The sequence below is a fragment of the Triturus cristatus genome, chromosome 10 (genome assembly GCF_964204655.1).
Source record: "Triturus cristatus chromosome 10, aTriCri1.1, whole genome shotgun sequence".
NCBI classification, from domain to species: Eukaryota; Metazoa; Chordata; class Amphibia; order Caudata; family Salamandridae; genus Triturus; species Triturus cristatus.
The window spans coordinates 821,588,551-822,165,266 of NC_140593.1; the positions used below are offsets into that span (position 1 = coordinate 821,588,551).

Here is a 576,716-nt window from a genome sequence, read left to right on the forward strand (position 1 = left end):
AGTCCTAGTAGACTCCCAGGCCTTGAATGATGGCAGCCTGGGGGTACATGGCCTCAGTGGGCTCAATCTGTGAGCCACAGTTACCCTCCCACAATGCCTACTCCCTCTGCATGGTGCCCTTGGCACAGACTGCACCCTCCCACTGGGTCCTGGTTCTTCGGTGCCTGTGGTGGTGTTAGCTGTCTGAGAATCCAGAACTGGGGGGGCACCAGATGGGACTGACTGTGCTGGGTGTACAGGTTAGGGTGGCAGTGGTTGGATGTGATGTAGCAGCAGTGGTGGGAGGTGTTGTAGTGGGCACAGTGAGCCCCAATGTTGGCGTCTGCCCAAGCTGACCAGATGGGTTAGGACTGTCATCCACATCCACCTCATGGGGGGCTTTGGAATCACCGAGGGCTTCATCCTGGGGTGGAAAGGAACTCTGTTCGGTTTACAACCTCCGTGAAGGTTCTGTGGTAGATCAACATGTTGAGAGATAGAGAACATTGTTTTTGGTGGAAGTGAGATGTCTACATCCACGTTGTTTGTGTCAAGGTAAATGGGGACCTGGAATGGAACAAAATAGGTAGAGATTAGCATTATTGTGTCTTTGCATGAATTTGATTTTGGTTACTAGACATTTGTTGCCATTGAATAAGATGTAGTAGATTTCATCAGCTCATTAGATGTGCAGATATGTGGCATTTTGGCTTTAGGGATAGACATGACATCTTAAAAACTCTGCTACAGACGCAGTCCAGTCAGAGTATGTGGATTTGTTTATTCCAATTGCTAGTTGTGTCAAATACAGGCAAACACCCCGCTTGGTTGTATAATTTGCAATGTTCACTATGGGCCTCATGTAGGAAGCCAAATACCGGTCGGTAACGGCCGATTTTCGGTAATTATACCGTTACCGACCGGTATTTTGGCTTTTGAGATGTAGGGGGAGAATTTCATGATTCGGTATTGTAACGCCCTGAACGTCTCAGGATCGTTTAACAGACACGATAATGAGAACGCCACCACTTGTGAAGGTTTAGTTATTTTAATGAAGGCAAAAATAATACAAGGAATATACAAAGGTTATAGTCACTGGAATCCTCCAGGCTAAGTACGTTACCAGCCCACAGCACGGATGGTCCTAACCGTCCTCTGCATATACGCCGATCCCGGCGTATGTCAACAGAGGGCAGAAATGAAATGGCCGACAATGCCAATCGGTAGGCTGTGAGGGGCACGAAGAGTGTTGGGGAGAATCGAGGAGTCAGGGAAACACCCAGCCGGGGTCTCTACCCGAAGGGAGCAGCCGCTCAACCTCTTCCTCAGACTGCACCGGGACGCGGAGTCACCTCCTGGTGATGCGTCACCGATACCCCAATCACAAGCAAAGAAGACTGAACCGAGAGCAGCCGCTCGATCGATCCTGTGGACTTCCGAGTCTGTAACGCGGCAAACACCTCCTGGTGTGCGTTACAGCTGGCAGTCCCTGTATCTCTGGTCGGGCTGGGAGTTACGACTCCAACCAGCAAAAGCGCCACTGCGCTTTGACTCAGCCGAGTCAAAAAGCGAAGCTCAATGGTTATCCGGTAGAGCTTCCGGGTCCTTCACAGGTGACGATGGGGCAAGACACGGCCCAGGGAGTAACGACTCGACCTACCTCCGTTCTTGCCTTACTGGAGCACCACTCCGGAACACTGCTCTTCACTAAGCAGGTACGTCGGTTCTAAACACAATATCCGACAGCGTTGTACCTCCCGGTTCCTCCCTTTATAGGGCGTTGTTTTCCTTGAGTTATGTAACAGCTCTCCTGTTTACATAAGGGCGTGTTTTCCTTGAGTTATGTAACAGCTCTCCTGTTTACATAAGGGCGTGTTTTCCTTGAGTTATGTAACAGCTCTCCTGTTTACATAAGGGCGTGTTTTCCTTGAGTTATGTAACAGCTCTCCTGTTTACATAACCTCTCAACCGCTAAGCATCCTGGGAGATGTAGTCCGTTTTCGCTGGTTACCGTTTTCCTCCCCTCGCATGACAGGAATTCTTGACAGGTATTTACCGAATCGGTAAAATTACCGAATCGGTAATATTACCGATTCGGTAAATACCGAATCATGAAATGAGATGTAGGGGGAGTGTGTGGTGGGTGTGGGGATTTGTTATTTACCACCAACTAAAGGTTGGTGGTAAATGACGAATAGGTGAAAAAAAGCATTTTCGTGCACGTTTAAGTGTGCAATGTGGCAGACATACATGCCCTTAGGGCATGTATGTGCGCCACATGTGCACACATGGCCGAATCAGGGGTGCAACAGGGTGTCAATGTGACACCCTGCCACCCTTGCATGTGCTCCCCCATTACCGAATCGGTATTTTCCGATTCGGTAATGAGGCATACCTTCCCATCAATGGGAAGGTATGCCTCATTACCGAATCGGTAAATACCGATTCGGTAATTACCGAATTTTTCCGATTCGGTAATATTTACCGACTCATTACCTACATTGCATTTACCACTTCATAAATACCGAATCGGTATGATTCGGTATTTATGAAGTGGTAAATGCCAGCCCACCTACATAAGGCCCTATGTGAGAAGTGCAGAGTCAAGGGGTCACCTGGCACTGCTAATGACTGAGTTTCCTTCAGGGCTGACATAAATTAGGGGTACACTGTTGGCATGGAGTCACTCATGCAATCAATAGTTTAAGCTGATGGGCAAAGCATTCAAACATATATATGAGTGTAGCATTAGCAGTGGTATAGAAACATCAACCTCAAATAGGACCCGAAACGACCAAACTACCACAACCACACATCCCTTGACCCCATTGAACACACAATCTGTAGACTTGACACAGGCTCCCCTGTCCATCATTAGCAGGGAAGCCCCCCTGGGAGTACCAAAGGCACACACAGGGTAATTGTTCATAGAGAAGCTTAATCCCCCCCTGCTAGTCCGGGTCAATCAGAGAACTGCGTCATGAAGGGGCACTCAAACACGTCAGTAACTCTCAATCTACCCCCTGACGCAGCCCCTTATGTGATTATACTCAAAAGGAGTCCCAGTGCTGAGAAAAGACCAGTTCGAGACCTATGAGGAGCTCAAAAACAAAACTATGTTTTGGTTAAATAAGCATAGACCCCTAGTGGGCATGGAACAAGGGGAAAAACTAATGGTTAGAAGGGTGAATTGGGTGGGAACTAGGCCCAAGGACAATATCGGGGATTGTGTGGTTGTGAATTTTAGAAATACGCAGATTGTTGACCAGATATTGAGGTGGGGCCCAACTACGGATTCGAGTAACATCCGGTCTATGCCCCTTAGTTTCTTTTACCCGAAGGGGGTCTACAATGGGGGGCATGCTACGGATGGCCTAAGAGGTAGGGAGTGGAACATGGTTGGGCACAATCGTAGGCCTCTCTCCGTAGCTGTGAGGAACCAGGATGGGATTAATCCCCAGAACAGATTTGAACCCCTGACGAATTTAGAAGAACAGGACTGACTAGGGATAGACATAAACCCCAGGCTGAACCAAGATAGAGACAAGAGCCCAGAACAGAATAAGGTACCCCTGATGGAAACATCGCGACATGAGTCAAGTCAGAGAGGGGAAGGTAGGGGTGTAACTATTGCAGAGAGATCACAATCATCCTTAGTAGTAGAGATTGAGACAATGGGGCCAGATAGTGATGCCCTAGACACCCAATCAAAACATCTATCTACTTCAGCCCACCAAAACGAAATTTTTACAATGGAGGGAAATGTGGGCACTTACCCCCCCCCATGGTTGGGGCAAGAAACCCTGTCAAGCAGGACGGATTAAAAATAGTATCCTGGAATGTAGCAGGACTTGCCGCCAAATATGAGGATCAGGAATGGAGGCAATATATCACCAGGTTTCCTGTTATATGTCTCCAGGAGACCTGGTTGATTGATTGTAACCATTTCTCCCTGGAGGGGTTCAAGTGCTTTGTAGTTCCCGCACAAAGGTCAGCCTCAGGGAGAGCCATGGGAGGGTTGATTATATACGTAGATCTTTCTATCGAAGGGGTTTGGTCTAATTTAAATTGGGCATCATACAACATGCAGGCCGTGGGTCTCCGCTCAAAAGGGGTAAATATCACCCTAGTTAACTGGTATAATGCGGTGGGAGCAAATGGGAAGGAAAGTATAATAAAAGAATTGGACTCTCGCCTAAATGTCCAGCTGTCGGTTGTGAAGTCGGGAGCAGTTCCATCTGTAGTTCTCGTAGGTGATTTTAATTATTCAACTGTGTGCGAATTTAAGACCACTTACGAAGGACTGGTCACGGTGCACAGTGGAGAAAGGGCCACACTTTTTGCATACACCGGAAGGGGCGCATTTAGATAAGGTTTTGAAAGGCCATAATTTGGTCCACACCATGGACCTGGTAGGAATGGGCAGAGATGGGGAGCCTAATCCCACCTTTAAGGGTAGAGGATGTCGATTTTATATCGACTACATCATGGTTTCACCCATACTTAAAACCTGGGTTAGTAGGGCAGACATCGAAATGAGCATTTTCAGTGATCATAACCCTCTGGTGTTAGAGCTAAAAGGACCAATCATTAAATACGTATCACGAGGGGAAGACGCTCTCAATGTATGCCTCGACCCCAACATTGAGGGGGCCGCGGTAGTATCCGCTTTCGAAAAGATGGCGTACCTCATTGATGGACTATTAAAGACCAACAAGACTAGGACATTACCTACTACACCCAGATGGTTTGATAGAGATTGCTCAAAAGCACATAAAGAGCTTAAATCTAGCCTAAAATTTCTGCCCAGGGATAATTTGTATATAGCCTAATGTAGGCTGATATATAAAAAGGCATTAAAAAACCGTAAGACTAGCCTCCAAATGCAAGCCTGGGAGGATTTAAGGGAGGCGGCGGATAGAAGAGACTTAACTGAGTTCTGGAAAATTATAAACAAACCAAGATTCCAGGACTCTAATGCCCCACAGATTCTAAATGTTATTTTGCCGGAGCAGTGGCATTCCCATTTTAAAAATCTATATAATCACACGGGTGAAATTAATAACGATTAAGGGCAGAGGTTAAAACTGACTGCAAGGCCTGATATTACCGTGGCAGAAGTGGAGGGGGCCATCCTGGGCCTAACAAAAAATAAGGCGCCTGGCCCGGATGGGATTCCTCCAGACCTTTATCTTGGAAAAGTGGAGCTGTGGGCACCCATTCTTACGAGGGTCCTGAACGCGGCAGTGGTGGCAGGTCTGCCGTGTTCTTGGTCCTCGGCAACAATAGTTCCAATATTCAAAAAAGGAAATAAGGATGACCCACAATGTTATCGCCCGATATCCTTGATTGATGTCACGGCGAAGGTGTTGGGTCGTGTTGTCCTAAATCGTTTAACGGATTGGACAGACACCCATCAGTTACTAACGGACACTCAATATGGGTTTAGAGAAGGAAGGTCAACCACGGACCAGTGCCTGAACCTCTATCTGCTGGTCGCTAAGTATACTATAGCTAGTGAGGAGGTGGTTTATTTGGGGTTCATGGACCTCTCCGCGTCCTTTGATCATGTGAATAGGGAAAAGCTATGGGCCTTGATGATAGGGCTTGGGGCGGACCAGGACCTAGTCAATATTCTTAAAGCACTACACTGGAACACAACTGCGTCTGTTCGCTTCAATCAAGACGGAAGTAAGACCCCATCATTCCCATGCACCAGCGGAGTGCGGCGGGGCTGTATCCTAGCCCCCTTTTTGTTTTCACTTTATATAAACAACTTAGATAGTGAATTGTGTAAACTGGGAGTGGACTCTCCTCAGGTAGGCACCCGCCCAGTCCCTGTCCTACTCTATGCGGACGACGCGGTGCTCCTAGCACGGACTCCGCGGGGATTACAGAGGCTGATTGATGGATTTTTATCTTTTATGTCCTCTCTTGATTTATCTGCAATCCTAGATAAATCGTATATCATGCTTGCGGGGGCCAGACCATACAAACATTTTTCTTATAAGATAGGAACTTATAAAATTGGTCGGTCCAGTCCTTTTCCTACCTAGGGGTATTATTTGACGGGCTTCTAAAGTTTAGATCTTTAGTGGACAAACACTGTTCAAAATTGGTGGCCTCATCTGGGGCCATAATGGGTTATGGGAGAAGGCTGGGAAGATGGTCCCCCGAGCAAGTGATGAATTTGTATAGATCAATATGCTGTGCCAAGACAGTTTATGGGGCTGAAGTCTGGGACTTTGTGAATATACATCAGGTCCAGACAGAGGAAAATAAATTCTTTAGAAGGATACTGAAAGTCCCGAACAGTACATCAGCCTACATGGTACATGAAGAACTGGGAGAACCATACATTAAAGATCAAATCAAGGTCAGGTCGCTTTTGGCCTGGGTGAAGATTTGGTCTAACCCCGAAGCAGGCTTCAGCAGACAAATTATTATTGATTGTCTGAATCGAGACAAAGGGAGCTCCATTCCATGGCTATATTATGTAAAGTGTACTTTGGAGGCTATTGGTTGTAAGAACCTCTTCACTGAGCCTGGAGCCCTTATTGCCCAGAATAAAACGCTAGTTAAGAAAAAGTTTGGGGAATGGACAACTGCAAGCAGGGCGGCCACTGAGGAGTGTAAATCTACAGTTGTGGCCTATAGATTACTGAAATGGGAGACAGGAATGGAGCCTTATCTTTCAATGATCCATAACGCACAGGAGAGATTTTATATTACCCGCTTTAGCTTTAACCTCTTGCATCACCTATTATCTGATCCTCTTGGTTTTACCTTAACGGTGGAGCAGAAGGGTACCTGTGGCTGCGACAACAAGTCTCCGCAGGATAGCCTTCATTTTGTTTTATTATGCTCATTTTATACATCACCTAGGCGTTAGTTCCTGGTGGGAATCTTGAAAAGAGCCAAGTTTAGACATGCCAAGATCGCCTTATTGTTTTTGCAAAGGGCCAATGATGCATATACCTTGTCCTGTATTATGAGTTTTATTAAGAAGGCGGTAAGGATAAGGAATTCGAGAGAGATGGGTTGATTGTAACGCCCTGTATATAGAGATCCTGGATAATGAAAAGAAATGACATGATTTGAACTGTCTTTTTAATGTTTTTAATGTGTTTTAACTGTTTTATGTACTTATATGGCATCTTTATAAGTGCCGAATAAAGAAATATTGATTGATTGATTGAGTGTAGCATTGTCTGTACACAGTGCAGTCCATAATGAGGGTAGATCAGTAGTTAGATGACAGACAAGTGTGGAGGGCCAAAAGAAGTGTAGCATCTTGGTCAGAGTGACAATCACAAAGCCTCACATCAGTTGCAGTCTCTTCAATCTCACTTTATCAACCCTTGAGAAATGATAACCTGCATGCCTAGTGTAGATCAGTAGTGACATGAAAGACAAGTAGGAAGGGGAAAAAGGAGTCTAGCATCTTGGTTAGAGATGTAGTGACAGGGCCTCATGTTAGTCATGGTAGCTTGTGTATCTCTACTTACGAACATTTGACAAATGATTAGCTACATGATAAATGAAGATCAGTAGTGACATGGCAGACAAATGAGAAGGGGCAAAAGAAGTGTCGCATCTTGGTCAGAGTTACAGTTACAAGTTCGTTGTAGTCTCTTCAATGTCACTTTAGCAACACTTAAGAAATGGTAACCTGCATGACTAGTGTACATCAGTAGTAACATGGCAGATGAGTGAGAGGGGGCAAAAGGAGTCTAGCATCTTGGTTAGAGTTACAATCACAAAGCCTCATGGTAGTTGTAGTCACTTCAATCTCACTTTAGCAACAATTGACAAATGGTTAGTGTACCATAGCTGTTGGCAACATGCATTTGGGATGGACCATTTATTTACAATTTAACCCATATCATGGATCCTGGATTGATATTTTGATGGTAATACACTTACAGACGGCATTGCAACATAAGACATGCCATGGAGTTGGATACATGTGCTATTATATGCAGCAATACATTACCACAGACAAAACACTATCTCAGATACTTTGAGTATTGCATGTTAGGAAAGTAAATAGAGAAGACAATTTTAAAGGCAGACTTGAGAGCAAACAGGAAAATGTGATATTGTGGCAGTTTTTGAAGTTTAACCTACCAAAATACACGTCTTCTCTATTCCTGTTAAGCCCTCAGTGTGCAGGGTGGCCAAGACCTTCTCCTCCCAAGGAAAGAGCAGTAATGGTGCGCTTGGAGGGCCACTCCCAGTCCCCTGAGCCTCCGGATGGTGACTGTTGTACTTGGTACCTAACCTCAGTCTGAGATCGTTCCCACCTCTTCCTAATGTCACCCTTCGTGTGCAGTGTGGTACCAACATCATTCACTCTGATGACTATCCTGCCCAACATTTCATTTTGTCTGAGGAGGAGTCTGCTTGACTTGGGCACCAAAAATATGTGCTTCTACTCTAATGGTTACCATGACTGTTAACTCTTGCTCTCAGAAGCTTGTTTTTTTTCTCAGGCATGGTGCGTGAGTATATGAATACAAAAAAAGAGGTGATAGAGGTAAAAAGTTGCAAAACACAAATAATAGGTGGTGGAGAGTGCTAAATGGGAAGAAGAAAAAAGAGGTGTCTCATCAAAAAAAGCAGAAAACGCTGGTGCCTGTCTTGCTGTGCTGCAGTTGTGAAACAAAGGATGGTGGTTAGGGATGGGGTGTGTATTATAGTCTGATTTGCAGGCGTGCCCACTTGCCAAAGCACATCAGGTGTGTAGTATTTAAATCCATCGAATGGTCACTATTGGGTTTGTTTACGTGCGTACCGCGGCGGTTTACTGCCATTGGCTAACTCCTGTTAGTTGACCACTGCTGTGAGACTGCGAGTATGACTGTGTAGTCGTGATGCACTCGGCAGGTGGATCACGGACCTGGTGGCGTTGGTGGATGCACCGCCGAGATTGCAGACCACCGCGGTCCCACCTACAAGACAGCCGTGCCGCTGTCAGTGGTTCAGACAGCACAACTCTTAATACGGCAGGCAGTAGATTGCCGGCGCAGCTGTGGCATTGATGACATAGACACAGTTCCCGGTCGGTCGGACCACCAAATTTGTAATAAGGCTCTAAATGTTCAACTCTAGGGGCCTGATTACGAGTACGGTGGTCCATAGGACCGCCGTACTTGCATTGGAGGTCCGACCACTGCCACACTGTGGCACCGTGTAGCGCATTCTGAGTGTGGCGAATCCAGAACCCTCCGGTGTGGCAGTGGTGGTCTAAGGCAGGAATATGATAGTTGGGCCGCAGTGGACACATCGAGAATATTTTGAGTTCCCAAACCACAACCCTTTCCATGGTGGTGAGCCCGCCATGAAAAGGGTGGCAGTGAGGCAGTAGGGCCCCCTGCTGCCTGTGAGCCTTGGGGTGCATGCAGGGGGCTCATGTAGTGCCACCTGGATTTGCACCCCCAGTTCCTGCACTGCGGCAGTCTGCATGTTAGGCTCTTTTATGAGCCTAACAGAATGCTGCTGTCAGACCGCCACAGCACCGTCCGCCAGGCCAGCATGTAACTCCTAATCTGCCAGGGGGGCACACCCCAGCTTTGGCTGTCCTACAGTGACGGCACATTGGTGCCACCGCTGTAGGACTGCCAAAGTCATAATCAGGCGTTACTGTTTCCAAGGTCAAGAGTTTTCTCTTATGTTTTGAGCACTTCAAAAGTCAATTTTATTTTTACTAATCAGTAAATATTACTTATGACACATTGTCTGATGACATATACCTTAAGTATGTGTAAACACACTAAGGATCAGCAGGGATAAAAGAAAGCCAGGGGGTACTAATCCCTCAATAGAATGCTTATTATCACACAGATTACGTCCTGCTATATGTGAGAAAAAGAAAAAAGAAAAGTAGAAGTTGTGTAATGTCAGAAGAAAGAGCCATGAGGAGAGATTTCCTTCAGGACAAGAACCCTCACTCACTGTTAGGTGACATGCTTCATCATATGGGTTCCCTCCTCACACCGAGGTGTGGGCTACAACTCCCATAGTGGATGAGCTGAGGTGTTTTCTCAAGAGGAGCATATGGATGGTGGTGAATGAGGGGCAATGAACAAAAAAGTGTGAGTGATTAAAAGATGTCTCTCAGGGTCTACTAAATCTTTATTGGGTGGCCTCAGGGACACAGTTAAAAAGTGAGAGGACTAGGGATTAAACCAATATTTCCTTAAATGTAGGTCAACATGTTTCTGCCATAGGTTGGTCTCCTAAAGAGATCCAGAGCTATTCATTAGGACCATAGTTAAATAGTCACTCTGCATACGTGAAAAAAATATAAATATACTGCTCACAACAGGAACAGGGCAGTCAGGTGCTCAATGACCCAAGTCACTTCAGAGGAATTTGTCTACTCTGGAAAGCCAAATAAACAACAATCAAAACTACATGTATTGACATTACAAAAAATGAGCTTAATTTCCTTGGTATTGGTTATGCTTACCTGTAATGTGATATACCAGACCAACTCTCCATGCTCTTGGAACGTCTTAAGGGCCCAACTGTAAAGAACAAAGATAATAGTGTCTATTTATGTACATTTGTCACCAAAAGTATTGAATCATTTTAATGCCTAGAATCAATTGGGAGAAACCAACAGTCTATTCCATCCCACCAGAACAACCATGATCCAATGTAGAGTCTCACAGAAATTAGTGGACCTGTGTTTCCCACATTACATTATATATCATCTCACATTCAGTATTGTATGTGTGTATATAACCGCCCCAACACTCGGGTCTGATTAGTCCTATGCATCTCTGGTCTTGTGTCAGGTATGCATGGCAGTTGTGTGGAAGTACAAGCGATCCGCGTCTAAACTCAATGATAAGCGCCACATACAATGGTTTCTCATGCTATTCTCAGAATCAAAGGAACTGAAAACACATCGAGGTTGCTTTTCAGTGGTTTCAGAGGGAATTCAGCTTAATGGCAGCCGCCAATATCGGTGCACCCTTCCGGGTCTCTTGCTGTACTAAGGATCATATGTAACTAGGTCCATAAAGAAAACTTAACGGCAACAGGGAGTCTACACTCAACAACTATTAATTGGATAACACCCTTGGGTCTTCCGTGCTGGTCTCGAAATGGAAAAATAATCTAAAAGGGCACAGCCTCGCTTCAAGGTTATGAATCACCAGCGTGTTGTCTCTATCGCGCAGCGGTATCAGTCTCTGCTAGTTTGAGTCAGTGGGGAGCCCAACAGCACTCACTCCCCAATCCTTTAAGTAGTCCTATGATCGGGTTATTGCCTACCACATTGGTATGGCGCACATTGTCCATGAACGTCCAGACGAGAGTGACACTGTTGCCACCTGGAAGTTTGAAATAGAAAAAACTGGATCATGCGTACTTAAGAGATAGGTTTACTATTTCAAGGGGTCACTGCACTTAAAAACTATCAGCCACCCCTATAGCAGGCCTTTACATTCCTGAAGGCAGGGTGCTTGGTTCTACGTTAGAGGATGCCACTGCCTGAGCAAAACACTCCTGCAGCCTACAGAGCCCATTCTCCCGGGTTGTCAGTGAAGCAGTCATTTACGACATATAGAGTGGCATTATGTGACCGCGTGATGACCAACTCTAAAACGGCTGAAACAAACCCTATTGTGATTGTGGTCAACATGTTGGAATCATAACTCCACACCAGTAACTGGTGTGGGAAGTATGATTCGACCCCTCAGAAGCGAGCTTTGTTGGGTCCCTGGTGTTCCTGGTACCCGCCTTCTAGTCCTATGCAGCACAAAATGGTTGCTGCCGACCAGAGACACATTTCTCCCCTCCTGCTGCTGAGCCAAGCTCGAGCAGGGGAAGGCAGAAAAATAGGCATCCTGTCGCAGGGAAGTGTGAGCACCTCCCTGACAGGATTTAGTGTATTAGGGCTGTGTGGGTGCACTTGCCAGCGACTGAAAGTCTGCATGAAGGGCACATTTGGTGTACCTGTGGATAGTCCAGTTCAAACCAGTCTTGCGAGCCGCTGGCTCCTGCTCTGGCGCGAAACTGAACAAAGGACATGGGAGTAACCTTCCCACTGTCCAGACCCTCGCCTGGGAGGATCTGCTGAATCTGTCCAAACCTCTCCCGTGGGTAAAAAAGGGCTTACCTGGCTGTAGGACCTTAGATTCGACGTGGACAAGATTCTGAACCAGAAACCACAGAACTTTGACCGTCTGGACAGTCTGGACTTTGCTGGACCCATCTATGTTTCCCTCTCAGTCTGAAGCATCGTCTGTGCCCGTGCACCATGCAGGAGCTGTGCAGGACCTGTGGTGCATCAAGGACAACTGAAGATATCTCCGCAACACTGATGTCCGGTCTGCTGACCCTGAGCTCCTACGGACCCTGAAGGCTTCAGCAACACAGGAGGTGAGTTTCTATGTCTCTCGAGATCTGAGCTGCCCTCTCACCAAGTTTGAGGTCAGACTCCCTCATGGGGGTTGCAATACCCAAACCCCTGTGCACTGCGTACATTTGCATGTGTATATGCTTGTTGGCATTTCCCGAACAAGTGCATTGGGCTCCGGGTAGCCCCAACCTCTGGCACCATTTCCTACCAAGAACTCCGGCCTCCTCACACCGAGTGCTCCGTGGGCTGTTGTTTTGTGAAATTACTTGAGGTCCTCTTGCGACTCCTGTGCCTCCGGCCTGCGGGTCCAGTTGAGGGTCAACTTTGCTTTTCTTAAGCTCCCGTGGTTGCTCTAGGCTTGTCCTGACTTCCCTGTGTTTGGTGAGTCTCCTGGATCTTGCTGGTTCGAACCGTACACATCCTTGACCTTCTGCATGAGTTACTGTTGCCAAGGCTTGTTTGTGCTCCCGCCAGACACCGACCCCTCAGCACTCGACATACTTTGTGGGACAGCTTGTATCTGGCTTCTGATTGTCCTCCATGTCTCCTGGTCCCAATAGCTGCAGAGTCAAGAACTCCATCAACGCACCTGAAGCACCCGACATCGGTGGGCATTCGTCTACCGAGACCCTGGTCACTCCAGAGTGACCCAGACTCTGTCCCCTCTGCTTTCAGGTACTCTTCAACAAGAATCCACCTTTCCAACTGACACTTTTCTTCCTTCCAACAGCGGCTCTTCTTTAAAGTCCTCCATTGGTTTCGAGTGCAGTTTCCGACGCCACTTCAGACCTATGCACCTGGCTTCCTTGGGATAGGCAACGCCCTCTGTGGGTCCCTACTTACTCACCTTGGGTGGTTCCTTGGGGTCCCAGCGATTCTACATCCTCTCGACACTGTGTTGACTCGAGTCGTGGTTCTTATACCACTATTTTAGTACATGGTTTGGTCCCCTCCTGGGGCCCACTGTGTATTAGTGCTATTTACTGTCATTTCTGTGCTTAAGTATTGTGTGCTTTGTGATTATCTCCATATAGGAGATACTGTGTCATACTACTTAGTGTTATACTAATAAATATATATTTTTTGGACGGTATCTGAGGAAGGCAATTCATGCCAAAATGCATTATGCCAAGAGGTGTTCATTAAAAGGATTTTCCGCTCCCCGCTGTGTCCTCTGGTTGCTTTTACCGAGTGATCGTTTGTGTGATGTTTCATGTGCCTGGCAGGGGCGCGTTAAGAGGACCCGTCCTGAAGTGTCTGGGGCTTTTCTGGCAATTGTGGCTGTTTCTCAAGGGATTGAGTAGCCTCGGACTGCCTCGAGATCGGGCCAGGCAAGTGGCCACTGCCAGGAGCGGTCTGTGACTTCACGGGAAAGTGCAATCATTGCATTAGCATTTCATGGCCCGGCTGAATCTCGCAATTGGGGCCGGACGTTGGGGACTTAAGGCGATCCAGGACACCCTCCTACCCAGGTTTACCATCGACAACAAAGCCCGCCTTTGCCAGGAATAACAGCGCCCAATGAGGGGAACATTGGTCCCCACAGGCAGTATTCACCCTTCCAAGTTGCATGCTGGAGGCTGTAGTCAAAGACTCAAGACTGCAGCAGAGACTTAAACAAATAAGTGGGGACAGCTGAACTTCCACCAATGGGAGTACCGCAGGAGTTACAAAGGTGGTGTGGGCATTATCCTGGTGTTGACGGCATCTGAGGAAGGCAATTCATGCCGAAATGCATTATGCCAAGAGGTGTTCATTAAAAGGATTTCCCGCTCCCCGCTGTGTCCTCTGGTTGCTTTTACCGAGTGATCGTTTGTGTGATTTTTATAACTACTGTGTGGTTCTCCTTTCATTTAACCAATATTATAAGCTGGCATTCTGGTAAAAGATGCTGCTTAACATTCTTTCAAGACTAAGCCTGAAGGCTGCTCTCCACAGCTATTATTTGGATAGCTTTCTAAGGTTATCGTTGACCTCTTAAATCACCATAAGGGTTGTTTGGACTGGTGCAAGGTGCCCATTTTAATTAGTGGACAACATATACTAGGCCAACTTCTCACATTACCCCTTCTAAACTACATACAGATTTGAGAAATAATCTAACCACCACCTCTTTGAATTATTTTGAATTACCATGTAAAGCTGTTGTAACTAGCCCCTATAATGTGTGCACTGTGTCGCAAAAACTTGTTAGTCTTGGCATATTAAACCTGAACCAATTGGGTACTGCACACTTGGAATGGCCACAGCCCATCATGACTTCTATTGATAATGCTTTGCTGGGGATCTCTTAGCCTACACACTCGGCATAGAGTCTTTTTGTTGTTTATTTGATACACACTCCTTGGTCAAGAATCAACTTGAATTCTTTTCTCTTCTTGACTCAGATTCTCCTGACATTCTACTCATTACCAAAACCTGGTTAATGGAGTAATCCACACCTGACATTTTAGCTGCCCTTCCGAGCAAATACTCTATACTCAACGCCAACAGACGTCTGGGGAAAAAAGGTGGTCGGTGGCTGCAACAGTTAAAAAGCATCTTATTTTTACAAAACGTACTCCCATACCTATTCCAACAGTGGATAACATTGTAATTAAACTTGACTCACCCACCATCTTCTTGATATGCATTCTTGTGTATGGACCCCCAGGTAACATGCTGCAATTCACCCCATTTCTAACTGATTCTCTAGCTTCTCTGGTCATTGACTATGTGAAAATGTACTTATTGGAGACTTTAACTTTTGGGTGAATTAGGAGAGTGGTGGCCATATCTCCACACATTTGACTGACAGCCTTAGCAGCTTATATTTTGATCAGCGAGCATCTGCCTCTACACACATCAAAGGGCGGTAGTAATCCCTCTACTTAAAAAAACTGGATAGGATCCAACCGTGTTGAAAACCTACTGCCTCATATCTTTACTACCCTATTTGGTCAAACTATTAGAGGCTCAAGTTGCCCAACACCTGTGCTCCTTTTTGGAGGACTCTGCTTTTCTGGACCCCCATCAAGCGGGAGTTTGTCCTGCCCACTCCAATGAGACTGTCATGCTCTCGATAACTGATGACACGGAGCAGTTCAGGGCCGAGCCCTGGGACTTGGGGCCCTTTTGGACTTGTCTGCGACATTTGACACAGTAGATCACACCCTTTTGGTCGACTGTGTCAAGGCTGCAGGTCTGCAAGGCACAGCACTAAACTGGGTAAAATCCTTCCTGTGTGATCATTCTTAGTCAGTCCATTTACTTCCCTTCCACTACCCAAAGGTTCAGCTAAACTATGGAGTACCTCAGGGCTATGCAATATCCCCCCCCCCCCCCACCTATTCAATCTTTATATTTGCCCTTTGGTACATGATCTACAAAAACTGAGAGTGAAAATGTACAATTATGCTGATGAGATGCAGCTGCTCTTCAATATTGATAACACCCCATAATCTATGGAGCCATTGCAGAATACCATGTTCTATATTAGGAATTGGATGAATAGCCATCAACTGAAATTAAATTTGGAGAAAACTGATATTGTGATCACTAACAATGAAATCCTTAATATGAATCTCTGCTTCTGGCCACTAGAGATGCGCTCACCTCTCACTCCTAAAAAAGAGTAAAAAGCCTTGGAATCCTCATTGATGAGGACCTTCCTATGAGGCTGCAGAAAGGAGCAGTGATTTCCTCATGAACTATTCAACTTTGTAAGATCAATAAAATCAGGAAATATTTTACCTCTGAATCCATTCTCCAGATAATAATGGCATTAGTGATGTCCCACATTGGCTATGTGAACTCCTTTTACTTAGGACTGCGAAAAGGACTGAATAAGAGGCTGCAGACAGTACAAAACCAGGCAGCTAGCCATGTCTGGCATCAGCCAAGACATTGCCATACTAAGCCCCTGATGAGAAAGCACTCCGAGTTGTCCAACGGACCATTTTTAAAACTGGCTGTATTACATTTTAAATCACTTTATGGGAAAAGCCCTACTTTTGTGTCCTCCAGAGTTCAAAGCTACATTCCAAAACGCAATCTCAGATCAGCCCACCACATCCTGCTAGCTCTCCCTAGGTTGAAAAAGGAAGAGATTGGGTTGCGCCACGTTTTCCATAATCGCCCCGCATCTTTGGAACTCTTTTCCTTCTGACATAAGAACTAGCTCTGCTTTTCCCAGATTTAGGATACTTCTAAAAACCTGGCTTTCCAAACTAGCTTATGGCTAGACTCTTTACCTTGATGTCCCCCCCTTTTACTCAGCGCCATGAAACTTTTTTGGCATACACGCGCTTTACAAATGTGTAACAAAACATACTGCTGTGTGAAAAGTGGGAATAATGTGCCTGTTCTCCTCAAAATATTTTACTGTCATTGCACTGTGATATGTTTTCTGCCCTCTTTCTGCCACCCCCTCACAAAAGCACACATTCCCCCCTATGATCCACCGCTTCATTTAAAATGTAAATCATAATTTGCAGTGCAAAGTGTTCTCTTTAGGTACTTGGACTGTATTCTGTTTTATCATTTTTGCAATTTATCATGATTTGCACATCCCTCCTGAATATCACCTAAAATGTTATGCTGATTGATGCTCCCACTAGATGATATCCATTATATCACATGGCAGCAATTTTGGATCCACTATGTCACCCTTACCGTGACATTGCCAGAGAAGTATAATTGAGCAGATATGGAGCTAATAATAGTAGATATATGGGGGCATGACAACGCCCCTCGAAGACGGATGCTTGACATGGAGCTCTCAGCGACCACGGGTGTATTTTGGCCCATTTCCATCTTCAACGCGCCGAAATGAGAGGTGGGGAATCTCTTCTCCACACCTTGTTACAACCATTAATGCATTCCTGTGCATATTTGCCAAATACCCCGCTCCAACAGATTGAGTGATGACGGCCCGGTCGTACCTGCCATCTTGAATCCTCTGTGGGGTAAACTTGCCACTTTTTCTCATCGCACCTCGTCATTTTTGGCTGCAATTTTTACAACTATTCTTGCACACCATCTTTAGGCCATTTAGGCTGCCTGTGAGCATGGTTTTTAATGAAAAATAACTTTCCCCAACTCTTGCCTTGTTTATAACAAGCACACAACTCTAAATTGCTACATTTCATTTTATTTTCTGGCCAGAGCCGATTTTTAGGACGCTCTCTTTAATCCAATGGGGAAACTTTGTAACCTAAAGTTAACTACACCTACAAAGCCTATAACAGCATAATTCTCTATTGCTACAGAGAACTCCTTCACTGTTCTGGAATCTACCATGGAAGGTATTGGTAATTCTCCTCAAGAAGCTACTCCATCTTGTTCATTCCTCACGCCTTCATCTTCCTCCTCTAAAACCATCTTTAAAGTGCCTCTGACAGCATCCTTATCAACTAATTAGAGACCTAAAAAAGACCCTACGTCACCTGTCAAATCCACTATTTCTGTTTTCATGGATCTCATTTTAGAGGAAATGTAAGCTTTGAATCTGTACATGAAAGACACAAATTAGAAACTTCAACAATTAGATGATAAGTGATCTTTAATGGAAAATAGAGTTACAGACATGGAATAACGGATCAACGTCTTTCAGGATATGGCTCAGGATGAAAAGCTCCTCCAAACTAAAATAACAGATTTTTAAAAAGCTGATGAAAACTCTGAAAAATTGAAATCAACTAAATAACCTCTGCAATAATGGTCTAGCTGAAGGCGTCAAGGGCCCTCAACCTATTTCATTTCTTCAAACTTTTATTCCCAAAGTTTGGGACATACCATATTCTACTCATTTAAAAGAGTACACAGGCTTGGTCATCAATCCCACCTCTCTTTATCATCTCCCAAACCTTGTGGGGTGCCTATTTTCTTTTTGAAGTATTAACATCTCCTGATGGTGATTAGAGCAGCAAAATCCAGAGGCCGAGTTTCTTGGTCTGGTAATTCACTATTTTTCACTCAGGATTTCACCAAACCTACAGCGGACAGATTAAAGAGGTTTTTGGACATGTTTTCTTCTCTACGCTCCTTTGCTGCCCGTTTTGGCCTCTTTCACCCCTGTTTATTCAAAGTGCTATATAACAATAAGTATAAGTATAAGTATAAAGAAATTTCTAAAGCGCTCTAATACCGAAGGTGTCTTGGCGCTGTGGTGTGTGTAGTCAGGCAAGAGAGCAACCAAATTATGGTTGGGCCTTAAATAGGCGATGCTTTAGCATTTTCCTTATGGTGGCCAGAAACATTGGGGTCATGTCCCACTCCACTTGAATCTGCAAGAAACCTTGGTGTCATAGTTGACACCAGTCTGTCTTTCAACATCCAGGTTAATAGGACAGTATCCTCCTGCTTTTGGATCATAAGGACCCCCAGAAATATATTCCCATTTCTTTCCCTTGGCGCACGGAAGCAAGCTGCTCTATCACTAGTTCTATCAAAGTTGGATTATTGTAATGCCCTTCTTTTAGAATTTAACAGGGCTTCTATCAATAAGCTCCAGCTGGTAATGAATGCGACAGCAAGACTGGTACAAGTCATTCCTAAATACCACTCAATCTTGGCTGCCATCAAGAATTTGCATTGGCTTTCAGCATGAAAAATAATTGTATTTAAAGCCTTGTGTATTGTGCATAAGGCACTACACATCTCAAGTCCAGAGGGAATCAGGAACATCTTCCACTGGTATGTCCCTATCAGACAATTGTGAACAGCCAATAAAAATCAGCTGGTTGTTTCAAGATACAGAAGGTCAGGTGGGGAGGAAGAGATTTCTCAGTCGCAGCAGCCAAACTTTGGAACACTCTTCCTTTATCAATATCAGGTTTAGAGTTACATCTTCCTTTTCGCAAGGCCATGAAGACCTGGCTTTTTGACTTGGAAACTTGATCTTTCATACTCTGCTCCCACCAGATAGCTGTAATTGCTTTAGTGCCTAGACGCCTTAGCGTATTTGTTTGCGCTATATAAATTGTTCATCCATTCATTCATTCAAAAAACATTGGAATGTTGATGCTCCGGACTTCTACCGGCCACTAGAAGCCTGCAGCCCTCTATTGCCTACAATGGAGTGCTCAACATTCTAATGTTCTAATACAATTTAGTACAGTGGAATGTTTGGGGCAATGGAGCAGCCCAGGGCTAATAATGTCTGGAACAACCGTTCTGCTCCAACATTCCAATGTTTGTCTTTCTGTTTCTCACTTATTAATCTAGAACATTCTACCCTTAGAGGGTGGAATGTTCTAATAGCCTCACAGCCCTTCTGCCTCAGTCTATATAACTGTTGTTAAAGGCCCTCACCCTTTAACAATCAATATAGCCTTTGATAATTGATATAGCCCTCGGCAGCAGGCTATAAGGCTATATTAGAACACTGGAATTGTTGGTAGCTCTATTGATGACAATGGAGTAGCTCAGGACTAATAATGACTGGTATAAGCCTTCTGCTCCAACAATTCTAAGTTTGTCTTTATGTTCCACCCTTTCAAATTTATAACATTCTACTCTCGGTAGGTGAAATATTCTAAGAGCCTTATAGCCTTTCTGCCTCAGGCTATAACCGGTATGTGCATAAAGGTAACAATACATGTAATATTATTTAGAGTCTAGAAATACTGCACCAGGTAGCTATTAATGTTACTGACCACTTATCATCGGCTTGAGTGTGACTTTATTTAGGATTACAATTTATTGGCTCTGTGTTTCTGTGACAACCTGTTACTCATTGTATTATTTTAGAAAACCCAGCATTTCTTCTTAAGCAGGTGACCCCTGTCACAAATCTGCGTGCTGCTAGCTTGTTGCTCACTAACCGAGTGTTACATTCTGCTGGGTGGCGGGGTCCTTCCTCCTAGGTACTCCTTTTGACATTGATAACTACTGTCTCCATCGCCAAAGCTTGACAACAACAGTGAATGGCAGCTAATTATAGTAGGATGGAATAGGCTTTTTTTCTTGAATCTCTTTGGCTAAACTTGGTACTGACTCTCTGTGGTAAATGTGTGGAGTATGTCATGACTAGTCACCTTCTGGTTCCTAGACTGTGTGTAAAATGTGTACGCGCGTGATTGGGTACATGTAACGGGTGTACCCTAAGGTTGGTGGGTGTGTCATAGTGTTAGTGGCAGTCAGAGCTAGCTTTCGCCACTTTCTCCACTTTCCTAACACTCTTTGTAAAGCTATCTGCACTGCCTGTCTGGCTTGAGTTGCCTGAAAATGGAGTTTATTTGGCTTCACTGGGTTAAAATTCAATGGTGGCTGACAGGGAACGGGGTGGCGGGGTAGGGGGGGACAAAACATACAAATTTAAAAAAAACACTTACCATCTTGTGGCCGCATCTGTCTCTCCTCCGACATTACTAATGAGTACCTGAAGCACACAGGCTCCCCTAAGCCAATCACAACGCTGCAATGCAGCATTGTGATTGGTCTGTGCGCTGTGGTTCGGCGCTCAGGCGGGGACAGCCAGCCTGTGCATGTTTCCCATCAGTCTGTGCATTGTAGCCTGGTGGGGAACATGCAAAGTTTGCATATCTGTTTGGCTGGGCCAAGACGGACGGTCAAACCGTCATGAGCACTTAAAGTGTGCATGAACCACTCCTCCCAGGCTCCGGCACCAGCCCCACCCTGACCTAACCCTGCCCCGTAGCGAAGAAAAATAAAATTACAATAAGGAGTTTCTTTTCATTTTCTTTTTCTTTTTTCCTGCTCGTAGAGCAGTGGAGCGACGCTCCTCCGCCTTAGAGGAGGAGCCGCCCCTGCTGAATCTAGACCTTTTAGTGCAGGTTGCAGTGTGACCTGGTCAGGGCTACCCCTAAGTAATCGCTGTGGCCTGGAAGCAATGCCAAGGTGCAGATGTCTCACAGAAGGACATGGACTACCCCCATCCCCTACATTCCCCTACATCCTGTGTGTTGTGTTATGGAACCTGAGAGGAATCTAGAAACCAAGAGTGACCGTTCACCTGAAGGTGGTCACCGGGGAGCTGTGGCTGATTTACAAGAAAGTGCACTCTGCTGGGTTTCCCCCCCCAAATGTTTGGGGTAAGTCTCGGATTTGAATTGCCACCAGGACGCAAATTAAGTGTCCCCCTCCAGCACATACGACCTCCTACTTCCAGGAGCCATGCAGACCCTCGAGGAGAAAGGTGAAGATAGAGGCAGGAATCTGGTCAGATTTTCTTCTAACGTGGTGTGATTGAGAACTGGTTACTGGACGTCGGATTCCTCCGGCACTTTTTGATTTTAATATATACTGTTAGAAATGGCGTTTTCTGGTTGGCTAGGGCTTGCGCCAAAGCCAGGCAGAAACAACCACTCTAGTCAGGGCTGGGGAGTTACACGCCAAAGATAACCCCTGCTCACCCCCTTGGTAGCTTGGCACGAGCAGTCAGGCTTATCCCGGAGGCAATGTGTAAAGCGTTTGCGCGCGCACCAAGCAACAACACCCAAGGCCCACCACAAAAGAAACTCCACACAAGGTATTATATAAAAATTGCCTTTGTATTATACCAAAACACATTAGATAAAAACACACACTTTACAATGTGCCAACAGGCACGGGCAGAATTTACAGGGGATATGTACAAGACAGGGCCACCTGGACCACTGTCAGGAATAAGCACTTTTGGAAATAGCACGTCGTAGAAATGTCACTTTAGAACATAGCACATATAATCACTGTAGCACCAATTAGAAAATGTAGCGCACAACCAGTAACCACTGGTAACAGGTAAGTACCACCTACGCAACCCTAACCACCTTAGGAAAATATTACGCAGGGAATCATGAACACATCAGCATAACCTATACCAGGAAAAACCCTCTCCTACGCATAGGCACAGCTAGACAGAAACATAGCATCAAGGCATTGCGCAGGCGCAAAAGTACACAGGTAACAATGATCAAATACCCTAGGGGAGGGCACTACACAAGAAAAACTGTCCCCAGGCCAACCTGGCCTTTCAGGGGTGCAGACAGGCCCAATATCCAGCAAAGTCAGGGCGCGACTGCGCAGGCTGCGCAAACCAGGGCGCACAAGGCACAACCTAACGTGGCAGCTGCCCACTAAGTGCTGGGCTGCTGTTGAACGGAGCTAGGGCACCACGATGCCTTTAGAACAAATATGGCATACCTTGGAACCTCTCTGGGCTCTGCAAAAAGAATGCCCCCCAACGTTGGAGCCTGTCAGGGCTCTAGACAAATGCGCCTCGTGGGAGTCCCTCTGGACTCTACAAAATACTGCCCCCGTCGTTGGAGCGCACCAGCGCTCTGAAAGACACAATGCCCGGCGTGGGTTGGAGCCCTCTAGGCTCTTCAAACAATTCTGCCCCCACGTTGGAGCCTCTTGCGGCTCTTAAGCAAATATGCCCGCTTGGAGCCTCTCTGGGCTCTTTAACGAAATAATGCGGCCACCCGTTGGAGCCTCTCGGGGCCCGAGAACACTGTCCCCTTCGTTGGAGCGGCCCGCTGCCTTCCGGGGCCGCTCTTCACACTCAAGGAATACCCCCCGTCGGAGCGGCCCGCAACTGCGGCGCCGCTGTGGGGGACAGGGGGGCAGAGACGGGAATAACACGGAGTCCCGTTAGAGCGCACTGGCGCTCGGAGCAACCAATGCTGGCAAACCCACAACCCCGGTCTACCCCCTTCACTCACCGGCGGTCCTGGTCTGCTTTCGGCCCTCCGGTGAGCACTTCCCTCGCGGCGGGGGCTGGGGGCAGACACGGCACTTCCGTCTCCCCTCTCGGTCGCGCTGCGGCGGCCCGGCCGGACTCGGTTTCGTCCCGGAGGCCCCACCTCCGTGGGTTACAGTCCAGTGCGGGGTGGGCTCCCGCCTGAACTCTACTGCCAGCTCACTTCTCTTGGCCGCACAGGAGCACGGGGTGGGCTCCCGTCGGCTACCGGGTCGTCCTTGGGCGCAGGAGCGCGGGGTAGGCTCCCGTCCGCTTCCTGTTCAAGTCCCGCCCACGTCCCGACACAAACTGCCTGACTTCCGGTTTCGCGGGGGCCACGGCGGTGATTCTCGATCGCGGTGATGCGGGGTGGGCACCCGCGAGGAGGATGAAAACAAAAGCGGCAAAGTCCCTGGCGGGGTGGGCACCCGCTAGGGATATTAACTCTCCAATAAAGTGGGGTAGGCTCCCGCTCGAGCACCACAATGCGGGGTGGGCACCCGCTTCACAGCACGGCAGCAAAGCGGGGAATCCCACGCCGGGGTTCCCTCGCTAACTATTGCAGCTCAGCGCTGCTGGCCCCAACGAAGGTGCCCCTCAGTAGCACATAAAGACATAGCGCTTCCCAGGCGCTTAAAGGGAGGGTCCAGGAACAAAGTCCTGGTAAAGTTCAGGCAGGTAGGCAGGGGGCAAGGCTGGGCCAGGGGCCAGCTCACTGGGACCTCCAGGCAGGAAGGCAGTCCCAAGTGGCGGTTCCTCCTGGCCTCCAGCAGCAGCAGCAGCAGCCCCTCTGATAGGATCCTGGAAGAGAACATTTTACTTGGGGTCACAGCCCCTTCTTATACACAGGTTCACCTTTGTCTCAAGGTGCAGGGGAGGGGCGAACCAGATGCAACTGGTTCTTGAGCACTTTGTTTTGCTCAGCCCCTCTCCCTATTCAGAAAACAGGCCAGGGTCATCAGTCGCACCACAGGGGGCGGAGCCAGCATTGTGTGGGGAAAGCCCAGCCCTATTCAGGTCCTAGGTGTACTCCTCCCACCCATCTGGCTGCTGATCTCCCTATTCACCACTGGGTGACTCCTCCTGACTCTGGGGATTCCCTAGCCCGTCACATGACCTCAGCCAGCCAATCACGCGACAGGCAGTCACTGCACATTTATGCCAGCGTCTAGAAGTGGCACTTCCACACTAGCTACATGGACACTGCACACATCATCGTGCAGCATTTTATTACACGAGTCCGTACATACCAAACTCGTACCTGCACTCCCCATGCACCAGGAACTACCAGGGACACATACATTCCCCCATGCATTCCTATGGGAGGGCAGGCCTATCTCACCACATGCACTCAGAGTGCGCACGTACTTTACTCTGGGACACAGGGAAAGTGCGCAGAGACCAAAAATCACTACCACCAGGTCACCAGTAAAAGCAAAAAGTTTAGGGGTGAACCTGCCAGAAGGGCCAAGTCCAACATATACCGTTGTTTTCTGGCGTCTACTCCTTTGAGAGAGATCTGCAAAATTCACCACCAAAGAAGGTAGATGCGGTGGGTGATGAAGAAATTGAGGTAAAGTGGGACATTGTTAGTGAGAGGGAGTGCTTTCTGATCTGGGTGGAGTTTGGCTTCAAACATTGCGGGGAACGTGTGTGAGAATTGCTTAAATTGTAAAAGAATTAGTGTTCGTGCACAAAGCGCTGCTCCGGCTTTGCTATTAAAAGTCAGTGCGCCAAATACCAAGGATACATACATAGGGGCAGATTTACAAGCCCCTTGCGACACTTTTACGCCGCTGTTGCGTCACTTTCGTGACGCAGCGGCAGCGTAAACCATGCGCCACGTTGCGACCTATTTACAACGTGATGCATCTAGGCAGATGCGTCATGTTGTAATTTACTGCGCCACATGAAACCTGCTTCAGGTTTCATGTGGGCGTTCCATCGCAGTGTGGGCGTGCCGTCGGAGGAAAGCCTCGGAAAAATGACGCACTGAAATCTACAAGATTTCACTCAGTCACTTTTCCGATGCTGCTGCGTCAAAAACTTGCCCCTGCTTGAAGCAGGCGTGAGGCGTGACGCAGCATGTTGGAGATGGGCCCGGTTTAAACACTGCTGGAGTTGCGTCGCGCCCGTGACACGACTCTCGCACTACGCCAACCTTACGCCGGCAGATACGTCACGCATCTGCCTATCCGTGCGCCACGGCGCGCCGCATTGTAAATGCGGCGCATCCATGGTGGCGCACGGGTAGTTTAGCGTGACATATCTTTCTTGGCGCATGCAAGCTGATTTGCAGGATGCGCCAGAAGTTGTAAATCTGCCCCATAGTGTCGAGTTCACCTCAGGCCTCTTTAATCCACTACCAGACGCTGCTGTCTCCTTATCTCAGTCATACTGGACCCTGCTTTCTTCACATGAGCCTATTTTCCTTCTTTCTTTCCCCCCTTCTTTCCCGTGTGTGTTGCTCTCTCTCTTGCTTGCCTCAATAGCTGATGAGGAACAATATGTTCTGGTCTCCAAAATGAGTGCTGGAGGACCCCACCGCCAGCCACCGTCTCAAATTAAGCACTGTCTCCCCCATCGGCGTGTCCTGATCCTTGCTGAAGCTTTGAGCGATGAATGTCCGCAACAGACGCAGGAGTGCTCCTCTTGATAAGCTTAGGTGGTCTTTTGGGAGTGCCATCTCTGCAGAACTGCAGCAGGGCAGGGTCCGCTCTTCACAGCTCGGGGCGGAAAGGGTCCAGCGCGAGCCTCTCTGCTCTGATAAGATGGGCGCCGTCTGCTGTGATCAGAGGCCTAATGCAAACTGATGGGGCCCACCGCAGAGCGTGATGAGGGGGCCCTGAGTCATCGCACTAATGTTATTTGGCCTTGAAGTGAATAAGGGGCCCCCTGAAAAGCCTGGGCACCGCCTTGCACTCCAGGGGGCTGTGATACACTCCGGGGTGTCACAATGCGCCCTCAGTGACAAGAACGCTCTACAATCCAATTCACCCGTGGCAGTGCGGCCTGCAACTTCAGAGCCCTTAGATTCGCACTAAGGGATCCAACTGGGGAAACAAACGCTTATTTACAGAACACATCTCCCAAAGCGAAGCTCGCAAACAGACATGCAGTGGGGCACACACCTATACTGAGGCTATAACTCTACATATACGCAGGAAATGTGCATTTGTTCTTACTAGGAGTACTTTATTGGGCCACTTTCTATAAATACTACTTTAGAACACCCTACTCAATTGTCGTTACAGGATTTAAGACGCATATTAGTGTTGAATGAACTTCATTGGCTAATATTTGTTTCAATAAACATTAAACAGTAACCAGAAAGCATTTTTACTCTCTAGCTCCTCTTCCTTTGCGACAGCGCTGTTCACAACCTAGTGGTGCAAGGCTTTCCATAACCACGGGTAGAATTACAATTTGCCTTTGGGGCACTCCCCGTCCCCTATGTTTTAAGCTATTTATTATTTCCTGGCGTCCTCTTGTGGTGGTTTCATAAGGCAGCTGCTACAATGCATATAATGCAGCATGGGCTCTGTCCACAACCAAGCTTCTGTAAGTGATGTGCGCATACCTGCAGGCTCTTCAACTGTGCCAATGTGTGCATGACTAGCGTGCCACCTGAATACCAACGTAGAGTTCGGTTGTATCCCTTATAGCTTTGTAACTCTTGGGTTTTCTGCATCAAACAACTTTTCCATACAATGCTGTACTCTCACAATTATTCTTAAATTCATAAAGTGTTATCTCCACCAGCCACCTCTCGCGAACTCTCGATGCATTCCTGTTCTAGCACCTCGGCTAGGGTGCAGCATTGCTGCAAAAGCCATGGTGGATATTTACACTTCCAGAATTTCTCACAGATCTTGTAGGACAATAAGGTATCATAATTAGCAATACTCAGCTAGAACTAATGCAACATTAACGCCTTTGTAATTTGCTGCCTTATGATAGTACCATATATGACCACAAGAGGGTGCCAGAATTTAACACATGGCCTCAAAAAAGAATTTGTAATGATGAGATAGTGGGCACCCAAAAGGCAAAATATGATTTTGCCTGTTATACGCAAATCTTTGCATTACAGTTGCATAGCAGTAGCTCTAAAGGCATCACGGTGATCTTTGCACATTTCTTTCACAATTCTTAGAAAAAATCTAAAGCTGCACACATCAACACTGTGAGCAGCAGACTGAAATTTCAGGGGTAGGAGAATGACTAGTGGTTTGATGTGATCATTTTAGGACCACAACAACCACATACTGTTTTTTTTTTTTTAACAGAGGCCTGTCAGGTTAGTCCACCTGAAGTTTCTTCTACCTCACCATAGATGGGCAAGCTGGGGGTAAAGGCTTATGTAAAGATGCTGTTGGAAGGGTGGTTGTGTTTGAAAGATGGCTCAGTCCATTCATTGCTCAATGCTGATGTGTGTTATCTGTGGTCATAGGTTCATATCCTAGTGGGTTGAGTTCAGCCTCTTCTCCTGTATCGGTATTACAAAATTCCACACACAATCAGAAAATCCATAGTGGATCATTGGAATGTTGAGCGCTCCATTGAAAACAACGGAGTGCTCTGGGCTTCAAATGGTCGGTAGAAGCCCGGAGCATCAACATTCCAATGTTTAACAAAGGCCTCATGGAGTTCAACCCCCTCGGGTTCTGTGAGGCCTCTGTTTTACAAATTAGACCATTCTGCCCTGCTGCCTTGTTAAAAGGCCCTCACCTTTGGCTCGGGCCTTTAACGCTCAAGCAGGCCTTTAATGCTAAATCTATAGTAGTCACTTACACTTGTGATTGCTAGGCTAAACAGAAGTCTAAATCGCTCAGCAACAAGGACATTTTCCTAACCAAGCTCACCATGTAAAGTAAAGTCTACAACCAAGACCTCAAAGGAAAACACAGAAAACAACAAAAACCTATTTTGCATAACCAGTACATTGGTAAAGGTAAACTTTAAACTTGATTTTCCATTTGGTGAAGATCATCTTGGCAATTCTGTGGTGGTCACAGAATGCAATTGTTGGCTAGTTCACTATAAAGACACACTCCTAATTGAAATACGCTAGGAATTCAGAGAAAAAAATATATGAAGGAAAACAGAAAAAATATTTTATAACTAGCCTTTATTAACAATAGTTGGAAGACTTGCTAAAGTCTTGTAAAAACAGAAATTGTCAAAGTCAATAAGCCTGGTTTCATGTACTATAAAGCATGCAAACACTGCCATTCACAAATACTGTTGTGGTAGGGCGTTGATATTGCTAGTGGGGTAGTGGTGGTGATACCAGCAGTGGTAATCATGGTAGTAGTGGCAGTGATGGGGTTTAATGATTGTAGTAATGGTGGTCGTACTGACGGCGATGGGGATACCAATGGCTTGCACTCCTGATGCACAATTTAAAAAGCCCATTGCTGTAAAAAAAAATGTTTTTTGTAAAACGTGCAATTAAGAGATAAATCATTTAATGTGTGAATATCAAGTGTATTTTTCAGGAGTATAATACTCCTCCATTTTTCGTGGAATAAAGACTATACGAGAAGGAAGGACGCACCAACTACTTAACAACATGGGATGGGAAAGTAATACACCACTTGGTAAAGCTGATACCACCACTATGTGTATCTTACAGAATTATTAACAATAGGTCATGTAGACAGCTGTGGTGTGAAGCCAGACCTAATGATAAGGTCCTAATAAGAGAGGGCTCCGGCCACTACTTATAGCAGCTTATCAGCTCACACTTTTAATCTCCATACATAAGGCTCCTTGTAGTAGGACATCTGCTCTTCCTCCTTTCATTTAGTGTGACCGGGAAGATAGAGTTCACATAAGAAGAGCAGCCACTGCTTCCACCAACCTCAAGAATCAAACAGTTGTCACAAAATCAGAAGAAATGTTATCAGAGAAGCCACCTGTTGAACGTGGCCCTTTCTGCATGGTCACCCTCAAACGTTTTGCCTTCCTCCCTTTATTCTGACCCCTTTTTTGTTGGCTTTAGGATTCTGGGCCCTTTCCCACTGCTAAACAGTGCTAAAGTGCATATGCTCTGTACTTTAAGCATGGTAACATTACCTTGTCTGGAATTGGCATATTTAATTTACCCATACGCTCCTAGTAAAGTGTTCTATATGTGCCCAGGGCCCGTAAATTAAATGCTACTAGTGGGCCTGCAGCACGTATTGTGCCACCCACTCAGTAGCCCTTTAAACATGGCTCAGTCCTGCCATTGCAGAGCCTGTTAACCTACTTGCCAGTCCCAAACCTTCCCTTTGATTACATATAAGTCTCTCCTAAGATAGGCCCTAGGTAGCCCCATGGGCAGGGTGCAGTGTATTTAAAAGGTAGGGCATGAACTTTTGAGTTTTACATGTCCTGGTAGTGAAAAAATGCTACATTTGTTTTTTTTTACTACAGCAAGGCCTATCTCTCCCTCTGGTTTATCTGGACCCACATTTAAAGAAACATAATTTAGTGAAGTTGTTTTGTAAATTGCAGGTCTGAAAATGCCACGTTTTAGAAAGTTTCCATTTTTTAACTTTAATTAACCAGTTTTGTGTGTGTGTCTGTCTCTGATTACACGCCTGGGTTACGGTGACATCTGGGCTTTGTGCATTCCCACTAGACAGTCTCACAAAGGGATGAACAGGGCTCTGCCTGTCCCCTCACAAAGAGCTGCATACTCCGCTGTAGTGGGTCTGGAGCCACAGAAGGAAGGGCAGGGACCTTGTGAGGTTCAAAGGCTTCTTTGTGTCTCCCCCACTTCAAAGGCACATTTGCATACGAGTACTGGACCATTGACAACCCCAATTTCAATCCACTTTTGGGTCCTGAGAAGACTCTGCCAAGAAGAGGAGCTGTGCTGCCAGGAGGGACTGCCACTTTGTTAACTGCTCTGCTGTGTTGGCTTCTGTTTGCTATGCTATCAGGAGAGACTGCCACTTTGCAACTTGTTCTGCTGCGCAGGCCTGCTGCCTCTTGCAGTGAGAAGGACTGCACCTACTCTACAACCTTTAAACCCCAAGTAACTCCTAGGGCTTGTAGGCTTGCACCCTGTTCTCGAAGTCTCAGGGCCATCCAAGACTTCCTTTCCATGTTTTTATAACTACCATGCTGCAGGAGCCATTCTGTGAGAACCGGCTTGTCCCAGTGCTCTGCATTAATAAAGAACTTCGCTTTAAGGATCGAGCGCTACATCCCACTAGCATCCAGCGCTGTCTTTTGGTGTGCAAATATCAAGGTCAGTGCCCGGCGCTGACTGAAAGCATCGCCTTTGTGCCTAAAACGAGGGAAGCCATTCCAACGCAGTCCCCACTTTGCCGTAGCAGCCGAGCTTCCCACTGTGAAGATGTGTCAGCAGAGAATGCGCTGCATTCCATATATTCACACGGGAGATCAGCGTGACTTTGTCCGGCCTGGCTCGACCACCCAAGGGCATCCCAGTATGGCCCAGATGCACCGGCTTCCAAACAGGAGGCCCCCCAGAGACGCAAGGACCGCTCCTGCAACTAAAGGTTTTGTCCCCTGGGTCGGAACCCACAAGTTCCATGGTGACTAACAACTATTTATATTTACAGATCCAGAGGACCCCGTGACCAATTCCTCTTTTGGGGTGCCAGTGAGCCTGCACTGTAAGAAGCCTGTACCTGTTAATCCCCTGCTGGGATCCTCGCCAACCACCCGGTCTAGCGAGACCTCAGAAGGCCCCCCCTAACCGCGACCAGGAGCTGGGGAGAAGATCCGACCCCAAAAGGCACCCCTGCACCGACGCCCCACGGCCTTGTGGGCCCAAAGCAATGGTGCTTAACCAACCCCTAACTTCCCAACTTACCTCTCGAAGTGGTGGTCGCACCCAGAAGTCCTTCGTCTCCCTGCCTGCAGTGCTTTTGCAAACCGGAGGTTCTCCATTGGAAACAACAGGGCATCGGACCTCCAATCAGCACCCTGCACCTGGCCGCCCTAGTGCCGCTGAGGGTGCACCTTTGGTGCTAATTTGTTTCCCCATTTGCCCTGAGATAAAGTCCAGGAGCTTTGCTCCTACAACTCAATGGCCTGTTTGCCAGCAGCAACCAACCGGAGGCCCCATCTCCCATTGGATAACATTGGGCTTCAACACTCTGCACCGGCCGCCCTAGTGCCGCTGAGGGTGTAACAAGAGTGCATCACTGACCCTGGGGGACCCCTGAGTCTAACCCCAGAACCTCAACTCCATCGACCGATTACTTACCTAAAAACCGATAAGCACATTTTCCTCCATAGGATAACATTGACACTTTTTCCTGAAAAAGTTTTTAAGTGTGGAGTTTTGAAATCTAAAGAAATTCTTTAAAATTGTACGATTTAAAAAAAACGCTTTTACTCACCGGTTTACAGGAAATGTCCCAGTGCTGCATTCAGGCATACAGCACTGAAGAAGAAAAGTAATTCAAAAGTAACTTACCTGCTATTTTACTGAAAATCCCATTCAAGTCTATGTACTGTATTTACAAGTGATTGCATTTCTCTGAAACAATACTGTAAGTCAAACGATAGTACATTTACAATTGCAATTGAGCTGTTTTACAATCAGCATTTACTACTGTAAAGTATTTATTGGTTACATGTGCCAGGCTTGCTTGGTTCTAGAAATAACATAACTAAAAGAATATTTTTTATACAAAAACAATTGGTCTGAAGTTCAGTCTTTGAGTGTGTGAATTCATTTGCTGACTTGAGTGTGTTCAACAAATGCTTAACACTGTCCTCTGATACTGCCTTACTGCTCGACCACACTACCACAAATAGTATATACAGAGACAGTTTCCTACAGGGTACCTACCGTGGCTTCAAGCCATACACTCACCCCAGAGGGGCAATAGTGTCCTTCTGCCCCAAGGGGGCAGATAGGAGTTTTGAATAGATTGGGGAGGATGCCCCGAATCCGCTCCCATAGGGGAGTATAAAGTGCACTAGACACCAGGGATTTTACATTTGGGCAAATATAGGAGATGTTAGACCCTCCTCACCCCAGTAGGGGAATACCTGTCTTTCTGCCCTACTGGGGACGGGGCGGTGATTTGCCAACAATTTACCCTGGCGGCAGAAAGCCCACTGCACATCAGGGGGTTTCAAATTGTCACAAAACAAACAATAGAATGGGGGCCGCCCACCCTGGCGTCAAGTCATACTACTCCCCAGAAGGGGCAATAGTGTCTTTCTGCCCAGTGTGGGCAGAGAGGGTGTCTGTACAGATTGGAGAGGTTGCTTCGAACCTGCCCTCCCAGGGGGTAGAATGCGCACTAGAAACCAGGGTTTAACATTTTGCTAAGAGAAGGGGGAGATCGTCCCATCCAGGCATTGGGCCATATTTCCACACCAAAAAGGGGAAACCAGTATTTCTGCCCCCCACCCCCCGGGGGTAGATAGGGGGGTTACTCATAATTTGATCCCACTGGAGGCAAAAAGCTCACTAGACACCAGGGGTTTCCAAATGGGAACAAAACGAGCAATAGGACAGGGTAAATGCACACATTTTGACACCACTGTGCTTCTGAAAGTTGTAACAGGCCATATTTTAATGTGATGAGATTAGATATTGAATGAACATGATGTTTTAAAATATTGGATTCCTTGAGATTTTCTATATCTTTATATACTCTCTTAAACTGAGTAAAAAAATTGTTTTTATATAGAGGATCTATTAAATATAATGAAGAGAGACATATTTACATCAAACAGGAATCAGTGTATAGATAGTTGTGTGGATGATTAAATGTATGTGACTTTCCTTATAAAAAAGATTAATATACAGATGTGTGGATAGAAGTGAGTTTCACAAGAGCGATCCATTTATTGTTGTTATGAATATTAAACCCTGTCCCTTTTCTTAGAAGGGCACCTCGCTCACAATTGTGAAATTCTACCCTGGCATTAAGTCATACCCCACCCTAGAAGACACAATAATATATTTCTGCTTCCAGAGGGTGCGGAAAAGAGATTTGTCCCAACTGGCGAGGTTGCCTCAAATTTACCCGAGGGTGGGGGGGGGGGGTCAAAGACCACTAGGCACTTGGGATTTTACATTTGGGGACAAGAAAATGGTGCGGGCATGCCACCCTGACATTGGGCCATTCATCATACCAAAAGAGGTAATCCATACTTTATGACCCCCAGGTGGCAGATAGGTAGTTTACTCCAATATGCTCGATGGCATGGCAGAAAGCCCACTGGATGACAGGAATTTTTTTAAATAAAATTCCCAGCAGTGGTACCCCTATTGACCCTTGTTTGATCTGTTCCTGTCACGAGCAATAGACCCAGTAACGCAAGTGGGATAGCAGTTTTATCACAACAACTGGGGGAACGCTGCGTTGTAGAAATTTTGTGGATCCCTATGGATTCCAGAAGTGTGTGCCACAAACAGAAATGCAAGGAAAATAAGTGATTTTAGATACAGTTTGAAGTTTGCAGGGCATTGTGGGTAAGAAAATGTCATGGAATCCATACAAGGCACACCACCCTAGACCCTCCTGGATGTCTAATTTTCAGAAATGTCTGGTTTTGATAGGCTTCCTTGGGTGTTAGCTGAGCTACCATCCAAAATCTACAGCTACCCACATTGCCAAAAAAGGGTCAGTTAGGAGTGGAAATCATTGACCTTTCCATGTTGCATTTTGGGCTCTTTCCTATCGTGATGCTAAGCCCAACCACACTAGTAGCGGACCATTTGTATTGGAAGGCGACCTGTGGGAACACAGGCTCCTAGGAAATTTGTTGATCTCCGCAGATACCAGAACTTTCCCTCATAGAAATGTGTGGAAATGTGAGTTTTTACCCAACGTTTGGTGTTTGCAAGGTATTCTGAGTAGGAAAATCTTGATATCCACATAAGTCACAGCACCCTGGACTTCCGCCGGTGTCTAATTTTCAGAAAGGTGTGGGTTTGATACATTTTCCTGGCTGCCGGCTGTGCTAGAGGCCAAAATCTACAGATTCTCAAATTGCTAAACAAGGGTCAGTTTTAAATGGAATCTTATGATGTGTCGATGTTGTATTTTGGGCCCTTTCCTATTGCGGGTGCTAAGTCTCCCTGCACAAGTGGGTACTGTTTTTATGATGACGATGTGTGGAAATGCAGGGTGATAGGACATTTGTGGATTCCCACAGATTCTGGAACTTTACCTCACAGAAATGTGAGGAAAATGTGTGTGTTTTAGCCAACGTTTGAGGATTGCAAGGGCTTTTGGGCAAGAAAACCTTGTGAAAGACACGTAAGTGTTGAGGTTTGAGGTTTGCAAAGGCTTCTGGGTAAGAAAACCTTGTGAAAGACACATATCATGGATTCACCTGGGTGTCTAGATTACAAAAAAGTTTGGGTATTGTGGGTTTCCTTGCACAGTGTCTGAGATAGGGCCCTATATCCACATCTACCTGCATTGTTACAAAAAAATGTATTTGCTGGCTGAAATGTTATGACTCCTAGTCGCATTTTAAGGAGTTTTGTGTTGCCGGCACTTGGGACAGTCACACAAGTGAGGAAACATTTTTATCGGGAGACATGTGGTAAAACAGAAATAGAACATTTGTTCCTACTGATTGGATTTCTTTGCATTTGTGGCTCCAAATGTAAGCTACAGTGCAGGAAAGAAGGCATTTTGCAAGCGCCCTCTGAAGCACATGATAGCATGGGCACCCACCAATTCAGATGGATACAAATAACAACCGTTCCTAAACTGAGAGCCGTGTGTACATTTCAGAAATCATAGGTTTGTTCACACCAATTTTTCACTCTTTATATTTTAGTATATGAGTTGCTGTAGACTTAGTACACACCGAAAAATCATTGTAAGGTGCAGCTCAGTGATTGGCTGTGGCTCCTGTGTGTTTTCGGGGAACGTAAAAACTACATATATCCCCAAGAGCAGAAGGGCCTATCGCACGTAACAGTATATTGCATTTGTAAATCGGCTATCGTAACAAGAAGTTACAGATAAAAAAGAAAAATCACAAATGATTTATTTTCTTGCTAATTTTCTTTTTTTTATTTCAACTGTTAGTTGTTTGGGTAAAACCTTATGTGATCTTTACAAATGACCCCTTGCTGAATTCAGTATTTTGTCGATTTTTTCAGATATGCATAGCTTTCTGGGATCACCCATGGGTTTCACACCTGTTTTTAACAGAAGCTGCCGGTAGGCAAAAGGTACAAACAATAGGAAAAACAGACTACCTCTTCGAAAACTGTCAGATTTGGTTTTTATTCAATTCTTCTAGTTCATGATGGGTGGAAAGATGCTTATCCTAGCACAAAAATCTTTTCGCTGACGCCAGTTTTAGACAAAAAAAAAACATTTCTTGTGCGGCACTTTTTCCCCTTCTCCCCAAAGTTTTGCTATATTTTGGTTCCCTCCAGAAGAATCCACAACCCCTTCATACCTTTAGGGTCTCCAGGATGATGGGGAAAGAGGACACACATTTGGCATGGATACCTTTTGTGGAAAAACGTGATGAAGGTTTAAACAAGAGGTAAAGATTATGCAGGGGGAATGGCAGTGGTGTAACACAAAATGAAGCTCCACTCATCAAAATGTGTTAAGGAGCCCCAGAGTCTCTCAAATCCCACTGGCATAGGTCCTGGGCTCAATGTGGGGTCCCTGAAGAGTTGGCGACCCCCTTAAAGTTGGCCCCCCTGCGCCTGAGGGACTGCAGGGGGCTCTGTTGTGTTCCTGGGAAGCCCTATCAGTCAAGATGAGGACATGAGCTGTTGGTAAATGCTCATGGTGTGCATGGTGGTCGCATTCTGTGTGCAGAGTGCAGTGCATAACAAATGGCATAGACGGACCTGAAGATTGTGAACACCTGCATCAAAACAACTATGTTAAATCTGTTAGGAAATCTGCCTGATTTACATCACTCTTACTAAACACGACATGTATTTTAAACTCATTACATCGCTCCAAAATGTCTTGTCTCGTTTAATACAAACGCAAAAATACCAGAACAAACCCTTGCATTTTTTAACCTGCATATATGTGGAATCAAATATAGTCATTCAAGCTGATCAGAAAACTGCTCATACACAATATTTATACAGATCCAACAATAGCTGAATACAAGTAGGTAATTGGTCTTGTTTATTCGCGCCCTGCTGCTGACTAAGTCATGCAGGGAGGACCCTCGTTCCATGGAGATAAGATAAGCAGGTTGGGTGGGTGCCAGGAATGACCAACGGCCGCGGGGGTCGGTCACGTCTCCCAGCCCACCTCCTCTTTATAACCTGACCCAGCTAAGGGGGCAGCATCAACTCCTCTCCACCGACCACCTCGTGCAGACCGTGCGCCACCCCCACCGAAGCCACCAAGATGACGTTGAGTGACGCAGAGAAGGCCGCGGTGCTCTCCCTGTGGGGAAAGGTCTCTGGCGACCTCGAGACCCTGGGAGCGGAAGCGCTGGACAGGTAACGCCGAGCGCGTGACGCATGAGCGTTCTGGCTTAAAAAAAGGATGCAGGTGAAAAATGGGGCAATAGCTTGGAGTTAGGTGGATTATTGTAAATTAAAGAATGGACAGAACAGCAAGTCTTTTAATGGAAATATTGGATTTCAGGTTCTCACTATTTATAGAGCATATTTCCTCCTGAGAAATGCCTTTACACTCCCACTAAATGTATTGCAGCATCGCCGAGAAATGCAGGTACTGTCCCTTTCATATGAAAGAAGTGCAGGTACTGTCCCTTTCATATGAAAGAAGTGCAGGTACTGTCGCTTTCATATGAAAGAAGTGTAGGTACTGTCGCTTTCATATGAAAGAAGTGCAGGTACTGTCGCTTTCATATGAAAGAAGTGCAGGTACTGTCGCTTTCATATGAAAGAAGTGCAGGTACCGGACAGTATACCTGCCGGTTTAAACCACTGAGAACAGCACAGCAGACTGGCTTATACTAAACCCTCTTTTAGAGTACTGTTTGTGGACCCCGGGTTAGAATAACTAATTCAGGAAGAATTTTGTATTTCTTGCATTAATTTTACACTTTAGAACACGTAGGCCTAGATGTACAAACATTCACGCAGGACAGACACTGCTTGAAAGTCTGCAGTGCAGCAGAGTGCGAAGGGCAAAACGGCACAGAGCCCTCGTTACAAACACTCATTTTTAGGTCTCGCCTGATCCAGCGCTTGCGCTGATCTGGCCGAGACATTTTGTATACAGGCTTTTCAAAGTGCTGCTGTGGCCTAAAGCTTCAGTGCACGTGAACGTGCACGCGCGCAGCGCCATGTGTCTTTCCTCCGTATCACTTTCACTTTCGCGGCCGCAGCCGCCTTGCCAAAGCTTGTTTAGTCTGCCTCTGGCTGTACACAGAATGCATTAAATATAGATGGTGAACATTTTGTTTCTATATGGGTCACTGAAATTATATTGCTGCCAGCCGCATTTCCTAATTAATTTGGCAAATGGTAGAAAGTGAAAAAGACGCCATTTTAATTATAATAAAATTGCCCTTATAGCAAGATCGGATTTCAAAATGTACGCTTGTCACATTGACGTTTTTTTTAAAAACGACGCGGCGCAGATATTCAATTTACACCAGTTCAATGGTTATTTCACATTAAAGTGAAAACCTCCAAATTTGCAGGGCCTTTCACTCCCGCATCTCCGAAGATACAGAAAAGGAATTTCGCAAATTAGCATATTGTCTGTTCGTTAAAAATGGGAACAGTTGGTGAGGGTGGTGGAGTGGGAAGACACATTGATGCTTGCAAATCATGGCTGCAGTGGTGACGTTACATGTCTTTTTGAATAAATCATAAGTATAACGTTAGTATAACAGCTAAGTAAGGCCATTATCCCTGTCTCATAATTAAATCATGGCTGCAGTGGTGACGTTACATGTCTTTTTGAATAAATCATAGTATAACATTAGTATAACAGCTAAGTAAGGCCATTATCCCTGTCTCATAATTAAAAACCATCAGGTATAAAGGCGTGCTGCTATTAGCAGACCATCCACCTGTGTTTGATGATATCACTTGTCAATCAGTGCTCATAGCATGTTAAATACTCACAAGTATTAGTTGCAATCAATGCAAACCCCCTTTCAAGTTGTAGCGTGTGCATTCCAAAAGTATAGAATGTCTCCTTGCATTAATGATGGGTCAGATTGACCTGAATGTGGACTGCACGCGCAGCTCAACGCAACAATAGGCTCGGGTTGCAGGCAAGCATTGTTTGGTGACGTGACATGTCTTACCTTTCTGCTCTGTGGCATAAACACGTGATAACATAACATAGTATAACATGACATGGTATAACATAACAAAAGATAGTATAACATAACAAAACATACCAAACCATAACTTAACAAAACAACACAACACAACACAGGACAGCACAACACAACCTAGCCTAACACAACATAACACAGCCTAGCCTAACACAACATAATACAGCCTAGCCTAACCTAACCCAACATAACATAGCCTAGCCTAACACAACATAACATAACAAATTATAGCATAGCATAACAAAACAAAACCTAGCATAGCATAACAAAACATAGCATAACACAACAAAACATAGCATAGCAAAGCACAATATAGCATAGCATAACAAAACACGACAAAACATAGCATAACAAAAAACAACAAAACATAGCATAACAAAGCATAGCATAGCATAACAAAACATACCATAGCATAATAAAACACAACTTTCAAGTTGTAGCGCGTGCATTCCAAAAGTATCGAATGTCTCCTTGCATTAATGATGGCTTAGATTGACCCGAATGCGGACTGCACGTGCAGCTCAATGCGACAATAGGCTTGGGTTGCAGGCAAGCATTGTGTGGTGATGTGACATGTCTTACCATTCTGCTCTGTGGCATAAACACTTGATAACAAAATATAGTATAACATAACAAAACATAACAAACCATAACCTAACAAAACAAAACAAAAACATAACAAAACAAAACACAGCACAGCACAACACAACAAAACCTAGCCCAACACAACATAACACAGCCTAGCCTAACACAACATAACACAGCCTAGCATAACCTAATACAACATAACGTAGCCTAGCCGAACACAACATAACAAAACAAAACATAGCGTAGCATAACAAAACATAGCATAACACATCAAAACAAAACATAGCATAGCAAAGCACAACAAAGCATAGCATAGCATAACAAAATATAGCATTGCATAACAAAGCATAGCATAACACAGCAGAACAAAACATAGCATAGAGTAACAAAACACAACAAAACATAGCATAGCATAACAAAATATAGCATAGCATAACAAAACAAAGCATAGCATAACATAACAAAGCATAGCATAGCAAAACAAAACATAGCATAGCATAACCAAATAAAGCATAGCATAACAAAAAATAGCAAAGCATAGCATAGCAAAACAAAACATAGCATGGCATAACAAAACATAGCATAGCATAGCATACCATAATACAACACAACATAGCATCACAAAACATAGCATAGCATAACATAACAAAACAAAGATTAGCATAACAAAACACAACATAACATAGCATAGCAAAACATAGCATAGCATAACAAAACATAACAGAACATTGCATAGCATAGCAAAACAAAACATAGCATAGCATGACAAAACATAGCGTAACACAGCATAACATAACAAAACACAAAAAACATAGCATAACAAAACAAAACATAGCATAGCAAAACACAACAAAACATAGCATAGCATAACAGCATAGCATAGCATAGCAAAACAAAACATAGCATAGCATAACAAAACATATCATAGCATAACAAAACACGAGCAAAACAGCATAGCATAACAAAACACAGCAAAACATAACAAACAAAGCATAGCATAGCATAACACAACACAACAAAACATAGCATAGCATAACAAAATATAGCATAGCATAACACAAAGCATAGCATAGCAAAACACAACAAAACATAGTATAGCATAACAAAACATAGCGTAACACAGCATAACATAACAAAACACAAAAAACATAGCATAGCATAGCATAGCATAACAAAACAAAACCTAGCATAGCCAAAGACAACAAGACATAGCATAGCATAACAAAGCATAGCATAGCAAAACAAAACATAGCATAGCATAACAAAACATATCATAGCATAACCAAACACGAACAAAACAGTATAGTATAACAAAACATAGCGTAGCATAACAAAACACAACAAAACATAGTATAACAAAACATAGCATAGCAAAAAAAACATAGCATAGCATAGCATAACAAAACAAAACATAGCACAGCATAACAAAACATAGCATAGCATAACAAAACACGACAAAACATAGCATAGCATAGCATAACAAAACATATCATAGCATAACAAAACAAAGCATAGCATCACAAAGCATAGCATAACAAAACAAAACATAGCATAGCATAACTAAACATAGCATATCATAGCATAACAAAGCATAGCATAGCAAAACAAAACATAGCTTAGCATAACAAAACATAGCATAGCATAACAAAACACAACAAAAAATAGCATAGCATAACAAAACAAAACATAGCATAGCATAACAAAACAAAGCATAGCATAGCATAACAAAACATGACAAAACATAGCATAGCATCACAAAACATAGCATAGTATAACAAAACAAAGCATAGCATAGCAAAACACACCAAAACATAGCATAGCATAACAAAACCAAACATAGCATAGCAAAACATAGCATAGCATAAGAAAACATAGCGTAACACAGCATAACATAACGAAACTCAACAAAACATAGCATAGCATAACAAAACATAGCATAGCATAACAAAACATAGCATAGCAAAACACAACAAAACATGGCATAGCATAACAAAACACAACAAAACAGAGTACAGCATAGCATAACAAAACACAACACAACATAGCATAGTATAACAAAACAAAACAAAACATAGCATAGCATAAAAAACACAACAAAACATAGCATAGCAGAACAAAGCATAGCATAGCAAAACAAAACATAGCAAAGCATAACAAATCACAGCATAGCATAACAAAACATAGCATAGCCTAACAAAACACAACAAAATATAGCATAGCATAACAAAACGTAGCGTAACACAGCATAACATAACAAAACACAAAAAACATAGCATAGCATAACAAAACAAAACCTAGCATAGCAAAAGACAACAAGACATAGCATAGCATAACAAAGCATAGCATAGCAAAACAAAACATAGCATAGCATAACAAAACATATCATAGCATAACCAAACACGAACAAAACAGTATAGTATAACAAAACATAGCGTAGCATAACAAAACACAACAAAACATAGTATAACAAAACATAGCATAGCAAAAAAAACATAGCATAGCATAGCATAACAAAACAAAACATAGCACAGCATAACAAAACATAGCATAGCATAACAAAACACGACAAAACATAGCATAGCATAGCATAACAAAACATATCATAGCATAACAAAACAAAGCATAGCATCACAAAGCATAGCATAACAAAACAAAACATAGCATAGCATAACTAAACATAGCATATCATAGCATAACAAAGCATAGCATAGCAAAACAAAACATAGCTTAGCATAACAAAACATAGCATAGCATAACAAAACACAACAAAAAATAGCATAGCATAACAAAACAAAACATAGCATAGCATAACAAAGCATAGCATAGCATAACAAAACATGACAAAACATAGCATAGCATCACAAAACATAGCATAGTATAACAAAACAAAGCATAGCATAGCAAAACACACCAAAACATAGCATAGCATAACAAAACCAAACATAGCATAGCAAAACATAGCATAGCATAAGAAAACATAGCGTGACACAGCATAACATAACGAAACTCAACAAAACATAGCATAGCATAACAAAACATAGCATAACAAAACATAGCATAGCATAACAAAACATAGCATAGCAAAACACAACAAAACATGGCATAGCATAACAAAACACAACAAAACAGAGTATAGCATAGCATAACAAAACACAACAAAACATAGCATAGTATAACAAAACAAAACAAAACATAGCATAGCATCAAAAAAACAACACAACATAGCATAGCAGAACAAAGCATAGCATAGCAAAACAAAACATAGCAAAGCATAACAAATCATAGCATAGCATAACAAAACATAGCATAGCCTAACAAAACACAACAAAATATAGCATAGCATAACAAAACGTAGCGTAACACAGCATAACATAACAAAACACAAAAAACATAGCATAACAAAACAAAACATAGCATAGCAAAACACAACAAAACATAGCATAGCATAACAAAGCATAGCATAGCAAAACAAAACATAGCATAGCATAACAAAACATATCATAGCATAACAAAACACGAACAAAACAGCATAGCATAACAAAACATAGCAAAGCATAACAAAACAAAGCATAGCATAGCATAACACAACACAACATAGCATAGCATAACAAAATATAGCATAGCATAACACAAAGCATAGCATAGCAAAACACAACAAAACATAGTATAGCATGACAAAACATAGCGTAGCATAACAAAACACAACAAAACATAGTATAACAAAACATAGCATAGCAAAAAAAACATAGCAAAGCATAGCATAACAAAGCATAGCATAGCATAACAAAACATAGCATAGCATAACAAAACACAACAAAACATAGCATAGCATAACAAAACATATAGCATAACAAAACAAAGCATAGCATCACATAGCATAACAAAACAAAACATAGCATAGCATAACTAAACATAGCATATCATAGCATAACAAAGCATAGCATAGCAAAACAAAACATAGCTTAGCATAACAAAACATAGCATAGCATAACAAAACACAACAAAAAATAGCATAGCATAACAAAACATGACAAAACATAGCATAGCATCACAAAACATAGCATAGTATAACAAAACAAAGCATAGCATAGCAAAACACACCAAAACATAGCATAGCATAACATAGCATAACAAAACCAAACATAGCATAGCAAAACAAAACCTAGCATAGCAAAACATAGCATAGCATAAGAAGACATAGCGTAACACAACATAACATAACAAAACACAACAAAACATAGCATAGCATAACAAAACATAGCATAGCAAAACACAACAAAACATGGCATAGCATAACAAAACACAACAAAACAGAGTATAGCATAGCATAACAAAACACAACAAAACATAGCATAGTATAACAAAACAAAACAAAACAAAACATAGCATAGCATAACAAAACATAGCATAGCAGAACAAAGCATAGCATAGCAGAACAAAGCATAGCATAGCAAAACAAAACATAGCAAAGCATAACAAAACATAGCATAGCATAGCATAACAAAACATAGCATAGCAGAACAAAACATAGCATAGCAGAACAACACACAGCAAAACATAGCAAAGCATAACGAAACAAAGCATAGCATAGCATAACAAAACACAACACAACACAACAAAACATAGCATAGCATAACAAAACATAGCATAACAAAACACAACAAAACATAGCATAACAAAACATAGCATAGCAAAAAATAACATAGCAAAGCATAGCATAACAAACCATAGCATAGCATAACAAAACAAAACATAGCACAGCATAACAAAACATAGCATAGCATAGCAAAACACGACAAAACGTAGGCCTGAGACATGTTTTAAATGGCTACTTTAATTGGTGGCACAATGAGTGCAGCGGGCCCACTGGTAGCATTTAATTTACAGACCCTGTGCTCAGATACTACCATGTACTAGGTACTTACAAGTAAATTAAATGCACCAATCAGGTGTAGGACACTTTTTCCAATTCTTTATTCAGTGAACACAAACAGTTTTGTACTGGTTAGCAGTGGCAAAGTGCACAAAGTCTTAATTCCAACAAAAACTAATTGACAGAACAGGAGGGGTGAAGGCAAAAAGGTTGGATAAGACCACGCCATGGATGTCTGCTAATAACATAATATTACAATCACCTGTCCAAATTTAAAAAAAAAATATGCTAGCTAATCTCGCTTGCAGGTCTGAAGTTAGGGAAGCAAAAAAGCATTTTTACGTCACTCCACTTTGGAAAAATGCTAGAAATATCCACTACTGTTTTTTACAAAGTTTAGTGCACATAAATATTTAAAAGTTGACAATGTATTTCTAACAGCAATACTCTGTTCTATAGTACTATTATTTCGCCACCATTTTCTCTTTGAATTCCTACATCACTTTATAGATGGTTCCTGCTGCTAAACTTGTTTTCATATCCCCAGGGCCGGACTGGCCGTAGCGGGCACCCAGGAATCCCCTGGGGCAGGGGCCGGGCCGTTTTTAGGTCTCGCCTGAGCCAGCGCTTTTGCGCTGCTCTCGCGAGAGCTTTTGTAAAAGGGGGATCTGGAAGTGCAAACTAGTGCTTTTCAGGCCTCCAAATAGAGTGCATGTGCGCCGGGCGCAAGCAGCATTTGGCAGCCTGAAAAGCACTGCCTGATCACTTTCGCGGCTGATTTGATGTCCTCAGTGAGCCGCGCGGCCACTGAGGACATCAAAGCGGCCGCGAAAGTGCACACCATTAGCCACCCCCTTCCTGCTTGTTTACTTTTGCCACCATTTCTTGCAACACAGGTGAGGAAAAAAGCATTTTCATTTGACTTTCGATGTCCCTCGTCAGTGCTTGTTTTAATTTGCTTTCACTACGTTCTTTAACTTTATTCTGCCGCACTTGCACCTTTCTGTTGTGCACTCGGCACCCAAACATTGTTTTTTTATTTAAATTAACAACCCAGCACGCTATTTAAATTAATAACACCGTGCACTCGACAATGGCGCCTGGCCCTGCAGCTCCTCCCACCCCCGGGTGCTACGCTTTACAAGTACAATTAAACATTTTAGTATTTTGCTTTGACTTTAATACTGCGCACTCGCACCTTTCTTGTTGTGCACCTAAAAGTAGTCTTTTTATTTATTTAAATTAACACGGCGCATGCTCAACAATGGTGCCTGCCGCCCGCAGCCTGCCTCCGCCCCCTCTCGCCCCCTCTCGCCCCCAGGCACCAAACTTTAGGTTACATTTTCAGTATTAAAAAAAACTCTGCTCCCGAAGAGTTTGAGATCAAGGAGAAAGCCAATAGTAAAGGTGTGTTGGTTTTCTTTGTAATCGTTCCAAACTAGACGAGATCTCTATTTAATGGTAGTTCAGCTGGGCTTACGTAGCAGCCTGCAAAGTCTGCTTGTATCATGCTAATATCATGTTATAATATTGTGAAAATAGCTTAACTGGTTAAATACTTGCTACGGATGGCTGTGGTTAAACTCTGCTCACAGGTCAAAATCATAATGACCCAGAACGTTTAAGTGTTTTCTGCACAGCATCACTTGTTGTATAGCGCGGACTTTACCCGAAGGTGTCAGAGCGCTTCACAACAGGAACAGCAGTGTTACATGAAGAGAAAATTACAAGTGGGCATGTTACAAAAGTGTTGATCGTTAAAACAGCCTGTTTAGAATATAAAGTTAAATAGTAGATTAGTTCATGCTCCTGGGGCGAATTGTTTTTTTGTGCATTGATCTTTTTGCGTACTCCGCTTTGTTTTTACATCCAGGACTACCAGTACGCGAATTCTTTTTTAAAATAAACTGGTTAGGATTAGCTAGTTGCGCTTGGAATAGCGAAGGGTGAACGATATATTACTAGATAATCTGCTCACTGATGTCGCATTCATTGGCAATACCATGTTATCCTTTGATTAGTATTGGACTGGCGTTTTGGTCAAACGTGTACTGCAGGTTGAAAGGGTGGTGTAGGCGGGGCCGGGTCACAGCGCAGCGCGCGCGGTTGTAGTCAAACCAGAATTTGATTTGCAACTGCCTACCTCCTCCCACCATCGGGCTCCTTTTAATCATATGGCCAAGCCAACACAGAGAACCATCAGTTCTCCCCGCGCTGTGGTGCACTGCACCGCCGCTAAATCTCCCATTATTACATTGATCCTTAACTACTGTCAACTTGAAACTTATTCACAATACAACTCGGAGCATACTATATCGTTTTCCAATCCCCGGGGCATGCAGGTGAAGTACACTATTCAGGAGCTGTAGTCAGAGCTTTAAGTGGGATGAAAAAACTGGGGGGGGCGGTTCTCAAAGGGGCGTGGCTCAGAAACCCCTACGCCCTAAAATCTGTGCTTGGCATAGTGTGCCGCCCGACCTGTATTTTGCTGTTTCTGTCATTGCATTCAGATATGACACAAGTAACATCAAACCTACAAAAAGTCACGACTATTGACTTGGTTGTTGCATAAGAAAAATTAAGCTGCAAGTATGGCTGGTACATAATATAGAACAAGCATTTGCAATGCAATAGGTCTCGAATTTATACGAGTTTGAGCTATTGGCATTGTAAATGACAATGCTTTTTATCTAAGTTTGTTTTTTTAAAAACATAAATAAAAGGCACTGTCATTTACAATGCTAATAGCTCAAACTCACGCAAATGCGAGACCTATTGCATTGCAAATGCTTGTTAGTGATGCTAAGCGTTGTACCACAGCTCAGAGGCGGGCCGAGCAGTGTTTTGAGTACGATTTGGACTCGAGTGAGACTCTCCGGTGCAACTTTCTACCTGCACAGAACCGCTTGTGGGTAATTTGTGTGTAAAATTAGTGGAAATTGAACGTGTTATATGAAGGAAATAAACCCAATTTTCCTTTTGCTTATTGTTTGCACTTGCAGTGATTTGTGGCTATGTTTTTTGTGCCAAGTCAGGCTACGTTATTATCTCTAACTTTGCCAGGAGTTCCTGAGGTGGTTGCGCTGTTCTACTCGTGTTAGAAGCGCGTACACACATTAACAGGGATTACCGCCACTCGGGGCCGGCTTTAGTGTTGATGTGCGACAATGTTTGTTGGTACCCCCCAATAACCACCTCCGTTACGGATTTCCTCACTGCCACCCTTTAACAATGCCCCTCAAGTCTCTATAACCACTCTCTCTCGGATGCGTGTAATTCGTTTTATTGCGCTGTTGCCACTCATACTAGTGTAGCGTGTCAGAAGACTTTACATCACACTCACTGCACAGACAATCAATCATAGGTGTGTAGATTATTGTATAGGAAATGTAACGTTACATAAAACAGAGGACTACAAGGAACAGGTGTCACGTCATCCATTCTGGTAGACAATATAGTTTGACAGTGCTTGGTCTGGAGAAGCACTAACTCTGAATTTAAAACTGAACACCATGGTTGGGGGTTCTTTTTAATAATCCGAATTAATTTCTATCCAAATGAACCCGTTTTTTCAACAGTAGGATAATAAAAGACTGGATAAAATCATAACGCTCTAAACTATGACTTGCACCTTTTAAGCAGCTCTTTGGTGACAGTTAATAGCTCACTCTTTTATGTTAGGATTATAATTTATAAACTAAATCACAAAAGGATCATTCGGAAAAAAATACCGTAACCCACTGACCTATTTGTATTATATGCGCTTTGTGATCTAATTGGTACACGTTCTTTGCAGCAGACATATTAACCTTCTGCTCTGCCTTACCACGAGTCAAAAGTTCCAAAAGACAAACCAACGAGCTCTCTCTAAGAAGCATATTAATCAGTGGAGTCATCTTGACATTTATATGTTTGCCTGTAAATTTGTGGAGGACAGGAATGCGGCAGCAGGTGCTTTTAAAACCACGCAATACTTCCAAATACGAACCCCATCCAAGTTAGCGCCCGGTGCGGGTGCACCGATCGCACTGCCCTAGAGCCGGCCCTGTCGCCACTCATTAATTTAGAGAAAGTCGAATTGTGCAGGTTGATGGCACCGTTTGTAATCCCTCGGGACATGTAAAACGACCCAGAATGCAGTTTGTTTTATCAGAGATAATGTCTTCAATCCAACCTTGGCTATCATTTGTAGAATGAGCAACGTGGGTCTATACGTTTTGAGCTCGTATAAAGGTTACAATTCTGCAGGGCTTTAAGTGGGCCGGGTCCTGCCGGTGCTCAGCACAGGCAGTTTTAAAAAGCAGGTACATTAACGGGCCCCTATCGGGCTCTAATTTTTGTACTCACTGTCGGTGAAAAAAAACTCTGCAGCAGTACCCCCCTTCACTGGCAAGATGTAACTTCAAAGAGACTGGTTGTAGTCCTTTCACAGTCTCATCATTTTAGAACTGCAGCATTTTCAATATTCTATACAACGAAGCCCCAGTAGTTGTTTTTTTAAAATGTTATGCAACTAACAGTCATTGACTAAGCCTATAGTCCTGGCTTGTTGTAGGTGTAATGTTACTACTTGTTCTATTTTATACCTGGATGCAATGACAGAAACAGCCAAAACCAGGCAGGCGGTACACGCTGCTCAGCACAGATTTTTAGTGTATGTGTTTTTAAGCCTCGCCCTTAATTACAGTGGCCACGCCCCTTTGAGTGACCCCCCAGTTTTTTCATCCCACTTAAAACACTGCATTTCAGTATCAATAAAAATAGGGAGTGCAATCTCTTCCCACGACCTCCCATCGGATGCACGCATGGGATGTGAGCTGCAGCATTCAAGTAAAAATGAGCTGCTAGCCTTTTGCAATTTCAAATAAAGTGTTTCTTTTTGTATTTCAGGCTTTTCAAAAGCTTCGGCCAGAGCAAGACTTATTTCCGCCATTTTGACATCAGCTCCGGATCTGCTGATCTGCGCAGGCACGGCGCCAAGGTGCTGGGCGCCCTCGGAGAAGCGGCTAAAAACCTGGACAACCTCGACCAGGCGCTTTCCAAACTGAGTGACCTGCACGCCTACAACCTCAGAGTGGACCCCGGGAACTTCAAGGTGAGAAAACACTCCAAACATAGGCACTTTACTAGTGCTCGTCTTCCGTGGTCAAATGCTGCAATGCGCGTCTTTCTGTTTATCAGAATTTCAAAGCAGTGACAAACATAACAGCTCTTTCATGTTTTTGCTCCGTCGCATCTCTTGGTAGCAGTGATCTTTATAGATTGTTGAATTAAAAAAATACAATAAAAAATGGAGACGCTACTTCATGTTTGGAACTTAAACAAACCCCTTCAGAGGCCTTGGATCTTCTTGACCTTAAAACATTTGGTGCATTAGTTTCTATTTAGGGCTCTCATTTTGAGAAGGGCTGGAAGTGGTAGACATTTTATTAAATGTGCAGTAGGTGTATATCAACACACTTGGCACAATTTTGGTTTTCAAAGTCTTGTGCCACTGCAATAAAAAAAATCTCCCATCCATGGTATTCACTGCAGTTCAGGAGTGAACTTTGTTGATATCCTGATTCTGTATTATTAATTCAATTATTGATAAACAAAAATCTTTTTAAAAACGTATATTTGCTACACTACCGGTATCTTTGCTACTTTGAATATTTTGTTTCACACTCAATAATATATTTGCTTTAATAAATAAACATTACCCATATATTTATTAAAGGGAAATTTAACGGGCTCCTTTGGCTAAACTTTGAGTAAGGCGCACCACCTTTGTTTTTACCATATGGCACTTCCTGCCCATTGCTCCCCAAATAAACTGCATTGAGAGGCACTAAAAAAAAAAGTTAAGCAGATGAACAATGGCTGCAATATAAAAATGTCAATTGACCAGTTACAATTCATTTTCACTGGATCCATATGTGACATATCACTCCGTGAATATTAAACTATGCACTTTCATGTATCCAGGACCCAGAACCAGGCAGATCCGACCAGTGAAATAAATGTACTAATTGATACCGACAGACATTACTGGGCACTAATAGCCAGTTCACAAATGTAAATAGAACTAACTTGAAAGTTCTCTCTAGAAGTCCAGTAGACATCTGAAAACCCATGTACCAGCTGCTTGCTCTAGTAGAGACAATTTCTACCAAGACAGTGCTTTTTGGTTACCACTCGCTGTTGTTCTCTTGTCCATGGTGATCTAAATTTATATTATTACTTGGCTTGAATATCATATTCATCTACATATATTTCCTGGATTTAAAGACCTAGTGCCAGAAAGGCAGAGTCAAGAAAATATCCACCCCACTGTTTCACACACTCCATCAACCAAGCTGCTCCTTCAAAGTCTCCACAAGTGTACTCTCCCTAACTGAGGCATGTACGGGAGCACATCTTGGCCAAGATCAAACACCGTGCGAAAGGGAACCAGGAGTAGCATGCCTGAACTTCATTCCCCAATCCACAGGGACAAATTGGCTTATTGTTCTTTCACATGTAGGTGTGATTTATTAATCAAAACTCAGGAGTAAATCAGGATCAAGATAGAAAGTCAAAAGTAAGCCACACCCGCTCACTGAAACATCTTAACTGAGCCACAGAGATTTCGCTGGCACAGTGTCTCAAGCCATATTCAACAGGATGAACTTTTCACTCTTCTGAAGCACTTAGGAACCATTTAACTCACGTCTTCTCATGGTTTGATTTCAAAACAAGAGGTGCTGTTCCTCTCAGGGTGGTACCACTGATGCCGCAAGAGCTTCTGCAACAGTGGCAGGTGCCCTCCTAATTATGGAAGAATGAGTGTTTAAATGTGGTCTGCCAACTGGTTTTGATGGTTGGGTACTTGGCAATGTTGACATTTTTTCTCCATAATGTAAGATAGATCCAATGAGACATTGGAGACCATTCAGAAAATGAGCACCTGACAGACCAGTGGCGGTATCATGGGCACAAGTACATACAGACTTCGAAGGCAGGAGTGTGGCGCTGTCCTTGAAAGAAATGACATTGTTTGTGGTGCACACACTATTGTGCTAACTCATACTGTATGTGCAACAGTTCAGCACAGTATGAAGTTGGTAGCTATCGCTGTAGATTTCCAAATGATGCTACTTGTAGCTCATGCACTAACTCTGAGAGTTTCAGAGAGATATCAAGCTATTCTATATGCGATAGACAGCACGTTACATTAAAAAAAACAGGCGCACAGCACATAATGAGACCCATGGAGGGATCTATGGCAATCTAGACTTCTGTAACGCTGGCCTGCATAAGATCCGCAAATTTGTGGAACTTTTTTCACACTTTCACCCATTATCATGACACAGCCAAGGATTACCCCAGTGGTATAGAATACCTGAGATAGTTAGGTGCCAGGAAAATATTGTATATGTAGCACACTATCATTTGGGGAACAGAACCTTTAGCGCTTGGTAGGCATTAGAGAAGAAATACAGGTCTAGTTGGTGTCTTTTCCAATGTAGTGTTATTTTCTCCCCTCTGGCAGACCTATAAGTACTAATGTAGGGAGGTACTTTCGTCTTTTATGATAGGTACCAGGAACTGCCATCCTATACTGTGCTCTTGGTCTATCAACAGGCATACCTTGCCTCTAATTCTGGTGTTCCATTGTCACAATAAATGTGATCAATGCAAACCTTTCATTGTTTTACCTGAAATAAAGCAACAACAACAAGATGATGGATGGAATGCTTGAAAGAGTCTCAGACCCTGGCAATCCCTTGGGGCTGCACTCTAGTCCTTCATTTTTGCCCCACCATGCAACCTCAGTGTGAATCCAGCCATATGCAAATGAGTCTTGACCCTGCTCCAATAGTAGCAGTCCAGCCCAAACTGCCTACCCAGATCCCCACCGAACCAGACCACAAGCCACCCAAGACCAGTTTCCCCCCGATCGCGGCTCCCTTTTTATTTTCTTGGAGGTATTTCATGCTCGTTATGATTTATCTTCTAGAAAATCTGTAAACCATACTCCAGTGGGACAGGCATCAAAGTCAAAATATTGTTACCTGTTCATTCAATCTACAAGGATTCAGGGACGGCCACCTTTCTTAAGGATAGAAGCTTTCAATCTTTTCTCTCCATTATCTTCCTTGTTTCAAGCTCCTCTTTATCCTAAAGGTTCAGATGAGAGCCCCTCATCTTCTTGAGGGATCAAAACATCGTCAACCACCACTACAGACCCTAAATAGATTATATTATATATAAATGGACCATGTTCTTGTTTTCAAGATACACAACGTTGACCACTGAATTTGTTCACATGTGTGTATCACTTTGATGAGAGCACAAAGCACATTTCTCATTATGCACTCACTGCGCCATCACAAAGTAAAGTGTTTTTTTTATAAAAGTTCTTTATATATGATTTATTATCACTAATGTTTAAAATACCCACTTGGTTCATTTGCTTTGATTGTATTGTTTTCCACTGTGGGACCAGTGTTTCTTCTACGTGTTCTTACCCAAGGTTCCCGGGATCCTCGAGTTCCCTGCGGCTCTGTGTGCACTGTTACTGTGGCTATTCTGAGGCACAGCCTTGGATTGCAGCTGCTCTCCTGGGTTCCACCACTAGTGAGGTCCGGATTGCAGATCCTTTTGCTGGGTCTGTTGCTGCTGGGCTTCATGCTGTTCTTTATTCCTTCTCTTGCAGCTGCTGTCCCACTGCATTCAGGCTACATTGGCCGCCCACTTCCCTGAAGACTTCAGCCCTGAGGCCCAGGCCGCGTGGGACAAGTTCCTGGCCGCAGTGTCCGCTGTGCTGACCTCCAAGTACAGATAGACCCTGCTCTTACCTCAAGAGGGATGTATATATTATAGAGAAGTGGATGCTGCGGTACCTCAAGAGGGATGTATATATTATAGAGAAGTGGATGCTGCGGTACCTCAAGAGGGATGTATATATTATAGAGAAGTGGATGCTGCGGATGCAACAAGAACAAGTGCAGATGTGGTGTGAACAGCTGATTTCCACAATTTTGTTTTATGTCACTGAGACCACAGCTGCTTTTGTAATAAAATCCATCTGTGTGCAAAATCAAATTCTGCTGTCCTGCAACTCCTGATTTTTTCTCTTTATGTGTCTTATTTTTACTACAGAATGCTCTACCCAGCCCTTCTAGTAGGTGCTGTAATGCGCAACCCTGAAATAGAAGCAAAGTCAGAAAAATATCATTATACTAAATGAGGGCCAGGGTCTCAGCCAGCAAAAGTGGAAGCAGAGAGGAGTCTTGAAGATATGGGTAATTTCCTCAGTAAAAAACAACTACAAGATGAACCTATTTAAATAAAGTTTTTCGCAACATTTCAGAGACATGCGATTATAGGGCCCATGGCAGCATATCTTCAGCTTGGGTATGTGTGCTATATAAATTATTTTTGACTGTGTTATCAGGTAGATAGTCATGGATGACATCTATGTGGATTCAAATGAACCTCTTGACACTAACAATTGCATACAATTCATTGGCAAGCTAAATAACCTCTCCATCGGTACATGTGGTGACCTGGATTAGAAAGTGGTCATGTGACAAGTGATAGAAGGCGCAGGTAAATGGAACGATATCCGTGGTGAGGTGGGTTCAGTCCAGTGGTCTACAACCATACAGTAAATTCCTATAGCTCACATCCCCACATAGCACTGCTGAATAGAAAAACCCTTTAACTTCCATTGATGCACTGGGAAAAATCTTGGTTGTGTGATTAATGATTATGGAGCCCTGTTTTGGGGTCTGTATTCAGGAATCATCGAAGGGATAACAGATACACCATACTGGCATGGCAGAGTTTGCCACCATTGATTAGGTGCCCTTGAAACAGCTCTCTCCTTGTATCCAGGACCTGTTTGGGAAAAATGTATCCATCCTGAAACCAGCCCCATACGCCGTGCTCCCTTGGAATTGTGCCAAAAGGGAGGTATCATTGGAAAACTGAGAAACTCAACTTCCTAGTAGTACCCTTTCAGTGTGCCTGGCACTTCCACTAGACACCATGGATGTATTTAATGGGGTAGCCGGCCCTTGGGCAAAGGCCAGTGATCCCCCACCCCATAAGGAAATCAGTCTTTCTGATGCTTTCCTTCAGGAGGCAGGGGAGTAAGTTCACTAGACACTAGGATATAATAGAAAAAGAAAATGAAGGGATAGGGGCGGCCCCTAATGACAGGTTCATGTTGCCACCCCACAAAACTGCACAACAGTCTTTCTGAACCCTATTGTGTAGATTGAGGGGTTTGCCCCAATCTGCCCTCTCAGGGGCAGAAAGCTCACTAGGCACCAGGGGAAAAAAAGACAAAATAAATGAAGGGATGCAGGAGGCCCACTCGCCATGCGCATGACTTTGCCCCCAGAAGTATTTCTGCCCCCCCCGGGAGAAGATTTGGGACTTTGCCCTCAATGTGCCTCCCCAATGTGCCTCCCGGGGCGGGGGCATAAAGTCCACTAGAATCTAGAGAATAAAAAAAAAAAGGGTGAAGGCAAAGGAGATGGATGCCCCCAAGCTGCCCCCCCCCCAGTGGACTGGAAGCCCGCTGGACACCAGGGGAAACAATAGAAGAGGAAAAAATAAAGGGTTGTGATCGGCCCGCCATGTGCAGGGACCTGTCCATCCCCAAAAAGGGCACAGCAGTCTCTCTGTGCCTTCCTGGGTGGCAGATTGAGGACTTTTCGCACAATTTGATGCCCTCAAGGTGGCAGAAAGTCAACTAGACACCAGGAAATAATACAATAAAAACATGGGGTGGTGGCGGCCCACTGTCAGGCCATGGCCTCAACCCACAAAGGAGCACAACAGTCTTTCTGCCCCCCTGGGTGCAGAATTTGGAGGTTTGTCGCCAATCTGACTGGGGGGGGGGGAGAAATCCCACTAGATACCAGGCAACCAATAAAAAAAACAGGGGGATTGTGGGGAAGGGACTCACCCTAACCTAGGGTGACACCCCCACCCCAAAAGTCAGGCAATACAGTCTCCCCTGGGGAGGTGGTGGGGTGAATATTCACAATATTCCACACCTTAGGGTCAAAAGCCCACTAGACACCAGGTATTTTACATTGGGGCTGAAGAAAGGGGTGCGCCCTCTGCCCTGGAACTGGACCACACCTGACCCTAAAAGGCCCCTTAGGTTAGCCAGTTAGTTTGCCACTAATTTACCCCCAAGGTTGCTGAAAGCTCTCTTGACACTAGGGGATTCAAATTGGCATCAAAACAAACAATAGGAAGGGGTGTGTGTGAGAAAGTGCCCTCTTTCTGCATGGTGGCCCCCACTTTTTGCTGAATTGCTGATGTACTTTGACTGAGTGTGCCCTGGGCTCCTGCTAATCAGGTGCCCAGGGCCTATGTTCTTTCTCTAAAACTGCATTGAAGCCTAAACCCAATTGGCATCTCTGGCCACAGGTCAGCCCCTGGTAATTGGTACCACAGGTACTCAGGGTACTGTGACCAGAGAAGGCCTCTAAGAGCTGCAGCACTTATTGTGCCACCCTTAGAGGCCCTGTACCCTGACACTCACACACTGCCTTTGCAGGCTGCGTGTCTTAGTGCAGAACAAAGTGAAGAGTCGACATGGCAAAAATCCCTGTGTGCCATGCCTACAAACCACTGCCCTTGCATAGGTCAGTAACCCCTCTAGCTGGGTGCACTATACCAGTGGTGAGGGTACAGGTGCATGTGCCCTGTACCCCTACAGTGTCTAAGTCCATTCTCAGACATTATAAGTGCAGTGCTGCCATTAAGAGTATATGGTGCTGGGAGTTTGTCATTATGAACTCCACAGCACCATAATGGCTACACCGAAAACTGAGAAGTTTGGTATCAAACTTCTCAGCACATTAAACCCACACTGATGCCAGTGTGGGATTTAATGAAAAATGCAAACAGAGGGCATCTTAGAGATGTCCCTGAAAACTAACCCACCACTAGTGTCCAGGCTGAATGGCTGCTTTCAGCTGCCACCGCCAGACATGTTTCTGGACCCCTGGGCCAAGAGCCTGCTGCTCTTTGGGGCCTTAAACAATCCACACCCTGCCATGAGGTGCCAAGCCTCCTCCCCCCAGGATGGGCAGGGTTCACGAAGGGGAAGCTTCAAAGGCTTGCCGCCTTTGTGAGCTTCCTCAGGCCAATTGCTGCTTTCAGCAACTGGTTCCCACTGGTTCTGACCCCCACCTTGGGCAGGAGAACCAGCGGGAAAAACAAGTGAGGAAGAGAGGTGTGCCCACCTCTGCCAACTCCACCCCACAGGTGGGGGAGGTGAGGTGAAGCACAACTCTCAGTCCATGCCATCTTGAAGATGGGGGGACTCAGCCAACCAGCGATAGGCACATGTCCCCCTCCCACTGGAGGGTGGCATAATACGAGGTGTACCCACCCCAGGAAAAGGACCCATTGGTCCCTGCCTTTTACTTACATGTAATGCCCCTAAATCTAGTAATAAGGGGACCCCTGACCGTTGCTTCCTCAGATCCAGACAAGAAACAAGAAGAAAAGAAGAAGGACCGAACAGCCGTGCAGCAGCTAACAAGAGGAAGACGCCCACTGACTTGGCCCAGCCCTACCGGCCTGTCTCCCCCTCGAACCTGCTCCTGTGAAATCCCGGAGTGTCCTGCAACCAGCAACCTCAAAAACCCCGGAGGACCTGCCTACCTTCACTTCCAAAGACTGCTTCTCCCGCGAACCCCCGGATTTGTTCAACTGCAACCTCTGGCAGCAGCCGGAAACCGCGAATCTGCCCCACTCTGCACCCGTCATCCACGGCCTGAGCTCGAGTGGGCAAACACCACGAGGAGGTCACCCCTGCAATTCTGAACTGAGATCCGGCGACCCATGACCTGCCTCAAGCCTCCAGCCGACTCCTGCAGTCTAAATCCAGAAGGCCCCCCTAACCATGACCAGGAGCTGGTAAGAAGATCCGACCCCAAAAGGCACCCCTGCACCGACGCCCAACGGCCTTGTGGGCCCAAAGCAATTGTGCTTAACCAACCCCTAACTTCCCAACTTACCTCTCGAAGTGGTGGTCGCACCCAGAAGTCCTTCGTCTCCCTGCCTGCAGTGCTTTTGCAAACCGGAGGTTCTCCATTGGAAACAACAGGGCATCGGACCTCCAATCAGCACCTTGCACCTGGCCGCCCTAGTGCCGCTGAGGGTGCACCTTTGGTGCTAATTTGTTTCCCCATTTGCCCTGAGATAAAGTCCAGGAGCTTTGCTCCTACAACTCAATGGCCTGTTTGCCAGCAGCAACCAACCGGAGGCCCCATCTCCCATTGGATAACATTGGGCCTCAACACTCTGCACCGGCCGCCCTAGTGCCGCTGAGGGTGTAACAAGAGTGCATCACTGACACTGGGGGACCCCTGAGTCTAACCCCAGAACCTCAACTCCAAAGACCGATTACTTACCTAAAAACCGATAAGAATATTTTTCTCCATAGGATAACATTGACACTTTTTCCTGAAAAAGTTTTTAAAGTGTGGAGTTTTGAAATCTAAAGAAATTCTTTAAAATTGTACGATTTAACAAAAACGCTTTTACTCACCTGTTTACAGGAAATGCCCCAGTGCTGCATCCAGGCATACAGCACTGAGGAAGAAAAGTAATTCAAAAGTAACTTACCTGCTATTTTACTGAAAATCCCATTCAAGTCTATGTACTGTATTTACAAGTGATTGCATTTCTCTGAAACAATACTGTAAGTCAAACCATAGTACATTTAAAATTGCAATTGAGCTGTTTTACAATCAGCATTTACTACTGTAAAGTATGTATTGCTTACCTGTGCCAGGCTTGCTTGGTTCTAGAAATAAACTAAGTAAAAGAATATTTTTTATACAAAAACAATTGGTCTGAAGTTCAGTCTTTGAGTGTGTGAATTCATTTGCTGACTTGAGTGTGTTCAACAAATGCTTAACAGTTTCCTCTGATACTGCCTTACTGCTCGACCACACTACCACAAATAGTATATACAGAGCCAGTTTCCTACAGGGTGCCTACCGTGGCTTCAAGCCATACACTCAACCCAGAGGGGCAATAGTGTCCTTCTGCCCCAAGGGGGCAGATAGGAGTTTTGATCAGATTGGGGAGGATGCCCGGAATCTGCTCCCATAGGGGAGTATACAGTGCACTAGACACCAGGGATTTTACATTTGGGCAAATATAGGAGATTTTAGACCCTCCTCACCCCAGTAGGGGAATACCTGTATTTGTGCCCTACTGGGGACGGGGCGGTGATTTGCCAACAATTTACCCTGGGCGGCAGAAAGCCCACTGCACATCAGGGGGTTTCAAATTGTCACAAAACAAACAATAGAATGGGGGCCGCCCACCCTGGCGTCAAGTCATACTACTCCCCAGAAGGGGCAATAGTGTCTTTCTGCCCAGTGTGGGCAGAGAGGGTGTCTGTACAGATTGGAGAGGTTGCTTCGAACCTGCCCTCCCAGGGGGGTAGAATGCGCACTAGAAACCAGGGTTTAACATTTTGCTAAAAGAAGGGGGAGATCGTCCCATCCAGGCATTGGGCCATATTTCCACTCCAAAAAGGGAAAACCAGTCTTTCTGCTCTCCCCGGGGGTAGATAGGGGGGTTACTCATAATTTGACCCCACTGGAGGCAAAAAGCTCACTAGACACCAGGGATTTCCAAATGGGACCAAAACGAGCAATAGGACAGGGTAAATGCACACATTTTGAGACCACTGTGCTTCTGAGAGTTGTAAAGGGCCATATTTTAATGTGATGAGATTAGATATTGACTGAACATGATATTTTAAAATATTGGATTCCTTGAGATTTTCTATATCTTTATATACTCTCTTAAACGGAGTATAAAAATTGTTTTTATATACAGAGGATCTATTAAATATAATGAAGAGAGACATATTTACATCAAACAGGAATCAGTGTATAGTTAGTTGTGTGGATGATTAAATGTATGTGATTTTCCTTATAAAAAAGATTAATATATTGATGTGTGGATAGAAGTGAGTTTCACAAGAGCGATCCATTATTGTTGTTATGAATATTAAACCCTGTCCCTTTTCTTAGAAGGGCACCTAGCTCACAATTGTGTAATTCTACCCTGGCCTTGAGCCATACCCCACCCTAGAAGACACAATAATATATTTCAGCTTCCAGAGGGTGCGGAAAAGAGATTTGTCCCAACTGGGGAGGTTGCCTCAAATCTACCCGAGGGTGGGTGGGGGGGCGGGTCAAAGACCACTAGGCACCGCGGATTTTACATTTGGGGAAAAGAAAATGGTGCTGGCATGCCACCCTGACATTGCGCCATTCATCATACCAAAAGAGGTAATCCATACTTTATGGCCCCCAGGTGGCTGATAGGTAGTTTGCTCAAATATGCTCGATGGCATGGCAGAAAGCCCACTGGATGACAGGAATTTTTTAAAATAAAATTCCCAGCAGTGGTACTCCTATTGACCCTTGTTTGATCTGTTCCTGTCACAAGCAATAGACCCAGTAACACAAGTGGGATAGCAGTTTTAGCACGACAACTGGGGGAACGCTGCGTGGTAGAAATGTTGTGGATCCCTATGGATTCCAGAAGTGTATGCCACAAAGAGAAATGCAAGGAAAATACGTGATTTTAGATAAAGTTTGAAGTTTGCAGGACATTGTGGGTGTGAGAAGTTTGCCTGGCATATGCTGGTCACTAGTTATAGTGGCCACCTTGCAACAGTCCAATTCGACTCTTAAGGTGATAGGTCTAAAAGACAACCTTTAAAGAAAGCTATCCTAGTGGTAGCTGTGGAGAGCAGCCTTCAGGCTAAGTCTTGAAGGAGTGTTAAGCTTATTATTTTACCATAGATAACCTCTTGAATGACCAAATGAAAGAGTAGTCCACACAGGTATATATATAAAATATATGTATTTATTCTAAACAGAATCCCACAAGTCTCTTTATGAGGCTAGAGGTAAAGTTACAATTCAAACAAGCATTTATAGATACAATAAATAGCACTGGAATCACAGGGCCGCGGGGGGGGGGACCAAACCATATATTAAAAAAGTGGTATAAGAACCATGACAATTCTACAGACAATGCCTAGGGCATTTAGGATCGCTGGCCCCTTGAGAATCCACCCCAGGTGATGAGGAAGGGGACCCACGAGAGGCGCGTGCAGTGGAAATAGCTGCTATCGGGATCTCTATTAAAGCCTATGGAGAATGTCGTGGTTTGATTTACACAGATTAAAGACACTTCTAGCACGAGTTCAAAGTTAAAAACTTAGAGTTAAGCTTTTGAGGAGCCCACTACCACGGGAGTACCGAGGTACCACTGTTACCTGCCCCAGGGAAGCCGGGTGCATAGGTCGTTTTCGATATCGGGTCGCGGGCTGATTTTCAATGGGAAAATGTACAAAACTGCTGCTAGCCAAAAGCGTCGATGATGCCGATGCCATGGCACAGTGACCAGGGAGCTCAAGGAAAAGAGCCCTTCAATGTCGGGTGCTTCAAGTGGAAAAGGTGTAGCTTGGATCTGCAGCCACGGGCTCCCGGAGGCTTCAAGGAAGGCCAGCTTCTGGAGCGCTACTGTCCCACAGAGGATGAGGGTCGCTGCGGTAATAGTGTCTGGATTGGATCCACTAAGCCTTGGCAACCGCAACCCACGCAAGATAAACAAATCAGCTACTGGTGCAGACCCATGAGATCTGGGCGAGGTCTTCTTCAGGAAGACTATAGAGCAGGTCTGGAGCAACCAGGGGAACTCTTAAAAGTAAAGATTGACCTCCGCTAGGGCTCACAAGTCGAGAGACAAGGGACCGTGGGAGGCAGCAATTTGGAGTGCGTAAAAGGGTGCCCACGGGCCACCGGAGTGAGCTAGGGCGCTGATCTTTGGCACAGTTGCTGCTGAGAGGTTGGCTCAATATTGGGTCAAAGCACAACTTCCCCACTGGTCAGGGTCGTGTGCTATGCAAGAGGTGGCTGGTGTCCTGGGGTATTGAGGAACTCCGCACCCACACGGTCCACGGTGCTCAGACTTGCTGGGCACGCTTAATGGCCTCTGGGATGCTAGGAAACCCACCTCAAGGTTGAGAGGAGTCGTCGATGTCCGAAGGAGCAGCGAAGTTTCAACTGGGTCACTTGCAGTGTTTCAGGTGCCTGCCAAGCAGCGGGGTAACTCCTTTACCCCAAGGGAGATTTCTTCAGTCAGCTGGGCAGCAGCTCGTCGAAGGTCAGGTCTGTGAAGTCCAAGATTAATTTGATTCTCTGGGGACAAGTTATTCACCTTAATCCACAAGATTAGGGGAGTGTCTTGATCAGTGTCCACCAATGAGAGTTGAGGCGGGAAAGGGTGGCTACACCCTCTCCCCTTTGTGTGTTTCCCGCCTGGGCGAGGGGCAGGATGCCCCTGAACCGGTTCCAGGCGGTGTATGCAGAATGTAGGCGCTGTAGCAGCCTACGTGCAACTCTGAAAGGCATCCTAGGGTGCACCCACCCAGTTCCAATCCACATAGCCTGTCTGGGAAGGTGCTGGCACCTCCCTGCAGCAGGATCCCTATTGTCCAGCTGCCGAGGCTGAGGTTTTGCCCAGCAACAAGCAGCCAGAGTCGTGTGGGTGGCGAGTAGCATCCATTTTGTGATATGTGTGCACTTTTAAATTGGTGTCTAAATTCTGCCGCTTTTCCCGAATCGCCCCTCTAGCAGGGGGGAATCATGCCCTCATGCCCATGGCTGGACTGGGGGTATGATTCCTACATGTTTGACACCAAACACGATATGGTTCTGTGTAGCCATTCTCAAGTTATCACGCTATCGCGATATACTTATAATGCGGTTAAGAGTATATGGTATGGCTACACTACAAACAACCCAGCAATGATTTTTACGAGGGTTGCAGAGGGGCCCTACTCAGGTAGGGGTCCACCCTCACACATATCCCAGCACCCTGCCTTGTAGGATTAGAAAGGCCTGCTTGAGGGGTGACCAATGAGAATACATGTGTTGTACATAGGTGGGTACAGGGTACCTGTATCCCTGTAAAGGGGTGCAAGCACCACCTTACCCAGACTACAGTAGTGGTCTGGTGGTGTCATTTGGTATGGCTGTCCCAGGGTGGCACAATAAGTGCTGCAGCCCTGGTAGGCCTCTGAGGGACCCATGCCCTGGGTACCTAGGGTACCACCTACAAGGGCTGACAGGGTATGCTCAGTATCCAATTGGGTTATACCTAGGGTACTCACATCAGTTTAGAGAAGAAGCAGATAAGCTGGGGTCCTGGATAGCAGGGCCACCGCCTGGCTAGAGTCACAAAACAGTCAAAACATCAGCAAAAAGTTGGGGCAACTATGCAGTCGATGCCACTCTCCTACATAACCCCCCCTCCCCCAAACACAGGGACATTGAACTAACCTTGACCAGTTGAGTCTTCATGTTCTAAGTGGAAATATCTGGAGAGGCCATCTGCATTGGCATGGTTGCTCCCAGGTCTATGTTCCACTGTAAAGTCCATCCCCTGTAGGGAAATGGACAGCCTGAGTAGTTTGGGGTTTTCACCCTTCATCTGTTTTAGCCATAGGAGGGGCTTATGGTCTGTTTGAACAAGGACGTGAGTGCCAAACAAGTATGGCCTCAGCTTCTTCAAGGCCCAGACCACAGCAAAGGCCTCCCTCTCTATAGCTGACCAACGTTTCTCTCTGGGGGTCAACCTTCTGCTAATAACAGCTACTGGTTGATCCTGGCCCTCTTCATTCAGTTGTGATAATACAGCAGCTACCCCCACCTCAGAAGCATCAGTTTGAACTATGAATTCTTTGGAGTAGTTGCGGCTTTGGAGAACTGGAGCAGAGCACATAGCCTGTTTTAGGTCATCAAAAGCTTTCTGACAGCTGACAGTCCACTGAAACGTTTTTGGCATCCTCTTTGAGGTTAGGTCATTCAAGGGGGTCACAATGGATCCATATCCCTTTACAAACCTTCTATAATAACCAGTCAGGCCCAAGAAAGCTCGAACCTGAGTCTGGGTGGTTGGAGCAACCCAGTCCATGATGGTCTGGATTTTGCTCTGAAGTGGTTGAACCTGGCCTCCACCTACAAGGTGACCCAGGTACACAACCTGACTCTGCCCTATCTGGCACTTAGTAGCCTTGATAGTGAGCCCTGCCTTTTGCAGGGCTTCCAAAACTTTCCGCAGGTGGATCAGGTGATCCTCCCAGGTGGAGCTGAAGACAGCAATATCATCTAGATATGCTGCTCTAAAGTCTTCCAGGTCTGAGAGGACTTAATTCACCAACATTTGAAAAGTGGCAGGTGCATTTTTCAAACCAAAGGGCATTACAATAAATTGATAATGCCCACCAGGGGTAGAAAATGCAGTTTTGGCTTTTGCAGACTCAGCTAACCTTATCTGCCAGTAGCCAGCTGTCAGATCAAATGTGCTCAGATACTTGGCTAAGGCCAATCTATCTATGAGCTCATCTGCTCTGGGAAGTGGGTGAGCATCAGTCTTAGTGACTGCATTGAGTCCCCTGTAGTCAACACAGAACCTCATCTCTCTCTTACCATCCTGGGTGTGAGGTTTTGGTATAAGGACTACTGGGCTAGCCCAAGGGCTCTCTGAGGGCTCAATCACTCCTAATTCCAACATCTTTTGGACTTCTGTCCTTATACAGTCCCTGACATGGTCAGGTTGCCTGTAGATCTTATTCTTGACAGGCAGACTGTCCCCAGTGTCCACTTCATGAGTGCACCAGGGGGTCTGACTTGGAGTCAGAGAAAACATATGTCTGTAAGACTGAAGACCTTGTCCACAGTCTGCTTGCTGCTGGTCAGTGAGGCTGCCTGCCAAGGCTACTCCATCAACTGACCCATCGTCAGGGTTGTGGGAGAGCAGGTCTGGGAGAGGGTCACTCTCTTCCTCCTGTCCCTCATCTGTTGCCATGAGCAAGCCCATGTCAGCCCTGTCCACATACGCTTTCAGTCTATTAACATGAAGTACCCTGTGGGGACTTCTGGGAGTGCCAAGGTCCACCAAATAGGTGACCTCTTCCTTCTTTTCCAAAATGGTATGCGGCCCACTCCATTTATCTTGGAGAGCTGCTGGGGCGACTGGCTCCAGCACCCATACCTTCTGTCCTGGCTGGTACACCACCAGTACAGCCTTTTGGCCATGCCAGGATTTCTGTAATTCCTGACTTGCCTCCAGGTTTTTAGTTGCCTTCTTCATGTACTCAGCCATCCGGGAGCGGAGACCAAGTACATAGTCCACAATATCCTGTTTAGGGGGTTTGAGAGGTTGCTCCCATCCCTCCTTCACTAGACAGAGTGGCCCTCTAACAGGATGGCCAAACAAAAGTTCAAAGGGGCTATAACCAACCCCCTTTTGTGGCACCTCCCTGTATGCAAAGAGAAGGCAGGGCAGAAGAACATCCCATTTTCGCCTAAGCGTTTCTGGGAGCCCTTTAATCATACCCTTTAAGGTCTTGTTGAATCTCTCAACAAGACCATTGCATTGAGGATGTTAAGGGGTGATGAACCTATAGTTGACACAACACTCCTTCCACATTGCCTTGAGGTAGCTACTCATAAAGTTTGTACCTCTGTCAGACAATACCTTCTTAGGAAAACCCACCCTGGAAAAGATTCCCAGGAGGGCCCTTGCCACCACAGGTGCTGTGATGGTCCTAAGGGGAATAGCTTCTGGGTATCTGGTGGCATGATCCACTACCACCAGAATGAACCTGTGCCCAGATGCTGTTGGTGGGTCCAGGGGACCAACTATATCAATCCCCACCCGTTCAAAGGGCACCCCCACCACAGGCAATGGTATCAGGGGGGCCTTTGTGGACTTGCCTGCCTTGTCACTGGCTTGACAGGTAATGCAAGAGCTGCAAAAGCTCTCACAGTCCTCACTCATCTGTGGCCAATGAAAGTGAGGGACAAGTCTGTCCCAAGTCTTGTTTTGGCCAAGGTGTCCTGCTAAGGGAATATCATGGGCCAGTGTGAGTAGGAAACCCCTAAATCTCTGTGGTATGACCAACCTCCTGGCTGCACCAGGCTTGGGGTCTCGAACCTCAGAGTATAGGAGCCCATCATACCAATAAATCTTATGGGTCCCACTGGCATTCCCTGCAGTCTCAGCAGCAGCTTGCTGTCTGAAGGGTTCAAGAGTGGGGCAGCTCTGCTGCTCTAGGCTCAAGTCTGCCCTAGAAGGTCCCCCTGCCCCCAAGAACTCAACCTGATCAGGTTCCAGTTTGTAGGAGAGTAGGGTCTGCTATCCTATGGTCACCCCAAATTTGACACAACTGGCTGATCACTCAGCTGGGGTAAGTTGGTGTAACCACCTCTTACTTAGGTGTAGTATACCTATACCTAACCTTAAATGGGACACATGTTAACCTATAAGTCACTCCTATGTCAGGCCTTAACAATCCTGAAGGCAGAGTGCTTGGTTCCATGTGAGATGGTGCTCTGGCATGAGCTGAGCCTGTCTGCAGTGGTCGGAACAACTTCCTTCTACTGTTTCCAGATATCGTCATACCATATACTCTTAAGTGCATTATGAACCTCGCGGTTAAATGCTATCTTTGGTTTGGCTTTATCAAAACATGTCAAATAAGGTGTCATACGAATTGGAATACTAACCCCTCGCCAATTCTGGCGACGGGGTTAGCATTCCACCCTTCTAGAGGGACACGACATGTACAGTACCTGAAACCCGGGTAAAATCAGACATAGCCTCAGCTCCACAAAATGGATGCTGCCACCACAGACACAAGTCTGCCCTCCTGCTGCTGGGAGTCCTTCCAGCTTGGGAGGTGTGGACAAAGGGTTTCCTGCCAGGGGAGGTGCGTGCACCACCCCAGACAGGATTTTGTGTATTGGTCAGGTAGGGCTTGAAAGAAACCAGACATGCCTGAGGCTCACAAGGAGCCTCGGTGCATATGCCAGTTCAATCCGGTCCTGGGGCACACCAGTCCCGGGCCTGGGGCGAGCTGGACAAAGGATTGGGGGTTCAACCACCCCCCTTCCTGGTCCCACCCTTAGGGAGGGACCTAGCAGGTAGTCCGGCCCCTAGAATCCGCTTAAAGGTAGGAGCTGTGTCCTAAGACTTCAGACATCCTGGAATCAACTTGAAACTAAGAAGAAGACGGGAACTTCGGCGCTCTGCCGCACAGAGGACTGAAGCCAATCTCCCCTGTGGTCAGGGAGTGACCACCTTGCTAACGCAAGCACCATCCAGCGAATCAACGTCTGCTTTGCCGCCGCCTCCCGCCAGAGCCCGAGCCCAGAGACTGACAAGACCTGGACCTCCAGACCTCTCATTGCCCGATCCACAGTCCCTGAAAAGAGGAGACCCGTGGAGGCACCGAGACACGTGGAGCCAGCCATCTTGAAAAGACCACGACAAGCTGCAAGCGCAACAACCGAGGCTCCCTCCAAGTTGTGCTTTGGGATCTGAGAAGCCCAACACCCGAGCAGCATCTGCACCAAAGGTGAGCCCTCCAGCATCTCCACGATCTGCGTGGGGCCCTTCTGCATTTTGCCACTCGACGCGCCTAACCGGTTGCTGGCCCGCTGGCTAGTGGCCATCTTGGCGACAAACTTCAAGAAATACACCACTGGTCTGGTTGCTCCAGACTGGCCCTTGCTTCCCTCCAAAGGAGCAGTCCCTTTGACCTTGCTGGTCAGAACCATCAGCTTATTTCGTTTTCCACAACAATTGCTTTTGCCAAGGCTTGTTTGCTTCGATCAAGTTGCTGATACTGCCGACAGCGAGAGTCTGCATGGGACAGCTCGTGAACCGACTCCTGGATGTCGTCGACCTTCAGGGACCACGTGGCTGCAGAGACAAGCTACACCTTTCTTCCTGTTTGCACCCGACATCGCCTGGTACCCACCTGGTGCCACGCTGGTCACTGGCTAGTGACTGTGAACACTGTCCCCTCTGCTTACAGGTCTTCTACAACTCCGATCCACCCTTGGATCCACCGCATCCCTTCCGGACCGACCGCCTGCAGCATCTTTGTCCACAGGCTCCATTGAACAGATAGAAGAAACCCGACGCACTTCGACACCTACGCACCCGCTTCCTGTGGGTGAGGTAAAGCTGGCACTCCGGTGCCCAAGTGTAGAGTATCATCTCTAGTGTCTGTGTTTCCAATCTTGAGTTCCTAGTCCATCCGGAAGATCCTTTTTGCAGTAACTTTGTACTTTTTACGCACCCATTGAAAACCTATGGGAGCACGCGTGTGACTATTTGCTCTGCACACGCAACCCGTGGACCTCCTGGTCACTAACTGAAGTTAGCTCCTTGTAGGCCCAGCGATTCTAGAGGCCCTAGGCCTTTTCCCTTTTCTGTTCGTGGTACTTATACCACTATTTTAGTATATGGTTTGAGCGGCCACCAGGGCCTATCCATATAAAGTGCAACTTCTGTGTATTCTACTGTAATCTTGTTTGACGGTTTGTGCTCCTGTGCTCATAAAGAGACTAGGGGTTACTTTGAGAAATAAATACATATATATTTTGAATATATATCTGTGTGGTGTCCTTTCATTGGTATAAAAGGGGGTTGCATTTGGTAAAACAGCTTGCTTAACACGTTTCACGAGTTTAGCCTCAAAGACTGCTTAGCCTACGCTACCACTAGGGCAGCTAGTCCGAAAAGGTTGACTTACAACCACACCATAAGGGTTGCTTGGCATGGTACAAGGTGGTCACTTTAACTAGTGAACATCATATACCAGGCCAACTTCTCACATTGGTGAGCAGCGGTTGGATTTGAGCTTGCTCTGTTTTACCATTGTAATCTCTTGGTTACCAATTGAAAGATCACATAGGTACCTGTAGGTACATATAAAACAAGATTAGATATACTTAAGTTCTACTGAACTTAGTTGTTGTAGAGCAAAGGGAGTAGCACACCCTGACTACAACTACTAGATAGGTTTAGTAGGTAAACCCAAGTGTAGGTAGATTGCAACACATCCACCCACACTTAAGAGCAATGGCTGGGGCAGAGGGGTCCACTGTACCCATCTCTGTTGAGAGTGACCCCCAGAGGGCACCATCCATCTTTGCTACCCTTAATCAGAATGAGCTCAGGCAGTTGGCAAATATCAGGGGCCTTAAACAGCCCAAGAATCCTACTTCTGCTGAACTCAGGGAGCTTTTACAGGCTGATCAAGATCAGAAAGCTCTCAGGAAAGCCTCCCAGTTAGCCCCCTTAGGGACAGGAACAGGAGGCCCCCCTTCTGAAGATGCTACTGAAGTACCCCTTTCCAATGGTCATCCCTTAGATGAGAATCATTCTACAGAGGAGGAAAGTGGTGGGGATACAGAAAGTAGTGAGGATGAAGGGAGAACTAGCCCAGTGCCAAGTGTTATACGTGGCCCAGCTAACTTAAGGCTATTGGGGACTGACAATGGGATCACCCCATTGGATCTCCCCAGTGGACTTAACCAGGGGTCTGGGAGGCAAAGAAATCACTCAGGTGAATCTAATGCTTCCCATGCCTCTAGAGGCTCTCAAGGTCACTCCAGGAGAAGGATGACCACCCCTCAGAGGAGGGAGCATGAGGCCAGAATGCAAGAAGCCCAGCTGAGGATCAGGAAGCAGGAGCTAGAAGTAGCCCTGATGGAAGAGAAACTGAGCAAGGCTAGGCAGCATAAAGAGAGTGGGTCTATACCCACTGGTGGCAGCATTGTCCCTAAGGACAAAGATAGGGTCTTTGATAATAGGAACCAGTCTAAGGTTGTGCCCCCCTACAAAAGTGGGGATGACATCTACAAATGGATGACTGCTCTTGAGAGAGCCTGCAAAGTGCAGCAGGTTCCTGAAGACCAGTGGGCAGCAATCCTCTGGCTCTCCTTTGAAGGAAGAGGCAGAGACAGACTCCTCACTACTAGAGAAGAGGATGTCAGAAATTACAGAGTCCTGAAGAGTGTCCTAGTTGATGGGTTAGGCTTAACCACTGAACAGTACAGGTTAATGTTCAGAGACACCCAGAAGACACAGACTCAGGACTGGTCTGAATACATTGAATGTGCCACTAAGGCTTTGGAGGGTTGGTTGCTGGGAAGTAAGGTATCTGATTATACAGGATTGTACAATTTGATGATGAGAGAACAGATTTTAAATAACTGTCAAAACCAGCAACTGCATCAACACTTGGTTGACTCTGATCTGACCTCTCCCCAAGAATTGGGAAAGAAGGCAGACAAATGGGCCAGAACCAGGGTTAAGCAAAAGAACCAGAACCAGGGCCAAGGGGGTGATCAGAAGAAAACAGACCAAAATGGTGGAGATCAGAAATCTAAAGACCAGAAGTCTTCAACAGGGCCCCAAACTACTGCTAAGGAGGGTGGGTCCCAACAACAATCTAAGGGAAAGAAGAAAGAAGGTCAAAAGAAACCCTGGTGCAATCATTGCAAGAATACAACTCACTGGACTAGTGATTGTAAGAAGGGTGGAGCCCCCAACACTGTTGCCCCTAAGGCACCTGCTCCCAGTACTACTGTTAGCAGTGTTGGTCCCCAGACAAAGGGTGTAGTGGGAATCACTATGGGAACTGAAGGAGATTCTGACTTAGACAGAACCCTGACACAGGCAGTCCTGATCTGTGATGGGGACATAGATTTGTCCCTGACTGTGAGCCCCAGTAACCTGGGCAAGTACAGACAGACTCCTTTAATTAATGAAAAAGTGGCTCAAGCCTACAGGGACACATGTGCCAGTGTCACTATGGTGACACCAGGCTTTGTGGATCCTGGACAGTACATACCAGGTGAGAATTACCTGGTGACCAATGCCAGCAATGCCACTACTTCACATAGTGTGGCAGTTGTTAACTTCTCATGGGGAGGGGTAACTGGCCTCAAAAGGGTTGTGGTTAGTGCAGACCTCCCAGTAGAATGTTTGTTGGGCAATGACCTAGAGAGTTCTCTATGGTCTGAAGTGGAGTACAGGACACATGCAGAGATGTTAGGCCCACATGTCCTTGCTGTGACCAGGTCACAGGCCAAAAAGTTCCTTACTGAACCTCAGGTCTTGGATCCTGGAACAATGGACCAAGCACCTACCAAGAAGAAGAACAGGAGGGTCAAGGCTGTGCCTTCCCCCCTGCCTCAGAGTGATGATCAACCTTCCCAGGAAGCTGATCTAGAGGACCCTGAAGGAACTGTCCCTGAAGAGCTTGAACCTGATCAGGTTGAGTTTCTGGGGTCAGGGGGACCTTCAAGGGCTGACTTGAGGCAGGCTCAGTTATCCTGCCCCTCTCTTGAACCCCTCAGACAGCTGGCTGCTGCTGAGGCTGCTGGGAATGCTCAAGGTACCCATAAAGTGTATTGGGATGATGGTCTCCTTTATTCAGAGGCTAGAGACCCCAAGCCTGGTGCTACCAGGAGGTTGGTTATACCTCTGCAATTTAGGGGCTTCCTTCTTACCTTGGCCCATGATATTCCTTTAGCAGGACACCTAGGCCAGAACAAGACTTGGGACAGGCTTGTCCCTCACTTTCACTGGCCTCATATGAATGAAGATACAAAGGAGTTTTGTCGCTCCTGTGTGACCTGCCAAGCCAGTGGCAAATCAGGTGGCACAACAAAGGCCCCCCTAATACCACTACCTGTGGTGGGGGTCCCCTTTGAAAGAGTGGGAATAGATATAGTGGGTCCCATGGATCCTCCCACTGCATCTGGGCACAGATTTATACTGGTGGTAGTGGATCATGCCATCAGGTATCCAGAGGCAATTCCCCTTAGGACCACTACAGCACCTGTTGTGGCCAGGGCCCTGCTGGGAGTATTCTCCAGAGTGGGGTTTCCTAAGGAGGTAGTTTCTGACAGAGGTACCAACTTCATGTCAGGATACTTGACAGCTATGTGGAAGGAATGTGGTGTCAACTACAAGTTCACCACCCCTTATCACCCACAATGCAATGGGCTTGTTGAGAGATTCAACAAGACCCTAAAGGGTATGATCAAAGGATTACCTGAAAAGCTCAGGGAAGATGGGACATCCTTCTACCCTGCCTTCTGTTTGCTTACAGAGAGGTCCCACAAAAGGGGGTTGGATACAGCCCCTTTGAATTGTTGTTTGGGCACCCTGTAAGAGGCCCACTGTGTTTGGTGAAGGAAGGATGGGAGTTACCTCTCAAAAAGCCTAAACAAGACATAGTGGACTATGTACTTGGTCTCCGCTCCAGGATGGCTGAGTATATGGAGAAGGCATCCAAAAACCTTGAGGCAAGCCAGGCCTTACAGAAAGCTTGGCATGACCAAAAGACTGTCTTGGTTGAGTTTCAGCCAGGACAGAAGGTATGGGTGTTGGAGCCAGTGGCCCCAGCAGCACTCCAAGACAAATGGTCTGGACCCCATACAATCCTGGAAAAGAAGGGAGAGGTCACCTACTTGGTGGACCTAGGAACTCCCAGGAGTCCCCACAGGGTACTCCATGTTAACAGGTTAAAAGCATATTTGACAGGGCAGACATGGGCTTGCTCATGGCTACAGATGAGGGACAGGAGGAAGAGAGTGACCCTCTCCCAGACCTGTTGTCTCAGAACCCTGAAGATGGCTCAGTTGAAGGAGTGACCCTTGGAGGCAACCTCACTGCCCATCAGCAAACTGAATGCAGACAAGTTCTACAATCATTTCAACATCTGTTTTCCCTAATACCTAGCCAAACTGACTGGTGTACCCATGTGGTGGACACTGGTGACAGTCTGCCTGTAAAGAACAAGCTTTACAGACAACCTGACCACGTCAGGGACTGTATAAAGGCTGAGGTACACAAAATGCTGGAATTAGGTGTCATTGAACCCTCAGAGAGCCCCTGGGCTAGCCCAGTGGTTCTGGTCCCCAAACCTCACACCAAAGATGGCAAGAGAGAGATGAGGTTCTGTGTGGACTACAGGGGTCTCAATGCTGTCACCAGGACAGATGCACACCCTATTCCAAGGGCAGATGAGCTCATAGACAAACTAGCTTCTGCTAAGTTTTTGAGCACATTTGACTTGACAGCTGGCTATTGGCAAATCAGATTAGCTGAGGAGTCTAAGGCCAAAACAGCATTCTCAACCCCAGGTGGGCATTATCAATTTGTGGTGATGCCCTTTGGTCTGAAGAATGCACCTGCCACCTTCCAAAGGCTGGTGAACCAAGTCCTTACTGGGTTGGATGACTTTTGTGCAGCATATCTTGATGACATTGCTGTCTTTAGCTCCACCTGGGGGGATCACCTGATCCACCTGAAGAAGGCTCTTGAGGCTCTGCAAAGGGGATGCCTCACTATCAAGGCTACTAAGTGCCAGATAGGGCAGAATAAGGTTGTGTATTTGGGCCACCTTGTAGGTGGAGGCCAAGTTCAACCACTGGAGAGTAAGATACAATCCATCAAGGACTGGTCCCCTCCAACCACCCAGACTCAAGTTCGAGCTTTCTTGGGCTTGACTGGGTACTACAGGAAGTTTGTTAAGAACTATGGGTCCATTGTGACTCCTCTTAATGATCTGACATCCAAGAAGATGCCCAAAAAGGTTCAGTGGACAGTAAGCTGTCAAAAGGCATTTGATGACCTGAAGGAGGCCATGTGCTCTGCACCTATCCTGAAAAGTCCTGACTACTCCAAAGAGTTTATTGTCCAAACAGATGCTTCTGAGTTGGGTGTGGGAGCTGTGCTGTCACAACTTAATGTAGAAGGTCAAGACCAACCCATTGCTTTTATTAGCAGAAGGTTGACCCCCAGAGAGAAGAATTGGTCAGCTATTGAGAGGGAGGCCTTTGCTGTGGTGTGGGCCCTGAAGAAGCTGAGGCCATACTTGTTTGGCACTCACTTCAAGATTCAGACCGACCATAAGCCCCTCTTGTGGCTAAATCAGATGAAGGGTGAAAACCCCAAACTGCTTAGGTGGTCCATTTCCCTACAGGGGATGGACTTTACAGTGGAGCACCGGCCAGGTACTGACCATGGGAATGCAGATGGTCTCTCCAGGTACTTCCACTTAGGACATGAAGACGAGACTGGTCAAGGCAAGTTTAATGTCCCTGCATTTGGGGGGGGGGGTTGTGTAGGAGAGTAGGGTCTGCTATCCTATGGTCACCCCAAATTTTTGCTTTTTGCTTCACTGGTTTTTGACATATTGAGGCTGTGGGCCTGCCAATCAGACCCCCAGCCTGCTGTTCTCTCTACTAAATTTACACTATGCACCCTAGGCGCATAACCAATTGGAAGTGGATCACCCTGTGAGCCCCTGTACCAGTGTACATTAGGTACCCAGGGCATTGGTGTATCTAAGGCCTGACAGGGGCTGAAGCATGTATTATGCCACCCCAGGCTTGGCCTAACAAATTTGACACAACTGGCTGATCACTCAGCTGGGGTAAGTTGGTGTAACCACCTCTTACTTAGGTGTAGTATACCTATACCTAACCTTAAATGGGACACATGTTAACCTATAAGTCACTCCTATGGCAGGCCTTAACAATCCTGAAGGCAGAGTGCTTGGTTCCATGTGAGATGGTGCTCTGGCATGACCTGAGCCTGTCTGCAGTGGTCGGAACAACTTCCTTCTACTGTTTCCAGATATCGTCATACCATATACTCTTAAGTGCATTATGAACCTCGCGGTTAAATGCTATCTTTGGTTTGGCTTTATCAAAACATGTCGAGTAAGGTGTCATACGAATTGGAATACTAACCCCTCGCCAATTCTGGCGACGGGGTTAGCATTCCACCCTTCTAGAGGGACACAACATGTACAGTACCTGAAACCCGGGTAAAATCAGACATAGCCTCAGCTCCACAAAATGGATGCTGCCACCACAGACACAAGTCTGCCCTCCTGCTGCTGTGAGTCCTTCCAGCTTGGGAGGTGTGGACAAAGGGTTTCCTGCCAGGGGAGGTGCGTGCACCACCCCAGACAGGATTTTGTGTATTGGTCAGGTAGGGCTTGAAAGAAACCAGACATGCCTGAGGCTCACAAGGAGCCTCGGTGCATATGCCAGTTCAATCCAGTCCTGGGGCACACCAGTCCCGGGCCTGGGGCGAGCTGGACAAAGGATTGGGGGTGTAACCACCCCCCTTCCTGGTCCCACCCTTAGGGAGGGACCTAGCAGGTAGTCCGGCCCCTAGAATCCGCTTAAAGGTAGGAGCTGTGTCCTAAGACTTCAGACATCCTGGAATCAACTTGAAACTAAGAAGAAGACGGGAACTTCGACGCTCTGCCGCACAGAGGACTGAAGCCAATCTCCCCTGTGGTCAGGGAGTGACCACCTTGCTAACGCAAGCACCATCCAGCGAATCAACCTCTACTTTGCCGCCACCTCCCGCCGGAGCCCGAGCCCAGAGACTGACAAGACCTGGACCTCCAGACTTCACATCGCCCGATCCACAGTCCCTGAAAAGAGGAGACCCGTGGAGGCACCGAGACACGTGGAGCCAGCCATCTTGAAAAGACCACGACAAGCTGCAAGCGCAACAACCGAGGCTCCCTCCAAGTTGTGCTTTGGGATCTGAGAAGCCCAACACCCGAGCAGCATCTGCACTAAAGGTGAGCCCTCCAGCATCTCCACGATCTGCGTGGGGCCCTTCTGCATTTTGCCACTCGACGCGCCTAACCGGTTGCTGGCCCGCTGGCTAGTGGCCATCTTGGCGACGAACTTCAAGAAATACACCGCTGGTCTGGTTGCTCCAGACTGGCCCTTGCTCCCCTCCAAAGGAGCCGTCCCTCTGACCTTGCTGGTCAGAACCATCAGCTTATTTCGTTTTCCACAACAATTGCTTTTGCCAAGGCGTGTTTGCTTCGATCAAGTCGCCGACACTGCTGACAGCGAGAGCCTGCGTGGGACAGCTCGTGAACCGACTCCTGGACGTCGCCAACCTTCAGGGACCACGTGGCTGCAGAAACAAGCTACACCTTTCTTCCTGTTTGCACCCGACATCGCCTGGTACCCACCTGGTGCCACGCTGGTCACTGGCTAGTGACTGTGAACACTGTCCCCTCTGCTTACAGGTCTTCTACAACTCCGATCCACCCTTGGATCCACCGCATCCCTTCCGGACCGACCGCCTGCAGCATCTTTGTCCACAGGCTCCATTGAACAGATAGAAGAAACCCGACGCACTTCGACACCTACGCACCCGCTTCCTGTGGGTGAGGTAAAGCTGGCACTCCGGTGCCCAAGTGTAGAGTATCATCTCTAGTGTCTGTGTTTCCAATCTTGAGTTCCTAGTCCATCCGGAAGATCCTTTTTGCAGTAACTTTGTACTTTTTACGCACCCATTGAAAACCTATGGGAGCACGCGTGTGACTATTTGCTCTGCACACGCAACCCGTGGACCTCCTGGTCACTAACTGAAGTTAGCTCCTTGTAGGCCCAGCGATTCTAGAGGCCCTAGGCCTTTTCCCTTTTCTGTTCGTGGTACTTATACCACTATTTTAGTATATGGTTTGAGCGGCCACCAGGGCCTATCCATATAAAGTGCAACTTCTGTGTATTCTACTGTAATCTTGTTTGACGATTTGTGCTCCTGTGCTCATAAAGAGACTAGGGGTTACTTTGAGAAATAAATACATATATATTTTGAATATATATCTGTGTGGTGTCCTTTCATTGGTATAAAAGGGGGTTGCATTTGGTAAAACAGCTTGCTTAACACGTTTCACGAGTTTAGCCTCAAAGACTGCTTAGCCTACGCTACCACTAGGGCAGCTAGTCCGAAAAGGTTGACTTACAACCACACCATAAGGGTTGCTTGGCATGGTACAAGGTGGTCACTTTAACTAGTGAACATCATATACCAGGCCAACTTCTCACACAGTTCATCTGGTGCAGTTCCTCCTTCAGGAGCTAGATCCTCTTCTGCTAAAAGAGTCTCTACAGACTGTTCCTGGGGGAAGGCTCTGCCTTACCCCTGTTACTCCTCCTCTTGGAAGGTCCTTGGTCCATTCTTCCAGGATCCAAGGCCTGTTCAGTTCCTGTCAGCTTTGCTTTTGAACTTTTCAGGGCGAATACTTCTGCTGGTATACCCAACATTGCTGCATGGGTAGTTAGCTCCACCTCAGCCCATGCTGAGGCCTCCAAATCATTCCCTAGCAAACATTCAACAGGTAGGTCTGCACTCACCACAACCTTCTTTAGGCCAGTTACCCCTCCCCAGGAGAAGTTTACAACTGCTAGAGCATGGTTAGTACTAACGTTGCTTGCATTGGTCACTTGGTAAGTTTCCCCAAGTATGATCTGGCTAGGGTCCACAAGGTCCTTAGTCACCATGGTGACACTGGCTCCTGTGTCCCTGTAAGCTAATGACTCCCTTCCATTTATTTTAGGCTGTTGCTTGTATTTGCCCAGACCACTGGGACTCACAAATAGGGACAGGTCCCCATCACAAACTAAGACAGCCTGAGTAGGAGTTCTGACTAGGCCAGAATCCTCTCCAGATCCCAGGGTCAACCCTACTATACCCTTGTTCTGTGTATCACCACCTATAGCTGGACTAGGGGGAACAGTTGCCTTAGGGGCAGGTGTGGTACTTGTGGAGTCTTTGGCCTTATTACAATCTGAAGTCCAATGGGTTTTCTGTTTACAGACTTTAAACCATGGCTTCCTTGGCTGCTTAGCCTTGTTGGACTGGGTCTTATCAGATGCTGCTTTTTGGGGGCCTGTTGAAGACTGCTGGTCTTTTCCCTTTTCCCCACCCTTCTCAGAGTTCTTGGCATCTTCCTTTTTAGTCTCACCCCCCAAGGGATGGACCTTCTGCTTAATCCTGGTTCTGACCCATTTGTCTGCCTTCTTTCCCAATTCTTGGGGAGAGGTCAGATCTGAGTCCACCAGGTGCTGATGTAAGAGCTGATTCTGACAATTATTAAGGATCTGCTCCCTCATTATGAGATTATACAATCCTTGGTAATCATTTACTTTACTGCCAGTTAACCAACCTTCCAGTGCCTTGGTAGCACAATCCACAAAGTCTACCCAATCTTGTTTCTGTGCTTTCTGGGTGACTCTGAACTTTAGTCTATACTGATCAGTGATTAAGCCAAACCCATCTATCAAAGCATCTCTCAAGATATAATAATCATCTGCATCCTCTTCTCTGACAGGGAGGAGCTTGTCTCTACCTTTGTCTGCAAAGGAGAGCCATAAGATTGCTGCCCACTGCTCTACTGGGACCCTCTGAACTTTACAGGCCCTCTCAAGTGCAGTGATCCATTTGTGGATATCATCCCCTTACTGATAGGGGGGCACACTCTTATGTAGGTTCCTATTGTCAGGAGCTTTCTCTCTAACTCTAGGGGTATTACTGCCACCAGGGGTCTCTAGACCCCATTTTCTTGAAGCTTTCTGAAGCTCCAGGGATTCCCTGTCCAATGCTAACTGTTCTCTCCTGAGCTGTATCTTAGCCTGCTCAAACTGGATCAGTCTGCATTTCCTCTCTTGGGAGGATTCTCTTCTCTGAGAAGAGGCAGAGGTCCCTTTGGATATCTCAGAATGGTTGGACCCCACTGAGGGGGATCTGTTCCTTCTGTTTGGATCCACCATTCTCCCTTTAGGGATGGAGAGAGTGCCTCTTGTGCCATCATCTCCATGTTGTGAATGGTTTTGTTCATCCAGGTCAAGTTCATCTTCCTCTTCCTGGTCCTCATCAGAGTCCAACCCTGGGATGTCCTCTTCTGGGGGATGCCCACCCAACCTGTCTACCCCATCAGACACTAAAGTCTGCTTAAAGTCTGCTATGAGCAGGATTTCCCTGAGACGTTGAGTATTGGCACCTTGGTTTGTCTTAAGTTGCCTAGTGGTGCACATCTCCCTAAGCTCAGCAAAGGAGAGATGATCATATTTGTCGACTGGGACCCTATGGGGTCCTTCCAGAGCCTTATGGGCACCTGAACTTAAAGACATTTCTAGTGTAGTGGTACTGGTGTATCTACCTACACTAGGTGTGGCCTACTGAACCCTTTCTTGAGTTGTAGTCAAGGTGTGCTGAAACCTCTACACACAACTCCTAAGTTCAGTAGAACTTATTATATTCTAAGCTTGAATTTATATTTACCTTTAGTACCAAGTGGCTTTCACTTTAGAAATTCAATTTGTTATCTGGTAAAACAATGGCAAGCTTGAATCCACCCGCTGCACACCAATGTGAGAAGTTGGCCTGGCATATGCTGGTCACTAGTTATAGTGGCCACCTTGCACCAGTCCAATTCGACTCTTAAGGTGATGGGTTTAAAAGACAACCTTTAAAGAAAGCTATCCTAGTGGTAGCTGTGGAGAGCAGCCTTCAGGCTGAGTCTTGAAGGCGTGTTAAGCTTATTGTTTTACCATAGATAACCTTTTGAATGACCAAATGAAGAGTAGTCCACACAGGTATATATATAAAATATATGTATTTATTCTAAACAGAATCCCACAAGTCTCTTTATGAGGCTAGAGGTAAAGTTACAATTCAAACAAGCATTTATAGATACAATAAATAGCACTGGAATCACAGGGCCCCAGGGGGGGACCAAACCATATATTAAAAAAGTGGTATAAGAACCACAACAATTCTACAGACAATGCCTAGGGCATTTAGGATCGCTGGCCCCTTGAGAATCGACCCCAGGTGATGAGGAAATAGCTGCTATCTGGATCTCTATTAAAACCTATGGAGAATGTCGCGGTTTGATTTAAACAGATTAAAGACACTTCTAGCAGGAGTTCAAAGTTAAAAACTTAGAGTTAAGCTTTTGAGGAGCCCACTACCACAGGAGTACTGAGGTACCACTGTTACCTGCCCCAGGGAAGCCGGGTGCATAGGTCGTTTTTGATGTCGGGTCGCGGGCTGATTTTCAATGGGAAAATGTACAAAACTGCTACTAGCCAAAAGCGTCGATGATGCCGTGAAGAATGAAGTTGTAGATCTTGTAGAGGAGAACCTGAAAGCAGAGGGGACAGAGTCTGGGTCACGGCACAGTGACCAGGGAGCTCAAGGAAAAGAGCCTTTCAATGTCGGGTGCTTCAAGTGGAAAAGGTGTAGCTTGGATCTGCAGCCACGGGCTCCGGGAGGCTTCAAGGAAGGCCAGCTTCTGGAGGGCGACTGTCCTACAAAGGATGAGGGTCGCTGCAGTATTAGTGTCCGGATTGGATCCACTAAGCCTTGGCAACCGCAACCCATGCAAGCTAAACAAATCAGCTACTGGTGCAGACCCACGAGGTCTGGGCAAGGTCTCCTTCAAGAAGACTGTAGAGCAGGCCTGGAGCAACCAGGGGAACTCTTAAAAGTAAAGATTGACCTCCGTTAGGGCCCACAAGTTGAGAGACAAGGGACCGCGGGAGGCAGCAATTTGGAGTGCGTAAAAGGGTGCCCACGGGCCACTGGAGTGAGCTAGGGTGCTGATCTTTGGCACAGTTGCTGCTGAGACGTTGGCTTAATATTGGGCTAAAGCACAACTTCCCCACTGGTCAGGGTCATGTGCTACGCAAGAGGTGGCTGGTGTCCTGGGGTATTGGGGATCTCGGCACCCACACGGTCCACGGTGCTCAGACTTGCTGGGCACGCTCACTGGCATCTGGGATGCTAGGAAACCCACCTCAAGGTTGAGAGGAGTCGTCGATGTCCAAAGAAGCAGTGAAGTTTCAACCTGGTCACTTGCAGTGTTTCAGGTGCCTGCCAAGCAGGGGGGTAACTCCTTTACCCCAAGGGAGATTTCTTCAGTCAGCTGGGCAGCAGCTTGTCGAAGGTCAGGTCTGTGAAGTTCAAGATTAATCTGATTCTCTGGGGACACGTTATTCACCTTTATCCACAAGATTAGGGGAGTGTCCAGATCAGTGACCTACAATGAGAGTTGAGGCGGGAAAGGGTGGCTACACCCTCTCCCCTTTGTGTGTTTCCCACCTGGGCGAGGGGCAGGATGCCCCTGAACCAGTTCCAGGCAGTGTATGCAGAATGTAGGCGCTGTAGCAGCCTACGTGCAACTCTGAAAGGCATCCTAGGGTGCACCCACCCAGTTCCAATCCACATAGCCTGTCTGGGAAGGTGCTGGCACCTCCCTGCAACAGGATCCCTATTGTCCAGCTGCCGAGGCTGGGGTTTTGCCCAGCAACAGGCAGCCAGAGTCGAGTGGGTGGCGAGTAGCATCCATTTTGTGATACGTGTGCACTTTTAAATTGGTGTCTAAATTCTGCCGCTTTTCCCATATCGCCCCTCTAGCAGGGGGGAATCATGCCCTCATGCCCATGGCTGGACTGGGGGTATGATTCCTACATGTTTCACACCAAACACGATATGGTTCTTTGTAGACATTCTCAAGTTATCATGCTATCGCGATATACTTATAATGCGGTTAAGAGTATATGGTATGGCTACACTACAAACAACCCAGCAATTATTTTTACGAGGATTGCAGAGGGGCCCTACTCAGGTAGGGGTCCACCCTCACACATATCCCAGCACCCTGCCTTGTAGGATTAGCAAGGCCTGCTTGAGGGGTGACCAATGAGAATACATGTGTTGTACATAGGTGGGTACAGGATACCTGTATCCCTGTAAGGGGGTGCAAGCACCACCTGACTGCAAGCACCACCTTACCCAGACTACAGTAGTGGTCTGGTGGTGTCATTTGGTATGGCTGTCCCAGGGTGGCACAATAAGTGCTGCAGCCCTGGTAGGCCTCTGAGGGACCCATGCCCTGGGTACCTAGGGTACCATCTACAAGGGCTGACAGGGTATCCTCAGTATCCAATTGGGTTGTACCTAGGGTACTCACATCAGTTTAGAGAAGAAGCAGATAAGCTGGGGTCCTGGATAGCAGGGCCACCGCCTGGCTAGAGTCATAAAACAGTCAAAACATCAGCAAAGCGTTGGGGGCAACTAGGCAGTCGATGCCACTCTCCTACATAACCCCCCCTTCCCCCAAACACAGGGACATTAAATTAACCTTGACCAGTTGAGTCTTCATGTTCTAAGTGGAAATATCTGCAGAGGCCATCTGCATTGGCATGGTTGCTCCCAGGTCTATGTTCCACTGTAAAGTCCATCCCCTGTAGGGAAATGGACCGCCTGAGTAGTTTGGGGTTTTCACCCTTCATCTGTTTTAGCCATAGGAGGGGCTTATGGTCTGTTTGAACAAGGACGTGAGTGCCAAACAAGTATGGCCTCAGCTTCTTCAAGGCCCAGACCACAGCAAAGGCCTCCCTCTCTATAGCTGACCAACGTTTCTCTCTGGGGGTCAACCTTCTGCTAATAACAGCTACTGGCTGATCCTGGCCCTCTTCATTCAGTTCTGATAATACAGCAGCTACCCCCACCTCAGAAGCATCAGTTTGAACTATGAATTCTTTGGAGTAGTTGCGGCTTTGGAGCACTGGAGCAGAGCACATAGCCTGTTTTAGGTCATCAAAAGCTTTCTGACAGCTGACAGTCCACTGAACCTTTTTGGGCATCCTCTTTGAGGTTAGGTCATTCAAGGGGGTCACAATGGATCCATATCCCTTTACAAACCTTCTATAATAACCAGTCAGGCCCAAGAAAGCTCGGACCTGAGTCTGGGTGGTTGGAGCAACCCAGTCCATGATGGTCTGGATTTTGCCCTGAAGTGGTTGAACCTGGCCTCCACCTACAAGGTGACCCAGGTACACAACCTGACTCTGCCCTATATGGCACTTAGTAGCCTTGATAGTGATCCCTGCCTTTTGCAGGGCTTCCAAAACTTTCCTCAGGTGGATCAGGTGATCCTCCCAGGTGGAGCTGAAGACAGCAATATCATCTAGATATGCTGCACTAAAGTCTTCCAGGCCTGAGAGGACTTGGTTCACCAACCTTTGACAAGTGGCAGGTGCATTTTTCAAACCAAAGGGCATTACAATAAATTGATAATGCCCACCAGGGGTAGAAAATGCAGTTTTGGCTTTTGCAGACTCAGCTAACCTTATCTGCCAGTAGCCAGCTGTCAGATCAAATGTGCTCAGATACTTGGCTGAGGCCAATCTATCTATGAGCTCATCTGCTCTGGGAAGTGGGTGAGCATCAGTCTTAGTGACTGCATTGAGTCCCCTGTAGTCAACACAGAACCTCATCTCTCTCTTACCATCCTGGGTGTGAGGTTTTGGTACAAAGACTACTGGGCTAGCCCAAGGGCTCTCTGAGGGCTCAATCACTCCTAATTCCAACATCTTTTGGACTTCTGTCCTTATGCAGTCCCTGACATGGTCAGGTTGCCTGTAGATCTTATTCTTCACAGGCAGAGTGTCCCCAGTGTCCACTTCATGAGTGCACCAGGGGGTCTGACTTGAAGTCAGAGAAAACATATGTCTGTAAGACTGAAGACCTTGTCTACAGTCTGCTTGCTGCTGGTCAGTGAGGCTGCCTGCCAAGGCTACTCCATCAACTGACCCATCGTCAGGGTTGTGAGAGAGCAGGTCTGGGAGAGGGTCACTCTCTTCCTCCTGTCCCTCATCTGTTGCCATGAGCAAGCCCAAGTCAGCCCTGTCCACATACGCTTTCAGTCTATTAACATGAAGTACCCTGTGGGGACTTCTAGGAGTGCCAAGGTCCACCAAATAGGTGACCTCTCCCTTCTTTTCCAAAATGGTATGGGGCCCACTCCATTTATCTTGGAGAGCTGCTGGGGCCACTGGCTCCAGCACCCATACCTTCTGTCCTGGCTGGTACACCACCAGTACAGCCTTTTGGTCATGCCAGGATTTCTGTAATTCCTGACTTGCCTCCAGGTTTTTAGTTGCCTTCTTCATGTACTCAGCCATCCGGGAGCGGAGACCAAGTACATAGTCCACAATATCCTGTTTAGGGGGTTTGAGAGGTTGCTCCCATCCCTCCTTCACTAGACAGAGTGGCCCTCTAAAAGGATGGCCAAACAAAAGTTCAAAGGGGCTATAACCAACCCCCTTTTGTGGCACCTCCCTGTATGCAAAGAGAAGGCAGGGCAGAAGAACATCCCATTTTCGCCTAAGCGTTTCTGGGAGCCCTTTAATCATACCCTTTAAGGTCTTGTTGAATCTCTCAACAAGACCATTGCATTGAGGATGTTAAGGGGTGATGAACCTATAGTTGACACAACACTCCTTCCACATTGCCTTGAGGTAGATACTCATAAAGTTTGTATCTCTGTCAGACAATACCTCCTTAGGAAAACCCACCCTGGAAAAGATTCCCAGGAGGGCCCTTGCCACCACAGGTGCTGTGATGGTCCTAAGGGGAATGGCTTCTGGGTATCTGGTTGCATGATCCACTACCACCAGAATGAACCTGTGCCCAGATACTGTTGGTGGGTCCAGGGGACCAACTATATCAATCCCTAAGGGAGATTTCTTCAGTCAGCTGGGCAGCAGCTCGTCGAAGGTCAGGTCTGTGAAGTCCAAGATTAATCTGATTCTCTGGGGACACGTTATTCACCTTTATCGACAAGATTAGGGGAGTGTCCACCAATGAGAGTTGAGGCGGGAAAGGGTGTCTATACCCTCTCCCCATTGTGTGTTTCCCGGCTGGGCGAGGGGCAGGATGCCCCTGAACCGGTTCCAGGCGGTGTATGCAGAATGTAGGCTCTGTAGCAGCCTACGTGCAACTCTGAAAGGCATCCTATGGTGCACCCACCCAGTTCCAATCCACATAGCCTGTCTGGGAAGGTGCTGGCACCTCCCTGCAACAGGATCCCTATTGTCCAGCTGCCGAGGCTGGGGTTTTGCCCAGCAACAGGCAGCCAGAGTCGTGTGGGTGGCGAGTAGCATCCATTTTGTGATACGTGTGCACTTTTAAATTGGTGTCTAAATTCTGCCGCTTTTCCCATATCGCCCCTCTAGCAGGGGGGAATCATGCCCTCATGCCCATGGCTGGACTAGGGGTATGATTCCTACATGTTTGACACCAAACACAATATGGTTCTGTGTAGCCATTCTCAAGTTATCATGCTATCGCGATATACTTATAATGCGGTTAAGAGTATATGGTATGGCTACACTATAAACAACCCAGCAATGATTTTTACGAGGGTTGCAGAGGGGCCGTACTCAGGTAGGGGCCCCCCCTCACACATATCCCAGCACCCTGCCTTGTAGGATTAGCAAGGCCTGCTTGAGGGGTGACCAATGAGAATACATGTGTTGTACATAGGTGGGTACCTTAGTATCCAATTGGGTTGTACCTAGGGTACTCACATCAGTTTAGAGAAGAAGCAGATAGGCTGGGTTCCTGGATAGCAAGGCCACCGCCTGGCTAGAGTCATAAAACAGTCAAAACATCAGCAAAAAGTTGGGGGCAACTATGCAGTCGATGCCACTCTCCTACAGTTGGTAAGAAAATGTCATGATATCCATACAAGGCACACCACCCTAGACCCTCCTGGATGTTTAATTTTCAGAAATGTCTGGTTTTGATAGGCTTCCTTGGGTGTTGGCTGAGCTACCGTCCACAATCTGCAGCTACCCACATTGCAAAAAAAGGGTTAGTTATGAGTGGAAAACATTGACCTTTCCATGTTGCATTTTGGGCTCTTTCCTATCGCGATGCTAAGCCCAACCACACTAGTAGCGGACCATTTGTATTGGAAGGCAACCTGTGGGAACACAGCCTCCTAGGAAATTTGTTGATCTCCGCAGATACCAGAACTTTCCCTCATTGAAATGTGTGGAAATGTGAGTTTTTACCCAATGTTTGGTGTTTGCAAGGTATTCTGAGTAGGAACATCTTGATATCCACATAAGTCACACCACCCTGGACTTCCGCCGGTGTCTAATTTTCAGAAAGGTGTGGGTTTGATACGTTTTCCTGGCTGCCGGCTGTGCTAGAGGCCAATATCTACAGATACTCAAATTGCTAAACAAGGGTCAGTTTTAAATGGAAACATATGATGTGTCCATGTTGTATTTTGGGCCCTTTCCTATTGCGGGTGCTAAGTCTCCCTGCACAAGTGGGTACTGTTTTTATGATGACGATGTGTGGAAATGCAGGGTGATAGGACATTTGTGGATTCCCACAGATTCTGGAACTTTACCTCACAGAAATGTGAGGGAAATGTGTGTGTTTTAGCCAACGTTTGAGGATTGCAAGGGCTTTTGGGCAAGAAAACCTTGTGAAAGACACGTAAGTGTTGAGGTTTGAGGTTTGCAAAGGCTTCTGGGTAAGAAAACCTTGTGAAAGACACATATCATGGATTCACCTGGGTGTCTAGATTACAAAAAAGTTTGGGTATTGTGGGTTTCCTTGCACAGTGTCTGAGATAGGGCCCTATATCCACATCTACCTGCATTGTTACAAAAAAATGTATTTGCTGGCTGAAATGTTATGACTCCTAGTCGCATTTTAAGGAGTTTTGTGTTGCCGGCACTTGGGACAGTCACACAAGTGAGGAAACATTTTTATCGGGAGACATGTGGGAAAACAGAAATAGAACATTTGTTCCTACTGATTGGATTTCTTTGCATTTGTGGCTCCAAATGTAAGCTACAGTGCAGGAAAGAAGGCATTTTGCAAAACGCCCTCTGAAGCACATGATAGCATGGGCACCCACCAATTCAGATGGATACAAATAACAACCGTTCCTAAACTGAGAACCGTGTGTACATTTCAGAAATAACATAGGTTTGTTCACACCAATTTTTCACTCTTTATATTTTAGTATATGAGTTGCTGTAGACTTAGTACACACCGAAAAATCATTGTAAGGTGCAGCTCAGTGATTGGCTGTGGCTCCTGTGTGTTTTCGGGGAACGTAAAAACTACATATATCCCCAAGAGCAGAAGGGCCTATTGCACGTAACAGTATATTGCATTTGTAAATCGGCTATCGTAACAAGAAGTTACAGATAAAAAAGAAAAAACACAAATTATTTCTTTTCTTGCTAATTTTCTTTTTTTTATTTCAACTGTTAGTTGTTTGGGTAAAACCTTATGTGATCTTTACAAATGACCCCTTGCTGAATTCAGTATTTTGTCCATTTTTTCAGATATGCATAGTTTTCTGGGATCACCCATGGGTTTCACACCTGTTTTTAACAGAAGCTGCCGGTAGGCTAAAAGTACAAACAATAGGAAAAACAGACTACCTCTTCAAAAACTGTCAGATTTGTTTTTTATTCAATTCTTCTAGTTCAGGATGGGTGGAAAGATGCTTATCCTAGCACAAAAATCTTTTTGCTGACACCAGTTTTAGAGAAAAAAAAACATTTCTTGTGCGGCACTTTTTCCCCTTCTCCCCAAAGTTTTGCTATATTTTGGTTCCCTCAAGAAGAATCCACAACCCCTTCATACCTTTAGGATCACCAGGATGATGGGGAAAGAGGACACACATTTGGCATGGATACCTTTTGTGGAAAAAGTTATGAAGGTGTAAACAAGAGGTAGAGTTATGCGGGGGAATTCCAGTGGTGTAACACAAAATGAAGCTCCATGTGTTAAGGAGCCCCAGAGTCTCTCAAATCCCACTGACATGGGTCCTGGGCTCAATGTGGGGCCCCTGGAGAGTTGGAGACCCCCTTAAAGTTGGCCCCCCTGCGCCTGAGGGTCTGCAGGGGGCTCTGTTGTGTTCCTGGGAAGCCCTATCAGTCAAGATGAGGACATGAGCTGTTGGTAAATGCTCATGGTGTGCATGGTGGTCGCATTCTGTGTGCAGAGTGCAGTGCATAACAAATGGCATACACGGACCTGAAGATTGTGAACACCTGCATCAAAACAACTATGTTAAATCTGTTAGGAAATCTGCCTGATTTACATCACTCGACTAAACACGACATATATTTTAAACTCATTACATCGCTCCAAAATGTCTTGTCTCGTTTAATACAAACGCAAAAATACCAGAACAAACCCTTGCATGTTTTAACCTGCATATATGTGGAATCAAATATAGTCATTCAAGTTGATCAGAAAACTGCTCATATACAATATTTATACAGATCCAACAATAGCTGAATACAAGTAGTTAATTGGTCTTGTTTATTCGCGCCCTGCTGCTGACAAAGTCATGCAGGGAGGACCCTCGTTCCATGGAGATAAGATAAGCAGGTTGGGTGGGTGCCAGGAATGACCAACGGCCGCGGGGGTCGGTCACGTCTCCCAGCCCACCTCCTCTTTATAACCTGACCCAGCTAAGGGGGCAGCATCGACTCCTCTCCACCGACCACCTCGTGCAGACTGTGCGCCACCCCCACCGAAGCCACCAAGATGACGCTGAGTGACGCAGAGAAGGCCGCGGTGCTCTCCCTGTGGGCAAAGGCCTCTGGCGACCTCGAGACCCTGGGAGCGGAAGCGCTGGACAGGTAACGCCGAGCGCGTGACGCATGAGCGTTCTGGCTTTAAAAAAAAGGATGCAGGTGAAAAATGGGGCAATAGCTTGGAGTTAGATGGATTATTGTAAATTAAAGAATGGACAGAACAGCAAGTCTTTTAAAGGAAATATAGGAGTTCAGGTTCTCACTATTTATAGAGCATATTTCCTCCTGAGAAATGCCTGTACTCTCCCCCACTAAATGTATTGCAGCATCGCCGAGAAATGCAGGTACTGTCCCTTTCATATGAAAGAAGTGCAGGTACTGTCGCTTTCATATGAAAGAAGTGCAGGTACTGTCGCTTTCATATGAAAGAAGTGCAGGTACTGTCGCTTTCATATTAAAGAAGTGCAGGTACTGTCCCTTTCATATGAAAGAAGTGCAGGTACTGTCCCTTTCATATGAAAGAAGTGCAGGTACTGTCGCTTTCATATGAAAGAAGTGCAGGTACGAAAGGAGTGCAGGTACCGGACAGTATACCTGCCCGTTTAAACCACTGAGAACAGCACAGCAAAGTGGCTCATACTAAACCCTCTTTTAGAGTACTATTTGTGGACCCCGGGTTAGAATAACTAATTCAGGAAGAATTTTTTATTTCTTGCATTAATTTTACACTTTAGAACACGTAGGCCTAGATGTACAAACATTCACGCAGGACAGACACCGCTCGAAAGTCTGTAGTGCTGCAGAGTGCGAAGGGCAAAACAGTACAGAGCCCTCGTTACAAACACTCATTTTTAGTGATGCTAAGCGTTGTACCACAGCTCAGAGGCGGGCCGAGCAGTGTTTTGAGTACGATTTGGACTCGAGTGAGACTCTCCGGTGAACTTTCTACCTGCACAGAACCGCTTGTGCGTAATTTGTGTGTAAAATTAGTGGGAATTGAACGTGTTATATGAAGGAAATCTACCCAATTTTCCTTTTGCTTATTGTTTGCACTTGCATTGTTTTGGGAGGGAGGGCGAGGGGTGAGAGAAAAGTAGACCAAAAATTGTTTATGTGTGTGTAAAAGGCCGCTTTATTAGGAAACAGGTGCACATTACAAAATACAACCTCGGCAAACGCCTTACAAAACTAAACCTCACTAAATAAATAAATAACTAACCAAACGGGCCCCCAAACCCCCACCCCTACATGTTTGGGCCCTCCCCACAATACATCAATACACATTAACATCATTATACATTACGTCATGAGAAAAACATTACATCATCAATCAGCATTACGTCATATATATAAAAACATACGTCATCAATAAACTTTATTCATCAAACCACAACTGAATTAACATTTGTCATGTCCCCCGTAATCATCGATCCTGCCTGACCCTGCACTCCTGCAGAATACCCCTTTTAAAACTGAACGGTCAAACCATGACCAACCTGCCCCGGCCCCAGTCCAAGAAAATTCTAACGAAATTACAACCAACAATCAACCTGAAACCGAACTGATACACCACGACCCCGCACAGCACCTGCTCCTAGCGACAAATACAAATACAAGAAACAACCCCTGCACACCGGAAACCCATAAAACAGCCTTTCGAAAAAGAAAAATGTTCACCAAAAGTGAGAAAAAACGAGGGAGCGAGGGGAAAGAAAAATACTACAGAAAACAGGGAGGGAGGGTGGGACAAAAAGTTAAAGCACCTAGCCACCAGGTCACCAAACCTAAAATGGTGGCGGTTAGCGGGAAAGGTGGAATTTATACTTGGGCTGGCTGGTCCTACTAGACCAGCCCAAAACTAGAACCTTCTGGCAACTTCTGGAAATAACCCCTCGCAGCCCTCCCAAACCGCCCGGGGGAGGAGACCTCCCTTCGGTCGGCTCCCTCCCCCAAGCCCCCCTTGGGAGGGAGGGCGAGGGGTGAGAGAAAAGTAGACCAAAAATTGTTTATGTGTGTGTAAAAGGCCGCTTTATTAGGAAACAGGTGCACATTACAAAATACAACCTCGGCAAACGCCTTACAAAACTAAACCTCACTAAATAAATAAATAACTAACCAAACGGGCCCCCAAACCCCCACCCCTACATGTTTGGGCCCTCCCCACAATACATCAATACACATTAACATCATTATACATTACGTCATGAGAAAAACATTACATCATCAATCAGCATTACGTCATATATATAAAAACATACGTCATCAATAAACTTTATTCATCAAACCACAACTGAATTAACATTTGTCATGTCCCCCGTAATCATCGATCCTGCCTGACCCTGCACTCCTGCAGAATACCCCTTTTAAAACTGAACGGTCAAACCATGACCAACCTGCCCCGGCCCCAGTCCAAGAAAATTCTAACGAAATTACAACCAACAATCAACCTGAAACCGAACTGATACACCACGACCCCGCCACCCAGAAAGGCAGGCGAGTGAGGGGGGGGGGTTGAACACACGGAGCCTTCCTTTCTGCCCCCCAACCGCGTAGCGAACGGAAAGATAATGGTAATCAACGCTGCATGGCCAAAGCCCGTGCTAACACCTCACGAAGCTCTAAAAGGTAAAGGTCCATACCCACACGTGACAAATGTACTCCGTCATCTCGGAAAAACTCTACCGATTCAAATTTTATTTCCCTGTGCGATATCCTACTGAAACCGAGGCCCCTGCAGCAACGAGACACCTCCGAATTCACCTTCTTCCTCGCCCGATCCACAGCCCTGGGGTTCACAGCCCCTCTCCATGTCCTACGCGGTATCAACTCTGTCCAAAACACATGGCACCCAGACCAGAGTTCCTTAATGAGGCCTAAATCCCGTTTCATAGCCCGCAGTAAGACAACCCCTTTCGTGGCACAAAGATCATTTTCAGCCAAATGAATGACCAAAATATCCGGGCATAAACCGCCCACCATGTTACTGTTTAAACCAGGGATTAACTCTCTCCAGAGCATCCCACCTTTACCCTTCCATACAATATTAAACATACGATCATTAAAGCCGAGTTGTTCTCCAAAGTAGCTCCGTGCCGCCTGGACTCTGGCCCATTTAACGAAGGAATGCCCCACTATCCAGACCGTGACCACTGGCGATCGAGGTCCAGCAACGGATCCTGAAAAAGAAAACACAATTAGAACACATGTCTAGGCTGAGAACGCCTGCGCGTCTTCTGCCGGGCTCCGCACATAGCGCCTGAAACAATTAGAAGACCAGCGCCCCAACCTCATAATATCCATCTCCGTCCAACCTCTGTGAAAGGCCTCCGTGGCTGCACCTATACGAAAAGAATGAGTACCATGTGTTGCAGGGCTTTACGGAGAACCATCCGTAACTGATAAGATGTGACAGGTAAACCATTAATGTGTTGGAATACGAGGGCTTCATCCCCACCCCCGCACAATGAACGCCAGCGCCGCGCCAGCAATAAAGGGCAAGTGAGCTTTGGGACGCGCGCTTGTAACCAAACCCCTTTACCTTTACCCGTTTGATCAGTTTTGGAGCTGGATAACCAAACATGAACACCTTCGTCATAACAAAAAACATCCCTCCAGTGTAAACCACCCTTATGCTTGGTCCCCAACAACTCTGAGACCCTAAAAGCTCCAAAAAACATAAACGCCATGAGCATGGAAAAAACACACGCCTCAAAATCATCTGAACATACCAAAGGTAAGACTGTAATTAACCTAGCCAGTATTTGCCAGGATAATGGAGCCCGAGATCGAACAACATGACCCTGTTCCCTGGCCCATCCCTCAAGCATTCTCCTGCCTATTTCCCCGGCTGACGGGGTGTAACCCCATAATAACTGTCCCATAAAAGCAATACCCGCTAGTTTCCCCGCTATAGTCACTTTAGTGAGGCCCTTATCCATGAGGTCTAGTATAAAATTAACAACATCCTCTGACCGCTGCGACAGATCTTCCCGTCTGACAGCTCCAGAAGCCAAGAATTCCCTCCAGGCCAAGGAATAGGCAGTACGTGTGGACACCGATAAAGAACCTACCACCAATTGTACGACCCTACTTCTCCTACACGCCACAGATGAGTCGGCATCCGAGTCGGGGATCTGTCTGCCTCCCTCGCCAGTCCACGGAATCTCCCCCACTGTGAACGAGACAAAGCATCCGCAATGTCATTGTCCACGCCAGGAATGTGTAAAGCACGAAAATGAATGTCGTGCTTCAAACAACCCAGAACGAAAACTCTCATCAATTTCAAAACCTGGTCGTCTCTGGCAGACTGTCGGTTCACAATCTCCACAACAGCCATGTTATCCACACGAAACAAAACCTTCTTGTGTGCCAATTCCTCCCCCCATAGTGTCAAGGCCACCAAAAGAGGGAACAATTCCAAGAAGGTGATGCTGCGACCACCATTCAACCATTCATCCGGCCAACGTTCCGCACACCATCTGCCGTTCCAGAAAAGGCCAAAACCATCACTGCCAGCCGCGTCAGAGAACATCTGTACGTCCCACTGGAAATCCACATCCCTGACCAAGGGAACACCATTGAAAGAGGTCAAAAAGAACTTCCACATTCTCAAATCCTCCTTTACACCGGCAGACAGGCGCACACGATGATGAGGCAAGTGGTGTCCTGCTAAAGCCCTACCTAGTCTCCTACAAAAAGTCCTACCTGCTCTCACCACCCTACAAGCGAAATTCAAATGACCCAATAGCACTTGAATTTCTTTTACCAAAACTTTCCTTTTGGCCAACATTGTCTCTAGCAGTTGCACCATGTTGCTCCTTTTATCCTCAGGCAAGCGAGCAGACATGAGTACAGAATCAATTTCGATACCCAAGAAGGAAAGGACCGTACTGGGGCCCACTGTCTTTTCCGGAGCTAAAGGAACTCCTAGATCTTCCATGAGCCCATGGAATGTGTCCAGAGCTGCCTGGCACTCCGCGGAGCCCGGGGATCCAACAAAGAAAAAGTCGTCAAGGTAATGTGTCACCAGGGAATGACCAGTCTGATTTGAAAAATACCACTGTAAGAAAGTGCTAAAACATTCAAACAGCGCACATGAGATTGAGCAGCCCATAGGTAGAGCTTTGTCCACATACCATTGACCACCGAATTGGATACCAAGGAGGCACCAATCGTCAGGGTGTACCGGCAACAGTCGGAAAGCAGATTTTATGTCACACTTGGCCATTTCAGCGGCTGCACCCGCTGTCACAACTAGTGACATGGCCACATCCACAGAAGAGTATGATACCGACACATCCTCCGGGGCAATAAAATCGTTAACTGAGGATCCTTCCGGCCATGAGAGATGTTGTATGAGTCTGAACTGACCTGCCTCTTTCTTAGGAACGACACCGACTGGAGAGACAATCAAATTGAGTAACGGCCACTCTGTGAACGGGCCAGCCATCCTACCCTCCTGAACCTCCTTAGTAAGTTTGTTCTGGACAACTGCGGGATGTTCCAAAGCCGATTTTAAATTGGCAGACCACCTCCGTTCCCTGGACCCTAGGTAACCCAGTCGGAAACCAAACTGAAAACCATCTAATAACTTGATTTTTGCAGACTCGTCGTCATAACCCTGTAAGGCAATCCGTAGCTTGTCCAGTTTAACCGGAGTACGAGCCTTTGGCCCCAGAACCCTTATTACCTCTGGATCCCCGACCCCTTGAGTTGGAAGTACCTGAACCTGACTGTTTCCCCCGGTGGCTGCCCGAAGGCTCGTTGTCCCAACATTTAGATAACGGGTGTTTCCTCCCGCAACCTGAACACTCATGCCTGAATTTACAGTATTCCCTAATACAGGAACCCCTATTGAATTCCCAACAGAAACCTGACTCTGAGTGAGTGTTAGAGCTGGACCCCACCCCTCCCCGGGTGGGCTTCCCCTGAAAGGGCCGGTACACTAGAGGTAACCCACTGGCCGTGAAAACAGTCTTCCCCCCAGCTGATGACCCCATTGTGTGTTGCCATAAATCATTATCAAGTTCACCCCATTTTGCCTCAGGGTCCCACGCCATCCTGGCCCTAAATTCCTCGTCGTATTGAGACCAGGCAAAACCACCCCCGGTGATCTGAGCTTTACGAATCACATCCATGTACTTAAACAGGGAAACGCTGCGCTCAGGGAACTTTTCACAGTACACACTGGCATAAATCAAAAACGCAGCCGTCCAATTTTCAATATTTAAAGGGACCTTCGGGCGTTTGGCCAACTCAAATTCTTCCTCTTTAGAGCCCTCCTTAGACCGGACTTCTCGATGGAGAAGCTTAAGGAGCTCCACATACTCACCATTCCAAATTCTTTCTTTAGTACTAAGCATCAAGTGGGCACCCAGAGGCTTCGTCACCCCCATATATGGTAATTTTTTGATTTTTAACTCTTTACTAGCCACAGGCTCTTTAACAGTGCTGGAAGCACCAGCTATAACACCACTGTCCGATTTGTCTGAAACCTTGCTGGAAGCACCAGCCATAACACCACTGTCCACCGTTACTGTAACGTTGCTGGAAGCACCAGCCATAACTCCACTGTCTACTTTGTCTGTAACGTTGCTGGAAGCACCAGCTATAACACCACTGTCCCCTTGATAAGGAACTTTGCTGGAAGCACCAGCTATAACACCACTGTCCCCTTGATGAGTAACTTTGCTGGAGGCACCAGCCATAACACCACTGTCCCCTTGTTGTGTAACTTTGCTGGAAGCACCAGCTATACCACAGTCCCCTTTACTTTGTAAAAACATATCGTCAGTACCCACTGCAGTGTCTTTGACATAACGACCTTTAACCAACCGGCCATCCGTAATGACCACATCAAGTTCACCACCGGTACCCACTGACACCATAATAGGTTTGGCCTGTGGGACCGTTTGCTCACCTTGTAACAGAGAGACAGCTCTCGATGGCTCCGCCCGTGGCGCCAAAGACAATGCATCCGGTCTCCGAGGTGCCCTACCCGATGGGCCGCGCTCTCTTCTCCCTTGCAGTTGCCTCTGGACCACTGGAGCCTGTAAAACACTATGAGAGGAATGAGAGGGCACCCCCCCCTCAAGATCCCGCAGTTCACCTTCTTCGGGACTCTCATCTTCATAGTCCAACACCACCGAGTCCACACTAGTATACATCATATCACCCCGGGTCTTACCTAACCCGGTATCAACCACTGTACATTTCAATGATTTCGAAACTCCAGGTGGGGGAGCAGACTGTACACGCCTGTACGTCCCTGGGCGCTGACTCTGTTGCTCCATAGCCGCCGGCAAGGCCTGCCACCTATACCTGCTACTCGTTGGGGCCAGCGGGATCACGCCAGACCCTCGTGTGCTGGCCGCGTCGGGTTCCCTCGGTGGAACAGAGAGGGCCGCGCTAGGCACTCTCCTCACTTCCCCTTGGCGAAAATGGACTGGACTGCACCCTGCCAAGTCTGGAACGCCGCGCCTAACCTCGTCCTGAAAAGAAAAAATTTGGACTGGTGTGCTAGTGTTCCTACCATCCACAGACCAACCACACACATTCTCCCTTCGAGTAGAATCAACAAACCTCCCCTGACCTCTCTCCAAAGAACGGCCTCGCGCGTCATGCCTCAAGGGAACCACCTGAATCTGCGAACCACCTATCACCTCCTCGTCGTCACTATGATCCAAATTATCAGGTGCCGAAAAGGAAGCGCGACTAACAACTCTAGGGGCTGAGTCCTGGCCTGCTAAATCCTTCTGAAAAGTACGGTGCGCCAGGCCCGCCGCGCCAAAATGTTCCCAGCCTGGAGAACCACACATGAAAAACGGACCCCCAGAGGCCCCAGATAAGTGCGGAGCTGTACTCCTGGGTCCTTGCATAGGCCCGCCACTCACCTGACCAAAACCTCTATCGGGGCCTAACAACGTGCCCTGGAAGCTAAACCCCCCCGCATTCAAAGCCCCAGGAGCCGGAAAGCCAACCGTACCCATTCCGGCCGAGCCAGCAACCGCATGACCCACACCAAAAACAGGCTGACGGTTCTGTAATTCCGATGGAAAAGGCCCCCCCCTCAAAAATGGAACACCCCCATCTTCCGATCGAAAACCCTCACCCTGTTGCAAACCAGTAATAGCACCACCAGACGAAACATTGACGCCCATTTGGGCCCATTCACCCTCACCTCGAGAGCCACCGCCCCCAGAAACCACTTCGCCAGACGCCGATCCCGGGGTAGAGAACAATAACGGACTCCCAACATTGCCTCCAAAATCAACCGCTCCCACGGCGGCCCCTTGAGCCACAACCTGTACACCAGATGATGAAACAGTCCTGGACCCCACCAAACCCCCTTCCTGGCCCTCCCCAACTCGAACATTGATCGGAAAACGACCTAAAGGAGTTAACAATCGCTGACCATCGTCAGGGGCGAACTGAGTCTCACCAACAACCAAAATGTCCTCCTGGGCCCCAAGGGCAACCTGTTCACGCTCGGAGTCCTGTAACGCAAATTGCACCGAGCTCCTACGACCTCCGCGCACAGGGACACCATCCTCAGACTGTCCCCGCCGCTCAAAAAGCGGATCCGAGGCGGAGCGTTTCTTGATGCCTCCCCGTCCACTCTTGCCCCCTTTCTTTGACCCATGCCCCCGGCCCGCCATTAACGGAAAATCCCCGGTATCAGAAGCAACGTGCAGTTGAAGCGGCGGGAACTGTGAAGGTACACCCTTCCCCCCGCTCAACATGCCCGGGGCCTCCGGAGCCTCCGAAGCACCGGGCTGCCCCCGAGACGACCGTTGTGGGGCCGGCTTCCTAGACCGGGAGCGGCCCCTCTCGCTTACCTGACTCGGCCGTCTCCTCTTCGGCGAAGAACATGCTATTACTGCGGCCCCGACACCGGCGGAGGCCTGGCGGTGAGGCCTAGCCTGTCCGCCTCCCGCGAGCAGATCCAAGCGACCGGCATCAGCCAATAAGCGCATCGCCTCCAGAACTCGTGCGTCTTCCATTACTAACCTCAAAGTAATATCGCTACATTGGTAAAGAATGAAAAAGAAACACACACACACAAGATACTCTCACAAAAAGTTAAAGCACCTAGCCACCAGGTCACCAAACCTAAAATGGTGGCGGTTAGCGGGAAAGGTGGAATTTATACTTGGGCTGGCTGGTCCTACTAGACCAGCCCAAAACTAGAACCTTCTGGCAACTTCTGGAAATAACCCCTCGCAGCCCTCCCAAACCGCCCGGGGGAGGAGACCTCCCTTCGGTCGGCTCCCTCCCCCAAGCCCCCCTTGTGGCTATGTTTTTTGTGCCAAGTCAGGCTACGTTATTAGCTCTAACTTTGTCCTGAGGTGGTTGCGCTGTTCTACTCGCGTTAGAAGCGCGTACACACATTAACAGGCATTACCGCCGCTCGGGGCCGGCTTTAGCGTTGATGTGCGACAATGTTTGCTGGTACCCCCCAATAGCCACCTCCGTTACGGATTTCCTCACTACCACCCTTTAACAATGCCCCTCAAGTCTCTATAACCACTCTCTCTCGGATGCGTGTAATTCGTTTTATTGCGCTGTTGCCACTCATACTAGTGTAGCGTGTCAGAAGACTTTACATCACACTCACTGCACAGACAATCAATCATAGGTGTGTAGATTATTGTATAGGAAATGTAACGTTACATAAAACAGAGGACTACAGGGAACAGGTGTCACGTCATCCATTCTGGTAGACAATATAGTTTGACAGTGCTTGGTCTGGAGAAGCACTAACTCTGAATTTAAAACTGAACACCATGGTTGGGGGTTCTTTTTAATAATCCGAATTAATTTCTATCCAAATGAACCCGTTTTTTCAACAGTAGGATAATAAAAGACTGGATAAAATCATAACGCTCTAAACTATGACTTGCACCTTTTAAGCAGCTCTTTGGTGACAGTTAATAGCTCACTCTTTTATGTTAGGATTATAATTTATAAACTAAATCACAAAAGGATCATTCGGAAAAAAATACCGTAACCCACTGACCTATTTGTATTATATGCGCTTTGTGATCTAATTGGTACACGTTCTTTGCAGCAGACATATTAACCTTCTGCTCTGCCTTACCACGAGTCAAAAGTTCCAAAAGACAAACCAACGAGCTCTCTCTAAGAAGCATATTAATCAGTGGAGTCATCTTGACATTTATATGTTTGCCTGTAAATTTGTGGAGGACAGGAATGCGGCAGCAGGTGCTTTTAAAACCACGCAATACTTCCAAATACGAACCCCATCCAAGTTAGCGCCCGGTGCGGGTGCACCGATCGCACTGCCCTAGAGCCGGCCCTGTCGCCACTCATTAATTTAGAGAAAGTCGAATTGTGCAGGTTGATGGCACCGTTTGTAATCCCTCGGGACATGTAAAACGACCCAGAATGCAGTTTGTTTTATCAGAGATAATGTCTTCAATCCAACCTTGGCTATCATTTGTGGAATGAGCAACTTGGGTTTATACGTTTTGAACTCGTATAAAGATTACATTTCAGCAGGGCTTTAAGTGGGCCGGGTCCTGCCGGTGCTCAGCACCGGCAGTTCTAAAAAGCAGGTACCGTAACGGGCCCCTATCGGGCTCTACTTTTTGCCATTCATTAAATTAGAGAAAGTCGAATTGTGCAGGTTGATGGCACCGTTTGTAATCCCTCAGGACATGTAAAACGACCGAGAATGCAGTTTGTTTTATCAGAGATAATGTCTTCAATCCAACCTTGGCTATCATTTGTAGAATGGGCAACTTGGGTTTATACGTTTTGAGCTCGTATAAAGGTTACATTTCTGCAGGGCTTTAAGTGGGCCGGGTCCTGCCAGTGCTCAGCACCGGCAGTTCTAAAAAGCAGGTACATTAACGGGCCCCTTTGGGTCTCTAATTTTTGTACTCACTGTCGGTGAAAAAAACCTCTGCAGCAGTACCCCCCTTCACTGGCAAGATGTAACTTCAAAGAGACTGGTTATAGTCCTTTCACAGTCTCATCATTTTAGAACTGCAGCATTTTTCATATCCTATACAACGAAGCCCTAGTTTTTTTTTGTTGTAATCTTATGCAACTAACAGTCATTGACAAAGCCTATAGTCCTGGCTTGTTGTAGGTGTAATGTTACTTGTTCTATTGTATACCTGGATGCAATGACAGAAACAGCCAAAACCAGGCAGATGGTACACTCTGCTAAGCACAGATAGTTAGTTTATGTGTTTTTAATCCTTGCCCTTAATTACAGTGGCCAAGCCCCTTTGAGTGACCCCCCAGTTTTTTCATCCCACGTAAAACACTGCATTTCAGTATCAATAAAAATAGGGAGTGCAATCTCTTCCCACGACCTCCCATCGGATGCACGCATGGGATGTGAGCTGCAGCCTTCAAGTAAAAATGAGCTGCTAGCCTTTTGCAATTTCAAATAAAGTGTTTCTTTTTGCATTTCAGGCTTTTCAAAAGCTTCGGCCAGAGCAAGACTTATTTCCGCCATTTTGACATCAGCTCCGGGTCTGCTGATCTGCGCAGGCACGGCGCCAAGGTGCTGGGCGCCCTCGGAGAAGCGGCTAAAAACCTGGACAACCTCGACCAGGCGCTTTCCAAACTGAGTGACCTGCACGCCTACAACCTCAGAGTGGACCCCGGGAACTTCAAGGTGAGGAAACACTCCAAACATAGGCACTTTCCTAGTGCTCGTCTTCCGTGGTCAAATGCTGCAATGCGCGTCTTTCTGTTTATCAGAATTTCAAAGCAGTGACAAACATAACAGCTCTTTCATGTTTTTGCACGTCACATCTCTTGGTAGCAGTGATTTTTATAGATTGTTGAATTACAAAAAAACAATAAAAAATGGAGACGCTACTTCATGTTTGGAACTTAAACAAACCCCTTCAGAGGCCTTGGATCTTCTTGACCTTAAAACATTTGGTGCATTAGTTTCTATTTAGGGCTCTCATTTTGAGAATGGCTGGAAGTGGTAGACATTTTATTAAATGTGCAGTAGGTGTTTATCAACACACTTGGCACAATTTTGTTTTTCAAAGTCTTGTGCCACTGCAATAAAAAATAATCTCCCATCCATGGTAATCACTGCAGTTCAGGAGTGAACTTTGTTGATATCCTGATTCTGTATTATTAATTCAATTATTGATAAACAAAAATCTTTTTAAAAACGTATATTTGCTACACTACCGGTATCTTTGCTACTTTGAATATTTTGTTTCACACTCAATAATATATTTGCTTTAATAAATAAAAATTACCCATATATTTATTAAAGGGTAATTTAACGGGCTCCTTTGGCTAAACTTTGAGTAAGGCGTACCACCTTTGTTTTTACCATATGGCACTTCCTGCCCATTGCTCCCCAAATAAACTGCATTGAGAGACAATTAAAAAAAAAGTTAAGCAGATGAACAATGGCTGCAATATAAAAATGCCAATTGACCAGTTACAATTCATTTTCACTGGATCCATATGTGACATATCCCTCCGTGAATATTAAACTATGCACTTTCATGTATCCAGGAGCCAGAACCAGGCAGAATCGACCAGTGAAATACATTTACTAATTGATACCGACAGACATTACTGGGCACTAATAGCCAGTTCACAAATGTAAATAGAACTAACTTGAAAGTTCTCTCTAGAAGTCCAGTAGACATCTGAAAACCCATGTACCAGCTGCTTGCTCTAGTAGAGACAATTTCTACCAAGACAGTGCTTTTTGGTTACCACTCACTGTTGTCCTCTTGTGCATGGTGATCTAAATTTATATTATTGCTTGGCTTGAATATCATATTCATCTACATATATTTCCTGGATTTAAAGACCTTGGGGCATATGTATCAAACGATTTTTTAATCGCAAACGCTGCGATTCGCAAAATAACAGCGTTTGCGATTAAAAAATCGGTAATCGGGATGTATGAGCCACATCCCATCGCAAAATTAAGGAATTGCTAATTTAGCGATTTCTTAATTTTGCGTAAGCATTTAAGAAATCGCAAATTGCGATTTCTTAAATGATATGTAAAAAGCACCCAAGTTGTGCGAATTATCCTTAAGAAATCGCAAATTACCACCAACTTCCAGTTGGTGGTAATTTGCGATTTCCTTTCAAAAAGCACTTTTTTGAAATTTACCAAGTGCCACGTGGCGCTCATACATGCCCTTAGGGCATGTATGTGCGCCATATGCACACACATGCTCATTTCAGGGGTGCATCAGGGTGTCATCATGACACCCTTGCACCTTTGAAATTATTCTCAAATTGCGATTAGCAAATTGCGAATCGCTATTTGAGAATTACTTCCCATTCATTCCTATGGGTCTCCTGGCCCATAGAAATGAATGGGCAAGTATTCCTTAATTGCGATTTCGCAATTTGCTAATCGCAATTAAGGAATTTTAAGAAATCGCAAAAAGTTTGCAATTTTTTTAATACATCCCGTTTTGCAATTCTCAAATAGCGATTCTTTAAAAATCGCTATTTGAGAATCGCAAATGGTGATGTTGATACATATGCCCCCTAGTGCCAGAAAGGCAGAGTCAAGAAAATTTCCACCCCACTGTTTCACACACTCCATCAACCAAGCTGCTCCTTCAAAGTCTCCACAAGTGTACTCTCCCTAACTGAGGCATGTAAGGGAGCACATCTTGGCCAAGATCAAACACCGTGCGAAAGGGAACCAGGAGTAGCATGCCTTAACTTCATTCCCCAATCCACAGGGACAAATTGGCTTATTGTTCTTTCACATGTAGGTGTGATTTATTAATCAAAACTCAGGAGTAAATCAGGATCAAGATAGAAAGTCAGAAGTAAGCCACACCCGCTCACTGAAACATCTTAACTGAGCCACAGAGATTTCGCTGGCACAGTGTCGCAAGCCGTATTCAACAGGATGAACTTTTCACTCTTCTGAAGCACTTAGGAACCATTTAACTCACGTCTTCTCATGGTTTGATTTCAAAACAAGAGGTGCTGTTCCTCTCAGGGTGGTACCACTGATGCCACAAGAGCTTCTGCAACAGTGGCAGGTGCCCTCCTGATTATGGAAGAATGAGTGTTTAAATGTGGTCTGCCAACTGTTTTTGATGGTTGGGTACTTGGCAATGTTGACTTTTTTTTTGCATAATGTAAGATAGATCCAATGAGACATTGGAGACCATTCAGAAAATGAGCACGTGACAGACCAGTGGCGGGATCATGGGCGCAAGTACATACAGACTTCGAAGGCAGGAGTGTGGCGCTGTCCTTGAAAGAAATGACATTGTTTGTGGTGCACACACTATTGTGCTAACGCATACTGTATGTGCAACAGTTCTGCACGGTATGAAGTTGATAGCTATCGCTGTAGATTTCCAAATGATGCTACTTGCAGCTCATGCACTAACTCTGAGAGTTTCAGAGAGATATCAAGCTATTCTATATGCGATAGACAGCACGTTACATTAAAAAAACAGGCGCACAGCACATAATGAGGCCCATGGAGGGATCTATGGCAATCTAGACTTCTGTAACGCTGGCCTGCATAAGATCCGCAAATTTGTGGAACTTTTATCACACTTTCACCCATTATCATGACACAGCCAAGGATTACCCCAGTGGTATAGAATACCTGAGATAGATAGGTGCCAGGAAAATATTGTATATGTACCACACTATCATTTGGGGAACAGAACCTTTAGCACTTGGTAGGCATTTGAGAAGAAATACAGGTCTAGTTGGTGTCTTTTCCTATATAGTGTTATTTCTCCCCTCTGTCCAGACCTATAAGTACTAATGTAGGGAGGTACCTTTGTCTTTTATGATGGGTACCAGGAACTGCCATCTTATACTGTGCTCTTGGTCTATCAACAGGCATACCTTGCCTCTAATTCTGGTGTCCCATTGTTACAATACATGTGATCAATGCAAACCTTTCATCTTTTTACCTGATATAAAGCAACAACAGCAAGATGATGGATGGAATGCTTAAGAGTCTCAGACCCTGGCAATCCCTTGGGGCTGCCCTCTAGTCCTTCATTTTTGCCCCACCATGCAACCTCAGTGTGAATCCAGCCATATGCAAATCAGTCTTGACCCTGCTCCAATAGTAGCAGTCCAGCCCAAACTGCCTACCCAGATCCCCACCGAACCAGACCACAAGCAACCCAAGACCAGTTTCTCCCCGATCGGGGCTCCCCCTTTATTTTCTTGGAGGTATTTCATGCTCGTTATGATTCATCTTCTAGAAAATCTGTAAACCATACTCCAGTGGGACAGACATCAAAGTCAAAATATTGTTACCTGTTCATTCAATCTACAAGGATTCAGGGACGGCCACCTTTCTGAAGGATAGAAGCTTTCAATCTTTTCTCTCCCTTATCTTCCTTGTTTCAAGCTCCTCTTTATCCTAAAGGTTCAGATGAAGCCCCTCATCTTCTTGAGGGATCAAAACATCATCAACCACCACTACAGACCCTAAATAGATTATATTATATATAAATGGACCATGTTGTTCTTGTTTTCAAGATACACAACGTTGACCACTGAATTTGTTTACGTGTGTGTATCCCTTTGAGGAGAGCACAAAGCACATTTCTCATTATGCACTCACTGCGCCATCACAAAGTAAAGTGTTTTTTTTTATAAAAGTTCTTTATATATGAGTTATTATCACTAATGTTTAAAATACCCACTTGGTTCATTTGCTTTGATTGTATTGTTTTCCACTCTGGGACCAGTGTTTCTTCTACGTGTTCTTACCCAAGGTTCCCGGGATCCTCGAGTTCCCTTGTTAACTGCGGCTCTGTGTGCACTGTTACTGTGGCTATTCTGAGGCACAGCCTTGGATTGCAGCTGCTCTCCTGGGTTCCACCACTAGTGAGGTCCGGATTGCAGATTCTTTTGCAGGGTCTATTGCTGCTGGGCTTCATGCTGTTCTTTATTCCTTCTCTTGCAGCTGCTGTCCCACTGCATTCAGGCTACACTGGCCGCCCACTTCCCTGAAGACTTCAGCCCTGAGGCCCAGGCCGCGTGGGACAAGTTCCTGGCCGCAGTGTCCGCTGTGCTGACCTCCAAGTACAGATAGACCCTGCTCTTACCTCAAGAGGGATGTATATATTATAGAGAAGTGGATGCTGCGGCTGCAACAAGAACATGTGCAGATGTGGTGTGAACAGCTGATTTCCACAATTTTGTTTTATGTCACTGAGACCACAGCTGCTTTTGTAATAAAATCAATCTGTGTGCAAAATCAAATTCTGCTGTCTTGCAACTCGTGATTTTTTTCTCTTTATGTGTCTTAATTTTACTACAGAATGCTCTGCCCAGCCCTTCTAGTAGGTGCTGTAATGCGCAACCCTGAAATAGAAGCAAAGTCAGAAAAATATCATAACTCTAAATGAGGGCCAGGGTCTCAGCCAGCAAAAGTGGAAGCAGAGAGGAGTCTTGAAGATGTGGGTAATTTCCTCAGTAAAAAACAACTACAAGATGAACCTATTTAAATAAAGTTTTTCGCAACATTTCAGAGACATGCGATTATAGGGCCCATGGCAGCATATCTTCAGCTTGGGTATGTGTGCTATATAAATACATTGTTTGACTTTGTTATCAGGTAGATAGTCATGGATGACATCTATGTGGATTCAAATGAACCTCTTGACACTAACAATTGCATACAATTCATTGGCAAGCTAAATAACCTCTCCATCGGTACATGTGGTGACCTGGATTAGAAAGTGGTCATGTGACAAGTGATAGAAGGCGCAGGTAAATGGAACGATATTCGTGGTGAGGTGGGTTCAGTCCAGTGGGCTACAACCATACAGAAAATTCCTATAGCTCACATCCCCACATAGCACTGCTGAATAGAAAAACCCTTTAACTGCAATTGATGCACTGGGAAAAATCTTGGTTGTGTGGTTCATGATTATGGAGCCCTGTTTTGGGGTCTATATTCAGGAATCATCTAAGGGATAACAGATACACCATACTGGCATGGCAGAGTTTGCCACCATTGATTAAGTTCCCTTGAAACAGCTCTCTCCTTGTATCCAGGACCTGTTTGGGAAAAATGTATCCAACCTGAAACCAGCCCCATACGCCGTGCTCCCTTGGAATTGTGCCAAAAGGGAGGTATCATTGGAAAACTGAGAAACTCAACTTCTTAGTAGTACCCTTTCAGTGTGCCTGGCACTTCCACTAGACACCATGGATGTATTTAATGGGGTAGCTGCCCCTTGGGCAAAGGCCAGTGATCCCCCACCCCATAAGGAAATCAGTCTTTCTTTTTTTATTTTTTTTATTTTAACCCATTTTTATTGAGGTAAGGACAAACACAGACATCTTAAAGCAAGATTACAATTACTGAAATGAAATAAATACGGATAACATAAGTACAGCAAAGAAAAAATATACAATCAAAGCATTTCTTATATACATCAATGACAGATAAAAAAAAGAGAAATTTAACCATTTTCAATTCATAAGTAAGTCTTGCAGCATATAGTCAACCCTAATTACTCCTAAATCCATTCAGTATGGGAGACCAGATCTTAGCTCCCATTGCTCTCTTCCTTCTACCTTTGGTTTTATATATTGAAAATTCCAAATTATACATAGCTAATAGCCTTGAACGCCAGGTCACAAAGGTCGGAGGATCAGGACTAATTCAATCCTTAGTTATGCAAGCCCGTAGCTCTGCCATACAGATAAACAAAAAGGATTTACTAGCGCTTGATTTTGTATGTGCTACAATATCAGACCCCAACCCAATCAACACCAATTCCCCTGTTATGCAAACGGAGGCTCCCGTTATTATGCCAAGGAACTGCTCAATTTCCCCAATAAATGCTCCTAACTTGGGACATGAAAAAAACATATGAATCGAGTCGGCTGCAAAAAGGCCACATCTATTACAGTTAACACCTGCAGATGTCCCCCATTTAGAGATCTTGCTTGGGGTATAATACAGATCGTATAGGGCCATATAATGCTGAGTGCGCATCCTATCTGTCATCAAAACTTGATTAGCAAGCCCTAGAGATTCCCTGATGTTAACCTCCTCTACCCCTAATTTATTTTCCCACTTCCCTTGACATAGATCTACATCATCTGGGTATATCTCTAATATGTGAGTATAAAAATGTCCGATAGGTGTTTTTCTCTTCATTTTTTCGATAAGCCCTATCTTAGCAAATTGATGTTCCAATCCAAACCCTTGTTTAGTTAAAAAGCTTCGGATTTGGAGAAATTTGAAGAAATCTTGTTTGACTAATCCATATTTCAGTTGTAAGTCTACAAATGACATAAGTTGACCATCTTTGCATAAGTCACCCAGCCGATAAATTCCATTTAATCCCTATCTATAAACCACCTGGTCAAGGAAAATTAATGGGAGAAGCAAAAGAGCTGAAAATGGGGTATACGCATTAAGCTTAGTAATACCTAATTTACGCTTGACTTGTCTCCAAACAGAATAGGCTGCACTCAGAACTTTGAATTTGGTTTTCTTAAAATAGCTTGGTTCTAGAATCTTTACTAGACAATCATTAGTCTCATCCCCCAGTCCAAATTCGTATATTGATGGGCTGTGGCAAGGCAGAATTACTGCACAGTCACCGACTGCCAAAGGACTCATATACGGCATCATTGCTGCACAGTAATACAGTATAAAGTATGGGATACCCCAGCCACCCCGATCTTTCGGAAGTACCATTCTCTTATAGACCCTTCTCTGCCGGCTGTACCCCCGTAAAAATCTAGAACAAATCCTCTCTAACTGTTTAAGGCAAGATAAAGGGAATTCTATCGGTATTGTTCTAAACAAATATAAAAATTTAGGCAATACCAGCATTTTCAACACATTAGATCTTCCATAAAGAGATAAATGTAGGTGATCCAACCGTTCCAATGTTGAATTCACTTTAGCCATAACCGGATTCATATTTAATTCTGGAATATTCCCAACCGGCGTTGATATTTTAATTCCTAAATATGTAACTTCTGGCACAATGGGCACTTCAGCTGGAGGATCACCACCCACTTAAAGAACCTAGGTTTTAGAGATGTTTAGTTTATAACCAGAAAAACTCCCAAACTGACTTACCAAGGCGTTAATCGCAGGTAATGCCGATACAATATCTTTTGTTATAACAACAATATCATCAGCATATGCAAATGCTCTACACTTCATAAGCCGTAATTGAACTGGTTTTATATCTGAGTGTTGATTCTGTTTATTCAATAAAAAATCAATATATAAGGCAAATAAAAGAGGAGAGGAAGGGCAGCCCTGCCGTGTGCCTCTACCTATTTTAAAAGAACCAGAATCCTGACCAGAAATTCTAATACTTGCTTCCGGAGAGATGTATAATGCCCTAATTGCTTGTCGAAATTTAGAACCAAACCCCTTTAAACTTAGGACTTCCCACATATAAGGCCAGGAAACCCTGTCAAATGCCTTCTCGGCATCCAACGGGATTACCCCTAATGTAGTCTTGGTTGCTTGTGCCCAATCCAAACAAGCATTGGCATAGCCAATAGGTCTCACCTTTGGGACCTTATGTGTTTAGCCATGCAACAGTTGCATAACTAAATACTTATAAGGTCCCAAAAGCGAGACCTATTGGCTATGCAAAGCGGCCGTGCAGTCGCGAAAGTGAAAGTGATCGGGATCACGATCAAACATCAAAGTTGCCGTGCGGCCGCGAAACCGAAAGTAATCGCGGTACAGTGCGGCGCACATGCACTGTGGCTATAGGCTGGCCTGGTAGCACTTTTTGGAGCCCTCTCAATAAGTCTCGCCAGACCAGCGCATGCGCTGGGTCAGGCGAGACCTAAAAAGAGATCACACGTCTCACGTGATCTGTGGTATCTCTACCAGGGATAAACCCATTTTGGAAGTTAGAAACCAACCCTGAAATAACACCAGCTAACCGTATAGCTATGATCTTAGAATAGACTTTACTATCAGAGTTGATTAATGATATAGGTCTATACGAGGTAGGCAACAGTTCGGATTTATCCTTTTTCAAAAAAACGATAATAGTGGTTTTACACCAGGACGTCGGCACGATTCCCCTTTGGGCTGACAGAAATAAAGCCAACAGTTCAGATTTTAAAACTTGGCGAAAGGTCCGGAAAAATTCAAGGGGGATACCATCGGGACCCACGGCCTTACCTACTGCCAATGATGTTATTGCTACTTCCACTTTATCCCAAATGATATCCTCATCTAATGTTTCTATCTGATCAGGTGTCAATTTTTTAATCTCCATATCAGAACAAAACTCCTTTAGTTTCTCTTCTACTCCTATAGTAGCCTCAGGTGTATATAGTTCATGATAGAATTCGGTGAACACATTAAGCACTTCGGCTGAGGTTTCTTGTACCTGCCCAAGGAGATCCTGTATCCTATTAATCCTATTAGCTACTTCCTTCTGATGTAGTTTTTTCGCTAGCATTCGACCAGAATTCTCACCAACCTTGTATAGTTCAGACTTATAGATAGCAATTTTAGAAGCTAATGTCTCAGCAAAAGTCTGATAAATCTTCATTTTTTGAGAGGCAATATCACTTACAATTTGTGCCGTGTCTTGACCACTGGTTACCACCCCCATAAGTTCAATTTCTAATACCCTTAACTTATTCGTCCCCGACTGAATTTCATCACGAACCTTCCGCTGTTTATTTATGGAATAGCTTAGAGTTTCCCCACGAACCCCAGCCTTGAATGTGTCCCAAACAATAGAGTCTGAGGTGGTTCCCCGATTATTTTAAAAAAATTCAATGATCCATTTACTCATTTGTTTGCAGTATACAGAATCCAACAGCAGTTTCCTATGAAAGGTCCAAGCTCTTGGTAAACCTCTACTACTACTGCAATCCAAATCTAATACAATGGGATTATGATCCGATATAATTTTGGGCAGGATATGAAAGCTGGCATTTCTTACTTGCTCTCTTGTTATAAAGAAATAATCTAGACGCAAATATTTCCTATGGGGTGCAGAGTAGAAGGTTTCACCCGTAGCTCCCTTCCCCATAACATACCATGCATCCACTAGCCCAAATTCTTTAGCAACCCCTCTAGTAGCTTTAAACACTTTAGTCTTCTTCCCAACATATAATTGATCACTTGTTATGTCAAAGTTACCTTCCAAATGAAGGTTATAATCCCCACACATAAGTAGTGGCGATGGCCATATCGCTAACTCAATACTAAGAAAGTGCAACATGTCTGGGTCATCCAGATTAGGGCCATAAACTGAGCATATTGTCATTGGGAAACCCCCTACCCAGAGTTCAATGATAACCCACCTTCCCAAAACATCTGTTTTAACACGCTTACAAATCCCCCAACCAAATTTTTGCAAAATTGCAACCCCTCTAGTAGTCGAACTCTGCCGAGTACAGCCAAGTACTTCCATGCCTAAATCATTTAAATATTTTCACTTATTCCAAGCAATGTGGGTCTCCTGTACGCTAAGTGGGTCCAACTGCATTGTAGTTAAGATGTGTGCCATAATGCCCCTTTTTTTCTGTCATTGAGGCCGCAACATTCCATGAACATATTGAAAGTCTACCCATCACAAAAGAACTGAAAGGAACAGGTCAACTTTAGCTTGCCCTCTTTCCACTGCTTAGAATACAATTCGACAATTGACAAAGCAGAAATCAAAAATTTTAATGCCATGATCTTAATACTAAACACATAGCCTACCCATACTGTACTTACCCCACCACCCCAACCACCCCAAAACCATCCCACCCCCTCCCAACCCCCCACCCAAAAGAGGCATAAGGACTGAATAGTCCCTATGATGATGGAGAGAGAGGGTTATGGCACTCCCCCAGCCCCCCGCCCCGACTTTGAACAAAGAGTAAACCTAAAAAAAAGCAGTGAATTCAGAAAACAGATCACCTTCTGTGCAGCAGCAGCATCGCTGACACTGACTCATACTAAATTGAAGTTAAAAAAAACTCCTTTGCAGCGATCTCAGAGACAAAAAAAAGAGTTTTGTCTTTGCAAATAATTTTAAGCTTAGACGGGTTGAGAAGGAAGGCCTGTGCACCCTTAGCTTGAAAAAGTGGGATCAGTTGGCGAAGATGCCATCTTTGTTGAACCGTAGCCTGACAAAAATTAGGGCGAACAAAAAGTTTGCAACCCTTCCCACTTCTTTTACGATCAGGCCTTGCTAATCATATAGAGACTCCCTAAGCAAAAAATTATTCAAACAAATCAAAATAGCCCTAGGCTTTGCATCAGGACCCCCCATACCTCCCCGCATATGAAAAGGGAATCTATGGACGCGCTGCAGCTCCAAGTCCCAATTCCATTGACTCAGATCGGGGAAGGCCTCGGTGAATAAGTCAATGACAAACTGCCGTATATCATTGCCCTCCTTTCCTTCTGGAACGCCTAATATTCCAAGGTTGTGCCTTCTTGTGCGATTCTCTAAATCAGTGAGTTTCCAGCTTATATCATACTTTACAGTTTGTAGTGAAGTTATACTCATTTTCTGCTGCACTATCTCATCCTCGATTATAGATATTCTTGTCTCTGCTTCCCCAATCCGTGTGGACATTTCTGTACAGGACTTTATTATTCGACGCACGGTATTTTGGAGTTTACGGACCGCGCCCTGTGTGCGCAGACCCTCTGCTTTGGTCTCCTCTCGATGAGTCATAATAGCTTGGTAAATAGTGCTCAGGGTAATTTAATTTTCAACCGGAACATCAGTGCCATTGATCTCCCGAGATGCATTGGTGGTACTGCCACCTAAGCCACATAAACCACCATTAGTCTCCCCAAGCTGTGGTGAAAATGAATAGTCCCAGACTAATGACCCAGGCTTGGTACACATTTCCTTAGAGGGCAAATTAAAAGGATCTCTTGCTTTCTGAACAGTTCCAGAGCCAGAGACATCCAAATTTTCTTCGTCATCTTCTTCATCCTGCAGACCAAAGCTGGCCTCACTTCTCTCATTAGCCCAATCTCCTCCCATACTCTCATTCTCAGAAGAGTGAGATGGTTCTGACATTGAGAAAAATTTGCCACCGGAGTTTCCACACTAAAGGGTATTTTATTTTGTGGCATATTCGCTTCCATGCCTATATTGCTGTGCATTGGAGCTGGTAAGCAAGAAATTTCCCCATTAACTGTTACTGCCATCTCCCCTTGATGAATTAGAGATATCGGAGATTTTTGCTTTGAAATGGGGGCAGTGGGCATATCAGTCATTGCAGTTTTGTTGCCTGGCTGAGTTCTCATTAAAGTCCCTTTTTGGAATATTCCCGGAACTTTAACTATCCTACCAGGAACAGTATCTTTGCTCCGCAGTCCCCCGGGAGAAGGATTAGATTTCCGAGCACCAGCAATACTCTTCCGTCCATTGCCTGGAGGGGAGGTCGACACTGCAGCAACTACCAAAGCAGCCTCCCGGGTCTTGGAGCCTTTCTTGGCGTTCTTGGAAGGCATTGTACTGTAAGTGCAGATGCTCCGGTCCTGGATTTCCAAATCAGTCTTTCTGACGCTTTCCCCCAGGGGGCAGGGGAGTAAGTTCACTAGACACTAGGATATAATAGAAAACGAAAATGAAGAGATACGGGCAGCCCCTAATGGCAGGGTCATGTTGCCACCCCACAAAACTACACAACAGTCTTTCTGAACCCTGTTGTGTAGATTGATGGGCTTGCCCCTAATCTGCCCTCTCAGGGGGCAGAAAGCTCACTAGGCACCAGGGGAAAAAAAGACAAAATAAATGAAGGGATGCAGGAGGCCCACTCGCCATGCGCATGACTTTGCCCCCACTCTAAAAAGGGCACAGAAGTATTTATGCCCCCTCCCCCCCGGGAGAAGATTTTGGACTTTGCCCTCAATGTGCCTCCCGGGGCGGGGGAGATAAAGTCCACTAGAAACTAGAGAATAAAAAACAAAAAGGATGATGGCAAAGGAGATGGATGCCCTCAAGCTGCCCCCCCCACTGGACAGGAAGCCCGCTGGACACCAGGGAAAACAATAAAAGAGAACAAAATAAAGGGTTGTGATCGGCCCACCATGTGCAGGGACCTGTCCATCCCCAAAAAGGGCACAGCAGTCTCTCTGTCCCTTCCTGGGTAGCAGATTGAGGACTTTTACCACAATTTGATGCCCTCAAGGTGTCAGAAAGTCAACTAGACACCAGGAAATAATACAACAAAAACATGGGGTGGTGGCGGGCCACTGGCAGGCCATGGCGTCAACGCACAAAGGAGCACAACAGTCTTTCTGCCCCCCTGGGTGCAGAATTCGGAGGTTTGTCCCCAATTTGACTGGGGGGAAGGGGGGGCAGAAATCCCACTAGATACCAGGGAAACAATAAAAAAAACAAGGGGATTGTCGGGAGGGGACTCACCCTAACCTAGGGCAATACCCCCACCCCGAAAGTCAGGCAATACAGTCTCCCCTGGGGAGGTGGTGGGGTGAATATTCACAATATTCCACATCTGTGGGTCAAAAGACCACTAGACACCAGGTATTTTACATTGGGGCTGAAGAAAGGGGTGCACCCTCTGCCCTGGAACTGGACCACACCTGACCCTAAAAGGGTATTTCTACCCCTTGGGTTAGCCAGTTAGTTTGCCACTAATTTATCCCCAAGGTTGCTGAAAGCTCTCTTGACACTAGGGGATTCAAATTGGCATCAAAACAAACAATAGGAAGGGGTGTGTGTGAGAAAGTGCCCTATTTCTGCATAGTGGCCCCCACTTTTTTCTGAATTGCTGATGTACTTTGACTGAGTGTGCCCTGGGCTCCTGCTAATCAGGTGCCCAGGGCCTATGTTCTTTCCCTAAAACTGCATTGAAGCCTAAACCCAATTGGCATCTCTGGCCACAGGTCATCCCCTGGTAATTGGTACCACAGGTACCCAGGGTACTGTGACCAGAGAAGGCCTCTAAGAGCTGCAGCACTTATTGTGCCACCCTTAGAGGCCCTGTACCCTGACACTCACACACTGCCTTTGCATGCTGCGTGTCTTGGTTCAGAACAAAGTGAAGAGTCAACATGGCAAAAATCCCTGTGTGCCATGCCTACAAACCACTGCCCTGGCATAGGTCAGTAACCCCTCTAGCTGGGTGCACTATACCAGTGGTGAAGGCACCGGTGCATGTGCCCTGTACCCCTACAGTGTCTAAGTCCATTCTCAGACATTGTAAGTGCAGTGCTGCCATTAAGAGTATATGGTGCTGGGAGTTTGTCATTATGAACTCCACAGCACCATAATGGCTACACTGAAAACTGAGAAGTTTGGTATCAAACTTCTCAGCACAATAAACCCACACTGATGCCAGTGTGGGATTTAATGAAAAATTCAAACAGAGGGCATCTTAGAGATGTCCCTGAAAACTAACCCACCACTAGTGTCGAGGCTGAATGGCTGCTTTCAGCTGCCACCACCAGACATGTTTCTGGACCCTTGGGCCGAGAGCCTGCTGCTCTCTGGGGCCTTAAACAATGCACCCTGCCACGAGGTGCCAAGCCTCCTCCCCCAGGATGGGCAGGGTTCATGAAGGGGAAGCCTCAAAGGCTTGCCACCTTTGTGAGCTTCCTCAGGCCAATTGCTGCTTACAGCAACTGGTCCCCACTGGTTCTGACCACTGAAGTACTGGGTATTTTAAGCCCAGCGGTGCAGGGGAACACACCCTATGACTTCGGGTTCTTCCTGTTTCAGACCTACAGAAACACAGAGTCTTCTGGGTGAAGTCAAAGATCAGTTTATTGGCTGCAGACCAATTACAGGTATCCTAGAAGTACAACAGCGTGTATGTTCTCAGGAGACTGCTGAAAATCATAGAAACGGGCTTCTTCTTAAATACAGAATATCCTGCTTCAGGCATACATTCCTTAGTTTACGATATGGCCATTACACGTATACATTGCAAACGAAAAGGCAGAGTCATGATGACCATCCCACATTCCAGTTAAGCCAGCCCGCAATTATTTACCCAGCAAGGCTCAGATCCCACATCAGATATCGATAGGCCCCAATAAACATGAGCATCTCCTGTTTGGAAAACAAGCCATAAAGCGGGAACAGTCAGGTGTGAAAGAGATTAGCTGGAGGCTTGTGTAGGATGAAAAGACTTTATGGTGTGTCAAGCCCTGATACTAATCACAGGTGGCCAGAGGATGGGGAACTCGTGAGACCGGACTGACCTGGGGCAGCGGAGCCAAGCTGCCCAGGTCACAGAAAAGTCAAAGGAAAGGCACATGTGCTCTAAAAGGCCCGTATTTGCCCCATGCTATGTAGCCTATGTGAGGGCAACCATAAGATGGCCACCGCTTCTAAAATGGAACCCACGTAGTGATGCATAATAGCGTATACACAGTGCATTCATAGCTAAAACGTTACAAAAAGCACTTGTTCATACCGCATTAACCATTCGCGGTTCACTAATGCCGGGATAGACAGGGGTAGGGCCCTGCCTCCTACGCGGTCCCAAATTCTAAAGTACGACAGACCCTCCTTTTGCCCTTACATAGGCAATAACTATACTCATTTCAATCCGAGTCTAGGTCAATATTCATGAAGTCATGGAGATGTTGCTGTAGCATCATCCTATTACTTAGCTCGTCCCTTGATTCAGGTTTCCTTACACATAATGTAGCACAGAGGCCACATATCGCAGGAGCACACTGTATGCACAGACAGAACAGGAAAAGGATGGCTAAGATCATTCCAATAACCATCAGAACTTTCCAACCCCAGGCAGATATCAGTTCCCAGAACCACCCCACCAGTGACCAATCTCCTTTATCCACGTGTATGGACTCAGATATTTTATGTAGTTTGGAGATGGCTTGATAAACTGTTGGAGCGTTGTCTGGTATGAAAATGCAACAACTAGATTGGATAACCTTACATACCCCACCGCGGTCTGCAAGTATGACGTCCAGAACCATGCGGTTCTGCAAAGTCATGAGGCGATCCGCTTGGAGCTCAGCTGTCAAATTACCAAGGGCACCAGCCGTAACATTAACAGCGGATTCAACCACACGAGTCAGTTGTCTCAAGTTCCTACTATTGACCATAGGTCCCCAAAACGTCAGGAAACCCAAAAAGAAGTCTCCCGCTTCCTGACCGGCAGTATCCTCCTTACTAATCACGCCTCTCACAACTCTGGTCTTGTGATAGTCAGAGGCGGCAGTAAATGTTGGCGGTAGCAGATTTGCAATATAACATGTGCCCGAGAAGTCAGGGGGCAACCATGTATATGCTCGGTCATTGCAGATAAAATATGTACCCTTGGCAGCCAAAAACGCTGCGGAAAACTGTGACGGAAAAGTGTACGTTTCAGTACAGTCACTTCTTCCCAGTTGAGCTCTAGGATTCTGACCATTACCCTGCAAACAGAACCGACCTATGTGGGGTACGACCCAGATTGGGGATGAGATTTTTCGCTGTCTTTCACCCAGACTAATACTATACCCCGTCGCGTTCCACCCTACATAAGCTCTCAACTCTTCTTTGGGAATAGATGAGTATGCATCGATATCTCTGCTCATATCGGCAACTCCTTTCATTAAAGCTTTATTATTGGTGCTAGGTCTGATGGAATGCGGTTGTCGCGGGGAGTACGCATCTAGTGCATAGAGAAACATGGTCTGGAATGCCCAGGACGATCCATTGTAACTATACGGCAGCACTAGATAGGGAATACCCTTATTAATGGTATGTGGCATTAAACCACACACCCAACAATTGGTTGTATTCATAACTAGTTGGTGCTGGTGCAGGAGCTGAATAAATGAGTTGTTTACAAATTCGGACCGTCTAGCTTGTTCGTGTTCAGGCAGAGGGTGAAAAGAGTGTGAGGAGACAGTAGGAGGAGGTATAGGCTGTACAGTGGGTGCAATGGGCTCTTGAGAGGAGAAGAATACAAATCCTACAGTAAACACTACCATACTACATAATACAAACAGGCATAAAAATACAAAACGTTTGCTATTCATTATTTTACACATTCTTGCTTCAAAGTTCATTTCCTCAGTGAGTCTCTCCATCTTAAAAAAACTCCATCCTCTAAACGTGCCGCTCGCGGCGGGTGAGTTTCTTCTGCTAAGGAGTACGCCTGTCAGTCCAGGGAACGCCCTAGACCAACCAGAACCGTCGACCTAACGTCTTCGGCCTGTACCCCAAAGTCTTGGCACCGCGACCCTGCGGCTGAACCCGGATGGTGGTTCGAAAAACAAAAATCAAGAAAGTCCTTCAGATGGGAGAACTCTGGTTATCAAAAAATAAAAAGGTACTGTTTGATCTTGAAACAAAAGTTCAGGCTCTGTAGTGTCCAATCGAATTGACGGTGGCACAGCTTCTTGCAAAATATCGTCACTTTCCTGTGCTGAAGTTGTGCCTTTTATGCGTGCATCACTGAACGGCACAAAACGAGGTACAGTGTCTGTTTCAGAGTCAGCGATACCCTCCTGGACCCACTGGTCATACGGCAGAGGCAAAGGGATCCTCTTCACGTGGGCGCCGTGGATCCAGTTCTTTTTCCCCTTTACTCGAACAGCTGATCTTGTAGATAAGAGCACGAGATGAGGGCCGATCCAACGAGGCTCATCGTTGCTCTTGCGCTGGAAGTTTTTGATGAGGACCCACGTGCCAGGGTCAATGGGGTGTCCTGGAGCCTCAGAGGCCTGGGGGAGAGTATCGTACACCTGTTGGTGTAAAACACGCAGTTTAACCGTCAAATCATACAAGTAATCAAGCAGTACTGGGTGCTCGATTTCACTGAATTTTGTCGGTCTTGGCACACCCCATACATTAGCCGGGCGGCCAAAAACGACCTCGTAGGGACTAAGTCCCACTCGTGAATGCACAGTCATTCTAGTGGACAGGAGTGCTAGAGGCAGAGCGTCAGGCCATTTAAGACCTGAGCTCGCTTGGATTTTGGCAAGTTTGAGTTTTAGAGCGCCATTGTAGCGCTCTACTAATCCAGCTGATTGGGGGTGATTTGCAGTGTGAAATTTCTGCTTTATCCCTACTCCCTCACACACATTCTTCATCACTTGACCCACAAACTCACTCCCATTATCACTCCACACCATTCTTGGCAGTCCAAACCTAGGGAAAAATTCCTTCACAAGGGCTTTGGCTGTGGACAGAGCAGTGTTATCCTTTAGGGGATAGGCCTCTATCCATTTTGAAAAAGCGCAAACAACCACCAATACATATTTCAGGTTGTTGCACCTTTCCATGTGGATAAAATCCAACTGCAAAACTTCAAATGGATATGATGGAGGCGCAAAATGACCAGCTGGAGTTGGGGTTCCCCTACCAGGGTTGTACTTCAAACATATCATGCAATTCTTGACCACATTCTCCGCACACTTAGGAATTCCAGCATTCTGCCATACTGGAGCCAACAACTTACAGATTCCTTTCGTACTAATATGTGCCATTCCATGTGCCATAGTAACCACTGGAAGCACATATGCATCAGGTAACAGCCATCGCTTATGTTCTGACAAATCAATCCAACAACCATTCTCATCCAACTTACCCATACTTTCTCTCCACTTGCTTAACTCTTTCTCTGTGGCTTCAGCTTGAAGGGACTTTACACTCTCTATTGTGTTTTCACACATTCCAACATCACCAACCCATCTGGCAGGGCCTGCAACATACATTCGAGTCTTTACATGTTTTGCTGTTTCTTTCGCGACTTCATCAGCAAACGCGTTACCACGACCAACATCATCAGTGATTTTCTTGTGTGCACTGCATTTCATAATCGCAACTTGTGATGGTAGGGTCAGCGACTCAAGGAGATCATTCACCAACTTGCCATTCTGAATCTTAGCTTCATGCGAAGTCAGGAACCCACGTTCTTTCCACAATCGCCCAAAACTATGAGCCACGCCAAAGGCATACTGGCTATCCGTATATATGTTCACTTTCATTCCTTCAGACAACACGCATGCTCTCGTAAGGGCAATCAATTCTGCTGCTTGACCCGAATTTTTTGGCACACGTGCAGTTTCCACAATCGTGTGCAAAGTCGTGATAGCATATGCAGCAGTCGTATCACCATTTGGAAGCTTGAAACATGAACCATCCACCCATAAGGTACCATCACACTCAGTCAGGGGAGTATCTTTAAGATCTACTCTCCCTTTCGTCTCTTCTTCTGTTCTGAACAGACAATCATGTTGCTCAATCTCATCTAGGTCTGCTGGGATTGGTAATAGTGTAGCTGGATTTAACGTGTTGCATCTCTTTATGTGTATGTGAGTTGCTAACAGTGTCAGCTCATAACCAGATAATCGCGCACTAGTTAAGTGCTGTGTCTTGGTCCTGTTTAACAATGTGTCCACAGCATGTGGAACCATAACAATCAATGTATTATCCATTACTAGTCCAGCAGACTATCGAATAGACATAGCTGCAGCGGCAGTGGCTCTCAGACAACTTGGCAATGCCCTCGCTACCGGGTCCAAGGTTGACGAAAAATATGCGCATGGACGCGGTCTGTCGCCAAAAGGCTGTGTTAACACTGATAATGCGCAACCATCTTTCTCATGAACATACAATGTAAAAGGCTTGCTGTAGTCAGGGGTACCCAACACAGGAGCTGAACACAATGCATTACGCAATTCCACAAAACTTTTCTGACACTCTTCAGACCATGGAATAGGATTCGGTGTGTCTTTGCATGTTAATGCTAACAAAGGTTTTGCCAACAAGGAAAAATTAGGGATCCAATGCCTACAGTATGAAGTAATGCCCAAGAAAGCACGCACTTCTCTCTGTGTTCTTGGCACACTCAACTGTGCAATGGCTTGAATTCTTTCTGGGGTCAGTTTCCTTCCCTCCTTCGATAAGAGATGACCTAAGTAGGTCACTTCTTGTCGACAATATTGCAGCTTTGAGAGAGACACTTTGTGATGAAAGGCAGACAAATGATGCAACAATGACAAGGTAGCGTTTTGCAAATCTTTTCAGTATCCGCGGCGATCAGTAAATCGTCGACGTACTGAATGAGGATAGCGCCACTGGGTAAAACCAGTGCATCAAGCTGCGCTTTTAAAGCCTGACTGTATATTGATGGACTTTCACAGTAGCCCTGGGGAGCGCGTTTAAGGCGGAAGCTGCGACCTCCTAAACTGAAGCCAAAAATGTCTCTGCTCTCCTCTGCAATTGGGATGCTAAAGAAGGCATTCTTCAGATCGATCACTAAGAACCATGCAGCGGAGGCTGGAATCATGGTTAACAAGGCAGTTATATCAGGGACAACTGGAAACTGTGGTACAACAATCTTATTAACCTCTCTAAGATCAATCACAAATCTGTAAACAGGTGGCTGTGAAGGGTCCGTTCGTTTTAAGACAGGTAAAACAGGACTATTGCAAACGTTGCCTCTTGTCTCTTCAATTACACCCTTTTTAATCAAATCACTGACAATTGCTAACAATGCTTTCTGACCTTCATTGGAGATCTTGTACTGGGGAATGCGTGGCAATCTGACATTGGCTTTTAAAGTTACCACGTATGGCGGTATTTCCAGGAGACCCACATCATTGGGACCAGTAGCCCAAAGGACATCCGGAAGGGATGACAATTCAGGTGGCATTGCATTTTTAGACAAATACATTGGGGAAATCACTCTCTTGCCTAATGTAAGTTGTACTCCTGAGGGAGAACAATATAACGTTGCATGCAATCTTTTTAGCAAATCTAATCCTAGTAAATTTTCACCACAACCTGTTGTTAGGATGAGGGGTGCTTTTAGCTCACAAGGTCCAACAGAAAGTGACATAGGACTAGAAATCGGGTTCCTAACTGGTGCGCCAGAAAAACCTACTGAAACATTCTGTTAGACTCAGGGATCTCTGGTTGGCGCAAGGTTGCCCTTGTGTCAAGCAGGAACCCTCTCCTCTACGTCAGGGCGCAGGATAACCCCTTTTGAATGACCCTTGCTCACCCTCTAGGTGCGTGGCGTGAGCAGCCAAGGCGATTCCTCAGGCGTTGTTGGTTAAGCACTTACAATCGCACACACAGTAAATTCATCAATCCCCCCAGAAACGGACACCAGACTTGGATATGTAGAAAAATACGCTTCTTTATGTAAAAATAGGTATATATATCTCAGCAGACTTATCACAAGACCAATAACGTTTTCGCTATGCCACCAGGTTGTAAAAGCAGGCAAATGTTCTTTGTTCGTAGCTTCAAAGGGATACTTTGTAGTCTCTTGCAAATGTTACTTGTGGTTCCAGTACTTACAGAGGTCGACTCCGGCGAACGGGGAAATAAGGCGTTGCGGGCCCCGAGCCCGATACTGGAACTTCTTCAGTGATGTGGAGAGTCGGCACAGGTCGGTGCGACTCTCAGCTTGGGAAGTGGTCTTGGGTCCTCGATCAGCGGGTGTGGGCAGGTAGGCAGGCGCGGCCAGCGACCCTCAGCACGGCGGTGCAGGGGGGGTCTCCACAGCGGGGGCGGCGCGGCCTGAGGTGTCCGGGGATAGCGAAGCGGGGTCACAGGGCACGGGCAGTGCAGCTGGATGACCCGGCGTAGATCACAGTCGTCGGACGGTTTCCGGCGGGAGGGGTGATAGCGCGTTCAGCGCGCTCCAGTGGAAGGCGGTGACAGGGGCGCAGGCGGCCTAGCCCGGGGACAGAGAGCGGCTCCGAACGGAGCGGGGCTCTCACGGGGTTGCGGCAGGCGAGCTCCTGAGTGCCACGACCCTAGGAGGGACGTTGAGGGGCGCAGTCTCTTTCCAGCGGGATGCACACACGGCTCGAATCGGAGGACGAGCAAAAGCACAGAGAACCCACTGGTCCTGGGGTTCAGTTCAGGGGGCAAGCTCAGATCAAGCCCTTGGAGAATGTTTAAAGCACAAAGCAGCAAAGTCTTTTCAGTAGTCTCTTCCTCTCCTTTCTCAGCAAGGCAAGCAGCAGGCCAGCTCCTCCAGCGTCTTCTTCTCCTTCTAGTCGGGCAGAGGTTCTTTGTGGTAAAACAGGATTCTGATTTCTTAGGAGCCAGGCTCCTACTTTTATACCATGATTCTTTTGTTCTTTAGCGCCAGGGGGCCTGGGCCTGGCTCAGTCCAGTTCTGGAGCACTTTGTTATGGTGACTCTGCTCTTTCCTTTCAGCAGCAGGGCAGAGACATCAGCCGCCCCCTGGCATACTAAACTTGACATTCTACCATGCTCTCTGAGTCCACTGGGGTCACAGCGTGTAGTGACTCCAGCAGCCCAGTCTGGCCTATGGAGAGCAGGTAGCCTTCAATAGTGAAAAACGAAAATAGCTGTAATTCACTACTAAGACATGCCACACACATCAGGGCATGTCCTACCTTATGCCTACAATGCACCCTGCCCTTGGGCCTACCAGAGGGGTGGCTAATATGTAGGTAAGGGAAGGTTTAGGGACTGGCAAGTGGGGGCACTTGCGCAGTCAGCGCGACGGTCCCAGACCGCGCACAGGGTCTGCGGTGGCAGACCCTAGACACATTTTACAAGGCCGCTTTCTGTGGGTGGCGCAACCAGCGCTGCAAGCCCACCAGCAGCATTGGCATTCACAAGCCCTGGCACCCCTGGTGCACTTTACTGGGGACTGACAGTGAATCCAATAAACCAATCATGGACATCAATTACAGGTACACTTTACCTAGGGAGCACTTGCACTGCGGCACGGATTAGCCGTGGCGCAGTGCCCTGAGCGGACAACACCAGCAAAACAATCGAGGCACACCATCAAAAAGTGGAAGGGAAACTCACGCCAAGGTGCCAGGTCTAACACGTGTCCCCTCCAGCTGAAATGTGGGGAGAACTACCCTTGCCCAGGGGGTTCCTCGTCACTAAGGCGGAAATTCCTGGACAGACCGTCAGCGTTGGCGTGATCTGTACCAGGACGGTGTTCCACCGTAAAGTCCATACCCTGTAGGGAGATGGACCACCTCAACAGCTTCGGGTTCTCACCCCTCATTTGCATCAACCATCTGAGGGGCCTGTGGTCCGTCTGAACCCGGAAGTGAGACCCAAACAAGTAGGGTCTTAGCTTCTTCAGCGCCCTGACCACAGCAAATGCTTCTCCATCAATTGCACTCCACCTACTTTCCCGTGGAAGTAACCTCCTACTGATGAAGGCTACGGGTTGGTCCCAGCCCTCCTCAGTCATCTGTGAGAGAACAGCCCCTACACCATGCTCTGAAGCGTCTGTCTGCACTAGGAATTCCTTGGAGAAGTCAGGGGCCAAGAGCACGGGCGCCGTGCACATGGCAGTCTTCAGGGTGTCGAAAGCTTTCTGACAGGTGTCAGTCCAGATCACGTTCCTGGGCTGCTTCTTGGAAGTCAGCTCTGTCAAGGGGGCAACAATCGTTCCATAGCCCTTGACAAACCTCCTGTAGTACCCAGTGAGCCCCAGGAAGGCCCTCACTGCGGTCTGCGTCTTGGGGGGTTCCCAAGCCAGGATGGTCTCAATTTTGGGTTGCAAGGGTGCCACCTTGCCACTCCCCACTTGGTGTCCCAAGTACACCACGGAACCCTGCCCGATCTGGCACTTGCTTGCCTTGATCGTGAGGCCTGCTCGGCGCAGAGCCATCAACACTTCCCAGAGGTGGCGCAGGTGTTCGGGCCAGGTGGCACTGAACACTGCGATGTCATCCAGGTAGGCGGCACTGAACGCATCCAGCCCAACCAGTACCTGGTTGACCAACCTCTGAAAGGTGGCAGGGGCATTCTTCATTCCAAATGGCATGACTCGGAACTGGAAGTGCCCATCTGGTGTAGAGAATGCTGACCTCTCTTTGGCCCCATCGGTCAAGGCGATCTGCCAGTACCCAGACGTTAAATCAAACGTGCTGAGGAACCGGGCAGCCCCCAGCCGATCAATGAGCTCATCAGCTCTGGGGATGGGGTGCGCGTCAGTCTTCGTTACTGAATTGAGTCCTCTGTAGTCCACACAGAACCGGAGTTCAGGTGTGGCTCCCGGCGCAGCAGCTTTGGGGACCAAGACCACGGGGATGGACCAAGGACTGCTGGAGGACTCAACCACCCCTAGCGCAAGCATCTTGGAGACCTCCTCCTTGATGCAAGCTCTGACCCTGTCAGTTACCCTGTAAGCCTTGTGCTTCACAGGTAAGCTGTCTCCTGTGTCCACATCATGGACGCACCAATCTGTGACACCAGGAACCAGGGAGAACCTATCTGGAAACTGCCCCAGCAAGTGGCGGCAATCTTCCTGTTGTTCGGGCGTCAGGGTGGGTGAGAGGTTAACTCCATCCACTGACCCATCTTTCTCAGAGGCTACTAAGAGGTCAGGAAGAGGCTCGGTCTCCTCTTCCATTCCATCATCAGTGGCCAGCAGCATGCCCACTTCGGTCCTCTCTAAGTGGGGCTTAAGGCGGTTAACATGTAGGACCCTCAAAGGGTTCCTGGGAGACTGCATGTCCACCAAGTAGGTGATAGGACTTTTGTGCTCCACAACCTCAAATGGACCTGTCCACTTATCCTGAAGTGCACAAGGCTCCACTGGGGCCAAGACCCACACCTTTTGTCCAGGTTGAAGCTCTACCAGAGTGGCATTCCGGTCGTACCACCGCTTCATCTCCTCCTGTGGGCTTCCAGATTTGCCTCAGCAAGTTGCCTGAAACGCCTAGTCTGGCTTCGGAAGGCCAGCATGTAACTGTATACATTCTGGGGAGGTTTCCTGGGAGATTGCTCCCAGCCTTCCTTTACCAAACTCAGAGGTCCTCTTACCGGGTGACCATACAGAAGCTCAAAGGGGCTGAATCCTAGAGACTTCTGTGGCACCTCTCGGTAAGCGAAGAGCAGGCATGGCAAGAGGACGTCCCACTTACGCCTCATTGGACCGTCCAGGCCCATGATCATGCCTTTGAGGGTTCGGTTGAATCTCTCAACCAACCCATTTCCTTGGGGGTGGTAAGGAGTGGTGAACTTGTAAGTTACCCCACACTCCTTCCCCAGGGATTTCATATATGTGGATATGAAATTGGTCCCCCTGTCGCTCACCACCTCTAGAGGGAATCCCACTCGGGAGAAAATTCCCATCAGTGCCCGTCCCACCACAGGGGCCGTCACTGTCCTCAGAGGGATGGCTTCAGGGTACCGGGTGGCATGGTCCACCAAGACCAGGATGAACCTGTTGCCCAGGGCTGTCTTGGGGTCCAGAGGCCCCACAATATCAATACCCACTCGTTGGAATGGCGTACCGACCACAGGGAAAGGTTGCAGAGGAGCCTTGTGCTTCCCTCCGCTCTTACCACTTGCCTGGCAAGTCTGACAGGTTCTGCAGTAGGAATCTGAATTCTTGTGCATTTGGGGCCAGTAAAAGTGGGTGACAAGCCTGTCATAGGTCTTGTCCATCCCCAAATGTCCTGCTAAAGGCACATCATGAGCCAGCCCCAGTAGGAAGGTTCTGAACTTCTGGGGTACCACCAGCACACGGGCTGACCCAGGTTCAGCAGCCTTAGGCTCGGAATACAGGAGGTCACTCTCCCAGTACACGTAGTGTGTTTTGGCCTGAACACCATTGACCTGGTCTGCAGCCTGCTGCCGCATACCCACGAGAGAAGGGCATTCTTTCTGCTCCCTGCAGAATTCCTCCCTGGAGGGACCTCCTTCTTGCTGCCAATGGGTCAGCTCAGGCAGGTATCCCAGTTCGGCAATCTGTTCCCCGGTAGGCTCCAGAGCATCCCCCTCAGGGTCTACTTCCTCCTGGGCCGTGGGAACTTCGGGGGCCGGTTTCCCGCGCCTCCTGCGCCTTCTCCCTAAGGCCGGTTCCTGGACCTCTCCCTCAGGCTCCAGGACCCTCTCGACACCCCTACTGGCTGCCATGGACCGGGTGGTCACGCACGCCCAGTCGGGTAGACCCACCATCCTCAGATGCGTGGTCTTCTCCACCTTTTCCCAAGGGGAGCTCTCCAGGTCGTTCCCTAGCAGACAGTCTACAGGCATGTCAGTTCTCACAGCGACTTGTAGAGTACCAGAGACCTCCCCCCACTCAAAGGGAACTTGAGCCATTGGACAACGACTCTCTATGTTGTCAGCATTGACAACCCTACAGTAGGCATTGGGTACAATCTGCTCTTGAGACACCAGGTGTTGCCTCACCGAGGTCACGCTGGCTCCTGTATCTCTAAGAGCCTCAACCTTCTTTCCATTGATGGTCACTACTTGCCCATATTTCTTAGTGTTAGAGGGTAAGTAGGTTTCAGGGACCATCTCACTGTCTCCTAGCGAGACTAGGGTCATCTGCCCGGGACCCCCACCCTCCTGGACTGCTACCTCCTCCCCAAAGTTAATACTAGCTACTTGCCGGGGTGGAGCACCAGTGGGTGCGGTCTTACCAAACAGGCGACACTTAGGATCAGAGGCAATGTGACCCGGGTCACCACACCTATAACAATTGAAGGGCCCCTTTGGAACAGGTCTACCTGTCGGGGCCCCGTTCTGCTGCGGGGGTGGGGGAGGCTGAGAACCCTTCTGCTGGTTCCCTTGGGGATTACTTTGGGGGCCTTTTTGGAACCCTTTCTGTTTACCCCTGTCCCCCCCACTCTTCTGCTGGGGACCCTGCCCACCTTTGGCGGAGTCTCCCACTTGACCCTTGTGGACCCTGGTGCTGAGCCAGCGGTCCGCCTCCTCAGCAAGCTTCCTCGGGTTGGACAGCTTGCTATCAATCAGGTGCTGGCGTAGCTCAGGAAAACATTGACTGGACAAGTGCTCCCATGCAATTAAATCAAGCAGCCCTTGATAATCATTCACTTTGCTACCCTTCACCCAACCATCCAGTGCTCTGCAGAAAAAGGTTACATACTCCACATACGTACTCTCAGGGATCTTCTTAGTCTCCCTGAACCTCTGTCTATATAGCTCAGGAGTTAACCCATACCTGGTCATTAAAGCTTCCTTCATATGGGGGTATGAGGCTTGGAGATCTAAGGGTAAATCTAACAGTGTGTCACGCCCTTCAGCAAGGAACCTTCCCCACAACCCCGCTCCCCAGTCTTTCTCAGGGACCCGGTGTGAAGACATGGCCACCTCGTAGGCTCTAAACCACTGCCCTATGTCATCCTTTCTAAAATACTCCTTTACTACATCTTTGGGGATGTACACCTTGGACTCTACCTGCACCGGTGGAGTGCTGCCACCAGAAGGAGCGGTGTCCAAACTTTTCGCCTTCAGCTCCAACTCCTTCAATCTTATATCATGATCCATTTGGCATTGTTGTGCCTCCAGGGCCAACTTCTGCTTTTCCATTTCCATTTGTCCTGCCAACTTGGCCATCTCCATTGCATGCACCCTGTCTGCTGCCCTGTCTGCCAGCTCCTCTGGCGACCGGACTCTGCTGGGCTCCTCAAGGTTGTCGGGTGGAACGATGTCCCCCGCATTCCGTGGGTCTCTTGACTCCTTCCAGGCTCTCAACGCCTTGGTGTACTGGACCCTTCTCTTGAATCCAGCATGGGGAACTCTGAATTTTACACTGTAGCCTTTCAATTGCTCTATCGTGTAGCCTTCCAGTCTCTCCCAATCCACCTCATCCATTCCAGAAATCACAGAGAGTGCTCTTCCAGCAGAGAGTGAGCCAGGCATGGTTGCAGTAATGGCAGATGTCTCGACAATTCAACAAATAAAAACCTGTGGCTGCGTTACTTGGTCTGCTCTCACTATCTGGTGATTAATAATTCACTGTATGCAAATTACAAATGCAAATCCGAAATCCCACCGCTGCCACCAATGTTAGACTCGGGGATCTCTGGTTGGCGCAAGGTTGCCCTTGTGTCAAGCAGGAACCCTCTCCTCTACGTCAGGGCGCAGGATAACCCCTTTTGAATGACCCTTGCTCACCCTCTAGGTGCGTGGCGTGAGCAGCCAAGGCGATTCCTCAGGCGTGGTTGGTTAAGCACTTACAATCGCACACACAGTAAATTCATCAATCCCCCCAGAAACGGACACCAGACTTGGATATGTAGAAAAATACGCTTCTTTATGTAAAAATAGGTATATATATCTCAGCAGACTTATCACAAGACCACTAACGTTTTCGCTATGCCACCAGGTTGTAAAAGCAGGCAAATGTTCTTTGTTCGTAGCTTCAAAGGGATACTTTGTAGTCTCTTGCAAATGTTACTTGTGGTTCCAGTACTTACAGAGGTCGACTCCGGCGAATGGGGAAATAAGGCGTTACGGGCCCCGAGCCCGATACTGGAACTTCTTCAGTGATGTGGAGAGTCGGCACAGGTCGGTGCGACTCTCAGCTTGGGAAGTGGTCTTGGGTCCTCGATCAGCAGGTGTGGGCAGGTAGGCAGGTGCGGCCAGCGACCCTCAGCACGGCGGTGCAGGGGGGGTCTCCACAGCGGGGGCGGCGTGGCCTGAGGTGTCCGGGGATAGCGAAGCGGGGTCACAGGGCACGGGCAGTGCAGCTGGATGACCCGGCGTAGATCACAGTCGTTGGACGGTTTCCGGCGGGAGGGGTGATAGCGCGTTCAGCGCGCTCCAGTGGCAGGCGGTGACAGGGGCGCAGGCGGCCTAGCCCGGGGACAGAGAGCGGCTCCGAACGGAGCTGGGCTCTCACGGGGTTGCGGCAGGCGAGCTCCTGAGTGCCACGACCCTAGGAGGGGCGTTGAGGGGCGCAGTCTCTTTCCAGCGGGATGCACACACGGCTCGAATCGGAGGACGAGCAAAAGCACAGAGAACCCACTGGTCCTGGGGTTCAGTTCAGGGGGCAAGCTCAGATCAAGCCCTTGGAGAATGTTTAAAGCACAAAGCAGCAAAGTCTTTTCAGTAGTCTCTTCCTCTCCTTTCTCAGCAAGGCAAGCAGCAGGCCAGCTCCTCCAGCGTCTTCTTCTCCTTCTAGTCGGGCAGAGGTTCTTTGTGGTAAAACAGGATTCTGATTTCTTAGGAGCCAGGCTCCTACTTTTATACCATGATTCTTTTGTTCTTTAGCGCCAGGGGGCCTGGGCCTGGCTCAGTCCAGTTCTGGAGCACTTTGTTATGGTGACTCTGCTCTTTCCTTTCAGCAGCAGGGCAGAGACATCAGCCGCCCCACAGGGGGCGGCGCCGGCTTTGTGGTGGCAGAGCACAGGTCTATTCAAGAGTCAAGGTGTACTCCTCCCACCCATCCTGGGGTCATCTCCCTACCCACCACCTGGCAGCCAGCCTGTCTCTGGGGATTCCCCAACCCTGCTCCTTACTGTTGCTAGGCAGAACACACACACACAGCAGAGGCGGACTGAAATGGGCAGGTCAGTAAATACTAACTTTCTAAAAGTAGTATTTACAAACCCAGGATATTAAAATAAACTTGACTACAAGAAGTATTTTATTATTCTGAGTTCAGGCATACTAAACTTGACATTCTACCATGCTCTCTGAGTCCACTGGGGTCACAGCGTGTAGTGACTCCAGCAGCCCATTCTGGCCTATGGAGAGCAGGTAGCCTTCAATAGTGAAAAACGAAAATAGCTGTAATTCACTACTAAGACATGCCACACACATCAGGGCATGTCCTACCTTATGCCTACAATGCACCCTGCCCTTGGGCCTACCAGAGGGGTGGCTAATATGTAGGTAAGGGAAGGTTTAGGGACTGGCAAGTGGGGGCACTTGCGCAGTCAGCGCGACGGTCCCAGACCGCGCACAGGGTCTGCGGTGGCAGACCCTAGACACATTTTACAAGGCCGCTTTCTGTGGGTGGCGCAACCAGCGCTGCAAGCCCACCAGCAGCATTGGCATTCACAAGCCCTGGCACCCCTGGTGCACTTTACTGGGGACTGACAGTGAATCCAATAAACCAATCATGGACATCAATTACAGGTATACTTTACCTAGGGAGCACTTGCACTGCGGCACGGATTAGCCGTGGCGCAGTGCCCTGAGTGGACAACACCAGCAAAACAATCGAGGCACACCATCAAAAAGTGGAAGGGAAACTCACGCCAAGGTGCCAGGTCTAACACATTCATTTTGCTAGAAAAAGGCGCGCCAGGGAGTTTTGAATGCATGATTGAACTCTTTGCAGCACCAGTATCCAGCAGAAAGGGCTCCGTTACATTTGCTGTAGTTACTTTAACATAGGGTCCACTCTGATCCACTGGCACTGAAACAACTCCCTCTCTCTGTCTATGGCGGTCCTAGTAATCATCATCTTCTACATTGTCGTCTTCTGCATGATAATCATTATTATAGTACTGAGCTGTATTACCAGTCGCGTTGGCTTGCTGATCAAAGCTATTTATGGTATTTTGAGGCGGAAGAGGACGCGCGTTCTGGGGAACATTTCCACGCCCTCTGCCTCTAGGAGCTTGCTGACCACCTCTACCTCTTGCGCCATACGCATTACTGTTACGCTGCATTAATTTAGGGCAACTATATTTAAAATGACCTTCCTCTTTGCAATATGAACATTGGTTGGGACCTACAGGGATACGTGGTTGATAATACCCGTTCATTTGCTGATTACTCTGAAACTGTTGGGGCTGCTGATAGATACCTTGTGTTTGCCTATAATTATTCTGTCCTCCACGTGGCTGATAGGCCTGCCGCAAAAGGACCTTTGTCTTTAGTTCTTTCATTTTCTTATCTGTTCTATCCTTCTCATCTTTGTCTCTATTCTCATAATACTGTGCAGTAGCCAGTATTTGCGCTGAAGAGGAAACAGCCCACGAACTTTCCGAGTCCTTTAATTTTTTACACAACTCGGGAAGTAGATTCTGCACAAATTTATCAACAAATAACCGTTGGCCACCTTCAGTGCTCATGTCTTGACCACTGTGGTCGATAAACGTTTCTTCAAACCTGGTGAAGAAATCAGACACTGTCTCATCTTTCTTCTGCTTACATGCGGATAGTTTATCCCAATTTACGCGCATCGCAGGCATTATAGTTTTCATGTAAGTAATAATTCTACCAGGGAGTTCTGCTACCAAAGGGTCAGGCTTCGCGCCACCAACTTGGCCAGCATCTGCAGCAATGATATTAGCCCATGTGTTACCCAATTCTGCAGCGTGATCTACATTACGAATGGATCCCCATAAAGGCTGTGGAACAACATTCCCAAACAACATATCTATGTCAGCCAAATTCATTACACATGATTCTGCAGTTTGTGATAACTCCGTATAATAACCGGTAGGGTTTTTACGGGGGTCAGGCAATGTCTGCTTAAGTGCTAACACCTCAGATCTCTTCCATGGGACATGCACCCAAACACGCTGAAAATATGGCTGAACAGGTGGGTTAGCAGCTAAATCACCAGGTCTCCAAACTGGAGGAACCTCACGCATCGGATATTGGCGCGCTTTTACCTTTTTCCCCACAGGGAGTTCCTGTTCGAACAATGATTGCTGACAATCGCCATTTCTGAGGGACAGTAAAGTCGCAACTGCTTTATCTACCTTGGGGACCACAATTACACCTGTTTCGAAATCAAATCGCACCCGACACAATTCCTGTGGGTTTGGGTTTGCACCATTATCCTCCAATTCATCACAGAGGAATTCACACATTTTATCAAAGACATACCTCTGTTTTGGGGCATCCCATTGGTGAAAAACGTTAACAACCGATTCCACATCATAGAGTGAAGGGAAACCAATCCACCTACGCGCCAGATGATCTAACACCTCTTTCTCTTCGGGACCAGGTAGCTGACTGCGCAATTGCTTACGCTGTAAACCAGGAGTCGTACTAGATGACCCAAAGAGAGGTGACATTAAACTAGTAACTACATTAGCTAGTCGTTGTTGTGCTGAAGGAGAAGTGGAGGCAAAAACGGGGGGATAGACAGAGGGAAGAAAAACAGATTCAGATACAGGTACCTGGGTAGTGTAAGAAGGAGCGCCAGGGGAAACCGCTGGCGTGCTAGGCAAAGTCGCAGGAAGCGAGGGGGTAACAGGCAACAAAACTGGCGACCCTTGAGAGGGCTGCACTGCAGGGATAGGAGCCAGCTGAGGAGGAGCTGGCGGCTGTAGGAAGGCTTGCGGCATATTTACTGGAGGCTGCGCATTTACGAGCTGTGGAGGTGCGGTGGCATTTTGCGCATATGGGGGTGGCGAACTTAACAAATAGGACATTAGGGAATCTTTCTCTTTTGTCTCATCTTGCACAAGGGGTGACAAAACAGGGTAACATTTATCAATCCCTAGTTTGCGCTGTCTGTGCAACTGTTCCTTCATTTGTTCCTCCTCATTATCTTTAAATTGCACAGCTGCTTGCATCACTGACAAACCTCTTTCTCTCTTATTTCTTTTCACTAGCTTAATTTCCTTCTGTTTGGCTTCCTTTCGCCATAGGCGGAAAGAATCAAACATCGCCGGCCGGGCTTTCTTTTTAAACAATTTTACTTCCAAATTATCTAAGATATCTGTATCGAAACTACCATTTTGGGGCCATTTTAAAACACCGTCCTTTCTGGTGTATCGGATCCATATTTCATTATATGCAATGGGGCCCACGCCATGTTTTACATAAAGCTCATAAGTAGGAGTTCCAATTGGAGGAACCGGACATGAATCCTCTAACTGGAAATCCCTTCTACAACTCAAACAAAACCAATTACCAAATACACTAGCACCAGGCATCTTCGCTCACTAGTCTAGTTCCAAACTTCAAAGGATTATCGATTACGATAGTCTCGTGAATACACGAGTCCTCCGGCTTTGGGGTTTGCAAAGTGGCGGCCTTCCTCCAGAATTTCCACACGAAGCTCCTCACGAACCTCTGGCTTGGACCGGTACCGCTGAAATCGCCCCATGTTGGCCGCCAACTGAAGTACTGGGTATTTTAAGCCCAGCGGTGCAGGGGAACACACCCTATGACTTCGGGTTCTTCCTGTTTCAGACCTACAGAAACACAGAGTCTTCTGGGTGAAGTCAAAGATCAGTTTATTGGCTGCAGACCAATTACAGGTATCCTAGAAGTACAACAGCGTGTATGTTCTCAGGAGACTGCTGAAAATCATAGAAACGGGCTTCTTCTTAAATACAGAATATCCTGCTTCAGGCATACATTCCTTAGTTTACGATATGGCCATTACACGTATACATTACAAACGAAAAGACAGAGTCATGATGACCATCCCACATTCCATTTAAGCCAGCCCGCAATTATTTACCCAGCAAGGCTCTGATCCCACATCAGATATCGATAGGCCCCAATAAACATGAGCATCTCCTGTTTGGAAAACAAGCCATAAAGCGGGAACTCCTACGCGGTCCCAAATTCTAAAGTACGACACCCCCACCTTGGGCAGGAGAACCAGCGGGAAAAACAAGTGAGGAAGAGAGGTGTGCCCACCTCTGCCAACTCAACCCCTCAGGTGGGGGAGGCGAGGTGAAGCACAACTCTCAGTCCATGCCATCTTGAAGATGGGGGGACTCAGCCAACCAGGGACAGGCACATGCCCCCCTCCCACTGGAGGGTAGCATAATACGGGGTGTACCCACCCCAGGGAAAGGACCCATTGGCCCCTGCCTTTTACCTACATGTAATGCCCCTAAATCTAGTATTTAGGGGCACCCCTGAAACTTGCTTCCTCAGATCCAGACAAGAAACAAGAAGAAAAGAAGAAGGACCGAACAGCCGTGCAGCAGCTAACAAGAGGAAGACGCCCACTGACTTGGCCCAGCCCTACCGGCCTGTCTCCCCCTCGAACCTGCTCCTGTGAAATCCCAGAGTGTCCTGCAGCCAGCAACCTCAAAAACCCCGGAGGACCTGCCTACCTTCACTTCCAAAGACTGCTTCTCCGGCGAACCCCCGGATTTCTTCAACTGCAACCTCTGGCAGCAGCCGGAAACCGCGAATCTGCCCCACTCTGCACCTGTCGTCCACGGCCTGAGCTCGAGTGGGCAAACACCACAAGGAAATCACCCCTGCGATTCTGAACCGAGATCCGGCAACCCCTGACCTGCCTCAAGCCTCCAGCCGACTCCTACAGTCTAAATCCAGAAGGCCCCCCCTAACCGTGTCCAGGAGCTGGTAAGAAGATCCGACCCCAAAAGACACCCCTGCACTGACGCCCCACGGCCTTGTGTGCCCAAAGCAATGGTGCCTAACCAACCCCTAACTTCCCAACTTACCTCTCGAAGTGGTGGTCGCACCCAGAAGTCCTTCGTCTCCCTGCCTACTGTGCTTTTGCAAACCGGAGGTTCTCCATTGGAAACAACAGGGCATCGGACCTCCAATCAGCGCCCTGCACGTGGCCGCCCTAGAGGGTGCACCTTTGGTGCTAATTTGTTTCCCCATTTGCCCTGAGATAAAGTTCAGGAGCTTTGCTCCTACAACTCAATGTCCTGTTTGCCGGCAGCAACCAACCAGAGGCCCCATCTCCTGTTGGATAACATTGGGCCTCAACACTCTGCACCAGCCACCCTGGTGCCGCTGAGGGTGTAATAAGAGTGCATCACTGACCCTGGGGGACCCCTGAGTCGAACCCCAGAACCTCAACTCCAAAGACCGATTACTTACCTAAAAACCGATAAGCATATTTTCCTCCATAGGATAACATTTACACTTTTTCCTGAAAAAGTTTTTAAAGTGTGGAGTTTTGAAATCTAAAGAAATTCTTTAAAATTGTACGATTTAACAAAAACGCTTTTACTCACCTGTTTACAGGAAATTTCCCAGTTCTGCATCCAGGCATACAGCACTGAGGAAGAAAAGTAATTCAAAAGTAACTTACCTGCTATTTTACTGAAAATCCCATTCAAGTCTATGTACTGTATTTACAAGTGATTGCATTTCTCTGAAACAATACTGTAAGTCAAACCATAGTATATTTACAATTGCAATTGAGCTGTTTTACAATCAGCATTTACTACTGTAAATTATGTATTGCTTACCTGTGCCAGGCTTGCTTGGTTCTAGAAATAAAATACCTAAAAGAATATTTTTTATACAAAAACAATTGGTCTGAAGTTCAGTCTTTGAGTGTGTGAATTCATTTGCTGACTTTAGTGTGTTCAACAAATGCTTAACACTGTCCTCTGATACTGCCTTACTGCTCGACCACACTACCACAAATAGTATATACAGAGCCAGTTTCCTACAGGGTGCCTACCGTGGCTTCAAGCCATACACTCACCCCAGAAGGGCAATAGTGTCCTTCTGCCCCAAGGGGGCAGATAGGAGTTTTGAACAGATTGGGGAGGATGCCCGGAATCTGCTCCCATAGGGGAGTATAAAGTGCACTAGACACCAGGGATTTTACATTTGGGCAAATATAGGAGATGTTAGACCCTACTCACCCCAGTAGGGAAATACCTGTCTTTGTGCCCTACTGGGGACGGGGCGGTGATTTGCCAACAATTTACCCTGGGTGGCAGAAAGCCCACTGCACATCAGGGGGTTTCAAATTGTCACAAAACAAACAATAGAATGGGGGCCGTCCACCCTGGCGTCAAGTCATACTACTCCCCGGAAGGGGCAATAGTGTCTTTCTGCCCAGTGTGGGCAGAGAGGGTGTCTGTACAGATTGGAGAGGTTGCTTCGAACCTGCCCTCCCAGGGGGGTAGAATGCGCACTAGAAACCAGGGTTTAACATTTTGCTAAACGAAGGGGGAGATCGTCCCATCCAGGCATTGGGCCATATTTCCACACCAAAAAGGGAAAACCAGTCTTTCTGCCCTCCCGGGGGTAGATAGGGGGGTTACTCATAATTTGACCCCACTGGAGGCAAAAAGCTCACTAGACACCAGGGATTTCCAAATGGGACCAAAACGAACAATAGGACAGGGTAAATGCACACATTTTGAGACCACTGAGCTTCTGAGAGTTGTAAAGGGCCATATTTTAATGTGATGAGATTAGATATTGACTGAACATGATATTTTAAAATATTGGATTCCTTGAGATTTTCTATATCTTTATATACTCTCTTAAACGGAGTATAAAAATTGTTTTTATATACAGAGGATCTATTAAATATAATGAAGAGAGACATATTTACATCAAACAGGAATCAGTGTATAGTTAGTTGTGTGGATGATTAAATGTATGTGATTTTCCTTATAAAAAACATGAATATATTGATCTGTGGATAGAAGTGAGTTATACAAGAGCGATCCATTATTGTTGTTATGAATATTAAACCCTGTCCCTTTTGTTAGAAGGGCACCTCGCTCACAATTGTGTAATTCTACCCTGGCCTTGAGCCATACCCCACCCTAGAAGACACAATAATATATTTCAGCTTCCAGAGGGTGCGGAAAAGAGATTTGTCCCAACTGGCGAGGTTGCCTCAAATCTACCTGAGGGTGGGTGGGGGGGCGGGTCAAAGACCACTAGGCAGCGGGGATTTTACATTTGAGGAAAAGAAAATGGTGCAGGCATGCCACCGTGACATTGGGCCATTCATCATACCAAAAGAGGTAATCCATACTTTATGGCCCCCAGGTGGCAGATAGGTAGTGTGCTCCAATATGCTCGATGGCATGGCAGTAAACCCACTGGATGACAGGAATTTTTTTAAATAAAATTCCTAGCAGTGGTACTCCTATTGACCCTTGTTTGATCTGTTCCTGTCATGAGCAATAGACCCAGTAACACAAGTGGGATAGCAGTTTTATCATGACAACTGGGGGAACGCTGCGTGGTAGAAATGTTGTGGATCCCTATGGATTCCAGAAGTGTATGCCACAAACAGAAATGCAAGGAAAGTAAGTGATTTTAGATACAGTTTGAAGTTTGCAGGACATTGTGGGTGTGAGAAGTTGGCCTGGCATATGCTGGTCACTAGTTATAGTGGCCACCTTGCACCAGTCCAATTCGACTCTTAAGGTGATAGGTTTAAAAGACAACCTTTAAAGAAAGCTATCCTAGTGGTAGCTGTGGAGAGCAGCCTTCATGCTAAGTCTTGAAGGAGTGTTTATTATTATTTATTTATTTTGAGAATTTGTAAAGCGCAAACTGACACCTTGCAGGCTTCCTGGCGCTGGAAATTACTCTGTTAACGGTAAACCGGAAGAACAGTCAGACGGGCAGTTTATTTGGGGAAGAGCCATGTCTTAATGCGTCTCCTGAAGGGAAGAAGCTGTGGTGTTTGACGTTAAGCTTATTGTTTTACCATAGATAACCTCTTGAATGACCAAATGAAAGAGTAGTCCACACAGGTATATATATAAAGTATATGTATTTATTCTAAACAGAATCCCACAAGTCTCTTTATGAGGCTAGAGGTAAAGTTGCAATTCAAACAAGCATTTATAGATACAATAAATAGCACTGGAATCACAGGGCCCCAGGGGGGGACCAAACCCTATATTAAAAAAGTGGTATAAGAACCACAACAATTCTACAGACAATGCCTAGGGCATTTAGGATTGCTGGCCCCTTGAGAATCCACCCCGGGTGATGAGGAAGGGGACCCACGGGAGGCGCGTGCAGTGGAAATAGCTGCTATCGGGATCTCCATTAAAGCCTACGGAGAATGTCGTGGTTTGATTTAAACAGATTAAAGACACTTCTAGCAGGAGTTCAAAGTTAAAAACTTAGAGTTAAGCTTTTGATGAGCCCACTACCACGGGAGTACCGAGGTACCACTGTTACCTGCCCCAGGGAAGCCGGGTGCATAGGTCGTTTTCGATGTCGAGTCGCGGGCTGATTTTCAATGGGAAAATGTACAAAACTGCTGCTAGCCAAAAGCGTTGATGATGCCGTGAAGAATGAAGTTGTAGATCTTGTAGAGGAGAACCTGAAAGCAGAGGGGACAGAGTCTGGGTCACGGCACAGTGACCAGGGAGCTCAAGGAAAAGAGCCCTTCAATGTCGGGTGCTTCAAGTGGAAAAGGTGTAGCTGGGATCTGCAGCCACAGGCTCCGGGAGGCTTCAAGGAAGGCCATCTTCTGGAGGGCGACTGTCCCAGAAAGGATGAGGGTCGCTGCGGTGTTAGTGTCCGGATTGGATCCACTAAACCGTGGCAACCGCAACCCACGCAAGATGAATAAAGCAGCTACTGGTGCAGACCCACGAGGTCTGGGCAAGGCCTCCTTCAAGGAGACTGTAGAGCAGGCCTGGAGCAAGCAGGGGAATGCTTAAAAGTAAAGATTGACCTCCGCTAGGGCCCACAAGTCGAGAGACAAGGAACCGCGGGAGGCAGCAATTTGGAGTGCGTAAAAGGGTGCCCACGGGCCACCGAAGTGAGCTAGGGCGCTGATCTTTGGCACAGTTGCGGCTGAGAGGTTGGCTCAATACTGGGCCAAAGCACAAGTTCCCCACTGGTCAGGGTCGTGTGCTATGCAAGAGGCAGCTGGTGTCCTGGGGTATTGGGGATCTCGGCACCCACACGGTCCACGGTGCTCAGACTTGCTGGGCACGCTCACTGGCCTCTGGGATGCTAGTAAACCCACCTCAAGGTTGAGAGAAGTTGTCGATGTCCGAAGGAGCAGCAAAGTTCCCACTGGGTCACTTGCAGTGTTTCAGGTGTCTGCCAAGCAGGGGGGTAACTCCTTTACCCCAACGGAGATTTCTTCAGTCAGCTGGGCAGCAGCTCGTTGAAGGTCAGGTCTGTGAAGTCCAAGATTAATCTGATTCTCTGGGGACACGTCACGCACATTTATCCACAAGATTAGGGGAGTGTCCAGATCAGTGTCCCCCAATGAGAGTTGAGGCAGGAAAAGGTGGCTACACCCTCTCCCCTTTGTGTGTTTCCCACCTGGGCGAGGGGCAGGATGCCCATGAACCGGTTCCAGGCGGTGTATGCAGAATGTAGGCGCTGTAGCAGCCTACATGCAACTCTGAAAGGCATCCTATGGTGCACCCACCCAGTTCCAATCCACATAGCCTGTCTGGGAAGGTGCTGGCACCTCCCTGCAACAGGATCCCTATTGTCCAGCTGCCGAGGCTGGGGTTTTGCCCAGCAACAGGCAGCCAGAGTCGTGTGGGTGGCGAGTAGCATCCATTTTGTGATACGTGTGCACTTTTAAATTGGTGTCTAAATTCTGCCGCTTTTCCCATATCGCCCCTCTAGCAGGGGGAAATCATGCCCTCATGCCCATGGCTGGACTGGAGGTATGATTCCTACATGTTTGACACCAAACACGATATGGCTCTGTGTAGCCATTCTCAAGTTATCACGCTATCGCGATATACTTATAATGCGGTTAAGAGTATATGGTATGGCTACACTACAAACAACCCAGCAATGATTTTTACGAGGGTTGCAGAGGGGCCCTACTCAGGTAGGTGTCCCCCCTCACACATATCCCAGCACCCTGCCTTGTAGGATTAGCAAGGCCTGCTTGAGGGGTGACCAATGAGAATACATGTGTTGTACATAGGTGGGATACAGAGTACCTGTATCCCTGTAAGGGGGTGCAAGCACCACCTTACCCAGACTACAGTAGTGGTCTGGTGGTATCATTTGGTATGGCTGTCCCAGGGTGGCACAATAAGTGCTGCAGCCCTGGTAGGCCTCTGAGGGACCCATTCCCTGGGTACCTAGGGTACCATCTACAAGGGCTGACAGGGTATCCTCAGTATCCAATTGGGTTGTACCTAGGGTACTCACATCAGTTTAGAGAAGAAGCAGATAGGCTGGGGTCCTGGATAGCAGGGCCACCGCCTGGCTAGAGTCATAAAACAGTCAAAACATCAGCAAAAAGTTGGGGGCAACTATGCAGTCGATGCCACTCTCCTACATAACCCCCCCCCCCCCAAACGCAGGGACATTAAACTAACCTTGACCAGTTGAGTCTTCATGTTCTAAGTGGAAATATCTGGAGAGGCCATCTGCATTGGCATGGTTGCTCCCAGGTCTATGTCCCACTGTAAAGTCCATCCCCTGTAGGGAAATAGACCACCTGAGTAGTTTGGGGTTTTCACCCTTCATCTGTTTTAGCCATAGGAGGGGCTTATGGTCTGTTTGAACAAGGAAGTGAGTGCCAAACAAGTATGGCCTCAGCTTCTTCAAGGTCCAGACCACAGCAAAGGCTTCCCTCTCTATAGCTGACCAACGTTTCTCTCTGGGGGTCAACCTTCTGCTAATAAAAGCTACTGGTTGATCCTGCCCCTCTTCATTCAGTTGTGATAATACAGCACCTACCCCCACCTCAGAAGCATCAGTTTGAACTATGAATTCTTTGGAGTAGTTGGGGCTTTGGAGCACTGGAGCAGAGCACATAGCCTGTTTTAGGTCATCAAAAGCTTTCTGACAGCTGACAGTCCACTGAACCTTTTTGGGCATCCTCTTTGAGGTTAGGTCATTCAAGGGGGTCACGATGGATCCATATCCCTTTACAAACCTTCTATAATAACCAGTCAGGCCCAAAAAAGTTCGGACCTGAGTCTGGGTGGTTGGAGCAACCCAGTCAATGATGGTCTGGATTTTGCTCTGAACTGGTTGAACCTGGCCTCCACCTACAAGGTGACCCAGGTACACAACCTGACTCTGCCCTATCTGGCAATTAGTAGCCTTGACAGTGAGCCCTGCCTTTTGCAGGGCTTCTAAAACTTTCCTCAGGTGGATCAGGTGATCCTCCCAGGTAGAGCTGAAGACAGCAATATCATCTAGCTATGCTGCACTAAAGTCTTCCAGGCCTGAGAGGACTTGGTTCACCAACCTTTGAAAAGTGGCAGGTGCATTTTTCAAACCAAAGGGCATTACAATAAATTGATAATGCCCACCAGGGGTAGAAAATGCAGTTTTGGCTTTTGAAGACTCAGCTAACCTTATCTGCCAGTAGCCAGCTGTCAGATCAAATGTGCTCAGATACTTGGCTGCGGCCAATCTATCTATGAGCTTATCTGCTCTGGGAAGTGGGTGAGCATCAGTCTTAGTGACTGCATTGAGTCTCCTGTAGTCAACACAGAACCTCATCTCTCTCTTACCATCCTGGGTGTGAGGTTTTGGTACAAGGACTACTGGGATAGCCCAAGGGCTCTCTGAGGGCTCAATCACTCCTAATTCCAACATCTTTTGGACTTTTGTCCCTATGCAGTCCCTGACATGGTCAGGTTGCCTGTAGATCTTATTCTTGACAGGCAGACTGTCCCCAGTGACCACTTCATGAGTGCACCAGGGGGTCTGACTTGGAGTCAGAGAAAACATATGTCTGTAAGACTGAAGAACTTGTCTACAGTCTGCTTGCTGCTGGTCAGTGAGGCTGCCTGCCAAGGCTACTCCATCAACTGACCCATCGTCAGGGTTGTGAGAGAGCAGGTCTGGGAGAGGGTCACTCTCTTCCTCCTGTCCCTCATCTGTTGCCATGAGCAAGCCCATGTCAGCCCTATCAACATACGCCTTCAGTCTATTAACATGAAGTACCCTGTGGGGACTTCTGGGAGTGCCAAGGTCCACCAAATAGGTGACCTCTCCCTTCTTTTCCAAAATGGTATGGGGCCCACTCCATTTATCTTGGAGAGCTGCTGGGGCCACTGGCTCCAGCACCCATACCTTCTGCCCTGGCTGGTACACCACCAGTACAGCCTTTTGGTCATACCAGGATTTCTGTAATTCCTGACTTGCCTCCAGGTTTTTAGTTGCCTTCTTCATGTACTCAGCCATCCGGGAGCGGAGACCAAGTACATAGTACACAATATGCTGTTTAGGGGGTTTGAGAGGTTGCTCCCATCCCTCCTTCACTAGACAGAGTGGCCCTCTAACAGGATGGCCAAACAAAAGTTCAAAGGGGCTATAACCAACCCCCTTTTGTGGCACATCCCTGTATGCAAAGAGAAGGCAGGGCAGAAGAACATCCATTTTCGCCTAAGCGTTTCTGGGAGCCCTTTAATCATACCCTTTAAGGTCTTGTTGAGTCTCTCAACAAGACCATTGCATTGAGGATGGTAAGGAGTGATGAACCTATAGTTGACACCACACTCCTTCCACATTGCCTTGAGGTAGCTACTCATAAAGTTTGTACCTCTGTCAGACAATACCTCCTTAGGAAAACCCACCCTGGAAAAGATTCCCAGGAGGGCCCTTGCCACCACAGGTGCTGTGATGGTCCTAAGGGGAATAGCTTCTGGGTATCTGGTGGCATGATCCACTACCACCAGAATGAACCTGTGCCCAGATGCTGTTGGTGGGTCCAGGGGACCAACTATATCAATCCCCACCAGTTCAAAGAGCACCCCCACCACAGGCAATGGTATCAGGGGGGCCTTTGTGGACTTGCCTGCCTTGCCACTGGCTTGACAGGTAATGCAAGAACTGCAAAAGCTCTTACAGTCCTCACTCATCTGTGGCCAATGAAAGTGAGGGACAATTCTGTCCCAAGTCTTGTTTTGGCTTAGGTGTCCTGCTAAGGGAACATCACGGGCCAGTGTGAGTTTGAAACCCCTAAACCTCGGAGGTATGACCAACCTCCTGGCTGCACCAGGCTTGGGGTCTCGACCCTCAGAGTATAGGAGCCCATCATCCCAATAAATCTTATGGGTCCCACTAGCATTCACTGCAGCCTCAGCAGCAGCTTGCTGTCTGAGGGGTTCAAGAGTGGGGCAGCTCTGCTGCTCCAGGCTCAAGTCTGCCCTAGAAGGTCCCCCTGCCCCCAAGAACTCAACCTGATCAGGTTCCAGTTCATCTGGGGCAGTTCCTCCTTCAGGAGCTAGATCCTCTTCTGCTAAAAGAGTCTCTACAGACTGTTCCTGGGGGGAAGGCTCTGCCTTACCCCTGCTACTCCTCCTCTTGGAAGGTCCTTGGTCCATTCTTCCAGGATCCAAGGCCTGTTCAGTTCCTGTCAGCTTTGCTTTTGACCTTGTCAGGGCAAATACTTCTGCTGGTATACCCAACATTGCTGCATGGGTAGTTAGCTCCACCTCAGCCCATGCTGAGGCCTCCAAATCATTCCCTAGCAAACATTCAACAGGTATGTCTGCACTCACCACAACCTTCTTTAGGCCAGTTACCCCTCCCCAGGAGAAGTTTACAACTGCTAGAGCATGGTTAGTACTAACGTTGCTTGCATTGGCAATTTGGTAAGTTTCCCCAAGTATGATCTGGCTAGGGTCCACAAGGTCCTTAGTCACCATGGTGACACTGGCTCCTGTGTCCCTGTAAGCTAATGACTCCCTTCCATTTATTTTAGGCTGTTGCTTGTATTTGCCCAGACCACTGGGACTCACAAATAGGGACAGGTCGCCATCACAAACTAAGACAGCCTGAGTAGGAGTTCTGACTAGGCCAGAATCCTCTCCAGATCCCAGGGTCAACCCTACTTTACCCTTGTTCTGTGTACCACCACCGATAGCTGGACTAGGGGGAACAGGTGCCTTAGGGGCAGGTGTGGTACTTGTGGAGTATTTGGCCTTATTACTATCTGAAGTCCAATGGGTTTTCTGTTTACAGACTTTACACCAGGGCTTCCTTGGCTGCTTAGCCTTGTTGGACTGGGTATTATCCAATGCTGCTTTTTGGTGGCATGTTGAAGATTGCTGGTCTTTTCCCTTTTCCCCACCCTTCTCAGAGTTCTTGGCATCTTCCTTTTTAGTTGCACCCCCAAGGGCTGGACCTTCTGCTTAATCCTGCTTCTGACCCATTTGTCTGCCTTCTTTCCCAATTCTTGGGGAGAGGTCAGATCTGAGTCCACCAGGTGCTGATGTAAGAGCTGATTCTGACAATTATTAAGGATCTGCTCCCTCATTATGAGATTATACAATCCTTGGTAATCATTTACTTTACTGCCAGTTAACCAACCTTCCAGTGCCTTGGTAACACAATCCACAAAGTCTACCCAATCTTGATTCTGTGCTTTCTGGGTGTCTCTGAACTTTAGTCTAAACTGATCAGTGGTTAAGCCAAACCCATCTATCAAAGCATCTCTCAAGATATAATAATCATCTGCATCCTCTTCTCTGACAGAGAGGAGCTTGTCTCTACCTTTGTCTGCAAAGGACAGCCATAAGATTGCTGCCCACTGCTCTACTGGGACCCTCTGAACTTTACAGGCCCTCTCAAGTGCAGTGATCCATTTGTGGATATCATCCCCAGACTGATAGGGGGGCACAATCTTATGTAGGTTCCTATTGTCAGAAGCTTTCTCTCTAACTCTAGGGGTATTACTGCCACCAGGGGTCTCTAGACCCCATTTTCTTGAAGCTTTCTGAAGCTCCAGGGATTCCCTGTCCAATGCTAACTGTTCTCTCCTGAGCTGTAGCTTAGCCTGCTCAAACTGGATCAGTCTGCATTTCCTCTCTCGGGAGGATTCTCTTCTCTGAGAAGAGGCAGAGGTCCCTTTGGATCTCTCAGAATGGTTGGACCCCACTGAGGGGGATCTGTTCCTTCTGTTTGGATCCACCATTCTCCCTTTAGGGATGGAGAGAGTGCCTCTTGGGCCATCATCTCCATATTGTGAATGGTTTTGTTCATCCAGGTCAAGTTCATCTTCCTCTTCCTGGTCCTCATCAGAGTCCAACCCTGGGGTGTCCTTTTCTGGGGGATGCCCACCCAACCTGTCTACCCCATCAGACACTAAAGTCTGCTTAAAGTCTGCTATGAGCAGGATTTCCCTGAGACGTTGAGTATTGGCACCTTTGTTTGTCTTAAGTTGCCTAGTGGTGCACATCTCCCTAAGCTCAGCAAAGGAGAGATGATCATATTTGTCGACTGGGACCCTATGGGGTCCTTCCAGAGCCTTATGGGCACCTGAACTTAAAGACATTTCTAGTGTAGTGGTACTGGTGTATCTACCTACACTAGGTGTGGCCTACTGAACCCTTTCGTGAGTTGTAGTCAAGGTGTGCTAAACCCTCTACACACAACTCCTAAGTTCAGTAGAACTTATTCTATTCTAAGCTTGAATTTATATGTACCTTTAGTACCAAGTGGCTTTCACTTTAGAAATTCAATTTGTTATTGTCAGGCGTCGACGGGAATCCCAAGCAGATGAACCACGTTCCCCAGGAGCGAAGAGAAAATCCCTTCCTTTCTCAGCGATACTGCCTCCCCAGTATTTTTACTGTATACACTAGAGGAAGACAACTATCGTCAAAAAATGAAGAGACCAAGGAGGATTATATGACAGGGTCCAAGGCTGCCAGACGCAGCGGGTCCAGTTCACTAGAGGCAGTATCTATATATAATGACAAAGCAGGACATATTACATAGGAGACCAATGTTTAACTCATACACAGCACCCTACAACTTGTTCTCTTAACTAATGGGTTGTGCACTATCCCACACCTACTTTTATTCGTGTTTAGGAGCCAATCTCATTAAGGCTCCTGGAGTAGGTATGAACCCAGGTCTCTTTAGACAAAAGAAACAATCTGTTCACTTCACACGAACAAAAAAAATGTCCAGCCTGTCTTCCAGATGAGTTCTCTGTTAGGCTACTATAGGGAGAGCTGAGAGGAGGAAACAAGATCCATTTATATCTTGCAAGAAAAGTCCATCCGTCCTCACGTAGCCAAAAAATAAAGAGTTGCGAGAGGCAAAAAACAAATACAAGAACCGGCAATGCTCCGTTAATTATTAATTAACGCGTCCTCGCGCTACCAAGATGCCGGAGTATGATTAAGTGCTGACAGCTGGGACCCAAGAATCAGCGCGTACTCACGTAGATCAAGGACATTTTTGCAATTCAAACCAAAAGAAACATACGGATGCCTCCGTGGGGGGAATATCAACGCGTATAGCGTGATGCGGCTGCTTGGCTCGCTCCCAAACAGATAGGAGGTGTGTATGATGATCTGCTACAGCTGGTGTGTTTTCAACAGAAGGGGATAACTGCAAAGGAAGGAACTTGGGGTGATATCCAGTGGTAAAGAAAAAGGGCGAAATCTTGGAAGCCGAGTGTGTAGTGTTATTGTAAGCAAATTCGGCCAAAGGTAAGGCTTGTACCCAATCGCCTGTGACAGTGCTAAGTAAACATCTCAGGAACTGTTCGAGTGTTTGATTCGTTCTCTCAGTTTGGCCGTCTGTTTGTGGATGATATGCTGTTGAGAGACGGTGGTCTATGTGGAGGGCTTTACATAATCCTTGCCAGAACTTGGATATAAATTGGGGGCCCCTATCGGATACAATCACAGAGGGCAACCCATGAAGACAAACAACATGGTGTATAAATGCATCAGTGAGTTCTATGGCAGAGGGCAATTTTTTGAGGGGAACAAAATGAGCCATTTTGGACAACATATCCACCACCACCAAGATAGCGGTATATCCTCTTGTCTTTGGTAGATCAGTTATGAAATCCATGCTGATGAATGACCAGGGGCAGTCAGGGACAGATAGAGGTTGCAAAAGCCCCCAAAGGAGCACAATGTGTGGTTTTCCGTCAGGCACAAGTGGGACAGGCCTTGACGTAGTCAGCTATGTCTTGGGTCATGCCTTTCCACCAGAATCCATCGCTGACACGTCTGTATAGTCTTTGCTATTCCAGGGTGTCCAGCCAATGGCAAGGAATGACACCATTTCATAATCACGGTCTGAGTTTCTTTTGTGGGAAGGAACAATCGGTTGTCATGAAAGAAAAGATTGTTGGCTATGGTATTATGAACGTCTGATAGCCAGTCTTCCTGATCTAGAGAGGCAAAGGCTTGTTCTAAGTAAGGAAAAAAGGTGTCTGAGTCCATATTACTCCCTTCGCCTACAGCGATGATTTTATGTTCAGGAATAATAGGTACAGGTGCCTCCACAGAGCTTCTATTTTCTTTGCCCAAACGAGAGAAGGCATCTGCTTTTCCTTGTTTTACTCCAGGGCGAAAATGGATCACAAAATCAAATTCACAAAAAAAGGCTACCCATCTCATCTGTCTAGGAGTGAGAGCTTTGGCTGTTCTGAAATACTGTAGATTCCGATGGTCGGAATAAATGACGATTACATGTGGTGACCCTAACAGATAATGACGCCATTCCTGAAAGGCCATTTTAATGGACAAGAGTTCCCTTTCCCCAACGGTGTAGTTTTGTTCAGCCTGGGACAAGGTCTTCGAAAAGTAGGCTACGGGGTGAAGAGTTCCGGTGTTAGGGTCTCTTTGTGATAATACCCCACCTACTGCGTATTGGGAGGCGTCCGCTTCGACATAATAAGGCTGTGTGTCATCTGCATGTCGAATAATGGGAGCAGATGTAAAGCTGTCCTTTAATGCGTGAAAAGCTTTTTCAGCAGAGTGATTCCACTCGAACTCTACTCCTTTTTTCAGAATTTTAGTGATTGGAGTGATGAGTTCAGAAAAATGACTAATAAACCTCCTGTAGAAGTTGGCGAATCCTAAAAATGATTGGACCTCTCTTACTGTGGTAGGGCTCGCCCAGTTGGTAATGGCAGACACTTTGGCCGGATCCATGTGTATCCCTTCTGGTGAGATGACAAACCCCAGAAAAGCTACTTTGCGGGTATGGAAAAGACATTTGTCCAGTTTGGCAAAGAGATGGTTCTCTTGTAACCGACGCAATATCAAGCTAACATGTTCCACATGTTCTTTCTCGTTCTGGGAATAAATCAATATATCGTCTATATAAACAATGACGAAGATATCTAAATACTCTCTCAGAATCTCATTTATAAAAAACTGAAAGGCCGCCGGAGCGTTACACAATCCGAACGGCATAACGCAATACTCGTAGAGGCCAAACTTGGTACGGAAAGCCGTCTTCCACTCATCTCCCTCTCTGACTCGAATCAAATGATAGGCCCCTCTCAGATCCAGTTTAGTAAAAATGGTGGCTTTTCTGACCTGGTCCAAGAGATTGGAGATGAGTGGAAGAGGGTATTTATTTTTTACGGTGACCTTGTTTAGGGCTCTATAATCCAGGCATGCTCTTAGGCCTCCTTCCCTCTTGGGTATAAAAATATAGGGGAGGAAACAGGGGATGTCGAGTGTCTTATGATCCCCTTTTTTAACATATCTTGCAGGTATTCCGACAAATACTTAGTCTCTGGTTCCGTAAGGGAATACACTCTACTGACAGGTAGATCCGAACCGGGCACCAAATCTATCCTGCAGTCATAAGACCTATGGGGTGGCAGGGCTATGGCATTGACTTCGTCAAAGACATCAGCAAACTGTTGATATTCCTCAGGGAGCGGAGAACTGTCAGTCGTTGAGAGGGCACAATACACAGGAGAATGCAAGGGAGTGATTTCTCGGTAGCAATGATTTATACAATAAGGAGAGCGTAAAGTCACCGTCCTAGAGACCCAATCTATTTGAGGGTTATGTTTTTGGAGCCAGGGAACTCCTAGTATGGCCACAAAATTAGGGGTATCAATCAGGTCAAAAACAATAACCTCGGAAGGACCGTTATCACACAACATTATTATGTCAGGGGTTTGGTACTTTATCATGCCAGAAGACAGCTCAGACCCATCAACTGCCCTTACTTTTTCGGGATGCTGTTTCTGAACAAATTGTAATCCCAATGCTCTAGCAACTGCTATGTCTAAGAAATTTCCAGTGGCTCCGGAATCTAGTAAAATGGCCAAGGTTTTTCTCATCTGAGATGGCAGAAGGAACACCACATTGATGGAAAAATGTTTTGGTATCGGAACCACCGTAGTGGCCAGCTTGTGGGAGGTCTGAGAAACGAGAAGACTTGGAAGAGCGACCTCTGTACTCCCCAAGTTCTTTAGTTTTCCGACTGCACCGTTATACCGGTTCGACCGGTAGTAGATCTTTGGACAGTCTTGGGTTTGGAGGGGCATTCTCTAGCGAAATGTCCTCCCTTACCACAGTACAAACAGAGGTTCAATTTCCTGCGCTTCTCCCTTTCTTCCGCGGTCAGTGGACCTCTAATACCTCCGATCTGCATGGGTTCACTGATGTCCCTAGATTCTTTCTTTTCACTTCTCGTCAAAAATAATCGAGAATAGTCCCCTTTTGTCTTTTCTCCTTTTCTCTCATTTAGGCGATGATCTAACTTAACCACCAGATCCATGAACGCAGGGCAATCTTCTGGCGGGGTCAACAATCTGCGAGAGTATGTCTTTAAGTTCGTCTTTTAGACCTCTGTAAAACAAAGACGTCCTCTTATCTTCAGGCCAGTGGGTTTCTCTGACCAAACGATTAAAGGTGGTAATATAAGTCAATAGGTCTTTAGACCCTTGCTTGAGGTTCAATAATTCATTGTCACTGGCCTGCATGTAGGAATGTCTAGCAAAAATACTCCTCATCCTATCCTTGAACAACGCTAAATTGTACAAAATGGGGTCATCGTTTTCAACCAGTGGCACCTCCCACAGTGCTGCATTGCCACTCAAATAGGAAATTATAAAAGCGACTTTTGCTGCGTCATCAGGAGAAGAGGCTGCTCTACAGAGAAAGTGCAAATGGCACTGATTCATGAACACCCCATATCTGTTACTATCCCCGTTGAGTCTCTCGGGCATGGATAGAGGTGTCTGAGGAGGGGTGACCACTGTGACAGGAGAGGGGGTAGATTCTATGGGCATGGAAGTGGAGGCGGGGGCGGGAACTTGAAAATGTGCAGGTAGTATGTAGCTACGTTTATGTTTATGGATGGTTTCTGTAGCCCTAACCTCCTCTTGTTTTTGCATCTTCAACACGCTTTTTTCGGAGAGAAGGCGCTGGTTTTCGCCTTTCACCAGCTTAAGCTCCGTTTGAAGGTTGACTACAGCAGCCGCTAACTCTCTCATGGTGCTTTCTGTAGTCTCGGCAGGCATAGCCTCATCCATTATAACTGTAACGGAAAGCAGGCTATAGTCTTCGCTCGGGGGGAATGAATATGCGTTGGCTTGGCTTTCTGTCAGGCGTCGGCGGGAATCCCAAGCAGGAGTACCACGTTCCCCAGGAGCGAAGAGAAAATCCCTTCCTTTCTTAGCGATACTGCCTCCCCAGTATTTTTACTGTATACACTAGAGGAAGACAACTATCGTCAAAATATGAAGAGACCAAGGAGGATTATATGATAGGGTCCAAGGCTGCCAGACGCAGCGGGTCCAGTTCACTAAAGGCAGTATCTACATATAATGACAAAGCAGGACATATTACATAGGAGACCAATGTTTAACTCATACACAGCACCCAACAACTTGTTCTCTTATCTAATGGGTTGTGCACTATCCCACACCTACCTTTATTCGTGTTTAGGAGCCAATCTCATTAAGGCTCCTAGAGTAGGTATGAACCCAGGTCTCTTTAGACAAAAGAAACAATCTGTTCACTTCACACGAACAAAAAAAATGTCCAGCCTGTCTTCCAGATGATTTCTCTGTTAGGCTACTATAGGGAGAGCTGAGAGGAGGAAACAAGATCCATTTATATCTTGCAAGAAAAGTCCATCCGTCCTCACGTAACCAAAAAATAAAGAGTTGCGAGAGGCAAAAAACAAATACAAGAAACGGCAATGCTCCATTAATTATTAATTAACGCGTCCTCGCGCTACCAAGATGCCGGAGTATGATTAAGTGCTGACAGCTGGGACCCAAGAATCAGCGCGTACTCACGTAGATCAAGGACATTTTTGCAATTCAAACCAAAAGAAACATACGGATGCCTCCGTGGGGGGAATATCAACGCATATAGCGTGATGCGGCTGCTTAGGGCACTTCGTATTACAAAGAGGGCAAAAACTGAAAGCAAAGTCTTAACTTGTTGTTGTTGCGCGTCCTCGCGCTGGAGAGGGAAAAGCCGGATTTGTAGTCCGCAACCAGTGACACACCCTGTTTGTAACGGCTGCAGGAACCCACGTCTTTCAGGAGGCCAAGAATTCAGGGGGAAGGGAAACAATCCAAAAGGAGGTAGGGGAAACCTGAATTTCCATTCAGCAAGTAGGTTGTAACCAGGAGTCTTCCAGATGACAAGGCACAGGGCAGGTTCCACAATGAAAGCCAAGCACAGAGGCAGAGTAGCGGACGGCTTAAGACCCTCCTAGTCACATGACCAGTCCCAAGGCAGTATGGGACAGCACACAACCCCCTTCACTTGCTAAGCATTGTGGGACAGGTAGTTTAAACGCTACACAGGACTTTTGGGACCTAACAGTTCTCCCCCCTAAAGGCCTCCTCACAGGTCTGGGTTTGGAAGGATGTAATGCATGAAAGCGCCTAACTAAGAAGGGCGCGTGCACGTTTTCAGCGGGTTCCCAAGTCCTAACCTCTGCGGCATATCCCACCCAGTCTATGAAATACTGTAGCCTACCTCTATGTCTCCTGGAATCAATAGTACGCTTTACTTCGTATTCCACCTCTCCTTCTACATTAATAGGAGGCAGCGGAGGCTCAGGACACGAGGGGGGGGTCGTATGGCTTTAATAGTGAGGTATGGAAAACAGGATGTATTAGCATTTCTGGGGGGAGTCTTAATTTAATGGCTACAGGATTAACCACTCGAGTGATGGTAAAGGGGCCTAGGTATCTGTGTTGTAATTTCCGAGGGCCGTCCAACTTGAGATTTTTGGACGCTAACCAAACCTGATCTCCTACCTTGTACTCAGGAGCAGGGCGTCTGTGCTTGTCGGCATGGAATTTCATGGTCTCTTTAGCCTCAAGTAATTCATGTCTGGCTCGCTCCCAAACAGATAGGAGGTGTGTATGATGATCTGCTACAGCTGGTGTGTTTTCAACAGAAGGGGATAACTGCAAAGGAAGGAACTTGGGGTGATATTCAGTGGTAAAGAAAAAGGGCGAAATCTTGGAAGCCGAGTGTGTAGTGTTATTGTAAGCAAATTCGGCCAAAGGTAAGGCTTGTACCCAATCGCCTGTGACAGTGCTAAGTAAACATCTCAGGAACTGTTCGAGTGTTTGATTCGTTCTCTCAGTTTGGCCGTCTGTTTGTGGATGATATGCTGTAGAGAGACGGTGGTCTATGTGGAGGGCTTTACATAATCCTTGCCAGAACTTGGATATAAATTGGGGGCCCCTATCGGATACGATCACAGAGGGCAACCCATGAAGACGAACAACATGTTGTATAAACGCATCAGTGAGTTCTATGGCCGAGGGCAATTTTTGGAGGGGAACAAAATGAGCCATTTTGGACAACATATCCACCGCCACCAAGATAGCGGTATATCCTCTTGTCTTTGGTAGATCAGTTATGAAATCCATGCTGATGGATGACCAGGGGCTGTCGGGCACAGATAGAGGCTGCAAAAGCCCCTAAAGGAGCACAATGTGTGGTTTTCTGTCAGGCACAAGTGGGACAGGCCTTGACGTAGTCAGATATGTCTTGGGTCATGCCTTTCCACCAGAACCATCGCTGACACGTCTGTATAGTCTTTGCTATTCAAGGGTGTCCAGCCAATGGCAAGGAATGACACCATTTCATAATCACGGTCTGAGTTTCTTTTGTGGGAAGGAACAATCGGTTGTCATGAAAGAAAAGATTGTTGGCTATGGTATTATGAACGTCTGATAGCCAGTCTTCCTGATCTAGAGAGGCAAAGGCTTGTTCTAAGTGAGGAAAAAAGGTGTCTGAGTCCATATTACTCCCTTCGCATACTACAGCGATGATTTTATGTTCAGGAATAATAGGTACAGGTGCCTCCACAGAGCTTCTATTTTCTTTGCCCAAACGAGAGAAGGCATCTGCTTTTCCTTGTTTTACTCCAGGGCGAAAATGGATCACAAAATCATATTCACAAAAAAAGGCTACCCATCTCATCTGTCTAGGAGTGAGAGCTTTGGCTGTTCTGAAATACTGTAGATTCCGATGGTCGGAATAAATGACGATTACATGTGGTGACCCTAACAGATAATGACGCCATTACTGAAAGGCCATTTTAATGGACAAGAGTTCCCTTTCCCCAACGGTGTAGTTTTGTTCAGCCTGGGACAAGATCTTCGAAAAGTAGGCCACGGGGTGAAGAGTTCCGGTGTTAGGGTCTCTTTGTGATAATACCCCACCTACTGCGTATTGGGAGGCGTCTGCTTCGACATAATAAGGCTGTGTGTCATCTGCATGTCGAATAATGGGAGCAGATGTAAAGCTGTCCTTTAATGCGTGAAAAGCTTTTTCAGCAGAGTGATTCCACTCGAACTCTACTCCTTTTTTCAGAAGTTTAGTGATTGGAGTGATGAGTTCAGAAAAATGACTAATAAACCTCCTGTAGAAGTTGGCGAATCCTAAAAATGATTGGACCTCTCTTACTGTGGTAGGGCTCGCCCAGTTGGTAATGGCAGACACTTTGGCCGGATCCATGTGTATCCCTTCTGGTGAGATGACAAACCCCAGAAAAGCTACTTTGCGGGTATGGAAAAGACATTTGTCCAGTTTGGCAAAGAGATGGTTCTCTTGTAACCGACGCAATATCAAGCTAACATGTTCCACATGTTCTTTCTCGTTCTGGGAATAAATCAATATATCGTCTATATAAACAATGACGAAGATATCTAAATACTCTCTCAGAATCTCATTTATAAAAAACTGAAAGGCCGCCGGAGCGTTACACAATCCGAACGGCATAACGCAATACTCGTAGAGGCCAAACTTGGTACGGAAAGCCGTCTTCCACTCATCTCCCTCTCTGACTCAAATCAAATGATAGGCCCCTCTCAGATCCAGTTTAGTAAAAATGGTGGCTTTTCTGACCTGGTCCAAGAGATTGGAGATGAGTGGAGGAGGGTATTTATTTTTTACGGTGACCTTGTTTAGGGCTCTATAATCCAGGCATGCTCTTAGGCCTCCTTCCCTCTTGGGTATAAAAATATAGGGGAGGAAACAGGGGATGTCGAGTGTCTTATGAACCCCTTTTTTAACATATCTTGCAGGTATTCCGACAAATACTTAGTCTCTGGTTCCGTAAGGGAATACACTCTACTGACAGGTAGATCCGAACCGGGCACCAAATCTATCCTGCAGTCATAAGACCTATGGGGTGGCAGGGCTATGGCCTTGACTTCGTCAAAGACATCAGCAAACTGTTGATATTCCTCAGGGAGCGGAGAACTGTCAGTCGTTGAGAGGGAACAATACACAGGAGAATGCAAGGGAGTGATTTCTCGGTAGCAATGATTTATACAATAAGGAGAGCGTAAAGTCACCGTCCTAGAGACCCAATCTATTTGAGGGTTATGTTTCTGGAGCCAGGGAACTCCTAGTATGGCCCCAAAATTAGGGGTATCAATCAGGTCAAAAACAATAACCTCGGAATGACCGTTATCACACAACATTATTATGTCAGGGGTTTGGTACTTTATCATGCCAGAAGACAGCTCAGACCCATCAACTGCCCTTACTTTTTCGGGATGCTGTTTCTGAACAAATTGTAATCCCAATGCTCTAGCAACTGCTATGTCTAAGAAATTTCCGGTGGCTCCGGAATCTAGTAAAATGGCCAAGGTTTTTCTCGTCTGAGATGGCAGAAGGAACACCACATTGATGGAAAAATGTTTTGGTATCGGAACCACCGTAGTGGCTAGCTTGTGGGAGGTCTGAGAAACGAGAAGACTTGGAAGAGCGACCTCTGTACTCCCCAAGTTCTTTAGTTTTCCGACTGCACCGTTATACTGGTTCGACCGGTAGTAGATCTTTGGACAGTCTTGGGTTTGGAGGGGCATTCTCTAGCGAAATGTCCTCCCTTACCACAGTACAAACAGAGGTTCAATTTCCTGCGCTTCTCCCTTTCTTCCGCGGTCAGTGGACCTCTAATACCTCCGATCTGCATGGGTTCACTGATGTCCCTAGATTCTTTCTTTTCACTTCTCGTCAAAAATAATCGAGAATAGTCCCCTTTTATCTTTTCTCCTTTTCTCTCATTTAGGCGATGATCTAACTTAACCACCAGATCCATGAACGCAGAGCAATCTTCCGGGGGGTCAACAATCTGCGAGAGTATGTCTTTAAGTTCGTCTTTTAGACCTCTGTAAAACAAAGAAGTCCTCTTATCTTCAGGCCAGTGGGTTTCTGTGACCAAACGATTAAAGGTGGTAATATAAGTCAATAGGTCTTTAGACCCTTGCTTGAGGTTCAATAATTCATTGTCACTGGCCTGCATGTAGGAATGTCTAGCAAAAATACTCCTCATCCTATCCTTGAACAACGCTAAATTGTACAAAATGGGGTCATCGTTTTCAACCAGTGGCACCTCCCACAGTGCTGCATTGCCACTCAAATAGGAAATTATAAAAGCGACTTTTGCTGCGTCATCAGGAGAAGAGGCTGCTCTACAGAGAAATTGCAAATGGCACTGATTCATGAACACCCCATATCTGTTACTATCCCCGTTGAGCCTCTCGGGCATGGCTAGAGGTGTCTGAGGAGGGGTGACCACTGTGACATTCACAGGAGAGGGGGTAGATTCTATGGGCACGGAAGTGGAGGCGGGGGCGGGAACTTGAAAATGTGCAGGTAGTATGTAGCTACGTTTATGTTTATGGATGGTTTCTGTAGCCCTAACCTCCTCTTGTTTTTGCATCTTCAACACGCTTTTTTCGGAGAGAAGGCGCTGGTTTTCGCCTTTCACCAGCTTAAGCTCCGTTTGAAGGTTGACTACAGCAGCCGCTAACTCTCTCATGGTACTTTCTGTAGTCTCGGCAGGCATAGCCTCATCCATTATAACTGTAACGGAAAGCGGGCTATAGTCTTCGCTCGGGGGGAATGAATATGCGTTGGCTTGGCTTTCTGTCAGGCCTCGGCGGGAATCCCAAGCAGAAGTACCACGTTCCCCAGGAGCGAAGGGAAAATCCCTTCCTTTCTCAGCGATACTGCCTCCCCAGTATTTTTACTGTATACACTAGAGGAAGACAACTATCGTCAAAAAATGAAGAGACGAAGGAGGATTATATGACAGGGTCCAAGGCAGCCAGACGCAGCGGGTCCAGTTCACATATTACATAGGAGATCAATGTTTAACTCATACACAGCACCCTACAACTTGTTCTCTTATCTAATGGGTTGTGCACTATCCCACACCTTCCTTTATTCGTGTTTAGGAGCCAATCTCATTAAGGCTGCTGGAGTAGGTATGAACCCAGGTCTCTTTAGACAAAAGAAACGACCTGTTCACTTCACATGAACAAAAAAAATGTCCAGCCTGTCTTCCAGATGATTTCTGTTAGGCTACTATAGGGAGAGCTGAGAGGAGGAAACGAGATCCATTTATATCTTGCAAGAGAAGTCCATCCGTCCTCACGTAGCCAAAAAATAAAGAGTTGCGAGAGGCAAAAAACAAATACAAGAAACGGCAAAGCTCCGATAATTAACGCGTCCTAGCGTTACCAAGATGCCGGAGTATGATTAAGTGCTCACAGCTGGGACCCAAGAATCAGCGCGTACTCGCGTAGATCAAGGACATTTTTGCAATTCAAACCAAAAGAACCATACGGATGCCTCCGTGGGGGGAATATCAACGCGTATAGCGTGATGCGGCTGCTTAGGGCACTTCGTATTACAAAGAGGGCAAAAACTGAAAGCAAAGTCTTAACTTGTTGTTGTTGCGCGTCCTCGCGCTGGAGAGGGAAAAGCCGGGTTTGTAGTCCGCAACCAGTGACACACCCTGTTTGTAACGGCTGCAGGAACCCACGTCTTTCAGGAGGCCAAGAATTCAGGGCGAAGGGAAACAATCCAAAAGGAGGTAGGGGAAACCTGAATTTCCATTCAGCAAGTAGGTTGTAACCAGGAGTCTTCCAGATAACAAGGCACAGGGCAGGTTCCACAATGAAAGCCAAGCACAGAGGCAGAGTAGCGGACGGCTTAAGACCCTCCTAGTCACATGACCAGTCCCAAGGCACTATGGGACAGCACACAACCCCCTTCACTTGCTAAGCATTGTGGGACAGGTAGTTTAAACGCTACACAGGACTTTTGGGACCTAACAGTTATCTGGTAAAACAATGGCAAGCTTGAATCCAACCGCTGCACACCAAAGTGAGAAGTTGGCCTGGCATATGCTGGTCACTAGTTATAGTGGCCACCTTGCACCAGTCCAATTCGACTCTTAAGGAGATAGGTTTAAAAGACAACCTTTAAAGAAAGCTATCCTAGTGGTAGCTGTGGAGAGCAGCCTTCAGGCTAAGTCTTGAAGGAGTGTTAAGCTTATTGTTTTACCATAGATAACCTCTTGAATGACCAAATGAAAGAGTATTCCACACAGGTATATATATAAAATATATGTATTTATTCTAAACAGAATCCCACAAGTCTCTTTATGAGGCTAGAGGTAAAGTTACAATTGAAACAAGCATTTATAGATACAATAAATAGCACTGGAATCACAGGGCCCCAGGGGGGACCAAACCATATATTAAAAAAGTGGTATAAGAACCACGACAATTCTACAGACAATACTGGCCCCTTGAGAATCCACCCCAGGTGATGCGCGTGCAGAGGAAATAGCTGCTATTGGGATCTCCATTAAAGCCATGGAGAATGTTGCGGTTTGATTTAAACAGATTAAAGACACTTCTAGCAGGAGTTCAAAGTTAAAAACTTAGAGTTAAGCTTTTGAGGAGCCCACTACCACGGGAGTACCGAGGAACCACTGTTACCTGCCCCAGGGAAGCCGGGTGCATAGTTCGTTTTCGATGTCGGGTCACGGGCTGATTGTCAGTGGGAAAATGTACAAAACTGCTGCTAGCCAAAAGCATCGATGATGCGGTGAAGAATGAAGTTGTAGATCTTGTAGAGGAGAACCTGAAAGCAGAGGGGACAGAGTCTGGGTCACGGCACAGTGACCAGGGAGCTCAAGGAAAAGAGCCCTTCAATGTCGGGTGCTTCAAGTGGAAAAGGTGTTGCTTGGATCTGCAGCCACGGGTTCCAGGAGGCTTCAAGGAAGGCCAGCTTCTGGAGGGTGACTGTTCCACAAAGGATGAGGGTCGCTGCGGTGTTAGTGTCGGATTGGATCCTCTAAGCCTTGGCAACTGCAACCCACGCAAGATAAACAAATCAGCTACTGGTGCAGACACACGAGGTCTGGGTGAGGTCTCCATCAAGAAGACTGTAGAGCAGGCCAGGAGCAACCAGGGGAATTCTTAAAAGTGAAGATTGACCTCCGCTAGGGCCCACAAGTTGAGAGACTAGGGACAGCGGGAGGCAGCAATTTGGAGTGCGTAAAAGGGTGCCCACGGGCCACCAGAGTGAGCTAGGGTGCTGATCTTTGGCACAGTTGCTGCGGAGAGGTTGGCTCAATATTGGGCCAAAGCCCAACTTCCCCACTGGTCAGGGTCATGTGCTACGCAAGAGGTGGCCGTGTCCTGGGGTATTGGGGATCTCGGCACCCACGCAGTCCACGGTGCTCAGACTTGCTGGGCACGCTCACTGGCCTCTGGGATGCTTGGAAACCCACCTCAAGGTTGAGAGGAGTCGTCGATATCCAAAGGAGCAGCGAAGTTCCAACTGGGTCACTTGCAGTGTTTCAGGTGCCTGCCAAGCAGGGGGGTAACTCCTTTACCCCAAGGGAGATTTCTTCAGTCAGCTGGGCAGCAGCTCGTCAAAGGTCCAAGATTAATCTGATTCTCTGGGGACACGTTATTCACCTTTATCCACAAGATTAGGGGAGTGTCCAGATCAGTGTCCACCAATGAGAGTTGAGGCGGGAAAGGGTGGCTACACCCTCTCCCCTTTGTGTGTTTCCCGGCTGGGCGAGGGGCAGGATGCCCCTGAACCGGTTCCAGGCGGTGTATGCAGAATGTAGGCGCTGTAGCAGCCTACCTGCAACTTTGAACGGCATCCTATGGTGCACCCACCCAGTTCCAATCCACATAGCCTGTCTGGGAGGTGCTGGCACCTCCCTGCAACAGGATCCCTATTGTCCAGCTGCCGAGGCTGGGGTTTTGCCCAGCAACAGGCAGCCAGAGTCGTGTGGGTGGCAAGTAGCATCCATTTTGTGATACGTGTGCACTTTTAAATTGGTGTCTAAATTCTGCCGCTTTTCCCATATCGCCCCTCTAGCAGGGGAGAATCATGCCCTCATGCCCATGGCTGGACAGGGGGTATGATTCCTACATGTTTGACACCAAACACAATATGGTTCTGTGTAGGTAGCCATTCTCAAGTTATCACGCTATCGCGATATACTTATAATGCAGTTAAGAGTATATGGTATGGCTACACTACAAACAACATCAAAAATACTATTAGGAAAGTAGGGTCTAAGGGAAAAATTATTTATAGACCTGCCCAAGTTCCAATCCCCACTACTTACTTAATTATACACACAAACAAGAACTGGGGGTCTAGTAACAGACAGCACAGAAGAAAAGGAGACAAGGAAGTTGGTAAATAGGATCAATCCCAAAGAGTCCTGGAGCAGTGCATGGATTACCATCAATCTCACTCATAGGATAGAGCATGGAATTGGAACATACTAGCTCTCTTGATTGTTCATATCATTTGGTCATCCAACTAATAACGGAGGTATGTCTCTTGATCATCGAGACTGCCTCACTAGTTAGAAGCTCTATTGCTCATTTGGGCTGATGGATATTGACCACACAAGAGAGTCAAGAGATTGTTATGTCCAGGATGAATAATCCTGTATCGTGCAGTGCGAAGAAAACAGTGAAAACCAAAAAAGGTTGTGTAGAGAGAAAAATCTTGAATATTCCATTCACTCCGCACACCTTAACTAAAAAAGTGTAACAAAATTATAGCAGTACTTCCTAGTGACTGCTATATGTAGGTCGACATGTTTCAGCCATCCGGGTATACTACCCACGGCTTTCTTCAGGACCTGTATCTATCTAAAACATGCTACTGCAATCAATTATCACACTGCCAATAGTGAAGCGTGACCACACAAATCCAAGAAATGTGAGTAATAAACAAGGTTGGAATTAATACAACCTCAGTAGATCCTAATCCTCTGGATCACAGGGTGCAAACGTCACCTAGAGAAATAGGACAATTATCACACAAGTTCCAACATCAAAAAATCAACTGTGCTGTCTTAAAACAGGCCCATCAGATAAGTATGCCTGCTCATTACATAAAAGCATGTACAAATTGCTTACCCAACGTGATCTGGGATTGCACCTCACCTACCCTGGAACCTGTCTCAGGTGAAGGAGGCCCCGCTCTAAATCGTGGGTGACAGGAGAAAAAAATTCCTTCAAGCCGAGAAACTCATCGGAATAGTCATAGTACAACTTGATACATATAACTCATGGTGTCAAACGCAGTACACCATCAAGCTCACTGGGGCAAACTAACTCCCCACACTAAAATAAATAGTCCAATTCAAAGCACTAAAAACACACTTGAGCCTGTAAAGTAACTGACCAATGGTCTAACTGGTCAGAACAATGATGCATTATTTTGGCATTCCACATCATTCCATTTTAAGGCACAACTGATTCGAACTAAACATAAACAATGAAGAAACAATTTCGACAAGCTTAAATGGATCGCTTTAAAGTCAGGCCGACAGAAAACAAACTGTACTCGTCACCAAGGCAGCACTTACCTGTCCGTCGTTGCCCCAAGTCTATCTGAGCAGGGTGGGAGGCAGCGACAGGACCAGGAAGTCTGCTTAAATACCGATTGCTGGCGCAGCTGAAATCAACCAGCGATTCCTCGCAGCTGAATAATATCACACGCAGCTTCGTGGCAGCGACGCTGTATGCAGATGGAGTTTAGAACTACAGGATGATATCATCCTCCGTAGCAGCGACGCTGTATGCAGATGGAGTTTAGAACTACAGGATGATGTCATCCTGCATGGGGGATGTAGTTCCGTTTGCTGCCCATAGAACACATCATGCGTTCTTTAAATACACACGTTCTTTAAATATACACCAAACACAGCCTGCTTCATACCCCGAATAGTGATCACATGTGTCTACTACTAAACAACTACCAATCCAGTAAGGCCTTAGAGGGTAGCGACTATGTACAGAAACTACAGACTGATGTCATCCAAAATGGAATCGTAGTTTCTTCGGAGTCGTAGTTGTAGTTGTAGTTGTCGGCTATTTTTGGAGGATAGGGTCTTCTTAAAAGATTGGTCCCTTATAGCGTGGCGCTGTACGCGCGACTGGCTGATTTTAATTATCAGCACAGCAAAAAGGGTTGCAGACTCTATTCTGATAGAGATACAGGTTTTAGAAGCACAAATTAAAACCACCATCACTGTTACGTTATTTAAGAAAAACTTGTAGGAATCCAACAAAAATAACAAGGAGTTTAAAGATTCCATTCTCCTTACCAAAATTGAAAAATTCAAAAAAGATCTGGCGAAATTCAAGCACGAAAAAGTCTATCCATACACTAGTGAAAATTATTCACCACCAGAATTTAGTAGCAATGGCAGGAGATATGGCTCTACTTATTCGGGCTCTAGTTCAGATGAAGTCTCTAGTGACACCGACGGATCAAATGTCCAAAAACCGCGGTTTAGAGGCAAAGGGAGATATGCCAGACCTTATAATCAAAGGGGTTATAGCACACCACAATTTCAACAGTGGTGGTTGCCTACCCCATGGGGTTTTCCACCGCAACTTTTTCAGCCACCAATGACACCTTATCAACCTGAATATGACAGCCAGTCTTTTTTAGGATATGGCCCATCAAGACCCAGAGGCAGGAGAAGAAATGCACAGGCCCAGGTACACTGGGACTTAGCCTCAGGCCCACACTCAGGCACTCGGAGCAACACGAGGAAGAACTCGGCTCCACCAGTGAACAGCACAAACCAAGCCTTGTAGTCAATTTAAGCAAGCGGACTCTGTCCAAAGATGAGGAGTCAGTTCTCAGTAGGGGTCTTGGTTTTGTTACCACCTCGGGGTGCGACCTTTTTCGGATCCAGTGCGAACTGGCACAGTTTTTCAGAAAACTAAGATTACACTATTTTTTCAAGGACAAACAATTGACGGAAACCGACGAGGGTGAACAGAATACGGGTCTTAGATTAAAATCTACGTTTAACCCCCCAGCACATCTGGTTCCACCCCAGGTATTGACCTTTGAAAGAGCAGTTTTAAGTGAGGTTACTGCTCTGCTCAAACAAAAGCACAACAGGTTTATCAACTTACCACGGTGTGAACAACAGGCGCTTATCTCTCTAGCTAAGGACAATGGTATTACTATTAAACCTGCGGATAAGGGCGGTTCCATTGTCATTTTAGATACTATCGATCACAGAGCAGAATGCCTTCGCCAGCTTGGGGATCGGAATTCTTATAGAATTCTCACACAGGATCCCACTTAAAGACTACAGAAAATAATTGGGGATTATACTGAAGAGGCACTCAGTGAAGGTTGGATAACACAGGAAGCACAGTTTTTACAGACTAAGTTCCCTGTTATTCCATACTTTTATGTTTTACCAGAGGTGCATCAGTCTCAGAGACCACCTCCTGGGAGACCAATTATCTCGGGACAAGGCTCATTATTGGAACCACTGTCCACTTTTGTGGACTATTTTTTGAGACCTATTGTCCAAGACATGCCGACGTATCTTCAGGATACGAAAGATGTCCTTCGGCTGCTCCCGCAAATTGAATTCGACTCGGAGAGAGACTTCTTAGTCTCCTTCGATGTCGAATCTTTGTATACTTCAATTCCCCAAGACGAAACTCTAGACACAGTGTCTTCTATCTTGGAGGCTACAGATTTGAAATCCATCACACCTGTACACTTTATCATGGCCCTATCCCGACTGGCGATGAAAGAAAATTTCTTTAAGTATGAGAACACCATTTACTTACAGATATCAGGGACCAGTATGGGGAGTGTTTTCGTGCCGAGCCTAGCGAATTTGTATGTCCACTCTTTTGAGCAAGAGCATGTGCTGGCCCCCACCAAACCCTTCCTTACATCAATTCGCTTATGGAAGCGGTACATTGATGATGTGCTAGTGGTATGTAGGGGTGACCAGCAGTCAATTGGCCTGTTTCATCAGTGGCTAAATACACGTAATGATTATCTGAAATTTACAGTAGAGTTGGATAAGACGCGCTTGGCATTTTTGGATTTATCCATTTTTGTAATCGCAGGGTCTTGAGAGCGAATTGTACCGAAAACCCATGGCACGAAATTCGCTATTGCGATATGAAAGCCAGCACCCCAAAGCTCTAAGGGACAATCTGCCCCATGGCCAGTTCCTTAGGGTTCGTAGGAACTGCTTCACCACTGAGGGGTTTAAAAGACACACAAGTCTTCTAACTGAACAACTGGTAGACAGACATTACCCACGTAAATTGGTCAAACGGTCACTTAAAAGAGCTTCTAATAACAACCGCGAAGCCTTGTTGGAACCACCAGCACCTAAGCCACCTCTTGAACGTTTGACGTTTGTCAATACATTCAGCACTCTATCCAATAACATCAAGAAAAGCATTAAGAAACACTGGCAGATTCTAAATAGCTGCAATGATAGGATTGCTCTGACGCTTTTTGCTTTTAAAAGATCAGGGAATTAAAAGACAGATTGATTCACACACGCCCCCAGGTTTCCTTGACTAGGTCGGTGGGTACACTATGGGACTTACCTGCAGTCACTGGACACCACCCCTGTGGGGGGTGTTCCGTCTGTCCACAAACCACCCATACTGTAACAATTGACATAGGATCTAATAGACCTTGGATCCAAACCCACTTTACGAATTGTAATAGCAGCAATTTAATTTACCTACTTACATGCCCTTGCCGTATTCGGTATGTTGGGATGACAACTCGTAAGGTGAGGGCGCGCATGCTGGAACATAAAAGCACGTTCAGGTGCAAAAAGTTGACTACTAGACTTACAAGGCATTTTGTAGAGGCTAGTCACGGTGCAGAAGATTTTCACTGGACAGTGTTGGAGAAACCGAATATACCCTCCCATATTGGTGATGTTTCTAGATATCTGTTCAGTAAGGAACAGAGATGGGCCCAAAGGCTCCAGTGAGACACTTTGGGTCTGAATGATGACATACCCTAGACCAGTCTATAGGGACCTCTCCCTCAATCCGGTATACCCTCGGTATAAGAACGAAGATGGTAATGAGGGCTGGGTTAGTTTCTTTCTGTTCAATATATGACGTTCTGTAACATAACACTCTGTCATTGGGTATGTTTTGGGAATTTCAGAGTTTTCCTGGATGCATGTGCCTCCGCTTAATGTTCTAGGGGTTTAATTAATTAATGATAGACATAATTTTTGTCTTGCTGTTACTGGTTTTTGTCTCAATATATGGACTGACCAGCTTGTAGCTCTCTGTGTCATCTGTTCAGAGTGGGAGCTACTTGAGACAATATTTAATTAGATCCTATTTTTTACCAACGAGTATGTTACTCTTGTACTGAGCATTGAGCTATTGCCCTTTGGGTTTCTCCTTGCGCTCAAAGGTAGAGTTAGATGTAATAATCTATTACCCTTTGGTTTGTTTCCGATGTCTGTTATAATTGGTCTTGCTATAAATGTCCCGACGCACGATATAGGAGCACTGTTGCCTTAAAAATAAAAAACAATGTATTCTCTTAGGTTGCTCCGCATTCCTTTGATTTGGTGTAATCGAGGATGCAACCCACTTTGTTTTGTTGTTTTGAAGCGGAATACTGTTGGTATTATGTGCGCTTTATGAAAACGAAGTAGACTGCATTATTTGTTGTGCAAATGAGACTGCAACACCTTTCGTCTTTCAATAACGAGGGACGGGTGATTCGAAAACTGAGAAACACAAAAACAAAATTTAAAAAATAAAAAAATAAAAACTACAACTACGACTCCGAAGAAACTACGATTCCATTTTGGATGACATCAGTCTGTAGTTTCTGTACATAGTCGCTACCCTCTAAGGCCTTACTGGATTGGTAGTTGTTTAGTAGTAGACACGTGTGATCACTATTCGGGGTATGATGCAGGCTGTGTCTGGTGTATATTTAAAGAACGTGTGTATTTAAAGAACGCATGATGTGTTCTAAGGGCAGCAAATGGAACTACATCCCCCATGCAGGATGACATCATCCTGTAGTTCTAAACTCCATCTGCATACAGCGTCGCTGCTACGGAGGATGACATCATCCTTTAGTTCTAAACTCCATCTGCATACAGCGTCGCTGCCACGGAGCTGCATGTTATATTTTTCAGCTGCGAGGAATCGCTGGTTGATTTCAGCTGCGCCAGCAATCGATATTTAAGCGGACTTCCTGGTCCTGTCGCTGCCTCCCACCCTGCTCAGATAGACTTGGGGCAACGACGGACAGGTAAGTGCTGCCTTGGTGACGAGTACAGTTTGTTTGCTGTCGGCCTGACTTTAAAGCGATCCATTTAAGCTTGTCTAAATTGTTTCTTCATTGTTTATGTTTAGTTCGAATCAGTTGTGCCTTAAAATGGAATGATGTGGAATGCCAAAATAATGCATCATTGTTCTGACCAGTTAGACCATTGGTCAGTTACTTTACAGGCTCAAGTGAGTTTTTTGTGCTTTGACTAGGACTATTTATTTTCGTGTGGGTAGTTAGTTTGCCCCAGTGAGCTTGATGGTGTACTGCGTTTGACACCATGAGTTATATGTATCAAGTTGTACTATGACTATTCCGATGAGTTTCTCGGCTTGAAGGAATTTTTTTCTCCTGTCACCCACGATTTAGAGCGGGGCCTCCTTCACCTGAGACAGGTTCCAGGGTAGGTGAGGTGCAATCCCAGATCACGTTGGGTAAGCAATTTGTACATGCTTTTTTGTAATGAGCAGGAATACTTATTTGATGGGCCTGTTTTAAGACAGCACAGTTGATGTTTGATGTTGGAACTTGTGTGATAATTGTCCTATTTCTCTAGGTGACGTTTGCACCCTGTGATCCAGAGAATTAGGATCTACTGAGGTTGTATTAATTCCAACCTTGTTTATTATTCACATTTCTTGGATTTGTGTGGTCACGCTTCACTATTGGCAGTGTGATAATTGATTGCAGTAGCATGTTTTAGATAGATACAGGTCCTGAAGAAAGCCGTGGGTAGTATACCCGGATGGCTGAAACATGTCGACCTACATATAGCAGTCACTAGGAAGTACTGCTATAATTTTGTTACACTTTTTTAGTCAAGGTGTGCGGAGTGAATGGAATATTCAAGATTTTTCTCTCTACACAACCTTTTTTAGTTTTCACTGTTTTCTTCGCACTGCACTATACAGGATTATTCATCCTGGACATAACAATCTCTTGACTCTCTTGTGTGGTCAATATCCATCAGCCCAAATGAGCAATAGAGCTTCTAACTAGTGAGGCAGTCTCGATGATCAAGAGACATACCTCCGTTATTAGTTGGATAACCAAATGATATGAACAATCAAGAGAGCTAGTATGTTCCAATTCCATGCTCCATCCTATGAGTGAGATTGATGGTAATCCATGCTCTGCTCCAGGACTCTTTGGGATTGATCCTATGTACCAACTTCCTTCTCTCTTTTTCTTCTGTGCTGTCTGTTACTAGACCCCCAGTTCTTGTTTGTGTGTATAATACACTACAAACAACCCAGCAATGATTTTTACGAGGGTTGCAGAGGAGCCCTACTCAGGTAGGGGTCCCCCTCACACATATCCCAGCACCCTGCCTTGTAGGATTAGCAAGGCCTGCTTGAGGGGTGACCAATGAGAATACATGTGTTGTACATAGGTGGGATACAGGGTACCTGTATCCCTGTAAGGGGGTGCAAGCACCACCTTACCCAGACTACAGTAGTGGTCTGGTGGTGTCATTTGGTATGGCTGTCCCAGGGTGGCACAATAAGTGCTGCAGCCCTGGTAGGCCTCTGAGGGACCCATGCCCTGAGTACCTAGGGTACCATCTACAAGGGCTGACAGGGTATCCTCAGTATCCAATTGGGTTGTACCTAGGGTCCTCACATCAGTTTAGAGAAGAAGCAGATAGGCTGGGGTCCTGGATAGCAGGGCCACCGCCTGGCTAGAGTCATAAAACAGTCAAAACATCAGCAAAAAGTTGGGGGCAACTATGCAGTCGATGTCACTCTCCTACAGTGGGTAAGAAAATGTCATGAAATCCATACAAGGCACACCACCCTAGACCCTCCAGGATGTCTAATTTTCAGAAATGTCTGGTTTTGATAGGCTTCCTTGGGTGTTGGCTGAGCTACCGTCCAAAATCTACAGCTACCCACATTGCAAAAAAAGGGTCAGTTATGAGTGGAAAACATTGACCTTTCCATGTTGTATTTTGGGCTTTTTCCTATTGCGATGCTAAGCCCAACCACACTAGTAGCGGACCATTTGTATTGGAATGCGACCTGATGGAACACAGCCTCCTAGGAAATTTGTTGATCTCCGCAGATACCAGAACTTTCCCTCATAGAAATGTGTGGAAATGAAAGTTTTTACCCAACGTTTGGTGTTTGCAAGGTATTCTAGGTAGGAACATCTTGATACCCACATAAGTCACACCACCCTGGACTTCGGCCGGTGTCTAATTTTCAGAAAGGTGTGGGTTTGATAAGTTTTCCTGGCTGCCAGCTGTGCTAGAGGCCAATATCTACAGATACTCAAATTGCTAAACAAGGGTCAGTTTTAATTGGAAACATGTGATGTGTCCATGTTGTATTTTGTGCCCTTTCCTATTGTGGGTGCTAAGTCTCCCTGCACAAGTGGGCACTGTTTTTATGATGGCGATGTGTGGAAATGCAGGGTGATAGGATATTTGTGGATTCCCACAGATTCTGGAACTTTACCTCACAGAAATGTGAGGAAAATGTGTTTTTTTAGCCAACGTTTGAGGATTGCAAGGGCTTCTGGGTAAGAAAACCTTGTGAGAGACACATATCCTGGATTCCCCTGGGTGTCTAGATTAGAAAAAAGTTTGGGTATGGTGGGTTTCCTTGCACAGGGTCTGAGATAGGGCCCTATATCCACATCTACCTGCATTGTTACAAAAATAATGTATTTGCTGGCTGAAATGTGATGACTCCTGGTCGCATTCGAAGGAGTTTTGTGTTGCCGGCACTTGGGACAGTCACACAAGTGAGGAACCATTTTTATCGGGAGACATGTGGGAAACAGAAATAGAACATTTGTTCCTACTGATTGGATTTCTTTGCATTTGTGGCTCCAAATGTAAGCTACCGTGCAGGAAAGAAGGCATTTTGCAAAACGCCCTCTGAAGCACGTGATAGCATGGGCACCCACAAATTCAGATGGATACAAATAACAACCGTTCCTAAACTGAGAACCGTGTGTACATTTCAGAAATAACATAGGTTTGTTCACACCAATTTTTCACTCTTCATATTTTAGTATATGAGTTGCTGTAGACTTAGTACACACCGAAAAATCATTGTAAGGTGCAGCTCAGTGATTGGCTGTGGCTCCTGTGTGTTTTCGGGGAACGTAAAAACTACATATATCCCCAAGAGCAGAAGGGCCTATCGCACGTAACAGTATATTGCATTTGTAAATCGGATATCGTAACAAGAAGTTACAGATAAAAAAGAAAAATCACAAATGATTTATTTTCTTGCTAATTTTCTTTTTTTTATTTCAACTGTTAGTTGTTTGGGTAAAACCTTATGTGATCTTTACAAATGATCCCTTGCTGAATTCAGTATTTTGTCGATTTTTTCAGATATGCATAGTTTTCTGGGATCACCCATGGGTTTCACACCTGTTTTTAACAGAAGCTGCCGGTAGGCTAAAAGTACAAACAATAGGAAAAACAGACTACCTCTTCGAAAACTGTCAGATTTGGTTTTTATTCAATTCTTCTAGTTCATGATGGGTGGAAAGATGCTTATCCTAGCACAAAAATCTTTTCGCTGACGCCAGTTTTAGACAAAAAAAAAACATTTCTTGTGCGGCACTTTTTCCCCTTCTCCCCAAAGTTTTGCTATATTTTGGTTCCCTCCAGAAGAATCCACAACCCCTTCATACCTTTAGGGTCTCCAGGATGATGGGGAAAGAGGACACACATTTGGCATGGATACCTTTTGTGGAAAAACGTGATGAAGGTTTAAACAAGAGGTAAAGATTATGCAGGGGGAATGGCAGTGGTGTAACACAAAATGAAGCTCCACTCATCAAAATGTGTTAAGGAGCCCCAGAGTCTCTCAAATCCCACTGGCATAGGTCCTGGGCTCAATGTGGGGTCCCTGAAGAGTTGGCGACCCCCTTAAAGTTGGCCCCCCTGCGCCTGAGGGACTGCAGGGGGCTCTGTTGTGTTCCTGGGAAACCCTATCAGTCAAGATGAGGACATGAGCTGTTGGTAAATGCTCATGGTGTGCATGGTGGTCGCATTCTGTGTGCAGAGTGCAGTGCATAACAAATGGCATAGACGGACCTGAAGATTGTGAACACCTGCATCAAAACAACTATGTTAAATCTGTTAGGAAATCTGCCTGATTTACATCACTCTTACTAAACACGACATGTATTTTAAACTCATTACATCGCTCCAAAATGTCTTGTCTCGTTTAATACAAACGCAAAAATACCAGAACAAACCCTTGCATTTTTTAACCTGCATATATGTGGAATCAAATATAGTCATTCAAGCTGATCAGAAAACTGCTCATACACAATATTTATACAGATCCAACAATAGCTGAATACAAGTAGGTAATTGGTCTTGTTTATTCGCGCCCTGCTGCTGACTAAGTCATGCAGGGAGGACCCTCGTTCCATGGAGATAAGATAAGCAGGTTGGGTGGGTGCCAGGAATGACCAACGGCCGCGGGGGTCGGTCACGTCTCCCAGCCCACCTCCTCTTTATAACCTGACCCAGCTAAGGGGGCAGCATCGACTCCTCTCCACCGACCACCTCGTGCAGACCGTGCGCCACCCCCACCGAAGCCACCAAGATGACGCTGAGTGACGCAGAGAAGGCCGCGGTGCTCTCCCTGTGGGGAAAGGTCTCTGGCGACCTCGAGACCCTGGGAGCGGAAGCGCTGGACAGGTAACGCCGAGCGCGTGACGCATGAGCGTTCTGGCTTAAAAAAAGGATGCAGGTGAAAAATGGGGCAATAGCTTGGAGTTAGGTGGATTATTGTAAATTAAAGAATGGACAGAACAGCAAGTCTTTTAATGGAAATATAGGATTTCAGGTTCTCACTATTTATAGAGCATATTTCCTCCTGAGAAATGCCTTTACACTCCCACTAAATGTATTGCAGCATCGCCGAGAAATGCAGGTACTGTCCCTTTCATATGAAAGAAGTGCAGGTACTGTCCCTTTCATATGAAAGAAGTGCAGGTACTGTCGCTTTCATATGAAAGAAGTGTAGGTACTGTCGCTTTCATATGAAAGAAGTGCAGGTACTGTCGCTTTCATATGAAAGAAGTGCAGGTACTGTCGCTTTCATATGAAAGAAGTGCAGGTACCGGACAGTATACCTGCCGGTTTAAACCACTGAGAACAGCACAGCAAACTGGCTTATACTAAACCCTCTTTTAGAGTACTGTTTGTGGACCCCGGGTTAGAATAACTAATTCAGGAAGAATTTTGTATTTCTTGCATTAATTTTACACTTTAGAACACGTAGGCCTAGATGTACAAACATTCACGCAGGACAGACACTGCTTGAAAGTCTGCAGTGCAGCAGAGTGCGAAGGGCAAAACGGCACAGAGCCCTCGTTACAAACACTCATTTTTAGTGATGCTAAGCGTTGTACCACAGCTCAGAGGCGGGCCGAGCAGTGTTTTGAGTACGATTTGGACTCGAGTGAGACTCTCCGGTGCAACTTTCTACCTGCACAGAACCGCTTGTGGGTAATTTGTGTGTAAAATTAGTGGAAATTGAACGTGTTATATGAAGGAAATCTACCCAATTTTCCTTTTGCTTATTGTTTGCACTTGCATTGTTTTGTGGCTATGTTTTTTGTGCCAAGTCAGGCTACGTTATTAGCTCTAACTTTGCCAGGAGTTCCTGAGGTGGTTGCGCTGTTCTACTCGTGTTAAAAGCGCGTAAACACATTAACAGGCATTACCGCCACTCATTAATTTAGAGAAAGTCGAATTGTGCAGGTTGATGGCACCGTTTGTAATCCCCTCAGGACATGTAAAACGACCCAGAATGCAGTTTGTTTTACCAGAGATAATGTCTTCAATCCAACCTTGGCTATCATTTGTAGAATGAGCAACGTGGGTCTATACGTTTTGAGCTCGTATAAAGGTTACATTTCAGCAGGGCTTTAAGTGGGCTGGGTCCTGCCGGTGCTCAGCACCGGCAGTTCTAAAAAGCAGGTACCGTAACGGGCCCCTATCGGGCTCTACTTTTTGCCATTCATTAAATTAGAGAAAGTCGAATTGTGCCGGTTGATGGCACCGTTTGTAATCCCTCAGGACATGTAAAACGACCCAGAATGCAGTTTGTTTTATCAGAGATAATGTCTTCAATCCAGCCTTGGCTATCATTTGTAGAATGAGCAACTTGGGTTTATACGTTTTGAGCTCGTATAAAGGTTACATTTCTGCAGGGCTTTAAGTGGGCTGGGTCCTGCCGGTGCTCAGCACCGGCAGTTCTAAAAAGCAGGTACCGTAACGGGCCCCTATCGGGCTCTAATTTTTGTACTCACTGTCGGTGAAAAAAACTCTGCAGCAGTACCACCCTTCAATGGCAAGATGTAACTTCAAAGAGACTGGTTATAGACCTTTCACAGTCTCATCATTTTAGAACTGCAGCATTTTCAATATCCTATACAACGAAGCCCTAGTTGTTGCTTTTTTTTTAATCTTATGCAACTAACAGTCATTGACAAAGCCTATAGTCCTGGCTTGTTGTAGGTGTAATGTTACTTGTTCTATTATATACCTGGATGCAATGACAGAAACAGCCAAAACCAGGCAGGCGGTACACTCTGCTAAACACAGATTGTTAGTTTATGTGTTTTTAAGCCTCGTCCTTAATTACAGTGGCCACGCCCCTTTGAGTGACCCCCCCATTTTTTTCATCCCACTTAAAACACTGCGTTTCAGTATCAATAAAAATAGGGAGTGCAATCTCTTTCCACGACCTCCCATCGGATGCACGCATGGGATGTGAGCTGCAGCATTCAAGTTAAAATGAGCTGCTAGCCGTATGCAATTTCAAATAAAGTGTTTCTTTTTGTATTTCAGGCTTTTCAAAAGCTTCGGCCAGACCAAGACTTATTTCCGCCATTTTGACATCAGCTCCGGATCTGCTGATCTGCGCAGTCACGGCGCCAAGGTGCTGGGCGCCCTCGGAGAAGCGGCTAAAAACCTGGACAACCTCGACCAGGCGCTTTCCAAACTGAGTGACCTGCACGCCTACAACCTCAGAGTGGACCCCGGGAACTTCAAGGTGAGGAAACACTCCAAACATAGGCACTTTACTAGTGCTCGTCTTCCGTGGTCAAATGCTGCAATGCGCGTCTTTCTGTTTATCAGAATTTCAAAGCAGTGACAAACATAACAGCTCTTTCATGTTTTTGCACGTCACATCTCTTGGTAGCAGTGATCTTTAGAGATTGTTGAATTAAAAAAATACAATAAAAAATGGAGACGCTACTTCATGTTTGGAACTTAAACAAACCCCTTCAGAGGCCTTGGATCTTGACCTTAAAACATTTGGTGCATTAGTTTCTATTTAGGGCTCTCATTTTGAGAAGGGCTGGAAGTGGTAGACATTTTATTAAATGTGCAGTAGGTGTATATCAACACACTTGGCACAATTTTGGTTTTCAAAGTCTTGTGCCACTGCAATAAAAAAAATCTCCCATCCATGGTATTCACTGCAATTCAGGAGTGAACTTTGTTGATATCCGGAATTCTGTACTATTAATTCAATTATTGATAAGCAAAAATCTTTTTTAAAACGTGTATTTGCTACACTACCGGTATCTTTGCCACTTTCAATATGTTGTTTCACACTCAATAATATATTTGCTTTAATAAATAAACATTACCCATATATTTATTAAAGGGTAATTTAACGGGCTCCTTTGGCTAAACTTTGAGTAAGGCGTACCACCTTTGTTTTTACCATATGGCACTTCTTGCCCATTGCTCCCCAAAAAACTTCATTGAGAGACAATTAAAAAAAAGTTAAGCAGATGAACAATGGCTGCAATATAAAAATTCCAATTGACCAGTTACAATTCATTTTCACTGGATCCATATGTGACATATCCCTCCATAAGTATTAAACTATGCACTTTCATGTATCCAGGAGCCAGAACCAGGCAGATCCGACCAGTGAAATAAATGTACTAATTGATCCCGACAGACATTACTGGGCACTAATAGCCAGTTCACAAATGTAAATGGAACTAACTTGAAAGTTCTCTCTAGAAGTCCAGTAGACATCTGAAAACCCATGTACCAGCTGCTTGCTCTAGTAGAGACAATTTCTACCAAGACAGTGCTTTTTGGTTACCACTCGCTGTTGTTCTTTTGTGCATGGTGATCTAAATTTATATTATTACTTGGCTTGAAGATCATATTCATCTACATATATTTCCTGGATTTAAAGACCTAGTGCCAGAAAGACAGAGTCAAGAAAATATCCACCCCACTGTTTCACACACTCCATCAACCGAGCTGCTCCTTCAAAGTCTCCACAAGTGTACTCTCCCTAACTGAGGCATGTACGGGAGCACATCTTGGCCAAGATCAAACACCGTGCGAAAGGGAACCAGGAGTAGCATGCCTGAACTTCATTCCCCAATCCACAGGGACATATTGGCTTATTGTTCTTTCACATGTAGGTGTGATTTATTAATCAAAACTCAGGAGTCAATCAGGATCAAGATAGAAAGTCAGAAGTAAGCCACACCCGCTCACTGAAACATCTTAACTGAGCCACAGAGATTTCGCTGGCAAAGTGTCGCAAGCCGTATTCAACAGGATGAACTTTTCACTCTTCTGAAGCACTTAGGAACCATTTAACTCACGTCTTCTCATGGTTTGATTTCAAAACAAGAGCTGCTGTTCCTCTCAGGATGGTACCACTGATGCCGCAAGAGCTTCTGCAACAGTGGCAGGTGCCCTCCTGATTATGGAAAGAATGAGTGTTTAAATGTGGTCTGCTAACTGGTTTTGATGGTTGGGTACTTGGCAATGTTGACTTTTTTTTTACATAATGTAAGATAGATCCAATGAGACATTGGAGACCATTCAGAAAATGAGCACCTGACAGACCAGTGGCGGGATCATGGGCACAAGAACATACAGACTTCGAAGGCAGGAGTGTGTAGCTGTCCTTGAAAGAAATGACATTGTTTGTGGTGCACACACTATTGTGCTAACTCATACTGTATGTGCAACAGTTCAGCACAGTATGAAGTTGGTAGCTATCGCTGTAGATTTCCAAATGATGCTACTTGTAGCTCATGCACTAACTCTGAGAGTTTCAGAGAGATATCAAGCTATTCTATGTGCGATAGACAGCACGTTACATTAAAAAAACAGGCGCACAGCACATAATGAGGCCCATGGAGAGATCTATGGCAATCTAGACTTCTGTATCACTGGCCTGCATAAGATTCGCAAATTTGTGGAACTTTTTTCACACTTACACCCATTATCATGACACAGCCAAGGATTACCCCAGTGGTATAGAATACCTGAGATAGTTAGGTGCCAGGAAAATATTGTATATGTAGCACACTATCATTTGGGGAACAGAACCTTTAGCACTTGGTAGGCATTTGAGAAGAAATACAGGTCTAGTTGGTGTCTTTTCCTATATAGTGTTATTTCTCCCCTCTGTCCAGACCTATAAGTACTAATGTAGGGAGGTACCTTCATCTATTATGATAGGTACCAGGAACTGCCATCTTATACTGTGCTCTTGGTCTATCAACAGGCATACCTTGCCTCTAATTCTGGTGTTCCATTGTCACAATAAATGTGATCAATGCAAATCTTTCATTGTTTTACCTGAAATAAAGCAACAACAACAAGATGATGGATGGAATGCTTGAAAGAGTCTCAGACCCTGGCAATCCCTTGGGGCTGCACTCTAGTCCTTAATGTTTGCCCCACCATGCAACCTCAGTGTGAATCCAGCCACATGCAAATCAGTCTTGACCCTGCTCCAATAGTAGCAGTCCAGCCCAAACTGCCTACCCAGATCCCCACCGAACCAGACCACAAGCAACCCAAGACCAGTTTCTCCCCGATCGGGGCTCCCCTTTTATTTTCTTGGAGGTATTTCATGCTCGTTAAGATTTATCTTCTAGAAAATCTGTAAGACATACTTTAGTGGGACAGACATCAATGTCAAAATATTGCTACCTGTTCATTCAATCTACAAGGATTCAGGGACGGCCACCTTTCTTAAGGATAGAAGCTTTCAATCTTTTCTCTCCCTTATCTTCCTTGTTTCAAGCTCCTCTTTATCCTAAAGGTTCAGATGAAGCCCCTCATCTTCTTGAGGGATCAAAGCATCGTCAACCACCACTACAGCCCCCCAATAGATTATATTATATATAAATGGACCATGTTGTTCTTGTTTTCAAGATACACAACGTTGACCACTGAATTTGTTCACATGTGTGTATCACTTTGATGAGAGCACAAAGCACATTTCTCATTATGCACTCACTGCGCCATCACAAAGTAAAGTGTTTTTTTTATAAAAGTTATTTATATATGATTTATTATCACTAATGTTTAAAATACCCACTTGGTTCATTTGCTTTGATTGTATTGTTTTCCACTGTGGGACCAGTGTTTCTTCTACGTGTTCTTACCCACGGTTCCCGGGATCCTCGGGTTCCCTTGTTAACTGCGGCTCTGTGTGCACTGTTACTGTGGCTATTCTGAGGCACAGCCTTGGATTGCAGCTGCTCTCCTGGGTTCCACCACTAGTGAGGTCTGGATTGCAGATCCTTTTGCTGGGTCTGTTGCTGCTGGGCTTCATGCTGTTCTTTATTCCTTCTCTTGCAGCTGCTGTCCCACTGCATTCAGGCTACACTGGCCGCCCACTTCCCTGAAGACTTCAGCCCTGAGGCCCAGGCCGCGTGGGACAAGTTCCTGGCCGCAGTGTCGGCTGTGCTGACCTCCAAGTACAGATAGACCCTGCTCTTACCTCAAGAGCGATGTATATATTATAGAGAAGTGGATGCTGCGGATGCGACAAGAACATGTGCAGATGTGGTGTGAACAGCTGATTTCCACAATTTTGTTTTATGTCACTGAGACCACAGCTGCTTTTGTAATAAAATCCATCTGTGTGAAAAATCAAATTCTGCTGTCTTGCAACTCGTGATTTTTTCTCTTAATGTGTCTTATTTTTACTACAGAATGCTCTACCCAGCCCTTCTAGTAGGTGCTGTAATGCGCAACCCTGAAATAGAAGCAAAGTCAGAAAAATATCATAACTCTAAATGAGGGCCAGGGTCTCAGCCAGCAAACGTATAAGCAGAGAGGAGGCTTGAAGATGTGGGTAATTTCCTCAGTAAAAAACAACTACAAGATGAACCTATTTAAATAAAGTTTTTCGCAACATTTCAGAGACATGCGATTATAGGGCCCATGGCAGCATATCTTCAGCTTGGGTATGTGTGCTATATAAATACATTGTTTGACTGTGTTATCAGGTAGATAGTCATGGATGACATCTATGTGGATTCAAATGAACCTCTTGACACTAACAATTGCATACAATTCATTGGCAAGCTAAATAACCTCTCCATCGGTACATGTGGTGACCTGGATTAGAAAGTGGTCATGTGACAAGTGATAGAAGGCGCAGGTAAATGGAACGATATCCATGGTGAGGTGGGTTCAGTCCAGTGGGCTACAACCATACAACAAATTCCTATAGCTCACATCCCCACATAGCACTGCTGAATAGAAAAACCCTTTAACTTCCATTGATGCACTGGGAAAAATCTTGGTTGTGTGATTCATGATTATGGAGCCCTGTTTTGGGGTCTATATTCAGGAATCATCTAAGGGATAACAGATACACCATACTGGCATGGCAGAGTTTGCCACCATTGATTAAGTTCCCTTGAAACAGCTCTCTCCTTGTATCCAGGTCCTGCTTGGGAAAAATGTATCCAACCTGAAACCAGCCCCATACGCCGTGCTCCCTTGGAATTGTGCCAAAAGGGAGGTATCATTGGAAAACTGAGAAACTCAACTTCTTAGTAGTACCCTTTCAGTGTGCCTGGCACTTCCACTAGACACCATGGATTTATTTAATGGGGTAGCTGCCCCTTGGGCAAAGGCCAGTGATCCCCCAACCCATAAGGAAATCAGTCTTTCTGACACTTTCTCTCAGGGGGCAGGGGAGTAAGTTCACTAGACACTAGGATATAATAGAAAAAGAAAATGAAGGGATAGGGGCGGCCCCTAATGGCAGGGTCATGTTGCCACCCCACAAAACTGCACAGCAGTCTTTCTGAACCCTGTTGTGTAGATTGAGGGGTTTGCCCCTAATCTGCCCACTCAGGGGACAGAAAGCTCACTAGGCACCAGGGGAAAAAAAGACAAAATAAATGAAGGGGCAGGAGGCCCACTCGCCATGCGCATGACTTTGCCCCCACCCTAAAAAGGGCACAGAAGTATTTCTGCCCCACCCCCCCCCCGGAGAAGATTTGGGACTTTGCCCTCAATGTGCCTCCTGGGGCGGGGGGCATAAAATCCACTAGAAACTAGAGAATAAAAAAAAAGGGTGAAGGCAAAGGAGATGGATGCCCCCAAGCTGCCCCCCCCCCCAGTGGACAGGAAGCCCGCTGGACACCAGGGAAAACAATAAAAGAGAAGAAAATAAAGGGTTGTGATCGGCCCGCCATGTGCAGGGACCTGTCCATCCCCAAAAAGGGCACAGCAGTCTCTCTGTCCCTTCCTGGGTGGCAGATTAAGGACTTTCCCCACAATTTGAAGCCCTCAAGGTGGCAGAATGTCAACTAGACACCAGGAAATAATACAAAGAAAACATGGGGTGGTGGCGGCCCACTGGCAGGCCATGGCCTCAACCCACAAAGGAGCACAACAGTCTTTCTGCCGCCCTGGGTGCAGAATTCGGAGGTTTGTCTCCAATCTGACTGGGGGGGGGGGGGGTGGGCAGAAATACCACTAGTATTTAACTAGTGGGATTTAATGAAAAATGCAAACAGAGGGCATCTTAGAGATGTCCCTGAAAACTAACCCACCACTAGTGTCCAGGCTGAATGGCTGCTTTCAGCTGCCACCACCAGACATGTTTCTGGACCCCTGGGCCGAGAGCCTGCTGCTCTCTGGGGCCTTAAACAATCCACACCCTGCCACGAGGTGCCAAGCCTCCTCCCCCAGGATGGGCAGGGTTCACGAAAGGGAAGCTTCAAAGGCTTGCCGCCTTTGTGAGCTTCCTCAGGCCAATTGCTGCTTTCAGCAACTGGTCCCCACTGGTTCTGACCCCCACCTTGGGCGGCAGAACCAGCGAAAAAAACAAGTGAGGAAGAGAGGTGTGCCCACCTCTGCCAACTCCACCCTTCAGGGTGGGGAGGTGAGGTGAAGCACAACTCTCAGTCCATGCCATCTTGAAGATGGGGGGACTCAGCCAACCAGGGACAGGCACATGCCCTCCTCCCACTGGAGGGTGGCTGTTGGAAACGGGTAGCGTGGTGCAGAGCGGGTGGGCCAAACTCTAGAGGAAATGTGCAAAGCATCCACGCAGTACACACAGGCGACACACAAGGCACACTACAAAAAGAGACGCTACTCAAGTTTGTGTAAGAATAACTTTTGTATTGTCAAAACACAAGGTATTATTAGCAATCTCTATACTGCGCCAACCGGCGCCAAGGCAGCATATACAGGGGGGGAATTATCTACATGGCAGGGCCAATCGGGCCCCTGCCAGAACCATTGCGAAGCACAGATAAAATGAATGTACGTGAGGAATAAAGGTACAGTCCATCGGCCTCAAACCTGCAATGAAATCATCATGGCATAACATTAAGCATTAGGCCGGAACACCTGTACTAAAACATCATGACATCACCATAAGTGTAAGTGACATGAACAACCCCTGAGGCAGAAAAGCTGTAAGGGGGAAAACATTAGGCGTCCACCTGTGGACATAAACATAACAGGCATGAAGCATTCTTCATTAGGGTAAAACGTCAGGTAACATCACATTAGGCATTAGCAGATGTAAAGACATTACTCTCGAGCCTGAACCTGTGCACATAAAAATTAGGCAGATCTCATGAGGCAGAACACTAACCATGCAGAGTAGCATTGGCATAGGCACAGATGCAACATCAGGCAGACCCTCACCCTATGCATAACAATAGGCCCAGGTCACACGGGACATAATCAATGACCCAACAGGGCAACCTGGTGATTTCTGGAACCTCATAACCTGACGTGAGGCACTCTCATGAGCGTAAAGGCATTAGCAGATGTATAAATTACAACAGGTAGTCCCTTGGGCCTAATCGCATCAGCTTAGGGCACATCCGTCTGCAGCGTAAGCAGTAGGGCGTAGGCAGCATATCCGGCATTAGGCATAGATCCCATTTAGCGTGGGGCCCTTCTTTAGGCACAACAGCACATTATGCAGTTCATCATTATGTATGAATCACAGGTGTAACTGCTGAGGAAATGACTGGTGATGAGGTGTCAGGTCCTTCAACCACCGTGCAACAACCTGGGGCAAAAACCCCTTACGCCTTGACCCGCAGTCGCTACCCTCCGGGAAACGTGGAGCACAAGATACGGACCCCTATTGACGCAGCGGTGTCCCAGGAAATAAAACCGGGCCACGGTGGAGCCCCCTTCTGGGCCCCAAAGTACCACAGTGCTCACCGGTGCAGCAGCCCGCCTCGACGGTGCCGCTGGGAAACGTCGAAGGCGCTGGGGCGGGCACCGGTAATGTGCCCCGACACCCCCCCCACCGAGTAAAACCCCAAGCCCGACTCACCAGCTCCCGGGGCAGGCTTCGGGCCTCTCTCTCAGCAGGCACGGCATGCGGGGCTCTCCTCAGCCCCGGGAGGCCCCAACCACCACAGCGCGCCTTCCTGCTTCACCCGGGACTTCGTTCTTGAGCCTGCGAGGCTCTGTGCGGGGCCGGCTTCACGCAGGGCTCTCCTCCTCTCGCGGGGAGCCCCGCCAACGTCGGCACACCACCGGACTTCACCCGAGCCCCCTCCTGGGACTCGGGACTTTCAGGCACGGCTCGCGGGGCTCTCCCTTGCTCTCGGGAGCCCCGCCGATGCCAGTTCCTCACTGGGCTTCACCCGGGCCCCCCCTTCGGGGACCCGGGACTTCGTATGGAGCCTGTAAGGCTCCGGGCGGCGCAGGCTTCCCGCGGGGCTCTCCTTCGCTCCCGGGAGAGACCAGACAATCCCTTCCTGCTTCGCCTCCGCCCACGCCAGCCAATCCGTAGGCCTTCCGGGTCGCCGCAGGCAGCGCAGCGGCTCTTCCAGGATTCGAAGTGCGGAGTGGGCTCCCGCCTTCAGTGCAAGTACACTCGCCCTCCTGGCAGCTCAAACGCGGGGTAGGCTCCCGCTAAAGGCAGCATTCACGCAGGGTGGGCTCCCGTTCCGATTTAAATAATCTGGAAGGTGCCAGGACCATGGGGTGGGCTCCCACTGGTTCCAATATGCCCCAAAGACATCGCTACTGCACGGGGGCAGCGGAATGCAGTGCCCACCAGGCACTAGGGAGCAGGCAGCTGGGATTGCAGCACTCACCAGCAGGGCACAGTCAATTCAAATGTAGCGCCCACCGAATATAGCGCTCTCCTTCTGCAGGCAGCTTGAACATAGCGCTCTCTTTTCGCCGGGACTGCAGTCAGGGTCTGTGAGAAAGTGCCATCTTTCTTGCATGGTATGCCCCCACTTTTTGCTAAATTGCTGAATGTACTTCGATTGAGTGTACCCTGGGTTCCTGCCAATCAGGTGCCCAGGGCCTATGATCCTTCCTTAAACCACACAAACTCCAAAATGGCAAACCCTAGCCACATGTCAGCCCCTAGTAAATGGTACCCTAGGTACCCAGGGCCTTGTGACCAGGGAAGGCCTCTAAGGGCTGCAGCACTCATTGTGCCACCCTCAGAGGCCCTGTACCCTTACACACACACACTGCCCTTGCAGGCTGAGTGTCTGGGTGCAGGACAAAACAAAGAGTCGACATGGCACACATCACTGTGTACCATGCCCATCACCTACACTGCCAAGGCATATGTCAGCCACCCCTCTAGCTGGGTGCATTACGCCTATGGTGTGGGCACAGGAGCAGGAGCCCTGTGCCCCTACAGTACCCGGGTCCATTCCTGGGCACTGTAAGTGCAGTGCTGTCATTTAAGAATACATGGTGCTGAGAGCTTGTCAAACACGAGCTCCACAGCACCATATTGGCAACACTGAAGCCTGGGAAGTTTGGTATCAAACTTCTCAGCACATTGAACCCACACTGATGCCAGTGTAGGATTTAATGTACTAAGCACCCCAGAGGGCATCTTAGAAGATGCCCCCTTACAGCTAACTTGCAATCCACGTCTGCTCTGAGGCTGCCCAGGCTGCCACACAGCAGACACGTTGCTGGACCCCTGGGTGGGAGAGCCCCTGCTCGCCCGGGCCTGCAACAATGCACATCCTGGGTGAGGTGAGAAATCTCCTCCCCCAGGATGAGCCAAGGGAAGCTTCAAAGGCATGCCGCCAGTTGGAGTTTCCCCAGGCCACTGCAACCCCCCACTCTGGCGGGAAGCTTGGCCGGAAACCCCATACAAGGACAGGGGATGTGCCAGCCTGCCCACCCCACCCCTCAGGTGGGGGAGGCGAGGTGAAGCACATCTCCGGGCTCTCGCCATCTTGAAGATGGGAGGCCCTACCCTATCAGGATTAGGCTACTGCCCCCCTCCCACAGGAGAGAGGCAGGATAGGGGGTGTACCCACCCCAGGAAAAGGACCCATTGGTCCCTGGCCTTCAACCACCTGTAACGCCCCTAAATCTAGTATTTAGGGGCCCCCTGAACCTTCCTTCCCCAGATTCCAGATAGAAAAACGACAAGAAGAGCAAGAAGAACAAAGACCTGCCCTGCAGCTGCTAAAAAGAGAAGAAGACACCAACTGCTTTGGCCCCAGCCCTACCGGCCTGTCGACTCTCGAACCTGCACCAGCGCGGCATCCCACGTGGCCAGCAACCTCACCAACCCCGGAGGACCTGGCTACCCTTTAGCTCTAAGCCCCTGGGACTCCCACGAGTAGAGGCTCTACTCAAGAAACCTACTTGCTATCCCTGGCACCAGCCCGGGACCGCGGACCCAACACACTCTGCACCAGCCAAGCCTGGCCAGTGCCGGAGTGGACAAAGACCCAGAGGACGACCCCACGGCGACTGTGACCCAGAGTCCGGCACCCAAGGACCCCCCTCGACATCCCGGAAGAAGCCTGCAGCCTCAGAACCAAGTGCCACCCCAGCCGCGATCAACCAGAGGGTAAGATTCCCGACGTCAAAAGGCACCCCTGCACCCGGCGCCCTGCGACCCCCTGTGCCCAATCCCGGGGTACCCACCTAACCTACAACTACCCAACTTACCTCTCGAAGTGGTGGTGGCACCTGAAACATCCTCGTCCCCGAGCCTGCAGCCTCTTTCCAAACCGGAACATTCCCATTGATTTCCATTGAGCGCCCTAAGGCTCAAAAGCACCCTGCACCCAGCCGCCCGAGTGGCCCTGGCAGTGCCCTCTCTACACTAACCTACTTCCCCACTTGCCCTGAGTAAGTGACCAGGAGCCCAGCTCCCACAGCCGCGTGGCTTGCCAGACAGCAGCCACCAACCAAGGCCCCCCTATCCCTCATAGGATAACATTGGGCCCAACTCTCTCTGCACCCGGCCGTCCTGAAACCGCTGAGGGTGAACCAACTGTACCTACCTGACACTGGGGGACCCCTGAGTCCATGCCCGGAATTTCAACACTACCAGTCGAGTACTTACCCTTAAACTGCTAACTTCATTTTCCTCATAGGGTAACATTGACTGGCTTTTTCTTCAAAAATCTTCTAAGTGTGAACTTTTCAAAACTGCAAAAATTCACCAAAAATCAGCCAAGTGACAAAAACGAATTTACTCACCTGCTCCTAGGTGAGCTCCCAGTGCTGGATCTTGGTGCCCAGCCCTGACTCTGAAAAGTGTTCACAACTATACTTACTTCTAACTCATTTTTCTCCCATAGGAAACCATTGTCTGCTTTTCTGTGAAATTTCTTCTACTTTTGCAAATTTGAAATATTCTTTTAAAATCGTACCATTTCTGCAAACGAAATTACTTACCTGCTTTTGATAAGGACCCCAGTCCTGGGTCTAGGCACCCAGTCCTGGATTACTAAAGTAACGATAAAGTACTCTACCTGCAATTTGAATTTCTTGCCATAGAGATCCATTGAATGTTTTCTGTGAAATATTTTCTAAGTGCTAACTTTTGAAATAGCTAAATATTATTTAAAAATCATTACAGTTATTAAGTCGACTTTCATCACTTGATTCTGAATACTGACCCCAGGCTGGTTCTAGGATCCAGACCTGGAATTCCAAAAGTAATCTGAAAAGTAATTTATTACAAATAACCTGAATTTACCATTGAGCTCAATGCATTGTTATGTTTAGGAAATAGGATTGTTTATTGCAACCAACTGTGACTGTTTACACAAATTTATTGCTTGAAACAAAAGTATTTATATTCAACCTCTCATTCTGAGAAAGTATATTTTTACCCCCTTTGTGGTTCTAAAAATAAAACAAGCATATATTTTATATATACAAATCATTGGCCTAGAGTTCAGTTATTGAGTGTGTGAAACCATTTGCTGACTGAGTGTGTACAATAAATGCTTTACACTGTCCTCTGGTACTGCCTTACTGCTCGACCAAGCTACCACTTTTGAGAGTAAGGTCATACCTAACTTTGACCTCTATCAGCCTCTGGGGGACTGTGGACTCTGTACACCCTGTACCTATTAGGGAACAGTATATACAGAGCCACTTTCTCACATTGGTGGATCAGCGGTGGGATACAAACTTGCATTTGTTGGACTACTTGGTTACCATCTGATCACACGACAGAACTCTTAAAAATTGCCTTTAGAATTCTGATTGGTTTTTCCAAAATTACTAAAAGTCTTGCTAGGGCCTTGCTTAAGTCCCATTAGAATTTTAGAAAAATAAAAGTCACTATAGTCAGGGTAGAGGGTTAGAACTGTCAGGTTAGAATGTCTCAAACAAACCCAGCTATTAGTGATAATAATAACATGGACCTGGTGGAGGAGCTCGACCTCACACCTTACTTACACTTGTCTTTCAAGGAATTGAGGTCCTTATGTAAACTCAAAAATTTACAAATGGTTCAGCATCCAACCAAACAAGGGCTCCAGGAGCTCCTGGCTGAGTATGCTAAAGACCACCCATCTGAACATGGTGATGGCCAGTCAGATGGGGAAAGGGAATCAGGGGAGGAGGACAGCAACCTCCCCATACTATTCCCTAGGGAGGAGATGGCACCCATACCCTCCAACTCAAGACATAGCATCTGGGCACCTAGAGACCACACAGGTGGCTCTGGTCCCAGAGACAACACTGGGGGACCCCCCAGTGAAGAGGACAGCCTTGTGAGGCTGGCCAAAAGAATAGATCTAGAGTCCAGGCTCCTGGCTCTAGAAAAGGAAAGGAGAGAGATGGGTTTAGCACCCATCAATGGTGGCAGCAATAATAAAAACAAGGATAGGGAGGAAACTTCTGACCTTAAAATCCCCAAAGGGATTGTCCCTAAATTTGAGGAAGGTGATGATATCACCAAATGGTTCACAGCCTTTGAGAGGGCTTGTGATATCAGGAAAGTAAAGAAACCTCTCTGGGGGGCACTCCTGTGGGAACTGTTCTCTGGTAACTGCAGGGACAGGCTTCTGACTCTCTCTGGGCCAGAAGCAGGATCCTATGACCTCATGAAGAAAGCTCTGATTGAGGGATTTGGATTCACCACTGAGGAGTATAGAATTAGATTCAGGGGGGCTCACAAAACCCAGACCCAGTCCTGGATTGATTTTGTAGATTTCTCAGTGAAGACACTGGATGGTTGGTTAGCTGGACATGGTGTGCAGGATTTTACTGGATTGTACAATTTATTCATGAAGGAACATATTTTGAGTAACTGCACAAATGAAAAGTTGCATCAGCATTTGGTAGACCTAGGTCTAATTTCTCCCCAAGAATTGGGAAAGAAGGCAGACCACTGGGTCAAGACTAGGGTGACCAAGACAACCACTGGGGGTGACCAAAAGAAGGTGGTCACAAAACCTCCCCAGGGGAAAGGTGGTGAGAATCCCCAAGATAAAAAGTCTGAGTCTTCCAAAGGGCCCCAAAAACCTGTTCAGGTGGGTGGGACCCAAACTACTCCCTATGTGCCCCAACCATATAGGGGGAAGAACTTTGATCCCTTAAAGGCCTGGTGTAATACCTGTAAGAAGCAGGGACACCTAACTGTATCTTGCCCCCAAAACAAAGCCCCTAAGGCACCCAGTACAGCCACTCCTGGGGCAGCAAGTATACAAATGGGATCAGAGGTGTACCCTGAGCAAATCTGGGAACACACTGAAGCAAGTTTAGTCTCCTTGGGAGAAGTGGAGTTTGCCACTGTGGCTGTGTGGCCCCCCAACTTAAAGAAATACTTACAGTACCCCTGGGTAAATGGAACTAGGGTAGAAGCTCTGAGGGATACAGGTGCCAGTGTCACTATGGTGAAAGACACACTGGTTTCCCCTGAGCAATACTTGATTGGGAAGTCTTACCCAGTCACCAACGCTGACAGTGTCACCACTAGTCATCCCATGGCCATGGTAACATTAGGCTGGGGGGGGGGGGGTTACTGGCCTGAAACAGGTAGTGGTCTCTCCAAAGTTGCCAGCTGCATGCCTGCTTGGAAATGATCTGGAAACCTCAGCCTGGGCTGAAGTTGAGTTAAAGGCCCATGCAGCCATGCTGGGCATCCCTGAATTGGTGTGTGTGCAAACCAGAGCACAGAGCAAGAGGAAGCGTGAAAAAGTAGGTTTGGAGCCTGGAATAATGGCCCAACCAACCAAGAGGAAGGGCAAGGAGACTGGGGGACCAGCTTCTGTACAGCCAAACACTCAGAACCCCTCTCCCCCTGGAGAGGATGTAGATACCCCTGAGGGAACTGAGTCCATGGAGCTTGACCCTTACCAGGTTGAACTCTTGGGCCCAGGGGGACCCTCTAGGGAAGAGCTGTGCCAGGGCCAGCGAGACTGTCCCACTCTTGAAAGCCTGAGACAACAAGCTGCTTCAGAAGCCAGGGGAGATGTCAGTGGTACCCACAGAGCTTATTGGGAAGAGGGATTACTGTATGCTGAGGCAAGAGACCCCACTCCTGGAGCCACCAGGAGGGTGGTAGTGCCACAGAAGTACAGGGAGTTCCTCCTAACTTTGGCTCATGACATCCCCCTAGCTGGACATCTGGGGCAATCCAAAACTTGGGAAAGGTTAGTGAGTCACTTTTACTGGCCCCAGATGCACCAAAAGGTGAAGGAGTTTGTCAGCTCCTGTGTTACCTGTCAGGCCAGTGGCAAGACAGGTGGCCACCCAAATGCCCCCCTCATTCCACTACCAGTGGTGGGGGTCCCCTTTGAAAGGGTAGGTGTGGACATTGTGGGTCCACTTGAACCTCCCACAGCCTCAGGGAACAAATTCATTCTAGTAGTAGTGGATCATGCTACTAGGTACCCTGAAGCAATTCCACTTAGGACTACTACAGCTCCTGCAGTAGCCAAGGCCCTCCTGGGTGTCTTCACCAGGGTGGGTTTTCCTAAGGAGGTGGTTTCAGACAGAGGTTCCAACTTCATGTCTGCTTACCTAACACACATGTGGAAAGAGTGTGGAGTGCAGTACAAGTTTACTACACCCTACCACCCACAAACCAATGGCCTTGTTGAGAGGTTCAACAAGACATTGAAAGGTATGATCATGGGACTCCCTGAGAAACTCAAAAGGAGGTGGGATGTCCTGTTACCATGCTTGCTTTTCGCTTACAGGGAAGTGCCACAGAAGGGAGTAGGTTTCTCACCCTTTGAACTTCTGTTTGGCCATCCTGTAAGGGGACCACTATGTCTTGTAAAAGAGGGCTGGGAGAGGCCTCTTCAGGAACCCAAACAAGACATAGTGGACTATGTGCTTGGCCTAAGGTCCAGAATGGCTGAGTATATGGAAAAGGCATCCAAGAACCTTGAGGCCAGCCAGGAGCTCCAGAAGCACTGGTATGACCAAAAAGCTGCACTGGTTGAATTTCAACCAGGGCAACAGGTGTGGGTTTTGGAGCCAGTGGCACCAAGGGCTCTCCAAGACAAATGGAGTGGCCCTTACCCTATCCTAGAGAGAAAGAGTGAGGTCACCTATCTAGTTGACCTGGGCACTAGCAGGACACCCAAAAGGGTCATCCATGTGAACCGCCTTAAACTCTACAATGATAGGGCTGACATCACCATGCTGATGGTGACTGATGAAGAACAGGAAGCAGAGAGTGAGCCACTCCCTGACCTCCCATCCTACAGCCCAAAAGATGGGTCAGTAGATGGTGTGATTTTCTCAGACACCCTCTCTGCCCAACAGCAGACTGACTGCAAGCAAGTCTTGCAACAATATGCTAGCCTCTTTTCCCTGACCCCTGGTCTGACAAGCTGGTGTACCCATGATGTGGACACTGGTGACAGTGCACCTGTCAAGAACAAAATCTATCGACAGTCAGATCAAGTCAAGGAAAGCATCAAAGCTGAGGTCAGCAAGATGCTGGAGTTAGGGGTCATTGAGCCTTCAGAGAGCCCCTGGGCTAGCCCAGTGGTTCTGGTCCCCAAACCTCATCAACAGGGTGAAAAGAGAGAGATGAGGTTCTGTGTGGACTATAGAGGGCTCAACTCTGTCACCAAGACAGATGCTCACCCTATCCCAAGAGCAGATGAACTGATAGACAAATTGGGGGCTGCCAAATTTCTCAGTACCTTTGACTTAACTGCAGGGTACTGGCAGATTGGCATGGCCCCAGGAGCAAAAGAAAAGACAGCATTCTCCACCCCTGATGGGCATTATCAGTTTACTGTGATGCCCTTTGGGTTAAAGAATGCCCCTGCCACCTTCCAGAGGTTGGTGAACCATGTCCTGGCTGGGTTGGAGTCCTTTAGTGCAGCTTATCTTGATGATATTGCTGTCTTTAGCTCCACCTGGCAGGATCACCTGATCCACCTTGGGAAGGTTTTAGAGGCTCTGCAGAGTGCAGGTCTCACTATCAAGGCATCCAAATGCCAGATAGGGCAGGGCACTGTGGTGTACTTGGGCCACCTTGTAGGTGGAGGCCAGGTACAGCCCTTACAACCCAAAATCCAGGCCATCATGGACTGGATAGCTCCAACAACCCAGACCCAAGTCAGGGCATTCCTTGGCTTGACTGGGTACTACAGGAGGTTTGTGAAGGGGTATGGGTCCATTGTGACCCCCTCACAGAACTCACCTCCAAGAAAATGCCCAAGAAAGTTAACTGGACAGTTAGTTGTCAAAAGGCTTTTGACACCCTAAAAGAAGCAATGTGCTCAGCACCAATTCTAAAAGCTCCAGATTATGCCAAGCAGTTCATAGTGCAGACTGATGCCTCTGAGCTAGGGATAGGAGCGGTCCTATCCCAGACCAATGATGAAGGCCAAGACCAACCTGTTGCGTTTATAAGCAGAAGACTACTCCCTAGAGAGCAGCGTTGGAGTGCCATTGAGAGGGAGGCCTTTGCTGTGGTTTGGTCCCTGAAGAAGCTGAGGCCATACTTGTTTGGCACTCACTTCCTAGTTCAAACTGACCACAGTCCTCTCAGATGGCTAATGCAGATGAAAGGGGAAAATCCAAAACTACTGAGGTGGTCCATCTCCCTACAGGGAATGGACTTTGAAGTGGAACACAGACCAGGGACTGCCCATGCCAATGCAGATGGACTTTCCAGGTTCTTCCACTTAGACAATGAAGACTCCATAGGACAAGGTTAGTCTCATCACCTTTCGTTTGGGGGGGGGGGGGTTGTGTGAGAAAGTGCCATCTTTCTTGCATGGTATGCCCCCACTTTTTGCTAAATTGCTGAATGTACTTCGATTGAGTGTACCCTGGGTTCCTGCCAATCAGGTGCCCAGGGCCTATGTTCCTTCATTAAACCACACAAACTCCAAATTGGCAAACCCTAGCCACATGTCAGCCCCTAGTAAATGGTACCCTAGGTACCCAGGGCCTTGTGACCAGGGAAGGCCTCTAAGGGCTGCAGCACTCATTGTGCCACCCTCAGAGGCCCTGTACCCTTACACACACACACTGCCCTTGCAGGCTGAGTGTCTGGGTGCAGGACAAAACAAAGAGTCGACATGGCACACATCACTGTGTACCATGCCCATCACCTACACTGCCAAGGCATATGTCAGCCACCCCTCTAGCTGGGTGCATTACGCCTATGGTGTGGGCACAGGAGCAGGAGCCCTGTGCCCCTACAGTACCCGGGTCCATTCCTGGGCACTGTAAGTGCAGTGCTGTCATTTAAGAATACATGGTGCTGAGAGCTTGTCAAACACGAGCTCCACAGCACCATATTGGCAACACTGAAGCCTGGGAAGTTTGGTATCAAACTTCTCAGCACATTGAACCCACACTGATGCCAGTGTAGGATTTAATGTACTAAGCACCCCAGAGGGCATCTTAGAAGATGCCCCCTTACAGCTAACTTGCAATCCACGTCTGCTCTGAGGCTGCCCAGGCTGCCACACAGCAGACACGTTGCTGGACCCCTGGGTGGGAGAGCCCCTGCTCGCCCGGGCCTGCAACAATGCACATCCTGGGTGAGGTGAGAAATCTCCTCCCCCAGGATGAGCCAAGGGAAGCTTCAAAGGCATGCCGCCAGTTGGAGTTTCCCCAGGCCACTGCAACCCCCCACTCTGGCGGGAAGCTTGGCCGGAAACCCCATACAAGGACAGGGGATGTGCCAGCCTGCCCACCCCACCCCTCAGGTGGGGGAGGCGAGGTGAAGCACATCTCCGGGCTCTCGCCATCTTGAAGATGGGAGGCCCTACCCTATCAGGATTAGGCTACTGCCCCCCTCCCACAGGAGAGAGGCAGGATAGGGGGTGTACCCACCCCAGGAAAAGGACCCATTGGTCCCTGGCCTTCAACCACCTGTAACGCCCCTAAATCTAGTATTTAGGGGCCCCCTGAACCTTCCTTCCCCAGATTCCAGATAGAAAAACGACAAGAAGAGCAAGAAGAACAAAGACCTGCCCTGCAGCTGCTAAAAAGAGAAGAAGACACCAACTGCTTTGGCCCCAGCCCTACCGGCCTGTCGACTCTCGAACCTGCACCAGCGCGGCATCCCACGTGGCCAGCAACCTCACCAACCCCGGAGGACCTGGCTACCCTTTAGCTCTAAGCCCCTGGGACTCCCACGAGTAGAGGCTCTACTCAAGAAACCTACTTGCTATCCCTGGCACCAGCCCGGGACCGCGGACCCAACACACTCTGCACCAGCCAAGCCTGGCCAGTGCCGGAGTGGACAAAGACCCAGAGGACGACCCCACGGCGACTGTGACCCAGAGTCCGGCACCCAAGGACCCCCCTCGACATCCCGGAAGAAGCCTGCAGCCTCAGAACCAAGTGCCACCCCAGCCGCGATCAACCAGAGGGTAAGATTCCCGACGTCAAAAGGCACCCCTGCACCTGGCGCCCTGCGACCCCCTGTGCCCAATCCCGGGGTACCCACCTAACCTACAACTACCCAACTTACCTCTCGAAGTGGTGGTGGCACCTGAAACATCCTCGTCCCCGAGCCTGCAGCCTCTTTCCAAACCGGAACATTCCCATTGATTTCCATTGAGCGCCCTAAGGCTCAAAAGCACCCTGCACCCAGCCGCCCGAGTGGCCCTGGCAGTGCCCTCTCTACACTAACCTACTTCCCCACTTGCCCTGAGTAAGTGACCAGGAGCCCAGCTCCCACAGCCGCGTGGCTTGCCAGACAGCAGCCACCAACCAAGGCCCCCCTATCCCTCATAGGATAACATTGGGCCCAACTCTCTCTGCACCCGGCCGTCCTGAAACCGCTGAGGGTGAACCAACTGTACCTACCTGACACTGGGGGACCCCTGAGTCCATGCCCGGAATTTCAACACTACCAGTCGAGTACTTACCCTTAAACCGCTAACTTCATTTTCCTCATAGGGTAACATTGACTGGCTTTTTCTTCAAAAATCTTCTAAGTGTGAACTTTTCAAAACTGCAAAAATTCACCAAAAATCAGCCAAGTGACAAAAACGAATTTACTCACCTGCTCCTAGGTGAGCTCCCAGTGCTGGATCTTGGTGCCCAGCCCTGACTCTGAAAAGTGTTCACAACTATACTTACTTCTAACTCATTTTTCTCCCATAGGAAACCATTGTCTGCTTTTCTGTGAAATTTCTTCTAAGTGTCTACTTTTGCAAATTTGAAATATTCTTTTAAAATCGTACCATTTCTGCAAACGAAATTACTTACCTGCTTTTGATAAGGACCCCAGTCCTGGGTCTAGGCACCCAGTCCTGGATTACTAAAGTAACGATAAAGTACTCTACCTGCAATTTGAATTTCTTGCCATAGAGATCCATTGAATGTTTTCTGTGAAATATTTTCTAAGTGCTAACTTTTGAAATAGCTAAATATTATTTAAAAATCATTACAGTTATTAAGTCGACTTTCATCACTTGATTCTGAATACTGACCCCAGGCTGGTTCTAGGATCCAGACCTGGAATTCCAAAAGTAATCTGAAAAGTAATTTATTACAAATAACCTGAATTTACCATTGAGCTCAATGCATTGTTATGTTTAGGAAATAGGATTGTTTATTGCAACCAACTGTGACTGTTTACACAAATTTATTGCTTGAAACAAAAGTATTTATATTCAACCTCTCATTCTGAGAAAGTATATTTTTACCCCCTTTGTGGTTCTAAAAATAAAACAAGCATATATTTTATATATACAAATCATTGGCCTAGAGTTCAGTTATTGAGTGTGTGAAACCATTTGCTGACTGAGTGTGTACAATAAATGCTTTACACTGTCCTCTGGTACTGCCTTACTGCTCGACCAAGCTACCACTTTTGAGAGTAAGGTCATACCTAACTTTGACCTCTATCAGCCTCTGGGGGACTGTGGACTCTGTACACCCTGTACCTATTAGGGAACAGTATATACAGAGCCACTTTCTCACATTGGTGGATCAGCGGTGGGATACAAACTTGCATTTGTTGGACTACTTGGTTACCATCTGATCACACGACAGAACTCTTAAAAATTGCCTTTAGAATTCTGATTGGTTTTTCCAAAATTACTAAAAGTCTTGCTAGGGCCTTGCTTAAGTCCCATTAGAATTTTAGAAAAATAAAAGTCACTATAGTCAGGGTAGAGGGTTAGAACTGTCAGGTTAGAATGTCTCAAACAAACCCAGCTATTAGTGATAATAATAACATGGACCTGGTGGAGGAGCTCGACCTCACACCTTACTTACACTTGTCTTTCAAGGAATTGAGGTCCTTATGTAAACTCAAAAATTTACAAATGGTTCAGCATCCAACCAAACAAGGGCTCCAGGAGCTCCTGGCTGAGTATGCTAAAGACCACCCATCTGAACATGGTGATGGCCAGTCAGATGGGGAAAGGGAATCAGGGGAGGAGGACAGCAACCTCCCCATACTATTCCCTAGGGAGGAGATGGCACCCATACCCTCCAACTCAAGACATAGCATCTGGGCACCTAGAGACCACACAGGTGGCTCTGGTCCCAGAGACAACACTGGGGGACCCCCCAGTGAAGAGGACAGCCTTGTGAGGCTGGCCAAAAGAATAGATCTAGAGTCCAGGCTCCTGGCTCTAGAAAAGGAAAGGAGAGAGATGGGTTTAGCACCCATCAATGGTGGCAGCAATAATAAAAACAAGGATAGGGAGGAAACTTCTGACCTTAAAATCCCCAAAGGGATTGTCCCTAAATTTGAGGAAGGTGATGATATCACCAAATGGTTCACAGCCTTTGAGAGGGCTTGTGATATCAGGAAAGTAAAGAAACCTCTCTGGGGGGCACTCCTGTGGGAACTGTTCTCTGGTAACTGCAGGGACAGGCTTCTGACTCTCTCTGGGCCAGAAGCAGGATCCTATGACCTCATGAAGAAAGCTCTGATTGAGGGATTTGGATTCACCACTGAGGAGTATAGAATTAGATTCAGGGGGGCTCACAAAACCCAGACCCAGTCCTGGATTGATTTTGTAGATTTCTCAGTGAAGACACTGGATGGTTGGTTAGCTGGACATGGTGTGCAGGATTTTACTGGATTGTACAATTTATTCATGAAGGAACATATTTTGAGTAACTGCACAAATGAAAAGTTGCATCAGCATTTGGTAGACCTAGGTCTAATTTCTCCCCAAGAATTGGGAAAGAAGGCAGACCACTGGGTCAAGACTAGGGTGACCAAGACAACCACTGGGGGTGACCAAAAGAAGGTGGTCACAAAACCTCCCCAGGGGAAAGGTGGTGAGAATCCCCAAGATAAAAAGTCTGAGTCTTCCAAAGGGCCCCAAAAACCTGTTCAGGTGGGTGGGACCCAAACTACTCCCTAGGTGCCCCAACCATATAGGGGGAAGAACTTTGATCCCTTAAAGGCCTGGTGTAATACCTGTAAGAAGCAGGGACACCTAACTGTATCTTGCCCCCAAAACAAAGCCCCTAAGGCACCCAGTACAGCCACTCCTGGGGCAGCAAGTATACAAATGGGATCAGAGGTGTACCCTGAGCAAATCTGGGAACACACTGAAGCAAGTTTAGTCTCCTTGGGAGAAGTGGAGTTTGCCACTGTGGCTGTGTGGCCCCCCAACTTAAAGAAATACTTACAGTACCCCTGGGTAAATGGAACTAGGGTAGAAGCTCTGAGGGATACAGGTGCCAGTGTCACTATGGTGAAAGACACACTGGTTTCCCCTGAGCAATACTTGATTGGGAAGTCTTACCCAGTCCCCAACGCTGACAGTGTCACCACTAGTCATCCCATGGCCATGGTAACATTAGGCTGGGGGGGGGGGTTACTGGCCTGAAACAGGTAGTGGTCTCTCCAAAGTTGCCAGCTGCATGCCTGCTTGGAAATGATCTGGAAACCTCAGCCTGGGCTGAAGTTGAGTTAAAGGCCCATGCAGCCATGCTGGGCATCCCTGAATTGGTGTGTGTGCAAACCAGAGCACAGAGCAAGAGGAAGCGTGAAAAAGTAGGTTTGGAGCCTGGAATAATGGCCCAACCAACCAAGAGGAAGGGCAAGGAGACTGGGGGACCAGCTTCTGTACAGCCAAACACTCAGAACCCCTCTCCCCCTGGAGAGGATGTAGATACCCCTGAGGGAACTGAGTCCATGGAGCTTGACCCTTACCAGGTTGAACTCTTGGGCCCAGGGGGACCCTCTAGGGAAGAGCTGTGCCAGGGCCAGCGAGACTGTCCCACTCTTGAAAGCCTGAGACAACAAGCTGCTTCAGAAGCCAGGGGAGATGTCAGTGGTACCCACAGAGCTTATTGGGAAGAGGGATTACTGTATGCTGAGGCAAGAGACCCCACTCCTGGAGCCACCAGGAGGGTGGTAGTGCCACAGAAGTACAGGGAGTTCCTCCTAACTTTGGCTCATGACATCCCCCTAGCTGGACATCTGGGGCAATCCAAAACTTGGGAAAGGTTAGTGAGTCACTTTTACTGGCCCCAGATGCACCAAAAGGTGAAGGAGTTTGTCAGCTCCTGTGTTACCTGTCAGGCCAGTGGCAAGACAGGTGGCCACCCAAATGCCCCCCTCATTCCACTACCAGTGGTGGGGGTCCCCTTTGAAAGGGTAGGTGTGGACATTGTGGGTCCACTTGAACCTCCCACAGCCTCAGGGAACAAATTCATTCTAGTAGTAGTGGATCATGCTACTAGGTACCCTGAAGCAATTCCACTTAGGACTACTACAGCTCCTGCAGTAGCCAAGGCCCTCCTGGGTGTCTTCACCAGGGTGGGTTTTCCTAAGGAGGTGGTTTCAGACAGAGGTTCCAACTTCATGTCTGCTTACCTAACACACATGTGGAAAGAGTGTGGAGTGCAGTACAAGTTTACTACACCCTACCACCCACAAACCAATGGCCTTGTTGAGAGGTTCAACAAGACATTGAAAGGTATGATCATGGGACTCCCTGAGAAACTCAAAAGGAGGTGGGATGTCCTGTTACCATGCTTGCTTTTCGCTTACAGGGAAGTGCCACAGAAGGGAGTAGGTTTCTCACCCTTTGAACTTCTGTTTGGCCATCCTGTAAGGGGACCACTATGTCTTGTAAAAGAGGGCTGGGAGAGGCCTCTTCAGGAACCCAAACAAGACATAGTGGACTATGTGCTTGGCCTAAGGTCCAGAATGGCTGAGTATATGGAAAAGGCATCCAAGAACCTTGAGGCCAGCCAGGAGCTCCAGAAGCACTGGTATGACCAAAAAGCTGCACTGGTTGAATTTCAACCAGGGCAACAGGTGTGGGTTTTGGAGCCAGTGGCACCAAGGGCTCTCCAAGACAAATGGAGTGGCCCTTACCCTATCCTAGAGAGAAAGAGTGAGGTCACCTATCTAGTTGACCTGGGCACTAGCAGGACACCCAAAAGGGTCATCCATGTGAACCGCCTTAAACTCTACAATGATAGGGCTGACATCACCATGCTGATGGTGACTGATGAAGAACAGGAAGCAGAGAGTGAGCCACTCCCTGACCTCCTATCCTACAGCCCAAAAGATGGGTCAGTAGATGGTGTGATTTTCTCAGACACCCTCTCTGCCCAACAGCAGACTGACTGCAAGCAAGTCTTGCAACAATATGCTAGCCTCTTTTCCCTGACCCCTGGTCTGACAAGCTGGTGTACCCATGATGTGGACACTGGTGACAGTGCACCTGTCAAGAACAAAATCTATCGACAGTCAGATCAAGTCAAGGAAAGCATCAAAGCTGAGGTCAGCAAGATGCTGGAGTTAGGGGTCATTGAGCCTTCAGAGAGCCCCTGGGCTAGCCCAGTGGTTCTGGTCCCCAAACCTCATCAACAGGGTGAAAAGAGAGAGATGAGGTTCTGTGTGGACTATAGAGGGCTCAACTCTGTCACCAAGACAGATGCTCACCCTATCCCAAGAGCAGATGAACTGATAGACAAATTGGGGGCTGCCAAATTTCTCAGTACCTTTGACTTAACTGCAGGGTACTGGCAGATTGGCATGGCCCCAGGAGCAAAAGAAAAGACAGCATTCTCCACCCCTGATGGGCATTATCAGTTTACTGTGATGCCCTTTGGGTTAAAGAATGCCCCTGCCACCTTCCAGAGGTTGGTGAACCATGTCCTGGCTGGGTTGGAGTCCTTTAGTGCAGCTTATCTTGATGATATTGCTGTCTTTAGCTCCACCTGGCAGGATCACCTGATCCACCTTGGGAAGGTTTTAGAGGCTCTGCAGAGTGCAGGTCTCACTATCAAGGCATCCAAATGCCAGATAGGGCAGGGCACTGTGGTGTACTTGGGCCACCTTGTAGGTGGAGGCCAGGTACAGCCCTTACAACCCAAAATCCAGGCCATCATGGACTGGATAGCTCCAACAACCCAGACCCAAGTCAGGGCATTCCTTGGCTTGACTGGGTACTACAGGAGGTTTGTGAAGGGGTATGGGTCCATTGTGACCCCCTCACAGAACTCACCTCCAAGAAAATGCCCAAGAAAGTTAACTGGACAGTTAGTTGTCAAAAGGCTTTTGACACCCTAAAAGAAGCAATGTGCTCAGCACCAATTCTAAAAGCTCCAGATTATGCCAAGCAGTTCATAGTGCAGACTGATGCCTCTGAGCTAGGGATAGGAGCGGTCCTATCCCAGACCAATGATGAAGGCCAAGACCAACCTGTTGCGTTTATAAGCAGAAGACTACTCCCTAGAGAGCAGCGTTGGAGTGCCATTGAGAGGGAGGCCTTTGCTGTGGTTTGGTCCCTGAAGAAGCTGAGGCCATACTTGTTTGGCACTCACTTCCTAGTTCAAACTGACCACAGTCCTCTCAGATGGCTAATGCAGATGAAAGGGGAAAATCCAAAACTACTGAGGTGGTCCATCTCCCTACAGGGAATGGACTTTGAAGTGGAACACAGACCAGGGACTGCCCATGCCAATGCAGATGGACTTTCCAGGTTCTTCCACTTAGACAATGAAGACTCCATAGGACAAGGTTAGTCTCATCACCTTTCGTTTGGGGGGGGGGGGTTGTGTGAGAAAGTGCCATCTTTCTTGCATGGTATGCCCCCACTTTTTGCTAAATTGCTGAATGTACTTCGATTGAGTGTACCCTGGGTTCCTGCCAATCAGGTGCCCAGGGCCTATGTTCCTTCATTAAACCACACAAACTCCAAATTGGCAAACCCTAGCCACATGTCAGCCCCTAGTAAATGGTACCCTAGGTACCCAGGGCCTTGTGACCAGGGAAGGCCTCTAAGGGCTGCAGCACTCATTGTGCCACCCTCAGAGGCCCTGTACCCTTACACACACACACTGCCCTTGCAGGCTGAGTGTCTGGGTGCAGGACAAAACAAAGAGTCGACATGGCACACATCACTGTGTACCATGCCCATCACCTACACTGCCAAGGCATATGTCAGCCACCCCTCTAGCTGGGTGCATTACGCCTATGGTGTGGGCACAGGAGCAGGAGCCCTGTGCCCCTACAGTACCCGGGTCCATTCCTGGGCACTGTAAGTGCAGTGCTGTCATTTAAGAATACATGGTGCTGAGAGCTTGTCAAACACGAGCTCCACAGCACCATATTGGCAACACTGAAGCCTGGGAAGTTTGGTATCAAACTTCTCAGCACATTGAACCCACACTGATGCCAGTGTAGGATTTAATGTACTAAGCACCCCAGAGGGCATCTTAGAAGATGCCCCCTTACAGCTAACTTGCAATCCACGTCTGCTCTGAGGCTGCCCAGGCTGCCACACAGCAGACACGTTGCTGGACCCCTGGGTGGGAGAGCCCCTGCTCGCCCGGGCCTGCAACAATGCACATCCTGGGTGAGGTGAGAAATCTCCTCCCCCAGGATGAGCCAAGGGAAGCTTCAAAGGCATGCCGCCAGTTGGAGTTTCCCCAGGCCACTGCAACCCCCCACTCTGGCGGGAAGCTTGGCCGGAAACCCCATACAAGGACAGGGGATGTGCCAGCCTGCCCACCCCACCCCTCAGGTGGGGGAGGCGAGGTGAAGCACATCTCCGGGCTCTCGCCATCTTGAAGATGGGAGGCCCTACCCTATCAGGATTAGGCTACTGCCCCCCTCCCACAGGAGAGAGGCAGGATAGGGGGTGTACCCACCCCAGGAAAAGGACCCATTGGTCCCTGGCCTTCAACCACCTGTAACGCCCCTAAATCTAGTATTTAGGGGCCCCCTGAACCTTCCTTCCCCAGATTCCAGATAGAAAAACGACAAGAAGAGCAAGAAGAACAAAGACCTGCCCTGCAGCTGCTAAAAAGAGAAGAAGACACCAACTGCTTTGGCCCCAGCCCTACCGGCCTGTCGACTCTCGAACCTGCACCAGCGCGGCATCCCACGTGGCCAGCAACCTCACCAACCCCGGAGGACCTGGCTACCCTTTAGCTCTAAGCCCCTGGGACTCCCACGAGTAGAGGCTCTACTCAAGAAACCTACTTGCTATCCCTGGCACCAGCCCGGGACCGCGGACCCAACACACTCTGCACCAGCCAAGCCTGGCCAGTGCCGGAGTGGACAAAGACCCAGAGGACGACCCCACGGCGACTGTGACCCAGAGTCCGGCACCCAAGGACCCCCCTCGACATCCCGGAAGAAGCCTGCAGCCTCAGAACCAAGTGCCACCCCAGCCGCGATCAACCAGAGGGTAAGATTCCCGACGTCAAAAGGCACCCCTGCACCCGGCGCCCTGCGACCCCCTGTGCCCAATCCCGGGGTACCCACCTAACCTACAACTACCCAACTTACCTCTCGAAGTGGTGGTGGCACCTGAAACATCCTCGTCCCCGAGCCTGCAGCCTCTTTCCAAACCGGAACATTCCCATTGATTTCCATTGAGCGCCCTAAGGCTCAAAAGCACCCTGCACCCAGCCGCCCGAGTGGCCCTGGCAGTGCCCTCTCTACACTAACCTACTTCCCCACTTGCCCTGAGTAAGTGACCAGGAGCCCAGCTCCCACAGCCGCGTGGCTTGCCAGACAGCAGCCACCAACCAAGGCCCCCCTATCCCTCATAGGATAACATTGGGCCCAACTCTCTCTGCACCCGGCCGTCCTGAAACCGCTGAGGGTGAACCAACTGTACCTACCTGACACTGGGGGACCCCTGAGTCCATGCCCGGAATTTCAACACTACCAGTCGAGTACTTACCCTTAAACCGCTAACTTCATTTTCCTCATAGGGTAACATTGACTGGCTTTTTCTTCAAAAATCTTCTAAGTGTGAACTTTTCAAAACTGCAAAAATTCACCAAAAATCAGCCAAGTGACAAAAACGAATTTACTCACCTGCTCCTAGGTGAGCTCCCAGTGCTGGATCTTGGTGCCCAGCCCTGACTCTGAAAAGTGTTCACAACTATACTTACTTCTAACTCATTTTTCTCCCATAGGAAACCATTGTCTGCTTTTCTGTGAAATTTCTTCTAAGTGTCTACTTTTGCAAATTTGAAATATTCTTTTAAAATCGTACCATTTCTGCAAACGAAATTACTTACCTGCTTTTGATAAGGACCCCAGTCCTGGGTCTAGGCACCCAGTCCTGGATTACTAAAGTAACGATAAAGTACTCTACCTGCAATTTGAATTTCTTGCCATAGAGATCCATTGAATGTTTTCTGTGAAATATTTTCTAAGTGCTAACTTTTGAAATAGCTAAATATTATTTAAAAATCATTACAGTTATTAAGTCGACTTTCATCACTTGATTCTGAATACTGACCCCAGGCTGGTTCTAGGATCCAGACCTGGAATTCCAAAAGTAATCTGAAAAGTAATTTATTACAAATAACCTGAATTTACCATTGAGCTCAATGCATTGTTATGTTTAGGAAATAGGATTGTTTATTGCAACCAACTGTGACTGTTTACACAAATTTATTGCTTGAAACAAAAGTATTTATATTCAACCTCTCATTCTGAGAAAGTATATTTTTACCCCCTTTGTGGTTCTAAAAATAAAACAAGCATATATTTTATATATACAAATCATTGGCCTAGAGTTCAGTTATTGAGTGTGTGAAACCATTTGCTGACTGAGTGTGTACAATAAATGCTTTACACTGTCCTCTGGTACTGCCTTACTGCTCGACCAAGCTACCACTTTTGAGAGTAAGGTCATACCTAACTTTGACCTCTATCAGCCTCTGGGGGACTGTGGACTCTGTACACCCTGTACCTATTAGGGAACAGTATATACAGAGCCACTTTCTCACAGGGTCCCACGAGGCGCTTGCTGGTTCCTGCGCCCTGGGCTGAGGGTCTCTCGAGGGGGGGGTTGAGTTGGTGGCTGAAGGCGGACTAATTAGTCTCTGTAGGTCGTCCCTGGGTTCTCCTCCCGCCGGGCCAGATCAGTGGGTTAGCTCAGGATCCCTCACTCAACTTAAAAGGCAGCGCCTAAGCCCTGTCACTTCCAGCGGCATAGGTCCCTGACTAGGCCCTCCCGCCTAAAACTCCTGCGGAGGTTCCTCCAGGTCAGCATCGCCCCAACTATAGTTTCCCCTCGCCCTGTGGACAGTAGGGGGGGTGTAGGTAAGCTCATGGACCAGCACACAGGCCCATGTGGCGGTAACCCCTGTCAGCAGGTCCCCTCTCTCCCAGGTCCACCCTCTGACTGAGCACATGGCAGCCCAGCTCCGCCCTTTATACGCCCCTCACCCCACCTACCAGACAGTGCCAGAAGCTTCTAGAAGTGTCTGGGGAAACTGGTTCTAACTGGCCTAGGGGGAGGGGTAGAGCATCCTGGGTGCCAGGCTTCCCTCCAAAATCTGGGGTTGCTGGGAAATAACCACTAGACTGTTAACCCAGCTCAGTCAGATGGCACAACCAAACAGCAATGGCATCCATTTTAAAAGTTACATGTTTTAAAATGGGGAAACTCAGTGTGCGTGCACCATCGCACAGCATTCAATCTTCGCATTTATTTAACATGGAGTTTCCCATCAAAGCGAAATAATTCCGGGAAAAGGGCCAAGTCCAACAGTGGCATAATACGAGGTGTACCCACCCCAGGGAAAGGACCCATTGGTCCCTGCCTTTTACTTACATGTAATGCCCCTAAATCTAGTATTTAGGGGCACCCCTGAACCTTGCTTCCTCAGATCCAGACAAGAAACAAGAAGAAAAGAAGAAGGACCGAACAGCCGTGCAGCAGCTAACAAGAGGAAGACGCCCACTGACTTGGCCCAGCCCTACCGGCCTGTCTCCCCCTCGAACCTGCTCCTGTGAAATCCCGGAGGGTCCTGCAGCCAGCAACCTCAAAAACCCCAGAGGACCTGCCTACCTTCACTTCCAAAGACTGCTTTTCCCGCGAACCCCGGGATTTGTTCAACTGCAACCTCTGGCAGCAGCCGGAAACCGCAAATCTGCCCCACTCTGCACCCGTCGTCCAAGGCCTGAGCTCGAGTGGGCAAACACCACGAGGAGGTCACCCCAGCGATTCTGAACTGAGATCCGGCGACCCCTGACCTGCCTTAAGCCTCCAGCCGACTCCTGCAGTCTAAATCAAGAAGGCCCCCCCAACCGTGACCAGGAGCTGGTAAGAAGATCCGACCCCAAAAGGCACCCCTGCACCGACGCCCCACGACCTTGTGTGCCCAATGCAATGGTGCGTAACCAACCCCTAACTTCCCAACTTACATCTCGAAGTGGTGGTCGCACCCAGCAGTCCTTCGTCTCCCTGCCTGCAGTGCTTTTGCAAACCGGAGGTTCTTCATTGGAAACAACCGGGCATCGGACCTCGAATCAGCACCCTGCACCTGGCCGCCCTAGTGCCGCTGAGGGTGCACTTTTGGTGCTAATTTGTTTCCCCATTTGCCCTGAGCTAAAGTCCAGGAGCTTTGCTCCTACAACTCAATGGCCTGTTTGCCAGCAGTAACCAACCGGAGGCCCCATCTCCCATTGGATAACATTGGGCCTCAACACTCTGCACCGGCCGCCCTAGTGCCGCTGAGGGTGTAACAAGAGTGCATCACTGACCCTGGGGGACCCCTGAGTCTAACCCCAGAACCTCAACTCCAAAGAATGATTACTTACCTAAAAACCGATAAGCATATTTTCCTCCATAGGGTAACATTGACACTTTTTCCTGAAAAAGTTTTCAAGTGTGGAGTTTTGAAATCTATAGAAATTCTTTAAAATTGTACGATTTAACAAAAACGCTTTTACTGTTTACAGGAAATGCCCCAGTGCTGCAGCCAGGCATTTAGCACTGAGGAAGAAAAGTAATTCAAAAGTAACTTACCTGCTATTTTACTGAAAATCCCATTCAAGTCTATGTACTGTATTTACAAGTGATTGCATTTCGTTGAAACAATACTGTAAGTCAAACCATAGTACATTTACAATTGCAATTGAGCTGTTTTACAATCAGCATTTACTACTGTAAAGTATGTATTGCTTACCTGTGCCAGGCTTGCTTGGTTCTAGAAATAAAATAACTAAAAGAATATTTTTTAAACAAAAACAATTGGTCTGAAGTTCAGTCTTTGAGTGTGTGAATTCATTTGCTGACTTGAGTGTGTTCAACAAATGGTTAACACTGTCCTCTGATACTGCCTTACTGCTCGACCACACTACCACAAATAGTATATACAGAGCCAGTTTCCTACAGGGTGCCTACCGTGGCTTATAGCCATACACTCAACCCAGAGGGGCAATAGTGTCTTTCTGCCCCAAGGGGGCAGATAGGAGTTTTGAACAGATTGGTGAGGATGCCCCGAATCTGCTCCCATAGGGGAGTATAAAGTGCACTAGACACCAGGGATTTTACATTTGGGCAAATATAGGAGATGTTAGACCCTCCTCACCCCAGTAGGGGAATACCTGTCTTTCTGCCCTACTGGGGACGGGGCGGTGATTTGCCAACAATTTATCCTGGGCGGCAGAAAGCCCAATGCACATCAGGGGGTTTCAATTTGTCACAGAAAAAACAATAGAATGGGGGCCGCCCACCCTGGTGTCAAGTCATACTACTCCCCAGAAGGGGCAATAGTGTCTTTCTGCCCAGTGTGGGCAGAGAGGGTGTCTGTACAGATTGGAGAGGTTGCTTTGAACCTGCCCTCCCAGGGGGGTAGAATGCTGTAAGACCTGGGGTCACCAAGCCCTAAGGGGGTAACGTGACTCGAGCGGCTGGGCACCCAAAGGCTTAAGTGTAAAGCGACCATACAACACACACATCCCCTGAAGCAGGAAACGCACACAATAATGGACGCCACACCGTAGGTTCAGTGAAAATCAAACAAGTTTATCCAAGCAGTTATATGCAAATGCAGTTCATGAGATGGCAATGGGCATTACTTGAATACATTAACAGTAGATTCACCAGCATTTCATCATGGTGCCCTAGGCAGTACCTGGATACCTCAGCGTCAGATTCACCAGCAGTTCATTATGATGCAATATGCAGTACCTGAATACATTAGCGTCAGATTCATCAGCAACTCATCATAGTTCCATTGGCAATGCCTGGCGAGCCTGGGGAAACGGTGAACACAGCGGTTAACCAGCGCGCTGCGCCCCTCCCATCACTAGCGTTTCAATCTGCCGTGGGTACCTTGCGCGGTATCTAGCGATTATCAGCGCTTTGAAATGGGGCTGGAGAACGTGGTGCCACACATGGAAGACTACTAGCGCTTAAGCCCAGAACTTGAGGATCCCGCGCTACTCGTAATAATCAAACATTAACCATTGGTGAGCAGAACTTAAGAATACAGCACTACTCGTAATAATCAGGCATCAAGCCTTGGTGAGCAGAGCTTAGGAGTACAGCGCTACTCGGAATAATCACAAATTAAGCATTGGTGAGCAGAGCTTAGGAATACAGCGCTACTCGTAATAATCACACATTAAGCATTGGTGAGCAGAGCTTAGGAATACAGCGCTACTCAAAATAATCAGGCCGTAGGCACTGGGTCCCCTTTTACGCGGCAGTCTAGCAACCAGAGGGGGCAATCCCACGGAGGGGAATCAGAGTCTCCGGTGCGCAGAGGGAGTCCCGCGGAGGGGATCCCGAGTCTCAGAGTGCGGTGCCGCTCCCGCTCGACAGGGGGCGCACTGGGTCCTTCCTAAGCCTCCCGGGGAGTAGGGGGGTGAGTCCCAAGCCTCCGCATGGCCACGCTACCTCCCAGCCCCCGGGGGTTACCTTGATCTCGGCGTCCGAGGAGTCTTTACGGCGGCAGGCGTTCTTCGCCGCTTCGGACTCTGCAGTCGATCCCTCAGCGACGGGGGCCGGTCACGGCCTCTCACACCTCCGCCAGCAGCTGTGACGACAGCGATGGGGCCCCGGGCTTCTCCGCAGGCCTCGACGTGGTGATGGTGCAAGATTCCGGCCTCCGGGCCGCGGCAGGGAGCGCGCTCTGGTCCCCGCGTCAGGGGGTGGGTCAAATTAAGGGGGAGCGCTCAGCGCTCAACGCGGATTGATGCAGGGAATCTCAGGAAAGGTCAGGGAGCGCAGGGGTCACAGCGCTAATATCTGGTTGATCCCCAGCAGTTCAGCATTCAATCGCAACGTGAAGTTTCAGCATTCAGTTTGGTCATGCAGTTTCAGCATTCAGTTCTGGCATAAAGTTTCAGCATTCAGTTCTGGCATGAAGTTTCAGCATTCAGTTCTGGCATGACGTTTCAGCATTCAGTTCTGGCATGAAGTTTCAGCATTCAGTTCTTGCGGCGCAGATGTCACTGGCGCCCTTGGGGGGTTCTGTTCCTTGGGGATAGGGACTGAGTTGGTGACTAGTTCCTTCCTAGTCAAGCTTAGCAGATGGCCCCTGGGTTCTCCTATCACTGGGCTAGATCAGTGGGCTGTACAGATCCCTCACTCACTTTAAAGGCAGTACCTAAGTCCTGTCACTTTCAGAGGCATAAGTCCCTGGCTAGGCCCTACCGCCTACACTCCTGCGTGGATTTTCCCCAGGTCTGCTTTACTCCCACTGGCCAACTGACTAGAAAAAGTTCCCTCCCTCTGTTAAGTAGCCCTAGGTCAGGTGACCTCTATCCAAGGCGGCAAAAGTAAAAACCCCACCTCCCTTCTAGAAGGTTCCAGCACATTCCAGGAGCTTCCCCATTCTACCTATGGGACAAAAAAGTCAGGCTGGTGTCGCAACATTGCTGTGGGGTTCCAGCCAGCTCCTGGCAGCTAGGGTGCTACTAGAAAGACCACTCTGCAGTAGCAGGGGCCTGTGGCAGCCATCTTGGGAGAAGGGAGCACCTGCACCTTAACACTGGTTATTTGATCTAACATGCATTAAAAAAAATGACAAAATTCAGGGAAAAAGGGCCAAGTCCAACACAACCCCCTTCCAGCCAAAAGCCAGGGTAGACCGATCAATGCCTTGATGGGCTTCCCTGCTTGGGGCGAGAAAAGGTGGACGCAGGCCCGCAACTGCAGGAACACCCGCAGGTTCTCCTCCCCTCTAGAACCCGAGGGTTCCCTCTCAAACCTCTCTGGACCAACGAAGCCACCCCACTGGGGCTCCCTAGCTGGTTGTGCCAGGACCGGCCCCTAGGCCATCCAGCTGTCTCTGGCCCTTGTGGTTTCGCAGAGTAGGGGGCAGTAGCCCCAGGCCTGTAGTGCCCGTTGACCACTCCTCTCCTCCTCCTTGCAGTCCCAAACTGCCACTGGTCCTTCCACCTGGGGTCCGCACCCCCAGGCCGACCAGCCATAAGGGGCGAGGCTCTCCTCCCCCTACCTCTCCTTCTGGGGTTCCTCACCCTACTCCCTTGCGAGGCACCCTCAGACCACCACTCTCTCCCCAGTCCAGGGCCTTGAACCCTCAACTGGTTCCCCAGCCTAGGGTCTAAACCCTTAGGCTGCACCGGTGCCAGGGGCGAGTCCTCCCTCCCCCTGCACCCCCTCCCAGAGTTCAGCACCCTCCCACCTGGAAAAGTACCCCTGGAAGACAATCCTGGGGGGACACTGGTAACAGATGCCCCACCCGCCAGGTCAGGCAACCCCTGAACCTGGCATCCCAGCCCAGGATCTAAACCCTGCGACTTGGCCGACCCCAGAACCTCAGGAGCTCTGATTACAGTCGCCCCAGGTCCTCCTGACACTAGGGGCTCTCCCTCACCGGGCGGCACATCAGGACAGCCTAGGCTCCCAACCTGGGGCTCCCTTATGGAACTCTCCAGGCCCTGAGACTGCGGTTGGGGCACCTCGGGACACCTCCCCGTCTCACTCCTTCCTATGGATAGGTCGTGAGGCCCTACAACCCTCTCTCTTCCCGGGGACCTAGCTGGGCTATTCGCCACCTCTCCCACCTCGCTGGGTTGGAAGATCCCTGCACCACCCCCTTCAGGGTCACTCCCCAATGCCTCCTCAGACACCCTGGCGATATCAACCTTGGGTAAATAGAATTTTGACTCCTGGGGATCTTTTGGTACGCTGCCACCATTGTCCTTATTGGAGGCCTTTAACTGGATAGGTGAACACAAAAATAAACCTTGAGGATTTATTCTACTCTTGCTAATTATTTAAACAGTCACCGTAGTGAACTCAAATTACCATAATACTCAGACATAGACAGTACAATATACAGAAGACATAGTTCATTCTTTTGTAAAATTTTTATGAGAAATTCATTTTTGAAATATTTCGTTACTTTCCAAAGAAAATTTGAACACTGGCAACTCAAGACTACTGTTTCAATGTAGACCCTTGACAGTAGTTATTGACACTTTTTGTATGGATATGCACCACTATTAATTGGTCATAAGACACAAACCACTGGTTCAAATAATTATGGCATATATGAACATCAAATGGCATTTCATTGCATCAAAACAGTGTCATAGGCGTCGACGTTTCGGTCTCCTTATCCGAAATATTATTCCCCGAGACCATCATCAGGACAGAAGTTGCGCCATGTATCTAATGTAAAAATACATATATATAAATACATCAACTTTATAGTTCATAATTTTTTAATTTTTTAATTATTACTTACAAACATCCGAGTTCAACTCTAAGTATTATCAATACACTGAAGGAGGACTGGTCAACAGGTGTAACCCAGTTATACCACCCACAGGTGCGAAGTTACCCAATCCCCAGTTAGTGTGACCGTCAAAAAACGAAAACACGAAGTGAACCAAAGCGTGAGAAAATATAAATGCCACTCATCTACCATCAAGAACACCTGAAAAGTGCATCAAACACTTTTATTTACAAAATATATATATGAGTACTCACTCTAATACTCTAATCCTTACTCTTGTAGATCTGTCTCATATATCACAGAAACACTAAAAATCAATGAAACGACATCCATTGAAATATAAGAGAATATCCTCAAACCCAATCACCTAGTACAGAAAACCCATAGAAAACGCCATCAAGAAAAGTCGTTGTTAACTTACTGAAAAGCCACTGCTTGCATCTGCGCTTCTATATTCTGAAAGCAAGCAGTCAAACAATCCAACTTAATTTAATCAAATCATCATTATTTACAGATAAGTCAGAGAGTCAGCCAAATTCGCCTAGCAGTAAGGCGTCTGTATTTCCTAAATGTTTAAAGGGTATACCACTTACTTCATTAGGCACCTAGACAGCTTCTCTGGTTGTACTCACCAAATCAAGTCCGAGCAACAAACTCGGGTTAAGGCGGAAACGGTATAAAAACGCCTTTAAACCGGAAGCTGTCAAAACAATGAAAAAGATGGAATAGAAAACAGAGCGGCCATCTTGGAGTGTAGTCCACATAAATGGAACGGGAATAGCCAGAATAATCAGCACATAGATTACAGAAAGATTGTAGTCTATAAATTTAGAAATTTACATTAGGGTCTTGCAACCATCCATCGATGTATTAGGGGATACAAAGTCCATTATAAAGATGTCCTATACAATGTAGCGACTTATATAAGGTACACCAAGATTGTACACGAAGAAAGTTCCATTATAAGTATAGGACAAAAAATCAATAAGACAAAAAGTCAAAGTTCCATTATAAGTATAGGACAAAAAATCAAAAACACCATAAATTAATATAAGGTGTGTCCCAATATTACGTAGCTGTTTTCCATAAGGTCCCTTAAGATTATGGTATTGTAAAAGGACCCAGGGTTCATATATCCAGTAGGTCAACTATATGGAACACCAAAGTTCAAACCACAGGTGTCACATCCACACCAACCAACCAATGAAGGATATATATCACAGAATGAGCTTATAAGAATCAATATGATTACACATCAGGTAGGCCATACAGTTCATAATGTCGCCAGAGTTTGCCATTCGATGTACGAATTTAATCCCATTTCAACTGTTTTAGCAGACCAAATCCACCTGTTTTCCTTCAGTGTCAGTGCTCTATCCACATTCTGTCTGCGTTTAGTATTCTTGACAGATTACAGTACAAACCATTTCATGTCTGAGGGAGTGTGGCCTTTTTGTATATAGTGTTCCACCAAGGGTGCTGTGACAACTTTGCATCTAATGCGAGATTGATGTTGTATTATACATTTTTTGATCTCCTGTGTTGTTTTTCCAATATAGTAAAGCCCACATGGACATTCTATACAATAAATGACGTTTTTTGTAAGACAGTTTGTATGCTGTCGCAATATCCATTGTTTATCATTGATAGCACAGGATTTTACTGCAGAGGTTGTGGGGCAAGCTATACAATGACCACATGGATAATGACCAATCAAGGGTGGTAAACCCCAAAGATTAGTCAGGGTAATTGGAACAGGTTCTTCATATGCTTTTACAAGGGAGTCCCTTAGGTTGCGAGCCCTTTTAAAAGCAAAACGTGGTGTTGTCAACTGTGGTTCTACTTTTTGAATTAGGTGCCAATTCTTTGTCACGATCTTTTTAATAGAGTTTGATTCAGTGCCAAATGTTGTTACACAAGTGATGGTTTCTGATGAGGGCACTTGTACATCCTTACTCTGTAAGAGTGCCTCACGGTCGTAATACCAGGCCCTCTTAAGCGAACGTTTGACCAATCTATGTGGATAGCCCCTTAGTACCAATATAGTTTGCAATATTTTGGCTTCTCTGAAATAATCCTCCCGTCTGGTACAGTTTCGTTTAATCCGAAGAAACTGTCCAAACGGGAGGTTATCTCGTAAGTTGCGGGGATGATGACTGGTATACTCGAGTAATGTATTTCTTGCAGTTGGTTTTGTGAATAGGCTTGTAAATAATCTGCCTTCATCATTCCATATCCGCAAGTCTAAGAAATTTATTGCATGTTCATCATACTCCAAAGTAAATTTGAGATGATTACTTTGTTGGTTAAGCCATGTATGAAACTCTTGAAGTCGGGCAACTGATCCCTCCCACACCAAGAATACATCGTCAATGTATCTGAGATATTTCTTTATCTCTTTTAAAAAAGGGTTATTATGGTAAATTACTTCTTCCTCAAAAGCGGCCACATATAGATTCGCTATATCGGGAGCAAAAATTGCTCCCATGGCGACTCCCTTGACTTGACCATAGTAGTCGTCATTGAAAAGGAAGTAATTTTCTTCTAGTGCAATTCTTGCACAATCAGTGATAAAATCTGATGGTACTTGGTGGGGGCGACCTCTTTGTTCTAGTGTAGTATTGATCACATCCAGGGCCTCTCCCTGGGGTACGTTAGTATATAAACTTTCAATATCCATCGTAACGAGGATGTTTTGAGGTTTATTGAATGCTTGGCCTTCTATTGTCATGATCACTTGTGTACTGTCTCTGGTGTATGATTTAGTTAAAACTACAAACGGCTTAATAAAGAAATCTACATATTCAGCCAATGGTTGTAGAATAGACTGACAGCCCGCCACAATCGGTCTTCCGGGGTTTTTTAAATCATTTTTGTGAATTTTCGGTAGCGTATAAAACGCCGGTACAGAAAAATCACTTTTATTTAGGTAGTCAAATTCTTTAGAGCTAAGCCATAGGTTGTCTCGTCCATTCTTTGTGAGCTCCAAGATCTTTTTTCTCACTTTAACTGGATAGCGCGCAGCTCCAACTCCTTCAGCTGAAGCTCGTGCGCCATCTTCTTTTCTTCCATTGCCCATCTCTTGTTTTCTCTTTCTCTCTCTCTCTCATGTTCCAGTTTCGCTAGCTACAACTTTAACTGCCTCTCCTCCCTCCTGTCCTCGTACTCCTCTGGAGACGCGCTCCTCCTAGACCCTGTCCTACTACTGGCCCCAGAACGTCTCCCTGGGGGCACATTTTCAGACACATCTACATTTAGTATGTCTAGTACTTCCTGGGCGCTCTCCTCCTGAGGTGCATCTGGCGCCTCCTGTCCCTCATCCTCTCTCCCTTCTGGGTGGGCCTCTACCCATGCCCTTAAGGCGGTACGGAGTTCCGGTCCTTTGGCCCTCCGCACCCCAGGCACCCCCATCCCCTGCCCGAATTCCCTCAGTTGCCTTACAGTGTACCCCTCGAGGTCGGCTAACCGGAACTCCATCGTGACAGGTGGGGACCTAGATACTAAGGAAGAAAAACTCTAGGATATGGGTGACAGTTACCAGCTAACCAGGATTTTACACCCTCAGTCTGGACAGTGGAATGTAATCAGTGCAGTAATAACAGTTGCAGAGCTTCAATACACTAGGCGTTTAATTGTGGCGCCCTCCGCTTCACGGAAGGGTGCTGTATGGTCACAGGCCCTAATCCCACCGCTGCCACCAATGTAAGACCTGGGGTCACCAAGCCCTAAGGGGGTAACGTGACTCGAGCGGCTGGGCACCCAAAGGCTTAAGTGTAAAGCGACCATACAACACACACATCCCCTGAAGCAGGAAACACACACAATAATGGACGCCACACCGTAGGTTCAGTGAAAATCAAACAAGTTTATCCAAGCAGTTATATGCAAATGCAGTTCATGAGATGGCAATGGGCATTACTTGAATACATTAACAGTAGACTCACCAGCATTTCATCATGGTGCCCTAGGCAGTACCTGAATACCTTAGCGTCAGATTCACCAGCAGTTCATTATGATGCAATATGCAGTACCTGAATACATTAGCGTCAGATTCATCAGCAACTCATCTTAGTTCCATTGGCAATGCCTGCGAGCCTGGGGAAACGGTGAACACAGCGGTTAACCAGCGCGCTGCGCCCCTCCCACCACTAGCATTTCAATCGGCCGTGGGTACCTTGCGCGGTATCTAGCGATTATCAGCGCTTTGAAATGGGGCTGGAGAACGTGGTGCCACACATGGAAGACTACTAGCGCTTAAGCCCAGAACTTGAGGATCCCGCGCTACTCGTAATAATCAAACATTAACCATTGGTGAGCAGAACTTAAGAATACAGCACTACTCGTAATAATCAGGCATCAAGCCTTGGTGAGCAGAGCTTAGGAGTACAGCGCTACTTGGAATAATCACACATTAAGCATTGGTGAGCAGAGCTTAGGAATACAGCGCTACTCGTAATAATCACACATTAAGCATTGGTGAGCAGAGCTTAGGAATACAGCGCTACTCGTAATAATCACACATTAAGCATTGGTGAGCAGAGCTTAGGAATACAGCGCTACTCGCAATATTCAGGCCGTAGGCACTGGGTCCCCTTTTACGCGGCAGTTTAGCAACCAGAGGGGGCAATCCCACGGAGGGGAATCAGAGTCTCCGGTGCGCAGAGGGAGTGCCGCGGAGGGGATCCCGAGTCTCAGAGTACGGAGCCGCTCCCGCTCGACAGGGGGCGCACCGGGTCCTTCCTAAGCCTCCCGGGGAGCAGGGGGGTGAGTCCCAGGCCTCCGCACGGCCACGCTACCTCCCAGCCCCCGGGGCTTACCTTGATCTCGGCGTCCGAGGAGTCTTTACAGCGGCAGGCATTCTTCGCCGCTTCGAACTCCGGAGTCGATCCCTCAGCAACGGGGGCCGGTCACGGCCTCTCACACCTCCGCCAGCAGCTGTGACGACAGCGATGGGGCCCCTGGCTTCTCCGCAGGCCTCGACGTGGTGATGGTGCAAGCTTCTGGCCTCCGGGCCGCGGCAGTGAGCACGCTCTGGTCCCCGTGTCAGGGGGGTGGGTCAAATTAAGCAGGAGCGCTCAGCGCTCAACGCGGATTGATGCAGGGAATCTCAGGCCTGGTCAGGGAGCGCAGGGGTCACAGCGCTAATACCTGGTTGATCCCCAGCAGTTCAGCATTCAATCGCAACGTGAAGTTTCAGCATTCAGTTTGGTCATGCAGTTTCAGCATTCAGTTCTGGCATAAAGTTTCAGCATTCAGTTCTGGCATGAAGTTTCAGCATTCAGTTCTGGCATGAAGTTTCAGCATTCAGTTCTGGCATGAAGTTTCAGCATTCAGTTCTGGCATGAAGTTTCAGCATTCAGTTCTGGCATGAAGTTTCAGCATTCAGTTCTTGCGGCGCAGATGTCACTGGCGCCCTTGGGGGGTTCTGTTCCTTGGGTATAGGGACTGAGTTGGTGACTAGTTCCTTCCTAGTCAAGCTTAGCAGATGGCCCCTGGGTTCTCCTATCACTGGGCTAGATCGGTGGGCTGTACAGGATCCCTCACTCACTTAAAAGGCAGTACCTAAGTCCTGTCACTTTCAGAGGCATAAGTCCGTGGCTAGGCCCTACCGCCTACACTCCTGCGTGGATTTTCCCCAGGTCTGCTTTACTCCCACTGGCCAACTGACTAGAAAAAGTCTCTCTCTGTTAAGTAGCCCTAGGTCAGGTGACCTCTATCCAAGGCGGCAAAAGTAAAAACCCCACCTCCCTTCTAGAAGGTTCCAGCACATTCCAGGAGCTTCCCCATTCTACCTATGGGACAAAAAAGGCAGGCTGGTTGTTGTGGGGTTCCAGCCAGCTCCTGGCAGCTGGGGTGCTACTAGAAAGACCACTCTGCAGTAGCAGGGGCCTGTGGCAGCCATCTTGGGAGAAGGGAGCACCTGCACCTTAACACTGGTTATTTGATCTAACATGCATTAAAAAAACGAAAAAATTCAGGGAAAAAGGGCCAAGTCCAACAAATGCGCACTAGAAACCAGGGTTTAACATTTTGCTAAAAGAAGGGGGAGATCGTCCCATCCAAGCATTGGGCCATATTTCCACACCAAAAAGTGAAACCAGTCTTTCTGCCCCCCCGGGGGTAGATGGGGGGGTTACTCATAATTTGACCCCACTGGAGGCAAAAAGCTCACTAGTCAAAGACCACTAGGCACCGGGGATTTTACATTTGGGGAAAAGAAAATGGTGCAGGCATGCCACCCTGACATTGGGCCATTCATCATACCAAAAGAGGTAATCCATACTTTATTGCCCCCAGGTGGCAGATAGGTAGTTTACTCCAATATGCTCGATGGCATGGCAGAAAGCCCACTGGATGACAGGATTTTTTTTAAATAAAATTCCCAGCAGTGGTACTCCTATTGACCCTTGTTTGATCTGTTCCTGTCACGAGCAATAGACCCAGTAACGCAAGTGGGATAGCAGTTTTATCACGACAACTGGGGGAACGCTGCGTGGTAGAAATTTTGTGGATCCCTATGGATTCCAGAAGTGTATGCCACAAACAGAAATGCAAGGAAAATAAGTGATTTTAGATAAAGTTTGAAGTTTGCAGGGCATTGTGGGTAAGAAAATGTCATGAAATCCATACAAGGCACACCACCCTAGACCCTCCTGGATGTCTAATTTTCAGATATGTCTGGCTTTGATAGGCTTCCTTGGGTGTTAGCTGAGCTACCATCCAAAATCTACAGCTACCCACATTGCCAAAAAAGGGTCAGTTAGGAGTGGAAAACATTGACCTTTTCATGTTGCATTTTGGGCTCTTTCCTATCGCGATGCTAAGCCCAACCACACTAGTAGCGGACCATTTATATTGGAAGGCGACCTGTGGGAACACAGGCTCCTAGGAAATGTGTTGATATCCGGAGATACCAGAACTTTCCCTCATAGAAATGTGTGGAAATGTGAGTTTTTACCCAACGTTTGGTGTTTGCAAGGTATTCTGAGTAGGAAAATCTTGATATCCAAATAAGTCACACCACCCTGGACTTCCGCCGGTGTCTAATTTTCAGAAAGGTGTGGGTTTGATTAGTTTTCCTGGCTGCCAGCTGTGCTAGAGGCCAATATCTACAGATACTCAAATTGCTAAACAAGGGTCAGTTTTAAATGGAAACATATGATGTGTCCATGTTGTATTTTGAGCCCTTTCCTATTGTGGGTGCTAAGTCTCCCTGCACAAGTGGGTACTGTTTTTATGACGGCGATGTGTGGAAATGCAGGGTGATAGGACATTTGTGGATTCCCACAGATTCTGGAACTTTACCTCACAGAAATGTGAGGAACATGTGTGTGTTTTAGCCAACGTTTGATGATTGCAAGGGCTTTTGGGCAAGAAAACCTTGTGAAAGACACGTAAGTATTGAGGTTTGAGGTTTGCAAAGGCTTCTGGGTAAGAAAACCTTGTGAAAGACACATATCATGGATTCACCTGGGTGTCTAGATTACAAACAAGCATTTGCAATGCAATCGGTCTCGCCTTTGGGACCTCATATGTATTTAGCTATGCAGCACATTAGCCTGGGCGCTGAAACATCTACTGTTATTTAACATGGAGGGAAAGTAAGGACCAAACTGTGTGACATGCCAGGCATGGGAACAAATGGAGACTAATTCTGCCTCTGAGCAGGAAATTATATAGTCCAAAGCTCTGTTTTTAATACAAAATCAGGGCCTTCGGTGGTCACATCACTCAAAATACAAGATTTGAAAAAAATATTATGGTGTACGGGTGCTCCTGGAAGACAATTTCTACGGACTGGAATCTAGAGAATGCTAAAGTGATTCTGTTATTTTACTGACCTCTGCTGGTCTTTTTCGATCAAGAAAGTTAAATAGAGGTAGTTGCCAGAAAAAAAAGTCCCTCAGCAGAAAGCAATTTTGGTATTTTACTGACCTCTACTGGTCGTTTTCAATCAAGACAGTTGAAAAGAGGCAGTTGAACAGAAAAAAACATATATAAGTATATACTAAAGTATATACAAGAGGTCTTGAATGCTCGACCTAAAAAGTTTAGGCTTCAACCTCAATTTTTGCTGCACCAGTCCCCAGGACATGTGAATGAAGCATTACATTAGTCCATTACAGAACATACTGGCCTCCCACAGAAAACGGATAATACCGTATGTTAGAATCCGGGGTCTCTGGTTGGCGCAGGTATGCCCTTGCGACAAGCAGGGACCCTTTCCTCTAAGTCAGGGCAAAGGATCACCTCTTTAAAAATAACCCCTGCTCACCCTCTAGGTAACGTGGCGCGAGCAGTCAGGCTAAACTTCCAGAGGGCATATAGGTTAAGCGTTCAAATTGTCCCACACAATAATCACCTCCCCACCACACAAAGACACAAGGCTGTATTTATCAAAAATATGACTCTTTATATAAAAGGTTTTCTTTTCAGGCAGGTTGCATAAATACAGTTCTCTTGGTAAAGTTACGTTCCAGTTACTTGTATAGGCTTAAGGGCAGTTCACAGGTCTCACAATGCCACAATTCTGATTCAAATGAAGTCTTTTGAGTATTTCTGCACTCTGTAGCGCTTTCAACCGCTTCTCACCGCTATTTCCAGCCTCCGTGCCGTTTCCCACGCTTCTCGCGTGAGGTACGCGACTACCGGCCTTGAACCATACGGGCCGTACTGAGCGGGGACGCGTTGAACGGGTGCAGGCCAAGTCCCACGCTTCTCGCGTGAGCGCTGCGGCTGGTTTCAACCAAGGTACGGTCCGTGCAGGGGGATGGACGCTCCGTGCACGGGTGAGGCTTCAAGGCAGGAACGGTTCGCTCCGGACACCAGCAGGCAGTTGTGGAGCCCACGGTCTCACTTGGCAGGTCAGTGCGATTCAACCAACGCGCTTTGAGGCACTTTGCAGGCAGGACGGTGCGCACCAAGCACACGTGGGGGCAAAGCAGTTACGGTCCGTACGGTGGGTAGTACGGACCGTCTATCAGCGCGTAGGGCACAAAATACCTTGTTTTCTTGGGGGCACAGGCTCGCGGCAGTCTCTGGATGTCACCCACAAGTGTCCCACGTCGCGTCTCGGTCCCGGCTCCTCCGCGGCCAGCGATGCTTCGTGGGGCACTCCTTGACTCTTCAGCACACCAGCGAGGCCGCAGTAGGAGGGGGCAGCCTGGGGGCAAGATCTCAGCGCAGCGCGCTGCTAGCTTCGTCCGGATGGGGCGAACAGTGCCCAAGTCCTTACGGTGATTTCTGCGGCCCAGGGGTCACAGAGCTCGATGTTTCAGACCGGGATCTCCTCCTCACTTTGCGAGCGACGGCTCACAGGGGTAGTTGCTCACTTTGTTTAGGCTGGTGGGCCCTCACTATGTTTGCAGGCACTTTCAGCGGCAGATGATCGCGTTGTTCAGGGAGATTAAAGCACAAGGTTCTCCAGGGTCAGCGGTGTAGATTTACCCACGGCAGTCTCTTCTCCTTAAAGGGGGGTAGCGCCCAATGTTCCTGGGGCGCAGTTCAGGAGGCAAGTTCTCTAGCAAGCCCTTGGAGATCAGTTCAGCACAAGTTACCAACAAAGTCTTTTCTTTAAGTCCTTTTCCTCTCCTTCCAGCAGACAGGCACCCACTGCAGGCCAGTCTCTCAGGCAGAGAGACAGTACTCCTCCTTCAGCTTCTCCAGGTCCTTCTCCTTCAGGCAGAGGTTTGTCGTAGTGCAAACAGGATCTAATTTCTTAGGAGCCAGGCTCCTACTTTTATAGCACAATTCTTTTGTTCTTTAGCGCCAGGGGGCCTGGGCCTGGCTCAGTCCAGTTCTGGAGCACTTTGTTATGGTGACTCTGCACTTTCCTTTCAGCAGCAGGGCAGAGACATCAGCCGCTCCACAGGGGGCGGCGCCGGCTTTGTGTTGGCAGAGCACAGGTCTATTCAAGAGTCAGGGTGTACTCCTCCCACCCATCCTAGTGTAATCTCCCTACCCACCACCTGGCAGCCAACCTGTCTCCTGGAATTCCCCAGCCCTGCTCCTTACTGTTGCTAGGCAGAACACACACACACAGCGCAGAGGCGGACTGAATGGCCAGATCAGTAAATACTAACTTTCTAAAAGTAGTATTTACAAACACAGGATATTAAAATAAACTTTACTAAAAGAAGTATTTTATTATTCTGAGTTCAGGCATACTAAACATGACTTTCTACCATGCTCTATGAGTCCACTGGGGTCACAGCGTGTAGTGACTCCAGCAGCCCATTCTGGCCTATGGAGAGCAGGTAGCCTTCAATAGTGAAAAACGAAAATGGCTGTAATTCACTATTAAGACATGCCACACACATCAGGGCATGTCCTACCTTATGCCTACAATGCACCCTGCCCTTGGGCCTACCAGAGGGGTGACTAATATGTAGTTAAGGGAAGGTTTAGGGACTGGCAAGTGGGGGCACTTGCACAGCCAGCGCGACAGTACCAGACTGCACGCAGGTTCTGCAGTGGCAGACCCTAGACATATTTTACTAGGCCGCTTCTGTGGGTGGCACAACCAGTGCTGCAGGCCCACCAGCGGTATTTGTATTTACAAGCCCTGGCACTCCTGGTGCACTTTACTAGGGGCTGACAGTAAACCAAATGACTCAATCATGGACACCAATCAATGTATATAGTTTTAACAGGGAGCACTTGCACTGTGGCACTGATCAGCAGTGTCACAGTGCTCTGAGCAGCTAACACCAACAAAACACAATGAGGCACATCAGCAAAAAGTGGAAGGGAAACTCACGCCAAGGTGCCAGGTCTAACACCGTAGACCACAGAGATCAAATTCAGAACAAGCTTTATTAAAAAATGTTCTTCTTTGCAACCCAAGACCTATTTTGCTGCAATTTTACTTCTTCAAAAAACCTAGCAAAGTAGCAAGCCAAGAAAGTTTCTTCCTGAAACGATGGCAGGCTTCTAGACAGGGAGCAAGTTAGGTGTAGTGGTTACTGGTAGGACTTGGCCCTTACCACAGGATAAAGAGGATGACTAAACAGATGTTGCTGGTTGTGGTAGCATGCCCTAGCAGTACAGCCCATTTTTACTATCAAAAGGGCACAGAAAGCAAAAAGACAAGATAGAGAAACTCCTTGCTCATTAAACTTAATCTGGAGCTCTCCCTCCTACACCACACTTTGCCATGGTGACAGCAAGCAGAAACTAGTCAACTCCAAGGCACAGGATTTCAGGAAGATGTAGGCAAGCCAGCAGAGTTCATTCAGGAATGAAAGGCTTAGTCTCAGAAGGATTCAAGCACATTTCTTTGCATATACATTGCAGTTCAAAAACATATAAAAATTTAATTTATACTCAGTTTGTCATGCTATAAATCAAAAACTGCAGGGATCCAAATGAACCACATGCACAATGTACAAACAGATTCCATTATAAATAGGGCTCCATGTTATATGGTATTTATTTGTTTGACATTTCCGTCTGTATTTATCCATATTTATTATGGGTTTTGTGCAAAAAAAATAAAACTGAAACTGGTATATTTCCACATTTATTTAACCAATAAATATGCAATCATGCTTGAATGCCTGCCAGGTTTCAGTGATATGAACACCGGCAGAAGATAAATGAATGCACTTATATCAAGTCAAGTCAAATGGTCTTTATTCGGATAAAAAATATCCATAAAAGTACAGTTCATAAACACCAAGAAATTAAAAGTATACAGTTTAAAAACAGTAATAAAAACAAGAGCAAATCCAAAGTTCTAAGTGCAGGTATAGGCAGAGAAATACAGGAAGAGCAAATAAAGTGCAGGTATATTCAATGAAACATCAACAGTTATATCATTTGGCAAGCAACAGTCAAAAACAGTCAAAAACATGTTCTAAGTATATTAGTGCGAGTTGTCCACCCAAAATCGAATAGATCAGACTTATCCAGACATATAATCGGGGTCATGAGGAGATGTACAGACTGACGATATCAATAGATATACCGGGCAAATGGTAATCTAATGATGGCCATAGATGAACAAAGACAGCTAATAGATGCAGTCTTATATAATAACCATCGTATTCCGCGAACGTATCGCCACCTGCAAAAATGAACTTGCTCTGAAAATCATCTCATCACTTCCTAGCTGTAATATTTCGATATATGCCAGTTTATAGTCAGTAATAGCTTGTGACCTGAAGTAGGGGATAAAATACTGTTTTGTGTATCGAGTGTAAAAATTACAAAAAAGCAAAAAATGTATGGTTGTTTGTTTTAAACCATTACCACAGGGGCAGGACAAATGTTCAAGATTTTTATTAAAACCAAGTGGAAAGCAAAGTGAGTATTTTATGCTCCCATCCCTAAGGCGAAAGAGAATGCTCCTGTTCCATCTACCGATATTCCTTTTCAAATATTCCTGTGGGGAGGTTATGTTATATCCCGGACAGGACAGAATGGAAATATATCTAATTATTGATGGTTTAGGAAACTCTGAGCGTTCTCGATCCCTTCGGAATGAGTCATATAGTAGCTCTCTCACTGTTTTAATATTCGTGTTCTCTGCATTGTGGTGATGGTAAAAGATGTGTTCCAAATCCACACTAGATAAGCTTTCTTTTACAGCATTCAACCATGGTATTGACCTACCCCTATCGCATTTAAGGCAGTCACTGATTATTTCCTGTGTTAGGGTTGCTGCCGGGTTTTGCCAAATCTTCAACCAAAAAAGAGCTGGCCGAGATTTAATGAAGTCCTCAACATACTGCAGGTTTAGCTCTTTGTGACAGATATAAGTGGGTGAAGATATTTGGGCCCCCAGAGCCTTCCTACAAAATCTGTTTTCTTCAGTTTGGATGCCACTGCTATTAGCGTACCCCCACACTTCGGCACCATAAGTAGCGGTTGGTAGGCATTGAGATTTGTAAATTTGTATTAGGGGCAACATAACCTCTGCCCTCTTCGGCTGTTGTAGGCTGATAATTGAATTAACTGCCTTGGCAAGTTTGTTTCTGCCGTGTGCTGCGTGAGCCAACCACGAGCCCGTTTCTGAAAAAATCAAGCCCAAATACGGAAAAGTGCTTGTGCTTTTTAAGATGTTATCACCAGAAACTATATGATTGATGCGGTATTTATTGGGCCCGCAAGACATAATATATGACTTCTTAAAGTTGGTACACAAATCCAAACCCGCCATAAAAGAGACAAATCCCGTAATTAAAGTGCGTAGTGCTTTGGGTGTGCGGCCCATCAGGACCGCATCGTCAGCGTATAAGAGTACTGGGAGTGAGTTGCCGTTGATATTCGGCACATCGCATGAAAGATTAGACAGGGATTTATTTAATTCATTTATATACAGAATAAAAAGTAGAGGGGCCAAGACACAACCTTGTCTGACCCCTCTGCCAATTAAAATATCCCCGGAGACCTCTCCCTCCTTATTTATCCTAACTCGTGCTTTTAGGTCTCTATGCAAATGTGCCAGAAAATGAACTAGTGACTCATCTAATCCATAATTTAAAAGAATCTCCCAGAGTTTCGAACGGTTTACGAAATCAAACGCTGACGATAGGTCCATAAAACCCAAATACAGGGGGACTTTTTTAGCGACGGTATACTTACTTAAAATGAGATTTAAATTCAAGCATTGTTCAACTGTTCCCACTTTGCTTCTGAAACCCAGCTGGCAGGGATGGAGAATGTGATTTTCCTCTGCCCAAAGTCTGATTCTGTTAAAAATCACCCTGCCCAGAATCTTCAGTGTGTTATCTATTAGAGATATGGGGCGGTAGCAACTAGGGTTTAATCTATCGTCTTTTTTAAAGATGGGAACAATAACACTACTTGACCAAGTATCAGGGATTTTAGTATTGGACAAATTGTTGAAGACATTGCACAGCAAAGGAGACCAAAAATCTGGTTCAGATTTAATCAAGTCGATTGATAGTCCATCAGGACCAGGGGCTTTATTCCCTGCGCTTTGATTAATGGCATCTTCTACTTCGGAGATGGAAATGACAACCTTGATATCTGTACAGAAAAAATCTGTGGTTGTTACTGGGGCTGTGTATATTTTAGCAAAATGCTCCTCCCATGATTTAGTTGGTATATTGCAGTTAATGGGGGTTAAATTGGATCCCATGGACCTCAGAGCTTTTACTTCGCCCCAGAACCCAGTCACATCTTTCAGTGCTGCGGTACGTGCCAGTGAATCCCACCTCTCCTTTAAAATCTCATCAGAGCGTAGTTTTGTGGCTTGTTTATAACTTTTTCTCAAGGCCTTAACCAGTGTCATGTTCCGAGGTTTATCGGCAAGTGCCTTACGCAGATCTCGATTGGCCCGTGAACAGGCCCCATCAAACCATCTTTGGCTCTTATTGTGATGTCTAATGGGCTTAGAAATTTCCTGCTTGATGGCAGAACAAAGGCCAACAAAAGCCTCAACAATCTCTGTGTCCTGGCAATCGCAGGACAAACATGTTTCCACAATTGTGGGGTGAGATTTTATGATTCTTTCAAGTAAGATTTTATTGTTAATGCCTTTCCAAATTACTCTGCATTTGTCAGTGGATGCGACCAAATCCCTTGCCCCAATTTCTTTCCTTTTAGTAGATTTATTAACAAATTTGATCGTTGTCAGAATGGGGTTATGGTCACTGTAACAAGTTGATAGGACCTCAGCTTTGACAAGACAATTCTCAAGGGTCGATGATATAAAAACATAATCAATGGTGGAAGAACAGCCACGACCTATATAGGTGGGCAACTGATCAGTATCGGGAGATCCACCGGCTTTTGCCATTACATCGGTTAGATCCCTAGAGGATAAATAGTTGAACAGTTCTTCCCCTCTTTTACATGAAATAGTCACGTAGGATGGGGCTATGGTTTTCGCCATTCTATTATATAAATGTGCATTAAAGTCTCCCCCTAAGCAGATGCCGTCCAATTTCCCAAACTTGTTGCCTGCTAGCAAATCATCGATAAAATCAAATAAAACGATAAAATTCTTATTCGGGAGTGATTTAAAATCATTATTATAAAAATTAATAAAACATAACGTAATCCCGTTTGAGTATATTGTGGCCTGAAGATGGCTATCGTTTGTCCATAAGGGTTTAGTGGTACATCCTGCGGTAATCTTTATCCATGTGGATAGGCCCCCGCTGGGTCGACCAGCTTCAGGAATTGGGGCAGTACTATTAAAACAGACAAAACCCTCAAGTAGCAAGCTACTGGTGCACCAGGTCTCCTGGAACATTAGAACGTCGAAATTGCTGACCATATTGGTCCATTCTACTATGTTCATTTTTGATTTTAGGCCAGCGATGTTCCAACTTAATATTTTTAAATGTTGGGCAAAGGGCACGTGAGTACAATTGGAAGTACTTGAGGGGATACGCTCTGCCAAGCTAGCCACTTGAGGGTTCTCGGTAGGACTGGGATTGGACATAGCCCGATTAACTGATAATACCTCCCTAGGCAGTGATGCAGTGTTTGAAGATTTACACGAAAGTCAGTCCTGGCCCTCCAAATCGGTCAAAACATTGAACCGATTATGTATGGGATAAGTTGGTAAAATAGGGTGATGATTACTTTGAGGTGGTCTGTAGAAGAAGCCCAGTGGTAAGGCAGTTATAGCCGTAGCAGTATTAAGATGAAAAGTGTTACATTTTAGAATCTTTTTTACCAGGGGGGGGGTACCTGAAATTTATGACTATGCAGTCACCCTCAATATTTTTCATCAGGGGACCAACCCATCCCACCCGTCTCACCATCAGAATTGCATTAGCAGTCTCCATGCCCACCCCCTTGAACCTACATAACCAATCAATACACTTATTCTTGAGTTGATCCCAAGACTCACTTTGGTTCTCTTTTAGGGGAGGTGCCCCGGCTAAAATTAAAACATAAGGACATGCCTCCGGCGGTAGGTTAAGTACCGGGGTGGCATGTTTTGTAGGCCGGGTAGGGATGGTTAACTCATGGTTAGTAGGTGTAGTTAGATTGGGTGGTACTATCTCGGGGGGAGCTGCTGTTGGATGTAGGGGGAGACGGGGGGGATTGGCGATCACAGATGTTGCTGACAAAAATGGGGTGCTAACCAAATTACTTGAAGCGGAATCGCTGGGCAAGCACACCCTATTGCCATCACATTTATCACATATGTTATCTGCTGCAGTTAAGGTGCATTTGCCACTTCCTTCTTGAGTCCCCTTAATGGTGGCCTCTATGTCTTTCAGTAACCGTTCCCCCCTGCAATGATCAATGATAAAAGTTCCTTTCCTTTTTGCATCTTCCTTCTTAACTAGGCTTTCCAGTCTATCCAGACGTTTAAAAATAAGATTAAATTGTTTATCCATTAGACTTTTCAGTTGATTAAAAGTTGAGTCCACAATAGTATCAATTAAGTTTTCAAATGGCCGACCCGGCATGCCATGTACAAGTGTAGGCTCAGTTTGTGTTTGTATACACGATGAGTTAGTTGCTGCGGTAATGGTCAATGAGGCATCAGTGCTATTGATTGGGCCCTGTAAGTGTGTGCTTACATTAACCGGTCCCGTATTTACTATAGATTTCCCACGTGTCCACAAACTCAAAGGAGTGGGTTGAGTTTTATTGCTGCGTGGGGGTTGTTTCCTTTTGGCAATAGGAGCTTTAGTAATGCCACTCTTTCTTTTTCCTCCAGTGGTCTTAGGAACTGGAGCTGATTTAGCGGTGGTGGGAACAGCATCCGTTTCCTGCTGTGAGTCTGCTATTTCAATAATTGGGGTGGCAAACTGATTGACCTCTATTAATCCAGAAGAACTTTTATGTTGGGTAGGGTTTGCAACTATTATGTTAGGTAAGAGCGACACAGGGGTCCGAGAGTCAGTATTAACCACACCACGGGACAAAGGTAGATCGACTGTTTCGTTAATAAGAGTATTTTGACCCAATGAAAGTCTCCGTTCGGTGGCCTCGATTTCCGATGTGACCAACAGAAAAGCATCCTCTATCATGCTTTCCAGGGCCGACGTGATGATGGGAGGACTCCTAGGGCCCGAACCAGAGGGGTTTGCAGATGCCTTCCCCATGGTGAATAAATGCACCCACTAACCTTTAATCCAGATGAGGAGAGCACTTGTCCAAACCGCAAATCAAAGGGGGGGTGGCCCAGCCCAGCCTCTTCCGTCCCCTGACGGCCACAGACGGCCCGCCCTCTGCCCGGGCTCAGCCCGGCGCCGCCCGCGCGCGTCCCGCGACGGGGAGGGAGCCTCAGATTAAATAGCGCCTCCGGGCGCGCTGGTGTCCGGCAGGAAGTCCGGTGGAAGGCAGGGAATGGCGGGAGTTGTAGTTCCCCTCTGCTGCGGCCAGTATGGAAAGTGGCGGCGAGGGAACAAACAACGTCAGGGTCCCGGTTCTGCCTGCTGCTGCGTCCGCTGTTCACTGGACCAGGTAAGAACCCCCCGCTTTGCCGAGGGAGCCTCAGATTAAATAGCGCCTCCGGGCGCGCTGGTGTCCGGCAGGAAGTCCGGTGGAAGGCAGGGAATGGCGGGAGTTGTAGTTCCCCTCTGCTGCGGCCAGTATGGAAAGCGGCGGCGAGGGAACAAACAACGTCAGGGTCCCGGTTCTGCCTGCTGCTGCGTCCGCTGTTCACTGGACCAGGTAAGAACCCCCCGCTCTGCCGAGGGAGCCTCAGATTAAATAGCGCCTCCGGGCGCGCTGGTGTCCGGCAGGAAGTCCGGTGGAAGGCAGGGAATGGCGGGAGTTGTAGTTCCCCTCTGCTGCGGCCAGTATGGAAAGTGGCGGCGAGGGAACAGACAACGTCAGGGTCCCGGTTCTGCCTGCACTTATATGAAAATATGCAGATTTAGTATCAGTGTTGTGCTTATCTACTGCTGTTCAAACCCCTCTACTAAAATCCTTTTTTTTAAACCCACTTACCCATCAATCCACAGTTCTTGACCTGGCAGTCATGGCAAAGTGTATTTAGAATCACTCAAAAAGCATCCAATTTCCATTTTCATTCACATTTAAAAATAAATACAGACAAGAAAATAAATGTTTTTTCCATCTGTATTTATCTTTAAAAATCAGTAAAAACGTAAAACAGGAAGCCTTAACTATAAAGCTTCGACAAGACCCCAACCAGATGATATATGGGATAAAGTTCCCACTGCTGTACATTATAAAAATATTTCAAGTCAACAAGGAGTTCCATGACTATTATAAAGGAACGAGGTTAAAGGTCGCGCTGCAGAAGGTGCTTTATTGACTAGGATATATAGCCATCACCCTTTACACTAACCACTGAAACCCTTGGTGTCTTGCCCTTTCATATTCACTGAAGACAAGAATAAAAAGCAGACTCGGTACTGTGAAATTAAACATCTAAAAGCAGTTTATAATATAGTTATTTCAAAAATTACTATCAGTTTAATGTAAGGCAGGGAAAAAAAACCTTGTGCCTCAGACTGTAGAAATATGCAGGGATTCAATCTTTCCTGCAATGACCTACAGCATGGAAAAATCACGTTTCCATACATACCTACCTTCTGCTGATCACTTTTACTTTTTGTTAAAATATATCAAAAGAAGGAAAACCCAGTTCCCGTTTTCCTTGTTGCTCTGCGCCCTGCCTTTCACCTTGACTGCTGACTCTGGCAGCGGGCATTGTGAAGTCACATGTCGATTGCATGAAGTTATTACAGTTGAGCAACTAGCTCATTTCAGGTGACAAGAGATGCTGCAAGTCAACTTTGATATCCCCGGTAGAAACGGGCTTTTATACAGGGATTGCAAGCTCCCATGTATTATATATGGGGTAAAGTATCCCCTGCCGTAAACTTTAAGTATATTTCAAGTCACCGAAGAGATCCTTGACCTTATGGAGGAACGTGGCCAAAGGCAGAGTTCCTTTGTAAGGTCAAGGAACTCCAAGGAGACTTACAATGTACTTATAATGTATACCAGGGGGTACTTTATTCCTTATAAAACATGGTCCCACCATCACCCTTCCAACAAACAACCTTTATCCTTTAAGTCAGATTATAAGAATGCAGAAGCTAAAACTGTGTAGAAGCACAGAGAGATTCCATCTTTCCTATAATTAACTAAAGCATGCATACAATAATCGCGGTACCACACATCTCATTCCTGTAGATCACTGTTCATCTAGAAAATCAGAGCAGAATAAGAAAAAGCCAGGCTTCATCCATTTTTGCGGTTTAAACTGCAGCATTAATTATGTTCCGTGACCTGCCTTTCCCCTTAGCTCCTAACCCTTGCAGCGGGCATTACTACGTCAGAACTCAACAGTAATTAGTTATTACAGTTGAGCAGGTGCGTCCTTTCTTTATTACAGGCTTCTAGAGATATCACTAGTCACCTGTACTAAGGAAACTAGAGAAGGGCTTTTTACAGGGATTGCAGAATCGTGTGTATTTTATGTGGTGTAACAGCCTGCCTAATGGATTCTGGGTAATACAATACCAATATATTAATGTGTAAGCTGCTTCCCCTATTGGACCATACTACTTCCTTTCCACACCTCTCCACATACTGTTGCTCAACATCATCCATTCACCGCTCCTTTCATAAAAGGTACTATAGGAACTATGCAGTCAAGTGCTACCTGCCGTCTCCATGTGGTAGGCTCTGTACCATCATCAACATTGCCATCTCTTCCAAATTACAACTTGTGGTCCATCTCTCTCCTTGCATTAAACACATCCACCTCCACTTCACCTGTACCCTTTTCCCACACTTTCCATCTCATGATTTCATTACTCCCACCATACCCCCAACATCCACATATGCTTGCCTACTAAGCCCAACTCTACCACCTACCTCCTTTCTCACTTTACAAAACAAGTCCCACAGCCTCTATTTACACATATTATGGCCCTCAGACTTCACAGACTCCTTGGCCCACCCAGCCTGGTTGAGCAACCCATGGGAGCCGAAGGAAAGCTGCCTGAAAGCAAATTCAACTGGTAAAAAATATCAGAAAACGCACACATATCACAACGACCAACAACACAAGGGTCACAGGGACACAATAGATGAGGTATGCAACCTACACTTGGATCAGATCTCACACACAATGGCTAGATTATTAAGGCAAGCCAAAAATGTCACTGGACTACAGCATTAGAGCTCTGACATTTTCAAAATTCATTGTTTGCATGTGTATTAAGTCGATTTACTTTATTCATCTGAAACACTACCAACCACCAGATTACAAGGATTAGTTGAATGAAAGCCAACAGCTGAATACAAGCGGTCTCATGTCATCTTATTTCCAGTCCTTGGCAAACCTTGCCATCTGGCAATCCTAGAGATGGTCTACAATGCCAATGACAACCACTGCCAAAGCATACAAGCACATAGCTCCGCGTCGCAAGACCCGTTGCTCCTTTTAACGCATCACTGGGACTACCCGTGCCCACAAACTGACTAAAAAGACCAGATAAAGAATGAGAGATGGATGAAGCCAATGGAGCTCTCTCCAATGGTCGTCTGCTACTGGTGGAAAAAAGGATCAAGCGACACAGCGAAGGGGCTGAGCAACTGACAAATAGCGAGCTATTACAAATCTATGAGACATAACAATGAAAAACAAACATTTGAAATGCAATGGTTCTCGCATTTGAGAGAGTTTGAGATATTCCCATTCTAAATGACCATGCTTTTTACTTATGTTTTGAAAAACTGAAAGTGGTGCATAAACATGCACTTTGTATTTATAGTCCTAGTTTACGCGAAGCAAGGCTGGTAGTCAAAGAAGCACGGCTACCCAGTTCAAGTTGTCATTAGCTCTAGGCCTGGGTGTTTACTCTTCCTTTTGAGTTGTTTACAGTCTTTTCCATTCAACACTTTAAACACATGTATTCAAATATTTGACCTTATACCACGTAAAAAATAAAACACTGAATACTAGACCTTTAATCATGCCTGTGGAAGATTTGGTAGTAGAATCGGGAAAAAACAATGGCTGGGCAGGGATGTATATATTCTGTGGATATTATCAGGATTGTACAGTAGGTGTATAGTCCATCATCAACCACCTACTATGAGTTTACAGATACACGAGTAAAGCGTAACAGAAAGAACGAAGCGACAAAAAACAAACTAAAAATAAAAAACAGAGTTTAATTTAAAAGGTGCTAACGAGGCACACTAAAATGATTCAGTGATGTACAGTTGACAGCCCCACACTAAAGTAACTGTGCCGGCTCACCAGGCTGCACAATAAAATATTTGGGAGCAAAACTAGACCCTGGTTGTTGGTGCCCGCTGTCTCCATTTCAGCCAGGTCCATGATGTTATATGTGAGATTTGCTCCCAGACTAGCAGTGGAGATGAGTTCATTTCCCATCTGCAGTGGAAAGGTTCATTGCCCTAGGGAGCCTGAAGTGAGTAATAATGTCAGCCTTTTCCTGAGACTAAGTTTCAAAAACACTGCCTTGCCCTTTAATGTGAAATTCATACAGTGCTGATCTTAGACACTTAAGATTCCCTGGTCGCAGCGAGTTCAGCCAGCGTTTTTATAGTTACAACACAAAAAGCAAAAAAGACTTCTGCAATTTGGAACTCAACAAAACATTAGATCTAATGACACTACATGAAAGGAAGCAATTCATTGAAAAATCCCAATGAAACTATGCTATTTTATTGATAGTATATTAATGCAGCCTGCATCTTAGCAAGTACTGGTACTAGAGTGTTTTGAGCCCCATAAGGGGGTAGGAAAATGCTATGTAAACATTTTTTTTTTATTGTGAACCTTAGCTAGGCACCGGCATGGGATGTAAATATATATATTCTTTAAAGAGAATGCCATTTTTAAACCTATTGTCTGGGCCAGACATCGCTCCCAAAGGATATGTGACTAAGGATATACACATATTGTATGACAGTGGAATTTTAAGTGTTGCTTTTCTAAAGCTAAACTGTATTCTATTATGACAACTGCACCTCATCTGAAGAGAATATCGAGCAAATTCCTCTTAGAAGAACATGCGCAAGAGCACACAATGATTGTCAATGAGACCTGGTTCTTATGGCCACTCTCAAACAGCGAAACAACAATGCAGAGGCTATCCATCGTAGGTTATAAAGTGGAGACTAAAAACAGTGCACATGAAGAATGCACACCTTGGTCAGATTGCACTTGGGGTGCTTCAAAGCCTCTGGAATGAAATTTAAAACTCAACAAGAAGCATTTGGAACAAAGCAGATACTGTGTGTGCTTTCTGAGCCGTGACTCCATTCAATCGATATTTTGGTGAGTTTAAATATAATGAGAAGACGTCTGGAGACAGCCCCATCATATTCCTGCTATTTTATATATGAACCAGCAATGGACAGGACTTCACGTGGCAATCCCCACCCTTGCAACATGTAACCTATCAATATATGTCCACAAACCACTCCTAGTAGAAAAAAACAATAAGCAAGCTACAGCCTAACAAAGCACTTTCAGGGTGGCGAGCAAACCTCCTAGTAGGATGTTGCATTTTGTTAACATTGAGGGCAAGTTGCACTCGATTTAGTATTCACATTATAGAGATGTTTGATATAAAGAGCTGGGCGGAGAAATGAGAAGCCTTTAAGTGGTAGCTCCTGTCACCCTGAAAACAAGTTTGCACCTTAATTAATGCACGTTCAACTGTGCTCTGCATAATTAGGCATGGAAACCGTACGGAGGATTCAACAACAATATAGCATTAGAGCTGCTGCCAATTCGTTCATACTGGCCTTCATCTCACTGTTGCCCATGCAGATGAAATCTATAGGTTTTTTCCTGAAGTGAATTATATAGTTATATATGTATAAATATATGTTTCGCCTAACTGAGACATAAATCCTCAGCAGCTGAAAGAGTGTGATATGCAGCTTGTGCATGGTAACCTCATCCTCCCCCATGGCTGCATGCCCAGAAGCCTGGCTTAGATCAGCATATGTAGAAAAGGCAATGAGAGATATTATTTCAGCGGTGCCCACAGCAAGCATCTTTGGATTAAAGGGACAAGCTCGGAAACAACAGACACTCGCATGCAATTTACCTTTCACTTGAATCTCGTAATCCACTATTATCTTTTTGTCCTTTTTTAAACGTGATAGGCTTTGACCTATTGTAGTAAAACCGAGGGGTGCTTTGTGTGAGATCTGTTCAGAAGAAAAGACTGGGGTTGAAAATGATCACCATGACAGCAGGGGAAGAGAAATCATAACAACTCATAAAAAGTGATCAAGTTCCAGTTTTTTCCCAGGCTTTGCAGTTTCTCTGGCCATCGATCATTTTAAGGGGTGCTACTTCCATCTGTAGTGATGTAACACACACGCCACACTTTGGTGCCTGCTTTAAATGATGTCCCTATTAAGAAACAAGAACATACAGGACCGCAAGCAGTGCTGCCCCCAGCATACTCCATCGGAGTTGACTTGTAAAACATGCCCAATCCCATTAAAATGAAGCCCAAAACAAACCGAACAGCTTACCAAATGAAGCCCAACTGCGATCGACATCCACAATTGCTAAACAAGCATTTGCAATGCAAGAGGACTCGCATTTACGCGAGACCTAATGCAGTGCAGACGGGAGTGCGGGTGGGTGGTGCTTTGTGTGAGATCTGTTCAAAAGAAAAGACTGGGGTTGAAAATTATCACCATGACAGCAGGGGAAGAGAAATCAAAACAACTCATAAAACGTGATCAAATTCCAGTTTTTTCCCAGGCTTTGTGGTTTCTCTGGCCATCGATCATTTTAAGGGATGCTACTCCCATCTGTAGTGATGTAACACACACGCCACACTTTGGGGCCTGCTTTAAACGATGCCCCCATTAAGAAACAATAACATAAAGGCACGCAAGCAGCATGCGCAGCGCTGCTCTTTCTCCAGCATAGTCCGTCCGAGTTAACTTGTATAACAAGCATAATGCCCCTTAAAATGAAGCCCAAAACCAACGAGCAGCTTTCCAAATGAAGCCAAACTATCGATCGACATCCAAAATTTCTAAACAAAAGGCTAAAAAGCACACCCCACTTTGGTGACACATTTAAATGATGTCCCCATTAAGAAACAAAAACATACAGGACCGCAAGTACTGCGTGCAAAACTGCTCTTCCCCCAACATACTCCATCTGAGTTGACTTGTAAAACAAGCCCAATCCCATAAAAATGAAGCCCAAAACAAACCGAACAGCTTACCAAATGAAGCCCAACTGCGATCGACATTCACAATTGCTAAACAAGCATTTGCAATGCAAGAGGACTCGCATTTACGCGAGACCTAATGCAGTGCAGACGGGAGTGCGGGTGGTTGGGCGGACGTGATTAAGGCATGAAAAACGGGAGTGGGTGGGGTGGGAGAGAAGGCAGTACAGCGGGAGGGGTGACAAGGGTATAAAGTAGTGCTCAGGAAACACGCAGTAAAGGGGCCAATAGCCGTGGAAGGAGACATGGCCGTCATAAGGCGGGACTAGCAGCCTCTAAACCAATCAGAAGGCAGCATTTAGAAACAGCAAAGCCACAAGCCAATGAAAAAGTGGGAGGGGGAGTGGGCGGGGCTTCCCTCACCTATAGTGTATACTGCATGCCTCGCAAAGCGAGCAATGCATGCGCTGCACCGCTAGGCGAGACCTAAAAAGTTTGGGTATTGTGGGTTTCCTTGCACAGTGTCTGAGATAGGGCCCTATAGCCACATCTACCTGCATTGTTATATAAAAAAATATATTTGCTGGCTGAAATGTGATGACTCCTGGTCACATTTTAAGGAATTTTGTGTTGCAGGCACTTGGGACAGTCACACAAGTGAGGAACCATTTTTATCGGGAGACATGTGGTAAAACAGAAATAGAACATTTGTTCCTACTGATTGGATTTCTTTGCATTTGTGGCTCCAAATGTAAGCTACAGTGCAGGAAAGAAGGCATTTTGCAAGCGCCCTCTGAAGCACATGATAGCATGGGCACCCACCAATTCAGATGTATACAAATAACAACCGTTCCTAAACTGAGAACCGTGTGTACATTTCAGAAATAACATAGGTTTGTTCACACCAATTTTTCACTCTTTATATTTTAGTATATGAGTTGCTGTAGACTTCGTACACACCGAAAAATCATTGTAAGGTGCAGCTCAGTGATTGGCTGTGGCTCCTGTGTGTTTTCGGGGAACATAAAAACTACATATATCCCCAAGAGCAGAAGGGCCTATCGCATGTAACAGTATATTGCATTTGTAAATCGGCTATCGTTACAAGAAGTTACAGATAAAAAAGAAAAATCACAAATGATTTCTTTTCTTGCTAATTTTCTTTTTTTTATTTCAACTGTTAGTTCAATCAATCAATCAATTCAGCTTTATTCGATTAAAAGAAACATTAATCATAAAAGCATAAGCACAATACATAAAAAAAAGCATTAAAACATGATTATATTAGCAGCTGATTTCTTGACTTAAAAATGAATTTTAAAAATGCTGAAACAGAAGCTACAACATACGGTGAATCTAACATTTGAAGGGCTAACAGTGCGGGGCGGCACTGTCTAACACCAAAAGATTTCAAAACTGGAAGGATCCATCTTTTCCTGGGAATAGAATAAAATTTACACAGTAAAACAACGTGTAGTGTTGATTGGATTGACATATCGTCACACGGACAATTACAGAGTGGATTAGACCAATCATTACAAACAGGAAAACTTAATAATCTGTGGATGAGACCTAAGCGGAAACGGACTAGCAAAAATCTGTTAAAATCTCCAGTAACAGTTGTTATATATGGTTGTATTAAAAGGTGGGTTGTGATCAGCTGATGTGCCTGTACTGAAATCTTCTTCATTTCTAAACATAATCTAGAATCATTTAAATGGTCTAGGCACATTTTTTTTAGGTCCTTTCTCGTAATCAGAGTCAAAGAGGTGGGATCATCATAATATTCGCAGTGATCCAATTTACAGAAAAATGATTTAACATAAATTAACCATCTTATCCTTGGCACACCTTCCAATTTTAAGACATCCCTAATGATGTTACGATTCAAGTCCAGGTTATCAGAGGTCCAGATCCTATGCCATTCGAGTATAGGTTGTATTTTGATTATATCCTCTAGGTAACCAATACCCAATTCAGTGTGGCAATTATATGTAGATATGGAATCTGGGACTGCCAATAGAAACCGAAGAAATTTATTTTCTACCGTCTGTAAGGAGGAAACATCAACAGTCCCCCAAACGCCAGCGCCATAGGTGGCAACAGAAACACATTTAGCGTTATAAATTTTCAACAATTCAGACGGGGGCCTCCTTCCCAGTTTCTTACTAAAATTATGAAGGGCAGTCACAGTTCTCGCAAACAAGGCCCTCCTAGCTTTTACAGCGGGTTGCCAGCTTAGTTTATTGTCAAATAAAATGCCCGGATATGTAAAAGAATTAGTGTATTCTATTGGCTTGTCATAAACATACATGGTCTTTGGACCCCTGCTACCACCACTGCCACTGGTCATAGCAAAGGTTTTGGAGACATTGATGGTAAGCCCCAAATTGGACATAAATGTCTCAAATGAAGAAATAACACGTTGCAGGGCAAGGGGGGTACGAGCCATTAGCACGGCATCATCTGCGTATAATAGGGCTGGGATAGTTCTCGATTCAATTTGGGGAAGGTCATTACAATTTTGAGCTAAATATTTTTCAAGGCCATTGATATATAGATTAAAAAGGAAAGGAGCGAGAACACAACCCTGTCTCACTCCTTTTCCTATCTTAAAGTCCTCTGTACATTGACCGTCCAGCCCATATCGTACCCTAGCCTTGGCCCCTGCATAAAGTTGTCTCAGAAAGGTAATTAAAACAGGATCAACATCAAGCTCTTCTAAAATTTCCCATAACTTTGCGTGTACAACGCAATCGAAGGCTGATGATAAGTCAACAAAAGTTAAATAAAAATGACCCCTTTTAGCCACCGTGTATTTGTTCATTAAAAGATTTAAATTAATGCTCTGGTCCACGGTCCCCATGCCCTTTCGAAAACCATATTGAATACAACATAAGATTCCCCGATCCTCAGCCCAATCTTGTAGCTTATTTAAAATGACTCTACCAGCAATTTTCATAGACGAGTCAAGCAAAGAGATAGGACGATAACACGCTGGATTATCTCTATCTCCTTTCTTAAAAATAGGGACTAAAACGGAGACTAACCAAGTTGGAGGAAGACTATTTACTACAATTGCATTAAAAAGTGAAGTTAAAAGTGGTCCCCATAATTCAAGATTGGATTTAAAAAGATGTGCAGGGACACCATCCGGGCCTGGTGCCATGCCCCATTGACTAGTCATAATGGCTTCGTTTACTTCCTGTAGCTCAAAGACCAAAGTCTTTTCGCATGGAGATCCCTGGTGAGACGGCTCAACTTCTTGGGGCCCAGATAGAGCGAGTGCATCAGTAGGGCAGTCATAAAGATGTGAATAATGACCAACCCATGCATTTTCAGGTATTGCGACCTCTATGTTGGCTCTGTCCGAGCTAGATAAAAAAGGAGCATTAACGGCTTTCCAGAAGGCTGCTGAGTCTTTGGATGCGGCTGCCTCCTTCAAAGCCAGCCACATCGACTTTTTTAGCTCTTGTTTCCTGTTTTTCAGGGCAGATTTGTACTCCCTTCTGGCATTGGCGATATTACAGGCATTTTTAGTTTTAGCATGAAGGGCCAACTTCAAGTTTGAGTGAGCCAGGGTGCATGAATGATCGAACCAGCCATGCTTCACTGGTTTACTTTTATTAGTTTCAATGAAGAGGGCCTTCTTAATGGTTGCAGCGATTATTGTAAAATTCTTAACAATCTCGCTTGGTTCGCCATCTTCATTTAAGCAATACATAAGATTACTAAAGCAGTCAGAGATTACTTTCTTCAAAAGATCTTCATGGTTTGCACGTTCCCAGCTTAATGCATAACCATTTTGCCTATTAAGTTTGATGTTATTAATGTCGTCAATATTCCTGTCCCTCACTTTTACAACTTGACATAGTATTATCAAGCTTAGGCTTATTGGAAAGTGATCGCTTAAAGCCACTTCATGTGTATTAAATGACTTTACTCTGGTAAAATGCCTGTTAAACATCAATATAAAATCAATTGTAGACGAGACACCACGGCCGTTAAAAGTTGGGGAAAAATCTATCGAGGGGGATGCTAACTTATTACAAAAACCCATATCATATGATAATAAAATGTCATTGAATAAGTCCCCTTGGGCCGTGTGCGCAAAATGTGGGAGGCAATCTTCATCATTGAAATCATATGTTAATCCGCAGATCCCTTTACCTATATGTTTACATAAGGGACAGTTAAAATCACCTCCCCACAAAATAAACACATCCTTTGTCATTGAATCATTGTATCTCTCCAAAACATCTAATAAGGATTTCAGAGTACAGGAAAAGAGGTGTTGTGGGATGTTGTTATAAAAATTAACGATAACCACATTCATAGATAAATCACATTTTAAATCAATAACTTGATAGTAAGGGTTATCCAAAAAGTTGCATTTATCATAGGTCACAAGGTTTGAGATATAAGTACAAAGACCGCCCTTTGCTCTACCACTGGGGGACGGGACCGCTGAGGTAAAAAAGGTACGGTAACCAGCCAAGTGGGCAGGTTCTAATAGCCAGGTTTCCTGTAGACAAAGAATATCAAACGACACTATGAAGTCCAACCACAAATCGTTATGTATCTTTGATTTTAGTCCGGCGACATTCCAGTATACAAATCGAATTCCTTCGTGATCCATTTCAGATTTGTTCCCCCCGTCCCCATTGCCCCGAATTAATGGCGATGGTGATGAATGTGTGGAGATATAAGGATCTATAGTGGGCCCCACTCCCAAGATCATATTATTGTCCTTAGGTGAGGTTGTAAAGGTCGGGAGATCAGGGCTAAATCTGTCTATACCACCAGAGGGAGGTGGGCTGGTACAAGCCTTATAAGGGCTCGTCACCCTAGAGGCATAGAACGCCTCATTAAACATAGAATTGAGTACAAATTGAGTCTTGGTGGGTGGACCTTCCCCCGTATCTTCAGCCAAATTACCAACTGAGCTTAAGCGTCAGTCTATCTCTTCTAGAGAAGGTAGGTGCTCGAAGCGATTATATGTCTGAATGGGGTATTTATAACCATAATTAGTATTTGGAGTACCTAAATGCTAGGTGCTGGGCTTATAGAAGAAACCTAAAGGGACCACGCCAATATTGCCGTAGGCCAAGGCGTGTTGATCCATACTACGCAGTATCCAACGTGCAAATTGGGGGGTCTTAAAGTTCAACACCACACAATCTCCCGGAAAGGCTTTAGGATCTCTTCCCAACCAACTCACCCTTCTTACCATCTTAAACTCCTGGAACAACCTGTCAGTATGTCCCACCCTAGATCCCAACCATGCTAAGGACTTATTTCTCAACACCTGCCAAGGTTCAGGTACGTCATCTCTTACTTTTGGAACGTTAGTTAGGATAATTGTATAAGGCGTAGCGGCAGGTGGTAGATCTAAAACAGTGGCTGGGAGGGCCTGATCTAGGTTAACAGGTAACATGGGATTATGTTGGCTATTATTTTCAACATGACGATCAGCCACAGATTGCCTGGAGTATGATTGGTTTTTAGTAACACCTTGAGAGAAATGTGCGTTATTATCAAGTTGACTTAAGTTCGACTGTGTACTCCCTAGATTAAAAGGGGGCTTGCCCTGAACCTTGTTCATCCTAGGATTAGATACACTAGGGATAGGTGGTGGCGCGTCAATTGTTGGCATAGGTTTCGGATATTTAGATATTATTTCTTCGATCGCGCCTAACCTTACAGTAATATTACTGATAGAATCTCTCAGAAACGAGTCTAGTGCCTCAATCTTTGTTTGTATCGCCATTATGTTAAAATGAGGTATGACGTTACTGGGAGTAGATACAGCGCCACGAGGCGCTCTTTTCGATTTGGGGGGGGGTTTATGGGTTCCCTTGTTGCTGTGTTTCCCCTTGGTCTTAGGAGTTAGTCCGGCCGCTACCTCTAAGGTAGACAGTGGGTTTTTTGATCGTTTAGTGGGTGGCTGGAGCTCAATATCCTGATCGGAAAAAGAAATATGATCAGAAATGTCTACCGCACACCCATTCTCAGCGACAATGGACTCGTCTATTACTTGCCCATTATGATTTGGTGGTAGAACCTCTGAGCAAGTTATCGCAGCCGCGCTGTCGCGAGTAATTGCTTCTTCAACTGAAACAATTTGCTCCTCCAGGGCACCCATAGCACCCGTGAGATAATTTAAAATAGATACACAAGGTCCCTCCCCAGGTTTCGTCTGCTTCTTAGATTGAGAACTTGCGGCCTTTCTTTTCGCCATTGTAATAAGGTACCTAAGGGAGAAGTTAGGAGGACGGTAATAAAACAAAACAGTATGAAACTCAACAGCAATCGTTTGGGCATACACCTCCAACAGAAAGTCATGTACTACCAGGTAACAGGTACTTATCTGGAACAATAGTGTTGGCAAAGAGTCAATGGATCAAGATCAATGGCCCAGCTCAGCCTACTCCTGGCCCGGGCCGCGCCCGCGCGCGTCCCGCGTTGCGTGAGCTTGCTGCCGGTAATGAGGGTTTTGCAAGGGGCCGTCTTCAAAGTGCTGCGTGCATGTCCCGGGTGCCCAGGGCCTCTGCAAAAGAGCAGTCTTCCACCAACATTCACCTCGGTCTCCCGCGTTGCGTGAGCTCGCTGCCGGTAATGAGGGTTTTGCAAGGGGCCGTCTTTTAAGTGCTGCGTGCATGTCCCGGGTGCCCAGGGGCTGTGCAAAAGAGCAGTCTTCCACTAACATTCACCTCGGTCTCCCGCGTTGCGTGAGCTCGCTGCCGGTAATGAGGGTTTTGCAAGGGGCCGTCTTCAAAGTGCTGCGTGCATGTCCCGGGTGCCCAGGGGCTGTGCAAAAGAGCAGTCTTCCACCAACATTCACCTCGGTCTCCCGCGTTGCGTGAGCTCGCTGCCGGTAATGAGGGTTTTGCAAGGGGCCGTCTTCAAAGTGCTGCGTGCATGTCCCGGGTGCCCAGGGGCTGTGCAAAAGAGCAGTCTTCCACCAACATTCACCTCGGTCTCCCGCGTTGCGTGAGCTCGCTGCCGGTAATGAGGGTTTTGCAAGGGGCCGTCTTCAAAGTGCTGCGTGCATGTCCCGGGTGCCCAGGGGCTGTGCAAAAGAGCAGTCTTCCACCAACATTCACCTCGGTCTCCCGCGTTGCGTGAGCTCGCTGCCGGTAATGAGGGTTTTGCAAGGGGCCGTCTTCAAAGTGCTGCGTGCATGTTCCGGGTGCCCAGGGGCTGTGCAAAAGAGCAGTCTTCCACCAACATTCACCTCGGTCTGTTAGTTGTTTGGGTAAAACCTTATGTGATCTTTACAAATGACCCCTTACTGAATTCAGTATTTTGCCCATTCTTTCAGATATGCATAGCTTTCTGGGATCACCCATGGGTTTCACACCTGTTTTTAACAGAAGCTGCCGGTAGTCTAAAATTACAAACAATAGGAAAAACAGACTACCTCTTCAAAAACTGTCAGATTTGTTTTTTATTCCATTCTTCTTGTTCATGATGGCTGGAAAGATGCTTATCCTAGCACAAAAATCTTTTTGCTGACGCCAGTTTTAGAGAAAAAAAAAAACATTTCTTGTGCGGCAATTTTTCCCCTTCTCCCCAAAGTTTTGCTATATTTTGGTTCCCTCCAAAAGAATTCACAACCCATTCATACCTTTAGGATCACCAGGATGATGGGGAAAGAGGACACACATTTGGCATGGATACCTTTTGTGGAAAAACGTTATGAAGGTTTAAACAAGAGGTAAAGGTTATGCAGGGGGAATGGCAGTGGTGTAACACAAAATGAAGCTCCACTCATCAAAATGTGTTAAGGAGCCCCAGAGTCTCTCAAATCCCACTGGCATGGGTCCTGGGCTCAATGTGGGGTCCCTGGAGAGTTGGATACCCCCTTAAAGTTGACCCCCCTGCGCCTGAGGGACTGCAGGGGGCTGTGTTGTGTTCCTGGAAAGCCCTATCAGTCAAGAGGAGGACATGAGCTGTTGGTAAATGCTCATGGTGTGCATGGTGGTCGCATTCTGTGTGCAGAGTGCAGTGCATAACAAATGGCATAGACGGACCTGAAGATTGTGAACACCTGCATCAAAACAACTATGTTAAATCTGTTAGGAAATCTGCCTTATTTACATCACTCTTACTAAACACTACATATATTTTAAACTCATTACATCGCTCCAAAATGTCTTGTCTCGTTTAATACAAACGCAAAAATATCAGAACAAACCCTTGCATTTTTTTAACCTGCATATATGTGGAATCAAATATAGTCATTCAAGTTGATCAGAAAACTTCCCATACACAATATTTATACAGATCCAACAATAGCTGAATACAAGTAGGTAATTGGTCTTGTTTATTCGCGCCCTGCTGCTGACTAAGTCATGCAGGGAGGACCCTCGTTCCATGGAGATAAGATAAGCAGGTTGGGTGGGTGCCAGGAATGACCAACGGCCGCGGGGGTCGGTCACGTCTCCCAGCCCACCTCCTCTTTATAACCTGACCCAGCTGAGGGGGCAGCATCGACTCCTCTCCACCGACCACCTCGTGCAGACCGTGCGCCACCCCCACCGAAGCCACCAAGATGACGCTGAGTGACGCAGAGAAGGCCGCGGTGCTCTCCCTGTGGGGAAAGGTCTCTGGCGACCTCGAGACCCTGGGAGCGGAAGCGCTGGACAGGTAACGCCGAGCGCGTGAGCGTGACGCATGAGCGTTCTGGCTTTAAAAAAGGATGCAGGTGAAAAATGGGGCAATAGCTTGGAGTTAGGTGGATTATTGTAAATTAAAGAATGGACAGAACAGCAAGTCTTTTAATGGAAATATAGGATTTCAGGTTCTCACTATTTATAGAGCATATTTCCTCCTGAGAAACGCCTGTACTCTCCCACTAAATGTATTGCAGCATCGCCGAGAAATGCAGGTACTGCCCCTTTCATATGAAAGAAGTGCAGGTACTGTCCCTTTCATATGAAAGAAGTGCAGGTACTGCCCCTTTCATATGAAAGAAGTGCAGGTACTGTCGCTTTCATATTAAAGAAGTGCAGGTACTGTCCCTTTCATATGAAAGAAGTGCAGGTACTGTCGCTTTCATATGAAACAAGTGCAGGTACTGTCCCTTTCATATGAAAGAAGTGCAGGTACTGTCGCTTTCATATGAAAGAAGTGCAGGTACAAAAGGAGTGCAGGTACCGGACAGTATACCTGCCCGTTTAAACCACTGAGAACAGCACAGCAAAGTGGCTCATACTAAACCCTCTTTTAGAGTACTGTTTGTGGACCCCGGGTTAGAATAACTAATTCAGGAAGAATTTTGTATTTCTTGCATTAATTTTACACTTTAGAACACGTAGGCCTAGATGTACAACCATTCACGCAGGACAGACACTGCTTGAAAGTCTGTAGTGCAGCAGAGTGCGAAGGGCAAAACGGCACAGAGCCCTCGTTACAAACACTCATTTTTAGTGATGATAAGCGTTGTACCACAGCTCAGAGGCGGGCCGAGCAGTGTTTTGAGTACGATTTGGACTCGAGTGAGACTCTCCGGTGAACTTTCTACCTGCACAGAACCGCTTGTGCGTAATTTGTGTGTAAAATTAGTGGGAATTGAACGTGTTATATGAAGGAAATCTACCCAATTTTCCTTTTGCTTATTGTTTGCACTTGCATTGTTTTGTGGCTATGTTTTTTGTGCCAAGTCAGGCTACGTTATTAGCTCTAACTTTGTCCTGAGGTGGTTGCGCTGTTCTACTCGTGTTAGAAGCGCGTACACACATTAACAGGGATTACCGCCACTCGGGGCCGGCTTTAGCGTTGATGTGCGACAATGTTTGGTGGTACCCCCCAATAACCACCTCTGTTACGGATTTCCTCACTACCACCCTTTAACAATGCCCCTCAAGTCTCTATAACCACTCTCTCTCGGATGCGTGTAATTCGTTTTATTGCGCTGTTGCCACTCATACTAGTGTAGCGTGTCAGAAGACTTTACATCACACTCACTGCACAGAGACAATCAATCATAGGTGTGTAGATTATTGTATAGGAAATGTAACGTTACATAAAACAGAGGACTACAAGGAACAGGTGTCACGTCATCCATTCTGGTAGACAATATAGGGGCATATTAACAAGCCAGGCGATAAAATTATCGCCGCTTTAACAGCAGAAAACTGCTGCTAAAACGGCCATAATGGGCTTGATAATATGCGCTGTGGAATTCCAATTGAAACCCATGTTAGATGTGAAGGACATCTAACATGGGCTTCAATTGAAATTCCATAGAGCATATTATCAAGCCCATTATCGCCGTTTTAGCGACAGTTTTCTGCCGCTAATGCGGCGATAATTTTATCGCCTGGCTTGTTAATATGCCCCATAGTTTGACAGTGCTTGGTCTGGAGAAGCACTAACTCTGAATTTAAAACTGAACACCATGGTTGGGGGTTCTTTTTAATAATCCGAATTAATTTCTATCCAAATGAACCCGTTTTTTCAACAGTAGGATAATAAAAGACTGGATAAAATCATAACGCTCTAAACTATGACTTGCACCTTTTAAGCAGCTCTTTGGTGACAGTTAATAGCTCACTCTTTTATGTTAGGATTATAATTTATAAACTAAATCACAAAAGGATCATTCGGAAAAAAATACCGTAACCCACTGACCTATTTGTATTATATGCGCTTTGTGATCTAATTGGTACACGTTCTTTGCAGCAGACATATTAACCTTCTGCTCTGCCTTACCACGAGTCAAAAGTTCCAAAAGACAAACCAACGAGCTCTCTCTAAGAAGCATATTAATCAGTGGAGTCATCTTGACATTTATATGTTTGCCTGTAAATTTGTGGAGGACAGGAATGCGGCAGCAGGTGCTTTTAAAACCACGCAATACTTCCAAATACGAACCCCATCCAAGTTAGCGCCCGGTGCGGGTGCACCGATCGCACTGCCCTAGAGCCGGCCCTGTCGCCACTCATTAATTTAGAGAAAGTCGAATTGTGCAGGTTGATGGCACCGTTTGTAATCCCTCGGGACATGTAAAACGACCCAGAATGCAGTTTGTTTTATCAGAGATAATGTCTTCAATCCAACCTTGGCTATCATTTGTGGAATGAGCAACTTGGGTTTATACGTTTTGAACTCGTATAAAGATTACATTTCAGCAGGGCTTTAAGTGGGCCGGGTCCTGCCGGTGCTCAGCACCGGCAGTTCTAAAAAGCAGGTACCGTAACGGGCCCCTATCGGGCTCTACTTTTTGCCATTCATTAAATTAGAGAAAGTCGAATTGTGCAGGTTGATGGCACCGTTTGTAATCCCTCAGGACATGTAAAACGACCGAGAATGCAGTTTGTTTTATCAGAGATAATGTCTTCAATCCAACCTTGGCTATCATTTGTAGAATGGGCAACTTGGGTTTATACGTTTTGAGCTCGTATAAAGGTTACATTTCTGCAGGGCTTTAAGTGGGCCGGGTCCTGCCAGTGCTCAGCACCGGCAGTTCTAAAAAGCAGGTACATTAACGGGCCCCTATGGGTCTCTAATTTTTGTACTCACTGTCGGTGAAAAAAACCTCTGCAGCAGTACCCCCCTTCACTGGCAAGATGTAACTTCAAAGAGACTGGTTATAGTCCTTTCACAGTCTCATCATTTTAGAACTGCAGCATTTTTCATATCCTATACAACGAAGCCCTAGTTTTTTTTTTTTTGTAATCTTATGCAACTAACAGTCATTGACAAAGCCTATAGTCCTGGCTTGTTGTAGGTGTAATGTTACTTGTTCTATTGTATACCTGGATGCAATGACAGAAACAGCCAAAACCAGGCAGATGGTACACTCTGCTAAGCACAGATTGTTAGTTTATGTGTTTTTAATCCTTGCCCTTAATTACAGTGGCCAAGCCCCTTTGAGTGACCCCCCAGTTTTTTCATCCCACGTAAAACACTGCATTTCAGTATCAATAAAAATAGGGAGTGCAATCTCTTCCCACGACCTCCCATCGGATGCACGCATGGGATGTGAGCTGCAGCATTCAAGTAAAAATGAGCTGCTAGCCTTTTGCAATTTCAAATAAAGTGTTTCTTTTTGTATTTCAGGCTTTTCAAAAGCTTCGGCCAGAGTAAGACTTATTTCCGCCATTTTGACATCAGCTCCGGATCTGCTGATCTGCGCAGGCACGGCGCCAAGGTGCTGGGCGCCCTCGGAGAAGCGGCTAAAAACCTGGACAACCTCGACCAGGCGCTTTCCAAACTGAGTGACCTGCACGCCTACAACCTCAGAGTGGACCCCGGGAACTTCAAGGTGAGGAAACACTCCAAACATAGGCACTTTACTAGTGCTCGTCTTCCGTGGTCAAATGCTGCAATGCGCGTCTTTCTGTTTATCAGAATTTCAAAGCAGTGACAAACATAACAGCTCTTTCATGTTTTTGCTCCGTCACATCTCTTGGTAGCAGTGACCTTTAGAGATTGTTGAATTACAAAAAAACAATAAAAAATGGAGACGCTACTTCATGTTTGGAACTTAAACAAACCCCTTCAGAGGCCTTGGATCTTCTTGACCTTAAAACATTTGGTGCATTAGTTTCTATTTAGGGCTCTCATTTTGAGAAGGGCTGGAAGTGGTAGACATTTTATTAAATGTGCAGTAGGTGTTTATCAACACACTTGGCACAATTTTGTTTTTCAAAGTCTTGTGCCACTGCAATAAAAAATAATCTCCCATCCATGGTAATCACTGCAGTTCAGGAGTGAACTTTGTTGATATCCTGATTCTGTATTATTAATTCAATTATTGATAAACAAAAATCTTTTTAAAAACGTATATTTGCTACACTACCGGTATCTTTGCTACTTTGAATATTTTGTTTCACACTCAATAATATATTTGCTTTAATAAATAAAAATTACCCATATATTTATTAAAGGGTAATTTAACGGGCTCCTTTGGCTAAACTTTGAGTAAGGCGTACCACCTTTGTTTTTACCATATGGCACTTCCTGCCCATTGCTCCCCAAATAAACTGCATTGAGAGACAATTAAAAAAAAAGTTAAGCAGATGAACAATGGCTGCAATATAAAAATGCCAATTGACCAGTTACAATTCATTTTCACTGGATCCATATGTGACATATCCCTCCGTGAATATTAAACTATGCACTTTCATGTATCCAGGACCCAGAACCAGGCAGATCCGACCAGTGAAATAAATGTACTAATTGATACCGACAGACATTACTGGGCACTAATAGCCAGTTCACAAATGTAAATAGAACTAACTTGAAAGTTCTCTCTAGAAGTCCAGTAGACATCTGAAAACCCATGTACCAGCTGCTTGCTCTAGTAGAGACAATTTCTACCAAGACAGTGCTTTTTGGTTACCACTCGCTGTTGTTCTCTTGTCCATGGTGATCTAAATTTATATTATTGCTTGGCTTGAATATCATATTCATCTACATATATTTCCTGGATTTAAAGACCTTGGGGCATATGTATCAAACGATTTTTTAATCGCAAACGCTGCGATTCGCAAAATAACAGCGTTTGCGATTAAAAAATCGGTAATCGGGATGTATGAGCCACATCCCATCGCAAAATTAAGGAATTGCTAATTTAGCGATTTCTTAATTTTGCGTAAGCATTTAAGAAATCGCAAATTGCGATTTCTTAAATGATATGTAAAAAGCACCCAAGTTGTGCGAATTATCCTTAAGAAATCGCAAATTACCACCAACTTCCAGTTGGTGGTAATTTGCGATTTCCTTTCAAAAAGCACTTTTTTGAAATTTACCAAGTGCCACGTGGCGCTTATACATGCCCTTAGGGCATGTATGTGCGCCATATGCACACACATGCTCATTTCAGGGGTGCATCAGGGTGTCATCATGACACCCTTGCACCTTTGAAATTATTCTCAAATTGCGATTAGCAAATTGCGAATCGCTATTTGAGAATTACTTCCCATTCATTCCTATGGGTCTCCTGGCCCATAGAAATGAATGGGCAAGTATTCCTTAATTGCGATTTCGCAATTTGCTAATCGCAATTAAGGAATTTTAAGAAATCGCAAAAAGTTTGCAATTTTTTTAATACATCCCGTTTTGCAATTCTCAAATAGCGATTCTTTAAAAATCGCTATTTGAGAATCGCAAATGGTGATGTTGATACATATGCCCCCTAGTGCCAGAAATGCAAAAGCAACAATTGGTTCTGTCGGGTAAGAATAATTTCTTTAGATATTGAGTCACTTTTAGTCATTCAGAACACAACAGCAATTTATAAAAATATATATACACACAATGAGACCATAGAAAATATGAATGATTTTATAAATTCCGTCATTTATAAATATTTGAATTGAGTTGTATGGCTGTCAAAGAACGAGAACAATTAAAGAGTTATTGGTGACAAGGTGACATGTGGTGCTCAGTGAACTAGTGATAGTGCGTGCTATATACAAAGTGATTCTTAAAATTCCGACAATTTAAATAGGCCAGAGAAACAGGTAATTGAATAGGTCTGCAAATAGGTTTGAGTCAGTTTTTTAGCAGAGTCTTTCAACTGATCCAGTATTCGTCGACGTTTCAACCCTGAAGGTGCACAACTAGTTAGTCAATGCGGGTCTTCATCAGGACATGGTGAAAGGGGGGAGGTTGGGTTGACAGCCTGTGGAATAGCAAAGTTTAAGGTCAAATGTGTGTAAATAGGAAGGGGGATGCTCGAAATATATCGGCATGCAAGGTGACAACTCACCTAGTGTGGTCCGATATTGCTTAACGGACTTGGTTCGAAATCTTGGACTGGCAGGTGTTCACACTAATTCAGGGAAAAAGTGGGGAATAATCACGCACTGCCTATGGAATACTCCTCAGTGATTTTGATAGGTATTAATCTCAACGTTAAATAAGACTCACCCAGTATCTGATTTGGGTCTTGTAATCGGGTTTCGCATTAATCAAAAGCCAAGCGCAGGCATACGTCCTGACTTCTCTGTGCGCATAAATCGCACGTCTGGCGGGTTCTGTGTGAAAGGGACACCATTAGCCTTTCCAGTGCTTGTTACATACTACAATGCACTCACGTGGGTGCTTGTCTAAAATGGAGTAAGCACTCACCCAGTAACAGTGTCTCGTAGTCGGGTTTCGCATTAGTTGGAAGCAGACTTGCGTCCGGATCCCTCTGAGCGCATTAGTCACTCGTCAGGAGGGTTCTGCATAAAGAAGGGGGAGTCCGTTAGATTACAGTACCGTCAGTGGTACGGTGAGTGGACAAACCACTGTAAGAGCGCTCACCTGGGTGTAATTTCACGATTGTAAATTAGTGAGAGAGGGGCTCAGGCATACGTCCTGTCTCCCCACGGCCGAATCAGTGAGTGCTCCAGAAAGCGGCCGATAGATATACATGCAACTATGCGTGTACGTGGCGCCTGTCAGCTACAGATGCGTGGGCCATTAGTTGCTAGGTGACGCGTCCGGCGCAGAACGCCGATGCGTCATGCGTCATGTTATTTGATACGTTGTCCTTAACCTCGAATCGACAGGATGCCGAATGTTTACACCATTATTGCTTCTGCCACTAACAAATACATTACAATCGTGCTTGGCTCCAGCGGACATTCACCGGCAACCCCGGTTCCTGCTAGGAGTAAGACCAAACATGTGCAATACTTTCCTTTTGACCAAAACGGCCTACTCCTCTGACATTGAAGAGTGATTTGCCGACGCTTCCGTGACGATCACATTCCTGAACGCGTCATTAGGCCGCTTACTTGGTTGCCTAGCTACCGTCGCTAAACGCATGACGCATCGGCGTTCTGCGCCGGACGCGTCACCTAGCAACTAATGGCCCACGCATCTGTAGCTGACAGGCGCCACGTACACGCATAGTTGCATGTATATCTATCGGCCGCTTTCTGGAGCACTCACTGATTCGGCCGTGGGGAGACAGGACGTATGCCTGAGCCCCTCTCTCACTAATTTACAATCGTGAAATTACACCCAGGTGAGCGCTCTTACAGTGGTTTGTCCACTCACCGTACCACTGACGGTACTGTAATCTAACGGACTCCCCCTTCTTTATGCAGAACCCTCCTGACGAGTGACTAATGCGCTCAGAGGGATCCGGACGCAAGTCTGCTTCCAACTAATGCGAAACCCGACTACGAGACACTGTTACTGGGTGAGTGCTTACTCCATTTTAGACAAGCACCCACGTGAGTGCATTGTAGTATGTAACAAGCACTGGAAAGGCTAATGGTGTCCCTTTCACACAGAACCCGCCAGACGTGCGATTTATGCGCACAGAGAAGTCAGGACGTATGCCTGCGCTTGGCTTTTGATTAATGCGAAACCCGATTACAAGACCCAAATCAGATACTGGGTGAGTCTTATTTAACGTTGAGATTAATACCTATCAAAATCACTGAGGAGTATTCCATAGGCAGTGCGTGATTATTCCCCACTTTTTCCCTGAATTAGTGTGAACACCTGCCAGTCCAAGATTTCGAACCAAGTCCGTTAAGCAATATCAGACCACACTAGGTGAGTTGTCACCTTGCATGCCGATATATTTCGAGCATCCCCCTTCCTATTTACACACATTTGACCTTAAACTTTGCTATTCCACAGGCTGTCAACCCAACCTCCCCCCTTTCACCATGTCCTGATGAAGACCCGCATTGACTAACTAGTTGTGCACCTTCAGGGTTGAAACGTCGACGAATACTGGATCAGTTGAAAGACTCTGCTAAAAAACTGACTCAAACCTATTTGCAGACCTATTCAATTACCTGTTTCTCTGGCCTATTTAAATTGTCGGAATTTTAAGAATCACTTTGTATATAGCACGCACTATCACTAGTTCACTGAGCACCACATGTCACCTTGTCACCAATAACTCTTTAATTGTTCTCGTTCTTTGACAGCCATACAACTCAATTCAAATATTTATAAATGACGGAATTTATAAAATCATTCATATTTTCTATGGTCTCATTGTGTGTATATATATTTTTATAAATTGCTGTTGTGTTCTGAATGACTAAAAGTGACTCAATATCTAAAGAAATTATTCTTACCCGACAGAACCAATTGTTGCTTTTGCATAACTGCCCAGGTTCTGAGGGATACTGGGTTACCCCATTGCTATTCTCCCTAGTGCCAGAAAGGCAGAGTCAAGAAAATATCCACCCCACTGTTTCACACACTCCATCAACCAAGCTGCTCCTTCAAAGTCTCCACAAGTGTACTCTCCCTAACTGAGGCATGTAAGGGAGCACATCTTGGCCAAGATCAAACACCGTGCGAAAGGGAACCAGGAGTAGCATGCCTGAACTTCATTCCCCAATCCACAGGGACAAATTGGCTTATTGTTCTTTCACATGTAGGTGTGATTTATTAATCAAAACTCAGGAGTAAATCAGGATCAAGATAGAAAGTCAGAAGTAAGCCACACCCGCTCACTGAAACATCTTAACTGAGCCACAGAGATTTCGCTGGCACAGTGTCTCTAGCCGTATTCAACAGGATGAACTTTTCACTCTTCTGAAGCACTTAGGAACCATTTAACTCACGTCTTCTCATGGTTTGATTTCAAAACAAGAGCTGCTGTTCCTCTCAGGATGGTACCGCTGATGCCGCAAGAGCTTCTGCAACAGTGGCAGGTGCCCTCCTGATTATGGAAAGAATGAGTGTTTAAATGTGGTCTGCCAACTGGTTTTGATGGTTGGGTACTTGGCAATGTTGACTTTTTTTTCTCCATAATGTAAGATAGATCCAATGAGACATTGGAGACCATTCAGAAAATGAGCACGTGACAGACCAGTGGCGGGATCATGGGCACAAGTACATACAGACTTCGAAGGCAGGAGTGTGGCGCTGTCCTTGAAAGAAATGACATTGTTTGTGGTGCACACACTATTGTGCTAACGCATACTGTATGTGCAACAGTTCTGCACGGTATGAAGTTGATAGCTATCGCTGTAGATTTCCAAATGATGCTACTTGTAGCTCATGCACTAACTCTGAGAGTTTCAGAGAGATATCAAGCTATTCTATGTGCGATAGACAGCACGTTACATTAAAAAAACAGGCGCACAGCACATAATGAGGCCCATGGAGAGATCTCTGGCAATCTAGACTTCTGTAACGCTGGCCTGCATAAGATCCGCAAATTTGTGGAACTTTTATCACACTTTCACCCATTATCATGACACAGCCAAGGATTACCCCAGTGGTATAGAATACCTGAGATAGTTAGGTGCCAGGAAAATATTGTATATGTAGCACACTATCATTTGGGGAACAGAACCTTTAGCACTTGGTAGGCATTTGAGAAGAAATACAGGTGTAGTTGGTGTCTTTTCCTATGTAGTGTTATTTTCTCCCCTCTGGCAGACCTATAAGTACTAATGTAGGGAGGTACCTTCGTCTTTTATGATAGGTACCAGTAACTGCCATCTTATACTGTGCTCTTGGTCTATCAACAGGCATACCTTGCCTCTAATTCTGGTGTTCCATTGTCACAATAAATGTGATCAATGCAAATCTTTCATTGTTTTACCTGAAATAAAGCAACAACAACAAGGTGATGGATGGAATGCTTAAGAGTCTCAGACCCTGGCAATCCCTTGGGGCTGCCCTCTAGTCCTTCATTTTTGCCCCACCATGCAACCTCGGTGTGAATCCAGCCATATGCAAATCAGTCTTGACTCTGCTCCAATAGTAGCAGTTCAGCCCAAACTGCCTGCCCAGATCCCCACCGAACCAGGGCACAAGCAACCCAAGACCAGTTTCTCCCCGATCGGGGCTCCCCTTTTATTTTCTTGGAGGTATTTCATGCTCGTTATGATTTATCTTCTAGAAAATCTGTAAACCATACTCCAGTGGGACAGACATCAAAGTTAAAATATTGTTACCTGTTCATTCAATCTACAAGGATTCAGGGACGGCCACCTTTCTTAACGATAGAAGCTTTCAATCTTTTCTCTCCGTTATCTTCCTTGTTTCAAGCTCCTCTTTATCCTAAAGGTTCAGATGAGAGCCCCTCATCTTCTTGAGGGATCAAAACATCGTCAACCACCACTACAGACCGTAAATAGATTATATTATATATAAATGGACCATGTTGTTCTTGTTTTCAAGATACACAACGATGACCACTGAATTTGTTCATGTGTGTGTATCCCTTTGATGAGAGCACAAAGCACATTTCTCATTATGCACTCACTGCGCCATCACAAAGTAAAGTGTTTTTTTTATAAAAGTTCTTTATATATGAGTTATTATCACTAATGTTTAAAATACCCACTTGGTTCATTTGCTTTGATTGTATTGTTTTCCACTCTGGGACCAGTGTTTCTTCTACGTGTTCTTACCCAAGGTTCCCGGGATCCTCGAGTTCCCTTGTTAACTGCGGCTCTGTGTGCACTGTTACTGTGGCTATTCTGAGGCACAGCCTTGGATTGCAGCTGCTCTCCTGGGTTCCACCACTAGTGAGGTCCGGATTGCAGATTCTTTTGCAGGGTCTATTGCTGCTGGGCTTCATGCTGTTCTTTATTCCTTCTCTTGCAGCTGCTGTCCCACTGCATTCAGGCTACACTGGCCGCCCACTTCCCTGAAGACTTCAGCCCTGAGGCCCAGGCCGCGTGGGACAAGTTCCTGGCCGCAGTGTCCGCTGTGCTGACCTCCAAGTACAGATAGACCCTGCTCTTACCTCAAGAGGGATGTATATATTATAGAGAAGTGGATGCTGCGGATGCGACAAGAACATGTGCAGATGTGGTGTGAACAGCTGATTTCCATAATTTTGTTTTATGTCACTGAGACCACAGCTGCTTTTGTAATAAAATCCATCTGTGTGCAAAATCAAATTCTGCTGTCCTGCAACTCCTGATTTTTTCTCTTTATGTGTCTTAATTTTACTACAGAATGCTCTGCCCAGCCCTTCTAGTAGGTGCTGTAATGCGCAACCCTGAAATAGAAGCAAAGTCAGGAAAATATCATTACTCTAAATAGGGGTCAGGGTCTCAGTCAATAAGAGTGGAAGCAGAGAGGAGGCTTGAAGATGTGGGTCATTCCCTCAGTAAAAAACAACTACAAGATGAACCTATTTAAATACATTTTGACTGTGTTATCAGGTAGATAGTTATGGATGACATCTATATGGATTCAAGTAAACCTCTTGACACTAACAATTGTATACAATGCATTGGCAAGCTAAATAACCTCTCCATCGGTACATGTGGTGACCTGGATTAGAAAGTGGTCATTTGACAAGTGATAGAAGACGCTGGTAAATGGAACGATATCCATGGTGAGGTGGGTTCAGTCCAGTGGGCTACAACCATACAGCAAATTCCTATAGCTCACATCCCCACATTCAAAACATCAGCACAGCAAACATTAAACATGATTAGGCGTTTGGCTTTGCCAATGATTGTTTTATTTAGTCATTTTTTTTTGCAAAACCTTGATCAGGGAGGTTTCCCTAAAAATAATCTTAAAAAAGTGGATCTCTGACATAATATTGTTGACAAAAATATTGTGTGAAGATTATTGTGTACCACAACATTGTGCTCCTTTCCTAATTATGGTTAGCACCAAAATATTGTAAAAAAACATATAGTTGACATTGATATCTTTCAAAACACACAACAATATTGATCTTTTAATACTAAAAAATGTACAGTAGTAAATGTTAAATATTATAATATGCAAATTTAATATATAGTGTGAATTAAGTACATTTCACTAATATTCAATGCTATATATATTTATATGTAAATATATACTTATATAAACACAGAAGCACATATTTATATATGTGTTTGTGAGTGTGTGTGTATATATATATATATATATACGTAATTAATAAAGTATTATGAAAACCTACATACATATAATATAATAAATATAACATAATTATATATATGCAAGTGTAATCTTAGATACGTGGGCAGCACTAAGCTGCAGGTACATCTTCGCATCCTACAACACCTCAGGGTGATAGTCAACAGTGGCCTCACATATCCAGTTGCGCGACACTTTAAGGAAGTCAATAGCAACAACCTGGAGCACCTCAAATATTTTGTGGTAGACTGTGTACCCCCATTCAGGCATGGAGGGAAACATGAGAGACAACTCCGGCAACTAGAAGCCAGATATAATCTAGAACTGCAGGTCTGAATATGAATTAAGATCTTTACAATTTCCTTTAAAGCTGGCACTAGTGTTACACCCGCCTAGCCTGTCTCCCCTATGTATATGTGATGCTGATGATTGACACGCCACCTGTTTTGGCTTTCCTGTTTTACTGTTTAGGTGATGCCAGCGGTATGTTGTTACTGCATTGCTACGTGTATTATGCACCTCATATTATCGGTGCTCAGATCTAGACATCAGTTGGACCCACCGCACATGAACACGATATGTCGCTTTGTATCTTACTCTGTTGCACTTGATTTGCTGACCCGCTTTACACACTTTAAAGCTAGGGGTTTGGGTATCCGGCTGGAGCACAGTCACTGACTTAGGAGTGGTCTTTCTGCTCATCTGACGCTCCTTAGACATAATAGCTTGATAAGTATGGCATCTCTCTTGGTTGATTGATTGATTTTTTAGCTTAGAGTTTTGTTCACGTCTTTCAACCCATTTTAAATCACGTCTACACCTGATGCAACCTCGCCTCGCCATGAGTAACTTATTTTTCTCCACACTTATGGTTGAAAGCACTCTCCCTCACACACATTCAGCACTCCAGCACTCACCTTGTTCTTCTTCTTTCTCCCTTTCTTCCCTCACTCACGGGTATTCTGGTTGGTAGTGCCTTACTTCTCTGACACTGCCATCAGGGTGGACAGCACCACTTAGATACTGTCTTTGTGGACAAGACAAGGCGCATTTGTGCTGAGAGTATTTCACATAGATCCAGTGACAGCGCATATTCAGGCATATAATTTACTAATCAAGTGCCTTGATGTGAGCGTGTATTTTGGGCCGCTGCTTAAGCTCATTGTTAGACCCGGGATGTCTGGTTGTCTGAGGTAGGTACCTTAGGCCCTTAGTCCAAATAGGGACCCTCGTTTCCACATCTGGGATAGGAAGGACACCTTCTCAGATAGCCCCCGCTCACCCCCTTGGTAGCTTGGAACGAGCAGCCAAGCTTATCTTCAAGGCAAATGTGTAAAGTATTTGCAACCACGCTCACAGCAACCCAATGATGACACCACAAATGGACTCCACACGAGTTTCATAAAAGTATACATTTATATAAAAGATATACAAAAAGACCACACGATATAAATCCAACATATGCGTATTTGTAATATTCCTCCTGGCCAGTTGTTAGGCCAGCCAGCCCTTGTAAGTTCTGGCGATATTAATGAGCACTTCTAAATGTTCCACTGCAATCCTACTGCAATGCTATCCAGTTCGTAATGCTAGAATCAGGCACTTTGCAATGCAAAAATAATGCAATTCGTAATGCTAGAATCAGGCACTTTACAATGTAAAACTAATGCAATGTGTAACGAAACAATCAGGTACTTCGTTATGCAGAAATAATGTAATGCATAAAACACTAACTTGGTAGTTTGTTATGCAGGAATAATGCAATGCGTAATACACTAATCAGGTAGTTCGTTATGCAGAAATAATGCAATACGTAATACACTAATCAGGTAGTTCGTTATACAGGAATAATGCAATGCGTAATACACTAATCAGGTAGTTCGTTATGCAGAAATAATGCAATGTGTAATACGACAATCAGGTAGTTCGTTATGCGGAAATAATGCAATGCGTAATACACTCCAGCACCGATCACGGTGCCTTAGGCGATCTCTCCGCCACTCGTGCTGACTCGCAGTCAGCCTCTGTCAACAGTTGCCCCTACACGGGTATGGTGTAAACAAAAAGTGCAGCTCCGCACTCTGGCCCCCGTACTGCCCCTCCTTTGGCAAGTACGGGCCGCGATATGAGCTGAAGCAGAAGCTGGCGCTGCAGGAATAGGAGAGGCTGAGAGCGTCTCCCCCGAGCCCGCCCCCCGCCCCAGGCATCGACACACGTTACCTGGGGGCTGCGACCTCGCTCTCCTCTCCTCCTCCAGCGATTTCGGCCTCCGATGCAATCTTTGCGAGTTCCAGGCAGTGGGACTCGGGCCCTCTCTCGTTGAGGTTGGTTCGAGGTCCCGCTCTGGCAACGGCTGGCTCGAGACAGTGGCTCAGCTCCTCCGGGGCTACCGGTCTGGGCCGCTGATGATACGAAGATCTCACGCTGCAACAGGGCACATGCACACAGCGTCTCTGAGACTCACTTGAACTCCAGGTGCACGATCACAAGGCAATCCTCACGAAGGTCTCAAACTGCACAAAATACACGCACACAGCATCTCTGAGACTCACTTGGACTCCGGGTGTGCACTATAACAAGGCAATCCTCACAAAGGTCTCAGGCTGCACAAAGCACACGTACACAGCGTTGTTGAGACTCACTTGGACTCTGGGTGTGCATGATAACAAGGCAATTATCATGAAGGTCTCAGGCTGCACAAAGCACGCGCACACAGCGTCGCTGAGACTCACTTGGACTCCAGGTGCCCACAATCACAGGGCACTTCTTACAAGGGTTTCAGGCTGAAAAATGCACACACACATAGCGTCGCTGAGACTCTCCTGGAAACTTTTGTGTTCCTGAGTTTCCGCTACAGGGAGCCAGCTCACCTCGGGCCCTTGGGGATAAGTTACTTCCGGACACAGCACACAACAAAGTCTTTTCAAACAGGGGGACACAGCACACAGCAAAGTCCCTTTAGCCTCTCCTTGGTTAAAACAGCAAACTGCAGGCCAGCCCCAGAATACACAACAAGGGTCAGTCCTTTCCTTCAGTCTCTTCAGTTGTTACTTCCTTGGCAAAGGTTCCTCTTGACTACGAAGTAGCTTCAGTCTTGTTTAATCTTAATCAATCCATTTCCTCAAAGTTCAGAGGCTTCAGCTCTCATAGTTATACCCCTAAATGTCTTTGAAGTCTTTGTGTTCAGGGGAGCACTGACCCCTGTTCAAACCAGTTCTGGGTGCCTCCCTGTCAGTGACACCTTCTTCCTTCGATAAGTGGGGGTCTGGATTCTCAATCACTCAGCAGGAGATGGGACCATTGTTTTATGGCAGCAACCAGACCTCTTCACCTCTAGGGGCTATTCCTCCCACTACACTCCAGATGCAGGTCAGCCTGTTGCTGTCTCACCTCCTCCACTGGGTCAAGACATTCCTGAGATCCTATCACTTTCAAATCCAGACAGTCAATCCACAACCAGGCAGAGGCACACAGAAATGTTAGAGCACAAAAACCCAGCCACTTCTAAAAGAGTGGCTTCTAAACACACAATGCGAAAACCACCTTCTTAAAAAGATGTGTTATTACATTGTGAGTTCAGGCACACTAAACTACACCTCTCCATCTTTAGCCTTTGGGAAGATAGGCTGGAAACATATTACACAGCCTCCCCATTCTGTCCTATGGGCAAGTTGGCCTTTCAACAGTGAAAACGAAATGGAGATTATTTCACTGTCAGGACATGGTACACACCTTAGTACATGTCTTACCTTTCACATTCACTGCACCCTGCCCAGGGGGTACCTTGGACCTACCTTAGGGGTGTCTGATGTGCATAGAAAGGGAAGGGTAAGGTCTTGCAAGTGGGTGCACTTGTCAGAACAACATAGCAGTTTAACAAAGTGCGCGCAGGCACTGCATTGACAGGCCTGAGTTCCCTCTTTAAGGCTACTTGTGTGGATGGCACAAGTAGTGCTGCAGGTCCACTAGTAGCAGTTGCATTAGCAGCCCTGGCACACAAGCCAAGAAATGCTAGGTCTAACACGTGTCCCCTCCACCAGAAAAGTGGGGAGAACTACCCACCCTCATGGGTATTCTCATTACTAAGGCGTAAAAATCTGGACAGACTATCAGCATTGGCGTGTTCTGTTCCCGGGCGGTGTTCCACCGTGAAGTCCATTCCCTATAGGGAGATGTACCACCTCAACAGTTTTGGGTTCACACCCCTCATCTGCATCAACCATCTGAGGGGCCTGTGGTCTGTCTGAACCAGGAAGTGAGTCCCAAACAAGTAAGGCCTCAGCTTCTTCAGTGCCCAGACCACAACAAAAGCTTCCTTTTCAATTGCACTCCACCTCTGTTCCATGGGAAGTAGCCTCCGGCTAATGAAAACTACTGGTTGGTCCAAGCCATCGTCATTCGATTGTGAGAGTACCACTCCCACACCATGCTCTGAAGCATCTGTCTGCATTACAAATTCCTTGGAGAAATCAGGCGCCTTGAGCACGGGCACCGTGCACATGGTAGTTTTCAGGAAATCAAAAGCCTTCTGGCAGGCATCAGTCCAGATCACCTTCTTGGGTTGTTTCTTTGACGTCAGTTCTGTCAAGGGGGTAACAATGGTGCAATACCCCTTCACAAACCGTCTGTAGTACCCAGTGAGTCCTAGAAAGGCCCACACTCCTGTCTGGGTCTCGGGGGGTTGCCAAACAAGAATGGTATCAATCGTCGCCTGTAGGGGCGCCACCTGGCTGCTCCCTACCTGGTGTCCTAGGTACACCACGAACCCTGCCCTATCTGGCACCTACTTGCCTTGATAGTTAGGCCCTCCCCCTGCAAGGCCTTCAACACTTCACAGAGGTGTTGCAAATGTTCCTCCCAAGTGGAACTGAACACAGCAATGTCGTCCAGATAGGTGGTGCTGAATTCCTCCAGCCCATTTAGCACCTGGTTAACCAGTCTCTGGAAGGTGGCAGGGGCGTTCTTCAACCCAAAGGGCATAACCCTGAACTGGTAGTGCCCCTCTGACATTGAGAACGCTGACCTCTCTTTGGCCCCCTCGGTCAAGGCAATCTGCCAGTACCCCGATGTCAAGTTAAATGTACTGAGGTACCGGGCAGCTCCCAGCCGATCCACGAGCTCATCAGCTCTGGGGATGGGGTGAGCGTCAGTTTTGGTGATGGCATTGAGCCCACGGTAATCCACACAAAACCAGAGTTCTGGGGTGGCACCTGGTGCAACAGCTTTTGGCACAAGGACCACTGGGCTAGCCAAGGTCTGCTGGATGGCTCAATCCCCCCTAGCGCCAGCATCTTGGAAACCTCCTCCTTGATGCTGGCCCTGACCTTATCAGCTACTCTGTAAGTTTTTTACTTTACAGGCAGACTGTCTCCAGTGTCCACATCATGGACCCACCAATGGGTGACTCCTGGGGTCAGGGAGAACAGGGAGGCGAACTGACCCAATACCTGGCGACAGTCCCTCTGCTGTTCCGGGGTCAGGGTAGGCGAGAGGTTCACCTCATCCACTGAGCCTTCCTTATCCTTGGCTGACAGGATGTCAGGAAGAGGGTCACTCTCTTCTTGCACCCTGTCATCTGTAGCCAAGAGCATGGTCACATCAGACCTCTCAAAGTGGGGTTTGAGGGGTTCACATGGAGGAGCCTCAAAGGGATCTTAGGAGACCGTAAGTCAACCAGGTAGGTCACTTGGCTCCTGAGCTCCACAACCTCATAAGGCCCAGTCCACTTGTCCTGGAGCGCACAAGGCTTCCCTGGCGCCATCACCCACACTTTTTGCCCAGGTTGAAACTCGATCAGAGTAGCATTCTGGTCGTACCACCATTTAATTTCTTCCTGACTTGCTTCCAGGTTCGCCTGAGCGAGTTGCCTGAAATGCATAGTTTGGTTCCTGAAAGCCAGCATGTAGCTATATATATCCTGGGGTGTTTACTAGGAGCTTTCTCCCAGCCCTCCTTCATCAAACTCAAGGGTCCTCTTACAGGGTGCCCATACAGGAGCTCAAAGGGACTGAACCCGAAGAACTTCTGTGGCACCTCTCTGTAAGCAAACAGCAGGGATGGTAAGAGGCTGTCCCACTTTTTTTTGTTTACATTTTTTTATTGATCTTTTAACATGTTCGATACAGTTAAACATCGGCAATGGCTTTAATCTTGAGATACATACTTAGGCATACAAAAGTATTATAGGCTAGTCCGATGTACATTTATAGCTGCAGTCTCTCACAGTTGTGTTAACGAGTCAATGTAGTTCCTACATAGTGCATTGGTGATGATGTGAGGCTGGGGTATGCTGGGTTTTCCTAGCCTGCTGAGACGGGGCTTAGCCTATTCTCTGTCACCATGAGTATTATGAACTTACTGTGCTAGTGTGTGGCCGGGTTCTCAGTCCCTCTCTGGTGGTGGTTAGGTACCGGAGTTGTATCCAGAACGAAACATCGGGTGCTGAACTGGGGTATTAATGCGGGATCAGTAGGGAAGGATGATGGGGGGAGTGAGCGCAGAAAGAGGATGTCCCACTTATGCCTCATGGGTTCCTTAAGACCCATAATCATGCCCTTTAGGGTCCGGTTAAATCTCTCAACCAGACTGTTCCCCTGGGGGTGGTAAGGCGTGGTGAACTTGTAGATTACACCGCACTCCTTCCACCGAGATTTCATATATCTAGATATGAAATTAGTACCCCTGTCAGACACCACCTCTCTGGGGAACCCCACGCGGGAGAAAATCCCCCTCAGTGCACGGCCCACCACGGGGGCTGTCACCGTCCGGAGAGGGATGGCTGCCGGGTACCGGGTGGCATGGTCCACCAAGACCAGGATGAACCTGTTGCCCATGGCCGTCTTAGGATCCAGAGGCCCCACAATGTCAATGCCCACCCTTTCAAAGGGGGTGCTGACTACAGGGAAAGGTTGGAGGGGAGCCTTGCGCTTCCTTCCACTCTTACCACTCTCCTGGCAAGTCTGACAGGTCGTGCAATGAGTAGCAGAACTCTTGCGCATTTGAGGCCAGTAAAAGTGGGTGACAAGCCTCTCAAAAGTCTTGTCCTGCCCTAAATGTCCAGCTAAAGGTACATCATGAGCCACCCCAGTAGGAAGGCTCTGAAGCGCTGTGGTACCACCAACGCACCGGCTGACCCAGGCTCAGCAGCCTTAGGCTCACTATATAGGAGATCATTCTCCCAGTAAATCAAGTGTGATCCATACTGATCACCTGCTGCCTGGTTTGCTGCCTGTTGCCGCAAATCTACAAGAGAAGGGCACTTCTTCTGCTCCTCACAGAATGCCTCCCTGGAGGGCCCTCCTTCCTGCTGCCATTCGGTCATCTCAGGCAGGTCCCCCAGTATAGCCACTTGCTCTCCCGTAGGCTCCAGAGCATCCCCCTCAAAGGGTGCCTCCTCCTGGACCGTGGGAACTGTGGGGGCTGGTTTCTCGCACCCCCCTGCCTCTTCTCTTTACGGCCACTGTTTCAGGCTCTAGGTCCTTTTGAACACCTTTAATGGCTGCCATAGGCCGAGTGGTCACACAAGCCCACTCAGGCAGACCCAACATCTCCAAATGCGCCTGGCGCTCCACCTCCTTCCAGGGGGAACTCTCCAGGTCATTCTGTAACAGACAGTCTACAGGCATAGACAGACTTGCAACGACCTTCAAGGAACCTGAGACCCACCCCACTCAAAGGGAACCAGCACCACCTTGCAGAGGCGCACTGAGTTGTCTGCTGCAACTACAGGGTGAAGCACATCAGGAATTACCTGCTCTTCAGACACCCACTGACCCTCAGAGCCTCCACCCTCCTTCCATTGATGGTCACCTACTGCCAGTATTTCTTAGTATTCTCAGGCAGAGAGATTTCCTGGACCATCTCTTGATCTCTTAATGAGACCAGGGTCATAACTGTTTGCCCCTCCCCATTCCAAGGACTCAATTCCTCCCCCAACGTTCCACTCACTAATCCAGGTGTTGGAGCACCAGTGGGTGCAGATGACTTCTTGGGGCATTTAGGGGAAATATGACCCACTTCTTTACAGAAGTAACAAGTAGGAGGACCTCGGTTGTTCTGCTTGCCCTTAGGGGGACAGGACCTCTTAGACTTGGGGGACTGGGACCCTTTCACCTGGGAACTACTTTGGGGCCTTTTAGAGAACACCTTGTGGATACCCTTGTCCTCTACACCTTCGGCGGGGCACCCTGTACACTTTTGGTAGTGGCACCTCCAATTCCCTTGTGGACCCGGGTACCGGTCCAGCGGTTTGCCACTTCAGCAAGCTTACTGGGATCAGTCAGCTTACTGTTCAAAAGATGCTGGCACAGCTCTGGAACACACAGACTACTCAAGTGCTCCCAACTAATTAAATTGCATAAGCTCTTAAAATCAGTTGCCTTGCTGCCCTTCATCCAACCATCCAGTGCACGCGTGTACACATTCACACACTCACCCAAGTACTGGATTCCAGTTTCTTTAAGTTCCTGAATTTCTGCCTGTACTGTTCAGGAGTGAGCCCCATATACCTGAGTCATAAAGCCTCCTTCATATTGGCGTAGGTCAGGGTTCCCGCCATCTCTAAAGGGGGTAAAACATCCCTCCCAGAAGACTCAAAGTGTTTCCATAGACCCGCCCCCCAATGCTTCTCAGGCACCTCATTCATCCTCAGTGCGATCTCATATGCCGTGAACCACGCATATATATCATCACCCCTTCGGTAATCTCGCACTAAATCCTTGGGAATGTACACCTTCCCCACTGGCACTGGTTGTGTGCTGCCACCATTTGACCTGGACTCTGCCTGTTTAACCTTCACTTCCAGTTCCCTCATGCTTCACTCATGAGATAACAGAATCTTTTTCTCTTCCAAGGCGAGAGCGTTCCTGCTCTCCTCTGCTCGCTTTTCACTTCCAATGAGCAGCTTCTTCTCTGTTGCTTGAGTTTTAATTTTTAAAACCTCCAACTCATGCTCTCTGACCCTTTGGTTTTCCTCCAGCTCCTCTAGTGAAAAACTCCTCCCTGAATGGCTACTATCAGCCTCTGAGGCTGGTCCCTCCACTGGCAAATCCTGTGGACCAAATTCATTCCCTGGGTCATCCTCATCCACCTCAACATCACCCGTCTCCTGAGCCCCTTTGGCTTCCCACCAGGCCCTCAAGGCCATTTGCATCTCCTCCTTCTTGGCGCTACTTTTCATGGGGCATCCCAAAGCTCTGCAGAATTGCCTCAATTGATCAACTTTGTAGGTAAGCAGTGCCTCAATGTCGAACTCTATTTCTGCAGCCTCACTGGCTACTTGACTCCTCTGTGGCTTAAAGGTCGCTCAAAAATAGAACCAATAAAATTAATAACACAATATGTGGTTGCATCGTGGTCTGCGCTAAACTTGTGATGTACACCAATCACTGTGAGTGAATTTGCAAATACACGTTCAAATCCCAACCGCTGACCACCAAATGTTAGACCCGGGATCCCTGGTTGTCTGTGGTAGGTACATTAGGCCAAATAGGGACCCTTGTTTCCACATCAGGGAAAGGAAGGACACCTTCTCAGATAGCCCCCGCTCACCCCCTTGGTAGCTTGGCACAAGCAGCCAGGCTTATCTTCAAGGCAAATGTGTAAAGTATTTGCAACCACGCTCACAGCAACCCAATGATGACACCACAAATGGACTCCACACGAGTTTCATAAAAACAAGTATAAATTTATATAAAAAGATATACGATAAGACCACATATGCTTATTTGTAATATTCCTCTTGGCCAGTTGTTAGGCCAGCCAGCCCTTGTAAGTTCTGGCAATATTAATGAGCACTTCTAAACGTTCCACTGCAGTCCTACCACAATGCTATGCAGTTCGTGATGCTAGAATCAGGCACTTTGCAATGTAAAAATATTGCAATGCGTAACGCAACAATCAGGTACTTTGTTATGCAGAAATAATACAATGCGTAAGAACCTAACCAGTTAGTTCATTATGCAGGAATAATGCAATGCGTAATACACTAATCAGGTTGTTTGTTATGCAGAAATAATGCAATGCTTAATACACTAATCAGGTAGTTTGTTATGCAGGAATAATGCAATGCGTAATACACTAATCAGGTAGTTCGTTATGCAGAAATAATGCAATGTGTAATACGACAATCAGGTAGTTCGTTATGCCGAAATAATGCAATGCGTAATACACTCCAGCACCGATGATGGTGCCTAAGGCGGTCTCTCCACCACTCGTGCTGACTCGCAGTCAGCCTCTGCCAACAGTTGCCCCCACACATGTATGGTGTAAACAAAAAGTGCAGATCCGCACTCCGGCCCCGGTACTGCCACTCCTTTGGCAAGTACGGGCCACGATACGAGCCAAAGCAGACGCTCGAGCTGCAGGAAAGGGAGAGGCCGAGAGCATCTCCCTACGAGCCCACACCCCTCCCCAGGTGCCGACACACGTTACCTGGGGTGTGCGACCTCGCTCTCCTCTCCTCATCCAGTGACTTGGGCCTCCGATGAAATCTTTGTGAATTCCGGGCAGTGGGACTCAGGCCCTCTCTCGATGAGGTTGGTTCGAGGTCCCGCTCCGGCGGGCTTGAGTCGGCAGCTCAGCTCCTCTGGGGCTGCCGGTCTGGGCCGCTGATGCTACGAAGATCTCAGGCTGCAACAGGGCACACGCACACAGCGTCGCTGAGACTCACTTGAGCTTCGGGTGCAGGATCACAGAGCAATCCTCTCGAAGGTATAAGGCTGCACAAAGCACACGCACACAGCGTTGCTGAGATTCACTTGGACTCCGGGTGTGCACGATAACAAGGCAATCCCCACGAAGGTCTCAGGCTGCACAAAGCACACGCACACAGCGTCGCTGAAACTCACTTGGACTCCGGGTGTGCACGATAACAAGGCAATCCTCATGAAGGTCTCAGGCTGCACAAAGCACACGCACACATCGTCGCTGAGACTCACTTGGACTCCGGTACACACGATGACAGGGCAATCCTCACGAAGGGCTCAGGCTGCAAAAAGCACACGCACACAGCGTCGCTGAGACTCGCTTGGACTCCAGGTGCCAACGATCACAGGGCACTTCTTATGAGGGTCTCAGGCTGCAAAAAGCACACGCACACAGCATCGCTGAGACTCTCCTGGAAATTTTTGTGTTCCTGAGTTTCCTCAACAGGGAGCCAGCTCACCTTGGGCCCTTGGGGATAAGTTACTTCCGGACACAGCACACAGCAAAGTCCTTTCAAGCAGGGGGACACAGCACACAGCAAAGTCCCTTTAGCCTCTCCTTGGTTAAAACAGTAAACTGCAGGCCAGCCCCAGAACACACAGTCAGTCCTTTCCTTCAGTTTCTTCAGTTGTTTCTTCCTTGGCAAAGGTTCCTCTTGACCATGAAGTAGCTTCAGTCTTGTTCAATCTTGATCAATCCATTTCTCTAAAGGTCAGGGTCTTCAGCTCTCATAGTTATACCCCTAAATGTCTTTGAAGTCTTTGTGTTCAGGGGGCACTGACCCCTGTTCAAACCAGTTCTGGGTGCCTCCCGGCCAGTGACACCTTCTTCCTTTGATTAGTGGGGGTCTGGATTCTCAATCACTCAGCAGGAGATGGAACCATAGTTTTATGGCAGCAACCCAGGTCTCTTCACCACACACTCCAGATGCAGGTCAGCCTGTTGCTGTCTCACCTCATCCCCTGGGTCAAGACATTCCCAAGATCCTATCACTTTCAAATCCAGACAGTCAATCCACAACCAGGCAGAGACACACAGAAATGTTAGAGCACAAAAACCCAGCCACTTCTAAAAGAGTGGCTTCTAAACACAATACAAAAACCACCTTCATAAAAAGATGAGTTATTACATTGTGAGTTCAGGCACACTAAACTTCACCTCTCCATCTTAAGCCTTTGGGAAGATAGGCTGGAAACATATTACACAGCCTCCCCATTCTGTCCTATGGGCAAGATAGCCTTTCAACAGTGAAAAACGAAATGGAGATTATTTCACTGTCAGGACATGATACACACCTTAGTACATGTCCTACCTTTCATGTGCTGCACCCTGCCCAGGGGGTACCTTGGACCTACCATAGGGGTGTCTGATGTGCATAGAAAGGGAAGGGTAAGGTCTTGCAAGTGGGTGCACTTATCAGAACAACATGGCAGTTTAACAAACTGCGCGCAGGCAGTGAAGCGGCAGGCCTGAGTTCCCTCTTTAAGGCTACTTGTGTGGGTGGCACAATTAATGCTGCAGGCCCACTAGTAGCAGTTGCATTACCAACCCTGGCACACATAGTGCACTTTACTAGGGACTTTACTAGTAAGGCAAACATACCAATCATGGACAACCAATTACCATTACACTTTATACAGGAAGCACTTGCACTTTGACACTGATCAGCAGTGGCAAAGTACCCAAAGCATCTGAGTTGGCAAAATGAAATCCACCACAGCATCCAAAATAGAGGAGGTAGAGGCAAAAAGTCAGGGGTAATCACGCCAAGAAATGCTAGGACTAATACTCATGTTTTATCATCTTAAATATATTAGGACTTCACACAACATTTCTAAATCAGTTCAGTCTTTCCACCATATGACTGTTAGTGATTACGCATTCCCAGCATTACACCTGCATGTTCTGCTATTTCTGTGAAATGTCGGTCTTATTTGGGCTAGAATTCGTCAGGTTCAACCTCGCCTAATTTAGATTGAAATACTGTATTTTTGCCTGACTAGACTTTGTCTTTGTATGCTATCGCTGTTTTGAGTGTTACAACAGTCTATTGTCTATGTCTGCTTCCTGGTTGCTCTACGGCATGTTTGAAGTCATTCACATATGACTCAGTTAATTTACAGCGTCTCGTAGGTACATCGTAAATGCTGTTCACCAACTGTAGATACTGAAAAGTCACTACCTTTCTCCTTATATAAACCCTGGCACAATTGCAGCGCGCTACGTGATCAAGGCCGCAGGCGTGCGGTCGAAACGCGTCATCTTGACATGAGATTGCAATAAATCCTTCTTTCTGCATTTACAACGGAGTCTGTGCCCGTGTTTTACCCGGCGTGGTTTAATTTTGCTCTCTCTCTCTCTCTCTCTTTATATATATATTCACTGAAAAAACCATAGGTTTCAGGGGTGTTATAGTTAGCTGGACTTTTCACTTGTACAAAACCATTGAAATTCCCCCGTTATAGTTAGTTCAGCTAACTATAACTCGGGCGCCCGCAATGCACTGCTGATGACGTCACATATTACATCACTCATGACATGGTCAGTGACATCACTCATGACATCACTCATGACATCTCAAATGACATCACTGATGACATCACTGATGACATCATCCAGTGAATGTGTGTTTTTCTGAAAATTAAATATGTTTTATATATGTATATCTCAAGGTCGATGGAAGAATAAATGGGTATATAAGTGTCTAAATGGATGATTTGTTTTTGAAAAATTGATTGTGTAACTGACTGATTAAGTGTATCATAGTGAATACATGGCTTAGTGAGTAATGTTTAAATATGTAAATATCTGTATCAGTCTCTAACTTTGTGTATAAGTGGCTGCATGGGTTGGTGAGTAGCTACATGGGTGTCTATATAGGTTATTAGTTGGTTTTTTGAGTATCAGTCTGAGTGTCTGCATGGTTCGGTGGGGGGTATTACGTAGTGCATAGGTGCATGAATGAGTGACTCACTGTTTGTATGTGTTGAACACAGCATGTGTGCAGGACTGTATGGGTGGATGAGTGTGTGTATGGGTGTGTTAGTGAGTGAATGACTGTCTCAATAGTGTCTTTATGAGTAACTACATATGTTTTAAACTAGTATATGTGGCTATTGGTGTATATATGTGAGTATATGTGAGAGTGAGAGATTGAAAGAGTTCCTGTATGAATAAGTATGTGTTTCTATAAGTGATTGTTTAAAAGACTAAGTATGTGTAAGTTTCCGTAGAAGTAAGTATGGTGGTGTGTGTATAACTGTATATGCAAGTAAATGTATGTTTGATTCTTTATTAGCATGAGTGACTATGTGTGTGAGTAACTCTATGGATGAGTGGCATTGTGTAACAGGATGTATAGGTGTATGAGTACATATGATGAGTGAGTACATGTATGAGTGACTGTATAGGACTGTTGGTGAATGAGTGGATGTGTATGTGGATCTTAGAATTACTGAAGAGGTTGTTGTAACTGGTATTGGTATGTCCATTGTTTTGAAAATTTTAGTCTCTATTTTTGAATGTGTGTATCAAAGGTTATATTAGGGTGAGAGGAGGTCTGCCACTCTATCACAAGGATGATGTCATCAGTGATGTCATCAGTGATGTCATTTGAGATGTCATCAGTGATGTCATGAGTGATGTCACTGACCATGTCATGAGTGATGTAATATGTGACGTCATCAGCAGTGCATTGCGGGCGCCCGAGTTATAGTTAGCTGAACTAACTATAACGGGGGAATTTCAATGGTTTTGTACAAGTGAAAAGTCCAGCTAACTATAACACCCCTGAAACCTATGTTTTTTTCAGTGAATTTCTGAGGTTTTTTAAATGCTAATTCCTAACTATAACGTGCCTGAAACCTATGGTTTTTTCTGTGAATTTCAAAGGTTTTTTAAATGCTAATTTCTAACTATGCCTACAGAGATAGGACATGTGAAGAAAGAAGAAAAAATGCACAGAAAGAAACAAAAGAAGTGCAGAAAGAAGCAACAGAAGTCCTCAAATACGAAGATAAGTGCAGGAAGAAGGATAACGTGCAGAAAGAACAAAAAGAAGAGCAGAAAGAAGCCTTGTTGCAAAATCATCCTGTACCCTCAACTTTTTCAGACGGATACTGGTGGTAACTGAGCCTGACTAACCAGTCCTAGAGCCAGTGCTATGTTAAAAGACACTTAGAATACAGTGAAAACACCTACATACACTAGGGAACATTATGCGTTGGGGTCCCCCTGTGATTAGCATGACCTACTCTGTAAGCCCCTAGTATATAAGAGGGCATGGGGATTAAAACTACCTCTTAAAACAGGCCACAGGGCGTTTTTGCACACGTTAACTCAGGCCTCGTCCCCTCCCTTCACCACTGTGTAAACACGCCCTGTGTCCATTTTTAGTTGGGAGATTAAGTTCATTTGAATCCTGAGGGTCCCTGGGGTCCAACTAGCCCACTAGGTACCTCCAGTAAGTGCCACAGAGCTGCGTTGCAGAGAGGTGTAAAAAGTGGCACGGCCTGGACCACCTCTCTGCAATGCAGCTCAGTGGCGCTTACTGGAAGCACTTGGTGGGCTAGTTAGCCCCCAGGGGCCCTCAGTATTGAAGGGAAATTATATTCCCAATTTAAAACGTGCCATAGTGCGTGTTTGCACACGTCACCTCAGGCCCCGTCCCCTCCCTTCACCACTGTGTAAACGCGCCCTGTGGCTGTTCTAAGTTGAGAGATTAAGTCCCCTTGAATCCTAAGGGTCCCTAGGGTCAAACTAGACCACTAGGTACCTCCAGTAAGCGCCACAGAGCTGCGTTGCAGAGAGGTGTAAAAAGGGGCTTGGCCTCAGAACACCTGGCTGCAGCGCAGCTCCCTGGCGCATACTGGAGATACCTGTTGGGGGCGCGTTTGCAGAGTGCTGCACGGAGGGGGCATGGCCTCCGGCACGATGCCAGTCTTTTATTTATTTTAGTTTTTTAAGAAGGGGGGCTGTTTGGTTCCCCTTCTTATTCTAATTTATTGGCCCTGATGACCCCATCCCCCAGGGCCAGTCTCCTAATTATATTTTTTTGACCCCAATCCCCAGGGCCGGCCACTGTTTTTTATTATTTTTAAAAAATATATATTTATAGACACACCTAGGACATGCTGGACAAACCGTACGTACCTATCACCATGACGATTTGCGTGATATTCATTAAAAGGCGACTATGCATGCAATGAATCCACGTGGAATGTATTTACACCACTAGTGAAGCTCTGACATGTCTGATGCCCTACCGTGCCTAATCCCGGTAGACACCCTTGTCGTTTATTTATACAAACTTGGGTAGCTATTGACGGGCACATTTAATACACATGCACACCAAGCCATTCAAAGGGGATTCGACAAAAATTCGACCAAAACTATGCAAGAAACCCCCCTCACGGTTAATAAAACACACATCCACTGCCGGATGTGTAATACTTTTTATTTTACTCTCTGGAAAGGGGACGAACATCACTTAAGAGTCACAGCGCGCTCCTGACAGAGCCCAATGCTGTGTTACACCCACCATTGCCTGCCGTGTGCCACACACCTCTGTGTTGTATTCCACTAGCTAGTGCATATGCTATGACACTCTCTAGCCCATGTGCACTGTAACACCACCCCGTGAATATGTCATGCCACACTTGTCTTCGCACGGGTTATATTGCCCCATCTAACGTGCCTTTCTCGATGCCTATGTTATAACGCACAGTGCTATGCCATACATATTACAATCTGGGATCCATATCTTTGTCACAGTGCATATGCAACCTTACACTCCCCAGCACATATTTTATATTACAACTTTAGAGACTAGTTAGGTTACACAACACTGCCCTGTGCATATTACACTCCAAGGCGCATATCGCATAGCACGCGCTAGTGCCTGTGCTATCTCGCGCTCTCCAATGAATCTGTCATTGCGCACAATGTATTGCATATTATATTTCACGCCCGGTTCATCTTATATCACACTTTTTGGTGCATAGTTTATACCATACACTATATCTAGTTTTCATTTTCAATCGTGCTCTCAGGACTATGTTCTATATAACACTGTGTTCACCTACCCTTTTCACGGGCATTACATTTTGCGATAGGGGGTGGAGGGTCAGGGGGTGTTTCTGCCAAGTGAGCCCGGAGTCACAGTCACAAACGTCCTCTTCTTCCTGAATAAAAGTGAGATTATGCTGCATACTTGTTCATATTTTAAGTAGTTCGCACAGACACAATGTTTTAAAAACAATAAAGTTCCTAATACCCGCCTTCTCTGAACAGTTAGCTTGCTGCCCCATCCCCTTCCTCCCTATCCTCTGTTGTGTGAATCCATGGACTAGCCTCCTCCCTCCTGCCATGCATGGTCTGATGTGCTGCCACTGCCCTCAGTATGATGTACCAGTCCACTCCTCCTGCCCTCCATTGCCCAATTCTATGCCCCATCATTGACCTCCTGCTTAAACTCTGTGCTTAGCTTGCTGCCCCTATTCTCCTTCCCCCTGCCCTCCGATGTCTTTGTGCATGCCCCTGCTCCATCCTTTTTGCCCACCATGTCCCATGGACCTGCCACTCCTATCTACTCTGAGTGTTCTGTTGAGCTGCCACTCCCCTCCCACCTGCCTAGCATTGTCAGATGACTGTAACCTGTCCCTGCCACCTCCACCCTGCCTGTCCACATGCCATGCCCCTATCCTCTTCCTCCTGTCCTACATGGTCCATTGTACTGCCACACCCTTCTGCCCTCCCTGGTCTGTTGTGCTGCAGCTGCTCCTCCTGCCTGCCCCGTGTGGTCTGTTGTGAGGTCCCTTCCCCTGAACTTTCTTGTCTGTGCACAGGTCCTGACCCTCCCTTCTATCCTCCATCGTCCTTTGTGCATGCCCCTCCACCCTCCTTCTTGCCCATCATAGCCATTGTGCTGCCACTAACCCTCCCACTTGCCATGCATGGTCTTCTGTGCTGCCATGGCCCCTCCCACCTTCCCTGTGTGGTCAGTTAGCTGCCCCTGACCCCCTCCCACCTTCCCTCCATGGTCTGTGTGTATGCCATCACAGTCTCACTGTTGCTCTTCATGGTGTGTCTTGCTTCTAGTGCCCATCCTGCCTGACCTCCATGGCTATCTTGCTGCTCCTGCCCTGCCCCCTTGCCCCCAGCCCTACTCACTCCCTCCTGGCTTGTCTGTTCCATTGTAATGCCCCTGATCCGTCCCTCCTGCCCTTTAAGGTCTGTTATGCTGCAGCTTTCTCTCCTGTCTGTCCATTATGGTCAGCTAGCTACCATTGCCTCTTGCCCCTCTGTTCTCTGTTGTCCATGTGCATGGTCCTGTCCCCTCCCTCTTGCTTTCTATGGATTGTTGTGCTGCACTCCCGTCCTGCATTCCCTGTGTGGTGTATTGTGCTGCTGAAAACCCTGATGCCTGCCCTGCAGGGTCAGTTTGGTGCACCTCTCCATGTCCCTCCTGTCCTCTGTTATCCAAGTCCATGTCCCTATCCCATTTCCTTCCATGATCCAATGTACCATACTTGCGAACATTTTGAACTTGGTAAGAGGGAGATTTTGAAAAAAAACTGGGGTATTGATTTTCCCCTTTGAGTTACATTGAAAAAGAGGATATTGTAGACAGGAGACAGATCAAATAAAGCCCATTTGAGCTTAAAAACATTGGACGTTTCCTGGCTGAATCGGGTCTGTTGGCATGTATGGTTGTACTACCATTGCCTCTTCCTTCTGCCCACAATGGTCTATTACATTGCCACAGGCTTGAAGGAGGGTAGATTTTGTATCACAGGGGGCCCCTGGCCCGTTCTGTCCACACCTGAAGTATGAGACCCTTGTCCTTGCCCTGCCAGCTGCATTTGTAGGCCGTATTAAATTGACCAGCGGGTCCTGTGTTGCTATATAATTATCCTGAGACATCCTTACCACTCAGCCAGTATAAAACCCCTGTGTAGGCCCTTCTGTTCAATATGTAGGCCTCTTTGTTAAATTGACCATATCTCTGCAATTTTAGTGTATAGCAGTCTGAAGGCAGGTCTGCGAGGCCTTCTGCTCCAAACCAGTAGCCCCCACCCTACCCGAGTGCTCCGTGCTCGGTATCAAAGTTCAACATCCCCCTGAAGCTGTCGACATACAGTAGGCTGCATCCTGGACTGGTACTTGCTTCCTGGGCAGGTTTCCCGCTTTTAAGGAAGTGGCAACCGCAGAGCGTCAAGTTAGGAGAACTGAGGAGATTTTATACATGAATATATTGAATTCCCGTACAATACCCATTATTTTCTGCTTGCTCTATGGAACTTACGATAAGCGATTGGCCTGAGAGACTGACCTTTTCACCCAGTCCATTGTCAGCATTAAGTGGGTAAATGACGAAATGTCTGGTAAAATCTGCAGACGAAGCTTTTGGGTAGCATACGTAGGTAGATGTAGCGTGCAAAGGAGCCACAAAATGATATAAAAAGGGAGCACCCACAGATATCGACGGACTACCTCGCCGTCTGTATGTAGGTTAACAGGCAGTGCAGGTTTTCCCCAAGAGCTGGGAGCTCTTGTCTTCCTTTGCTTAAAATGTCTTGCTCTGCTTTGCTTGAAGTATCTTATTCTATTTTACCTATATGAAATGTCATGTTATGTTTAACCATTGTTCTCTTTACTTTTGCATTTAAAAGATTTTGTATTGTAATTGCAGGAATGCTTGCTCTAAGAGTAAACGTGAGTGTTCCTAGGTAACATTTTCCTTGGTGTAACTTGTTTCTCATGATGCATTTATAGATGTGTTTTCTCTCTCTCTCTGTCAGTACATTAATTGAGATACAGAGAATATCATGACAGCTGTATGATTATCTGGATTCTGTATTTTGTACTTTATGTCTCTATTCTGCGGTTTCTTTGAAGTTGCATCTTCTCATTAAACTGCCATTGTATTCTGCCTCCAATTCCATGTCTCATATGTCTGTTTTCTTCATTTTTGGAGCAAGCGTTCCTAGGCACCCCGGCTCAAATTAAGGTGCCCCTTTTGTCCCTGACTCACTCTCCTGCTCAGTTCTGTGGTGGCTCCCGGGGATCTGGGGACCGCCCCTAGCTTCCTTGACCCGTAATAGATCTTGCCTCCAACAGCCTCTCTTGCAAGTCCTGTATTGTTGGTTTGTTGCCCCTGCCCCCCTTTCCACTGCCCTCCATAGTCTGTTGTGCTTCCACGGCCCTTCCTGCCTGCTCAGTGTGGTTAAATTGTTGCCTTTGCACCCTCCTACCTGCCTTCAATTTTCAGAGTCCGTGCCCCTGGCCTCTGCCTCTCAACAGTATCCTAATGAACAACTAGATTGCTAACATTCTATATTTATTACAAACGTGTGGAACGCCTGACATCATCTTGATGTAATCAAAACTGTAATACCTAGAGCATTTCCTTTAGAAATTACATATATGAGAGGGTCTTATTGGCATCAAAATTATGGTTAGTGCTCTAAAAGGCTAAAATAAGGACATATTTTCTGAGTTTTCAAATAGCGACAAAGCACTTTTAAATTATTTGTTATCTTTATGTTTTTTTATCCAGTTGACCACTTGATTAAATGTTGCACTTAGGGGAGATGATGTGGTGTTACTTCCAGAACTGCAGACTTTGCAACTGGGGAACCAGGTTGAAGTTTCTGCTTCAGCTCGACATTCTGTGATTCTGGTCAAATCACTTAGTCTCCCCATGTCTACAACCAAAATGAATGTGTTCTTGTGTGATGTAACCAATGCTCATGTAAAGCACTCCAATACCTGACAAGTCTGCACTATATAACACTGCAAAAACACAAAATAATAAGTGTTTTGCACACTTCTGTCATTGGGCTATATTTGGGCTACATCTGGGTGATTTTGGGCTACATTTGGGCTCTTTTGTCTCCGGTGGCCATCTTGGGAGATTTATTTGTTATGAAGTTTCCTAATTTCCTCATGTACTGCAGTCTCCTCAGTAGGAAATGCTTTCAGTTTTTTACTTTGATTCCATCATGAAGGTATTCAGATATGTCACACATTTGCCATAAATTCTGAATGTTAGCACTCTAGTTGCTCATTAGATCACTGTAGTAAAACTACTGCACCATGGAAGTCTGCTCCTGGTATTAAAAGTGCATGTTTCAGTCTGCATGTCAGAATTTTTTTAATGAAATAGAAGAGGATTTGAGAAGTCACTCAAAATGTGCCCTCATTTTCTTTCTTCAGCATTAATCATAATTTCTATGGCAAAATGAACCTCCTCATTGTGTTCCTTTTTAAATTAAATGTTTTAAGTGTTACCAGTTTATTCCAATCAAGATGGCTTCAGGTGTGCCATACTTTTGTCATAATGAAGACAGTAAGCGCTCTAGTTGTTTTTAAGAACATTCTGGGACATTCTGTCATTGGGCTATACTTGGGCTACATCTGGGTGATATTTGGGCTACATTTGGGCTCTTTTGTCTCTGGTGGCCATCTTGGGAGACTTATTTGTTATGAAGTTTCCTAATTTCCTCATTTACTGCAGTCTCCTCAGAAGGAAATACTTTCAGTTTTTTACTTTGATTCCATCAAGAAGGCATTCAGATGTGTCACACATTTGCCATAAATTCAGAATGTTAGCACTCTTTTTGCTCATTAGATCACTGTAGTAAAGCTACTGCTCACCAGGGAAAACTGCTGCTGGTATTGAAAGTGTATGTTTCAGTCTGCATGTCAGAATTGTTTAATGAAATAGAAGAGGATTTGAGAAGTCACTCAAAATGTGCCCTAATTTTTCTTTCTGCAGCACTAATCATACTTTTTATTGAAAAATGAACCCCCTCATTTTGTTCCTTTTTAAATTAAATGTTTTAAGAGTTACCACTTTAATCCAAGCAAGATGGCTTCAGGTGTGCCATACGTTTATCATAAGTAGGACTGTTAGCGCTCTAGTAGTTCTTTGGAACACTCTGGGAAGCTGCAGTAGAACACAAAGGAATCAACTGACAGTCTCTGCCCTTGTTGGATGTACATGTTTTACTGAGAATGTCAGACTTCATTCTCACATGACTGAGAAAGATAATGTGAATTTACAGAAAATAAGCTCTCAGTTTAGCCTATAGATCACCTTCCAAACCTCTGTGGTAAAAGCATGAGAAAATATTTTTCTCTCAATCATGATATCCCAGCAGAAGGCTTTTTCACATGGTGAAATCACCTTAGAACATACCACAATTCCTAAAATGAGTATGGTACCATCAACAAATGATTTATAATGTAACTAAAGTCTTAAAACCTTCTATTAACTGCAATGCTTTTTAATGAGGTGCTATCATGTATATTGGTCCCAAGATGGCTGCCAACACTTCTTGGATGAAGTGCTGACAGCCAATCAGATCTCAGGATGAGATGTGTGGTTAGGCTCCGCCCACATATATATATGCTTTTAAATGCTATTTTCTCAGGATATACTGAACAGATTTACACCAAACCTACAAAAGGCACTTCCTTGACCTGAGGACTACCTCTCTGCCAAATTTCAAGTAATTCTGTTCAGCCGTTCGGGCTGTAGCTGTGTCTAAAGGTCCTATGGAAAAATGCATGGGAAAAACGCGTTTTGGGACCCCCCTTTTATCTCAGCCCCCGCTTGACGAATCCCCCCGAGACTTTCAGGGTAGGAGCGGAGCGTAGTGCCCCACCTATTTTGAAAAATTCGCGAGGATTCGTCAACCGGCGCCAAAGTTATTCAAAATAGAATGTTGCGGATTTCCTATGGAAACGTGGTCCTAACTATAACTACCTACTGGCGACCGCCAGTAGGTAATATATATATATATATATTATCTACTGGCGGTCGCCAGTAGATAGTTATAGTTAGGACCACGTTTCCATAGGAAATCCGCAACATTCTATTTTGAATAACTTTGGCGCCGGTTGACGAATCCTCGCGAATTTTTCAAAATAGGTGGGGCGCTACGCTCCGCTCCTACCCTGAAAGACTCGGGGGGATTCGTCAAGCGGGGGCTGAGATAAAAGGGGGGTCCCAAAACACGTTTTTCCCATGCATTTTTCCATAGGACCTTTAGACACAGCTACAGCCCGAACGGCTGAACAGAATTACTTGAAATTTGGCAGAGAGGTAGTCCTCAGGTCAAGGAAGTGCCTTTTGTAGGTTTGGTGTAAATCTGTTCAGTAGATCCTGAGAAAATAGCATTTAAAAGCATATATATATGTGGGCAGAGCCTAACCACACATCTCATCCTGAGATCTGATTGGCTGTCAGCACTTCATCCAAGAAGTGTTGGCAGCCATCTTGGGACCAATATACATGATAGCACCTCATTAAAAAGCATTGCAGTTAATAGAAGGTTTTAAGACTTTAGTTACATTATAAATCATTTGTTGATGGTACCATACTCATTTTAGGAATTGTGGTATGTTCTAAGGTGATTTCACCATGTGAAAAAGCCTTCTGCTGGGATATCATGATTGAGAGAAAAATATTTTCTCATGCTTTTACCACAGAGGTTTGGAAGGTGATCTATAAGCTAAACTGAGAGCTTATTTTCTGTAAATTCACATTATCTTTCTCAGTCATGTGAGAATGAAGTCTGACATTCTCAGTAAAACATGTACATCCAACAAGGGCAGAGACTGTCAGTTGATTCCTTTGTGTTCTACTGCAGCTTCCCAGAGTGTTCCAAAGAACTACTAGAGCGCTAACAGTCCTACTTATGATAAACGTATGGCACACCTGAAGCCATCTTGCTTGGATTAAAGTGGTAACTCTTAAAACATTTAATTTAAAAAGGAACAAAATGAGGGGGTTCATTTTTCAATAAAAAGTATGATTAATGCTGCAGAAAGAAAAATTAGGGCACATTTTGAGTGACTTCTCAAATCCTCTTCTATTTCATTAAAAAATTCTGACATGCAGACTGAAACATGCACTTTCAATACCAGCAACAGTTTTCCCTGGTGAGCAGTAGCTTTACTACAGTGATCTAATGAGCAAAAAGAGTGCTAACATTCTGAATTTATGGCAAATGTGTGACACATCTGAATGCCTTCTTGATGGAATCAAAGTAAAAAACTGAAAGTATTTCCTACTGAGGAGACTGCAGTAAATGAGGAAATTAGGAAACTTCATAACAAATAAGTCTCCCAAGATGGCCACCAGAGACAAAAGAGCCCAAATGTAGCCCAAATATCACCCAGATGTAGCCCAAGTATAGCCCAATGACAGAATGTCCCAGAATGTTCTTAAAAACAACTAGAGCGCTTACTGTCTTCATTATGACAAAAGTATGGCACACCTGAAGCCATCTTGATTGGAATAAACTGGTAACACTTAAAACATTTAATTTAAAAAGGAACACAATGAGGAGGTTCATTTTGCCATAGAAATTATGATTAATGCTGAAGAAAGAAAATGAGGGCACATTTTGAGTGACTTCTCAAATCCTCTTCTATTTCATTAAAAAAATTCTGACATGCAGACTGAAACATGCACTTTTAATACCAGGAGCAGACTTCCATGGTGCAGTAGTTTTACTACAATGATCTAATGAGCAACTAGAGTGCTAACATTCAGAATTTATGGCAAATGTGTGACATATCTGAATACCTTCATGATGGAATCAAAGTAAAAAACTGAAAGCATTTCCTACTGAGGAGACTGCAGTACATGAGGAAATTAGGAAACTTCATAACAAATAAATCTCCCAAGATGGCCACCGGAGACAAAAGAGCCCAAATGTAGCCCAAAATCACCCAGATGTAGCCCAAATATAGCCCAATGACAGAAGTGTGCAAAACACTTATTATTTTGTGTTTTTGCAGTGTTATATAGTGCAGACTTGTCAGGTATTGGAGTGCTTTACATGAGCATTGGTTACATCACACAAGAACACATTCATTTTGGTTGTAGACATGGGGAGACTAAGTGATTTGACCAGAATCACAGAATGTCGAGCTGAAGCAGAAACTTCAACCTGGTTCCCCAGTTGCAAAGTCTGCAGTTCTGGAAGTAACACCACATCATCTCCCCTAAGTGCAACATTTAATCAAGTGGTCAACTGGATAAAAAAACATAAAGATAACAAATAATTTAAAAGTGCTTTGTCGCTATTTGAAAACTCAGAAAATATGTCCTTATTTTAGCCTTTTAGAGCACTAACCATAATTTTGATGCCAATAAGACCCTCTCATATATGTAATTTCTAAAGGAAATGCTCTAGGTATTACAGTTTTGATTACATCAAGATGATGTCAGGCGTTCCACACTTTTGTAATAAATATAGAATGTTAGCAATCTAGTTGTTCATTAGGATACTGTTGAGAGGCAGAGGCCAGGGGCACGGACTCTGAAAATTGAAGGCAGGTAGGAGGGTGCAAAGGCAACAATTTAACCACACTGAGCAGGCAGGAAGGGCCGTGGAAGCACAACAGACTATGGAGGGCAGTGGAAAGGGGGGCAGGGGCAACAAACCAACAATACATGACTTGCCAGAGAGGCTGTTGGAGGCAAGATCTATTACGGGTCAAGGAAGCTAGGGGCGGTCCCCAGATCCCCGGGAGCCACCACAGAACTGAGCAGGAGAGTGAGTCAGGGACAAAAGGGGCACCTTAATTTGAGCCGGGGTGCCTAGGAACGCTTGCTCCAAAAATGAAGAAAACAGACATATGAGACATGGAATTGGAGGCAGAATACAATGGCAGTTTAATGAGAAGATGCAACTTCAAAGAAACCGCAGAATAGAGACATAAAGTACAAAATACAGAATCCAGATAATCATACAGCTGTCATGATATTCTCTGTATCTCAATTAATGTACTGACAGAGAGAGAGAGAAAACACATCTATAAATGCATCATGAGAAACAAGTTACACCAAGGAAAATGTTACCTAGGAACACTCACGTTTACTCTTAGAGCAAGCATTCCTGCAATTACAATACAAAATCTTTTAAATGCAAAAGTAAAGAGAACAATGGTTAAACATAACATGACATTTCATATAGGTAAAATAGAATAAGATACTTCAAGCAAAGCAGAGCAAGACATTTTAAGCAAAGGAAGACAAGAGCTCCCAGCTCTTGGGGAAAACCTGCACTGCCTGTTAACCTACATACAGACGGCGAGGTAGTCCGTCGATATCTGTGGGTGCTCCCTTTTTATATCATTTTGTGGGCTCCTTTGCACGCTACATCTACCTACGTATGCTACCCAAAAGCTTCGTCTGCAGATTTTACCAGACATTTCGTCATTTACCCACTTAATGCTGACAATGGACTGGGTGAAAAGGTCAGTCTCTCAGGCCAATCGCTTATCGTAAGTTCCATAGAGCAAGCAGAAAATAATGGGTATTGTACGGGAATTCAATATATTCATGTATAAAATCTCCTCAGTTCTCCTAACTTGACGCTCTGCGGTTGCCACTTCCTTAAAAGCGGGAAACCTGCCCAGGAAGCAAGTACCAGTCCAGGATGCAGCCTACTGTATGTCGACAGCTTCAGGGGGATGTTGAACTTTGATACCGAGCACGGAGCACTCGGGTAGGGTGGGGGCTACTGGTTTGGAGCAGAAGGCCTCGCAGACCTGCCTTCAGACTGCTATACACTAAAATTGCAGAGCTATGGTCAATTTAACAAAGAGGCCTACATATTGAACAGAAGGGCCTACACAGGGGTTTTATACTGTCTGAGTGGTAAGGATGTCTCAGGATAATTATATAGCAACACAGGACCCGCTGGTCAATTTAATACGGCCTACAAATGCAGCTGGCAGGGCGAGGACAAGGGTCTCATACTTCAGGTGTGGACAGAACGGGCCAGGGGCCCCCTGTGATACAAAATCTACCCTCCTTCAAGCCTGTGGCAATGTAATAGACCATTGTGGGCAGAAGGAAGAGGCAATGGTAGTACAACCATACATGCCAACAGACCCGATTCAGCCAGGAAACGTCCAATGTTTTTAAGCTCAAATGGGCTTTATTTGATCTGTCTCCTGTCTACAATATCCTCTTTTTCAATGTAACTCAAAGGGGAAAATCAATACCCCAGTTTTTTTTCAAAATCTCCCTCTTACCAAGTTCAAAATGTTCGCAAGTATGGTACATTGGATCATGGAAGGAAATGGGATAGGGACATGGACTTGGATAACAGAGGACAGGAGGGACATGGAGAGGTGCACCAAACTGACCCTGCAGGGCAGGCATCAGGGTTTTCAGCAGCACAATACACCACACAGGGAATGCAGGACGGGAGTGCAGCACAACAATCCATAGAAAGCAAGAGGGAGGGGACAAGACCATGCACATGGACAACAGAGAACAGAGGGGCAAGAGGCAATGGTAGCTAGCTGACCATAATGGACAGACAGGAGAGAAAGCTGCAGCATAACAGACCATAAAGGGCAGGAGGGACGGATCAGGGGCATTACAATGGAACAGACAAGCCAGGAGGGAGGGAGTAGGGCTGGGGGCAAGGGGGCAGGGCAGGAGCAGCAAGATAGCCATGGAGGTCAGGCAGGATGGGCACTAGAAGCAAGACACACCATGAAGAGCAACAGTGAGACTGTGATGGCATACACACAGACCATGGAGGGAAGGTGGGAGGGGGTCAGGGGCAGCTAACTGACCACACAGGGAAGGTGGGAGGGGCCATGGCAGCACAGAAGACCATGCATGGCAAGTGGGAGGGTTAGTGGCAGCACAATGGCTATGATGGGCAAGAAGGAGGGTGGAGGGGCATGCACAAAGGACGATGGAGGATAGAAGGGAGGGTCAGGACCTGTGCACAGACAAGAAAGTTCAGGGGAAGGGACCTCACAACAGACCACACGGGGCAGGCAGGAGGAGCAGCTGCAGCACAACAGACCAGGGAGGGCAGAAGGGTGTGGCAGTACAATGGACCATGTAGGACAGGAGGAAGAGGATAGGGGCATGGCATGTGGACAGGCAGGGTGGAGGTGACAGGGACAGGTTACAGTCATCTGACAATGCTAGGCAGGTGGGAGGGGAGTGGCAGCTCAACAGAACACTCAGAGTAGATAGGAGTGGAAGGTCCATGGAACATGGTGGGCAAAAAGGATGGAGCAGGGGCATGCACAAAGACATCGGAGGGCAGGGGGAAGGAGAATAGGGGCAGCAAGCTAAGCACAGAGTTTAAGCAGGAGGTCAATGATGGGGCATAGAATTGGGCAATGGAGGGCAGGAGGAGTGGACTGGTGCATCATACTGAGGGCAGTGGCAGCACATCAGACCATGCATGGCAGGAGGGAGGAGGCTAGTCCATGGATTCACACAACAGAGGATAGGGAGGAAGGGGATGGGGCAGCAAGCTAACTGTTCAGAGAAGGCGGGTATTAGGAACTTTATTGTTTTTAAAACATTGTGTCTGTGCGAACTACTTAAAATATGAACAAGTATGCAGCATAATCTCACTTTTATTCAGGAAGAAGAGGACGTTTGTGACTGTGACTCCGGGCTCACTTGGCAGAAACACCCCCTGACCCTCCACCCCCTATCGCAAAATGTAATGCACGTGAAAAGGGTAGGTGAACACAGTGTTATATAGAACATAGTCCTGAGAGCACGATTGAAAATGAAAACTAGATATAGTGTATGGTATAAACTATGCACCAAAAAGTGTGATATAAGATGAACCGGGCGTGAAATATAATATGCAATACATTGTGCGCAATGACAGATTCATTGGAGAGCGCGAGATAGCACAGGCACTAGCGCGTGCTATGCGATATGCGCCTTGGAGTGTAATATGCACAGGGCAGTGTTGTGTAACCTAACTAGTCTCTAAAGTTGTAATATAAAATATGTGCTGGGGAGTGTAAGGTTGCATATGCACTGTGACAAAGATATGGATCCCAGATTGTAATATGTATGGCATAGCACTGTGCGTTATAACATAGGCATCGAGAAAGGCACGTTAGATGGGGCAATATAACCCGTGCGAAGACAAGTGTGGCATGACATATTCACGGGGTGGTGTTACAGTGCACATGGGCTAGAGAGTGTCATAGCATATGCACTAGCTAGTGGAATACAACACAGAGGTGTGTGGCACACGGCAGGCAATGGTGGGTGTAACACAGCATTGGGCTCTGTCAGGAGCGCGCTGTGACTCTCAAGTGATGTTCGTCCCCTTTCCAGAGAGTAAAATAAAAAGTATTACACATCCGGCAGTGGATGTGTGTTTTATTAACCGTGAGGGGGGTTTCTTGCATAGTTTTGGTCGAATTTTTGTCGAATCCCCTTTGAATGGCTTGGTGTGCATGTGTATTAAATGTGCCTGTCAATAGCTACCCAAGTTTGTATAAATAAACGACAAGGGTGTCTACCGGGATTAGGCACGGTAGGGCATCAGACATGTCAGAGCTTCACTAGTGGTGTAAATACATTCCACGTGGATTCATTGCATGCATAGTCGCCTTTTAATGAATATCACGCAAATCGTCATGGTGATAGGTACGTACGGTTTGTCCAGCATGTCCTAGGTGTGTCTATAAATATATATTTTTTAAAAATAATAAAAAACAGTGGCCGGCCCTGGGGATTGGGGTCAAAAAAATATAATTAGGAGACTGGCCCTGGGGGATGGGGTCATCAGGGCCAATAAATTAGAATAAGAAGGGGAACCAAACAGCCCCCCTTCTTAAAAAACTAAAATAAATAAAAGACTGGCATCGTGCAGGAGGCCATGCCCCCTCCGTGCAGCACTCTGCAAACGCGCCCCCAACAGGTATCTCCAGTATGCGCCAGGGAGCTGCGCTGCAGGTAGGTGTTCTGAGGCCAAGCCCCTTTTTACACCTCTCTGCAACGCAGCTCTGTGGTGCTTATTGGAGGTACCTAGTGGTCTAGTTTGACCCTAGGGACCCTTAGGATTCAAGGGGACTTAATCTCTCAACTTAGAACAGCCACAGGGCGCGTTTACACAGTGGTGAAGGGAGGGGACGGGGCCTGAGGTGACGTGTGCAAACACGCACTATGGCACGTTTTAAATTGGGGATATAATTTCCCTTCAACACTGAGGGCCCCTGGGGGCTAACTAGCCCACCAAGTGCTTCCAGTAAGCGCCACTGAGCTGCATTGCAGAGAGGTGGTCCAGGCCGTGCCACTTTTTACACCTCTCTGCAACGCAGCTCTGTGGCACTTACTGGAGGTACCTAGTGGGCTAGTTGGACCCCAGGGACCCTCAGGATTCAAATGAACTTAATCTCCCAACTAAAAATGGACACAGGGCGTGTTTACACAGTGGTGAAGGGAGGGGACGGGGCCTGAGTTAACGTGTGCAAAAACGCCCTGTGGCCTGTTTTAAGAGGTAGTTTTAATCCCCATGCCCTCTTATATACTAGGGGCTTACAGAGGAGGTCATGCTAATCACAGGGGGACCCCAACGCATAATGTTCCCTAGTGTATGTAGGTGTTTTCACTGTATTCTAAGTGTCTTTTAACATAGCACTGGCTCTAGGACTGGTTAGTCAGGCTCAGTTACCACCAGTATCCGTCTGAAAAAGTTGAGGGTACAGGATGATTTTGCAACAAGGCTTCTTTCTGCTCTTCTTTTTGTTCTTTCTGCACGTTATCCTTCTTCCTGCACTTATCTTCGTATTTGAGGACTTCTGTTGCTTCTTTCTGCACTTCTTTTGTTTCTTTCTGTGCATTTTTTCTTCTTTCTTCACATGTCCTATCTCTGTAGGCATAGTTAGAAATTAGCATTTAAAAAACCTTTGAAATTCACAGAAAAACCATAGGTTTCAGGCACGTTATAGTTAGGAATTAGCATTTAAAAAACCTCAGAAATTCACTGAAAAAACCATAGGTTTCAGGGGTGTTATAGTTAGCTGGACTTTTCACTTGTACAAAACCATTGAAATTCCCCCGTTATAGTTAGTTCAGCTAACTATAACTCGGGCGCCCGCAATGCACTGCTGATGACGTCACATATTACATCACTCATGACATGGTCAGTGACATCACTGATGACATCTCAAATGACATCACTGATGACATCACTGATCACATCATCCTTGTGATAGAGTGGCAGACCTCCTCTCACCCTAATATAACCTTTGATACACACATTCAAAAATAGAGACTAAAATTTTCAAAACAATGGACATACCAATACCAGTTACAACAACCTCTTCAGTAATTCTAAGATCCACATACACATCCACTCATTCACCAACAGTCCTATACAGTCACTCATACATGTACTCACTCATCATATGTACTCATACACCTATACATCCTGTTACACAATGCCACTCATCCATAGAGTTACTCACACACATAGTCACTCATGCTAATAAAGAATCAAACATACATTTACTTGCATATACAGTTATACACACACCACCATACTTACTTCTACGGAAACTTACACATACTTAGTCTTTTAAACAATCACTTATAGAAACACATACTTATTCATACAGGAACTCTTTCAATCTCTCACTCTCACATATACTCACATATATACACCAATAGTCACATATACTAGTTTAAAACATATGTAGTTACTCATAAAGACACTACCGAGACAGTCATTCACTCACTAACACACCCATACACACACTCATCCACCCATACAGTCCTGCACACATGCTGTGTTCAACACATACAAACAGTGAGTCACTCATTCATGCACCTATGCACTACGTAATACCCCCCACCGAACCATGCAGACACTCAGACTGATACTCAAAAAAACAACTAATAACCTATATAGACACCCATGTAGCTACTCACCAACCCATGCAGCCACTTATACACAAAGTGAGAGACTGATACAGATATTTACATATTTAAACATTACTCACTAAGCCATGTATTCACTATGATACACTTAATCAGTCAGTTACACAATCAATTTTTCAAAAACAAATCATCCATTTAGACACTTATATACCCATTTATTCTTCCATCGACCTTGAGATATACATATATAAAACATATTTAATTTTCAGAAAAACACACATTCACTGGATGATGTCATCAGTGATGTCATCAGTGATGTCATTTGAGATGTCATCAGTGATGTCATGAGTGATGTCACTGACCATGTCATGAGTGATGTAATATGTGACGTCATCAGCAGTGCATTGCGGGCGCCCGAGTTATAGTTAGCTGAACTAACTATAACGGGGGAATATATATTACCTACTGGCGATAGCCAGTAGGTAGTTATAGTTAGGACCACGTTTCCATAGGAAAACCTCAACATTCTATTTTGAATAACTTTGGCGCCGGTCGACGAATCCTCGCAAATTTTTCAAAATAGGTGGGGCGCTACGCTCCGCTCCTACCCTGAAAGTCTCGGGGGGATCCGTCTAGCGGGGGCTGAGATAAAAGGGGGGTCCCAAAACGCGTTTTTCCCATGCATTTTTCCATAGGACCTTTAGAACGAGCTACAGCCCGAACGGCTGAACAGAATTACTCAAAATTTGGCAGAGAGGTAGTCCCTAGGTCAAGGAAGTGCCTTTTGTAGGTTTGGTGTAAATCTGTTCAGTAGATTCTGAGAAAATAGCCTTTAAATCAATATATATATCTGAGCCAGCTTACGGTACGCTTACCGTACGCTTACGGTAAGCGTACGGTGGCGTGCGCGAGCGCGATTCTGATTGGCTCTTAGATCTTAGTAAACATTCGAATCGGCCGAAACCAGGAAGCGGCGGCCGCCATTTTGTCTCTCGCACTGAGAGTGATTTTTAAAATATCAAGCCCAAAAACATGTAAAGGGGCTGTTTTGACAACTCCCTCCCACATAGTCATGTTGAGGGAGTCCCCAAACATCCCCCAAGTGCAAAAACGGTTTTATTTTTTTTTCGGCAATTTCGCGGGGTACGCTTACCGTACGCTTACCGTAAGCGTACGGTAAAAAAATAAAAATAAAAAAAACACTATCCACACTTACCCCACCCCCTGTGCTTTTGGTGGCCGAAGGCCACCAAATGTACAGGGCTTATGTTAAGGGCAAAAAACACTATCCACACTTACCCCACCCCCTGTGCTTTTGGTGGCCGAAGGCCACCAAATGTACAGGGCTTATTATAAGGGAAAAAAACTTAGCATTTAAAAAACCTTGCAAATTCACTGAAAAAACCATAGGTTTCACACATGTTATAGTTAGCGGAAATTTTACTGATAAAAAACCAGTGAAATTCCCCCGTTATAGTTAGCGCAGGCAACTATAACTCACGCGACTGCAATCTTCTGCTGATGACATATGTGTCTTTATGAAAAAAAAATATTTGTAATATATGTATAGCTAAAAATGTATGGAAGAAGACATGGGCAAATAAGTGTCTAAATACAGTATTAGCATCAGCAGAGGATTGCAGTCGCGTGAGTTATAGTTGCCTGCGCTAACTATAACGGGGGAATTTCACTGGTTTTTTATCAGTAAAATTTCCGCTAACTATAACATGTGTGAAACCTATGGTTTTTTCAGTGAATATATATATATATATATATATATATATATATATATTCAGTGAAAAAACCATAGGTTTCACACATGTTATAGTTAGCTGGACATTTTACTCGTAAAAAACCAATGAAATTGCCCCGTTATAGTTAGTTCAGCTAACTATAACTCGCGCGCCCGCAATGCACTGCTGATGACGTCACATATTACATCACTCATGACATGGTCAGTGACATCACTCATGACATCACTGATGACATCTCAAATGACATCACTGATGACATCACTGATGACATCATCCAGTGAATGTGTGTTTTTCTGAAAATTAAATATGTTTTATATATGTATATCTCAAGGTCGATGGAAGAATAAACGGGTATATAAGTGTCTAAATGGATGATTTGTTTTTGAAAAATTGATTGTTTAACTGACTGATTAAGTGTATCTTAGTGAATACATGGCTTAGTGAGGAATGTTTAAATATGTATATATCTGTATCAGTCTCTCACTTTGTGTATAAGTGGCTGCATGGGTTGGTGAGTAGCTACATGGGTGACTATATAGGTTATTAGTTGGTTTTTTGAGTATCAGTCTGAGTGTCTGCATGGTTCGGTGGGGGGTATTACGTAGTGCATAGGTGCATGAATGAGTGACTCACTGTTTGTGTGTGTTGAAGACAGCATGTGTGCAGGACTGCATGGGTGGATGAGTGTGTGTATGGGTGTGTTAGTGAGTGAATGACTGTCTCAATAGTGTCTTTATGAGTAACTACATATGTTTAAAACTAGTATATGTGACTATTGGTGTATATATGTGAGTATATGCAAGGGTGAGAGATTGGAAGAGTTCCTGTATGAATAAGTATGTGTTTCTATAAGTGATTGTTTAAAAGACTAAGTATGTGTAAGTTTCCGTAGAAGTAAGTATGGTGGTGTGTGTATAACTGTATATGCAAGTAAATGTATGTTTGATTCTTTATTAGCACGAGTGACTATGTGTGTGAGTAACTCTATGCATGAGTGGCATTGTGTAACAGGATGTATAGGTGTATGAGTACATATGATGAGTGAGTACATGTATGAGTGACTGTATTGGACTGTTGGTGAATGAGTGGATGTGTATGTGGATCTTAGAATTACTGAAGAGATTGTTGTAACTGGTATTGGTATGTCCATTGTTTTGAAAATTTTAGTCTCTATTTTTGAATGTGTGTGTCAAAGGTTATATTAGGGTGAGAGGAGGTCTACCACTCTATCACAAGGATGATGTCATCAGTGATGTCATCAGTGATGTCATTTGAGATGTCATCAGTGATGTCATGAGTGATGTCACTGACCATGTCATGAGTGATGTAATATGTGACGTCATCAGCAGTGCATTGCGGGCGCGCGAGTTATAGTTAGCTGAACTAACTATAACGGGGCAATTTCATTGGTTTTTTACGAGTAAAATGTCCAGCTAACTATAACATGTGTGAAACCTATGGTTTTTTCACTGAATTTCTAAGGTTTTTTAAATGCTAATTCCTAACTATAACGTGTGTGAAACCCATGGTTTTTTCAGTGAATTTGCAAGGTTTTTTAAATGCTAATTTTTTTATTTATTTATTTTTTTATTTTTTTTAGTACGCGTACCGTAAGCTCACGGTAAGCGTACGGTTTACGCAACGTCCGTAATTTTCCTACGCTGCTTGCGTATAGTTACGCAATTTGCGTAGCCGCGCGTACTCCGCGTGGGACGCGTACGCGTGTACGCTACATGCGCACGTTACGCGGAAGTGCCGGGAGTGACTGTTATGCGCATGCGCGCAAGCGCGTGTCTTTTTTACGCGCATGCGCACTTTTGCCGTAAGCGTACCGTAAGCGTACCGTAAGCGTACGGTAGGTCATGTGATCATGAAACACAACTTTTGATTGGTTGAAACTACTTTCAGTTCTAGAACTCTCCTACACCACACCCATTCCCCTCATTTCTGCTTGTGATCCCTTGGGAGAAGGAGCTGGTTTGTCTTTGGGATACGATGGCAGAACAGCAGAGCTCTTCTGAGAGTGAGGCTAGCACTAGCAGCACTGTCTTGAGGCAGAGATCAAGGAAACAAAAGCCCTCTTATGTATGGGATTATTTTACTTTTCCTGAAGGCCAGCAAAAGGTAAATGCACCCTTAGTGACTTGTAAGCTGTGTAAGCGTGTACTTTCTAGAGGTAATCCTAACAGGAAGTATTCCTTTGGGAATCACACCATGAAGAGACACCTCCAGGATGTACACAGAAGGACACATGGTCATCTTTTTGGAGGTAACTCTTCAGAAAGACGAGCCAGTACATCCACAGTAGCTCAGCCTGAACCATCATCTGCAGGGCTGACTCCTTCTTCTGCAGGTCAGGTGAGCCCTTCATCTGTGGGGGGAGAATCTCCTTTTGCTGGCCCTCTGGAAATGAACCCACGATTTCGGAAGGTTGATATTCATTGCACATTTTGTAAAGATCTAATTTGCCATAGGGAGACCAGTGTTTCCCTAGTGAACAACAAAATAGATCAGCACATTTGTCGCTTTGAATAATTTTCCCATGCTTCCTTTCCTCTGTCCCTGCATGAACACAACGGTTCTTTTAAGAGCCAACCTTATCTTTCATCTTTTTTTTACATATGTTTTTAAAAACTTTTTTTTTATTGTTTTTTACCGTACGCGTACGGTGCGCGTACTTTTTTTTTTTTTTTTTTTTTTTAAACTAAAAATCATTTATCACATTACATTGTCCTTGAGAGACTACAATTATTATTATTGACTTACCATACTCACTGAAAAAATATTTATTCATTTGTTTTTTTAAAAAATAGTTTTAAAAATGTTTGTAGTTTTCGAAAATTTTCTATATCTATCTGGAAAAAAAGAAAAAAGTATTAATATTTTTAAAACATTTTATAATACAGTACACATATTTACATTTTTTTCACAAAAATATTTTTGCCTTATTTTTGCTGTTTTCAGAATATATTGCATTTCACTATAAATTGTGAAAGCAATTGCATTCATCATTTTACAGCGGGCAAAAAAAAATAACAATCACAAAGATTGTAATAAAAAAGCCCAGAATCTCTTTTTACTTAAACTTAACATTATAGAAATGCATAATATTCTAAAAAAATATCATCTAATACCAATACTTATTTCTTTAAAATACCGTCTGATATGTTTGTTTCAGAAGTATAATCACAATATGATATCTCAAATAACTCCAAAATACATCTGATTCCATTTCCTTTAGACCAAATAGTAATTTTAAATGTTTTTTTGGAATAAATTACCAACGGTAATCCAATAAAATTCTAAAGTTTAATTTGTCCAGATCTCACCGATTCTCTGTAACATTTTGGTTCACGAAAATTTTTTGAATAATTTATTAAGTCCACAATAGAAATGGTTACTTTTCCACATGGCCAAATAGTAATTTTTTAAAACATTTTTGAAAAAATTTCCAATGGCAGTCCAATAACATTCCAAAAGTTAAAATGTGCAGAAGTTACCGATAATCTCTAAATTATTGGTTTTTCAAAGTTACATTAAAAATTAAAAAAGTCCACATTACAATTGGTTATCTTTCCATTAGGCCAAATGATAATTTAAAAAATCAAATTTTTACAAAATTGCAATGGTAATCCATTAAAATGGTAAAATTGTTTTGTCCAGATCTTGCCAAGTCTCTCTAAAATTTAGGTTTCAGGAAGATTAAATAGGAATTTGCTAAATCAAAAGGCAAACGTTGCTTAAAAACCAATTGGGAATCATTACACAGTGTCCAGCCTTTTTCACATTTAAGATAAACTGTGTAATGTCCAGAAGTAACAGTAGGTCCTTCATGGAAAATTATTGCAACAGTTACAAAAGTTTTTCCTGAAATTGATAATTGCTGTCCTGTAAACTTCTTTATTAAAGTATCCAATTTTGAACCATCAGCTCTACATCGTTGCATCATTAAAATTACATACTGTCCGTATTCCTTTAAAATTAATGTTGAAAACATGTCAGAATTACACTCACTACATTTCATGCTATGATTAGCATCTTTAACTAATTTTGCAAAAGTGACTGTTTTACTCTCTGGCAATGTCAAATAAATAAACCTTTCATTATCAACAATAGAGCCACATATATTATAACAATTATCACAACTATGTTCCCATTTATAAGAGAGACCAAAAAAAATGTCAATGGGAACTCCTTCTTCTTCCACTACATGAAGAAAATACATCAAAAATTCATGTGCATCTTGCTGTTCATTTTGAGAAAACTGTGTTCGTCCTGAACATACATCTAAAAGTTTTCTAATGTCAGTAGCACTTTCTATTTGAGTTTTATCTTTACTCAGCTTTTGAAAAAGGAGACTCAGCTCTGAACAGAATCTTTTTCCCTGATTTACTATTATCTGCTCTTGCAAACTTTCCAGATAAAATGCAACATTCAGCACTACATTTGCGTAGCAGTTGACACCAGAGCTATTTTCAAAATGACATCCTACAACCTGTTCTTCATTTTCCTTTTTCTTTTTGCTTGCAATTACATCACTCCTCTTTTTTTTCCTCTTCTCTACATCTTCACTACAGATATTCTCATTTTTTCTTTTACGAGAAACTACACGTTTCTCCAACACAGGATACTGACCTAAATGAGGAGCATAGCTTCTTCTTAATCTATTATACTCTTTTACACAGTTTGTATCAGCACTAACTTTTGACTCATCAAAGTCTATCATGAATAAACCTGATAATGTTTTGACTCGTGACAAAGCAACATATGCCATACCTTCTTTGAACACAGTTGAACCAATGTTCACAAATGCACAATCTACAGTCAATCCTTGAGACTTGTGAATAGTTACAGCATATGCTAGAGAAAACGGAAACTGCTTCCTACGTACATATAAGTCTTTCACAAGCATAAAACGAACTGTACAACGACAAATATCTTTAACTTCATCTATCTGATCAAATTTTATTTTTAAACATTCAACTCCTTCTTTTTTCTGGTAATTAATAAAACCCACAACTCTTCCCATCGCTCCATTAACTAAACCTTTCTCAACATCCAAATTTCTCCTTAAAAACACTCTACAGTTCATGCAAACATATAGATTTTTTTCTAATCCAGCTGTTTTGGAGATGTTCTTCTCTAGTGAGTCCAATTTATTTTTCAGTTTGCCTGTTACTGTGACAGTAATTCTTCCATCCTCAATTTTGTCCACTGCTTCCAATTTCCTGATCTCTTCCTTTTCCAATTTCAAAAGCTCCTCATTGAATATTGAGCATTCACGTAGAGTTGGCATTAAGCAGATGACACTTTTGTTTTCTGCAATGTTCTTGTATATCTTCTCTGCAACTATTTCTTCCTTTGGAAATAAATTATGTAGCAGCCGACTCTGTAATGCTTTTTTGCCAACTTCTGTGAGTAGTCCAATCCTGATATCTTTCAGAATACTTCCATATTCTTCATCGTTTGCTTGCCTCATATTAGTAGTAAGTTCCTTGTACTCAAAGAAGGACCAAATATTTGTATTTCCGATGCTTCCCAATGACTTCTTCGTGTCTTCATGTGTCACAGTATTAAACACTGGTTGTCCTTTAACTGGAGTAAGTTGCAAAAGATCTCCAAAAACTATGACGTGTTTTCCACCAAATAACATGTCATAGTCTGTCTTCAAAATTTGCTGCATTCTTAAATGCACAAAGGCAAGCATTAGGTTTGATACCATGCTCACCTCATCAATAATGAGAACTTGCATCTTCTTCAATACTCTTGAAACTTCCAAGGATGCTTCTCCAGTTAGCTTGTTGAATTGTATTTTGTTCTCATGCTCCACTGGTAACATTAGCAAACGATGTAAGGTGATTCCTTTTATGTTATATGCTGCTAACCCAGTTGGAGCAGTAGCCACACAAGACAAAGTAGAATCCGTTTTTTGCTGTAGGTAGCTTCTGATGACTTTTATTAGGAAACTTTTTCCAGTTCCAGCTTGTCCGCTTACATACATCCTGATTGGATGAAATGATGTGCATGAGCACTCTTTTTTTACATGTAGAAATCCGTGATCAATTTTGTTTTTGATCTCTTCATAAATTTGTTGCTGCTCTTGATTCAGTTGTCTTTCCAAATTTTCTAAGTCTATAAATTCTTCTTGAGCTTGATTCATAGCCGTTTCCACTTCATTCATGGCTATTGATGCTTCATTTTCAATGATTGGTTGTCCTAGGGGATCTTGACTGTGTGTTCCTGAACTTTGGCTGTCCTGAGAACTGTCTCTAGCTATTTCTGCTGCAATTGTAGTTTCCTGTTCAATTTCTTCATTCAACATTTGCAGATAAGTTGTGAATGTATTGCATTGTATGCTGTCTTTGCAAGCATTAAATGAATCTTCATAGCTTTGAAATTCTCCCAGTAGTTCATCCTCTGTACGCCATGGTTTAAACAACTGTAAAAGAGCCAAGTAGTAAAATTCTTTCTTGTCAGTAGTGTCGCAACTCAGCTTCCGGTGATTTATCAAACTTCCTTTTGTTTGCTTCACCAAACATCCTTCTTCACCAACGACTTTATATTTTCCATTATTGATGTCTTCTGTGGCTTTCCTTGAATAAATGTAGTTCTACAGCACTTCATAGAGACACATGTTCTCCAGATGTTGACTTCTCTTGGGATAATATGTGTCCAACATGTTTGTTTTCAATATATCTGTACTTTCTGGGTCATTCTCGACCAAATATTCAATTTCTCCTACAGATTTCAGTACCCGATTTCTCATTGCTGCAAGGCCTAAACTTGCCCAAATTATTCTTCTTGACTTCGAGTAGAGACTTGCAGAAGATAACCTATCTGAACATTCGTAGGATCCAATTTCTCGATGCGATAACATCTTCAAACTGAAACTGTACAGCTTCTTACTGACAGTCTTCTCGTGAGAAATCTCTTCCCACATTTCCTTCAATTCTGTTTTTTCTGATTTCGTAATGTAAGACGTTACATATCGTGCAACAGCAATGGAATTGTCAGCTACATACTGTATATCCATGTTAGCGTTCCACATGGATAAAATGACTGGGTTGTAGTCATTTATATTTTTTGATTCTTCTTTTCTTTTAAGGTTGTAGGTATTCTTAGGTGATTTTCTTGTGATAGTATGTCTCACAGCTGACATAAAACTGTTTACTCTTCCATTTGAAAGAACAGGTCTAGGAAATCCAAATCGACATTTAGTGTAGTATTTTTCTTTGCTCTTGTATTTCCGTCGACAGTATTTTCCACACCGATGACTTTGGAAACGTAAAACTTGCTCCTTTAACTTGTTCTCTTCTGTGCTTTTTGGTATAGCACATGTTGCATATTCTTGAATGTAAGATAACACTGCTTCATCAGCATCTGTTCCAAACTTTGGGGCATCCTTGATCCACAACAGCATATGAATATGAGGAGCACCTCTTGCCTGGTACTCTTTTCTCCAAAAGAAATCCACTACTTCTCCAAGGGGTGGATTTTTTTTATTGCAGATGAAGGACATCATAGCCTCAAATCTATGATTGAAATATCTGCAAACATTAACCGGATCCAATGAGCACAGTTCTCCTGCTGTCTTGTATTCGATGTTTTTAATGTTTGAATTGGCCTCTCGTAGAAAATCCAGTAAATCATCCCAAGCGTACTCGGCACAGCTTAGGGTAAGGAACCATGTTGGTGTTCCTAAATTCCGTAACATGCATTTTAGTTCACCATGGCGTCGGTACCAATATTCATTTGTCCCACGCTGACAAGCCATCAGATTGATCAGTTGTGTTTCCAAATGATCATCTCGGTGCTGCACTTTCTCCATAAAATCCTTAGCAGACACATTTTGTAAATGTACTCCACTTTTTAAAATGTGATTTACTGCATAAGACAGTGCAGACAAGTCGCTTTCAAATAAAAGATGGAACAAATAAGGAATACTTTGTCGAAATCTGGGATCTTCAGCATATAGTCTTGTAGTCCGATACTCTGAAGCTGGAATCTGTTCTGGACGTTCATCGTATCGTCCTCCTTTTCCTTTAGGAAACAGCTGAGGAAAACATCGAGCTTCCAAGCTCTCCTCCCATACACTCACAGGAGTTCCTTTTGCTTTCTTCATCTGAAAGAGATCAATATTGTCTCCCATAACTTCTTTCGAATGAAGAGGATGTATGCTAAAATGTTCATAAATTTCTTCTTCCTTTGACTTGTCCACTTTTTCAATTTGTCCAGTTGGTGTTTCTGTGTCTTCTTGTAAATCTTCTTCTTCTTCTTCTTCTTCTATATAAATTGATTCATACCATTTGTTATTCTTTTTCAAATACAAATTTGCTCTTTGTACTTTCCGCACATCTACCAGCTCCTGCCAAATCTTCTTATTCTTTGTAGGTACACCATTAACCAGAATAATTAATGGTTCAGTTTCCAAAGTATCCGCATCAATAGTTTCCATATTTTTTTTCAAATCCAAGGGCAAATACACCACTCTACCTTTTAAACCTCTCAGTAAATCTGAAGGAGGTAATTTACCAGTTTTGGGCTCCATACGTACTATGGTCTGGAACGGATGAACACATTGAATGAGTATAGACTCATATGTATTTAATTCAGAAAGTTCAGCAGGAATAGCATCCAATTCTAAATTATTATGTACAGCTCTGGTCGGCATTCTATTTTCCTCTAACTTGTTGTAACAGTATTTACAAATACGCTGATCTTCACCCAATTCAAAACAATTTTCTAGAAATATATATGTGGCAAAATCCTTCCACTTATAATTATCTTCATTTTCACTCTTTCTGTAGAGATCAACATTCCTAGTTTGTTTTCTATAATGAGTTCTGCGGCAACAAATACAAGTAACATTTGGTCTTTCAATAGAGACTATTGCAAATTTTGTTATGTGATCATTAAATGTCTTACTTACAGAAGGTTCTACATTCTCTTCCACTTCTTCCTCATTTACTGTGTCCTTCTCTGCACTGTTTTGTTCAGGACCAAAGTAACAAAACTGAATTTCATCAACAACCTTCTCTACATCTGATACCGTTCCTCGGAACAGAGCCCTATTCAATTCATTTAACTTTATTGCTGGACTTTTGGCAAAATACAACCGTCTCACAAACTTTCTCATTCCAGTATGATGAACAGCCAGCATCCTAAAATGATGGAAAACACTATTGCACACTTTTCTAGATAGACAAGCCAGAGAATGACCCTGCAAACCAGTATTCTCTCTCACTCTGCATGGATCCAGACTTTGAAGCACCTTAATCTTCTGTTTTACACTTTTTTTACTATATTCTCTTAGAAACTCTCGAAATTTGTCAATAGATTCCTGACGCACAGTGCAAATACTACTACAATTCCAAGTGTACACTGGGGCTTTAGGACGTCTCCCCATTGCCTCATCTGCCATCACTTGTACCTCATCTCTTGAAACCATTATCTCCTTCTCCATTATGCAACCATTTGTTACTTCGTATGAACGACCTCTGGTGTCAACTGCATGCAGCAAACTATTACTTTGAAAATAGCTCTCTTCATTAAAAAAAGGTTCACTACTTGAACTATGCATCCACTTTCCTAAAAACACTTTACAAAAGTTTGTTCTGTTCACTACTCTTTTCCTTTTGCTATGTGATTTCAGTACATTAACCATTTTGTCTAATGTACGCATCCTATTCAAAATTAATATGAATAGTTTCCTTTTTAATTCTAATGTCTTTGCTGCAATGGCTTCAATTTCTTTTTTTCTCTTGTAATATTTTGCCTTTTGCTTATATTTCTTCACATCCTTTATCAAATTGGACATAACTCTTCTCTGAAACATTTTTCTATGTATCTCTTTAAACGCTGTTTTTCTGTTTATGTAAATCTTTTCAGTTGCAGAAGGTATATTTGCATTAACTAAATTCTCAATTTTTTCCTGTTCTCTTCCTTTTGTAACATTCTTTCCAGTACAGACATTTTGTACATTTTTCTTTGTTTTGAATATATTTTTAAGAAATTGTTTTTTCTGCTTACCAGAAGATTTTTTCTTTTTCCCAACATGAGCATCTTCTACTAACTTTGGTCCTCCAGTTGTCTTCAAATATAGTTTTTTTTTTAGCGTTTTTTGAACTCTGGATTTTGTAGGCATCTTAAATTTTGTTCACTGCTCTTCAGCAATACCTGAAAAAAACTAAAAAAAAAATCCTTTATTGTATTTAAATATATTACTACATTTCTTTTCACAATAGTCACAAAACGAAATTTCTTTGCCAATTTGAATGCACACAAACTGCTCTTTTTTTTGGGCAAGTGAAAATCACTTTTACAAACTGTCACATTATGAAACCACTTTTCAGATTTTTTAAAAAGCCCATGTCCAGAGTGCTACACTCCAGCAAGGGCAATAAGCCTTAGTGATGCTGAATGTATTTGCATTACAGACTGAAACCTGAAAACCCCACTCGCTTGTAAATACTGTGCATGACTATACATGGCAAGCACATGGGTGTGTGCTAAGACTCTGCTTCTTCCCCCAAAAATTCGCTCCCCCTTTCCATCTAATGCAACTGTGAAATCACCAGAGCAAGACGCAATAAATCTCTGCCTATAATTCCTCTCTGCACACAGAGTCATGTTTTCACATTAGTCCCAAAACTAAATTTCTTTGCCAATTTGAAAGCACACTTACTGCTCTTTTTTTTTTCGGGGCAAGTGAAAATCACTTTTTACAAGTGAAAATCACTTTTACAGACTGACACATTATGAAACCACTTTTTTGATTTTCTTAAATGCACATGTCCAAACTGTTTTTTCAGACCACCACCATGTGTATCCTCGGTGACTGCCTACACTCCAGCAAGGGCAACCAGCCTTAGTGATGCTGAATGTATTTGCATTACAGACTGAAACCTGAAAACCCCTCTCGCTTGTAAATACTGTGCATGACTATACATGGCAAGCACATGGGTGTGTGCTAAGACTCTGCTTCTTCCCCCAAAAATTCGCTCCCCCTTTCCATCTAATGCAACTGTGAAATCACCAGAGCAAGACGCAATAAATATCTGCCTATAATTCCTCTCTGCACACAGAGTCATGTTTTCACATTAGTCCCAAAACGAAATTTCTTTGCCAATTTGAAAGCACACTTACTGCTCTTTTTTTTTTCGGGGCAAGTGAAAATCACTTTTTACAAGTGAAAATCACTTTTACAGACTGACACATTATGAAACCACTTTTTTTGACTTATTTAAATGCACATGTCCAAACTGTTTTTTCAGACCACCACCATGTGTATTCTCGGTGACTGCCTACACTCCAGCAAGGGCAACCAGCCTTAGTGATGCTGAATGTATTTGCATTACAGACTGAAACCTGAAAACCCCACTCGCTTGTAAATACTGTGCATGACTATACATGGCAAGCACATGGGTGTGTGCTAAGACTCTGCTTCTTCCCCCAAAAATTCGCTCCCCCTTTCCATCTAATGCAACTGTGAAATCACCAGAGCAAGACGCAATAAATCTCTGCCTATAATTCCTCTCTGCACACAGAGTCATGTTTTCACATTAGTCCCAAAACGAAATTTCTTTGCCAATTTGAAAGCACACTTACTGCTCTTTTTTTTTTCGGCGCAAGTGAAACTCACTTTTTACAAGTGAAAATCACTTTTACAGACTGACACATTATGAAACCACTTTTTTTGATTTATTTAAATGCACATGTCCAAACTGTTTTTTCAGACCACCACCATGTGTATTCTCGGTGACTGCCTACACTCCAGCAAGGGCAACCAGCCTTAGTGATGCTGAATGTATTTGCATTACAGACTGAAACCTGAAAACCCCACTCGCTTGTAAATACTGTGCATGACTATACATGGCAAGCACATGGGTGTGTGCTAAGACTCTGCTTCTTCCCCCAAAAATTCGCTCCCCCTTTCCATCTAATGCAACTGTGAAATCACCAGAGCAATACGCTTTAAATCTCTGCCTATAATTCCTCTCTGCACACAGAGTCATGTTTTCACATTAGTCCCAAAACTAAATTTCTTTGCCAATTTGAAAGCACACTTACTGCTCTTTTTTTTTTCGGGGCAAGTGAAACTCACTTTTTACAAGTGAAAATCACTTTTACAGACTGACACATTATGAAACCACTTTTTTTGATTTATTTAAATGCACATGTCCAAACTGTTTTTTCAGACCACCACCATGTGTATTCTCGGTGACTGCCTACACTCCAGCAAGGGCAACCAGCCTTAGTGATGCTGAATGTATTTGCATTACAGACTGAAACCTGAAAACCCCACTCGCTTGTAAATACTGTGCATGACTATACATGGCAAGCACATGGGTGTGTGCTAAGACTCTACTTCTTCCCCCAAAAATTCGCTCCCCCTTTCCATCTAATGCAACTGTGAAATCACCAGAGCAATACGCTTTAAATCTCTGCCTATAATTCCTCTCTGCACACAGAGTCATGTTTTCACATTAGTCCCAAAACTAAATTTCTTTGCCAATTTGAAAGCACACTTACTGCTCTTTTTTTTTTCGGGGCAAGTGAAAATCACTTTTTACAAGTGAAAATCACTTTTACAGACTGACACATTATGAAACCACTTTTTTGATTTTCTTAAATGCACATGTCCAAACTGTTTTTTCAGACCACCACCATGTGTATCCTCGGTGACTGCCTACACTCCAGCAAGGGCAACCAGCCTTAGTGATGCTGAATGTATTTGCATTACAGACTGAAACCTGAAAACCCCACTCGCTTGTAAATACTGTGCATGACTATACATGGCAAGCACATGGGTGTGTGCTAAGACTCTGCTTCTTCCCCCAAAAATTCGCTCCCCCTTTCCATCTAATGTAACTGTGAAATCACCAGAGCAATACGCAATAAATCTCTGCCTATAATTCCTCTCTGCACACAGAGTCATGTTTTCACATTAGTCCCAAAACGAAATTTCTTTGCCAATTTGAAAGCACACTTACTACTCTTTTTTTTTTCGGGGCAAGTGAAAATCACTTTTACAGACTGACACATTATGAAACCACCATGTGTAACTACAACAAAAACAATTTCCATTTCTATTATTCTTTTCTTAAGTTACCACATACATCCCCTCTCAAACTGTAAACTCACCTTTAAAATTAGTTAGTTGTGAAAGAAATGTGACACTCAAACAGCAGATTATCAGAGCCAGGATCTCTGTTGTGTTCACCTCTCTCCTCTCAGCAGAACCAGATAATGGCAAACTTTCCCTCTATTTTTCCACACATATACTTGTAAGTTTCAAATCTCAGTGCTTCCCCCTTTTTTTCAAATGAAATCACACATTTCTATTGGTTGAAAACCAACCCTTTTCCAAAAGTACCCTTCCCCCAACTTGACTTCTGCCTAGTACCCTTCCCCCAACTTGACTTCTGCCTGCTACCATAGCAACAGCTCATGGAACACTGCTGTGTTGAGTTAGGTCAGAAGTTCGCCAAACAATGTTTCAATTCCACAGAGCAAGAGTGCTTGACTTTTCAAACCTAACAGCAAATCCATAGTACTGTTCTTTGGTTACACATTTTTTTTACCAATACAAAACATGCTTCTATTAATTTACACATACAGCCTAGTTTTTATTCTAGAATGGTATGAAACAGCCAATCAGTTCTTTTTGTTTTGAAAAAAATATGTATGCCTCCATTTCCAAACTGTCTTTCTTTTCATATTGCCATTCTACTGAAAGACACCTCCTGAGTGCATCCAGTTCTCCTTTGAAGATGTTCACAGTGTGGATTGTAGGGCACAGCTATGTCTTCTGGAGTGAAAAGTTTGCAGAGAAAACAGGTATGGTGAGAGACCTTGCTTTGCCAAATGTAGACATTAAATGGATTGGTCAGAGAGGGTTAAAGTGGCACCAATTGATGCCATTGGTGAAATCCTTCATTCAAATCCAACACCCTGACCTCATAATAGTGCACTGTGGTGGCAATGACCTAGGCACTTTGACTGGGGTAGGTCTGGAAATGCTTATGAAGGACACCTTTGCACAACTGTTTACACTTTTCCCTAAAACTGCCTTTGTGTTTTCCAACATATGCCAAAGGCAAAAATGGAACTGGTCCAATCATTTCTGTCCACAGATTGACAAAGCAAGAAAGCACGTCAACAAATCTGTTTCTGCTTTCCTCCGTGACTATGGTATGGGTGCCATTTTCCACAACAACTTGCGTTATGACATGCAAGACATTTATAGAGGAGATGGTGTGCACTTCAATGATGAAGGGAACAGAGTCTTCCTCTTGAACCTTAGACTCTGCATCGGTACTTACTTGTAGGTACCACTTAAAAAATGACTTCATAAACACAACAGCTCTTTTTAGAGCTCCCTAATATCTAAACTCTTAAATCTGCTTTTCATTTATTTTTTTTTATTTTTTTTTTACCGTACGCTTACCGTAAGCTTACCGTACGCGTACCCCGTGATTTTTAATAAAATCAATAAATGTTTTTTTGTACTTTTCTGTCCTTCTTTGACCCCCTTACAAATGTTTGGGGGTCTGTAACTCTCCTCATTGCCCCCTTTCCTTGTTTTCACTCTTTTTTTTTAGAGTGAAATACACAAAATGGCGGCCGCCGCTTCCTGGTTTCGACCGATTCGAATGTTTACTAATATCTAAGAGCCAATCAGAATCGCGCTCGCGCACGCCACCGTACGCTTACCGTAAGCGTACGGTAAGCGTACCGTAAGCGGGCTCAGATATATATATTGATTTAAAGGCTATTTTCTCAGAATCTACTGAACAGATTTACACCAAACCTACAAAAGGCACTTCCTTGACCTAGGGACTACCTCTCTGCCAAATTTTGAGTAATTCTGTTCAGCCGTTCGGGCTGTAGCTCGTTCTAAAGGTCCTATGGAAAAATGCATGGGAAAAACGCGTTTTGGGACCCCCCTTTTATCTCAGCCCCCGCTTGACGGATCCCCCCGAAACTTTCAGGGTAGGAGCGGAGCGTAGCGCCCCACCTATTTTGAAAAATTCGCGAGGAGTCGTCGACCGGCGCCAAAGTTATTCAAAATAGAATGTTGAGGTTTTCCTATGGAAACGTGGTCCTAACTATAACTACCTACTGGCGACCGCCAGTAGGTAATATATATATATATATATATATATATATATATATATATATATATATATATATATATATATATATATATATTACCTACTGGCAGTCGCCAGTAGGTAGTTATAGTTAGGATCTATTTTCCATAGGAAATCCGCAACATTCTATTTGGAATAACGTTGGCGCCGATTGACAAATCTTCGCAAAATTTTCCAAACTTTTGGCCAGCTCCAGTCCGCTCCTATCATTAAAGTTTCACGGTGATTCGTCAAGCGGGGGCTGAGAAAAAAGGGGGGTCCCAAAACACATTTTCCCCATGCATTTTCCCATAGGACCTGTTGACGTAGCTACAGCCCGAACTGCTGAATAGAATTACACCAAATTTGGCAAAGAGGTAGTCCTCAGTTCAGACTCGTGCCTTTTGCTTAAATGGTGTAAATCCGTTCAGTAGTTCCTGAGAAAATTAGAGTTAAAAAGATAGATATATCTGGGCGGAGCCTAACCACACATCTCATTGTGAGATCTGATTGGCTGTCAGTACTTCATCCAAGAAGTGTTGGCAGCCATCTTGGGACCAATATACATGATAGCACCTCATTAAAAAGCATTGCAGTTAATAGAAGGTTTGAAGACTTTAGTTACATTATAAATCATTTGTTGATGGTACCATACTCATTTTAGGAATTGTGGTGTGTTCTAAGGTGATTTTACCCTGTGAAAAAGCCTTCTGCTGTGATATTATGAATCATGTTTGAGAGAAAACTATTTTCTCATGCTTTTCCCACAGAGGTTTGGAAGGTGATCTATAAGCTAAACTGAGAGCATATTTTCTGTAAATTAACATTATCTTTCCCAGACATGTGTGAATGAAGTCTGACGTTCTCAGTAAAACATGTACATCCAACAAGGGCAGAGACTGTCAGTTGATTCCTTTGTGTTCTACTGCAGGTTCCCAGAGTGTTCCAAAGAACAACTAGAGCGCTAACAGTCCTACTTATGACAAACGTATTGCACACCTGAAGCCATCTTGATTGGAATAAAGTGGTAACTCTTAAAACATTTAATTTAAAAAGGAACAAAATGAGGGGGTTCATTTTGCCATAGAAAGTATGATTAGTGCTGCAGAAAGAAAAATTAGGGCACATTTTGAGTGACTTCTCAAATCCTCTTCTATTTCATTAAAAAATTCTGATATGCAGACTGAAACATGCACTTTTAATACCAGCAGCAGACTTCCGTGGAGAGCAGTAGCTTTACTACAGTGATCTAATGAGCAACTAGAGTGCTAACATTCAGAATTTATGGCAAATGTGTGACACATCTGAAAGCCTTTTTGATGGAACCAAAGTAAAAAACTGAAAGTATTTCCCACTGAGGAGACTGCAGTAAATGAGGAAATTAGGAAACTTCATAACAAATAAATCTCCCAAGATGGCCACCAGAGACAAAAGAGCCCAAATGTAGCCCAAATATCACCCAGATGTAGCCCAAGTATAGCCCAATTACACAATGTCCCAGAGTGTTCTTAAGAACAACTAGAGCGCTTACTGTCTTACTTATGACAAAAGTATGACACACCTGAAGCCATCTTGAATGGAATAAAGTGGTAACACTTAAAACATTTAATTTACAAAGGAACAAAATGAGGGGGTTCATTTTGCCATAGAAATTATGATTAGTGCTGAAGAAAGAAAAATTAGGGCACATTTGGAGTGACTTCTCAAATCCTCTTCTATATCATTAACAAATTCTGATATGCAGACTGAAACATGCACTTTTAATACCAGCAGCAGACTTCCGTGGTGAGCAGTAGCTTTACTACAGTGATCTAATGAGCAACTAGAGTTCTAACATTCAGAATTTATGGCAAATGAGTGACATATCTGAATACCTTCTTGATGGAATCAAAGTAAAAAACTGAAAGCATTTCCTACTGAGGAGACTGCAGTAAATGAGGAAATTAGGAAACTTCATAACAAATAAATCTCCCAAGATGGCCACCAGAGACAAAAGTGCCCAAATGCAGCACAAATATCACCCAGATGTAGCCCACATGTAGCCCAATGACAGAAGTGTGCGAAACACTTATTTTTTGTTTATTTGCAGTTTTATATAGTGCAGACTTGTCAGATATTGGAGTGCTTTACATGAGCATTGATTACATCACACAAGATCAAATTCATTTTGGTAGTAGACATGTGATTTGACCAGAATCACAGAATGTTGAGCTGAAGCAGAAACCCCAACCTGGTTCGCCAGTTGCAAAGTCTGCAGCTCTGGAAGTAACACCACATCCTCTCCCCTAAGTGCAACATTTAATCAAGTGGTCAATTGGATAAAAAAACATAAAGATTACAAATAATTTAAAAGTTCTTTGTCGCTATTTGAAAATACGTCCTCATTTTAGTTTTTTAGAGCACTAACCATAATTTTGATGCAAATAAGACCCTTTCATATATGTAATTTCTAAAGGAAATGCTCTAGGTATTACAGTTTTGATTACATCAAGATGACGTCAGGCGTTCCACACTTTTGTAATAAATATAGAATGTTAGCAATCTAGTTGTTCATTGGGATACTGTTGAGAGGCAGAGGCCAGGGGCATGGACTTTGAAAATTGAAGGCAGGTAGGAGAGTGCAGAGGCAACAATTTGACCATACTGGGCAGGCAGTAAGGGCAGTGGCAGCACAACAGACTATGGAGGGCAGTGGAAAGGGGGGCAGGGGCAACAAATCAACAATACAGGACTGGCAAGAGAGGCTGTGGCAATATAATAGACCATTGTGGGCAGAAGGAAGAGGTAGTGGTAGTACAACCATACATGCCAACAGACCAGTTTCAGCCAGGAAACGTCCAATGTTTTTAAGCTCAAATGGGATTTATTTGATCTGTCTCCTGTCTACAATCTCCTCTTTTTCAATGTAACTCAAAGGGGAAAATCAATACCCCAGTTTTTTTTCAAAATCTCCCTCTTACCAAGTTCAAAATGTTCGCAAGTATGGTACATTGGATCATGGTAGGCAGGAGGAATTGGGGTAGGGACATGGACTCGGATAACAGAGGACAGGAGGGACATGGAGAGGTGCACCAAACTGACCCTACAGGGCAGGCATCAGGGTTTTCAGCAGCACAATACACCACACAGGGCATGCGGGACGGGAGTGCAGCACAACAAACCATAGAAAGCAATAGGGAGGGGACAGGACCATGCACATGGACAACAGAGAACAGAGGGGAAAGAGGCAATTGTGGAAATATGGATTTTTCTGATCAGTTATGTCCCCTATCTTGGACCCCAACGGTTTCATGTATGAATCACAAGTACATGTATGTTCCCTCCAGTTCCAGTTATAAAGACGCAAACACATGTGCGTCCACCGTCAACATGTCCTCTTTCAGATCAGCCATGAATAGACTGGATATTCCATTCCTAAGTATGAAAGGCCACCGGCTTTATATGGTTCACTTATGCCATTTTACAGTCCAGACAAGTAGGCCCTGATTCTGTCATCAAGCTTTTCTTTCTTTCTTCCTCTGAAGCTCCAGTCTGAGCCTGCATCTGTGACCATGAACTTTGTCTCATTCCCTGCGCGGCCCACGAAGCCTGACATCAGCCTGTTGCCTGCCAAGAAACTGTATTTCACCTTCGAAATTATCTGCTCCGCTCCCTGCCCAATGCATTCCTGTCTAGTAGTTTAAGTAAACATTCTTCCAGCTACCGAGCAAAGGCCCGGCTTCTCTGTCTTTATGCAAGTAATTCATAGCCCTGTTACTATGGAAGATTCCTGCCCTCGCATCTAGTGTAGACACTTAGACGCTTGTACACGCACTAACAGTCAGTATAGTCAGTATAGAATAAGATTCTACTCTAAGAGACCTCTCTCTCGGATAACATAGTTCTTTAAACATAGGATGTTAGATATGATTTGGGGATTAGGTTGACTTGACCCTCCAGACATCTGTCGCCACATGTAGAGCTAAATGTCAAGTCCCCTTCACCCCCTAGTCGCACGTCAATCATACGTCATGCTGCTGCGCGCGCATCTCTGCCAAGTATTTCTGCTGACATTGCGAAATTATTTCATAGGTCCACCCATATGTGACATCACAACCAATGACGTTTCCTTGTTACTCCCAATTACGCCTCCTTCAGCTACGCATGTGAAATGTTATCTTTGCTATCAATTGTTACGCCTCTTGCATTTGCTTCACTGTAATGCCTATTGTATAAAAGTGATTAATTATCAATAATGTATGTACTTCACTTCCTGAACCTTCGTGGTGATGGAACTTGGAGCAACCGATTCGAATCGTCCATTGGAATAAAGCCCATTCCGAACCTCTAATACCACGGATTCTGCCTCTTATTTATTGAGCTATCTTTATTATGTTCTGTATCAAATTAAGTCCCGGTAATTAAATTATTTACCACATGAATGGCGCCCGAACAGGGACACTTTCTCATCTCACGCGCCGGCGGTGCGTTGCAGGCCCGGTCTCCTGCCACAGCTGGACGGACAACAACGCGTACCAGCAGGATTTCCTGTATCTCCCTCCGGTTAAGCGGGGGCGACTGAGGCTGCGATCAACACCCAGACGAGGCGGTGAGAAGTGCGAAGTATCCCGACCAGAGCCTAGCTGAGAGAGCAAGATCCGAGGTATACAAAGGCCCACCAGGTTTCCGAAGCTCAGAGGTGTCCGAAGTTGTCGAGTCGAGTCCAGTCCGGTCCAGTTCAGTTCAGTTCCGTTCCGAGGCCTTCCGTTCCGAGCTACCCGGTGAGTACCATTACTGGGGAGGCGTTCTGACGTGCACATAGGTTGTGCCGGTCAAGACGGGTTTGGGTACACAAATCCGGTCTGCACTGTTTCAGCAGTGTATCTGTACTGTTTAGCAGTATATCTAGTATACCAAGTATATAAATTCAGAATAATTCAGATAATGCCGAGTATTATGTTTAGTGATTAAGTTTTCCTTAGATCGTCATCATCATTGTTTGCTCATTTAAATGTTAAATGTTAAATGTGTTAATACGTTCTGCATATTGTGGTATGAATGACTGTTCATTATCGTGTTTATTGTATTAAGTTTGTTCAAAATCAAGTATCAGATCAGTTCTCAATATGCCGCTCTTTTCGAAATTAAGACAGATCACAACTAGAAAAGGGGTACTCGAAGAAGCTGTTCCTATTCCTCCTAGGGACACTCCAGGGTACTTCATGTATCATAAACACGGCTTAGACGCTATATTATTTCTTGATTTATGGGTAGACTACACCAAGGAATTACCAGAAAGTCAGAGGTGGCCCGCAGCTGGGACCTGGGATGCAGATTGCATCGTGAAAGTAGAGGAAGAGTTATGGAAAAGGAAAGCCAGACAGTCACAGAAAGACGCCGTTGAGTTATGGCGTAAAGAATCGTATAGACGTACAGAAAAAGCACGTAGACAGGAAGAGAAGAGTAAAGAGAATTCAAATAAAGTCCGAGAAAATCTATTAATTGAAGAAGGTACACGAGTGAAATCAGAACAAGTAGACAAACAAAGAAATGCCCTTATGAAGGGTATGTATCCCCTTCTGGCCGAGGGATTACCTAAGGCTACTCCGGGGATACCAAAAGACTTGCCACCCCCATTATTTCCAATAAAAGTACATCCTAAGGGGCATCCTAGAACCGCAGAAGATGTTTTTCTTTCCTCATATTTAGATGACGCAGTTCCCGAGTATGCTAACCCCGCCCCACATAGACCGTCGGCCGGGGAGGTTCAACGCCAAGATCCTGTATCTGTATCTCTACAACAACAAATCCTGACACAAGTTCCGGCAAGCACACCTGTTTCCACGTCTGTTCCTACAGCTGCTTCTACAGCTGTGCCCACACCTATAGTTGCTGTATCGCGTTCAACGAATCCTTTCACGCCCGATACTCCAGACGGGGCTACTGGAGGTGCTACCAACATTTTTTCTACGCCACCCAGAATAAATAAACTTACTTTTCAAGAGTCAGCACATCCACGTACCCCCAAACTCATAAATGCCCGCACGCTTAAGGAACTTCTTGTAGATTGTAGATATGACCCTGTGCCCGGCAAAGAGGACGAAATGATCATGGCATCATTACGTATCAGACGAGCCGCGGTGTATTTAGGGAAGTTACCAGGAATGACTATGCATCTAGATAATATATATCATTTTGTCCAAACAGGGCGAGATTCTGAATGTATTAACAGAGCTATGGAATACCAGAAAGTGGAAATACAGGGGGAACTGTTACGTTTCCTCATAAATTGTGTGATCAGAAATCAAGACCGACCGGGGGTAGACCCGGAAGCAATGCAAATTCTTACCAGATGGAGCCAGAATATATCAGAAGGGAGACATGATAAGCAAAACTGTATAATAGCCATGTGCCGAAAGATCCGTAAAGAAATAGAACGCCTACGCGAAGAGAGATTAGCGGTAGACCAGTTCGAACAAAGCGAGGAGGAAGGATCAGGACTGTCCACAGGACAGTCAGAAACCATAGCCTATGTAGGTAGAGGAAGATCTTGTAATAGTACTAGATGTTTTTCTGACCCGATACGTCCGATATGTCCAGATAATAACAGGAATTTCCAAACACCTATAATAAATATAAGGTCCCCCGAGCATTCGTTCCAAGCCGCTGACAAATTACTGCGAGAACGAAGGGGTTATCATTTACTCGATTCTATGGATGAACAAGAATTAGCCAGGTCAGCCGTTCATTGGGTTGACAGTCCCGGAAAATATGGTGATGATACAGTAGCACACACATTTTTGAACCTCACCCCAGACGAACAGCGTTTAGCTGGGATTTATATGATTCAACAACTTCTTATACTATATAAAAGCCAACATTCAGATCCTGGTCCCTTACCTGATATATTGACTGAATTACTCACGAATAGATGGAGAGGTTCAGGTACTAAGCTAATTAAAGAAATACTAGAATCAAGAAAGCAGTACATTCTTTTTGTATGTCCAGAACATGTCTCACTGCCCATCAAGGAAAGACCGATGTATTACATGGATAGACAGAATCCCTTACGAGAAGTACACCCAATAAAGGGCGAGGACAATGAGTTTAAACGTGTATTTGTATATACGCCCATATCGAAAATAGAATTGTTAGAAATGAAGAAAGTGGTACCCAGTCATGACAAAGACCCAGCGGGTTTCCACCGAGAAATTAAAGACATGTTACTCATGGGAGAGTATACCTATCCCGACATTATGACAATATTAAAGGTATTGATGCCTGCAGGCATTTATGAAAAACTCAAGGAGAAAGAGTGGGAGGTGGGAGACCAAAAGATAGACTGGACAGCATTAGAAAATGAAGAAAAGGCCCGAGGTCCAGGTTCGGGACTTGGGGATAAAACTAAAGCACTACCAGGTTTACTAGTACAGGTACTGCCACGTTTATTAACTACGAAAAAGGAAGACTGGGGTGCAATCTCAGCCTGTAAACAAAAGCAAGATGAAGACACTAGTGATTTCTATGCCCGATTTGAAAAATGTTTTGGTATAAATAGTGGCATAAAAGCAAGTAGCGAATCATACCCACATCTGTTTGTGACAAAATTAGTTGAAAATTCCTTACCCCAAGTGAAGAATAGAGTATTAAAATTCGAGAGTACCTGGCAAGGTAATACCCCATCACAAATGTTACAAATGTTACAGTACCATTACAATAGAATTAGAGAGGAACAAGAACATGAACAAAGACGCATGAAAGACACGAAAATGAAAATGCTAGTCTCCCAGACAGTTCCAGCTGAAGGACATAAAAAGGGTACGACACATTCCGGTGATTCAGCAGGACCTGTAAAAGGGACATGCAACTATTGTAAACAGCCAGGACATTACATACACGATTGCCCAGTCCTGAAGCGTAATATCGCCACAGGTATTACAAAAGAAAGACCACGGCCACTTAGACAGGATCAGAATGAACAAGGAGCCCCGCAGCATGCACAGTCCATGCCAGCTCCACAACAGTCTATACAGTTCGTGCCAGCTGCACCAGCGCTGCCGGTTGCTGCCACACAAACAACGACACGACAGCTGTACCAGACCGCACAGTATGACTATCCTGATTATCAACGATATGCATGAACCAGCCTAGAGAGGGAAGTTGACTTACCCCTTATCGAGGTCCCAGTAGACCAAGAAGGACCTTATGTACATAGTGAATTATTAGGCCAAGATAGAAAATTTTTACTTGATACAGGGGCAAGTCGAACAACCATAAAACGTAGTGAAGTTCCAGGGGCACCCCTCTCAGGCTCACAGAATATTTCCCTTGGTTTTTCAGGAAAACCTATTGTTAATGAAGTATCACAGCCTCTTCCACTTACGATAGGACCCTTGACCAGAACTACAGATTTATTGCTTACTAAATCATGTCCAGAAAACTTGTTAGGTATAAAAACACTGAAAGCTCTAGGAGCTATAATATGTTGTTCTCCGGAAGGAGTAAGATTGTTTTTACGTGATTTCAAAGGTCACTATGTGTCTCGAGACATGGATCCCCGACTGCAGACTTTACCTACACATCTATGGGCACAAGGCCCTACTGATGTTGGTTGCATGAATATTACACCATATCGAGTTACACTAAAGGCAGGAGTGGTACTACCACGAATGCGACAATACAAGTTACCACCAGATGCTGTAGTGGCTTTACTACAAATCATTGACGAGCTCATTGCCCAAGGAGTGGTTGTAGAAACAGACTCCAATGTATGTAATTCACCGATAATTCCGATTCTTAAACGAACAGATCCGAAGGCCCCGCCAGTATATCGATTGGTTATTGATCTGCGCGAATTGAACAAATGCATTGTGCCACAATTCCCTGTGGTCCCAGATATCTCGTCATTACTGACAGCTATTGATTCCGAAGCAACATTCTTTACTGTAATTGATCTCAAGAATGCCTTTTTCAGCGTCCCTATAGATCCGGGAAGCCAATACTTGTTCGGATTTAGTTTAAATGGACGTAGCTTTAAATTCTCACGCGCACCTCAAGGATTTACAGAAAGCCCCAGCATCTATAGCCAAGCACTGAAACGAGAACTCGACAGTATCCACATGCCAGTAAACACTGCCCTGCTTCAATATGTCGATGATCTGCTGATCACCGCTAGAAGCGAACATGAATGTGAGAAAGCATCACTGACAGTTTTACAATTTCTAGCCGAAAAGGGGCACAAGGTGTCCCCTTCTAAGCTGCAATTCTGTGTCCAGCGAGTTGTTTATCTTGGACACTCGCTGTCCAAGGAGGGAAGGCAGCTTACACCCGACCGCATTCAGTTAATAGCTAACATGCCAATACCCAAGACACAAAAGGAGGTGCGGGCTTTTATAGGCCTCACTTCATATTGTAGGCAGTGGATCCCTCAGTATGCATTTCTAGCAAAACCACTCATTCAATTGACAACACAGGAGGCAGCCACATCGACTGTTCTCCCTTGGACTCAGGAACATACACAAGCTTTTGAAAACCTAAAGAAAGCCTTATGCCAAGCACCGGTTTTAGCAACACCATGTTACAATAAACAGTTTACACTCTTTGTTACAGAACGCGAAGGTACTGCCTTGTCAGTACTCACACAGGAACAGGCAGGATCCCACAAACCATGTGCTTATTTTTCTAGTACATTAGATCCCGTAGCTCAGGCTTTGCCTGCATGCCTGAAATCGGTGGCAGCAACAGCTTTAGCAATAAGACAAAGCGATGCCATAGTGTTAGGACATCCATTGACAGTTCAAGTACCACATGCAGTAGAAGTTCTTGTGAATAGAACGCAAACACAGCACTTGACTATAGCGCGACTTACAGGGTATGAATTAACATTGTTTCAGCCACATATAGAAATCAGACGTTGTAACACATTGAATCCTGCCACACTTTTACCCATAATCGGAACAGACCCACTAGCTCATGATTGTATTGATGTTATTACAATCACGACGAAACCCAGACAAGACTTGACAGATGTCCCATTGTCAGACCCAGACCTAACGTTGTATGTAGATGGTTCGTGTATGAGAACAAGTACAGGAGAGTTAGTGGCCGCTTACGCAGTCACAACAGACACTGAAATCATTGAAACAAATTGCATAAATACCTTGTCCGCTCAAGCAGCAGAGCTCGTCGCTCTGACACAAGCCTGTATTCAAGCCACAAATAAAAGAGTCAACATATACACTGATTCACGTTATGCATTCGGAGTTGTACATGACTTCGGCGTGCTGTGGCGAGAGAGAGGTTATTTAACTTCTCACGGTGCCCACATTCAGCACGGACCCCTCATTCATGCCTTATTAGATGCAATACATCTACCCACTGCAATATCAATTATGAAATGTAAAGCTCATACGAAAGTTACTGATATCATTTCTCAAGGCAATGATCTAGCTGACAGAACAGCTAAACAGACTGCTCAAACTCAAACATCCGACATGACAAAGACAATAGTCCCGACGCCAACACATTGTATGATGATTAAAGATCCCGCTCTTGATGTAATTGACATACAGACACATGCTACACCAGACGAAATAAAGAAATGGACTGAATTAGGAGGGATTCAAACGGACCAAGAATGGATGACGAAGGAAAAATCTGTGTGGTTCCTTCCTGATTCAATGGTCCAAGTTATTATTAACACTATACATAGTCCAGCGCATCTAGGAGAAAAAGCTATGCTAGACAGCATTCAACACATTTGGTTCAATAAACATTTACGAGCAGCAGCCAAGCAAAAAGTTCGTACCTGTATGATCTGTTGTCAGTTCAACCCAGGAAAAAGCGTTCCCGTAGAACAGGGTGGATTTCAGCCTCCTGATCACCCTTTTGAAGTGCTCCAGATGGATTATATCCAGATGGAACGATGTCGAGGGTTCAAATATGTTCTCGTAGTTGTCTGTGCTCTTTCCCGTTGGACAGAGGCTTACCCGGTTTCAGATTACACTGCCCCGACTACTGCCAAACAGTTAGTTCGAGAATTCTTCCCACGATACGGTTTACCACGTGTTGTCTACTCAGATAACGGCCAGCCGTTTTCATCCGAACTAATGAAACACGTTTCACTTTTGTTAGGCTATCAGTGGAAATTCCACTGTGTCCGACACCCCGAGGCAGCAGGTCTCGTAGAAAGACATAATCAGATCCTGAAAATCAGATTGTCCAAAATATGCAGAGAGAAAGGTGTCGACTGGGTAGTAGCCTTACCAGTTGCACTCTTTTACATGAGAATGGTAGCACACTCTCGAACAGGGCTATCCCCGTATGAGGTGATCTTTGGCAGACCACCAAATATGTGGGGGACGCCTATACCACGAAAAATAACTGATATTGACTGTAATATGCTGACAGATTATTTGGCTTCCTTGATGTCTGCACTACAATCTTGTCGTTCACAGGTAGCTGCAGCCTTTCCCGACAACACTGAGGTGAAACCCCATGATATAATTCCGGGGGACCTGGTCCTCGTGAGGAACTTTGATCGAAAGACTCAGCTGGATCCTAGGTGGAAGTCACCGCAACTGGTCTTGCTCACCACAAGGACAGCCGTGAAGATCGAAGGCAGAAAAGGCTGGGTACATTCAAGTCATATCAAGAAATTTCATGGACTACCATCGGATGTAAACACCACACCTCGTGTGTCTTCACCCATTGACTCAAAACTTCCTTTTGTTGAATCAAGTAGTCACGAACAATATAAACTAAAACTCAGATCTAACCAGTCGGGAAATTTGATTGTTTAAGTCCTCTCCAAGGTGAAGCGGTTGAATTTGTCTCTGACATGTATCCCTTAGATCTGAATAGAGAAAACACCCGAAAAATGTTGAAACGACATGCATACTGTAAATCACTGCGTAGTCACTGCACAGTGACGTTATTAATTTTGTTTTTTTTAAGTCTTTTAATAATTACTACAAGTATATTGTTGCACATATATTATCCTATTTCTAGACATGTTTATAATGTTACTGCTGAACATTCTTTTAGTGAATTACCTCCGCATGAGTTGTCTTATAGATTTGCGCTGCGCAATAATACGTTTATTAGTATGTTACACCATTCCCATCAGGTTAACAATGCTACAAATTGTTGGATATGTGGCCGACTCCCTCCCTATCAGAATTATAAAGGAATTCTACCTCTCTTTCCATACCCATTCACACACAACGGCTCCTGTGGAGCATGGTTTAGTTTAATTAATCCCCTAGATTCAAATTCTGCAGTTTATCAAGACAACTGGGTATGGGGAAATTTAAACTTAGTTTTACTTAAAGTCTGCTACCCTAACAAGGAGGGACTTCCCAAGAGAACAGGAACTGATCTAGAAAATGAAGTTTATGGACTAGGTAATTTTACGCTTAATCTTATGATCCTAAATGTCGAATCCGAAGCTACTCCAATTTTGCCCGCCATGTCAGTATTTCCAGTAAAAGGTGAATTATGTGTAAGAAAGAATGGTTCCATACATATGGGCCATAGTAGATGCACCACTGTAATAGAATTCAGTGATCAAGGCAAGTCGACATTTAGAGCTTCCCGCCATTCCTATTTTATATGTGGTCAGACGGCATATGTACGTTTGCCTCTAGATTGGGATGGTACCTGCTACATTGGATTCCTTTTGCCACCTGTTTTCCTAGCTCCTCCCGATTATCACAGAAATACTCATTTAGTACACAATAGAGAAAGGAGAGATCTCCCAATTGTCGATTACACTGAAACAGCATGGGAAAAATACACAGATTTCAATAAAGGTCTCTTTCCCTATATAGGTACCGTTACTAATAGTAAGCTGATACGTAGATTAACTAGAACCCTTGAAGCAGTAGTGAACGAAACTATTTCCGCCTTAGGCAATTTAACAGAAGAGCAGTCTGCTATGCGGATTGTTGTGCTTCAAAATCGTCTTGTCCTTGACGTCATCCTGGCCGATAGGGGCGGAGCTTGTAGGGTCATCGGATCAAGTTGTTGCATTTTCATACCAGAAAATTCACCATCTGTATATAAAGCCATAACTCGCCTTCATAAGATTGTAAGCCAGATACACCAGAATCCAGGCACCTGGACTTGGTCCGGTTGGTTTTGGAGTGTATTATCTACCTTTGGATGGAAGGTCCTATCCTTCCTAGGTATTGGCTTCCTCATACTATTCAGTTGCTGTCTATGCCTACAATGTGGACCAGCGATTTGTGGTCTGTGTGCCACATCGTGTATTCCATCACCAAGATTTCATTCGTCCCAGAAGAAAAAAAAAGAACAAATGATGCTATATGAACAGATCAATGGATTGATGAAGATTGATATCTCTTGACGGGCAAGTAGGGGACAAGGAGGGAATGTGGAAATATGGATTTTTCTGATCAGTTATGTCCCCTATCTTGGACCCCAACGGTTTCATGTATGAATCACAAGTACATGTATGTTCCCTCCAGTTCCAGTTATAAAGACGCAAACACATGTGCGTCCACCGTCAACATGTCCTCTTTCAGATCAGCCATGAATAGACTGGATATTCCATTCCTAAGTATGAAAGGCCACCGGCTTTATATGGTTCACTTATGCCATTTTACAGTCCAGACAAGTAGGCCCTGATTCTGTCATCAAGCTTTTCTTTCTTTCTTCCTCTGAAGCTCCAGTCTGAGCCTGCATCTGTGACCATGAACTTTGTCTCATTCCCTGCGCGGCCCACGAAGCCTGACATCAGCCTGTTGCCTGCCAAGAAACTGTATTTCACCTTCGAAATTATCTGCTCCGCTCCCTGCCCAATGCATTCCTGTCTAGTAGTTTAAGTAAACATTCTTCCAGCTACCGAGCAAAGGCCCGGCTTCTCTGTCTTTATGCAAGTAATTCATAGCCCTGTTACTATGGAAGATTCCTGCCCTCGCATCTAGTGTAGACACTTAGACGCTTGTACACGCACTAACAGTCAGTATAGTCAGTATAGAATAAGATTCTACTCTAAGAGACCTCTCTCTCGGATAACATAGTTCTTTAAACATAGGATGTTAGATATGATTTGGGGATTAGGTTGACTTGACCCTCCAGACATCTGTCGCCACATGTAGAGCTAAATGTCAAGTCCCCTTCACCCCCTAGTCGCACGTCAATCATACGTCATGCTGCTGCGCGCGCATCTCTGCCAAGTATTTCTGCTGACATTGCGAAATTATTTCATAGGTCCACCCATATGTGACATCACAACCAATGACGTTTCCTTGTTACTCCCAATTACGCCTCCTTCAGCTACGCATGTGAAATGTTATCTTTGCTATCAATTGTTACGCCTCTTGCATTTGCTTCACTGTAATGCCTATTGTATAAAAGTGATTAATTATCAATAATGTATGTACTTCACTTCCTGAACCTTCGTGGTGATGGAACTTGGAGCAACCGATTCGAATCGTCCATTGGAATAAAGCCCATTCCGAACCTCTAATACCACGGATTCTGCCTCTTATTTATTGAGCTATCTTTATTATGTTCTGTATCAAATTAAGTCCCGATAATTAAATTATTTACCACACAATGGTAGCTAGCTGACCATAATGGACAGACAGGAGAGAAGGCTGCAGCATAACAGACCATAAAGGGCAGGAGGGACGGATCAGGGGCATTACAATGGAACAGACAAGCCAGGAGGGAGGGAATAGGGGTCTGCACATGGAAACAGAGGGCTGGGGGCAAGGGGGCAGGGCAGGAGCAGCAAGATGACCATGGAGGTTCGGCAGGATGGGCACTAGAAACAAGACACACCATGGAGAGCAACAATGAGACTATGATGGCATACACACAGACCATGGAGGGAAGGTGGGAGGTGGTCAGGGGCAGCTAGCTGACCACACAGGGAAGGTGGGAGGGGCCATGGCAGCACAGAAGACCATGCATGGCAAGCGGGAGGGTTAGTGGCAGCACAATGGCTCTGATGGGCAAGAAGGAGGGTGCAGGGGCATGCACAAAGGACCATGGAGGATAGAAGGGAGGGTCAGGGCCTGGGCACAGACAAGAGAGTTCAGGGGAAAGGGCCTCACAACAGACCGCGTGGGTCAGGCAGGAGAAGCAGTTGCAGCACAACAGACCAGGGAGGGCAGTAGGGTGTGGCAGTAAAATGGACCATGGAGGACAGGAGGAAGGGGATAGGGGCATGGCATGTGGACAGGCAGGGTGGAGGTGGCAGGGACAGGTTACAGTCATCTGACAATGCTAGGCAGGTGGGAGGGGAGTGGCAGCTCAACAAAACACTCAGAGTAGATAGGAGTGGCAGGTCCATGGAACATGGTGGGCAAAAAGGATGGAGCAGGGGCATGCACAAAGACATCGGAGAGCAGGGGGAAGGAGAATAGGGGCAGCAAGCTAAGCACAGAGGCTAAGCAGGAGGTCAATGATGGGCCATATAATTGGGAAATGGAGGGCAGGAGGATTTGACTTGTACATCATGCTAAATGGAGGGCAGTGGCAGCACATCAGACCATGCTTGGCAGGAGGGAGGAGGCTAGTCCATGGATTCAGACAACAGAGGATAGGGAGGAGGTGGATGGGGTAGCAAGGTAACTGTTCAGAGAAGGTGGGTATTAGGAACTTTATTGTTTTTAAAATGTGTGTCTGTGCGAACTACTTAAAATATGAACAAGTATGCAGCATAATCTCACTTTTATTCAGGAAGAAGAGGACGTTTGTGACTGTGACTCCGGGTTCACTTGGCAGAATCACCCCCTGACCCTCCGCCCCCCATCGCAAAATGTAATGCCCGTGAAAAGGGTAGGTGGACGCAGTGTTATATAGAACATAGTCCTGAGAGCACGATTGAAAATGAAAACTAGATATAGTATATGGTATAAACTATGCACCAAAAAGTGTGATATAAGATGAACCGGGGCGTGAAATATAATATGCAATACATTGTGCGCAATGACAGATTCATTGGAGAGCGCGAGATAGCACAGGCACTAGCGCGTGCTATGCGATATGCGCCTTGGAGTGTAATATGCACAGGGTAGTGTTGTGTAACCTAACTAGTCTCTAAAGTTGTAATATAAAATATGTGCTGGGGAGTGTAACGTTGCATATGCACTGTGACAAAGATATGGATCCCAGATTGTAATATGTATGGCATAGCGCTGTGTGTTATAACATAGGCATCGAGGAAGGCACGTTAGATGGGGCAATATAACCCGTGCGAAGGCAAGTGTGGCATGACATATTCACGAGGTGGTGTAACAGTGCACATGGGCTAGAGAGTATCATAGCATACACACTAGCTGGTGGAATACACCACAGAGGTGTGTGGCACTCGGCGGGCACTGGTGGGTGTAACACAGCATTGGGCTCAGCCAGGAGCACGCTGTGACTCTCAAGTGAGGTTCGTCTCCTTTCCAGAGAGTAAAATAAAAAGTATTACACATCCGGCAGTGGATGTGTGTTTTATTAACCGTGAGGGTTTCTTTTTGCATAGTTTGGTCGAATTTTTGTCGAATCCCCTTTGAATGGCTTGGTGTGCGTGTGTATTAAATGTGCCCGTTAATAGCTAACCATGTTTGTATAAATAAACGACAAGGATGTCTACTTGGAGAGTACCCACCGGCGGGGGCGCCGGGATTAGGCATGGTAGGGCGTCAGACACGTCAGAGCTTCACTAGCGGTGTAAAAACATTCCACGTGGATTCATTATATTCATAGTCACCTTTTACACCTTTTAATGAATATCACGCACCAGGTGCTTCCAGTAAGCGCCACAGAGAGGCGGTCCAGCACGTCCTAGGTGTTTCTATAAATATATATTTTTTAGAAATAATAAAAAACAAAGGCCAACCCCGGGGGATGGGGTCCCTGGGGCCATAAGTGGCCTGAGGAGGGGGGCAATGCAGCCTCCTAAAGAATTACAAAAAAAAAAGGCCATGACCCGGGGGTTGGGGTCCCTGGGGCCGATTAAGGCCTTGAGAGGGGGGCCACGCGGCCCCCTTCCAAATTTATTTATTTCAACAACAAAAATTAGGGTGCAGGCCCTGGGGGATGGGGTCCCCAGGGCCAATAAATTGGAAAAAGAAGGGGGGCCACACAGCCCTCCTTCTTAAAAAAATAAAATAGATAAAAGACCGGCATCGCACCGGAGGCCACGCCCCCTCCTTGTAGCACTCTGCAAATGCACCCCCTGGCCAGTTGTAAGTTGGGGAATTAATTCCCCTTCAATACTGAGGGTCCCTGAGGGCCAACTAGCCCAACAGGTATCTCCAGTATGCACCAGGGAGCTGCGTTGCAGACAGGTGTTCTGAGGCCACGCCCCTTTTTACACCTCTATGCAACACAGCTCTGTGGCGCTTACTGGAGGTACCTAGTGGGGTAGTTTGACCCTATGGACCCTTAGGATTCAAGGGGGCTTATTCTCTCAACTTAGAACGGCCACAGGGCGTGTTTACACAGTGGTGAAGGGAGGGAACGGGGCCTGAGGTGACGTGTACAAACACGCCCTGTGGCACGTTTTAAGTTGGGGAATTAATTCCCTTTCAATCCTGAGGGACCCTGGGGGCCAACTAGCCCACCAGGTTCTTCCAGTAAGCGCCACTGCTCTGCGTTGCAGAGAGGTGGTGCAGTCCGTGCCCCTTTTTACACCTCTCTGCAATGGCGCTTACTGGACGTACCTAGCGGGCTATTTTACCCCTAGGGACCCTCAGGGTTCAAGGGGACTTAATTTCCCAACTTAAAATGGCCATAGGGCGTGTTTACACAGTAGGGAAGGGAGGGGACGGGGCCTGAGGTGACGTGTGCAAACACTCCCTATGGCGCGTTTTAAGTTGGAGAAAAAATTCCCCTTCAATCCTGAGGGCCCCTGGGGGCTAACTAGCCCACCAGGTGCTTCCAGTAAGCGCCACTGAGCTGCGTTGCAGAGAGGTGGTCCAGGCCGTGCCACTTTTTACACCTCTCTGCAACGCAGCTCTGTGGCACCTACTGGAGGTACCTAGTGGGCTAGTTGGACCCTAGGGACCCTCAGGATTCAAATGAACTTAATCTCCCAACTAAAAACGGCCACAGGGCATGTTTACACAGTGGTGAAGGGAGGGGACGGGGCCTGAGTTAACGTGTGCAAACACGCCCTGTGGTGCGTTTTAAGTTGGGGAAATTATTCCCCTTCAATCCTGAGGGACCCTGGGGGCCAACTAGACCACCAGGTGCTTCCAGTAAGTGCCACTGCGCTGCGTTGCAGAGAGGTGGTCTAGGCCGTGCCCCTTTTTACATCGCTCTGCAACGCAGCTCTGTGGCACTTATTGTATTGTATTGTATTGAATTTGTAGGGCGCACAGCTACCCACAAGGGGTCTCCCGGCGCCAATTGATTCAAGAAATACCCGTCAGAGGTGTTGTGCAGAGAAAAGCCAAGTTTTCAGGTCTTTGCGGAATTTGATGAGAGATGGTTCCAGTTTCAATATGGTCGGGAGAGAGTTCCACAATCTGGGGGCGATGTAAGAAAAGGAACAACCACCCATTCTAGACAGTTTGAAACGAGGAATCAAAAAGTTACCCTGTGTGGACGATCTGAGGGTGCGTGGGGGGGAATAAGGTTGGACCAGGGCCAAAAGATAGCCAGGGGCACGCCCTTGCTTGATTTTGTGAAAAAAGCAAAGAGCCTTAAATTTAATCCGGTTTGTAATGCGGAGCCAGTGAAGGTCACTAAGAAAAGGGGAGATTGAAGATTTCCACGGGACCTTGCAAAGGAGGCGAGCCGCGGAAATCTGTACCAGCTGAAGTTTTCGCTGGAGCTCCTGGGTGATGCCAAGGTAGAGTACATTGCCATAGTCCAGGCAAGAGGTGACTAAGGCCTGGACCACCTGGCGTCTGGATCCTTCTGGAAGCATCCATAAGATTTTACGCAGCCATCCTAAGATAGAGAAACATGTGGCCGCTACCTTCATCACCTGATGACGCATGGAGAGTGAATCATCCAATATGAAACCGAGATTGCGGGCCTGAGTCGCTGGAACGGGCAGGGGGCCCATTCCAGCCGGCCAGTGTGAAGGACCCCAGAGGTGTTTTTGCTTACCCAGAATGAGCACCTCAGTTTTATCTCTGTTTAGTTTCAGGAGATTCGTCTGCATCCACTCTGCAACTCGCCCAAGTCCGAGTTTGAGAGTGGAAGGAGAATTGGCAGTAGCAGAGGAGAGAGAGAAAATGATCTGGGTGTCATCGGCGTATGAGTATAAGGAAAGACCAGAGTCTTCGACGATGGAGGCGAGGGGCTTCACATAAATGTTGAAAAGCAGTGGGCTAAGTGAAGACCCCTGCGGAACCCCATGCGCCGATAGACGAACCGAGGAAGAGGAGCCGGACGAGACAACCTGGAAGGTGCGATGGTCTAAAAACGAGGACAGCCAATCAAGGGCAGGGCCCGACACCCCTGCAGATCTCAGTACTCTCAGAAGGATGGTATGTGAGACCGTATCGAAAGCGGCGCTTAAGTCTAAAAGAATAAGCGCCGTGGTCTGGCCAAGATCGAGATGCATACGAAGGTTCTCAGTAACCCCTAACAGAGTGGTTTCAGTTGAAAACTGTGCGCGGAAGCCAGACTGGGAAGGATGTAAAAACCCAGTGGACTCCACGTGTGAGGTGAGGTGCAGATTGATATGTCGCTCCAGGATTTTAGAAAGCATGGGCAATAAGGAAATGGGCCGGAAGTTGGCGAGCGTTTTGGGATCAGCACCAGGTTTCTTCAAAAGAGGCACCACCAACGCCCTTTTCCATTCGTCAGGGACCGTGGATTCCCGCAGGGAAGAATTGAGAAGCTCTTGAATAATTAAAAGAGCATCAGGAGAGAGTTGACGAAGGATGCTAAATGGAATGGGATCCAAGGGGGAGCCTGAATTGACCTTAGCGAGACAGGCTGACAGTGAGTTGGAGTCCAGCAGAGGCCATTTGGAAATCAGCGTGTCCTGGGCTGATGGGATCGGTGGAGCCCAGATGGAAGGGTCGGACAAAGGTGCAGGGGAGGCAGGAGAGAATGTATTATAGATGGCCTCGACTTTAGATAAAAAAAAGTCGGCTATTTCATTGCATTCCGCTTCCCCTAGCTCCGGAGGTGTGGGGGCAGTATTAGAGCCAGCCAATTTCTTGACCATGGCAAAGAGGGCTTTTGGTTGATTTATGGCCTTTGTAATTTACTGTGAGACATACAGTGCTTTTGCTTTAAGGCAGGCTTGATGGTGTTGCCTGAGAGCTGCACGATAGATTGATTTGTCATTTGGTGCATATGATTTCCGCCATAGCCTCTCCAGATGTTTGCATTTGGATTTAGTGACTTTTAAGGCCTCGGTAAACCATGGGGCGGGAACGAGATGAGAGGTAGGTGGCTTGAGACGTGGTGGGAGGTGATGATCTATATTAGATGGAAGCCAATGTGAGACTTCCTGAGCCAGAGCAGTGCACCCAAGATTGATATCTGGGCAACTGGCCATCAAGGAAGCGTTAAAGGCCGCGATGTCAAGCTTAGACCAAGCTCTGAAATGGTTTCTCGTCTCGGGAAGAGGCGGGCACCTATTGAAATCAGCGGGTAGAGTAAAATGAATGGCAAAGTGGTCGGACCAGTCAAGGGGAAGGGCAGGGTAGGTGCAGTCAAGCGGGATATTAGAAAGGACAGGGTCGAGTAGGTGACCAGCCTGATGAGTGGGACCTTTATTAAGAAGTGTTAGGTTGATGGCTTCACAATCGGATAAAAGTGAGCCGCTCAATCGATTCAGTGGGTCTTCTAGGTGGAGGTTTAGGTCTCCTAGGATAGTGAAGTTAGCTGCCTTCATGACAAAGGGGACGATGTGCTCTGCGAATGAGGTTAACCACTGTGTGGATTTGTCGGGGGGGCGGTACATCAGTAAGCCTGATAAAGTTAATCGGGGAGAAACAACTAACTTGAAGAGTGCAGCTTCACAGTAAGGCAAGGGAACGGCATCCAAGGAGCCGGAATAGATGTCTTTAAAAATGATCGCGATGCCCCCACCTTTACCGGTAGCTCTGTCTTGTCTGACAATTACGTAGCCGGATGGCAAGGCACGTGCAATGTCAGGACCGGAGATTGCCTGAAGCCAGGTTTCCGTCAAGAACATGGCATCTGGCTGGGTGGAGGACAAAAAATCAAAGATATGTTCACTGTGCTTGGGCAAGGATCGGCAATTAATGCTCCAGAAATTGTAGGGGGGGATAGATGGTATTGGAGACAGGGTATGGCCAGAGAGGACAAGGTTACAGTGCAAACATCTTAAGGGCGCCGGGAGAGAGCAATCCAGAGAAATACATGAAGGGGAGGTAATATTAAAACTATGGAGCTCCTCAGAGGAGTAAGATATTAAATGATCGGTAGTAGAACCCAAAGATGCAGAGGTACGGGTCGCAGGGCGCCTCAGGGAGGGACCCTCAGGATTCAAGGGGACTTAATCTCCCAACTTAAAATGGCCACAGGGCGTGTTTACACAGTGGGGAAGGGAGGGGATGGGGCCTGAGGTGACGTGTGCAAACACGCCCTGTGGCGCGTTTTAAGAGGTAGTTTTAATCCCCTGCCCTATTATATACTAGGGGCTTACAGAGGAGGTCATGCTAATCACAGGGGGACCCCAACGCATAGTGTTCCCTAGTGTATGTAGGTGTTTTCACTGTATTCTGAGTGTTTCTTAACATAGCACTGGCTCTAGGACTGGTTAGTCAGACTCAGTTAAAACCAGTATCCGTCTGAAAAAAGTTGAGGGTACAGGATGATTTTGCAACAAGGCTTCTTTCTGCTCTTCTGTTTGTTCTTTCTGCACGTTATCTTTCTTCCTGCACTTTTCTTCGTCTTTGAGGACTTCTGTTGCTTCTTTCTGCATTTCTTTTTTCTTCTTTCTGTGCGTTTTTTCTTCTTTCTTCACATGTCCTATCTCTGTAGGCATAGTTAGAAATTTGCATTTAAAAAACCTTTGAAATTCACTGAAAAAAACATAGGTTTCTGGCACGTTATAGTTAGGAATTAGCATTTGAAAAACCTTAAAAATTCACTGAAAAAACCATAGGTTTCAGGGGCGTTATAGTTAGCTGGACTTTTCACTCGTACAAAACCATTGAAATTCCCCCGTTATAGTTAGTTCAGCTAACTATAACTCGCGCGCCCGCAATGCACTGCTGATGACTTCACATATTACATCACTCATGACATTGTCAGTGACATCACTCATGACATCACTGATGACATCTCTCATTTTATTTTAGAATATATGATTTAATTTATAAATACTTGCCTCAACTTTTTTGCCTCAATCATGAAGTTGGTGCCACAAGTAAGAAATGGTTAATTTGTTCAGTTCCTTAAATACAACTAGAAATCACTCTCCACTGGAGGAGTTGTAAAGTTCTAGAGATCGTTTAGGGAACTGACATAAAATGTGTGTTGATGATTGATAGATCCACTAGAGGCATATATATAAAAACACAAAAATAAGCCTAAATGCAAATTTCGATATTAAAAAATATATGCAGATCACTGCAAGGGCACTAAAAAATAATGAACCCCCCCCCCCCAAAAAAAATGAGTTATATAAGTCTTTATAAAAACATGCACTCACTGACACTGAAAAATGTAAAGTTGAGGAAAGGTTATTTTTAGCCTTAAGTTTTCGTTTCAATTTTGCTTTAATTGTGTTATTATTTACAATGTATTTGGTTCAATTGATTCAATTTGAGTAATAATTCACTACAAATCCCATAATGCCATAGTACGTGACACAGGAAATGATGTATTGAAAAACAAAAGCTTATGACATGTGATTTTCTGAAGGGGCGTTACCGTGATCAAGGTCTCGGTGTAGACCGAAACGCGTTAGTTTGTTTTGTCTCAGGAGTACTATTGAAAATTTTAAAATAAAACCAGCAAAAGTGTGGGAGACTACTGCCAGAGTGCGACCTATTTCTTTCTTTGCGGAAAGTGTGTGATAATTTATTGCGGCCAGGCTCGGTCGCGAGGCAGCGCACAGCTGACAGAGCGCCATGTCAGCGAAAGGAGCCGAAGGAGGATTAATATATATATATATATTTACATATATATATATATTCACTGAAAAAACCATAGGTTTCAGGGGCGTTACAGTTAGCTGGACATTTCACTCATACAAAACCATTGAAATTCCCCCATTATAGTTAGTTCAGCTAACTATAACTCGCGCGCCCGCAATGCACTGCTGATGACGTCTCATGACATGGTCAGTGACATCACTCATGACATCACTGATGGCATCTCAAATGACATCACTGATGACATCATCCAGTGAATGTGTGTTTTTCTGAAAATTAAATATGTTTTATATATGTATATCTCAAGGTCGATGGAAGAATAAATGGGTATATAAGTGTCTAAATCGATGACTTTTTTAATGAAAAATTGATTGTATAACTGACTGATTAAGTGTATCTTAGTGAATACATGGGTTAGTGAGTAATGTTTAAATATATAAATATCTGTATCAGTCTCTCACTTTGTGTATAAGTGGCTGCATGGGTTGGTGAGTAGCTACATGAGTGTCTATATCGGTTATTACTTGGTTTTTCGAGTATCAGTATGAGTGTCTGAGTTTTATGTATGGTTCAGTGGGGGGTATTACTTAGTGCATACATGCATGAATGAGTGAGTCACTATTTGTATGTGTTGAAGACAATATGTGTGCAGGACTGTATGGGTGGATGAGTGTGTGTATGGGTGTGTTATTGAGTGAATGACTGTCTCAATAGTGTCTTTATAAGTAACTACATATATTTTAAACTAGTATATGTGAGTATTGGTGTACATAAGTGAGTATATGTGAGAGTGAGAGATTGGAAGAGTTCCTGTATGAATAAGTATGTGTTTCTATAAGTGATTGTTCAAAAGAGTAAGTATGTGTAAGTTTCTGTAGACGTAAGTGTGTGTATAACTGTATATGCAAGTAAATGGATGTTTGATTCTTTATTAGCATGAGTGACTATGTGTGTGAGTAACTCTATGGATGAGTGGCGTTGTGTAACAGGATGTATAGGTGTATGAGTATATATGATGAGGGAGTACATGTATGAATGACTGTATAGGACTGTTGGTGAATGAGTGGATGTGTATGTGGATCTTAGAATTACTGAATAGGTTGTTGTAACTGGTATTGGTATGTCCATTGTCTTGAAAATTTTAGTTTCTATTTTTGAATGTGTGTATCAAAGGTTATATTAGGGGGAGAGGAGGTCTGCCACTCTATCACAAGGATGATGTCATCAGTGATGTCATCAGTGATGTCATTTGAGATGTCATCAGTGATGTCATGAGTGATGTCACTGACAATGTCATGAGTGATGTAATATGTGACGTCATCAGCAGTGCATTGCGGGCGTGCGAGTTATAGTTAGCTGAACTAACTATAACGGGGGAATTTTAATGGTTTTGTATGAGTGAAAAGTCCAGCTAACTATAACGCCCCTGAAACCTATGTTTTTTTCAGTGAATTTTTAAGGTTTTTTAAATGCTAATTCCTAACTATAACGTGCCAGAAACCTATGGTTTTTTCAGTGAATTTCAAAGGTTTTTTAAATGCTAATTTCTAACTATGCCTACAGAGATAGGACATGTGAAGAAAGAAGAAAAAACGCACAGAAAGAAGAAAAAAGAAATGCAGTAAGAAGCAACAGAAGTCCTCAAAGACGAAGAAAAGTGCAGGAAGAAGGATAACGTGCAGAAAGAACAAACAGAAGAGCAGAAAGAAGCCTTGTTGCAAAATCATCCTGTACCCTCAACTTTTTCAGATGGATACTGGTGGTAACTGAGTCTGACTAACCAGTCCTAGAGCCAGTGCTATGTTAAAAAACACTCAGAATACAGTGAACACTAGGGAACATTATGCGTTGGGGTCCCCCTGTGATTAGCATGACCTCCTCTGTAAGCCCCTAGTATATAATAGGGCAGGGGATTAAAACTACCTCTTAAAACGCGCCACAGGGCGTGTTTGCACACGTCACCTCAGGCCCCATCCCCTCCCTTCCCCACTGTGTAAACACGCCCTGTGGCCATTTTAAGTTGGGAGATTAAGTCCCCTTGAATCCTGAGGATCCCTTGGGTCCAACTAGACCACTAGGTACCTCCAGTAAGTGCCACAGAGCTGCGTTGCAGAGAGATGTAAAAAGGGGCACGGCCTAGACCACCTCTCTGCAACGCAGCGCAGTGGCACTTCCTGGAAGCACCTGGTGGGCTAGTTGGCCCCCAGGGTCCCTCAGGATTGAAGGGGAATTATTTCCCCAACTTAAAACGCACCACAGGGCGTGTTTGCACACGTTAACTCAGGCCCCGTCCCCTCCCTTCACCACTGTGTAAACATGCCCTGTGGCCGTTTTTAGTTGGGAGATTAAGTTCATTTGAATCCTGAGGGTCCCTAGGGTCCAACTAGCCCACTAGGTATCTCCAGTAAGCGCCACAGGGCGTGTTTGCACACATGACACCTCAGGCCCCGCACCCTCCCTTCACCACTGTGCAAACGCGCCCCGTGGCGCGTTTTAACTTGGGAGATTAACTTCCCTTGAATCCTGAGGGTCCCTGGGATGCAACTAACCCACCAGCTACCTTCATTAAGCCCCACAGAGCTGCGTTGCAGAGAGGTGTAAAAAGGGGCGTGGCCTCAGAACACCTCTCTGCAACGCAGCTCCCTGGCGCATATTGGAGGTTTCTGGTGGGCTAGTTGGCTCCCAGGGACCCCCGTAGTCAAGGGGAATTCGTTCCCCATCTGCAAACGCGCCAGGTGGCGCGTTTGCAGAGTGCTGTTTTGAGGGGGCGTGGCCTCAGGCGCGATGCCGGTCTTTTACTTTTATTTGTTTGTTTTTTTAAGAAGGGGGGCTGTGTGGCCCCCCTTCTTTTACTAATTTATTGGCCCTGGGGACCCCTTCCCCCAGGGCCTGCCCCCTATTTATTTATTTCTTTTTAATTAAAAAATTTGGAAGATGGCACCGTGGCCCCCCTCCCGAGGCTTTCATCGGCCCCGGGGACCCCTTTCCCCGGGGCATTGCCTTTTATTTCTTTAATATAATTTATTTGGACGGAGGCTGCTTTGCCCCCCTCCTCAGGCCACTTATGGTTCGGGGACCCCATCCCCCGGCGCCTGTCTTTGTTTTTTTATTTATTTATTTTTAACCAAAATTTTGGGGAGGGGGGACGCGTGACCCCCCTCCCGGCCCACTTGTAGCCCCGGAGACCCCATCCCCCTGGGCTGGCCCTCCCCGTTGGGGAACGTGCCCAATCCCCCCATGGTCCCACCGGCTCCCCGCGTCCCTTGGGAGCCGGCATTGCTTTTCCACATGTGAAGCTGCTAAGATGCAGCTCCCCATGTGGAAAAGCAATTTGGTTTGCTTTTTGAAAGAGAAAGCAGGTTTCCCTGCTCTCTCTTTCAAAATCCAAACCAAGTTTGCTATGTGTAGGAGAGTAGGATCTGCTTCACATGGGTACCCCCACTTTTTGCTGGTGTTTCACTGTTTTCGACCTTAATCTGGCTGTGGCCCTGCTAATCAGGACCCAAGCCTAGCTGCTTCCTCTCTAAAATGGTTTCCACATACATTAGGTACATTTCTAATTGGATTCTGGAGTGCCTTATAAGCCCCTAGTATATGGTATACTATGTACCTAGGGCATAGTTACCTCAGAGGACTACAAGGGGGTGAAGAATGTATTATGCCACCCCTGGGAAGAACTCCAAAATGACACCAAAGGTCTGCTACTGCAGCCTGGGTAAGGTGGTGATGGACAGGCAGATGTGTATTGGGGCTTGGCAGGAGCACTGTCTGGTGCTTTGAAGTCCTGCACTGGGGGCACACTTGGTGTCCCTGTGCATAGTCCAGTTCAAACTGGTTGCAGGGGCTACCTGCCCCTGCTCTGGCGCAAAACTGGACAAAGGAAATGGGTGTAACCACCCCTCTTTCCAAACCCTCCCATAGGTGGGTCCCTAGTGTATGTCCAACCCCCAAACTTTGTATAAGTATGGGAACACAGCCCTTGTGACTTTAGATTACCCTGGACGAACCTCTGCAACATATATCCTGGACCTTCGACATTCTACTTTAACTAGAAGACTGAAGAAATCTCCAGTGGCTATCGTGGGTGACGTGGAACCGTGACCCCTGGACACCGTGATCTTTTGCTGATCCATCATCTTCCTGGTCTTCCTCGAAGTTGTGCTTTGGGCTCCGAGCAGCCCCAGCCTTGAGCACCTCCTGCACCAAAGATTTCTGGCCTCCACTCCACGAGTGACCCATGGGCCAGTTTCCAGTTCGACCGCTCGAGGCTCCTTCGTGATCGCTAGCCCATTGGCTAGTAGGTCCCCACAAAAGGCAACTCCTCTTCTGATTGGGCTTTCCTGGTTGCTCCAGACGTGCCCCGACTTACCCTCGCTGGGTGAGTCCCCCAGACCTTGCTGGTCTGCACTGACGTTCTTTCTCTGATTCCAAGTGACTTGCTGTTGCCAAGGCTTGTTGGGTCCAATTTGGTGCTGACACCGCAGCACTTGAGAGACTTTGTGGGACAGCTCCATCCAGCTCCTGGTCATCATCGGCGCCTCCTGGACCTCGTAGCTGAAGAGTCAAGACACCTGTCAACTCACCTGATGCATCCGACCCAGACTCTGTCCCCTCTGCTTTCAGGTTCCTTCCATCCTAGATCCGGGCTTGGATCTCCCGGGACACTTCTCCTCTTCACGGCAGCAGCACTTCCTGAGCAGCTTCCATTGAAAACAGCGACGCGACCCGACCTCATTTGACACCTATGCACCCAGCTTCCCTGGGTGAGGTAACTCGAGTACTCCAGTGCTCCCGTGGGTGTTGACCCTTGACACCTCTAAGTCCAAAAGGGTTCGCTCGTAGTCATCCTCTAAGTGTCCTTAAACTCTTAATTTCCAACCGCGACTTTCCCCATAGAAGTAAACGGCGATTTGCAGCTGTGTTCTCACACTGCACGCATCCCCCGTGGGTCCCCTGTGTCACTACCTTGTGTGGTTCCTTGTGGTCCAACCACTTCTACAGGCTGTAGGCCTTGTGTCTAGTTCAGTTGTGGTTCTTATACAACTTTATTGGTATAAGGTTTGGTACGCCGCTAGGGTCCAAACGTGTATTTGTGCTATTACTGTTGAATACTGACTTGTAACTTAAGTACTTCAAACTCCAGTCTCATAAAGAGACTAGAGGGGTGTGTTTTATCTTAAATACATATATTTTAAATATATACCTGGTGTGGTTGTCCTTTCATTTGACCATTCAAGAGATTATAGACTGGTAAAACAAGCTGCTTTACATTCCTTCAAGACTTAGCCTCCATAGCTACCACTAGGATAGCTTTCAATAAAGGTTGTTTTTAACCTATCTTCATAAGGGGTTGTTTGGACTGACACAAGGTGCCCACTATGACTAGTGGACAGCATATATCAGGCCAACTTCTCACACTATGGCAGGGAGGGAGCCGTGAGGCTTTCGCCCTGCCATAGCAAACTACAGTGTCCCGGGGGTGGGCACTCCGGGACACTGCAGGAGCTGGTCCTGGGGGATGGCGGTCCCCAGGGCCATCGAAGGCTCCAGGAGGGGGGCCGCATGGCCCCCCTCCCAACATTTCAAAAGCCCCGGGGAGGTGGTGGTCCCCGGGGTTGGGGGCTCCGTCACAGACCCCCAATTATAATATTTAGAGCCCCGGGGAGGTGGCGGTCCCCTGGGTGTGTGGGGGGACTCGAGTGCCCCCACACAGGTTTAAAGAAAAAAAAATTTAAACAACTCAAGCCCTGGGGGGTGGCGGTCCCCGGGGCTGCGGGGGTGCCGTGAGTCCCCCCGCATACACTGTTATAAAGCCCTGGGGTGGCGGTCCCTGGGGCTTGGGGGGGCCTTTGAGCCCCCCACCCATTTATTTTCAAAGCCCCGGGGGGGTGGCGATCCCCGGGGCTGGGGGGCCTGGGGGGGCTGTGAGCCCCCCACATCATTTTATAAAGCCCCGTGGGGTGGCGGTCCCCGGGCCTGGGGGGCCCTCTGGGCCCCCATTATAATTAAAATATTGCCAGCGCTTCGTTTTTTTTTTCTCTGCAGGATCTGCGGATTTTGCCGATTTTTAGGGACCCCCTAAGCAGGACTAGGGGGTCAGGGTGTTTCTACCCTGCCCCCTTTTTGCGTTTTGCACCTTAGCTTTGCTGATTTCTTGTGCCTCGGTTCTACCGAGGCATAAGATGCCAACACTTCCTGGTTTGGAGTGTTGACAGCCAATTATCATAAATTCGGGAAGGTGCGCTGATCCTGCGCGACCATAGATATAGCTATGTTTTTACTTTTGATTTTCTCAGCAACTACTGAACAGATTTACACCATTTAACGAAAAGGGTTCTTTCTGAACCAAGAACTACCTCTTTGCCAAATTTGGTGTAATTCCGTTCAGCAGTTCGGGCTGTAGCCCCGGCTAAAGTTTCCTATAGGAAATTGCATGGGGAAAACACGTTTCGGGACCCCCTTTTTTCTCAGCCACCGCTTGACAAATCACCCAGAAACTTTCAAGATAGGAGCGGACCGGAGCGCCCCACGAGTTTTGAAAATTTCGCGAATATTCGTCAACCGACGCCAGTGGAGCACCACGACAGGGAATGGATGTAGGAGAGTGCCTACACGGGGGCCCAGCATTGCAAAGATACCAATACCAGGGTCATTCCACACTAATCCTTGATGGACAGAAGACACGTGGGGAAGACACGTGGGGTTTCAGCAGAGTCCTGAGCACACAACATCTCCACGGCATTGGTGCAGCGTGACACAGCAGTATAGAACCCATTGGGGTTGGGCCCCTCCTTTTACCAGAATGAACTGCCCATACACCATTTATATATCCAGATTGGCCAAGTCTTCCAGACCCAGTCAGTCAACAAGTGCAGCACTCCTGGCTGCACTGATCGGGCACATCAGCCCACCCGTGACAGAGACCGGGGGTGGACGGAGCGCTTCCTCCTGCAAGAAGATCCCAACTGAGAATGCAATTGTCTGGACCTGGTAGAGCGGCCTTGCTTGACGGCTGGGAGTCCCCTTCACTGGGGAGCTCGCCCACAGTACATCGCCCGAAGCGCAATGCCGTCCAATAGAGGCAGCAAACCAGGACAGCAGACCAAGTTGGACAAATATGCGCTCCCCAAAACGAGCATGCCTGACCCATCCCACACGAGCAGGAGTGGAGGCGCGGCAGGTGATGCAGACCCAGAACCCACACTTAAGGACGTCCTGGAAGCCATCGCTGGAATCAAGTCATCATTGGAACACAAAATGGATACCTACTCCGGGTGGACATGAACCAAATCTTATGAGCGTATTAAGCAAGTGGAGCTTACCACGACAAGCCTTGTGGAAGACGCCTCCCAGCTGCAGACAGAGGTCAAGGAACTGCAGCAATTCTGAAAATTCGCTGAAACCAAACTGGACGACTATGAAGTGTGCCTTGGGCGCCACAATGTGCGAATTTTGGGTGTTCCAGAGCGGTCGGAGAGGCAGGCCACGGATCTCTTTGTAGAGGAACTCATCTTAAATCACCTGCAACCCAGGGGGCTCGGAAAGATTTTTGTTATTGAAAGAGCACATAGAGTCCCCGGGGGACGGCCGAAGCCGGGAGCCCCCCTCAGCCAATACTTGCCAGGGTTCTCAATTTTCGCGATCGAGATGTGATACTCCAACATGCCCGGACGGGACATCCCCTGAAATACGAAAACGCGGAAATAACCTTCTTCCCGGACTTTACCCAGATGGTACAGCGGCAAAGACGCTTCTTCCTAGGAATCAAGAAGTCGTTGAGAGACAAGGGATACAAATACTCCATGTTGTTCCCAGCCAGGCTTCGAGTGGAGGCAGGATGAAAGGCCTGTTTTTTTGATAATCCCGATATAGCGGCGGACTGGCTGGAGATTCGCTGACTGCCCTCTCTTGTGACAATGTGGTGAGACGGTTCCGGGGGGAGGGGGGTGGATTGGGGGGTGGGAGTGTGGGGGAGGTGGGTTCATGCCATCACCCGACCTCTGAAGCGGAGTCGCAACTCTAACAGGACAGTCCGATGGTAAGAATAGAGGATCTACTGAACATTTTCACCGCACCGGCTGGCCATGTATATCTGTAAATGTGGTAGTGCACAATTCAACTGACGGGGGTAGGGGGCGGGAGTCGGGGTAGACATCACGTACCCCACTTTTCTACTTTTAGTATCTTGTAGGGCGACAAGCACTCTGCAAGTGGGATCATGGGCAGTTCAAATCCCAGAGAGCAGGCGTGCGGGGAGGGGGGTAGTTGGGAGGGAAGGTTATTGTTTTACAGGTTTGAAATGTACGTAGAATTTGTTATTTCGACAACACCAAAATGGGCTACAGAGCTGGAGCAACTTCCAAGTGTCAGTATTGATGGGTACACAACGGGAGATAGGGGTTAGAGTTCTTAGTTGGAATGTAAACGGACTGGGGGACAAGGTCAAACGTAGCATGGTCAACCACTTTATCAGGCAACAAGCCCCTGACGTCTTCCTCCTACAGGAAACGCACCTAATTGGGAACAAATGTACGGCACTACACAGAGGAGGGTATAGGTTGGTGGCACACGCAGTTTCACCTCTGGGTCACGAGGGGTAGGCATACTAATCAAAAATTCATTTACTTTTACAGTACAGGCAACGTGGTGTGACACACACGGGGTAGATATATTAGGGTCTCCAGTATATGGGAGGGGAAGACAGCCACATTTGTATCAGTATATGTTCCCCCTGACCTCCAGAATGATACTTTCAAAGACCTGGGTGCTCTACTTTTATCGCTCCCTGTGGGCCTTCTAGTAATATGAGGAGATTTTAACGCGGTGATGTCCAGAACACTTGACCGCTACCCGCCGTGGGACATTAGACCCGTACAGATGTGGTTACCGGACTTTCTTGAGTCCATGGGGCTGGTAGATGGTTGGAGGACACACAATCCAGAAAGGGCCCAATACACTCATCTATCGGGAGCCCACTGCAGTCTATCACGCATTGACCACATCCTAGTCCCAGATTCGTCACTTGGGAAGGGGCATCTCAAATCACTCTCCGGTCTGGATGAAAGCAATACTAGGCCAGATGAGCGCCGGGAGGGTAGTCCCCATTAACCCATGGTATCTGAAGGACCCGGAAACCCGGAAGAATATTGTCGAGCTACGGACAATCACTTTCAGGAAAACGAGGGTACGGTCGACTCTATGGGAAGCTTACAAAACGGTCATCTGCAGGGAGACTCTTTCCCTGATTGCCGGGAAAAAGAAGGAAAGACAGGCAGATCTTGTGCGAGCAGAGGAAGAGGTATTGAAAGCGGAAGAGGAATTAGCCCAAGCAGTAACTTCCGAAAGACTCCATCTCCTCAAGTTGAGGCAGGACGATTTTAAAAGCATAGCAGAGGACAGGGCCAGGGCGCAGGGCAGAGACGTACAGAATAGAATCTATGAACATGGTGATAAGGCGGGAAGGCTAATAGCGTGGCTGGACAGGAGGGACTGGGCGGCCCGCCTGGTGCCCGAGCTACTAGGAGAAGGCTCCATCCCCATAACGGACCCACAGGCAATAGCTGACACATTTGCAGACTATTATCGGACGGTGTACAGCACCACTGGTAGATACTCGGAGGACGACAATAGTGAACTGCTTAGGGACGTCAGGCTTCCCACCCTTTGAGACGAAATTAGAGCATATCTTGATTCCCCGCTCACAGACGACAAGGTAGCGCAGGCAATAAGGGGGGTGAATTCAGGGAAGCCGTCAGATCCTAATGGCATCCCCATTGAATTGTAAAAACTGAGGCCCGACAAGATAGCCCCCTATATCCGCTCTATGTACCTGGAAAGCAGATATAGGGGGATACTCCCCTGTGACCAACGGGTTGCAAATATAGTTGTCATTCATAAAGAGGGCTAACCCAAAACTAGCTGCGCGTCCTATAGGCCGATATCGCTATTAAACGCAGAACCTAAATTCCTCGCAAAACTGCTAGCAACGCGCCTGATTGAAGTTATCAATACACTAGTCCACCCCGACCAGTTGGGCTTCATGCCACACCACAATACCGCCCTTAATTTACGCCGCCTACATGGTGTTCTGGGCAGAGCATCGACCATACTTGAACCCGCTATATTGGTATCCCTAGACGCCACCATGGCAGGCGATATGGTCGAATGGCCGTACCTTTTCGCTGTGTTGGACAAATTGGAGTTTGGTTCTGTATTTACGGGCTGGATTCGTCTGTTGTACTCCAGCCCCACGGCCCAGGTTGTCGTGAACAACCGTAAGTCTCCTGATTTCCAACTGAGCCGTGGCACGCACCAGGGTTGCCCTCTGTCTCCGCTCCTCTTTGCTTTGGCTCTTGAGCCCCTGGCGGCTTGGGTCCGGCAAGATCAAGTAATGCGGTGGTCCCCAGATTGGGAAGACAAGATATCATTATATGCAGACGATATTCTCCTCTATTTGACCTCTCCAAGAGCCTCCTTGATTGGCCTCTTTGACATTCTCGGTGTATTCGGGCGGTACTCAGGCTTTACCATAAACTGGTCTAAATCTGTGATATATGTACTCGAGGGAGAACCACCCACCCTACCGAGGAACTGACCGATTCAAATAGCGACAGATGGTTTCCGCTATCTCGGCATCTCCATCACGCTGAGCTCGGAGCTCTGCTTCGCCCGTAATCTAGAACCACCTATACGGAGGCTGAAAAGCGATGTCAAGCACTGGAAATCCTTCCCCCTCTCATTTCTTGGCAAAGCGGTCCTTTTCAAAATGATGGCCCTGCCCCGCTCTCTGTACGCTCTCCAGAATGCAATGGACCCGGTCCCAGCGTCCTATTTTAAAGAAACAGAGCACCTTCAAAGAGATCTCCTTTGGGTCGGCAGGCCCTGAATTGCTCTATCTAAGTTGACCCTCAATTGGTATGATGGGGGCATCAGTCTCTCTGACATTAAGAAATATTATTGGGCGTCCCATCTCGCAGGGACCCGATGGGGTCCCCGGGTACACCATGGACAGATGGCTACTCCCAGGGGGGAAGTACAGCAGAGCGCTATATGCCAAACCCCGCAGATTCCCTCTCACCGGCCCAACTGCACATTCAATCCATGTATGGCATGAGGCCCACAAACAATTCAGATGGGACAGTAGGCTCAACCTGGCTACTCCATTGTGGAACTTTGAGAGGCTGAGGAGTCTATGGAAATCCAAGGGCTTCGACAAATGGGATCTCATTGGAATTTCACAGATTAAAGATGTCTGGGGTGGGGGGACTATTCTCCCTTTCGCGTCCCTCCAACTGCAGTACTGCCTGGCGGACACCAAATACTATCGGTATCTTCAACTACGACATGCCTTGCTCACCCAGGTGGCCAGCAACACCACACTTCCGGAAACCTCCCCCCTGGAGTGCTCCTCCAATGGGATCGTGGTGATGTACATTTAAATCTGTGAATTGCCAAATGCCAAGCCGATAGGCACTGAGGAAAGTTGGATGCCAAAATAAATCATTTGAACGTGTCCTGTGAGTGCTTCGCATCTTTGGGTGCATGAATATTTTAAACGTGAATTTGTCCACACGTTAGCGGTCTATAGCATGCGCCGCGAGTTCAGCATCTTTTGGGTGAAACTTGGAGCAGATATATATATATATATATATATATATATATATATATATATATATATTATCTACTGGCGGTCGCCAGTAGATAGTTATAGTTAGGACCGTGTTTCTATAGGAAATCTGAAAATTCTATTTTGAATAACTTTGGCGCCGGTTGACGAATCCTCGCGAAATTTTCAAAACTAATGGGGCGCTCCGCTCAGCTCCTACCCTGAAAGTCTCGGGGTGATTCGTCAAGCGGGGGCTGAGAAAAAAGGGGGGTCCCAAAACACGTTTTCCCCATGCATTTTCCCATAGGACCTTTAGTCGAAGGTACAGCCCGAACGGCTGAACAGAATTACTTGAAATTTGGCAAAGAGGTAGTCCTCAGGTCAGGCATGAGCCTTTTGCATGTATGGAGTCAATCTGTTCAGTAGTTCCTGAGAAAATTGCATATAAAAGCACATACATATCTATAGCCGCGCACCGTGTGCGTACGGTGCGCGCACCCTAACGTGCGCAAGCGTAATTCTGATTGGTGGATTCATGACAGTCAACATTTGAATCGGTCGAAATCAGGAAGTGTTGGCCACCATTTTGTGTGTTATGTGTGTGACAGGGAAAAAGGTGGAGAACGTGAAAAGGGGGCAGGGTAGAGAGTTCCTGACCCCCTAGCCTTTGTCAGGGGGTCCCTGAAGGACCACGAAGGGTGAAAAAAACAATTTCTTTTTTTTCAACAAATCGCGGTGTGCGCGCACCCCCAGCCGCCATTTTGAGTTTTAGAGGTAGAAGAGAGCTAAAAACACAAGTGGAGAACGTGAAAAGGGGGCAGGGTAGAGAGTCCCTGACCCCCTAGGCCTTCTCATGGGGACCATGAAAGACCTCTTAGGTCTCGAAAAAAAATTTTTTTTAAATATCGCGGGGTGCGCGCACGGTGGCAAAAAAAACATAAAAAAAATAGATAAAAAAATCAAGTTTAAGTGTTTAGATGTTGGTTGGCTCTAAAAAGAGCCGTTGTGTTCATTGAGTGTTTTTTGGTACCTACAAGTAAGTACCGATGCAGAGTCTAAAGTTCAAGTGGAAGACTCTGTTGCCTTCATCTGTGAAATGAACACCGTCTCCTCTATAAATGCCTTGCATGTTGTAAGTTGTTGTGGTATATAGAACCCTTTAGGACGTAGCGCAAGCCAGGATTGCTCCCCTCTAAGGATTACCTTTGGATTAAACGAATAGAAACAAGGAGTGCGGGCCCAAGATCTGTTCTTATATAATTGATATTCACGTCCAAATTGGACCCAGCAATCAAAAAGAAATGTACCACAAAAAGATAAGATTACGTATGGACTTTACCATGTTAAAAACTTTCGCTATAGACAGAGTATCGTAACATCTGTTGTTAATCATTGCAAATGAATGTTTTGACACTGTTTTATGTTTTTATAACGGTTATTCAATTGACGCAGTTTCATACATTCTAGGGAAGGGCGGGGCATTTTGAGTTACCAAGGAGGCTTGTTATTATTAACATTTACACGAGCACGGCCAGAGTTTCACAGACGATATTGGAGGTTTATGGGAGTTGAAGTTTTCATAGGCCTGTTCGAGGATTTGGGCAACAATTTGGGAGGGGTCACGTTGTTAATATAAGTTCTGTTACTCATGAGGGTGAAAGAGTTACCATCAGTAGAGCAAAGCGGGAAGTGCTATGTGTATATTCGATCAGAATACGAAGGTACGAGACACCAGTTTGTTTAATCCCTGAGGAATAGTAGAGTTTTATTGGGCGGTGACTCTTTTCTTGAACTTCTCACAATGAGGGTGTAGAACAAGTTACTTGGTAGCATTTGTTAAAAGCATTAATTTACACTTTAGAGGGAAAGCGTCATTTATTGTACAATTTATTTAACATTCACAAAAGGTGTACAATGTTGATCGTTGTAATTAGTTTACAGAATACTAATGTCAATTTGCTTGATTAATATTTTTTCAGAAAAGAATCCCTGACAAAGGGCCGTCACAGCCCGAAATGCATTGGATTATACTTTTCACTATTGTTTACGGAACTGGGTATTTCGACATGCTGCACTAAAGGCGATTGGGCATTATGCACGCATTAGAATATTGAAATTACCTCGTTCTACAATCTCAGTTTTACAATCAATAAAACTATGGATTATCGACTAAACATTGGGTACGATGATTTTTTCATCTCATATGGAGTGATGCATCCTGCGACTGATATCCTTCATATCAGCAACTGTTGTATATAGAACCCATACCATAGTCTCTGAGGAAAGCAGAAACAGACTTATTGACGTGCTTTCTTGCTTTATCAATCTGCGGACAATATTGGTTGGACCAGTTCCACTTTTGCCTTTGGCATATATTAGAATATAGAAAGGTAGTTTGTGGAAAAAGTGACATCAATTGCACAAAGGTGTCCTTAACAAGCATTTCCAGACCTACCCCAGTTAAAGTGCCTAGGTCATTTCCACCACAGTGCACAATTATAAGGTCAGGCTGTGGAAGATGTAGAAAGAATTTCACCAAAGGCATTAATTGGTGCCACTGTCTTTAACCCTCTCTGACCAATCCATTTAATGTCTACATTTGGCAAAGCAAGGTCTTTGAAAATACCTCTTTTTTCTGCATACTTTTCACTCCAGAAGACATAGCTATGACCTACAATCCACACTGTGAAAATCTTTCAAGGAGATCTGGATGCACTCATGAGGTGTCTTTCAGTAGAATGGCAATATGAAAAGAAAGATAGTTGTAAAATGGAGGCTTACATACTTTTTTTTAAATAAAAAGAACTCATTGGCTGTTTCAGACCATTCTACACTAAAAACTAGGCTGTATGTTTAAATTTTAAAAAGCATGTTTTGTATTGGTTCAGAAAAATGTGTTCCCACAGAACATTACTTTGGATTTGCTGTTAGGTTTGAAAAGTCAAGCACTCTTGCTCTTTGGATTATAAACATTGTGTGCTGAACGTCTGACCTCTCTGCTCACACCAGTGTTCCATGACCTGTTGCTATGGTAGAAGGCAGAAGTCATGTTGGGGGTAGGGATCATTTGGAAAGGGTTGAAATTTGCAACCAATAGAAATGTGTATTTCCATTTGAAAAAATGTGGGAAGCACTGTGATCTGAAATTAACATGTATTTGTGTGAAAAAAGAGAGGGAAACATTGTCATTTACTGGTTCTGCTGAGAGGTGTACAGTTCAGAGATTCTGGCTCTGATAATCTGCTGTGTGGGTGCCACATTTCTTTCTCAACTAACTACTTTTAAAGGTGAGTTATGAATTTGAGAGGGGATGTATGTGGTGCATTTTGATAAAAAAAAATGTAAATGAGATTCTTGTTTTAAAGTTGTGTTTTACATTTTATGTTTTGGAAGATATTTAACTGCCTTGAACTTGTCAGAAATTATGGAGTATGTCTTCACCATAAGTAAAGGTGTACTGGTATCACCCAGGAATATTGTTTTCTGCCTAGAATCACACCATGAGTCTGTGTGCACAAAGGAATTGTTGCCAGAGATTTAATTTGTGGTGGTCTGGTTCTGTAAGACTTGCATTCGTAGGAAAGGGGCAGCTTGTTTTGTTGAAGTGTAATGGCTAGCATGCAGCACAAATTAATATCTCACAAAAGAGAGGCAAATGCTAACACATTTGAAAACAACAGGGTAGATTTTCCTTTCACTCCTGCCATGGGTGAGGTAGATCCTACAAGTTCAAAACTGCAATTAACCCTTACCCCACATGTACTCATACATACATCTGTGCAGTCTTCATGCAGTTCTGCAAGCGTCCATGCAGATCTCTCTTGCACCTGACAATACACAGTCCCCAGAAGCACGCTCTTATCACACAGGCAGCTGCTTCTCCTGCACTCCCATACTAAGTATTCACCACTGTGTGGTATTTTAGATAGTAGTGTGTAACGCTAAAACATTCAATGTCACCAAGGCTCATTTTCTTTGCTCTAGTCTAATCACTCACTCGGGTTCCACATGCTCATGCTCTCAAGTAGCTGTTAGGACATGTGCTCTTTTCTGCTTCTCTAAACTATAAGGAAAATGTGTCAGGCTCTCACAGTATTTATCACTTGGAAAACTACAGTGGTAAAAGTGCTTTGAAATTGCCAATGAAAAATCGTTTTCTGGCTAGAATCACACCATGAGTCTGTGTGCACACAGGAACTTGTTGTCAGAGATTTAATTTGTGTTGGTCTGGTTCTGTAAGACTTGCATTCGTAGGAAAGGGGAAGCTTGTTTTCTTGAACTGTGATGGTTTGCATTCAGCACAAATCACTATCTCACAAATGAGAGGCAAATGCTAACACATTTGAAAACAACAGGGTAGATTTTCCTTCCACTCCTGCCATGGGTGAGGTAGATCCTACATGTTCAAAACTGCAATTAACCCTTACCCCACATGTACTCTTACATACATCTGTGCAGTCTTCATGCAGTTCTGCAAGCGTCCATGCAGATCTCTCTTGCACCTGACAATTCACAGTCTCCAGAAGCATGCTCTTATCACACAGGCAGCTGCTTCTCCTGCACTCCCATGCTAAGTATTCAGCACTGTGTGTTATTTTAGATAGTAGTGTGTAACGCTAACACATTCAATGTCACCAAGGCTCATTTCCTTTGCTGTAGTCTAATCACTCACTCAGGTTCCACCTGCTCATGCTCTCAAGTAGCTGTTAGGACATGTGCTCTTTTCTGCCTCTCTAAACTATAAGGAAAATGTGTCACGCTCTTACAGTATTTATCACTTGCAAAACCACAGTGGTAAAAGTGCTTTGAAATTGCCAATGAAAAATCGTTTTCTGCCTAGATTCACACCATGAGTCTGTGTGCACACAGGAATTTGTTGTCAGAGATTTAATTTGTGTTGGTCTGGTTCTGTAAGACTTGCATTCGTAGGAAAGGGGCAGCTTGTTTTCTTGAACTGTGATGGTTTGCATTCAGCAGAAATCACTATCTCACAAATGAGAGGCAAATGCTAACACATTTGAAAACAACAGGGTAGATTTTCCTTCCACTCCTGCCATGGGTGAGGTAGATCCTACATGTTCAAAACTGCAATTAACCCTTACCCCACATGTACTCTTACATACATGTGTGCAGTCTTCATGCAATTCTGCAAGCGTCCATGCAGATCTCTCTTGCACCTGACAATACACAGTCTCCAGAAGCACGCTCTTATCACACAGGCAGCTGCTTCTCCTGCACTCCCATGCTAAGTATTCAGCACTGTGTGTTATTTTAGATAGTAGTGTGTAATGCTAACACATTCAATGTCACCAAGGCTCATTTCCTTTGCTGTAGTCTAATCACTCACTCAGGTTCCACCTGCTCATGCTCTCAAGTAGCTGTTAGGACATGTGCTCTTTTCTGCCTCTCTAAACTATAAGGAAAATGTGTCAGGCTCTTACAGTAATTATCACTTGCAAAACCACAGTGGTAAATGTGCTTTGAAATTGCCAATGAAAAATCGTTTTCTGCCTAGAATCACACCATGAGTCTGTGTGCACACAGGAATTTGTTGTCAGAGATTTAATTTGTGTTGGTCTGGTTCTGTAAGACTTGCATTTGTAGGAAAGGGGCAGCTTGTTTTCTTGAACTGTGATGGTTTGCATTCAGCAGAAATCACTATCTCACAAATGAGAGGCAAATGCTAACACATTTGAAAACAACAGGGTAGATATTCCTTCCACTCCTGCCATGGGTGAGGTAGATCCTACATGTTCAAAACTGCAATTAACCCTTACCCCACATGTACTCGTAAATACATGTGTGCAGTCTTCATGCAGTTCTGCAAGCGTCCATGCAGATCTCTCTTGCACCTGACAATACATAGTCTCCAGAAGCACGCTCTTATCACACAGGAAGCTGCTTCTCCTGCAGTCCCATGCTAAGTATTCAGCACTGTGTGGTATTTTAGATAGTAGTGTGTAACGCTAACACATTCAATGTCACCAAGGCTCATTTCCTTTGCTCTAGTCTAATCACTCACTCAGGTTCCACATGCTCATGCTCTGAAGTAGCTGTTAGGACATGTGCTCTTTTCTGCCTCTCTAAACTATAAGGAAAATGTGTCAGGCTCTTACAGTATTTATCACTTGCAAAACCACAGTGGTAAATGTGCTTTGAAATTGCCAATGAAAAATCGTTTTCTGCCTAGAATCACACCATGAGTCTGTGTGCACACAGGAATTTGTTGTCAGAGATTTAATTTGTGTTGGTCTGGTTCTGTAAGACTTGCATTCGTAGGAAAGGGGCAGCTTGTTTTCTTGAACTGTGATGGTTTGCATTCAGCAGAAATCACTATCTCACAAATGAGAGGCAAATGCTAACACATTTGAAAACAACAGGGAAGATTTTCCTTCCACTCCTGCCATGGGTGAGGTAGATCCTACATGTTCAAAACTGCTATTAACCCTTACCCCACATGTACTCTTACATACATCTGTGCAGGACTCATGTAGTTCTGCAAGCGTCCATGCAGATCTCTCTTGCACCTGACAATACACAGTCTCCAGAAGCACGCTCTTAGCACACAGGCAGTTGCTTCTCCTGCACGCCCATGCTAAGTATTCAGCACTGTGTGGTATTTTAGATAGTAGTGTGTAACGCTAACACATTCAACATCACCAAGGCTCATTTCTTTTGCTCTAGTCTAATCCCTCACTCAGGTTCCACATGCTCATGCTCTCAAGTAGCTGTTAGGACATGTGCTGTTTTCTGCCTCTCTAAACTATAAGGAAAATGTGTCAGGCTCTTACAGTAATTATCACTTGCAAAACCACAGCGGTAAATGTGCTTTGAAATTGCCAATGAAAAATCGTTTTCTGCCTAGAATCACACCATGAGTCTGTGTGCACACAGGAATTGTTGTCAGAGAATTAATTTGTGTAGCTTTTATTGTGTAAGACTTGCAGTCGTAGGAAAGGGATAGCTCATATGATATGTTTTGAAAAGCTCATAAAAAATATAGTAATATATATAAATTACATAAAGGTATTTTTTTTTTAGTTTCTTTCAGGTATTGCTGAACAAGACTGAAATAAATTAAAGATGCCTATAAAATCAAGAAAGAGAAAAGAACAGCAACAACATCTATATTTGAAGACAACTGGACAAAAAAAATTAGTTGAAGAACCTCATGTTGGAAAAAAAAAAGCCTTCTGGTAAGCAGACTAAGGATTTTTTTTAAAATATCCTCAAGCCAAGAAAAAATGTAAAAAATATATCCACTGGAAATAGTGTTTCAAGTAGAAAACAACAAGACAATCGACAGAATATACTAAATGCTAATGTACAAACAGAAATAAGAAGGAATGACTTAAAAAGAAAAATAGATTTTAAAAACATTCGTAGAAAAATGATTGAGAGAAGAGTGATGTTCAATTTGCTAAAGGATGTGAAAAAATATAGGAAGAAAGCCAAATTTTATAAGAAAAAGAAACATATTGAATCAATTGTTGCAAAGGCTTTGGAATTAAAAAGAAAACTATTAATTTTAATTTTGAATAGGATCCGTACATTAGATAAATTAGTGAATGTAATGAAGTCAAAAAGCAAAAGAAAAAGAGAAGTAAAAAAAAACTTTTGTAAAGTGTTCTTAGGAGAATGGAAGCATAGTTCAAGTACTGAACCATTTTTTAATGAAGAGAGTTATCTTCAAAGTAATAGTTTGCTGCATGCAGTTGACACCAGTGGGCGAGCTTATGAAGTTAAGGATGGTTGTGTAATGGTAAAAGGAGAAAATGGTTCCAAGAAATGAGGAAGAAGTGTTAGCTGATGAGGTTATGGGGAGACGGCCGAAAGCCCCAGTGTACACTTGGAATTGTAGTAGTATTTGTACTGTACGACAGGAAACTATTGATAAATTTTGTGACTTTCTGAGAGAATATAGTAAAAAAAGTGTTAAACAGAAGATTAAGGTGCTTCAAAGACTAGATCCATGCAGAGTGAGAGAGAATACTGGTTTGCAAGGACATTCTCTGGCTTGTCTTTCTAGGAAAGTTTGTCAAAGTGTTTTTCACCATTTTAGGATGCTGGCTGTTCATCATACTGAAATGAGAAAGTTTGTGAGAAGATTGTATTTTGCTAAAAGTCCAGCACTAAAGTTACATGAGTTGAATAATGCCAAAAGGCTCTGCCTATTGGTAAAGAGGGTTTCTCATGGGTTAGGGGGTTAGGCACATTCTTTTTTATTGTTATTTTTTGGGCACTGGGTTCTAAGGGGGGGAAGTCCATTGGGGCACTGGGGTGGGGAGCATATGGGAAAAAATTTAAAAAATCCTCATCTCACCGATATTGGATAAAAGTATTGTCTCAGTCGAGAATCTTTTAATGTCTCTTAGTGGTCGGGTGAGATGGTGGGGGGCATAGGGGTAGGGGGGGGGAGGCACTGTGTTTTTATCTTGGAACGTAAATGGTATGCGCTGCCCCAGGAGACAGAGATTGATTTTTAAGTATCTGGAATTATCCCGAGCCCAGGTCTTCCTATTACAGGAGACTCATCTGTCCCTCGAGGAAAGTAACTCTATATTTTCAAAGATTAGTTGGATTAAATGCTTTTGCGCTTCCCATCAGTCGTCTCATATAAGAGGAGTTGCAATTCTAATAAAACAAGGTACATTATGTACAATGGGGAGAATTCAATCCGACGCCTCGGGCAGGTGGATTGTTGCTAAAATATTTCTTAATAATGTAGAGACAATCTGTGTCTCTTTTTATGGTCCAAATGTGGATGATCCCTCGTATTTACTTAAACTTCAATCAATCCTGATGTTGGAGGAACCTCCTTTAATTCTAGGAGGGGACTTTAATGTGTTGTTAAACCCCAAAATAGATAGATCTAATTTAAGCCATTATGTAGGAGCCCCTAAGGTTCGTAGGGCACTTCTGAATTTAATCCATGATCTTCAACTAGTTGATTCATGGAGGGTTAGGGAGGGTCAACGTAGAGGGTACACGTTTCAGAATAAGAAACTAGGTCATTCCTCGAGGATAGACTATCTATTTGTAGATAGTCTGTCGCAAAGGGGTATTGAGCAGATTACTATCCTACCTAGCCACATATCAGATCATGCCCCTCTAGTTTTAAAACTCTCTAGCGGTAAAGACCGAAGGCAGACAAGGTGGACATTAAAGAGGGTAATGCTCAACAACCCTGATGTAATACTAGCTATTAAGACCCTTTCCGTCGATTTTTTCCCCAGAAACCTTGGTAGTGCCTCGTTTGATGTGGTGTGGGATGCGTATAAGGCCACTCTAAGAGGGTCCCTCCATGGATTAATTTCAGGAATTAATAGAGAGGAGACCAAAGTCTTAAAAGATCTAGAAGGGAGAATCGGCCAGCTTGAGTCTGCCTGGTTGTCCCTCTCCTGTGATCCTGAGCAAGCCCAACTGATTTCATCAGACCTTGATAATGCGAGACAGGATTATAGGGTGATGTTGGATAATAAATGCAGGGCACAGTGGGAAGCATCTCGTATGGAGAATTTTGAATATGGGGAGAAAGCCGGGGCTCTGTTGGCCTGGAAGGCTAGACTTGATAGATCTAAAAATTATATTAAAGAACTGGTGGTAAATAATGAAGGAGAGATCTCAAATAGAGTCGAGGACATGCAAACATGTCTGCTATCTCTTTTTTCTGATTTATATAGGGAGGGGTCTGTTCCAACCCTTGAAGCAATAAGAGCTTGGCTAGGGGATAAACAGCTCCCAGCGTTATCGTCGGAGGATAAATTATGGTCAGATGCTCCTATCTCCGAAGAAGAAATTCAGGAACAGATTAGAAGATTAAAGAATAAAAAAGCGGCTGGTTCCGATGCAATACCAAGTGAGATCTATAAACTCTTAGCGGAGGAACTAGTCCCGGTCTTAAAGGTAATCTTTAACTCTATTTTTTCAATAGGAGGCAGGGTCCCTGCATCATGGAAGGAAGCCATTCTGGTTCTGATTTTGAAGCCAGGCAAAGACCCCACTAAGGCAGATTCATATCGACCAATCTCCCTGCTGAATGCCGATTATAAGATCTTTGTCGGCATTCTTGCGGGGAGACTGGCAAAACTGGTTCCGAAGTTGATCCATCAGGACCAGAAGGGTTTTATGGCCGGAAGACACTTAGATGATCTGACTCATATACTGCTAGGTAATATAGATCTTGCGGTACAAAGACAAGTTTCCATGGCCTTGGTCGCGCTAGACGCGGCCAAGGCCTTTGATAAAGTCTGTTGGATCTATTTGTGGGTTGTTCTTGAGGCAATGGGATTTGGCCCGATTTTTATTGAGACCCTTCAGAGATGCTATCAGGGGGCCTCGGCCCGGATACTCCTGAATGGGGTGCTTACCTCTGTTTTTTACATCCAACGAGGGACCAGGCAGGGCTGTCCACTGTCCCCATTGTTGTTTAATATTTATATTGAACCGTTGGCGCAAGCGATCAGGTTAAATAATCTAATAGTTCCTTTTCAATCTGGTCCCTATAGCTCGAAATTAGCCCTCTATGCGGACAACCTAGTAGTATATACTGGTAATCCGGAAATCTCGATTCCGGTTATAGAGAATCTAGTGGCCTCATTTGGTGCTGTCTCCGGGTATGAAGTAAATAGCTCCAAAACGGAGGTCATGTGCTGGAACATAGACAATTGGAGTGGGAAGGTTTCTTCTGAGTTTAGATACTTGGGAATTACAGTGGTTGCAGATTTGGATAGAATCCCGCAAATCAATTTAGATAGAGTTTCCAAGGAAATAGTCCGTCTCTTAAACAAATGGGGAAATCTTCCTTTGACGATTTTTGGCAAGGTCAACCTTGTAAAGATGATCATTCTCCCTAAACTCTCTTTTTTATTCTCCACCATTCCGTTGTCATTTTCATTGAAGGGTATTAATAAAATACAGGGTAGGATCGGGAGTTTTATATGGGGCGATAAGGGAGTAAGGCTCTCATGGAAAAAGCTCAGGCGTAGACTCCTTAAAGGAGGATTGGCTCTCCCAGATTTAAGCCTTTATGCAGCAGCCTTTCATTTCAGGAGCATACGAATGTTGTTGGGGAAGCTGGATGAGTCTAGCTGGGGCAAACTTTTAGCTGACATGGTGAGAACTGAGGGAGGGGATGTAGGAGAGGCTTTCCTTAACAAATTTGGTTCTCCTAGATTTTTCAAGCGGGTTAGACTAAAGATATTGAGGGCTGCTCTAGAGGTATGGTATAAGGTGAGATCAAGTTGGGGGATTGGTTATTTCTCAGACCTGGCTCCTATTTGGGATTCCCCTGGTACTCCTCTCTGGCTTAAGGATGCCCTAGCCATCCCAATAAAGTGTGCTGGTATCTCTGTCTGGTCAGATCTGCTGGATGGTGAAGGTGTTTTACCCTGGGAATACCTAAGAATCAAGATAGGTCCGGGTTTGTCTAGATTCAAATATCTCCAGATAACTTCTTGGTTTGGGGTGGAAAAGGAGAAGGACGAGATTAAAGGAAATGGGGAAATTGAGAGATTGTGTCAGCAAGGGCCCCTAAAGAAGGAGATTTCGGTCTGGTACAATTTACTTCTAGCGGCAGATGACATCAAAATACCCAAGGCGATTGAGGTATGGTCTTCCTCCAACTTGGCCCCCCAAGTCGATGCCCTCTTTGAGCCTTCCTTAAAAACTCTTTATAAATTTATAAAGCCAGCCTGCTTAAAGAAAAATCACTTTTTCGTTATAAATCGACTCTACTACACGCCCTATAAGATCGCTAAGTTTGCCCCCCTCCCTCCTCCGAAATGTCCAAGGTGTCATACCCCGTTAGCCAACGATGAGCATATTTTTTTCCAATGTCACAATCTGGAGGCTTTTTGGAATGAAGTGGGGTTATCCCTCCGGGACATTTTTAAATTCAAGGTGGAAGTAAATCTCTCTTTGGTGTTTTTTGGAGCCGATGGGCATTTCACTAGCTCTGCCACCGAGCAGGATAAAGGGTTATTAATGTACATGATATTATTGGCACGGAGAGAGATCTGCAAGAGATGGAAGGATCCACTCCCCCCGAAAAGAGAAGATTGGCTGAATGCGGCATTCAGTATGGCTAGGCTGGAGTATGAGCGCTCTGTGGACAAGGTCTTAAATATCTGGTACCCGTTAATGAGTTGGGGTCGCTCGTTGAGCCTGTTACCATCAGTCCTATGATTACACCATATCCCCGAGAAACATCAGAAGGGATGGGTCTGGTGACCCCAAGCAAGCGCGGTAAGCCACTGGGCCTCCCCCCGCTCCATCCTTATTTATTGGCTATTAAACCCGCTGCCGCTTGATCAGGTGAGATTTAAAATTTTATAAAAAAAAAAAAAAAATGAGTTGAATAATGCTCTGTTCCGTGGATCTGTAACAGATGTGAAGAAGGTTTGTGAGGATATTGAGTTTTGTTACTTTGGTCCAGAGCAAGAAAGTGCAGGAAATGACACAGTTATTGAAGAAAATGTGGAAGAGAATGTAGAACTCACTGTTAGTAAAACATTTGAAGATCAAATGACAAAATTTACTATCATCTCTAATGAAAGACCAAATATTACTTGTATTTGTTGCCGGAGAAGCCATTACAAAAATCAAACAAGGAATGTTGATCTCTATTAAAAAAAGTGAAAAAGAAAATAATTCTAAGTGGATGGATTTTGCTACATATTTGTTTCTGGAAAATTGTTTTGATTTGGGTGAAGATCACCGTATTTGTAAATACTGTTATAACAAGTTAGAAGAAAATAAAATGCCTGCTAGAGCTGTACATAATAATTTAGAATTGGTTGATATTCCTGCAGAACTTGTTATTTAAATACGTATGAGTCTATACTCATTCAAAGTGTCCATCCGTTTCAGACTATAGTTTGTATGGAGCCCAAAACAGGCAAATTACCTCCTACAGATTTACAAAGAGGTTTAAAAGGAAGAGTTGTCTATTTGCCATTAGATTTGAAAAAAAATATTAAAACAATTGATGCAGATAGTTTGGAAACTGAACCATTAGTTATTCTGGTTAATGGTGTACCTACAAAGAATAAGAAAATTTGGCAGGAGCTGGTGGATGTACGAAAAGTACAAAGAGCAAATTTATATTTGAAAAGAAATAATAAATGGTATGAATCAATTTATATGGAAGAAGATGAAGATTTACTAGCAGACACAGGAATACCAACCGGGCAAATTGAAAAAGTGGATAATCAAAAGAAGAAGAAATTTATGAACATTTCAGCGTACATCCTCTTCAGTCTAAAGAAGTTATGGGAAACACTATTGATCTCTTTCAGATGAAAAAAGCAAAAGGAACTCCCGTGAGTGTATGGGAGGAGAGCTTGGAAGCTCGTTGTTTTCCCCAGCTGTTTCCTACAGGAAAAGGTGGACGATATGATGAACGTCCAGTACAGATTCCTGCTTCTGAGTATCGGACTACAAGATTATATGCAGAAGATCCAAGATTTCGTCAAAGTATTCCTTATTTGTTCCATCTTTTATTTGAAAGTGACTTATCAGTACTATCTTCTGCAGTAAATCACATTTTGAAAACTGGAGTACATCTACATAATGTGTCTGCAAAGGATTTTATGAACAAAGTGCAACAGCGAGATGATCATTTGGAATCTCAATTGATTAATCTAATGGCTTGTCAGCGTGGGACTAATGAATATTGGTCCCGACGCCATGGAGAATTGAAATGTATGTTACGGAATTTAGGAACCCCTACATGGTTCCTTGCCCTAAGCTGTGCAGAGTACGCTTGGGATGATTTACTGGATTTTCTTCGAGAGGCAAATTCAAATATTGAAAACATCCAATACAAGACAGCAGGAGAATTGTGCTCATTGGATCCGGTTAATGTCTGCAGATATTTCAATCATAGATTTGAGGCTATGATGTCCTTCATCTGCAATAAAAAAAATCCACCTCTTGGAGAAGTTGTGGATTTCTTTTGGAGAAAAGAGTACCAAGCAAGAGGTGCTCCTCATATTCATATGCTGTTGTGGATCAAGGATGCCCCAAAATTTGGAACAGATTCTGATGATGCAGTTTTATCTTTCATTGAAGGATATGCAACATGTGCTATACCTAAAAGCACAGAAGAAAAAAACTTAAAAGAGCAAGTTTTACGTTTCCAAAGTCATCGGTGTGGAAAATACTGTCGACGAAAGTACAAGAGTAAAGATAAATTCTACACAAAATGTCGATTTGGATTTCCACGACCTGTTCTTTCAAAAGGAAGAGTAAACAGTTTTATGTCAGCTGTGCGACATACTATTACAAGAAAATCAACTAAGAATACCTACAACCTAAGAAGAAAAGAAGAGTCAAAATATATAAATGACTACAACTCAGTCATTTTATCCGTGTGGAATGCTAACATGGATATTCAGTATGTAGCTGACAATTCTATTGCTGTTGCTCGGTATGTCACATCTTACATCACTAAATCTGAGAAAACGGAATTGAAAGAAATGTGGGAAGAGATTTCTCACGAGAAGACTGTCAGTAAAAAGCTATACAGTTTCAGTTTAAAGATGTTATCGCATCGAGAAATTGGCTCTTATGAATGCTCAGATAGGTTATCATCTGCAAGTCTGTACTCCAAATCCAGAAGAATAATTTGGGTAAGTTTAGGCCTTGCAGGAATGCGAAATCGGGTACTGAAATCTATTCGAGAAATTGAATATTTAGCAGAGTACGAACCTGAAAGAACAGACATTTTAAGAACAAACATGTTGGACACATATTACCCAAAGAGAAGTCATCATCTTGAGAACATGTGTCTCTATGAAGTGCTGCAGAACTACATTTATAAACGGAATACCACAGAAGACATCAACAATGGAAAAATAAAGTCATTGGTGAAGAAGGATGTTTGGTAAAACAAACAAAAGGAAGTTTGATTAATCACAGAAAGCTGAGTTGCGACACTACTGACAAGAAGGAATTTGACCACTTAGCACTTTTACAGTTGTTTAAACCATGGCGCTCAGAGGATGAATTACTTGGACATTTTCAAAGCTATGAAGATTCCTTTAATGCATGCAAAGATACCATTGAATGCAGTACTTTCACAGCTTATTTACAAATGTTAAATGAAGAAATTGAACAAGAAGCAACAATTGCAGCTGAAGTAGCTAGAGACAGTTCTCAAGACAGTCAAAGCTCTGGGACGCTCAGTCAAGATCCCCTAGGACAACCAATCATAGAAAATGAAGCTGCAATAGCCATGACTGAAGTGGAAACAGCTATGAATCAAGCTCAGGAAGATTTAATAAACTTACCAAATTTGGAACAGCAACTGATTGATGAACAACAACAAATTTATGAGGAAGTCACAAAACAAATTGATCATGGATTACTACATGAAAAAAAAATGTGCTCATGCACATCATTTGAACCAATCAGAATGTATGTGAGTGGACAAGCTGGAACCGGAAAAAGTTTCTTGATTAAAGTAATTAGAAGCTACCTACAGAAAAAAACTGATTCAACTTTGTCTTGTGTTGTTACTGCTCCAACTGGGTTAGCAGCATATAACATAAAAGGAATTACCCTACATCGTTTGCTAATGTTACCAGTAGAGCATGAGAACAAAATACAATACCACAAGCTAACAGGAGAAGCATGTTTTGAAGTTTCAAGAGTATTGAAAAAAATGAAAGTTCTCATTATTGATGAGGTAAGCATGGTATCAAACTTAATGCTTGCCTTTGTGCATTTAAGAATGCAGCAAATTCTAAAGACAAACTATGACGTGCTATTTGGAGGAAAACATGTTATAGTTTTTGGGGATCTACTGCAGCTCACTCCAGTTAAAGGACAACCAGTATTTCATACTCTTACACATGAAGACACGAAAAAGTCGTTAGGAAGTATAGGTAATGTGAATATTTGGACATACTTTGAGTACAAAGAACTCATTACCAATATGCGGCAAGCAAATGATGATGATTATGCAAGTATTCTCAAAGATATCAGAATTGGACTACTCACAGAACATGGCAGAAAAGCTTTACAGAGTCGATTGCTATGTAATTTGTTTCCAACAGAACAAATAGTTGCAGAGAAAATATACAAGGAAATTGCTGGAAAAAATACTGTAATCTGCTTAATGCCAACACTACATGAATGCTCTATATTCAATCAAGAACTTTTGAAATTGGAAAATGAAGAGATTGTAAAACTGGAAGCTGTGGATAAAATACAACATGAAGGAATAACTATTATATTGACAAGCAAATTGACAACTAAATTGGATTCTCTAGAGAAAAACATCTCGAAAACAGCTGGTTTAGAAAAGAATCTTTATGTATGTATGAACTGTCGAGTAATTTTAAGACGTAATTTGGATGTAGAAAAAGGTTTAGTGAATGGAGCTATGGGTAAAGTTGTGGGTTTTGTTAATTACCAGAAAAAAGTTGGAATTGAATTTTTAAAAATAAAATTTGATCAGATTGAAGAGGTTAAAGACATTAGTCGTTGTTCAGTCCGTTTTTTGCTTGTGAAAGACTTATATGTACGTAGGAAGCAGTTTCCATTTTCTCTAGCAAATGCTGTAACTATTCACAAGTGTCAAGGATTAACTGTAGATAGTGCTTTTGTAAACATTGGATCTACTGTGTTTAAAGAATATATGTCATATGTTGCTTTGTCACGCGTGAAAAAAATATCTGGTTTATTCATGATAGACTTTGATGAGTCAAAAGTTAGTGCTGATGCAAACTGTGTAAAGGAATATAATAGATTAAGAAGAAGCTATGCTCCTCATTTAGGTCAGTATCCTGTGTTTGAAAAACGTGTTGTTTGTCGGAAAAGGAGAATTGAGAATATCTGTAATGAGGATGTACAGAAGAGAAAACAAAAGGAGAGTGATGTGATTCCAAGCAAAAAGAAAAAGGACAATGTTGAAGTGGTTGTTGGTTGTCATTTTGAAAATAGCTCTGGTGTCAACTGCTACGCTAATGTAGTGCTGAATGTTGTATTTTATCTTGAAAGTTTGCAATAGCAGATAATACTAAATCATGAAAAAAGATTCTGTTCTCTGCTGAGTTTTCTTTATGGGAAGCTGAGTAATGATAAAACTAAAATAGAAAGTGCTTCTGATGTTAGAAATCTTTTAGATGTATGTTCAGGATGTGCACAGTTTACTCAAAATGTCCAGCAAGATGCACAGGAATTCTTAATGTATATGCTTATGGTACTGGAAGATGAAGGGGTAGAAATAGAAAATATGTTTGGTATCTCATATAAATGGGAACATAGTTGTGAAAACTGTTTGAACACATGCAGCTCTAATGTTGATTCTGAAAGGTTCATATATTTAACATTACCAGAGAGTAAATTAGTGATTTTTAATAAATTAGTTAAAGATGCAAATCACAACATGGAATGTTCTCAATGTAAATCAGACATGTTATCAACGTTATTTTTAAATAAATATGGAAAGTATGTAATTTTAATGATGCAACGTTGTAGAGCTGATGGATCAAAATTGGACACTTTAATAAAGAAGTTTACAGGACATCAATTATCAATATCAGGAAAAACTTTTGTTGCAGTTGCAATAATTTTCCATGATGGACCTTCTATAACTTCTGGTCATTACACAGTTTATCTAAAATATGAAAGAGGCTGGACACTGTGTAATGATTCTAAATTGATTTTCAAGCAACGTTTGCCTGCAGAATTACCAAATTCCTACTTAATTTTTCTAACACCAAAATTTTAGATACAAATTGCAGTATCTGAAGAAACCATTATTTCGATTTTATAGGATTACCATTGGATATTTCACCAAAAAAGAATTTTAAAATTACCATTTGGCCTCATGGAAAGGTAAACATTTCTATTGTGGACTTCTTTGACAGATATTATTTTGGTGTATGAGCTTAAGCAACAAGATTTACAGACGTTATTTATTGCAAATAGTTATTGTTCTTAGATGATATTTTTAATATATATGTTACATTTCTATCAAGGTATGTTTTACTGAGATGAGATTCAGGGCTTTTTTTAAACTATCTTTCTGATTGTTCATTTTTTTGCCCGCTGTTAAGTGATGAATGCAATTGATTTCACAATTTGCAGTGAAATTCAATATATTCTGAAAACAGCAAAAAAAGGGCAAAAAATTACTTTGGTAAATATGAAAATATGTGTACTGTATTCTAAAATGTATTGTTAAATATTAATACTTTTTTTCTTTTGTTTCAGATCGAGAAAGAAAATGTAGGAAATGTAATCCTTTTTTCTAGCAATTAAAAAAAAAAACATTTATTTATAATTAAGTCATTTTGTTGGTCAGGTAAGTTTGAAATATCTGTATTTCTCACCCCTTCACTTTCATGCTCCCTTTTCTTCACTCCTCCTCACTGTGCTTTTCTCATTCCCCTTCTCTCTCTCTTCTTCCTTTACTGCTCTTTCGTAACTCCCTTACTCCTTCTATACTACTCCCCTAGGTTTACTGCCTCCATCACTACTTTTTCAACCATGTATCTCTCCCTGTCTCCATGTGTCTCAGTCATTCTAACTGCCTTACTCCTTCTCAGTTCCTTGCTCTCTGTCTCTGTTTCTGTCTCTCTCCTTTTGTCTGTCTTACCCTTAATTTCCTTAACATCTCTGGAGCAGATTAACAAGGCCTCTGTGCCACCACTTCGTCACTTTTCATAACGTACTGGTGGCGCAGGGAGCTCCTTCATATTTACAAGGAGAGGAAAAGCCACCCTGCGTGACTTTTCCTCTCCACATAAATACAGCCACTTCACACACAGCACTGTGTGTTGAAGGGGCGTTCCATGGGTGTTGTTGTGGGTGTTCCCACGCAACACACAAAGAACTAGACACATCTCCTGGTTTACGAGAAATCGTAACTCTGGAGATGTGTGTGAATGCTACGCCACCCTAGAGGTGGTGTTGCGAGGCACAACGAGGAGAAATGTTTTTATTTCTCCTTGTTTTTTCCTCTTTTAGTGTGTCCTCCATTCTACAGCACGCATTGAAAGAGGAAAAAGCCTCTTGTGATTATTTTTGTGCAGGAAGGTGTCCCTTCCTGCACAAGAACAATCTCCCCACCATGCAGGCATCCTTGTACCATGGTGCAAGGGAGCCTGCGCCGGCGCATGGCTGCAGTTTGTACGCCTACGCAGGGGAAGCATAGAGATGCGACAAAAAAAATCGTTAAAAAAGAAATGTGTGTTTCCATTTTTAAAAAAAAGTGGAGAATGTGAAAAGGGAGCAAGGTACAGAGTTCCTGACCCCCTACCTTTTGACAGGAGGTCCCTGAAGGACCATGAAGGGTGAAAACAACGTTATTTTATTTAAAAAATCGAGGGGTGCGCGTACCGTGCGCGCACGGTACGCGCACGTCGGGGACAAAAAAAAAAATGATAAAAAATAAATAAAAAGTGTTTAGATGTTAGGTGGCTCTAAAAAGAGCCGTTGTGTTAATTGAGGGACAGAGGAAGGAAAGAATGGCAAAGATTATAGGGTGTCACACGTGTGCTGCTGTATCTTGATCTCTATTAGAGGAATGCTGGTCTCCGACAAAGCAAGAAGAGCATTACACGTATTTCACCTTATATGCACCCTCTCAAACAGAGGGTGTATATCCAGAGGAGCTGAAGAAGGTGAAGCTGCCGCCGCAGATGAAGAGCTCGGCTGAGCTGCCGATGATGTACTCGGCTGAGCTGCTGCAGATGTGCTCGGCTGAGCTGCTGGAGGGTTTTCTCTGGTAGCTCGAGCATAAGCCACAGGATGTACATCCCTAACGTGCCTGATCATAGTGAAGATACTAAAAGAGTACTTTTTTTTAGGATCTCCTCTTGATAAGACACGACCACAAAGAGTGCACGTGACTTTGGGAGCATTCACTTTCTTCTGCACCCGTGGAAATGTAAAATATTGCCAGATAAAAGAATCTTTCTGTTTCCTCTGTCTCTGTCTCACAAGAGTCTCCTGCTCACTCCCAGAAGATGACTGCTGCTCTGCCATTGTATCACAAAAACAGTTCAGTTCCTTCTCCCAGAGAATCAGAAGAAATAATGAGGGGAGTGGGTGAGGTGTTGGAAGTTTCTGGAACTGAAACTACTATAAACCAATGAAAAGTGTTGTTTCTTGATCACATGACTTACCGTGCGCGCACCATACGCTTACGGTGCGCGCACGGTACAAGCACGCATGCGCATACGTAAGACGCACGCGCGCATGTGCATTCGGAGCACACGCATAAGGAGAACGCGCGCATGTGCGTACGGAGAACGCGCGCATGTGCGTATGGAGCACGTGCGTATGCATCACGAACGAAGTACACATGCGCACGTAAATCACGTACACATGCGCACACGGAGTACGTACGCATGCAAGCCACGTGCGCACACTGTACGCGTACCGTACCGTACGCGTACGGTACACGAACGGTGCGCACACGGTAAAAACCCTTTAAAAAGAAAACAAATGTTTAGAGATTTATAGAAGATATTAACTATGCTGTTCAACTATATCTAAAATTTTAAAAAAAGCTGAGCCATTCCATATTGCAGGATACAGTACATCTATAATTATATACATAGGTAGCATATTGTAAAAATAAATATAATAAAACAATGATAAATTAGCATTTAATAAACCTTGCAAATTCACTAAAAAAACCATAGGTTTCACACACGTTATAGTTAGGAATTAGCATTTAAAAAAACCTTGCAAATTCACTGAAAAAAACCATAGGTTTCACGCACGTTATAGTTAGGAATTAGCATTTAAAAAACCTTGCAAATTCACTGAAAAAACCATAGGTTTCACACATGTTATAGTTAGCTGGACATTTCACTCGTACAAAACCATTGAAATTCCCCCGTTATAGATAGTTCAGCTAACTATAACTTGCGCGCCCGCAATCCACTGCTGATGACGTCACATATTACATCACTCATGACATCAGGGACTTTTGCTGAGCTGAGGACTTCACGGCCACAGGAGCTGTGACTTCCTCAGCCCAGCAAAGTTCAGCTCAGGCAGCCAGGAACCTGTGCATTAGCGAATGTCTGGCTCCTGGCTGTCTGACCTGAAAATGAACAGTGTGTCGGGCTGGTCTTTGTTCAACCTGGCAGACACTATTCAAGCGGGGCAAAAGGTGGAGGGGCGTGGCTCCTCAGCACCAATAGACCCGCCGCACCTGCATGTCGCCGCAGTCCAATCAGTGAGGCAGCTAGGGTGGGGTGAGCAAGTTATGTCTGTCCACTACCACCACCCTGCCCCCAGAGAACAAGTTGGCCTTGGACCACCTGAACACTCTACAGTGCAGATTCACACTTCGGACGACGTGTGTGCCAAGATTCCAAAAACCTGATGCGTGCAACACTTTCCCCGGTGCTGACTCGGATTTTGCTGCACATATGACCAGACCCCATATACCTTTGTGCTGCAACTGGCAGGATGCAGGGTCACTTAAATATTATGAGAGGGTAACTGTTCCTAAGAAAAAATGGTTGTGTGTGCTCTCACGATGTGGTGTGGGGAATTTCTCCTTTTGTATATAGTGCCCTCACACACCCTTTCGGGTGTCTTGCTTCATCATGGGGCGTTGCTCCTCGTGGGGGTGGCGCTGCAGTCCCCCACGGGCCCCGCAAGAGGGCTCTTTGGCGGAGATCTTTTGGTTGGAGACGCCGCAGTTGTGCATGGGTGTGTGTGGGCCTATAGGAAGAAAAGTGGGTGGTGCGATTAAAAATTGCTGGGTAGAGTTTACGAACTTTATTCACGGCTCTACCTGGCAAAAGGTTAAAATTAATAATCCTGGAGCTACTCTTAGAAAAAGAAATAAAAGAGGGCAGATTCTGGAAAGTAACTGCGCTGCTCTCAGGAATGTGAGTGGGGAACCTACTGGTGGGTGGTCAACATGTTTCGCGCTTACGGGTGGGTCCTTAAGGGATCCCAAATGCGCTTCGTCAGGACCTAAAACAATTAAAAAGTGAGTGAAAGTGTTCGTGGATAATCAAAAGAACAGGTTTCTGTAAAGTGTGGTTCTGTAAACCTGTTGTACCTCAGTAGTAAGGTTGAACAGCGTCCTTGCGCTGATAGGTTTTCCCTTCTTTTCTGGAAACCTTAACCCAACCTGGTATGGTAGAGGAAAAATGGAGAGACACACACATGGACAGGGGAGAGGGAGAAAAATATGCAAAAAAAGATAACATCAAGGTAAACATTTGTACATTGTATATCAAGAACGCCATATAGGCAGCACAAGATAGTTTAAATGCAAGCCATGCTTCTAAAAATAACATAACATGCGCGTGTGACGAACTCGTTTGTTAGGAGTATCACAACAATGTGCCTCGAATCCGTTAATGTGCAGTGAGAGTGTCGTCGTATTCGAGTGCCTCACTTGTCCAGCTGTTCGTGTGAGGTAAACAACACCAGTTGCACCGTGGGAACTGCTGCTGTCATTATCGTGGCTATAACAAGAGACGAGCAGTATCTCTACAGTGGTGTATTTGTTTTAGTGAAGAAAACACAAATACTCGTATTCGTGAAAAGGTAATAAATAAAAGGAAAAAACTAGATTTCTAGTTGAAGCCTACCCTCAAGTTGTAGGGATTAGGGCTCAATCAGCAGTGTGGAGTCGGCATAAGGAGAGACTGACAGAGGGGGAAACAGAGCGAAATGTCATGGTCATCGGTATCTATATCGGACTTTAAAATAGAGCGTCTAGGCTCACCTCTTTGGTCTGGAAATACTCACACGTGCTCCTTTGCCCGGGACGTAGTAACCTACCCCTCCTCCGTCTATCGCTGGAATGGATAGCGGTAGTGCAAAGACGTTCTGCTTAAATGCGATCTCTTGTGCTGCACCGTTCTGATTGGGGGTGGTCCCTGGGTGCAGACAGATGACGTCACGACGTTGCGTGATTAGGTATTAAGGTAACTATGTCAACAACTAGGACGCTATTCGAAGACGTAGTAGCGTCTAGGGAGTGACTGTCAATCTATTCGTTATGTGGTTGGTTGTCATGGTGATTCTGGCGAAACGCTTCTTGATAAAGGAGGAGCGTCGTGTAAGTTATGGTCTATGTCATGGCATGTACCTCCAACTCATCATCTTCTGCCTACACAATTCCAGCAATTCCCGAACCCACCTTTTCACAACAGAGGGAGGGGCAAAGGAAGAGGCAGAAGAAGAGGAAACTACAAGAAAGTACAGTGGCAAGATCAGGAACCGATGACACTACGGAGCCAAGCGAGAGGCCAGAGACCCTAGTGGTGAACCTCTCTTCCAGACCACTTACAGAGAAAGAAACTATGCTACTTGAAAAGGGTTTGGGATTTGTTCCCACACCCAAAGAAGACTCTTTCAGGTTACACCAAGAACTTCATCAGTTCTTCCGCAAAGTTAGACTCAAAGCTTTCTTTCAAGGGAAACCAGATAATCCTCCCACGGAGACGGGTTTGAAAAAACCTTCAAAATTCACCCCTACCACGGCCATGACACCTCACGAGGTCCTTACCTACGAACAAGCGGTCCTAAAAGACATAGGAGCACTTAACAGGAAGCAACCATATGACAATTTGTCAAAAGAGGAAAGAACCATCCTTCGTACCATCACAGATGATCGGAAAATAATACTCAAACCAGCAGACAAGGGGGGTGCCATTGTCATCCAGGATCAAGATACTTATGACAGAGAATGCACCCGCCAGCTGAACAATACCACCTACTATGAGGTGATCACAGAAGATCCCACTCAACGTCTATCGACAAGGATCAAGAGCATGGTCAACGAGGCATCCGCTGAAGGCTGGATTTCGCAACAGGAAGCAAATTTCCTCACGACAGAAGAACCTCGGACTCCATACTTTTATACTCTCCCCAAGATCCACAAAGGGGTCACCCCCCCTCCCGGCCGTCCGATTGTCTCTGGTATCAACTCTGTGTTAGAACCACTGAGTAAGTACTGTGACTTTTACCTGCGCCCCTTGGTGAGCCAGACACCTACCTACCTGAGAGATACTACAGAAGTCCTGAATCTCATTGATCACTTCCCTGACGCAGACCGAATAGACTTCCTTGTGACTATGGACGTTGAAGCCCTTTATACGAATATCCCGCAGGACGCCACATTGGAAGTACTGGAAGACACTCTCCGGACAATCGAACCATGGCCCTATATAACACCTATCTCCTTCATTTGCGACTGTGCTTCCCTGGCTCTCAAAGAGAACTTCTTCGCCTTTAAAACACAACTATTCCATCAGATACAAGGCACGAGCATGGGAAGCACTTTCGCGCCGAGTCTGGCTTGTCTTTACATGGCCCACTTTGAAGAGAGACACATTTTGGGAGATAACAACCCATTTAAGGAGCACATTCTTCTATGGCGTCGTTACATAGACGATGTTATCTTGTTCTGGCGAGGGAATGAAGACCAATGCATTGAATTCTGCGACTGGGTGAATACTTTGAACCCATACTTGAAGTTCACCAGCACCAGGTCACGTCAAACCATCCCATTTTTGGACCTTCTCATCTCCCTGGAGAATGGGTGTCTTCACACTACCAATTATAGAAAACCAACGGATAGGAACAATCTCCTTATCTATGACAGTCACCACCCCAGGGCGCTCAGGAACAACCTTCCGGTTGGCCAATTTTTACGCCTCCGGAGGAATTGTGACACCACCAAGGAATTTGAAATACAGTCAGATCTCCTCAGAGGTAATCTGGTAAAACGACACTACCCAAAGAACATTATTCGTCAGGCACACAAGAGAGCCAGAAACAGCACTAGGGCAGCTCTGCTTGAGACAAAAGAAAAACCTGTATTAGACACAATGACCTGTGTCACCACATTCACCCCTAGCTCGAACAGTGTTCAAAGAGCAATCAGAAGACATTGGCCAATACTAAACTCTGGTTCATTCGAACCAGGCCCACCACCCCTTTTCGCATTCAAGCGCACAATGAATCTGAAAGATCATCTAGTACATACAAGGCCGAAACCACTAACCACACACCAATCTACACTCTGGTCTTTACCACCTGTAGTAGGCCATTACCCCTGCGGCTCTTGTTCGAGCTGTGCGGAAACTACGGTTTCAAAGGAAATCGATTTGGGCCTCAGTACACCGTGGCGTCAAATAAGACACACCAATTGTAACACAACTAATTGTGTCTACACCATAGTCTGCCCATGTAACAAAAGGTATGTAGGAATGACCACTAGAGCAGTCAAGATCCGCATGGGGGAACATAAAAGTACCATCAGACGAGGCAAGACCAACACCAAACTGTTGACACACTTTGCAGAGGAAGGACACACAGCGAATAGTCTAAGATGGACCATCATTGTCTCCAATCCTCACTGGACAAAACAGACTTTGTTCAAACAGGAACAACGATGGGTCCATAGACTGAGATGCGACACAATAGGTCTGAACGATGAAATTCCATGGGTTGAGTTGACATAACATCTACATACCAACTCAGACTATGTTCACTACAAAATCTGACTATTGTTATTGCACACCCCCAGTCAGGGATTTCACTGATAATTCCTTCTCTGTCATACACGTGATACATTCCTCGATGCGATCAACTAGCGGATAATGAAGGGCATTATAACACTCTCAAAACGTGTCATACACGTGATACACACGTGATACATTCTTGATACAGTCTTGATACATTCTTCGATGCGACCAACTAGCGGATAATGAAGGGCACTATAACACTCTCAGAACGGTCTGAAACCCCTTTTATTTTGAAAGAAACACGTAGTGTATTTACGCTATTTTTTAGAATGATGGGACACGACAACGGCTTCAATTTCCACAGAGTAACCATCTGTCACTAGCTCTGCACAGAAGCCCCCAATGTGTTCCCTTTATCATGAACCTTGTCTTTCAACACTGAAAACTTTATTGACTTTCAATGAAACATACGAGCGATTTTTTCATGAACGCATTTAGTTACCCCAATGTGAATAACACTACCGATCCCCACAAAAAACGGAGCTCAGATTCCGGCAGGAACCACACTCTATGATGACATAGACCATAACTTACACGACGCTCCTCCTTTATCAAGAAGCGTTTCGCCAGAATCACCATGACAACCAACCACATAACGAATAGATTGACAGTCACTCCCTAGACGCTACTACGTCTTCGAATAGCGTCCTAGTTGTTGACATAGTTACCTTAATACCTAATCACGCAACGTCGTGACGTCATCTGTCTGCACCCAGGGACCACCCCCAATCAGAACGGTGCAGCACAAGAGATCGCATTTAAGCAGAACGTCTTTGCACTACCGCTATCCATTCCAGCGATAGACGGAGGAGGGGTAGGTTACTACGTCCCGGGCAAAGGAGCACATGTGAGTATTTCCAGACCAAAGAGGTGAGCCTAGACGCTCTATTTTAAAGTCCGATATAGATACCGATGACCATGACATTTCGCTCTGTTTCCCCCTCTGTCAGTCTCTCCTTATGCCGACTCCACACTGCTGATGGAGCCCTAATCCCTACAACTTGAGGGTAGGCTTCAACTAGAAATCTAGTTTTTTCCTTTTATTTATTACCTTTTCACGAATACGAGTATTTGTGTTTTCTTCACTAAAACAAATACACCACTGTAGAGATACTGCTCGTCTCTTGTTATAGCCACGATAATGACAGCAGCAGTTCCCACGGTGCAACTGGTGTTGTTTACCTCACACGAACAGCTGGACAAGTGAGGCACTCGAATACGACGACACTCTCACTGCACATTAACGGATTCGAGGCACATTGTTGTGATACTCCTAACAAACGAGTTCGTCACACGCGCATGTTATGTTATTTTTAGAAGCATGGCTTGCATTTAAACTATCTTGTGCTGCCTATATGGCGTTCTTGATATACAATGTACAAATGTTTACCTTGATGTTATCTTTTTTTTGCATATTTTTCTCCCTCTCCCCTGTCCATGTGTGTGTCTCTCCATTTTTCCTCTACCATACCAGGTTGGGTTAAGGTTTCCAGAAAAGAAGGGAAAACCTATCAGCGCAAGGACGCTGTTCAACCTTACTACTGAGGTACAACAGGTTTACAGAACCACACTTTACAGAAACCTGTTCTTTTGATTATCCACGAACACTTTCACTCACTTTTTAATTGTTTTAGGTCCTGACGAAGCGCATTTGGGATCCCTTAAGGACCCACCCGTAAGCGCGAAACATGTTGACCACCCACCAGTAGGTTCCCCACTCACATTCCTGAGAGCAGCGCAGTTACTTTCCAGAATCTGCCCTCTTTTATTTCTTTTTCTAAGAGTAGCTCCAGGATTATTAATTTTAACCTTTTGCCAGGTAGAGCCGTGAATAAAGTTCGTAAACTCTACCCAGCAATTTTTAATCGCACCACCCACTTTTCTTCCTATAGGCCCACACACACCCATGCACAACTGCGGCGTCTCCAACCAAAAGATCTCCGCCAAAGAGCCCTCTTGCGGGGCCCGTGGGGGACTGCAGCGCCACCCCCACGAGGAGCAACGCCCCATGATGAAGCAAGACACCCGAAAGGGTGTGTGAGGGCACTATATACAAAAGGAGAAATTCCCCACACCACATCGTGAGAGCACACACAACCATTTTTTCTTAGGAACAGTTACCCTCTCATAATATTTAAGTGATTCTGAGGGAGCACGGGTACTGGACCTATTCTCTAATTACGCTCCCGGTCCCCCCTCTTTATGTGATAGGATGCAGGGTCACCCTTCAGTGCATGTGACAAGACCCAACAACCCTTTGTGTGGAGCTAGCTCTACAGTGCCGACGTTTCATGTTGTTTATATGTGTGGCCAGATTTTCCTGTGGAGCTATCTGGGGGTTGCAGCATCTGGTGCATGTGTGACCTCTGTGTGAAGGCCTGTCAGCTCTCTGCTCACTTAAGATGAATAAAATTGACACAAAAATATGGAAAATACCACTTCTCTGTGGAGCATTCTTCTTCTTACTATAACATTCTTAATAGCACACATGCCTAGTCTTCCCATACTATTTTTGCCCTTAAATGTGTGTATCTTTCCAAATGTTTGCTCCCCTCCCTCCTGCAGTAGCGCTCGTTTTATTTTCATTGGGTCCATCACCCTGGCCCGTTGGCCCCTGAAGATATACCTGTACTGAAGGCTCCATTACCAAAAAGTATATTTCCTCAATTATACCTTAAATATATCCCCAAACACCTCTGTCAGACACAGTGGTGGCTGCTGACATTTGAAAGTGGTCAGGCGTAAAGTTTCCTGATGAGGGCCCTATGGCGAGTGAGGGTAGCGGCAAGCCTCACCGTTATAAGGAGGGTTCAGGAGGGTTCTCCCCTGAGAAAAGTTTGAAAGAAGAGTAGGCAAATGGTGCAAATTTGAGAAAGCAAGAAGGTTTATAAGGCAATTTGGAAATTGTAATTATGACATCAATAATTAGATTTCATATGATCATGATGCAGGTAGCTGCTTATTTAGCATAACCACAGTTCAGCTCCTCACTGGTTATTGACACAACCTCTTGCGTTACACATCTAAGACATATAGCATGGCATATCATATAGAGTAAATGTGATGATCATGGGATGGAGCGTGGCTGTGCTTTTAGTGTAAGAAGCACTTTTTTAGTGCACTCAACAGTGCTGTTGTGCTTCCGCCAAGCCAAATTTTTCGCTCCCTGTCAATCTTTATACCACTCATCAAGTGGCATTGTAGGCTGGTGCCAGGCAATGCCCAGTGCTAAAAAAAAAATAAGAAAGAAGAAGAGTGACATGAATGAAAGTTATTTGGACCTTCACATCGTGAGCCACTCGACAGAAACACAGAAATGGGATGGGAAGGCAGCAGATGTAGATTGAAAGTGCTGCTAATATATATTTACAAGTGCTGTGGATGCGCTGCCTCCGTGTCTGCCACCCCATCAACTGCATCAAACTCTCCGAGGTGGTGATTGTGGTTGGCAGGGCTGAGATTTTCTTTGCAACCGTGAAAGTGAAAGCTTTCACTGCCAATCAAATGTAAAAAAAAGTTGAAGACTGTTCCTAACGTAACCGTGCTCGAGTAATGTATGAAGACTGTTCCTAACCATGCTGGTACCTTCTGCTCACTTACACGTTACAATCTGTCATGCCGCAGCATAGAGAAGGAAAAACACCCGTCCTGTGCCCAGTACACTATTGCGCAGTAGTACCACAGGGTGTAAAATGTGTATTTTTGTTTAAACCAGGCAATCATTAATTGCAGTAAATTGGACAATAACATTAATTGGTCCACTAACAATGCATTTTAAACCAAACAAGCACATTTAAATGTTTTGTTTTTTGCTAATTACGTGGTCAAACGCTGCCTGCTTGGGCACACACTGACTCCATGCAACTGGAAGAGGAAGAGCTTGTCTCTCTGAAATGGAACTTGCAGTACCTGCCAGACTCGTCCACAGTGACAAATGCTCGGCTCGTGTTGCACACTAACAATATGGCCTGGAAAAGGATTGTGTTTCTGCCCGGCTCGCGGTGATCACTTAGACAAAATTATGCAAATCATCCCAGATGGCACACCCCGACTGGTACCTGTAATGGGAAGGGGTGCACAATATCTGGGAAGTGGGAGGGCCTTTACTTTGGGCACAGACAATAAAGGGATGTCCACACTTGAGCTTGGTTTGTGCCGTAAGCCAAGAGCGCTGACATCACCCTTTATTTATATCCCCTGGTCCGCGCCCGGCCCAGGAGACTGAATGCGCTACAAATTATAGGAAGGGTCGGGTGGCTCACTACATCCCTCCTTAAGCTTAAGCATCTTGGTGTAAACAACAAACTAAAATAACAAATTAACAAAATAACCACAACAGCAAGAACAACGACATTTTATGACATCAATCTTCTTCGGAGATGCCCTTGACTCTTCAACACCAACAGTCTCTCAGCTTTTGGCTTGGTGGTGCATTGTATCGCAACTGATACGGTCCTTTTCGTTGGGAGGCACTTGCCTCTGGCCTCGAGGTATTTTCTTCTCCCTGTTGAGTTCCCTCTCCTTCCACTTTGCGTTGACTCTCTGGGGCTCCCCTGAGCATGCTTTCCCCTTCGGTTCCTGTTTTCTGTCCTTCTTCTGGTTGTACTGACTCCCGATCCTCCTGATTGACTTGGGTGGGTAGCAACAACTTTTTGAACCACAACGCGTTCCTCGCTATTTGCTGCTCTCCTCTTTGCGCCGTCACCATTGTTCCTTGTACTTCCATCACCTCCCAGGGCTCCGACTCGAACGAGGTTCTGAATTTCGAGCCGGGTGTCTGTCCTTCACAATCACCTGGTCTCCCCTCTGGAGTTTGACTGTCCTAGCTCTTCTTCTTCTGCTGGCCATTTCATTGGTGGCTGTTTTTTTGGCATGCACGGCTACCTCGTCATTGGTGCCAGGCTCCCATTCGTCGCTCACCGGTACTACATCTCTGACGGCCCGTCTCATTATTAGATCACTGGGGGCACACCCGGTGGTGCTGTGTTTGCCTCTACGCTCGTAGAAACCAACACAGACACTCTCGCCGAGCTACTCCAATTCTTAGGGCCTTGTTAATTGTCCGCATGAGTCTCTCTACATCACCGTTGGCTTGGGGCCATTGAGGAGTCATTTTCCGGTGATGGATTTTATGGTTACATATAGCATCTTTGAGCTGATTGGCATATGTCCTTCTTCAGAATAATTAGATTAAGATCATTATAATTTATTTATTTGTAAACTCATCTAAGTGGGGGCCGAGAAAAAAAGAGAGGTCCTCAAATGCAAAATCCCCATGCGTTTTCCATAGACTTCTTTGGCGAATGCCACAGCAAAAACTGCTGAAGGGAATGACACCAAATTTGGCAGGAAGCTAAAATCTTGGTCTGCAGATTGTCTTTTTAGTGATTTTGTGTAAATCCGTTCAGTTGTTTTTGAGAAATTTAGGGACAAGCATAGTTGTATAACTGAATGGTTGAGTCCGCCAGAGTCTCAAGGGACTCTCGCAGGCAAGCCAATTTTTAAAAATAGAGCATTCTGCTTGGCCCAGGGAGCTTTATTTCCCGTGAGCCATCTCGAAAATTTAGGGACAAACATATTTGCATATCTGAATGGTTGGGTCTGCCAGAGTCTCAAGGGACTCTCGCAGGCACGCCAATTTAAAAATAGATCATTCTGCTTGTCCCAGGTAGCTTTATTTCCCTTGAGCCATCTTGCTCTCGCAGGAGTCAGACTTAAGTGGGAGCGAGGGCTCTGATTGACTACCAGAAACATGAGAAAACTGTTGCTGGCAGTCATTAAAGGACTTGGGGACTTAGGGCCGATTACGAGTTTGGCAGTCCATCAGACCGCCAAACCCATGGTGGAGATACGGTGGTGGTCAGGGACTGCCACACCAGTGGTCCATCCGCCGTATTAAGAGGACAGTGATTGGACCATGATGGGACCACCGCAACTGCCAGGGATCCACAATCCCTGGCAGTTGCATGGTGGTGTGAGGTGCCATATGCTTGCTTGTACTGCTGCGGCACTGCCAAGTATATTACGGGTTTACTCACTGCAACCCTATCTGCATCGGGGATCTCGCCATAAAAAGGGTGGTGATGAGGAAACTCTGAGGGGCCTTACATGGCCCTCTTGTTCCTCTGTACAGGGGGGTGTATACAAGGGGCACATGCTGTGCCCCCCTGTATGTGTGCACCTCAAGTTCCTGCACGAAACGAAATGCACAACATTGTGGCTGCATGGCCCTTCTCCCCAAGCCCCCAGATGCCCTGGTGAGGCCACTACTGAGGTCGAAAACATTGTTTATTATAAGGTGGGGACAAGTGCCTCCCTCCCTGTGCCATCAGAGGCCCTGGGGAGCCCACCCCAAAGGCCAAACATATTGTGTTTAAGGAGGAGGCCGCCCAGCCTCCCTCCCAAATCTATCAGAGGCTTTGGGAAGCCCACCCGTGGAGCCAAAATCTTAATGAAGGGAAGGGGTGTTGCATTACAACCACCCTATTTTTCAAAATTTCTGCCCCAGGGGTGGGCTCCCCGGGCTAAAATTGTTCAAAATGGGAAGGGAGGGGCGTATGTACAAAAGAAGCTTGGATGATGTCATCAGGGATGTAATTTGAGATGTAATCAGTCATACATGATGATATAGAACATGTCATGAGTGATGTCGTATGTGAGGTCATAAGTTGTACCTGGCGGAGGCACAAGTTCTAGTTCTCTCCAGCCACGGCCCATATAGGGCGTGCTAGCGAGGTGGTGACATAGGGCGGGGGAGGGGCAGGGTGGGGTGGGGGGGTTGTAAAATGCGGCATACAGCCGATTTCAGGTAAGTAACGAAAATGCATACATCGTGTGCAACGAAATGTCGTTTTTTTTTTCCCATTACTTAACTGAAATCGGCCGTATGCCGCATTTTACAACCCCCCACACTGCCCCTCCCCTGCCCTACGTCACCGCCCCGCTAGCCGTGGCTGGTTATCTCTGCTAACTATGTAACTGGTGAATTTCTGTGTTTTTTTGTGCAAAATGTTAATGTTGTCACTGACAAGTTCACCTAACTATAACGTTACTTTAACCTTTGTTTTTTTCAGGCCTTTGATACAAACACATGAGTAGCATTGCATAGCACTTGTCTATATCACAAGCAGTGGTAAATGGATTAGGTTTCGCATATGTGATTAATAATAAGCTGTTTTTTGTTGTAAGTTGTAGCTCGCTGAGTGGCTGTGCAATATAAGTAACGGAAAGTCTGTTAAAGTGTTATGACTTGTTTATGTAAAAAAGGCAATATATTGTGCTGTTACTAGTGGTATAGAGCAAGTTAGTATTAGCTACATTTTAAAAAATGAAATGAAAGAGGGAAATAATAGAATTCATTGATGTAATAATAATGTTATGTGTTTAGAGGAGTTCTGACAACATTTGGGCCCAGTGCCACAGCACCTGCTGCACTATTCAAATCATGACCCTAGTGTCTTCAAGATAACTGCATTTGTGAATGCCTGGTTAGCAGTAAAATAAAGCAATATTTGGTGTTTAGAGAAGGTATGACAGTTTTTGTCCCCAGTGCCACTGCACCTGCTGCACCATTCAATTTCAATTCCAATTTGTTAATCTTTATTCGGTTTAAAAAACCTCGAGAGATGCTTGTTTAAAAACAATTTGGCATACAAAAATAGGAAGAATATCCACGGTTTACAAGTCATTTCTTTTGGCAATCATATTGTACCCATACAAAAATTATTCTACATAAAAAATAAACTCCTCATTTTTTAAAAAAGACCCTATAACAAGAAAGGAAAAAAAGACACAAATGAATCATTGACAAATTCGACATTTAAAAGGAATTAAAAGATTTTTTCCGGGCTTGATTCAGTGCTACGGAAACTAGCAAGAACATATTAAGAAGAAAAAAACATAGTATTAAAATCTCGTCCCAGATAAAGTGCAAGTGCTATAAAGTACCAAAGTAATTGATGTTGCAACCAAACCTCTGCACATATTTATACAGAGTGGCTGTCAGTTCATTAATTTGAGATTTAAAAAAATTACTCAAGTTAAAAAGGGAACATATATAATGTGCAAAATGCTGCATCATACTCCCATTTACCCAATGAACGTACATTAAATATAGGCCCAGCACATAGGTACTCACAAACATTCTCTCGGGGGCCAAATTTACAGTGTGGTTTGTGGCCGAGGGCCGCACCGTGGGGGCGTGGTCCTTGGGGGAGGGGGCGGGGCTAGAGCAACAAAAAAAACTGTGACCATGAGGTGAAACACAGGCCCCTGCAGTGGACGCCTTTGTCCACTGAGCTACCGGACCCGGCATACACATATCTCTCTCTCTCTCTCTCTCTCTCCCTCTCTCTATGTCTCTCTCCCTCTGTCTGTCTCCCTCCCTCTGTCTGTCTCCCTCCCTCTCTCTACCTCTCTGTCCCTCTCTCTGTCTCCCTCCCTCTCTCTGTCTCCCTCCCTCTGTCTCCCTCCCTCTGTCTCCCTCTATCTCTCTCCTTCTATCTGTCTCCTTCTATTTGTCTCCTTCTATCTGTCTCCCTCTCTCTCTGTCCCCCTCTCTCTCTGTCTCCCTCTCTGTCTCCCTCCCTCTGTATGTCTCCCTCTGTCTGTCTCCCTCCCTCTGTCTGTCTCCCTCCCTCTGTCTGTCTCCCTCTGTCTGTCTCCCTCTCCCTCCCTCTCCCTCCCCCTGACTCCCTCCCTCTGTCTCCCTCCCTCTGTCTCCCTCTGTCTGTCGCCCTCCTCTCTCTGCCTGTCACCCTCCTCCCTCTGTCTCCCTCCCTATGTCTCCCTCCCTGTCTCCCTCCCTCTGTCTCTCCCTCTGTCTCCCTCTCTCTGTCTCCCTCTGTCTGTCTCCCTCTGTCTGTCTATCTCTGTCTCCCTCTGTCTTCCTCCCTCTCTGTCTCCCTCTGTCTGTTTCTCTCTGTCTCCCTCTGTCTACCTCCCCCTCTGTCTCCCTCTCTCTGTCTCTCTCTGTCTCCCTCCCTCTGTCTCCCTCTCTCTCTGTCTCCCTCCCTCTCTGTCTCCCTCCCTCTCTGTCTCCCCCTCTGTCTCCCTCCCTCTGTCTCCCTCTCTCTCTGTCTCCCTCTCTCTCCGTCTCCCTCTCTCTCTATCCCCCTCTCTCTCTGTCTCCCTCTCTGTCTCCATCCCTCTGTCTGTCTCCCCCCCTCTGCCTCCCTCCCTCTGTCTGTCTCCCACTGTCTGTCTCCCTCTCCCTCCCTCTGTCTCCCCCTGACTCCCTCTCTCTGTCTCCCTCTGCCTCCCTCTCTCTGTCTCCCTCTCTCTATCTCCCTCCCTTTGTCTCCCTCACTCTCTGTCTCCCTCCCTCTCCCTCCCTCTGTCACCCTCTGTCTCCCTCCCTCCCTCTCCCTCACACTCCTTGCCTCCCTCTGTCTCCCTCCATCTCCCTCTCATATCTCTGTCTCTCTGCAGCTCTGTCTCTGTCTGTCTCTGCCTCTATCTGTCTGTCCCTGTCTCTGCCTCTATCTGTCTCTGTCTGTCCCTGTCTCTGTTTGTCCCTGTCTCCCCTCCCTCTGTCTCCCTTTCCATCTCTGTCGGTCTCTGTCTCTCTCTGTCTGCCCCGTCCCTGTCTCTGCCTCTATCTGTCTCTGTCTGTCTCTGTCTCTATCTCTGTCTATTTCTGCCTCTATCTGTCTCTGTCTGTCTGTCCCTGTCTCTGCCTCTATCTAGCTCTGTCTGCCCCTGTCTCTATCTGTCTCCGTCCCTCTGTCTCCCTTTCCATCTCTGTCTATCTCTGTCTGTCTCTGCCTCTATCTGTCTGCCCCATCCCCGTCTTTGCTTCTATCTGTCTCTGTCTGTCTCTATCTCTGTCTGTTTCTGCCCCTATCTGTCTCTGCCTCTATCTGTCTCTGCCTCTATATGTCCCTGCCTCTATCTTTGTCTCTCTCTCTCTGTCTCTATCGCTGTCTGTCTCTGTCTGTCTCTACCTCTATCCGTCTCTGCCTCTATCTGTCTCTGTCAGTCTGTCCCTGTCTCTGCCTATATCTAACTCTGTCTGCCCCTGTCTCTATCTGTCTCTGCCTCTATCTGGCTATGTATCTATCTGTCTCTGCCTTTATGTGTTTCTGTCTCTATCTGTCAGTCTGTCACTGTCTCTGTCTGTCCCTGTCTTTATCTCTATCTGTCTCTGTCTGTTTCTGTCTCTCCCTACTGCCCTCTGTCACCCTCTGTCACCTCACCCGACTCTCACACCCTGCTGTCCTCTGTCATTCTTTAATAAATCACAAAGGAACCGGTTTAGGTTCCACAAAGCTGCACAGCCATATCGTAGCTTGAATCCAGTGAATTAAATTAATCTAATTTCTTTTGCTTTTTTCGCTTTTCACCATTCATTTTTATCACTTTTCTTTTGTGTTCAATTCATTCCGTTCTTGACCATGTTAAAAACACTCAGGAGCGTTGGGTGGATACCATGTCATGATTTATTTTCAAGAGCCCAATGCATTTCGGGAATAACACTCCCTTCGTCAGGGGCATCTAGAAACACAAACAAATGTGTTCTTTTAATCATATTGTGTCAATGAAGCATTCTAGTTTTACATACCACTTATCCTAGATATTAGTGACAGGTCTATATGGAGAGCACTGAATAAATGAAAACTGCTGCATTTGACCTTGCCGCTTGTAAATTATACTCGGTCATTTATGCTCCCACGGTATTCATATACATTCTGTATTTCACTATTAAAAGTATCCTCGGTTATTTAACAAAAACAGACAGGCGCCCATCGTATTTCGTGCACTTACCATAACGTACCAGAAAGTCCTTAAACATATTTACATGATGCCTCGTTCAACTGCATCCATTTAAAAATATCGTAACTTCATCTTTCTCCTTGCTAACGTGCCAGAGCACGCATATTCTAATTAAATGCAACTGGTTATGCTGCCCGGAAGGCCTTATTTTATGTGCATTTCCGCCCTTGGTAGTGACCTAAAGGTGATTAATTGCGTCTGCTGGTTATGTAAACCTGAGTTCATTTAAACTACAAACCGAGTGTATTCCACCTTTTAACCAAAACAACTCAATGTCCCAGAATGCACAAACATGTATCATTCTTCACCTGGAGTATTTCCCCTGCCACAGTTGCTATTCCAACAGTTAACATTAATACACAGTAAAACCACTCCACTTTTGAACAGGCCCCACGTCCGTCAAGTATAGAATTCATGGGTCCTTCCGTGAGTGCTTTTAATGAAAATAGTCATCAAATGCCTGCGCACCTCACTTGATGAAGTGAACTCTGTCATTCTTTGTCACCTCACCCCCGCTTGTGTGGCAGCTGAGGCAGCTTCCCTTCCCGGGCACACACACAGCCCCACCCGAGTACTTCACAGGTCTTTAAGAGACCATTTGCATGATAACGAGGCTTTGTTGTATTTCACCTCTTCTTAGCGCCCCTGCAGCTCCACTCGGACTATCACTTGAATCGCCTGGCCCCCACAGAGCAGAGTCTGTGTTTGCTGACACTGTAAAAAAAAACAAAAAACACCAGTACGATGTCTGCAAGGTCCGCGGGCCGCCAAGAAAGGCTTGCCGGGCCGCTGGCGGCCCGCAGGCAGTACTATGAGTACACGTGGCCTAGCAGATTGTTAACTAGAAATCAAGCCTACATAGGTTAAAGCTTAAACATATGGTGTGGTCAAAGGCTACCTGCAACTCCTACATATCAAATGTGCATACAAGCGATTCATGGCTAGCCAGTCATTAATAAAAATTATGGTTTTGGCCTGGTTAGAAAGCAAACATTTGTAGTGCAGGCATTCATAGTAAGCAGAACAATAGATACTATATACGTGCTAGGATCTTGTTGCATAACACTGTGTTAGAACTTTAATCCTTTCTTTTCGTATTATATTAACAGAGAATAGAAATCTACTAACACTAAGAACAATTATCTGTGTGGTATCACTTTTTAGAATTTCCCAAGTTACGACACAGTGGTTTGATCCATTTGTTCCTAGGGGCACTGTACTTGGGCAAAAAAACTGTATATGGTGATCATTTTCTAACATGTTAAGTTCGCACAGCAAACAGCTCTCTTCATTTGATACACCATTTGAACACCCCCATCTTGCAGTATTGGTGCGAATTTGCAGAACCCCATACCGGAATTTCATGTATAAGGATGTTGCCAGTTGGGGCTGGACTTTGTTCAGGTACGATTCGTATAGTGGGAGTGGTTTTGTTGAGATAAACTAGTGCGTCAACCTCCCATTTGCTGAGCTTTGGGAAACACTGTTATACATGTATGCCCAGAAGGTGCTTTTAACAGTTTTTTTCACAGATGGAATCATTGAAGAGGGTGTGTCCCACAGATGTTTGAGCCCCAATTTACAAAACCAGGTATGTATATGTTTAAACCATGATAGCATGAGCGATTGATCTATTTCTAAGATCTCTTCTAGGCCTTCCCTGTACCTAATTATCTCTGGAGTAGTCCAGAGACGCACCCAAAATAACAGCGATCTTAAAATTGCATGTTCATCTAGTCGCTTTAAGTTTAAGTCAATAGTGATAGGGATCATGGGTGTCCTTGTAGGGAGACAGAGTAGGCTTCTGAGGAACTTGTTTTCTTCCACCATAAAGAAATTCTTGCAAGAGGCCCCCCATAATTCTGCTCCATAGAGGACAGCAGATTGGGCCCTATACTTGTAGACTTCAAGCGCAGGAGAAACAGCCTTAGTAATACTGTTTTTTTTTATTTTTTATTATCGGACCTGCATTTTGAGTCAAGATAGACCTGCTTTTGTGTATTTGGGAGGACCATGTCAGATTAGTTTCTAATGTTATGCCTAAGTAAATAAAATTTGTCACATGTTCTAATCTCTGTTCTGAAAGAGGATGTTCTTCTTAAATGATTTATGTGGTTTTACTGCAATGTATTTTGTTTTACTAGAGTTTATTTCTAGACCTTTAGTAGTGCAGCAATTACTAAACCTTTTTAACAGATTTTGAAGGCCTTTGGGAGTTTGCGATACTAAAATGGTGTCTTTGGCAAATAAAAGTGCAGGAACGGAGCCCCCTCCTAGCTTTGGTGAATCGTGGCTACAACCCAGTAAATAATTGGGGGCATCATTTACAAATAATGAGAAAAGGGTAGGTGCCAGTACGCAACCCTCTGACACCCCTTCTTATGGGGATTGCGTCTGTTACTTCCCCCCTTGGCCCCCACCTAAACTTTGCAAAATTATCTTCATTTAATCTCATTATTTGGATAAGTAGATCCTTAGGTACGCCTAATTCGTTTAAAGATTTCCAAACACGAGTTTCGAGGGATCAAGTCATAGGCCGCCTTTAAGTCAGTAAAAGCTTTATAAAGATGACCTTTCTTAAGAACCTTGTATTTCCAGCCCAAACAAAGGAGTCTAAAAACTTGGTCAACTGTACTAGTTCTAGCTCTGAACCCAGCCTGGTATTGTGTTAAAATGCTATTGTTCTCTATCCAGTCATTTAATTTAGATAGGAGCTGTCTTGCATAAATCTTTTGTATGGTATCGATGAGACTTATGGGGCAATAATTTGCTGGTTCGTGTCGCTCCCCTTTTTTAAAAATTGGGATAATTTCTGCTCCCTTCCAAGATTCAGGAAGAGGCACCCTGGCTGCAACGGCATTGCAAAGAAGATTAATGTATGGGCCCCATACTGCTTTGTCATGCTTCAGTGAATCGCCTGGAATTTTATCGGGCCCTGGAGCTTTCCCTGAATTGACTGCATCTATAGCTGTTAATGTTTCCTCAATGCTAAATTTTATAGTAAGAGTTTGAGTTTCTGCCATGGTGGTAGGGCTAGAGAGGGGTTGCATGGCACTGCAATGTGTGACTGCTGTTTCATCAGCGCTCTCGGCATAGAGTTTCGAGAAGTGATTTACCCAAGCACTTGGGTCTAGGTAAAGATCTAAGGTACTTCTCCCTGTTTTATTACCTTTAGCTATTGAGCACCAGAAGCCGAATGGTCCTTAGTCTTGGCTGCTACAATCAGGTCAGACCATATACTATCATCCCAGTCTCTCTTTGTTTATTTTAATAGCCTTTTGTATCTCACCCTTTTATCTCTAAGTACCTCTATATTGCCTAACTTGGCCACCATTATCAATTCTGTCTTTGCAGTTCGACAAGCCTTGTTATACCACTGGTTATGACCACTAGATGTCTCTGTTTTTCCCATCTCTTCGCTTCTGAGCAGTTTCGTCATGATCATTTTTAATTTATCTGTCATAGTTTGATGTAGGTCAACTATTGGGATATTCTCAGGGGGCAATTCAATGTTTGGGAGGATGATTTCTGTAAAGGTGTTAAATATCAGAGTCATAGTTTCGACCTTGCCCACTATGGATAGCCATTTCAAGGATCTTCGATTATTTGTAATTAAGGGTTCAGTAGGAGAAGACTGAGTATCAATGGTTCTCTTATTTGAAGAATCGATAAGGGTGCCAGCTATTGTTAGGCATGGTGGAAGATGGTCACTATCTTCTCTAGCTTCAATGATAAAATCGTGCTTGCTGATATAGGAATTAACTGAGACTAGTATGTAATCAATGTTAGTTTTAGAGGTCCCTCTGAGGAATTTGCGGACACTCGGTCTATTTGAAGCTAACCTGCCATTGCAGGCCCTGAGTCCCTGACCTGCCACTAGTCGAATACGTTGGGCAGTGGCTACTGTGCACAGGACAGCAGAACCAGCCTCTAGCAAAGGTATGTTATTTGCTATGTCTTCATATTCAAAGATGTTCCCTTGTCCTACCACAGGTTCAAGTTTCCTATTGAAATCAATACCTATATTTACCGAGTCAATTGTGGTAAGAAACCTCTCCAAGAGCTCTATTACTTGGGATTCTTTACTAGAGGAACTTGGTCTGTTGTAAATATTTAGTATGTATAATTCCCTTTTATCTTTAGTTAGTAGCCTAATCCCAATTATATATTGTGAGGCAATATTCGCCCTTGATATTTCTACGTCTAGGGTAATTTTAACCCATACAACAAGGCCCACAGAGAGTCTACCTCTAACTGATGGTGTTGCGCTAATACTATATGTTTTATAACCTAATTTGTATGGGGTTGTCAGTAACCAGGTCTCTTGAAACAGACATATATCGCTGGAACTAATGTACTCTTGCCACTCTAGATCTTTTAATTTTCCCTTCACACCAGCTATGTTCCACGATGTCAAACAGATATGACAGGGTTGCTCTAGTAATCTTTGCATCTGATTGCTACCTATATCACAGTTGGTCCCTCCAGTTTCCCTATCTGTGTTTATAATGGGAGGGAAGGGGAATAATGGATTGTCCCTATATGCTGTTGGAGAGCCCTCCCTTTGAATCAATGGTGAGGACAAAATTAGCTGTCAATCAACTGCCTCCAAATTGCTAGATGCAACCTCTGTATTGGGGCGTTGGCTAGAAATTGTGTTATTGAAAGGTCTCCCCTTTGATTGATTCCTGGGGAAAAATGTTCTAAATCTCACCGGGCTAGAGTGATATGGTCCTGTCCTTTGATCGAGGGCAATTAGCCCATCGGCTAAGTCCTTTGATCTGAGGGTAAGAAGCACATTGTCACAGGGAGAGTTTATATTTGTTAGATGCTCCACCTTCAGTAAATCTGAATGTATTATTGATAGGCAGTCACGTTTATGCCGAATCCAATGCGTACTTTTGTTCCTCAATGAATCTTTGTCTTCCCTATAGGAGGAAGGGCTAAGTTTGGGAATATTGGTCATAAGCACTCTCCATCCAAACTTTCTACGTAAACTGCTGTCCAGCCTAGATTCCCCTTCATGACTAGCAGTTTCTCTCGTGTAAAATGTACTTTGATTGTTCTGCTCCCCATACCCTTTTGCACTGCCCCCTGTAGCTACCGGTCTGTCCACCACACAATTACCATTTGTGGCTCTCTGGCTGGAGTCTCTCTGCCCTCCCATTCTTTCTAAGTCCATATTCTCAGTCCATTCCCTTCTCAGAGTATGCAACGGTCTACTACCCCTTCTGGTATCAGCCACGTTGGTCGTGTTCGGCTTCAATGGTTTTGGACCAGCTAATTTACTGCCAACTCTTTGCCATTCCAAATTTCCCCCTATCATATTAGTCTCATGAAGACTATGCTTATTTTGTGATGGAGGGTTAATAGGAGGATGGTTTATTTGATTTGTTTCATGGTTTGAGCTAGAATTAGCCATTTCCACGATGTTACCTAGGCTATTTAAGTTCGCTACAGTTGCCTTAAGATTGGTAACTTCTTTAGTTAAGGCTTCCACTTTGGTTGATAGATCTGATATTAATGATAAATTATGGTGGGGAGATGGACTATTAGATGATGTAACCAATGATTGTGTATACATTTACCGATGGTCGTGCACTTCACTAAATGGTCTTGATGTGTGGTGGGCCTTTTGTGGTTGTGTGTCGGTTGTGGAGGGTAATATCGTTAGATCAGCATTCTCAATTATGGACCCCTGAACAGAAGCTAGGGGTGAGTATCGGTTTAAGCACTCGACCAGTGTCAGTGACTCTATATTTGTCTCCACATTACATAGATCAGGAGCTGGGTGGCTCTGGGTGTCATGTTCTTCTTGTGAGCCAGTAATATCTAGAGTACCAGGGGTGGTGCTCAATAATAACCTTTACATTCCCCTTTGTAGTTGGGTTCTCAATTTGTGGATTTGGTAGGCGTTTACTGTAGAACGCTGAAATGTTTTCTTTGTTTTTCCTAAACGATTTACTCTCACTATTCAGCATTGATTTAACCTCGTCGATTAGATTGTCTATTTCATCTATAGTACAGTTTTCTGCTGTGCTTTTTCTTATTTTAGATGATTTTCCTTTTGCTAGTCCTATGTGGCCTTGCGCTTCCCCATTTTATCAATGATAGATTTTTTATTGGTTGGGGCGACGCTGACTTGATAGAATGACCACAAATGCTACCCCCTATCTTTGCGTTAAATTAGCTGATTCCCGCAAGAAAAAGCTATCACAAAGCAAGGAGAACTCTTCAATAGGAGTAGCCTAAGCAATGCCTTAATGAAGTTAGTTTATAATACTGAATTGCAATATAACCCCCCAACAGGCAACTTTCAGTCTTGTGAGGCAATTTTGATAGTAATTTATTGTACGTGTCGAGGAATACGTAGGCGATATTTCAGCGTTCAAAAGGAGGATTTAGAGATCTTACCCAAAGCCGTTGAAATTTTCTGCTGGTTTCTGGTGCAAAATGTAAAGGACGTAGCCCTGCCCTGCCCTACCTCTTCCTGGCAATGACGGGCAAGAACGGGCCTGCCCTTGGCCCGCGTCCATCCCGTGCCACGGGGGGAGAGGCAGCGCTTTAAGCGCAAAGTTAGTTCAGCGCCTCCCCCTCATTAGCAGCACCTGCAAAGGGGAGCGATGCACACTGGGACTAGTAGTCCACTGCCGGGATGATGGACTCCACAGAGGTACTGGCGGTGCTGGCGTGTGTGGACCCTGGGACTCCAGTCCCACCAGGGCTCGAGAAGGAGAAAGGAAGTGTCCCCAGAGGGACAGCAGAAGGCAGAGCAGGCTCCCACGCCACGGGGGGAGAGCCAGCGCTTTATGCGCCATGTTAGTTCAGCACCTCCCCATCATTAGCCGCACCTGCAAAGGGAGCGATGCACACTGTGACTAGTGGTCCCCTGCTGGGATGATGGACGCCACGGAGGTACTGGCGGTGCTGGCGTGTGTGGACCCTGGGACTCCAGTCCCACCAGGGCTCGAGAAGGAGAAAGGCAGTGTCCCCAGAGCAGAAGGACAGCAGAAGGCAGAGCAGGCACCCGCGCCGTGGAGAGAGAGGCAGCACTTTATGCGCGATGTTAGTTCAGCGCCTCCCCCTCATTAGCAGCACCTGCAAAGGGAGCGATGCACACTGGGACTAGTAGTCCCCTGCCGGGATAATGGATACCATGGAGGTACTGGCGGTGCTGGCGTGTGTGGACCCTGGGACTCCAGTCCCACCAGGGCTCGAGAAGGAGAAAGGCGGGGTCCCCAGAGCAGAGGGACAGAAGAAGGCAGAGCAGTCTCCCGCGCTGCGGGGGAGAGACAGCGCTTTATGCGCGATGTTAGTTCAGCGCCTCCCCCTCATTAGCGGCAGCTGCAAAGGTAGCGAAGCACACTGGGACTAGTAGTCCCTTGCCGGGATGATGGACGCCATGGAGGTACTGGTGGTGCTGGCATGTGTGGACCCTGGGACTCCAGTCCCACCAGGGTTCAAGAAGGAGAAAGGCAGTGTCCCCAGAGCAGAGGGACAGAAGAAGGCAGAGCAGTCTCCCGCGCTGCGGGGGAGAGACAGCGCTTTATGCGCGATGTTAGTTCAGCGCCTCCCCCTCATTAGTGGCACCTGCAAAGGGAGCGATGCACACTGGGACTAGTAGTCCCCTGCCGAGATGATGGATGCCACGGAGGTACTGGCGGTGCTGGCGTGTGTGGACCCTGGGACTCCAGTCCCACCAGGGCTCGAGAAGGAGAAAGGCAGTGTCCCCAGAGCAGAGGGACAGCAGAAGAGAGAGCCGGCTCCCCTGCACAATTCAAATCATGACCCTATTTCCTGTTTATTAGTAAAATAGTGCAGTACTTGGTGTTTAGATTTGTTCCTAGCTTACATTAGCCTATGGTAAACGGATACAGGTTGGGTAGGAATTGTTTTGCATTATTGTGTGTATAGTAGTAAAATACAGCAATATTAGGTGTTTAGAGGAGTCCTGACAACTTTTGGGCCTGGTGCCACTGCACCTACTGCACCATTCAAATCATGACCCTCTTGCCTGCTAGACAAATGCTTTTTTGACTGCCTTATTTAATAGTAAAATTAAGCAATAATCTGGGTTTTGTGGGGTCCCTAAAGGTTTTGGCCTCAGAGCCATTGCACCTGCTGCACCATTCAAATCAAGACCCTTTTAACTGCAAGGTAACTGCAACTGTGATTGCCTGTTTAGTAGTAAAATATAGCAATATTAGTTTAGAGGGGTGTCTGGAGCTTTTGGTCCTGGTGTCCCTGCACCTGCTGCACCATTGAAATCACGACCCTGTTGTCTGCACGGTAACTGCACTTGTGACTACCTGTTCAGTGTTAACTTTTAGCAATAATCTGGGTTTAGTGGGGTCCCTAGAGCTTTGGTTCCACACAAAAGCGAATGCACACAGTAAATCAGTGATGGGAACAGATAAGAGCCCATTTAAGATATATTAAATACAAGAGATTTCACAAGCACAGCGCCGTGCAGGCGAAACCTAATAAGGAACTCGATGTTTAGACTGGGGTGCGTTCCAAGTATTATGGTTGAGGCTGAGTTAGATGTTAAGGTAGAGGTCCATATAGGGGTCTCGGGAGGTCATGGTGGGAAGAGGTGAGCAAGGAATGGTGGGACGGTGAACAACCTTTACAACGCAACTATTACAACGCACTACACTTACAACAACATTTTTACAACGCAACATCCACTACAACGCATTCCATTACATCGCATGACACTACAACGCATGTTTAAAAACTACCTTTACAACGCATTCCATTACATCGCATACTACCTTTACAACGCATACCATTACAACGCAATCCAACACTTACCCTACTGTTGCACCCCCTGGAGTTAGAATAGTAATTTTTACCCTATACTATCCAATACTTACCTTAAATGCAATTTAATATTATGCGTTATAATGGTATGTGTTGTAAAGGTAGTATGCGATGTAATGGAATGCGTTGTAAAGGTAGTTTTTAAAAATGCGTTGTAGTGTCATGCTATGTAATGGAATGCGTTGTAGTGGATGTTGCATTGTAAAAAAATGCGTTGTAAGTGCATGCGTTGTAAAAGTGTGCGTTGTAACGACATACATCCGGTGGGACAGTCAGTAGCCTTTGGGCCACAGTTTGTGTTTGATGTGTGGCCCCATCTATGTATGATGTGGTATTTGTATAGCACCAACCCAGGTGAAAAGGCAAGTAGATCGCTGTACAGGGACAAAGACGAACATATAGCAAGGATCTATCATTATATGTCAATCAATGGAAGGAGTGGGAAAATAATCAGTATCCAACAATTAAATATTGCAGTCCGAAAACATTTTTTTGTTATCCAAAAAAAGTTTCTTCCGAATAGATTCCTTTATTTTTGAGATTATTTTCAATATGATGCTCCAACACATTCTTAGAAGTCCAATCAAATTTTACATAACCACAGCCAACGCGTTTCGTCCCCCTGGGGACCTCATCAGGGCTGCAAGAATAGAAAAGAAAATATCACTAGTATATACATTATGCATCTCTATTCCCAAAAGTCATGCTGACATCAAATGTATATTATTTTATACGTGTACAATTCTAATAACCTGCCTATATAACAATCTAGAATATAAAACATTTACCCAATAACAGAATCACACAGTGTTTACAAAAAACATAACAATTTGCACCATGTGTTAAAGATATACAATCTCACCACTATTCATTTACAGCTATTCTGGTTCTCCTATTAACTTTCACAGGACAGATTAAATCCACTACTCTTAAACATTGCTACAGTTGACCGCCTAGATCTGGCCCAATTGTCTCAAATTGTAATTATATATAATAACCTATCAAATACCTCCTGAATAATGTTGCGGCAATATGAAATGTCAATCATGGAGGGATGCTATTTTCATTGAATATCCGATCTCTTCAAAGTCTAATAGCTTCTTTCTTCAAATATATTTATACGTTTTCAAGATATATAAAGCATAATATCTAATTAATCTCCGATTTTTTGTCTGGATCATTTTTATCATTGCATTCTTCATGACAAGTTAATTGACCTCACCTAGATCTATGTCAGTTCTCCTCTTCTCTATAATATCCTCCAAAAATCGAGTCCTCAGTGCTAAAAACCAATGTCTCAATGAAAATCTAAAAGAACATCAACATAACAGAGAGGGACAGAGTCAATATTCCTTCCTAAACCTGTATATCAAAAAACTGCCAAATTGTAGCAGAGCGCTTGATTTAATCGACATACCTTTTCATCTACATCGATAAGTTCCTAGTAGCATCCACTGCTGGTTTGGTATCCCCGCTTGCATGCGTGTTTTTTCCATTTCATTTTTAAATGTTTAGTCAACCAATCACATTCCCCGCTTGCCAACTCCTCAATTAACATAAATTAACGTTTTACCTGTCCCCTTCCTACGTTAAGACAAATGCATTCTACCCTATCAGAGGCGTTTTCCATTGTTTGATTAACCAGTCACATTCTCCGCTAGCTAACTCCTCGATTTACATAAATTAAAGTTGCTTCCTATCTGGTCCACACGATGCTAGCCAATCAGATTTGACATTTTATATGTCCTTTTCGTATGGTAAAAATAATTACACTGTAAGTTACCAAAGCCCCGTATCGTTGAGTACCAGGACTAAATTTAACTTTGTCACAGGTCAGAAATATCACACGGCCCTTAGAATTCTACGCCATAAAAAAAGGGCCCCTCATTATTTCTTAGTCAGTACATACTCTAGATTACTGTCTATTACAAAGTGCCACTATTCTCTCATTCCAGGTAACATATTAAAATATCGCGCTTCTCAAAAACCAATAAAATTTAAAATAGTGAAGACACTAACGCATGAAGAATACTCTTATCCTATTGAAATTACATTCTTCAATGGATGATATCGAGTAACCATTCACCAGACCACCTCACCACATAAATTGGTACTTCGAAAATACATTTCAGTAACTCAGTCCTGAACTGTCATGTATAAGAAAGCCCTAGAACTTACTATTGTCAATGATATCATTCCAAAAAATAATGAAGCTCGGTATCGCTATTAAGCCCTAGCTCTACCGATCTGCAACGACTAATCCATCTAGCTTCATTCTGCCTGATCCTAAGTTCCCAGTTCCCTCCTCTCTTTCCAGGTAAGATTCTCTGTATGCCATGGAACTTGATATCATTCTCCCCTAGGTGTTTCTCCTTAATATGTAAATACAATGGGGATCTACTGTCATGATTCATTATAGATCTTTTATGTTCTATGTATAGATATTTGAATTCTGCCTCATCTATCTTACACTCTTCCTTCCATACAAATAGCCTTTCTATACTGTGCCTATTTTCTTGTTCAATAGGATTAACATTCAACTTCACATAACATCTGGTATCACTCAGTTGCCTATGAATCTCTTTACAGTAATCCATTCTATCCATAATGACAATATTTCCGCCCTTATCGTCTTCCTGAATAATTATACTTTTGTCCGATCTTAAACTGTTTAGGGCTATCCTTTGTTCATATGTCAAATTATCTTTCACTTTTAATTTCCATTTATCTTTCTCACCATGATCCTCCAATTTATGAAATTCTTCATTTGTTCGTTTGACATACATGTCAATAGCAGCAAATTGGGTTCCCTGTGGTGTAAATTTGGATTTGGGCCTCACACCACTCGTACAACTGTAATCTGTTGACACATTTAATAATAAGGCAATATCACCCTCTGCAAATCTCTCACCCTCAGTCAGAGACATAAGTAGTTGAACATCACGTAACTCTGCAATTGTCATTTCAGATCTTTTAATATTGGAACATACGTACATACGTAGTCCCGCTATAAGAGAAATGATTACTAGGAATTATATTGAACCAACAAAAACCGTGAATTTAAATTGGTTGCCCAAGCTGCCTAACGTTTTTTTTACTTGCGGATCCTGTAATATTTGTGGTTTTGGTATTAATAAAATTAAGGATTTTATGTATAATACCAAGAAACGATATAATATTAAGGAATTTATCAATTGCAATAGTGTGGGCATCATTTATGCCATAATTTGTGCATGTGGAAAAATTTACATGGGAAGCACTAAGCATAATTTGAAGTTTGTAATTCAAGAACATAAAAGATCTATAATGAATCATGACAGTAGATCCCCATTGTATTTACATATTAAGGAGAAACACCCAGGGGAGAATGATATCAAGTTCCATGGTATACAGAGAATCTTACCTGGAAAGAGAGGAGGAAACTAGGAACTTAGGATCAGGCAGAACGAAGCTAGATGGATTAGTCGTTGCAGATCGGTAGAGCTATACCGAGCTTCATTATTTTTTGGAATGATATAATTGACAATGGTAAGTTCTAGTGTGGGCTTTCTTATACATGAGAGTTCAGGACTGAGTTACTGAAATTTATTTTCGAAGTACCAATTTATGTGGTTAGGTGGTCTGGTGAATAGAAATGCAGATTCCGGTAGTTAGAGCTTGGACTCCCCTGGTGTTGCAAATTAACTCTTTCACTCTTCTGTCCTCTTTTAGAGCCTGTAACGGGAGGACAAAGTCTGATAGACCGGGGCGTATGACCTTTAATAGGGAAGGCCATAATTCCAACCTGGACTATATCTTGGTCGAACTTAGAACTTGGGGAATGGTTCAGGATTTCATAATATATGATAGGAAAGATAGTGATCATAATCCTCTGGTTATGATGTTAAAACCAGAGAGTCTGGGTATGTCAAATCTAATCCCAGATAAAAACTTAAATGGACCTCCGCTCCTATTAACTAATAACAGGCGGAGAGTCAAGTGGCCACAAATATTAGGCTCCCCGAATAAACTTGCAGATGTGTATCGAAGGATTCTGCCTTCCCTGAGTGATATGGGTGAGGTGCAGGATAAAGCTAAGCACACAGGGATTGCCGATGAGCCCTTGAAAATACACCAGGGGCTCATTCAAAATCTCTCTGATGTGTTTTACCCGGAAGGAAGGCCAAAGACAAACCCAGTTGTAGCCCACCGCTGGTTCAATGCCCATTGTAGGGAAGCCTAAAAGGACTTGGTCCTTGCGGTCAAGTCAAAGGATAAAACTAAGATTAAGTACTGTCGGTGCTTATATAAGCAGGCTATTCAGAAGGGAAAGAAAGAGTGGGAGGCGGATAACTGGGAAGACCTTAGAGTTGCACTAAAGGATGGCAAGATTTTATCACCGTTCCAGGCCGGTTTTAGACAGGGCATATCCACGGTGGATCAGTTATTTAGACTGCTGGTCCTATATTGGAAAACTGTAAAGGTAGAGGGTGGCAGCCTCTACATGATCTTTGTTGACCTGCGGTCAGCATTTGACTTGGTGCCTAGAAACAAACTGTGGAGGGTACTACAAGAATTGGGCTTACCACGCTATCTTCTTAATGTTTTAATGAGACTCGATAGTGACACTTACGCCCAGGTAAGGTGTGGGAAGTATGGGGAATTATCAGGCCGCTTCCCGGTCAACCAAGGGGTGCCCCAGAGCTGTGTCCTGGCTCCCACCCTTTTTTAGCCTTTATATAAATGGACTGGTTGATCACCTTCTGGGAGCAATGAATATAGATACCCCGAGGCTAGCCACTGGTTGGGTGCCCCCTCTGATGTTCGCGGATGACACTTTGTTGTTGTCCAAGACATCAACGGGCATCCAACGCATTCTTGATGGTTTTGCCGATTTTTGTGTTTCTAGGGGATTAGAGATAAATCTAGATAAAACCACGTTCATGATCTTCAACCCGCCGACGCAGACACGCCCAAATCCCGTCCTAGGTGGAACCCCACTGGAGAGAGTGAAGACCTTTGAATATCTGTGTATCACCCAGGGAGAACACTTGGAATGGGATTCGCAGTTGGCCAAGGCTACACTCAAGCTAACAAAGGTGGTGGGGGGGATCCAGAAGCTACATAGAGAGTCCGAATTTAAGCCTGCGGCTCCAGTAATTGAAATTTATAATATCCAGGCCAGATCGGCAGCTCTATATGGGGCCGAACTTTGGGGGCACCAAAAATCGCAAAACCTAGCCATGGTGGAACATGCATTTGTGAGGAATATATTGGGTCTTCCTATAAGTACCCCATTGGTACCATTGCGGATGGACCTAGGGTTATTACCTATTGAGGAGGTTATGCCTTTACGCCCGCTATTATATTGGAAAAGATTGTGGTCCGTACCTGAGCTCGCTTGCTATAGAAACGAATTTAGGGAAATTTGGGATGCACTGAGAAATAAGAATATCAGGTGGCTGGCCCATATTAAGTTAATTAGCTGCAGGCTAGGCCTATCTGAGCTTTGGGTATCTCCGGAAGTTGCCTGTCCGGAGATATCGAAAGCTGGCCTGAGTCGCTGTTATAAGAATGATAATTTAGCATCCCTGCATGCGAGTTCTGATGGGGGCAGATTGACTACAGAGTTCCTCCAGATTAAAGTAGAGTATAAAAGAGAGGAATTCCTAGACCTAATATTCCCTGCACTAGCACGAAAATTGTATATGCAATTTAGGCTAGGTACTCCTCCGCTTAGAGTGTTTTCTAGTAAGTGGGATAAAACTATGAGTAAGGAGTGCCCTGCCTGTGATTCTCATCTGGAAAACGAAATTCATGTTTTCTTTTTTTGCCCTGCATATCAGGGTCCACGGAAGCACTGGCTAATTCCAATCTGTAGAAATGTATGGTTTCGCCAGTGTGCACATGCACTTAGGGTGTTAAAAAAGGATACCCACCCCCCCATAATTTTTGCTGTCTCCTATTTTTTGAATGCAATATAGCACATATGGAGGAAATTGATTACTGAACCCAGTGCTGTGCACGAGTTTCTTGCTCTAAATTTATATAACTCTCGATAATGAATTTTAAATTTAATCCTTGTTTTAATCGTTGCATAGTATGTATGTATATGTAAAGTTGTATATGTAATGTATTTTAAATGCTATTTTTATTCATTAATTTAAATTTTGTATTACATGTTTTTTATGAACTTTTATGGTCCTTGGTGGCCGAAATAAAGTTATCGAATGAACAAATGGTTACTCCATATCATCCATTGAAGAATGTAATTTCAATAGGATAAGAGTATTCTTCAGGCGTTAGTGTCTTCACTAATTTAAATTTTATTGGTTTTTGAGAAGCGCAACATTTTAATATGTTACCTGGAATGAGAGAATAGTGGCACTTTGTAATAGACAGTAATCTAGAGTATGTACTGACTAAGAAATAATGAGGGGCCCTTTTTTTATGGCGTAGAATTCTAAGGGCCGTGTGATATTTCTGACCTGTGACAAAGTTAAATATAGTCCTGGTACTCAACGACACGGGGCTTTGGTAACTTACAGTGGGTTTGGCGACAGTACATAGATAGTAATTAGATAGTACGTAGATGCAGTCCGATTAGTCGGACTACATTGGATTCTTGATATTTGCTAGAGAATATAAATAATTGTGAGCAATAATTAAAAAATACGTCAAAAATACGTTGAGATGAACTGCATAAGGAATTTGTTCGCGGGTAATATTAGCCAACCATTGTTTGTTTACGTGGTGGCAGACGATGGAGCACGTCGATTGGATTGCTTACGAGTCTCGAATGAAAGGCAAAAACGCCTCTGACAGGTTAGAGAGGCAGACAAGCATTTGTTTTTACGTAATAAGAAGACAGGTAAAATTGATTGCTTCCATGATGGCAGACGATGGAGCACGTCTATTGGACCGCTTATGAGTCTCGAATGAAAGGCATAAACGCCGCTGATAGGTTAGAGAGGCGGTAATGTAATTGTTTTTACCGTAAGAAAAGGACATATAAAATATCAAATCTGATTGGCTAGCATCGTGCGGACCAGATAGGAAGCAACTTTAATTTATGTAAATCGAGGAGTTAGCTAGCGGAGAATGTGACTAGTTAATCAAACATTGGAAAAACGCCTCTGATAGGGTAGAATGCATTTGTCTTAACGTAGGAAGGGGACAGGTAAAACGTTAAACTTGATTGGCTAGCAGCTTGTGGACTGGATGGGAAGCAATTTATGTTAATTGAGGAGTTGGCCAGCGGGGAATGTGATGGATTGACTAAACATTTAAAAATGAAATGGAAAAAACACGCATGCAAGTGGGGATACCAAACCGGCAGTGGATGCTACTAGGAACTTATCGATGTAGATGAAAAGGTATGTCGATTAAATCAAGCGCTCTGCTACAATTTGGCAGTTTTTTGATATACAGGTTTAGGAAGGAATATTGACTCTGTCCCTCTCTGTTATGTTGATGTTCTTTTAGATTTTCATTGAGACATTGGTTTTTAGCACTGAGGACTCGATTTTTGGAGGATATTATAGAGAAGAGGAGAACTGACATAGATCTAGGTGAGGTCAATTAACTTGTCATGAAGAATGCAATGATAAAAATGATCCAGACAAAAAATCGGAGATTAATTAGATATTATGCTTTATATATCTAGAAAACGTATAAATATATTTGAAGAAAGAAGCTATTAGACTTTGAAGAGATTGGATATTCAATGAAAATATCATCCCTCCATGATTGACATTTCATATTGCCGCAACATTATTCAGGAGGTATGTGATAGGTTATTATATATAATTACAATTTGAGACAATTGGGCCAGATCTAGGCGGTAAACTGTAGCAATGTTTAAGAGAAGTGGATTTAATCTGTCCTGTGAAAGTTAATAGGAGAACCAGAATAGCTGTCAATTAATAGTGGTGAGATTGTATATCTTTAACACATGGTGCAAATTGTTATGTTTTTTTGTAAACACTGTGTGATTATGTTATTGGGTAAATATTTTATATTCTAGATTGTTATATAGGCAGGTTATTAGAATTGTACACGTATAAAATAATATACATTTGATGTCAGCATGACTTTTGGGAATAGAGATGCATAATGTATGTACTAGTGATATTTTCTTTTCTTTTCTATTCTTGCAGCCCTGATGAGGTCCCAAAGGGGACGAAACGCGTTGGTTGTGGTTATGTAAAATTTGTTTGGACTTCTAAGAATGTGTTGGTGCATCATATTAAAAATAATCTAAAAAATAAAGGAATCTATTTGGAAGAAACTTTTTTTGGACAACAAAAAAAAAATTTCGGACTGCAATATTTGATTGTTGGATACTGATTATTTTCCCACTCCTTCCATTGATTGATATATTATTTGTATGTTAGTGGTTTCAACGGTGGGCCACTGGAGGTGGAGTAGAACGTATACGTTTAGCATCAATTGTATTAATTATATATTCATCGGTGCACACATATTTGACCCTCATCGTTTCGGACAGTTTATCTATCATTATATGATTGCGTCATCATATGGGAAGGGCACACAACGTGAGCACCATTGTGGCGTAAAAGGGATACGCCCTGTTTTCACTGATTAAACACTGCTTTGCACTGGTGAAACAACTGGTGAAAAAAGAGAGGCACCCTTTCTTAGACGATTCATGCTGTGCTGGACTGGCCATATGAAGTGCAGGAATTCTTTGGCACCCTGTTGACTTGGGAATTGCTTTTAGAAGTGGAAGTACAAAGCCGTCTTCAGCTCAGCCTGGCAGTGAGTGAACCCTTCGGAAACGCACACAACGTTCTTGAAAATATGCGTGCAGTTCACACCTATATAACCCCCCTCCCCCAACCGGTCCCATACATTCCCCTGGGGTGGCTAGACTCACTTGCTACACACACTCAGCAAAACTGAGTGGTGGTATGAACACATTTTCCCAGGATGCTTTTAGATGCCAGTCCACCACTGGGTCACCTACATGATTTAGACGAAGAGGTGCCAAGTGGCCCCTTGTTATGTGTGCCACCTCCAGGCTTTTGACCAACGCACGATTCCTATCACTGATTTGAAGGCCTAAACTTGTGGGAGCAATTTTGAAACCAACAGTACCAGTATGAAAAGTGAATTTGACAAGATGATGCGGCAGGATGAAGGCGTGCCACATGAAATGGTGCCACTTGGCAGCTGTGAAGCCAGTGCTTCTAGTTATCGAATGTATGATGCTAAATTCTTCGACTTCTCTAAATGTAGCCTTGAGTTTCTGCCAAAAGCATTTAATGTTCTTGGCTTGTAAGACTGCCGGGGTTTCTTTTAGATTTAGACAGATACATTGGAAACTGTTGCATCTGTTGGCCCCCACTTCGTGTGTGTGAGCTTGTGGCTGCCATGACTGAATAACAACAAGTTATGGTGCATTCTGTGCTTGTGTCAGCTCCATCAGTGACCAGCATCTTCGGTTCCACCCTAATTTGCACACTGAGTGAACACAATGGCCCTAATTCGGAGGTGCATGGTACTGGGCTGCTTTGACTGCATGGGAAAATGGCTGACAAATTTACAGTTTGTGTGTGGTAAAATCGCCCCAGTGCCATACAATTATGAGTAAAATCCAATGGAATGGGACATCACTGTGTGGGCCAATTTAGACGGCTGTGAAACCACGCGGTTTCATATCCCATCCAGCAGGGCTTTAAGTGGAATGAAAAAACTGGGGGGTCTCTCAAAGGGGCGTGACCAATGTAATTAAAGGCATGGCTTAAAAATAGTAAGTTAAAAATTCTGTATTTAGCATAGTGTGCCGCCCGACTTATATTTTGCTGTTTCTGTCATTGCATCCAGATTTTTGATACAACAAGTAACATCATACCCACAAGAAGTCAGGACTATTGGCTTTGTCAATGGTTGTTAGTTGCATAAGATAAATAAGCAGCAACCATGGCTTGTATAGAATATTAAAAAGCTTCCACTTAAAGCCCTGGTGACACCACGACCATCTTGTTGCTCCTGAGTTTCAAAAAGAGAAGGGAAATCCAGAGAGAAAATGACTATTTAAAGGATTTCCCTTCCCCTACAACGCTTACCTGACATGACGTCATACCGTAACTTCTCAAGGTGTGAGCAGTGTGAGCACGAACACATGGATGTGCCTGCTGTCTCCAAACGGGTCTCTATCGGGCCCTGTTTTGAGCCCTGGCACTTTTTTCCGGACTGCAGTGACAGCAGACTGCTGCCACTACAGTCCGAAAAAAAATAATGGACCACCTGTGCCAGCGCACAAAACTGAGCCCGATAGAGACCCGTTTCGAGGCCCCCTTTAAAAAAACGGCCGGTGCTCAGCACCGTGAGACCCGGCCCACTTAAAGACCTGCCATCCAGTGTTGCCACGTGTTTTTTTTACCACTTGCTCAAATCAGGGACTGGATGTAGCGGGCACTGGGCAAGCCCCCGGTGGGCCTCACAGGTGGGGGCCGGTTTTGGGCCCCTGGGTACCGTCTTTGTTACAGAGCCGTTTTTGCAGCATAGCTGCGAAATCGGCCCTGTATAGGGTGACCAACCGTCCGTAAATTTCACGGACCGTCCGTAATTGGGACCTCACGTCCGTTGTCCATGAGGATCCCTTTTACGGACGCCTTTTGTCCGTAATTTTGGGCCTTTCAGGGAACAGAGCTGTTCCCCTGCGAGAGGCCTCCGCTCCGTGTTGGGGCCGCCTCGCACTCCTCTGAGCACAAGAGCAGCCCCACCGCCCATTGTCATTCTGTGTGAGGCTGATTGCCACATACAGAATGACAATGGGTCAGTCTGGGCTGGCACAGCATGTGGTGGCCTCCTCCAGCCTCTGTCCAGGGCAGGGCATTCTGTCACATGGAAGTGCAAACACGCCCATGCTGTGGTGAAAGAAGTTCAAAGGAAAGGATTATAGTTCTCTCCGAGTCTCATCGGTTTAAACTGAAGCATTTTCAATATTATATTCAAGGAAGCCAAGGTTGCTGCTTTTTTATTTTATGCAACTAACAACCATTGACAAAGCCAATAGTTCTGGCTTGTTGTAGGTGTAACGTTACTTGTTCTAGGTGTAACCTTACTTGTTTTCTTATATAACTTGGTGCAATGACAGAAGCAAAACAGATACCAGTCGGGCTGCACGTTATACTAAGCACAGATTTTTAGCTTAGATTTTTTAAGTCACACCCTTAATTACAACAAACATCCCCTTTGGAGAGACCCCCCAGTTTTTTCATCCCACTTAAAGCCCTAGAAACAACACCATGTCACAGTTGCCTCACGACCTGGCACTGTGCATCATGCATGACTCATGATTTATACTTTTTCAGATTGCCTCAGTGCAGGGGCATAGTGAACCCTCCCCCACCCAATCCCTTGCTGTAGGAACTACAGCAAGGGTGAAATTCTTAATAGGCCTCTTCTGTCTGCAACTCTGTAGACAAAGGCTCAGCTCCTAATTAATGTGAAAAGGTGAGTGAGTAAGTAAGTAAAGGGATGGATGTATGGATGAGTGGGTGGATGGATGGATGGATGAGTGGGTGGATGGATGGATGAGTGAAAGGGTGGATGGATGAGTGAAAGGGTGGATGGATGAGTGAAAGGGTGGATGATTGGTGAGTGAATGGGTGGATGATGGGTGAGTGAAATGATGGATTGATTGATGAATTGATAAGATAAAGGGTGAATGGATGGACGGATGACTTAAAGGGTGTATGTAAGGCTGGGTGAGTGAAAGGGCAGTTAGATGGACAAAAGGATGGATAGATGGGTGAATGGATGAGAGAAAGGATGGATGGATGGATGAGTGAGAGGATGGATGAGTGATAAGTTCAATGGATGGATTCATTAGTGGATGAGTGGATGGGTGGGTGGATGGGATGATGGATGGCCTAAGTGAAAGGAGGATGGAGAGAGAAAGGGAATATGGGTGGATGGAAGACTGAACGGGTGGAAGGATGAGTGAATGAAAGAGTAAGTGAAAGGATGGCTGAATGGGTGAAAGGGTAGATGGCTGGATGGGTGAGTTCATGGATGGATGTGTGGAACAGTGGATGGATGAGGGTATGGATGGATAAGATGAAAGGATGAATGCAGGGACGGATGAGTGAAAGGGTGGATGGAGGAATGGATGAGTAGAATGATGGATGGATGGAAGGATAGATGATGGATAGGTAAATGGCTGGATGGATGAGTGGATGGATGGGTGGAGGAGTGGATTGATGGGTGGAAGAGTGGATGGATGAGTGTATGGATAGATAGGGTGAAAGGGTGGATGGATGGATAATGGATGGATGAGTAAAAGGGTGGATGGGGGAATGGATGAGTGAAATGATGGATGGAAGGATACGTGATGGATAGGTTTGTAAATGGTTGAATATGGACATGGATGGGCACACAGATGGAAGGACAGAATGAATGGTGAAAGACTGAATGATGGATGAAAGTATGATTACACATTGCAAGCCTCATTATCTTAAGCAACATTTCCTATACATTGACTTTCACATTTATATGAGTCTGTCTCTATATAATGTGTGTGATGTAACTCACTCTGACACCCTGCCGTACATACGTCGAATGAGAGTAGCACTATAAAATAAATTAAATACACATGACGGAGGGTCTATTTGAAGATGAGGGGCACCATCGGAGTGTGGTAGCATGGGCCGACTGGCCGGACCGGGCATTGGGCGTTTCCCTGCGAGCTGGAAAGGTGGGGTGGGGGCGGTTTTGTTTCCACAAAGAGACCTGTACATTCGCTTCAAGCTGCACGCATACTGAAAAACCATGAAGTTCACAATCGTCTCAGCCCAATACAAACTAATTTTCACTTGTATTTAAGTGTTTGTCTATTTACTTACTTCTATACTATTGCGCAATCTCTTTTGATGTGTCTGTAAAACGTACCCTTTGTCCTGAATTTTGACCTCCTGTCCTGAATTTTTGTCCTGAATTTTGACCCTTTGTCCTGATTTTTTACACTCACTGTCCTGAATTTGTACCCATGCCTGTTGGTCACCCTAGCCCTGTAACAGAATCGGCCGAAAACCGGCCCTGGCAAAGAGCTTGGTGGCACCCCCAACAGCCCCCCCCCACACCCCTTGCACTTTAACAGGGCCGGTTTTGGTTCCCAGTCCGGCCCTGCAGGTGATAAATCTTTACAGCTGCCCTTGAATGGGAGAAAGGGTGAAGGAGGGGACAGGGGAACTAGAGGAGAGAAGGGGGCGTGTTTTTTTTGTAGGGTGAGGCTTTGAATCCTCCCTTCAGTTACGAAAAGAAGCAGCATGAAAACTATTGCTGGAGGCAAAATTGCATGCGATATTTCCGGACTGAAAAATCGAGGCAGGTTCTCCCACATCCGGTGAATTCTGGTGAAGAAAAGTAACCCTACCCAATAAAAATTCAGCGAAGTTAAATTAAAGCACGCAACCAACCATACATTAATTTCGTTCTACCTGACTTGTAATCGGGTTGGCATGTGGTTTCCAGTGGACTGTAGAAACCTGCTGTTTATTTGCCCGCCAGGTTGCATTGTTACAGAAACGCTGGCTGTGAAGAGACTTTTTGGAATTTGAATATCCTCAAATTCCTAAAACATTCGTGAAAACCCGATATTGTGAGCACATACGCACCCACACACAAATGTTCTATGAAATGCCTGTGCGTCGAGATAAAAAGCTGGTGAAGACGCCGTGACGTGGAGACCCCTCCCGTGGCAAGGGTTGTTCCAGGCCAGATAAGATTAGGACCCTGGGTGGGCCTGGCACCAGCCACCAACCACCAACCAGCAGAGGCACCTATCGCTCGCATTCTGCCTCCATTCCATCTTTAAAACTGGGGCCAGGCCAACTACACGCACTGACTTGCTCGCAGTTTCCGCCTGGACTTGGTCTCGCGCCCAACAGTCAGTGCCAAGGATGACGCTGAGCGACGCCGAGAAGGCCGCGGTGCTCTCCCTCTGGTCAAAGGTGTCTGGCGACCTGGAGAGCCTGGGAGCAGAGGCTTTGGAGAGGTAACAGCCTACGTTGATATGAGTAGTGCAATACAACAAATGGAATGCATATGAGAGAGGGGCAACGGAGAGATGAGGGGCACTGGTTGAGGGTGGCAGTGAGGGAATCCGAGGAGGCGGTTATGGGGTGGGGGGAACTACAGAGAGATGAGCGTCACTAGTGGAGGGTGGCAGTGAGGGAAGCGAGGAGAAGGTCATGGGATAGGGGGCTACGGAGCAATGAGGGGCACTGGTGGAGGGTGGCAGTGATGGAGTCTGAGGAGGAGGTCATGAGGGGGAGGGGCTGCGGAGAGATGAATGCAAGGCCGGACTGGGAACCAAAACCGGCCCTGTCAAAGTGCTCGGCCGAACCCCCCCCCCCCCCTCCCCCCCCCAATTCAACGGCGGCTGTAAAGATTTATCACCTGCAGGGCCGGACTGGGAACCAAAACCAGCCCTGGTAAAATGCATGACAGGGCCCCCTGGGGGGTTGGGGGTGCCCCTGGATGAAGGACACTGGTGGAGGATGGTAGTAAAGGTATCTACGGATAAAGAGGTCATTGTTAGGGCCCAAAAAAAGACTTTTGCACCAGCACTGAAGCCAGCCCTGTCACAGCCTTTCTGTTTTCGTATATTTAAGTAACAGTCGGGTGATTAGGAAAACTGTGAAACATATTTTAAAGTGCATAATCAAGCCTGTAAGGGAGCGCGCTGCAGAGTCTGGGGTCAGGTGGAGGTAGTAATGAAGAGGGATTCTCCCCGAAGGCTCGCACGGAGGGAGCATGAGTAGTGACACTTGCCTGATACTCCCACCTTAGAAATCTCCTCTTCCCATCAAAGGGACATTACATGGAAAAAAAAACACTTTTTGAGAGTGATAACATTTAGAAAGAGATTTGGAAAAGAGTGCGTTTTACTGGGCCTTGTAAGACTAAGAAGAGATAAAGGAGGCCCCGGAAGCAGGACTGGCTAGACATATAAGCGACAAATCGGGCCTGTAGTGGCCCACCCGAATGCACCCTTGGCTCACCCAAATAAAAGTTCCTGGAGCCGGGCCTGGGTAACACGCTGAGTCTTCACTACTGTTTGTGTTTAAACGTTACTAAAGGGACTTGTGATGCACATAGAATGAGGCCAACTGTCTGGGTGAAAACAATGATAAACTCGAGCCCTGATTCTCAGGTCCTCACTACGGCCGTAAATGTTGTGATATTTATTGCATCTGATAAAATCCAACTCCAGAGAGTCAGAATGTATAAGGTGCAATAAATATCACCTGATTACAGGTTTTTGAGGAATAACATACGGATTTTGGTGCTTATCACACCAAAATCCGCATGTACTGGCCAATACCATACATTTTCAACCATAAATGTTGGCAGATTTGAGTTGTCTGATTTTATAATTGGAAACCTAAGAGGGTGTGATACCTAGGGATCGGAATTTAACCCTGAACTCGCAATGAGGGTCTGAGTGTCTCGGAGGGAGGAGGTATAGGTGTTAATATTGATCACACCTGATATAATACAAGACCACGAGGAGTTCAGAATCTATTGAGTACAATACATAGCGCCTATGCTCAGTTTTTGGAGAGTAACATGTGAATTGTGGTGCTATTAAATTGGGTCAGGTTTGACCTGATGAACATTTAATGACGAGACAGGTATTTAGTGCACCCAGTAATAATGTATGTGGTAAATACCACCAAACCGTGAATTCCGCTGCTCTGCAAACAGGGATATGTGCAGGGGTCAGAAAACAGCAACCAAGTCAGAATCAGGGCTTTGGTGGAATGCATTGAAAAAAACACATAATGAGCAAAATCAAAGTTTTCCCAAATTAACTGAGAAGTTATTATTTTAGTAGATAATGGCGACATTTTGTCTTCAGGGATGGCTCTGATGTCCAAAATGCTGGCGTCTGACATCTGGGTGGTGTAAAACTCACAACACTTGGTCTGTGGCCGACATTTCTTACACAAACTCTATATGAGGTATACCTAAAAGCACTTTACAGTTCTCCTTGTCTGGTGTGCAGGGGAGACCGCCTTGTTCCTGCGGTTTCATCAATGTGTGATCCTTCCAGCTTGCTGCGTCGCCTACAAAACCCCACGTGTACAAGGGAAAGAGAAATACAAGGGGGACTCAAACCAGATGTGGGGCAGCTGTGTCTCCAGATAAAGTTATGACAAAATTCTTGATAATATTTATTTATTATACCATTCATCTATTCGTTTTGAAAAGTGCAAAAAATAGATGATTTTAGACTGTGAGAAGGGCCCTACCACAGGGAAAAGGGTGCTTTATCGTCAGACACCCCTGCTCGTCATTCACACTATATGAGAAAAACGTAGGTCCCCATTTCTGAGATGCGCGGACGAGGTTTACTATATACTGTCGTATTGTTACCTCAGGGTGGAGTATTTACGAAGAGCAACACCTGCCTTTTATACGCAGTTTTCTGGGTGGTGGTGGGGGTGGGGGGGGTTGATTGAGGCGTAATTGGTGGAATCTCTTTTTACTTCACCAACTTCTGCACGTTTTGTTTATTTTCCAACTGCCCCGCCCACGCGAGACCTTTTTTTTCCTTAATAAATATGTCAGGGGAAGATTTCAGGGGTGGATAATTACCTCCTACTCAGAATTCTGACCAATTAAAGGCATTTTTTGTTCTAAATACAGATATGTTTGCTTGGCAATGAAATGAGAGAGTCAAGGTGAGGTCTACATGTGCCCCTAAGAAAAAGTGTGGAGTGTATCTAGATGGGCGGAGCTACCATTGGTCCAACATGTGCAGTGGCCCAGAGGCGTGAGGGTCTCATCGACCCCTGATATTTGCTGTACTTAGTCCCCCATCATTAGTGCCATTTTCCTTGCTTGCGCCAGTGTCCATGGCAACCCTGTTACTCTACAGTATCCAGAGATGGACCCCTCATCAAGAAGTGTCTGGATCTATCAAATACTATAACATTTCAAATGGGGCACCACGCTACCCACTGCCAGAGGCAGAGCAGATCCTTTAGAGAGGTGCCCACCCCCATGAGGCCCATCTCCCAATCTAACATCTAAAGCCACTGAGGCCTTGCAAAGAGTGTGGGTACCATTCTCCCATAGCCCCTTCCTGCCCAGATTTCTGGAGCAAAGAGAAGAGGATGGTGGAACAGGCAAAGGGCACAGAGAGCTTCAGCAGGTGATGCCCCCAAATTATAACTCTGAGCCTGTGTCTGTTTCTTTGCCTTTGGCCTGCATTTGCTGGGGGTTGTCTGAAGCCAGTGTGTTTTGTCTCCTTCTGTGATGGAATAAGGAATCAATTATCTTAGGTTGAGGTATCAAATTAGAAAGTCTTAAAAAAGCCTGTGGTCCCCATACATTAGCTGGTGGTTGGATTGCAAACTAGTATGGAGGAAGAATGAACCAACACCGCACATGTACGTTTTGACGTAAAAGTATCTCCAGGAAAGCCCAAGAGTCACCACAATTTTGTTTGTGTTTTATGGAAAATGTTGATTTATATATATTCAGTATTGTTTGTTAAAAAAAATGGTATATTATAAAATGCATACACTATACATACGCTAGGAAAATGAAACAACACCAACGACTAGGTTTGGAAATGTGTGGATTAATTAGTTTTTTTTAGATATTTGTTGCCATAATTAATTTAGATGGCTTTTCAGCCAATTTTGGTGTGTTTGTAATAAGAAATACTGTTTACAAGTTATTCCTGCACTCACTTTTTCTTTGTGTATCTCGTAGATATGGCACATTCCTGTTCTTTTCATTTGACATAGGGCCAGGGCTTCAAGTGGGCCGGGTCTCACCGGGGCTGAGCACCGGCACTTTTTTTAAAGGGGCCTCGAAACGGGTCGCTATCGAGCTCTGTTTTGTGCCCTGGCACAGGCGGTCCATTTTTTTACCGGACTCCAGTGACAGCAGGCACATCATGTGCGCATGCTCACTGCTCACTTCTCACTAGTGGAGAAGTTACGGCATGACGTTGTAGGGGAAGGGAAATCCTTTAAAGAGAGTCATTTTCTCTCTGGATTTCCCTTCGCTTTTTGAAACGCAGGAGCAACAACATTGTCATGGTGTCACCATGGATTTAAGTGGAAGCTTTTTCAATATTATATACAAGCCATAGTTGCTGCTTATTTATCTTATGCAACTAACAACCATTGACAAAGCCATTAGTCCTGCATTGTTGTCGGTATGATGTTACTTGTTGTATCATATATCTGGATGCAATGACAGAAACAGCAAAATACAAGTTGGGCGGCACACTATGCTAAGCACAGATTTTTAGCTTATGTGTTTTTAAGCCACGCCCTTAATTACATTGGCCACACCCCTTTGAGAGACCAACCCCCCCCCCCCCAGTTTTTCCATCCCACATAAAGCCGAGCAGCTAGAAGCCTTACGGTGCTGCCCTAGTTCAAAATATTGCATACATGTCCCATTGTTTCATATGTAACTAAACACAACATCAAAATTCAGTGCCAATGCAGCTAAATATTAAGGGAAGAATTTTCCATGATCTATACTGAATTTCTCTTGTGGTACATTAGGTATTATTTGCCATTGAAGGGAACTTGAAACAGCATTATATTTGCTCTTAAAACTATACAGCTCTCTTCTCCAGATTTTTTTTTAAATGGCATATAACTAGGGAGATTAAATATTTGCAAAAGGATTCAGTACCAAATTATAACCAGCTGGAGCCAGTGCTTAATTTGTGCCTGTGTTTGTTGCTGCTCAGCATCGACTCATATTTGTGACAGTCCACCACACGGTGACGCTGTCTGTATAGTTTTAAACAGACCACATCCTCAAAGTTTTAACAATTCCATATATATTAGAAATATTATTAATACTAGTGTGTTCAGGCAATTCTTACAGCTTTGAGTGTCCTGGAATAGCCTCAATTGTCCCATTGGCAGGAGTGTGGTATTAGGTAGCATTGGTAATAGTATATGGCAGTTCTAGCAGCAACAGTTGGTGGTGTAAGTTGTAGTGATCTCCTGCAAAATATCTTGGGACGAGGCACTATATGTTAAATGAAGCTCTGCCTAAAGAGAAATGGGATTTTCATGGGAAAAAATATTTAAAACCATCATCAGCAAATATATACCTATCAGAATTTAGTTTTCTGGAGAAAACAGTTCCCTGGATTATGCCTTCATCGAACCAATAACCCCACCCTTAAAACGTAACTTGAATGTCCTTCAACATTGTACATGTGTCATCGAAGCTATGTACGTATTTTTATTTGGGCTCTCAGCACTGCTACTAAAGCCAACACAATTTTTTTTTAGGCTGTTTAAGAGCCATCCTCAGAGCAGAACATACTTCCGCCATTTTGATGTCCAACATGGCTCTGCTGATCTTCGAAGACATGGAGCCAAGGTCCTGGGCGCCATTGGAGAAGCGGCTAATCACCTGGATAACTTTGAGTATGCCCTGTCTAAGCTCAGCGACCTGCACGCCTACAACCTGAGAGTCGACCCAGGAAACTTCAAGGTAAGATAAGGTTTTTATAATTCTGTGGCAGACATTGCAGAGTTCTCCAAAGAATTTTGCGAATAAAGTGTAAATATTTTTAAAGGGGACAAGCAGGTATTGTTTTTTGCACCCAGAGTAACCATGCACGTCAATTCACCAAAATCAAAATGCCAGGGGTAGCAGAGGTGACATTACAAGTCCTTTGACCTTAACTTTCACTCACACACAAATCATAGGCGGCTCCTCCACTAAGGCAGCGGAGGGTCGCCCTACTGTTCTCCGAGCAGTTATTATCATTTTATTTTTCCTACTGCAGTGGCTCAAGCTGGAGCGGAATTTGGCTCCATGAGGCCAGAGCACTGCAGTGGGAGGAGTGGTGAGCACACTCTGTAAGTGCACATGACGCTTTGGCCGGTCCTCTTGGGCTGACCAAAGTGTCATGCACACTTTGCATGTTCTCCACCCAGGCTACAGCCTGGGAGGAGAACATGGACAGCCTCCCATTCCCTGGCTGAGCACTGAACCACAGTGCCCAACCAATCACAACACTGCATTGTAGCATTGTGATTGGCTGTGGGGAGCGTGGGAGGCTGGGTGCTTCCTGCTGCCGGACTCGAGGAAGACAAAGAGGATCGGGTAGAGGCGGCAGCCTGGAGCGATTCCAGGAAAGTGTTTTACTTTTATTTTTTAATCTTTTTTGTTCCCCCCCACCCTCCCTGCCCACCACTCCTGTCCGGTAGCAGCTGCTACTGACACACACATTCACACTTACACGCACACTCTCACATGAACACACAACATACATTTAACAGGATTTTTTTATCTCAGCTGCTTGAGGGTCATATTTCAGCTAATTACTCCATTTTTATTACACTAATAGTGAAAATATATTATAGATGTGTGTGTGCATATATGTATGTGTGTGTATATATATATATATTCACTGAAAAAACCATAGGTTTCACACATGTTATAGTTAGCGGAAATTTTAATGATAAAAAACCAATGAAATTCCCCCGTTATAGTTAGTGCAGGCAACTATAACTCACGCGACCGCAATCCTCTGCTGATGCTAATACTGTATTTAGACACTTATTTGCCCATGTCTTCTTCCATTAAATTTTAGCTATACATATATTACAAATATTTTTTTTTCATAAAGACACATATGTCATCAGCAGAAGATTGCGGTCGCGTGAGTTATAGTTGCCTGCACTAACTATAACGGGGGAATTTCATTGGTTTTTTATCATTAAAATTTCCGCTAACTATAACATGTGTGAAACCTATGGTTTTTTCAGTGAATTTGCAAGGTTTTTTAAATGCTAATTCCTAACTATAACGTGTGTGAAACCTATGGTTTTTTCAGTGAATTTGTACGTTTTTTTAAATGCTAAGTTACTTTACGCCATTCGTGGCGTGCGCGCCCACTTAACGCAGTTCGTTCCGTGCGCGCACGGTGCGCGAACGCGGTGCGCTTTGCGCACCGCGCGCCCACTTTACGCAGTTAGTTCCGTGCACACACGGTGGGCACACGGTGCGCTACGCGCACCGCGTGCCCACGTTACGCTAGATGGGCCATGTACGCACGATGCGCTTCGCGCACCGTGCGCACATGGAGGACATATGATGCACTTCGTTTTGAAAGGTAATATTTTAATTTTTCGTATATTTTATAAGCCATGCACAAATGGTGCCCTTCGGGCACCATTTGCACACGGGGTGGAGAGAGTGTGGATAATTTTTTTTTAAATTATTTTTTTAAAAAATATTTTAGTTTATCTCATCGCTAATAAGCCATGCAGAATTGGCGCCCTGCGGGCACCAATTGCACACGGGGTGGAGAGAGTGTGGATAATTTTTTTTTTTTTTTAATTTTTTACCGTACGCGTACGGTAAGCGTAATCGGCGAAATTACCGAAAAAATAAAAATTCCGTTTTTGGCCTTGGGGGATCTTTGGGGACTCCCTCAACATGGCTATGTGTGTGGGAGCTGTCTAAACAGCCCCTTTACATGTTTTTGGGCTTTATATTTTAGAAATCACTCTCAGTGCGAGAGAGAAAATGGCGGCCGCCGCTTCCTGGTTTCGGCCGATTCGAATGTTTACTAAGATCTAAGAGCCAATCAGAATCGCGCTCGCGCACGCCACCGTACGCGTACGGTAAGCGTACCGTAAGGGCACCGTAAGCTGGCTCAGATATATATATTGATTTAAAGGCTATTTTCTCAGAATCTACTGAACAGATTTACACCAAACCTACAAAAGGCACTTCCTTGACCTGAGGACTACCTCTCTGCCAAATGTCTAGTAATTCTGTTCAGCCGTTCGGGCTGTAGCCCTGTCTAAAGGTCCTATGGAAAAATGCATGGGAAAAACGCGTTTTGGGACCCCCCTTTTATCTCAGCCCCCGCTTGACGAATCCCCCCGAGACTTTCAGGGTAGGAGCGGAGCGTAGCGCCCCACCTATTTTGAAAAATTCGCGAGGATTCGTCGACCGGCGCCAAAGTTATTCAAAATAGAATGTTGCGGATTTCCTATGGAAACGTGGTCCTAACTATAACTACCTACTGGCGACCGCCAGTAGGTAATATATATGAGTGTGTGTGAGTATGTGTATATATATATATGTAAATACATTATTTATTATGAGTGTAACAAAACAATTAACAGAATACAAAGAGAGTGCAGCCCCAACTGACATCTATAAGGGCGAGCTGTCACTGTTTACCTGGCACTGATTTTGCCATCTCTGCGGCCAGGGGTCACAAAGGCTGTGCCAATGGTTGCCAGAGACAAGGTAGGGGTCGCAGCTGCAACCCCTGGCGACCCCTAAATGAGGTCCATTACAGTAACTTCTTTGGTCAGCAACTCGCACTGTATCAATGAAATACCACATACCTGCTCTACTTAGGGAACAAAGCTTTTGTTATTAAATTAAATGGCCTGTATGCTTCCCTGGGCACTGTAAATTGAGAGCAATATTTTAGATAAACTCCCGGAAGGGTAAGGTCAACAACATAAATTCCTGCATTGGATAAATCATGCTTAATGGCACACCACAGAAAACAACATAAAAAAAACAAGGAAACTACTTTTTTGGACTTCCGCACACATTTGGAGTAAACTTCTGGCTTTTTGGGGTTCCTAAACAATTCGAACAGTTCTGTAACTGCTGATACTTTTTGCAAATTTAGTTCGTGTACATTTGCACATGCATAAATGCACTTCCCAACTTTTTTTCTCCAAGGTTAATTATTATTACTCTACTCCTAGGTCCCCACCAATTTAGTTCCAGATAACTCCTATTATGCAATAGGGATCTATTGTTTCCCTTTTCAGGAGTAAATCTCCAGCTACATCAAGGAAGGAACGTGTCTTACAATAGTTTGTAAATATTCACAAACCAATTAGTTTCTGGGAATTCGATGCCCTTACAATGCGTGGCCTGCCTGGAACACCCACAACCGCCCATTGGGGCAGATTTTCTCACATCGGTGCAAAATTATGTGCGAGGAAATGTATTTCTGAGTTTAATGTTTTGGGAAACCCAAAGTATGGATTCACGCTTGTAAATTAGGTATTTGCTCACCTCACTTTATTGTAGGTGAGTAAACACTTTGAAGATCAGACCCAATAGGCTTAAGCAATTGTATTACTGAACATTGATCCCCAGAATATCAATCAATCAATCAATCAATCATAGCACTTGTATAGTGCGCTACTCACCCGGAAGGGTCTCAAGGCGCTAGGGGGAAGGGGGCCGCTACTGCTCGAACAGCCAGGTCTTGAGTTGTCTCCTGAAGGCGAGGTGGTCTTGGGTCAGCCGAAGGTGGATGGGGAGGGAGTTCCATGTCTTGGCCGCCAGGTAGGAGAAGGATCTGCCTCCGGCGGTGGCTCTTCGGATGCGTGGTACGGCGGCGAGGGCGAGGCTAGCGGACCGTAGCTGGCAGGTGGGCGTGTGGAAGGTCAGGCGGTGGTTGAGGTACTTGGGGCCCAGGTTGTGGAGAGACTTGTGTGCGTGGGTGAGGAGCCTGAACGTGATCCTCTTGTTGACGGGGAGCCAGTGCAGGTTCCTCAGGTGGCCGGAGACGTGGCTGCGTCGAGGGATGTTCAGGATGAGTCGGGCGGAGGCGTTCTGGATGCGTTGTAGTCTTTTCTGTAGCTTGGCTGTGGTTCCAGCGTAGAGGGTGTTTCCGTAGTCCAGCCGGCTGGTGACGAGGGCCTGGGTGACCGTCTTCCTGGTTTCGATCGGGATCCATCGGAAGATCTTGCGGAGCATGCGGAGGGTGTGAAAGCATGAGGAGGAGACGGCGTTGACTTGTCTGGTCATCGAGAGGGAGGATTCCAGGATGAAGCCCAGGTTGCGTGCGTGGTCTGTCGGCTTGGGGGCGGTGCCCAGGGCTGGGGGCCACCAGGAGTCGTCCCAGGCAGAGGGTGATGGTCCAAGGATGAGGACTTCCGTCTTGTCTGAGTTCAGTTTCAAGCGGCTGTCCTTCATCCACTCGGCGACGTCTTTCATCCCTTCGTGGAGGCTGGTTCTGGCGGTGTCGAGGTCTCTGGTGAGGGAGAGGATCAGCTGGGTGTCATCAGCGTAGGAGATGATGTTGAGGTTGTGTTGGCGTGCGATGGTTGCGAGAGGTCTCATGTAGACGTTGAAGAGGGTGGGGCTGAGTGATGATCCTTGCGGGACGCCGCAGATGACTTCGGTGGCCTCGGAATGAAATGGGGGGAGGCGGACTCTCTGTGTTCTTCCAGCGAGGAACGAGATGATCCACTTCAATGCCTTCTCTTGGATGCCGGTGTTGCTGAGGCGTTGGACTAGGGTGCGGTGGCAGACAGTGTCGAACGCGGCGGAGAGGTCCAGGAGGATGAGTGCCGCTGTTTCCCCGTTGTTGAGAAGGGCTCGGATGTCGTCGGAGGCTGCGATGAGGGCGGTCTCGGTGCTGTGGTTGGCTCTGAAACCGAACTGTGAGGGGTCGAGGGATCCATTCGTCTCGAGGAAGGCGGCGAGCTGTCTGTTGGCGATCTTCTCGATGACTTTGGCAGGAAAAGGGAGGAGCGAGATGGGGCGGAAGTTTTTGAGGTCGGTGGGGTCCGCTGTTGGTTTCTTCAGTAGGGCGCTGAGCTCGGCATGCTTCCAGCTCTCCGGGAAGGTGGCGGTGTCGAAGGAGGTGTTGATGACATCACGGAGTTGGGGTGCGATGATGGAGTCGGCCTTGTTGAAGACGTGGAGGGGGCAGGGGTCAGTCGGAGATCCGGAGTGGATGGTGTTCATCGTGCGGGCTGTGTCTTCGGTGGTTACTGCGGTCCAGGTGCGGAGGGTGGTGGTGGGGTGCGTTGGTTCGACGGTTGGGTGCGAGAATGGTGCGCCGAAGCTGTTGTGGATGTCGGCAATCTTGCGGTGGAAGAACGAGGCGAGGGAGTCGCAGAGATCTTGTGATGGGGTGATGTCGTTGTTGCCGGTGCTGGGGTTGGAGAACTCCTTGACGATGCTGAAGAGTTCCTTGCTGTCGCGGGCGTTGTCCAGTCGATCCTTCAGTGATTTCTTCTTGGTGGCGCGGATGAGCTGGTGGTGCTTGCGGGTGGCGTGTTTGAGGGCGGTCATGTTGTCAGTGGTCTGGTCGAGGAGCCAGGCTTTCTCGAGGGTGCGGCAGGTCTTCTTGGAGTCCTTGAGTTCGTCGGTGAACCAGGGGGCCTTCTTGCTTCTGGGTTTGCTGGGAGGGTTCTTCAGTGGTGCGAGGTCGTTGGCGCAGGCGGTCAGCCACTGCATGAAGTTGCGGGCTGCTTCATTGGGGTCCGCTGTGCTGGCAGGTGGGTTCTGGCTGAGGGAGGTGGTGAGTTGGTCGGCGGTGATCTTGCTCCAGCTTCTGTGAGGAACCTGCTGCGGGTGGTGGTGGGTGGTGGTTTTTCTGAAGCTGAAGTGGACGCAGCTGTGGTCTGTCCAGTGAAGTCCGGTGGAGTGGCTGAAGGCGATGTGCTTGCTGGATGAGAATACGGGATCTAGCGTGTGGCCGGCGTAGTGGGTGGGGGTGTTGACCAGTTGCTTGAGTCCGAGGTTGGCGAGGTTGTCAAGCAGGGTGACGGTGTTGCGGTCCTTGTTGTTCTCCAGGTGGAAGTTGAGGTCACCTAGGAGGATGTAGTCGGCGGAGGGGAGGGCATGTGGGCTGATGAAGTCCGTGATGTCTTCGCTGAATTGTGTGCGTGGTCCCGGGGGTCTGTAGATGAGGGTGCCTCTGAGGGTCGTCTTTGGGTCGGTGTGAATCTGGAAGTGGAGGTGTTCGGCGGCAGTGTAGGTGTCGTCGGCGTCGGTCGTGATGCGGATGGTGTTTTTGTGGACGATGGCGATGCCTCCCCCAGTCTGGTTGATGCGGTCCCTCCTGATGATCTTGTATCCATCCGGGATGGCGATGTCGGGGGCTGAGGAGGCGTTCATCCATGTTTCAGTGAGGAACGCGACGTCTGGTGATGTTGTGTCGAGTAGGTTCCAGAGTTCGACGGCGTGTCTGTGGACTGAGCGGGTGTTGAGCAGGATGCACTTGAGGTCGCTGCTGGGGTTTGGCTTGGCGGGCGCGCGGTGCATGTTCGGAGGCAGGTGAACTTGCAGGTTGTGCAGGTGAAGGGTCCGTGGAAGCGTTTCGGGGCGGCCCGGCAGCAGGCGGGGTTCCGGCCGGCATTGAGCGCGTTGAGGGCGGCGGCGTCGTAGGTCTGTTGGGTCGTCTTGTGTCGGTGGGGGCCAGGGGTCCTGGCACTGGGCGCGGTCCAGGCACGGACGGGCGCAGACGGGCTTGCCTTTGGCGCGCCTTTGGCGCACAATCGGCACGCCCGCTGCGCGTGACCGCTGCGCGTCCGCGCGGTCGCCATATATGGCGAAGTGGGAGGGAGGGAGGAGCAGCTGGGAGGCGGGAGCGGGGAGGGCACAGAAGGAAAAGGGGGCGTGGCCGCTAGCACGGCGGCGGGAAGCGGGGAGCGGGGCGGGCAGGCACAGGGGGGCAGAGACACAGTACAACAGCACAGGCAATAACAAAAAAGCAAGAACAGCAAAAGGAAAGCAAAAACAAGATTAACAAGATGCAGGAAAAACAAAAAGGAGACAAAATATAATCAACAGTACACGCAAATACGGCGGGGGGCGGGATCGGCGAGGCAGGCTCAGCGAGGCTGCGGGCAGCAGCGGGGCGAGTTGCACACACAACAGCTGGTGGCCGTGCGGCGCGGGGGTGTCCTAAGAGCAGGTCACACTCACCTGCGCCGCGCGGTCGCCATATATGGCCAAGTGGGAGGGAGGGATGAGCAGCTGGGAGGCGGGAGCGGGGAGGGCACAGAAGGAAAAGGGGGCGTGGCCGCTAGCACGGCGGCGGGAAGCGGGGAGCGGGGCGGGCAGGCACAGGGGGGCAGAGAGACAGTACAACAGCACAGGCAATAACAAAAAAGCAAGAACAGCAAAAGGGAAGCAAAAACAAGATTAACAAGATGCAGGAAAAACAAATAGGAGACAAAATATAATCAACAGTACACGCAAATACGGCGGGGGCGGGATCGGCGAGGCAGGCTCAGCGAGGCTGCGGGCAGCAGCGGGGCGAGTTGCACACACAACAGCTGGTGGCCGTGCGGCGCGGGGGTGTCGTGATAAAAGAATATCGGAATCAGGATATTGAGGGATAAAATATCAAAATGTAAGCACATACAGGAAAGTATAGATTTACTATTATTAACCTCACATCTATATACCTTGAAGAAATATGTACCATATAGGTACATATGTGTGGAGTTACATATAGAAAATCTAGAATTACTTCCTTGTCAATATTTTTTTCATCAACGTTTTGCCCTCGGTATCGTGTCCCATCAATTTTATTGGGTCGATATTCAAGATGCACACCGGCTTGAGCTAATGTAAAAGATTCTTTTTACTATTATGCACACTGTTTTATCACTGATCTCATCTTTACATACCCAACCTGCTCCTCCTTTCAGAGAAGTACTTTGTAATGCTGCTCTAACTTGTAATATAGATTCAGAAAGTAAACCTAAAAAGGACAGTAGAATAAGGTCGCAGTTGTCTTCTGTTCTTAGCACAAGGCAGATTCAGAAAAATGGGAAAAGGATACCCATTCAAAAGATGGCTTCTGGGTTTCCAAAGATGGACAATCATGATCTCGGGCAATTAAAAAAGGTAAGGAGTGAGTGGTGAGGGATTTATTAGAAGACAAGGCATATTGATTGCATGATAATCTAAAGGCCAGAGGCCGTTTTACAGTAAATGCCCCAGGGGTGCAACAGGCGTTTGCACCCGCTTTGCTCGCCTCCGGAGCACTTTGGTATTACAGAAGGAGCCGGAGACACTTGTCGGGCCTCTTCTGTAATACCAATAGCGCTGGTGCACATAAACTGCCAGTGCTATCTTCCAGGGGGCGTTCCCTCATTTCCATGGGGGAATGTCCCATGCAAATGAGGAAATCCCTTTGCCTCTGCGCCTGCACCTTATTACTGATGCGGGCGCAGAGGCAAAGAAGCCCTCAGAAGGTGCACTGACAGTGCGCCACCTCAAGGTGGTGCACTGTCCGTGCGCCTCCTGAGAGCGGCCCTCTGCAGGAGGTAAAGGGGATCCCATGGGCCCCCCAGACATCCCCTTGCAGGCGGGTGCAGTCACAGACAGCACCCGCCTGCAAGGGGATCTCTAATCTCCCTCAAAAGTGCAGACAGTTTGCCTCCTGCACAGTGAAACGCGGAGCAGCTGTAAAGCAGCCGCTCCGTTTTTCACAGGAATGCACTGCCCCCAGGGCAGTACGAGTTTGGGGCTGCCCTGCGAGCAGCGCATTCGTGATAATAGCGCTCAATGTAACTGTTTTGCTCCCGGCGCACCTTTTTAAAGGTGCGCCCGGCACAAACAATGAAAATGCGCTTTTACCTTAATAAGGCCCCAAATGTGCTAGGAGTTTATTTGCAAAAAGTGGTCTCATTTTATTCGCTGACTTTTTGTGAAGGACTAATATCTTGCAACCAACTTATGTAGTATTAGATTGGTTTGCAAAATCACTATTCTCAGGTGGTTGCAGAATGACCTGCCTAATGAATTTATTTAGGCAGCCCATAATTTGGCACTCCCCACCGGTGATTGGCTACAAACATAAGCAAGGCACAACAGACAACCTTCCCTATATTTGGATTTCCAAATGAGATTGTATTTTTGAAGCAGCTGCGTTAAAAAAATAAACATTTCCCATTTGGCAAACTTTCAAGGACACCAGGTTGTCTCAGGTGCCAATAAGAGCCACAAAGGGAAAGGTTTGCAAGAAGACCGATTCCTCTTTGTGAATTAGTTACCACCTCTTTTGAGTCATTGGTAATTTGTCAAGGTTTTTGACCAAAATTGTGGTGGCGTATCATTGAAACATATCAGTACAAATCACAATTTGGATGCCGATTACAATGTCGTTTGGAAGGGCTCCGGATGGGATATGGTATTGTGGAATCCGATTCGGATCCCTTGTTTCCTACCTAATTGGTCACCTTTCCGGATAGCCGAGTACAATACAAGTAAGCTATCTGGGCTGTCCAAATCGATTCAGAACAGGAGTCAGGCAGCCCAAGTCATTTGGAGCCGAACCAAACAGCCCAATAGAGACAGTTTCCGAACGAGCGAGTATGATGACCAATTCGGACAGCCGTTCTGAATCGGTTTGACTGAGACAAAATGGCTGGGGGAATCGGTCAGGCCCCCCTTCACCTGTAGGCCACCGGATGGGGCCAGTGGCTGTACCCAAGGGACCCCCCTTCCCAACCAAGCACAGTGTGGCAGGCACCATAGGGTGCCCGCCACAGGGTGCAAGGTTTTCCCCACCCGCTCCTTTTTCCAATGGGAGCCTGTGTTCTAGTTCGGCACACAGGCGCCTATTAAGGTCAATGGGAGTACGACTGAACTGAGTCCGTAAGAATCCGGACACATCCTAATTGGTCGGTAGGACTCCCAGAATACAAATCATTTGGAAAGCATTCCTAACCCGATTCAGTGGGAATGCTTTCCTAACGACATCGTAATCAGCCCCTTGGAGAGAAAGTTCCTTTCATGCAGGGGCGGCTGCCCTATTAGGTGCTGGAGCATTGCCCCCCCTTCATTTGTTGACCCCTTGGCTTCAGTAGTAATAGTAAATCATTCTAAAGTTGATATAGTTTAGGTTGTTTTTTTTCACGGCCAGGCGCCTGCGATATTTTCATTCAGGGCAGGTGTTGCTGTTAATCACGATGAGTGAGAGTGCCGGGCATGGGGGGGGGGGCTTCAAAGCAGACTTGGCTTAAAGTAAAGTGCGCATGCCGGGTTGGACAGGTGCCCTTCTACGTCCAACCTGACATGTGCACTTAAGGCATCTCCTATATACATAGTTGGTGAGGCGGGGGGCGGGATTGCAGCTGCAACCCCTTGGTCTCCTGAGGAGTACTGGCTTTGTCTGCTCTAGCCAATCCTGGTGCTGTTTCCAGCAAGGAACCATCATCCGGATTGGCTCAGGAGACACAGGCAGGTGGTCCACGTTGGAGTTTAGCAGTGACCGCAATTTTCTTCCAGACTCAGAGACTGAGAAACAAAAGTGGGACCCAAACTAAGCCGTTGGCCACCGTGTCAAAATCACAAAGAGTTGCCATGTATTCAGTCTGAAAAAGGTATTTTATGTTAAAATTAGCACACTGAAAAATAATGAATCTGAGGTTGTGTAATGTAAAGTAACTTTACATTTATTAATATATAATTTATGAGGCGGCATGCGCTCCAATTCGCATAGCAACACAATGGGATAGCAGCCATGGAGCCTTCTCTTAAGGGAACAATTAAAAGTGGTCTTGCAGTCAGTGACCTATCAGTAGGTGAAAAGATTTGCAATCATTCTGTGCAAAGTCGCGCCGTTAACTAGCTTCTGGCGCTTATTCAGCCTGTGTACCTGGTTTGGTTGCAGCTTAATACACTAGAGTGCAGCTACCGTATGCAAAAAAGGGGGAAAATATTTTAATTTGTTTCTGTACGCTATCGTGTGGAGCATTCCATCTTCCCAACATCAAGCCATGAATCATTAAATAACTGCTAAATTGGCCTTCGGGGACAGATCATACCTCTGAGTTGGTCGACCCGTCCCCAGTGCTTTAAATGGGGGGGGAAAAGTGCAGGTACTCATTCAAATGTGGTGAGTGGGCCGGGCTTGGGGCGGGGCTTAGGGGAAGACATGCTTCTTGACTCATATACTACTTGCAGCACACATGAGGAATGTCTTTCAATAAATAAAGAATATTTGTTTACTCATTACACAACTAAAGACAAACGTGGTGATATTTAAACATTTCCTTGTTTTGTAATATTTGCAACATCACTCCTGTTAATTGCTGTTGCTTAGCACAATTAAGGGTGGGCGGAATTTGCGAAAGTGCCTTTTGCGAAATATCGCAAAACGGCAAAAAATCTCTGCGATCACGCGAAATTTCGCGTGATCGCGTAGATTTTTGTGTCCTGATTAATGCGTTACTGAATTTTACCTTCAACTCGGGCACCTGCTTTATTCATATCTGTAAGACTTACAGATTATAAATAAAGCAGGCGCCCGAGTGGAAGGTCAAATACAAGTGCTTCCTGTTGGGGTTTAATTTTTGTGACAGGAGCATCGTACCAGAATGAATCCTGCCCTGCATATTTACCCAAGAAGATCCACCGTTTTGTGCAATATCTCTACTCAACTGGAGTACTTTCTACTGGCTAATCAGTAAGTGCTACCTCGTTGGGTAAATGTATGTGCTTTTCCTACACTACAGCTGCGTAAAGGGCCAGAAGAGTTGTCTACAGCGACCATGTGTGTCTGTAACGTTGCCACCGCGCCAACCGGCACCTGGGTCCTTCGAGTGAGCTGTCCATCATAGTGGGGGAAAGGGCGGGAAGACGATGCACACCGCTGGGGTGGGGGTGTGGGGCCAAACAGGAGGGGCTTCCATGCAGTTCACGTGCCTCTTGTTTATAAAGGGCCAGAGACAGATCAGAGCAGCAGATAAGGAGACAGAACCTCCTGGTGTCAGGAACTACACGGGGATTGCGCTCGAGAAACTCATGGATGCACAGAGCTCCATCAAGGATGACAGCAAATTGTTGACGGTAGATATGGGGAGACAGCACACCTGCCTAGCCTCGACCGTGCTCACAAATGTTTTGTGCTGATTACAGTGCGTTACTGAATTTGAGCTTCAACTCGGGCACCTGCTTTATTTATATCTGCAAGTGCTTCCTGTTGAGGTTTAATTTTTGTGACAGGAGCATCGTGCCAGAATGAATCCTGCCCTGCATATTTACCCAAGAAGATGCCACCGTTTTGTGCAATACCTCTACTCAACTGGAGTACTCGGGGAGAAAGCACACCTGCCTAGGCGGCAATTTCCGTTCCCTCGTGGATCGCGGAAGTTTTCGACATTTTCGTGTTCCGCACGGAACGCGAAAATTTCGAATTTTCACAATTTCCATGAGCGGAACGGAAATTGTCGCCCACCCTTAAGCACAATACCATATATTCTGAATGACCCAGAAATAAACAAGCAGACGTGCATACACAAGCATTCCACACATTTCCTTTAATATACCTTCCAAGAGTGTCTCTATTCTCTCCCCCTTTCTCTCGTATTTCGCTCACACAAAACAAATCACAGGCAAGCAGACAAACGAATCAGGTGGAATTAAAGCCATTTTAACCTGGTTACCTCCCACGGCTTTCTGGAATAGCGTTGTCACCAGGCTGCCTCGTGTTTGCAACACAGCATGATGGTGAACACCCCGACGGTATGCAAATGAGCCCAAGCTGAATAGTTCAGCAGGGGCTGGCTCAGGCCTACAAAAGTGCCTTGGCTGTCAGAGACAGGCCGCCAGCTCCAGCGCTTCATGAGTACCGGTACTCTCCTCAGCGGTAGAGCAGTGCCGGTACTCAGAGTGATAAAACTAAGAAGTGCCGGTACTCAGTACCGGTGAGTACCGGCCCATTTAAAGCACTGTCCCTCCCACCAAAGCCAGGTGTGCGCTGCAGCTAGCAGCCTTAGCACAGCTTTACAGGCCACGGTTTGGGGAGGCAGCTAGGTGAGTGGATGAAAGGTATGAAAGCCGCGTTAGGCCTCCCGTCAGAGTCCCTCCTCGAATTGATTAATGAGGGCATTTGAAAGATAATTAACAGGGGCAGATTTGGCTGCAAACTGTTTATCAATGAGGCGACGACTATTCAAAGCGCCTCACCTTCTGCGTGGCCTTTTGTTTTTCCTCAGTAAAGCCGTGATTTCATTGGTATTCAAGCATCAAGGGACCTTTATGACTCTTACGACAAGTGCTTATGTTCAGCGCTACAATACCTTCATGTCGCGTTCGCGTTATATAAATCTGCAAAAGAATAAATAAAGTAGGGCAGCATAACAACTGGGGAAATACTGATTCCTACACTGAAATTAAATATTCCTCAGCTTTAAATGCCACGGTGAGTGCAGGTAACAGCGGTGGGGCCTGGTAAGGGTGGATTTCGAGGGACGATGCAGAGGGAAAATTAATTATTTATTTAATTTTCCCTCATCATTGTCCCTCGAAACTCCCCTTTACCCAGCCACACCGCTGTTACCTGCACGGATCGCAGGTGTCCTTTAGGTATCTATGACAGTTGACATCCAAGGCATATAGCAGCAAAGAAGATAACACACTCTGCACATGTTGCAGAGCAACAGGTGGTAGAAAGTCCAAACTGACTGCTTGTATTTCTGACTTCTCAAGCCTGTGGTCCCCGGCATTCTGGGATTTACACAACCTCCCTGGGCTCGAACTGACAAGCTAATTGGTCAACCCAACACCTCCTCGTCAATGGAACGGTAATGAAATGCTCCAGGGATGAAGAAAGGCGGGCATGTGACTGTGTCAAGCTAACAACTGGAGGAAATCTGCTACCAGGCCACACAGCAAGAATCGGTTTACAGGAAAGCTTGTTGAAGGGGGCAAACACCTGAGCTAGTCATGACGTAACACTCATCCACAAAGTTTGCGCCACACTAATTTCAAATGTCACCAGACGCCACTGCTTTCATGCTGCCTTCCAATTGCAATTTGTTGTGGGTCGCTAAGCCCATTTTATGATTTGCTAAAACGTAACCATTTTTCGGTTGCAAAGCCTGTGATTTTCGAATCTTAGCTTTGCTATCACAAAATTGCAGGCGCGGTGCGTCCATTAGGGCGTTGGGGTGTAGCCCCCCCGCCCGCAGCATCGCCCGCAGCGTCGGCGTCTTTGAACTTAAGTAAACTGAATCAGTTTACTTAAGTTCAAAGAGGAGAACTGACAATCATGTCAGTCAGCATGACGTCGGACCGCCCAGGTGGGCGGTCCGACGTCATGTTGACTGACATGATTGTCAGACAGACCAGGCAGGGGCAACAGGCAGCAGCACACGTGCGCATGATTGGGGAAGGTGAGCGAATTTTCGCTCCGTGCCTAGTCATGCGCACTTGTGTCTGCTCTGGCTGGCGCATGCCCATTAGGAGACCGAGGGTTGAGCAAAGGCTCAAACCTCGGTCTCCTAATGGGCAGGCGGGCGAGCAGTAACCGTACCCTAAGCCAATCCTGGCGCTGCTGGCAGTGCCAGAATTGGCTGAGAGCCTGAGAGGGGCTGTAGGCGCCGACGGACGGACCCGAGGCGGCACGGACGTGCTCAGGACCTCAGGTAGGATGGAGGATTTTTTAAATTTTATTTTACCGCCCCCCTGCACGATACCCCCCGCGTGACACATACCCCCCTCCCCCCCCCCCCCGAGCCGCAACTGGAGGAGTTATAGAGATAGCAAGATTTAAGTGCACTCCAGATTTAACGGATAGTTTCCAGGACAAAAGCGAATACTGAGGAGTGTGACATTTAAAGCAAAAATACAACTGCAGATGGACTTGAAAATAGATACGTAGGAATCGCTTACAAAACGTATTCATCTAGGTATTTTAGTAATTACTGCATACTCCCTGGCCCCAGTATTGCTGTAATAATTGTGTAATGCATTTTTGAGTGTCATGCTGTGCAGCACTCCATATAAATATATGTATTAATTTAATAAAGATTTCTAACGCGCTAGGTGCAGCCGTTTAGTGACTTTATAGCGCCTACATACGCCGTTAAAGACAGTATATTCGGTATTCTCGAGGTGCATGATAAATGGTCGCTGGGCCGTGGCCGAGCCCTTGCTCGGACTCACCGTGAGGTTTTTTGGCACCACAATAAGAAAGACGTGCACCTCTGTTTATCCCAACAAGTCCGACCGGGCTCACTGCCACAGTGTGATTATAATCAAGGCGAATGGCCTGCTCCTCTTTTATGAACGTTACACGTTATATTATTAGGTTTTTCAAACCATCCTCACACATGCGGGAGGTTGGCACGTCATGTGCCACACACCTGCATGCCAGGACCGGCGTGTATATGTGCGTTTGTTTAAAGGGCGCCTGCCCGGGGACCTCTTCAAATGGAGATGGTTCTGCTACAACATGTCCCCTTAAACAAAGCATCCTTGGCGCTGCCTTTGTGTTGACCTAACGGGCCCCTATAGTGGACACAGGTCCCGCACGAATGTCTAAATGCGTGGCTCTGTACATGGCGCCGTGCAGTGTAGTATCATTTCACCACGTGCAGCACCCTAGTTGAAATAATTACACGCCACACGCGAGCCCAGTGCAGAAGCCCTGTTGAAATATTGAGTCTCCACGTGTGGGCCCATGCAGCATCCGTTTTGAAATATTGAGTCGCCACATGTGGGCTCCTCTTCCTGTTGAAATAATGAGTCGCCACTCGCGAGCCCAGTGTAAAATCCGTGTTGAAATAATGAGTCGCCACATGCTGCTTGCGGCAAAGTCCGTGTTGAAATAATGAGTCCCCATGTGCTGTCCAGTGTAAAATCCGTGTGGAAACTGCACAGTGTGAATTAGTTGCACTGGTTGCGGGTGCGTACACTATATATTTCTGCCACCATAGCACACAATCCGAGGGAGCACTGTTAAAAGTTTGAGTGCCATGTTGTGAGGGGCCCTCTTAGTGGTTCCCCAGTCGTCTCTCCGTGCATCTTCCATCATCCCTACACACATGTTTTAATTGTATTTCATGTATAAACATGGTACAATTATAATATTTTTCGGAAGGAACAGGTTACTTGTTGACTAATTAGATTGTGCATGTGATGGTTTTGGTTAAAGAATCAATAGATGATAAAGAGGAAAACAAACAGCAATACCGAACATTATTGGTCCATTTTATGTTATATATTTAGGAGATAGTTATCAGACCTCACCAATCTGACGTGAAAATGAGTTTTGTGAGCTGGTGCCAATAAATAGTAACAATTGTCTGACTTCTTATGACTCGCCATTATTCTGGAAACTTTGCATTGAGTTTTTAGCTTGCCTGTGCTGGTCCAAGCAAAGACCAACCATCAGTAGATATAATTTGCGCATGTAGATCAACAAATAAAGAAATATGTGAGGTACTCAGGCTTGTTATCTCAAAGTCTGATATGAAGTTCTGTGGTTATACTGAATAAGTAGCTACCTGCGTAATTATACGGAATCTCTTTATTGTTGCCATAACCACACTTTCACAATAGCTGTATTAGCCTTCTTGGTATCTCAAATATCCTCGACAATGCACCATTTGCACACTATTTTTACCCCCCAAAATTGGGGGGGTTCTACCTTATGACGGTCGGGCTTGCTCACTGTGCGAGCACACCAACAGCCACTCATCCCAAACCTTTACGCCCCACTAATTTCAAATGTCACCAGCCGCCCCTGCAAAATTGTTTAGTATATCTGGCCCATGTTCTAAAAATTACATAAAATATCCGTGTACTGCAAAGTTTGGAACTAGAATATTCTTGTCAGAATTTCATCTGACATAGATATTATGTACTAAAGATCGTTTAGAAAGTTATCATCCTACTGGGGTTAATAATAGTACACTAACTGGGGCAATATTGTTCTGAACAATATTTACGACATGACTTTTATGTCTAATGATGTTAACTCCATTTGGAAAGTACACTATTACCCACAAGAGAATCCTGTCACTGATCAGCTGTGTGTGCCGAGCCCTGCCTACGGCAGGTTGTTATTTGAAAAGGTCTTCAGCTTCTTCTAGGATCCAAGAAGAGAGGAGGAGGCTCTGATGTGGAGTCAGAGGTCCTTCCACGACTCACGAGCGATGTAAGAGAAAGCCCATCCTCCTGATCTGGTTCTGTATGGGTGGGATGTGCAGGGTCGGACTGGGAACAGCAACCGGCCCTGGCGATTGCTGCCCGACCGGCTCTGTGAGGGGGGAGGAGGGAGGGGGGTGTTAGCGAAATGCACCACTCCCGCTTTTGATATAGGGGACGATATTTCAGCACTGCTGCAAAACCGGTCCCCTGTCACAAAAGCAGCCTGCACGGAAATTCCCAGTGCCCTCTACCCTAAGTCCGGCCCTGGGGATGTGTGTGATTAGGAGTCCTGCTGAGCAGAGTTCATATTTCTTTAGACCAAATTCTGACATACAACCACTTTAAATCCCTCTTCCACTCCTGGCTGAGCTATGACCAGTGCTCTAAATGGGCCGGTACTCACCGGCACGGAGTACCGCCACTTTTTATTTTTCTCCCTTTGAGTACCGGAACTTTTCCTTTGCCAAGGACAGTACCGGTACTCAGGGGAAAGTCAGGCAGTGCAGTTTGGATGGCACTGGATACTGTGCTGCGCACAAAGTGCTCTGCTCAGCTGCTGCCGAAAAAGAGAAGGCAGAATGGAGGGAGGGGCAGTGTATGTCTCTGAATGGAGCCGCTGCTGAGCAATCCAGCAGCGGCTCATTAGTATCACTTAAGGGCTGTTTAGGGTTGTGAATGCCCTGCGGCCCTCTGTGAATAAAAGTGAAGACCCCGCCCAGTCAATCACACTGTAGGTGTGGGACTCTGAGCCTATACCCTATCCCACAAATCTAATTACAGCGTGACACCCGAGATGAATGCACCTCTCAGCACAAGTCTGCGAAGAGGGGGGTATTACACGCTACACAGCATCAGATTGGGAAGGGGGACATTGGGTGATGGGATTGTGCCTAAGGGTCTCTCTGCTTTTCTTCCCTGCTCCCTGTCCAGGCTAGCGCCCTGAAGCTATAGTTTGCTGGGAAAGGGGGAGAGTAAGTGAATTGGCCTTGCTGTGTGCCTGTTGTTAGCACCTTCGCTCCAGTGTCTTTCAGGCCTTGGTGGGGGTTTATGTTTGCATAGGCTGTGAGGCATCTTTCCCAGATAGGAAAATTGAGAGGATGTAATGTTAGGGCTGGTCAGAGCTGCCTAACAAGGAACTATGAAAATAGGTTTGAGTCCCAGCTTCTGCTCAACATCCTGTAATTATGAGCAAATGACTTAATTGTCCTAGGCCTAAAACTAAAATTAATGTGACTTTCTGTAATCTAACTGGTGCTCATGTAATCTCTGCCCTTGTGTGTCTGCTATGTTTGTGTGTTTGCCTGCATTTATATGCCTGTTTTTGTAAGAAAATAGTGAGAGGAAGAGAGAGAATCAAGACACTCAGGAGGTATTTTAAAGAAAATGGGTGGCACTTTTTGTGTACATGTCTGCTCGGCGATAAAGATTCATAAATAACGAAAAAAAGGGTTGGTGGGTGGGTGAGTGAGTGACTGGATGGATGAGTGAGCAAGGGTGGATGGATGGATGGATGAATAGATGGATGGATGAGTGAAAGCATGCATGGGTGAAAGAGGGTGGATGATTGGCTAAAAGGGCGGATGATGGGTGGATAAGTGAAAGATTGGATGGATGAATGAAAGGGTGGATGATGGATGAGTGAAAGGAAGGATTGAGTGAAAGGGTGGATGGAATGAAAAGGTGGATGGAATAAAAGAGTGAAAGGGTTGATGGCTGGATGAGCGAATGGAATGATGGATGAGGGAAAAGGTGGATAAAGAGATAGATGAGTGAAAGGATGAATGAATAGGTTTGGAGATGGATGGATAGGTTTGGATATGAAGGGTGGATAGACGGAATGGTGAAAAACTGAATGATTGATGAAAGACCGAATAGACAATAGAATGTAAAGGGTAAATGGTGGATATCAGCAGGTAAATGGTAGGATGAACGGATGAATGGATAGATCGATGGAAGAGACAAGAGATTTCTTCTGGGGAGGGTCATGATTGTTTGCTTCATTTACATGGTGCCATAAGATCTTTTGTTTGAAGTGGGGGTATTTTCAGTTTCTTCCTACTTGCACGCTCAAAAATATATAGTATTGTGCCAAACAGCAATTAACAGTATGACATTAAAAAGGTGCAACTATTTGTTACCATATTATTGAATTTCTCTTTCATTTTCTGTAATAAGTTAACTTGCTTTGTTTATATCAACACATTTCTCATGTGTTTTGGTATGTGCTGCAACTAATATAGAAGTCGTTAAGTATCATCATGTCTGGCCTTTAGCCCCGCCCCTTTACTACACCTGCAGCTCATTTTAATGAGTACCTGCACTTATTTTTTCCCATTTAAAGCACTGGCTATGACTGTCAGCGATGGTCTACTGGGATTCATTTACCAGTTTGATTAAGAGAGGAGAAAGTTAAGCTAATTCTAGCTATTTACGTTCATTGTAAAAATACAGGTGTGTTTTCAATACCTTCGCTTACATATGAAGTTTGTTGAAAATTGCATTTTGAAGGGTTTTAAGGTATGACTCCTTCTAATACAAAACACCACAATAAAAAACACAGTTTTAACATTTTTATGGGGCCTCCTTTTCATGTCTTCTTAAGGCCCTACCCTACTGCACCCAACAAGATCTGCCTAGTAAATTGAGTGATCTTTCACACTTCCTTTGAAACTTTTCTAGCCTCAGCTTTATCTTTTCCTACCACTACTGGCACCTGCCTTATTCCTCATGACAGATCCTCTTTGCCTCTCTTGCCCTATCTGAACATGGATCCCACTTGGTTCCGGCTCACAAAGCCCTCCAGCTTACATGGCAGCTCTGAATTCTGGTGCTCCTGCTACCTGCATACACTGCAGCGGCTTCATTGGTCTGCGCATCGTCACTAGAGACAGTAGAAAGACTTTATTCAACAGCCTACTGCTGCACAGAGACAGAAATACTTTTCACCGCCTCAATTGATTTTTTTTTTTAATGTGTTGCAGTCACACTAAAAAAACTTTTTTACTGGATAGAGGTGAAAAGCACTTATCTTTAGAATAACTGTGCGATGAAGGCACTGAATTTGAGGGACAATGCGCTCTTGAGGTTGGGGCTGAGTGGGTTCTCTAAAGTGTATCTTGCAGTGTTTTTAAAAAATATATTTCAATTTTGTCCAGACTTAATTTGTGTATCACTAACAATTGATCATTCTGTTCTTGGGCAGTTGCTGTCTCATTCCATCCAGACTGTACTGGCCTCCCACTTCCCGGAAGAATTCACCCCTGAGACCCACGCCGCCTGGGACAAGTATCTGGCTTCAGTGTCTGCTGTCCTTGTATCCAAGTACAGATGAAGATATTTAACAGAAGAATTAAAGTTGACTTTTGCAGAAGTTATCTTGAGCTTCCTAGTGGAGTGTATGTGGATAAAGAAGAAGCACCCTTATTATTTGTATATTATCAATGAAGAAACACCGTTTTGGAATTACTTATTAAAGTTGTAACAATATTTGGATATTTTGAGAGTTTTGCTGTAGGTAAGTTTTCGGTCGAGCCTAGGGGCAGCGCACATGCCCTGTTCGCTCTGCGAGGCATGCAGGTGTTGAGTATGCTGTGGAAGCCTCGCCTTCTCTCCGCCTACATTTTTGATTGGCTGGTGTCATTGTCCTTGGTATATGCTGGTTTCCAATTGATAATGAGACTTGTTAGTCCCTCCTTGTTACCGCCCTGTCGCCATTTGTTACCTCCCATGAGGACTGGATCTTTTACTTTTGGCGTTACACGGTCTCCTTCATAAGTCGATAAGCACTTATTTGTTTTATTTTCAGTGCAGTCCGCTTTCACTTTAGCAGCCACACTTGTTTATTTAATTAATTTGCTGCATGGGCCGAAAGGGAGTGTTTCTACTCACTAAGAAGCTTTTGCAATGCAATAGACCTCGTATTTACGCGAGTTTGAGCTATTGACATTGCAAATAACATTGCCTTTTATTTTTTATTTCGTTTTTAAAACATAAATAAAAGGCATTGTCACTTCCAATGTCAATAGCTTAAACTTGCGTAAATGCAAGACCTATTGCATTGCAAATGCTTGTGTTTTTTTAAGCAGCACTCACTTTAACCCGGCATTATCTTGTGTCTTTTGCAACCCCCCCCCTCCCAAAGTAAAATGGAATTAGAGAGGATTTAGCGAATTAAGTCATATAAATTCCAGGTAGCACATAATCGAGTGCTAATGGGCTGAAGCTGACAACAGCACATCTGTGTTACATGTCATCTGTACTAGAGCAACATGACAGGTTGTTTTCAAAAGCCTTTTTTATTAACAACAACAACACCACCACCAATACCTCCACCACTACCATCAGTAACACCACCACCAGTACCACCACTACCACCACCACCAGTACCACCACTACTACCAGTACCACCACTTCCAGTACCACCACCAGCAATACCACTACCAGCACTATCAGTACCACCAACACCACTACCAGTACCACTACCAGTACCACCACTACCAGTACCACCACCACTACCACCACCACCACCAGTACCACCCCACCAGTACCACCACCACCAATACCACCACCACTAGTTCCACAAGTACCACAAGTAACACCATCACCACCACCAGTACCAGTACCATCCGTACCACCACCAGTACCACCACCACCAGTACCACCACTAGTACCACCACCACCAGTTCCAGTACCACCAGTGCCGGTACCACCACCAGTACCACCACCACCAGTACCACCACCACCAGTACCAATACCACCACCATCACCAGTACCACCACCACCAGTACCACTACCACCACCACCACCATCACCAGTACCACCAGTATCACCACCAGTACCACCACCGCCAGTACTAGTACCACCAGTTCCACCACCAGTACCACTACCACAAGTACCACCACCAGTACCACCACCACCACCAGTACCAGAACTACAACCACCACTATCAGCACCAGTACCACCACCAATACCACCACCAGTACCACCACCACCAGTACCACCACCAGTACCACCACAACCCGTACCACCACCACCAGTACCAGTACCACCAGTACCACCACCACTACCACCACCACCACCATCACCAGTACCATCACCAGTACCACCACCGCCAGTACTAGTACCACCAGTACCACCACCAATACCACCACCAGTACCACCACCATCACCAGTACGACTACCAACCATACCACCACCACCAGTACCACCACCACCACCAGTACTACCAGTACCAGTACCACCAATACCACCAGTACCACCACTAATACCACCAGTACCACCACCAATACCACCAGTACCACCACCAATGCCACCAGTAGCACTAACACCACTAATACCACCAGTACCAGTATCACCACCAATACCAACAGTACCACTATCAATACCACCAATACCACCACCACCAATACCACCACCACCAGTACCTGTGCCACCATTAGCAGTACCCCCAGTAGCACTACCACAAGTACTAGTTCCACCAGTACCAGCACTACCAGTACTAGTACCTCCAACAGAGTACCACCAGTACCACCACCACCACTACCAGTACCACTATCATTACCACCACCACCAAGACCATAACCTCCCTCCCTCCATGCGTGCCATAAAGCACAGCCCGCCCTGCATCAGGAGGTGAAGTCAGGGCCCTACTACAGCTGAAGTGTTTATTAGGCAAAAGATAGCAATGACATTACGCAATGCCACACTGCACACTCAAATCACGGAGAGGGAAGGAAATAGCCGTCCTCCTGCTCTTCCGCCTGAGCCGCGTCAGTGTAATCACAGTGCAATAGGTGTTGGAGCGCTTTGTTAGTGTTTATAGCTTGGAATATATGTAACTCTCACTTCGCACTTTGTGTCTGTGTAATTTACAACACTTACACATCTTCTTCACTGCACTATTTATCACTACTTTGAAGACGTCGCAGGCCGGTCTCTTCCTCTGATATTCACCAACTAACAAGCGGTCGAGAAGGCCCTTTATTGCAAAGCAATAGGTCTGGCATTTGCGAGAGTTTAAGCTATTAGTATTGTAAATGACAATGCCTTTTATTTATGTTTTAAAATCCAAAACATAAATAAAAAAATTGTCATTTATAATGGCAATAGCTCAAACTCGCGTGAATGCGAGACCTATTGCATTGCAAATACTTGTTTAAGCTTCTTATCAAATAACTCCATAGTGTATTTTCACCCAATATAAACATAAACAGCTGCTCAAATGTTTGACAACTTGTTCTGCCTTGACACTTAGAACTTCCAACTTCATCCTTCCAATCCAATGGAATAGTCTAATTATTAATTGAGCAATTAATTTTGACATTTTGATGCCTGAGTTCACAAGTAGGATATAACTGACAAAATTCTTAACTGAATGGCCGTTGAACCTCTACATTTGAGGCCTGATGGACAAGACTCAAATAGAAAACTTCATGGCCTCAAAACAGTCTCCCTCAAGGCCCCAGAAATTTTGGGGTTGCTTGGGCGTTTTCACAACTAATCAGCTCTCTTATCCTAGTTGCTTTGACATCACAAACAGGTTGCCAAATGATGTGTGAATATCACTGGCAGAGCATATGGCTGTGGGGAAAACAAAAAATTGGAGGGGTTTACTACCTACTCAATGACCATCTTAAAGTTTCTTCCCTGGGAAAAAAAACACATTCCAACCCTTCACCCTAAATTTACAGCTGTGGGCAAATTATACTAATTCTGTTAATCATATTCCACCATTTCATTTCACTGAAAGCACCTTTAGAAAACCCAAGATATATGCTAGCGTTCAAATATTTTGTAAATTGGAGTTCTTCAGACAATAGCTTACGCACATCTCTGCTAAGAAATTGTTCACTGACTTTGTTTATCTAAACACCCTTTAGAGCCAATCGTCTTGACCCAACCCCATTTTAAACCTGATCATATCTAGTTTGGAAATCCAGAATCAGCTGTAGTCCCATCACTCATTCGCGGGCTGCGTCTTTTAAAGAAAAATATCGAATATAACAAATACAGACCCACCTTTGCATTACAATTTTTGTTGAGCCAATTTCTTGATGCACAGTTTGCTACTTCTTTCTCCAAATCGATAACCTGTTCCATTCTAACGGCAACAAGAAGATTCGTTTCTCACAGTTCAGTGACTCATCTGCAGCTTCTAATCTATCATGATCCTTTTTTGACTCATGAGTTCTGAAAAGATTACTTGCAGACATGTTTTATGAAGAAAACCAGAATTGGACCATTATTGTACGCTCTAAGTTGGTTATAGGTATTTACTAATGAATTTCAGTGGGTTCCTTCTTGAATGTACCTTAATCTGTGGGCCATGACTAGAGCCAGAAATAGCTGCAAACTACCTGGAAGGGCATTGTATCCGAGGTGCTATCACTTTCTAAAGAGGCCAACGATCATTTGTTCACCGAAGTACATCGAAAGCTTCTATGAAATCAGTAAGAAACTAGCTACATTAAAGCTCTCTCACTTTGTTAATCAGAAGCAGTGCGTCATCAGCAAAGAACAGCAAAGATGAACTATTCTCCAAAGTTAGGTTGAATCACCCCAATCTTAATATTGTATCCAAACTTGAGGTTTAGCAAAGTAATTTGTACTTGTGTGATGTAATAATAATTGAATGTGAATAAGAGGAAACAGGAACACACCAACCATTGACTTGGTCAACAGGGAAGTTCTACCTGGCCTATGAAAGGGCGTGGACATATGCAATATAGCAGCTATTCCTCAGCACACAGTTATCTTTGTCAATATAGTCAAAGCAGCTACATTGTGCGTTGTGGTTCCAATTATTAAAGCATGTCTCCCTTCCGAGGAAATAGTTGGTGCTATTCGCTTGCTCTAAAACAGGAGTTTTTACCCTACTAGGGAACTCTTTCCAAAAAATGCTCAACATGGGTATCAGGTGACCATTTACAGAATAACCTTTTGGATTTTTTGTGATAAAGTATTAAAATTCGCCTCTCAATAGGGACTATTGCTTTATCAGGTATCTCCCTGATATTGGAACAGGCATTGCAATCGACCATCTAGGCCTTGCTAAGATTTTTAGCTAAACTGGTCATACCAAATGCCCAAATAGCTTCAGATGGCTGTAAATTATTTATCACTCTGATTAACATGACTTTTTCTTGTTCCTAGGCTCATGTTAAAGTATCATCTGCCTGGGAGCATGCCCTATGTATCTTGGAAAACTAGGGGCATCTATTGTATCACAAGTTCCACCCTACAGCCATAACAGGAATAGAATCCAGTGATGCACATTTTCATTGTAATCTGCTTTTATTCTTAAAGGAAGATGAGCCATTGGAATCATATACAAACATGAAATAGCTGCCAAACTTTCTGGGTGCCCACTGACAAGGCTCAAACAGACTGAGAGCCGAAAGCCACAGATCAGCCTTTTCCCTGAGGCCAGGGCTTTTGGGATTCTGTGTCTCGCAGGTTGGTGTCTTGTGATAGGTTTTGTTGAATTGCATACACCATGGTCAAATCTAGACAAGCTACTGATGAGATATTGACTAATCAGCGCCTAACCTATTAATTGTGATGGGATCTATTTATCTGTGACTATAATGCTTGCATTGCCCATATGCTCTTCCCACAAATGATATCCTTTGTCTGACAGATCCAGGTATCAGATCATCCATATACCCCAAAAATACTCAGACTCCACACCTTTCAAGCATGTAACATTATGAGATCATATTACATGCATGACTGTAATAGTGCACAAAGGGTGAATCCGTTTAATAATATGGGATAAACACAGTCACCTTAAACATACCTATGTCAGTCTACAATAAGACCTACTGCTACACCAACGTATGCCCATTGCACTTAGCTACCATGCCTCCACACTTGCCCTCCATAGTTCCTGATGGTCAAGCATCACTTGGCTTTAGCCTGCGGAAGGACGCTCGGGAAGGAGAGTGACAGGTACAGTGCCAGGATCTGGTCCTGTCAGGCAGAAATGGCAAGGAAGCAGGGATAGACAGACGGAGATTTTAGTTCCTCCCTTCTTGTTGTTCCTAGGTCAACCTTTTGGTCCTGTTTATCTTGATTCAAGAGGCGGATAGACCTGCTTTCTCCTGCATATATATCGCACTGCATGTAGAAGGATGGTTAGAGCTCAACATTTTAAGAGGCCGCATGCTTTGGGGACAAAAACAATCAGTAAATTGATGACCCGCGCTCAAATCCTCAGCTTAGTTCAGTTATTGTGGTAGCTAAGGTAGGAAATGAGTCTACATCCATCAAGATCTAATGTTCCAGCAACTGTTGGACATTAAGCTCCTTCACAGATCTGGTTCTTTTGGAGGATAGACAGTTTCAGACTGGAGCGCAGTATATTGATTGGCACATGATTAGATTTTGTTCCTCATATTACTCTGGTCTCTCTCCTCCCTTAGCTCTGACAATTTTTGCATGTTCCCGGCTAAATTGCCATATATTGGTTTTTTTTCTTTGGAGATCATTGGTCTGTCTGTTTTCTTCCTCTTATCTTTTTATTTTCTATTCTGCTTGAAACTTCCTACTGCCACCAAGTTTCATATCTAAGGCACATTACCTTGGCTGGATTTCTAGGCTGCTTCGGACACTTTTACTCCCTCCTGTCATCACTCTCTTTGATGGCAATTAACTTACTGTGTTGGGCACAGTTGGACAAAAGGATGAAATTGCAAAACCTATGAACATGAGCCATTCCATGTTGGCCCCGTTGACCACTTAGTGAAATACCTGCCTCCTTCAAGCTCTCAGCCATTCTCAACTTACTTACTTGGGGGCATATCAACAAGGGCTTTATCTCTGCTTTTTTGGCTTTAAAAGCCAAAAAAGGAGAGTTAAAACTAGCGCCCTATCAACAACAGGGTGCTAACATGCAAATTTGCATGTTAGCACCCTTTTACTCTACGCTTCCCCTTGCATCTCTAATGAGATGCAAAGGAGGCGTTCCAGAGTAAAACAATAGGAGAAATGTCGCTAAGCGACATTTCTCCTATTATCAAGAATGTCGCTAACCCTGTTAGAGACATAAAAAAAACGGCGCTAACCGCGGTTAACACTGCTTTTTTACGTCTGGTATTTTTCCGACTTAGCCATGATATCCTATGGAAGGAGGATATCATGGCTAAGTTTGCCTGTCCCTATCAACAAGGTCACGTGAGATTATCGCTGGGTCTCCAGCGATAATCTCACGTTAGCCTGTTAGCGTGAAGATTTTTATCGCTATTGAGATAAGCGTTGCTAATAGCACGCTATCTCAGCGATAAAAAATTCACGCTAGCCGGCGATAATTATCCTAGCGCTAAGTGCGCTTAGAGATAATTATCGCCGGTTGTTGATGATATGCCCCTTGGAGTTCAGAATGTAAACGCCTGTCTCACCTTTTAAGCGAGGTAACACCATGTTCAAGATATCTAGAATCCACATCTGATATTCCTACTCACCAAATGAAAGTTACTATTTTTGGAATGTGCATCTGAAATACTGTACGATTTGTATAATAACATATATTTAGAAGTCACCCAGCCAGCTCTTTCTAAAATCAATTTCAGGTTTTATGAGCCATTGGAATGTGGAGAAAATATCTAGGAAGCAAAAATACCCACAAACAAAATTAACTCTTTGGAAAGGGCCAGCTGGATATCCTAAAACAATGGGGGATATGTACAAGGAAGCGAAAGAGAGAGGCGTTTGCCTTCCTGGCTTAACCCCTCTCTTCTCCACTTCTGAAACGCAAGGCTGCACCATATTTTCAAGAATGTGCTGCAGCCCTGCGTTTCCCCCTGCAATGGCACTAAGTTTAGTATCTTCGCACCAACGCAGGCACCCTTGCACAAGAGTGCAAGGGTGTCTGCATACAGGGGAGGATTGTTTATGTGTAGGAAGGTGTGCCTTCCTGCACATAAACAATCCTAGAAATGCCATTCTGTCACTTTCATGCATGCTGCTTCATGCAGCACACATGAAACTGAAACAATTGCATTTTGTTAACATGTTTGTTTATGTACAGGAAGGGACACCTTCCAGTACATAAACAAACAATGGCATTTTGCTTTTTCCATGTGTGCTGCACAAGGCAGCACACAAGGAAAAAGTAAAAACGAGGAGAAATAATGCATTTCTCCTCATTTTGCCATCTTAAGACCAGGTTTTGCCTGGTCTTAATGTTGGTGCTGCCTCTTGTGTACGCCACCCTTGTACATAGGGGGCAGCATCAAAATAAATGGGTATTGCGGTGGAACGCCCACCGCAAAACCCACTGCCCACCCCTTTCACACTAACCATAGCTTGGAAGGGGGCCTTATGTACAAGGCAGCATTAAGCCACGTTAAGTGGCTTAACGCTGCCTTGTACATGAGGCACAGCCCCTATCGCCACCACAATGTCACTATAGGTAACGCTGTGGTACTGATAGAGGCTTGTCCATATGCCCCAATGTGTTTCCTGTGGATAAAGGGGTAACTCTACACCATTCATACAAAAAAAGAGGCCACAGCCTCAAGTAAGGAGCCAACACGTTTGTAAAGTTTATTTTTGTAGGATTTTATTTGTGCAGTGTTTTCTTTAGGGTACATCAGCAGTTTACAACGTAACATTTTACTAGAATTTATTTAACATTTATAACTTGTGATACTTTACAATAAAAACCTATAATTGTTCAAATATCCTATTGTTTTCATCAGGGAGAAGAAATACAATGTCATAAAACAGAGAGTTATGAAAGCATTTTGTTCACAGGGGACAATAATTTGGATTTTGATAGAGTTAGTTAACACAAGAGGAAACCCCATTCAGTAGGAAAATGAAAATACACCTTTATCTTACAGTGGTCTTCATGTTTCAGATGTGGGACACAATACCCAATGTTGTAGAATATGGATCAGAACAAAAAATCGACTTGACAGTAATTTATAGACATTTTGTCGTTTTAGATAAATTCTTTGTGAGAAAATAATTGGGAATGTTCTTGACATTTTTAAACACTTTCATAAAACATCAACATGTGTGAGGAAAAGCAATATATGCCCATATACCGCTTAGGCCTTTGGTGACAGGTGTCCAAGCATTGACTGTTGATGAAGAGCAAGAACCTGACAATACTCACTGAGCATATGTCTATTGGAAGGAGATGAGTTGGAAGCTTGGACCAGAAGACTCCTATGTGGCAGTGAGTTGGCAACACACTGCATAAAAGTGCTACGGACGCAAGTGGTTGCAGTAGAGCAGTGGGTGGGCCCTACTCCATTGTCCAGGTAGCGTCTCGTACCCCAGAAAACAACCTCAGCAAAGTGCTGGCTAGAGGATTCCTGGCCTGGGACACAAGGCATGCTAATCATTAGTGGACCCATCAGGGATGCAGGTGAGGTGGCCCCTTTCGCTAGCTCAAATGTCTCTGCTGCTGCTTCACTGCCTGTTACATGTGTGCCCTCATGGTAGTTGAGAGAAAATCCTAGGCCTAGATTGTTGCTAGGAGGGTTGAAGTGCCACAGTTCCCAAACAAAGAGCAGGCACATCATGAATTATACCTCACTGTCTAGCAGTGTCAGTCAGCCACAAGCCCTAGAGTGAACTCTGATATCTTTTCCTTAAAGAAAGTGATGTATTTTATGCATGACTCGTCTGGCTAGTTGGCTGCAATGGTATAAATACATTTGATCAGTTTTCCCCGTAGCCATCAAGACAGCTTATGATTGTCCTCTGTATCAGACATGCTTCACTTTTTGGGAACAAAGACTTGAGTGTGGAATTGTGAATGTTATGGTATACATTAGCTGTGATGCTGGACCTGAGTAAGTTGAGATGCTGTTTACTGAATGAGTTGAGTTGAATGAGTTGAGACTTTTACAGAGAAGTCGCCGGGTGATAAGTGGCACTTCTGCATACAGTTACCCCTCTTTATAGTCATAACGGGGAAAGATTGAGGATCAAAAATGCATACACAACCAAAACCAGACAAATACACCACCTTTCCTCGGAACAACCCAGGCAGCCCACTAAGACCTCTCTGACCCAGGATCATGTAAATCTACAGAGGTAGCGAGAATTCTCCAGGCAATTCAAAGTTCTTACAAAGGAACATTGCTTAGAGAAATCCAAATCCTTTGGGGCGTGGATGAACTTGCTGGGTCTATGTGACGTCTGGAGAGCCTGGCATCCTGGGTCAAACACATATGCACATACCTCAGCATCTGTCAAACCCTCTCACAGATAGACCTCCTGCTTCTTCGAGCAACCCACATGATATGTGCCACTGTAGAGGGCATCCTCCACAGAGGGATATCACTCACTTGTTACTCTACTCTCAGCATGGGGACCCTGCACACCACAGGAGGCCAACATGGCATTTCAATGCCTTATACCCGATGGATGAAAAGTTAATGCAGTACCTAGCTACAGAGCTTAATTCCTACTTTGAGATAAACTAAGGCTCTGTGATTGAGACAATCACTCTATGGGCAGCTAACAAAGCTGTAATTAAAGGCTTGGCCAAAGCATACCTTAAACAGGTAGAAAGAGACAAACATAGCCAACTTAATGACCACAATGTCTGAATCATAGAGCTAGAGAAACAAAGTCGACTCCTCTGAAACTCTCCGGCGACAACTCAAACTTGATAGAACCTCGCTGCGGCAGCACATGCAGGACGAGGCTCAACACTGCTGGAGGGAATCTATCTGGCTGGCATATGAACATGGGGACAAGAGTGGGAAACTTCATTACTGGTTGGCCACAAGAGATATGGGCTCCAAAGTAATCTCTCCATATCTCTGATTGGAAGAGGTGCCATAAGCATACATCCATTGAAATAGCAGAGATGGTTGCAGACTACTAGTGAACACTATATGCAGAGTACCCTAGGACGGTCCGGCTTTGATCCTGATCAATGAGATACTCCTTACAGAACTAACAAGCGCTCAAAGGGATGACCTCAATGCACCCCTCATGGTGGAGGAAATTGAGACAGCAATAGAAGACATGCAAACGGGCAAGACTCCTGGCCCTGGTAGTTTCCCTATTAAGTACTATAGTAAGTTTTGGGATACAATTATCTAGCATCCACTTAAACTCTATACATAGAAAGGTCACTTGATTTAGATTGCCACTATAGTAGTGCTCCCCAAGTCCGGACGTCCTGGAGATGACGGTGCACCTTAATGTCCCATTTCCTTAATTAATGCGGATATAAAAGCATTTTCTGAGATACTAGCAATCAGGCCGCACTGGGTTCTAACCACTCTGATCAGTCCGGCTTTATGTCAAACCGTAGCACCCATCACTACATTTGCTATGTCAATACAGCTCTTGCTAGACTACATGACATCCCAGGCCACTGGCACTCCTACTTGTGGACTTTGAGAAATGACAGTCAACTGGTTCCATTTATATCAGGTACTCATGGGATGGCCTTCGGCCCCAAATACCGAATGTATGTGACTATCTTATATCAGCAAGTCTTCATAAATGGGGTACAGTCGTAAATGTTTCAAGTTTGATAGGGCACCAGGCAGGGGTTTCCGCTGTCCCCTCTCTTGTTTGTTCTCGACATCTAACCTCTTGCTTGAATAATCTACTGTGGCACTTCAGTACAGGGCTGGCACTGGGGAAGATCAATGGAAGATAAAAACGCACTATATGCAACTGATACACTCCTCTTCCTCTCAAATCCCTAAGTGTCAGGGCCACGAGCATTTGAAATCCTGAGAATCTATGAGGAGCTGTGCTGTCTCTATGCAAATTAGAGCACTTCCCTTTTGTTTTCCCTGAAGGGGGATAACGCTGCTTTTGGTTGGCAAACAAACATTCCAATACGCTGCTTAAGTTTTAAATACTTGAGTGTGCATATATCTGTGGTGCCGAATTGACGCACAATCTTAACCTCACACCTCTGCTGAAAAAGACTTAAAAGGACCTTCACAAGTGGACTAAGCTCCCACTTAATGTGAAGGGCAAGGTTACCTTATTTAAAATGATGGTCCTTCCATGTTTCATATATGTGTGGCAGAATTTCCCATTCCCGATCCCCAATACTTGCTTTAGAAAAGTCACGGCCCTGATTTGTTCCTTTCTATGGAAGGGCCAGCCACCACGTATTGTGGTGGTTGGGTAGGATGCTTTTCTGTTTTACCTACGTTTTTTCCCAATTCATGTGTCTCAAGCGTAGACATGGCTCTGATGCTGGGTCCATTAGATTGTGACTGTACTGGGATGTTGGTCAACACAAGAGCAGTGAGTGTTTAGAAATGATAAATAATGGAGAAGTAGCACGGGTAGTACAGAAGGATGGGTGTATGTGGGAAGATTGGCAGTGCAAAGTGGTTGCAGTGTGGTCAGTAGGCCAAAGCCTGTGGCCGTTGAGGTGTGAGTGAAAGTGGTGGGATTAGAATAAACTGTGTATGCGTCCGTTGGTTAGGCTGATTTGGTATGTGACATGGTCAGGTGCAGCAACTACTATAAGTGCAGACATGCCACATTAAACAGCATTTAAAATTTGTTATGTGACATCTGCCCAAGTTGAGTTTTTTGTAATCAGTTGAAATACCTCTACCTACCACCCTGTGTGTGTATGCAGATTAATAATTCCTCATTTATGCAGTTGTAAAGAACGGCAGTTTTCTATGAGGAAGTTCATCCGTGTGGCGGAGGTAGTGGTATTTGTGTAGTAGGCAGTTGTGCCAGTTTTATAGCAGGAGTTGGTGCCTATTTTATTGTAGGGAGCAATGGCAATTTCAGCCAGGAATAAATACTAATTGGTAAAGTCCGGTCCCTGTTCCTCACTCATCCAAGCCTGTTTTATATATCTTTTTTTTAGTAACACCTGGGAGTTGGGGAACTTTGAGATACAGAGTTTTGGATACAGAAACAGGAAGTGCTCAGAAAATAAGGAACCAAGGTAAGCTAAGAACTGAACTGTAAATGAAAATAAGGGGTGAAACTGAAAGTAGGAAGATATTTCAAATCATCAAATTTACCCTTGGGTAAAAACTAGGGGTGGGCGGAATTTGCAAAATTGACTTTAGCAAATTATCACGAAATTGCTCAAAATCACCGCGAGCATGCAGAACTTTCGCGAAGATGCGCAGATTGCTTTTCCCGCCCGTTCATGATGTGTTTTTGCATGCTCGCGGGGAAATATATCTCCAACTTGCCCATGCAGTCGCTAATGGGCGCGGTCATCTTGCTTGCGATGCTTATTTGCTGTTCCGAGTCGAATGACGTATTTGCGATTGCAAACTCTCGCGGGATATCGCGACTGGCTACCAACAATCCAACATCTCGTGGCGCACGCGAACGGATAGGAAAACTCGTCGGCGAACGCAGGGACCCGGTAAGTTGCGACCGCGCGCACGACAACGCATTTTTAAAGCGCGAACAAGAAAAATACTTCCGTTTTGCGGCAGATTGCGATAGTTTTGACATTTTCGCGCTCTCCACGGAACGCGAAAATGTCAAAATATCGCAAATTCCCAGAGCGGAACGAAATTTACCGCCCAGTCCTAGTAAAAACAACAGCTCTCTGGGGAGTCCTTCAATGTAAACCTGTCTGCCACAAATAATATATATCTTTAGGCATATCATATTCGACCTATTTAGCTCTCATATATTTAGACAGTAGAAGTGAGTGTTTCAGGTAATAATGATGCTGTTCTGTAGCACTCTGGATGGATGTGTGAGGGGACTCTACCTGCAATGACTTCACTGCTCAATAAAAGCCATCTCTCTGACATTTGGCACTTTAAGGCAAGATTAATTGCTCTTTAGAGTGTATTTTCCCCTGAACTCTGTTGGACCACTAGATGCATTTCCCTGTAGAAGTGACGTATAGCTTTACAAAGGTGGCAGAACTTTGAATGTTCTATGGCCTACATAATGTCCAGCACAGGATAAAGGGAGCTCAGTGTGAAGGAGTTACAGTTTTTGTCAGACAGTCTTGCCATGGGACTCAGATAAAGTTTCTCTGTGAACCATACATGTGGTCTTAGCAGACAAGGGAGGGGAGCTCTGTTTAACAAGGGGAATTAGCTGCGAAAGTAAAGGGCCTCTTACGTGTCAATATTGTCCTATTGGTAATGGGTTAGTAATGTGCTAAACCTAAATGTGTATGAACATTTCTTAAATAATTCTAAAGTGTTGGCTAAAGGTATGTGCGTATTAGCTGATCAATTGCCTCTTGTGGTCTGCTCTAGTGGCCTTCTAGAATGACTCTCTACTAGAACGTTGCCTCTTTGGGGGTGGGCATTGACAAACATAACCTCGCTGCTTCCTCTTCCGGCTGCTACTGCAGCAGCTGCTGCTGTTGCTTTCGCTGCTGGTGCTGTTCACGTACCCCTGGACGCTCCTCCCACAGCAAGAACATACTGTACGTGGGAGAGAAATGAGACCTTCTCGCTTTCTCTTCAGACGGTCGCGCCTCTCTGTGGCAGCATCAAGTCTGTTGCTCACCATGCGCAGCCTTCTTCTCATCAGTTTCCACCTCTGGAAGAACACAAGGCAGCTGAAGTCCCCCCTGACTCTGTGTATCACGTGAGAGAACAGCATGTCCGCTGACGCAAAGGCCTGCCAGCAAGCAGCACACCTATATGGGAAAAGCACATGGGTGGCTTGACTAGCGGGAGAGGTTCAGTATTTACCTCATTTTGCTCCTCTGCTGTTTGTGAAGTGTCAGACCCAATTATAACAACTTGATCTTCATTTTCATGCCAAACACAGTCACTGGCATCAGAAATGGTTTCAGGCTCAGCAACAACCGCTTCATTTCCTACATCCTTCTCAGATTCAGTGTTCTCTGGGGATGTTTCTTCTGCATAGATTAGGTTTTCAAAGGCATCTGATGAGCTCAGTTGCAGAGTTGGCATCTCCTCAAGTGTAGTGACTAGGGGAAGAAGCGGGCATGTTATGCATGGTTTTGAAATAGAGACAAAGCACATACTAAATTTACTAAAACATACATTGAGTTGAAAAACAATTCAAATCAAACAAATGGCTGCAAACAAAAGGTCGCCCTTCACTGCAGTAATCCTGCATGAATATTCCCCTTAACCTGTTGGGAAATGGTAGGAAAACATTTAGCGTGAGTTAGATCAAGGTGCATGCCGACTGCCTTCATAAGGGCCACAGTTGGGTTGTAGCTAACCAGGATCCATAACCTCAAGAGTGTCTCAACAAAGAAGGAATCAGAAATCATATCACATAACATTCACCGCCAAGGGTATCATGGCGCTTAATAACAGATGTTTATTGTTACCCAACTTGATGGTACTCACTTTATCGATGTCAGAAGGACGATAGGCTAAGTGGACCCACCGGGATTTGAACCTGTGACCATAAGGTCAAACACAGCCCCTACAGTGGACGCATTAATCCACTAAGCACCAGACCCAGCAAATAAAGAGTGAATGAAGCCAAAAATGACAGGTAAAAACCACACGAAGGCTCGCTAAATAGAAAGCAAGGGAAACATACATCATTATTGGGGCGAGGCACTTCTTTCAGCATCTTCAATCTACAAAATGCAAAGCTCTGCCGTCTGATTCCCTCAGCTCAGCACCTGAATGAGATAATGAGCGCTGAGCAGAACTGAATAAAAGGAGGCAGCACCACTGCATGTATGTAGTGCCCATTGCCTTTCTGTTCTGCCTCCTGAAGTGTCACTTTTGCACTTTTAGATTCAAACTACTCTAATGTCTTGAGACTACAATCCCAACCCAAAAGACCCATATATTAGTACTAGTGAAATCATATGATACTTGGTCTCAAATGAAAGGCTACCATAATCAACGACCAAGCTGTGATTGGATTTTAAAGGTAGCATATACCTTAGTACTAATGGACTGCTGCACCCTTTAGAGTTTTATCAGAATGTGTTGTTGTAAATGAATTCCACAACATAATGCAGAATCTTTGTAAATGGTTATCCAATAAATAGAAAATGTGTATCATTTGCACAAGGAGTATCTCTTGAAGGCGAAGAGGTGGAATCTCAGATCTTAAATGGTTGGGGTGTAAATTTCAAGCAGTAAAGCTTCAAAAAGATACCTTTCAATTAAGTATCGCCCACACCACCAGTTGTGTTGTTTTTAATAATAGGTTTCAGATGTTTAATTGTGAGTGAAAAATAACTGTTTATAAATCTCCTGTTGCGAGCAGTTCAACTGACATAGCATATTACTGACATTCATGACTTAACGGGGTTCTGGGATTTCGACCTTACTTTAAGTGCAGCTCAGCAGAGGTGTCATGTTGACACATGCCATGCTATCATATGTTATCATCCGTAATGTGGTGTTGTGCTTTGTAATGTAGTATTGTGGCATGGCAAGGTAGCTCTGCTATGACTGCTGGTGTCTGTGTGTGACTAACAGGTCTAAATTTTGAAACTCAGCAAGTCCTAGTTCAGCCTTTTTCTTTCACAGTTGATAAACAAATAAGTTACTTACCTGTAACTCCGGTTCGCCAGAATTCGTACCTTTCATAGATTCACAGGCTTGAATCATTCCCCCGTCGCCACAGAGAATGATATTCTTGAATCATTCCCCATGGCAACAGGAAAGTTGTGAACCGTGTATTTAGGCCAAGAAGGCGAACAACACACTCCGTCACTTGAGAAACGCTGGGCTGCACCATATTTACAATATGGTGCAGCTGTGCGTTTCCCCCTGCACTGGCACTAAATTTACCCTGCCTAGCGCCACCGGCACCATATTGCAAGAGTGTCTGCGTTGCATGGGGAGGTTGTTTATGTGCACTAACGTATCCCTTCCTGCACATAAACAATCATTGAATGGGGTTTTGTAACTTCTATGTGTCCTTCTTAATGCAGCACACATAGAAGTTGCAAAACGTCATTTTTTTAAAATGATTGTTTATGTGCAGGAAGGAACACCTTCCTGCACATATACAATCATTGGCGTTTTGCTGTTTCCATGTGTGCTGCACAACACAGCGCACATTGAAACAGCATTAAAATTTCTCCTCGTTTCGCCAGGGTAAGACCAGGTTTTCCCTGGTCTTAATTTTGGTGCTGGCCCATATTTACTCCTCCATTGTAAATATGGTGCAGTGTCATAATCAATGGGTGTTGCGGTGAAACGCCCACCCCAACACCCATTGCCTACCCTTTTCACGCTAAGTGTAGCATGAAAGGGGGCCTTATTTACAAGGTAGCGTAAGTGTTAAGTTAGCGTTAACTGGCTTAACGCTGCCTTGTAAATAAGGGGAATCCCCTATAGCCACCACAAGTCCTGGAAAGTGACGTTGTGGTGGCAATAGGGGCTTGTAAATATGCCCCTCAGTACCTTTAACTTAATCAGTAGTAACACCTGTATTTGTAGTGCTTAGAAATAGCAAAAATGTTGGCATTATGTGCATTCGAGAAATATGTTGTAGGAGAGTAGGGTCTGCTTTCTATGTTCACCCCCACTTTTTGCTTTTGCTTTACTGGTTTTCGACTTAGATGTGGCTGTGGGCCTGCTAATCAGACCCCCAGCCCTGCTGTTCTCTCTCTAAATTAATACTATGTACTTTAGGTGCAGAACCCATTTGGATAGGATCACCTTATTGGCCCCTGTACAGTGTACCTTAGGTACCCAGGGCATAGGTGTACCCTAGGCCTACCAGGGGCTGCAGCATGTATTATGCCACCCCTGGCCTGGCCTTCCATTATGACACAACTGGCTGATCACTCAGCTGGGGCAAGGTCGTGTAATCACCCCTTGCTTAGGTGTAGTATTCCTATACCTACCTTATATATAGACACATGTGTACCTATCAGCCACTCCTATGGCAGGCCTTAACAATCCTGGAGGCAGAGTGCTTGGTAACATGTGAGATAGTGCTCTAGCATGAGCCTGTCTGCAGCTTTCGGAACCAAGTCCTTATAGCTGTTCTATGATATAGCCTACCATATACTCTTAAAGTGCCTTATAATCTTAAACGGTTATGGTAACTATGGTTTGGCTTTATCGAAACATGTTGTGTAAGGTGTCTAACACTTTGGAATAATACCCCCATCCCATTTCTGGGGATGAGGATATTATCCCTCCCTTCTAGAGGGAGAAGACATGTTGAAACATACTTACCCGGTTAAAGTTAACCAGAGCCCCAGCATCACAAAATGGATGCTGCTGCCACGACACAAGTCTGACCTCCTGCTGCTGGGAGTGATCCCGGCACGGGAGGCTTGGACAATAGGTTGCCTGCCTTGGGAGGTGCGAGCACCACCCCAGACAGGCCTTAGTGTATTGGGGCAGGGAGGGATGAAAGAAACGAGACACTGCCTGGGGCACACAAGGTGTCCCATGCATAGTCCAGTTCAAACCGGTGCTGGGGCACACCAGCCCCAGTCCTGGTGCGAAACTGGACAAAGGGAAGGGGGTGTAACCACCCCCCTCCCAGGTCCCACCCATAAGGCGTGACCTAGCAGGCAACCCAGCCCCCCAGATTAGTATAAGAGTGGTAGCTGGGCCCCAGGAGATTAGATTATCCTGAACCTGCAACTTGAACAGAAACTCTGGACCTTCGACATTCGACGAAAGAAGAAGTCTGAAGAATCTCCCTTGTGGCCAAGGAGTGGCTACCCTGTGCAAACAGGCACCATCAAGAGACTTACCCTTTGCTTTGCTGAAGTTCTACGAGGGACCGACTGCAGAGCCCGACCAGAGCCTTGACTTCCAGACTTCTCCGACCCTGATCCACATCCACAGCCGAGCTGAGATCCGTGGAGGCGACGAGAGACGTGGGACCGGCTACCTGGGAAAAGTGGTGAGTATCTTCCAGCTTAGCTTCTGAGGTGCCCTCGAAGTTGTGCACCAGGGATTGAGAAGCCCCAACCCCAAGCACCATCTGGACCGAAGATCAGTCCCCCACACTCCACGAGTCCTGCGTGGGGCCCTTCTGCATTTTCCTGCTTGCCGCGTCTGTCCGGTTGCTTGCCCGTTGGCTAGCGGCCTTTGCGACGACACACCTTTGAATCTTCACTGCTGGTTTGGCTCCTCCAGACTGGATCCCGCTCCTCTGCAAAAGAGAAGCACCCCAGACCTTCCTGGTCTGCACCAGAAGCAAGTCCTCCATTCTTTGTGGGTTCCGCTTGCTAAGGCTTGGTGAGTCCTAGTTCGACTTCGACACCGCCGACAGCAAGAGCCTTCGTGGGACAGCTCGCCTCCTGGTCCTGGTCATCCTCAACGTCTCCTGGTACCCGTGGCTGCTGCGACAAGCTTCACCTCTTCACCTGCAATCTTCACGACATCGCCTGGTTCCTTCCTGGTTCCACGTGGTCACTGGCTAGTGACCCAGACTCTGTTTCTTCTGCTTGCAGGTATCCTCTCTTCGTGATCCCAGCCTTGGGATCCACCGGACACTCTTCACTGACTGCCTGTCAGCAACTTTCCTTCAGGCATCCATAGAAGTCCACGACGAAACCCGATGCAAGTTCACACCTATGCACCCGCAGCCCGTGGGCTAGGTAACTTGGGTACTTCGGTGCTCACAAGGGTATTGACTATCCTAGGGTCTAGTTTCCGAGTCTCGACTTTCTAGCTATACCAGAAGTGTCCTAAAACTGCTTATTTCTAACTGCTAGTGATTCTATTGACTTTTACGCATTACGCGTGAGTGTTTCCACTCTGCACCTGATTCCCGTGGGCCTCCCACTTCCTAACTGTTGGTAGTGTAGAGTAGTCCCAGCGATTCCCTAGGCCTAGGCCTATTCTATTTCCGTGACAGTGGTCCTTTTACCACTTCTTTGGTATATGGTTTGCGTGTTCCCTAGGGCCTAACTGTATTACTTACCTGTGTGACTTAATGTATGCTTAAATAAGACTGTGTTGTACTTACCTCGAATCTCATAAAGAGTGCTGAGGGTTTGACTAGAATAAATATACTTTATTTTATATATATATCTGTTGTGGTGTCCTTTCATTTGGTATTCAAGGGATTATATATGGTATCACAGCTGGCTTCACATGCCATTCAGAGTTTAGCCTAAGACTGCTCTTGTCCATGCTACCACTAGGATAGCTGGTCTATAAGGTTGACTTTACAACCAATCACCATAAGGGTTGTTTGGACTGATATAAGGTGTACACTAGAACTAGTGACATCATACATCAGGCCAACTTCTCACATTGGTGGCAGCGGTGGGATCTGAGCTTGCTGTTGTAATACCATTGTAATCTTGAGATACTAAATTGAAAGATCACACAGATATTGTTTAGGTACATATAACATAGATTATAATACTTAAGTCCTACTGGACTTAGTTGTTGTAGGTTGAAGGGCCTAGCACACCCTGACTACAACTACTAGAGAGGTTTAGTAGAAACAACTAGTGTAGGTAGGTGCACACACCACACCCTCACTAGATCATGTCTCTGGGAGGAGATCAAGAAGATTCTCTCTCAGGAGGGGCAGGTCTGAGAAAGATCCCCTCTAGATATGATACCCTAACTTTTCAGGAGATGAGACAATTGTGTACCTCCAGAAAGTTAAAACAGGGTGCAAACCCTACCCTCCTTCAGCTAGTACAGATCCTAGAGGAATATGATGCTCTTAGGGCCTCACAGGCTGGTACCCTAGGTACAGGGGAGGGTCTACCCGCTACAGATGAGTCAGATGGGACTTCAGATGAGGAGGTAGACAGCCAGGGCCAAGTAGGAAGACTTAGCCAGGCTAACCTAAGCTTACATGGGAGTTTGCATGGGCCCCCCCATACAGACCCCCAAGTGGGCTTAACCAGAGAAGCAGGAGAGACAGATCCCCTTCAAGGGAATCCATCCACTCCCATGTCTCTAGCATCTCTAATGCCTCTTCTCACAGGGGAATGACTTCCCCCCAGAGCAAAGAGCATGAAGCCAGAATGAGGGAAGCTAATCTAAGGATTGAGAGGGAAGAACGTGCCCTTGCCAAGGAGAAGCTTGCTCTGGCTAGAGAACAAAAGTTAAGTGGGTTAGAACCCACTGGTGGCAGCAATATCCCTAAGGATAGAGACAGGAACTATGATAATAGAAACCTGTCCCTCCCTACAAGTGTGGGGATGACATCCACAAATGGATAACTGCTTTGGAGAGGGCTTGCAAAGTACAGCAGGTACCCCAAAGTCAGTGGGCAGCTATCTAGTGGCTCTCCTTCTCTGAGAAAGGTAGAGACAAGCTCCTCACAGTTAGTGATGAGGATGCAGACAATTACACTGTTCTGAAGAGTGCTCTAATTGATGGGTTTGGCCTAACCACTGAACAATACAGGTTGTTGTTCAGGGATACCCAGAAGACACAGACTCAGGACTGGACTGACTTTGTAGATTGTGCCACTAAGGCTCTGGAAGGCTGGCTAGTGGGAAGTAAGGTTAAGGACTATACAGGATTGTATAATTTGATCATGAGAGAACAAATCCTTAGCAACTGTCAAAACCAGCTACTGCATCAACACCTGATTGATTCTGATCTGACTTCTCCCCAAGAATTGGGAAAGAAGGCAGATAGATGGGTCAGGACTAGAGTTAAGCAGAAACCAGAACCAGGGCGGTGATCAGAAAAAGGCAGACCAGAAAGGTAATGATCAGAAACAAAAAGACCAGAAGTCTTCACCAGGCCCCCAAAAGGCTCAGGGGGAGGGTGGTCCCAAAAAGGATAAAAAGAAAGATGGCCAAAAGAAACCATGGTGCAACTATTGTAAGTCCAACTCACATTGGTTTAGTGAGTGCACCAAAAAGGATAAGCCCCCAGCCACCATTGCCCCTAAGGCAACTGTACCCCCTAGTTCAGCTGTAAGTGGTGGTTCCCAGCAAAAGGGTGTAGTAGGGTTAACCCTGGGAACTGAGGAGGATTCTGGCCTAGTCAGGATACCTACTCAGGCTGTTCTGATCTGTGATGGGGACATAGCTTTGTCCTCTACTGTAGGCCCCAGTAACCTGGGCAAGTACAGACAGACTCCTTTTATCATTGATGGGATGGCTCAGGCCTACAGGGACACTGGGGCTAGTGTCACAATGGTGACACCTGCCTTTGTGGACCCTGGACAGATCATACTAGGTGAGAACTACCTAGCGACCAACGCTAGCAATGCCACTACCTCCCATAGTGTGGCAATTGTTAACTTCTCCTGGGGCGGGGTAACTGGCCTCAAGAAAGTTGTTGTTAGTTCAGACCTTCCTGTGGAGTGTTTACTGGGCAATGATCTTGAAACTTCAGTTTGGTCTGAAGTGGAGTATAGGACCCATGCAGAAATGCTAGGGATAGATGCACATGTCCTTGCTGTGACCAGGTCACAGGCCAAAAAGTGCACCACTGAACAAGTGCAGGATCCTGGAACTATGGACCAGTCACAAACCAAGAGAAAGAGCAGTAGGGTAAAGGCTGTGCCTTCCCCCCTGCCTCAGGCACTGGATCAGCCCTCACAGGAGGATGATTCTGAGAGCCCTGAAGGAACTGTCCTAGAAGAACTTGAACATGATCAGGTTGAGTTTCTTGGGACAGGGGGACCTTCAAGGGCAGATCTGAGGCAGGCACAATTAGACTGCCCCTTTCTTGAACCCCTCAGACAGCAGGCTGCTGCTGAGGCTGCAGGGAATGCTCAAGGTACCCATAGAGTGTATTGGGATGAAGGGCTGCTGTATTCAGAGGCTAGAGACCCCAAGCCTGGTGCATCCAGGAGGTTGGTCATACCACTGAAATTCAGAGGCTTCCTTCTTACCTTGGCCCATGATATTCCCCTTGCAGGACACTTAGGCCAGAACAAGACTTGGGACAGGCTTGTCCCTCACTTTCACTGGCCCCATATGTCAGAAGATACCAAGGAGTTTTGTCGCTCCTGTGTCACCTGCCAAGCCAGTGGCAAATCAGGTGGCACCACAAAGGCCCCCCTCATACCACTACCTGTGGTGGGGGTTCCCTTTGAAAGAGTGGGCATAGATATTGTAGGACCAATGGACCCACAAACAGCATCTGGGCACAAATTCATACTGGTGATAGTGGACCATGCCACCAGGTATCCAGAAGCTATTCCCCTGAGGACCACAACAGCTCCTGTTGTGGCAAGGGCCCTACTTGGAGTATTCTCCAGAGTGGGCTTTCCAAAGGAGGTCATTTCTGACAGAGGTGCCAACTTCATGTCAGGATATTTGACTGCAATGTGGAAGGAGTGTGGTGTGAACTACAAGTTCACCACACCCTATCACCCACAGTGCAATGGGCTTGTTGAGAGATTCAACAAGACCCTAAAGGGAATGATAAAAGGTTTACCAGACAAGCTTAGGCGAAGATGGGACATCCTTTTACCCTGCCTTCTGTTTGCTTACAGAGAGGTCCCACAAAAGGGGGTTGGCTACAGCCCTTTTGAGCTTTTGTTTGGGCAGCCTGTAAGAGGACCCCTATGTTTAGTAAGGGAAGGATGGGAGAGACCTCTCAGACAACCCAAACTTGATATAGTGGATTATGTACTTGGTCTCCGCTCCAGGATGGCAGAGTATATGAAGAAGGCTTCTAAAAACCTTGAGGCAAGCCAAGAACTCCAAAAAGCTTGGCATGACCAAAAGGCTGTGCTGACTGTTTACCAGCCAGGGAAGAAAGTGTGGGTGTTGGAGCCAGTGGCCCCAGCAGCACTCCAAGACAAATGGTCTGGACCCCACACTATTGTTGAGAAAAAGGGAGAAGTCACCCACTTGGTGGACCTTGGGACTCCCAGAAGCCCCCACAGGGTGCTTCATGTCAACAGATTGAAGGCATATGTTGACAGGGCAGACATGGGCTTACTCATGGCTACAGATGAGGGGCAGGAGGAAGAGAGTGACCCTCTCCCAGACCTGTTGACTCAGAACCCTGATGATGGCTCAGTTGATGGTGTGGTCTTTTCTGACAGCCTCACTGTCCATCAGCAACAGGACTGCAGACAAGTTCTGCAATCCTACAGACATATGTTCTCTCTGACCCCAAGTCAGACAAACCGGTGCACCCATGAGGTGGACACTGGTGACAGTCTGCCTGTGAAGAGTAAAATCTAAAGGCAACCTGACCATGTCAGGGACTGCATAAAAGTTGAGGTACAAAAGATGTTGGAGCTGGGATTCATTGAAACTTCAGAGAGGCCTTGGGCTAGTCCTGTAGTTCTTGTGCCAAAACCTCATACCCAAGATGGTAAGAGAGAGATGAGGTTTTGCGTGGATTACAGAGGTCTCAATGCTGTCACTAGGACAGATGCCCACCCAATACCTAGGGCAGATGAGCTCATTGACAGACTGGCAGCTGCTAAGTTTTTGAGCACATTTGACCTGACAGCAGGCTACTGGCAAATCAGACTAGCTGAGAATGCAAAGGCCAAAACTGCTTTCTCGACCCCAGGAGGACATTATCAATTTGTGGTAATGCCCTTTGGTTTGAAGAATGCACCTGCCACTTTCCAAAGGTTGGTGAATCAAGTCCTTACTGGGTTGGATGATTACAGTGCAGCTTATCTTGATGATATTGCTGTCTTTAGCTCCACCTGGGAGGATCACCTGGTCCACCTGAGGAATGTTTTAGAGGCCCTGCAAAAGGCAGGCCTCACTATCAAGGCCACTAAGTGCCAGATAGGGCAGAGCAAGATTGTATACCTGGGCCACCTAGTTGGTGGGGGTCAGGTTCAACCACTGGAGAGCAAGAACCAGACCATAAAGGACTGGACTCCTCCAACTACCCAGACTCAGGTCAGAGCTTTCTTGGGCCTGACTGGGTACTACAGAAAGTTTGTTAAGAACTATGGGTCCATTGTGACACCACTTAATGACTTGACCTCCAAGAAAATGCCAAAGAAAGTTCAGTGGACAGTAAGCTGTCAAAAAGCATTTGATGACCTGAAGCAGGCCATGTGCAGTGCACCTATTCAGAAAAGTCCAGACTACTCCAAAGAGTTCATTGTCCAGACAGATGCTTCTGCGTTGGGTGTGGGAGCTGTTCTTTCACAACTTAATATAGATGGTCAAGACCAGCCCATTGCTTTTATAAGTAGAAGGCTGACCCCTAGAGAGAAACGTTGGTCAACTATTGAGAGGGAGGCCTTTGCTGTGGTTTGGGCCCTGAAGAAGCTGAGGCCATACTTGTTTGGCACTCACTTCAAGATTCAGACAGACCATAAGCCCCTCTTGTGGCCAAATCAGATGAAGGGTGAAAATCCCAAACTTCTTAGGTGGTCCATTTCCCTACAGGGGATGGACTTCACAGTGGAACATAGACCTGGGACTGACCATGCCAATGCAGATGGACTCTCCAGATATTTCCACTTAGAACATGAAGACTCAACTGGTCAAGGTTAGTTTAATGTCCCTAAGTTTGGGGGGGGGGGTTGTGTAGGAGAGTAGGGTCTGCTTTCTATGTTCACCCCCACTTTTTGCTTTTGCTTTACTGGTTTTCGACTTAGATGGGACAGTGGGCCTGCTAATCAGACCCACAGACCTGCTGTTCTCTCTCTAAATTAATACTATGTACTTTAGGTGCATAACCCATTTGGATAGGATCACCTTATTGGCCCCTGTACAGTGTACCTTAGGTACCCAGGGCATAGGTGTACCCTAGGCATACCAGGGGCTGCAGCATGTATTATGCCACCCCTGGCCTGGCCTTCCATTATGACACAACTGGCTGATCACTCAGCTGGGGCAAGGTCGTGTAATCACCCCTTGCTTAGGTGTAGTATTCCTATACCTACCTTATATATAGACACATGTGTACCTATCAGCCACTCCTATGGCAGGCCTTAACAATCCTGGAGGCAGAGTGCTTGGTAACATGTGAGATAGTGCTCTAGCATGAGCTGAGCCTGTCTGCAGCTTTCGGAACCAAGTCCTTATAGCTGTTCTATGATATAGCCTACCATATACTCTTAAAGTGCCTTATAATCTTAAACGGTTATGGTAACTATGGTTTGGCTTTATCGAAACATGTCGTGTAAGGTGTCTAACACTTTGGAATAATACCCCCATCCCATTTCTGGGGATGAGGATATTATCCCTCCCTTCTAGAGGGAGAAGACATGTTGAAACCTACTTACCCGGTTAAAGTTAACCAGAGCCCCAGCATCACAAAATGGATGCTGCTGCCACGACACAAGTCTGACCTCCTGCTGCTGGGAGTGATTCCGGCACGGTAGGCTTGGACAATAGGTTTCCTGCCTTGGGAGGTGCGAGCACCACCCCAGACAGGCCTTAGTGTATTGGGGCAGGTAGGGATGAAAGAAACGAGACACTGCCTGGGGCACACAAGGTGTCCCATGCATAGTCCAGTTCAAACCGGTGCTGGGGCACACCAGCCCCAGTCCTGGCGCGAAACTGGACAAAGGGAAGGGGGTGTAACCACCCCCCTCCCAGGTCCCCCCCATAAGGCGTGACCTAGCAGGCAACCCAGCCCCCCAGATTCGTATGAGAGTGGTAGCTGGGCCCCAGGAGATTAGATTATCCTGAACCTGCAACTTGAACAGAAACTCTGGACCTTCGACATTCGACGAAAGAAGAAGACTGAAGAATCTCCCTTGTGGCCAAGGAGTGGCTACCCTGTGCAAACAGGCACCATCAAGAGACTTACCCTTTGCTTTGCTGAAGTTTTACGAGGGACCGACTGCAGAGCCCGACCAGAGCCTTGACTTCCAGACTTCTCCGACCCTGATCCACATCCACAGCCGAGCTGAGATCCGTGGAGGCGACGAGAGACGTGGGACCGGCTACCTGGGAAAAGTGGCGAGTATCTTCCAGCGCAGCTTCTGAGGTACCCTCGAAGTTGTGCACCGGGGATTGAGAAGCCCCAACCCCAAGCACCATCTGCACCGAAGATCAGCCCCCCACACTCCACGAGTCCTGCGTGGGGCCCTTCTGCATTTTCCTGCTTGCTGCGTCTGTCCGATTGCTTGCCCGTTGGCTAGCGGCCTTTGCGACGACACACCTTTGAATCTTCACTGCTGGTTTGGCTCCTCCAGACTGGCTCCCGCTCCTCTGCAAAAGAGAAGCACCCCAGACCTTCCTGGTCTGCACCAGAAGCAAGTCCTCCATTCTTCGTGGGTTCCGCTTGCCAAGGCTTGGTGAGTCCTAGTTCGACTTCGACGCCGCCGACAGCAAGAGCCTTCGTGGGACAGCTCGCCTCCTGGTCCTGGTTGTCCTCGACGTCTCCTGGTACCCGTGGCTGCTGCGACAAGTTTCACCTCTTCACCTGCAATCTTCACCATATCGCCTGGTTCCTTCCTGGTCCCACGTGGTCACTGGCTAGTGACCCAGACTCTGTCCCTTCTGCTTGCAGGTATCCTCTCTTCGTGATCCCAGCCTTGGGATCCACCGGACACTCTTCACTGACTGCCTGTCAGCAACTTTCCTTCAGGTATCTATAGAAGTCCACGACGAAACCCGACGCAAGTTCACACCTATGCACCCGCAGCCCGTGGGCTAGGTGCTCACAAGGGTATTGACTATCCTAGGGTCTAGTTTCCGAGTCTCGACTTTCTAGCTATACTAGAAGTGTCCTAAAACTGCTTATTTCTAACTGCTAATGATTCTATTGACTTTTACGCATTACGCGTGAGTGTTTCCACTCTGCACCTGAATCCCGTGGGCCTCCCACTTCCTAACTGTTGGTAGTGTAGAGTAGTCCCAGCGATTCCCTAGGCCTAGGCCTATTCTATTTCCGTGACAGTGGTCCTTATACCACTTCTTTAGTATATGGTTTACGTGGCCCCTAGGGCCTAACTGTATGACTTACCTGTGTGACTTAATGTATGCTTAAATAAGACTGTGTTGTACTTACCTCGAATCTCATAAAGAGTGCTGAGGGTTTGACTAGAATAAATACACTTTATTTTATATATATATCTGTTGTGGTGTCCTTTCATTTGGTATTCAAGGGATCATATATGGTATCACAGCTGGCTTCACATGCCATTCAGAGTTTATCCTAAGACTGCTCTTGTCCATGCTACCACTAGGATAGCTGGTCTATAAGGTTGACTTTACAACCAATCACCATAAGGGTTGTTTGGACTGATATAAGGTGTACACTAGAACTAGTGACATCATACATCAGGCCAACTTCTCACATATGTTATTATTGTTTGAATTGAAAAGACACATAGCATGCCGACCCCCAAGGTGGCTCGGAATGTTATGACAATATCATTATTGGTTTCAAATGAATTAAAGACAGTATATGAGAAACACGTCTGACAGCGACTGCTTTGTAAAAGCACATGATGCTGTGGGGTGTGGCACGTTCCATATCATCTTGTTTATGTAGATGTATTCTAATACGAATAAAGATAAAGAGGAAAGCATGAGCATGGTATATTGATTAGCCCCTCTTCAAATCATAAGAAGGGAAGAAGGGCTCAGGGAGGGCATGCTCACCTTACACTTTTGTTTTGGAATCTTTATTCATTTTTAGTCTTTTGGATACTGAAGAACTCATCCAGTGAGGGATGGTTGGACAATAGGGCCCTCTCAGTGGAAAAAGAATAGGGTCAATGATGAAAAATAAAAAATAAAAAGCTTTTTTTCTTGCTCCACTCTGGAGTTAATGTATAAAATGTGCATCACATCTGGAACGAGCAGTGGCAAGACGCCCCACCATTGAGTCACGGAAAGCTGGTACCCTTTGCTGACTCTGGGACTTCAAAATAATCAAGAATAAAACAAAATCTGTGCAGATACCGGATACATTATAACAAACCCTTCTGTGGTGATTCAGGTTCACTCATTGCTTAGTGAGCCTGTTACCCTCTTAGTCAGAGACACTGCTTTTTGAGCTGGGTCACTAAACATGAAGTTCACAAGAGTCTATCTTATGTTAAGAGTGTATTCACAGGAGGCTGCCGAAGCAGGGGCTGCCAACCATTTCGGAAGCTGGGAGAGCATACAGTGATGTTGAACATTTGACATTTGCTCGGGAAATTGAAAAATAATATCTCTCACCTTCTTCAGCATCAGTCACATTCTCTGGGGAAAAAGCCTGGCATTCAGAAACATCAGGAGATGTAGGCCATTCTGTAAAACAAATTGTATCAGCAGAAGGTCATATGAAAGGCAAGGTGTGGCGACTCAGACTGCATTGATCATTAAACAACTTCATAGTCATAGGCCGAAGCACCCAGAGAAGTTCTATCTCTCAGAGGAGTGCAATATGACACACTTCATGAGAGAGGTCTTGAAAGGTAAACGATTGAAAGACTCATCTTTGTTAATTCAGAGTTACTGAGAGTAGGTAGGACAGGAATGCTTGGTTAATAAATAGCTTTTCTTCAGTTTCCTTTTTTCTACTCTGATCTGGTGGATTTATAATGATCACAACCTACAAACCGCTTCTACCAGGAGATAGAAAGAACTAGAGAGATGTCTGGGCTGTGTACGTGTGCGTTCTCCTAAAATAGAATCCACATCACAAAAAAAAAAGTGAACAAAACATAAAGGATAAGGTCTACGCCTGGGAATAGCCAAATTCGGAAAGGCCCTTGAGACCTCTGTGACTACAAGGCATCCCTGTTATACTCCTCCATCAGGTTTTTACAAGTTAAGATTAGGGACCATATAATATGTGCTGAATAAGCATTCTAGCATCCAGCATTAACAAAATATTGGGTGTTGTGTGTATGCCAGCTTGTGTTGATTGTGTTTGTTCTAACAACTTTGGATAGGGCCACTGGTTGAAACGCATTAAGAAGCTGAATACGAGAATAATAATTGTTCCTCTGCATCCCCTCAGTTTTTAGGCAACCATGACTTTTATTCTGCTCTTTTCAGATCCAATTCCTATTGGATGTGTCCCTCTCCGCAGTGTCCTCCTCAAATCTTTTGCCCTCACCCCTCTTGTTTTTTTAACCTGCTATTGTTGGTGGTTTAAATAATTTACAATCAGTTGTTTACAACAAAACCAAATAACTGCACCACTGAAATCACAGAAGTGGCTATCAACCATATCCATTGTCATTTTAAAAAGTAGTTTTAAAAGGTAGTCTTCTATTTGTTAGGCCAACTTCCAAAATGTACTTTTGGTGTACACAATTGAATTTATATCCTTATTACAAAAAATTAATAGATAATCCTTAGTGTTGAGGATATATAAACAGTGCCCCATTTTTAAAATCTTATGCTTCTTTGTGCACAAGCTAAACGCCCTCTATAAAGTTAATTACCTAGAGCACTGCCTTATCACCTAATTATATCCATCAGTACTGGGTCAGTGAGTGAGGGTATCTGCATAGCGTAATATTCTCCGAAAGGCATCTTGGATATAAAACTGGTGGTCAAAGGGGACCACACTAAATCTAAGACTAACAGGCCAAGACCTTATCTATCAAAATAGATGGGCCTTGTGGGAAGGTCTAGAATAGAAAATGTGTTAAAGCGCTGGGGATAGGTTCTTCCAAAACAATTACAGAAATATCCCTTCTGCCGAGGCATGCTCACTAGGCAAAAAATAATCACTTGTATTTAGGTTGACTAATTCTTCATTAAGGGGCCGATTCCGATTTCCAGCCGCAAAACGAACCGACCGACACGGACCTGGACCGAATACCGACCGACACGGACCAGCGCCGTACGACCCGTGCAGTACGATGCAACGCGTGTGAATTACAACCGACACGTACGGAATACAAGCCGTACGACCGAGCCGTAGGGAAAATAGTGATCCGGCCGGAAAACCGACGCGATTTTCACCGACTGACACGAACCCGGAATGAACCCGTACCTGCGATGTACGATTAGCGCAGTACGATGCAATGCGTCTAAAACCAGACCGACTCGCACGGATACCAAGCCGCACGGCCGACACGCACAGACAACCGGGCACACAAGCAATAGAGAATGCCGTGACCGACGCATACCAAACACAGAAGACAGGCAGCGTGAACAAGGTGGAGAAGCCCGCACGAGACAACAGCAGCGTCCGTTTCTGTCACATGAACGTCTCCTTCATGCCTACAAAACACAATGGAAAAAAGACAAAAAAAGGACCAAACAAGCAATGACAAAGCCAATGAATACCAAAATAAAAACATGGACAAAGACACACCCACAACTCCAACTATATAAAGGACTACAATCACTACCATCATCCCTTGCAAACAGGAGACACAGCCAGCAGCAAACACCAGTACACAGCAACCACAGACACACTGACAACTTACCCATCACACAACTAACACACCATCAGCACCTCATACAAAAGCACACACACATACACACAGCAACACCAACCCACCATCACTTGCACCCTCACACACACATCACTCACCACCACCACCCATCACCATGCCTCCAAAGAAGAATCCAAAGTTCACAGATAGTGAGTTAGAAGTGCTGGTAGACGAGATGATCAGAGTAGAGCCGCATTTGTTTGGTACCAAGATGTGGGCGAGGATTGTGGACAAGGTGAACGCACAAGCACCAGCAAGGCGCACAAAGGACGACATCCAGAACAGGTGGTATGACGTGCGCAGGAGCGTTAATGAAACTCATCGAAAAAGATCACGTCCTGAGTCAGTGCACTGGCAGTGGCCCTCCTGCCAAACCAGTCTACTTCAGGACCTGGGAGGAGAAGGTGCGGGACATCCTACCACTAGAGAGTGTCCATGGCCTAACAGACATCCCAGAGCCTGGTGAGTACACAGACAACATACCCAAGATTGTGTGGCAAGGGGACAGTGAAGCCATGCACCGCAAGCAAAGCTACACTAACCAATAGATAATCAGCCAAAGATGTGTATGCCAGTCACTCAAACACAATACCTGCCATCTCATAGTGACTGGGAATTGTGTCATGACATGCACCAACCTACAAACAAATAGAGCAAGACAGCGGCACTAAGCCAAATACACCCTGCCAGACAGTTTGCCACCACAAACACACCACCTCACAGTGCAGCTGACTGTCAGGAAGGAATAGTGGGGATGCAGGTGAAGTGAGTGTAGACAAAAGCATGATGGGGCCTGTAGTCACAGATAATGCACACCCTCCTGATTGGCCCATCAAGACCTCTCAGAAACATGCCCACATCACAGGGAGTGGAAAATGACTGACAAGATGGCTGAAACTGGGTCTTGCTGTGGGAAGCACAAGGCCCTGCTAGGGGTTGTGTGCAAATCAGAAGCAGGACACCACTGACTGACATCCTGAAAGACAACTTGCACGCCCTACAATGGAAACACGTTTCATGATGGGAAGGAAGACTGACAGCCCTGACCATACTAATCAGTATGGGGAGACACCCCCCCCCTAGACGCAAACTCCACACAACTCACCGGGTACAATGCATTGACACACACCTCATTGAAATATCAGCAAAAGATATCCCGTACTGGCTGCTGCTGTGTGAAGCGCAGGGGTTCACTTGGGACTTGTAGCCAAACAAACACTAGGATTTCACAGGCAGCCATCTTGCCATTGCTGTCACACCCCCCTCACAGGGAAGCAGAGTCAAGAGGGAGGAAGTATGGGCATGCTGGGAAGGGGGGTGTAGCCAATATTATTTATAGGAGTCGCAGTCACAGACAACCTACACCCACCCACATGGCCCAGCAAGATCAAACTGAACCATACTCGACTCACAGAGAGTGGGAAGGGACTGACAAGATGTCTGACACTGGGCTCTGTTGTGGGGAGCACAAGGCCATGCTGGGAAATGGCCAACAACAAACATCAGGACTACACAGTCAGCCATCTTGTCATTGCTGTCACACCCCCTCACAGGGAAGCAGAGTCAAGAGGGAGGAAGTATGGGCATGCTGGGAAGGGGGGTGTAGGCAAGAGTATGATGGGAGTCACAGTCACAGACAACCTACACCCACCCACATGGCCCAGCAAGATCCAACTGAACCATACTCGCCTCACAGGGAGTGGGAAGGGACTGACAAGATGTCTGACACTGAGCTCTGTTGTGGGGAGCACAAGGCCATGCTGGGAAAGGGCCAACAAGAAACATCAGGACCACACAGTCAGCCATATTGCCATTGCTGTCACACCCCCTCACAGGGAAGCAGAGTCAAGAGGGAGGAAGTATGGGCATGCTGGGAAGGGGGGTGTTGCCAAGAGTATGATGGGAGTCACAGTCACAGACAACCTACACCCACCCACATGGACCAGCAAGATCAAACTGAACCATACTCTCCTCACAGGGAGTGGGAAGGGACTGACAAGATGTCTGACACTGGGCTCTGTTGTGGGGAGCACAAGGCCATGCTGGGAAATGGCCAACAACAAACATCAGGACTACACAGTCAGCCATCTTGCCATTGCTGTCACACCTCCTCACAGGGAAGCAGAGTCAAGAGGGAGGAAGTATGGGCATGCTGGGAAGGGGGGTGTAGGCAAGAGTATGATGGGAGTCGCAGTCACAGACAACCTACACCCACCCACATGGCCCAGCAAGATCAAACTGAACCATACTCGCCTCACAGGGAGTGGGAAGGGACTGACAAGATGTCTGACACTGGGCTCTGTTGTGGGGAGCACAATGCCATGCTGGGAAATGGCCAACAATAAACATCAGGACTACACAGTCAGCCATCTTGCCATTGCTGTCACACCCCCTCACAGGGAAGCAGAGTCAAGAGGGAGGAAGTATGGGCATGCTGGGAAGTGGGGTGTAGCCAAGATTATGATGGGAGTCACAGTCACAGACAACTTACACCCACCCACATGGCCCAGCAAGATCAAACTGAACCATACTCTCCTCACAGGGAGTGGGAAGGGACTGACAAGATGTCTGACAATGGGCTCTGTTGTGGGGAGCATAAGGCCATGCTGGGAAATGGCCAACAACAAACATCAGGACTACACAGTCAGCCATCTTGCCATTGCTCTCACACCCCCTCACAGGGAAGCAGAGTCAAGAGGGAGGAAGTATGGGCATGCTGGGAAGTGGGGTGTAGCCAAGATTATGATGGGAGTCACAGTCACAGACAACTTACACCCACCCACATGGCCCAGCAAGATCAAACTGAACCATACTCTCCTCACAGGGAGTGGGAAGGGACTGACAAGATGTCTGACACTGGGCTCTGTTGTGGGGAGCATAAGGCCATGCTGGGAAATGGCCAACAACAAACATCAGGACTACACAGTCAGCCATCTTGCCATTGCTCTCACACCCCCTCACAGGGAAGCAGAGTCAAGAGGGAGGAATGGCCACATCACAGCATGCATCCAGTCAAGTGGCACACAGACACACTCAGTCAGCAACAGAGCTGGCTCAACACATTCAAGGCTACCTCCATACATTCACATAACAACCCTGGAAACTCACATTCAGGTGAAGAAGTTGTTGAATAGCTGGGAGCGGACGTCACCATCATCTTCATCATCACTGGCATCTTGGCCCAGGCCGGGATCCTCCACAGGTGCTGGACGTTGGTCGTCGTCATCGTCATCCTGGATGAGAGGCACCTCCTTCCGCACCACCATGTTGTGTAGCATGCAGCAGACAAGGATTATTTTGCACACCTTTGCAGGCTCATATGGGAGGGCCCCTCCGGTCTTGTCCAGGCAGCGAAAGCGGCCTTTTTTAGGAGGCCGACTGTCCGCTCAATCACCCTCCTGCTCCGACCATGTGCCTCATTGTAGCGCAGCTCGGCTGGTGTCACAGGGTTCCTGAGGGGTGTCAGCAACCACGGCATGTTGGGGTATCCGGAGTCATCTACACACACAAAAATGAACAAGTAGCTGAGTTTTGTAGGAGTGCGGAATACAACAGTGACAAACACACACAGTGAGAAACAGTCAGTACACACCAACAAGCCAGGCATGCTGTGCTGGCATCTGTGATATCAGCGTTGCAATGCGACTACTCCTCATAATGTAGGCATCGTGCGCCGAACCAGGGAACCGTGCACACACATGTGTGATTGACATGTCAGCAAGACAGACCACCAGAGCATTGATCGAAGGGTAGTGCTTCCTGTTCCGGTATGCCTGCTCATGTGCCTGTGGTGGTATCAGGGCAACATGTGTCCCATCAATAGATCCAATGATGTTCGGCATCCTCCCCAGTGTATAAAAGGCATCCTTTATTTCAGGGAGTTCAGCTGGACTCGGGAACTTGATATACAGGTCGAGGAATTGCAACATCCCCTCCAAGACATCGCGTAGCACCCGACTAAACATCGTTTGCGACATACCACCAGTAGTAGCCACAGTGTACTGGAAGGTACCGGTAGCAAAGAAGTGCAGGGCTGCCATCACCTTCACCTCTGGGGTCAGTGCTGTAGGGTATGTCTGGCCAGGTAGCAGATGTGGCACCAACTGCTCCGCCAACTACGTAATCAGTGGCCTGGTGAAGTGGTACCGTCTGATGCAGTCGCATTCCTGCATGGTTGCAAGGTCTGGGAACGGACGATGGACAGCTGGTGCCCTGCAGTACAGAGATGCACAAAGGAAGATTGTCAGTTCATACACCCATGTGGCCATGACCATGATCACTATCACATGCTAGTTCATGACATTACACAATGTACTGAGGTGTGTGCTGTTGGGCATGGACACATATGTCACCTACTAGACCACCACCTTACATCTCAATTCCACGTGTGCACATGAGTCCCATGTAGTGCAATGGCCAATCATCTGGCTGTGTCACCCAACCTATGTGCTGCTGCAACGTTAAAAAAACACACCACAGTGACAATTGAGGCCTCATGTCTCCCAGGCATCACTGATCTTTGCCATGCAGAAACCCAGGCTCCCTGTATTGCCACATCAACACAGCAATGGACATGGCGTAGCACGTACACACCACAAAGCAAGAGTAAGTCCCACAGGTAGTGGCCACTGTTGTTCCTGCCGGCCCTACATGTACGTCTCTTAGACACACACCCCATCAAGGTTGATGCATATACCACATGGATGTGGAGACTGTCACCCATTGGGCACATTTGATCAGACACATCTGAGACACAACATGCACACAGACTGTGGGTGCATATCAGTATTGTGGCTACAAGTCTCACTGTGACGTGCATGCCATCACCCCCAGGACTCAGGGTGTATGTGACATGTCCTAAATATATCCAACCTGACACTGTGGCCTTGCCTCACGCCCATTACTGTCCAATTGCACATAACAGTGGTAATGTGCACAACACACAAAGGATTCTGCCCCCATGTACACGTGCACAGCCTGGGAGTGGCTGCACAAAGTGCCAGCCAAAAAAACAGCGGTGGCCCCCCCAAACACCCAGGGAATGCAGCCTTACATGCCATGGGACACTGTGTGGCCAATGCTGTAGTGTGGCAGGTGTGCAAAGGTGTCCATGGCCAGTATATGTGTGTTGCATCCGTATAATAGTCACACTAATGAGGTCCGATGCGGATGACAATGCGTACGCATTGCGCGGGTCATATCCGAGCCGTGCGTACGCTTTGGCATTGAATGCAATGAGGTCCGACGCGGGTGACAATGCGTACACATTGCACGGGTCATGTCCGAGCTGTGCGTACGCATTGGCATTGAATGCAATGAGGTCCAACGCGGGTGACAATGCGTATGCATTGCACGGGTCATGTCCGAGCCGTGCGTACGCTTTGGCATTGAATGCAATAAGGTCCGACGCGGGTGACTATCATGCATACGCATCGGACAGGCATGGTCTGAGACAGGCGTACGCCTTGGCCATTGAATTGTATGTAGACGGGTGCATGTGTATATTCAAAATACGTGTTGTACAGTCATTGAATGAGCCGGGCGCACCCATTGGCTCTGGACTGTCATGGAGACGGATGCAGATTCAAAACTTGTATGAGTTGTGCACTGGAAATTCAGTTGGATGCCTACAACAATGTTGCAATTTCAAGTGTTCCATGAAGGTGAAGATTTGAACGATGCCGAAGGCGTGTACGAGTCGTACTTTTAAATGGATTGGCCAGATTCATAGAATGCAACCGTGTTGGACCTATCACTTGGGACACATGGCACAGAGTCTGCCTCTGCAGCACAGATATAAGGCTGGCTGGCCCCAGGGAGCTCACTTGCCTGCACTACATGCTACTGGACCACATCCCTGCTACCACTGCTGCTATCTATCCCCCAGCCTTCACTGAGGAAGAGAACCAGGCCCTGCTGGACGGGCTCCTTCCAGAGTACAGAAAGCTCTATGGGAAACCAGGGGAGCAGGTGAGTGTGCAGTCCACTGCCTTCCTAATTATGCATGTTGTCTGACTGGCAGTACTAGCAGTGTGTACACCAGTAGCGAGCATTCTCAATGACTGCTTTCATCCCCCAAAGTGTGTAGGTACATGCAATGAATAGTTTTCCTGCTGCTAAAGTGCATTATTGCAAGCTTAAACTATCCAGGCATTGTTAACATGTCAGACATGCATGTGCTTTTGCAATCCCCATTGTTGCACTACCTGTGTAATTTATTTCCCTTTGTGATGATGACATGTCTATCCAAATGTGTGCTGCAGCAATCTGGGGCATGTGTGTTAATGTACTTTTCACTTTGTCCTCCTCACAGGTTGATGCCCACCAGAACCAGGAGATCTGGCTGACCATCACCCGGGCTGTTCGTTCTGTGGGGGTCTACAAGCGCCGGATCCGCAACTGCCAGAAGAGGTGGCAGGACCTTCGGGGCTGGACCCGGAGGATAGCTAGAGTCCAGCTGAAGCTGTTACCTCCACGCAGGAGGAGTGGACACCGGACCCTGACTCCCCACATGCTCCGTATCCTGGCGGTGGTCTTCCCGGACCTGGATATGCAGCTGAAGGCCAGACAGCAGCAGGAAGGGGGTGAGTCCATGTCTAATCTGTGTACTATGTCTGACATGCAAATAGCAGTCTATTGTCCTGGTCACACTTCCACATTACGTAGCTCTTGTAGTCCCAAACTCAGGTCCCTCATTTGTGTGATGCACCCTCCTCATCTGTTCCACAGGTGTGGCCCCTCCAATCTGTTAACTGTGTCACTAGGGCTCTGTGTCCCTGCAGTTAGCTATGCTTCAGGTAGCGGTCAGCATCAGTTCCCGTGAATCTGTTGTGTGTATAATGGGTGGGTCAATTGTTTACACAATGCCTGAGATCTGACATGTGATCTGTGTGTGCCTGTTAGACCTGTCAGCCCTTTGGCAGTTCCCTCCTCATTTTATTATTTTTGTCCCTTGTCCCCTTCTCAAATTTTTTCTGTCTATCAAACTTTTTAGGTGCTGATGTAGAGGTTCTGGGCACCTTTTCCTCATCACTTGAGGGAAAGGCGCAAGGTGCTCCTCTGAGGAAAATAGAGGAGGAAGGTGTGCCTCATAAAATGGTGGCACCAACTGTCACCTCAGTACCTGGACCTTGACTGCCATGGGAGGTTCCGGAACCTTCTGGGCCCCTCTGGCAAGTCAGGCCCAAGGTGATAAATAGAGGTGGCAGGGGGGCGGCCATTTTAGAGTAGAGAAGAGAAGAGCAGGGCAGAGCAGCCAGTTAGCCAGGAGTAAGGCACCTGAGTGGGGAGGGGGCTGCGCTAGTCAGGGAGTGACAGGTCTCTAGGCCTGCGGTGTTTCCCTTGCCAGTGATACCCCCCCCTATCTGTTGACCAGTCCCTGAAAGCTGCCAGTGGGTTCAGTCATCCCAGTATCTCTGGAGGACTTGAGGCGGAGTGCATCCTTCATCCCTTCGTTCTGAGAAAAGGCCATTGTAGGGGGACTAGTGTCTGACAGCTCCGCTGGCGCCTGGGATTGCCCCGTTAACGATGCTGTGGATAGCGTGTGTGCCCTTGGCCTGAGGGTCCAATCAGCTCTAGCCCTGGTGCGTGAGAGGAACAGCACCGTGTCCTGCCAACACTCGACCTTCCCGAGTGCTGCCTTCTACCTCTGATTGACTCCCCGATTGCCAGATTCCTGTCAGCAGGTTATCAGGAAGATTGCAAATTGCCCCAAACTCACCGCCGCTGCCCGGAGGAGCTGCAATTGTCTGGGGGAGCTGACCGCGCCGGTCGCGGCCCTCGCATCAGCTGTGGAGAATCCCCTCCGTGAAGGCACCGGTGACTGAAGCAGAGTCTAGGAAAGTTCTTCCCATCACGTGACGGGGGCGCCAGCCGTGTCATAGGCCTCGGCCCCGCCCTCGCCCTGCCTCCTCCGCCCTTGGCCCGCCTCCTCTAACTCTCTTCACCACTCCCCGCGAGCTGTGCCGCTCTAGCGGGAGTGAAGCGGCTTCAGGACCTTCCGGGCATCGGTGTGATCGGCGCAAGGGCCCCGGAGGGCCGAAGAAATCAGGTAAAAGTCCCGGGGAGGGGGGCGGAGAGTCATCAGCGCGGGAGGGCTACCGAGAAGTCTCCCCTTCCTCCGGAGGCAGCCCCCGCATCCGCCCCTCCCCGGGAAAGACTGAGACTGGGCCGCGAGTGCCTGAGGTGACACCGGGAGGAGCGGGACATAGAGGGCCTTGATCCCGCCGAGCGTTTGAGGGGAGGGGGAAACCATAAGGCCATCACTTAAATCCCACAACGACCCCCCCCCCTCCGACTGTATGAGCTGGAAGTTATACGTCAGGCTGCTCTCCTCACAAAGGGGATAAAGCCCCCTGGCTGTGTCCCTATTAAGGCGGGTAAATGTCCTGCTCGTTTTAGGATGAATTCAGGCCAAGCTAAATTGACTGAAATGCTCGTGCTATGTCGGATTTACGCCAAGTAGTCCCTAATGACATGTTCTTACTGTATTGAACTCATACTAAAATACTCTCAATGTTAGGCGTGTACAATGAGAAATTTATGCTAGGATATTCCTAATGTCATGCCTGTGCTAGGAGGGATTTATGCCCAGTTATATGGAATGTACTGTTCGTGCTATGATGAATCTGTGCTAAGTTATTTTCTCATGACATGTTCATACTATGTGGAATTCATGCCAAGTCAGACTTAATGTTGATCTGTAAGGGCCAGTTGTGTTTTAAGAATAAGGGGAACGGTCCAAGGAAAACAAAATGGAAAGTTATATTGTAATGTCAAAGTGAACGTCTGATTTTAATAAGATAAAATCTTGGAGTAATCTTCAAAGTTTATTCGATGTAGTGTCTTTATTTTTGGATGGCGCTGCGCAGGATTGCGAACTGAGTAGGATGGAAGCACGAGAGGCCAAATGGAGATGTAAGTCTGTTGACCTGAGCCAAGCTACCCCCCGGACCTAGGTCCAACAAATTGGTGCTCAGCGGTGGGATCCTTATTCAGTGCTTGCATCCGCTTGGTAGCAGTTTTGCGCGCATCACCACCTACACTGGATTGTTTTGGCTGGAGTTTTCTCCAGAGTGTTTTCCTAATTGGAGGTTTTTAAAAGTGTCCTGTGTATATTCCCTTTCTTGAGTAAAGTTCTTGTTAACTGTGTTGGGGTCCCATCTGGCAGGATGGAATTCGAATTGGGTAGGCTGGAGGAGTATACAGTGGCCCAATTGAAGGAGTTCTGCCAGGAACGGGGGGTATTCTTTAAGCAGGGGGCGAAGAAGACAGAGCTCCAGGCAAGCTTAAGAGCCTGGGTTATGGCCCACCCTAGCGGGAAACGGGAAGAAGAACCAGGACTAGATCTCCTAGAAGAACCGGAAGTCCTTCTTCCCCCTGGGAGCGGTAATATGGACGTGGGGTCCAGGGCCCCATCAAGAGTGGGAAGTAGCGCCTCAGGGGGGAGCTTGTCCTCTGCTGACCTAGTTGATCGAAGGGAAGAGAGACAGCTTAGAATGGATCTGGCCCGGTTGGAAAAGGAGAGGGAGGAGAGGAGGTTCCTCCATGAGCTTCACTTAAAAGAGTTAGAGCTCAAAGCCCTTCAACTTGGAACCCCCAGCAGTCCTAATGGTGGCAGCATACCGAGAGAAGTCCCGAGAGAGTCCAGGCCCTACCTGCCCAAAGCTGTAGTTGCTAGCTATGGTATAGGGGATGACATTGTAAAATGGCTGGCTGCCTATGAGGTTTCTCTAAGAGCCCATGGGGTCCCCGAAGCCCAGTGGGGGGGTGGCCTGTATAGGTATATGCCTCCGGTGGGGAGGGATGCCTTGTTAGCGCTAGAACAGCCAGACCAGACCAGGTACCCCGTCATGAAGGTAGCCCTAGTAAGGAAATTTGGACTGACCCCTGAAAAATTCAGGCAGAAGTTTCGGGGCAGTCAGAAGTTGTCCACCCAGAATTGGGTGGACTTCTTGGACTATGCTAGGAAGGCCTTAGAGGGCTGGGTGCAGGGCAGTGATGTCAAGGACTATGAGGGACTGTACAATTTAATTTTAAAGGAGCACCTCCTCGAGAAAAGTTTTCCGGAGCTGCGTCAGCACCTGGTAGACAGCAAGCTAACTAATCCCAGGAAGCTTGCAGAGGAGGCGGATATCTGGGCGAGTACCCGGGTATCCTCAAAAGGGACAGAAGGGAATTTCCAAGGGGCTGGACAGGGCGCCCCCCAGAAGAAAGAGGGGGGAGACAAAAAGAGGGAGTTCTCTAAAGGCCCCCAAAAGAGTTCACCAGGGAAGGGAGTAGGATTCCCTCCTAAGGTTGGTCCCCACAAACCCCCTTATCCTGACCGTGGTCAGCAGCCTAGGGTTGTCCGATGTTACGAGTGTGGTGAGGTTGGGCACTATAAGGGGGATGCCAAGTGTCCCAAGAGACCACACCCTCCCATTGGAGGAAAGACCCCTGGGGTGGCGAGTGTAGTGCTCGGGGAGGAGTTGCCCCTAGATAAGGGAGGTGAGTGGGCAGGGCTAACCTTAATGTCCTTAGGGGAGTGTGAGATGGTTCCTAAGACCCAGATGCCCTCGAATACTACTAAGTACAGGCAATGGGTCACCATCAATGCCCAGAGGGTGGAGGCTCTGAGGGACACAGGAGCCAGCATGACTATGGTAAGGAGTCAGCTGGTGTCCCCAGAGCAGGTGGTCCCCAATGTAGTCCACCCGGTTGTGATGGCTGACAACCGAGAGGGTCACTATCCGGTGGCCCAGGTTCCCTTTGAGTGGGGAGGGGTGGCGGGTCCTCTACGAGTTGCGATCAGCCCTGCCATGCCGGTCGACTGCCTGTTGGGAAACGACCTTGAACACTCGGCATGGAAGGAGGTTGAGTTCAGGGCCCACATGGAAATGTTGGGGACCCCTGAGTGGACGTGTGCCCACACTCGGTCCGTGACCACCCGAAGAGGGGATTCACAGAGGTTGGAGCCTGGGACAAAGGCCCAACCAGCTGCCGGAAAGGGTAGACGGGGACGGGGAAAGCCTGCCCTGGCATCTGACCCTCCAAAGGTGGATGGGGCAACTGAGGTGGTCCCGGAGTCTACGGAGGGGGATGTAACGTCCCTGGAGGGCTTGCCTACCCCTGCAGACTGGCAGGTGGAGGGAGGACCTACTAGGGAAGAGTTTTGTCGGGCCCAGAAGGAGTGCCCTACCCTTGAGGGTTTACGGCGGCAGGCCGAAGCCCAGGCAGCGGGTAACGATCCGGGGAACTTCCACATATATTGGGAAGATGGACTCCTGTATAGCGAACCCAAGGCTCCGGTGCATGGTTCATCCCGGGCCTTGGTAGTTCCCCAGCGTTACCGAGCCTTCCTGTTAGGACTGGCTCACGAAATACCCTTGGCAGGACACTTGGGACAAGACAAGACCTTCGCTCGACTTGTCCCTCATTTTTACTGGCCTCAGATGAGGATTACGTCCGATACTTTTTGTAGGACGTGTGTAACCTGCCAAGCTAGTGGGAAAACAGGGGTGAAGCTGAAGGCTCCCCTGGAACCACTGCCTGTCGTTGGTACCCCCTTTGAAAGGGTGGGCATCGACATTGTCGGGCCATTGGATCCACCAACGTCTGCCGGTCACAGGTTTATCCTGGTTCTGGTGGATCATGCCACACGGTACCCAGAGGCTATCCCTCTGAGGACCATTACTGCACCTGCAGTGGCACGGGCCCTTATGGGAATTTTCACCCGGATGGGATTCCCCAAGGAAGTGGTGTCGGACAGAGGTACCAACTTCATGTCGGCATACATGCGGGCCATGTGGAAAGAGTGTGGAGTTACCTACCGGTTCTCCACTCCTTATCACCCCCAGACTAATGGTCTGGTGGAAAGGTTTAACAAAACCTTAAAGGGCATGATCCGGAGTCTTCCCGAGAGCCTGCGGAGGAAATGGGACGTCCTCCTACCTTGTTTGCTGTTTTCGTACAGGGAGGTACCACAGAAGGGAGTGGGCTTCAGCCCCTTCGAGCTGTTGTACGGGCACCCCGTGCGTGGACCCCTCAGTCTGGTGAAGGATGGATGGGAAAAGACTCCCAGAAAACTTCCCCCAGATGTGGTGAGCTACATGCTGGCCTTTCGTAGCCAAATGGCTAGGTTGTGGAAGCAAGCTTCTGAAAACCTAGAAGCCAGCCAAACGGTCATGAAGGAATGGTATGACCGAAACGCTCACCCGGTGGAGCTGGAGCCTGGCCAGAAGGTGTGGGTGATGGAACCTGCAGAGCTTAGCGCCCTCCAGGATCGCTGGTCAGGCCCCTTTGAAGTGGTTGAGAAAAAGGGCAAGGTTACCTACGTGGTAGATCTTAAGACCCCCAGGCAGCCCCATCGGGTGCTCCATGTCAACCGCCTCAAGCCTCACCAAGAGAGACCCGAGGTCATGTTAATGATGGTGACTGATGGGTCAGAGGAAGAGGAAAGTGAACCTCTTCCTGATCTGTTTGCGTCCCAAGAGAAGGATGGATCGGTGGAGGGAGTGATCCTTTCACCGTCGCTAACTCCTGAACAACGGAAGGACTGTCGCCAGGTACTGGAGCAGTTTGCTTCCTTGTTCTCCCTTATCCCGGGATGGACTCATCTGTGTACCCATGACGTGGACACAGGGGACAGCCCACCTGTGAAGTCCAAGTCCTATCGACTGTCGGATAAGGTGAAGGCTAGCATCCATGAGGAAGTTACCAAGATGCTAGAGCTAGGAGTGATTGAGCCTTCAAGTAGTCCCTGGTCCAGTCCGGTGGTACTGGTACCCAAAGCTGCCCCACCGGGCACTACCCCAGAACTCCGGTTATGTGTGGATTATAGGGGACTGAATTCAGTGACAAAGACAGATGCTCATCCTATCCCGAGGGCGGATGCGCTCATTGACCGGTTGGAAGCTGCCCAATATCTCAGTACCTTTGACCTCACATCCGGGTACTGGCAGATTTCCCTGACGGATGGAGCCAAGGAAAGGTCAGCCTTCTCCACAACCGAGGGTCACTATCAGTTCTGTGTGATGCCCTTCGGGCTCAAGAACGCCCCTGCTACGTTCCAGCGATTGGTGAACCAGGTCCTCTCTGGAATGGAAGCCTTTTCAGTTGCGTACCTGGATGACATCGCTGTCTTCAGCCGCAGCTGGGAGGACCATTTGTGTCACCTTCAGGCTGTTCTTCAGGCTCTGCAGCAGGCAGGTCTGACGATCAAAGCCAGTAAGTGCCAGATCGGGCAGGGGTCGGTAGTGTACCTCGGTCACTTGGTGGGTCGGGGCCAGGTGCAACCCCTCCAGGCCAAGATCGAAACCATCATGGCCTGGGAACCCCCCAAGACTCAGACAGAGGTTCGGGCCTTCTTGGGCCTCACTGGTTACTACCGACGCTTTGTCAAGGGATACGGTACCATCGTGGCCCCCTTGACTGAGCTCACTTCCAAAAAGCACCCTCGACGGGTAATCTGGACCGAGGGATGTCAACACGCTTTTGACACCTTGAAAAAGGCCATGTGTGCGGCACCTGTTCTCAGGGCCCCTGACTTTGCCAAGGAGTTCATTGTCCAGACAGACGCGTCGGAGCACGGTATTGGGGCAGTGCTGTCGCAACTCAATGACGAGGGTCTAGACCAACCGGTGGTTTTCCTATCTAGGAGACTACTCCCCCGGGAACAGAGGTGGAGTGCAATTGAGAGGGAGGCTTTTGCGGTGGTGTGGGCTCTGAAGAAGCTGCGGCCATACCTGTTTGGCTTGCACTTCCTGGTTCAGACCGACCACCGGCCCCTCAGGTGGCTGATGCAAATGAGGGGCGAGAATCCCAAGCTGTTGAGGTGGTCCATTTCCCTACAGGGGATGGACTTTAGGGTGGAACATCGCCCAGGAGTGGACCACGCCAATGCTGACGGTCTCTCCAGGTATTTCCACCTTAGTGAAGAGGACTCCCAAGGGGTTGGGTAGCTCTCCCCACTTTCAGCTGGGGGGGACGCGTGTTAGACCTGTCAGCCCTTTGGCAGTTCCCTCCTCATTTTATTATTTTTGTCCCTTGTCCTCTTCTCAAATTTTTTCTGTCTATCAAACTTTTTAGGTGCTGATGTAGAGGTTCTGGGCACCTTTTCCTCATCACTTGAGGGAAAGGCGCAAGGTGCTCCTCTGAGGAAAATAGAGGAGGAAGGTGTGCCTCATAAAATGGTGGCACCAACTGTCACCTCAGTACCTGGACCTTGACTGCCATGGGAGGTTCCGGAACCTTCTGGGCCCCTCTGGCAAGTCAGGCCCAAGGTGATAAATAGAGGTGGCAGGGGGGCGGCCATTTTAGAGTAGAGAAGAGAAGAGCAGGGCAGAGCAGCCAGTTAGCCAGGAGTAAGGCACCTGAGTGGGGAGGGGGCTGCGCTAGTCAGGGAGTGACAGGTCTCTAGGCCTGCGGTGTTTCCCTTGCCAGTGATACCCCCCCTATCTGTTGACCAGTCCCTGAAAGCTGCCAGTGGGTTCAGTCATCCCAGTATCTCTGGAGGACTTGAGGCGGAGCGCATCCTTCATCCCTTCGTTCTGAGAAAGGGCCATTGTAGGGGGACTAGTGTCTGACAGCTCCGCTGGCGCCTGGGATTGCCCCGTTAACGATGCTGTGGATAGCGTGTGTGCCCTTGGCCTGAGGGTCCAATCAGCTCTAGCCCTGGTGCGTGAGAGGAACAGCACCGTGTCCTGCCAACACTCCTCCTTCCCGAGTGCTGCCCTCTACCTCTGATTGACTCCCCGATTGCCAGATTCCTGTCAGCAGGTTATCAGGAAGATTGCAAATTGCCCCAAACTCACCGCCGCTGCCCGGAGGAGCTGCAATTGTCTGGGGGAGCTGACCGCGCCGGTCGCGGCCCTCGCATCAGCTGTGGAGAATCCCCTCTGTGAAGGCACCGGTGACTGAAGCAGAGTCTAGGAAAGTTCTTCCCATCACGTGACGGGGGCGCCGGCCGTGTCATAGGCCTCGCACCCGCCCTCGCCCTGCCTCCTCCGCCCTTGGCCCGCCTCCTCTAACTCTCTTCACCACTCCCTGCAAGCTGTGCCGCTCTAGCGGGAGTGAAGCGGCTTCAGGACCTTCCGGGCATCGGTGTGATCAGCGCAAGGGCCCCGGAGGGCCGAAGAAATCAGGTAAAAGTCCCGGGGAGGGGGGCGGAGAGTCATCAGCGCGGGAGGGCTACCGAGAAGTCTCCCCTTCCTCCGGAGGCAGCCCCCGCATCCGCCCCTCCCCGGGAAAGACTGAGACTGGGCCGCGAGTGCCTGAGGTGACACCGGGAGGAGCGGGACATAGAGGGCCTTGATCCCGCCGAGCGTGTGAGGGGAGGGGGAAACCATAAGGCCATCACTTAAATCCCACAAGGACCCCCCCCCTCCGACTGTATGAGCTGGAAGTTATACGTCAGGCTGCTCTCCTCACAAAGGGGATAAAGCCCCGTGGCTGTGTCCCTATTAAGGCGGGTAAATGTCCTGCTCGTTTTAGGATGAATTCAGGCCAAGCTAAATTGACTGAAATGCTCGTGCTATGTCGGATTTACGCCAAGTAGTCCCTAATGACATGTTCTTACTGTATTGAACTCATACTAAAATACTCTCAATGTTAGGCGTGTACAATGAGAAATTTATGCTAGGATATTCCTAATGTCATGCCTGTGCTAGGAGGGATTTATGCCCAGTTATATGGAATGTACTGTTCGTGCTATGATGAATCTGTGCTAAGTAATTTCCCATGACATGTTCATACTATGTGGAATTCATGCCAAGTCAGACTTAATGTTGATCTGTAAGGGCCAGTTGTGTTTTAAGAATAAGTGGAACGGTCCAAGGAAAACAAAATGGAAAGTTATATTGTAATGTCAAAGTGAACGTCTGATTTTAATAAGATAAAATCTTGGAGTAATCTTCAAAGTTTATTCGGTGTAGTGTCTTTATTTTTGGATGGCGCTGCGCAGGATTGCGAACTGAGTAGGATGGAAGCACGAGAGGCCAAATGGAGATGTAAGTCTGTTGACCTGAGCCAAGCTACCCCCCGGACCTAGGTCCAACAGTGCCCTTGATATGTGTACCAATTGCTGGTCTGACTCGCAACATGTGGCTGGGGTATTCAAAACAAACCCATGCAGCAGGGGACTACAATTTTTGGGCCTCAGGAGTATGTATAGAAAGTATGTCACACTTGCTTAGCCACCTGACTACTGTCCAGGGCCAAACACTGTTTCACTTAGTCATGGCCAGTCATGCCCCCTCAAGGGCATTTAGAAACACTCTGTAATCCCACTCCTGTGTATGAAATTGCAGGTTGTGCTCAGTGACATGTGCCCTCAGGTGTCTGCCTCTGTGTCATTAGGGTGTGGTTTGTTGCTACGTACAACTGGGGTGTCCATGATTCAGAGGGTCAGCATGACATCTGCGATGTGACTGTGAGAGATAAGACCTGTGTGACATATAGGTATGTGATCATCTGACATCGCACAATGGTGTATGCAACTGTGTCCTTCATGCAGCTGGGTTACATGCATGGCAGACTGTGATGTGTTATTGTACAGGGATTAGTGTTTGCTGAGACTCATATGTCTGATATGCATGATGTGGGGTCTTCTGGATCCTGGATATGTTGTTTGCATGGGATGGGCAAGTGCGCCGGTCATCTGCTGAGTTTGCTTTACCCCAGAGCTAGGATTGTGAGTCAGTGCATATTGTTGTTGTCTGGATGCCCTGCCCCTGTGACAGGAGACAGTGTTGACTGACTTTCAGGGCATACCAGTGCCATGTCATTTAATGAGCTATGAGTGAGCCTGCATTGTGTTCATGTGTGCACCATGCCCCACATTGTGGCATTGACCATCAGGACAGGAGTACATCATAGTGTGTGTTGCAGGCATGCATCACAAGCATGTGGAATGAGTCTCTGCCCATCCCTTCATCCGGACACCTGTACTGAGTCAGTAGCAAGGAATGTGCTGTGTGTATAGTGACATACTCCTGCATGTTCACTTGCATGTACAACTAATGTGTGGGTGGTGCATGTTGGCACATTGGGGTGTTAGCATGCAACATGCAACGGACATACGTGTGAAAGTCAAGGAGGGATATGTGTGCCATGGTTGATGTTGAGAAAGACATTTGTCTTATCCTAAACAGTGTTGGCACTTTGAGCTGTGTTCAGCTGATGATGCCAGGGCTTGCCCTGTGATGTGATGTACTCACTGTGTTGTGTGCAGTCGGTGCAGGTGACTGATGTTGTTCTCTTACTTCCTATTCCTATCCAGATACATCCACGGACACAGGAGGGGACAGCTCCACAGACCAGGAGGAGCCACAGAGCCTTACAGGGACAGAAGGAGCGGAGTCGGGTGGACCCAGTGGCATGGAGGGCGAGTGTAGCCACACAGAGGAGTCGTCAGCCCCATCCCCCCCAGCTGAGGGCCACAGCATCTCTGAGGATGACTAAATTTGGAGGCGGGTGTCAGCAGCCACCAAACCCCAGCTAGTGAGGCTGTCCCCGCCACCACCACCACCCCCCTCCCATCGGCTCCTATCCCAGAGGTCCCTGTGGGATCCTGTGTTCGTGAGCATGTGTCTTTTGTGCCAGGCACCGCACCCCCTGCCCCTGTGTCCCCTGCTGCCCTGAGTGAGGAGTCTGTGGACTTATTACGACAGATCCATGTAGGGCAGACGTCGATGCTAAAAGTCCCCACACACAGAAGGGAGAGCCCCTCACACCCAGACACCCTCCCCCAGGCGCAGTCAGACAGAGACACCCACCCGCAAGTCCCCCCGGCACCAAAAGAGCAAGACCCCCCGCCACCACGCAACTCCAAGGCAAAGTCTCCGTCCTCCATCCCCCAGGCCACCACTACAGAGGTTCCCTCGTCACTCCCTGCCCCGGGTTCCCCCACACACAGATACACCATCCCCAAAATGCTAAGGCCATCATCCCCAGCACTGGCTCCTCCACACCTGGTCAGACAGTTGGTGCCACTGATGTGGGGACCGTGTCCCCCCCCTGCCCTGCTGACCTCACCAGTCCCCCATTCCGCCCCCATGGATATAGGCACTGCTTTGGATTCCACAACCACCCCGTCTGACTTGGGCACTGCAGTGGTGAGCCAATCCACTCCATCTGACCTGCCCACTGGAGTTGTGCCGGCACCCACCCCATTTGACTTGTGCCCCACAGTTGTGACAGCACCCACCACTTCAGTCAGCTCTACTGCAGTTGCAAGTGTCTCGCCTGCATCCACCACCTTTTCACTGCCTCCTTCAGCTGTGCCCTGATCCTGTCCCTGCAGTGCCTGGCCTGCCCCCATGTATGCCCCTCCGAGGGAATGACCCCGGTCCTTAGCAGTGCAGGCAAGCAAGGTGTGACAGTTGTCAATCTACTTCACTCCTTGGCATTTGGACATGAACTGGCCATTGGCCTTTTGTTTGCACAGACGTTTAGATTTTCATATACTGAATTTGTCACTCTAGTTCACTCCTTGGCATTTGGACATGGACTGGCCATTGGCCTTTTGTTAGAACAGACATTTCACTTTTAATATGCTGAATAAAGCTTTTTTCTTTATCCCTGTGAACTTGATTTAGCTGTACATTATGTTGATGTTATTTTACATGCCCTTGCACCTGTAATGCTTGGTTTACAATATTGAATACTGATGTGTTGATGTGAGGTACTCCCTGTGGTCCATGAGATATGTATCCTATTCTGGTGGGTATCCATGTCATCCTTTGCAGCTACATGGGTGTGTCAGGATCACCTATCTGTGTACATCTCTCTGTGAGCATTTCATTTGCATGATCACATTTGTGGCTTGCACCCCTGCACATATGATGTGCTTCCCATTGTCCAATTTGTCACTTCCACATACTTTGTGCTCATCAACACTGGACCTACAGGTGTGGGCATCATTGTAATAGGAGCAACTGGGGCCTCTGTGCAACTTGCTGGACATATGTTTTGGGTATGTGCAGATGACTTAGGGGAGACTCACGTACCCAGGCTGTTGTGACCAGAGCATTCATTGTGTGGTAACTGATGGCTGACTGACCAAGTGTTCTGCAGACATGAGTGGGACTTGCGGTGAATATGTTTTGCACAGCTGGGCTCCCACAGGAGTTGTGTCCCCTCAAGTAAGTGTGTTGTCCAGTGACATGGCCTGGGCCCATGGTGTGTGTTGTATGAGCATGTGTGTGTGTCCACATCCCTGTTCATACACAGACAGTATTCCCTTGTAAGGTTCCTGTTGTTGAGGCTTGCTGAGTGGTACTGTGTTCATCCCACTACTTTTCCAATGGGCTACCAGATTTGTGGGTGCATGACACACTACTGTTAATTGGTGTATCATCATTGGGATTTGTCAGTTCTGAGTGGTGATGATGTTGTCAGACACAGATGGGACACAGTCAGGGTTCCTCAAGGCACCTGTTTATTTGCTAAATCATGTAGCTATCCCTAGGTGATAGTTTTCACTGATTCAGACATTTGTATGTGTGTGGGTGACTGCTCCCACTAGTCGGGTTCAAGGCTGCGATGCTGGCAGGTGTCAGCATGGGTGCCTCGTGTTTGTCCTTGGCATCTGCATTGTCCTTTGGACTGTGGCAGGGATTCTGAAGGTTACATGAGCTTTGAGGTCATGGCCATGTACCACATACTGTGCAGTATGTCTGTCATTCTCCAGGGTTGTGAACTGACCTTGTGTGATGTGTGTTTGCACCTTAGTTCCTTCCAACATTCCTGTGTTTGTAATGGGTGCATGTGCAATGTCACCTGTCCATGTGGGCTTCACAGATACACATTGTTGCAGTTCAGGGTGTGTGGTGTTGAGGGTGGACTGATGTGAATGTTTGCATAGGTGGTCCCCTAGCTCCCGTTTGTCCATGGATGAGGGGCCATGCTGAGTGATTTGTGTTTGTGTATGTGTGATGTACATTTGTGGCACAGGACACATGTCTGGGTTTCCCAGTTTGTACGACATCTGCCTTTAGCATCACAGTGGAGGTGTCATGCATGTTTGTGTCACCCCAATGTCTGTTCCCTGGGGGTAGTGGTGTTGTGTGTCAGTCTCTTGCTGTGTTAGTTGGTGTTCATTCCAGCTTGTGTCACATGTGTCTGTTGTGCTCCCTCTCATCTCCCAACGCCTGATTGCCCACTGAGGGTGTCCCAATGATGGTTTACTTTTGTATGGCACTGTGTCCACATCTGTGTCACTGTGGTTCAGACCCCCTCATGTGTTGTGTAGTTGCCTGGGGATACTGTGACACACACACCCATGTTGTGTCTGATGTGCAGTGTGAGTTTGCCTGTTTGTGCATCTGCACCAGTGCATTGGTATTGCTGTTGTGGGCCTTTGTCTGGATGCTGTTTCTGTGATTTTGCATGCTGTACCTGTGAGTCATTTCACATCATTGTTCACATTCATCCTGGTTGTTGGGTGCCATTGCTGGCATGGAATGTGAGTTTGGGATTTGACACCTACAGTCTACACATGTTGTTTTGATTGGTGTGTCTATTTTTGAGATGTGTGCATGCTTGGTGATGGTCACTTCTGCTGTTGTGTCATTGTACGCTGTATGCATTCTCAGCCCCCACGTGTGGTGCTTGTCTGCACATGGCCGAGAGTGTGTTATGTTTTCACAGCACTGTTAGCCTCACCACATCTCTGTGTGTATGGGACACAGCCACTAGTTTTCCCCAGAAGTGTGTGATGTGTTGGGAACAGGGATCATACATGCTGTTTGTTATTTGCAGCTTTGACCATGATGACACTTACCTTTTGGTTACTGTGATGAGGGGGGTTTAGTCCCCATCACCACAATGCTCGGCATCTGCTGCATTTTGGGAGCCCCCACTTAACTTCTGTTCTACACAGTGAGGGTGTGTGCTTTTTACATTGCCACAGTGCTATGGTGATGCTTGCCTTGTGTATGTCACACTCATGTGTTGGTCACACATGTGCTGTTACTTACATTGTATGCTCGTAGCCATAATCACTGTTGTGGGCATTTGTCACAGACTACACACTGTTGTCATGATGTTAGGGGGGGATGTATTTTGCGGACATACCTGATGTTGGAGTATGCTGGATGTGTTGTGCATCACCCATCGTATGGCTGGGGTGGCTGTAGTGATGGGCAACATAAGCCCTATGGCTGGGGGTGGCAGTAGTGATGGGCAACATAATCCCTACGGCTGGGGGTGGCAGGGGTGATGGGCAGTATCAGCCATATGGGTGTGGGTGGCAGTAGTAATGGGCAACAGGTCCACTATGGGTGGGGGTGGCTGTAGTGATGGGCAACAGGTCCACTATGGGTGGGGGTGGCTGTAGTGATGAACAACATAAGCCCTATGGCTGGGGTTGGCAGGGGTGATGGGCAACAGGTCCCCTGTGAGTGGTGGTGGCAGGGGTGATGGGCAACATAGGCCCTATGGCTGGGGGTGGCAGGGGTGATGGGCAACATCAGCCATATGGGTGTGGGTGGCAGTAGGGATGGGCAACAGGTCCACTATGGCTGGGGGTGGCTGTAGTGATGGGCAACAGGTCCACTATGGGTGGGGTGGCTGTAGTGATGGGTAACAGGTCCACTATGGGTGGGGGTGGCTGTAGTGATGGGCAACATAAGCCCTATGACTGGGGGTGGCAGGGGTGATGGGCAACATCAGCCATATTGGTGTGGGTGGCAGTAGTGATGGGCAACAGGTCCACTATGGGTGGGGGTGGCTGTAGTGATGTGCAACATAAGCCCTATGGCTGGGGGTGACAGGGGTGATGGGCAACGGGTCCCCTGTGAGTGGTGGTGGCAGGGGTGATGGGCAACATAGGCCCTATGGCTGGGGGTGGCAGGGGTGATGGGCAGCATCAGCCATATGGGTGTGGGTGGCAGTAGTAATGGGCAACAGGTCCACTATGGGTGGGGGTGGCTATAGTAATGGGCAACAGGTCCACTATGGGTGGGGGTGGCTGTAGTGATGGGCAACAGGTCCACTATGGGTGGGGGTGGCTGTAGTGATGGGAAACATACGCCCTATGGCTGGGGGTGGCAGGGGTGATGGGCAACAGGTCCCCTGTGAGTGGGGGTGGCAGGGTGATGGGAAACATAGACCCTATGGCTGGGGGTGGCAGGGGTGATGGGCAACATAGTCCATATGGGTGTGGGTGGCAGTAGTGATGGGCAACAGGTCCCCTATGGGTGGGGGTGGCTGTAGTGATGGGCAACAGGTCCGCTATGGGTGGGGGTGGCTGTAGTGGTGGGCAACATAAGCCCTATGGCTGGGGGTGGCAGGGGTGATGGGCAACATCAGCCATATGGGTGTGGGTGGCAGTAGTGATGGGCAACAGGTCCACCCTGGGTGGGGGTGGCTGTAGTGATGGGCAACAGGTCCACTATGAGTGGGGGTGGCTGTAGTGATGGGCAACAGGTCCACTATGGGTGGGGGGGGATGTGGTGATGGGCAACATAAGCTCTATGGCTGGGGGTGGCAGGGGTGATGGGCAACTGGTCCCCTGTGAGTGGGGGTGGCAGGGGTGATGGGCAACATAGGCCCTATGGCTGGGGGTGGCAGGGGTGATGGGCAACATAGTCCATAAGGGTGTGGGTTACAGTAGTGATGGGCAACAGGTCCCCTATGGGTGGGGGTGTCTGTAGTGATGGGCAACAGGTCCACTATGGGTGGGGGTGGCTGTAGTGATGGGCAACATAAGCCCTATAGCTGGGGGTGGCAGGGGTGATGGGCAACATCAGCCATATGGGTGTGGGTGGCAGTAGTGATGGGCAACAGGTCCACTATGGGTGGGGGTGGCTGTAGTGATGGGTAACATAAGCCCTATGGCTGGGGGTGGCAGCGGTGATGGGCATCATAGGCCCTATGGCTGGGGGTGGCAGGAGTGGTGGGCAACATAAGCCCTATGGCTGAGGGTGGCAGAGGTGATGGGTAACATAGTTCATATGGGTGTGAGTGGCAGTAGTGATGGGCAACAGATCCTCTATGGGTGGGGGTGTTAGTGGTGCTGGCCATGCAACCCCTATGGTGGGCTGTTGTTAATGGCCAGGAGGTGGATCCACTGTGTGTGTGTGTGCCAGTTTGCGGGTACGTGTCGTTTGTTTGTGTTGTAGGTGTCTGACTTACCGCCTGCGCCGTCGGTGTCGGTCCCTGAGCCGGTCATAGATGTAGAGTACTGTTATGACCTGCGCGATGGGATTCATGATGTGTTCGTGTTGTACACGCTGCAAGCTGGTCCATCTCGTAGCCGTGGATTGATTTGTTGTGCGAATTGTAGCTGATATGCTTGTTTTCCGGATGCTGTGATGTGCAGTACGTGACGACCTGTCCGGCGCGTAGGAAGTACGCATCGTACTTGTCATGCCGGAAACTGCTATGGATACTGCTTCCGGGCAACTCAGTTAATCTTAAGGAGTTACAGCTCGGACGGAGAATGGGGCGTGATTCACAGCCTACGTGTCGGTCGTGTTTTTGGCAGTTATGCGCATCGTACTTTACAGGACGGACAGGCTCCGGGTACGTGTCGGATGCACGGTAAGGCTACGGACAGCTGTCCGACCTGCTATCAGATTATGATCAATGCAAAAATAACAATTGATGGACAGAATGCAGAACAATGTCATACATTCACCCAAGTACAGAGATCTGGGCCTAAATCCATCGTTTTTTTGCTCACCATGCCATTCCAGTTTGAACCCAGCGATATGCAAATCAGTCTTGACCCTGTGCCCCATGGGAACAGTTCAGCCCGAACTGCCAAGCTAGGTCCTCCCTGGACTGGAAACAAGCATCCTAGGACCGGTTTCGGGCTTTCAGCCCTCGTCAGCCAGGATAGCTTGATTCCAGTGGCATGGAGAGCAAGGGACTCACGTCTGAGCATACCCTTCCCACTCGGGGTGACAAATGCAAAAATAACAATTGATGGACAGAATGCAGAACAATGTCATACATTCACCCCAGTACATATGGCCATGTCTGAACTGGGGTGGCAGAGTGGGCTAAAGAACGGTGATGGATCAAACCCAGATCTGTTGACTGGGTGTGAGTGTTTGATTGGTTCTGATGCTCCATCCATCACCACCCCTTTTGTACCACTTTGTTTGCCATAAGTTGGCAGGGTATGCTCAGACGTGAGTCCCTTGCTCACTTTGCCACTGGATTCAAGCAAGCCTGGCTGAAGACGGCTGAAATGCCAGAAACCGGTCCTAGGAAGCTTGTTTCCGGTCCAGGGAAGGCATGGCTTGGCAGTTCGGGCTGGACTGTTCCCATGAGGCACAGGGTCAGACTGATTTGCATATGGCCATGTCTGAACTGGGGTGGCAGAGTGGGCTAAAGAACGGTGATGGATCAAACCCAGATCTGTTGACTGGGTGTGAGTGTTTGATTGGTTCTGATGCTCCATCCATCACCACCCCCTTTTGTACCACTTTGTTTGCCATAAGTTGGCAGGGTATGCTCAGACGTGAGTCCCTTGCTCACTTTGCCACTGGATTCAAGCAAGCCTGGCTGAAGATGGCTGAAATGCCAGAAACCGGTCCTAGGAAGCTTGTTTCCGGTCCAGGGAAGGCATGGCTTGGCAGTTCGGGCTGGACTGTTCCCATGAGGCACAGGGTCAGACTGATTTGCATATGGCCATGTCTGAACTGGGGTGGCAGAGTGGGCTAAAGAACGGTGATGGATCAAACCCAGATCTGTTGACTGGGTGTGAGTGTTTGATTGGTTCTGATGCTCCATCCATCACCACCCCCTTTTGTATCAATCAGATTATGATTAGCCAGGAAGGCTGTAAAGATTTAGATAACTACTGATATTCTTATTTCTGATAATTTTTGATGTAGCTACTTTGAAAATGTTGGATGCTAAGTATGTTAAATATAGTCTGCCACACCAAAGCAAAGACATGATGAATTACACCAATTTTATGTCAAATCATGGCGTTTACAGCAGTGGCATAGCAAAGGAGGAGGATTACGCCCCAGGCTGAACAAGTTTTGGGGCCGGCGGCGGCCCAACCTGCTCTTACCTGCAGCCTCCGCGGGTGGCAATTGCAGGGGCCGCCATGGATGGCCGAAGGTCTAGCTATGCCACGGGTTTACAGTAGCAATGGGTAACTAATTTTGAGCAAGGAGAAAGAAAAGATTTTTGTTTGCCTTTTTACCACCCACAACACATATGCATATGCTTCAGTCTTACCTTTTTCATGATCCTCTGCATACTCACTGCAGTAGATCTTCTCACGTTCACAGAAGCCGACACATACCCAAACTTCTGTAAGGGAAACATTATCAGAAAATGATAAAATATTGAAAAGAATATGAGGTTTTCAGCATGCTACAATCATACAGAGGGATCACTCCCACTTCCGCTCAAACTTCCTACACAGAGATGGACAAACATTCAAGCACTTTTCAATGACTAGCAAATACAGAAGACCATCTAAGGAGCTTAGCGAGGCAGGGAAGAGTTTTAGGACATTACATCTTTTCTATTTCTTTTTGTGTCAACTGTTTGCATAAGTGAAATAATTAGTGAGTATTAGGCAAAAGGTGGAGGTTTGTACCCCTTAATCCAGAAATAAATGAGAAGGGTTTAGTTCTTGAATTTATTTTTATTTTTCTTTGAGTTTGGATGTCTAACGTAGTCTCTGGGGTCCTTGGTTTACTTAATTTTCAAGGACCGCAGAGACTGTGTTCGACATCCGAACTCATCGTTACTGTCAGCTTTCACAAACATAACCAGATATTCTTGCCATGAAAAAGCCCTCGGCCAATCGGCCACCGTGCGAAACACGTGTCGGTTGGATTTCTGTTTCTTCTCTCAAAGTTACAAGGTGTAAAAAATAAAAATAAAATATATTCAAGAAACTAAACAACAAGGATTTTATCCTTCTCATTTTATTTCTGGATTAAGGGGTACAAACCTCCACCTTTTACCTAAAACTAACTCTTTTACAATGGCTTTTTGGTGTAGCCATTTGTGAGGCATGTACCCGCAACATATTGGGTCACTACAAGAATAGCGTGAATCCCAGATTTACCAACACCCTGGCCTTGCTTCGAAGCAAGTAGTAAGCCTATTGTTTTTGAAAAATGTACAATAAAAAGGAATACATTTAGACTCAAGAAAGGAAGAAGTGGATATTTATGGATATCCAGCCTTATCAGGAAGCCCTTGCTATGTTTTAATGATTTTGACCCACAAGTACGGCCGCTACATTTTGCGAGACATCATCAGTGGAAGTGCCCTTTGGAAATAACCATTTACAGCATGGATATAACCATTGCAAGCTTCTGTCACTCACAGAATAGATGTATCTTGGGCATCAGTAATGTGTATTGACCTCTTCCACAGAACAGGCACAATTAAACATCAAGCATCAAACAAAGAACATGTCCAGCACAATAGGATCAGAGCAAGTCCAGCATGTCCATCACCAGTGCAAACTTTTCCCTTTCTAAGGAAAAGCACAGAACAGGCATGCCACCTTCAAGCTTCCTTTGATGAGGGAACATGCACAGCATTGACATCACCAATGGAAGCTTTGTTCACTCACAGAATATGCATAGAATAAGCACCAGTAGAGCAAGTTGCACTCCTTCACAGAAGGGTGTAGCACAGGCGTCAGCAGTGCAATCTTTGCTTGCTACAAGCACAGGGACACCATGGAGATAAGCGGTACACATGTTCCTCCCTCTCTGACCATGTTTCCCACCCTCCCACACTTAGCACCTCATGGGCATCAACTGAGCAAGACTCTTTCACTATAACAAAAGGTACACCTAGAGCATCAACATTGCAGTGTTCACCTCATGATAGAGCAGGCCCACCATGTCCATCAGAAATGTGTTTTCCCTCTGTTAAAGAACAGGTGTGACATTAGCATCACCAATGCAAACGTCCTCTGATAACAGAACATATGCTGCATGGATATGACCAGTGCAAGCTTCCCTTGATTATTAAACATATGCTGCACTGGTGCAAGCTTCCCTTGATAATTGAACATATGCTGCAAGAACCTCTCCAGTGCAAGCTTCCCTTGATAATTAAACATATGCTGCATGGACATAACCAGTACAAGCTTCCCTTGATAATTGAAAATATGCTGCATGGACATCACCAGTGCAAGCTTCCCTTGATCATTGAACAGATGCTGCATGGACATCACCAGTTCAACATTCCCTTGATAATTGAACATATGCTGCATGGACCTCACCAGTGCAAGCTTCCCTTGATAATTAAAATTATGCTGCATAGACATCACCAGTGCAAGCTTCCCTCCCTCTCAGACTATGTACAGCATGGTCTTCAAAAGTGCGAGTTGTCCTCCCACAGAGAACAGGCACAACAAATGAGAAAAAGTGCATGCTTTACCCCCCCTCCCCCGCCACAGAGCAGATGCAATATGGGCATCGGTAAAGTAAGCTTCCCTAACACAAATAACAGTTTCTTCTTGAACATCAGAAGTGCAAGCTTTACTCCCTGACATAACAGGTAATGCATGGACACCAATAGTGCAAGCTTCCCACACCATTGCAAAAGGTATATCACAAATATTAACAGGGTACGCTTCCCTCTCTCAGAGAACTAGAATGGATATCTGCATTGCAAGCTTCCTTTTCTCACAGAAAAGGATTCATATAGACATCAGAAGTGCACATTTTCTCCTGCTAAGAGTGGCAGCGACATTCCCTCACAGAACAGGTGCAGTATTGACATTAGAAATGTAAGGTTCCTCCATTACTAAAACAGGTACACCATGGACATTAGCAGTGATCACTTCCCTCTCTCTCTCTGGGCCACTTGGGCAACAACAGTTTTGTCTTTCATCTTTCTTAGAAAATGTACAGAATGGAAACCAGAAGTGCAAGCTTCCTTCACTAGCACAAGAGACACCGAATGGGAATCTGTAGTGCAAGCATCCCTCCATTCCAACAGACACAGCATAGGAACAGAAAAGAAAGCTTTACTCATCCGCATAACTCATACCGTATGTGTATCAGCAGTAGAAGATTTTTTGGTTAACCAAAAATTGTACAGCATGAACATCAGCAATGCAAGCTTCCCTCACTCTCTGTACATGCACAGTTTCAGGGTTCATGTGGGATGCAAGGGGCACCAACAAAGAAAACTTCACTCACCTGCAAAACTGATACCTCGTGGATCAGCAGTAGAGATTTTCTTGGTTAACAAAACATTTACAGCATGGACTTCAGCAATGCAAGCTTGCCTTACTCTCTAAACAGGTAAAATATCTGCACTGTTCCAGGGTCCATGTGTAAAGCCTGGGGTGATAACAGTATTACTTCCGGTCAAAGACAGCAATGTTTTTATGGCATTCTGATGGTTCGACTACCATTGCAACAAGGTTAAATCAGCAGTTTCCATAATGAGGTACTACAAATAATGGAAGATTTACCATCCAGGCAATGAAATGAAAGCAGTCTTTTGCAGTGTACTAATATGTGCCGGGCTGTTATGAATTTGTAAAGAATCCACAGTCTACTTTCCACCATTTCTCAACAAATATACTCCAATGGATTCTGTCTAGTACCACTAGGCCGAAACCTAGATAAGTTTACTGCCAATCCATCATGTTATTTTTGGAACATCATCAAAATATTTTGCACAGTGGATTTAAGCATTTGTTTAATCTCTTCTTTCAATTATCATGTGTTTTATTTATAGATATTGCTGTTCCTGTTTCTAACATAGCCAGTAGAATTTGGTGTGAAGAGTGGTAAGACATTTAAACATATAGAATGTGAGCTAAAGCCCCCATAAGAGCAGAGCTTGCTGTTGTAAAGCACACTTTTCGCATGGTTTAATGCAGGTTCCTCCTCATTCTGGATGTAATCCTGCAGTTTGTGTATTGCAAGTAAGTAATAAAATAAAAATATGATAAAAATAATATATATGTATATATATAGATATATATTCTCTAATCACTATGTAACTTGAACCAAGATATATCTGGCTGATGATCCCTAACTATGGCAGCACCTGTCCTGGGTTGCTTGTGTTCCGGTTCAGGGAGGACCTGGCCTGGTAGTTTAGTCTGGTCTGTTCCCATTAGAGCAGGGAAAAGACTGATTTGCATATGGCTGGGTCCAAACTGAGGTAGCAGGTTGTGAAAAATAATAGCGTGGGATGCAGCCTGCGGTATTACCAGTTGATGCGCACCCCCACCTCCCCATAGCGCCTTGAGACCCCTTCAGGTGAGTAGCTGCACTCTGTAAACCGCTGATTGATTGTGATTAAGACAGGTATTCCATCCATCAATTTTTGTAGACTTTTTTGTGGAGAGTAAAATAGAGCCATAATGTGGGCGCATTGGACCCATGGCCCCACAAGGCCACACTCCCACGAGCTTGCCTGCACTATTGATATCTATGCCCTTCAGAGGGGCCTCTTGGAGTACTGGTCATTGGCTACAAATCCCAGGGCAAGGCCCAAAGCTGCAGGCTGCCTCCCTTATGCCTCTCAGCACTGGACCATGGCTGGTAGGCCTAGGGGAGGATGAACCATTCCTGACCTTAGCAGCTTCCTGTAATTGAACAAACCATGGCATTTTGCTTTTTCCATGTGTGCTGCACACTGGAGCACACATGGAAAAAGCAAAAATGAGTAGAAATAATGCATTTCTCCCCGTTTCGCCAACTTAAGAACCAGTTTTTACCTGGTCCTAATTTTGGCACTGGGTGATGCAGTGGAACGTCCACCGCAACGCCCACTGCCCACCCCTTTCACGGTACCCACAGCGTGAAAGGAGGCCTTATTTACAAGGCATCATTAAAACATGTTAAGTGGTTTACGCTGCCTTGTAAATAAGGCGCAGCCCCTATCACCACCACAACGTCAATATAGGTGAAGTGGTGGCAATAGGGTTTGTACATATGCCCTTGAGTTTCTAGAGTGTGACTACTCTTCATGCTATGTTTGAGTTATAATCCCTTTACCACCTATTGGAGTAAGCCTTGATTGCTCACAATTGCAAATTTCGAGCAACAAGTTTAGAAATGTAACAGTAGTAAATCAGTACCTACCACGCGCACTGTCCAGTAAGTACCCACTGCACAGGACCGGGTGTAACTAGTACGTTGTAACCATGTAACTAGGATATTTGCCATCTAATCACCATGTTTTAAAGCTGAACATGGCCGGAAACAGAGTGGCAATTTCCTTGGAGAGGCATCCCCTTAGCCTTTCCATCAGACTCACTGACAGCCCAGTGTAGTCTAGTGGACTAGTTGGAAAAATTGAACTATGAGACGCGTTTTTCAAACCTTGCCTCCCATTTGGCCACATTTTGTGGCCTTGGGCAATAATGTTTCTAAATATATTGCCAGGGCCACTGGAATTATGCGACTGATTGGCTGCTGCATTTTTCTCATAATTATATATTTATCACCTAATCCATCATCTACTGCATTTAAAAAAATATATTTTTGTTTCTAGCTCAAATGATTAAAAAGTTCCTAATAAGACAACAACACGTGTTGCCTTGCAGCAAAAGATCCTTCGAAAAGCTGGACTGGTTACCTTTCTGTGTCTTATTACTACAATTGAATGTTACACTGGTACTTATTAAGTGCAACCTATGCCCAGGCAGTGTTATGTGCAAAAAGGACCAAATATTGAAGTAATAATATTATAAAATGTGCTGAATTCTATGTCAAGACCGGAGGCATCGGATTATGCTTTTTTCTCTCTTCGCTTTATTCTTATCAAAAAACACAGCAGCTAGAGAGATTTCACAGTAATCATTGAACAATAACCATAGAAAAAACTACAACTCCCTAGAACCAGGGAGGCATACTGTAATATAGTCTATCATCTATTTCCATAAATCATTATTTAAAGTCCTCTGTCAGCTTCCTCCCTTCCTCATTCTTCGCTGCTTCGCAGCCAGTTAATTACGCAACATATTTTTGCCTTTTTTGGTTAATAATTTACTCATCCCTGTCGCATAATTTGACCCTACTCTATTATATTATTCCAGTGGCCCTGCTTATTACTGTGCTGCTCCCTTCTCGGAAATATTGGGAGTACTTTGATTCAATGTGAAAACTGGTAGTCACTGAGATTTCAAAAAATTTACGAATAATTCCTGAGAGAAGCGAGGTGCCCAGTCATATGCACTAGTCATCTAAATGCTGTACAGTGGTAAATATATAGTCTTTGCAACAAGTAGCAGTGTACTGCCATCCTGGGTCGACTAATTTAACAAACTGTTTGATCCTGGGCAAATAAAAATATCTATGTGCCTCATCCACTGATCTGACAATACGGCAGCACTTTGAAACAGGCTTAATGTGAGAAATAGCCACCAAAGGCTTACTCCCTGGCTCTGGCTCAGCTTGAGGTAACGTTAGAACCACAGAAAGAGCCGAGCTTTCATGTAGCATCTGCCTGCCACCCTTCGTCTAACCATGATGTGGCTTTCTGGCTAGAGCTGATGACTTTATACCTGGGGAACCAGTTTCCAGTCTAGGCATCAGCACAAGATCCTGTGATTCTGGGCAAATCACTTAGTCTCCCTGCGCCTAAAAAAAGAAAAGAATGTGTCCTTGTATAATGTAACGAGTTCTCATGTTAAGCACTCCAATACCTTCGAGTCGCGTTTGTGCTACCCAAAATTGCAAAAAATGGTTCTCATCCCTCATTCAAGGCTGTTTGCACCTAGGGTTGCTACCTGGCTGGTTTTCTGTCCTGTTCTTTTCTGTTTCATGTCCCGGCTGGTACCAAATCACCTAAAACTGTTCTTTTTAGGCCTTATCTGTACATAATCAAACATTCAAATACAAACAGAAAAAGCATTTAAATGTGCTCCAGAGCTGCATTCCATCCCAGAGTAATAATTCATGTAGACAAAGACAGAAACAACTTGTTACAAATAATACAGATGCTTTTGTTTAAAGTGGTAGTTAGTATTGTGTCCCGGCCTTTGCATACTCCTAAACAGCAACAAATGGATTGGATTTTTCTCCTGGAAAGGTGACAACACTATTTGCATCCCAATATTTGAAGGTGATCCTGAACCTGCATGGTGCAGGGCCCCTCCTGTGCAGCAACGGCCCCTCTTAGACACTGACAAGCATCTCTTTCACAGCTCACCAAGGGCTGAAATAGTGAGAGCTGCTTGTTGTTCCGAAGGGACTTCCCCTGTTCCTGGCAACGTGCCACATGCCTGCGAGGCAGGGCCGGACTAGGATCGCAAATCGGGCCTGGCAATTATTTTCGACCGGCCTCCGGGGGGAGGGGAGGTTGCTGGCGGGAAAACCGCAGCTGCATGCACTTTTGTTACAGGGGGCTGATTTCATAACCGGTCCCCACTAACAAAAACAACCCCCACCGGTCCAAAACCGGCCTCCACCATCCCGGACCAAAGGGGAAACGCCCGGTGCCTGCTACGGCCAGTACGGCCCTGATTCGAGGCCAGGACACAAGTGCCCCTCCCCATGGCCTTGCAGCATTGGAGCAAAGGTGCGAGGCCGCGCAAGGCCCCCATATTGGTGGACTGAGCGCAGGGCCCTGGGCCACTGCCCATGCCTAACGCCATCCCTGAGCAGATGATATTTGTCATAAAAGGTTCAGTATTGTAACTCTGTCACACCTTTATTTGGTATTTATATGGTCGAGTGTAAAGTTCTAGACAGCCCTAAGCATGGTCTTTGTTTTAACCTTGGCAGGTTCCTTGTCGACTGTTCATTTCCACTTAAACATAGTTAATTACTCAGTGAATATTCAGGATCCAACCTCGACTCGAACAAACCTTGTTATCATCACTCGCGCTCTACAAATACAACATCCCCTTAAGTTCAGAAGTTTTTGTGTCATAGCAGTGCTTTGCGCCTGGGAGATACCAGCCCTACTTTAAAGCCCAGGTCCGCATCCTTTTATTCTTACCCCATTCCGGACTCTTACCTTCGTCCTCGTAATCAGGAAGGTGGTTCCGGGTGCATCTGCAAAGTCCGCTGGGGTTAGGCCACTGGGACCCCCCCATCGTATTGCCTCTGAGAGCCCTGGTACTTCACCTGTCCTGTCCTGATCTCTCTGAACACTGAAGGTTCTGATGTGATCTTAGTTGCTAGGGCCAGGGTTCTGAGTTGTGACATCACACAGACGAGGCCTCAAGCCCTGGTCGCTGTGTACATTTGAAGCCATGGCTTCTCATGAACATTCTGAACATTGGGACCTAATACCCAGAACAACATATCCACTCTATAAGCGGCAACATTACATTTATATTATAGTGTCACAACCTTTAACATTATAAATTGAATTATCATAATAATTATTGCATTTTGAGAAATATCGAGGTGCCATGCTGGGTCAATGGGGGAAGTTCCTTTGCTCTCACACTTCATTTTTAACCTTGTAATTCAGACAGTAACTGTTAGAGGTGTAAGGTGTTGGCATAATGGCGCCTCTCTGTCTTTATTTACTTAGGAAAGGAAAGGAAAGTAAATCAATCATTCATTCATTCCAAGGGTTACTTGGCACCCAATTAACTAATTCATTGTACTTTTGTGAATGTATGTAGTTTTTGCTCTTCCCAAAATTCTGAACCATGCATGCAAGTTGGCAACAAGCTATTGAACATTTTCACTGAAATGCTTGACAGTCACACACAATACTTCGTTACGGCGATGCTCTCTAACTCAAAGCCTGTGGTGGTACTGCAATGTACATTTTTCTCAGTCAAAGAGCAGGTACGAAATAGACATCATCAGTGCAAGTGCCCTTTGGAAATAACCATTTGCAGCATGGATATAACCATTGCAAGCTTCTCTCACTCACAGAATATATGTAGCTTGGACATCAGTAATGTGATTTGACATCTTCCACAGAACAGGGACAATTCAACATCAAGCATCAAACAAAGAACATGTCCAGCACAATAGGGAAGGAAGCTTGCTCTGATCCTAGTAGGACATGACAGAACAGGCCCTATTATGGCTATCAACAGAGCCAGCCTTCCTCACACAAAGAATGGATCAGTGGGTCAAGCATCTATGGATGACAGAACTGGTAACACAAGGAAAGCAACAGTGCAAGTTTCCCTCATTATCATATAAGTCGCAGTGTGGATACCTACAGTGTAGTCCTCACTGCATCAAGGAGCAACTCCAGCATGGCCATCATCAGTGCAAATGTCTCACTTTCAAAGAATAGGCACAGCATGGGCATGACACCTTCAAGCTTCCTTTGATGAGGGAACATGCACAGCATTGACATCACCAATGGAAACTTCGTTCACTCACAGAATATGCATAGATTTAGCACCAAGAGAGCAAGTTGCCCTCCTTCACAGAAGGGTGGAGCACAGGCGTAAGCAGTGCAAGTTTTGCTTGCTACAACCACAGGGACACCATGGAGATAAGCGCTGCACATGTTCCTCCCTCTCTGACCATGTTTCACACCCTCCCACACTAAGCACCTCATGGGCATCAACTGAGCAAGACTCCCTCACTATAACAAAAGGTAAACCTTGGGCATCAACATTGCAGTGTTCACCTCATGAAAGAGTAGGCCCAGCATGTCCATCAGAAATGTATGTTTCCCTTTGTTAAAGAACAGGTGTGACATTAGCGTCACCAGTGAAAGCGTCCCTTGATAATTGAACATATGCTGCAAGGACATCACCCATGCAAGCTTCCCTTGGTAATTGAACATATGCTGCATGGACATCACCAGTGCAATCTTCCCTTGATAATTGAACATATGCTGCATGGACATCACCAGTGCAAGCTTCCCTCCGTCACAGACTATGTATAGCATGGTCTTCAAAAGTGCGGGTTGTCCTCCCGCAAAGAACAGGCACAACAAATGAGTAAAAGTGCAAGCTTTACCCACAAAGAGAAGATGCAATATTGGCATCAGTAATGCAAGCTTCCCAAACACAACGAACAGGTGTGGCATTAGCGTCACCAGTGCAAACTTCCTCTGAGAATAGAACATATGCTGCATGGACATCACCAGTGCAAGATTCCCTTGATAATTGAACATATGCTGCATGGAGATCACCAATGCAAGCTTCCCTTGATATCAGAATATATGCAGCAGGGGCTTCACAAATGCATGCTTCCCTCCCCCACAGACTATGTATAGCATGGTCTTCAAAAATGTGAGTTGTCCTCCTGCAGAGAAGAGGCATAACCAATGAGCAAAAGAGCATGCTTTACCCCCCACAGAGAAGATGCACTATGGGCATCAGTAATGCAAGATTCCCTAATACAAACAACAGGTACTACTTGGACATCAGAAGTGCAAGCTTTACTCCCTGACATAACAGGTAATGCATGGGCATCGAAAGTGCAAGCTTCCCACACCAATGCGAAAGGTATGTCACAAACATTAACAGGGTAAGGTTCACTCCCTCAGAGAACTAGAATGGACATCTCTGTTGCAAGCTTCCTTTTCTTACGGAACCTGATTCTTATAGACATCAGAAGTGCACATTTTCTCCTGCTTAGATAAGTACAGCATGGCAGCAAGAGTGGCAGTGACATTCCCTCACAACAGGTGCAGCATTGACATCAGAAATGTAAGGTTCCTCCATTACCAAAACAGGTACACCATGGACATTAGCAGTGAGCACTTCACTCTCTCGGCCACTTGGACTACAGCAGTTTTGGCTTTTATTTTTATTAGAAAAGGTACAGAATGGAACCCAGCAGTGCAAGCTTCCCTCTCTAGCACAAGAGACACCGAATGGAAATCTGTAGTGTAATCATCCCTCCATCGAACAGACACAGCATAGGCACAGCAAAGAAAGCTTCATTCACCCCCAGAACTCAAACCTTATGTGTATCAGCAGTAGAAGCTTTCTTGGTTAACCAAATATGTACAGCATGGACATCAGCAATGCAAGCTTCCCTCACTCTCTGAACATGCAAAGTATCTGCACTGTTTGAGGGTGCATGTGTGATGCCAGTGGCACCAGCAAACAAAGCTTCATTCACACCCAAAACTGATACTGCATGTTTATCAGCAGTAGAAGCTATTTTGGTTAACAAAAGGTTTACAGAATTAACGTCAGCAGTGCAAGCTTCCCCCACTCTCTGAACCTGCACAGAATCGACATCTACACTGTTCAAGGGGCCATGTGTGATGCCAGGGGGACCAGCAAAGAAATGTTCACTCACCTTCAAAACTGATTCCTCATGGATCAGCAGTAGAGACTTTCTTGGTTAATAAAACATTTACAGCATGAACTTCAGCAATGAAGCTTCCCTCACTCAGTATGTGCACTGTTCCAGGGTCCATGTGTGATGCAAGGGGTGATAAAAGGATTACTCCCGGTCAAAGCCAACCATGTTTTTATGGCATTCTGATGGTTAAACTACCATCGAAAGAAGCTTAAAGCAGCAATTTCCATAATGAGGTACTACAAATAATGGAAGATTTACCATCCAGGCAATGTAATTAAAGCAGTCTTTTGCAGTGTACCATTATGTGCCAGACTGTTATGAATTTGTAAAGAATCCAGTCTACTTTCCACCATTACTCAACAAATATGTTCCAATAGATTCCGTCTAGCACAACTATGCCGAAACCTAAATACGTTCCTGCCAATCCATCATGTTGTTTTTGGACCATCATCAAAATATTTTGAACAGTGGATTTAACCATTTATTTTAATCTCTTCTTTTCATTATCATGTGTTTTATTTATAGAGATTGCTGCTCCTGTTTCTAACACAGCTAGTAGAATTTGGTGTGAAGAGTGGTAAGATACTTAAACATATAGAATGTGAGCTAAAGCCCCCACAAGAGCAGAGCTTGCTGTTGTAAAGCACACTTTGGCATGGCTTAATGCAGCTTGCTCCTTATGCTGGATAGAACCCTGCATTGTGCTTACTGCAAGTAAGTTATAAAATATATATTATATATATATGCAAACAAAGTCCCTCCGAAGTAAAGACCAGAGCACACAGCGGGGAATACCAGGCAAACATTTATTCACTGTAACAGGCATGATGCATTTCGGCGTATGTGCCTTCCTCAGATGCCTAATTACCATGGGTTGCACTCACCCCCTTCTTTGAATGTTCTAAGGTGCTCCAATTGGCTGGAGTGTAGCAGGCTCTGTCGTTATTGGTTGCAGCTGTGGTCAGGGGTTTCAAAGACTCCAAATGCCAGCATGCACTTCCCCAGTAAGTGTTGGTTACGGAGCTGAATAATACTTCAATGAGCGCTGATGTACCCAGCAAAGGAGCGAGAGGGCTAATGTGAGCTGAGTGGGTCCCGTAATGAAGGTGTTCATGGTAACTTGGGTCCCCAACGCCTCAACCCCAAGCACAAATTCCAAACAGGGCCGTGACGTAGAAATGCAATGATCCAACGTCCCCGTGCAGTCACGGACTGCTGGCAGCAGCGGCCGCTTGTCTGGCATGTTCCTGAGTTGGGCCAGCAAAGTCCAATCCCTTGGTAAGTTTTGCCACAATGACATTATTTTTGCAGGCCACTTGTGAGACGGGTCCTCTGTAGACGCGATATATATATATATATATATATATATATATATATATATATATATATATATATATATATATATATATGAAATGTGATATGTTGAGAAACAGAGTTGTCATGGACAAGTGTGCAGGAATTGAAACATTGGAAACAGTGGACAGCTCAGATCTAAGTTCTGCTGACCAAGAAGCAAGTGCAACACCCTTGGATTTTTGCGGGGAAATGCGCCTGGCACAGATGACAACGCAACAAAGATGAAGAGGGAGAGGAACAACGTGGGGAAGAGGACAAACCAACATACCATCAGAAGGAGTAGAAGAAGGAACAAAACCAAAGAAAGGAAGAGGAAAGCAGAAGTAAAATCAAGAAAGAATCTCACCAAAAATAACTTAGTAATCAACATCTCAAATAAAATACTAAGTGAAACTCAGATCCAACTATTAAAGAAAGGGTTGTCCTACTGTCCCAACAAAGATATTGACATACCGAATGTGCGTATTGACCTCTACAAATTCTGCCGCAAAATTAAACTAAAAAAATACTTCGCGGAGAAAACATCTAGATCCAACTGTTCCCACTAATGACAATCATGATATATCGTTGATTGCACAAAAAGATCTGCCAGCACATTGACATCACTGGATGAAGGAGAAGAATCTGCAATTGGGAATTATCAACACTCCCTTGAATCTGACAAAGAATTATGTCATGATAGAGGGATAGCCACCAACAGAGGGGGCGACAGTGGGTTAAAAAAAATCTACATTCTGTCCGCAAAAGCTCTATACGGAGGCGAGGAAATCCCAGGAATATATATATATATATGTATGTATGTATGTATGTATTTATGTATGTATGTGTATATATTACCTACTGGCGGTCGCCAGTAGGTAGTTATAGTTAGGACCTATTTTCCATAGGAAATCCGCAACATTCTATTTGGAATAACTTTGGCGCCCGTTGACGAATCTTCGCGAAATTTTCAAAACTTTTGGCCAGCTCCGGTCCGCTCCTATGCTGAAAGTCTCGGGATGATTCGTGTAGCGGGGGCTGAGAAAAAAGGGAGGTCCCAAAACGCGTTTTCCTCATGCAGTTTCCCATAGGACCTTTAGCCGCAGCTACAGCCCGAACTGCTGAACGGAAATACACCAAATTTGGCAGAAAGGTAGACCTTGGTTCAGAGTCGTGCCTTTTGCTTGAATGGTGTAAATCCGCACAGTAGTTCCTGAGAAAATCAAAATCAAAATCACATATATATCTGGGCGGAACCTAACCACACATCTCATCGTGAGATCTGATTGGCTGTCAGCACTTCATCCAAGAAGTGTTGGCAGCCATCTTGGGACCAATATACATGATAGCACCTCTGAGAATTTCTGCCGTATGAGGAGGAGGGAGGACTACTGATCCCACAGTGCCCTGCTGTCTATTCGCTCACCTGCTGCGCCCGGAGGTGCATAAATTACAGCGCGGCTCCCGCTTCGTGGGAACCGCTGAGAATTGCTGCCGTATGAGGAGGAGGGAGGACTACTGATCCCACAGTGCCCTGCTGTCTATTCCCTCACCTGCTGCACCTGGAGGCGCATAAATTACAGCGCGGCTCCCGCTTCGCGGGAACCGCTGAGAATTGCTGCCGTATGAGGAGGAGGGAGGACTACTGATCCCACAGTGCCCTGCTGTCTATTCGCTCACCTGCTGCACCCGGACGCGCATAAATTACAGCGCGGCTCCCGCTTCGCGGGAACCACTGAGAATTGCTGCCGTATGAGGAGGAGGGAGGACTACTGATCCCACAGTGCCCTGCTGTCTATTCGCTCACCTGCTGCGCCCGGAGGCGCATAAATTACAGCGCGGCTCCCGCTTCGCGGGACGCGCGCAGGCGCGCACCGTGCAAAGCCCGGGCAAAGGGCGGGCCGTCCGTGGCCGTCAGAGGCTGGAGGAGACTGGACTGGGCCATCCCTCTTCCATCTGGCTATTGCTGAAGTTGCTTCACAGGTGAGCAACGGTTATCTCTATCCAATCATACCGTCTTGCGTTCCCATAGTGCTTTTAAAGTAACTATGGGGAAGCGTACGGTACTGCCGGCTGTTAGACCTGCCACAACGAGTATTGAAAGCATGTTGGAAAGGGCCGTTAGTATTGGGAGCAATGAAATCGAGCTCACTCAGAGACGTCTTTCCCTCGGCTTAGGGCAACCTGCACAATCTCTGGGTCCGATTGTTGAAACTATTGACTTAATTGTATGTGACCCTGATGTCCCCGCTTTGGCTTGTGAAGAGACTTGTGACGTCACTACATCAAATCCATCTGAATTAAACACCGTAATAGTTAATGCTCCCTCTTTGGGGGCAAAACGTAAGAGGAAATCAGCAAAGACAGTGAGCGTCAAGAGAAAACAACCAATTCGCCCATGTTCTACTCGTACAACATTAAGTTCCTGGATTCGCTCATCCCCTAGTTTAACAACTGTTGAGGCCCATGTGCATGCTCCAATGATTGAATCCCCTCCATTGGAACTCAGACTGAGAATGATCTTCAGTTTTCCTTTATTGGCAATGGCAGCTGTAGTAGTGTAATTGATATGAACCATTTTATGGACACTATCACCGACCGCGTTAAGCTTGCTCTTGATAGTTTTCTATCCTCTTTGAAAGATCGTATTTCAGCTGCTTCTTCTGTTCAGTCTGCCCAGCCCACACAGTCTGTGCCCAAAATTATTAATATCGACCCCCAAATTGATGCTAAAGTGTCTAACTCCATTAGTGTTAGAAAGCAAACACAAAATGCACTCACTAATAATAACTCTATTTGCTGTCAAATCATTAATGCTCTACCTAATCTACATCCGGGAGTCAATGATTGTGTGACATGTAACAAAATTTGTATGTGTCTTGAAACCAGGGGCAACAAAGGGGGCAAAAAGGCTTATGGAACAGGTTGATAGAAGCAGGATTAATGATGGCAATTTGATAAATAATATGACACCTGTCAGTAATGTTCCCATCTCTTCAGATAATAGCAATGGTATGAATAACATATCACAAGAAGGTGCCACTGACCCAATTTCTATGTCTTATCCCGAGGGTTATAATATGGTGCTAAACTTACCTCCGGAGGCTTGTCCATATGTTGTGGTTCTAGCAGGTGTTCCTACTTTAAGAAAAGATCTGATAGAATCCTGGGAGCAATTACGCTGCAAGTGTGTTGATTGGCTCTCTAAACATAAGAGATTTAGACCATCCTTAATTGAGAATATTATTATGGTACGGCGAGTGGGTTGGTTGGGTATGTCCCCCAAATCTATCAAGGGGGACTGTATAGTAATCAACTTCCGCAGGCAATCAGTTGCAAAAACCATACTATCGCTACAGATGGAGCAGACAGATCTTAGCACTAGCATATGGGCGCAACCCTTAGGCTACTTTTATAAACCTACATTTGAGGCATCTAGCTTTATTATTCCTAACCCCATTCCAACACTCAACAGATTTACACCCTTATCAGGTTTGGACTGTCAAGATTGACTGTCCCTCCCATCAACGAGTGAAGTATTAACTGAGGTACTAGAATCAGCACCGACTCGAACATGTCCTCAGCCTAGTAAATCTGACATAACGATTATAAGTAATGTAGATCCGACACTTAAAATATTGAGCTGGAATGTTGCCGGTCTGGCATCCAAATTAAACTTACCATAGTGGAAGGAGTTAATAAGCAGTCAAGACATTGTAATGTTTCAAGAAACTTGGGCGACCCGGGAGTTGTTTATGGAGGGTTTTGAATGCTTCAATACTCTATCCCCCATCCCCAAATTAGGCAGGCCTGCTAGTGGCCTCTCTACCTGGATAAACATTAAGGCAGGCGGCCGTGCTAGAACCTTGCAAACCAACAGTGATAAATTTCAAGCAACCCTCTATACTCGGGGGGTCTCCCTTTATTTGATTAATTTTTATATTGATGATTTTAAAACCGTTCCCAATATGAACTTTTCTGAGTTGTTTAATTTCATCTTAAAATTACAAACTGATAATTGTGGTGCCCCAATTAAGGGTATATGTTTAGGGGGAGATTTCAATGTTAAAATTCCAAGGGACATTTACTCGGCCGTCCAACCCACTATTAGGGGTTCGTTGAGCAAAAGAGGCGAGCAGTTAGTGAACCTCCTAAGCTCGAACAATTTTCTTAATGTTATGGAGATTGCAGCCGCGCCTTCTAGTGACGGATGTATAGTACCGACCTATAGAAGTCGAGGTTCAGTATCCACTATTGATTATATTTTCATAAGTGCTTCCCTAGAAAGTTATGTGCTAAGGGCTGAAGTAATCCCCTAATCCTATTAATACTATCCTAAGTTTCACACATCGCCCAACATATGATCATACGCATTGGGGCAAGTGATTTAACAACGACAACTGATTATCTTAGACTTGTGTGGCGTGGTATTGACAACAATGCATTATTTGAAAGGATGATAAAATCTTATCCTGATTTGATTAACACCTGTCTGACATTTAGAGAACGTAATGCAGAGGTAGTTGGTGCCTTCTCAGAGCTTTGTACTGGCATTAAAAAATTAATGTCTAAGCCAAATAGGAGTATTAATTTTGACCCAGGTTGGTTTAATGCAGATTGCTCTGCAGCTAACAGAGCATTAAGGAAGGCACTTGTAAGTAAACCTAGAGTTAGCTCTCTTGTGTCGTCACTTAGGAGGTGCTATAAAAGAGCTATCATACGCAGGAAGGAGGAGCTTATTAACGACCATTGGGCTAACCTTGTCCGGGCAAATGTATTAAAAAACGGAAAGGACTTTTGGAAGGCTGTTAAAGGCATGAAATCTGTGGGAAATACAGCCTCACCAATTAGTTGTAACATTTCTAGTGAGTCTTGGGAGGCACACTTTAGCAAGATTTATGCTGCCCCGCACCCTTGTGAATCTAATAAGGAGTAGATATACACCACCAAGATTCAGATTGAATTATTTGAAGTTGAGGAGGCCATCGCTCAGAGCCTGGGGGGCAAAGCTCCCGGGCCGGATGGTCTTCATATCGACCTTATTAAAAGTTATCCCGATTTTTGGGCACCACTACTTGTAAATGTTTTTAATAATTTGACAAATTCATCTATTCCTGAAACCTGGTCTTACAGTACTATAGTTCCAATTTTTAAGAAGGGGGACCGGTCAAACCCGAGCTGCTATAGGCCGATCTCATTGATTGATAATACCCTGAAAATTCTGGGGAGGGTATTATTTAACAGGATCAAGTCATGGGCTGAGGACTGTCAGGTTTTACATCCATGCCAGTTGGGGTTTAGGAGTAAGGTTGGCACTGTGGAACAATGCCTTAACCTTAACCTGATTATTAATAAATATAATATAGTTAAGAAAACTCCTGTGTATCTGGCATTTATGGATCTTATGTCGGCCTTCGCCTTTGTAAATAGATCTTGGCTGTGGTCAACTCTTTTAAATTTTGGGTTGGACGACTCATTAGTCTCGTTTTTGGCATATTTGCACAGAGATCTAAAAGCCAGGGTGCGTATTAGTAGGGACGGCGAGATCTCGAAAGCTATTGAAGTTGGTAGGGGGGTCAGGCAGGGTTGCGTCCTGGCCCCCCTCTTATTCATTTTGTATATCAATGATCTAACCAAGTCCCTGGTGACTTTAACTCAAGATGTCCCGATTATTAATGGAAAAAAAATCCCTGTATTGTTATATGCTGACGATGCAGTACTAATAGGGCGTACTCCAAAAGCCCTACGTGCCCTAGTTCATGGTTTTGTGGAGTTTATGGCAACCCTAGATTTATGCACTAATTGTAAAAAATCATTTCTGATGTCATGCGGGTTCAAGAAGTATTTTAACTTTTCTATTGTTTCAAATTTTAATTAATTATAAAGTACTCGCACTTTCCCGTATTTTGGGTTGGTATTCGCATCCAATGGATTGTGGAATGATCACTGTAAAAGGAAGTTTATTAATTCTATTAATACCATCATCAGAATACTTTATTCGACAACTTAATGCCTTGAAAGTGATCAAATCGTACAACAATACATTTCATTTACACAGTAGAAAAAGCTAAAGTATTCCTGATATCAAACCCTATAACCATGATCTAAAAATACAATATAAAACGGAACATTATAAAATACAATGTGCAAATGAGCAAGTTCATTCAAATACAAATGGTCCTTATTTTTTCCTAATATCCACCATAAATATTGTATAAAAATCAAGTACAAGAAAGCCTGCACAGACAAATTCCAAGAGGGTTCCGGTATGAATATTTCTAGTGTTAAACCGGAAGCCAAGACCTGATATATAATAAGGTGCCAACCGTTTTATGAAGTGTAAGGCACGATAAGCGACTGAGATGGATTCAAAGAATCCCTAATGATGGAATTCCCAATATCGGGCCAGGAGGCCACGATCTAAAGTACATATAGTGCGTGGCAATGTATAATATGCAGAGTACAAGAGAGTGAACTCATTCAGGTATTGTAATCCCATATTATGACTCATACTGGGCCTAAAAATAAAAACATAAAGAAGTAAAAATCAAAACGTAATGACTAATTGGAAGCCAACTTTTTCCTACACCTGGTGGCTCCAACTGAAAAAAAGAAACTTACAACCCTAAAACTGATCTAGGGTGAAAAAAAAAAAACAATTGAAGGTACGATGAAATACAGTAAGGACGACCTTACTTTAACGAAAAGAAAACCTTTAAGAACAGTATTAAATATAATAATCACAGGGACTTTACATATATGCATACATCTAGTTTTTAGCTCGTGATAAAACAATCCTAAAAGTGTCCTTGACTGACAAACATCACCCTCCTTCTCTTTCGTGGATTGCCCAGGACCAACTCAGAAACTTGGCGACCCCTATTATAGTGGTGGAGTCGCCACCATTTTTCAGTAGACTTTTAGCAATCATTGCAGAGTTCGTACCCAAATTTCTACACAAGGGTTTACGCCACTCGCTTCTGGGTAAACGGTAAGCAGGGCAGACATATAAAAGGTGGTCAATATTTTCAACAAAATCTGGTAAAAATGGACACTTGTCTCCCTTGCCAGTTGTCCAGTTGCGGGTGAATTTCCTAAGCGGGAGAGTTTCTACTCAAAACTGGTGAAACAACCTGTGATCTCTAGGTTTCGTAATTAAATCCCAGTAGCCTTCCATCCGGGGGTCATCTTTAAAGTCCAAAAAAGCTCTTGTCAGTGAGGAACCACTCATGATGGAATGCCTCCATTTTTTAATTAGGTCCCCAGAATGCTGCTTTATATAATACTTTCATTGGGAATACAGCCGACTCTGGGGACACCCATAAGTCCCTCATCCCCATCTCAATAAGTAGAGTTCTGGAGAGCCATAAAATATTGTTTGAACGATCCAGACCCCTTATTTCGAGTAAAGCGTTAGCAAATGGGAGTAATTCTGGGACAGTCCAGCGCCTTCTCCAAAAAGTCAGCATTCTAAAGGGAACAATGTCCTCGATTGCATTGCAACCCAGGTCAAGAAGGAGGGGAATACGGGGGTTCGATCTGGGGAGGCCCACAATAGATCTTAAAACTTATTTTGGGCCAATGTTAAATCAGTTAAATTGCTACAACCCCAGATCTCAGCGCCATAGAGTATGGCTGGTATGATTTTCAGGGTGTACATTTTTACAACTGGAGCTATTGGCTTGGTCTGGGAGAGCCTATGTTCCTTTAACAACGCCCCAGCTAGCTGGGAATGTTTCAATGCAAGTAACTTCACCTGGGGGGACCAACTCAATTTTTCTCCTATGGTGATACCCAGATAGGTGAATTCGTTGGCCTGTTCCAGGGGCTCCCGCTCATGTAGACTCTTGCAGAAACGGACCTCGCCCCATGGAGTACCATAAATTTGGTCTTTCCCACATTAATCACTAGCTCATGGTCGCTACAGAACTCCTCAAAACGAGACAGTGCCAACTGAAGGCCCTGCCTCGTTTTCGATAGAATCAGAGTGTCGTCGGCGAACATGAGCAGAGGTACCCTTTGTCCATCCAACATGGGCGCATCTGTGGGAAAGTTATCAAAGTACTGTACCACCCCATTAATAAATAGTGAGAAAAGTGTTGGGGCCAGGACGCACCCCTGACGAATGCCCTTCCCCACACTAAATTTCTCAGTGACCTCACCTGGTTACCCCCACCGAAGTTGTGCATAGTTAGAATTGTGGAGTTTAACCACAAAATCCACCAATTCCTTGGCCATCCTTAGTCCCAACAAAACTGCCCACAATTTAGATCTGGGAACAAGATCAAACGCAGATTTTAGATCTACCAATGCTGCAAAAATCAGGCCTTTACCTAAAAGGACCTCCCTCCAATAGAGCATAACAAATCTGAAGACTTGATCTAATGTCCCCATGTGAGCTCAAAACCCTACTTGTAAGAGAGCTTTGGATCCTGCCCAGAAGGACCCGAGCTGTGACTTTTTGTAGGGCATCGATAAGGCTTATGGGCCTATAGTTGGCCGGAGCGGAACGGTCCCCCTTCTTGTAAATCGGGATAATTTCCGCCCCGGACCAAGAAGGTGGAAATGGAGTTCCCCCCGCCAGAGAATTAATCAAGGTCGTGATATAGGGAACCCAAAGATCACTATTCTGTTTAAATAAGTCTGGGGGAATACAGTCGGGCCCAGGTGCCTTGCCGCTTGGAATATTCCTTAGTACCACCTCAACCTCCTTGGTGCTAAACGTCAAGGGGGTATCTATACTTATAGATGGAGAGGAGCTTCAAAAAAGGCAACCGAATGGTGTGTATCCACAATATTGTTAGGAGTGATCAGCCTTTGCCCATTCCCCCATTTTATTAAATCCCAGAACTGGGTCATATTCCTCCCTTTACATGCCAGCAGCAGATCCTTCCATCGCTCCTCGTCCCAGTCTCTTTTTGCAATTCTTAAGGTGGATTTATAGAGTGCCCTAGACTGTTGGATGGAAGCGTGGTTCCTAGATTTAATGGCATTCACAAGAACTTTGTGAGTGGACCTACATAGGTCGTTATACCAAGAGGTGGGTTCCTGCTTACGATTCGCTCTTGACGGCTTGGTGTTTATGAAGTACTTTTTCAGTCTCCTAAAGAGCTCATTATGGATTGTTGGCAATTTAGCTTTAAGTGTCTGCTGCGAGCCGCAGTCATTAATTTTCCCCAATGATCCTGTCACTAATGCCCTAATTTCTAACACACTCTTTTCATCAAGGGCCACCTTGTCCCAACGGACCCTTCTCAGATCGTTTCCCAGTATTACGTGGTTAGAGCTGCTGTCAGACTCCAGAGTGGCTATAGGGCCAAAGCTCAAACCTTTTAATGTGAGTACCAAGGGATCGTGGTCGCTTTCGGGGCGAGGTTGTACTTCCATGTCTAGGACATGATGCCAAAATTCTACTTTTACTAGGATATAGTCTATCCTGCTTTTGTGGCGGCCGTTGTCAAAGGTCGCCACCCCCAATGCGTCAGACTTAGTCCTACCATTGACTGCCCTAAGACCCCATTCCAGGCACAACCCTTTAACCTGGAGTGCAGCCTCGGTCCATTTTTTAATAGGTTGGAGGTCCAGCTGTGGCACCTCCCAAAGAGAATCCACCTCCTCACTAAGCCTACCATCAGCAAAGTCCAGCGGCTCGAAACAATTATTAAAATCTCCAGTGATGATCAAGTTGGTGTTATAAACACCCTCCGCTAAGAGGGTCTCAAGGGCTGCAATAACCGGAGAACTCCTGCCCCCCGGTTGACCTCTAATGTAAACGTTAAACAGGAGTAGATCAAGGCCTCCTGAAGATCTTACTCTTATAGCGCGAATATCGGGATTGTCGAAGGCAATCTCATCCACCGTTATCCCCTCGTTTTGCCTAACCCAACATGTTAGGCCCCTACCGGCCTCCCCCTCAAACCCTTATTTGCCGGTTTCGAAAAATTTAGGCAACCAGCATGAAACACATTGTCCACTGACCAGATTTCTTGAAACGCCCATATGTCCACTCCATTAATAAAGGATGACCAATCTACTGACCCAACTTTGATTCCAGACCCGCTATATTCCACGAAGAAATAATCATAAATTCTTTCTGTGGGATAGGGAACAGGCACCCAGTGGCAACATCAGGGGCCAAAGAGCAACTAACCGGGGTCATTAGAGCAGTGGTGGGAGCCAAAGTTTGGACCATGAGCTCTACTGGATTAAAATGACTGGTAGTGGGTAATGCTCCTCCTGTCCCAGGACCTCCTATCACTGCTCCCCCGAAGCCACCCACCCACTGTCAATCTATTTCTTCAAGTGAAGAGATGCCATCAAAGCGATTATTAAGCTGAATAGAGAAGTCTGGCCGAAGATGAATACGTTGGACTGGACGGGCATCCCTGTGTCTCTGGAGTGAGTACTGTCGTTAAAGGAACAAAGGGGGAGTATGCCAATAGGGGCCCCATCAACTGGCGCATGACCGGCCGTCTCTAGAATATGACGGACCAAACCCGGGGACCTGAAACTCAAAACTACACAATCCCCTTTTAAGGTTTTAGCAGATTGCCCAACCCATTCAATTCGTCTAGCCATTTTAAATTCCTCGAATAAGCCATCCCCAATGTCTGTCACTTTATTCAGGTAATGTAGGGCCTTATTTTTAAGAGAGGACCAGTGTTCTTGTGTGCCCAGGGGAAGGGGGGGAACATTCACCAGGATGATCGTATAGGGGATCGCTTCAGGGGGCAAGTGAAGATGGGAATGCCTCGATTTGCGACCAACATCACTGATATTATTCGACCTCCGAGGGCTCATTGGCACAGATGGACCTTGGTTAGAGATTGTCTCGACATTACTTGGCCCAATTGGCTGGATGGTCCTTACACTACCAGCTATATCTACCCCAGCCACATGTGTTTTAGCTTGTACCTTAGCACCACTCTGGTCCTTATGAATTTCCCCCACTGAAGCCAAAATGTTACCAGTAGTGACTACCCTGGAATACAGGGCCTGGTCCTCTTGTGGTAGACGTGCAAAGGCATCCTCAATCCTAGCTAGCCTATGGTCGACAGAATCTAGTCTTTTGATGAGTGGCTCAAATAAAACGGCTAATTGCTCCTTAAAAACAGAAGAAAAGTCATTACCACTCATGAGGTGGTTAAAGTCTGTAGAAACTTTAGAAGGGTTGTCAGTGGATACAGTACTTGAGCCACCAAAAACGAATACCCCGTTCGTGGCGGTAGATGGAAAAAGAGGTTTAAGTTTTGTGGTACTACGCCCCTTCCTTGCTTTTTTCTGTGGCGCTTTATTAGGTCTCCCCACCACTTTCATCCCTCTTGTTGTTACTCCAGCAGGGAGGCACGGGAGACTAGGTGGAGGCGGCGAGTGGTACTCAAAGTTAGTAATAACTGGACTAGGCAGCCTAGACCGAGGACAAGTGGTCGAAGCAACTACTTCAGGTGATGACCGGGTAGTATGTAAAAGCGCACATGACGTAGCCACCCCCCCTAATATCCTAGGGTCTAATGAAAGTCTTCGTTCAGTAGCCTCTATTTCGTGGATTAAGACAGATTCCGCTCTTTTTACGAAAGTGTCCAAGGTGCCAACCACCCTGTCGCCCGTTTTTTGTTTATTCATTATGAGGTGCTTTGCAACCCACAGCGCACCTACTGCAGCAGGGAATAGGACAAATTAAATACAGAACTGAACCTCTCCTACCTCATGTGCCAACGGATCAAGGAATTAACAAAGTAAATAAGGTGGCCCAGCCCAGCCTCCTCCGGCCTCGAACGGCCACAAACGGCCCCGCCCTTGTCCCGGGCTTCTCCCGGCACCCCCCACGTGCGTCCTCGTGGGGCGAGGGACCAGTCTGGCCTTTATGCGCCTCCTGGCGCGTGTTGAACTGGCGTCCTGGCCCAGGGGCTCCTGGGTATTGTAGTTGCCTGGACCGGCGGAGCCAAGTCCGGCCGGTCCTTTCGTCCCGTTAACGTTGCTGGCAGGGGGGGCGGTGCCAAGCCCGGCCACAGGAGCGGCGAGGCAACAGGAAGACAAGCAAAACCAAGTGGGCAGCCGAGGTAAACAAGGGGCTCTGCACCAGGCTGGCCTTTATGCGCCTCCTGGCGCGTGTTGAACTGGCGTCCTGGCCCAGGGGCTCCTGGGTATTGTAGTTGCCGGGACCGGCGGAGCCAAGCCCGGCCGGTCCTTTCGTCCCATTGACGTTGCTGGCAGGGGGGGCGGAGCCAAGCCCAGCCACAGGAGCGGCGAGGCAACGGGAAGACCAGCAAAACCAAGTGGGCAGCCGAGGTAAACTTAATACCATACTTGGGATACCTAAGCCAAGAAACATAGAGGTGGTACCTTCAACTGTTAAAATTTATAGATTGCAATGTATACCAGTAGCTACATATGGGGCGGAGGTTTGGGGGAACACGACTAGTACTCCCATTCAGTGTGAAGAGAATAGATTCTGCCGCAAAGTCTTGGGAGCACCATTCTCTTCCTCTATGTATGCTGGTCATAGCGAACTCAACCTATCGTACTTAGAAGATTACATTAGGGCTCGCCCGACTTTGTTTTGGCTGAGAATTTGAAAAAAAACGGCTGCACAATTGACAAGTGAGATAATCTTAGATTGTTTGAAATATGACAAAGGGATGGACATACCGTGGTTGGCAGCAGTCCACAAAAGCCTGAGTAGTGTGAATATGGAAGGTCTCTTTTTAAACCCCTTAGACCATAGCTCTATTAGTACTAAATCTCTTGAAAAAACCCTCTATGCATCATATAAAGAAACAAGATTAGCAACGGAATGTAAAAAAACTTCAGTTGCTAGATACATGAAATTAAGAATGTGATCCCAGCGATGTCCAGATATCTTTTAAAATCAATTGGCTGCTGGGAAAGGGGTTTACAGACACAATGAAATATCTGTTGTCATTTCCTACTGGTTTTACTGCCAACTTCGATCTTTTACACTGTCCTTGTAATAACATACATAAGCAATCAATGTTACATTTCTTATTTTTTTGCTATTATTATTCACTTCTCACTAAAAGATTCCTTACCCCATATTTTAAAGCTCGACATGTAACTGATTATAAGGCAGCCTATGGGATGGTGCTAGCTATAACTGATGATGAATTATGTTTTCGGGTTGGATCTTTTTTGAAAACGGCGGTGCGTACTCGTAACTCTTTGCACCCTGGTTAATTCAAATGGTTTTCGTTTTAAATTTCTGACCCAAATGTTTTTATTTGATTGTATATTTTGTTAATTTTAAAGTATTCACTTAATGATTCTGATTTACATTTTTAATAGGATTGCATAATTACGACCTATTTACTAATACTGGAGACAATTTAATTGTAATGAATTGTGTCTCTTTTAAACTTGTACTTTTATGGATATGTTGTTTTTATCCAAATAAAGTTCATATTGATTGATTGATTGACATGATAGCACCTCATTAAAAAGCATTGCAGTTAATAGAAGGTTTTAAAACTTTAGTTACATTATAAATCATTTGTTGATGGTACCATACTCATTTTAGGAATTGTGGTGTGTTCTAAGGTGATTTTACCATGTGAAAAAGCCTTCTGCTGTGTATCATGAATCATGTTTGAAAGAAAACAATTTTCTCATGCTTTTCCCACAGAGGTTTGGAAGGTGATCTATAAAGCATATTTTCTGTAAATTCACATTATCTTTCTCAGTTATGTGAGAATGAAGTCTGACATTCTCAGTAAAACATGTACATCCAACAAGGGCAGAGACTGTCAGTTGATTCCTTTGTGTTCTACTGCAGCTTCCCAGAGTGTTCTAAAGAACAATTAGAGCGCTAACAGTCCTACTTATGACAAACGTATTGCACACCTGAAGCCATCTTGATTGGAATAAAGTGGTAACTCTTAAAACATTTAATTTAAAAAGGAACAAAATGAGGGGGTTCATTTTGCCATAGAAAGTATGATTAGTGCTGCAGAAAGAAAAATTAGGGCACATTTTGAGTGACTTTACAAATCCTCTTCTATTTCATTAAATAATTCTGACATGCAGACTGAAACATGCACTTTCAATACCAGCAGCAGACGTCCCTGGTGAGCAGTAGCTTTACTACAGTGATCTTTTTTTTATTTTTATTTTTTTTATTTTTTTATTTTTTTATTGTTTTGATCAGGAAAACCAACACAAACATAATTATAAAGAGAAAGAGAATAAAAAAAAGGGAAAAAAAAGTCACATAATCACTACAAATTCAACAAATTACTAAAGACGACTATATATCTCATAGGACAGGGTAGAATACAGGGAGAATTACAGCTTCTACTTTAAATCTCATCAGTTTCCCAAATCGGACCCCAAACCCGAAGACCTCTTTTTTTAGCTCTTTTCCCTTTACAATTATAGAGTGCCTTCTCTAAATTAAAAACATGATGAAATCTTGCATACCATTCCTGAAAGGAGGGTGGTTCAGCATCCTTCCAATGAGTTGCAATCATTAATCGGAAAATGGCAGAAGCCATAAAACAAAAATATATTTGGGAGGAATGCATATGTAAGCTATCATCAATCCCAATTAAAATCAAAGTAGGAGTTAGTCGTACTGAGCCACCGGTGACTTGATTGAAAAAATTCTCTATTTTTAGTTTCAAAATATCAAGCTGATTACACCCACTAAACATGTGAATCATATCTGCGGGGCCCTGATTACATCTAGTACACCGATTGGTTTCCCTTTTCCCCCATCTAAACAGTTTAGCAGGGGTATAATAAAGCCTAAACAGAGTTTTAAACTGTTAAGCTTTAAGGTTAGCTGCCCCCAAAAAATGTTTTGACAAATAAAGGGACCTACAAATATCCACGTCTGGATCCCCCAGCAACCCTGCCCAAACACTTTCTGAGCTGGCAATATCATCTTGGTTGGCATTCAACATAATTAAATATCTATCTTTTACCCGTGGCTGCCTATGCCCCAGACAATCAAGTATCGGAATATTATCCAGTTCAGTTATTTGGGCCATTGCTAACTTAATAATCTCCCTGAATTGTAAATATTTGAAAAAGGTCTTGGTTTCTACACCAAATTGGGTTTGAAGCTCTTCAAAAGATTTTAGCTCAGATTGCTCAAATAGATCGCCAATTACATTTATTCCAGCCTGCTCCCAAGTTTTCCCTAGTTTATCGTAAAATAAAGATGGGAACATGGACGAGCGCCATATAAAATGATACCTGTGCACCTTAGGGATTCTCAGAAGCTTACTTGTTTTATTCCAAACATTCCAAGCGGTTCTAACAATTTTGAACCGCGTTTTTTTTTTAATAGCTCCCCTCAAGTTGCCTTAATAAGACACCTGAAGCGAGAGCCCCAACAGCCAGCTCGTAAATAGAGGGAGGAGACTCCCTACTATGAATCGCCGATATAGTTCCTATTCCAGTTTTAGGCCGAAAAAGACTAATCATTTGCTGCAAAGTTACAGCCCAAAAATAATATAGCATATGGGGGATTGCCAAACCCCCACGATTTTGTGGGAAAGTCATCAACTTTATTGATCTTCTTGTCTTTTTATAGCCCCAAATAAACTGTGAGAATATCCCTTCAATTTTTATAAAAAACTCTTTGGGGGGTTCAATTTTAATAACATTAGCACGTCCTATAATAGAAATGTATAATTTGTCCATTCGCTTTAAGTCAATGCTAATCTTATTTATCAACTGTGCCAAATTAATGTCCCAAATAGTTCCTACCGCCGCATTTATATTTATCCCTAAGTAAATAGCCTCCGAGAACCTCCGAACATCATAGAACTGGGTATTATTAGAGCAGACAACCTTGGTTTTTCCTGTATTCAGCCTATAGCCAGATTGGCTACCGAATTCTGATGCCAAAACCTCAATTCGGTCCAAAGCTGCCTGAGGGTCAGGGGTAACTATAGCGATGTCATCCGCATAAGCTAACACTTTGGTATTATATCCCCTAACCACAATGGGTTTAATAGCCTGATCGTTGAGCATCGCTCTAATTAAAGGATCTATATACATAGCAAAAAGAATCGGGGAGCATGGGCATCCCTGTCTAGTACCAAGTGCTATCTTAATCCTCCCAGATTCCATACCCATTAATTGTATTTTTGCGTAGGGTTGACTATACATGGCCTTTATAGCTGTCTGAGTACGGGGACCAAAACCATTAGTACTTAAGATATGCCAAAAGAAAGCCCACTCAACCTGATCAAAAGCTTTCTGAGCATCTAATAAGATCAAGGACATTTGACCCCCCGTCTGCTCGATGATATCGAATAAAGAGATCACCCGGTGAACATGATCAGCTGTTCTGCGAGCAGGAATAAATCCATGCTGCCATGGACTAACCAGGGAAGCTATTATTTTAGCAAGTCTACGGGCTATAATTTTAGAATATAGTTTCTCGTCCGTATTTATCAGGGAGATTGGTCTATACGAAGCGGGGTCTTCGGGTGATTTCCATTTTTTCAAAAAGATAATTATATTAGTGTCCTTCCAAGACTGAGGTGGGCTGCCATGATACTGTACTGCTAAAAACAAGTCCAATAACATATGAGCTATCTCAGGCTGCAAGGCCTTATAGATTTCCATCGGAATTGCATCTGGGCCAGCTGCCTTGCCGGATGCCATGATCTGTAGTGCCTCGATAACTTCAGCTAGTGTGATATCCTTTTCCAATTCCTGTATAATTGCAGTAGGAGTGATTGAGCCCAGCCCAGCTACTGTTTGAAGATCAGTCTCAGATTTATAAACATCACCATAAAATTCAGCAAAAACTTGAAGGATATCCTGAGGATTAGTTACCATATTCCCATCCCGCCGCTTAACCTTCGAGATATTATTTGCTGCCGTCCTCTGTTTCAATTCTAATGCGAGGTGTCTCCTGGTCATCTCCCCATATTCATAATTATCCCTAGCCCGTGTTTGATATAATTTAGCATTCCTGTTGTTATATATTCTGCTAATTTTAGCTTTAACGCTTATCACTTCTAATTCAAGCAGCAGACTTCCGTGGTGAGCAGTAGCTTTACTACAGTGATCTAATGAGAAACTAGAGTGCTAACATTCTGAATTTATCGCAAATGTGTGACACATCTGAATGCCTTCTTGATGGAACCAAAGTAAAAAACTGAAAGTATTTCCTACTGAGGAGACTGCAGTAAATGAGGAAATTAGGAAACTTCATAACAAATAAGTCTCCCAAGATGGCCACCAGAGACAAATGTAGCCCAAATATCACCCAGATGTAGCCCAAGTATAGCCCTTCTGCTGTGATATCATGAATCATGTTTGAAAGAAAACAATTTTCTCATGCTTTTCCCACAGAGGTTTGGAAGGTGATCTATAAAGCATATTTTCTGTAAATTCACATTATCTTTCTCAGTTATGTGAGAATGAAGTCTGACATTCTCAGTAAAACATGTACATCCAACAAGGGCAGAGACTGTCAGTTGATTCCTTTGTGTTCTACTGCAGCTTCCCAGAGTGTTCTTAAGAACAACTAGAGCGCTTACGGTCTTACTTATGACAAAAGTATGGAACACCTGAAGCCATCTTGATTGGAATAAACTCGTAACACTTAAAACATTTAATTTAAAAAGGAACACAATGAGGGGGTTCATTTTCCCATAGAAATTATGATTAGTGCTGAAGAAAGAAAAATTAGGGTACATTTTGAGTGACTTCTCAAATCCTCTTCTATTTCATTAAAAAATTCTGATATGCAGACTGAAACATGCACTTTTAAAACCAGCAGCAGACTTCCGTGGTGAGCAGTAGCTGTACTACAGTGATCTAATGAGCAACTAGAGTGCTAACATTCAGAATTTATGACAAATGTGTGACATATCTGAATACCTTTTTGATGGAATCAAAGTAAAAAACTGAAAGCATTTCCTACTGAGGAGACTGCAGTAAATAAGGAAATTAGGAAACTTCATAATAAATAAATCTCCCAAGATGGCCACCAGAGACAAAAGAGCCCAAATGCAGCACAAACATGTAGCCCAATGACAGAAGTGTGCAAAACACTTATTTTATGTGTTTTTGTAGTTTTATATAGTGCAGACTTGTCAGGTATTGGAGTGCTTTACATGAGCATTGGTTGCATCACACACGATCAAATTCATTTTGGTTGTAGACATGTGGAGATTAAGTGATTTGACCAGAATCACAGAATGTTGAGCTGAAGCAGAAACTCCAACCTGGTTCCCCAGTTGCAAAGTCTGCAGCTCTGGAAGTAACACCACATCCTCTCCCCTAAGTGCAACATTTAATCAAGTGGTCAACTGGATAAAAAAACATAAAGATAACAAATAATTTAAAAGTGCTTTGTCGCTATTTGAAAACTCAGAAAATATGTCCTCATTTTAGTTTTTTGGAGCACTAACCATCATTTTGATGCAAATAAGACCCTCTCATATATGTAATTTCTAAAGGAAATGCTCTAGGTATTACAGTTTTGATTACATCAAGATGACGTCAGGCGTTCCACACTTTTGTAATAAATATAGAATGTTAGCAATCTAGTTGTTCATTATGATACTGTTGAGAGGCAGAGGCCAGGGGCACGGACTCTGAAAATTGAGGGCAGGTAGGAGGGTGCAGAGGCAACAATTTGACCACACTGGGCAGACAGGAAGGGCAGTGGCAGCACAACAGACTATGGAGGGCAGTGGAAAGGGGGGCAGGGGCAACAAACCAACAATACAGGACTGGCAAGAGAGGCTGTGGCAATATTATAGACCATTGTGGGCAGAAGGAAGAGGCAGTGGTAGTACAACCATACATGCCAACAGACCCAATTCAGCCAGGAAATGTCCAATGCTTTTAAGCTCAAATGGGCTTTATTTGATCTGTCTCCTGTCTACAATCTCCTCTTTTTCAATGTAACTCAAAGGGGAAAATCAATACCCCATTTTGTTTTTAAAACTCCCTCTTACCAAGTTCAAAATGTTCGCAAGTATGGTACATTGGATCATGGAAGGCAGGAGGAATTGAGGTAGGGATATGGACTCGGATAACAAAGGACAAGAGGGACATGGAGAGGTGCACCAAACTGACCCTACAGGGCAGGCTTCAGGTTTACAGCAACACAATACACCACACAGGGCATGCGGGACGGGAGTGCAGCACAACAATCCATAGAAAGCAATAGGGAGGGGACAGGACCATGCAGATGGACAAAAGGGAACAGAGGGGAAAGAGGCAATGGTAGCTAGCTGACCATAATGGACAGACAGGAGAGAAAGCTGCAGCATAACAAACCATAAAGGGCAGGACGGACGATCAGGGGCATTACAATGGAACAGACAAGCCAGGAGGGAGGGACTAGGGGTCTGCACATGGAAACAGAGGGCTGGGGGCAAGGGGGCAGGGCAGGAGCAGCAAGATGACCATGGAGGTCAGGCAGATTGGGCACTAGAAACAAGACACACCATGGAGAGCAACAGTGAGACTATGATGGCATACACACAGACCATGGAGGGAAGGTGGGAGGGGGTCAGGGGCAGCTAGCTGACCACACAGGGAAGGTGGGAGGGGCCATGGCAGCAGAGAAGACCATGCATGGCAAGCGGGAGGGTAAGTGGCAGCACAATGGCTATGATGGGCAAGAAGGAGGGTGCAGGGGCATGCACAAAGGACCATGGAGGATAGAAAGGAGGGTCAGGACCTGGGCACAGACAAGAGAGTTCAGGGGAAGGGACCTCACAACAGACCGCGCAGGGCAGGCAGGAGGAGCAGTTGCAGCACAACAGACCAGGGAGGGCAGAAGGGTGTGGCAGTAAAATGGACCACGGAGGACAGGAGGAAGGGGATAAGGGCATGGCATGTGGACATGCAGGGTGGAGGTGGCAGAGACAGGTTACAGTCATCTGACAATGGTAGGCAGGTGGGAGGGGAGTGGCAGCTCAACAGAACACTCAGAGTAGATAGGAGTGGCAGGTCCATGGAACATGGTGGGCAAAAAGGATGGAGCAGGGGCATGCACAAAGACATCGGAGGTAAGGGGGAAGGAGAATAGGGGCAGCAAGCTAAGCACAGAGGCTAAGCAGGAGGTCAATGATGGGGCATAGAATTGGGCAATGGAGGGCAGGAGGAGTGGACTGGTACATCATGCTAAATGGAGGGCAGTGGCAGCACATCAGACCATGCATGGCAGGAGGGAGGAGGCTAGTCCATGGATTCAGACAACAGAGGATAGGGAGAAGGTGAATGAGGCAGCAAGCTAACTGTTCAGAGAAAGTGGGTATTAGGAACTTTATTGTTTTTAAAATGTGTGAACTGCTTACAATATGAACAAGTATGCAGCATAATCTCACTTTTATTCAGGAAGAAGAGAACGTTTGTGACTGTGACTCCGGGCTCACTTGGCAGAAACACCCCCTGACCCTCCACCCCCATCGCAAAATGTAATGCCCGTGAAAAGGGTAGGTGAACGCAGTGTTATATAGAACATAGTCCTGAGAGCACGATTGAAAATGAAAACTAGATATAGTGTATGGTATAAACTATGCACCTAAAAGTGTGATATAAGATGAACTGGGCGTGAAATATAATATGCAATACAGTGTGCGCAATGACAGATTCATTGGAGAGCGTGAGATAGCACAGGCACTAGCGCGTGCTATGCGATATGCGCCTTGGAGTGTAATATGCACAGGGCAGTGTTGTGTAACCTAACTAGTCTCTAAAGTTGTAATAGAAAATATGTGCTGGGGAGTGTAACGTTACATATGCACTGTGACAAAGATATGGATCCCAGATTGTAATATGTATGGCATAGCGCTGTGCGTTATAACATAGGCATCGAGGAAGGCACGTTAGATGGGGCAATATAACCCGTGCGAAGGCAAGTGTGGCATGACAAATTCACGGGGTGGTGTTACAGTGCACATGGGCTAGAGAGTGTCATAGCATACGCACTAGCTGGTGGAATACAACACAGAGGTGTGTGGCACTCGGCGGGCACTGGTGGGTGTAGCACAGCATTGGACTCATCCAGGAGCGCGCTGTGACTCTCAAGTGAGGTTCGTCTCCTTTCCAGAGAGTAAAATAAAAAGTATTACACATCCGGCGGTGGATGTGTGTTTTATTAACCGTGAGGGGGGTTTCTTGCATAGTTTTGGTTGAATTTTTGTCAAATCCCCTTTGAATGGCTTGGTGTGCGTGTGTATTAAATGTGTCCGTCAATAGCTACCCATGTTTGTATAAATAAACGACAAGGGTGTCTACTTGGAGAGTACCCACCGGCGGGGGCGCCGGGATTAGGCACGGTAGGGCATCAGACACGTCAGCGCTTCACTAATGTAAATACATTCCACGTAGATTCATTGTATGCATAGTCGCCTTTTAATGAATATCACGCAAATCGTCATGGTGATAGGTACATACGGTTTGTCCAGCATGTCCTAGGTGTTTCTATAAATATATATTTTTTTTAAATTATAAAAAACAAAGGCCGGCCCCGGGGGATGGGGTCCCCAGGGCCATAAGTGGCCTGAGGAGGGGGGCACGCAGCCCCCTTCCAATTTTTTTTTTCAAAAATGAAAATTAGAGGGCAGGCCCTGGGGGATGGGGTCCCCAGGGCCAATAAATTAGAAAAAGAAGGGGAGCCACACAGCCCCCCTTCTTATAAAAATAAAATAAATAAAAGACCGGCCTCGCGCCAGAGGCCACGCCCCCTCCTTGCAGCACTCTGCAAACGCACCCCCTGGCGAGTTGTAAGTTGGGGAATTAATTCCCCTTCAATACTGAGGGTCCCTGAGGGCCAACTAGCCCAACAGGTATCTCCAGTATGCACCAGGGAGCTGCGTTGCAGACAGGTGTTCTGAGGCCATGCCCCTTTTTACACCTCTCTGCAACGCAGCTCTGTGGCGCTTACTGGAGGTACCTAGTGGGCTAGTTTGACCCTAGGGACCCTTAGGATTCAAGGGGACTTACTCTCTCAACTTAGAACAGCCACAGGGCGCGTTTACACAGTGGTGAAGGGAAGGGACGAGGCCTGAGGTGACGTGTGCAAACGCCCTGTGGCGCGTTTTAAGTTGGGGAAATAATTCCCTTTCAATCCTGAGGGACCCTGGGGGCCAACTAGCCCACCAGGTGCTTCCAGTAAGCGCCACTGCGCTGCGTTGTAGAGAGGTGGTGCAGGCCGTTCCCCTTTTAACACCTCTCTGCAATGGCGCTTACTGGACGTACCTAGTGGGCTATTTTGCCCCTAGGGACCCTCAGGATTCAAGGGGACTTAATCTCCCAACTTAAAACGGCAACAGGGCGTGTTTACACAGTGGGGAAGGGAGGGGACGGGGTCTGAGGTGACGTGTGCAAACACGCCCTATGGCGCGTTTTAAGTTGGGGAAATAATTCCCTTTCAATCCTGAGGGCCCCTGAGGGCTAACTAGCCCACCAGGTGCTTCCAGTAAGCACCACTGAGCTGCTTTGCAGAGAGGTGGTCCAGGCCGTGCCACTTTTTACACCTCTCTGCAATGCAGCTCTGTGGCGCTTACTGGAGGTACCTAGTGGGCTAGTTGGGCCCTACGGACCCTCAGGATTCAAAATAACTTAATCTCCCAACTAAAAACGGCCACAGGGCATGTTTACACATTGGTGAAGGGAGGGGACGGGGCCTGAGTTAATGTGTGCAAACACGCCCTGTTGCGCATTTTAAGTTGAGGAAATAATTCACCTTCAATCCTGAGGGACCCTGGGGGCCAACTAGCCCACCAGGTGCTTCCAGTAAGCGCCACAGAGCTGCATTGCAGAGAGGTGTAAAAAGTCTAGGCCATGCCCCTTTTTAAAGCTCTCTGCAACGCAGCTCTGTGGCATTTATTGGAGGTACCTAGTGGTCTAGTTGGACCCTAGGGACCCTCAGGATTCAAGGGGACTTAATCTCCCAACTTAAAACGGCTACAGGGCGTGTTTACACAGTGGGGAAGGGAGGGGACGGGGTCTGAGGTGACGTGTGCAAACACGCCCTGTGGCGCGTTTTAAGAGGTAGTTTTAATCCCCCTGCCCTATTATATACTAGGGGCTTACACATGAGGTCATGCTAATCACAGGGGGACCCCAACGCATATTGTTCCCTAGTGTATGTAGTTGTTTTCACTGTATTCTGAGTGTCTTTTAACATAGCACTGGCTCTAGGACTGGTTAGTCAGACTCAGTTACCACCAGTATCCGTCTGAAAAAGTTGAGGGTACAGGATGATTTTGCAACAAGGCTTCTTTCTGCTCTTCTGTTTGTTCTTTCTGCACGTTATACTTCTTCCTGCACTTTTCTTCGTCTTTGAGGACTTCTGTTGCTTCTTTCTGCATTTCTTTTTTTTCTTTCTGTGCGTTTTTTCTTCTTTCTTCACATGTCCTATCTCTGTAGGCATAGTTAGAAATTAGCATTTAAAAAAACGTTGAAATTCACTGAAAAAACCATAGGTTTCAGGCAAGTTATAGTTAGGAATTAGCATTTAAAATACCTTAGAAATTCACTGAAAAAAACATAGGTTTCAGGGGCGTTATAGTTAGCTGGACTTTCACTCGTACAAAACCATTGAAATTCCCCCGTTATACTTAGTTCAGCTAACTATAACTCGCGCGCCCGCAATGCACTGCTGATGACGTCACATATTACATCACTCATGACATGGTCAGTGACATCACTCATGACATCACTGATGACATCTCAAATTACATCACTAATGGCGTGCCAAATCCCGGGGGCAAAATGCGTAAAAATTTAAAAGGGGGACCCAGGGGGCCTCCCAGCCCCGGGGACCGCTATCCCCCGGGGCTACAAAATAAATAGGGTGGGGGGGCTGAACGGCACCCCCAAGCCCCGGGGACCACCACTTCCGGGGCTTTATTTATTGAGGGAGGGGGGCTGTGTGGCCCCCCTCCTGGAGTGTTCGAGGGCCCTGGGGACCGCCACCCCCCAGGGCCGGCTCCTACAGTGTCCTGGGGTGCCCAACCCCAGGACACAGTTGTTTGCTATGAGAGGGCGGGAGTCTCCCGCCCTCCCATAGCAAACTTCATTTGGATTTTGAAAGAGAGAGCAGGGAAACCTGCTCGCTCTTTCAAAATCCAAACATATTGCTTTTCTTCACGGGGAGCTGCATGTCAGCAGCTCCCCATGTGGAAAAGCAATGCAGTCTCCCGAAGGACGCGGGGAGCCGGCTGGGCCCGTGGGGGCATTGGGGCTTCCCCCACGGTCCCCAACATGTTTATAAGCCCCAGGGGATGGGGTCCCTGGGGATAATAAAAATTTGTGATAGGGGCTATTTTTTTTTTTACGGTAAAATTAGGAGTCGCGCATCCTAACGCGTTGGGTGCACGAATTCTCTCACGTAGTGTGCGCGGTTCCTAACGCGTTGGGTGCGCGACTCCAAGGAAAAAAAACTGGAAAAGTTTGGAGATAAACATCAAGCTTAAGTGTTTTGTTCTTGAGTGGCTCTAAAAAGAGCCGTTGTGTTCATTGAGAGTTTTTGGCACTTATAAGTAAGTACCTATACAGAGTCTAAAGTTGTTGAGGAAGACTCTGTTTCCTTCATCAGTAAAGTGTACTCCATCTCTCCTATACATCTCTTGCATATGAAAGCGCAGATTGTTATTGTAAATGGACCCCATTCTATAGTCTCGGAGAAAAGCAGAAACAGATCTATTCACATGTTTCCTAGCTTTCTCAATCTGTGGACAAAAATGATTGGGCCAGTTCCATTTCTGCCTTTGTCATATGTTAGAATACACAAAGGAAGTTTTAGGAAAAAGTGAAATCAATTCTGCAAAGGTGTCCTTCATAAGCATTTCCAGACCTACCCCAGTCAAAGTGCCTAGGTCATTGGAACCACAGTGCACTATTATGAGGTCAGGGTGTTGGATATGCATAAAGGATTCTACCAATGGCATCAATTGGTGCCACTTTAACCATCTCTGTCCAATCCATTTAATGTCTACATTTGGCAAACCTAGGTCTTTGTGAATGCCTTTGTTTTCTGCATACCTTTGGCTCCAGAAAATATAGCTGTGTCCCAAAATCCACACTCTAAGCATCTTGAAGGGAGGTCTGGATGCACTCAGATGGTCTCTGTAAATGAAATGGCAGTTTGAAAAGTAAGATTTTTCTAAAATGGTGGCTAAGATGCAGTTTTGAAAAAAGACAAGAAATCATTGGTTGTTTGACAACCTTCTACACTGAAAACTAGGGTGCATTTTTCTGTTTTTTAAACACATGATTCTTATTGGTTAACAAAAACTGATTGAAAGGAACATTATATATGATAAGCTGATATGTTTAAAAGTCAAGCACACTTGCTGTTTTGATTAGCAACATTGTGTGCTGAACTTGCTCAGTTAAGGGTTCCATGACCTGTTTCTATGGTAACAGGCAGAAGGCAGATTTGGGGTAGGGTTCAAATTTATGTCATTTGAAAAGGGTTGAAATGTTTAACCAATAGAAATGTGTGTTAGGTTTTGAATTAATGTGGGAAGGAATGTGATTTGATCTTTACATGTATATGTGTGCAAAATGAGAGGGAAACTTTGCCATTCTTTGGTTTTGCTGACAGGTGCACAGTGCAAAGATTCTGTATAGGAAAATCTGGTGTGTGACTGACATACTTCTTAATCTACAAAACAACTTGAAAGGTGAGTTATTTAATTGTGAGGGGATGTATGTGGTCTATTTTCATTTTAATCAGACTAATGTATTTCTCCTGCTAAAGTGCAGGGAGTACTTTTTTTTGTCTACAATTTTATTGACAGTGTGGGTGCATGTAGAAACCATTCTGTGATAAGCATTTGTGTTTTTCATGTGCTTCCAGATAGATAACTGTGCTGTTTTTATGTTTTGGTAGAATTAGAAAACAGTCATTGTTTATGTATTTGCAAAATGAGTCATGTTTCTACACTAAAATGTGGTACTTCTTCTAGATTACGAAATGTGTTTTTGTACAGTGCAAGGGATAGTGTTGTTTGTCTAGAATCACACAGTGAGTCTGTGTGCATTTAGGAATCATTTTGAGAGAAACATTATAGTACTAATGTGTAGTAGAAACTTTTCTGCAATGTGTGCAGTCATTTTACATCTTGCAGACTAGTGAATGTATTTTGTACAAGGGATAGTTGGCTGTCTACAATCACACTGTGAGTCTGTGTGCATTTGGGCAATTATCGTGAGAACAGCATTTAGTAACATCATGTATTTCCTTGCAGATTACTGCTTTAAAATGGGGTTTGTTGTCAAGTTTGAGTAGCATTAGAGGCTAGTCATTGTTATGTGTGCAGTCACCTTACCCCTTCCAGAGTAGTGAATGACTTTTGGTAAAGTCCAAGGGATAGTGTTGCTTGTCTAGAATCACACTGTGAGTCTGCGTGCATTTGGCCTACCATTGTGAGAGAAGCATTTGGTTATATCGTGTATTTGCTGACAGATAACTGTTTTAAAACCTGTCATGTTGTCAAGTTTTAGTAGTATTAGAAGCAAGTTATTGCTTATGCATTCATAAAATGAGCCAGGCTTTGACACTAAAAGTACAGTACTGAACTATGTAGATTCTGTGCAGTCCCCTTACCCCTTCCAGAGCACTGAATGAGTTTTGGTAAAGTCCAAGGGATAGTGTTGCTTGTCTACAATCACACTGTGAGTCTGTGCGCATTGGGCCAACCATTGTGACAGAAGTCATTGCTTATGCATTCATAAAATGAGTCAGGTTTTTATCACTAAAGTGCAGTACTGAAATATGTAGATTGTATGCAGTCCCCTTACCCCTTCCAGAGTAGTGAATGAGTTTTGGTAAACTCCTAGGGATAGTGTTGCTTGTCTAGAATCACACTGTGAGTCTGTGTGCATGTGGGTAAGCATTGTGAGAGAAGCATTTGGTAACATTGTGTATTTGCTGACAGATAACTGTTTTAAAACTTGTCATGTTGTCAAGTTTTAGTAGCATTAGAAGCCAGTCTTTGCTTATGCATTGATAAAATGAGTCAGGCTTTGACAATAAAGTACAGTACTGAAATATGTAGATTGTGTGCAGTCCCCTTACTCCTTCCAGAGTAGTGAATGTGTTTTGGTAAAGTCCAAGGGATAGTGTTGCTTGTCTAGAATCACACTGTGAGTCTGTGTGCATTTGGCCAACCATTGTGAGAGAAGCATTTGGTTATATTGTGTATTTGCTGACGGATAACTGTTTTAAAACCTGTCATGTTGTGAAGTTTTAGTAGTATTAGAAGCCAGACATTGCTTATGCATTCATAAAATAAGTCAGGCTTTGACACTAAAGTGCAGTACTGAAATATGTAGATTGTGTGCAGTCCCCTTACCCCTTCCAAAGTAGTGAATGGGTTTTGGTAAACTCCTAGGGATAGTGTTGCTTGTCTAGAATCACACTGTGAGTCTGTGTGCATTTGGGTAACCATTTTGAGAGAAGCATTTGGTAACATCTTGTATTTGCTGACAGATAACTGTTTTAAAACCTGTCATGTTGTCAAGTTTTAGTAGCATTAGAAGCCAGTCATTGCTTATGCATTGATAAAATGAGTCAGGCCTTGACACTAAAGTGCAGTACTGAAATATGTAGATTGTGTGCAGTCCTCTTACCCCTTCCAGAGTAGTGAATGAGTTTTGGTAAAGTCCAAGGGATAGTGTTGCTTGTCTAGAATCACACTGTGAGTCTGTGTGCATTTGGGAACCATGGCGTGAGAAGCATTTGGGTACTTCATATCTTTGCATACACATAACTGCTTAAAAACCTTTCCTGTTCTCAAGTTTTGGTAGAATTAGAAGCCAGTCATTGCTTATGTATTTACCCAGGAACTCTCCTTGCAATACTGTAAACATTCAGTTAATATCCAAGTAGTAATGGAGTGAGGCAGGCCTTAGCACATGGATTGATTCAAACGCCTATCCACTATGCATGCAGTCCTCTAACCATCTACACACTTGTCTTTCACACCTGCAATTCCCCAGCCAATATCCATACACTTCCAGGAAACACCCTGTCACTGCCCTTGAGCTCCTCTACTGATCCATTCAGCACCATGTACTAATCCATTCACTGCGCCAAAACCCCAAAACTTAAAAGATTCATCCAGGCACTCTCCTTGCATTACTCTAAGGATTCAGTCAGTACCCAGGTACTCATTCAGTGACCCAGGCCTTAGCTCATGGACTGCTTCAAACGTCTGTCCAGTATGCATGCAAGCCTCTAACCACCTACACACTTGTCTTTCACACCTTCAATACCCCAGTCAGTATTCATACAGTTCCCGCAAACACCCTGTCACTCCCCTTACACTTCTCCAGTGACCCATTCAGCACCATGTACTAATCCATTGAGTGCACCAAAACCCAACCACTTATAAATTCACTGAGGCACTCTCCTTGTAGTACTCTAATGATTCAGTCAGTACCCAGGTACTTATGTAGTGAACCCGGCCTTAGCACATGGACTACTTCAAACATCTATCCACTATGCATGCAGGCCTCTAACCACCTACACAATTGTCTTTCACACCTTCAATTGCCCAGTCAGTATCTATATACTCCAATAAACACTCTGTCACTCCCCTTGCACACCTCCAGTGATCATCCAGCACCATGTATTAATCTATTCACTGCGCCAAAACCCAAAAACTTAAAAGATTCATCCAGGCACTCTCCTTGCAGTACTCTAATGATGCAGTCAGCACCCAGATACTCATGCAGTGACCCACGCCTTAGCCCATGGAGTGCTTCAAACGTCTGTGCAGTATGCATGCAGGCCTCTAGTCACCTACACACTTGTCTTTCACTTCTTCAATTAACTAGTCAGTATCTATAAACTCCAGTAAACACTCTTTTAGTCCACTTGCACACCTCTAGTGACTCATCTGGCGCTATGTAGTAATCTATTCACTGCACCAAAACACAAAAACTTAAAAAGATTAACCCAGGCACTCTCCTTGCAGTAGTGTAATGATGCAGTCAGTACCCAGGTAATCATGCAGTGTCCGAGGTCCTAGCTCATGGACTGTTTAAACGTCTATGTACTATGCATGCAGGCCTCTAGTCACCTACACACTTGTCTTTCACTTCTTCAATTAACTAGTCAGTATCTATATACTTCAATAAACACCCTGTCACTCATTTTGCACTCCTCCAGTGACTGATCCAGTACCATGTATTAATCTATTCACTGCGCCAAAACCGAAAAACTTAAAAGTTTCACCCTGGCAGTCTCCTAACAGTAGTTTAATGATTCAGTCAGTACGCAGGTACTCAAGCAGTGAACCATTCATTACCACATGGACTGCTTCAAAGGTCTATCCAGTAAGCATGCAGGCTTCTAACCTACTATACACTAGTCTTTAACAGCTTGAATTCCCCAGTCAGTATCCATGTACTTCCAGCAAACACCCTGCCACTCCCTTTGCACTCTTCCAGTGACTTATTCAGCACCATGTAGTAATGCATTCACTGCGCCAAAACTGAAACACTTATAAATTCACCCAGGCACTCTTCTTGCAATAGTCTAATTATTCAGTCAGTACCCAAGTACTAATGGAGTGAGGCAGGCCTTAGCACATGGATTGATTCAAAGTGTCTCCACTATGCATGGAGGCCTCTAACTACCAACACAAATGTCTTTCAGACCTTCAATTTCCCAGTAAGTATCTATAAACTCCAATAAACACACTGTCACTTCAATTGCACACCTCCACTGACTCATTTGGCACTATGTACTAATCTATTCACTGCGCCAAAACGCAAAAACTTAAAAAGATTCATCCAGGCACTCTCCTTGTAGTACTTTAATGATTCAGTCAGTACCCAGGTAGTTTTGCAGTGATCCATGTGTTACTCCATGGACTGTTTCAAACGTCTATCCACTATGCATGCAGGTCTCTAGCCACTTACACACTTGTCTTTCACACCTTCGATACCCCAGTCAGTATTCATACAGTTCACGCAAACACCCTGTCACTCCCCTTATACTTCTCCAGTGACTCATTCAGCACCATGTACTAATGTATTTACTGCGCCAAAAAACAAATACTTATAATTCATCCAGGCACTCTCCTTGCAATACTCAAAACATTCAGTCAGTATCCAAGTACTATTGGAGTGAGGCAGGCCTTAGCACATGGATTGATTCAAACGCCTATCCACTATGCATGTAGGTCTCTAATCACCTACACACTTGTCTTTCACACCATCAATATCCCAGTCAGTATCCATACACTTCTAGCAAACACCCTGTCACTCACCCAGTGTCTCTCCTTATAGTACTGTAATCATTCAGTCAGTAAGCATGTAGTATTTCAGTGAGGCAGGCTTTAGGGCATGAACTGCTTCAAAGTAGTATGCACTATGTATGTAGTGTTTTAACCATCGTCACACTTGTGCTTCAGGGCTATAATTTCTTAGTCAGTATTTATATAAAATGTGTTTGTATAGTAATAGAAAAGTATAAATTTTAAAGTTATTAATATACATTTATTTGTGATTATTTTTTACAGATACTGTTTTCACCATTAAAATAGAGAAATCATGCCAGAAAAAAAAGAAAAAGAAAAAAACAGAGAAAGGAGAGTTACTTGAAGAAAAATCAACCACAAGTATTTTAATGAACAACATAATGTGGCTAAAAAGAAAAAATCTTCTGGTAAGATCACAAAGCAATTTATTAAAAATGTTTGTAGGACCAGACAGAATGTACAGAATGCTGAAACCTCTGAGAATGCTTCAACTAGATAAAATATTCAAAATAATAGGAAAAGCAAAAAAGCTAATGGACAGTCAAAGGAGACGTAGTATGGTAAAAGAAGGCAAAATCAGTATAAGGAAATACGCAAAAACATATTTTACAAGAGTGTAGTACATAATTTGCTGAAAGATGTGAAGAAATATAAAAAGAGAGCTCTATTTTATAAAAAGAAGAAGCATATTGAAACCATTGTTGAAAATGCTTTTGAAGTAAACCTTTCAGGTTGTGAGGCTGCGGCAGAGGCGGATGGCGGCTCGCGGACGGCGGTGAAAAGACGCTAAGCGTTTCTCCGATTGAATTGCCCTTTAGAATTCCGAAATTCCGAATTCGACCAAGGCGGCTCTTTCTCTCACCTTCCTACGCGAGTGGCGCTGAGTATTTGCAGTTTGCGGCCGCGGCCGTGATTACAGGCTAATCTGGGAGTGGAGCAGTACAGAACAGTGCAGAGCGGAGCGTCTCTGTTTCCCAATTCCTCGCAGCTGGGACCGGGTGCTGGAGAAGGCACTGGTCTATGTGGGGCTCGGTATCGGCTTCGGAGTGGTTTTCGGACGTTTGAGTCAACTCCATTTGGTGATTTCCATTGGTGAGCCTTACCTGTGCCCGGACAAGCAGAGTTGCTGGCTGCTGTGGCCTTTAGACCTCGAGGCGCACGTCACTTGCTGGGACGGTTGGACGGTTGGACTTAGAGGTAGAGGGAGGAAGGAAGGAAGGAAGGAAGAAAGGAGGGAAGGCCGAATTCCAGTTCACTCCAGGGAATTCTACTTTTTTGGTTGACCACGGTCCCTTTTCACCAAAGGGTATCCTGTACATGGGTCTGCATCAGCTGTCTACACCTATCAGCCACCTGAGCCGTTCCTACCTGGACTCTTCGCCGCTCCTGGGGCCCCGACGCTGCTCGTCCCCTCTGTGGCCGCTTCCTTCCATCCCGCGGTTCGCAGGGGGGGACTACAGCTCCCAGGCTGCCTAGCGGCTGCTACGCGCTTCCCGCGCACGGAGGCTGTGATAAGAGCGAGGCTCCCCCCGCGGGACGCGCGCGGGCGACGCCGGGCTAAGCCCGGGCAAAGGGCGGGCCGTCTGAGGCTGTCTGAGGTCGGAGGAGGTCGGGCCGGGCCTCCCTCTGATTGAGGAGTGCTGGACGTTACATTCCCCCGCTGCAGATAAGGTACTGTGCTACGGCAAATGACTTCTAGTTAGTGTGTGCTGGACCTGGTTTGTTTGCTGCGGATCTTTGACCTCTGTTTCCCGCAAATTGTTTGTCTATGGGCCAACAGCTTGTACTCTGCCGTTGCCGCTGGGCTACAATCATGGGTAAAAGAAAAGCTGTAGAGGGAGGGCTGATGAGCACTGGTAAAAAGGGTAAAAAGTCAAAGAAGAATGTCCATGCCGCTATGAACTGTGTCCTGACTAGAATAGAGGAGATCGTACATGATTGTGAGGATACATTACATGACGAGCAAGCGGGGAGTCAGTCAGTTAAAGGTGCCCCAAAGATCAATAGCACAATACCATCCATGTTTCATACCCAGCGCCTGACAAAACAACAAAAGTCTGACCCCGCTCCCGTCATTCTTACTCCTGACCTGCAACTTACTTCATCGCAGGCCATGGCTACCTCGAATGCCCCTGAAGCAGTCCAAATAATTCCGGACCCTGCCCTCCAAGCCTTACTATGTACCAACAGGTTTGCCTCTCTCGACCCTGACCTGTCTCATTCATCTAGCCAGGCTGCTGAGTCCTTAGTGGATCCACCGATTGCTACCAGGTGTGATGCTGATAATCTGGCATCGCTCTACGGTAGAATTGAGAGATTAGAGGAGCTGGTGGCTGATCTTGGTAAGAGAGTGGAGAGTCTTATCCTGAGCAGGGTTCCCTCTTTGTCTTCCCCTGTTCTCCCATCTGATCCTGGGGTAGCTCCTTCTATAAAGAAGGCTGGATCACCCAAGCCTACTCTCCCTAAAACGAATTCTGGTCATACCAATCTGGGTGTGCATGACGAGGGGAGAAATACCAGAGGAAATGCCCATACCAAGCCTTGCCAAGACATGTTGAGACGCTTTGACCTGCCAGGCTTACCCACTGTAGCTCCTCTCTCTAGACGCACTCTTAGTTCTTCTTTGCCTTGTAGTAACAACCCTACACCCTACATCCCAGCTCCCCCGGTGACCCCTTACCCTGTGTATAACAGCTTTCCTGTTTTCATGACCAACGCTCCAAAATTGACATCACGTTGTATCGTTGAAAACAGCGAATCCTTACATAATAAAGTTATACACTGGTTGAGACATGTAAGAGGTTGTAGATCAATCATTAGAGAGGACATCATAAGGGTAAGGAGGCTTTCTCGGGCACACTCTGGCTCTGACTGCATAGAGATTGTTTTTGGGGACCCCGTCTTAGCTGAAAACCTACTCCTGCTTGAGTATAGGACTTCACCCCCCGCTCACTCCTCAATCCAGATTCGCAAGTCTCCTGTCTGGACTCATCAGAGGGAGGATGAGGACTCCGGCTTAAGACAAGTAGACTGACTACATAATGCATATACAGGATCCCCACTACATCCGTTTACACTGCATTCTGTAGTGGGCCCACCCTCGAATACCATCTCAGCTCTCAACCCGTTTTTAATTGATTCAGGTGAAGTTACTGATAGTCTGATAGCTGATGAGGGCTGCCAAGCTAGTATGGCAGCAGATACAGGGACCCCCCTAATGCCATCCCCCTCGGGTATTATTAAGATGTTATCATGGAACATCGCAGGGCTAAGGAGGAACCTCCCAGATCCTGATTGGAGTGATTTCATCGACAAGTTCGACGTTATCCTCTTTCAGGAAACCTGGAGTCTGGTCCCCCTCTATAGATCAGGATTTACTACTTTTTCTGTCCCAGCTACTAGGTCCATACGAGGCCGTCCCTCTGGGGGTCTCTTAATTTGGGTTAATATTAGCTTGAATTGGGCAGTCAAGAGCCATGTAACTTCATCTGATGACCTTTTGCATATTTCTATCAAGGGGCTAGTCCATCAAATACCTCTTGATATATTCAACATCTATGCTAGGGGCAACCCTGGCGGTCAAGTAAGCCAGACTGTTTCAGTTCTGGAGTCTGAACTCTCAGCAATCTCCCCCAAGGCGGGTGTCATAGTCGCCGGGGATCTAAACTGCACTTTTGAGCCCCTGAGCAGCGATGACATTCTGGGTATTGGCGATATAGACTCCAAGCAGGGTATCCCCAAACTAACTCTTCCACCACTGAAAAAATGGTCAAAGAGAGCTGTACAAATTAATGCTCTCACTCTGGAGTTCAACTTGAGGGCCACAAATGGACGAACCCTTTCTGATGGCTCGGGTGCCCCCACATTCACAAGAACTGGCGCCCCCTCACGCATTGATTATATCTTGTTGAGCACAGAGCTTTGGCCAGACCTCAGTGATATGGAAGTGGTTGATAGGTCCGAGAGCGATCACAATCCCTTATTTATGCAATTGAGGCGAGGGCTGGTTACTACTTCTATTGAACTCTCAACTATTCAGAGGCCCGGGGCTAGAGAGGTTGCCCCCACCAATTGTAACAGACGCCTGAAGTGGCCTAAGGTGGTAAAGCGAGAGAGGGACCTGTGTAAAATCAGAAGCATAGTCGAAGAAGGCATTGTAGCTCTGGACTTGCCCACAGGCTGTCTCTCGAAGACTCTCCCCCATAATGACTTCTTAGAAGTCTATCATCGGACGGTAGCACAGGTTGGGAATTTCTTTGTGACTCAGGAAAAGGGGGATCAAAAGCGGCATCCCCCAAAAACAGAAAACCCCTGGTTCTCACAAGATTGTAGGGCTATGAGACAGACTCTATCTAGAGCCATTAAATCCAAGGATCAGCTAGCTATCACCAATGCCCGGAAAATGTATTATACCACCATAAGAAAGGCAAAGCGTCTGTGGGACGAATCCCTCTGGCAGGATTTAAAGGTCGCAGCCCTACTAAAAGATTCATCCTCCTTCTGGAATCTTATAAACATCAGTACCAGGGGCGGGGCAGATCCAATCCCGAATCATATAACGGGGTCCCAGTGGCATTCACATTTCTCTAACCTTTATTCATCCAGGGAAAGAGAGGGCCATGAGGAGCAGTTGCCGGCATGGGAGCATTCGGAACATCTGGAATTAGAGCCCGTCTTTGGCCTAAATGAGGTCCTTTCTGCAATTAATACAATTGCCCCGGGAAAGGCAGCTGGCCCCGATGGTCTCCCAGGCGATCTACTGCTCCATGAAAAAGATCTCTGGGCAGAATTCATCCTTCGGATCCTAAAAAATCTAGCTCTAGGCTGCCCAATTCCGGACTCCTGGAAGGGGGCGGAGGTGGTGGCCATTTATAAGAAAGGGGATAGAGGGGACCCTGCCAACTACAGACCGATTAGTTTAATCGACGTAATTCAAAAAGTGGTTGGCAGAGTCCTCTTGACCAGGATTAAGGAGTGGATAGACGAGGAGGGCATTCTGAGCCATCTACAAGCAGGCTTTAGGGAGGGAGTAGGTACCATTGACCAGGTCTTTAGATTCTGTATTATATACTGGAAATCCGTGGTCATCGAAAAAGGCAGCCTATACTTGGCATTTATTGATTTAAAAACAGCCTTTGACCTGGTGCCACGCTCACAGCTGTGGCAGGTACTGCATGACCTGGGCATCCCTCCCCTAACTCTGGACCTCCTGAAACGTCTCCACGTAGGCAATTTTGCTAAAGTCAGGTGGGGACAACAGGGGCAGCTCACAGAGAGGATCTCCGTCGAGAAAGGTGTGCGCCAGGGCTGTGTCTTGGCCCGACCCTGTTTTCTCTCTACATAAATGGTGTGGCAGACTATTTGAGAGACGACAGGGTCGATGCCCCAACCCTGTGCGGGGAAAAAATATCTACCCTACTCTTTGCTGACGACACTCTCTTGATCTCGAAAAGCCCTATGGGCTTACAAAGACTGCTGTCCCGCTTTTCAGAGTTCTGCGACTCCAGGGGGCTGCAAATAAACACGCTGAAAACTAAACTGATGGCGCTATCTCCCTCTAAAAACTTCAAGAACAACATCAAGCTCAATGGTACATCTCTTGAGCTAGTGGACGCTTTTGATTATCTCGGAGTGAGGGTAAATAACAAGCTTAAATGGGCCCCGCACCTCTCAAAAATGCTCCTTGCCCACAAAAGAGCTGCAGGTGCAATATCGAGACATCAGAGGCTCTCATATAGCAGGCCGATAGCGGCGGCTGTTAAAGTCTATGAGGGGAAGGCACTGTCTGCAGCGCTCTACGGGGCGGAATTGTGGGGTTTCGAAAATCTGTCAGAGCTACTTAGATCCGAGAACAAGTTCTTTAGGGACTTAGTCTCGCTTCCCCTGTCCACCCCGCTGGTTCCACTCCGTAATGACCTCGGCAGACAAAACATCAGTAACATGGCAAGGTTGCGCCCTATACTATACTGGGCAAGGATTAGAAGATCCCCTGAACTCCACCACTTTGCTTCTGCCCTGGACGAGTTACTAAATCTGGGAGCAGATCATAAGATTCCATGGGTATCAAACTTGAAAAAACATCTGCAGAAGATTGGTCTGGAAGAAGCCTGGGCGAGCCAGGTTCCCCCTCCCAAACTTACGATAAAAAAAATCTATTGGGATTGGGTTACGGCCGATACCCTAAGAAATCAGGAGGGTGTGCTTACTGTAAACTTCCTGGATACAAAACCAGCTCCCAGCCTGGAATCCTTTATGGACCTCATTGAATCACCTGAAGACAGATCCCTATATCTCAAATTGAGATATGGCACGCTCCCACTCTATGATTTTCAAACCCGCTGGAGTAAGGTCATCACACACCCAAAAGGCTGCCCAGGGTGTGCCTCGCCCACAGAGTCTATTGGCCACTTCATGTTTGCCTGCCAGGCGTACAGGCAACCAAGACTAAGGTGGCTTAAACCTGTTTGCAATAATCTGGGTGTAAGGTCCGCTAGGGTGGCACTGCGTATCTTGACCTACGACACTACTGTCCCTAGTGTAATCTGTGGGACTGCCAAATACCTGGGATGGGCCTGGAGATTAAGACGTAGGTTGCTCAAGGCGCACCACCGTCAAGCTAACCACCCACTCCCCTGACCCTGTGACCATTATTGTTCACTCTATTAATTACAGGGGATATGTGAAATTGATACGTGTATATAAATGCTGTTTTTTAGTGTTTTTAACTATGCATGGATTGAAGCCACTTGTTGTAGTATATTTTTAAACTGTTTTTATCACACATTGCACTGCACTTTTATGATATTTTTATATGTCGAATAAAGTACTACAACAACAACAAGTAAAAAGGAAACTATTCATTTTAGTATTAAACAAAATTCGATCACTAGATAAACCAATCCATTTAATGAAGGCCAAAAGTAGGAGGAAAAGAGTAATTAATAGAACAAATTTTTGCGATGTGTTTTTGGGAGAATGGAAACACAGTTCCAGTTCAGAGCCTTTCTTTAATGAAGAGAGTTATTTACAAAGCAATAATTTGTTGCATGCAGTTGATACCAGTGGTCAAGGTTATGAGGTTAGAGATGGTTGTCCAATTGACAAAGAGAAAATGGTTGAAAGAAATGCAGAGGAAGTGATAGCTGATGAAGTTCTAGGGAGACGTCCTAAACACCCTGTGTACACTTTGGATTGCAGTAGTATTTGTAGTGTACGACAAGAATCTATTGATAAATTATGTAGTTTTTACGAGCATATAGTAAAAAAAGTGTTAAACAAAAGATTAAGGTTTTGCAAGGAATGGACCCTTGCAGAGTGAGAAAAAATACTGGTTTGCAAGGTCATTCTCTGGCTTGTCTTTCTAGGACAGTTTGTCAAAGTTTTTTTCACCATTTCAGGATGTTGGCAGTACATCATACTCAATGTGGAAGTTAGTGAGAAGATTGTATTATGCAAAAAGTCCAGCACTAAAGATAAATGAGTTGAACAGTGTTCTTTTGCGTGGGTCAGTATCAGATGTGAAGAAGGTTTGTGATGATATTGAGTTTTGTTACTTTGGTCCTCAGCAAGAGAGTGCAGAAACTGACAAATTAGTAGAACAAAATGTTGAAGATAATGTAGAACCTGTGATTACAAAAAATGTTGAAGATCAAATCACAAAGTTTAAGGTAATTTCAGGAGAAAAGACCAAATGTTTCTTGTATTTGTTGTCGGCGAAGTCACTATAAAAATCAGACTAGGAGTGTCAATCTGTATTTAAAAAGTGAAATAGAAAATAATGATAAGTGGAAGGAATTTGCAACTTATTTGTTGGTAGAGGATTGTTTTGATTTGGGATCTGAGCAGCGTATTTGCAAATATTGCTATAACAAATTAGATGAGAATAAAATGCCTTCTAGATCTGTTCATAAGAAATGTGTTTGTAGGAGAAGAAGAAATAGATTTAGCAGAAGTTACTGAAACATTAAGTGGACAAATTGAAAAAGTGGACATGTCCAGATGTGAAGAAATCTATGAACATTACAGTGTACATCCACTTCATTCCAAAGAGGTGATGGGGAATACGATTGAGTTGTTCCAAATGAAAAAAGCAAGAGGAAGTCCCATGAGTGTATGGGAAGAGAGCTTGGAAGCACGTTGTTTCCCGCTGTTGTTTCCAACAGGAAAAGGTGGACGATATGATGAACGTCCTGTGCAGATTCCTGCATCTGAATATCGGACAACAAGATTATATGCAGAAGATCCAAGATTTCGACAATGTATCCCTTATATGTTTCATCTTCTGTTTGAAAGTGACTTGTCTGGACTTTCATATGCAGTAAATCACATTTTAAACACTGGAATGCATCTGCAAAATGTAACTGCAAAGGATTTTATGGATAAAGTGCATCAGAGAGATGATCATATAGAATCTCAGTTGATTAATCTGATGGCATGTCAGCGTGGGACTAATGAATATTGGTGCCGTCGTCATGGAGAACTGAAATGTATGCTACGGAACTTGGGAACTCCTACATGGTTTGTTACACTAAGCTATGCTGAGTATGCTTGGGATGATTTACTTGAATTTCTTCGAGAGGCAAATTCCAATATAAAAAATATTGAATACAAGACACCTGGAGAATTGTGCTCTTTGGATCCTGTTAATGTATGCAGATATTTCAATCATAGATTTGAAGCTATGATGTCTTTCATCTGCAATAAAAAAAAATCCTCCTCTTGGAGAAGTTGTGCATTTCTTTTGGAGAAAGGAGTATCAAGCAAGAGGTGCTCCTCCTATACATATGTTATGGATCAAGGACGCCCCCAAATTTGGAACACATTCAGATGATACTGTTTTGTCTTTCATTGAAGATTAAGCTACATGTGCCGTACCCAATAGCAGAGAAAATAAAAACTTAAAACAACAAGTCTTACGATTCCAAAGCCATAGGTGTGGAAAATACTGTTGACGAAAGTACAAGTCAAAGGATAAGTTCTTTACCAAATGTCGTTTTGGATTTCCACGTCCTGTATTATCCAAAGGAAGAGTGAACAGTTTTATGTCAGCTATGCCATCACAAGAAAGTCTCCAAAAAATACCTACAACTTAAGAAGAAGCGAATAGTCAAAATACATAAATGACTACAATCCAGTTATTTTAGCCATGTGGAACGCAAACATGGATAGCCAGTATGTTGCGGACAATTCTATTGCTGTTGCTCGATATGTAACGTCCTACATTACTAAATCAGAAAAGACAGAATTGAAAGAAATGTGGGAAGAGATTTCTCACAAGAAGACTCTAAGTAAGAAATTATACAGTTTCAGTTTGAAGATGTTATCGCATCGTGAAATTGGAGCATATGAATGCTCAGATCGGTTATCATCTGCAAGTCTATAATCCAAAAGTAGAAGAATCATTTGGGTGAGTCTAGGTCTTGCAGCAATGCAAAATCGGGTACTGAAATCTGTTCAAGAAATGGAATATTTAGCAGAAAAAGAACCAGAAAGTACAGATATTTTGAAAATGAATATGTTGGACACATATTACCCAAACAGAAGTAATCATCTTGAGAACATGTGTCTCTATGAAGTGCTGCAAAACTATACTTTTAAACGGGTTACTACAGAGAACATCAATGATGGAAAATATGCAGTGATTGGTTCCGAAGGATGTTTGGTGAAACAAAGGAAAGGAAATGTAATTAATCACAGGAAACTGAGTTGCGACACTGCTGATAAAAGGGAATTTTACTATTTAGCCCTTTTGCAAATGTTCAAACCATGGCGTTCAGAACTGGAATTACTTGGAGATTTTCAGAGCTATGAAGATTCATTTAATGCTTGTAAAGATAGCATACAATGCAGTGCTTTTGCAAATTATGTGAAAATGTTGAATGATAAAATTGATCAAGAAGCTACAATTGCAGCTGAGATTGCTAGAGACAGTTCTCAAGACAGTCAAAGTTCTGCTGCAAGATCCACTAGGACAACCAATTGTTTGAAAATGAAGCAGCAATTGCCATGAATGAGGTGGAAACAGCTCAAGAAAATGTAATACAGTTAGGGAACTTGGAAGAACAACTAAATGTTGAACAGAAACAAATATATCAACAAGTGAAAGAGCAGATTGACCATGGATTACTTCATGAAAAGAAAGGGTGCTCCTGTACATCACTTCAACCTATCTGAATGTATGCGAGTGGTCAAGCTGGAACAGGAAAAAGTTTCTTAATTAAAGTAATTACAAGTTATCTGCAGACAACAACTGAGTCGCATTTGTCTTTTGTTGTCACTGCTCCAACTGGGTTGGCAGCACATAATATTAAAGGAATTGCTTTACATCGTTTACTAATGCTATCAGTAGAGCATGACAACAAATTGGAATACCACAAGCTATCTGGAGAAGCTTGTTGTGAAGTTTCAAGAGTCCTGAAGAAAATTAAACTTCTCATTATTGATGAGGTAAGCATGGTCTCAAACTTGATGCTTGCCTTTGTGCATTTAAGAATGCAGCAAATTCTTAAAACAGAGTATGACATTTTGTTTGGAGGAAAACACGTCATAGGTTTTGGAGATCTACTGCAACTGACTCCGGTAAAAGGACAACCGGTATTTAAAACACTTGCACATGAAGATACCAGAAAGTCTCTTGGTAGTGTTGGTAACGTGAACATTTGGACATATTTTGAATACAAATAACTGACAACAAATATGCGACAGGCAAATGATGCTGAATATGGAAGTATTCTTCAAGATATAAGAATTGGACTTCTGAGAGAACATGGCAAACAAGCTTTGGAGAGTCGATTACTTTCCAATTTGTTTCCAAATGAAAATGTAGTTCCTGAGAAAGTGTACATGAAAATTGCAGAAAATAAATCAGTGATCTGCTTAATGCCAACACTGCGCGAGTGTTCTATATTCAACGAAGAACTATTGAAACTGGAAAATGAAGAAATTATAAAAATGGAAGCCATCGATAAAATAGAGCATGAAGGAATCACTATTATTTTGACAGGAAAATTGAAAACAAATGTGATTCTTTAGAAAAAAAAATATCTAAAACGGCTGGTTTAGAAAAGACTCTATATGCATGTGTAAACTGTCGGGTAATTTTAAGGCGTAATTTGGATGTAGAAAAAGGTTTAGTTAATGGAGCAATGGGTAAAGTGGTGGATTTTGTTAATTATCAGAAAAAAGAAGGAATTGAATTTTTAAAAATTAAATTTGATCAGATTGAAGAAATTAAAAAATTGGTTGTTGTGCAGTTCGTTTTTTGCTTGTTAAAGATGTATATGTCCATAGGAAACAATTTCCATTTTCTCTGGCATATGCAGTGACTATTCATAAATCTCAAGGATTAAGTGTAGAAAGTGCATTGGTGAACATTGAATCTACCGTGTTTAAAGAGGGTATGGCACATGTTGCTTTGTCGCGAGTCAGAACATTATCTGGTTTGTTTTTGATTGATTTTGATGAGACAAAGGTTACTGCAGATGTAAGCTGTGTAAAAGAGTATAATAGGTTAAGAAGGGTGTATGCTCCCAATTGAGGTCAATATCCTGTATTTGAAGAGCGTGTGGTTGGTCGAAAAAGAAGGTTTGAGAATATCTGTACTGAAGGTGTAGAGAAGGGAAAAGAACAAGATAATGTTGTGATTGCAAGTAAAAAGAAAAAGGACACTATTGAAGAGATTGTTGGTTATCAGTTTGAAAATAGTTCAGGTGTCAACTGCTATGCTAATGTAGTGGTCAATGTTGTTTTTTATCTTGAAGGTTTGCAAGAACAAATTATGCAGAATCGGGAAAAAAGATTTTGTTCTTTGTTGCATTCTGTTTATGAAAAATTGACAACAGATACAAGTAAAATACAAACTGTTTCAGATGTTCGTAATCTTTTGGATGTGTGTTCTGGTTCTACACAATTTACGCAAAATATCCAACAAGATGCTCAGGAATTTTTAATGAATATGCTTACCATTTTTGAAAATGAAGGTGTAGAAATAGAAAATATTTTTGGCGTTTCTTACAAATGGGAACATCCTTGTGAAAATTGCATGTATACATCTAGCACTAATGTAGACACTATATTTAACATTACCAGACTGTAAATCAGTGTCTTTCAATAAATTAGTTAAAGGTGCAAATGCAAACATGGAGTGTAGCCAATGTAAATCAGAAATGTTATCCACATTATTTTTTTAAAAATATGGACAATATATAATTTTAATGATGCAACGTTGTACAGCTGATGGAAGAAAATTGAACACAATAATAAAGCAATTGTAGCAACTCAACTATCAATATCAGGAAGGACTTTTTGTAGCAATTGCAATAATTTTCCATGATGGTCCTTCCACAACATCTGGACATTACACTGCCTATTTAAAATGTGACAAAGGCTGGACACTTTGTAATGATGCCCATTTGGTTTTCAAACAACGTTTGCCTAGTGAATTACCAAATTCCTACCTAATATTTTTAAAGCCAAAGTTTTAGGAAGATAATTCACTCTATGAGGAATTTATTATTATAATTTAATAGGATTACCATTGGACAATTTACATAAAAAGGAGTGCAAAAATACCATTTGGCCTCAAGGAAAGGTATATGTTTGAATTATGGACTTTTTCGTGCTCATTGACTCAGTGAATATTTTAACGCGACAACATTTACAGTTTTTATAAGTCAAAGTTATAACATTTTGTTAGCCATAAGCATTTCATATATGTGTGATTTGTATTTTCTGGTATTTTACTGAGAATAGCATGTTGTTTTTTTTTAAACAATCTTTTTGATTGTTATTTTTTTTGCCCGCTGTTATGTGATGAGTACAATTGAAATCACTATTTCTAGTGACACTCAAATTATAATGAGAACAGCAAAAAAGGCAAACAAATTACTTTGTTTATATTATGCTGTGTTGTTAAACATGTATTATTACATGTTATAACTATTTTTTCTTTTCTTTCACAGATCCTAATTCTAAAATAAGCAATTTACCCCAATTTACATTACAAAAAACATCTGAAAAAAATGTGTACCATTTTTTATTTCTATTACTGTGAAGGTAAGTTTAACTAAGTATTAATATGTACAATGGGCAGATCTGGAAGAAGCTACAAAGTTTGAATACGTTTTTGAAAACACCCTGTTACTGATTGTTTTTGTGCAGGAAGGTGTGTCTTCCTGCACAAAAACAAACACCACATGACACAGATATCCTTGCACCATGGTGCAAGGGTGCCTGTGTCCCTATATGGCTGCAGTTTAAGCAGCGGTGCAGAGAGAAGCATAGATTTGCAACATATTTATGTACATATGTTGCATCCCTGTGCTTCGGAAGTACTACAGCACCCTGCAGTTAAAGAGGTTACTGTGTGGTGCTGCAGCACTTCCTCATAGTTCTGCACTTATACATTAGAACACCATACGCTACTAATGCATTCGTTCAGTCAATTACGTACTACACATACATTCATCTAAACTTTCACACACTAACAAACAAATATAGCTCTTTTTTTAAACCAGGGAAGTTAGTTCTTAGAAGAACTTTTTTTTTTCTTCTTTTTTCTTTTATATTTTCTTTCTTCGTTTTTTGAACAATTTAAAAAAAAATGGGTTTTTTCTTGGGAAAAAAAAGGAAAAAACAGAACTGGAGGAACAAAACAATGAACTTCAGGGGAAAAAAAAAACCTAGCAATGATGGTTCTTTTGCTTTCGACAGATAAGGTCAATCGACTGCTCTCCATAGCAAAGTACAGCGTTGCATTTTATGCAGAGCACTTTTAAGGTTGCAAACTGTGGGCGGATGTCCAAGTTTTGCAGAGATGGATCCACCATAGAAGTACTCGGCTGCGATGCATTTGATGGAGCTGGAAGAACTCGCATTCTTCGGCATTCCTCTCGAGCAAGGTTCACCGGATGAAGGGTCCTCAGATGCTTCATCATGCTGGCTGTACCGCAGGAATATTTTTTGTTGGGGTCCCCACGGGAGAGCACTCGCTGGCAGATCTTGCATGTCACTAAGGTGGCATTGGTTTTGGTTTGCCCCTCAGGAAAAGTAAAAAAAATGTCCTAACCACAGATGTATATCTTGGTTGGTGTGGTGGTTCTTCCAAACATTCATCCTCAGATGAATGAGCAGATTCTGGTGATGCCTGCTGCCCTGAAGCCATTGTTTTTGAAAAAAGTTTGAACTAAGTGTAAACATAGCCAAAAAAAGTTGCTCCTCCAAAGAAGGTCAAAGAAGAATGATAGAAATGGGTGGGGTCTTTCAATAGTTAGAATAGGAAGTGTAATGAACCAATCAAATCTCTTTTTTTCAGGTCACATGGGAGCCGCGCACCGTGCGCATAGGCAGCACGCACCAAGCGTGAATTCGCAAACTTGCATTTAAAAGGAATATAGTATTAGAAGTAAAAATATAATAATTTTATTAGTAGTTTAGATTATGTCTTCAATTAATATTCACATGAAATACATATATATATATATTTTTTACATTTAAAATATTTAGCGGGATTCGCGCACCCACCGCGTCAAACACGCACATGACGTTTCGCGGAAGCGCGCGAACGTCGCGTAACGTGCTTCGTACATGTCTCGATTGGGCTTGGAGTCGCGTACCGGTCGCATAGCAATCGCGCATGAAAATACGTACCCAACACATACCGTACGCGGATCCTACACTACACTCGTAAAATGGCGACTATGTTCCGCGCAGGGATCGAGAAAGGTGCGCATAGGGTGCGCGAATCCAAAAAAAATAGTTAAAAAAAATAACAAAGTTTTAAAAATATAGTTTAAAAAATATTTAAAAAGATATAAATAATAGTTTTAAAAAATTTACAATTTAAAAATCAAAAAAATCATTAAAAACAAATAATATTTTTTAATTTTTAAAAGAATTAATTGGAAAAAAAAGTTTAAAAAATGGTGAAAGAACAATATAAACAAAATAATTGAAAGGAATTGACACACTGAAATATAAAAATTTAGAAATCCTATGAAAATCATAAAATATCATAGCTTTAGAGATAAGTTATAGATAGGAATTAGCATTTGAAAAACCTTTGAAATTCACTTAAAAAACCATAGGTTTCAGGTATGTTATAGTTAGGAATTAGCATTTAAAAAACCTTTGAAATTCACTGAAAAAAACATAGGTTTCATTCACGTTATAGTTAGGAATTAGCATTTAAAAAACCTTAGAAATTCACTGAAAAAAACATTGGTTTCAGGGGCGTTATAGTTAGCTGGACATTTCCCTCGTACAAAACGCTAGAAATTCCCTATTATAGTTAGTTCAGCTAACTATAACTCACGCCCCCGCAATGCACTGCTGATGACGTCACATATTACATCACTCATGACATGGTCAGTGACCTAGGTCTCCCCAAATCTCTTAAATTCAATCAAATGTTTGCAATTTGTTTCCAGATTAGTGCATTAGATACGTATATGTGTATGCGGTATTTATATAGCACAAACCAAATTGAAAGGCTGCTAAGTACTGTACAGGATAAAAGACACAGTCAACATGTGATAGGAGTTGTGGATCTTGACTGCATCAAGATTTTGTTTCTTTTAAAGCTGAGTATTCGCTGTTTTCTTAAGTGGAGCTGACTTTGAACTGTCCGGATAGATATAAGAATAACATTCCAGATCTTTGGGGCATGAATGGGAAAGGCCTTTTTCTATTTTTTTCTCTTTTTAGCACATCTTCTTCTTCCATCTGAAGGTGTCTTTGCTGCGGGGTTGTGGAGAGCCACTGGAGATGGCAAATTGGTCACCCAAGAAGACAGGTGTGTCAGTCATGTAGTGCAAACCTAGCCAAAAGCAGCAGAGCAATGTACAGGGTCAACGACAAGCTAAAAGTCAAGGAGTGATGGGAAAGGTAGCTGGTTTGCAGACTGTTAACGTATTGTGATAGCTTTGCAGATAATACAGCTGGGCTTGAAGATGGTGCAGGACAGCAGGGAGGTCCTATGGAGTTCCATCAGAGGGTCATGATGTGGTTCTATTTCTTCATGCCCTAGTGAGGTGGGCTGCAGCATATAGAATGCCCTTAAGGAAGCCAATGTGGATAAAAGCTCCAAGATGGTTTCCTAGATACCCATTGCAAGATAGGGTATGTGCAAAAAAGATACAAATAAAACAGTTGAAAATAGTTTGTCTTCTAATAAAAGCATCACCCAAGTCACTGAGAAACACCAGAAACAATCAGAATACAATCATATGTAGGCTAAAAGGGTTTAATATCATGTGCAATGAGCAATGGTTACAGCGCCCCTATCAACGTTCTCTGAAGTCTTTAAATGTTCTGACAGTAATAATTAGCAGACAAGTACATGGTTCCAGAGTGCATTTCATTTTGTACATTAGCATAATGCAGATTCAGTTAACAGATTTGAGATGCATCTCTTCTCATTTAATTTCTCCTAATTTTGAACAATTAAAGAATGCTGTGAGCCAAGCCCACTAACTGGTCCATTTCCTTGGGTCTCACAGTGCTGGACTATGGCTGCAAGCCCCCTGGAAGAGAGGCCAGGCCTGTATGGTTGTGTCCGGTCAGTAAATGACCATCATGGACAGTATTTTCATGTCTAAAACAGAGCGAAAAAGCAAAACATCTCCATACAACTTCTAGGGCTATAACAATATAGACCAAAATACCCGTGCCTCATTAGCTAAGTAATATCTCTCAGTTTGGAAGTGCACAAAATATAAAAACAATGGTTGAAGCAGAGGTCTTGAAATTGAGACAAGGCTCTCCTGGTGGACCTCAGTTTATCATAGGGGCATCCGCAATGGCTGGGATTAATTCAAGCATTCTATCCTTCCCTTTTTTTGATACTTTAGTGAGTTGCTCCAAGAGGGATGGGTATCTCCAGACGTGGGTCTTGTGCTCACTATGTAACTGGAACCAAGCTATACCTGGCTGATGATCTCCAACTAGGGTGGCACCTGTCCTGGGTTGCTTGTGGTCAGGTTCAGAGAGGACATGGCCTGGTAGTTTGGTCTTGTCTGTTCACATTGAAGGAGGGTCAAGACTGATTTGCATATGGCTAGGTCCAAACGGAAGTAGCAGGGTGTGCAAAATAATGGAGTGGGATGCAGCCTGTGGAATTACAAGTTGAGGTGATTAATTCAGGTATTCCATCCATCACCTTTTTGTAGACTTTTTTGTGCAGAGTAAAATACAGCCATAATTTGGGCACATTGGACCCATAACCCCACGAGGCAACACTCCCACTGCACTTGCTGCACCATTGATATGTATGCCCTTCAGAGGGGCCTTTAGCGCTGGGCTTTGCAGCCATAGACCAGTGCTGCAAGGCCCAAAGCAGCAGGCTTCCTCCCTTATGCCTCTCAGCACTGGTCCATGGCTGGTTATGCCTAGGGGAGGATGGACATTTCCTGACCTTCGCAGCTTTGGATCATGGCTGTGCGGTGCATGAGAGAAGGGACCAGTGGCATATTAATGTAACCATGGGCCCTGATGCATGAAAAAGATGCTGGTCAGTAAATATAATCTGGGTGTATTGGTTCCAGAACATCCATGATTCCTGGTGCCACTGCACGTGCTGCACCACTGACAGCTACACCCCTGAGAGAGGCTCCCAATGAGTCTCACAGCCATAGTCCTGCTCTGCTAAGCACCAGGACTGGTGCCTCCTCCAACTTAGTGTCCTATTATGGCTGACTTTAATGCCCATTAGAGGGAGGACCTCTCCCTTGCCTCACATATCTGGAACATGGCTGCAATGCCCATATTCGAGAAACAAGTAGCACAGCAATGGTGGTATTGGTGCTGGTGTAAAGTAAAAGCACCCCTTCACTCTTGCTCACTGGCTGCACAGTAAAATAAAGCCATAATTTTGGAACATTGGGCCCTAAATACCCCTGGGTCCAATGCCACTGTGTCCGCTTTACTACTGAAGGTGATGCCGCTGGCCGATGGCTATGCTAGGGCAGAAAGGGAATTTGTTAGCCCCTCTAATTGCATGTAACGTAAAATCACAGGAAATGGCATCACAGGACATGGACCTTGACATCAACCTATGCACAGAGCTATGCTAAAGAGCTGTGAGACAGTTTCAATGGGGCCTAGGAGAGGGGCCAACACGAGGTGTCATTTCCCACCTCTTGGGCTTCTCAGACATGGTGTAGCACTGAGAGGATTAGGGGAGTGAGGCCACTAACCCATGAGCCTCGCAGCAACATAAGCATGATGGCAAGGCCCGGGGGAGAGGTGCCCTGTCCATGGTCTGGCAATTCTGCAACATGGCTACGAGGCATAGGGTAGGGACCTCCACTGCCCTAGGCCTTGCAACCATGGCCTAGTGCTGCGATGCCCAGAAAAAGGGACACAGGATAGAGAAACCATCTACCATTGGTCTCACAACAGTAGTGTAGCACTGCAAGACCAGGTAGGTGTGTTCCCTTCCATTGACCACCTCACCATGATCCACAGCTGTGAGACTCATGGAATTGTTGTCCCATCCTCTAGCCACACAGCTATGATGTAGTGCTGCAAAGCCCCTGGGATGTGGCCACACTGCCTAGGACTTAACATCCATGGTCTGGTGCTGCAAGACCTAGGGATGGACAGTCACCTTCCCTGGGCATCACAGCCATGGTCCCCAGTCATCGCTGCAAGAGCCAAGTAGGTCGTTCACAGGAGAATGTATGCCTTTGGACAAACACTTGACGTGTGGAGACACATTTTGTGTGAAGAGACTTCGGCAGATGATTATTGCGGAGCATTCTAAATCCCCCCTCTAAAACAGGTCATGTTAAAAGATAACTCAGCTGAAGATTGAGGGCAATATGTACAATGAAGTGGCAGAGAGAGGCGTTAACCTTCCTGGCTTAACGCCTCTCTCCGTCACTTCTGAAACGCATGGCTGCACCATATTTACAAGAATGTGGTGCAGCCTTGCGTTTCCCCCTGCAGTGGAGCTGAGTTTAGCAACTTAGCAAAAACACAGGCACCCTTGCACCATAGTGCAAGGGTGTCTGCGTGCAGGGGAGGATTATTTATGTGTAGGAAGGTGTCCCTTCCTGCACATAAAACTGACTGAATGGCATTTTAGGATTGTTTATGTGTGCTTCTTCATGCAGCACATATGAAAGTGACAAACACATTTTGTAAAAAAATTCAATTTTATTTACAGGAAGGGACACCTTCCTATACATAAATAAACCATGGCAATTTGCTTTTTCCATGTGTGCTGCACACGGCAGCACACATGGAAAAAGCAAAAACAAGGAGAAAAAATGAATTTCTCCCTGTTTTGCCAACTTAAGACCAGTTTTTACCTGGTCTAAATTTTGGCGCTGCCTCCTATGTACGCCACCCTTCTAAATAGGGGGCAGCATCAAAATTAAAGGGTGTTGCGGAGGAACGTCCACCGCAACACCTACCGCCCCCCCCTTTCACGCAAAACATAGCGTGAAAGGGGGGCTTATTTACAAGGCAGCATTAAGCCATGTTAAGTGGCTTACCGCTGCCTTGTAAATAAGGCACTGGCACTATCACCACCACAACCTCAATATAGGTGATGTTGTGGTGGCGACAGGGGCTTATACATATGCCCCTGAGTTTCTAGAGTGTGACTACTCTTCATGCTATGTTTGAGTTCTAATCCCTTTACCACCGATTGGAGTAGTTGCAAATTTTGAGCGACAAATTTAGAAAAGTAACAATAGTAAATCAGTATCTACCACGCATACTGTCCAGTAGGTACCCACTGCCACAGGACCTGGTCTAACCAGTACGTTTTAACCATGTAACTAGGATACTTAGCATTTAATCACCATGTTCTAAAGCTGAGCATGGCCGGAAACAGAGTGGCAATTTCCTTGGAGAGGCAGCCCCTTAGCCTTTCCATCAGACTCACTGACATCCCAGTTGTAGTCTAGTGGACTAGATGGGGAAATGGAACCAGGAGATGCGTTTTTCAATTCTTGCGTCCCATTTGGCCAAATTGTGTGCTCTTGAGCAATAACTTTTCTAACTTTATTGCCAGGGCACTGGGATTATCCTATTGAGTGGTTGCTGCATTTGTCTCATAATTATAGATGTATCACCTAATCCATCATCTGCTGCATAATCTGCAGGATTAAAAAAAAACTATTTTTGTTTCTAGCTCAAATAGTTCAAAATTCCTAATAACACAACAACACTTGTTGCCTTGAAGCAGAAGATCATTTGAAAAGCTGGACGGATTACCTTTCAATTGAATGTTAAACTGGTACTTATTAAGTGCAACCTATGCCCAGGCAGTGTTAAATGCAAAAATGACCAAATATTGAAGTAATTATATCATAAAATGTGCTGAATTACACTGCATAATATGCCTTTTTTTGGTGCATAATTTCTTCATCCCTGGTGCATAATTTGACACTACTCTACCAGATAATTCCAGTGACTCTGCTTATTACTCTGCTGCTCCCTTTTTGGCAAGATTGGTACTTTGATTCAATGTGAAAACTGGTAGTCACCGAGATTTCTAAAAATGTCCTGAATAATTCCTGAGAGAAGGGAGGTGCCCAGTCATATGTACTAGTCATCTAAATGCAGTACAGTGGTAAATATATAGCCTTTGCAACAATTAGCAGTGTACTGCCGTCCTCGGTCTACTAATTTAACAAACTGTTTGAGCCTTGGCAAATAACACTATCCGTGTGCTTCATCCACTGATCTGACAATACGGCAGCACTTTGAAACAGGCTTAATGTGAGAAATAGCCACCATAGGCTTACTCCCTGGCTCAGCTTGAGGTGCAGTTAGAACCACAAGACCATAAAGAGCCGAGCTTTCATGTAGTATCTGCCTGCCACCCTCCGTCTAACCAGGATGTGGCATTACAGCTAGAGCTGCCAACTTTATACCTGGGCAACCAGCTTCCAGTCGTGGCATCAGGTCAAGATCCTGTGATTCTGGGCAAATCACTTAATCTACCAGTGCCTAAAAAAGTAAAGGTGTACTTGTGTAATGTAACTGGTTCTCCCATTAAGCACTCCAATACCTTTGGTTCGCGTTTGTGCTATACAAAATTGCAAAAAATAGGTTTCATCCCTTATTCAAGGCTGTGTGCATCTAGGGTTGCCACCTGGGTGGTTTCCTGCCCTATTCTGTTTGATGTCCCGGCTGGTACAAAATCACCTAAAGCTGTCATTTTTAGGACTTATCTGTACATAATCAAAACTTCAAATATAAACAGAAAACACATTTAAAAGTGCTCTAGAGCTGTATTCCATCCCTAAGTAATAATTCAAACAAAGGCAGAAACGACTTGTTACAAATAATACAGACGCTTTTGTTTGAAGTGGTAGTTAGTATTGTGTACCGGCCTTTGCATGCTCCTAAAACAGCAAACAATGGCCTGTATTGTTCTCCTGGAAAGGTGACAACCCTATTTACATCCTAATATTTGAAAGTGATCCTGAACCTGCATGGTGCAGGGCCCCTCCTGTGCAGCAACACCCGCTCTCAGACACTGACAAGCATCTCTTTCACAGCTCATCAAGGACTGAAATAGTGAGAGCTGCTTGTCGTTCCGAAGGGCCTTCCCCTGTTCCTGGCAGCATGCACCATGCCTGTGAGGCAGGGCCGGACTGGGATCGCAAATCCTCCCTGGCAATTAAGTTCGACTGGCCTCCGGTGGGGGGGGTGGGAGAGTGCTGGCGGAAAACACTGCTGCTGGGTGCCCTTTTGTTACAAGGTGCTGAGTATGCAGCACTGCTGCAAAACCGGTCCCCACTAACAAAACCGACCCACACTTGTCCAAAACCAACCCCCTCCCTTCTGGCCCACTGGGGAAACACCCGGTGCCACTACAGCCAGTCCGGCATGGCTGCAAGGTCAGGAGCCCCTCCCCTGGGCCTCGCAGTGCTGGAGCATGGGTGCAAGGCCGCACGAGTCCCTATGTTGGTGGATATAGCGCAGGGCCCTGGGCCGCTGCCCATGCCTTGGGCCAGCCCTGAGCAGATGTTATTTGTCATAAAAGGTTCAGTATTGTAACTCTGTCACACCTTTATTTTGTATATATATGGTCGAGTGTTGAGTTCTAGACAGCCCTAAGCATGGGCTTTGTTTTAACATTGGCAGGTTCCTTGTCGACTGTTTATGTCCACTTAAAACGAGTTTATTACTCAGTGAATATTCAGGATACACCCTCGACTCGAACAAAGCATGTAGTCATCACTCGCCCTATACAAATACATCATCCCCCTTACTTAAGTTCAGACGTTTTTATGCCAAGTTTGTGTCACAGCGGATATTGAGCCTGGGAGATACAAGCCCTTCTTTACAGCCCAGGTCCACATCCTTTTATTCTGACCCCATTCCGGACTCTTACCTTCTTCCTCGTAATCAGGAAGGTCATGGGTGGTTCCGGGTGCATCTGTAAAGCGCACTGGGGTGAGTCCACTGGGACCCTCCATTGTATTACCTCTGAGATCTCTAGTACTTCACCTCTCCTCTCCGGATCTCTTTGAACACTGAAGGTTCTGATGTGATATTAGTTGCTAGGGCCAGGGTTCTGAGTTGTGACATCGCACAGACGAGGCCTCAAGCCCTGGTCGCTGTGTACATTTGAAGCAATGCCTTCTCATGAACCTTTTGAACATTGGGACCTAATACCGGGAACCACATATCCACTCTATAGGCGCCGACATTACATTTATATTATAGTGTCACAGCCTTTAAAATTATACATTGTATTATCATATTAATTATTGCATTTTGAGAAATATCTGGGTGCCACGCTGGGTCAATGGGGATAGTTCCTTTGCTCTCAAACCTCGTTTTTAACCATGTAATTCAGACAGTAACAGTTAGAGGTGCAAGATGTACCATAATGGCGCCTCTCTGTCTTTATTTACTTATGAAAGGAGAGTAAATCAATTATTCCAGATAATTAAAGGATGGCCTAGGTTCCAAGAGTTACTTGGCGCCCGATTAACTAATTAATTGTTCTTTTGTGAATGTATGTAGTATTTATGTGCCATGTAGAGGCTGGCAAATTGATTGACTCATTTCCAAAATTCTGAACCATGCATACAAGTTGGCAACAAGCTATTGAACATTTTCATAGAAATGCTTGACAGTCACACACACTACTTGAGTATCTCTATGCTCTGTTTCACAATGTCTGTGGTGAGACTGCAGCGTACATTTTTGTCAGTCAAAGAGCAGGTACAAAATAGACATCATCAGTGCAAGTGCTCTTTGGAAATAACCATTTACAGCATGGATATAACCATTGTAAGCTTATCTCACTCACAGAATATATGTAGCTTGTGCATCAGTAATGTGTGTTGACCTCTTCCACAGAACAGGGACAACTCAACATCAAGCATCAAAGAACATGTCCAGCACAACAGAATCAGAGCTTCCCTTGATAATAGAACATATGCTGCCTGGACCTCACCAGTGCAAGCTTCCCTTGATAATTGAACATATGCTAATCCAACACAAAAGACCTGGCAATAAGCAGCACTTTTCATCATTTAGTACTGTGAATACGTAGGATCAGAAAGGAATATTCCTATCTATCTCCCTTGAGTCAGCAATTCTATTTCGTGAACTCTGAAATGATCCCCTGTGCCATATAAATTAATATCTAATAGATCCCACAAAGTGAAAAGAAACCAGCCTAGGATAGTGTCACTCAACCAGCAACCATCAATTTCAGGACCTGTATTATCACAAAAATTCTGATGTGCCGGAAAAATTGTGGAAAAAATGAGAAAGTATCTCACGTGCGCACCACAAGAGGGGCAACTGGCAGGTACTCACCAGTTTGCCCACGTACTTATCATCATTGATAACTTTCTCATGAAAAGAAAAAATGTGTCCAGTGTAAGAGAAGTGCAAAAAAATATAGAAGTGTAAGAAAAGACCCCAAAGGAAAAGGGAGACAATGATAGTCTCAAGGTAAAATTGGTTTTAACTCACGTATATACTTTCAACGTCTTTATTGCACTACGTGAATTATCCAAGGTTAAAAACACAGCATGTTGTTAACCACATCAAGGATGGCCAACATGTTTCATTGCCTATTTCAACAGTAACAGCAAATTCATCAGGGCATCTGAGGTCAACATTCACCTCTCTGGACCTTTCTATTTAGAAGAGTGACTGCACAAACAGAGAAAAGAACACAAAGATAAGGCTGGTCATTAGTAAGAGACACCGTCCATTCATATCCAGTAATTTAGAACAGAAGGTCATCTCAGCAAGTCCCATCAACAAGCTGAATTAAAATAGCAACCATGTATCATAAGGCTACTCAACATGTTTACCTAAGGAGAGCCATGGGCCCACATACCAGCTCTCATTTAGTTGTAGGGGATATATTAGTTTGACTTATCTCCCCTATTGCAAGCACCTCCGTTGCTCACACCTTCACCTGTGGAGACAAACACAAACACTCAAACGTGGAAAGCGACCAACTGTAACACCCTACAATTGCACCAGTTCATCTTTCATACCCATCATCATCACAACAAACCACTTTTAAATTCAAAAACGGTCAGAGAACAGCCTCAGACACTTAGCGATCAATTCCATTCGACCCTCCAAATGTCGAGGAAACAACCTCCACCGTTTAAATCGTTTTCTTAACATGGTCCACACTGTGCAATGCCACTCTCTTCTTCGGAAGGTACACCATATCTATATAACAAAGTGAGGGTGCAGGAGCATCTAAGTACCATAAAAAATGGGAAGCTGACTACCAGACTGGTTCAACATTACCAAGAAAAACAACACAATTTTAGAGCAGTGAAATGGGTCGTCCTGGAAAGAGTGATGGGCGAACCTAACAGCATTGAAAAAAGACTAGCAATGAAAGAAGCACGCTGGATCTATTCTGAGAAAGTGGATCAATTCGGCCTTAATGACCAAATTGAATGGAATAAGATCACGAGCTAGAAATTGATATGAATTGGAACGCTGCTCCTGTTGTGGTCATGATGGCTCTGGCTCATTACTCTTGGCACCGTAATTTGAGCATGAATCAATTAGCCTCGTTGAAGATGCATAATAGCCCTCTGGTCTCTTTATCATCTTTGAGATCGAGTTGGTCTCTGTATATTTATGGGGTAACCTGTCCTACAAACAACTATGTTGGTTATGTGCTGCGGTAGGTGCCACTGATGTGTGGTTATGAATATTGTGGCCCTCACTAAAGGCACTTTATTTATATATTGGCTTGGCCTTTCCCCTCCTCTGCTGTGGCATGCTTTGTTGCAGAAACACAACATATGTGAGTTTTTAATGTAGTGATCTTATTCTCACAATATTTCTGACCCGATTAGTATGGCCGCTGCAGGGGTCGTTTTGATAATAGTGGGGAGTTTACGTAGTTGACAGACTTGTGTTTATTATGTGCAACACTAGCAAAGTGGTGAAGTTAAGAAAGCTGGCACATCTATGGTTTAGCTGAGTCAATTCCCACTGGCGAGTGCAGTTGGGTTTGATACAAAAGGAAAAGAAAAACTTGTTTTGTTATATCAGCTTTTCTTTCATATAACCAATGTAAGATGGCCGCCGAATTGGTTAAGCACAGCGCGATACCTTCTCCGTGGTTCCGGATGTATGATGAGTGTGAACCGGTAGTAGAAGGGCGCGCTGTGTTTTAAATGGATTGCATGCGTCTCCCGGGTTGAAGCTGGGACGAGTCACCGCTGGGATCGTAATTGAAACGGTGAGAGTATACGTGACAGTGAGTGAGGTCTAGACCGGTTTATTCTGCATTCTTGGGCAGATATGGTGTACCTTCCGAAGAAGAGAGTGGCATTGCACAGTGTGGACCATGTTAAGAAAACGATTTAAACGGTGGAGGTTGTTTCCTCGACATTTGGAGGGTCGAATGGAATTGATCGCTAAGTGTCTGAGGCTGTTCTCTGACCGTTTTTGAATTTAAAAGTGGTTTGTTGTGATGATGATGGGTATGAAAGATGAACTGGTGACAATTGTAGGGTGTTACAGTTGGTCGCTTTCCCCGTTTGAGTGTTTGTGTTTGTCTCCACAGGTGAAGGTGTGAGCAACGGAGGTGCTTGCAATAGGGGAGATAAGTCAAACTAATATATCCCCTACAACTAAGTGAGAGCTGGTATGTGGGCCCATGGCTCTCCTTAGGTAAACATGTTGAGTAGCCTTATGATACATGGTTGCTATTTTAATTCAGCTTGTTGATGGGACTTGCTGAGATGACCACCTGTTCTAAATTACTGGATATGAATGGACGGTGTCTCTTACTAATGACCAGCCTTATCTTTGTGTTCTTTTCTCTGTTTGTGCAGTCACTCTTCTAAATAGAAAGGTCCAGAGAGGTGAATGTTGACCTCAGATGCCCTGATGACTTTGCCGTTACTGTTGAAATAGGCAATGAAACATGTTGGCCATCCTTGATGTGGTTAACAACATGCTGTGTTTTTAACCTTGGATAATTCACCAAGTGCAATAAAGACGTTGAAAGTATATATGTGAGTTAAAACCAATTTTACCTTGAGACTATCATTGACTCCCTTTTCCTTTGGGGTCTTTTCTTACACTTCTATATTTTTTGCACTTCTCTTACACTGGACACATTTTTTCTTTTCATGAGAAAGTTATCAATGATGATAAGTACGTGGGCAAACTGGTGAGTACCTGCCAGTTGCCCCTCTTGTGGTGTGCACGTGAGATACTTTCTCATTTTTTCCACAATTTTTCCGGCACTTCAGAATTTTTGTGATATTACAGGTCCTGAAATTGATGGTTGCTGGTTGAGTGACACTATCCTAGGCAGGTTCCTTTTCACTTTGTGGGATCTATTAGATATTAATTTATATGGCACAGGGGATCATTTCAGAGTTCACGAAATAGAATTGCTGACTCAAGGGAGATAGATAGAAATATTCCCTTTTGATCCTACGTATTCACAGTACTAAATGATAAAAAGTGACGCTTATTGCCAGGTCTTTTGTGTTGGATTACGACTTGAGTGGAGGGTGGCCTGGCATATAGTACCCCTCTTTACCTCCTTGTCCCTTGATAATTGAACATATGCAGTATGGGCATCACCAATGTAAGCTTCCCTTGATAATTGAACATATGCTGCACGGACTTCACCAATGCAAGCTTCCCTCCCTCACAGACTATGTATAGCATAGTCTTCAAAAGTGTGAGTTGTCCTCCAGCAGAGAACAGACACAACAAATGAGTAAAAGTGCAAGCTTTACTCCCCACAGAGCAGATGCAATATAGGCATCAGTAATGCAAGCTTCCTAACACATAGAACAGGTTCTTCTTGGACACCAATAGTGCAAGCTTCCCACACCAATGCAAAAGGTACATCACAAACATTAACAGGGTAAGATTCCCTCCCTCAGAGAACTAGAATAGACATCTGCATTGCATGCTTCCTTTTCTCTGAGAACAGGATTCATATAGACATCAGAAGTGGACATTTTCTCCTGCTCAGAGAGGTACAGCATGGCAGCAGGAGTGGCAACAACATTCCCTCACAGAACATGTGCAACATTGACATTAGAAATGTAAGGTTCTACCATTACCAAAACAAGTACACCAGGGACATAAGCAGTGAGCACTTTCCTCTCTCTCTGGGCCACTTGGGCAACAGCAATTTTGGCTTTTATCTTTCTTAGAAAAGATTCAGAATGGAAACCAGAGGTGCAAGCTTCTCTCACTAGCACAAGAGACACCAAATGGGAATCTGTAGTGCAATCATCCCTCCTTCCAAGAGACAGAGCATAGGCACAGCAAAGAAAGCTTCACTCACCCGCATAAATCCTACTGCTCATACACATAAGGTATATGCTTTCTTGGTTAACCAAGCATGTACAGTATGGACATCAGCAATGCAAGCCTCCCTCACTCTCTGAACATGCACAGTATATGTACTGTTTCAGGGTCCTTGTGTGATGCCTGGAGCATCAGCAAAGAAAGCTTAACTCACACTCAGAATTCATACCTCGTGTATATCAGCATAAGAAGCTTTCTTAGTTAATCAAACGTTTACAGACTGAACATCAGTAGTGCAAGCTCCCCTCTCTCTCTGGACATGAAGAGTATCTTCACTGTTCCAGGTCCATGTTGTTTTTATACCATCATCAAAATATTTTGCACAGTGGATTTAAGCATTTGTTTTAATCTCTTCTTTCCATTTTCATGTGTTTTATTTATAGAGATTGCTGTTCCTGTTTCAAACATAGCTAGTAGAATTTGGTGTGAAGCGTGGCAAGACATTTAAACATATAGAATGTGAGCTAAAGCCCCCTCAAGAGCAGAGCTTGCTGTTGTAAAACACACTTTTGGCATGGCTTAATGCAGCTTTCTCCTCATTCTGGATTTAATCCTACAGATTTTATATTGCAAGTAAGTTATAAAATAAAATAATAAATATATATATATATATATATGTTCACAGAAACAGTGTAGGGAAAATGAAGACAATGTGGCGTGTGTAACATACAAGCATTACATTTTGTTGCTGGCAAAACGGCTCCACAGTGACTACAGAGAGGAATTACAAAAAATGGAGATGTTGTTTGTGCATCCTTAGATACGTAGATGCAAATGCTTCGAGCCAACTTTGGTCCCTGTGCTGGCTGTGAGCCACTTTTGACACCACCGACTTCTGCAAGACAGGAGCCCGGCCAGTCCAAAGACTTCTGGGGCCCCGGGTAGAAAGGCAATGTGTGAGCCCCTCCCTATTTGCATACATTGTGAAATCACAGAAAACAACATCATAGGAAGTGCCATCAATTGCCTATTGTTGAGCAACTTTGCAAGATCCAACTTCATTGGCATGGATATCAGTAAAACAAAAATATATGTCTTAACACTAATACAATAAGCACATATTTCAAATAAAGGAAAATACACTATATTAGTCACACTGGATGGAAAGGTTTGGCCTAGGTCTCTCTAAATCTCTTAAGTTCCATCAAATGTTAGCAATTTGTTTCCAGATTAGTGCATTAGATACGTATATGTGTATGCAGTATTTCTATAGGACAAACCAAATTGAAAGGCTGCGAAGAACTGTACCCGGTCAAAGACACAGTCAACATGTGATAGAAGCTGTGGATCATGACTGCATCAAGATTTTGTTTTTTTTAAAGTTGAGTATTCGCTGTTTTCTTAATTGGAGCTGACTTTGGACTGTCCAGATAGATACGAGAATAACATTCCAGATCCTTGGGGCATAGATGGGAAAGGCCTTTTTCTATTTTTGTCTATTTTTAGCACATCTTCTTCTTCCATCTGAAGGTGTCCTTACTGCGTGGGTGTGGAGAGCTACTGGAGATGGCAAGCTTGTCATCTAAGAAGGCAGGGCTGTCAGTCATATAGAGCAAACCTAGCCAAAAGCAGCGGAGCACTGTTCAGGGTCAACAACAAACATCAAGTCAAGGAGTGATGGGAAAGGTAGCTGGTTTGTACACTGTTAACGCATTGTGATAGCTTTGCAGATAATACAGCTGAGCTTGAAGATGGTGCAGGACAGCAAGGAGGACCTATGGAGTACCATCACGGTGTCATGATGTGGATCTATTTCTTCATGCCCTAGTGAGGTGTTCTGCAGCATGTAGAATGCTCTTAAGGGGGCCAGTGTGGATAAAAGCTCCAAGATGGTTTCTCAGATACCCATTGCAAGATAGGGTATGTGGAAAAAAGATACAAAAGCGAATAAAACAGTTGAAAATAGTTTGTCTTCTAATAAAAGTATCACCCTAGTCACTGAGAAACGCCAGAAATGACCAGAATACAATCATATGTAGGCTAAAAGGGTTTAATGTCATGTGCAATGAGCAATGGCTACAGCACCCCTATCAACATTCTCTGAAGCCTTTAAATGTTCTGACACTAATAATTAGCAGAAGTACTTGGTTCCAGAGTGCATTTCATTTTGTACATTAGCATAATGCAGATTCTGTTAACAGATTTGAGATGCATCTCTTCTCATTTCTTTTCTTCTAATTTTGCACTATTAAATAATGGTGCGAGCCAAAACCACTAACTGGCCCATTTCCTTGGTTCTCACAGTGCTGGACTATGGCTGCAAACCCCCTGGGAGAGAGGTCAGGCCTCTAGAGTTGTGTCCGGTCAGTATATGACCGTCATGGATAGTATTTTCATGTCTAAAACAGAGCAAAAAAGCAAAAAATCTCTTTACAACTTCTAGGGCTGTAACAATATAGACCAAAATATCCATGCCTCATCAGCTATGTAAAATCTCTCGGTTTGGAAGTCCACAAGGTATAAAACCAAATGGTGGAAGCAGAGGTCTTCAAATTGAGAAGACGCTCCTCTGGTGTACCTCAGTTTATCTTAGGGGGCATCAGCCTCGGCAATGGCTAGGATTAATTCACGCATTCTGTCCTTCCCTTTTTTGGATACTTTAGTGAGTTGCCCTAAGAGGGACGGGTATCCCCAGATGTGGGTCCTGTGCTTACTATGTTACTGGAACCAAGCAATACCTGGCTGATGATCCCTAACTAAGGCGGCACCTGTTATGTTATGTTACAAAAAATGTATACAGCGTGCATACACCAAAAGGTTTCATGGCACTAGCTCTAGAGTATGCCGGGACCATTGGGTGGAGTTATTCGTGAGCCTGCACAAACAGCCATGTCTTAAGCATTTTCCTGAAACTCAGAAGGTCAGTACATGACCGAATCTCCAGTGGAAAAGAATTCCACAGTCTTGGGGCCAGGGATGCGAACCTCCATCCTCCCTGACGTTTTAACTTGAAGGCAGGGGTGCTCAGTAGCTGGAGGTGAACTGAGTGCAGGTGGCGGTAGGGAGTGTACCTTGATAAGAGGCATAGGTCATTATTTCTGGTGACCCCTAGGCTCTTGACAGAGGTAGAGGGTTCGGGGGGGATCCGAGTTCTGCCGGTCAGTAGTGTGGGCCCCAGAATATCTGACTGCTCCCTGTCAGAACTAGTTCGGTCTTGCCTGGATTGAGTTTTAAATGGTTTTGGTCCATCCAATGGCGAATATGGAGCATGGTGGCCTGGAATTCCAGGACTGAGTTAGGGGAGTTATCTATGGTGAAAGATAACTGTAGGTCATCGGCATAATTGAAGGTGGCCACCTTCCGTTCCTTCAGGGACTGAATCAGAGGTAAGAGGTACAGATTAAACAGATGGGGGATAGTGATGATCCTTGTGGGACCCCACACACAGTTGTTAGCTTGGGTGCAGTGAATGAGGCTAAGCGTACCGCTTGAGTTCGACCTTCGGGAAAAGAGCTAATCCAGCTGAAGGCTGAGCCCTGGATGCCGGCCTGCCTGACACGGTCCATAAAAATGTCATGTTCGACCGTGTCAAATGCAGCCGAAAGATCTTTTTAAAAAAAAAAAAATTTATGGAGCAGATTCGAGAAATACAAAAGAAAATATAGAACTATACAACAGTGCGAAAATATATTATACATAAGAAAAAGAAAAAGATATTCCAAAATTCGAGATGGCAAAACATTCAACAAATTTTTAAGACGATCAAGTAATAAAGTCAACGTATAGGACATTCCGGTTTCATTCCATTGACACAATAACACAATAGACCTTTAGAAATTGCATTAAGAGAACAAAGTTCTCTAAAGTACAGTGGAGAACTTAAAGTAAAAGAGTCCTTTATATGGACATTATATTAACTTGAGCATATATTTAGTCCCTTTGCAGCTCATACCAGTTGGCTATTGGTGTCCAGATTTGTTCCCCGTATAACCGTGATTATTTCCCTCTGGTTCTATAAATTGCTACTTCTTGCTTGTATATTGCTAATAGTCTATTAAGCCATCCCTGGAAAGTTGGAGCTTCGGAATCTTTCCATCTTGCTGCAAGAATAATTCTATAAACAGCAGTGCCTATGTAAATAGCAGGAATTTCTAAGTTGCTAAGGCCTAGGGAATCATCATACCCTAACAAAAACAAAGTGGTTGATATTCTTATTTCGTGTCCGAAATTTTCGGCCCAGTACTTCGTGATGCTTTTTTTAATCTGTTCTAATTTGGGGCATTCCGAGAACATATGTATAAGGTTAGCATGTCCTAGTGTGCATCTAGGGCATTTATCATGTGCTATCTTACCCCAAGTGAACAGTTTGAAGGGTGTGTAATATAAGTTATATATAGTTTTGTAGATTTGGGCCTTTAGGTTGGAAGCAAGTAAGACTTTAGAAGATAAATGTAAAGTCATGTCTATATCAACATTAGCGTTGTTCAATTTATTAACCCAACTAGTTTCTGTATATTCAAGGTCATCGGGGTGATTTCTTATGAAGATGTCATATATATTGCTTATTCTGGTTGAATGTTTTCCTATAAGATCTAGGAGTGGTATGGGTTTTAGGTCTATATTTGATATAATTTGTCTAAGAGTTGTGTAAATTTGAATGAATTTTAGATAGTCTGTAGAATGGATTTGATATTTGACATATAGTTCGTCAAATGTTGTTTTGCCATCTCTGTCTAGGAAGTCGCCAATAGTTATTATGCCTAAAGTCTCCCAACGCCTGGTTATATTATCGTTAAGGTAGTGTGGTATTACTGCGCTATACCATAAAGGTGTATATTTGGTATATTTTGAAATTGTCAATGTTTTAATGGTTCTATTCCAGGTTTTAAAGGCGTCTGTAATGGTTTTAAATTTTATCTTTTTAAAATAAGAAGGTTCTACTTGTCTCAGTAGCAGGCCTCTGGCTTTACTACCCAGCATTAGCTCATAAATTGATGGTATGGGTTGACCTTGATCGTTGGGATTATTGGGACAAGGTGTGAGCAAGACCGTCATTTGTTGTAAGATGGTTGCCCATAGGTAGTATGTTAAGTTTGGAATTGCTAAACCACCTCTAGAGGATGGCAATGTTAACTTAGATAGGGCTCTCCTTATCTTCCCGTAATTCCAAATAAACGAGGATATTGCTCGGTCTAGTGTTTTCATTGTATCATTGCTAGCTAAAAGGGGAATAGCTCAAAACAAATATAGGATCTTTGGAAATACGGTCATTTTAACATAGTTTCCTCTGCCAATTATGGAAAGATGAAGATTATTTACTCTGAGTAAGTCTGCCTTTATTTTTTTAATTAGAGGGTCATAGTTTAGCTGATTAATTTCACAGATTTTTGGCGAGATGTTCACTCCTAGGTATTTTGCGTTGTTAACTCTGTGTTGGCTTATAAAAGGCGTATTCTCAGTACATATAACCATGGTTTTATCTTGATTTAGTGAGTAGCCTGAATATAGCCCAAAAGATTGGGTGGTTTCTTCAATTTCGATTATGGCCTCTGTGGGGTTAGTTGTTACAACCGCCACGTCATCGGCGTAGGCAAGAACTTTAGTGCTGTAAATGCCTACTTCAATGGGTTTGATCGCTAGTGATGTTATTAATTTGAGAATTAGTGGATTGATATATAGTGCGAATAATAATGGAGAGCACGGGCAGCCTTGTCGCGAACCTCTCTGAATATTTATATTTTCAGACTCGCACCCGCCAGTCATTACTCTTGCCTTGGGGTCAACATAGAGGGCTTTTATAGATTTTATGAAGACCGGGCCGATGTTGTTAATGGCTAATATTTCCCAAAGAAACTGCCAAGAGACCCGGTCAAAGGCCTTCTCGGCATCTAATAAGATCATCGACATCTGGCCGCCCTCTACTCCCATGATGTCAAAGAGGGAGATAACTCTGCGTGTATGATCTGTGGTACTCTTGCCTGGAATCAAACCGTGTTGCCAGGGAGAGACCAGATGTTCGATGATCTTACTCAGACGGTTGGCAAAAATCTTGGCATATGTTTTTGAATCTGAATTAATCAATGATATTGGCCGGTATGAAGTTGTTAATTCTGGTGGTTTATCTTTTTTTCTGAAAATGGCTATATTCGTTTGCTTCCAAGATTCGGGGGGTTTACCATGCCATTGTATCCCAAGAAAAAGATCATGCAACAACGGGATGATTAAGTTGCCCAATATTTTATAGAGGTCTAGAGGAATTTTATCTGGTCCCGCTGCTTTTCCTACAGCTAATTCTGCTAAAGCTAGCTCTACTTCTGTTCTGGAAATTTCTTTATCAAGCTCTTTTTTTGTATCTTCATCTATGATTTTAGCCATATTTGTCTCTCTAAGCCAGTTATCTAAAAACTCCTTGGTATCGGCTGTTGACCGCTTATCTTCATTCTGGTATAATTTTTGATAGTAATCATGAAAGCATGTGGCTATATCCTCTTGGGTGGTATGTTTCCGCCCGCCATATTTAATACTTTGGATGAAATTGCGAGACTGTGATTGCCGAGTTCTGAGGGCAAGATGTCTCCCTACATTCTCTCCAGTCTCATAGATTTTGTTACGATTTGCTTGGAGAGTTTCAGCTGCTTTTTGCGTTAGATCGTTATTAATCTCGGCTTTAAGCACTAAGATCTTACTAAGAGTGTCCTCAGCCTGAATCCCATGATGTAACTGGTTAGCGTGTAGATGTTCTAAATCTATAAGCCTATTTGTTAGTTGTGTATATATTTTTTCCCGCTCTTTTTTGCGACTAGCTACAAAAGTAGCAGTCTCACCCCTTAATGCGGCCTTGAAGCTATCCCATACATTCAACCGAGAAGCACTATATTGGTTAATGTCAAAGAATTCTTTGGACCATTGTCTGATATGAGTTATGTATTCTTGATTAACAAGAAGTTTGCGATCAAATGTCCATTGTGGATAGACCATCTTATAGCTGGGGTCCTCAAATATTATACAGAGTGCATTATGATCTGATATTGTCTTGGGGGCTTTAAATATAAGAGCATTCAGAGCAATATCCATGGTCGTGAATATGTAGTCTGTACGTACATATTTTCTATGAGGATACGAAAAGTACGTATATCCAGGATCTCTACTGTTCTTTAGAGACCATATGTCTCGAAGATTATAGCTGAGAATCAAATTTTGTACTGCCCTGAATACTCTCGGTTTTCGACCTATGTAGGTGTATTGGTTTTGATTGTGTTGTAGTTGGCCCATTGTTAAATTAAGGTCGCCACATAAGATTAAAGTACCTGCCCATGATGCTAATTCTAATTCTAGCTCAGTGAATAGTGTAGGATCGTCGAGATTAGGACCATAGATAGAGCAGATAATAATGCCTATATTGAGTTGGACAATGGCCCATCTACCCTGAGGGTCAGCTTTTTTGCGTGTTGGGATACCCAGTCTTGTTCTCGCTAAAATTGTGACTCCCCTGGTTTTAGAGGTTTGTGTAGTTGTGACCAATAGATTAAAGCCCAGAATTTTTATTTGATTCATCTCTCCTATAGGAATATGGGTTTCCTGTATACATATAATATCCCATGAACTTTGAATCATTAATTGATTGAATTGAGCCCTCTTTCCTTTATCATTAAGTCCTGCCACGTTCCAGCATCCTAATTTTAACTTCCCCATTTTGTTGTTCTGTGTTTTAGACGGTATTCATGAATCATACATAGTGTTTTGCTGTTTCTCGATATTCCTTTAGTATTCTCTAATCTGCTCGTTTTACAGTGCATTTTTCCCTCCCTTTCCTCCCAGACGCCCACCCAACACCCTCCCCTGTCCCCACCCCCCTTGCACCCCCCAGCACCCCAAAAAAGGCAACAAGACTCCATAAGAGTCTGTAGTGATGGATTAGCATTGTCTGACCAACACCAGCGGAACATGCAATCCAGAGAAAAAAGAAAAAAAGAAGAACAAAACAGAAGAAATGAAAAAGGAAAAAAGAGCAGCATCAAAGAAAATAGAGAGGGGAGGGACAGGATCATAACAAAGAGGTTGAGGAAAAAGAAAATGGTTCCTTTGTCTCTATAATATTGTACACCAATTCATCTATGCCTCCCTGATTTACTCAACAGTCAAAAATAAGGGAATCTAGTGATTCTCAATGACATAGGCTATTATAGCATAGTGTACTGTTTAAAGATTTATTTTAAACTCTCTAGGTATTCTTTAGCCTTGATCTCAGATGTAAAGAACTTTGTTTGTCCACCATAAATTACTTTTAATTTAGCCGGATTGTTCAGGTATACCACTGCTTTCTTTTCTTGAAAGGGCTTGATAAGCTGTCTGAGTCGCCACCTCCTTTCGACTGTATAGTGGCAAAAGTCAGGGCGTACAAAATATGAAATAGAATCCTTACTGCGATGTTTATCCGGTGTGACTTTATCAGATATAGCTTGTCGAAGCATAAAGTTCCCAAAATAAACTAGGATCGCTCGTGGGTATTTGCCTGCAGCTGCTGTAGTTTTTAAGGTTAGGGGGACTCTATGCGCTCGCTGTATCTCATAGCTCCAATCCCAGGTGGCAAGTTCGGGAAGGGTGTCACGTAGCAGCTGTATAACAAAGGATCGGCAATCTTCTCCTTCTGCTTTTTCAGGCACGCCAAGAACGCGCAGGTTATTTCTGCGAAGCCTATTTTCATAATCTTCCAGTTTCCATCTAATATCCTGGAACTCTGCTTCGTGTGCTTCCACTCGCTCGTTTGTTGTAGCAGCTTCGGTTTCATTCAGCACGATCCGGTCTTCTATATCATTTAATCTTTCTGTAAAGGCGCCCATAGTTTTTGAAAGCTTACGAACTACACCTTGAACTTTCTGTAATGCTACTCGTGCCTTGCGGCTGTCTTTTGATGTCTCTTCCCGATGAGATGCAATGGCTTGTAATACTGTTTCCATAACTTGTGTCAATGTAGCCCCAGATGGGTCAGTCTGTTCACTATTTGGGACTTGGTTTGAGGATGATGCTTGAGACGTTGCAGTAAGATTCTGATTTTGATTTAAGGTCAAGACAGTCGGGGTGTAGTCCCATGTCAATTCATTTGCTCCATGATGACCTCCCCTCTTCTTTTTAAGTATCGTCCTCCTTCTATCTCGTAATTCTTTTGGGGGGTTAGGATCTGATTCTGTACTTATATTCGAGTCAAAATCATTCTCTGCTTCATCAATCTCATCCTCTGTATCACCTGACCAGCTGATATCCTCTGAGAAGGAATAAAAATCTGTGATGTCTTTGTCCGCTTCCATTGCCTCAGTAGGATCAATTAGGTGGTCGTTTATCGCGCTATTAGATGTTTTTGCCTCTTCATTCCTGCTTGGATCTGCAATCTCCTTCCCCTCAGTCGTTAATTGCATCATATTGTTGCGCTGTTTTAAGACTGTATTTAAATCAGTAGTTAAACCCATATTTAGGGGGGTAGTATTTATAGGCATCTCCTTATTCGGCTCGGGTATATAGTTGTTGTCATTATTGCTGTCACTGCAAGTAGGGGCACTAGCCGACCCAACAGACCCAGTGATAGTATCTAGAGTCTGTGCCTGAGTCTCTGGGGGGTCTAGAGTCTCCCTGATGTTTGAGGCAGTATCACTAACCCCCCCTTGGGAAGTACCATTACTAACATGAGAAGCAGAAGCAGAATGAATCGTTTGGCTTACCGCGGTAATCGTGGTATCAGATCCCTCAGAAGTGAGAGCAGCCTCTTGCCTTTCATTGTGTTCAGGTGTATTCAAGTCGTGGGTTACCTCCGTCTGTTCTATAGTGGGCGCCAACCCGCCCGTATTCTCCACGTCAATCCCAGCTACTGATGTGGCAGTTACTTCAGTAGCAGTAGCAAGATGTTCCTTTGAGTTGACTCGCTGTGCCGGCTTGTTTTGAAGTCTCTGGCTGGCGGCGGCACGCTGCATCATTGAAATCACCATGGGGGCAGTCAGGACAGGGGCAGAGGCAGAGGGCAATGCGGCGGGGGTTTTGCTGAGAGTCGCACCTCTCCAAACCGGCGTTTTTTCAGTTGACCCCCCAGCAGGGAGCTCCAGCAAGTTCTCCGCGGGTAGCACCACGCCTGTTGCTCGCTTCTTGGTCGCGGAGGGCTTGCCGCGCTGCTCTTGTTTTAGCCGCTGCAGAGGCAGCAGCAGCCGCGTTCTTTGGGGCCATTGTATCCTGAATGACGGCGTGTTTCGCTTGTACTGCGTGTTCCGCGCTGCTTCCCAGGTGCAGCTGCCAAAGGAGAGGTTGAACGCCTGGAGAGGGGCGGTTACCGGCCAGTAACCGTAACACTGCGTATCCGATGATTGAGGCTAGCAGTGAGAGCGGCGTCCTCGGGATCACGCATTCGGAAGGTACAATTACAGATTCAGCAGGCTGCATAATTCGGTCCAAGTTTAGCATTTCTTTAAATTCATTCTTTCCGTTATAGTGATCATAACGTAACGTCTCTCATACTTTCTTAAAAGTGATTATCGTGGTTATTTTTAGCTGCATGCTCCGCTGAGTTGGTCAGAAGCTGCTACCGGCGTCTAGCCTGACGCCGCCATCTTACCCCCCAAGTTCTGCAGCCGAAAGATCTAAAATAACCAGGGCCTGAGGAGTGCCTCTGTCAGCTTTATCTCGTAAGGCATCCAGTACTGCTAAAATCACTATCTCCATAGAGTGAGCGGGGCGGAATCCCGCTTGGCAAGGGTCTAGATATTCCGAATGTTCCACGAAATTGGACAAACACTTTGCCTCATGGGCTTCTAGAACTTTGGCCAAGTAGGGGAGCAAGGAGATGGGGCAACAGTTTGTTTCTTTAGGAGGGGGACCACAATTGTGTCCTGGAATGCTTTAGGGACACGGCCCTGCGACAGGGACTCATTCAGGAAGGTCATGATAGCACACGGCAGGGCGTAGAGGGTATCTTTTAAGATATGAGGTGGGCAGCAGTCCATGGGGGAGCCAGATTCGACTCTGGACAACAAGTCCAGGAAGGACTGGGTACTAATTGCTGGAAAGTGATCCAAGGTAAAAGGATTCCTTATCGTAACGAGGGGAGTCTCAATGGGGCTGGATATAGGGATACTAGCTTTAATGTTAGATTTTTTTCCACGAAGTAGTTATTCAGAGAGTCACAGAGTTCTTGGGTAGGTGTGGGTTTAGGTAGGACTCTCGCTGCATTGAATAGTTCATTAACAATGGAGAAAATTTCCTTCGACCGGTTGTTAGAGTTTAAAATTCTAGCGGAGAAGTGCGCAACCTTGGCTGCAGAAATAGCTTTTTTAAATTCTTTCCGTGCTTCCGAGTAGTGGTGTTTCCCTTCAAGGGAGTAGTTCAGTCTCCATTTCCTTTCTTTTTGGTGAAGGGCCAATTTTTGGTCTCTTAGCTCATTAGAAAACCATTTCTGTGCGTCAGAGCGGCGAGCTCATTTTAGTCTTTTGAGCGGAGCATGTATATCACTGGCCGCTAGTAGCCAGGCTGAGATATTTGCTTCCAAGAGATCGACATCAGAGTCAAAGGCAGGGGTTGAGTTAGCCAGTGTGTCCTGAAATTCCTGTTTGTTGAGGGCACTCCACTTCCTGATCATGCCCCCCTCGGCCGTGGGGGTCTTACTACTGATAGAAATCATTGCCGTGAATTTTATTAGGTGTTGATCAGACCATATACATGGTAGGATTGTGGGCGCGGACACGGTGAGGTTTGTGGTCCAGACTTAGTACAATATGTGTCCTTTGGTGTGTGTGGCTGAAGATAGGTGATGAGTAAAATTTAGGTTGGTTAGTAGATCAGTCAGTTCTGTAGAATGGGGCCCACCGTGTACGTCGTTAGACCACTAATTTAGGTCACCTATTAACAGTATTTTAGCATAATTTGTGGCAAAGTTGGTTATTTGTTCACTCAACGAAAGAGGAAACAGGGGCATGTAATGCGGGGGCCTGTAGACCAGGACGCAGATGAGCGGGGCAGAGCTAGACTCTAATTTGATGACCATGTTGTCCACTGCGGAGAGATTTAAAGGAGTAATGGCAGTGAATTTGTGGTCTCGATGGATGATCGCAGCTAGTCTACCACCCATTTTTCCTGGTGGTCGATTCACATGGAGGATGTAGTAGTCATGTGGTAATGCGGCCAGTATATCAGGGGTGGAATCGGGATCCAACCATGTTTCCGTAACAAGGAAGATGTCTGCTTTTTCTGACATTAGGAGCAGGAAAACATCCAGCTGATGCTTGACTAGGGAACAGGTGTTTAGATAATATATGTGTAGTGCTGTGTGTTTAAGTTGGGCAGTGCTGAGGTGCCCGGGGTGTGTGGAGGATGAGTTCTGAGATTTCTGGGAAGGATCTGTGTGCCTGAAGGATTTTGGTGCAGCTTAAACGCGTACAAATAGCAGGGTTGAGTGGGAGCGACGACTGATGGAGTTTTCTACGTTCCTCTGAGGAATAAGTGAGGATTTGGGCATGGACTATGGGCCCTGGGCCCGTCAGGGTGCGGACAGGCACAGATGGGCTTGCCTTTGGAGCACCGCCGGCATGCCCGCTGCACGCGTCCGCTGCGCTCCCGCGCTGCAGCGGACATAAATACCGGTTCCCCGTCTCTGACTCCTCCCCCGCCCGGCCTGATTGGCTGAAGCCGAGGGGTGTGCTCAGGAGCCCATAAATGAGCCAGCTCCGCTAGTACTATGCAAACGTTGGTATTTAGAGTTAAAAATTACTTAAATTACATCAAATTCAAGCACTTTTTAAAAATAATTCAGCACAAACAAACAGCAGTCCTCAGGGTAGGGGCACAATTTCTAGAGTGCCTGCTCCTGCGCTGCAGCAGACCTAAGTACCGGTTCCCTGCCTCTGACTCCTCCCCCGCCCGGCATGATTGGCTGAAGCTGAGGGGTGTGCTCAGGAGGCCGCAAGGGAGCCCGCGCCGCTACTACTATGCAAACGTTGGTATTTTGAGTTAAAAATAACTTAAACTACATCAAATTCAAGCACTTTTTAAAAATAATTCAGCACAAACAAACAGCAGTCTGCAGGGTAGCGGCACAATTTCTAGAGTGCCCGCTCCCACGCTGCAGAGGACCTAAGTACCGGTTCCCCGCCTCTGACTCCTCCCCTACCTGGCGTGATTGGCTGAAGCCAAGGGGTGTGCTCAGGAGGCCGCAAGGGAGCCCGTGCCGCTAGTACTATGCAAACGTTGGTATTTTGAGTTAAAAATTACTTAAAATACATCAAATTCAAGCACTTTTTACAAATAATTCAGCACAAACAAACAGCAGTCCGCAGGGTAGCGGCTGTCCTGGGTTGCTTGTGTTCTGGTTCAGGGAGGACCTGGCCTGGTAGGTTGGTCTGGTCTGTTCCCATTGGAGCAGGGTCAAGACTTATTTGCATAGGGCTGGGTCCAAACTGAGGTGGCAGGGTGTGCAAAATAATGGAGTAAGATGAAGACTGCAGAATTACCAGTTGATGTGATTAATTCAGGCATTCCAACCATCTCCTTTTGTAGACAAAAAAAATACAGCCATAGTTTGGGCGCATTGGACCCATAGAGCCATGAAGCCACACTCCCACTGCACTTGCTGCACTATTGATATCTATGCCCTTCAGAGGGGCCTTTTGCTCTGGGCTTTGCAGCCATAGATCAGTTCTGCAAGGCTCAAAGCAGCAGGCTTCCTCCCGTATGCCTCTCAGCACTGGACCATGGCTTTAGGCCTAGGGGGGAAGGACTTTTCCTGACCATCGCAGCTCTGGATCATGGCTGTGTGGTGCATGAGATAAGGGACCAGTGGCATAGTAATGTAGCCATGGGCCCTAATGCACAAGAATTATGCTGGTCAGTAAAGCGCTGTCATAATCTGGGTACATTGGTTCCAGAACATCCCTGATTCCTGGTGCAACTGCACCTGCTGCACCACTGACAGCTACACCCCTGAGAGAGGCCACCAATGACCCCCAAAGCCATAGTCCTGCTCTGCTAAGCTCATGGACTGGTGCCTCCTCCCCTGAGTATCCTACCACGGCTGACGCTAATGCCCTTTAGAGGTGGGCCTCTCCCATGCCTCACAGATCTGGAACATGGCTGAAATGCCCATATAAGAGAGACAAGTAGCACAGCAATGTTGCTATGTGTGCACCTGCAAAGTAAAATCACCCCCTCACTCTTGCTCATTGGCTGCACAGTAAATTAAAGCCAATAATTTGGGAACATTGGGCACTAAATACCCCTGGGCCCAGTGCCACTGTGCCCGCTACACTACTGATGATGATGCCGCTAGCCGATGGCTATGCCTGGGACGAAAGGGAATTTGTTAGCCCCTCTAATTGCATGCAATGTGAAATCACAAGAAATAGCATCACAGGACATAGACCTTGACATAGACCTATGCACATAGCCATTCTACAGAGCTGTGATACAGATTCAATGGGGCCTAAGGGAGGGGCCCACACGAGGTGCCCTTCCCCACCTCCTGGGCTTCTCAGACATGGTGTAGCACTGAGAGGATTAGGGGAGAGAGCCAACTAACCCATGAGACTCGCAGCAACATAAGCATGATGGCAAGGCCCAGGGGAGAGGTGCCCTGTCCATGGCCTGGCAATGCTACACCATGGCTACGAGGCATAGGGTAGGAACCTCCGCTGCTCTAGGCCTTGCAACCATGGCCTAGTGCTGCGATGCCAAGAAAAAGGGACCCAGGATTGGGGAACCATCTACCATTGGTCTCACAAAGGCAGTGTAGCACTGCAAGACCAGACAGGGGTGTTCCCTTCCATGGAATATCTCACCATGACCCACAGCTGTGAGACTCATGGGAGTGTTGTCCCATCCTCTAGCCACACAGCTATGATGTAGTGCTGCAAAGCCCCTGGGATGTGGCCCCACTGCCCTGGACTTCACATCCATTGTCTGGTGCTGCAAGCCCTAGTGAAGGAGAGTCCCCTTCCCTGTGCCTCACAGCCATGGTCCCCAGTCATCGCTGCAAGCGCCAAGTAGGGAGTTCGCAGGAAAATGTTTCCCTTTGGAGAAACACTGCGTGTGTGGAGACACATTTTGTGTGCAGAGACATCGGAAGATGTGTATTTGGGAGTAGAGGAACTAAGAGTCACTCAGCAGATTTTTGGAAGGGGACTCTCCTTCACTAGGTCTTGCAGCACCAGACAATGGATGTGACTACACAACCCTATTTTCATCCCAATATTTGAAGGTAATCTTGAACCTGCATGGTGCATGACCTCTCATGTGCAGCAACGGCCCCCTCCCAGACACTGACAAGCATCTCTTTCACAGCTCACCAAGGGCTGAAATAGTGAGAGTTGCTTGTTGTTCCTAAGGGCCTTCCCCTGTTCCTGGCAGCGCGCAACATACCTGCGAGGCAGGGCCGGACTGGGATCACAAATCAGCCGCAGCAATTAAATTCGACCGGTCTCCGGGGGAGGGGAGTGTGCCAGCGGAAACACCTCTGCTACATGCGCTTTTGTTACAAGGGACTGATTTGGCAGCACTGCAGCAAAACCAGCCCCCACAAAAAAAACGACCCTCACTATACAAAACTGGCCCCCAATGTTCCAGCCCAACAGGGAAACTCCCGGTGCCCGCTACTGCCAATCTGGCCCTGCTGCGAGGCAAGGAGACATGTGCCCCTCCCCTGGCCCTCGCAGGGCTGGAACATCGGTGCTAGGCCGCACAAGGACCCATATTGGTGGACTGAGTATGGGGTCCTGGGCCACAGCCCATTCCTAGCGCCATCGCTGAGCATATATTTGTCTTAAAATGTTCAGTACTGTAGCTCTGTCACACGTTTATTTTGTATTTATATGGTCGAGTGCTAAGTTCTAGACAGCCCTAAGCATGGGCTTTGTTTTAACCGTGGCAGGTTCTTTGTCGACTGTTCATATCCACTTAAACATGGTTTATTACTCAGTGAATATTCAGGATCCAACCTTGATTCGAACAAACCGTGTAGAAATCTCTCGCCTTCTACAAACACATTGTCCCCTTTACTTACATTCAGAAGTTTTTATGCCAAATTTGTGTCATAGTGGTGCTTTGTGCCTGGGAGATACCAGCCCTTCTTTACAGCCCAGGTCTGCATCCTTTTATTCTGACCACATTCCGGACTCTTACCTTCGTCTTCGTAATCAGGAAGGTCCTGGGTGGTTCCGGGTGCATCTGCAAAGTCCACTGGGGTAAGGCCACTGGGACCCTCCATCGTAGTGCCTCTGAGAGCCCTGGTACTTCACCTGTCCTGTCCTGATCTCTCTGAACATTGAAGGTTCTGATGTGATATTAGTTGCTAGGGCCAGGGTTCTGAGTTGTGACGTCACACAGACGAGGCCTCAAGCCCTGGTCGCTGTGTACATTTGAAGCCATGGCTTCTCATGAACATTCTGAGAAAACCCTTAGCTGGGACAGAATATGAAAACCACAGCATCAGAAGATATTGGGCTGTTTCATAAAACTTCTTTGAGAGTTTATATGCAGCGATGTGCAAATCTTTTTTCTTAATGGGAAAAACTACGCTGAATGTCATTTTATTAAAATCAAAGTGGAGATGCTTTTAAATTCAGCAGTTTGAAATAATGTAAGTTTTTTTTTTTTACAATTAAAGAAAAGTTTAATCTTTTTCCCCCCAGAAAAATAACTATTTAAAAATAACATTTAAGGCCTTATTTAGAGTTTGGTGGAAGGCATGCTCCGAAGCGGTTGTGACGGAGTATCCTGCCCACCAACCTCTAAATAAATTAATTGGTTTTCACATGCATTGCTTTGAAATAGTAATTTTTCCAGATTTTTTCCAGTAAACAAAAAATATAAAAAAAATAAGTGTTTCAAACATCAAAAATTGCGAGAGGTGCAATTTGTGAAAAAAGTAAAATTTTTACATGTTCTTTTAAGTATAATGACAAATATATTTTAGAAATGTCAGAAACATGATAGGTGGCTTTTTAAGGTGGTAATCGCTGTAACCCCAAAAAGGATAGGACCGGTAATCAACCGGATTTGCAGAAGCTGGAATTTGAATAGACTGCCTTTAAACGGAATTGAGAAAAAATGACATAACATCACTTTTAGTTTAAATAATGTTTTTAATAACTAGTCGTATATAGGAGGTTGTGATCATCTTATGATAGTTATATACATTCAAAATGGTTACTTGCATCTATTAAGTTCACTTTCCTTAATATATGGCATTAAAGAAATATAGATATACTAAGTACTGTAGCACTCAGTACTTTAACAAAGATATACAAAATGGAAAATTACCATTGTACAAAACGGGCAAATATGGAGTGTATATCTGTGTATTTGAGTGCATTATGTTAAATAATAACTTATGATGGATTTATTTTTATTTTTACACAATATATATAGTAATGAATTCAAAGTGTTAATAACTTGATTATATGCTTTGAATTATACACTTGTGAGTAGGAATATATATCAGATAATGCATTTTATACACTCTAAAATGGCTCTTGCTTTAGTGTTATCAAATGGCTGAGACGTGCACTGGGATTGTCCTTTTGTCTATGTCCGTATGAGTATAGATGTGAATTTATTGTTTGAAAAAATGGCGCCCTGCATCGTGAACAAGGCTGCATGAGCCAGCCGGAACATCTACCTCACCACAATAAAGTTGAGTGAGTAACTACCCATGTAGTGTTGGATTATTTCCTGCGGCTGCGGAAATTATTGACAATATATATACTGCTGTCAATTGGCGGCCGAAGACTGCTTGGGGAGACGCTGGCACTGTCCTTACGTCTCCAGCCTTGGTTTCAATGGATTGGGCTGGCTGGAAGTTGGAAACTCGAGGACGTTAATGTGCTGCATTTTCCTCGAGTTTCACCTGCTACAAGACACTTACCATCACGCTGCATCATGGTACATGTAGTTTTGCCATTGACATTGGACTGCTGTGACATCTTGCAGGCAAAGGTGTTGCAGGTGAGCCATTAATCATTGGATAAGAGGGGCCTATTTTAGAAACCTATCAGGGAACTTGACTTTGGAACCGTGTCATTTGAAAAAGGCGTCCAGCCGAAACCGGTCATGCCATCTGTTTTCTAATAAACAACCATAGAAACCCCGCTGTGTCCTCTGCTCATCTCTAAAAGGAGGGAAGCTTTGTTGTTATAAATATTACAAGGTCACATTTTTATTGTTCTCAACATTTCCCAAACAATGTCGATTTTTATTTTTTAAAAATGCACTTTGGTGTTTTACAGTAAAAAATGTCACATCAATAAACGGTGCAACGACGTACACGTAATAATCTGCACAGTAATATTAGTAAAAAAAATAGAAGGAACGTACTCGGCAGTAAAAAATTTAGATGACCACATTTGTAGTCCTTATTTGCTCCAGGAGCCTGTCATTATCCAGGCAGACCATATATATGATGCTACGTTGAAATAGATGACAGGCTGGCCACTACTGTAGCAAAGTGTAAGTGCTACAACAGTGCATTTAGTTCCAGAGGTTCAGAAAATTGCCATTAGCCACTTTATGCAAATAGAATAACCTTTGTGCAAATCAACATAAAGAGAGGGACCAACTCCATGCCACCCAGACTGCATTCACACATCCCATCATTATTTCTGTCTTCATTTCTTTGAGTCCTATGGACTCTAGCAGGGAGCCTTCCTAGCCTAAGGGTAAATATGGAGTGTGTTGAGCCTAGACATTGCTTGAAACCAATTTTTTGCACACACCGTGACGTGTGGTTTCCCCCTTTCCAGTAGGAACTGCATGTTTTTTGAGCAACATAAACGTTGGGATGGTGCAAGACCGATTCTGTGCACCCCGCAAGGTATGTTGCCATAGGGACCAGCCACCCACAGTGCCACCATATGCAACTCTAAACTTAGAGAGGTAGCAAATGGTTTTGGCAACCACAAAACATGACAACCCTGAGGCCCCCCTACGGGATCGTGGTAATAACCCCTTTGCTCAGTCACTCGTCTTCTCCTTCTCTCAGAGAAATATACAAGGAATACACAAAGGGGCGTTTTTCAATATTTAATGAACTATTGTGATTCTTGTGTAGAATATATATGCAGCAAAGATCAAAAGACAGAAGCAGATGAAAGTGATTTACAATATAAGGACAGTGAAAGGAATGTTCAGTTCCACCATCTTACTAAAACAGTGTATGTATGCAGGCTTATAAAAACAATATATATGCATATATAGCATACTCCTACTATGAGTTCTCTAACCTAGATGTCTAGGGTGTATATATGGTTTCTGTCTATTGGATGATCCAATCTCCATTACCGTGAAAGGAAAGAATGTTGCTCCCTGTCCTGGTCACAGGTTGGACATACCTCCTAACAGAGGGATCAACAAGCAGCTAGGCATGAGGTTTCAGTGTGTAGTGACCTCACAATGACAGCAAGTGTTCCTGTGCCCCAAACCGGAAATGCTTGTTTATTTATAACAAAAAGCATCCTTGCTATTGAGCCGATGGTTGCATGACAGAACAACGCATTCCGTTGCAATGTATGCCTTTACCACGCATGCATTACAACGCAAATGCCTTTACCATGTATGACCATACCACGCATGCTTTTACAATGTATTTTGTTTAAAGCATGTATGGTAAAGGCCTGTGCGTGATAAAAGTTTTCCCGAACACCTGCACTCAGTCCTCAAGCCGATCCCTAGGACTCCCCCACTCACCCTTTTTTAAAACACCCGATCCCTGCCCTAAGCCCTTAATCTAGACCCCAGCGCGACCCCCTCCTGGCCTCCAGCCCTTTAAAAAAAATACCCAGTCCCTGCCCTGAACCCTAAATCTGTCCCCCGGTGCAACCTCCCTCTGACCCCCATTCCTGACACCCCCAGTCTGAAGCCCAAAATCCATCCCAAAAGCAATCCCCCTTACCTTAACAGGACAACAATGAGGCAACTCTTGTGAGGCACAGCACAGGTCATCAAGAGGAAGCGGAAAGATCTCTGCTCCTCTAACGACGCTGATAGCCATGACCACGCAGGTGCCTTTCCGAAAGTAACCAGCATATGTCCTCACCATGTATGTTGTAAGAAAAAAATGCGTGATGAAGGCTACCGTGGTAACAGTGTATGCATGGAAACGCATGTGTGGTAAAGGCCTTGCATGGAAACAGCTACCTTAGTCAGACTGACATTGTTATGATCTGTTGATAGCTTCCTCGCCTCATGGATGAAAACAAATAACTACATTTGCACAATGTGTTTTCGAGGCCTTGTAGGTGATGTTCAAGGTGTTGTGACAATGTTCTTACTAAGTAGAATTTGTAAGCAAAGTAGTTTCAGAGAAATTAAACTGTGCATTGTCACGCATGCAAATGTGTGTCAAAAGTCATTGAGCAAAAGAGAAGGCAACATTAGGAAACGTTTACCTGGTAAAAATGGCAGCATTTCTCTCCAGGTCAAAATAAGAGACATGACACCCACTCCTTGGACATAAGTTGACTGATATGCTATCTAATAGTGAGAAAGTTATGGTAAATAGTATCACTTTATACAAATATAAATACAAATATACAAATATATTTCTTTTTGAGCAGGTGGGCCGGGGGCCACAGGGAAATCCAGAAAGACACAATGACATCCACGGAGCGCAAAGAGGTGAAATAAAATTGGATTCATCACAGCTGGTATAAACCAAAACAGTGGCCCATTTATTTCAGAGCGGGAGGCACTGACATTACAGTGGGCCAATCTATAATAAGAGCGCTGAAAACTTGAAAGAGAACATTCCAGTCGGAACTCCTACAACAAATGAGAACATGCTCAATAATTGAAAATATCTCCAGAGGCGCCCATTTTGGACATCTGGTCCCGCCATTGGCTAAAACAAATCGGCTAGATTTTAGCTTACTGATCCCCTTTTCAACCTCCGCTGCATTAATTTAAAGAAAATGAGCTGTCCTGATGAAGGTGGATTCAAGTTTATCTATCCACTGAAAAGTGCGTTGGCCTGATTACTTTCCTGTTGGCGGCACAACCATGGAAAATAAAGAAGGATTCTCGCCATGAGTTATATACTGCAAGCCATTTAAAGCTGGAAAATTATGAATGTTATGTGTGTATGTGAACGATTGGGATGTGATGACTGTAAGTGAGGTTAGTTTACTTGTGATGATGGAAGGAGATAAGCTTTAATATGAGAATTGGTATGTCTAATATTGCATAATTATGCTTTTTTGCACATTTTAGGAAAACAGTTTTTTTGTTGAATTATGTATGATTTGCACTGTATATAAGAACACAGAAAATGAATGGTCTTTATATCTTAAAAAATACAAATGAAAAAAATGGTCCGCGACTAGTGCAATATAATTAGAAGCCTGAAAACGAAAATAAAATATATGAACCAATGAATCTATGTTGTATTCAGTCATATCTATAACAAAGGGACAGCCCGTATGAGCTAAATTTAGCCATTGAGTTAATAAATGTTGGTCGAGTGGGAGGCTTTATATATATTTGTATTTCTTTCTCCCCTTTTCTCCCAGACCACACAATTGTTTTTCCAAGGGGTACCTCTGGCTTTGCATGCACAGTATCTCAGTATATGCACATTGAACTGATTATAAAATCAATCTAAAAATCAGTTTAAAAAAGGCAATCATACAGTTTGAAAGCCAAAGCACACAGAAAGCCATGATTAAAAAAATATAAAAAAATGTAAAAACTAATTAAAACTAAATTTAAAATCAGCTTAAGATATTAAAACCAGGCCAAATTTCAAAGTAACCACCAAATGGAATAGCCAATTGTTATGAGTTCCGAGTGGAAGGCAAAACATCTCAGTTCCCAGCAACCACAGACGATGATCCCAGAGGCACAACTCGAAGCAGGTTTATGGAGAAAATCTGTTCTCATCCAGCCTCCACAGCAACTGCTGAGGGAGCGAACACGGCCAATGGAAGATCCACTGAACCACAGCCAAAATCCAATTCACTAGGAGCGGAAGCATACCAGGAAGGCTTGTAAAATGTGGTCAAATGCAATGGAATACGAAGTGGACAACGATAAAAATTGACCTTTAAGGGGTCCACAAGTCTATTTATGTCCGAAGGCTCAACCAATTGCGCTCCTAGGTACAAGTCCATGGTGCACTCAAAAGTACACAGCAGACAGTGGAATATGACTGCACGTAGTGTAGCCAAACAGGCGGAAATAATAAGAACCCATGCTCATTCAGTTCTTGAAGCAAAGGTGCACCAAAGCAATGCACCATGCATGAAGGGCACAGCAGCACATGTGGTAGTGTCTGTTCCATCCGTTCTTGAAATGGGACATCCATTGCGAAGCAGAAAAATTTAAATCAAAGTCCCGGCAATCAGGAGCAGGTCAAGAGGAAAACCTACAAAAACACGTCAGAGCGTGAAGTGTATAAAAGATGTAATGACTCTGAAAACTGTCTAGAAGGTGCTAACGAGCCCAGAGCCTTTATGTGTAAAAAAGTGCGCTATTCCAACCATATCAGATATATTAAAAATGATGTGCACCAGCTCTCCAAAATGTAGTGGGAAGTTAGTGCGTAGTGGCGATTGTATCTCTGAAGAGGACCTTGTAACTTGAAGATCAAACAGCTCCTTTTCAGATGTTAAGGCCACATCTTTCTGAAACAATAAGGATTTCAGTTTGCTCAATGCATCAAAATGCACGTTTGAAAGATTTATTGAAGGCCAATCTGTTGCCTCCGTAACTGTACGGGCAGCTGGAACAGTACTTTGGTACAACAAGTGACTATGGTAGTCACTGTCACCGGACAGGCAACCTCTGGTTTCATCCTACAGGAACCTTTGAAGTACTGGGTATTTTAGACCCAGCGGTGCAGGGGCACACACCCTATGACTTCTGGGTTCACCCTGTTCCGGACCTACAGAAACACAGAGTCTTCTGGGTGAAGTCAAAGATTCGTTTATTGGCTGCAGACCAATGACAGGTATCCTAGAAGTACAACAGCGTGTATGTTCTCAGGAGACTGCTAAAAATCATAGGAACGGACTTCTCCTTAAGTACAAAATATCATGCTCCAGGCACACATTCCTTGGTTTACGATATGGTCATATAAAGGTATACATTACAAACGAAAAAGCAGAGTCATGATGACCATCCCACATTCCAGTTCGGCCAGCCCACAATGATTTACACAGTAAGGTTCAGATCCCACGTTTTGATGTAAATAGACCCCCCAATAAACATGAGCATCTCCTGTTTTGGGAAACAAGTCGTAAAGCAGGAACAAGCAGGTGTGGAAGAGATTAGCCGGGGGATTGTATAGAATGAAAGGGTTTTATGACGGGTCAAACCCTGATGCTAATCACAGGTGGACGGAGGAAGGGGAGCTCGTGAGACCGGTTTGACCCGGGGCAGCAGAGCCAGCTGCCCAGGTCACAGAGAAGTCAGAGGGAAAGCCCATGTACTGTGAAGCCCGTATTAACTCCATCATAGCCTATGTGAGGGCAATGACAAGATGGCCACTGTTTCCAAAATGGAACCCGCGTAGTGAAGCTGAATAACGTGTACACAGTGCATTCATAGCTAGAACGATGTATAAAGCACTCGTACATGCCGCATTTACCATTTGCGGTTCGCTAATACCAAGATAGACAGGGGTAGGGCCCTGTCCCCTACGCGGTCCCGAATATTAAAGTACGACAGACCCTCCTTTTGCCCTTACATAGGCAATCACTATACTCATCTTAATCCGAGTCTAGGTCAATGTTCACGAAGTCATGGAGATGTTGCTGTAGCATCATCCTATTACTTAGCTCGTCCCTCGATACAGGTTTCCTTACACATAAGGTAGTACAGAGACCACATATCGCGGGAGCACACTGTATACACAGACAGAACAGGAAAAGAATGGCTAAGATCATTCCAATGATCATCAGAACTTTCCATCCCCAGGCAGATAGCAATTCCCAGAACCACCCCACCAGTGACCAATCTCCCTTATCCACGTGTATGGCTTCAGATATTTTATGGAGTTTGGAGATGGCTTGATACACTGTTGGAGCATTATCTGGTATGAAAATGCAGCAACTGGATTGGATGACCTTGCATACCCCACCGCGGTCTGCAAGAATAACGTCTAGAACCATGCGGTTCTGCAGAGTCATAAGGCGATCCGCTTGGAGCTCAGCTGTCAGATTACTAAGGGCACCAGCCGTTACATTGACAGTGGATTCAACCACACGAGTCAGCTGTCTCAGGTTCCTACTATTGACCATAGGTCCCCAAAACGGCAGGAAACCCAAGAAGAAGTCTCCTGCTTCCTGACCGGCAGTGTCCTCCTTACTAATCACACCTCTCACAACTCTGGTCTTGTGATAGTCAGAGGCAGCAGTAAATGTCGGCGGTAGCAAGTTCGCAATATAACATGTGCCCGAGAAATCAGGGGGCAGCCATGTATATGCTCGGTCATGACAGATGAAATATGTGCCCTTAGCAGCCAAAAACGCAGGGGAAAACTGCGACGGGAAGGTGTACGTTTCAGTACAGTCACTCCTTCCCAGTTGAGCTCTAGGATTCTGACCATTACCCTGTAAGCAGAACCGACCCATGTGGGGTACGACCCAGATTGGAGATGAGATTTTTCGCTGTCTTTCACCCAGACTAATACTATACCCCGTCGCGTTCCATCCTACATAAGGTCTCAACTCTTCTTTGGGAATAGATGAGTATGCATTGATATCCCTACTCATATCGGCAACTCCTTTCATCAAAGCCTTATTATTGGTGATGGGTCTGATGGAACGCGGTTGGCGAGGGGAGTATGTATCTAGAGCATAGAGAAACATGGTTTGGAATGCCCATGACGATCCATTGTAACTGTACGGCAGCACCAGGTAGGGAATACCCTTGTTAATGGTATGGGGCATTAACCCACACACCCAGCAATTGGTCGTATTCATTACTAATTGGTGCTGGTGCAAGAGCTGGATAAACGAGTTATTTACGAACTCTGATCGTCTGGTCTGTTCGTGCTCAGGCAAAGGGTGAAAAGAGTGAGAGGAGGCAGTAGAAAGAGATATAGGCTGTTGAGTGGGTTCAATGGGCTTTTGAGCGGAGAAAAACACAAATCCTACAATAAACATTATTATGCTACACAGTGTAAAAAGGCACAAAAAGACAAAACATTTACTTTTTACAGTTCTGCACATCCTTGCGTTAAAGTTCATTTCCTCAATCGGTCTCTCCATCTTAAAAAACTCCATCCTTTACTCGGGCCGCTCGCGGTGGATGAGTTTCTTCTGCTAAGGGGCACGCCTGTCAGTCCAGGGGAACGCCCTAGACTAACCAGAACCGTCGACCTAGCGTCTTCGGCCTGTACCCCAAAGTCTTGGCACCGCGACCCTGCGGCAGAACCCGGATGGTGGTTCGAAAAACAAAAATCAAGAAAGTCCTTCAGATGGGAGAGCAAAAATGTCAAAAGGGAAATAATGAGGAAATCTTTATTTGTCCATGGGCCTAGGTCTCAAATTATAGCGGAGACGGCCAGGTGCTGTTTGGTCTTGAAACAAAAGTTCAGGCTCAGTGGTGTCCAGTCGACTTGATGGTGGCACAGCTTCCTGCAGAATATTGTCACTCTCTTGGTCTGAAACTGTGCCTCTTAAGCGTGCGTCACTGAATAGTACAAAGCGAGGTACAATGTCTGTCTCTGAGTCGGCGATACCCTCCTTGACCCACTGGTCATATGGCAGAGGCAAGGGGACTACCTTGCAATGAGTACCATGAATCCAGTGCTTCTTCCCTTTCACTCGCACTGCTGATCTTGTTGAAAGAAGAACAAGATGAGGGCCGATCCAGCGAGGCTCGTCGTTGCTCTTGCGCTGGAAATTTCGGACCAGGACCCACGTACCAGGGTTGATAGGGTGTCCAGGAGGTTCAGAGGCTTGGGGAAGGGTATCATGTACCTGTTGGTGCAAAACACGCAGTTTAACAGTCAAATCATACAGGTAATCGAGCAGTACTGGATGTTCTATTTCGCTAAATTTCGCCGGTCTTGGCACGCCCCATACATTAGCCGGGCGGCCAAAGACGACCTCGTAAGGGCTAAGTCCCACTCGTGAGTGTATGGTCATTCTGGTGGACAGGAGTGCTAGAGGCAGAGCGTCAGGCCATTTAAGACCGATGCTCGCCTGGATTTTAGCCAGCTTGAGCTTTAAGGCTCCATTGTAGCGTTCTACTAATCCAGCTGATTGGGGGTGATTTGCAGCGTGGAACTTCTGCTTTATTCCTAGCCCTTCACATACATTCTTCATCACTTTACCCACAAACTCACTTCCGTTATCACACCACACCATTCTTGGCATCCCAAACCTAGGGAAAAACTCCTTCACAAGGGCTTTGGCTGTGGATAGGGCAGTGTTATCTTTCAGAGGATAAGCCTCTATCCATTTTGAGAAAGCACAAACAACCACCAATACATATTTCAGGTTGTTGCATCTTTCCATGTGAATAAAGTCCAGCTGCAAAACTTCAAATGGACATGATGGGGGTGCAAAGTGACCAGCCGGAGTTGGGTTTCCCCTACCAGGGTTGTACTTCAAGCATACTATGCAATTCTTGACCACATTCTCTGCACACTTGGGAATCCCAGCATTCTGCCATACTGGAGCCAACAACTTGCATATACCTTTCGTACTGATATGTGCCATTCCATGTGCCATAGTAACCACTGGAAGCACATATGCATCAGGCAACAACCATCGCCTATGTTCTGTCAGATCAATCCAACAACCATTCTCATCCAACTTACCCATACTTTCTTTCCACTTGCTTAACTCTTCCTCTGTGGCTTCAGTTTGAAGCGACTTCACACTCTCTATTGTGTTCTCACACATTCCCACATCATTAACCCATCTTGCGGGACCTGCAACATACATTCTAGTCTTCACATTCTGTGCTGTTTCTTTCGCGGTCTCATCAGCAAACGCATTCCCACGTCCAACATCATCTGTGACTTTCCTGTGTGCACTGCATTTCATGATCGCAACTTGCAACGGTAGGGTCAGTGACTCAAGGAGATCATTCACTAACTTGCCATTCTGAATTTTAGCTCCATGCGACGTCAGGAACCCACGCTCCTTCCACAAACGCCCAAAATTATGAGCCACGCCAAAGGCGTACTGGCTATCTGTGTATATGTTCACTCTCATTCCTTCAGACAACACACATGCTCTCGTGAGGGCGATTAATTCTGCTGCTTGGGCCGAATTATGTGGCACTCATGCAGTTTCCACGACCGTGTGCAAAGTCGTGATAGCATATGCAGCAGTCGTGTCACCATTAGGGAGTTTGAAACATGACCCATCTACCCATAAAGTGCCATCACACTCAGTCAGGGGAGTATCTTTCAGATCTACTCTCCCTTTCGTCTCTTCTTCTGTTCTAAACAGACAGTCATGCTGTTCAATCTCATCTGAGTCTGCTGGAATTGGCAACAATGTAGCTGGATTCAGCGTATTGCATCTCTTTATGTGTATGTGATTAGCTAACAGTGTAAGTTCGTAGCCCGATAATCGTGCACTGGTCAAGTGTTGTGTCTTGGTTCTATTTAATAATGTGTCTACAGCGTGTGGAACCATGACAATCAATGTGTTGTCCATTACCAAACCAGCAGATTGTCGGATAGACATCGCTGCAGCAGCTGTCGCTCTCAGACAGCTTGGCAATGCCCTTGCTACAGGGTCCAAGGTTGATGAAAAATATGCGCATGGGCGCGGTCTGTCGCCAAAAGGCTGTGTTAACACTGACAACGCACATCCATCTTTCTCGTGAACATACAATGTAAAAGGTTTGCTGTAGTCGGGAGTACCCAACACAGGTGCTGAACATAATGCATTACGCAATTCCACAAAACTTTTCTGGCACTCTTCAGACCATGGGATAGGATTCGGTGTGTCTTTGCATGTTAAGGCTAACAAAGGTTTTGCCAATAAGGAAAAACTAGGGATCCAATGCCTACAGTATGAAGTGATGCCCAAGAAAGCACGCACTTCTCTCTGTGTTTTCGGCACACTTAACTGTGCAATAGCTTGAATTCTTTCTGGGGTCAGTTTCCTTCCCTCCTTCGATAAGAGATGACCTAAGTAGGTCACTTCTTGTCGACAATATTGCAGTTTAGAGAGAGACACTTTGTGATGGAAAGCGGATAAATGGCGCAACAGTGATAATGTGGCTTCTTTACAGATCTTCTCAGTATCTGCGGCGATCAGTAAATCGTCCACATATTGAATCAGGATAGCGCCACTAGGTAAAACAAGTGCATCAAGCTGCGCTTTCAGAGCCTGACTGTATATGGATGGACTCTCACAGTAGCCCTGGGGAGCGCGTTTGAAGCGGAAGCTTCGGCCTCCCAGACTAAAACCACAAATATCTCTGCTCTCTTCTGCAATTGGGATACTAAAGAAAGCATTCTTTAAATCGATCACTGAAAACCATGCAGCAGAGGCTGGAATCATCGTTAACAAGGCAGTTATATCAGGGACAACCGGAAACTGTGGCACAACAATCTTATTAACCTCTCTAAGATCAATCACAAATCTGTAAACAGGTGGCTGTGAAGGGTCCGTTCGTTTTAAGACAGGTAAAATCGGACTATTGCAAACGTTGCCTCTTGTCTCTTCGATCACACCCTTATTAATCAAGTCACTGACAATGTCTAACAATGCTTTCTGCCCTTCATTAGAGATCTTGTACTGGGGAATACGTGGCAGTCTGACATTAGCCTTTAGAGTCACCACATATGGCGGTATCTCCAAGAGGCCCACATCATTGGGACCAATAGCCCAAAGGGCATCCGGAAGGGATGTCAATTCAGGTGGCATCGTGTTTTTAGACAAGTACATTGGGGAAATCACTTTCTTGCCTAATGTAAGTTGTACTCCTGAAGGAGAACAATACAGTGTAGCGTGCAATCTTTTCAACAAATCTAATCCCAGCAAATTCTCACCACAACCTGTTGTCAGGATCAGAGGTGCTTTCAGCTCGCAAGGTCCAACAGAAAGTGACATGGGACTGGAAATCGGGTTCCTAACCGGGGCGCCAGAAAAACCTACTGAAACATTTATATCGCCAGACAAAGGTGCGCCAGGGAGTTTTGAATGCATGATTGAACTCTTTGCAGCACCAGTGTCTAGCAGAAAAGGCTCCGTTACATTTGCTGTAGTCACCTCAACATACGGTCCACTCTGATCCACTGGCACTGAAACAACTCCCTCTCTCTGTCTATGGCTATCCTAGTAATCATTATTCTCTGTATCACCGTCCTCTGTATAATAATCATTATTATAATACTGAGCCGTATTGCTAATCGCGTTAGCTTGCTGATCAAAGCTATTGATGGTACTTTGAGGCGGTAGAGGACGCGCGCTCTGGGGAACACTTCCACGCCCTCTGCCTCTAGGAGCTTGCTGACCACCCCTACCTCTTGCGCCATACGCATTACCGTTCCGCTGCATTAATTTAGGGCAACTATATTTATAATGACCTTCCTCTTTGCAGTATGAACATTGGTTGGGACCTACAGGGACACGTGGTTGATTATACCCATTCATTTGCTGATTGTTCTGAAATTGTTGGGGTTGGTGATAGACACCTTGGGGTTGTCTATAATTATTCTGACCTCCACGTGGCGGATAGGCCTGCTGTAAAAGGACCTTTGTCTTTAATTCCTTCGTTTTCTTTTCTGTTCTATCTTTCTCGTCTTTATCTCTATTTTCATAATACTGTGCAGTAGCCAGTATTTGCGCTGAAGAAGAAACAGCCCAAGAACTTTCTGAATCTTTTAACTTTTTACACAGGTCAGGAAGTAAATTCTGCACAAACTTATCCACAAACAGCCGTTGGCCACCCTCAGTACTCATATCTTGCCCACTGTGGTCAATAAACGTTTCTTCAAACCTAGTAAAGAAGCCTGACACTGTCTCATCTTTCTTCTGCTTGCATGCAGATAACTTATCCCAATTTACGCGCATCGCAGGCATTATTGTCTTCATATACGTGATGATTCTACCAGGCAATTCAGCTACTAAAGGTCTCGGTTTCGCACCACCAGTTTGTCTAGCATCAGCAGCAACAATGTTAGTCCATGTATCCCCTAGTTCTGCATTGTGATCTACATTACGAATTGATCCCCATAGAGGCTGTGGAACAACATTACCAAACAACATGTCTATGTCGGCCAGATTCATAATGCACGACCCTGCCGTCTGTGACAACTCTTTATAATAACCTGCTGGGTTTTTACGGGGATCAGGCAAGGACTGCTTAAGCGCTAACACCTCAGAGCGCTTCCATGGAACATGCACCCAAACACGCTGGAAATGCGCTGCCACAGCGGGGTTACCACCGGCAGCTGCAACCGCTTCCTTCCATACCGGGGGAACTTCTCTCATAGGGTATTGTCGCGCTTTTGCCTTTTTCCCCACAAGGACCTCTTGTTCAAACAATGACTGTTGGCAATCGTCATTCCTTAAGAACAATACAACCGCAACTGCTTTATCCACTTCGCGGTCCACAATTATACCAGTTCCAAAATCGAACCTCACTCTACACAATTCCTGCGGGTTTGGATTTCTACCACTATCCTCCAATTCTTCACAGAGAATTTCGCACATTTTCTCAAACACATATCTCTGTTTCGGGGCATCCCACTGATGGAAAGTGTTGACAACTGATTCCACATCATACAGTGAAGGAAAAACGATCCATCTACGTGCCATGTGATCTATTACCTTTTTCTCATCGGGGTTAGGCAATTGGCTGCGCAACTGCTTACGCTGTACACCAGGAGTTGCACCAGATGACCCAAAGAGAGGAGACATTAATGTAGTAACCACATTAGCTAAGCGCTGTCGCGCTGAAGGAGAAGCTGAGGCGAGAACAGGGGGGAAAACAGAGGGAAGAAAAGAGGATGTAGAGACAGGTACTGGAGTGGTGGAAGGAAGAGTGTTAGGGGAGGCAGTTACTGGATTAGGCAAAGTCGCAGGAAGTGCGGAGGCAGTTGGAAGCACAACTGGCGGCGCTTGAGAGGGCTGCGCTACAGGAATAGGAACTGGCTGCAAAGCAACTGGCGGTTGCGGCAAGGCTTGCAGTACATGCACTGGAGGCGGCATATTTACAAGCTGTGGAGGCGCCGTGGCAGTTTGAGCATACGGGGGTGGCGAACTCAACAAATGTGACATCAGGGGATCTTTCTCCTTTTCTTCTGACTCATCCTGCTTAGAATGTGGCAAAGCTGGGTAACATTTGTCAATCCCTAACTTACGCTGCCTGTGCAATTGCTCATTCATTTGCTCCTCTTCATTGTCTTTAAATTGTACAGCTGCTTGCATTACTGACATACCTCTCTCTCTCTTATTCTTTTTCGCTAACTTGATTTCCTTCTGTTTGGCTTCCTTTCGCCATAAGCGGAAATAGTCAAACATCGCCGGCCGGGCTTTCTTCTTAAACAATTTAATTTCCAGATTATCTAAAATATCAGTATCAAAACTACCATTTTGGGGCCATTTTAAAACACCATCTTTCCCGGTGTAGTGGATCCACACTTCGTTATATGCAATGGGGCCTACGCCATGTTTCACATAGAGCTCATAAGTTGGAGTTCCAACCGGAGGAACCGGACATGATTCCTCTAGCTGGAAATCTTTTCCACAACCCAAACAGAATAATCTACCAAATAGTCCAGAACCAGGCATCTTCGCTCACTAGTCTAGATCCAAACGTCAAAGGATTATCGATTACGATAGCCTCGTGAATACACGAGTCCTCTGGTTTTGGCGTTTGCAAACTCCAAAGTACCAATTCAAATGATCCCGAAGGATACCAAAACAAATGGGAGACGCTCCACTTATACTTAACTGAATATTGCTGATCGATGGCGTCACCAGAAGACTCTCTCAATTGTTTCACTCTCTCAAAACTCGTCAAGGGTCCAAAACAGGTCGATTAATCAGGGCAGCAGTCCTTCGTAGCCGTCGGGACGCGGAGAACCTCGCAGAAAAGACTTTCGGACCACGTCGACATGCAGGGGTCGATGAAGTGGCGGCCTTCCTCCGGAATTTCCACACGAAGCTCCTCACGAACCTCTGGCTTGGACTGGTACCGCTGAAATCGCCCCACGTTGGGCGCCAAACTGAAGTACTGGGTATTTTAGATCCAGCGGTGCAGGGGCTCACACCCTATGACTTCTGGGTTCACCCTGTTCCGGACCTACAGAAACACAGAGTCTTCTGGGTGAAGTCAAAGATTCGTTTATTGGCTGCAGACCAATGACAGGTATCCTAGAAGTACAACAGCGTGTATGTTCTCAGGAGACTGCTAAAAATCATAGGAACGGACTTCTCCTTAAGTACAAAATATCATGCTCCAGGCACACATTCCTTGGTTTACGATATGGTCATATAAAGGTATTCATTACAAACGAAAAAGCAGAGTCATGATGACCATCCCACATTCCAGTTCGGCCAGCCCACAATGATTTACACAGTAAGGTTCAGATCCCACGTTTTGATGTAAATAGACCCCCCAATAAACATGAGCATCTCCTGTTTTGGGAAACAAGTCGTAAAGCAGGAACAAGCAGGTGTGGAAGAGATTAGCCGGGGGATTGTATAGAATGAAAGGGTTTTATGACGGGTCAAACCCTGATGCTAA

The 576,716-nt window shown here is 45.4% G+C and overlaps 6 protein-coding genes and 1 long non-coding RNA gene across 11 annotated transcripts; 6 read left to right on the forward strand and 1 right to left on the reverse strand.

Moving 5' to 3' along the window:
* Nucleotides 1-10,451: 10,451 nt before the first annotated feature.
* Nucleotides 10,452-229,041, reverse strand: LOC146790079 (uncharacterized). 5 transcript variants are annotated; one of them, XR_014969521.1, is made up of 4 exons: nucleotides 228,907-229,041; nucleotides 228,197-228,327; nucleotides 227,761-227,863; nucleotides 87,969-90,037 (listed from the first exon to the last, which is right to left on the reverse strand). XR_014969521.1 is itself a non-coding variant. In XM_085628439.1 (2 exons), exons 1-2 carry the CDS (start codon nucleotides 94,151-94,153, stop codon nucleotides 89,436-89,438), a joined length of 975 nt encoding a protein of 324 aa, XP_085484565.1. In that variant the 5' UTR covers nucleotides 94,154-94,305; the 3' UTR covers nucleotides 87,969-89,435. The 5 variants fall into 5 exon arrangements, 1 of the variants encoding a protein (XP_085484565.1); XR_014969523.1 differs by lacking the exon at nucleotides 228,907-229,041 and adding an exon at nucleotides 228,790-228,830; XR_014969524.1 differs by lacking the exons at nucleotides 87,969-90,037; nucleotides 227,761-227,863 and adding an exon at nucleotides 10,452-10,511.
* On the forward strand, nucleotides 36,302-52,812 carry LOC146790080 (hemoglobin larval subunit alpha-like). The gene is made up of 3 exons (XM_085628435.1): nucleotides 36,302-36,459; nucleotides 48,634-48,838; nucleotides 52,424-52,812. The coding sequence occupies exons 1-3, from the start codon at nucleotides 36,365-36,367 to the stop codon at nucleotides 52,550-52,552; spliced, it is 429 nt and encodes a 142-aa protein (XP_085484561.1). The 5' UTR covers nucleotides 36,302-36,364; the 3' UTR covers nucleotides 52,553-52,812.
* On the forward strand, nucleotides 86,808-103,103 carry LOC146790081 (hemoglobin larval subunit alpha-like). The gene is made up of 3 exons (XM_085628440.1): nucleotides 86,808-86,966; nucleotides 98,310-98,514; nucleotides 102,805-103,103. Exons 1-3 carry the CDS (start codon nucleotides 86,872-86,874, stop codon nucleotides 102,931-102,933), a joined length of 429 nt encoding a protein of 142 aa, XP_085484566.1. The 5' UTR covers nucleotides 86,808-86,871; the 3' UTR covers nucleotides 102,934-103,103.
* On the forward strand, nucleotides 167,344-173,757 carry LOC146790082 (hemoglobin larval subunit alpha-like). The gene is made up of 3 exons (XM_085628436.1): nucleotides 167,344-167,503; nucleotides 169,664-169,868; nucleotides 173,459-173,757. Exons 1-3 carry the CDS (start codon nucleotides 167,409-167,411, stop codon nucleotides 173,585-173,587), a joined length of 429 nt encoding a protein of 142 aa, XP_085484562.1. The 5' UTR covers nucleotides 167,344-167,408; the 3' UTR covers nucleotides 173,588-173,757.
* Nucleotides 229,042-237,344: 8,303 nt separating the features above from the next.
* LOC146790083 (hemoglobin larval subunit alpha-like) lies at nucleotides 237,345-248,693 on the forward strand. The gene is made up of 3 exons (XM_085628441.1): nucleotides 237,345-237,504; nucleotides 240,922-241,126; nucleotides 248,395-248,693. The coding sequence occupies exons 1-3, from the start codon at nucleotides 237,410-237,412 to the stop codon at nucleotides 248,521-248,523; spliced, it is 429 nt and encodes a 142-aa protein (XP_085484567.1). The 5' UTR covers nucleotides 237,345-237,409; the 3' UTR covers nucleotides 248,524-248,693.
* Nucleotides 244,854-245,354, forward strand: LOC146790084 (uncharacterized). The gene is made up of 3 exons (XR_014969525.1): nucleotides 244,854-245,002; nucleotides 245,097-245,203; nucleotides 245,302-245,354. It is a non-coding gene; the product is annotated as an uncharacterized LOC146790084 (long non-coding RNA).
* A 142,833-nt stretch (nucleotides 248,694-391,526) lies between the features above and the next one.
* Nucleotides 391,527-417,925, forward strand: LOC146790085 (hemoglobin subunit alpha-3-like). The gene is made up of 3 exons (XM_085630166.1): nucleotides 391,527-391,742; nucleotides 397,033-397,237; nucleotides 417,636-417,925. The coding sequence occupies exons 1-3, from the start codon at nucleotides 391,648-391,650 to the stop codon at nucleotides 417,762-417,764; spliced, it is 429 nt and encodes a 142-aa protein (XP_085486292.1). The 5' UTR covers nucleotides 391,527-391,647; the 3' UTR covers nucleotides 417,765-417,925.
* The last annotated feature ends 158,791 nt before the right edge of the window (nucleotides 417,926-576,716 follow it).

Bases quoted from the DNA above. Each gene is read 5' to 3' on its own strand.
- LOC146790080 (XM_085628435.1), top strand. From the start codon at position 36,365: ATGACGTTGAGTGACGCAGAGAAGGCCGCGGTGCTCTCCCTGTGGGGA. The intron at 36,460-48,633 runs GTAACGCCGAGC...TTTGTATTTCAG, and splicing joins GGAGCGGAAGCGCTGGACAG to GCTTTTCAAAAGCTTCGGCC. The intron at 48,839-52,423 runs GTGAGAAAACAC...CTTCTCTTGCAG, and splicing joins TGGACCCCGGGAACTTCAAG to CTGCTGTCCCACTGCATTCA.
- LOC146790081 (XM_085628440.1), top strand. From the start codon at position 86,872: ATGACGCTGAGTGACGCAGAGAAGGCCGCGGTGCTCTCCCTGTGGGCA. The intron at 86,967-98,309 runs GTAACGCCGAGC...TTTGCATTTCAG, and splicing joins GGAGCGGAAGCGCTGGACAG to GCTTTTCAAAAGCTTCGGCC. The intron at 98,515-102,804 runs GTGAGGAAACAC...CTTCTCTTGCAG, and splicing joins TGGACCCCGGGAACTTCAAG to CTGCTGTCCCACTGCATTCA.
- LOC146790079 (XM_085628439.1), bottom strand. From the start codon at position 94,153: ATGGAGCAACAGAGTCAGCGCCCAGGGACGTACAGGCGTGTACAGTCT. The intron at 90,038-93,780 runs GTGAGCAAACGG...TTTCTTTTTCAG, and splicing joins AGCTGTCTCTCTGTTACAAG to GATCCGTTGCTGGACCTCGA.
- LOC146790082 (XM_085628436.1), top strand. From the start codon at position 167,409: ATGACGCTGAGTGACGCAGAGAAGGCCGCGGTGCTCTCCCTGTGGGGA. The intron at 167,504-169,663 runs GTAACGCCGAGC...TTTGTATTTCAG, and splicing joins GGAGCGGAAGCGCTGGACAG to GCTTTTCAAAAGCTTCGGCC. The intron at 169,869-173,458 runs GTGAGGAAACAC...CTTCTCTTGCAG, and splicing joins TGGACCCCGGGAACTTCAAG to CTGCTGTCCCACTGCATTCA.
- LOC146790083 (XM_085628441.1), top strand. From the start codon at position 237,410: ATGACGCTGAGTGACGCAGAGAAGGCCGCGGTGCTCTCCCTGTGGGGA. The intron at 237,505-240,921 runs GTAACGCCGAGC...TTTGTATTTCAG, and splicing joins GGAGCGGAAGCGCTGGACAG to GCTTTTCAAAAGCTTCGGCC. The intron at 241,127-248,394 runs GTGAGGAAACAC...CTTCTCTTGCAG, and splicing joins TGGACCCCGGGAACTTCAAG to CTGCTGTCCCACTGCATTCA.
- LOC146790085 (XM_085630166.1), top strand. From the start codon at position 391,648: ATGACGCTGAGCGACGCCGAGAAGGCCGCGGTGCTCTCCCTCTGGTCA. The intron at 391,743-397,032 runs GTAACAGCCTAC...ATTTTTTTTTAG, and splicing joins GGAGCAGAGGCTTTGGAGAG to GCTGTTTAAGAGCCATCCTC. The intron at 397,238-417,635 runs GTAAGATAAGGT...GTTCTTGGGCAG, and splicing joins TCGACCCAGGAAACTTCAAG to TTGCTGTCTCATTCCATCCA.